At 45.9% G+C, this 575,519-nt stretch overlaps 23 protein-coding genes, 1 long non-coding RNA gene and 1 pseudogene across 44 annotated transcripts in view; 9 read left to right on the forward strand and 16 right to left on the reverse strand.

Annotated features, from left to right (window-relative positions):
* The window catches only part of LOC135375209 (serine palmitoyltransferase 2-like), a gene marked incomplete at its 3' end in the record, with an annotated part of 13,036 nt that extends 13,018 nt beyond the window's left edge, over positions 1-18 (reverse strand). Inside the window, exon 1 of the mRNA XM_064607924.1 lies at positions 1-18. This exon is cut by the window's left edge and continues 243 nt beyond it.
* Positions 19-5,181: 5,163 nt separating this feature from the next.
* Positions 5,182-8,822, reverse strand: LOC135375241 (interferon regulatory factor 2-binding protein 2-like). Its single transcript, XM_064607971.1, has 2 exons — positions 7,992-8,822; positions 5,182-6,554 (listed from the first exon to the last, which is right to left on the reverse strand). The coding sequence occupies exons 1-2, from the start codon at positions 8,668-8,670 to the stop codon at positions 5,905-5,907; spliced, it is 1,329 nt and encodes a 442-aa protein (XP_064464041.1). The 5' UTR covers positions 8,671-8,822; the 3' UTR covers positions 5,182-5,904.
* Positions 8,823-10,894: 2,072 nt separating this feature from the next.
* LOC135375210 (RWD domain-containing protein 3-like) lies at positions 10,895-11,644 on the reverse strand. Its single transcript, XM_064607925.1, has one exon. The coding sequence runs from the start codon at positions 11,642-11,644 to the stop codon at positions 10,895-10,897; it is 750 nt and encodes a 249-aa protein (XP_064463995.1).
* A 4,746-nt stretch (positions 11,645-16,390) lies between these two features.
* On the forward strand, positions 16,391-26,612 carry LOC135375222 (tetratricopeptide repeat protein 8-like). Of its 3 annotated transcripts, XM_064607948.1 has the most exons (15): positions 16,391-16,633; positions 16,816-16,913; positions 17,951-18,031; positions 18,129-18,251; positions 19,284-19,456; positions 19,686-19,845; positions 19,903-20,037; positions 20,171-20,256; positions 20,319-20,406; positions 20,465-20,575; positions 20,676-20,815; positions 20,904-21,075; positions 25,106-25,228; positions 25,285-25,368; positions 26,362-26,612. In XM_064607948.1, the coding sequence occupies exons 4-15, from the start codon at positions 18,219-18,221 to the stop codon at positions 26,476-26,478; spliced, it is 1,422 nt and encodes a 473-aa protein (XP_064464018.1). In that variant the 5' UTR covers positions 16,391-16,633; positions 16,816-16,913; positions 17,951-18,031; positions 18,129-18,218; the 3' UTR covers positions 26,479-26,612. The 3 variants fall into 3 exon arrangements, with proteins under 3 accessions (XP_064464018.1, XP_064464019.1, XP_064464016.1); XM_064607949.1 differs by lacking the exon at positions 19,284-19,456; XM_064607946.1 differs by lacking the exons at positions 16,391-16,633; positions 16,816-16,913; positions 17,951-18,031; positions 18,129-18,251 and adding an exon at positions 18,829-19,203.
* LOC135375223 (son of sevenless homolog 1-like) lies at positions 26,509-49,990 on the reverse strand. Its single transcript, XM_064607950.1, has 22 exons — positions 49,547-49,990; positions 46,068-46,328; positions 42,552-42,713; positions 42,284-42,481; positions 42,077-42,217; positions 41,527-41,637; positions 40,325-40,551; positions 38,124-38,254; positions 37,402-37,596; positions 37,222-37,339; positions 35,728-35,805; positions 35,450-35,662; positions 34,405-34,539; positions 34,059-34,215; positions 33,878-33,985; positions 32,377-32,532; positions 32,110-32,292; positions 31,730-32,017; positions 31,117-31,233; positions 30,739-31,012; positions 29,603-29,876; positions 26,509-27,723 (listed from the first exon to the last, which is right to left on the reverse strand). The coding sequence occupies exons 1-22, from the start codon at positions 49,646-49,648 to the stop codon at positions 27,453-27,455; spliced, it is 3,900 nt and encodes a 1,299-aa protein (XP_064464020.1). The 5' UTR covers positions 49,649-49,990; the 3' UTR covers positions 26,509-27,452.
* A 364-nt stretch (positions 49,991-50,354) lies between these two features.
* On the reverse strand, positions 50,355-120,364 carry LOC135375216 (ubiquitin carboxyl-terminal hydrolase 34-like). Of its 2 annotated transcripts, none has more exons than XM_064607933.1 (76): positions 120,194-120,364; positions 119,846-119,936; positions 116,628-117,003; positions 116,460-116,510; positions 116,159-116,251; positions 115,995-116,054; positions 114,821-114,888; positions 113,775-113,967; positions 112,819-112,956; positions 110,548-110,766; positions 108,700-108,847; positions 107,064-107,185; positions 106,844-106,990; positions 105,926-106,137; positions 105,741-105,863; positions 104,569-104,791; positions 104,270-104,397; positions 104,093-104,182; positions 103,909-104,007; positions 103,719-103,801; positions 103,077-103,231; positions 102,685-102,771; positions 101,621-101,720; positions 101,406-101,491; positions 101,029-101,316; positions 99,585-99,665; positions 99,349-99,492; positions 98,564-98,785; positions 97,872-97,982; positions 97,121-97,255; positions 96,177-96,245; positions 96,018-96,104; positions 95,750-95,935; positions 92,763-93,047; positions 92,525-92,680; positions 91,966-92,064; positions 91,666-91,842; positions 91,319-91,514; positions 91,064-91,227; positions 90,069-90,134; positions 89,849-89,995; positions 88,077-88,211; positions 87,785-87,879; positions 87,490-87,650; positions 87,243-87,375; positions 86,385-86,463; positions 86,212-86,265; positions 85,632-85,802; positions 84,885-84,949; positions 84,647-84,770; positions 81,757-81,822; positions 81,596-81,676; positions 81,425-81,507; positions 79,713-79,794; positions 78,898-79,056; positions 77,744-77,956; positions 77,516-77,620; positions 77,219-77,260; positions 75,996-76,100; positions 75,756-75,903; positions 74,860-74,957; positions 74,677-74,758; positions 73,738-73,823; positions 73,565-73,648; positions 72,892-72,998; positions 72,647-72,824; positions 70,374-70,607; positions 67,844-68,090; positions 66,864-66,968; positions 64,402-64,523; positions 63,729-63,852; positions 58,061-58,140; positions 57,850-57,984; positions 55,193-55,309; positions 54,936-55,122; positions 50,355-52,345 (listed from the first exon to the last, which is right to left on the reverse strand). In XM_064607933.1, exons 1-76 carry the CDS (start codon positions 120,234-120,236, stop codon positions 52,137-52,139), a joined length of 10,044 nt encoding a protein of 3,347 aa, XP_064464003.1. In that variant the 5' UTR covers positions 120,237-120,364; the 3' UTR covers positions 50,355-52,136. The 2 variants fall into 2 exon arrangements, with proteins under 2 accessions (XP_064464003.1, XP_064464002.1); XM_064607932.1 differs by having other exon boundaries at positions 105,741-105,866.
* Positions 120,365-120,561: 197 nt separating this feature from the next.
* LOC135375249 (U5 small nuclear ribonucleoprotein 40 kDa protein-like) lies at positions 120,562-123,760 on the forward strand. Its single transcript, XM_064607983.1, has 9 exons — positions 120,562-120,758; positions 120,847-120,976; positions 121,114-121,207; positions 121,274-121,439; positions 122,056-122,178; positions 122,281-122,401; positions 122,574-122,656; positions 123,184-123,349; positions 123,617-123,760. Exons 1-9 carry the CDS (start codon positions 120,642-120,644, stop codon positions 123,667-123,669), a joined length of 1,053 nt encoding a protein of 350 aa, XP_064464053.1. The 5' UTR covers positions 120,562-120,641; the 3' UTR covers positions 123,670-123,760.
* LOC135375248 (probable cysteine--tRNA ligase, mitochondrial) lies at positions 123,589-125,853 on the reverse strand. Its single transcript, XM_064607982.1, has one exon. It carries the CDS (start codon positions 125,750-125,752, stop codon positions 123,902-123,904), a length of 1,851 nt encoding a protein of 616 aa, XP_064464052.1. The 5' UTR covers positions 125,753-125,853; the 3' UTR covers positions 123,589-123,901.
* Positions 125,854-126,079: 226 nt separating this feature from the next.
* On the forward strand, positions 126,080-140,550 carry LOC135375230 (2-oxoadipate dehydrogenase complex component E1-like). Its single transcript, XM_064607959.1, has 22 exons — positions 126,080-126,460; positions 126,759-126,873; positions 126,957-127,092; positions 127,483-127,596; positions 127,700-127,811; positions 128,265-128,362; positions 128,455-128,518; positions 128,703-128,776; positions 129,170-129,444; positions 129,524-129,599; positions 130,265-130,456; positions 130,913-131,014; positions 131,087-131,218; positions 132,017-132,137; positions 132,215-132,351; positions 134,259-134,415; positions 134,483-134,583; positions 135,333-135,434; positions 137,630-137,887; positions 138,084-138,147; positions 140,203-140,288; positions 140,364-140,550. The coding sequence occupies exons 1-22, from the start codon at positions 126,358-126,360 to the stop codon at positions 140,463-140,465; spliced, it is 2,721 nt and encodes a 906-aa protein (XP_064464029.1). The 5' UTR covers positions 126,080-126,357; the 3' UTR covers positions 140,466-140,550.
* LOC135375231 (uncharacterized) lies at positions 138,328-269,977 on the reverse strand. 2 transcript variants are annotated; one of them, XR_010417189.1, is made up of 3 exons: positions 269,785-269,977; positions 263,136-263,203; positions 138,328-138,348 (listed from the first exon to the last, which is right to left on the reverse strand). It is a non-coding gene; the product is annotated as an uncharacterized LOC135375231 (long non-coding RNA). The 2 variants fall into 2 exon arrangements; XR_010417190.1 differs by lacking the exon at positions 138,328-138,348 and adding an exon at positions 249,259-250,142.
* A 2,749-nt stretch (positions 269,978-272,726) lies between these two features.
* On the reverse strand, positions 272,727-323,149 carry LOC135375236 (cysteine-rich motor neuron 1 protein-like). The gene is made up of 11 exons (XM_064607968.1): positions 322,258-323,149; positions 294,507-294,612; positions 282,329-282,450; positions 281,502-281,690; positions 279,821-279,991; positions 279,127-279,333; positions 278,835-279,053; positions 273,973-274,173; positions 273,716-273,907; positions 273,410-273,604; positions 272,727-273,301 (listed from the first exon to the last, which is right to left on the reverse strand). The coding sequence occupies exons 1-11, from the start codon at positions 322,562-322,564 to the stop codon at positions 273,120-273,122; spliced, it is 2,091 nt and encodes a 696-aa protein (XP_064464038.1). The 5' UTR covers positions 322,565-323,149; the 3' UTR covers positions 272,727-273,119.
* Positions 323,150-429,997: 106,848 nt separating this feature from the next.
* LOC135375232 (probable proline--tRNA ligase, mitochondrial) lies at positions 429,998-437,011 on the reverse strand. 3 transcript variants are annotated; one of them, XM_064607962.1, is made up of 14 exons: positions 436,983-437,011; positions 436,334-436,383; positions 436,043-436,220; positions 435,902-435,975; positions 434,826-434,906; positions 434,687-434,759; positions 434,504-434,611; positions 434,346-434,439; positions 433,540-433,586; positions 433,430-433,485; positions 433,286-433,365; positions 432,339-432,474; positions 432,083-432,283; positions 429,998-430,745 (listed from the first exon to the last, which is right to left on the reverse strand). In XM_064607962.1, the coding sequence occupies exons 3-14, from the start codon at positions 436,218-436,220 to the stop codon at positions 430,626-430,628; spliced, it is 1,248 nt and encodes a 415-aa protein (XP_064464032.1). In that variant the 5' UTR covers positions 436,334-436,383; positions 436,983-437,011; the 3' UTR covers positions 429,998-430,625. The 3 variants fall into 3 exon arrangements, with proteins under 3 accessions (XP_064464032.1, XP_064464030.1, XP_064464033.1); XM_064607960.1 differs by lacking the exon at positions 436,983-437,011 and having other exon boundaries at positions 432,083-432,265; positions 436,334-436,847; XM_064607963.1 differs by lacking the exons at positions 429,998-430,745; positions 436,983-437,011 and having other exon boundaries at positions 432,111-432,261; positions 436,334-436,848.
* A 538-nt stretch (positions 437,012-437,549) lies between these two features.
* On the reverse strand, positions 437,550-442,272 carry LOC135375261 (N-alpha-acetyltransferase 30-like). The gene is made up of 4 exons (XM_064608002.1): positions 441,553-442,272; positions 439,809-439,932; positions 438,953-439,008; positions 437,550-438,881 (listed from the first exon to the last, which is right to left on the reverse strand). Exons 1-4 carry the CDS (start codon positions 442,069-442,071, stop codon positions 438,744-438,746), a joined length of 837 nt encoding a protein of 278 aa, XP_064464072.1. The 5' UTR covers positions 442,072-442,272; the 3' UTR covers positions 437,550-438,743.
* On the forward strand, positions 440,724-446,878 carry LOC135375262 (cytochrome c oxidase assembly factor 6 homolog). 3 transcript variants are annotated; one of them, XM_064608005.1, is made up of 4 exons: positions 440,724-440,822; positions 442,842-443,003; positions 443,089-443,150; positions 446,089-446,878. In XM_064608005.1, exons 2-4 carry the CDS (start codon positions 442,860-442,862, stop codon positions 446,168-446,170), a joined length of 288 nt encoding a protein of 95 aa, XP_064464075.1. In that variant the 5' UTR covers positions 440,724-440,822; positions 442,842-442,859; the 3' UTR covers positions 446,171-446,878. The 3 variants fall into 3 exon arrangements, with proteins under 3 accessions (XP_064464075.1, XP_064464076.1, XP_064464073.1); XM_064608006.1 differs by lacking the exon at positions 440,724-440,822 and adding an exon at positions 441,698-442,571; XM_064608003.1 differs by lacking the exon at positions 440,724-440,822 and adding an exon at positions 441,706-442,687 and having other exon boundaries at positions 446,089-446,877.
* Positions 446,879-446,920: 42 nt separating this feature from the next.
* On the reverse strand, positions 446,921-484,295 carry LOC135375259 (ral GTPase-activating protein subunit alpha-1-like). 5 transcript variants are annotated; one of them, XM_064608001.1, is made up of 44 exons: positions 484,013-484,295; positions 481,877-481,987; positions 481,726-481,775; positions 481,549-481,650; positions 480,033-480,240; positions 478,339-478,454; positions 478,126-478,270; positions 476,872-477,031; positions 476,100-476,349; positions 475,533-475,610; positions 475,164-475,253; positions 472,940-473,086; positions 472,530-472,603; positions 472,340-472,451; positions 471,733-471,855; positions 471,324-471,654; positions 470,363-470,500; positions 470,217-470,288; positions 469,742-469,828; positions 468,499-468,651; positions 468,394-468,417; positions 464,994-465,181; positions 464,836-464,934; positions 464,590-464,745; positions 464,386-464,517; positions 461,237-461,362; positions 460,974-461,141; positions 460,091-460,201; positions 458,919-458,987; positions 458,418-458,528; positions 458,090-458,347; positions 456,244-456,450; positions 455,984-456,131; positions 454,643-454,848; positions 454,396-454,577; positions 453,401-453,508; positions 453,253-453,324; positions 453,049-453,172; positions 451,872-452,027; positions 451,646-451,804; positions 451,457-451,584; positions 449,684-449,814; positions 449,437-449,622; positions 446,921-448,217 (listed from the first exon to the last, which is right to left on the reverse strand). In XM_064608001.1, the coding sequence occupies exons 1-44, from the start codon at positions 484,116-484,118 to the stop codon at positions 448,159-448,161; spliced, it is 5,961 nt and encodes a 1,986-aa protein (XP_064464071.1). In that variant the 5' UTR covers positions 484,119-484,295; the 3' UTR covers positions 446,921-448,158. The 5 variants fall into 5 exon arrangements, with proteins under 5 accessions (XP_064464071.1, XP_064464068.1, XP_064464067.1 ...); XM_064607998.1 differs by having other exon boundaries at positions 464,994-465,178; positions 476,872-477,067; XM_064607997.1 differs by having other exon boundaries at positions 476,872-477,067.
* A 354-nt stretch (positions 484,296-484,649) lies between these two features.
* Positions 484,650-488,016, forward strand: LOC135375268 (uncharacterized). Of its 2 annotated transcripts, none has more exons than XM_064608011.1 (9): positions 484,650-484,972; positions 485,282-485,328; positions 485,398-485,477; positions 485,583-485,723; positions 486,522-486,656; positions 486,724-486,835; positions 486,901-486,980; positions 487,065-487,183; positions 487,359-488,016. In XM_064608011.1, exons 1-9 carry the CDS (start codon positions 484,670-484,672, stop codon positions 487,431-487,433), a joined length of 1,092 nt encoding a protein of 363 aa, XP_064464081.1. In that variant the 5' UTR covers positions 484,650-484,669; the 3' UTR covers positions 487,434-488,016. The 2 variants fall into 2 exon arrangements, with proteins under 2 accessions (XP_064464081.1, XP_064464082.1); XM_064608012.1 differs by lacking the exon at positions 484,650-484,972 and adding an exon at positions 484,989-485,197.
* Positions 486,973-488,975, reverse strand: LOC135375272 (uncharacterized). The gene is made up of 2 exons (XM_064608017.1): positions 488,606-488,975; positions 486,973-488,544 (listed from the first exon to the last, which is right to left on the reverse strand). Exons 1-2 carry the CDS (start codon positions 488,812-488,814, stop codon positions 488,223-488,225), a joined length of 531 nt encoding a protein of 176 aa, XP_064464087.1. The 5' UTR covers positions 488,815-488,975; the 3' UTR covers positions 486,973-488,222.
* Positions 488,976-489,072: 97 nt separating this feature from the next.
* On the forward strand, positions 489,073-490,980 carry LOC135375270 (uncharacterized). Its single transcript, XM_064608014.1, has 6 exons — positions 489,073-489,389; positions 489,446-489,479; positions 489,545-489,629; positions 489,872-490,242; positions 490,352-490,587; positions 490,678-490,980. Exons 1-6 carry the CDS (start codon positions 489,328-489,330, stop codon positions 490,721-490,723), a joined length of 834 nt encoding a protein of 277 aa, XP_064464084.1. The 5' UTR covers positions 489,073-489,327; the 3' UTR covers positions 490,724-490,980.
* Positions 490,967-493,866, reverse strand: LOC135375271 (phosphatidylinositol N-acetylglucosaminyltransferase subunit H-like). 2 transcript variants are annotated; one of them, XM_064608016.1, is made up of 6 exons: positions 493,643-493,729; positions 493,494-493,557; positions 493,327-493,405; positions 493,139-493,266; positions 491,318-491,395; positions 490,967-491,227 (listed from the first exon to the last, which is right to left on the reverse strand). In XM_064608016.1, exons 2-6 carry the CDS (start codon positions 493,548-493,550, stop codon positions 491,150-491,152), a joined length of 420 nt encoding a protein of 139 aa, XP_064464086.1. In that variant the 5' UTR covers positions 493,551-493,557; positions 493,643-493,729; the 3' UTR covers positions 490,967-491,149. The 2 variants fall into 2 exon arrangements, with proteins under 2 accessions (XP_064464086.1, XP_064464085.1); XM_064608015.1 differs by having other exon boundaries at positions 493,494-493,866.
* Positions 493,867-494,072: 206 nt separating this feature from the next.
* Positions 494,073-495,876, forward strand: LOC135375269 (cilia- and flagella-associated protein 36-like). Its single transcript, XM_064608013.1, has 8 exons — positions 494,073-494,208; positions 494,298-494,359; positions 494,463-494,570; positions 494,628-494,866; positions 494,927-495,068; positions 495,145-495,258; positions 495,317-495,593; positions 495,678-495,876. The coding sequence occupies exons 1-8, from the start codon at positions 494,097-494,099 to the stop codon at positions 495,683-495,685; spliced, it is 1,062 nt and encodes a 353-aa protein (XP_064464083.1). The 5' UTR covers positions 494,073-494,096; the 3' UTR covers positions 495,686-495,876.
* Positions 495,877-495,948: 72 nt separating this feature from the next.
* Positions 495,949-510,322, reverse strand: LOC135375266 (serine/threonine-protein phosphatase 4 regulatory subunit 3-like). Its single transcript, XM_064608010.1, has 14 exons — positions 509,679-510,322; positions 509,194-509,249; positions 508,367-508,465; positions 507,069-507,338; positions 505,806-505,976; positions 505,508-505,696; positions 503,760-503,909; positions 503,635-503,679; positions 501,745-501,993; positions 501,539-501,632; positions 500,582-501,056; positions 499,149-499,336; positions 498,915-499,075; positions 495,949-497,089 (listed from the first exon to the last, which is right to left on the reverse strand). Exons 1-14 carry the CDS (start codon positions 509,818-509,820, stop codon positions 496,982-496,984), a joined length of 2,397 nt encoding a protein of 798 aa, XP_064464080.1. The 5' UTR covers positions 509,821-510,322; the 3' UTR covers positions 495,949-496,981.
* Positions 510,323-511,124: 802 nt separating this feature from the next.
* LOC135375225 (BRO1 domain-containing protein BROX-like) lies at positions 511,125-518,727 on the forward strand. Its single transcript, XM_064607954.1, has 11 exons — positions 511,125-511,291; positions 511,853-512,056; positions 512,640-512,735; positions 513,564-513,636; positions 513,815-513,920; positions 514,247-514,336; positions 514,867-514,952; positions 515,019-515,100; positions 515,174-515,324; positions 516,878-517,043; positions 517,912-518,727. The coding sequence occupies exons 1-11, from the start codon at positions 511,191-511,193 to the stop codon at positions 518,014-518,016; spliced, it is 1,260 nt and encodes a 419-aa protein (XP_064464024.1). The 5' UTR covers positions 511,125-511,190; the 3' UTR covers positions 518,017-518,727.
* LOC135375224 (uncharacterized) lies at positions 512,555-540,165 on the reverse strand. Of its 4 annotated transcripts, XR_010417186.1 has the most exons (32): positions 540,030-540,165; positions 539,809-539,904; positions 538,785-539,513; positions 537,965-538,071; positions 537,816-537,893; positions 537,540-537,714; positions 537,279-537,372; positions 536,976-537,185; positions 536,390-536,542; positions 536,219-536,331; positions 535,999-536,153; positions 535,794-535,915; positions 535,554-535,721; positions 535,285-535,469; positions 531,421-531,555; positions 531,252-531,356; positions 531,087-531,197; positions 529,940-530,189; positions 528,637-528,856; positions 527,849-528,070; positions 526,310-526,508; positions 526,006-526,209; positions 524,650-524,894; positions 523,700-523,879; positions 523,527-523,623; positions 523,056-523,088; positions 522,844-522,965; positions 522,699-522,783; positions 522,474-522,612; positions 522,225-522,412; positions 521,557-521,708; positions 512,555-513,706 (listed from the first exon to the last, which is right to left on the reverse strand). XR_010417186.1 is itself a non-coding variant. In XM_064607952.1 (31 exons), the coding sequence occupies exons 1-30, from the start codon at positions 540,111-540,113 to the stop codon at positions 522,228-522,230; spliced, it is 5,001 nt and encodes a 1,666-aa protein (XP_064464022.1). In that variant the 5' UTR covers positions 540,114-540,165; the 3' UTR covers positions 512,555-513,706; positions 522,225-522,227. The 4 variants fall into 4 exon arrangements, 3 of the variants coding, with proteins under 3 accessions (XP_064464022.1, XP_064464023.1, XP_064464021.1); XM_064607952.1 differs by lacking the exon at positions 521,557-521,708; XM_064607953.1 differs by lacking the exon at positions 512,555-513,706 and having other exon boundaries at positions 521,328-521,708; positions 522,699-522,780.
* Positions 540,166-540,242: 77 nt separating this feature from the next.
* On the forward strand, positions 540,243-546,538 carry LOC135375228 (translation initiation factor IF-2, mitochondrial-like; annotated as a pseudogene).
* Positions 546,539-546,586: 48 nt separating this feature from the next.
* LOC135375226 (symplekin-like) lies at positions 546,587-565,058 on the reverse strand. Of its 4 annotated transcripts, XM_064607955.1 has the most exons (37): positions 564,826-565,058; positions 564,523-564,651; positions 564,382-564,455; positions 564,076-564,309; positions 563,932-563,989; positions 562,176-562,327; positions 561,957-562,054; positions 561,828-561,886; positions 560,889-560,984; positions 560,685-560,801; positions 559,366-559,515; positions 557,740-557,904; positions 557,591-557,660; positions 556,782-556,846; positions 556,579-556,693; positions 556,429-556,454; positions 556,249-556,306; positions 555,947-556,157; positions 555,801-555,882; positions 553,929-554,111; positions 553,739-553,811; positions 553,553-553,640; positions 552,909-552,978; positions 552,702-552,810; positions 552,210-552,310; positions 552,005-552,092; positions 551,771-551,875; positions 551,473-551,660; positions 550,051-550,227; positions 549,295-549,363; positions 548,949-548,969; positions 548,769-548,810; positions 548,666-548,683; positions 548,538-548,558; positions 548,403-548,417; positions 546,742-546,834; positions 546,587-546,657 (listed from the first exon to the last, which is right to left on the reverse strand). In XM_064607955.1, exons 1-36 carry the CDS (start codon positions 564,865-564,867, stop codon positions 546,742-546,744), a joined length of 3,462 nt encoding a protein of 1,153 aa, XP_064464025.1. In that variant the 5' UTR covers positions 564,868-565,058; the 3' UTR covers positions 546,587-546,657. The 4 variants fall into 4 exon arrangements, with proteins under 4 accessions (XP_064464025.1, XP_064464026.1, XP_064464027.1 ...); XM_064607956.1 differs by lacking the exons at positions 548,538-548,558; positions 548,666-548,683; positions 548,769-548,810; XM_064607957.1 differs by lacking the exons at positions 548,403-548,417; positions 548,538-548,558; positions 548,666-548,683; positions 548,769-548,810.
* Between the last annotated feature and the right edge of the window lie 10,461 nt (positions 565,059-575,519).

Consider the following 575,519-nt stretch of genomic DNA (forward strand, 5'->3'; position numbering starts at 1 on the left):
GGTATCAGTTCAGTTTAGAAAACTAGCCGTGCGGCGTTCATCAGGTTTCGTATAAAATCTGACATCTAACGTTCACCCAGTTGTGTACTGAAGTATTTAAAACGTGCAAAACCCGGTTGCTCACTCTTTAGGTTTATAGTTTAATGTGTGATCATACCGCCCAGGGCGCGTTTAACTGTGGCGTAATTCATAGTGGCGGTCTGGACACACTGGTTTGTCCCGGAAGTTTGCAGAAATAGGATTTCGATGTCTTTGCCGGGTTAGCCGTGGCAATCCATACATCACTTCCGGACAGTGTGAATCGTAGCGCGCGAACGTTTGAAACATGTAATCACACACAACTCTGTGAACAGCGAAATAGAGCAGCACTTTGCACCATATCATATCGCAAGCACGTGATGAATGGTGGTAAGAGTACATCTTGCGTTGCCTGAGCTCACTTTCCACGAACTCGACCTTATAGTGGCAGATAAGATTTCGCTGATCCGATGTATGCACAGATAAATGCGATCCAGACTGGGATAGCTTCTAACAAACAAGTCAAGTGGGTAGATAGCGCGTTGCCATCACCTTCGCGATAACAGATATCGGTGGCAGAAAACAGGAAACATTCTTTTCTGCCACGCACGTCACAAGAAGGATAAGTTGCACATTGTTGCAACACATCGTAAAGGAGCACAAAAACGTGCATACTACAAACGGACATCGCATTTGTGTTTATTACGCATAACGTAGAAGTACAATACGCAAAGTTTCGGGCATATGCACATATATGGTAGTCTGTGTTTCACGTACAACTTGATGAACGTCGTTTTCAGCATCAGATAAGCTTAGCGACTCCCAGTTCATGGACTCTGCCTGCTTAGCAAGTTGGCAAGTTGCAGTTGGAAAGAAGCGCTCGCCATTTGGCATTCGACGTGTTTGGCTTGCTGAGCGTTCGCTTCTGGCAACACTGTGCGTGATCTGAAAACGGGATTTACTACTGAGGTCGACGCATCCGTTGTTTGTTTCATGCTTTCGTCTGCGAGTGTATGTGTGCCCGTGCTGTCGAGGAGCTATGGTCTGCCAGTTTGGCAGGTCGCACTTTTTGGCAATTAAGTTATCTCGGTTGCTCGCAGAATTTCTAATTTTAGACCACTCGCGAACCCTTTTAGGGGGGCAATAACAAGAAGTATATGCTCCGGTTTGTCAATAAACTGGCGAAAACTGGATATCGAGGAGATCATACAGATAAAAATAGAAGAGCGCGAATAAAAAAAGGATAAAAAGAATGTCACTTTGGAACAGGTTTGCTTTTGATTTTTTTTCTTTTTTTTATTATTATTACGGAGTCACCGAGTCTGACCGCCTTGTTTGAAGACCAGTGTTTTTATTTGGCAGAAGGGCGTTCTGAATCTGGTCGCCCCAGCGCGGAAAGAAAGACAAAGCAGATCTAAACGTTACATGCTCAGTGGTGTTTATTTACATATACATCGGACATCAATCATTTCTGTAATGCTGACGTAATAGCGGTGACGTCAACAGCTGTTGCCAATGCGCGCGCGACACGTAAACAAGACGTTTTATTTTCCGAAACACTGCATATTACGATTATCTCGGATATGTAACGTCAATGTGATTGACTTCCAGCGTTCATTTGCAGAGTCCTTCGATGAAAGGAAAGGTCACAGTCCGTACGTGATAAGTCATAAACATCGCGGTGATATCAGAACCAGCTCCGTGTCTGCTTTGAGATGTTGTTGCTACATGAGCAATCGTTGCGTTCCCCTTCCTGGTCTTCGAGGCCGTAGGTTGTTGGAGGATGATTTTTCTATGGAGGATGGCGTGCTTCCAAAGTACTTCCTACATATTTAAATGCTGCTGTAACCAGCATATATACGCTCGCAATTTTATTCTCCCTCTCTATTGCACGGTGCTTCGGCAACTGTAAGATTCCGTGACTGTTATAGTTGGCATGACGTTGAGAGAAACGAAAAAGTGACCAGTAACCAGTGCTGTCTTGCAGTTTCGTTCCCTACATCACCACCAGCGATGGGGTGGAGTATATCGCCCGCCCTGGCGATGAAACTCCACATTCATCATCTCAAAACAAAGTTGTTGTTGTTGCGGTTTCGTTTTGATACGAAAGAGGTAGGAATACGTAGGAGGTACAGCGTTAGAATCGGCTGGTCAGGTGCTGGAGTAACTTCGTATTTGGCTTTCGTTTCGACATGTGTTATAAGCTTGCGTGAAGTCGCGAAAGAAGGAAGAAGCAACGTATATTTCAGTTGCAGAACCTAAGACGTCGGTTGTGTAGTCATGAACATCTCCATGAGTAAAAACTTGCAGCCAAAGAGAGGACGGAGACACAACAACACAACAGCGGGAACTGCAGACTCTCAACTAAAGGATTTATTAACAACACGTCAGTTTAAAAGGCGCAAGAGTATAACACAGATAGTGATAAAGGTAAGGATAGCGTGCTCCAATAAAGCTAGTCTCCTGCAAGATACTAGGTACTATATGTGTACTATGTACCAACTACCCCAAATTTCTACCTTGATGAACATCTCTTATGTAAAAAACGAAAGAAAAAATGTGGTCCAAGCCGTCTCCGACAGGGGGCTCCGTCGTCGCCTATCCTGGGTTCAGTTTGACGAATATGAAAGCAAAAGCAAAACGTGAAGCAAAAGCCGGGAAGGCATCAGCGATGACGTCACCAGAAGGAAACCAACCAAACGATCACCTATAGGCTATGGACTGTTGACTAAAACAATGGACTTGTGTGTTTTGGTCGCAACCGTTCCACAAACTAGAGGAGAGAAAGCCACCGCTGATTTCTAAAAACAATGACCATAGCTGTCGTCTGGAGACAACTTGGCCACGGACCTTGCAAGCGCGACGTCTTGTACCCGGCACACAAAAGGGAGATAATTTACCCTCAGGCCAAGCGTATCCTGCAAGATGGTTGTTGGTCACGGTGGTGACATCACCCCTCGAGACATCTCTTATGCAGCCTAGTCTAAATTTAACGTCGACCTTGGCTGACGTCCAGCACTCGGTCGCGCTCGGCGTCAGCCCGGTGACGTCACCCCTTTCTCATCACTGGCACGGAAAAACCGACGCTTTCGTTTCACACCCAATGATTTGAAGGGGGGTAATGCCCCTGAGGAAAGTGCAGCGGTTATATCATTCGTGTAGAAAAGCGTCACTCTAGTGGTAGCGCCTTCTTTTAACGAAAACGTTACAGTGTTGCTGGTTTTAAGGTCATATTACTCAGGCCATGTTGTAGAAAAAAAAAAAAAAAAAGGAAAGGAAACTGCTATCAGATTGTAGGATTCCTTTCACCAGAGATCCGTTGACATACTCATTGCTGCTGCCTTCAGAGTTACTGATCTCAAAAAGCAACATTTACCCGTGTGCGGCAGCAGACATGGTACGTACGGTGCAACGAAAAACCTCGCCGCCAACGAACCACACTTCCAATTCTCGCGGCGTCTGCTGCGCCGCATAGCAAATACGCTATTCCTGCTTTCCTCCTAGACTCTATTCTGAACTCGCCTCACGTACCGCCTGCCATTCCGGCACATCTCACCCTCCCTTTCTCACTCTCGTGCGAGAAGCAAAATAAAAATGTAAGCCGAGGCACGAAGCAACAAAGGCGACAGCCAATGAGAGCAGCTCACGCCAGCGTTCCGCTTTTCGTCTGTTTTCGTTAGCAGAAACAGCGAGAGGGGACGCGAGAGAGAGAGCTGGCAGTCGACGCACTTATCTCTTGGCGTAGTATATACTTTGTGGAGTACGTGAGGTGCAATCCGAAGGGAGGGCAAATCGGCCGAACGTGAACGGCCGACAGAGACTTTCAGGGGGGAAACTTTGGCTCGACGATTTCTTGATTGTGTTTTGCTTGGCTTTGCTCGAGGGAGTTTCTGCGTGATAAAGGGAGACCGTCGTTCGGCACGTGTCGCTCGCAGAAGTGTTCTAATTGTTCAAGTGCACCAATTAACTGCGTTGGTCGCAATCACAACCAAGGTTGTCTACCAGTTCAGTCAGTGGGCGCTGGCAACCACTTCCTCCAAGTACATGAATGGAAACTGAATTGGCGATTAGAAGGGGGTCAGGGTCGCAAGTGCGGAACTTGTATATGGATCCATATCTAAATTAACAGATTCAAGAAAAACACATACGAGCTGTAACAATGTTGCAAACCTCAGAACGTCCATTCGTGGACAAAATAAAAAATTGATAAATTAAATAAATTGATGTACTAAAATCACTCCTACAAAGGCAAGAAACAAAAAGGCATAGAAACCAGAAATTTGGTAAATTATGGTGACAACTCCAGCCGGCAGACGATAACTTGTTTTTTTGTTACTTAGCTCCAGTGGTTGCTCACAGTATCGTTCAAGCTTGAGGATCTCGGGATGAGTTTCGAAATGTGAACATTCTGCTAATTTCCTTCATTTTTCGAAATGGAAACTCACTACCTCAGACTCAGGCGTCAGCACAAAATAGGGCGACGGCGCTTGCCCGCATTCATACGATGACGTCATCGACGTCACACGAAGCGCAACGGCAATGCGCGCCGTCCGCCGTGACGTCACGGCACTGTCACGTGACTCCATCGGCCTTGAGAACGAGTGTACGGGTTTGCTGCTGCAATGGTCGATTTCCCGAGTGGCGTCTGCGTGCATGGCGTGCATTTTCCTCTCGATAAACACGCACTCTTGGTTGTAATCCGAAAGCGATCTCTTCTACCAACAACTTGCGAGATTCCCGCGCATTTTTTCCGAGCAAAAGTTCTCGTCATACATCCGCGCTTGACGGCCCTTTTTAAAGGAGGCAACACTGTAGCTGGAATGGTTGTTTTCGCTTCCAAATAGAAATCAGGCCACAGAGATTCTATATAGTTCTAAATAGTTTGCTGCAAATGAGCAGTTGTGTTTCAGTACAGTATTAAAAATGTCAACGGGGGACGGGGGGGGGGGGGTTATGAGATCCACCCCTGCTCCACATAATAAGACCTTTGAGGTCTTGCAGATTACTGTCTCAAAACTTTTAACACTGGTCCAACTAGTAAAATGTAGTTTTGCAAAATGAATGCATACGATATAGTATGTTCAACAGGATGTTCATGCAGGAACCACATGCTACAGCAAGGTAGGGGCTATGTGTGAGAATGAGCTGAAGCAATGACATCACTGGACTGTGTGCCGTATTTATTTACAAAGCTTCAACAAGTGGGGGGAGGGCAGACTTGGTGGAATCCGCTAGGCGACACCGTAACCAGGTCCTCTTGACTAGTGGCTTTTAAGAACTGTCAAAAACAAGTCCCCAAAAACAAAAACAACAAAAAGAGTTCATCCTGTATGGGTTGAGGGGGCAGAGTATTACCTCGCGAGGTCGCGGCAAACCACACAGTTCGGAGAGCTTTCGGACGGGTGAGACAAAGCAGCGGGTCTAGAAGACGTCGTCGTCGTGCGCAATCTTCCTAGCGAAAGCAAACGTCCTCACCCAACAATTCAGGACACTCACATCACGTGGACACCGAGTCGAGGTCAGAGCACTACGAAACAAGTGGAATGGAAGGCTGCACCAATGAAAGTTGAGAAAAGAGAGATACCAGACAAGTGCTGTAAAAGTCGAAATGAGAAATGACCGGTCGCATGCCCGCAGCAACTACAAGTTGCAGACAGAGGAGGGGGCAGCTTTGCGGGACAGTTGTCCTCCGGTCCAGACATCCCCGCGAGGTTCAAGCCTCGGACACGGTCCGAGCCGACAAAGCGACCTCTGTTGGCCTTTGAGGTCCTCACAAACAACACCTCGTCGCGGACAGCCAGCCAAAAGCTCCATGCTTGGACAGAGTGGGTCAGAGCAATTCCACTCCACAAGAGACAAGATCAGAGTTCAATCACGGAGACCGCTCTAAGAGTCTGCGGCTGATGTTGAGACGGGAGGCTGAGACGCTCCTTTCGGCTGCATCTTGTATTCGTCGCCCAGAATCGTGGCAATTTCCCCTTGCATGAACGCCCAGGGGACGCTTGACCCCACAAGGGGGCACTTCTCTCCGCTCGGACAGTAGACTTCGCCCCCGCTGGCCGCGCCCTGCGACTTGATGCTCTCGCGTGAACAAGGAAAGCAGAACTTGTGTCCCTGAACAGATGGACACTGAACAAAGTGGGTGTCCTCCAGCCTCTCCTGACACAGGGTGCACTTGAGGGTTGGCAAAGCCGACGATGCGGTCTCTCCGCTTGCTGCAGAGATGGCGCCGGCGTCGGGCTCGTGTCGAGAGGACTTCTTTGACGGGGCAACTGGCGGTGAGTGGCGAGGTCTGGATGGAGCACTGCCTGTCTCGGCTCCAGTGCGAGGTGATCCGGGAGGCAGAGCATCAGCAACGGACATGAGTGCCGCCATTGGGCTCGGACCAGTTGTTGGTCCGTTAGAGCCGTTTTGGAGGCTGGGGGGAGCACCTGTGGCCACTTCGGGAGATTGGGCGGCAGTACGGCTGCTCAGAGGAGACAGAGCGCTTGCGGTTGAGCTCGGGGTACTACAGACACTGCCACCGCTGCCATAACCTGAGAGGGCGGAAAATTGCAAGTCCTTTAGTACATGTCATGCCAATCATTATGAATGAACTATGAATCAGCATTCTCCAAATATGCAATAAAGAATGTTTATAATCTACAGGAAGGGAGCATGCAGAAGCAAGGGGGCTAGTACGGTAAAAGGCATCCAAAAGGTGTGGAGTTAAATCCTTATATTTACGGTGTAATATGCATGTAATACATGTATGAAGATTGTTTTATTTCGTGTAGTAAATTGATGAATTGGCTTCCCCTGTAGGCAAGCACCAACAAATCAAGATCAGAAATGCATATTCCGTAAACGATGAGAAGAAGAATACTCTGAGAGTGCTGACGATACCTAAGTTGCCATTTTACAGAAACACGAGGTCACAACCTCGAAGTGTCATCTGACCCACTCATTGGAATGGGTTCACCTTGGCTCAGTCCCACAGAGATAGCGAGATGCTTGGACAAGGCTAAGCTAAGCTTGATCCTCTGAACAGCCACAACAAGGACGTTGAGATCAACACTAGTTCCTGATCAGGGACACAGCGCGAAAGCGTTGACGTTGCTACGTGGTACGCCACGATTAAGATAACACTCGAATCAGTGTGCGCTAAGTTACACTAAATCGTTGACGGTCTGGTCTTCATTGTGGATAAGCCTTCGATGGGAGGATGACGAAATTTTTCTTCGTGCATGAGCGTACACGCAACATCTACAATCACTTCATTCAGCTATCTTGGACAGGCAAACTCGGATGAGCTAGCGCCAATGCCATGACACCTATCTCTATACGGGGACTTGATATCCAAGTCCTGCAAGTCAGCACCTCATAATCTGATTCAGAAAAATGCGAGCGAGATAAGTGCGGATGGGTGTCACGTCATACCATCCGGCAAACGTGGTAAGCCAAAATCGTTATCGCGCAGACGATGGCCTATCAGAACGCACATGCTAGCAACCGTTTTATCGCTTCTGCTGCTTCATGCGTTCAGACGAAGCAGACACACTTGGGGAGCCTGAAACAGATACCCCCGGGAGGCCTGGCAAAGGACTAACCCATGTCAATAAGAATGCTTCATTAGTGTTAACTGGAAAAACAGCCCCTTTTATGGCGTTCCGTACAACACGACAGTTTCATCTGCTTGCATGACGTCATCCGTTTATTCTCCCCGCTGTTGGACAAGTGGAGTGGCTTCACTTGCACTTATTCACGCGTCTCGGCATCAAATATCTACCGCACGACTTCAGCAGGTGGCTGCGTGATAGCTTGTTTAATGAGAACTATGTACGATTTGGCGCACCACGTGCGTAGAGCGATTCAGAAACACGTATCAACGAACGCCGGGTTCCCGCGTTGCATTAAATGCACACCAGAGCAGACGACAGTTAAAATTGCGTATACGTGTTCGATGTTTGCAGCATAGTCTTACGGCAACTCACCGGCAGACTTGAGTGACGTTGCAGTGTCGAACGAATAGACCCTTCCAACCATCGCATGCTCCTTCTTGTAGCCTCGAATATCGAAGGGCACCCCCATGACTGTAGTCGGCAGCGACTCGCCCCTCGTGAGCGGAGGCCGAGGTGGTGGACCGCTATCCGACTCGAGGGCTGCCCTCTTCGACGGCTCGGGTGCAGCCGACGTGCCGTCTTCCTCATCGCGTTCTCGCTTGCAAGCCACTGAATTCTGCCTGGAAGGCGGCATGCCATGCGCCGAGACGCTCACCCTAGCATCGTCGACAGCTCGCATCCGCTGACTGTATTCCACCATCGCCGCTCGCCTTTCGTAGCTCGTTCGGTCGACGGGCAAAACCGTTCGGTGCACCTCTGGTGGCGGTGCAACGGGTGCAGCTCGATGTACATCGCTTCTGTGAACTTCAGGAGGTGCACCGTTGAGTGTTTTGTAGACTGGACGTGCAACATCGGGGAATCCGTGCGCCCGCTTCATTTGGCGTGCTGTTTCGAGCACTACCTCGATGCGATCGGCGCCTTCGTAGTTGACGCAGCCCCGACAGACGGGCTCGGAAAAATCGTGTAGCATTGCCCATGGCATGCGGGGCAGGTCACACAGGTAGCAGTGCTGCCGGTGACCCCGAGGTAACAACGTCGTCATCTTTACCATGGGACGCGCATGACACCGGAAACAGGGGCCCCAAAAATGGCACACACAAAACAAACTCGCTCAAAATGGAGACGGCGGGCGGCAAGGCCTGAATCGGAAGCGCACTGAGCTGATTGCGCGTGCGCGCCACGGCAACGGAGAGGGCGCGTGACGTCACAGCTTCAGCTGACACCCGGCCCGTCGTAACGTCAGAAACGTCGCCCCCTCCTTTCGTTCTCTGCTGGCGACCCTCCCTCGCTCAGGCGTAATGGGAAAGGTCCGGAGACTGCGAAAACGGATACGTTGCCACGCCACGATGAATACGGTTAACTCGCTACAAAACACAACAACATTCCTGAGCCGGCCAAGCCCATCGTGACTTTCTGTGACCGTCTGCGGCTGATCGCATCGCTGTCACCATTGATAACAAATATAGACGAATACAGATCAAACAGTAATGCCCTGCAAAGCCTTTCTGGATGTTAGTTCCAGCAGAAAGAAACCTGTCATCGGCATCAGACGCATGACTTTGTTCTACCGCGAAACGGCAGTATCGTCTGCTATCGGCCGTGCTTCGGCAAACGAAAACATAAGCCTTACATACGAGCTACGCATGTAACTTGACGTGTGTTGTGCATACAATTTACATTGCGACGGGAATATCACGGAATAAACGGATACGTGCAATAGGTGTAGATATCATGGGGGAGATGGGGGTTGCATTATCACTGCATTTTTATCACTGGGCGTTATCGCTGTTGTGTGCGGCGTAATGACTGGGAGATTACGACTCGAGAGTGGACAGAAATGGAACAACAGACTTTGTCCAGTACGGAAATAGGTGTCAAGAAAAGCTCCGACATACAATATATATATATTTACGCTGTAATTTACGCGCTATTTAGCTGTAAAACTACGAGTGCGCGCCTTCTGTGTACGTTCGAAGATATAAATGCACGACACGAAAAAAAAAAAAAAAAGAAGAAAAATCTTGCACAACATTTGTTCAACACTTTTCAGCGCCGACACCGACACGACCGAATTCTCAACCTGAAAAGGTGACTTTCAAACTTAAGCTCACAAAGAAACTAGTCTCCAAGGGCATACCTCAGTCCCGTCTGCGATTTCCGTTGTTTATATTTTATTTATTATTACGGTCATCAAAGTACATTTCCTTCTTCCCCTTTCAAGAAAGGCTCACGGACCGCATTGACTGCATTCCAACAGACAAGTAAACCGCACAAACAAAAGAGCCGAAAGGAGCCCAGTTCGCCCCAGTCAGTTCTTCCAACCTGACGACATCAGCCACGCTACAACATGCGATCGCAGAAAACGCGCACGAGAGAGAGAATACTGTGAGAGAGAATAAAATACCAAACGAGAGCGATCACCTTTCTTCAGGAAAATAAAAGAGGCAGGCTACGTCGGCTACGTCACGAGCTGAGCCCCGGATGAATAACCACCGCCGCCGCGCATGCACAGTGTGAGCATGACGTCACCTCAAGGTCTTTCCCTCTCGCCTCGTTGTCGTTTGGAGGTGCGCCAACAACCGTAGTATGTGTGTGCGTTAGGATTGGGGCAGCGATACAAGACGTGCCTACACGCTTCAATAGTGTGAAGTGCTTCCTTAGAACCGCTTGCATAAAACGTTCACGATGCATGCGCACAGCTGCCATTGTTTTCGGTTTCGTACGTGCAAAGCCGTCTTCTGCTTTTCAAAGCAGATTAGTTTCGTTTTGATGCAGAAGACGGAGGGGGCCGGGAAATTTCGATCAGCTGTCCCGCTCTTCTCTGGACTGGAGGCAGATTCGAAGCACGACAATTGTACAATCTTTTGTTGATTTATTTATTGACTTTCGTATCCTTCTCAACAAAGCCCACACGGCAGAAAAAGCGACAGGTGTCTGACGCGTACCTGGATGATTTTCAAGCACATGAACGGGCTGGATTCCAATGCCACTGCCGTCCTACGGTCGAATGACGAGAGCATAAAAACACAAAAGACGCATTTGCGTCAGTGCTGACGTCAACCGACGCAGAAGACAGAGGATGCCCACCGGCACACACACACACTGCTCGAAATGACCTTAGCATTCATCCATTGGATGCATGAAAACAGTACCGTTGCCAACGTACAATTTATTTCCAAGGATGCGGAGTGATAGGGGAGGCTAAAACAAGACATCCGCTCCAATGGGCGTGGCGAGGGAGATAACACCCTTTCCCTATCCCCGAGAAACGTGCATCATAACAATTCCGGTGTCACATGCTTCGAGTATAAATAACCTAAGCCCAGGGTTTTAAACTCAGACTCCACGTCTGCGAAGGATCTGCAATGTGTGACATCAAAAACGTTACTTTCATAACAGCCTTCGTCAACTTGCACGGGACCTTGATACAAAACGGAAGATAATTTTTCTTTGCAAGGCATGCCTTTAGAGTCAACGTCTAGGTTACGGCTCTTGAGGGCTCTCAAGAACTCCTTGACGTCCTCTTGGTGCCTGGCACGTCCTACTAACAACGGGCCACCTTGAGGTTTAAACAGCATCCTCGCAGTCAAGCCGGAACTATCGCAGATTGATCGTAATACTTTGGCGTATCTCTTCACGTCACGAACGTGATCCAGTTGAATTAAGACTGCGAAACAGCCGTCCTGAAGTTCAGAGCGTGCAAGGCTCTCTGGTCGGTCCAGGAATGACGCTGCGTTCTCTGTGATCCAGTTGAAGCCGTCCCATACAGTGTGTTCCGGAGAACGCCAAGCATTAAAACTGGTCTTGAGGCGCGTTAGAGAATTTCTGCTGAACTGCGCATCCTGAAATAGGACGTTCCAGTCACGTTGGTTCACTGAGAACGTGGCAGAAACAGATATTTTCTCAGTGTTGCCCGCAGGAAGTTTGACAGTGAAGACAGTGCAGTTTCGGTCGTTGGTAATGAGAACGAATTCGTCTTCGCCACAGTAAACTGAACTTATAGCTTGCAAGTCTTCGACATCCATACCTCGATGGCTAGAAACACTTGGCCACGACTCGGCTCATAGCGTTTATTGACTCTTGCTGCTCCGCCCCGCCATCTATTGGTGGAACCAATAGCTATTGTTTCAAAACGGGGGCGAGCATCACAGAGATCGCAGGAAGATACAAGGGCAACAAAGAGGAAATTTAACATCGCTTTCTACGGTACAGTAATCCCACAAAGTCGTGGTTTACCTGTCCGTCCAAATAAGGCTACATGCTATCCAAGCCGATTCAGCTGAATCCGATCCAATCCATCCGTTCCCTATCACACTATACTACCGTTTTACGAAACACGCGCAGCCACTGAAAAGGGGCGTGTTTCCAATGAGTGTGAATTACCTTTTGCTTTATTGCAACAGCGATCATTTGGAGCTTTCCATCCCTTTCGCCCTGCATGACGTACATCCAAGTGTTTTGCACTGGAACAGAAGTGCTCCTCGAGACCGTGGCTTTCGGGCGCGATCTTGTTCGCCCCTAGCTTTGAGCGTAGTTCAACTCTACCAAATTGGTGGCGCTGTCGAACACTATGACGTCATTTGTTTACAAACAGGGAGAGGTTTATTGGGAGTTCTTACTAACCGTCAAGTCCAAGTTGAAATCGTCCATGGGTATAATAGGCATGTCGTGATGTCTCTCATCGGCTATAGGCAGGGATTAAAGGAGTATGGAGGGCACTTTTAACATGTTTCTTTTTTCTTTTTTACTGCGTGATATGAACGCATACTACCCTCAGACACCGCTCCGCAAATAATTTCGTTTGGGAAGCGCGAATTTGCTGAAATGAATAAGTTTATAAGAATGCGCGCAGCGGTGGCCATTAGCATTAGAATCGTCTGCTAGCGAAAGCGACCAGTCAAGACGCGAGACGGGCGGCGCGATATGACCGTCCAGGGAAGGATCGCTCCAGGGAGACTATGTTCGCTGATTGTCGAGATACTTGATGCGTCGAGATAAGTAATCGGAACGCGCCTATTGGACAGCGTTACGCACGGTGCTCCCCGTTGTCCAATAGGCGCATTTCGGTTATTTTCCTCGACGCATCGAATTATCTCTACACTGATCGAATTTAGCCAACCGGGATTGAGCGCTGCAGTCATACTTTTTGTGCGAATTATATATCCAGTGGATGGTAGGAGAGAAAGGACTGTCGTTAGTAGCACTGTTCTCGGATTTATTTTGTCCGCGATAAGACACCTCTAGAAGCCGCAATGGCAAACTCTTTCGCACAGCTATCAAACAATTTTTGTTCTGATACCAGTTTTAACCACGGAACCTTTTTGGTTTCCGTTACCGCCTCCGTTGGTGGCCCATATTTGTTTCGGTTTCAGTTTCCGTTACCACCATTGTTGGTTTCGGTTCCGCCCCCCCTCCCGGGTTCGAAGCCTTGTGTCTGGCACAAAATTTATATATTAAAATAGTTCCACATATATATTCTGGAATATTTTGGGAGGACTTCAGGGACACGTGCACGCCACACCGAATATTTATTCAAAAGTATAGTGCGTAGAATGGTATGGTTTTCACGACTGTTGCTCTCGCTTGTGAAGTTGTGACTTGCAAGTCACCATGAGCGAAAAGAACTATATGCTTCCTCTCTTTACTGCATACTATTTACTTATATGTTTCAGTTTGAGAGCTCATTTTAGCTTGACTTCCTCAGTTAATTTTAACTCGCTTCATTCAGCTTTATTTCATAAATTTATGTAAATCACGCGGGAAAAAATCGTAATAATTCGGGTACCGCAGTACCCGAATTATTACCGGAAATAATATTCGTTTCCGTTTCAGGTATTTCGAGTGTGCGATATCCGTTTCTGTAACAGAACGGTTAACTCCCGTATCTGTCTCCTCCGGAACCGTCATGAATATGTGACGAGCGGACACACTCTAAGAAAATAAGGAGTAATTTTCATCCTTTTGTGGATTAAATGCTTATACTACATACATGCTATACTTACAGAATGAAACTGCAGTTTATGAAAAAAATTTGTCACGAAATTGTGGGTTACGGTCTCCGCTTCGCCGTTCCAAGACAATACCTCCATGTTGTGGGCGGCCCCCATAGGAAACGACAAGCAATGAAATGCGCCCAACTTTGGTTGACAGCAATTGACTGCCTGCAATGGTGTAGTGTGGTGACTACGGAATAGTGCAGTGCGAAACTTTCTGGCAAGAGCCAGAAGTTACTCCTGAGTCCTGATCCTGAGGCACTTGAAATCATAGATTGAGAAGTTACCCGTCAAAAAGAACTCGTTACAAGTTAAGTTACCGTGTGCAAAATGTAACTAAGTTAATAACGAAGTTCTTGAGCCTGAAATGTAACTCGCAGTTACTGAGTTACGTAAAAAAAAGAACGAGTTGCTTCCAAGTTACTTCGGACACAAAATAACATTACGCAGGTGCAGCCCGCGTGAGCAGTTGAGTTAGACCTTGAGTTGCCTGCGGAGGAGTGCAACACGCTTAGATCGTTATCGTTTACGTCCAACAATAGACCTCTCCCTGTTTGTAAACAAATGACGTCATAGTGTTCGACAGTGCCAAAATTTGGTAGAATTGAACTACGCTCGAAGCTATAGAGGTGAACAAGGTCGCGCTCAAAAGCCACGGTCTTGAGGAGATTACGATAAAGGGACGTGACCCTCGGTCCTACTTTTCTTTCAATGGGAGGCAGCGAACAAGTGCCCGTTCGTGGAACCTAGCCCTCTCCTTCCGATTTGTTTCGGTTTCAGTCTGTCTACCAATGTCATGATGACGTTTCTCTGGTAGAGGTCTATTCGAACGCTTTGCATCTTACTCCCTGAGGGCGCACGATGGTTCAGCTTCATTTCAAAGGCAGCGGTTCTTACTTCCTGAATGAAATACTGTCATTGATTGAATATCACGTTTTATGGCAAAAAATGCCATAAAGGAACCGGAGAGCAAGCAAGAAAATGTGTGGACGTGAGTGAAAAGCGAGTTAAAGGTAACTTGCAACTTAAGTTACTTTAGCAAAGTTACCTGAAAAAGGAACGAGTTCCTCTGAAAGTTAATTACCACAGCACAAAGGTACCGAGTTAAGTTACAAGTTACCAAGAAAAAAAAAAGGAACTTAGTAGTAACGAGTTACCTCGAGCTCTGCTTGAAATAAGCGTCCACCCTGTCTTAAAAGAGTCTACGTACTGGAACTAACTATCTATCTATGACACGTCCTCAACCAATCAACATGGCAACCGCCATTATGCGCGTGCATAATGATACAAAATAGGCTCCGCCTACCGATTTCAACAAATCAGGGGCGAGAACGTTGTCATTTGGGATGATGGTTGGCTAGGAGCGTGCTATGTAGTGAAACTCATTTTTGAGAGTGCAGACAGCACAGCCGGCACCGCGATTCGAACCAGGGTACCTCCCATGTCTCGATGTGACATGGCCAGCACGCTAACCAGTCACGAACGCTCGAGCGAAGGCGGCGGTGGTGCTTCTGAAAGTGGTGATGGTGGTGATGATGGTGAAAGGGCCGTTGTCGGCCACACAGAGGTCGTGCGAAGGCCAATCGCAACGTTTATTTGAAATAGTGGCCAACCAAACGCTTTTCACGTGCCGCTGCGTGACATTTGGAGCGCGCCAACTTCAAAATAACGACATCGCTTGCTAACGAGAGATTCAACATCACGCCAGTCATATCACGTGAGAGCGCGCGCTCAACTCTTTTTGTGCTAGAGGAATATCCTGCGGCTCAGCGCTCAGCCACAAGAGATTCCGTAGCAGACGACAGGGCCGGTGCTGTCGTCTGCTATGCGCGCAGTATTCCACTCCCGATATTCAGGTGTCGTGGGAGCGCTGAATAGTAAACACGGCGGAACTTCTGGCCCATGAGAAGTTGTTTGCTTTCTTCCACTAGAATATTCCGTGGGATTGTCGCTCGTGTGAATGCACGGTTATGTAGATTTCTTGCTTAGATTGTGGTGGCCGCCTTCATGCCTTCCTCTATGCTTGCCATACTTTTTTTTTTTCGTGTTAGTGCCGCGAAGCAACTGTGGCTATGAGCGGCGTACAGACGTGGACAGATGGAGAGAGGACAGCAGCAAGGCTTGGGGGACAGGGGGGTTAGTATAAGTCCTGGGCCGACTTCAGAGGGAACTGTGCCGACATTCGTCTGGAAAGTCTTCGGAAAACACAGGGAAAACCTCAGACAGCACAGCAGGTGACAGGATTCGAACCCGTGACACCTATCAGTCATGGCGTGGAAAGCGATCATCCTAACCACTATGCCACGGGAGCTGGTCTTGCCATACTTTCCTGTCTATCTAGAAGGGTAGAAAATCAATCCCGCCAATACTTGGAACAGGGACTGCGCCCAGAGGGAGGACGGTGGGGACGGTGCCCAGAAGAAGAACTGTCTCTGTTCGGAATATCAGCGGTTCCTCGTCCTTAGGCACTTCCCTCAACGTTTCTATCTATCTAGATCTCTATGTATCTCATTGACGCCAACGTTGTCAGCATTTAGCGACTTCGCTCCAGTGTATCGTTCCATGTTACTGCAATAATAAAACCAATGTACTTTTCCGTATTCTGCCTCCAGCCTTTTTGTTCCTTAAAAAAAAAAAGAAAAGAAAGAAAAGAACTAATTTCGCTATCGCTACTTGACGTACTCGTACAGCAGTTATCATGCAGCTGACTGTGCGTGAATCTAAGTTTGTATAGAGCGTGCTTAAAAATAAATAAAAATAAAAATAATAAATCACGTTCGCACGCATCGCGTGCTGATCCAAAGCAATCGTGAACAAGATGGCTTCTGCTGCAGCTTTCGGTCAAAATTCAAATTGGGCTGGACATAGGAATCTGAATGCCATACGTCCGACTGTACCTCCGACATCGCCCAGGATGCCACAGTCTTGGACGCCCAAGTGGTTTCAGCAACACGCAGCCGAAGACATTCAACTCGAACAGGATAGCAATGCTCTTCTGGAATCGCAAGAAATGCTGGCCGCGTGAGTATTGCCTTGCACTGACGGAAGTCTGAACCGAGAAAATTAACAACCTAAAAAAAAAAAAAAGAAAAAAAGAAAAGAAACTGCTTCATAATAGCATCGAGGGTGGCAGTCTGGTATACATACCACAGCGAAACTTCCAGTCTTTTTGTCCACAAAAAATTATTTCCGCGATGTTGCAGGGATCGTCCGCCATCGAAGTTAAAGGGAATGACGTGGCTACTTCTGCTACCTGTCGCTTTTATCCTGATCGTCATCTGCATCGCTTACGCACAAAGAGGTAAGAACGCGACGCTGTTACACACGACAAATCGGTAAACGCGTATAGGAACCGTCAGAAACAGCGCATCTGCGCGTCTACAGCACGACCTACTAGATTATATAGCGACCATGTCAGTCTTCAACTCCTGTGCAGAATGTCGTCCGCACGATCCGCTATGCATCGGCCCGCGGGATCATCTTCGTGATCGGGCATTTGAATTTTGAACGGACACGGGGGCAGCGGTAGCAGGAGACAGCAACGATCGGTGGCAGAGTATTGCGGGAACATATGTCTCATGGGAGATGCACTAACAGTAGGCAAATCCTAAAGTAAGCGTGAGTAAAATATATTATAACAATTGGATAACCAAGTAAGCGGACCGATGCCCAGCGCCATTGCTGCTATCCAAATTACGGCGGTCAGGAGTGGTGCAAATACTATGTATATTCTAGTACGTCGTGGTCTATACAGGGTGCCTTCCTAAAGCTCGTGTCTTCAAAGTCCAACCAAATCTCGATGCGATTCTGCACTGTATCCTTCCAAAATATTGTTTCTCTATGCGACTGGGAAATAAAAGTAACGAAACTATGCCACGCTCCTGGCAACATTGCTCCTCCACAGTCGATTTCAGTCCCGCTCTCCTCACCAAGATCAATTACTATGCAAAGAGCAGCTGGCAGTCTTCCAACGTGGGTCGGAAAGCGGAGACTGGGAAGGCGTAGCGGCACTGTTGCTAGGAGACGGACGTCAGAAGCCTCGGTGACGTCACCTTCTCTTGGAGAATCCGAAACTACGAAGTTTTGCAGGTTCTACCGGAAATTCTTGGGAGCACGTGATGTTCACTGACGGCACTGGCGGTGATATCATATCTGTTTAGGAAACAGGTGGCACGCTCCCAAAAGCATACGAATGTTCATATAAACTGAACCATGCGTACTATACTTTATTGTGACGTTTGTCCTTCTTGTCTGTCGCCCCACAAATTGCCTAGCGCACAGGAATCCATGACCTATACCACAGGGGAGTTCAAGCTGAACCGCCGTTTCTGTTTGCAGAGATTAACCAGGCAGAGACAACGGAAATCGTGAATGCCGAAGGTGCGGGAATTGCCTCCCTGTTCCCGCCGACAGAATTCGGTATGCTTCCACGAATGAAGTACATAAAGCATTTTCAGACCACGATCCGACGCTTAGAACCTATGTGCTAAACAGAAAATACTCTTATACACTGCAGAGGACGACTACACGGAAGACTCCAACGCAACGTCCAGCACCTTCCAGCCAAACCATACCCTCGGCTACTTTCAATGACGCTTGAGGACTGATGGCACCGACACATCATGGGCCGAAACGAGGCGTATGTAACAAACGTCGAGATTTAGGAGATCGGAAGGCGTTCGCGATAAGTGTTCCGGAAACATGAGCAGCCAATCGCGTTGTTTCTTTGAAGCGGGTGACATCACAAATAGCTAAGCTTCGACTTGATAACTTCCTTTATCGTAACGTTTTCGTAGAATTCTTACTAAAACTCTACGATCACATTGCCGAAATATGCAGCACTTTTTATGTCCATTAGTCTAACATCTCCAATCTAATCGGTCAATGTCTCCCGCAAGCCTATCACCACCTAGATAGAGAAAGCCTGCTGGTTCGTCGACGTGACGTAACAACTAATAGTCAACCTATCAGGATCGTGCTTTCAACGGTGGTAGCCAATAACGAACGTGCTTTCAGCGGTCGTGGTCATGCAGACGAACCATCGTCGTCTGCGAGTGGTGATTGAACGTCCCCACGTACTAAAAGGGAAAACTTTGAAATAAAGCGCAAAACGGTCCCATATCTTTGTCAAAACTGATTTTCTGGAAAGTGTGCTGCACTTTTTGTCTACATATTCAGGTGTACAGGTTCCAAGTTAGCTGCAATCATTTGCGCGTTCTTGAATTCGCAGAACGGCGATTCGCAGTAGGAGACGAATTTTGACTTTATATATGTCCACGTAGCAAAGGAGGGAGGCCTTCTGTATCTAGGTTGCGTTGGCATAACATGCAAATGGAAGAATTCGACGAGGCGAAAGTCAGAATAGAGATCAAAAGGGCCGCGCAAGCATGATCAAAATACGCATGTTCAGCGATCAATACCAAAGCTAAGCCAAGCCGAGCCGAGCCGTACCCATGACGACCACGCGCGTCTGCTACACAGTACATATCATGGACCCGCTATACGTAGCTATCAGTTTATTTCGTCGCCGGAAATTTGCGGAATGCGCTCAGACATGTACGGACATCTTGGACAAGGACCCTTCGAATCAAGTAGAGTGTATTTCTTTACCAATTAGTAGTAACGAAATGACGTACGCTCAGAGTTGAGAATCCCCACTAACGCGTTGCAGGCGGCCTGGTGCCTGAAGATGCAAGCCCTCACGAAAGAAGTATACGTAGACGACTTGGACGTCGATGAAGAAGGCCTTGCAGAGTCCCTTCTTGACGACCAAGCCGTGGCACGCGTTGCAAGACCTGGGACGTCTCTACGGACACCGGCACAGAATATCAGCCATGCACTCCGGTGGGAATGAGAGTGGTGTCCTTCCCCAGAACAAAGAAAAAAGCTGATTAACATGCATGTGGGAATTGTTGTTGTTGGGGGATTGTCTTCTCGAGCTACATATGTGAATAAAAGATGTTGCACGTGAAGTGATAAATCTTTCGGCTAATTTTTGCATGGAAGGTAGTCGTTTTGAAAGGTACATTCACCTCGTGCACTCTGACCGCAATCGAAATTTACTGCTGTCCAGGCCAGTGACTAGGTCTGGACGCCCTGTCACCGGTGTTGTCCGACCAGACACGCAAGGTGGCGGCGGGCCGGGTTTAGAACGGGCCATTCGCACGGCCCGCAGCGCTGCGACAGCGCGGCCCGCTACTAGCGCCTCGGCACGCAAGACCCGTCTCTCTACGGTGAGAAAGGCTCGTTGTACGCCACAATTGTGATGCCTGGCGTGAACCATTTTGCAGGCGGTTGCTTTGGGTCAACCTGGCGGGCAGTTTATCAACCTGGCCCGCTTGAATGTGTCGAAGTATGCGGGCCGGCCCGCCATCGCCAAGCCGCTGTTTCAGTATTTGTACTACCATGAAAATGACACGCGCCTGGTAAGTTATCAACGCGACTTCATTGTAACAAAAACCAAGATGTAGCAGGATACTGATTATAACGATGTCCCACGCATATAACGACAGGAGTCACAACTATATGCTTAGGAGACAATATATTTGTCAACTACAGGCTTTGGACCTCGCAGCGCAAGCAACTCAAGCCTGTGACTACAAAGATTGGTGGTGGAAGCTTCAGCTTGGAAAGTGTTACTTTAGGTATGCGGATTCCAGAAGACAGCTTTCGACACCATCGTTATATCCGAACTCTCCTTCGCCAGACTAGGGATGCTGCGGGACGCCGAGCGCCAGTTTAGATCTGCCCAAACGCAGCAAGCTATGATGGACACTTTCTTGTGGCTAGGAAAGGTGACCAACGAACGAGAAAAATGAACGAATTTCAAGAAAGGACTCTTATACTGTGCAGGTCTACATTCGACTCGACCAGCCCCTGGCCGCGCTAGAAGCTTACCGCCAGGGTCTGGATTTGTTTCCTGGTGACGCCACGCTGTTGACCTGCATCGGACGCATCTACGAGGTACGAAATGATGATGATGATGATGATACAAAGACACTTATCAGTGGCAGAAGAGTGTACAGCCATCATTGAATGTCTCTGTCTGAATTGTCCCTTTCAGGGCCTGCACGACATCAATCTGTCCGTCAAGTGCTACAAGGATGTCCTTACCCGTGATGCCATCAATGTTGAAGCCATCGCGTGCATAGCTACGAACCACTTTTACTCGGATCAACCTGAAGTTGCTCTTCGATATTATAGGTTGCATTCCGTGGCCACGGTTCACGAAGATCAATTGCGTTCGCATTGTAACCCTGTGTCATTTTTTTCTGAAGACGATTTCTCGCAGACGCCTACTGCAGATGGGAGTCTACACTGCGGAGCTGTACAATAACTTAGCCCTGTGCTGCTTCTATGCTCAGCAGTTCGACGTCGCTCTCACGTGCTTCGAACGTGCCTTAGCCATCGCAAACGACGATACGCTGCCTCACGTTTGGTACAACCTGGGACATATCGGCCTAGTGAGTATACAAACGTTATCACGTACTGTCTACAAGGGTACGTACAGACCAGGTTTAGCCTTACAGTTGGTAGGCCGTGTGGCCTAGAAACCTTTCGTCTGAGCCGGGCCTATGCCCGGCTGTGATAAATGGAGGGAAGGCCAGATTTGGACCGAATAATATGGCCTGGGCCGAGCTGTAATACAAGTGGAAACTGAATGCGCCCAGTTTCGTGCGCATGTATTGCTTACGCGATCGTCGACAGTTGTAGGAGCCGCAAAATCACACCGAATAGACCTCTACACGAGAAACGTCGTCATGACGTTGGTAGACAGACTGAAACCGAAACAAATCTGAAGGGGAGGGCTGGGTTCCACGTATGGGCTGCCTCCTACTGAAAGGAAAGTAGCACCGAAGGTCGCGCCCCTTTCAGGTACCACCGTAGCCCCCTCAACACCGTAGCTTTCAGTCGCGACCTTGTTCGCCCCTAGCTTTGAGCGTAGTTCAACTCTACCAAATTGGTGGCGCTGCCGAACAGTTTACAAACAGGGAGGTGTCTATTATCTTTACAAACTATCAAGGCAAAAAGCCGGCGACGCGTCTGCATCGCGCTGCGGATGGGCAATTATGCAATTTCGACAAACGTAGCATTATTGATGTACACAGTATAGTCACATTTCGAAGAGAGAACCCAGTGACTTATCCAGACCCCCTACATCCCTCCCGCAAATGTTCAGTGACACCCCCCTAACTTTTGCCCCTGCAATTTCAGCTTTAGACGCATGTCGGTAATGATACGTTAAGGTGTAATGATGTAACTATAATAATGAGCACCCCCCCCCCCCCCCCCCCAATTTTTCCTAACACCCCTCCGTGCTTGAGATTCTGGATAAACCGCTGGGAGAACCCACCGACGCATCAACGTGCTTTGGTCCGCTCTGTATAATACATGCAGATTACCATTGAAAGTTTAATTTCATCCTTCCAGGTGTCCAACGTTAGCCACACTTTTGTATCCTCCCCCCTGGACAGCGGCGTGCGCGCCGCGATTTTCGGTCAAACAGCATCACTGGTAGGAGTGTCGCGATAGTCCATCTGTGTCTCTATCAGCCTGCCTCTGTTTTTTTTTTTCTTTCTCTTTTTTTCTGCGCGTGGTACCTGCATGGGAAAAAAGCTCCGCCATGGTCTCGCTTTTATTTGTCTTTTCAATGAAAGGCTTCTGGCGGACGTAATCTACCAGCTCGCGTGACTCGGTGGTTAGTGTGCTGGCTATGTCACGTCGAGACTGGGAGATACCCGGAGTGCCGGAAGTGCTGTCTGGTGTTTTTCCTGGGTTTTCCTCAGACGGCTTTCAGACATATGTCGGCACAGTTCTCTTAGAAGTCGGCCCGGGACGCACGTTTCCCCCAGGGCGTCAGTCGTGACGTTGCCCACCTCTGTGAGACAGACAACGGCGAGCCCTTTCATCAGCACCAGCACCACGGTCGTAACCAACGGTTTCCGATACCGTTGGAAGATGGGCGTTTCGCCGCAGCCCGATTCGGCTTCACGCGAGAACAAATGGGAGGGCAGCTTAACAGAAGTGCACATTTTAATTCCGACTGGAAAATAGCAAGGGCAGCAGTGTATGTACACTGGTTCATCGTAGGTTGAGAGTCGCACATGTTTTGCTGCCGTACGAAGTTTGGGCACTGTTGTGGTTCCCGCGCCTGAGGAACATTTGAAGACGAACGCCAGCAAACTTCCTCAGCAAACTAATCACAAAACGGTACTGCATTTGTGAGCTTGCTTCGAATAAGTTGATAAAAGCACTGGAAGCGGTTGTCGAAGTGTAGTAACATCACGCGAATCACAAGCCGCATTGAAAATCTGCTCGCATTTTTGTGTCACGGCTAACATCTCCCTGGAAGGAAACACTCTTAACGTCGCTATAGTATGTCCGTCACTGGTAGCAGGACGCCAGAAGGGATCTACGGCACGTCGTCTCACAGCCTGATTGACACACGTGATTGACAATGCCACGTTTCACACCTGTGGTTGGCCAACACTTATCTTCAGTGCATACTTCATGTCCAAAGCGCTTAGCACCGGCTCTTTTTAGTCTATCAACAGAAAATAAATTTTTCAGAGAATCCTGCAGGGCTTGTCTGGCAAGTACATATATATTACTGTGTGAAGAGGTAATCTTGCAGCTTCAATATCACATTAGTCGAGATGAGTATGCGTGCTTGGAATGGCTTCAATGAACCAGAGATTCACTTTGAGCTTTACTGTAGCTGCGATGTATTGGTGCAGCTTCCTAACAGCTTCGGCATGCTTCTCAGGCTTGTGAAGGCTCAGTTCTGTAGAGGCAGAACGTGATGACATAATAGTGTGCCAATCGAATACAAGATACAAGGACTCCTCGTATCTTCAAACTATATCTTTGTCGAGGAAGAACACATGTCTACGGACAAGATGCCCACAGATATTTTTCAGCGCGTGTGCCGGGTCTGCTATAAAATACAGCTCACAGTTAGGTTTAAATAGATGACAGATGCTGCACTCGAAAGCCCAAGGCACCGCCATACTGCCCTGTTGGAGCTTCCCATATCAAACCACACATATATAACATTAAAAGAAATGTTAGATAGGATTTCGATGGGCTTAAAAATAAGGTTCTTTAGTAGACCACCATCCGCAACCTACCACTGCCTGTATACAATGCATGTTTACGAACACCACATACAAGCGAGCAGACGAACATGGCAAGACATGACCTAAAGTGGCGGCGGCTGATCAGCAAAAATTCTGGTCAGCAACTGCAACAACAATTTTATAATAGCTCGCGTACACTGCAAGCTTTCGCGTATGGTAACCTGGTGCTAGTAACTCCTTGCAAATCCACTTTCCAGAAAGCATCTAATGTTTTAATGCGTTTAGTGAATGCGCTTTAATGTGTATTGCCCTGCCGAGAGGAGATTGTCATTCCGTACTTCGACGCCTCGTGACTCCTCTGGCTTCCCGCCAATGGACCGCTGACGTTCTCCCCACAGCCATGCTGAGCAGAGTTGATCCAGAGCTCGCTTTCCGCATGCCTCGACATACCTCTCGTCAAGATGCTGCATTAGTTCATCGAATGTGATTGAGGCAGTTTGACTCTCCCCAATGCAGTCACTGAGGTGCTGTAGAAGATGTAGAGCATATTCTTCTCCATTGCCCACACTACCAACCTTCCCGAACCGTACTCTCCGGATCCCTTAACGAGCTGGACTCTTACCCCCCCCCCCCCTCTCACAAAATTGCTTGGTCCCTGGCCACATCCAGCCCACCAATGCTCTGCCCTCAAAGCTCTCTTCACCTTTATGCATAACATAGGACTTCGATTCTGACTGTGAGGGGCTTATCGTGTAAAGGGCTCATTATTTCATTCCCCCGCATCACCATCAGCAGTGGGGTAGAGTATCGCCCCTGGCGATGAAACTCCCCATTCATCATCTCATAATAAACTTGTTGTTGTAGAGTAAAAGTAGTGAAGATACAATAGTACACAGGTTGGAATCTGGAGTGCAATGGTGGGTGGTGGTTGGTCTGGTGGATGCAGTGCCAAACGCTAAGCGACGACGCATGACAAAACAAGCCTGCGCATGGGTTTTGTAAATGATAACAGCTCATGATAGTGTTCATGATAGTGTCATAAGTGTTCATGATAACAGTTCCAAAAATCTGATAAGCCAATCACCCGGTTTCTTTGAAGCGAGTGACATCACATTGCTAACTGATAACTTGATTGATAACTTCCTTTATTGTATCGTTTTCATTGACTTCTTCCGATGTACTATGTACAATCAGGAACGGAAAGAATGGAAATCTTTGTTGTGGGCTGCAGATCGAAGGCAGCTTTATCTTCCTGTGTTATCCCTAATAAAATACTCTTTTTTTTAAATAGGCATCTGGTGCATCGCTTTCATACCAAGCACAACAAAAATATTGCATATATTTTTATTGCATATTTTCAGCGCATTATTATCTGCGCTCTAATCATCATGAAAGTTACCTCATTTTTCTTCAGGGTGCAGGTGACAGACGTCTAGCTACCCAGTGCTTCAGGCTAGCCCTCGTTTATGACAACAACCATGCAGAGTCCTACAACAACCTTGGTGTCATTGAACTATCTCGCCGCAACCACGACCAGGTACGCGCCTCGTGACCAAGTACCTTACTGCGGCTCATATGTTAAAATTGTTATAGGGAAAGGCGTACTTCAAAGCCGCAGCTGAACTTGCATCGCACCTGTATGAGCCAGCTTACAATTATGCAATGCTCATGGAGGAGGTACGTAGCAGTCCACCAATCACCAGCCTACATTCTTCACTTCTTTGCGTAATTCTTGCCAATCTTCAATGATGATTAGAGAGCATATTTTTTGGCACTAACAGGTAGCGCTCTTCGTCACATAAATCGTTTTAGGCCAACCAACCTTCAGAATTGTATCGTTTTATCTTCCGCTTGAAAGGAGAGTTGATAGCCCCCCTTTCTCAGCTTATCAGGTGACAGTCTCCTGTCCCTGTTTGTGTCTAAAAATCTGCTCTCTAATGATGACTGAAACCAATGGCCATTGAACATGCTCGTAGCGCCACCAAGCGTGTAACTTGTCAACTACTCAAGGGGCATGGGATCCAATGCTGCTTGAGAAGTTGACACCTTACCTGCTTGGTGGCACCACACACGTGTTCAATGTAGTGGTTCTCAATAGTGGCTCCTTCTGTGTAGGGTGGAGTCAACATTTTGACTCCCACCCTCACCACGCATGAATGCTGTGCTCCGATTTCACCCACTCTTTCAGATCTCGCCTGTTATGCATTTACTCAGTTCCAAAAAGTAGTGTGTAGCTAAGCCTATAGCTACACTCTTGTGAGCGCACCGTGAGCTGTGCGTGGGAGTCAAGATGGCAGAAATTCGTAGCAGACGACGCGGTTGTCTTCACCATACAGAGAGGGAGCTAGTATAACGGAGAGTTTGCCCATTCTTGGATCTCTTGCCGCCTCGTGGGTGGAGACGGGAGAGCCGTCGTTGCACCTCCTAAAAAGCCCTTATGAAAAAGGCTTACGACCCACAGTCGCCTGTGATATTTGGGTGCTTTCAAAGGACGAAGTACGTGTGTGTCTCCCCTCCTTGCATCGTAAACAATGCTCCTGATTATCATGGTGTCACATGACACGCTTCAAGTTAGGCTCCTCCGAATGGCCACTCCCTCTCTGTAAGCAGCTCTGGTTGAATGGCCTTTGGTGGCCCCGTATGACAGGGTATAATTCTTTGAACTTACAGGAAGGGAACTATGAGGAATGCTTCAGATATGTACAAAAGAGTATCCAGGCGTTTCCACAGCATGCAGATAGCAAGACTCTTCTCTCACGGATGAAGAAGCTCTTTTCTGCTCCGTGAGCGCAGCTAGAAGGAAATATACTCATCGAGTGCCGTACCACATCTTCGTTTATTTCTCTGAACAGTTTTGCTGGTAAAAGGCTCCACAAAGATCGCTCTTATTGTAAAACTCGTAAATAAATTAAACCACATTTCTCTTGTAGTCTCTCTATTCCATGTAAGTCTTGTCCGCTAGATTTTTTTTTTCCTTTTGTGGGCAGCGTACATTCATTTATTAACACTAACAACAAACATTGCGAGTTACTCAGGTTTAGTCCTCGGACCAAAAAGAGCTTTCAATATTCCACAATATGTTGCAAATGCCCTACTACTAAGTTTCTTGAAACCTGACTGTACAAGACACGTCAGCACATATATGTACAGCAAAAACAGCCTCAAAGAAAAATATTGACTAACACTGTACAGCAATTAAATTGGCTGATTATTTACACAATACTGCCATCGAAGAAAGACTGAAATCTTCCCTGTACAATTTCCTCGCACTCATAAACGTCCGGCACCGCATCTTCCGTCATCCCTCGTCTTTGGAATGCTGCACTCCAAGCAACGGTGTGCGTGGGTTGGCAGAATGGAATAATATCACAATGTCCATTCCAAATCCAGACGACTTCTGTGCCTCGCTGATAACACGAAGGCTCGTTTCATCCACGCTTCGCGGAACATGGATATATACATTGCAAATCTGTGCCTGCCTGCACATATCCTCTTAGGTACATTGTTCAGGTTGTGACGCAACTGTGCGACACATCAAAATACTGAAATCTTTTGTAGTACTTACAGCGTAACATAACGTGGGACTATACAGGAGCCCCCGAACCTGTGGCCTCCGGCAATCACTGCGGAGTTTACGCCGTGACCAATCAACAAGCCACACTCTCTGCAAAAATCTGCTGCAGCCTCGCACGCTCGCTTTTGGCACGCTCCTCTTACCTGTCTTGGTTCCTCCCCTCGTTTCTTTGGGGAGGAGGGGGCAGCTACCTGGCATTTTGGTTCATCACCAGGGGGGGTTGCCGGTGGGTCTTGGGTGGGAGTTGGGGCGTACGTAAGGGAGGGCGCGGGACACCAGCCTCCCGCCGTGCCAGCACGCCCGCCAAGTCGCCGTTGTGCGCGGAGTTGCGTCGCGGCAGAGCCTCCGCCGTGCTGTTGCGCGGAGGCGGCGTACGCGGTAGGGTCCATCCGCCGTCCCGTCGAGGAGGCAGAGGAGGGGGCGACGACTCTCGGGGAAGCACAGAAGGTGGTGGTTCCCTGAACATTACAGAGTACAGTCGGTGAGGCGAGTGCTGTTGGTCTCACAGTTTGTGACATGAACAGGGAAGAGCATCAGAGAGTCTATCCCCTTGTCGGATGCGGAAGCACATGTTTTATGACTTGCGGAGCAGCACATATATTGGTGTTTGCTACATGTTAATTTGGGCTCTGCTCGTGGGGGGTAAGACTGCGTCGCACAAACAACTTTGACATTTTGTTTGTGTGTGTGTGTCATGTACATTCTATAATTCAATTTCACACGCACTCTCTTAAATTTCAAAGGCTCTATCAATGACCGTATTTTCTATTAACTTTTGATTAAAAAGGCCAAGGCTCCGTTAAATCCGAAAGTGCAACCAACCTTGGGTTCACGGAAAGTTTGTGCCGCCGCTAATCTGAACCAACTTTGTCGTATATGGTTGTAATGAACTTTCAAATCAATTGCATACAGTAGACCCACGTATTTCTATGGATAAAGTAAATTTAAATGTGGCAACACTCCACTTTGGGCTACCCAAGTGAATGTGCGTCCGATACGGCAGCATGAAAGTTTAACGAGGAAGTTTCATTAACCAAATCTCACGAACCAATCATGTTTGAATGAAAGGAAGTCAACTGCATTACACTGGAAGGCCTCTTTCATTCCTATAGTCACCGACATAGTTCTGAACTGTATCATGAACCTCACGACCAGGCTTCCATTAGCTTGGATAACATAAGTGGTTGGGATATTAGCGGTTTGATGATTTACAGTCGAGGCCGTTTATTATGATCTTCGATATAACGATAACTCCGATATTACGATCAATTTGCTGGTTCCCGTCAGCTCACCCATTGAAGTACACGTAGACAAGACGATCGCCGCAAAGGCGTTTCTCCAGCATAGCGATCAGAATTCACATGGCGGTTGGTAAAACGTGTTCGTTGAAAACAAATTACATCAGCATTTCCAAGAGCCTGAGCCTCTGTGAGCGTTAAAATAAGAACGCAGTGCGTTTATCTGCGCATGACTGCGGGGGATTAGACTTCGAAAGGGCGGAAGGGGTTTGCGAGAAGTAGAGGAGGAGGTTGTTCCCTCTCCACATCATTCTCTCGCTCTCAAGTAATTTTCGGGCTTGCTGTGTGTTACGATGGCGTCTGCGATTCCGAGACGCGTTTGGACGGGGAAAGACGTGGCTCAACCCAAAGTTGCACGTGATCGACGGATTTTGTACTGGTGCAAAACCTCGCTGTGAATTACCGTGGCTTCCAAAACGTGTGTTAGCAGACAGTTGCGCCCCCCAAACGCGCGTCGATGAATTGCCTGTGGGGGAGGCGCGTTCTGATGGGCAATGCAGTTCCGATAGTGAGAGTGATGATGACTACCACTGGATGACGAGCAATGGACGAAGTTGTCGATCTCAAAAGGTGTGGAGCCTCACCTGGAATCAGCGGTTATGTTGTCCTTGAAAAAGCTCTCGACACAAAGCTGCGTCAATTTAGAGCTAGATGAGACGCTTTTGTGCTCTCAACAAATGCGCATGTTCAGCGGTGTTCTACTCGTGCCGTTCTACTTCGTTGATGCGATCCTGAGTGGCAATTTCGCGAAAGCTCGGTTTTAACGATAACTCTGATATAACAATTGGATTTCGTGTTCCCATCAGCATCGTTATAAACAGGCTCTACTGCATTTCCTTTGCATCACAGGAGAGCCACACAGGATGTTCAAGTGATGTAGAATCTGTATTGGATTAGGACCTTTGATGCGGCAAACTTTTACACCTACCCCAGCGCTAGTTTACAAGACAAAACAAAGTAATGACAAACCTGGTGTAGCTAAATAGTAAACAGTAGCAAAGAGTAAACACGTGCAATGGTCTCGTACGGTAACACCCACCTAGGTGGCAGCTCTGGTGGTAGCAAGTCGGCCGAAGGTGGGTCAAACACAAAGGCTGTGGTTGGAGACGCGGGGTCGCACGACGATGTCGAGGAGTCCCGTTTCTTTCGCGGTGGCAGCGGAGGAGGAGGCAGCAGCGGAGGAGGGCCCATTATCAGGGGCGGAGGTGGCCCCACGGGTGGGGGAGGGGGTGGATGCGAAGGGGGAGCCGCAGGAGGGCAGGCGCCTTGCGCAGGAGGAGATGCCTGGTAGATGCCTGGAACTGCGGACAGGGCTATGTCAAAAAAGAACAAGCTTTTTTTTCTACTGTTAGTTATGAGAAATCCAAACCAAGGCGTACAACATGAACTAAAGAACAACAGTGATAATAGTCCAACAAGAAGAAACTAAGGGAAAGCAAGTTGCCAAGCAGAAACCAACAATGTGCAGGCAGCGTGCATAAATATCTTATTTAATGGCACACTTCTGCTTCACATGTCACAATATGGGCCTGCACATACAAGGTGGGACACTACGGGCACAACCGTTACGAGGCCCAAAGCACACACATGATCAATGATGTGTGGCGAAGTACTGACAATTGAAAGGACACTAGCACTTTTACTTCAGTATTGATGATTGTTTCAAAAACTGCATGTATCACATCATTTTCTCGATTTTATAGCTAGAACAAGCCCAACGGCCAATCACAATGCCTCAGTAAACTACTTTTTACAAATTCTGTGTCTATCCATGTATTCACATGAGCGACATCCCTACAAAATATTCCAGCGGAAGGAAAAGCAAAAAATTTCTCATGGGGCTGAGGCTCCGCCACACCTTACTTTGAGCTTTCGCAAGGTGCACTGGGCACACAGCAGACGACACCATCTGCACTGTCGTCTGCTATGGAAAATCTTGTGACTGAGCCACAGGATATTTCCCGTGGTTGGAAGAGCACGAAAAGATATGACGTTGCGTGCTTACGCGGCAGGAGAAAGCTATGACGTTCAGCGTATCTTTTGCTGGAGTACTTCTGGGAATGTTGCTCTTGTGTGTACACAGAAGAACACTTCTATTCAGAAGTCGAGAGGCATTGTTTCTGGCACTGCCTTGCAGAGCCTCTGGTGCTATGTACAAAAACGGCACTTTCTTACCTGCACCAATAAGAACAGAAGCAAAGACACTGCTGTCACTGTGGAGGGAGGAGCCATAGAGAGAAGTGCCATAGGGGGGCGTGATGGGTGTGGAAGGACTGGTAGGGGGTGTGGCATCCTCCGCCTCTGTGTGGGGACTGGAGCCACTGACGCTTCCCTGAGAACCTCCACGGATCCCATCGAGCGCCTGAGGTACGTGATGACTACCTCCGGACCTTGGAAGCCTCAGCTTAATGCCCGGGGATTTTAGGGGCAGATCTGGCCACTTACGGGGCTAGAGAAGACATAGGTTTTATTGCGAGGCCTTCTATCCAAGAAAGATCCACTTCTGAAGGGGGGATGTGTTCTACTTGGAAGGATTCTGAAAGTTCAACTCACAAACTTTGGTGGTTGCCTGCAGCCACGTGGCTCTATCTCCAGGGACTTGGCATAGAGGTAGTCATTGAACTCTTTTTCGGTTTGGCTCTCCTGAGGGTTGAGGTTTTCCAAAAAGTTCTGCAAGTAATATGTAGGCGTACACAGTGTACAGGTTATAACTAGGAAATAGTTTTTTCTATATTCGGGGGTAAAAATCGGGTAAATAAACATATGCTCTAAATTCATGCGGATTTGGGTGAAAAAACTTCCAGTATGCTAAATTCAGGGAGAAATCAGGCTCTATTATTCAAACAAATCGTACTGGTTTGGTACAAACAGTGATGTAATTGTGTTTACTGCCAAACAAACAAGTGTTCCTTCCTACAGATGTTCCAGTGAGGGCAATTTGCCAGGTAAAAACTGGGTTTCACCCTAAGGTGGCAACCTTCAATTCGGGGTGCAAATTCAGGCTCTACTTATAAAGGTGGGGGGGTCATCGTAGTACTCAAGGGGGTCACATACTGGAAAAGTTTGAGAAACACTGCTCTAGGGGGGACACTTCACAGACATTCAGAACAGCTCCGCCACTTAGTACCGCTACCACGACCGAGTGGTGCCGAACCAATGTCCATACCCGTATGTCCTGCTGTATGTTCAGGCAGTAAGGCTGGTTCTGATACTGCTGGATCTCTCCCGTTATTTCTGCTACTTTTCTCCGCTTGCTGAAGTTGATGAGCCCCTCGTGGTTCGGCAGAAAGTCCAGGTTGCCCTCTTCAATGTGCAAGATGTTGGTCAGGTACATGCCCAGGAATGGGACACACGGTGGGTTGATTGATCGAAGTTTCTCTTGATATTTCTTGCAGTGGTCCGACTGAAGTTCGAAAGCGTCTTCCAGGGCCCGCTTTAGGCTGTACTTGATCGCCTGCACAACAAAGTCATTCGACAACGCCGGTTCTCAAAAAATATCTGCATCGGGAGAATCTCGCTAACGCGTTTTATGTGGTGAACACTAACATTTGATGTGTGCTCAAGCCGGTGAACACAGGCACTAGACATGGCACTGGAGACTGCAAAAACACCGGTGAAGTTGTTGAGCTCCTGGAGCACCACCATGACCTCTAACATGCGTGACATGACGGCCACACGCTCTTCGAAGTTCTCACTTTCAACTATACACCTTTCCAGCCAAAAGGAAAACTGGAAAGAAGAAGAAAAATAAAATAAAATACAAAAATTGTTAGGTACGAATGTCTGAAGGACAGAAAGCTCTCTCTCTCTCACATTAGAAGAATGATGAATCATCTTAAGTAAGTTGGGCGACGTCTTGTTCTTGTCCTTTTTGGTCCATGCGGCATTCACCAATTCCGATGGTTTCACCGCTCTGTACAGGTCAAACTCTAGAAGCGTCAGCTGACGCGCAATCTCGATCGGATGTAGCTGTATTGAGGAAACAGTGATGACATTGTGAGGAAACAGTGAGGAAACATTGTTTGATCAGATTACATTAATAACGCCATAGCTCAAGCATGCATTCTTCTATAAATTTTCATTTTGAAACAAAACAGTTCTTGACCGTGGCTTCCCAGTCGGGGTCAGCCATAGAAATCTTGCGGAGAGAGGCTAGAAGGAAAGGCGTGGAGGAGGATTGGAGGAGAGCAAAGTGCTCTTCCCTCTCTCAATGTATGCGTCCGGAAGCAGACATACTGCATCAGCATGGAACGTTGCAGATTTTTAGCCCGTGAAAACAGGCACAATCGTGAAAACTGTTGGCAACGCTTGCTCCACTGCTTCCGTTGACTACGGATTTTGTCAGTGTCCGCTCCTATCCAGGCTCGTAGCCAAGGCTGGTCGAGGCAGCGGCTGTGGTAGTGTGGGGTGGTGTAGTGTGAGCGAATGTGGTGACCACGTCTCCACGTGGCATCCTGCCTGCATTTTTTCCCCAATCTTAGGGCTTCAGCAATGGATTAGGGCTGTGTGTTACTGCTCCAAAAAAACCTTTTTTGCGTTATGTTTGGTGTATGCTTACCGGATTCTTTTTTTTTTTGCACGCGGTACGTATACCTTCTGAACTCCACAAGCAACTGTTACGCGTAATGTACATGGACGTTTGGTCCGTGTACAGTTTACGTGTTTCATCTTTGAGCGCAGGCCTCGTTTTCTAATAATTAGTGTGCTGCGTATAAACGATATGTTATCCGCTAAGCTTAGCGGCGGAGCAGAGTGCTGCCGCGGCAATGCTGGCTGACTCAATATGGTGCTCTCCTCACCTGTATGTCCCAGTTTTGGAGGTTTCCTTCTAGCATACTCCTTAAGGTTTCTATAAGGCCAGCAGTACTGCTGTAGATTGGCTTGTTTGATGAATGTCTCGTTTTTCTCTCCCCCCATCCCCACCCATTTATAGGGGCGCTAAAGTGCAAAAATCTCTCCTTGAGGACTGAAAGAAGACGCTCACTTGACACCAATACAATTGATTGATCAAAGGGATTGATCCGTCGTGTCGTGTAAGAACAGCGAGGCTGGTAGTAACACTGAGAATTTGTTCAATATTTTTTGCAACAGTGGACTGTGAGCATCTGCTTTCATGGTAGAGAGTGCGACACATCTGAACATGCAGTAGCCCCGTTCCATTCGCACGCACAAGTGCTTGAAGCCCTCTCTCTCTCTTTCGCTAAAACATACTTAAAAGTTAAAACTGGCTATGTAACAAACAAGTCATCCTAAGCGTCTCCTGGAAGTTGTCAATTCTAACAAACACACCACTGAACCACACTTGGAAACTCACCGTCAGGATGTCAAACTTCTCAGGTGCGTGGGCAAGGTACCACTCAATGACAGGGGGAGACTTTTCGTAACTAAAAGTGATTTCTCGTTGTTCGTCCTGTTGTTCACTCTGACAAAGAGAGAAGTTTGAGCAAGAAAGATGGTAATAATGTTGAACAGCTTATGAAAATGAGTCAACTTACTCTTCGCTGAATAACTTTGTTAATGGATTCCACCCACTTCCTCATATTCTTGCCTTTGATTCGGTCCAGGAAACCACGCAATTTTTCTAGTAGTGCTGCATCCCGCTCAAAGTCGTAGTAATGGTGATCTACCCAGTGCCGCAGCACGTTGAGCACACTGCAATGCATTTGGAAATGGACGCCACGTGATGAATAAGCAATATCACAAACATAGCAGAAACTCTAAGTAGTGAACATCAATGCATATTAAGCTCTGGGCATGATGTCGTCATACTGCATAGCATGTTTCTGCAAGGTGTGTAAATACTGTACTGTAACTGTTCAACTGTATCTTAGGAGAACCCACCGAAACTGGACAGGTTGACTATATTCCTTCCGGAACCGTTTGAGACACTCGCGATACAGGTTTCGAGCAGTCTCAGCTTCAGCTCCATCAACATGGTCACCCAGCTGGGGAGCTGCTGGCTCTGGTATCGCAAATGTGAGGGTGCAGTTAAGGAGGCAAATCACAACAGGGTGAACATGCTCAAGACCCTCGCTTTGTGAAAGCAGACAGCACCTGCTTCAAAGCTGAACTGCCTAACTGCAAACAATATTGCCCGTAGTTATGACTTAATCATGACCTACTAGATTATAGAGACCATGTCATAGGCACCCTTCCCAGCGCCGCATTTAGAAGCTAGCAGTGGCGCTACTCATCGGCCTGGCTACTGCTTACTCAATTTCTGCAATACTTTGTACATCAGCTTACCTTAGTATTTTTGCACAAGCGGTGGATGTCCCACGGGAGATGTTTCATTCTAAAGTTGATTATAATCATCATTCTACGCGTTTTTATAGGAGCTGTTGCTGTCGTCTGCTACAGTAGTCGCACGTCCGTTTCTGCGCATTCAAAATTCAAATTTCCATTGTCCGATCACGATGCAGATGTCGCGGGCTGATGAGTAGCGCCCCTAGCGGATCGTGCGGACGTAGCTCCTCATAGGGGTTGCCGATTATGACATGGTCGTTATAATCTACAGGTTTTCCCAGCGATTTTAATCCAAGTGCCAGCTAAATTAATCCATGCCCCATAAAGTTTGCATGGCACATGGATTAATTTACCTGGCACTTGGATTAAAATCGGTGGGAAAACCTGTAGTACGTCGTGGATTTAATGCACGATAAATGCTTAGAGTAGTACCTGAAACATGAATGCAATGAAGCTGAGCAAAGCACACTCTGCTACCTGTCTGTAGCTTAGATCGCTTGGCCCAACGCGTGCCCCCTGTCAACACGAAAAGATCATTTTTTTTGTTTCTCAAAATTTTGAGGACACTGGGCCAATTTCAAATTTGGTATCAACACTGCCTGCACAGCAAACAGTGACACACAACGTAACAGAAGGATATCTCTCGATGAGAAGATCTAGGAGCTCGTGCGGCTGACAGAACGAGCGAAAGGTGGTGAGGAAGGTTCGCACAAACATGGGGTCCGCATACATGTGGTACGTCAGACGCTCAACCAGCTTTAGCAACGTGGCCCCCTTGATGAGCGGCACCCCCGAGCTGTTCTTGTTCTCCACCTCAAACACTATGCAGGCTTCAGAGTCTTCCAATGAGAACCTGCACAGACGCCAAGAGCCACGTTTGGTCTGCGTACAATTCAAAAGCCAACACAAGTCCCTCACCTGTAATTCTCTGGCAAGCGTAAGGGGTGCTTCTTTTCCTCCTCTGACAGTATGCTATCCAGAGTTCGTTCCAACATACTAAAAAAAGGAGAGGAAGGCTTTGAGAAAACAACCAGGCATGCACATGGATAGGGCCCGGAATTTTAGGCATTTGCCTATAAATGCCTATAAACACCTGAATGCGGGATTTTCGGGGTTGCCGGCCTTTTTATCGACTCTATTGGATTGTAGCCTTCTTTTAACGTTTTTAGATGCAAGCCCTTTTTTTAGAGGTGCAAGTGCACCTTTCAGGCTCATGCTGAGCTGAGTTTTGCTTTTTGTTTCTGCGTGTTTGCACCTTTTGTTCCTTTTTGCGTTCGGTTTCCTTCAGTACCCTGGTTTGCTAAAAGGAGTCTGCGCATATTTGATCAAAAGATTTTGCCTTTCTTGGCCTTTCAAGAGCTCCGAGGGCGGAGAACTGAAGGTATTATTCAATATAGCGTGGTTCTTTGCAGCCTCAGCATTCGTGTACCAGAAGTCAGAACTTGTACATAGACCCTGAAGTTTCAGGGTTAAACCCGATTTTTCCCCGAATTTGCACCCCGAATCGAGGTTCACCGGTTTAGGGTTAAACCCGATTTCTACCCGCAAAACTGCACCTAAGCTGGGCACCTCACGGCAATGACATACTAATTTTTCACAAAATACACGGTTGATCTCAACGTCTGATACTCTGGATAGGCTGTACAACGAACGTTTGTTTGACAATAGAGCCCGATTTATCCCCAAATTCAGTCTGATGGTAATTTTTCCGCCCGAATTTGCATGAATTTTCGACATCAAGTGATTAACCTGAATTTTACCCCCCGAATTTGGAAAAAAATAAAACCCGAAAACTTCAGGGTCTACTTGTACAGTACTGTAGCCCTTAAACGAGCAAGTTTTCCTTGAAGGAGCATTCTGAAACACCAACAATGCAAAAGAGCGCACTAGAATAACGTGCCTATTTTGGTGTTTTTGAGGGCCCAAAGGCCTGCTATTTCAGTCATATTTAGTGCCTAAATTTCCAGGCCCAACACATGAATAGAGCCTGAAGTTTTAAGGCTTCACCCGATTCGTCCCCGAATTTGCACCCCGAATTGTAGGTTGCGTCTTTAGGGTGAAACCTGATTTTTACCTGGCAAATTGCCCTCACTGGGGTGTTTGTAGGAATGCACTAAGGTACTTATTTGGTAACAGATGCAGTTACATCACCGTTTGTATCAAACCACTACAGTTAGTTTCAGTAACCAAGCCCGATTTCTCCCCGAATTTAGCATACAGGAAGTTTTTCTCACCTGAATTCGCATGAATTTAGTGCACATGTTCATTTACCCGATTTTTACCTCCCGAAGTGAGAAAAAAATATTTCCCGAAAACTTCAGGCTCTACACATGAAGCGTCATTTCAGAGGAAAGAGCTGACATGCAAATGCAGAAACACAGTAAAAGAGTCACGCAAGACTGCTGAGCATACCTTCGCATGTTGAGCATGACCAGATTCGCCATCCAAGTGCACTTCTCTTCCGCATTCTTCGCAAAAAGTGTGGTGTGCGGGGCATCTCGTGGAGCAATTTCAAATGCGCACTTCAACTCTAAAGAACACAAGGAATGCCAGTTACAACAATGCGACGAAGGCACCACACATCAGCCTCACCGTCCGTGTCCTCTCTGTCGATAATCTCGACCTTGCGGAGGAAGAAGCACTCTTTCAACCGGTACTCAGCAGACGGAGCTCCTGTGACGCTGGTACGCTTGTTGTTGTGTTTGCACAGAAGCATCAATCCGTCGAAAAGGAAAACGTGTCTCTCTGTCAGTCGCCTGCCAGAACTGACTTTGCCAAGACTTCCCTCTGTAATGACGGAAGGAAGGTTTCGAACTGTCCTTCGGTGTCCAAGGATGCTATTTTTTTGAGGCAGTCGTTGATAACATTGACATTGTCTGCACTACTAGAATGTGCAGAAGCATCCGCTTTGCTTGAAATTTTAGGTGCAAATACTCAGCATATTCGCACAGCAGCACTCATTGCATTTGTACGAAGATTTCTAATATAATGAAAAAGTTACGTAACAAATGTGTGTACCCAACTAGAAACTTTAGCTACACCATGTCATCCACAGTGCAACAGTTGTTGCTGCCAATTAATCCCCTACACCACAATGCAACAGATGATGCACTTAGACCCACTATTTTTGGATTGACTTAGAGAACGTCTGCAGGGACACTAATGCTTAATCAGTGAAGCGGTTGTAGCAACATTTTAGCCGCGTAGATTTGAAAAAGTATGATCTCCATCCGCAAATCAAACTAGCACACGGATATAACCACATCTGCGCACACCTCTAACAAAAAATAAATAAAAAATTTGCAGCAACCTACCCATAATGTATTCATTGCAACATTGTCCCAAATCTTTGCCTTCCCACCCATCAATCGTCTTCTGCAGCTCCTTAATCTTCTGCAAAGCTATACAACGTCGGTCTCTGCTATGCATTCGTAGTGACGCCTCCCTGGAACAGAAACCTCAAATTAAGTGAAATTACCAATAAAAACTCACTGTATTGCATACTGCAACTTCCCTTAACAACAACTCATCTGATTTTTTGCTGGTAATTTAAAGCAACAGTGCAGGCTCCATTTTTTTTCATCTATAATCAAAACTCAAACTCCAACCAAAACTATATATATAAAAAAAAAAATGCTGTCACATGAATTATTTTTATATAAATTTTAATTAAATGTGATATAGTGATGTATAGTTCAAGTTTTTTCATCATCGGTAGCCTCAAGTTTGTGTTCCGTCAAGCAGTCAAACCACGGGCTCGAGACAAATCTTGCTCATTATGTTTCATCATTCGAGCCTGAAGTTTTTGGGCAATATTTTTTTCTAAATTTGGAGGTGGGGGGGGTAAAAATTGGGCAAATAAACATGTGCTCTAAATTCATGAGAATTCAGATGAAAACAACTTCAAGTATGCTAAATACGGAGAGAAATTGGGCTCAGTTTCTCGAACTAACTGTACTGGCTTGGTACAAACAGTGATGTAACTGTATTTGTTGCCAAACAAGTTAGTGTGCATGCCTACAGACTTCTCAGTGAGGGCAATTTGCCGGGTAAAAATCGGGTTTTGCCCTAATGAGGCAACCTTCGATTCGGAGAATAATCGGGTTAAGCCCTAAGACTTCACGCTCTATTTATCGTGTCTCACAACAGTCCTAAACCACCTTTATATCTGTTCCACATCGTTGCGACATAGCTCATACTTCCAAAACCGAAGCCGGATGTGAAAATGCAGTGTTGTTGTTCTAATTTGTTTCAAGAACAATGCCTGATTATGATAAGGGCCTGATTTTTTCGAGCTTTGTTTTTTAGCAAAATCGGGGGTAAGTATCGGGTTATATTAGCTTGAATAATTTGGGTGCAGTCGGGTTGAACTGAACCTGATCCAACTCAATTCTGGCTCAATTGGATTGAATCAGGTGCAGATCTCCGGTTTAATCAGCATAATACACTCAACACACCAGTAGACACAGAGCATGCATATTTAGTCCATGCATCTAAGAGGTAGCAGGATCTCAGTTTTGACAGTTTGTATGAGCATATTTATACATTTACACCACAGTTTCTACAGTTCTGTGTTAGTTGTGAAGACATCTGACCCCCTGGTTCATTAGTTTTTGGGGAAATATTGGGTTAAATCCTGTTTTTGTGGATTTGAATTGTGGGGCGGCGGGGGGGGGGGGGGGGGGGGGGGGGGGGAAATATCGGGCGTAAACGAGTATAACCCTACAAAGTCAGGCCCTAACTATGATCCACTGCTGGATAGAACTATGCAGATAGCATCGACATGTAGCTTACACTAGAATGCAACTCTAATCACAAAATCAGTCGCCAGCACCAGACTTTAAGCATGCCATTGCAGGAATTTTATCAATAGTGCCTGCAGCTGCCACTCTAGGAAGATTAATATTTATCCTGTATCCACACTAGCAACATCCCCATGGAATATTTTAGAGGAAGAAGCACAAAACTGCTCGCAGGCCACAAGTTCTGCTGCTACGTTGAGCATTTGCACGGTGCTGGAATATGAGGAGTCGCAGACTGCATACTTAGCAGACGACGTTTTTTCCCGTCATCTGCTATGGAATATCTTGTAGCTGCTCCGCAAGATATTGCCCACGGTTTGCAGTCACAAAAATACGTGACAATGACAGCTCGAGCTAACGTAGCACCAATAAGCTATGGCATCTCTTGCATCTTCCGCTGCAGTACTCTAGGGGATGTTGCTTGCGTCAACACATGATTATAGTTGCGTTCAACCTCAGATGGGCACGTTTAAGCCCTGCGCTTGTCCCTATTTGCTGCAACAGCTAGCCACACCCCACTTTGCGACAAGTAGCACACCGACACAGAAGCCGTAGAATACCCATATGCAGCACATGGGGGCACTGCAGTATAATTTATCCAGTGGAGTGACTCTGTCAGGGTTGCCAGACTACATTCTGTGACATTGAGGACTAGTACAGAAGGGGAAGGAGGCACGGCCCACAGCTGATTTCAAGTACTGGTGGTCCCTTACCCTGGCCTCTTCCTGGGCAGCGTCCCTGAGCAAGTGCGCGTCAGCTGTGCTTTGAGTCTCCTGAGGAGTCCCTCGGCCTGTGCAAGGGTCTCCTTGTCCTCCTCAGAAACGGCCAACTGTTGGAGCACCTTGATGGCCTCAAAGTACTGGAAACAGTGGGCCACAGGTCCCCACAGCAACCTGGGGAGTACGTACTTGACGGCAAGAATGAAGCCGTGGCCAGCGGTCTGTAAGCGTGGTCGATATTGAGCAACGAGTTTTGAAGTTCATCAGTAGCATTATGGACAAACATACAGGTTACCCAAGAAACAGTCAAATCTCCATTGCTAAATTGGTGTGCTCCACTATCGACAAAGCATTCACGGCCCTCTTTCTTGGCTCTGCCCTGCAATGCCTTGCCGACAATAGCCACACAGCATTTTGACATTTTGTCAAATCAGCCAGTCGCGAAACAAGCCGTCTGCGCATTAATTTATTGAAGTACAGGTAAGGAGTGACTTTTTCGGGTTAAATGCCTTTCTCAAATTCGGGGGGTAAAAATCGGGCGCTATTTTTATATTTGTAATTCGAGGAGAAATCGGGCGATAATTGTGCCTTCGGGTGTTATCGGGTGTTTTTGTTTCTCCTCTTGTCTATTAAGTCCTTTAGTAATCTCTCTTTTCTGTTTTTTTTGCGGGATCGTGACCTTCCAGCGGTAATCCCCGAAGGCATAGACAGTGTTGGCACACATGGGTGTATTGCTGGGAACGTAAGTGACCCATTCTTACATGTATTACACATGGCGACCTTTGTTCATCTTCAGTGGAAACGTCACTTGAGGATTTCATAGTGACTGGAATTCGGTGAGAAATCGAGTTTAACCCGAATTGGTCGGATGTCAGTTCGGGGGAGGGGGGGGGGGAATAACTGGGCGGAATCGGGTTTAACCCGAATTGGTCGGATGTCAGTTCGGGGGAGGGGGGGGGGGGGAATAACTGGGCGGAATCAGGTTTAACCCGAAAAAGTCACTCCCCAAGTATAGGGTACAGAGGTAAATTCGGAGTGTCCCTCTACTTATACCCTGCACGTAAGCAAGCTCAAAGCTGCCACATTATGTCCAAAGAAATATGCCACAACTGAAAAAAAAAAAGTGGTATACCGTAACCTTCTGCCGTCATAGCAGCCCGCTGCCACGTAAAAGAATGGCGAGGACAGTACTGCACCTGTAAAGAGCTGGCCACATCAGATTGCAGCAGCAGTTGCGATAGCCGTTCCCTACAGTTGGGCGACATCACTTTAAGGGCGTAGTCTTCGTACACGTCGAACTCGTCATACTATGGCAGAAGAATGAGCAACACTGTTAACACGAAATTTCCCGCAGTGCATCAGGACCACGACCTACTAGATTATAGCGACCATGTCATAATCAGAGAAACTGACGAGGAGCCCGTCTGCATCACGATGGAAATTTGAATTTTGAACACGCAGAAGCAGACGCACGATTACCGTAGCAGACGACAGCAACAGTTCCTACGAAAACGCGTAAAATGATGATGATGATGATCACCTTTAGAAGGAAGCATCTCTCGTGGGACATCCACTGCTTGTATAAAAATACTAAGGTGAGCTAAAGTACAGAGTACTGTAGAAATGGAGGAAGCAATAACTGGGCCAATGAGTAGCGCCACCACTGGCCCCCAAATGCGGGCGGCGCTGGGAAGGGGTCCGTATGACATGGTCGCTATAGTCCAGTAGGTCGTGATCAGGACCTACCTCTGCCATTTCGTAGAAGCACGAGCCAATAGCAGGACTTTGATTCTCGTCCGTCATCTCAACGGCGTCTTCGAAGGAACCCAAGAGTGAGACACTGAAGTCGTAAACCTCCATTACGCTGCCAAATATCGCATCCAGTTCCTGCAGGAGGAGCACACAAACATAATTTTCTACTTCCTAAACACACAAACATTTTCAGGCTCCTACCTTGCAGCCGGGAAACAACTTAATAAAAGGCTCGCGGAACACTTTGATAATCATGTTGAGCTCGCGGATATGTTGCCTCTCTTCCGTGATGAGATCCTTCACTTCTTCCTCGTACGACGAAGGAGATCGTCCGCTGGGAGTGTCGTCTTCTGTGAGTGTGAGTTCTTCCTCTTCGCCATGGAACATGTCCATGAGTACCTGGCCAAAGCATCAAGCAGGCAGCATTACAGACACGTTCCCCCTCCATCACATTCCGCATGTTGCCTACCTTGTCGGCACACATGGCAACACGACAATCCTGACATGTGATTTCCACATGACGAATGTTCTTCACATAGTTCCCGGTGAGCTTGAGGATGTCGGCAGCAATGTATTCCAGCACGGCAGCGATGTACTGGCATACTAGGAAATCTACTCTGTACCCCAACACCTACAAAGAGAAAAGGAATGCAATGCTAGCAAATGAATTTATTTTGCGCTTGGTGCATAGATGACATGTCATGTGCCGTGCTGTGACAACCAGAGCATCAAACTGAACTTTTTTCTGGTTTGGTTCGGGTTCAGCTCGAGGATGACACACATATCGGTTCCGAACCAGTTTAAAGGGGCAATAAACAGGTATACGAGGCGCACTTTTTTAAAATACATTGTGATACTTTGCCGACCGTGAACGTTTTCAAACAAATGTTGTCGCAAAAAAGTAAATAATGGCTCCAAACCGACTGAATATTCACTGCACTCTTTCGCTATCATGCCCCGCCCTGCGATGTCCTGGCGACAATACCGGCACGTCATTTTGACGCCGCGCATCTTCAACCATTTAGAATGCGGGACGCTTATACATTAACTTTTTTGTAATATCGAGAAGTGAGGTCAACTCTAAACGTATTTCCGCTTGTCCAATCTAAGGTAGCCAGTTCAAACTGCACCAAAAACCCTCAATATTCTATTTCACGTGCGCACTATGTTTTCTGTGCTGTATTGCTCCGCGAGGTCACTGCGATGTTCCCGTAACCGGTTCCCTCGCGAGTTGCAGCTTGTCTCGGTGGGGTCCGTCATTGGCTACGAGAGCGAAATCTCCCCCACCTCCAGCGCATACAATTCGGCGTTGCTATACGCTGGAATATAGTGACGTGACTCGGTTCCAAGGATAAGGAGAGGCTCGAGCGGATTATGCTCTTTGAATGGCATTGTTTCGTGTTAAAGACGCTCGCTGGAAGCAAAAGAATTTCATATTTGGATATCATGGGCTACATTCTTTCATTGGGCATAATAAATGGAGAATGTTCGTCGACCTGTTTTGTGCCCCTTTAAGATGGTCTAAACCGGTTCAGAACCGGCTCATTGCACAAGGCATATGCCCTAAAATAAACGATAGGATAGTTCCGAAAGCTTTATTTCTCTTTGCATGTCCTATCATGACAGTAGAGACAACCAGCAATTTTATATTAGTACAAGCTCTGTTGTATCCCCAAATGGCCTTCAACGAAATCACCTTTTTACTTTGCGAACGGTTCAGGTACGAGCTTCCCTATCCTTCCAACGTTCTGGCCACAAAGCTGTGACAAGAACGCTTGTCCACAGGAAAACTAAGCTATAGAGCGGGGCGGTCCGACGTTCTCTCCATCAAAGCGGGCATCCAGCTATGCATTTCCGCTTGTATTGGAGACTAGGGTTGCAAAAAAATATCGCATCAACCAATCACTCTTGAAACAGATTGGGGAACTTAAGGTAGGTAAGACGAAAAACGGTCAGTCTCGAATTCTCGATGTTTTGAAACTGGTTTTGAAACGGTAACCGAAATTCTCTAAATCGTTTGGATTCCGGTTCAGTTCCAACATGGCGGCGGCCTTTTCGGTTCAGTTTCGGTTTGGTTCCGGCAAAAAATAACGATTCTTTCCGTTTTTTGGTTCAGTTTGATGCTTAGGTGACGACCATTTCTGGCAATACGGCACAGGTCATGTAAAGGTACAGATGAGTGCAACACACTTCTAACAGGAGGCAATACTGACAATGCCTTCATAGTGAAACGACTGTAGCCTGTGAACTATTGTGCAGAACAGTACTACAAGATGGGCAATGTGCTGGTAGACGCACAAGGTTACAGATATGGTCTTCTGCCTCATTTGTGTCCTTAATCATGTACATACACAACACAGAATATCACATCCTACTTGAAGCATTGTACCTTTGATCATTAGCACTAAAGTACATAATAGTACAGTCAAACTCCTTTATAGTGAACACCTTTTTAACGAAAATACCACTACAGCAAATTTTTTTGCGGTCCCGCTGGAGCCCTATAGGTCCAATAATAGACATCCTTTTTAACGAAAACACCTTTTTTTTTGCTGTCCCCTGAGTTTCGTTGTAAAGGAGTTTGACTGTACAACCGGAATCTCTCTAAGCCATGATAGCTAATACACTGCTCTTGTTTGCCTTGGACAATGCCTAGCCACACATAATCACATAGGTTCTATAGGAGCAGAGAGAGAGAGAGAGAGAGAAGTGCTCCCCAACATCATATGAAGTGAGGGACTGCTCAGCAGCATGTGAAGTATGTGATACTGTCATCAAATTATGTAAATTTTAAAATTTACTTATCAGTTTATCTGCATGGAGGCATAAGACGTTACATAGACCCAGAAATCCCATTTAAATAATGCATCAAGTCGTCTACAATCATTTTATAGCTGCTGAAATACCTTTCAGCACCCACAGAGTTTATAGGCATTGACAAATACTTGATCGCAATAGACGCTAAATTTAGAGCAAGCACTCTCAGTCCGTTCCAAAACCTAATTTACTCGCATAATTTGAGCACTTTTTCTCCCCGAAACAGTCGGAAAAGTTAGGGGTGCACAAATTGCGCTGTAACGTTTGTTACGGTATTGACAAATGACGCAAAATTTTAGTATGCCGGTCATATAGGTTCTCGGTAGAGCCAATATTGACGTTAACACTGCATTGCACAAGCGCGAAAGAAATGCCCAAATACCGCCGATAGTTGGGAGGCAAAATGCCGGTCCAGAACCGCTCACATACCGGAACACGTCGAGATGCTGCTGGAAGATGACGCTAGTCACACTTGACAACCAAAAGCATGCTATATTCACCAACTTTGCCATGTTGTGCTGTAAGGTTTGTCATAGCGTGTTGTCCAGTGTTTCTTTCTGCGCTTTGTAGTTCGCGCGACAGTATCGCCCACCGCGTCAGAGGACCGTCACCCGAAAGTGTGCGCAAATCAAACAAAAGCACTGCAATGACTTCGGTAGCACTGATGACGTTGAGAAAAGCAATCGCCACGGTCATTGAGACGTGCGTGCCAGGTATCCACACGTGAAAACGCGGGTGCGCAAATTACGCAGTTTTTAATGCCAAACTATGGGCGCGCAAAAATGTGATGGCGCAAAATATGCGAATAAATAACGTATGTCGAAGGGTAATGACTACCTTGGAGTAGTTGGAAGCATGCACAGCACATGCTTATATCTGACACTCTTTTGCGTAAGTGTGCAATACTTCTCCTGAGACGCCGCACGTCATAGTCCCGCCATCCTTTGACCTAATCTGACTTTCACGAAGTCCCGTGCAAAACACCGTGAAATTTCGAGCAGAATAAGGAATTTCACAAAATTCCATGCCAAACGAAGGATTCCGCGATGAATTACGGTTTCCACAAAATTTCGCAGAAGACCCGGGGCCTTATCTGTGACTACCTACTGAGAGACTATGAGAGAGACTATCTTGTACTTGCTGTTGAAAATTTTTGAGGTGTTATTACCTTGTTCAGCACAGTCTGAATTTTCTCGAGGGGAAGGACGAGAGAGGACCTACGGCGCCCCCTCTCCACCGCCGCCTGGGCGTCCAGTTTGGCCCACTGGTCAATGGGGTGGGGGAAGAGGCGACCCACCCGCTCCTCCACGTCCTGGATGGAGTGAGGGCGTCCAGCACACAGGGTCCCAAGCAAGCGGAGCACCAGCGATTCCACATACTCGAGTGCGTCATTGGTCGCAGTCAGCGACGGGTGCACCTGACACTGCACCTGTATTACCAGAAAGATTATACGATTGGTCAGTGATTGAATTGCAGTACACTGCATCACAAAACATGTGGAACTACTTCGTATTAAAGGAACATGGAAGGGCTCTAAAAAAACATGTCAGGAGGTGTAGAAATTAGAACCACAACCCCTTGAACACAATTTCATACAAGGAGTAATCAGGGTTTGTGCAATCACAAGAGAGCTTCCAGTCTAGCAAGTCATGAAAATATATATGCAAAATAGAAATACATATACATACACGTACATATAAAAATATATACAAAATGTGGTTCAGAAAAGCTCCTCCTCACGCCTGCCTGTCTGCAACGTCATGTCAGCTGCCCAACTGCTTTTTGCGGATGTATTTGGCACTGCCCGTCCCCTGTCTGAAACAGAGCAGTCAACCGGTCGCCTTGCTCCTGCACTGTAGCAGACGACTGTTCGGCAGCCAATAACAGTGCTCAGCTGATCTGATGTCACAACATGCCAGAAGGAGCTGAGAGAGGTTGTTGCTGTTGCGCACACTCTCAGAAACAAATTTTTGCAAGAAATGTGCACCTACCAAAGGGAATATTTGCAAATAATTAAAAATTTACAAAAAGTAAAAATTTATCAGCGCGGAATGAAAGCTGTCGTTACCGTTGCAGCAATGCTAAAAGCGTGGGATTCCGTTCCTGGCATTATTCGTGATTTAAGCACGAAGGAAATCGCAAGTTATGCGTTCACTTTGCTCTAGGAATGTGACACAGCAGCGCGGCCTCCCACTGGTCCCTGAAAACCATGCCCCGCAACGACTGGGCACCCTGTCCACTGTGTCGTGCCACTTGAGGTGCAGTGAAGGTGCGCACATTGCGGATCCCACGGTGCATAAATAACAAAACACAATGGGTGACTCTTTCTGCATTGCTGTCACAGTGAGAAGCGCCCTTCATTCTGTTAAGTGAAATTTTTGCACTTAAGTGGCCCTTTGAAATATGAACTGCTGCATGTAATCATGGTAGGATTACTGTCGCAACCAGCAGTGAACGAAGATGGCCAATATACTAAACCAAAAAGCTATCAACCCGTATAGGTTAATGGCATAACCAGGGCCTTCAGGGCCATTATCTAAGGCCCAGGACATTATGCACAAAAATCTTTCAAATTATGCTTGCAAATATGCGGCACGAAACATCTAAATATGCACAAGATATTAGTTATGCAGAAATATTATGATGCTGGGAAGGTTACTTCATAAGCTTTTGCGTACCTTGGAACAGTATGCATTTTTAAAAATTTCTAGAAAAAAAAAGTTCTACAAATGAAAATGCATACTCCTTAGCCATATATAGCCTAGAGTCATACTCATGTTTTAGAAAGTGCACCCACATACATTGCATATAGCATATACAGCCTATAGCCATACTCAGGTTTTAGAAAGTGCACGCACATACATTGCACTTGACATCGACATGCATTTTTACATGGGATGATTAGAAGGTACCGCGAAAACGTGCGCTACGTCACTGGATATTATTCCAGATTCCACATTATTCCGCATTATTGAATGTGCTAGCTACCTAGCTCATCTACGCCATGTGCGGACAGCTCCTCGTTGTGCTGTTTGTTGCCTTTGAGAACGGCGCTCACAGACCACAATACTTTGTTTCCCTTATTTTTGTCAAGCACAGCTTGAACTCACTGACTACATGTCGCACATTTTGTTTTCTGAAGTTTGTTCTGGATGCCAGTGGTGCTTGCCGAATCAGCCTAAAAGGAGGGTAGTAGATGCGCGGCAGGAACACGGGTTCTGGGCCGATGACCACCGTTTTGAAATAACGTGGGCAGTGGCAAAATAAAGGGAACGGCAAATGTTAAAAAATGGTTCGAATGGAGCCGAAATATGCCGTTATATGCAACTGTCATATCATATCACGATCAGGAAGAAATATGACGAAATATGCAATCATATGATACACAATACATTGTAAAACTGTGTCGTCGTGATTGGTAATGTGTGGAGAAACCTTAGGATATCCGTGAGAACGCGTTTAAAAAAAAATTGCATTCTGTATGAACTCCCAGGCCCTAGCCATAACCTTTTGAGTCCTGGTCGTCGTCCTGTTTGTGCCCAGGCTGTTGCACATGAAGTTTGTTCACCAACTATGGAGTTTGTTTGGGCTTGCATATATGCCATACTGTCATAACCAGAGATATGCGCAGGATTTTCATTTCACAGAGATGTTGGAATTCTGTAGATGGGGTGGAACCTGCATTTGCTGGCTTTTAGGCTTTTCTTTATTTTTTGTGGGTATGCAGGGGAAAATCTCTGAGTATAACGAACGCTTGCTGTGAAATATTATTTAGGCAAAAAAGGGAAAAAAGGCATGCAGTGCTGTGTTTGGGATAAATGTGACAAAACAAATTACAAAACAAACTCAGACTTATATTCTGAGACTGCACAAGTATTCCTGGTTGGATGTTGAAGCTGCAACACTCTGCAAACATTTTGCAATGTTTTCTTTGAAACGGATGTAAACATGTGAAAAAGACCACCTCGGTCACTGCAATTGTCAGCTCAAATAATCCAATATGAACCAGTGCAACAATTCTATGCGCTTTAGCAAGAAAACAGACGTGCTCAGGGATGTGCATCATGCACAGCATGTGCATAAATAAAAGCTGTAGATGCACATAATTTCAGTTTCTTTTTTCTTTTGTAGGTGTCATCTGTAAGGGCTACCTTACAATCTCCGAAACACAATCGTCGCTGCCTCTGTTGCAGACACTGAAAACATTCTACTAGTTCTCTATATGTCAGGCTTTCAACCGGGGATCGTTTACATCCCCGTGAAACTGCACGACTGTGCAGCCGTGTTGTTTTCTTTTTATTTTCTTTGTGCTCTTGCTTACTTATTGCAGCATGGCAACACGATGTCAAGAGCGCAAAACTTGCAGGAGCTACAGAACGTGCGGTGCACGTGCATTTGGCAAACTTCCTCGTTTGCATGACACACTGAAATTTCTGGAATTGCGCACGAGTATGTTATCGCACGCTGCAATACCGCTCTCGAAGAGAGGCGGTTGCATCTTCGGTGCGCATAGCCGTGAAATAACCCAAGACAAACCGTAAAGAACAATCCCTTTTGTGTAAATCATAGCACGGAATTAAAATTGTCAAACGCTACACTACCATCAAAGCTGTGATACTGCAGCGGGTGACATTTTCGAGAGCTTACCTTCTTCAGGGATGTAACGAGAATATTTTTCCACTTGGACGCAATATCCTCGCTGTCGGCATCAAAAGTTTGATCGTTGTCTCGACCCGTGGTCGAAAACATGTCCGTGGAGATCAGATGGTCGGTTTACTGTCCATTCCAGTCTGTAAACAACGGTACCGTGCTCCGCCGACAGAAGGAAGGCCTAAGCCTAACCGGCAGTGGTGCTCTGCGGACAGACACTCAGCGCGGGTACATCACTTCAGTTATATTCATGACAAGACGCACTCGACTCCCGCGCACACTTGCCGATAGACATTACAACAACAATCAAGTGTCAGTATCAGGGTACATCAACTCTCGCTTTTTCTTTCTTTGCTTGGGGTCGCAAACCCAAGAGCATCAGGGTTGTCCGATGACTTTCCATCCTCACAGGACGAAATTCGCTGCCGTCTGCAAACTGCGCGCAGGGCGCATGCGCGGATGCAGCTGGTTGCTCTCAGGTGGCAGCACACTTTTTCAGCTGGGTTCTCAAACGGGCGATTTTAATTATTGTTCCGTAATTAATACTGAAAATTTCATAAGAAAACGTTTTCCTTATTTCTGCAATCTTTATGCTTTTTTCCCCTTCAATCTTAACTTCCTTTTGTTATGTTTATTATCGCACCCCTCTCACTAGGTTCTCAACCCGATTCAACTGCTGTAACTTTCCCAGTTCTCCTACAATTAATAATACTTAAAAATAATCTGGTCTGAACAAGAAAACTCAAAAAAGAAAAGTTCTCAATAGCTGAGCTGTCTCTGGGATTCAGAAGCAATACGACTAAAGTACCATAAATTACCGCTTTATTACAACAAATAATGACTTGGAGTATGAGCGATTGTTTTCCAATGATGAGCAGGAAAAACAAGTTATTAAGGTGGAAATTTCGGCTGACAAAGATGAAATGAGTAGAAATGACAAATGCAGGCAAAATCTCGATTCGTCTTTATCTATTTTAAAATATGCGCCAAGAAGCTCAGACTGCAGTTTTAACATGGGATTTTGTAATGTCTAACAAGAACTGTACTACCTAAGTAACAAAATTTAGCAAGTTTCTTTCTTTATCATTGCAAGTGATGATGGGATACAGCATCACATGAGAGAAAGTGGTGGCTTACAGCAACACAAGACTGTGATGTCCAGAAATGTTGGAAAGAAACATTGAGAAACAAACATTTGAGAACAGCACCATGCGCCATTTCTTTTTTAAAAATAATATGTACATTCAATCAAACAGAAAGTACACAAACAGGAAACGCTCACAACTGTACCACCAAGACCCATTCTATCTCCCCATTGCCTTTGCCTATTAAAAAAAAAACTCTGCAATAAATATGCAAATTTTCCTACTCTCTTACCAACCAAAGATAGGCCTTAGTGATACTGTAATAATTGCCTGTAATAACTTAAAAGGCAACCTCGCACGAGGCTGGTGTCTACTCCCCGCCCAAAATGTAGCAGTGTGTACCAACACGCCACATGTGAGTTTGCAATTTTGCAATAACAAAAGCACTTTATGTACATTATACATCATATATATATAATATATATGTATATATTTATAGGCAGGCAAATGTTTTGACAGCGCTTCATAGTTTTTCCACATTTGTTTTTACATATGAAGGTGTTATTTCTTTAACAGTGAAGGCTTTCACTGCGTAGAAGAAAAAGAAAGATGTTAATACCTTTTACAGTGTCCAAAAGGCTTATGTGTATCACAGCTGGTGTTTAAACAGCAAAGAAAAACAGGAAGGACAACATGGAAAAAAAGAGCAGGGAAGGGTTTTGTTTCAACCGGTACGATCACCGCGGTCTTACAGAATGAGAAACCCGAAAAGCCGTGGATTCGTGGCTACAGAGACTATTGACTTTCTGACAGCAACGAGCAGTGTGCATTTTTTTTGTTTTACGACACATCGTTTTTCTGCGTGAAATGCTCCGTACCTAAGTACAAGCTAAAATGCAAAAAGGCATAATAAAAAGTAACAATAAGAAAACGGTACAATATGATTTCATATTCTGAACTGATCTTCCCCATCCAGTGCTGGCATACATATAAAGGCTCACTCGCGCAAAAATCAAGCAGGACAGAGTTCCGTTAATTCGAGCACAGATTGCGCCCCGTCTGTTTCGTTTCTTTTTTTCCTTTTCAGTCTGAAGCAACGAACAACTTGAACAGAAACAAAAAAAAATTGATCTTGTATGGTCACACATTGAGAAGATCTTCCATGCTTCAAAACAGTAACACTTTGACATTAAGTTGGCCACACTCGATCTCCCTTTTTTTCTGAGCTCATTTTCTCCGCCCACTGCTCCGCGCCATCAGGCTCTGTTCCGTCAGTGCATCAACCAAAGACGCAAAGAAAAAAGTGACATTAAAAACAGGAACTGGCCGCTAGGCAGGCCACCATTTGGAACTACATCCTATTGAAGATGATCAAATGCACATTTTTTTTTGTGTTTTGTTTTTTGCCTCTGTGCCACTTTTCAGAGCACCGGTTGCACACAACAACACTACCACACACTATTGCTCCATGACAATACGTTTGAGCCACATAGAAATGTTCACTAAGATGCTTCCATCGACGAGGAGGGCTGTTCCTGTTTCGCCAGCACCGTTTGCAGCTCCTTCACCGTTTCTAACATAACTCGCACGGTTTCCGAGTCGGATGCACCAGCCGGCTGAGTCGACGGTTTCGTGACGTTGTTGGTCTCCCCGTTTTCCATTTCCGTGCTCCGCGGTTTCTTCGGAGGCGGGTTATCTGAACCCGGGTCACCTGGGTTGGGGTTTATTGGGAGTGTCAGTCGTGCAAGTTTCCATGCCCTACGACACAGAACTGTACGGACAAGTGTGGCATTGTGGGCCCTAGCCCGTACATTGACAGGCTTGGGTTGGGCTCCAGTCTGTGTTACGGCAGTGCTAACTTTTACATCCTGCTCCGTAGTTGACGGGCTGGGAAACCTGGAAATTCCTAGGGCTGGGGCACAGGAGGGTAAATCAAGGGAATGCTGGGCTCGGGACTAAAATGCGGCCTGTGCAGTGCTCTACCCTATGATGAGACCCTGAAGTTTTTGGGTTTTATATTTTTCCAAATTGGGTCAATAAATTGATGTCGAAAATTACCATCAGACTAAGTTCGGGGAGAAATTGGGCATTATTGTAGAATAAACGTTCACTCTACCGTTTATCCAGAGTGCCAGAAGTAAGGGGCTGTCGCATATTTTGTGAGAAACTAGTATGTCGATGCCTTGAGGTGCCTAGCCTAGGTGCAGTTTTGCAGGTAAAAATCGGGTTTAACCCTTAGATGAACCTCAATTCGGGGTGCAAATTCGGGGAAAAATCGGGTTTAACCCTAAAACATCAGGGTCTACCTATGATGCACTGTGAGCTCTTCCCGGTACTACAATGGAATGTAAAGCACTGCCAGCAAAGGGAGTACACATAGGAATCTTAGTTTTCGGGTTAAACCCGATTTTTCACGATATTTGCACCCCGAACCAATTTTCTGAAATTCGGGCACAACCCGATTTCTCCCCGAATTACACCCGCAGCACCCAAGAAAACACCCTGAAGGTCCTCCTGTCAGTCACCTCCTACGTAGTACCAAAGGCCGGCTTTTTCGGTCACCCGTCGGAATTCCTCTGTTCATCCCTGCAATCATCTCTGCAAGGTTGACTCACACGATTTTAGTTTCACCCGGAAACGCCCGACAACGTAAAACACGTGACAGAACACGCCCGATTCTTCCCTGAATTTCCTTTCGAAAGAATCACCAGATTTTTACCCCCGAATTTCTAAAATAATAAAACCCGAAAACGAAGAACCCTAAGTACACGGAGCTGGCCTGAGTAGCTCAGTCGATAGCATGCTGGCTTGCCGAGCTCAAGATCGCAGGTTCAATCCCAGCCAGGGACGGTAGTAATGTGGGGGAGGTAAACGTTGTTTCCAGAGATTTCCACATTTTTGAACACAGAGATTTCCAGTGCATGTTACTTTAGGTGGTCGTAATTATCCGCAGTCTTACCCTACGGCACTTGTGGAACGTAGCCGCAATAGTGTAGGCGGACTCACGTAATGTGGCGGTCTACTCTGAATTATACATAGGGAGTGACCTTTTTGGGTTAAATGCCTTTCTCAGATTTGGGGGGTAGAAATCGGGCGCTATTTTTAAATCTGTACTTCGGGGAGAAATCGGGCGATAATTGTGCCTTCCGGTGTTACCGGGTGTTTTTGTTTCTCCTCTTGTCTATTAAGTCCTTTCCTAATCTCTCTTTTTTGTTCTTTTGTTGTTGTTTTTGCGAGATCGTGACCTTCCAGCGGTAATCCCCGAAAGCATAGACAGTGTTGACACAGTTGGGTGTATTGCTTGGAAAGTAAGTGACCCATTCTTACATGTGTTACACGTAACAACCTTTGTTCGTCTTCAGTGGAAACGTCACTTGAGGATTTCATAGTGTCTGGAATTCGTGGAGAAATCGGGTTGAACCAAAATTGGTCGGAGGTCAGTTCGGGGGGGCATAACCGGGCGGAATCGGGTTTAACCCGAAAAAGTCACTCCCTAATTATACATTGCTTTGCAGATGGTTCTAAGGGAACTTTACGGGACTCGTTAAAAAGATTGTTGCTAGTTCATTATGAGCAATATTCCCTGACAGATATGTTTGCGAAACCAAAGAAGTCAGGTATTACTCATAAATAGGGTAATAAAAAGGTTAAACTCTACAAATGCTCGCTTTCGTGTAAAAAATAGCACACAATCAGTGGTCTTTGCTGGCATCGTCATTTTGCATGTTGGCTTCCCATCAAACATACAAGCGCCAGAAGAAGTTTCCTACATTGATAACGGTTAGGTGTTTTACATTGCGAGACAAATGTAATCGGGCTAATATTTTTGACAATACTCACATTCAATTCATACTAACACATTTCATGCTTACAGACCTATTCCGGCCAGGATTTGCAATCCAGACCACTGTCTGCATTCCTCGTGTCTACACTATTGTGACCGATGTCCCAAAAAGCCCAACGGTTATTGAGAGAGGATAGTGTGAAATTATGGTTGTCATTGGATAATTGGATGCATGTATACTGGAGCACAATGCTTAAGGGTGATAACCCCATTAAATGCGGAGTCATTCCATTTTACCGCAAGAGCCCTGAGCACGTAGGTTGTATCATACACAACCTTGTGCTCGGCATCAAAAATTTCAATGTCCGCAAAATACCACCAGGTGGAGGTCTGCTCGGTGCTCTGCATTTTGTGTCAACGAATACGGCTATCGTAAGAGATCAAAGCTGCCAATATCAGATTCCGTCTAACAACAAGTTGAGCAAAAAGAAAGAGGAAGAGTTCCACTTGTACGTACCTATTTCCTCACCATTTGATGTTGTCTCTTCTGTTGTCTTTGCTGTTTCTACAGAGGAGGTTCCCTCCTCCTTTGGATGCAGACTATCCTTACAGTGGGCCTCCAACGTGTCCAAGTACTCGGCCAGCCCAGGACATATGGCGCTGTTTTTCTGCACCAGCAGCACTAATAGCGTTGCACGAAGGTCCTGACAGAGAAGAACGACGTCCCATGAACTGCTTCTACCCGTGCAGAGGACAAATTAAAAATGAACTTACGGCAGTGATACGACGAGCGTGTTTCAACACGTCTCCAGACGAGTCTGACATTACGAGGGACACGGCCCTCGACAGGATGAGGTTTGTTACGCTCTCTTTCAGTACTTGTTTGCCGACCTGAAATCGTACAGCATGATGTAATATCTGTCCTCATGTATCGATCGGCCCAGAATTAGAGGGTTTTCAAGGGAGAGTTCCAATTCGAAGTTTTCAAGGCCAGTGGCGTAGCCAGACCTCAAAGGTAGGGGGGGCTCGATACAAAAACTCGCCCCCCCCTCCCTCCCGCTGATCCTGTGTCGACAACACACACATGCTTGTGCACACTGCAAACTGAGGATTAAAAAGGGGAACGAAAATAGATTATTTAGACGTTCACAGTACGATTACATGTATAGGCTGTCATGACCAATGAAGTGGTGTCACGAGATTGGAAATATTTTGAAAAGCTCATACTTTGAAAACCATTCAAGAGTGCTTCTTAGATAGACGCCATGAACTGCAAGAACTTTCGCGATAGTCACACTGGTCCCCCCCCCCCCCCCCCATATATTATGTTCTTGGATTTGCACGATTTGTGTGGGTCAGTCCGTGGCAGGTAGGGGGGGCTCGAGCCCCCCCTAGCCCCCCCGTGGCTACGCCACTGTTCAAGGCCCTGCACGAACTCTGCACATACAGGGTGTCTTTTTTTAGACGATACAGATTTTTCATTAAAAAAATTATAAGGGTTATAGACATGCTGTTTTCACTTCTATCATCTCTGGGCCGGCGGACGTTCTTGGCCATATGTTGCTCGACCGTCAAATGACTTTACCTAAAAATCGTTAATTAACTTTCTAATTGTAAAAGCTACGAAGTTGTCCCAATGAGAACATCTGTTCCTTTCGGTGACCTGATATCGTAGCCGTTTTCAGAACAAAAATCCGTTCGGCAGATCGTCCGCAAAAAATTTGTGAAGGAACACAATTTTTTTCTTTATTTTGTTCATTGCGCATCTTCGGAGACGCGTCGTTCCTTCACCCCCAATGTGAGATGGTGAAGGAGCCTCATGCGTCGAAGATGAGCTTTAACTTGCGGAAACAAAACAAAAACAAATGTATCGGGTGACGCTATTGGAACTGCCCTTATCTTGTGTTGCATTTTCTGTTCATCTTTTTCCAGGACGCAAGGGGCGACAGTGTGCTCTTTCACCCTCTCACATTGGGGGACGGGTCCCAGATCCCAAAGGAAAGACGGGTCCCGAAGATGCGCAATAAACAAAATAAAGAAAAAAATGGCGTTCCTTCACGAATTTTTTGCGGACGATCTACTGAACGGATTTTTGTTCTGAAAACGGCTATGATATCAGGTCACCGAAAGGAACAGATGTTCTCATTGGGGCAACTTCATAGATTTTATAATTAAAACGTTAATTGACGATTTTTAGGTAATTAGTCATTTGACGGTCAAGCAGCATATGGCCAAGAACGTCCACCGGCCCAGATATGATAGAAGTTGAAACAGCCTGTCTATAGCCCTTATAGTTTTTTTATGAAAAATCTGTATCACCTAAAAAAAGATACCCTGTAGATAGAGAGCCTGAAGTGTTCGGGAAATATTTTTTTCTAAATTCAGGAGGTAAAAATCGGGTAAATAAACATGTGCACTATATTCATGCGAATTCAGGTGAAAAACTTCCAGTATGCTAAATTCCGGAAGAAATCGAGCTCAGTTACTCAAACTAACTGTAGTGGTTTGGTACAAATGGTGATGTAACTGCATTTGCTGCCAAACAAGTAAGTTAGTTCATTGTTACAGACATCCCAGTGAGGACAATTTCCCGGGTACAAATTGGGTTTCACCCTCAAAAGTCAACCTTCAATTCTGGGAAGAATCAGGTAAAACCCTAAAACGTCATTCTCTATGTATATACTTGATGCAAACTTATTATACCTGACTCGATATTAATATAGTTTCCATAAATTTCCTCAGATATTTAGTAACATATTGTGCTACGGCCAGTTATGCTGCGAATAAACCCTATAAATTCTTACCTGCAATCGGCTGAACATTAAAGGGGCACTAAAATGCAAAAACAACTAGTTCTCAGATGAAAGTAAACGATTTTTCAACGATCATTGTTTTACTTTCTGGTAGTGTTTGTCACCCTGGACACCACATTTTTGTCACCACAAAAATACTGTCGTTGGAGACCAATCAGACCCTCAAGACGCAGGAACGGTGGCAGCCAATCGGGCAACAAAATACGTAACGTAGTATTAGATGAGGCTATTAAACATTAAGTTTTGAGTAATAATGCTCACTGCAAAATGGATGCAGCCTTTAAAGGGATCATAAAATTAATTTCGCGAATTCCGACTACTCTGCCAGAAACGGTTCTCATGAACCCTCACTATCATAAACACATAGGCTCTTAACCGTACTCAGTGTACCGGGGGTGCATTTACCATGCAAAAAGGGCGGGGCACGACAACTGGATATGGCTCCTATATATGGCCGGATAAGGATATTCATGGTCCCTTTAACATCATTTTCTTTTTCATTCATTCATTCACTCACTCACTCTTTGACATAATTTACAATTAACTTGTGTAGGGCATTTTAGTGCCCCTTTAACACATCTGAGACACTCGTTCAAATAAAAGGAAATGGTGGTGTACCTTTGGCACAAGCAAGGAGAACAGTCGAAACACCATGGGATTGTTGAGGTAGCCCCGCTCCTCCAGGAGAACCGCAGACACGCAGTTTGTTACGTAGCTGCTGTTCCGGAGGAACTCTCCAAATTCTTTAGCATTCTACGGCGGGAAAACGGAACGGGGTGGTTAATGTAGAACAACAGGTGTGTTTTACGTGGCTCAAAGGTAGACTTACATCTCCTTCAAGTACTTCAAGCCATAGTTTTGGAATGAGGTCAATGTGAAGAGGAATTCCTTCAATAGAAACCATTGCACCTGCGTACCAAGGCATCGATATGAGTGTTTCAGTGCAATTTCAATGCAGTGGCTACCATTTACGGTCACAGAGCGTATATGACTTACAGACCTCCTTTAGTCATTAAAATCATTATACGGTAGACTTACGTTAATACAGCTTCCGATAATTCGTTTTTTTCGCTTAATTCGATCGAATTCGAAGGTCCCGTCAAATGCCCATATGTTTCCATTGATAAAAAAGTTCGTCATTTCGAACGTGAAAGCAGTCCACATCGTATAATTCAACCAATGTGTCCGCGAACCAGGCACCTGCGTTGCCCGCGTTGCACCTAGGGTTGCCACCTTTCGCAGTGAAAAATACTGGCTGAGGGAGAGGAGGTGGAATAGAGGGAAAGAAGGAAATGTTCGCGGGAAAGAGAAAGTGGGCGAGGGGTGGAGAGTATAGGTGGGGTGCATTGATGTGCACTGGTTCACCAGAAAGAGGGAAAAGAAGCATGAGTATGGGCGAGGTGCGCCGGTCCACCAGAAAGAGGGAAAAAGCACGGGTAAAGCTGTGGTGTGACGTCATATGCACGCCACCTATACAGAGAGAGAGAGAGAAAGAAAGAAAGAACGAGCGTACTCGCTCAAGTCAACAATGATAATAATGATGAATAACTAAGAAGACGACTGGTGACTACGGAGTTGGGTCTGTGCTACTGATTTATTCAACCTGTAGTGGAATGTTGAAAGGAAAACCCCGTAAAAGCCCCTATGAAAGGTGTTGAGCCACAAATACCGGCAAAAGGCTGCCGGTATCACCTTCCTACCGGCAACCGGCAGAGCGAGCAAATAACCGGCCGTGCCGGTATAATACCGGCCTGGTGGCAACCCTAGTTGCACCGCACATAACAACATAAAAGTGCGCCCTAAAGCTCAGGTGACAGATTGGCAGATGGAGACTGAACAGTACCGATCCATACCGATAACCGCGAGTTTTTGTGCATTGTACGCTATTGCCTTTGCGTACATAAATGATATCGTTGGTGGTTCTGCTCACGTACAAAACATAACCATAACGTGCAGAACCATCACGTATCCCTTACGTACGCAAAGGCAATAGCGTACGATGCACTAAATCTAGTTGGTGGCGGTTCGCTGTTCTGGTGAGTCCCGGGCGAGGAGGAAACGTCTCGTTTCTTTCTCTGTTTTTTGTTTCACCTTTCACTGGGCTTTCATTCGGAATCTGTCGGTGCAACAAGAGTCCAAAAAACAACGTGTGCTTGGGGAAGTTCGATGACTTCATGGAAGTGGACAACATCGTTGTCGGACGATGGACAAGATGGCGGATGCAAAACTGAAGACGATTTCGCCGAGAGTGTGCATGCGCGCTCTACGTGGCATGTTTTCAGATGCGCGTTTTGAAGCGCGAGCGACTGCAGACAAACACACAAAAGTTTTCCGCCTATTCTTTAATTCGACCTTCGGATAATTCGATCAAATTTCGTGTTCCCGTCAAGGTCGAATTAACGTAAGTTTACTGTACCTTAGAGACATGTAGCATTTAAAAAATTTGTTGACAACAGCATAGGTGGGCATTTTGGTGAAACCTCACTCGCCCTCACCCTCACGGCCCTCACGGGCACATGCCCTCACTCGCCCTCACCCTCACCGCCCTCACGAGCACATGCCCTCACTCGCCCTCGCCCTCACGGCCCTCACAGACACATGCCCTCAATCGCCCTCACCCTCACCGCCCTCACGAGCACAGGCCCTCACTCGCCCTCACCCTCACGGCACTCACAAACGCAAGCCCTGAGGGTCTTGCCCTCATAATGTCTCCTGTGAGTGCACTCATGAGGTCTGAGGGGCGCCAGGTCTCTGTGAGTGAAGTCACTGGTGAGGCCTGAGGTATGTGAGGTCAGTATGAGGGCATTCAGAAATGAGGTCAAATGATGCATGATGTGGTTCCAGCGACACAACCACTGGCTGTGTACACTTTAAAGGGCTGGTGTGCACGTATTTAGAATTTCGTCTACGTCGCGCTGGGAACACAGCAAAGCGTCCTGAGCTGACTGATTACTTTGCGATATGGTTCCAGCGACCTAACTACAGGCAGGGTGCACTTTAAAGGGCTGGTGTGCACGTTTTTACCAATTTCGTCTATGTTGCGCTGGGAACACACTAAAGCGTCATGAGCTGACTGATTACTTGGTGATGTGGTTCCAGTGACCGAACTACCGGCAGGGTGCACTTTAAAGGGCTGGTGTGCTCGTTTTTAGGAATTTCGTCTACGTCGCGCTGGGAACACAGCGAAGCGTCCTGCGCTGACTGATTACTTGGCGATATGGTTCCAGCGACCCAACTACAGGCAGGGTGCACTTTAAAGGGCTGGTGTGCACGTTTTTACCAATTTCGTCTATGTTGCGCTGGGAACACAGGAAAGCGTCCTGAGCTGACTGATTACTTGGTGATATGGTTCCAGTGACCGAACTACCGGCAGGGTGCACTTTAAAGGGCTGGTGTGCTCGTTTTTAGCAATTTCTTCTACGTCGCTCTGGGAACACAGCAAATCGTCCTGAGCTGACTGACTAGTTGGCGATATGGTTCCATCGACCCATATACAGGCAGGGTGCACTTTAAAGGGCTGGTGTGCCCGTTTTGAGCAATTTCGTCTACGTCGCGCTGGGAACACAGCAAAGCCTCCTGAGCTGACTGATTACTTCGTGATATGGTTCCAACGACCCAACTACCGAGAGCGTGCGCTTTAAAGGGCAGGTGCGCCGGTTTTTAGCAATTTCGTCTATGTCGCGCTGGGAACACAACAAAGCCCAGTACACTTGGCTGTGTTTCCAGCGCGACATATACGAAACTGCTAAAAACGGGCACACCAGCCCTTTAAAGTGCACACTGCGTGTATGTGGGTCGATCGAACCATATCACCAAGTAATCAATCAGCTCAGGAGGCTTTGCTGTGTTCCCAGCGCGACATAGACGAAATTGGTAAAAACGTGCACACCAGCCCTTTTAAGTGCACCTTGCCTGTAGTCGAGTCGCTGGAACCATATCACCAAGTAATTAGTCAGCTCAGGACGAGTGGCTGTGTTCCCAGAGCGACGTAGACGAAATTGCTAAAAACGGGCACACCAGCCCTTTAAAGTGCATCCCTCAGAGAACGAGGAGCAGTCAAAAACAGGGACAACGACACAAGAAGACACACAAACAGAGGCTCCTCTCTGGGCTTGTTCTCTGAGTCTTGTACCAACAAGCCCACCAAGCTACTCTAGTCTTTAAAGTGCACCCTGCCGGTAGGTGGGTCGCTGGAACCATATCATGAAGTAATCAGTCAGCTCAGGAGGCTTTGTTCTGTTCCAAGCGCGACGTAGACGAAATGGCTAAAAACGTGCACTCGGGCCCTTTAAAGTGCACCATGCCTGTAGTTGGGTCGCTGGAACCATATCACCAAGTAATCAGTCAACTCAGGACACGTGGGTGTGTTCCCAGCGCGACGTAGACGAAATTGCTAAAAACGGGCACACCAGCCCTTTAAAGTGCACCCTGCCGGTTGTTGGGTGGCTGGAACCATGTCACCAAGTAATCAGTCAGCCAAGACGGTTTGCTTTGTTCTCAGCGCGACATATACGAAACTGCTAAAAACGGGAACACCAGCCCTTTAAAGTGCACACTGCGTGTAGGTGGGTCGATGGAACCATATCACCAACTAATCCGTCAGCTCAGGACGCTTTGCTGTGTTGCCAGCGCGACGTAGACGAAATTGCTAAAAACGGGCACATCAGCCCTTTAAAGTGCACACTGCGTGTAGTTAGGTCGCTGGAACCATATCACCAATTAATCCGTCAGTTCAGGGCGCTTGGCTGTGTTCCCAGCGCGACGTAGACAAATTTGCTAAAAACGGGAACACCAGCCCTTTAAAGTGCACTCTGCCGGTAGCTGGATCGCTGGAACCATATCACTAGTGCCTTCATAATTTGTCCACGTCTCGTAAGCGTCATTTAACCTCATTTCTGAATGCACTCATACAGACCTCACACCCCTCAGGCCTCACCAGTGACTTCACTCATACAGACCTGGCGCCCCTCAGACCTCATGAGTGCACTCACAGGAGGTCTCATGAGGGGCAAAACCTCATGAGTGCACTCACAGGAGGTTTCCTGAGGGGCAAAACCTCATGAGTGCACTCACAGGAGACCTCATGAGGGAAAGAACCTCATGAGTGCACTCACAGATGGCCTGATCGCGGGCTTGCCCTCACTGACCCTCACCTCAAAGGCGTGAGGTGAGGGTGAGGGGCACTCATGAGGGCCCTCATGAGTGAGTTCGCCCAGCTATGGACAACAGTTGTTCAATTTCATTCAACCTGGTAAAACTTGTTTTTATCCCCCGATTTGCACCTTCGTCACTTAGGGTAAAACCCAAAAAATCTTGAAAACCAACTTGCTGGAGTGCAAATTCAGTTTAGAATACAGCCCCGTGGAGTGCTAAGCACCGCATAATTCAGCCCAGGCGCTCGGCATCTCATGTTCAACTGAAATGCACGAAGTCCTGTTTTTCAATCTTCCACCTGAAAATATGCTTTGCTGCCTGATGTTACCCTGTTTTACAGCTCCTGAAATAAATTCAGATTATACCCCTGACTTTGAAACACAACAACAACAAAACCTAAAATGCAAGGGTTTATCAATGAGCACTTTTGTTTTGAAGTTGTGTTTTTTTTTAAGATCAGCACAAATCAGGTTTTATTTCAGGAGCTCTAAAATAAGGTAAAAGTGAGCAATGTTAGGTGAGGTGGATGATAATAATAGCAATAAAAAAAAGAAAAGGAAACTCCACTTCTCACATTTTCAATGAATACGAAATGCTGAGTATGATGTATGCATTTTATCTTTATGTTTTCTAGTGTGGCTGAATCTGCACTTTGACGAGTTCAATTTCCAAGCTTTTTGGGGTTTTGCCCGAAGTGGTGATGGTGCCAATTGGCGGGTGAAGACTGGTTTCACCCGAAAACACAGGGCCCTGATTATTAATTTCTACAACGTTTTACCACATATGCTGCATCACCAGAAATTCGGATACGGATGGCATGGTTTTTCACTAGGTCAGCCACTTTCTCGTACTGAGTTTAAAGCCTGTGGTTGCTTGTATGCGCTCTGTTTTACTTTATGTTTATCTTAATTGACAACACTGGCTTCCTCCTATTCAACAGAGGCCCTAAAGGATAAGCGCATTGTTGTCAGCAGTCCTGAATGGGGCTACGCCATAGAGAGTCAGATGATGAGATCAAACTAACAAACCTGCATGTTAAACAATGGTCGTAGTGCTGCGGTGTACTGAGCAGGTACTATACTTTATTTAGCACAGAATAGGCTTGACGACTATGGCTTCTTTCACACGTTTGTTCAAGTTGCTGAACAGACTGAAAGATGACAAGGCTGTCAATGTGCACTGCCCAATGTTTGTCAAAGTAGAAGATTATCTCAGTAACAAAATCGATCGTGATCATTTAGCTGATAAGATTACTGGCTCTGTGGCTCACATGAGGGTGACCATGAATAAAGTACTGTACTAATAAACAGTGGAATAGCAAGAAGAAAAATCAGATTTCTCACTGAGATTGACGAGATCCTGAGTGACAATATTCTGCCCGATTGCTGCTCGAAAAACTGTTTCCACAAAGCGGTGGTAAGGGAGGAAGAAATCCAAAAGGGCCTGGTCATACTCTGCATCCACTCCCTGCAAACATACAGCACCAAACATTAATAACAATAACAACTATTACTTCATTACTAATTTGTTATGAGCAGAGATGGAATTGAGCATCCCCATAAGTTAAGATTAGGCACCAAACACTACGATATGATCAGGGTTTGACTTTTTTTGGTTAAATGCCTTTCCCTTTTTAAATTTGGAGTGAAATCGGGTGCTATTTATAAATCTTGCATTGTCAGGTTACTTTTTTGCTTTCTGTTCAGCAGGTGGCCCATAGTTAAAGGTGCACATGCTGGTCAAACATGAATTCTTTGCAATTTAGGGTCACAAACACAAGCACACAATGCAACATTAAATGTGCTTCGCATAGTTTATTGTTGCACTCAAATAATATTTTCATGAGACGTGAGCACAGACTGCTGCTAAACCATGTATGTGATACATGATGCTACGTGATACGCGATTAAAATTCGTGAAGAAATCAGGTTTAACCCCAAAAAAGTAAGACCTTAGATATGATTTGACTACGGATGCCCTTATATAAACAAGATAGCGGTTTCAAGCAATGGCCACCTTTGATGCTTCGAGTTGACTCAGGTGTAGGAACATCTGTAAGATTGGTCTCTGTGGACGAACAGCAGATTTTGTAGGGTAGCCCTTTTGACCTCTTCTTGGGAAGTAGGGCCCAGTTGTCACTAAAATGAAGGCAGTTTCACTTTAGCAACAGCCGCGCAATGGGAATCTTACCAGCAGATCTGCACTGGGTATACACATACAGTTGCCGATCGATTTTTTGTACCACTAGGAGCAATAAAATTGGTTTGAATTTTTTAGCCAATGGCAAAGACAGACTTCTTCCTTGGAGTCCGTATTCCAAAGTGGGTTAGAAAGCTATCCATGCTTCGCCGCACGAGCATGGGACAACACATCTCGATGAAATTTTGCTAGTGTATTGTTAGGGCCCCGTAATTTAAGGTAAAACCCGTTTTCACCCCGATTTGCATCATCATCATCAGTTGGGGCAGAACCCGAGAAAATTAAAAGACAAACTTTGCGAATTGCCAATTGAGCCACCAATACAGGCAATGGAGAACACTAAGCATTGGACATTCGGAACAGCTTATTTTATTTTTCATTTTTATTTTATTTATTTACTTATTTTTTATTTACCCCTTGAAAATCTGCATTTCTACCTGACATCACCCGATTTTACCGTTTTACGGATCCTGAAGCAACCCCCCCTCCAATTTTCAAAAAATATAAAACCCGAAAACACAGGGCCCTATGCATTGTCGCTGTACAGATTCATTGAACAAAGAAGCATAAAGAATGTTTTCATTGTTGTCGTGATCCGAGCCTCCTGGTGGTAAAAAAAGAACTTGACAAACGATGTTGTCACTCGTTAATTTAGAAAAAAAATCGATGCAGTGGTGAACACAGTGCATGTGTCTAGAGTTTAATCCGAGACCACTGCAGTCGCAGAGGTCTCCAACTAAAGCTGAGCTGTCCACAGTGCAGTCATTGTCATCTGCACTCTCTCCTACGGTACGTTTTCGCTAGAAAAAAACTTATGACAAAAGCTATCTGCTAATCTTATAATCTTAAAGGGCTCATTCATGCATGCGTTTCTTGAGGCGGCGCTGCTTCCTCTCAGACCCGAGGCGTTTCCAGACGCTTTTCGAGGACCGCTTCGTGCTGCAGCTCTCAAGCGCGGATCCACAAACGCTTTCTACCCAGCCAATCGGAGTGCTTGCTCAGGAGCAGAATTGACTTTCTTTCGTGTTGGCGGGCCTCCCAACGCAATAGGAATATCATGCGGGGGTCCTCTTTCCTATTTTGTGTGTGTTTGGTGCGACTGTGTAAGTGAATTCATCGTGACCAAAAGTTGCTTGTTACGTAAGCTGTCCACGACGAGCGAAGGATTTATGCGAACCACAGAATAAACGAAAATAAATAGCGTTAGAGCGTGACCATGTGTGTTGGTCGCCGGCCCGTAAACATATATTCTGCTTCTTCTGCCGTTCCTTCTCTGTGTTATATTGTGTCACATCCGTCGTTCCGACGATTGATAATGAAAGCAGAATCGCTTCCATGATATGCAAGCCTGAGCGATGGGCAAGACACGTTAACAAACACAAACACGAAGGCTCAAAACAAGCCGTGTTTTGAGCCTTCGTGTTTGTGTTTGTTTACGTGTCCTGCCTATCATGGAATTTATCCACCAGCTAGCCTGCATTTACGCCATTCTGTCAGAAACGCTTCACATTGTAAATTTGGACGCACAGTGCGACAAGTGTCGGCACAATTTTGATCGGCACAACAACGACGAAACGCATTTGAAGGCGTGCAGCTAGGCTATGTGTAGCAGGAGGCTCCTCTCGGCCACGCCGCTTTTTGAAACGCATATGCGAACGAGCCTTAACAGCGTTCCATGGATCTGCAAGAATATGAAGTGTGGCCGGTACAGACCTCTCATTTTTAAAAATCATCAACTCATCAGACATTTTGCTGACGACTCATGATGACGCCGGTTCTTTTACTAATGCTGCTAAGGTGGAGAAGGTGGTGGAAGCCCCGAATCAGTTTCTATCAGTTTCTACAATCAGTTTCTGCAACTTTCACATTTACTGCAGTAATGCCTTCCCCACTTGATATACAGGACAATTTTTCACTGCCTGTATTTAGAAATGAACAGCTAGAACATACATGCCACACTGTATTCCATCAGGCACATATGAGCTCAGCCTCCACATACGTGCATGCACTGCTTCAGCATGACCGCCGTCAAAACAGCCTGAAATATTGGCCACAGCTCTGTAGTGTCCCCCAGATCGGGGAAGATAGCACGGTCTAAAAAACCAAGCAAGCTCAAGCCGAAGTGTGTCAGAATAGTCCAGTTATTCTTTTAAGACACCCAAACCAGAAACACACCGGCTCTACAGGAAAAATGTCAGAAAAATTAAAAAGTCCCCATTTTTAGGGTCCGAAAAATCGGTCGGCGACTGCATGTGTGCGGAGATCGATTGTGAACATACTAAGACCACTGCTTTCGAGGAATGTGCTGTGACAGCTTGCAAGGAGAGGCACGATGGAGGTCACAGTTTCTCGAGGCTGAAGCATCACCAGTTCCTTTAGCACGTCTGAAACGAGTGAGTAAAAATCAGTGTACAGACATACCATGAGAACCTTCGAGTGACCAGCTCTTGCAAAATTTTGCAAAATCCCGTTCTCAGCAAAATTGCTGATTTTTCATGCAAGGTCATACAACTGAGTCCTGATTCAGTCTAAGCTACCCTAGAAAATTACCTCGGTGACACAGGGAGTGACTCCTAGAAGCACTTTAGTATACTGTACTGCAGTAGTAGCACTTGTACTATGTACAATAGCCCTTTAACGGTGAGTGTGAAATGATGTTCCTGGTAGAAGCAATTATACAAGCATGTGTCACACATGCCACGTTGAACCACGAGCAATCAGACGTCGCTATGCCGAGAAGCTGCAGACGGCAACACAGATGGCAAACAAAGCAATTATTACCTGAGCATGAGTAGAGCCTAAGCTTTTAGGGTTTAACCCGATTCTTCCCCGAATTTGTGACCCCGAATTGAAGGTTTCCTCTATAGGGTGAAACCCAATTTTTACCCAGCAATTTGCCCTCACTGGGACGTCTGTAGGAATGCACACTAACTTGTTTGGCAGCAAATGCAGTTACATCACCGTTTGTACCAAACCAGTACAGTTAGTTTGAGTAAATGACCCCATTGCTCCCCGAATTTAGCGTACTGAAAGTTTTTTCACCAAAATTCGCGGTAATTTAGAGCGTGTGTCTATTTACGCGATTTTTACCCCCCAAATTTAGACAAAAATATTTCCCGAAAACTTCAGGCTCTAAGCCCGACCGTGATGGTTTGGATAAGTGCTACAGCAATGAACGCACACACAACGATTTTTTCCGTTACATTCGACCTCGAAGGTTGCGCTCAACTTAACTGACACGATAACGAAAATTGCTCACCGAGGCAGAGCAGACGAACTTGCGGAGGCACATATGTGTTGAGCAGGGTTAGTAGGCGTCGCAGGGTGTCTCCCAGCTCTGGCCATGTACGGAGCATGGCCGCTGCAGACCGCGACTCCTGGGCCACTTGCTGCATGGCTGTGCAAGTGCGCAACAGGTCCAGTGCCAACGACAGGAGGTCGGCCAGGTCTCCCGTCACGTGGCACGCCGTCGCTTCGTGGTACATCACGTGCAGGGTGTGCAGTGCCTAAACAGCAGAGGATCCATCCCGACAAGAATTATGGCCCATCGTGTGGAAAAAAGTAACACCATTTCCCTAAATAGACCAGGAAGAGTCGAGCCCGTTTATTACGATCTTCGATAGAACGATAACTCCGATATTGCGATCGAATTGTTGGTTCCCGTCAGCTCTCCCATCGAACTACATGTAAACAAAACATCGGTATAACGATCGCCACGAAAGCGCTTGCTCGCATATAGCGATCGGAATTCTCCCGGCGGCCGGTAAAACGCGTGAAAATTAGAAAGCAAGACTGCACCATTTCACAGAAAACAAATTACATTGGCATTTTCAAGAGCCTTTGCCTCCGTGCCTGCTAAAGTGAGAACGCAATGCGTTTATCCGCGCATGACTGCCGGGGATTAGATGCATACATTGCAAGGCACGCGACTTCGAAAGGGTGGAAGGAGCTCGCGAGAAGTAGAGGAGGTTGCTCCCCCTCCACGTTGTTCTGTCGTCTTCAAGCTTTTTCTCTTCTTTTGCTGCGTGCTCGCTACGATGGCAGCCGCAGTTCCGAGACGTTTTTTGATGAGGAAAGACGCGTGGCTCGACCAGAAGTTACATGCACTCTACGGGTTTCGTACTGGTGCAAAACCGCGTTGTGAAGTATCGCGGCTTTGAAAACGTGTACTGGCAGACAGTAGCGTGTCACCACCCAAACACGCGTCGACGGATTACCCGTGGCGGAGGCGCATTCTGATGGACCTTGCAGTCCTGATCATGAGAATGATGATGACTACAAGCAATGGATGAGGTCGTCGATCTCAAAAGGTGCGGCGCCTCACACGGTATCGGCGGTTATCTTTTCAAAAGCTTTCGATGCACAGCTGCGTCAATTTAAAGCTAGATAAAATGCTTATGTGCTCCCAACAAACGCGCACGTTCAGTGGCATTCTACTTGTGGCGATCTACTTCGTTTACGCGAACCCGAGCGGCAATTTCTCGAAAGCCCGTTTCTAATGATACTCTGATATAACGATCAGATTTCGCGTTCCCGTCAATATCGTTATAAACGGGCTCGACTGTATTGAAGTGGGGAATAAAAGAAAGAATAAATTTTTTTAAACGTAGAATTTACGACTTTCTGATAGTTTGTGTGGCTGACACTTGAGAAAGTTCGTGTAACTTTTTGGCGTTACGGATTGGTGAAATGATAAATTTTATTAATGCAATCAGTTTATTCTAAAGCGGCTAGTCAATTAAATTAATAAAGTAAATATATTAAAGTAGCACAGAAATCATTTTTAATACCCTGTTTCCTTCCTATAAAACTGTTAAGTAGGCCAGTAAGATACACCATGCGAAGTAACTCACACCACAGAGTCATAATTATCGCAGAAATTGAATTTAAATGTTGTCTGCTGCTCCTCTGTCGTCTGCTACTCAGCTGTTCGGGGTTCTGAAAAAGCCTTTCTCCTGGCTCGGTAATGATTCGGCTGCTTCTTCTATCCCCAATTCCCCAGGAGAACTGGCAGAACTGGTTTGTGGCGGCAAAGGGACAAGGCACTGACTCCCACTGACTGGTGAACCAGAACGAGTTCTCTTTATAACGTTATCGGTGACATAGCATCATACTTTCTCCTCCTCGTAATACCCAGAGTGGCGAGTGGCGAGTGGTGAAGGCGCGGACCCATGTTTATGCGAGTTTTTTTCTGGGAAACAAATTGCACACATCAAAACCTTTAGCACCATTCAGTAAAATGACACACACTTTCATCAGACGTCTTATCTGAAATTTTTTTGGATGGCCCTCGGTACTCCTTTAAAATTAAAAGCTTCCAAAGGAAATTCTACACCTGGAACATCGTTGCCTCTAAATTTTTTTTTATTCAGTTACTACAACAGAAGGATGTCAAAAGTTGAGTCTAGTCCAGGGGCAATACTAGTAATAATACGAAAAACACTGAAGCTTCCTTTAATTTGTTAGATCTGCCATCTGCTACATGAAAGCTTGCACCATAATAAAGCGAGTGAAGCTTCAGTCTTTTTGGATCATCAGTTATTACAACTGCACTGCCAAATGGATTTTCATTGTAGCATTTGGTACAAGGCGATTTTGATATCGAAAAGATTTGATATCACTACAAAGCTTCAAAAGACTGGCAACATCTGGGAACTTCCGTCATCAACATGTAGGGAGCGACAGTTACAAACGTCACAGAAGACAAGATGATTTGACAAGAGCAGACGGCTGAACACTGTTCATCTGCCTCCCCTCACCCGCTAATTTGCGAAGGTGCTTTTTGTTACCTGGAATAAAACTGGGAGGCCACTGTTGGCCAGGACAAAGAGCCTGTCGTGGGGACCCTGGACGAGCACCCTGAGGGCTGCCACTAAGGTAGCCCAGCAAACCCTGGGGTCCAAGCCCAAATACAGGCTCAGGGTTGTGCGCTTGAAGAGTGTCACTTCACGTTGCTCTTGCTCAGTCGCTCCAGGGGACGGACAAACAAAGAGTTCCATCAGCTTCAAAAGCTCTCCAATAGCCTGCAACGACGAAAACAACTGCAATTTACAACTCAAAAATGGAATGATGAACAGCCCATTAAGCTGCTATTCTTAAAGCCAAGCCAAGCCAATTTCCATTTGAAGTCCATAATTCAGCTGGTAAAAAATCAGTGATGGTGCTATTCTTAAAGCTAAACAAACTGATGGCGGAGAAAAAAAGTGCAGAATGGAAGACGAAAACAAAGAAGAAACTTTTGAGGGAAGAAATAAAATGTAAGAAACAATTTTGAGAATAAACTGCTAAAGTTACGTTACTAAATGTTGTTCCATACGTGTGCGGCTACGGTGCTCCATGTGTGTATTAATGTTGGATTATTTCACCATGCACAACATTGGCTCTACACACTAAGCTGATATTCCCAATGCTGCTACTGCTCAGCATTGTGGCACCACAACGACTCAGCGGGTTTCAAATGGACTTGGAAAGTAGGATGTTGCACTGCTCTGACAGCTCAAAAAAAGATTCTAGTACAGTTGAACCTCTATATAACGAATTTGTAAATGCTGGCTCTTTATTTCGTTAAATCGAGATATTCGTTAAATGGAACACGCCAAGTTAAACAAAGATGGCCGCCACACTACCAGCGCAGCGCGTACCGCAAAACGTCATTTGTCATAAAACAGGTACTAAGGTAAGAAGGGCACAAAATATCAAGCTTTATTCATTACATAACGCTAGGTAACGCGTAATTTGTGCACAATATCGTTCTGAGCATTCATAACCTTCGTAACTCCGGATGACCTCGACTGCTTTCTCCTACACGATCGCGTATCGAAGTTTCTTGGTTGGTTCACTTGCACTCATGACGTCAGGAAAGAACAACCGTACACCGCCGAAAAGAACGAGAAACGGGTACATGTCACGTAGACGTCTGCGCCGATGGAACCTTGAACGGCAGCGGCATCATGCCCATTTTACCACCGTCAGCATCAGCGGCGCGAACAAAAACAGTAATGAAAAGGCACAAAACCGCAACGTACTGTCGTCTTCATCAACACAAGCAAATTAGACTTCGCGAGATGTCAGCAATGCGTGTTTTCTTGTCCGAAAACAGGTGCGAAGAGACCCTCGCGCCGGTTTCGAAACAGCGTCGGCGCAACGATTACCGGCGGCGCAGACGCACATGTCGGCACGCTCGTGCCTACAGCACGTGACAACCGAAGTAACCAACGAAAACTCGCGTAAGGACAACAGAGAGGGAAGGTTTCTCCTCCTTTTCTTCGTGGTGAAGGGGAAAGACACGTGCAGAAGAGCCCAGAAATTTCGTTAAATAGAGGTGACCAAACGAATGTATTTCGTTAAATCGAATGCAAAAATACATTGACGTCTATAGGGATGCGTTCGTGCAACGGAAATTTTTCGTTAAACAGAGGATTTCGTTAAATCGACGTTCGTTATTGAGAGGTTCAACTGTACCATATTTACTCGGATCTAACGTGCACTTTTTTCCGACATTTTTTCGCAAAAATAAGTTAGAATCAGGGACGACCGCGACAGGCGGCGCAGCGCCCCCACTTTGGCTGCGTTCACGTAGTGAAAAGCGAAAGCACGCCTCCTATGGTTCTCTCGAAGATAGCAATCTCCATTCCCAGTTTTCTGTGTTCGTCACGTGGCGAAAAGAGAGACCCCGCATCCCAAAGTTTTCCCAAAGACAGCGATCTACATTCCCCATTCTCTGCGAAGATAGCAATCGAGACCTGCTTCTCTGCTTCTTTTTTAGAAGAAATGTTGTATTATGAATGCGCTTGACAGCACAGAGGACGATATGCCATGGTGCAAAGTGAGTGGTGATTCTGACGATGACTGTGTGTAATGCTGTTATCTACCTTATCACTTGTGTTTATGGAGTATTTTTGCACCCTCAAGGATGACGCACGCTGGATTCGGGGGGGGGGGGGGGGGGAGTGTTAGAATAGAGTTATTTTGCGTTTCGGTAGGTACGCGTTAGGTTCGAGTAGATACAGTACTTAAAAATTCCACAGGGACAAGGTTTTGAAGGCTCGTGATGCTGACTTACAGCGGTGTAAAGTGTAGTATAAGGAGTGATGTTCTTGAAGGCCCACTGAATGTTCTGGTGTTGTGCTAACTGACGAGCAAAAGGTCGCGACTGCTGGCAGCATAGCCTCAGCAGGCCGTAATAGGCTGGCAGCATGCACCGGTTGAACACTACGACGTCTTGGTCGTCATGGTCAGCACTACGGGAAGACGAAAGGAAAGTTGTTATCGGCAGTTCAAGGAGCTAAAAAAAAAAGGGGAACTTACAGAATGTAGTTGAACGCTATGTTTTTAGTTACGTGAGGATTCTGAACAATGAGCTTGATGTTCTCCACGCAGTCGACGGATACTTGATACCAGAACAGCAGCAGGGTCTACCAGAAGTACAGAAAAGGAAAACGCATAAGACACTCTTGGATCATGCTCTGAATGCTGAGACATTTGTTTTTGTTTTGTTTTGTCTACTGGTGCTTTCTTATATTTATTATATTATTTATTTATTTATTATTTATATTAATAAGATTTATTAGGATTTTGATAAGATTTATTAATAAGATATTAATTATTTACGTATCACCAAATCACATATCTTAATGTAACAAGAGGCACAAAACTTGAGACAGATGACAAGAGCGTGCTTCCACCAAGCTCTTCTACGCGTCTGGCCGTCATCTCAAGCTTTGTGCTTCCTGTTATGTTTTCACTGTCCTACCAACAATCTGAACCTTCTACTTTGAATCAAACAGCAAGTTAAGCCACTGTCATTCGACTCTGTAAAGCTACTTTGTAATTTTATGACAATATGGTGATACACATTTAACAAAAATAATTGGTATAACAAGCAAAAGTGTGGTCATCTCATCACCAACCTCATTACGTAAAGGTTGAATTGGACATATATCAATGCAGGTAAGGAGACGTTAATGAACAAAGTACGCACCTGCTTGTTGTGGTGCACAGGTATTGCCGGCTCAGACAGACCAGGCTGGAACAGGTTCCACAAGTCCAAAAAGTAGGGACTAAACTGTGAGTTGCAAAACAGTAAAACAGGTTACCAGACGACTGATAAAACTGATAAAAAGGGATGGTGCTACACAGGTAATTTAAAATTACCATTAGTTTTTCTTGTTTACCAACGAGGCAGTACGTCAAAACGGCGAAGTAGTACATCAGCTTGGCAGTGCCATGAACAGCAGGATCTGAAAAATTGAATTTTGAATTGAAAGAATTGAACCTCTGGCGAACAAAGGTGTTCAGCTTCAGTGTTCGTTCTAATGAAGTGAGCATTTAGTGAGCGTAAAATACGGGTATAATTTGACGACTAAAACAAAATGTCAATAAAATTATGTTTTGTTGAGAGTATCATTCTTGCATGCTGCTCCAAAGTTGATTATGGCATTCACATTTTGACACGTGGCATGAGAATAACAAGAAGTTGCAGGAGGACTTGTTGGTACTAGAGCTGCGCAAATGTTCGAAATTTTGAATATGAAATGAATATCCCTTGCTCTTCGAACGCTATGTCCAACCTATTTTCAGCATTCGAAATGTTCGAATAATTTTCGAATAGTACTGAAACGAGGTATCGCTATTGGCATTCTGCAAGTGGGCTTCGCCTTATTACACTCGAGTGTTAGGTGGAGCCCGCTGTACACTGTTTACAACTTCTCGGAGCTCATGGTGAACACTGTACTCTGGGCACATCATCGAATGAGCACAACACCACAAAATATTTCACCATGAGGTATTCAAAATTATTCGAATTGGGCCTTTTCTGATTATTCAAATTCATTTCACCATCTGAAGAAATTATTCGGATTCAATTTGCAATAGAGGTTTTGCTATCTGCACAACTCTAGTTGGTACTACATACAGAGCGAGGCACGGCGTCGAATAACAACCAATAACCACAAGGTCACAGGAACTGTTGTTGTAGCCCTTGTTACTCGTCGCTGTGCCTCACCAAGGATAAAAATAACAACTTCGTTGGCTTTTATTGGCAACCTTCTAGCTATTTAAATAAGAGAGTATTTCAAAAGAAAGGTGGTGTACCTATATACAACTTGGCTTTCTTTAATAACCTAAGCAGGAACTCGTATATCTGGTGCATTGCCATGACAGCCTCCGGCGCCATCTATAGAAGAACATTTGCAGAATGTAAAACTGAACTTGCAAGGAGGCTGTTCTTTCACTGCCAAAAACCGTTGTGTTTCAATACGAAACGATGCAACTTACTGGAACATCTTTCTGTGGCGCAAGACCATTTCTGCCCGACCTAAACGCTTGACGGAAGTGGGAACTGGGCACCAGAGACACTAGCAGCAGTGCAGCCACTGGAAACGGAAGAAATAGATATTAATTCATAATATATTTCTCTATACTACCAGCGCTACCTCAACCTTAGGATACCGGTACACCAGCGCTACCTCAACCGGTATATCGAGTGAGTGACAATTACATAAGACTAGCTTTGAAGCACTCACAAGAATATTTTGTCACATGGGCACAATGTGGTATGATGATCATAGAGAAAGTCTGCGTTGCACACAAGCACAAGAGAAGTAATGCAAGGATTTTGAAAAATCAGTTTTCCCTTTGGCTATTGGCAACTTCATGACACAAAGAAGAGCATGGGCACATGAATCTCTGTTAGAATCTACATGGCCCATGATTACAGCCTGAAGCTTTCGGGAAATTTTTTTTTTCAAATTCGGACCGGGCGAGGGGGGGTTGAACCGGGTAAATAAACATGCCAATTAGAGTGGAAAAACTTCCACTACGCTAAATCCAGGGAGAAATCAGGCTCAGTTACTCAAATTAACTGTACTGGTTCGGTACAAATGGTGATGCAACTGCTGCATTTGCTGCCAAACAAGTTAGTGTGCATTCCTACAGACGTCTCAGTGAGGGAAATTTGCCGGGGTTAAAATCGGGTTTCACCCTAAAACGGCAACCTTCAATTCAGGGTGCAAATTCAGGGAAGAATCAGGTTACACCCTAAAACTTCAGGCTCTACCCTTGATGGATCCTTTTGAAGCAGTTTTAAAAGTGGATTGGTTTGATTAACCAGAATTTGTGGTGTCAAAGCTCAAAATAGTGCAGTGAGGGCGCATGCGTGGGTTGTACTCTACCATTTCGAACCCTCTGGAGAGCATGAGCAATGAGGTACTTCTCCACCCAGGCATCCATACTTTGAAGAACCCATGAGTGTGCCACCTTATTTCGTGGAACCTGAAGTGTCAACCACTCCAGGCACTGCAGAGGGCAGTACTCCGCAGCCTGCACAAAGTACACAGGAGGAATACTAAGAATCTTGCAAAAATTATAACATTTCTAGCAACAAAATTTAGAAAGGAGTGTTTCTCACTCACCTCCCAAATGCGTTGTAAGACAAGCGACGTGAACGCTGGCATTCCTGGAGGTCCACCGACAAACTCCACAAGCATAGAGAGGAGTTTGAAGAAAGGGCTGCTGACCTGTTGAAAACAACAGATGTGGTTCGTGTGTTACCCACAAATCTCATCCTTGTGTAATTTCAATTTCAACTGATGAAATGAACCCGGTCAGACTCCTCCATAACGTAACTCCTGCATACTAGAAATCAACTTAGTACAAGACCATTGCAGTCCCTTTTTGCTGCATGGTTTGGTACGATAGAGCATAGAGTATGACGCACTGTGAAGGAATCCTTCAGCAAAAAGCATGTGGTGCAAGATGGCGCTGTGTTCAGATAAACCGCAAAGTGCCTCAAGGAGATTAAGGGAAATCACGAGATAGAAAAGCCATAAAAATAGCAGAGATAGTGACGACTAGTCTCCTGTGCCTGAACAGACAAAACAAGCTCGTCACCCAAAGCAGTAGATGACAGCCAAGCCAAGCTAACCTTTGCGTTCCTTTTTCTTTTTTAATAAACATATTCCCCCAAGCCAAGATGGACTGTTAAAACCTGGAGGCTTTTTTATTTTCTCTACAGTGAAAATAGCCCGAAGTCTCTAATGCTTTCCTCTGCACACAGATGTACAAATTATGAGAAAATCTCAGGTGAGTTAAGCCATAAGAGTAATGCAGTACAGCTTTAGTGCCATCACATGCTGTCACCAAAATTGTCAACAGTAGAACTTAACTCACAATGGAATACAACACAATCTCATAATAAAATACAATTTCAAAATCAACTGATGGCTCCTGTGAGGCCACTACAAGTTAACCCCTCTACCTGTTGTACCAAAACAAGGAGACAAAGCACAACCACATAGAAATATTCTTCGCCTTCTTCATTACAGCATGATTTCTCAATGACGGTATATGAGTATGCCTCTGAGAAAATCACAAATCAAAGGCACACCCAGTGGAAGTTGATGCTTTTGCAATAAAGTAGTATTGCATGAAGTCTGTGTACACAGCTTAAATGAAATTGGAATGAAATGGAATGCTTAAATGAAACTTCTCATAAATTTTTTTAATTTTTTCATTCTTGATCCCGAGTTCTGTTGAAGAGGAGTCCACGGTAGACTAAAAATTTGTTCGATCCTCCCGAGATCTGTTACAGGGGAGTTTGACCATGTGCAAAGTAAAAGTGATGCAAAATGCCAACCTCTGGCTGCTTCGTAATGGCCGAGAACAACATGTTCACGATCTGGAATAGAGAAAGGAAAAGGTTGAACATATATTGCACTGCTGCACACATTTAGGGGGCAATTCGACAGCACATTTGAAATTGTGCTGATAACTGATACACTACCAAAATTACTGTATGTTGCTAATTCTAAGTTTCAGGCACCAAGCTCCTGTGAGCTTTCCTTTGGCTCTTCAGCCTGACCATGCTGGCCCTATCTTTTCTCTTTTAGTGGGAAATTTGACCATCTGCATACATAAACAGAAGTAGACATACATGTGGTGCCAGATGGTCATTCCAGCGGCAGAGGCTGAAGATAAGGTTGCACGTCTGGCGGAGGCATATGTTATCCCGCACTTGTTGAAACAAGAACGGGAAACCCTGAAAACACACAACCGCAATGACGTCTTACATAAGCGCATGATGTTAGCCTTTCAAAAATTGCCATTGTATATACACACCATGGTACAATGGCAGTGCTACAATCTTGATGTTGCGACATACCTTTCCTCCAGTGAGAGCATTGTAATCCGTTTGAGAAAGCTGCAAGCGGTGGTCCTGGCCCCGTGACTTCTCCACCAATAGGAGAACTAGGGCCAACATCTTGTCCAGGGATGGTGGCCGGTATTTTGTTGGAGCACCACTTCCCCCTCCTCCACCCATTCCAGCACCCTCCTCCTCTTCTTCTTCCTCCTCATCTTCTGACACCATCTCCACCTACCACCAATCAGCATGTGAAAAGCTGAATTAATTGACAAGTCTGCGACCACGTCCGACAAGAAGAGCTCAATGAACGCCGTGTTTGACACTGCATACATGTATGACAACATACTCAAAGACATTTAATATTCGTGAGCCCCTAACTTATGCAAATTTCATGAATTGAATTTTTTTTTTCAAATATTAAGGGCACGCAAAAATTTGGAGCAGGAATTTGGAGCAGGAGAAAGGAAAATAAATAAATAAATAAATAAATTGACACTTTCAAACCTATGCTGCAATCGCAAACTTTATTTTCACAGTTGATTGTACGAAGTATTTGTGGGCATTTGAAATATCATATAAACTGAAATACAGGACTAGGTTTTTTTTTTCAAATGTTCGTGGAAACTGCCCTTATCTTATAAGCCAGTCAATGGGCAAAGACCAGGACTGCCCAGTCCCAACATATACGGTACTTTGAAGCACAAGCATGCGCTTTGCAGTGCAATCAAGTGCAAGTGCAATCAAGTGCAGTACATGCAATACTGGGCTCATCACAAAGTGACAATGAATTTTTTCATATTCCACCAGAACGTTTACTACAGAAGTAACAATTGAACCCCTGTGTGCAATAAGGAGATAAGTCAATTTATCCCCTTTTTGATATTTTTGCTGCAATGACATCTACATTCCAGTATGTACCTGCCAAAGAAAATTTAGGAGCCTATTGCAATTTATTTGCCCGCCACAGGAGGGTAAGAAATGGGAAATGCATGTATGTCAATGGGACGCACAATCAGATCAGGCCCCTTTTCTTGGTTTTGGATTTTTCGACTTGTCCCCTTATTGCATACAGAGGTTCAATTGGAAACCATGATGCATGCAATCACTACGTACGCATATGCTGATGCTTTAACCACACCAACATTAGTAACAAAAGTGAGATTCACACTCACGTAGTCTGCCTTATGACCAAGATAGAAGGCGATGATGGTGGACACGGCCTCGATGGAGAGGAGGAACTGGCATTCCGCTTCACCCATCTTGGCAAACTCCAACAAGAAGGCGAAGTACTCTGTCAAATGCTTCAGGTGTTGCTTCGCTCCATGCTCGATCTACAAACAGAGCGATCGGAACCAACGTGGCCATCAAGTAAAGGTAGGTCCTTGTGCTTTTAGGTTTTACGGTTTTTGAAAATCGGGGGTTAAAAACGGGCTACTTGGGTATATATCAGGTGGAAAAGCAAATCTTCAAGCGGCTGTGCTGAATGTGCATTCTGCAGTCCCTCTATTAGTGGCTGAATTTGCACTTTAGCAAGCTGATTCTCGGTCTTTTCGGATTTCCCTTAAATGATGATGATAAAAATTGTGGGTAAAAATGGGTTTTACCCTAGAACGCAACACTCTAAGTAAAGAATACGTAAAACCTTAAGTTTTCTGGAAATATCTTCTTCTAAATTCAGGGGGTAAAAATCGGGTAAATAAATATGTGCTCTAAATTCATGCGAATTCAGGTGCAAAAAACTTCCAGCATGCTAAATTCGGGATAGAAATCGGGCTCTGTTACTTAAACTAACTGTTCAGGTTTGGTACAGCCGCTGATGTAGGTAACTGCATTTGCTGCCAAACAAGTTAGTGTGCATTCCTACAGATGTCTCAATGAGGGCAATTTGCCGGGTAAAAACTGGGTTTCACCCTAGGGACCTTCAATTCAGGGAAGAATCGGGCTAAAAACGGTAAAACTTCATGCTCTAAGACTATGGTAGACTGACCAGTGACAGAAGCTTCTTGACGAACCGCGTGACGCATGAATATCGTCCAATCTGGCTGAGATCCACGTCTGACGAATCATCACTGCAAGAGAGAAGTCGTATTTCAGCTAAGTACTAACTATAATGGTATTGGCTGCATCCTTTTCTGAAGTTCTGCTCAATAATACAAAAAAGAGAGGGAGAGGGAAAGCCACAAAAAGAATACTTGATGCTATCAAACCCATTTGATTTGTCCTTCTATGTTCTATTCGCTCAGCTACAACAGTCAAGCCTCGTTACAGCGAACTTCGTTACAGCAAATTTTCAGTTATTGCAAAGTTTATTTTGCATTTGGTTGGCCACGCTTTATTTCTACAGAGTTATTTTTTGCACAACGAAGTGAGCTTTTCCCATTTTCTGTGGGTCCATCGGTTATCGAGTTTTCTTCTCGGGCACTAATCTAATCTCGGCCTCCCGATGAATCACTAGCGGAGGCGCACTTTTCGTTCATGCGCTCGTTCCTCCTCGGCGCACCCCCACCTCTGCACTTAATCCCTCTCCCCTCAGTCACGCTCGATTTGTTTCCTGCGCGGTTCTTGCACGTCGGACACGTAAGTTCCAAGACGCCGTGATGATCGACAAACGTAAGGCTTTTTCGTTGGAAACGAAGCTGCAGATCCTGTGTGACGCGGACAGTGGTGCAACGAAGGACGTTGCAGAGAAGTTCGGAACCCCTGCCAATACACGCTGTCAAACGAGTCTGAAAGTACGGGAGAACATCGAGGGAAGCTTTCAAGACAAGACGAAAGGTTGCGACAGTGCACGTTTCCCTGACTTTGAAGGCGCGCTCCTTGGATGGTTAGGTCAGAGGAAGGGATCTTCCCGTCTCTAGTGTGTTGCTGCTGGAATGACGTCATGCGGAGCGCAATCCGAAACTGCTTTGTGAAGGACGGTTTCACGCCCGCTGTGCGGGAGGCCAGGTTGTCGGGAGACACTGCAAGAAGACGCAAGGCATCGCGTGGACGAGAACGTGTGGAGACGTTCGCAAGTAAATGAAGCGAGTTTCCGATTTCGTCGCATCTGACGATGCACTTATGACCGCCGCTGAACTTTCCGATGACTAGCGGAATGGCCGAGTGGGTTAAGGCGTCTCGCTCATTGGTGTTGTGCTACTGGGAGGTAGTGGGTTCGAATCCTACCACCTGCTGTGCTGTCTGAGGTTTTCCCTGGGTTTTCCAAAGACTTTCCAGACAAATGTCGGCACAGTTCCTCTTGAAGTCGGCCCAGGACACGTACTAACCCCCCTGTCACCCCACTCCTTCCTGCTGTCCTCTCCATCTGCCCACATCTGTACACCGCTCATAGCCACAGCTTCTTTGCGCCAATAAAAGAAAAAAAAAAAAAAAAAAAAGAACCTCCAATGCCAACATCATTTGCAGACGTATGTAAAGGACTTAGTGGGCGAGATTGTTGTACGGCAATGCCATCGTGACTAGACAACAATCAATAGCAGATTACTGAGAATAAATGTGCTATGTGCAGTGCTTCTCTGGGGTTCTGAGCCTGCTCATATCTTACTATAGCGTGGCACGCGGTTTCGTTTGTAATTTAGCGGCAATATCTGCTCTTTTTAGTCACATTCCGCTAATAAGAAATTTGGATACGATGACCAAATCTGCAGCTCTCGTGCGGCTTTGCTATAACGAGGTTCAACTGCATTACGCAACACTTACCTGTCAGGATAAGGCTGAAGATAAAGGGCAGAATGGCATGGCTGCAGCTGGTTGATCACGTGGATACATAGCCTCTGGAACAGCTATTGCAATCACAGTTAAAAAAAGAAAAGGAGAAAAATGAAAACATTACTTTAGAGGGAAGGAAGAATAACAAAGACAAAGCCCTACCTGCCTGACCACCTGATTGGGGCACTTGATTAAGATTTGAATCGGCCACCACTCGTCTTCAGCCATGTGGTCCAAGAACCACTGCAAGGATTTTTACCGTATTGTGCATAGGAACAAACTGAATAAGTAGCAAACAGCGTTCGATTTAGAAGAAGCCCCACCTCGCATGCAGACTGGCTAGCATTGAACTGCTTGGTTAGCAGCTCAATCCACTGGGCTATTGTTGGCTGAAAGAGAGAAAGAAAAGTTGAAACGGTCGAAGTGGGACAGGGCTCTGTTATGTTCACAGGAATTGAATGCTACACAGAACAAAGTGACAAGAAGAGAGTGAACGATAACAACAACAACAACAACAACAACAGTTTTGAATGTTACGAAGGAAATGTTTCACTGCAACAGACAATACTCGACCCTGCTACTTGAGGTGTGGGAATACATTTTGATTTTTCAAATACAGAAACAAATAATTACGTGTTTGATTTGAATTCTGGATCAAATATGGAATGCTATATTCGAATTTCGAATCGAAGCTATGTTTCATCCAAACTGAAAATATTCAATTGTTCTCAAGTTGCCCACGCAAGCCCGAGAGGAGAACGTACATAGCAACGTGAGTGCTGCTTCATGTGAAGATGAATGTTCGTACATCAGATTTATGCTGCATGTCCATAAACACGTTAAATTTGTGTACATTCAGTTAGATAACTGCTGACTTCATATTCACTTTGGATATTTATGAGAGCTGTGCGAATAGCAAAATTTCCATTACGAATAGTTTACGAATATTTCACTTACACTGTGAATTGAGTCCGAACAATGTCTTCAGACGGTGAATCGAATTTGAATAATCAGAAAATGCCCAACTCGAATAATTTCGAATACCTCATGGTGAAACATTTTGTGGTGTTGTGCTCATTAGATGATGTTCCGCTCCGAACTTGTGAGCTTTTTCACCCAGCATAACATATCGGGAGAGAAGGTTCCCCCTGTATCGTGTATGGTAGACTGCATTAGTGGGATGAACTGCATTGAGTCAACATGTTCCATGCAGCCTGCTTTGTGTGCATCTCCTCATTTCTATGTTTACATTGTGAATTTCCTGTACCTTTTTTTTTTTTTAGAAACTGCACATATTTTCATATGTTAATGGACATAACTGCGAAAGTTGGGAGTATGTATATTTATTGGAACAGGCAGTGCCCAGAGTACAGTGTTGACCATGAGCTCACAGAAGTTGTAGATTTTTTACACTTTTGTGACACGTTTTGACTTTTTGTGACAGAATATTGTAAACAGTGTCAAGTGGACCTCAACTAACACTCGAATGTAATGTGGTGAAGTCGACCTGCAAAATGGGGCTGTACACTAAAAGAATAATGGCGGTGACGTGAAGTGGGCTTCACCTAACTCTTGGATGTAATGAGGCGAAGCCCACTTGCAGAATGGCGATAGCGATACCTCGGATCAGTACTACAGTTGAACCCGACTATATCGAACCCGGTTATATCAAATTATTGCCTATATCGAACGTCCGAAACATCCCCTCGAAAATAGCATGTAAATGTATAGGCGTGCTGTACGTCTACATCGAACAGCCGGCACCGCTGTCATCGGCTATATCACACTACCGCTGGAATCCTATGACGCGCCCTTAGTAACTTCCGCACATTTTTCGCGAATGAAAAGGACGAAGCGCGGCTTGGAGATTAGGGATGAAGTCATCCACACGTAAAGGAGTTGGAAATGAGGGCATGCTGCCAACGGGAGAAGTTAGTGACCCCACGGAGCTTTGTTTCGCACGCTCCGAAGTGAGAAATCACAGGGTCATGCTACCTTCCCCGCGCATGCGACCTGCAATGGAATCGTCCATGCCGGCCGTGCGCGGCGCGTGGCCGAGACGTGCGCAGTGGCGACTGGCGTCGGAGCATTCCTTTGGTAGTCTACACCATTTGAAAGTTGGCACGAATCAGGCAGCTATGGACGCTAAGAAAAGGAAGAACCTGAACTTCGCGACCAAGCTCGACATCATCCAACGTGTTGAGAATGGAGAAAAGAAGTATTCGGTAGCACAAGCATTCGTCATCCCACGGAGCACGCCGAGTACGCTTCTTCGGAACAAGGCGGACATCAGACAAGGCGTGTGCGGATGCCTTGGACGACGATGACGACTTCGAGTACGCTCTTGACGACGAGCTTCGAAAGGTTGCAGAGTTCCCAGAAGCTGTTCCCACTGATCTGACGGCACATGATTTTGTAAACGCCGACGACAATGTGCACGTTGTGGCAGAGATGACGGATGCGGACATCATAGCGAACGTTGCTGGTGACGACGGCGATTCAAGCGGCGATGAAGGCTCACTGGGAGGTCTTAACAGCGACGATGCCATGCCCACAGCCACCGAGATCGCTTCGGCTTTCGCTACCATTCGTCGCTGCTGCGGGGCAATAGAAGGAGCTGGACTTTCTCAGTTAGGAGGCCTCGAGAAGATCGAAAGTAGTGTAATGGACTTCATGGTTCGCAACAAGAGACAAGCCCAACTCACGGAGTTCTTTCGTCCCAAATAAATGTTGTTAACTGTCCTGTTGCCCGCTTTGTTTGTGTAGTTTCTGCTCTCGTTCATGCAGATCGGTAAGCTCCTGTTTCATACTATCCCAATTAAATGGTAATTAATACGGCACACGCGAATGTCTGTTAAAATACGAACGCTTTATATATCGAATTATCGATATATCGAATTATTTGCCGATCCCCTTCGAGTTCGATATATGCGGGTTCGACTGTATTCCAAAAATATTCGAAGATTTCGGATACTGAAAATAGGTTGCAAATAGCATTCAAATATCATCAGATATTTGTTCCATATTCGAGATTCTGAATATTCGCACAGCTCTAATATTTATCTAATCACTTAAGTTTTAAAATGACAACCCGCACCGCCCTAGCAATTTGGTGAATGTGATGATGAACCTCACAGGGAGGACAGAAGACCTCCATTGTCCAGAAATGCAAACGATAAATGCAACTCTGTCAGAAGCACTGAAATGTCTCACTTTTTCCTTGGCATGGATGAGGGTTTCGAGCACAAACGATGTCCCCAGCTTGGCAGAGAGCAATGTGATGTCGTCTGAACTTGGAAACGTTTGTGGTATGCAGCCGCAGATCTGGTACAGGAAGCTGCGGATGAAACGGAGAGAAAGAAGCACAAGAATGAGTGGAACGGTGACTGGGATAAAAGCAAATTATAGAGCAAAAAATATAACAATATAATCTACATTTAAAAAATCTCACTTGAAGTATGTGTGGTCAAAAATGCTCTTATCCTGTAGGAACTGCATGTTGTCTTGCCAGATCCACTAGAAAAATCAAGACAGGTGAAAGGTGGAAGCATACAAGGATATCTGTGTCTGGATGATCACCAGCACATTTTAAAAAGTGCCACCAAAGACTAAAAAATGATATTTATTTTATTTATTACGAACTTTTATGAATATTTTTATTAATGAACATATGAATATTTATTGAAAAAAAAATTATTATTATTATCTATTATGAATCAATCAACCTTGCTCAAAGATTCAGTACGCAAAATATAAACGCTGACCGCAAACATTACGCCCTTCCACAAATTTTCGAAAGAAGCCCCAAGACTCCTTAGATTCTTCGACGGTAGGTACCATTATCAAGAGTTGGCATCTCTCCTAGCTACAGTATCTTCGCTGCCAACCTTGGAAGCCTGCAGCAGCTATGGTGAGTTGACAGAAATCGATTTTCGGAGAACAGTGTTGACAGACACATTGCAGATTATGCACCCTGTGGTGTCACACTTTTCAAAACTAGAAATTAATTTTATGATACTTCTGCTTCACATAGCGAAACTTTTTTTTTTTTTTTTCAGCTTACAGTGCGAGACACGTGGACAGCGATGGCATAAATTCCGTAGGATTCTGAAGGCACAACATTCAGTCTGTAGCAGCACTTTTAAGACCGTCTGCAAAGCTGCAGGCTCGTAAAGTTTGAGAAATTTTAAGTACTTACCTCAGCAAGCTCCGGAGACAACTGAAAAGTGCTGGAAGCATTTGGTTCTGATGCTGCCTCAGCACTAACGGGTGCAAGTTTTCCAGACATGCTTCCGCTGCGTGGAATCAACCCTTCGGACTCTTTTGTTCCGCTCCGTCGCTCGTAGAACAGCATGTACGCACTATTTGTCTAAAAGATAAATACATTACAACAAACTCCCAATGGTGGCCTAGTTTCGCAAATCATGCAACCTTTTCAATGTGCACGATTACAAAGAAGGAAGTTTTCTATGTCTGACATAAACTACAGGATCTGGCTTCTTGGACAACACCATCCAAATTTTGTTTGTGGGCCCTTTCACAGAACATTTGCAACTGTCTATGCAGCACCGAAACACTGTAACATTTTCATCAGTTTTGCAAACCAGCATCACAACACATATTCTTCAAGGAACATGAAGATACAGAACAACAAGGAGACACTGCGTTGCTGCGTACAATACAAGTTCCCAAGGAAGATTATGTCCCATGGACAGGGTACTCATCAATGTAATCGATAGATGCATGAGAGAGGACACCAAAGTCTGACAAATAGGTACCTTTTCAAATGAGAAGTCCATAAACTTATCTGTCACAGAATCGTAGGTCTTGCTCTAAAAAAAATGCGAACATGTGGTTCAGTCCAGATGTTTTGAGATCTGTGTATTAGCTGTTAAGCAGTAACACCTAGGAAGGAAAGGAATAGCAAAAGAAGCAATAGGCAAAGACATACCGTCATTTCTCCTCCAAAGCACTCTGCTGCAATATGCGATGGATCAAATGGTTTCACTTCGGCATCATTGAAGAGAAACCTGCAAAGAATTACAGAGGAATGAATAAAAATTAACTCCTTGCTCAATGCTTCTGAACGGGGCCCTTGAGATAGGCATTCACTAATGCACCACCTTATTTCTTCCTACGAACACAAGGGACATACAAATGGATAAAAAAACTCCAGGGCCCGTTTGCACAAAAATTGTGCTTGCAACCGAACAATATGGAAAACCCTTAGCTTTTGACAATGGCACAAGCTGGAAGATAATAAACTTTAGGACTGCGTCACGTGCTTAAAGCAGTTGTAAAGCTGTGCTGGAGCAAGTTCCTTACGGTTCGGTTCCACACACAATTTGTGGGCAAATGAGAACAGGACTGTCTTGCATTCTCAGGCATAACGACACGTGGACTCAATATAAACTGCAGGCAGCTCTCAGTAGAATCCTCCTCAAGGACAAGTTTTAGCAAAATACCAAATGCATACTGTTAAACCATTCATGATCATGAGACTCTAATTTTTCTTAGTTTTGCAAATTTTAAGGGCACTCAAAAATTTCAAGCAACATACTTCAAAAGCTGTGCTGCACTCTCAACTTTTATTTTTCACAGCTGGCTGCACAAACCACTAGTAAGCATTTCAAGTACTTTGCAGCATAAACACGTGCAATGGTGCTCTTATCAAATGTGGCACACGCAATCTCAGGATTATGCCGAAGTAAGCCAGTCAAGCCCCAAATTCTAGCATCCAGGATTCGCAAACCTGTGATGTACAATGTTTACATTTCTGAAGGCTCATTGGTTATCACACATTACATACCACTTGTCCTTTCCAGGATTCTGCCGTTCGCGGATGAAGCTGTAATAATGTCCGCCGTCTGCTGTCCCCGTGTGCACCGTCACACCTATTAGGTCATAGTCGTAACATTCTTCTGGTTCCTCTTTTGGCTCTTCTAAACATTCAACATACGGAATGTGAGACAATAGACGACAAAAGGCAGGAGCTCATGCTCTGTAAACTTTTGATTCCATAAATTCAACCCCAGAAAGTAGCAGATCACACTCACTGTGACTGGGTAGCAAGTTATGCTCCATGTAATTTGACATGTCCAGGTGCAGCGGAAATGAGAAGTGAGTGTTCACTTTCTCCTTCATCATCGTCACCATGTTGAACGTGTAACGCATGGTGTTGAAGCAGAGGATGCGTGGAAGCTTCTTGATGCATGCCCTGAATGCAGGGGGAATTAGAATAATTGGATATGTAAATAGAGTTAGATACTGCAAAATGACTATGGATTGGCTTCAGAAAGCTTTAAAAAAAAAGGTGAAAAAAGCAAAGAAAGGGACAAAACATCTTTATACCTCTTTTCTGCACGGACTTTCTTGCCACACTGTGAGCAGGTATACATGTTGTCACCTTCCAGAGTATCCTTCACAGTTAGCTCATCCATAGATTCCTGAAAACAATGAACAAAAGATGAAAACTTGACTTCCAGTTGAATGTTTTCAGATAAAATATCCTCCTGCAGGATTATATTGTGCAGAAAAACAAAGCACATGTGTGCGTGCTCAAAACCACTAAGAAAGACTGCATGTTTTTCAAGTTTCAATATCAGTATTTCTCTTTGGCACTCTACCAAATCTTGTCACTTACATAAAGATTCCGCATGTCCGCAACTTGACACCTCAGCGTATAGAACTCCTCAACGGTGCGGCTGATGTGAGCACAGTCGAGCGACACAACGTTGTTGGAAAGCACTCCGCAGAACAGGGTTTTCACAAGCTCTTTCTGCACAATCAAACATGAAATCAGAGTCAGCTCGCATCAAGCACTACACAAAGTATGAAAGACAAAACTCTTGCTTGAAGTTAAGTGAACTGGAGGAAAGAAATGACCAATGTTTTAACTATTTATAATTTATATATTTGAGCATCCGATTTTGTTGCTGCTTAGATAAGCTTGAGGCACACCCTGAACATATATTTTTTTACCGCATCATATGAACGATACTACCTTCAGGAACTGTTACGCAAAGTATTTATTTTGGGAAGTGTGCATTTCCTGACAAAATCGTATTACAAGAGTGTGCTCAGTAGCAGCAGTCTCCCCCAGCTATTTTAGACATGTTGTGATGTCATGTGAGCGAAGCACTTCTTATTGGCTGCTGAGAACCATCTGCTCGCGTGAGCAACTCATCCAGACGTGGGATGGGCGGTGCAAAATGCAAAAGCGAAAAGAAAACTCGGGCCTCACTATTGGGTAGAAGGCATGACATTGCAGGCCAACAACAAGGAAGGCACCGGACCTGCGAGATTGGAAGTGCTCTTGCGCACCAGGATTGCACACTCATTGTGTTAATATATAGTCCAGGATATATAATCCTAATTTCTACTCCTCCTGCAATTTTTTTTTTCCGAGCCCATCCATGCTCCCTTAAAACAGTAGAATTAAGTTTGCACATCTGACTTTCGAAAGGTCACGTAATCCTATGCAGCAGTGTCAGCATGATACCCAAGGAAGCAGAAAATTACCGTATTTGCACGATTCTAACGCGCACTTTTTTTCGGCAAAATTGGTGCTCAAAACCAGGTGCGCGTTACAATCGGGTGCCAAGAACTGGCGGCTAAGTCAAATGCTAACGAGTACTCGGTGAAGGGCGGCTGGCCCATCGTCATCGGCACAACCACCTGGTCACATGATCACGCGTTTGCTGATATCGGATATCTGTTACACAAGACAAGGTCGGTTTCCCCAACTGGAAAACGCTCTTGCGGATTACATCAAGGAATTACGGCTAGGTCAACGTCCCGTCTCGAAGGAGATCATAAAAGTGAAAGCGCTCCAACTGGCACGCTCATACGAGATTCCGCCATCTTGCTTTCGAGCCAGCCGGAGTTGGATCTCGAAGTTCATGAAACGAAAAGGGTTTTCGCTGAGGCGAAGGACGAGCATCTGCCAAAGGCTTCCCGAGGAATATGAGAAGAAGTTCACTGCCTTCCAGCAGTTTGTTATCCGACCTCGCAGGGCAAACGCCCACATGCACATACAAAAGGTGCAAAGCAAGTGCGGCTCCTTTCGTCCGGAAACGAAAAGAGCAGGATCACTGCGATGTTGTGTTTTGAAGAGTTGTGTAGCATTTTTGGCAAGTTTTTGATTTTTCGCAGATAAATTCCCCTGCGCGTTAGAATCGGGGGCGCGTTAGAATCGTGCAAATACGGTACATTTTGTTTCCGTACTAACCACTGCGCTACATAAGTGTGCTGCACAGTGGATACTGTTTCAGTCACATCATGGCCAGTAGATGTCACTGCAGGTGGCATGAGGAAGCACGGAAGTGAGGTGGAAACAAAATGGCACCTGCTGCTTTTCCTCCTGCTTCATCGACAATGCTTGGCAGTGAAGCTCATTGTGACTCTTTGTCTTACCAGCTGTGGAGTCATCTCTTCCAGCTTGCTGATGAGATCCGTAAAGAACTCCGCCATGTCTTTCTGTTCCCCAGTGTTGAGGGGCTGGTGGTCCATGGTGTACGCTTTGCAGAAGCTTCGAGGATTGTATGCCTTCCGCTCGCTCTCCTGCAATTTAAGGCAACGTTCATGCAACGAGTTACGAAAAAATGAGATGTTGCAGTCAAAGTGAGAGACCTACCAGGAGGTAGGCAAACATCCTTTGCAGCTCCCTCAGCGTTTGGCCATGCTTCCCTTCGGAGATCATCTGTCGAAAATAGCCCTAGTTAGTACATTACTTGATGAACATTGATGAATATTATTGGATGAATCTATTTAAGAAAATTGCAAAAATTAAAATTTTTCTAGTGTCCTACAAATATGTAACTTTGAATGTCGTACCTGAGAAGCAATGTTCAACATGTACGAAGGATGTATGTAGGAACCACACTTATTTTTACGTTATGTAATGTAACTTTGTTATCGTTATGTACCTCATGAACCCTAATATATGTATTCGATGTACATGCAGTTCTGTGTAGGCAACATAATACTGCGAGATTACCAAAGCTAAAGCGCAGTACTTTTTCTGTTCCTTAGAAGCTACCACAGGAACGGCTGACACTGAAAGTTTCTTCGACGACATGTAAAGTGCTAAAAATATTTCTGCAAAAATTTTCCTGTTCAAGGTTTGTTTCAGCGAATCCTGAAAAGTCTAAACCACAATTTTCCTAAGCTGTCCGGGGGCATTGGTGCTGCTTTGAAATTATTTTCAGAAGACATATTTACCAGAAGTGTAACAAGAGATATATGCATGTTATGCTTCGACAAAACAGGAAGGAAAGAAAAGAAGAAAAGTCTCTACTGCTACAAAACTGCTGAGACCCACAAACACTGGATACTTAGCAGGCAGTAGAGTAGACCACTGAAAATGCTAAGAGGGTAACGTTTCTTTTTTTTTTAGTTTGTTTATTACGTTTTTTTTTTCCCCACAATTCATCCACATAGACCGGGACCAAGTGGTAGTTTTTACGTAAAATTTTAGCATATAATACGTCCTTCAACATATAGTTGTCTTCACGGAAGACAAAGTTAAGGCCCCAGTATAAGTCCTTTCTCTCTGCCTTTCTGGATTTCCAAAATATGCACACCTTGCAACGTGCTAAGACGGGGTTAAAGGCGCAATCCGTAAAATACCTTTGCAGAGAGTATGGATGCTCGAGCTTGAGGCATCATGTACAGATGTTGCATACACGATGCCAAGTAACACGTCGCCCCTAGGTTTGTCAGACCCACGTAGCCACACTCCGAACGGCCATCTTCGTGCGGCCAGTAGTCCCACGGGTACGGACTGTGAGATTCTGTTCGTGAAAGGAGGAGGAGATATTCTACCGGCATCGGGAACTCCCATTACTGAACGGGAGACGGCAGCTGCGTTGCATTTGGCCTTACTTGCGGAGTGCTGCTGCAACAGTTTGGCATGCAACAGTCGGAAGTTGTCCGGAGCACCACGGACGAGCTCCACGAGCAGGTCGTAGGCCGCGGAACGAACTCCGGAAGACTTGCACTTCGGTTGAAGTCGCTGTCCTGGAGGGCTTCCGCCGCTTGGAACAGCGAATAGGCACTCGAAGACACCGAGCACAAACTCCTGAAACACGCGCGCATGGCATCGGACTTCAAATGCGACAACGTTACCGGAGCTCTTGTGGGGGGGGGGGGTCTTAAAACAAATTTGTGGTATTTACATGGTAGCTGCAGGACTGCTTCACGTGTGTCCTACATCAAGTACTGCATCATACCTGTCCTTCTTTGGAGACCTTGAACGGAGGGTTGTGCTTTGCGACTGATGTGGCCAAAGAGAGCAACCCGTAGAGTCCGTCGTCTTCTACCGGGTCGTGTCGAGCCTCGCGGATGTCCCGAGTCAGGATTGCTTCAGCCAGGTAAGCGGACAAAGCGTCGAGGTCTACCAGGGACCGCTGTTACAGTTAGGGGGACATTAGTACTGCAGAACAATTATGTGGCCGAGTGGATTCACTTGCAGAATGATCTGTACCGGTGCTGGGACTTTATAAACCATGTGAAGAAAACTGAGACTATACCTGGTCTGGCAATACCTCATCATCCAGGTTATCAACCAGTTGACAAGCTAAGAAGAAATAGTCCCTGCATCCAGGACCAAATGGTTCCTTTTCACCTTCCTAGAAGATTCAGAAGCCGAAGAATTCAGAAAAACATTTTATGAAAGAAAGAAAAAGAAAAGCTACTAGTATGGCTCTCGTGGAACGGGAAAACAAAGGTCATACAGTGACATCATGCACCTTTTCGCACTATGTTAATAATGCAACATAACGTAACATACCATTTTATTCAGATTTAAGCGTACATTCTTTTCTAACATGGCTAGGATAAACCTATAAGGCTTCTAATTCAGAAAACTAAAAGCGCTCTCTCTAAATTTATTTTCCGCAACTCACAATAACTCACTCATTCAGCTGATATCTCACCAACAGCAATGCAACAGTACACTGATACTAGAGCCAGTGAGGCACTTCTAAATTTTTGGAAAGACTTGTCTATCTGATGAAGCCAGTATACTAAGTAGTCAGTCAAACATTATCAACACAACGTATGATATGAAGGGTAGAACTGCAGACTCACATCAGGGTGCAGCAGCTTCATGTTTTGTGCTGCTGGCAAGAATCCCAACAGACTTGCCAAGAGAGGTCCCACGTGTGACTGGCCCGATTTGCCATCCGTAGTAACGCCAAGACATAGTCGGTACAAGCCAGTGCATGCCTCACGCCGCACTGCGGGCTGCACAACGGAACACGCGTATCATACAACTGCAGTCCGGAACAAAATGCACAACGTGCACTCCGGACTTCCGAGAACTCACGTCTGGGTCGTCAAGGACAAGCTGCTTGAGCCAGGAATCGAGGCGCGAGCCAGGCTGAAGGAGGAGGTGTTCCGTAGGTCGCGAGTGAGCCCAGGATGCTAGAAGTCGCATGGCACAGTGGACCACATGAGCCCTACCCCAGAAGCCCGTTCTCAACTGATGGGGGTCACAGGATGCGGTGCCTGCTCCCAGCGCACCGGAAAGGAGACGTTCTAGGCTGGAAGACTCCTGGTCTGAAGCCTCACTGCCAGATTTTTCACCACTCCCCAGCATGTCCAGCAGCACCTGTTAGAGTGTAACATTAAGCTCCTCCTTGTTGAATAAACTTCGATGTACGGTCATGTGTCGCTCATCCAGACGCCTTGGTTCCCCCTTCGATAGTACGGATTACAAATAATAATACTGAGTATAATAATAAATTGATAACTGAGTGTAGTGCAGTATGTATTAAAGCAACCATACGCATCCAAACTGCAGCTAAGGAAACTGTTGCTTTATGAATAATGTCATCATGCGAAATACTAACATAACACCACAATTATCACTGACTATTTCAAGCGAATTCCCTGCCCAAATCAAAGGCAAACTTGGTGCATGCTGCTAAGTTCCGATTAAGGCCCCAGGTTTACTGCGAACCCGCGATTTCGCGGAATCCGGAATTCTTCGCGAAACCCTTCGTTTCGCAAGGGATCCCTTATTTTTAGGGTTGCGCGGGTACTTGAGTTCTCGAATTTGAATCGAATATCAATCACTGTAAGTATTTGATTCGCGAATCGAATACCCAATATTCGAGTTGCCGAATATTCGACTATCGCCAAATATGAACGACACCTCCCGAGAGCGGGCTTCGCCTGATGGTACCCTGCATGAGGTGAAGCCTGCTTTACGAAATTGCTCATGCTGCGGGACCAACATAGATATATTGTAGTTTAGCTTAAGATAACATCAGCCCAAGTTAATTGTGTGTGTTTCACCTCAGGATGGGGTGGCGTCCCTCCCGTGCGCAGTTTAGCGGTGGCACGAGGGTTTTTGCCTTGAAAAAGTTGACTCTTAGATAATGCCTACAGTCTAGGAGCAAAAAAGAGGTCCTAAAGATGTAACTTCCCCAGGGCATGTATTGTAAACTCCTTCCTATAAAGTTACTCTGTAGACGCTGAAGGATCTTTCGGCAGGTATAAAATGATTGCAGGCCACAGACCGCATCAGAGAAGAACACAAGATATCGTGTATGTAATGCTGAGCCACAACAGTGCTTTGAATCTCAAATTTTTTTAAATATTTGTGTTCCCCGATTATCCAAGAAAATGAAGCGTTTCCCGTTCCAAGCAGCCACTGACTCCTTGCCACAGAAAATCACAGAATTTACAAGTTGGTGCCGCAGAATTTTTAATTTGCCGCAGCAGAAAACCAGGGGCCCTAGTTCTGACACAGATCCCTCATAAAACAGATCATTCATTGAATATCAGGGAGGCTCTCCTACTTTTCTGCCTCTGAGCTTGTCGTATTGCCTTGGCCACTCACGTACTTGCAGGCACACGTGATTTGCTGTGCATCGTCACGGCACTTGTCTGCGATTTTCCCTGACTTCAGCTGCTTTTTGACAAATTCCCTGACAACCCCCGACTTTTCCAGCTGCATCAAAATTCCCCGACAATTCCTGCTTTTCCAGGTTGGTAGCCAGCCTGGTTTCTCAAAACAGCTTTTGGATGCCTTTGTTTAGGCCTCTCACTCCCATGGTGTCTGCAGTGTACCTTTATGGGACCATTATGGGACAGCGTCACAAAATGGTAAGTAAGTAAAAAGGCAAAATGGTAAGTAAACACACACATACGACAGATGCAGTGATTTGCCCTAGGTGCTGTAACAAACGAGACATCAGAAGGAAAATGGAGGTTAGCGTGAACGATGACGATTCTCTGGGACAATGTCAGTGGCAATAAATGCCAATCCTCTCCATTGTTGCACATTCTTTACAAATTGGCTGAAAGAAACTGCATGCACCGTAATGACATTGTAAGTACTGCCAGTAAAGACCGTGCCAGAATGGTACAGCTACACGAAGTAGGCTGGGAGCCTACTAAAACAGGGAAATTGGCATCGTGGCATAAATGCATCATGTAGGTAGCGTACGAGTCACCAGAACATGATGATGATGATGATTAAGTTTTTTTGGCGCATTAGCGACGAAGGCCATAGTGCGCCAAGACAATGGTATGGATGGTTAGCAGTTTAAAAGGATTATTTTAATTTAAAAAATTAATAAAATAAAATCAAATAAAAACAATAGCTTAGATGTGCTTTAAATACCCAGTGCCTCTTAAAAACTTGTATATATGGCTAAAATCGACTAGAGTTCATCACCGAGTAGAAGAGCAGGGTGAAGAGGGACCTTGTATTTGTAAAAGAATGGAAAGTGTAGGTGGCGATGATGTTCTAAAAGTGGGCATGTTATGAGTATATGTAAGATAGATAGGTTTGTTCCACAGTGAGGGCACTGAGGCGTGTCGTCCCTTCGTAGCAAATGCCCATGAGTTAGAAAACTGTGCCCAAGCCTCAAACGGCTCGATAAAACTTCATAGTGGCGGTTTTCAAAATCTTGTGTAGGTTTGCATAGGCGAGGTTTTACTGTGTGCAGTTTGTTTGTTATCTGCTTATCCCAAAAAGCTTGCCAATCCGTGTGGATGGCTTTCTTCAGTTGCTGCAGCAAGTCGTTAAGTGGAACCAGAACATGGACAGTACAAAACTGACACACGCACGCTAGCTCCACTATCAACACGTTTACTACGATGCCACAGTCGCTGTGACGTCGCGACCGTGTATTTGCACCGGTTCCTTCGTGTTGTATGGTGAATGCGTTGACAATTGAGCTAGTTTGTGTATCCATGTCCCGTTGGCTCCTATTCTTCCAGAGTCGGAGCATTCAAAGTAATTCTGAATTCTCCGAAGACTCCGAACTCAGAGTCACTAAAAAAAAAAAAGTTGCATACCTGGTTTAATTTAGGAACTACCAGTCGCTCCACCGACCCTTTCTTGTGGCGTTTGGCTCGTTTGCGTGACGCTTCCAGCGCTGTGTCGGGAACTTCGTCAACGGTCGGGCTCTCGATCCCTTGCCCGCTTTCGAGACCGAAGTGATAGATGACACGTAGGAGACACGCCAAACAGTCCTCTGCCCACTGCGGATATAAGAGTGCAGCATGAAAAAAAAAAAAAAAGTAGTAACCCTCCTGTCCTACTGTCAATCCAAACTGGATTTACCTCATTCCATTCTTCGCCTTCCCTTGGGTGCAGGACACCCGAGGCAAAAATGTCGAAGAGGTGCCGCAGTCCGCCGCAAGCCACAAACTGAAATGATGTTGGTTCCCCCCGAGATATCAATAATTATCCTCAGTGCAGCAATTTTAGAGCACACGTTACCTTTTCGGCCCATGTCTGATGCGTCCCGCTAGCTTCGACATTACTGTTCGAAGGTGTTGCCTTTCGTCCCTGAAAATAATTTGTACAAAATTATGGTACAGTAAAATTGGGAGAGTAAAATTTGTGTGACATGTACAATAATGCTTGCATCGTCGAGAAAGAACTGGACGTTACTGGCGTCGAAATCATTGAGGGAACTAGAGTGGTGACGTCACTAGAGGGGTCCGGTCCGCACCAGGTGTCGTGGCCATCAGTACCGCCGTTACACCTTTCGTCTGCGGTGCGGTGATTCCAAAGATCCAAAAAACGATGCGAGGAGCCCTCTGAAAGGGCGATTTTCTTTTCTGAGGGTGATATGATATTGTTAATTATCGTGTGCTGCCTGGTACCGAAAGGGATGCAATATTTGCAGGGGTGGGGGGGAGAGTAACGCACACCTGAGCAACGCCACCGACTGGGCTCTTTACCTGGAGATAAAAAATTTCAGCGCTCACCAGTGTGTAACACACTGTGTGCATAACTGAACATTGTTGGCAACACAGGTGCATCTGTGGCCTGTGTGGCACCTCTGTATTATTTCGCACTTTCTCATCAAAGATATTGCAGATGTCGCATGATGCGTCTATAACGTGTACGTTCCTATGCTACGCTCCATGTTACACCTGTACTTCTACACTAACGTTTTACAGCGCTGTACAGCCTGTTGCATACGTATCCCAATGTCACATCGCACCTTACTTTCATTTCTCTATGCCATGTCGCAGATTTCTAATATTTTTCACTATAATGTGCATGACAAAATGCATTTCTTGGGCCACTGCCAAAGCTGCTCCCTGCCAAATAGCAGGGAGTTGCAAATCTTGGAGAGGATCAGGGATTTCTTCAACTGGTGGCTTATTCTGCGTAACACTACAGGAAACACAGAAAACCCACAGCGAAGTTACCTTCAAAGTGGCAGACGGTCGCATGCTCTGCTGTCGCAGAGACTCTACGATCTGCAGGGAATACAGCAGCTTCTGTGGCACTTCTGGATTCAGAAGGACGTGCATCGTAGCTGCAGTGCTCTCTGTTGTTGAATCCTGCGGCAAAATATTGTGGTTCCAGTCACAGTAGAAAACATAGCAGGAGGAGGCAAGCTAGCTGGTGTTTAATTGATATTAACATTGCCTTGAGTTTGAGGGGAAAACACAGGACGAACACAGGACGAGGTGAACAGATAGACTCACGTGAGTCTATCTGTTCACCTCGTCCTGTGTTCGTCCTGTGTTTTCCCCTCAAACTCAAGGCAATGTTAATATCAACAGTAGAAAACAAAGCGGGGGAAACACTAAAAGCATGAAATTGCCACACAAACCGGAATTAGGCTGCACCTTTTTATGCAAATACATCAGAAAAACTTGACCCACATCTTGTATGCTGATCATTGAATGAAAAAAAAAAAAAAAAGAAGAACAACACTACACATTGTGTGGCGGATGCCACGACTTCGTTTTTCTTCTTCTCCTTTGCTGAATTTGCTTTGTTTGCTCAATGTGCTTGTTACTTACACTGCATTTCTTCACTGTGTCTTTTGCCACATTAATTTTTGTACGGTTCATAAGTTGCGGGGAAAGAAGGGGGGAGGGGGGAGTCTAACCATATTCGGGTTAGAACCTACATTCTGGTTCATATGGTGCATTCTGAGCAGTTACTTACCTTAGCAATGGTGACAAAATCACGCAAGATGGCTGGTGATGTTGGAAGCATCGTAAGTATTTCCCAGACCCTACGAGAGAGTACTTGGGCCTTTGTGTGAAGCACTGGCTCCTGCAACAATAGTGGGCACACAGTGTAATTAGACCCTGAAGTTTTCGGGTTTTATTGTTTTCCAAATTCGGGGGGTAAGATTCAGGACAATCACTTGATGACGAAAATTCATGCAAATTCGGGCGGAAAAATTACCATCAGACTGAATTTGGGGATAAATCGGGCTCTATTGTCGGAGAAACGTTCGTTGTACAGCCTATCCAGAGTATCAGACGTTGAGATCAACCGTGTATTTTGTGAAAAATTAGTATGTCATTGCCGTGAGGTGCCTAGCTTAGGTGCAGTTTTGCGGGTAGAAATCGGGTTTAACCCCAAACTGGTGAACCTCAATTCGGGGTGCAAATTCGGGGAAAAATCGGGTTTAACCCTAAAACTTCAGGGTCTAAGTGTAATGTAAATTAATTAGTTATTATGAGAGAAATTGTGGTGCAACTAATATGTGGGAAATCTGAGATTATGGGGGGTCCACTATGCGTAGGCCCTCGTGTTTTAGGGTTAAAACTGGTAATACACTTTTTTATGGCCCCTCATACAATGAGTATGAAAGGGGGTATGGCCAACGAACCACAAAAATGACATACCCCAGCACGGTTGCGGGTGCGTACGTTCCCCAGCTGCTGCATCAGGGCAAACAGCTGATCTAGGTACGCGGGGCGCAGCAGCAGCAGAGTGGGAAGGCGGTCCCTCGCTGGGCATGGAAGCAGACACGCTGCTTCGGGACCCATACCACCGGTAACTCCGTCGCCCCCTGCCACACGTTTGCGGCCAGCATTTCGAGCTGCTCCCACGGAGACAAACACCAACTGAAATGGAAACACGCGTTTATATAACAAGAGAGGCACAAAGACAGAGAAGAGAAATTTATAAAATCAAGACATCGTTCTGTTTTGAAATATTGCAGAGTGATGTGGCACGGCACAAAAAAAAAAGGTCTTGACTGGCCTCTCCGTATCGCTGCATTTCTTGAGAAGCAGAGGACGGGGGAAAGCGAAAAATGTGGTTTCTTATACTTATAAATCAGAAATGATGGATGAATACAGTTACTTTTCTATTGGTGTCAAGGTAACGAAACCTTTGATTCTGCGAGGAGAACTTTTTGCACTCTAACGTCCCTTTAAGGCTCCCATAGTGTTCCAAGTAGGAACACAAGTTCCATTTTCTCATGTGTTATGGGATTGTTAGTACATACAATCAAATCAATAAAACTATTGAGTAATCTTCCTTCCATTTGTACAACAGCCTTTGTACAATTTGTTCCTTAGCCATGTCGATAGACCATATGTGCCATAAAAATAACCTACAGTTTTAGCTTCTGTCCCCTCAATACATTTCAACAGATCAAATTAAATCCTTATAATTTCCTCACCTGATGATCTTTGAAGCCCACTTCAGAGAGGGTCTTCTCATCCAGATCTGTGGTGAGCTCCTGTCCCTGAGTGATCATACGGATCAGCCCTGGCGAGGAACAGCTCGGAACCGGCCCTCCAAGATCGGAATCTATCTGGCTTGCCTGAATTCGTGAACAAAGTCCATTTTTTCCAATATCGGTTCGAGGCAAATATCTAATAACTAATTGAATATCTGGAACTTGTTTTCAGTTACCTGTTCAAGCTTCTCCCACCAGTGCGAGACCTCGGCACGCAAGTCGGCTACGAAGTCATTGCTCTGCAACTCCAGCGTAATCTGCATCAAACCAAGCCATTTTTAGAGCCTGAAGTTTTAGGGTTTTACACGCTTCTTCCCCAAATTTGCACCTCGAATTGAAGGTTGCCTATTTAGGGCGAAACCCGATTTTTACCCGGCAAACTGCCTTCATTGAGACATCTGTAGGAAGGCACTAACTTAATTGCTTGGCAGCAAATGCAGTTACATCACCGTTTGTACCAAACCACTACAGTTAGTTTGAGTAGCTGAGCCCGATTTCTCCCCGAATTTAGCATACTGGAAGTTTTTCCACCCGAATTCGCACGAATTTAGTGCACACGTTTATTTCCCCGATTCTTAACCCCCGAATTTCGAAAAAAAATATTTCCCGAAAACTTCAGGCTCTAGTCGTTTTTGTGAGCCGTAAAAGCATTTTGTTTTGAAGCACACTTCCAGCACGCCTTATGTCACTTCTCGATGCATATTACCATATTTATTAGCATATTAGATGCACTGGCGTATTGAATGCACCTCCAACTTAAGTGCCGCAATGCTGGTACCTTTTTGTTCCCCAAACAATAAAACGCAGCACGACTTTAGTAGCACGGCCGCATTGTACCGCGCAACGCTGGCCAGTGCTGGGTTCCAATTTGCCACCACGTATTGAATGCTACCCCCTCAATAGCTCTATGTGTTGGGGTAAAAAAATGTGCATCCTATACGCGAGTAAATACGGTATTTTCCTATGAGGTGCTTGCATGCTCATCTCAGTACTTGGTTTGATGTTCTCCACTTCATTAGTACGATCACAAATACTCGTATAATGACTGCACTTCTAAAGGAACATGGAACTCGAAAAAAATGTCAGGAGATGTAGAAATTGGGACTGCGAGCCAATTTGTGCAAAAAGTGTAATGGCAGCACGCAATCCTGGTGTGCACGAGACAGCTTTCAGTATCGAGGATCAGAAAAGCTCCTCCTCTCGTTTGCCGGTCTGCGACATCACATTTTCTGCCGAACAGTGAGACGCAAGAAGTTCTCAAAAGAGAACTTCTTCGTGTTTGTCTACGAGTCCCATGTCTCTCAGTTGTTCCTTCTTTTAATCATTGGTGGCTGAACTGGCACACTGCAAAGTCAGTTTTCAGGGTGTTTTGGGTTTTATCACAAGTGGCGATGATACAGATAGGGGGTCAAAACAGGTTTTACTGTGATTAACCCAGAAATACAAGGCCCTGTGTATGACCCATTTAACCAAATAAACTGCATTTAAATATCAATGACAGAATGATGGAAGATATAAAAAGCACCAGACTAAAAAAAAAAAGAAAGAAAAAAAGAAATGCATTTTCCATCTCTATCTGCGCTCAAACATGTATCGAACGGACCTCACACAGCAACTCACCTTGTGGGGCAACCCAGCAGGTTGGCAGACGACACGCAGACGAGTTCCGGCTGTCCCCACTCCCCCTTCAAGTGCTGTTGGAGTTGGAGCCGCAGGGCTGGCTGCAGCCCGGTGAGGAAGAAGAAGCAACAGGTGCGGTAGCTGTCCCCCTGTCCCGTGGTGTGGTTCCTGCAGAGCCCACCGCCGCAGGTGGAATGCGTACCGCCGCAGGAAGGCTTCCAGGTGCATCTTGAGCAACTGCAGCGCCCTCTGCACCACCATCAGCGTGATCTCTTCTCGCTGCGGGGACTATCGTAAAAGGAATTTGCATTTTGGTTTGGGAACTGATGCACATCTAGTCACAAGTTATTCGCTCATGAAGTTTAAAGGCATCTTACATTGGACAGAGCATCCGAGGCTACAGAGAGGCTTTTCATGCAACGCTGAATGAATTCTTCCTCGTGTTCTAGTGTTCCATGGTGCACTGCACAATCAGCACAAGAGCATCAACCAGCATTAAGCATATACTTTATTGTTGTTGAGGAAAACAAACCAACAGCATTGTTGTCGTTTTGTTTTTGAATGATGGCATACGGCACCAAAAGTTACAAACCGTTGAAGTAGAAGTTGTTGAGGTACTGGATGGCAGCCATACTGACGTCAGTACTCAGCGCCTTTAATGCTATTTCCCAGAGCTGGTTTATTCCACATGCCTACAGAAGGTATTCCATGTTAGACACGATCAGTAGCAATGATCTCACATAACCAGTGATTTCCTTGTATCTGACTGTAATGTCACACACATAGTCGGATGCAGACACGTTTCCACACAACTGTCAGATTGCGATGCAAACACTGTAAGAAAGAGGGCTGTGCGTGTAGTGGTTCTCAAGTTCATATTGAATATTGAAAACTACCGAAATCGAATATGAGCACAAATAGAATAATACCAGTAGATACAAAAACACAAATATTTTATTTCTAATGAAAAAACGAAGCAGTCCAGGAACACTGTACCGTAATCGGGCTTCACCTAGTGCACAGAAGTGAGGTGAATCTGACTTACAGAATCGTGACGCCTAGCAAAAGCGTGCAGGCACGTGTTAACATGATACAGCTTTTCCGATACTTGGTGTAAATACAAATTCAGCACAAATTCTGCACATTAGAATCTGGCGAGAGTGGTTTAATGAAAAAAAAAAAAAAAAGAAATATTCGCAATATTTCAAATAAACAATATATATTCTAACAAAAAATATAATAAAATAACAAAAAATATTTCGCAAAAAACGCGCTATTCAAAAAAGTATAATGCTTATTTTTAAATATCGCTAACCAATTCAACAATCAAATTGAATCTCATCTACAACTGTCTGATTAGATGTTAGAACGTTTCAAATATACATATATTTGCACATTTGAGTATTGGCACGGCTCTAGCAACAGCTAGATAAAAATAGTGCAGTACAGTAGGATCTGAGAATTAAAAAGTAAATTATTGAAAGTTAATTAAGACATTGCCTTAGGAGTCTGTTAATGCCCCCCTAGGGAGTGCCCTTCAGCATATGCTATATTGCAATTGATTTCACCCTAGAAAAAGTGATTGATATATTTTTAAAAAATCTGTTCACACTTAGCGTGGACACCCTGTATAGTGGCATCATTCTTCCTACTCACGCTAGCTGCTTCTTGGGCTTGGCTGCTTAGCTGCTGAAGCAGATTCAGAGCCGTCATGCTGGTAGTAGCTGCTGGAAGTTGAGGTAGCTGCAAGTACAACACCAGTCATTTTGGCTTCATTTCTGAGCCCTGAGCTGAGTCACACTACGTTCAGGCCCTTGTGTTTTCGGGTTTATACTTTTGCCAAAATCTGAACGAAATTCGGGAGTCTTCCGGTAAATCCAGGGGAGTTGGCAGGTATCCAGTATGTATCTGCATTTGTGCTTTGGTAAGTTCTGTCTTCAGTCTTTTGGGTTTTACACAAAACAACATGCAAAGCAGAGTGGTCTTACCAAGTTCAACCATAGAACACTAGGCTCGGTGTTAAACTGTGTGCAGTGGGATGGCCTTACCTTCTGCAGTAGCAGGTGCTTGAAGAGGTCTGCACCCAAAGCATGCTGTTCTCGACTGCGAACTTGATTCAGAAGCCACGAGAACAGTTCATTGCTGCATTCAGGGTCCAGTGCAAGGCAGGACCACAGCACATCGAGCTGCTCTTGGTTTAGGCCTACAAAGAGGAAAGCTTGGCGGTTACCACGTTGCAGGACAAAGGTGACAAAACTGATTGTCAACATTGCTATGTTGGTAAAGAGTAATGCGATGATAAAGAACTAATGCTTCGCTAGCAACCAGCACAAATGGGATGTTCCCACGTGCAGTAAAGGCTTTGATAACAACAGAAACAGGAAAAGGGATGAATGAAATCAATCGTTTCTAGGACGTTGAAGACTTATGTGTTTGTGTCGCCCTTGACGAAGTTTACCTCGACTAATTCTTATTGCCTGCAAAAGGAATTACTCTTGACAACGTAAGAGTGAAAGAAAGGTTACAAAACCTTCCCACTACATCACGCGATGTATTCACATATGCAGTGAGAGGATTACAAATTCCACCCTCCTTGTTTTTTCTTCTCCCCCAGGTTTGCTTCTAGCCTCTCTCCTCACGATCTGTATGACTTTAAAACTAAATACGACGGTGTTTCGACAAGCACTTACGAAAGGAGTCTGGCGACCCAGCTGTCGAAAAAACGCACGACAAGAAATGCAGCCGCACTTGAATCTGGTCTGTGTGGCTGTAACTGCAATAGAGCAACGGACAAGATTTTAAAAAAATTAATAAATCCGTCGTAATCCAACAATGTCCCACATGAGAGATACTCGGCAGCCAAACGCTACAAGAACGTACCACTTGTGTGCCGTTGCTTTCCCGTCACGATGGGTTGCCATGTAGTTGACGAGGTCGTTTAGAAAATGTTGCATCATGCGATGCTCGCGTTCGGCCCACCTGTGATAGCGCGTGCAATCATTGTGAAGTGAGTCACGTTTTCAATGTTTACGCATTGTTTCAGCGAATGAAACTGTAAACTTACATGGTGACATAATGAGTGTCAATACCCTCCCTGAACTGTTGGAAAGACCCTAGGAGCTTAGGAAGCAAGCGAAGCGAAACTACCACAGACCTGAAAGATAAAAGATGAGAGATACAGGTCAATATTTGATGAAATTGTTGAACAGAAAAAAAAAAAGTTCAATCTTCATAACATTACCTGCTATTAGCCAAGTTATGTAGACAGCCCTCAATGAATTTCATGCGAATCATTTTGTCTAAGGACCAGCAGACAAGACTGCACAGGATCTTCTCCGCCTCAAGTGCCAGTTCTTCACCCAATTCCTCCTACAATGAAACAAAACGTTAATCTCATATTTGCAACTCACTTGCACATTTCCTCGGCTCATCTACGAACCCCCCCACACACATTTTCCTTGACAAATCGTGTAGTCCAATGTGTGTCCGGGCACTCAGGAAGAAAGTTTCAAATCACAAAATACTGCAAACGACACTCACGATTTTGCCGTCTTGCAACAAATCCCAGAGGAGAGTGTTGCCAGGCTGGCATATCTGCTCCACGTCTAAAGCAGGCGGTGTATCTCGACGCTGAGGGACGGTACTGGGAGACGAAACCCTGGCATGACCGTCTGCACCGCTGTGCCTTGCACTCTGAACGTCATTTCTGTGCTCGGACACGTTGCTCGTTTTGCTTTCCACATTGGCGGCGTCATCGGGCTTCCTGCGGTGTATCACAACACCTGCTTTCACCCTAGTATAGCGACCGCCGCTTTAACCCATTCCGCAGTGCTCCCCATTAACCCATTTGCTCCCTAAGCCGGCAATCCGCTGGTCTCCAGAAAAGCGTTGGTTTTAAAACGCACGCCAATAGATCGCGACACTGTGAATGCTCCCCTCGTTTGGTTAGTCCTTTTAACGACAGATGCCAGTGGTAATCCAGTATTGTGGCGACAATTAGTGCGGGAGCACGTTTTTTGTATGAGAACATGTGATTGCGGAGACACAGGAGTCCCAGCAGTGGTGAAACACTGCGGCGATTATTCGAGAGCGAGAATTATGTATGAGTGTTTGTGATCACCCAGAATTTACAAGGGATGATGAATTTGAGGACAGAATCAGTGAGGCGTCCGATCCTGACATTTCAGCAGTGTCTGCACCACAGACTTCTAACGCATCAAGGCAGGCTGGTTCTTCTGCCTGTGTGCTTTAAGTTATATTACACCAGGAAGGTTGTCTAAGTGCATCACATTAGCCTAAGTTTGGGGAGCAAAAGAAAGCAAAAATGATTCCTTTGCGTGTTTTGTAGCGGATGTTATGCTTTTTATTCTGTTGTACCTGCGCTGGAGGTTCGTTAGGTAATCAAGTGCTGAATATTACGTGCGATGGGGTGACCGATCGGCGGAATGAAAGACGCGGTTACCTTGACACCAGCACAAAAGGAATGAGATTCGTCAATGCCGGCATTGGTAGGTGAATTTACACTTCACCAAGTTCGTTTTTCTTTCTTTTTTTGGGGGGGGGGGGGGGGGGTTAGCATACGTGACAATGATGCAAATCGGTGGGTAACGACGGGTCTTACCCTAAAACACAGGGCTCTAAGTATATGCCATAGAAATACCAATCGACCATTACCTGGTCAATGTCAGAACAAAGGAAGAAGGCTGACTAACCCTGACGTATTCCGGGGCAAACTTGCCGATGACCCGTTGCCCATCTTGTTGTCACTGTCAACAGAAGCTCTAGCCTTGTTGCTTTCCGTTTTGGGGTCATCCTCAAGTGCTTTACCGTTGGTCCTGCTATAAATGTATGCGTTATACAAAAAACAATATGTTCTTTAACATAATCAAAGGCATACCCTTGCAAGGCAGCCATGGCATGCCCTGTGGTAAGGGCAGGCTCTGTAAGCACCCTCTCCAGAATAGGAGGTGGAGGGGGAGGGTGCACAGTGGCCTGCTCTGGGGTGGTGTGCCTCGCTTCTTCTTCGCTGCTCAGTTCTTCCTCACTCTCTTCCTCCTCTTCTTCCTCTCCTCCACTCATACCACTTTCTTCCTCCTCTTCATCATCATCCTAAACAGAGACATGTTTCACGCAATTACAGTAAATGCATGAAAAGTAAAATTGCCCAAACAACAACTATTATTTTGATGACAGTGCCTGGGGGTATCACAAAATTGTACAAAGGATGATAGCAAACCTCATAAAATCTAGCAAACATGCGACCAAACTGCTCCTTAATAGTCTTTGGCAGACCTCTGCCAAGAAAAACACGGGCCATGGCATGTAAAAGGTGGAAGAGGCACAGAGTTCAGGCACAAAGACCATATACACCTATAAACCGTGGGGTTTGTGGGGGGAGATACTGGACAAAACGTGTGGTACTCAATCACGGAACGTAATTTACAACATACATCTATTTTGGTGCTCTCCAGACACTGTTTTAGCTTGTTTTCACTTTTTTTGTATTCACTCAGTTTGTGTTACCCCGGACAACTACTGTCCTTTTTGTCAACAGAAAAGTATGAGTGCTGACCCTAACCTTGAACATAACTGAGTAAAGAGATAAACCAAGTTAGCAATCAGCTGAGCTAATGTCAATCTTTTTTACTGGCATCATCGCATGACATGAAGTCAATGTGGATGATGGTTCCCCTACAACCACTGTGAGTGCATGCGTGGCATCGTGCAGCAGGCTCATTAAAATGTACGGCGACAAGTTTAGACGTGCCAAAGTTTGCCATAATCACTGTTGAGAGTGAAAAAGAAGTGGACGTACCCTTGCAGGAGGATGCTGATGAGGCGTCCACGGATGTAAACTCCGCCTTCCTGGGACTCCCCTCATACGTGCAGGAGAGCTTCCTGGGCTTTCGGACGAAGATTCCCCAACCGGAGGCCTCTCGGCCGCTCCTGCTACTGTTTGTAACTGCAATCACGTGAGAGTTGTGTTTAATGCCCTTGTCTGCTATCGTATGTGCTGTTACAGGCTGTATGCTCACCTGTCCCCTGGGAGTGCGAAAGAGGCCCTCATCATCATCTTCATCCTCTTCTTCGTCATCATCTTCGCTGCCATCTACAGTGACGCCTTTCAGGCCTCTGGTGCCAAATGGCTTTTTACCCACTGAACGAGAATCGGATAAGAAAAAGTGTTTATCTTTACATAGATTCTGCTTTATTTTTCATTTTTGTGAATTACGTACTACAGGGTCTTTTTTTTTTTTAATACATCCTGTTTTCATTTCTGTCATCTTTAGGCCGGTGGACGTTCTTGGCCATCTATTGCTCAACCGTCGAATGAAAAATTACCTAAAAATCGTTAATTAGCTTTTTAATTGAAATAGCTACAACGTCGTCCCAATGAGAACATCTAGTCCCTTCGATCACCTGATACCGTTATCGTTTTCAGAACAAAAATCTGTTTGATAGATAGCCCGCAAAAAATTTGTTAAAGACCATTTTTTTCTTAATTTTGTTCATTGCGCATCTTCAGAGATTGCGTCTTTCCTTTGCCCCCAATGTGAGAGGGTGAAGGAGCACAGTGCCGCCTCATGCTTGGAAGATGAGCTCGAACTTGCGGAAACGAACTGCCCTTATCTTGGGTTGCATTTCTTGTTTTCTTTTAATCATTTTCCAGGACGCAAGAGGCGATGGCGTGCTCTTTCACCCTCTCACATTAGGGGTGAAGGAAAGACGCGTCTCCGAAGATGCGCAATGAACAAAATAAAGAAAAAAATTTTGTTCTTTCACAAATCTTTTGCGGGCGACCTATCAAACAGATTTTTGTTCTGAAAACGGTAATGGTATCAGGTGACCGAAGGGACCAGATGTTCTCATTGGGGCGACCTTGTCGCTCTTATAATTAAAAAGTTAATTAACGATTTCGAGGTAATTAGTCATTCGATGGTTAAGCAACAGATGGCCAAGAATGTCCGCCGGCCCAGATACGACAGAAGTGAAAACAGGATGCCTATAGCCCTTATAGTTTTTTTGTGAAAAATCTGTACAAAAAAAAAATATGACACCCTGTATAAAGCCCTTAATGTTTGCAGGCTACTAATTTTCGCGAATGTCACAAATTTTTTTCAATTTGCAAACTTTAAGGGCATGCAAAAATTCTACTCTATTTTCACAGTTGGTCCTACAGGTTAGTAATTTGAAATACTCTCAAGCACAAGCAAGTGAAATGTCACTTTTATGAAATGTGGTTGCGGTAATGTTGGTTTTATCACGAAGTAAGTTGATCAAGCCGCAAATTTCAGCACCCAGAATTTGCAAAATTTTGTGGCTGCAAATCGTATGTGCCCAGTGGCTGATTTGCGAAGAACTGAGGTCGCTAAACCAAAGGGATTTACAGTATCCGTCGCAAGAAAGAAAAAGCACACAGTTGAAAGGATAGGTTTAACAAGATGAACACAACGTGAGACTTATAAGTTGTAGAGACACACTAATGTGATGCGAATAATGATCCGCAGACAATGTCAAGCCAGGATAGGTTCAGATATTGAGCAATGTACATTAGATATCTTGGCACAGCGAGAGGACGGACAACCAGATGATCACGAGATGACACAGGTAAGGTCTCAAATATAAGTACAGATTAGCAAAATAAATGACAGGATCTACAACAGATGGTACCTCTGCGCAATTCAGGTGGTACATGCAGCTGACCTCGCACGATTAGCGTGAAAGGGCTGCCTCGGTCTTCGGGATCGAGAGACGACGGCATGCGTCCTCCAGCGCTTGCCCAAAGATATTTGATTAACGATGATGCCAACAGCAGAGTCTGCAATCAAAATCACTTCAGTTATTAGTAGGGGAGTGCAAATACCAATATTGTAAGTGTATTAGTATTTGCGATGTATTAATTTTCGCGAATCAACAGGAATGTCGTTTTCAGACGTATCAGCGTGCACTTAATTTCGCGTTTTGAGGACAGTCTCTCTTTCCTGGGGACAGCACAAAGGCCGCCTTCCCTGTCGTGACCTGCTTCTCAGAATGGGGCTCCGCACTCTGTCACACTGTCACACACTCCATACGTCACACACCTGTCTGTCACACACTCCAGAAGCAGATATCTGTCACACACTCCACACGTCAAGAGGACAAGGGGATTAGCAAATTCCTGGGTGGTCATTGTATACCCCAAGGCCACCACCAGCAGTCAGTTGTCCCAGAGCAAGTTCGTGGTACTTCACTTCTTGGTATGGGGAGAGAGTGGTGAGCCAATTTTAATGGGGTAGGATACAAGCAGTGCATAGGTCGTCATCCAAGGTAGCCTTTTCAGTTTTCATGTTCATCGATCTTTGAATTGAATTGAACTATGAGAAAAATGTAGCGTGTGTTTGGGACGCTAGCAGCTGTGAAGACTATTTTGTAGTGTGATGATTTGCATCGAAGTGAGGTGACAGCAACATTTTGGGAATCGTAAATGTCCTTTTCTCTACGTTATAGGCGTGACATGTACATCAGACTGTGATATAATTCGGGCAAACCCCTAGCGTAAATAGAAAGTATACGCATGGGCAGAAAAACTAAATCAGAACGCAAAGGAGATGTCTTCCTTAGTTATGAAAATTATTTGATATCACACAAAGGGCACATATGTGGCAGTTTTAATTTCCAGTTGAGGGCGGTGTACCATATAAAGGTCCTCTCTGATCTGTCGGTGAAAAGCGCCGACGTATGTTTCAGTGTGGCTCTACCAACTAGTTGGTGAGTAGATCTCAGGTATAATGACGTCTACGACGTGATCACTGCTCTCACTCTGCGTGTCGCATATTTGTAAGCGTCACAAGCTGGAATTTAGTCAGCGAGCATGTTCAGTTTCCCACAGATAGCACCCAATCTATTTTGTATCTAAATGGAACAAGAAAAAAATGCTACATCAATCAGTCTAGGGTTTCTGGTTTTCGGTGTTTATATTTTCTGAGGTATTACGAGATAGGGCGAAGATAAGTGACAAAGAGAAGTTAGAAGTTATCCTGTTATTTCATTATGTTATAGCTAATTAAAACTAGCACTACTGTAATTTGGTTTGGCGTTCATTTTTACCGTGTTTCGAGAGGTCTCAAAAATTATAACCAGCAAAATCCGGAAGCGAGTTGTTCATGTTGATGTAACAGCAAAAATATAATAAATAAAGCGATCACAACAGTTTAGAAGCTCTAAACTAGAAGTTGTGGACCATTGTGCACCATTTTCACGAAACCAGCTCACAACATATCACACAACAGGAAGTTGAGCCATGAAATTACAAACTCAAAAGGTATTGCTGACTAAGTGTTACCCGGAAAAGATACCTGCCTTCTCTTCCTCCATGGATATTTGAAATCCGTGAAACCGGTGAAACCGTGAAAATAAATATTTTCACCGGTAAAATATTATAATATTTATGCTATTTTATATCATACTTTTGCGCTCACATGCCACTAAATCCCAATACCCCACCTGTACACATTACATGACCGCAACATTCCCACCCACCTGTTCGTTGTGTTCCCGTGGAGGAGTAGCACAGAGCCTAGCGTACAGGTGCCGTGCTGGGAGTGGATGGAGGCTGCGTATTAGCGGAGCCAACAGATCCAGCACCTGCCTTCCGCAATGCTTTAGCTGTGTGGCGCTCCACATTGCATCGAGGTGTTGCGGCGTTAGCCGTCCTTCTGATGCGAGAAGGTTCAGCACGAGTTGACTCTGCTTTATCACCTGAAAAATACACGTGCGCTGAAGTCACAGTGCCAATATGCTAAAAAAAAAAACACGTGGCTGGAAAAGAGTGATCCCAAACTCGCAGGTTTTGCGACCACCCTTTTCCAGCCACGTGTTTTTTTGTCATCCCTCTGTTAATGTATATCCTTTACCCTCTCCCTTTCCATGTGTTCACGTGTGTACCATCCGAGTGTATATATATATTTTTAACTCCAATGCTGTTGTTTTTGTACCTGACAAAATGCAGTCCACTGCATCAAAGCTTGTAACCATTAAAGGAAAGCTTCAGTAGTTTATATTTTTGTTGTTACTTTTGCCAAGTGGAACTTGAAACAACCCTCTACATTCTTCAAGTAACTAGGTACAGTCGAGCCCGCTTATAATGATATTGACGGGAACACGAAATCTGATTGTTATATCAGAGTATCGTTAAAAACGAGCTTTCGAGAAACTGCCGCTCGGGTTCGCGTAAACGAAGTAGATCGCCATTAATAGAACGCCGCTGAACATGCGAGTTTCTTGTGTGCGCAGAAGCGTTTTATCTAGCTCTGAATTGACGCAGCTGTGCGTTGAAAGCTTTTGATAACATAACCGCCGATATCGTGCGAGGCGCCGCACCTTTTGAGATCGACGACCTCATTCTCGTCCATTGCTCGTCATCCAATGCTGTAGTCATCACTGTTCTCACGATCGGAACTGAGTGGTCCATCAGGATGCGCCTCCACCACGGGTAATCCATCAACGCGTGTTTGGGAGGCGACACGCAACTGTCTGCCAATACACGTTTTCGAAGCCGCGGTACTTCACAACGCAGTTTTGCACCAGCACGAAACCCGTAGAGCGCATGTAACTTCGGTTCGAGTCACGCGTGTTTCCTCGTCAAAAAGCGTCTCGGAACAGCGGACGCCATCGTAGCAAGCACGCAGCAGAACCAGAAAAAAAGCTTGAAGATGAGAGAACGATGTGGAGAGGGAAGAACATTCTCCACTTTGCGCGAGCCCCCTTCCGCCCTTTCGAAGTCGTGTGCCTTGCAACGCACGCATCTAATCCCCGGCAGCCATGCGCGGATAAACGCACTGCGTTCTCGCTTTAGCGTGCACGGAGGCGAAGGCTCTTGAAAATGCCAATGTACTGTAATTTGTTTTCAGTGAAATGGTGCAATCTTGCTTTCTAATTTTCACACGTTTTACCGTCCGCCGGGAGAATTCCGATCGCTATATGCGAGCAACCACTTTCGCGGCGATCGTTATATCGATGTTTTGTTTACATGTAGTTCAATGGGAGAGCTGACGGGAACCATCAATTCGATCGCAATATCCGAGTTATCGTTCTATCGAAGATCGTAATAAACGGGCTCGATACTGAGAAAGTAACTATCAAACTGTTTAAATTTTGTTTCACATCCTGTTCCCAGCCAGTATATACATGGCTGATTCAACAATCTGTAGTTCTGAAAGAACAGGGAGTTAGAAAGGAATGGAGCAATCACAACCGCTCGGGGGCAATCGTTTAACCAAGTGGGGCAAACGTAGACACAAACTTTGTGCAATAGCTGCTCAGGTGCAACTTACACATGTTCACTTTGCACTAGTGCAGATTTTGGAATTGAAGTTGTTAGACACGAGTTCATGATTTTGAGAATTTGCGAAGTTGATTGTTGCGGTAACTTAACTAGGTAGTATTTGTGCAGAGTAACTGTACCTGTACCTTTGTTACTTTTTTTGGTGTAGTAGCTGCAACTGTTAACTTAGCTACTTCTTAAAGTAACTTTTCACAGGATCGCTTTTAACACTAATACTGCATACATTTTTAGTACAATTTTGTTTAATCCCTGACCTATCTTTTCATTTGCAGTGGCCAACATTTGACAAAGGCTTCAGCAGCTAACCTTACGATGCAGACTGCAACAAAAGTGCTCGTAGACTCTTGAAGATTCTCATTCGTCTCCTGCATCTCCCACAGCCTCACAAGGCCTACTTCTTACCACCAAAGAGTGCGGATACTTGTTGCACCTGCTTGCTATTTTCTAAATCTCGTACTGTAGCTCACCTCAACATGAAGGTTTGGACCAAAAAGGTGCTCCACAACACGGTATTCCACGAGCCAAGAGGCCAGGGCGCGCCCCATTGTCTGTGCACCAGCCAGAGTCTCGCTGTGGCACAGCTCCTGGTACATGCTAATATGACTCTAGAAGGAGAGAGAAAAAAAAAAGAGAGAGAGGAGTGGATCAGACAGGTCTCATAGGTAGAGCCTGAAGTTTTCGGGAAATATTTTTTTCTAAATGTGGGGGGGTAAAAATCGGGTAAATAAACACGTGCACTAAATTCATGCAAATTCGGGTGAAAAAACTTCCAGTAGGCTAAATTTGGGAGGAAATCGGGCTCAGTTACTCAAAGTAACTCTAGTGGTTTGGTACAAACGGTGATGTAACTGCATTTGCTGCCAAACAAGGAAGGTAGTGCATTCCTACAGACATCCGAGTGAGGGCAATTTGCCAGGCAAAAATCGGGTTCCACCCTAAAGAGGCAACCTTCAATTCGGGGTGCAAATTTGGAGAAGAACCGGGTAAAACCCTAAAACTTCAGGATCTACTCATGGGCTACTTTTATGGACGTTTACTAATTCACTTTAAGCAACATCAATGGATAAGGATGCAATACATTCTCAAAACCAGACAATACATATAGGGTAGGCTAATGCAGGAATACATTACTGCAGAACACCATTTTATGACTTTCAAATAACTTTCCTGAAAACGCTTGACAGAGAGAAGGCTAAAGAAAGCCCCCAAAAGAAACAAGCGGTTATTTCCTTTTTGTCTGCCTCATTTTTCTGTTTATAACCATATACATTACTGTACCGTACCCAAGAAAGGTGGATGTGTACATAAATATAGTTGCAGTCGCAGGCATGCTCTCCCGTATGCTACCAGTGCGTTACCACAACCTATGGAAACTGCCTCATTCCATTCTCTTGCATAGATTAAGCACTCTCCCTGCACTCACATTGATTTGGGCAATGCCCGAAAGCCGCATGGTGAGGGTGGGAGAGGTGAAACAGCGAAATGCCAGTTCCAACCCCTCCCGGTCGAGAGACACTTGCACATCGAGAGGATCCTTCACAGCGCCCAGCATCAGCTCAAACAAGCTGCGACTTCCTCCGCCACGAACCTCGCCTTCACATACGCTGCACAAGTACCTGGGAAGGCATCACGGCATTCCTTTAATACAAGATCTCCCTGGGATATGCATTTATGGGCTACTTAAAGGGGCACTAAACAGCTCGCCGAACGTCAACAACAACAACACGACAACAACAACAACTTAATTTTATGATGATGAATGGGGAGCTTCATCGCCACAGGCGATACTGTGACCCATCGCTGGTGGATATCTTGGGAATGAGAAACAATGCTATGCCAAACGAGAAACAATGCTATTCGAAGACCACAATCTGTGTGCTTCTCTCTTTCTTTCTAAGGGAGAACCTACGTCACACGCCTCGTACGTGTGGCAAAGCTGCATTCCAATCATTGGAGATTGGGGAGATTTCAGACTCTTAGCAAAAAAAGATGGGCCCTGTTGAGACAAACTGCAGTGCGCGGGGAAACCCGGTTATGGGAACACTGCGGCTGGAACTGGCTGTCTTAAGCGTTTCAAGTGGAGCGATGTTTAGAATCTATCTCACTTCCCGATATTACAATAAATCAATGTATAAGCATCCCAAATTTTGACTGGTTGAGGGTGTGTGATGTCAAAATGACGTACGACTATTGTCGGCGGCGCATCGCGGGTTGGGGTATGAGCACAAAAGAGTGCTGTGAATATTGTGTTGGTTTAGAGCTGTGACTTTTGTGTTTTCATGTCGATATTTGTGTCAAGTTCTGTCAATATTTTGGAACCTTTTGTGTCAATATTTTTTGGAAAACATTCACCGTCGGCAACATAGCACAATACATTAACAAAAAGTGAACCTTGTATACATGTTTAGTGCTCCTTTAACTCATTTGATGGTAACAAAGGAACTCAGAATTGCGAGGCAGATGACATACTTGATAACAGCCGACCGCAGGGGCACGAGGTGTTGTACGATCGATGCCAGGTTCATCCAGAGCTTTAACTGAACAATTATACGTTCATCAATAAGTGTATCCAATTTCAAAAAAGCACTCGTTACTTCGAGTACAGAAGTCAAAGACATCTATTTGATGAATTTCTTGTCACACATGTACTTCGTAAGAGCAGACAGAATAACAGTTTGGCAAAATAACTGTCGTCACACAGGACAAAAATGCATTAGGGCAAATTTCAAAATGAATACGATTACTAGAGAACACAGGGAAAAACATGCTACAAAAATATACAACAAAGTGCCATAACTTCACAAGATTTAAAGTAGCACAGAAGTCAGTTTTAACACCATTTTCATTAAGATAAGTATTTAAAGAGATTGAAACATTTATATTACTGGAAAACAAGCTTTCGGATGGAGTCCGTCCTTCACCAGGTGTGAAAGCTTGTTTTTCAGTAAAATAAATGTTTCAATCTCTTTAAATACTTATCTTATTCACTTGCGAGTGCTAGACTTCTCCCATTTTTACCATTTTCATTCTATAAAACTGTTAAGTAGGCCACTAAATGCACCACGAGGAGTACTAATTCACCTCATGGAGTTATAACTAACACAGAAATTGAATTTAAAATATGCTGCAAAAAACTACAGCGCGCAACGGCGTCGGAGAGCAGTACCAGCTTGGGACCCAGTGTGATGCTCTATCGCCTCTAGTGATCGGTTCAGAGTATTGTCTGCTAGTCAGCTGTTCAGGGTTCTGAAGAAGCACTGCACACAGGGAAACTCCTGCAGGACAATGAAATCTTCCGTGCCCACGGTCACCCTTGCAATAACTAATCCCCCCTCCCCGAAGGCACAGGTCTACCGACTACAAAAGAAGAATGCCCTCATTTCCTGGGAAAAAAAAAACGGCATGCATCAAAACCTTTTGTGCTGTTCGGCAAACTGATGCACATACTTTCAACGTATGGCATAAGCTGAAAATATTTTGGATGGCCCCCTGTACTCCTTTAATAATTTTAAAGTGCCTTTGTTACGTTTTAGATCCTAACTTCGACGGAAGAGGAATTTTGCAAGTGCAAAAGTGATATTGTCCAGAACTGTTATCGCAAAATTAGTGATTCATAGGATCAAACCTGAAAAAGTGATCTTACATTTGAGACGAGAGACACAAGGGCGTGTGCAAGTCCAATAGGAAGACGATTTGCAGGGACCTTAAAAACCAAACAGAGAGAGAATCAGCATAAAGCACTCTTGCAAGGAAAGCAGAGTGACTCTTCGGGAAAGACATAAAGATTTCCAGGTCTGCGAAGATTACCTGACGAAAGCATGCAGTGAGCAAGCTTAGGCCGCCTTGGGTTCCGCAGAAGAAGGCCACATTGCGTAGCAGATGCACTGGGATGTCCAGGTCCTGAATGGAATATTTTTCTAAAAATTCAACAGGCTCAGCAGTCCAATACTGCTGCGAACACTACAGTCTAATGTTAGCCTTCACTAACGCTGCCAGTATGGAGACCGCAGCCGGCACCCCCTTCAAAGCCACGTGCAGTCCCCCCCCCCCCCCACACACACCATCCCATGTCACAAACCAAACCGACACAATCCGTGCAAAGACTCACATTCATATCGCAGACGCTGCTGAGCGCAGTCACCTCCGACTGAGAAACTTCCTGTTAGCAAACATGACAGATTAACAAATGCCACCACTGCCCAGAACCTGTACCCCTACCATACCAGAAAACCTCCACCCAGACACCCAGAAGTTAAGTACGCCCGCAACCGCTTACCTCTAACTTAGAGTGGACGCTGTGCTTGAAAGCCACGTAGAGTGGAAAATTGAGTAGAAATGCCTTTGACGTAAAATGCAACAGCTTTTCCTGGTCTTCGGGGGACCAAGTTTCCAATTCGAACCCGCCTCCACCTTGAGTAATGGTCGCGGCACTGGACGACGCACCCTCGCTGCTTCCTCCTCCTCCTCCTCCTTTCTGTTCCCCCGAGGCTTTGGACTCTGTTGGGGTCCTGGGACCGCCACTGTCGGCAATGCCCCCACCGAGCTGTGAGGGCAGACGCCGTAAAAGTTCGAGTACGGTCTGTAACAAGCCTTGGATGACAGCGTTGAATTTGTCGAAGCTCTGTGGTTCCTTGTAACAGCAGGTGCATTGCCTATCGGGAGAAACGAACGCACGTGGGTATTAGAAGAAAGCGGTGCCATGAAGTTTCTTGCGCAGCGAGAATTTCAGCGTAGAGAATGTGCATGTCGGGTCTGAGGGTCTGACTAGCTGAGTGAAATGGAAGACTCAACCAATGCTCACAGTTTTTCCCATGCAAACCGAGACAAACCAGTCAAGTCCCTTCTACTGCAAGGACTTGACTGCAAATATTTGAATAACGAGACTTGCAGAAAGTCAGACAGAGTATGGTGTGGAGCACCAAAGTAAGTCCTATGTTGTAAGTAGAGCACTTTTTGCACTTACAACATGTGGCAACAGCGATGTACAACAACAAGATGTGCAACAGCAAATGCTATGGCCTACATAACAAAACAGTCTGATTCAATTGTGCTGTACCTTCGACTGAAAGAACACACAATACAGCAACAAGTACGGCACATATCCACAATGTCGTGCAGCTGTTAAGAAATGTACAAAATGTACATCCAAATACGTAACTTCTACATTAAATGTGACACATGATCGATTCCTACCTGTGCAGAAGTCCATCAAAGGTCTGTTAACACAACATTATTATCTGCTAATCTTAATACAACAATGATTTGTTCTAAGAAAGCAAATAGCTTTTATGTTGAAGCTCTATGCTGTCTGTGCATGTCTCACTGGTATGAATTTACATTATGCTGTTCAAATGATGCTGGCACTGTTAAAATACTCTGGCTGCATCTGTGCTGTGATGTCTGACAGAGACGGACGAAGTATTCCAAAATTATACTTAAAGTACAGTACCAATTACTTGGCACTATCGCTACACTAAGCATGGTAAAAGTACCATACAGCAAATGCACTTGCAGTAAAGTACAAAATACTAGGCAATGTACTTGTCAAGCATGTTAGAAATTTTGCTTGCTCTATTCTACATCACACTGTTTGCTTTTTGAAAAAAGTGAGAAAGTAATTATGTTTCAATATTTTAATAAAATTTTAGTGAGCATTTCTGGCAAGTGCTTTTTATGAAGCTCTGCTAGTTCATTGCTTACTTGCGAATATGAACTGAACCAGACGGCACAATTTGCATTTACATATGCATGTTCGCAGCTGTGCTTGTGCAAAGTATGAAACATATCCCGATTTATCGATCTGCATAGCATGTAGTGTTCTAGTACTTATCTTTGTGTGCAGTATGCAAGAAGGCACGCTTTCAGACAAAAAAAGACACTCGCATCTTAAAATAAAACAAAAATGGACGTGAGGCACAATGTGCACCTTCATGTTTTATGTGGCTTTGCTATTTGCAACAAAACAATTTTTGTGACCATGTGAAAAAGTAAAATGTAAAAATAAAAAATAAAAGCATGTTACGATTTCAGTCTCTTTCACTGCGTTATCATATCATAATTAAAAGCCCATCACACATTGTGAAATACAAATGATTAGTAACTGCCAATGGAGTGATCAACGTAAAAAAAAATAGAGTCTGGTCTTGGGTGGTACGTCATCACATTGTATTTGCAGTGAGTAGTGTGTACAGCTTTGCCATACCAAACAATAAATTGCCCTTTCTAGAAAAAATAAGGGGCTTTATTGGTATTTTCCGATTTTTGTTGCAGTCGCAGTTGATACTTCAGTACTTGACGGGAATGTAGTTAAAGTACAACACAAAATACTCAACTTGAAATGTAATTAAAGTAGTACTTGAGTACTTGACACTTCCCCATCATTGATGTCTGAGAATATGACTGTACTCAGGTGCGATTGGCACAACACACCTTAATACATCAGCTGTCACACTGTTGCTATAAATAGAGATTATGCAACAAGCAATGTGCACACTGTGAAGCAGACTTATCCGAACCCTGAACATTATTTAGAGTTCACTACATACTTTTAAGAAATATAACGCATCAAACATAAATGCTTCATTGCGAAACGGCACAAATAACCTATGCACTTATAATAGGGAACTACTCAAGGAGAGTAGCTTTTACACGTAGCACAAAGATTTTTTAACATGATCTATCCCGTCGTATCACCTACAAAACACTTTGTTATAGCTATTATTACGATGATACATTATTATACCGTTGCTTGGTATATGCATTATACTAGCTACCATTTGGATCACTGTCATAAGTGGAAGCTATTCTCATGCCACATATTACTTTCCTCTTCCTTATCACTTGGCACAAAATTACCGAATTCATTTCCAGTATCAGTCGCAGCCATTCTCGATCCTTCACCATTTAAATCTGCTGCCATCTTTCGCCTTAACGCAGTGCGTGTACGATTTTGTCTCTATTTTTTGTTTCGCATTTACTTTGTATACAATGATATTGTTTGCTGTGTACTGTTCCCAACCACATCTACCTACACTGGCATTAGTCTATGTTGGTATTTAGATATTATTATTCACTTTCTCATTTCTTTTTTTATTTCGAAGTGTGTACCCACGTAGCTCCCCACAGTTCTTATGTTTTTCACGATGTATAAATTGTTACACAAAGTTTGCTGTTGATTCATGCTATGCCCAGCCCATCTGACTGATCAAAACGAAGCAGATTCCCGCCTTGTACTATGAAGAAGCACGAAAGCGAGCTTATTTTCATGCACCAGTGGAATTCTGTCAGAAGTACAAATGAGAACTCAACGAGTGCGAGGCGTATTTGCAGATCTGGCCCACCAATAACTATTTCGTGCATCATCCTATGAGCGACAGTCTATCAGAGTTGCAGAGCGCGATGGAAAGCTCCAGAGCATGGATTCTTTCGAAGAAAGTACGCGCACATGAGAGATACAGTCCCATGTGCGCGAAAATGCTTCATCTCGTAACTCACCTCTGATTCCATGCTTGAACGTAGCTGCACAAAATAAATATGTCTGTCTTCACCAGGGGTGAGCGTAGTCCGTTTGGGTTGTCTCTATCATCTGAAAGTACAGCGATTTTATTACATATCGAGAGTAGCCAAATCGCGATTGTGCATACACAGTACTTTCACAACGTAAACAAAGCGCTAACTTGCTAATAAACAACGTGCTACTAATCAGCATGCGAGCTCTACACAATCAAGACAACCCTGGCGACCAAAAAAATTATTTTTCGAGCCTGAAAAAAGATTGTAAATACACTTTCTTCAACTCTGGCTAGGCTTAGAAAGACAAACACAGATGCCTGACAAGCTTACATCTTTCAAAAAGTTCTAGGAGTGAGCAGCATATGTCACACATTTTGACATCCGTTGCATTGACATCACGTACTACAATCTGTAGAAATTTATTATTTGAAAAAGTGATGAAATAGCTAGCGACAGCTCTAATTCAACTTCAGTTTTTTTTCGTCAGCTGAAGCAGTAGGAACCGCCATTATGTGTACACCATAGCTTTTGCTGTCGAGGGTGCACATTTATCTGGACACGTAGCGAGAGTAAATTTCGTGAAACAATTGTTTTTTCTTGTAATGTAATATTAATACTTACTACTTCCATAAGCACAACCTTATAGTGTTCTAAATAACGTTGTACTTATCTTTGAATAATTTCTGCAGCACATGTTGTAGATGGCGTAGCGATCGCTTTCGGTGATTTCGGCACGATAAACAAAACACGGTCTTGTAGGAGCGATTTTCCGAAAATAATGGCAGGTTACGGTTTTTATCCCATGCCGGACCACAGTGGGGCCCTGGTACCCGTAAAAAGACCCAGGAATGAACTTACTGCACACGCTGATCAAAACAAACGTCTTAAGCTAGCGGTAAGCTTTCGAGTCACACTGTCACTCTGTCGCATGAAATCAACGTATTTGTCTAACCTACCTGTATGAATGTATGTGTAATTTGAAGGAACTAGGACGCACATCAAGCCTTGAAGCCCCGATCATGTTGCTGACAGGGCACCTGGGCGAAATATACTGCGGCAAGTTTCATCCAGACGGCACGTACCTTTCAACGTGCGGGTTTGACCGGCAAATTTGTAAGTAAATTATCACAAGCAAATAAAGTAACAATTGAAAAGCGTTCATATTTCCATCGTGCTACATCCCCAGCTACAAGATTACTCAACAAAGTGTGTGATCGTATCTCACTCACTTTCTCTCTCTTTGTTTTCAGTTTTTTGGAACACCCTTGGCGAATGTGAAAATTTTGCTGTGTTGAGCGGTCACACGGGAGCAATTCTAGACATGCATTTTTCAACTGACGGCGGGTAAGCGGTGTTTTTGGAATTATTGTGTAATCTGTGCATGCTTACACCTTAATTGCTTCCCCACAGTTTGATATTCACGGCTTCCACGGACAAATCGCTTGGCATCTGGGACACTAACGTAGGCGTGCGTATCAAGCGACTTCGGGGTCACAACTCCTACGTCAACTGCTGCCATCCAGCACGACGTGGGCCACAACTCGTGTGCAGTGGTAGTGACGACAGCACGATTAAGGTACTCCTTAAGATTCTTACCGAGCAAAATTAGGCCTGGGTAAGTGCTGTACAGACAGTAGAAGCTTTGGGACCAACATCAATGTTGTGACTGGGGGCTGTGAGAGCTGACTCTTCTGTTTGTCCCATGGGAGAGGTTGCATACAAGCCTTAAAAGTCACAGGATGTAAACATTTAATATTGGTCCCATTGTATAATTTCAACTGGCCTGCCCTTTTGTATACAGGGTGTCCCAGGGTGCTGCGTAAAACATGATGTTCGGCTATTTTTTCCGATTGGATAGCTCCTCAATATCCCTGTCAATCATCGTGAGTTTGAGTAAATTTGGCACGCTGTCCACATTGGTGGTGTAAAAAAGTGACCTTTACTTGGCAAATTTCTGAGTTCAGTTCGAAAAATTTACATAATTAAACTTACGTTACATGACACTCGTATCAGGAGATGGCAAAAACCTAGTAAGAGCAAATGCAGTTGACTGCATGATTCTAGGTGGTGTAGTTTTTTTTTTACTGTAATTCAATGACCCGTTTTCTGGGACACACTGTAGATGCACAACACAGGTAAATGGACAGTCTGCAGACACTGTCCAATATGTCACGCTAACAACTGGTTTACAGCTCTGGGACTCTCGTAAACGGACGCCAGTTCACAGCTTCCAAGAAAACTACCAGATCACGGCGGTCACCTTTAACGACACTGCGGAGCAGATCATGTCCGGAGGCATCGACAACCAGATAAAGGTGGGATACTTTCATTCGGTACCAGGTAGTGTTACATTTGTGACAAAATGTGACTAGATTTGTGTACATATATACGCTATTCCATTCCTGTTTCTGCATTAGGTATGGGACATGCGCAAAAATGCAGTGCTCTACAAAATGGCCGGCCATACCGACACTGTTACTGGGCTGTGCCTCAGTCCGGATGGCTCCTACGTGCTTTCAAACTCCATGGACAACACACGTAAGCGATGTGCTTCTACTTTCTGGAACCCTAGCAAACCATTAACATCCCGGAGACATCCCTACAAGGTCGCGAACGTCCAACGACATCCGTAGGATATCTATGGGACATCGCACAATGACATTTGCGTTTTGGGACAATAGTAACCCCCTTTTAACCTTCATTTTTACAGTAAGAATATGGGATGTACGTCCGTTTGCACCTCAGGAGCGATGTGTCAAGATCTTGCAGGGGCATCAGCACAATTTTGAAAAGGTACAACTTGTTCCAGTCAGCAATGGGCAAAGTATACCCCAAAACTGTACTTGAAGTAAAGTACCAAGTACCTAGCACCTGTTGTACTTCAAGTACAGTACCATACTACAAATGCACTTAAAGTAAAGTACAAAGCCCTCTGCAAAATACTTTCAACACTTCGTAGTGATAAAACGCGATGTAATTGTGTTTCAACTGTTATGTTTAGAAGGCTTTTAGCTAGCATTTTTACAAAGTGCAAGTTAGAAAACAAGGGTAGTTTACAACTGACGTATTAATATGAACCAAAAGAAATGATTTTGTGACCAAGTTTTGCATTTATATTGCCAGTTGGGTACTTGAGTGCTTGAAAGAAACTTACAGTACACAAATTGAAATGTACTTTAAGTAAATTACAAGTACTGAGAAATGTACTTAAAGTAGTATGTGGTACTTCAAATTCTTCCCGTCACAGTTCCAGTGAATTATGATCAGCAGTGTACAACTTTACAATGTTCTTTCTCACTCTGTGTGTGTGTGTGATGCAGAATCTCCTGAGGTGTTCATGGAGCCCTGATGGAAGCCAGGTGGCCGCTGGATCGGCTGACCGCTTTGTTCACGTTTGGGACACAACGTCCCGACGGGTTATCTACAAATTACCCGGGCACAATGGCTCGGTAAATGATGTCCAGTTTCACCCAAAAGAACCCATTAGTAAGTTGTGATTTGTGTAGAATTTAAGAAGCATATTTTAAGGCAGTCACCTTATCCCAAGAAAATAGCATAGGCAGAGAAAATCCACGATGGGGAAAAGCTCGAGCTTGGGCGAATGAACCATGTTGTCTCGTAGTTTGCCCAAGCGCATGCTTTCCGCATCATGGGTGATAGTATCTGACAGTGTCTGTTGCTTCCTGTGTGACAGAATTTTGAGCCCTGTGAAGCTGACTGCCCAATTAAATACATTCTTTTATTACTTTACAGTACTCTCAGTGTCTAGCGACAAGCAAGTGTACCTCGGAGAAATCGAGAAGTGAAGGAACTGTCGCAGAAAATTTCCGCATTCATAACTATGTACATAAAGCATGTGATTTGGATGTATATTAAAACACCATCTTTCAGGGGTCATTGAGTGAGTATTAATAATTTTGTTGCACAAAAGTACTAAGGAACTTTCAACATCCCGTAAACTCTACAAGTGCTCAGAATGTCTTTGGCATGTAGCTGCGTACTGCAGTGTGTTCGTGAGCACCTGCAGTACCTGCTAAACTATCGCTTCCCCTTGCTCTTCGGCACGTACTGCGGATCAAACGAGTCCATGCTACGCAATTTCTCCTTCTTGGCCTCGAGCGAAGTCTCTTCCATGAAACTCCAACTCGATGCGTGGCCACGGTCTTTGATCTGAATGCCTGCAGCGAACATTCTGTCCCTAAGAACATCACACGCTGCAATCATTGGATCGCGCGTCTTCCTCTGAGGTGGACCCTTCGTTGCGACGTTCGGCACTGCGGTCCAACCAGATCCGTCGCCTTCTTTGTCTTCCGGAGGGCGATCTGGATGTACCGGGTAGCCAGATGTGGTTTCTTGAGCTGCGGGGCTGTGTTTGTCCTGTGGACTTTGCTGTTCAGATACCCTTTGTTTCCCTGTTAGGGCTTGAAGGCGAACTTTATTTCGGAAGTCCACGATGTCGTCGAGAACGCCCGCCAAGATGCTGTCGGACACGTAAGGCGATCTTTGTAAGCTCTGTTTGGTCGTGAGCTCCACGCCCAAGTCCTCCATTAGTTTCAGGACGTAGTTCATTGAGATTGCGATTGCGCCGGGGCTTCTCGCTCCGGTGCTGGAACTCGGCTTTAACTGTAAGGTCTGGTTTAAGTAGTTTATGAATCTTACGACTCCAGAAACTGCTTTGGGATAGTTGAAGTCGTCCCCGAGGGACAGTTTCACCTCTTTTCGTAGCTGTGCCAGCCTCTCCAGTATGTCTGGTTCGGACGGCGTCTCGCACAGTAGATGTCCTTCGACGTAAGCCTCCGCATCTGCTACAAAGTCGTGCATCTTCCTCAGAGTGGACCTGGCTTCATCGAGAGTTTTTGGGGTCAGCTCGATGTCTTTCTGGTACGGAGAGCGTAGGCAGAATATTCGGAATTGGTTCACAGAGTGATCCCGTAGGAACTGCCTCATGGGGATAAAATTTCCCAGCGATTTGGACATTTTTTCTACCTTTCCATCCGTCTTGACCTGTACGTGACCCGCATGCAGCCAATAGTTAACCCACTGTGATACGCCATGATAGCTGCAACTTTGTGCCTCTTCATTCTCATGGTGTGGAAACATTAGGTCTTTCCCACCCGTGTGGATATCGACAGAACTGCCGAACACCTGGCTCGCCATGGCAGAACACTCGATGTGCCAGCCTGGCCTCCCCGGACCCCAAGGCGTCAACCACTTTGGCTCCCCGGGCTTTGCCCCTTTCCAAACAGCAAAGTCTCTGGGGTCCCTCTTTGACTCGCTCTGCTGTGCCTGTTCCTCTGAGCACTCTGTGCGGAACATTCCATACTGCGGGTACTTTGCAACGTCGAAGTACATGGAGCAATCGTCCGCGGTGTATGCCATTCCTTTGTCTTTCAACGTAGCGCAGAACTGCGTTATGCTGTCTAGGTTTTCCGTGACCCGCATGTACATTGTCGGTGGCAAAACTCTTAATCTATTCATGTCTGCAAGAAATTCGTTCTCGTATTGTTTCGCGATCGTGTCAGTGGGCAGTCCGGCTTCTCTCGCTCGGTTAATTATCTTGTCGTCGACGTTGGTGATTCCCATGACCATGACGACGTTAATATTGTAGAATTTCTCGAGAATTCTGCGGATGATGTCGAAACGTACGTACGAACAGCCATGACCGACGTGCGCCACATCGTACACAGTGGGGCCACACGCGTACCACTTGATTACGCCATCCGTCTGCACCATAAGCGGGACTTTCTTGCGAACCACGGTGTTGTACACTTTGATGCCTGTGTCATACCCTTGCGGACACCTCCATGCCGAGGAATATCTTGGCGTTGACAAACAGTAAGCGATTAGGCGCTTTGAGGATCGTGAATGGCACGTGAAAGCGGATGTCATTTTACGAGCCACTTTGTTTATGCATATGTATTCAATATTTACAACAGCACATAGAAGGCATAGAAGAGTGAAGAGAAAAGGAGAAACAGACGACGCCGGTAAGTGATAGTGTTGCTAGCGATAGAGAGTTCTCAACCACCTCGGCTTCGTAGTAGAATAATTAAAGAAACGCGTATTTTGGTGTTTTTGCCAGAATGTCTTAATGATTCTTTCGCACTAGTAGTTTTAATAACAAAGAAGTACAAAAACCTCACAGAAATTTCAAAAAGCTATAACGAAACCGAACCCTGGCGCACATTTTTCCTTTTTTCGTAATGGTGTTAGGGTTGCTACAGTTTCACGCGGTGATAAATGCAAGCTACGATAAAGGTTGTTACACTCCAGGTACACATCTGGGTTCAAGGGCCAGAGATAACTGCCTGATTGCACGGCAGACAACGCCGAGACGTCTGCTCGCTGAGAATTCCTGCTCAAGGCCGCGCTTGGCAGTCCGTGAGATCGGTGAAAAGCGGGGAGGTTGCTTTCCTAAAGTGACCTAAATGGGGTCACTGAGCGTACCACAACAAAAACAGTGAAGGGCACTATCCTTGTGGGACGGTATAACCATGCATTGCTTTAGTTGCGGAAGAACATACGTTATTAGCAGACGATTTTTCAAGTGGAAACCGCCACGACGACGGTGCAGCAATGAAACTTATCCGAACTACTGTAAGTCATGTTTACCTCTGGAGGTATGCTTCGTGTTGATCGACACCTTGTGAACATTAGAGTCATGCTGTCTATTTCTGTGTATGTTTATGTGGAATACTGATTCTAAAGAATACTGATTCTAAAGTTCAAGCAAAGTAGATATACATATTATTATTAGTATATAATACTGAATCTGTTAGTGAAAGAAGCAAAAAGCTGTACAAAATAAAACTGTAAGATGTATGAGATATGTATATATTGGCGCCCAAGACAATCCTAAGACAATCTGTCCACTTACACTCCTGTGCATTTGCAGTGGTGCAAAACCTTTCTGAAGAGAGCCCCAAAGTATCATCACTGATCAACGCATATAGGACATGGGGTCACCAAGTAGCAACAATCAACCCTCTTGTACGAACACTACCCATGAAGTAAGACATCTATTTTACTCCCATGTAAGTGCACGTGATAATAATTGTCAGTCTCTCATGTATCTTGACCCCGTCCTGGATAGGCATGTCAGAGCTCTAGACCCAGAAAGTCACGGCTTAAAGCCAACGCAGAAATTCTCTGGAGTCTCTGTGGAGGAGCTGGTCAGCCATCTCAAAGACGCGTACTGCGGTCCAGTGGGTTTGGAATTCATGTACATGGTATGTAAAGAAGGACCTCTAAGAATGGGTTGGGATAAAACGAGGCACAACACAGGACAACTGCTAGTATCATCTAGTTGTGCCCAAGCAGCACACAGTCTCTTACTGGTCAAGTATTGGGCAGATATGTGCAGCTTAGGTTATTCATGGTATTTTCACGGCTGTTGCAGTTGGTTACCTTTCTTGAAATCCGCGTAACATGTCTTTTCTTATCTATTGTGAAGAAATTCCATTCCAGATCTTGTGAGGTTATTGAGGAGAGTTTCATAAAGTAGCTAGGGTTGAATATCTTAGCTCCCTGTTGGTAGGCGGTTGTCCTGTGTTGTTTGCACCATGTCATAACCAAATTGCCCGCTTCACTGTTCTTATGAATCATTAACCTCACAATAGGCAGACGACGCAAAGAAAACGTGGTTTGCCAGGCGCTACGAATCTCTTCTTGCAGAAGGAAGACCACCACCAGAAATGCGCAGGAAATTCGCGGAAGTTCTTCTCAAGTCACAGGTTATGCTGTTTCTATGACATCTCCACAGTTACGACATTGGTGTATGCTTTCTCTGCGAGAGGTTCTAAAGAAATGTGTCACAGCCTCTTCTTGTTTTTCTAGGCCTTCGACAATTTTTTGGCTGCAAAATTCTCAACGGTTAAACGGTACGGCGGGGAAGGAGCGGAGAGCATGATGGCGTTCTTCTACGAACTGTTCCGGTGCCTTCCACAGTGTCAGTATTGGGTGCTTCCCAAGAGATCGCAATGAATAAAACTCGACACAAAAATCCTGTAAAAGTGGTTAACTTCACAGTCTTAATAATTTGACATCGACGATCAAGCTTAGATTGTCGGGTTGAGAACGACGGTTGAAACGACGCGATGCTGTTCGAATGAGTGTGCAATTGATATCCAGTGATACAAGTGTTGCTAAAATGGTGCTACAATAAATTGCGCTCAGTGGGTTGATTTGACTTTACAAAACCCATTTGTAGCAAATAACAATTTCTCTATAGCTTCCTGTCGTTGTTAACAATATCTCGTGGGATTTTAAATTCATGAAAGCTGACTAAAATTTACAAAAATTATGATTGTGCAATTTGTGAAGATGAAGTACTTGTAAAATTACTTCACAGTAACTGTTTTTTAAAATGCAGTCACTGTAGCGACACATTTTTATTTTACAGCCAATGTCACAGACGTCGTCATCGGAATGCCGCATCGAGGGCGCCTCAACCTCCTCACGGGGCTGCTACAGTTCCCGGTTGTTGAAGTGCTCCAGAAGGTCAGAGTCCCACAACCTTGGCAGACCACTTTTGCATGCTGTCCGTGCTGTCTTGTTATGTTGACTTCCCATCCATATGAATATATCTACAGATGAAAGGAATGCCAGAAGTACCAGCTGGCATCAAGGGTTCTGGAGATGTGCTGTCCCACCTTGGTAAGAATGTGCTACGACATTTTGCCTCACCCCAGGGGAGAGGGTACCAATCAGGTTGCTCCACTGGCAACAGGGGCGAGAGGAAAATCGGGGAGCTGCACAGATAGCTGACCTATATTCGCATAGTGTATTGACTTCATGCTTTCACTCTGTGCGTGTTGACTGAGTATTTATTACTTCGCAGCGACAGCAGTCGATCTCACAGAGTACGGAAGGCAGATACATGTAACCTTGCTTCCAAATCCGTCCCACCTCGAGGTGAGTTTGCTACAAGCTTATCGGGGCTTTTGGCTTTATTTTACGTCTTGTACAGCTGGGGACAAAAGCTCACTGAACATGGCACTGGTGTATATCTTAATCGGAGCAGCCCCCTGCAGCTATCAGGAAGAGATCACATAAAAATACGAGAGACTGTCTATTCCATCTATCCATCAATATGAGTGACCACTACTGTTTGCTGCTAGGATGTTACTCCGATGAAGAAGCGCGACACCCCGGTGTTCTGTAAACTTTTGTCCCTAGCTGTACATGCATGAGCACATCATGGTAAGTTTGCTGTTTTGCTTTTGTTGGGCGCACAAATACCTATGGGTTCAACGCAGGGGACCCATCGATTATTTCCATTTCTGCATGCTGGTGTATTCTCCGTAGGCAGTGAGCCCTGTAGCTGTTGGCAAAGCTCGTGCCCGACTTCAAAGCCTCGATCCATCAGGCTACCACGACAAGTGGGTCAGACGACGAGCCGACGGATCGGGTGGCGGACCTGTGCTACCCATTCAAGTCCATGGTGATGCTTCGTTTGAGGCACAAGGCGTGATAATGGAAACTTTAGCTCTAGCGAGGCTCAACAACTTCACCGTCGGCGGGTCACTCCACCTTGTGGTGAACAATCAAATTGGGTTCACTACTCCACCAGATTTCGGCAGGTAAGTTGTGTAGAGTTAAAGAAGCCGTCCGGTATGGCGCGACACAATATCTACCTGGTTTCGCTTGTTATGTGTGCAGGTCATCCACCTATGTGAGTGATATCATGAAGATGATTGATGCTCCGGTGATTCACGTCAATGGTGATAACCCCGAGGTGATTACGTAAAGCAACCTTCTTCTTCGGCACCTTCAGTTTAAGTTATTTGTTTGCCGTATATATGACTATGGTGTGGAAGGTAGAATATGGGACATGGGAGCGGGGGTGGGGAGAGAACACTGTAAAAAGCACTGGGTCTATCTGTTCCCCAGAGGAGAGGGGATGATGATGTCTAGACCAGCAGTTTGCCTTGTTCTACAAGTATGATAAATTCAGCAACACAAAGGTTTCTGTGCACCCAGCTCCATGCAAAACATGCTCGTGGATGTCACACTGGATGCAGTAATGAAGATGCAAGTAAAAAGCAGATTTTTTTTTGTAAAAAAGTAATGAATTCTATTCTGAGGTAGGAAACGTTTACACAGCATGTTTTAAAAAGCTCTGTGTGTGTGTGTGCGAGGAGTAAACATTGTTTAGGTATCGCATTCCGCACTTCACATTGATTCCAACACTATTTGCCATTCGTGAAAACAGGACTTCACTGAGGCAAAAAAACAAACTAACAAAAACGACGGGACGTGTCTGGTTATCCCACATACACGTCTTTTTAGCTCTTGCATGACATTCGCTCTCTGGAACGTGTCTGACTTAGTAAAGGAACTAATATAGCATTAGCCAGTAAGTAAATCATGCTGATAGTAGTGAAACATTGCATTTTATAGGCAGTAGCTCAATCAGCGCGACTGGCCCTGGAGTATCGAGAGACCTTCGGAGAAGACATTCTCATCGACATGGTGTGCTTTAGGCGCTGGGGGCATAACGAGATGGACGACCCGACATTCACGAACCCTCTCATGTACGACGTTATCCACGCTCGAGACAGTGTGCCAAACACCTACGCCAAAGAACTTGTGGTACGTGACTTTCTTTTATGCACAGCTAGCAGTCCCTCAACCCAAGTCACAAAATATAATTAGGGCCTGACTTTTTAGGGTTAAACCCGTATCCGCCCGATATTTATCCCCCGAACGAAATCTGTAAAATTCGGGTTTAACCCAAATCTACCTGAAAACATCTGGGTCGCGTGGCACACTCATAAGCGTGCATTAAAATAAAGTTTGATAACATTGCTAAACATTAGTTCCATGTTAAGACGAATTTTTATTAAACAAAAAAAAAAAAAATCACCCGAATACACCCGAATTCCTGACGACAGAATATGCCGTAACGGGATTTAACCCAAATACATCCGAATTTTCAAATGAAAAATATCACCCGATATTTACCCCCCGAATCTGGCCAAAAATAAAACCCGAAAAAGTCAGGCCCTAAATATAATGTAATGTGATGATAATGTGATTACGTTGCAGGAAGAAGGAACGCTGGAGAAAAGTGAGTGGGACAAGACTGTGAGTGACTACATGGAGTTTCTTAACAGTCATAACAAGCAAGTGGATAGCTACGTGACAAAGGTTAGCGGTACGAGGTCTCCGAAGGCATTGAAAATATTCATGAGGCATTCAATTTTTCAATCTCAATCGTAGTTCAAGTTTCTCGAGGGACGCTGGAAAGGTCTGAGCCAAGCCCCGTCTGCTATCACAAGTTGGGACACTGGTGTTCCCGTGGACCTGCTCAAGTACATTGGAATGAAGTCCGTTGAAGTACCTCCTGAAATCGTGAGTAATTCGCACCTCCGTTGGGAATTCTGGGAAATTGTGGAAGTACCTGAGTATGTTTACAGCCCTGTATTTAAGGTTTAAATCCCGGTGCATTTTTACTTCCTTTTGAAGTCGGGGGGGGGACAGTGGATCTTATTCGTGCTTCAAACCTGTTCATCGTAAATGCTTTATTTTCCTTGTCCGTCTCGAAATAAATTTTCTGTCAGTTGAGAGTAAGCAGCCGTGGTGTCAACTTCGTTCTTCCTTGTGTGTTTCTTGCTGCATTCAACAGTATGTCAAGATACAAACTACCCCAACTTCGTACACTTGTGCATTTTTACTCCCCAATTCACATCATCGTCACATGGGGTAAAAACCGCGAAAGACCGTAAGAACAAACTTGCCAAAATTCAACTTCAGCCACCAATACGGGCACTAGAGAACACTACACATTGCGCATTCAGCGCAGCCGCTTGGCTTCTCGTGTTTATCTGAAAGATGACAAGTGCCTTTTTTTTTTACTTTCGACTCGATATTGTCCGATTTTACCCCATTTTAAGGCTTTTGAAAAAAAAAAAAGATTTTCAATTTTCACGAAACACATAAAACCCAAAACCCTAGCCTTCTCTAGCCCTCTTCTAGTCTAGCCACCAGGGAAAGCCACCAACATCATCATCATCATCAAGTATGTTGCAGCCGACCACCACAGCAACCACGAGTGTAATGTCCATGTATCACACAATTACACATGCGAGTGCCACAAGCAATGACTGCGTACAGCACATTTATGCCATTTCTGCACTCTCTTTGTTTCAGACCATTCACCCCCACTTGCAGAAGGTACTGGTCCAAGACAGACAGAAAAAAATCGAAGCAGGAACAAATCTTGACTGGGCAACAGCCGAGGCACTTGCTATTGGATCGCTACTTTATCAAGGTGCATATTCCGGACTCAAAGCACCCTGTATTCATCCTGTTAGCACGCTTAAATACAAAAGCCACTTAACCATGTAGGCTATAACGTACGCATCTCTGGCCAGGACGTTGGGCGTGGCACCTTCAGCCAGAGGCATGCCATGCTTGTCGATAGAGCAAACGAAGAGAGGTATGTTCCTCTCAACAACATGGTTCCACAGCAAGGGTTGTATGAGGTAAGCCCGCCAGTAAAGTTGTAGTCGGGTGGCTACTGCACTGATTGATATCCGAGGCTTTGTGGAGCCCTATGCAAGACAGCAGTTCACAGGCTTTCACTTTCTGATGCCTGTGCGGCTTGACTTTGTCTTTCTGTCTTTCTTGACTTTATAACTTTATGTCCTTCCGATTGTTTTTGTGACTGACACTTAAAAAATTTAATGTAATGTGGCATTACGGTCTGGTGTAGGGTTAAAATATAATGTAATTATCTTAATTTTTATTTGATATAATCCTAATTATAATTAAATAAATAAACAAAATAAAGGTGGGTAATTAAATTAAGGGTCATCAACATAAATTTACGCTTAACTTTTAATTTAACATAAACTGCCACAACACCGACGGTCGCATCCTTTCTTGATTCCAAAACTGTGATGTCATTTTTATTCCTCGTGGACCATGGCATCTAAAACCTCACGCGAGATAGAGGCGTAGTTTGACTGTTACTTGATGCAATACGTGACAAGAGCAGTGATGCCAGATGTTGAGAGTACGCTGGAATTCCTTCTCTGGAAAAAAAATCCTCCACTCTTTCAAACGGCATGTAAATGAACCAGGGAAGGACATACGTTGTGACATGAGCAATACATTTGCTGCTGTCTCCTGGCGGGGCCTATCAGGTGATATGTGACGTAGACCGATGCAGCAGAAGCTAGTGTGAGCGCGTGAGCTGAGGAAAAAAAATTACATGGGGAGCTGCCGACATCACCCGAGGAAATCGAGCCATCCGTACGAGGCTGCTTTCTCCCAATGTTGTCGTAAATTTAATTGTGCAGTGGCAATACACTGCACAGTGAAAATATTTTACATGGAGATTCCTGATGGGCTGCTTGACACAAGGTTTCGAAACATTAAATGTCACGTCTCTGCTCTTTTAAGCTGTGGCCGCACATCCACAGTGCGACAGTTAAATGCAGTGGAGAACAGGGCGTACGGGGCACAATACATAGTTCACTGCCGAAGAGCAACTGAAGCACTCTGTGATGACAGGAATGGAGAAGGAGACGTGATATCCAGAACCCGCTTATTGTACCAAGCCTACTGGAGAACATTTATAGTTGTAGCTCACAGTCACATCTCTTGATCACGACCTACTAGATGACCTACAGACTACCTGTGCCGCTACATCCTTGTTTACGTAATGCCACTGCGCAAAGCATGCTGGGGGGCACTATCAGCCCATCTTTATCAGCTTTATCAGCCTATGCATTTTCCCCCGCTTCTTGCCCACCACAGCAAAACATAACCTCGAATCGGTCTTCTCATGGCGTCACATGTTTGTAAACAGAGGGTGGTCTATAGCGACCATGTCATAGGCACCCCTTCCCAGCGCCGCATTTGGAGGTTAGCGGTGGCGCTGCTCATCGGCCCGGTTATTGCGCTCTCACTTTCTACAATACTTTGTACTTCAGCTTACCTTAGTATTTTTGTACAAGCGATGGATGTCCCACGAGTGATGTTTCGTTCTAAAGTTGATCATCATCATCATTCTGCGTGTTTTCATAGCTGTTCCTGTCGTCTGCTACGGTAGTCGTACGTTTGGTTCTGCACGTTCAAAATTCAAATTTCTATTGTCCAATCATGATGCAGATCTCGCGGGCCAATGTGTAGCGCTCCTAGCGGATCGTGCGGACGGGCTCCTCATAGGGGTTCCCGATTACCACATGGTATTTATAACCTAGAAGGTCGTGCTATACATTGTGTCTCCTTTGATTATGCTAATGTATGATGTTTAATTTGTGGATAGAGTTACTCATGCAAACAGCCTCCACTGAAAAAAAAAAGTTATGACAATCAAAGAGGCAAGCGTGCTATAGCGTATACGATAACAATCACCATTTTGCAGCAATCTTGATGTCTGCAGGTTGTAAACAGTCCACTTTCAGAAGAGGCTGTAATGTCATTTGATTACGGTATGAGCCTGGAAACTCCAGAAACCATGGTCATCTGGGAGGCGCAATTTGGAGACTTTCACAACAGTGCTCAAGTGGTCATAGACACTTTTGTTACTTCTGGTGAAAGTGAGCCTCAGACGACACCATTGTGTTACAACAAAAGGACAACAGTCTTAAATTGTGTGCATTTCAGCTAAGTGGTTCCTGCAGTCTGGAATGGTGATCCTGCTACCACATGGATTTGATGGAGCTGGTCCAGAGCATTCATCCTGTCGTATCGAACGCTTCCTTCAGGTGCTTTTCCCTTTCCCTCATGATGACAATAAAAGAAGGTCACTTAAAATGATGATAGTGACACTAAACAAACATAAAGAGGACTGCTATGTCCAAACACTACCCGCTAAGGTCTTTTGTTACAGACTGTATCGTATTTGCTCGCGTATAAGACACACATTTGTTTTCACAAAACGTCGCGCCACTCAGGGGGGTGCATTCAGTACGCGGGGGAAAGTTGGAGCCCAACACTTAAGGTAGGTACACTTAAATCCCATTTTATCCTGAGATATCTGCGGCGATCTCCCCGTAATCAAACGTTGTGATATATTTCGAAATATCCGCGACGATCTCTCCGGAATCGAACGTCGCAATTCTCCCACACCAAATTGTCTTCCGTTCCATCAAGCGTGGACGAAATACTTTTAATACTTCTCTATGTCCGTCACATTCGTTGTTCATCACTCTGGGGCCAGGCGCTCCTTCTCGTTTCCTGCGCGGTATGAGAGGCTGTGCGACCGCGATACGTTGGCTGATGCAGCGACAGACAATCCGGCCATGCTACAAAGTTGGGGTGCGTTTCATGTGCAGAGGACAAAAAAGTGCCCGCATTTCGGCGCTGAAATTGTGGGGTGCGTCCAATACTCGAGTAAATACGGTATATCATTCTAGCAAGATTGTACTGAGGTATCAGGTCCGAGGTGCACGAAATGATGTGGCCTGCAAAAGAGCCACAGAGTATAACTCGCTGATTAACGTATCTTTTTCAGATGACCGACAGCAAAGAAGATGGTGTTGATGGCGATGACGTCAACTTTCACTTCGTCAACCCCACGACCCCTGCGCAGTATTTCCATCTCTTACGTAGACAGGTGATGCAACGATTCCCACCTACGATTGGTGAAAACATTTTACAAAGGCTTCACACAAAGATCCATATGCATGTATCACGTACATACATTATATAGTATATGTGTATGTGTGCTGCTATATGTTTGGATCCGTTGTATAGCTATTCACTTTGGTTATACCGGGTTTTTCATGAAGGTCTGCCATCTGAATAATTTGTAAACACGTGGCGCTATCAAAAAGCTTTCTTTTGAGTGAGCATCCCTGAGACATCGACCAAGAACTGAGCCGTGAGTGGCTCTTTTGCATATGCTCATTAGTTAAATAAAACACCCAACTTTTAAATTTTACTTCGGACACTTTCAGAACCTTTCGCCACTCAATATAGCAACAATTTAGCGGTGGCAAGGCGGTTTCAAGTATCAGAAGTATATGTTAAAAGATGGCTGAAGCAACAGGGAGAGATTAAGAACAGTGCCACTGCGGTGGATTTTGGACACTTGGTGCAATATGTGCCTGATGACGACGTCGTGCACACTTTTGAAAAGTATGGTTTATCTAACGCTTTGAACGGGACGGAGCACAGTGAGCTGTGGGCAGACAGCGACACAGAAAACAGTGGCAAAGAAAGCGGCGATGGTGTTGTGCATAATTTCCAACTGTTATACTGCCTCCCAATCTGTTTACTTTTTTTTTTCTAGAGCTGTGTGAATAGCAAAATTTTCATTGCAAAGAGCTTATGAATATTTCACTTGCACTGCGAATCGAATCTGAATGATCAGCAAAGGCCCAATTCGAACAATTTTGAATATCTCATGGTGAAATATTTTGTGGTGTTGTGCTCATTCGCTGATGTTCTGGTCCGAATTTGTGAGCCTTTTCACCCGACATAACATACCTTGAGAGAAGGATCCCTCTGTGTTGTGTATGGTAGACTGCATTAGTGGGATGAACTGCATTGAGAGTTCGTCAACATCTTCCGTGCAGCCTGCTTTGTGTGCACCTTCTCATTTTTATGTTTATATTGTTAATTTCCTGTACTTTCTTTGGAAACCGCACATATTTCCATCTGTTACTGAACATGACTCTCAAAGTTGGGAGTACATTTACTGGAACCTGCAATGCCCACAGTATAGTGATTGCCATGAGCTCACGAAATTTGTAGACCATAGCGACAGAGTATTGTAAGCCATGTATAGCGGGCTCAACGTAACAGTTTAGTGTAATGAAGTGAAACCGACTTTGCAGAACGGAGCCGCACACCAAACGGACAATGGCGATAACGTGAAGTGGGCTTCACCTAACCCTTGGGTGTAATGAGGCGAAGCCCACTTGCAGATTGACGATAACTACACCATGCTTCAGTACTATTTCGGATACTGAAAATAGGTTGCGATTACCACTCGAAAAGCACCAGATATTCGAAAAATATTCGAAATATCAAATATTCGCACAGCTCTACTATTCACATACAAAACTGAAGAATGAATCATTATGAAACTGCATGAAGTGAAATAGGATTTGGGGGGATGAGGGGAGATCGATAGTGAAATTATACGGTCCAACCCAAAGAACCTTCCCCTGTGAGAGGAGCCACACATAGTACACTGTGTACTGTCGTATGCTTTAGGGCAGTTTCAATCCAAGAATATACTTCCATTTCTGCTCCCCCTGGATCCAGCCTGTGCTCTTAAAATTTCCTCTTCGACGCCCACAATTAAGTGACAAACCACACTGGAAGGCTCCGCAGACGTGGTACCCATTATGTAATTATAACTAGGGCCTGACTTTTTCGGGTTTTATTTTTGGCCAGATTCGGGGGGTAAATATCGGGTGATATTTTTTATTTGAAAATTCGGGTGTATTCGGGTTAAATCCCGTTACGGCATATTCTGTCATCAGGAATTCGGGTGTATTCGGGTGATTTTTTTTGTTTAATAAAAATTTGTCTTAACATGGAACTAATGTTTAGCAATGTAATCAAACTTTATTTGAATGCACGCTTATGAGTGTGCCACGCGACCCAGATGTTTTCGGGTAGGTTCGGGTTAAACCCGAATTTTACAGATTTCGTTCGGGGGGTAATTATCGGGCGGATACGGGTTTAACCCTAAAAAGTCAGGCCCTAATTATAACGTAGACCCGCAAACGGCACACTGTTAGCACACGAGACGCTTTGGAATGCCCAAAATTTAACGCGACATCCATAATACCGCAGATGGTCCGTAACTTCCGCAAGCCACTGGTGGTCGCCTCGCCAAAAATTATCCTCCGTCTACCGGCTGCAACGTCACCGCTGGACGACCTACGACCTGGAACCACATTCCACCCTGTACTTGGTGACCCACTCTGGACTGGAGGAGACTGCAGCACGGTTTCAAAGGTGTTACTCTGCAGTGGCAAGCATTATTATGCACTTGCCAAGCAAAGGGAAGCTCTGCAGAAACAGAAAGAAATTGCAATAGTCAGGCTGGAGGTAAGCTTCGCTTTGAGACATAATTATGCTAATGGTTGTCTGTTGCGCTCTATTTATAACCAAATCGTCTTGCCGCTATGTCTGTTTTAGACTCTTGTGTCTTTGGGTTTTGCAGCCCATGTATACAACACGTGTACTCTGTGACACAGAGAGAACGCTGCTTCCAATGAAGTGCATTTGTTAATCTTCTTTTCAGGCTCTCTGTCCTTTCCCAACGAAGGAGCTTTCAGAAGAACTTGGCAAGTTCAAGGCCTGCAAGGGTATGCACAGTGTTGTGTTCCATTGCTGCATAATATGATATAATGCTCTTGTCATTATCCTTCCCCCTTTCCATTTATGTTCAGGTCATGTGCACTCTCCTGCCCTTCAAACCGAATAGAATAGAGCAAAACAGAAATGAGAAACGAGACCTGCAAACGTGCTGACATAATAGCTGTATGCGGAGGAAACCGATGTGCCACCTGCAATAGAACATTTCACAAAATTCAGTTTAGTGGATCATTACAAAGTCTGCTGGCACATCTTTTCAAACTAACGTATATCAGTTCAGTTCACTATTACATTCTCACACGAAATAGGAACCAGCATGGCCTTGAAGTAGCTTTTAAAACGATACAATTACCTAGAATTCGTTAACAAAACTCTTTAATTAGGGAATTTTGGATCAAAAGTGAGATAGGAGAGTGGGAGACAACCTTCGATGAAAGTAATTTTATCTTTTAAAATTCCTGAAACGAGCGCTTTGCTGTGAATGATCCGTCTCCAAATTTTGCTATGCCAAACCGAAACCAAAATCGCTGTGCCTCGGGAGAGTAGGACCTTTGCTCATGGAGGCTTATCTGGGTCCCAAGGAGGTTGATCTGGCCAGCAGATCAGCACCTATTACAATCATCTCGATCACTCCAGCACGTGGCCCTCTGATGTGAAATGAGCGCCACCCTCCCTGTGCTTCCGATAAGTGCGGTTTCGGCTCATTTGCATAACAAAATTCGGCTACGGATATTTCAACTCACGTGCGCATTTCAAGATCTTTTAAAAATGAAATGTCTTTCAACGAGGATTGTCTCCCATTCTGCTGTCTCACTTTTGCCCAAAATCCCCAAGTGAAAGAGTAATTAATTAATGAATTTTTGGTAATTACTCATCTTGTATTTACATAGGTACTCTCTTCAAGAGGATGTCCACTTGGTCATATAACTCAACTACAAAAATGACATCTATGCTGCTCTCATAGCTTTGTTATTATTATTATTATTATTATTTTTAAATTAAAAATATGTCGAGAATAAAAAAACCGGACCCTACGTATCACATAGGTGGCGCCTGTCTGGTGCAACAAGTGCAGCACGCAAGCAAGGAAATAAACTATTCAGTTCAATTCTGTTTTTATTTTCATGGTGAACAACTGTAAAGTTATTATAAATCCAAAAAATTGCTAACGAATTTCTGGGATGGACATGTTATAGTTGCATACATAATACATCTTGCGTCCATCTGATCATTTTCGTGGGTGACGCTTAAGAAATTTCATGTAACATTTTGGCATTACAGTTTGGTGTAGGGTTTAATGAACTAAATTGGCATAATTTTACGCATTAACAAATTATTAGCTTCTTTACTTAATGAACTAAAATAATTAAATAAAAATCAAAAAGTCACCGAAGCAAATACTACACCCAAGGCCTTGTGGACCTTTCCGTTGTAGAGAGCCCCCTAAAGTTTTGTCTTTAACCTTCAGATGGTGTGCAAAGTTAAAGGGACAGAAAGAAAGCCGAAATGGAATATACTTATGGACAGCGTTGGTTACTGAAAATACTAACGTTTCTGTTTCTGGTACCTAAGTAATGCAGTTTTTAGTTTACGTATCCAGATGATTTTTGGTAGTGGTTTCCATTTGTGTTTCCTGCAGAAGTTGGGTATTTAATGTTTCTGTAATTACATGCATATTAAGAGGAACAGTAGGGGAATTCTGTTTCCATTTCCAGGCTTGGATTTTGTTTTGGTTTCTGGTAAAGGTAATGAAAATATTTTTGTTTCTATTTTCGTTTCTTGTGGAAATCGGATACATAACATTTTTCGTCTCTGGTAACCAACCCTGCTAATAGATGATAATGCGAGTACAGCAAAGCACGATTCACCATCTAGCTTTACTGGACATGTTTATCCAAAAAGCTACCCTGTTTCTCTTGTCAACTGCTTTTACCATATTTCTTACCCATTAAAATATCTGAAACGCATATTGCTGTACTCTATGCTTGTCTAGAATCAAACAATTACCCCACAGTGATTTTACTGACTGTGTGATTCCTTGTTAGACTGGGTTTGGTGCCAGGAGGAACATCAGAACATGGGTCCATGGTTCTTTGTAAGGCCACGCCTGGAAAATCTTGTTGGAAAACGGGTAAGGCATTCAGTCAGCTTCCTGAGAGTTTTCAACCTAACGGGCATTGAAAATTGATTGCAAATTGTCCTTTAGGTGCGGTATGCAGGACGAGGACACTTGGGCACTCCAGCAGTAGGCATTGGACAAGTCCATCAGAAGGAGGTTCAGCAGATCCTTGACAGGGCATTCAGTTGAAGACATGCAACATAAGCAGTTCAAGTTATACCTTTGTACAGCCGCGACTTTCTGAAGTTGAAATAGATTGATTTTCGTGTTGTTAGTCCTGTCAGATCTTGCGATAAATTTGGTAAAGCTGTCGTTGAAATTATGAAAATTTGGTGTCCCAAAATGACAGGTCAGATATAATTTCATACGGGTCCCACACGGCTTCTTCCGGGTTTTTCTAAAGGGACCCCACAGCAGATTCAACAAAGCTTGCTTCCTGCAAGCCTTACCTAGTAATGGAGATGTAACTAGGGTTGCCACCTTTTCCGTCTGTGAATACAGTAAACCCCCGATAACTCGAAGTCGTAAAAACCGGAAAAAATTTCGAGATAAGCGGGGTTTCGAGTTAAGCGAACAGCGAAAATTACGTGGCCACGATGTTACCACAATGCGCTATGTTATGAAACGTAAAAAAAAAAAAAGCGTTCCTACAGCAATAGGGCTCGTAAACAATTCCGAAACCATTTATTTTTCAACATCATCTGAGACTAAATAACTCCGTAATGGCAATCTGCTTGGCATTTGCGTCTGTGAACAAGAAAGTATCTTCAAGCACTTCAATGCAACGCACGAGACGCTCCTCCCGGCACGTCACTACCGCGGCCACTCTCGACGATTTCTGTATCACTCAGTTCACCGCTACTGGAACATCGCCGTCGTAAAGCGCATAGTCCTCGATGTTGAAGTCCTAAGTCACTCTCCCCAAAACATGCGAGGCGCATCACGTCGTTGCACAATTCATCACAGCCACTGAAGTGGTCTGCTGGCTCCGGTACGGCGGTGGAAGACCAGAAACCCGCATGAATGAAACAGTTCATGCTACTGGCTTGATGAACTTGCTACCAGGCCTTTGATAAGTGCCACCTTCCGCTCCAAAGTCAGGGACTTTCATGCGCGTTGTTCACCCATCATGGCGCCGCGAAGAACGAAACGAGAGATGCTCGGACCACTCGGACGAATGCAGAGGAGGAGGAGGAGGAGGAATGACGTTGGGCGGAAAGGGGAGTGCTGTCTGCCTGCCACAGCTAGCGGCGCGTGAGGCGTGAGTCACTAGGACTGAAAGGCTTTGACCTTGACCTAGCCTGGGGGACCGAAGAATGCACGTTATCAGCCGTAGGTACGCAGACCTACCGGTGATGGGATTTCGAGATATCCGTACTCGGGCAAAAAAAAGCTTCGACTTAAAAGGGCCCAAATATATAGGAAGCATTGGGACATGGATCGGGACGCAAAAAATATTCGAGATAACCGATATTTCGAGATAAGCGAGTTCGAGTTAACGAGGGTTTACTGTAGGTGATGTCGGTTTTGCGGACGGAGGGGGGGGGATTCAAACCCCCCCCCAAATTGTACCTTTGGTAGTGCTTTTGGGAAAGAAAAAATAGGGTAAAATCCTCCTCCCCCATGTAAGGTTCCCTTAGAACCCCTCCAGAAATATTTTTCTGGCTACGCTGCTTATAATACGGTCGTCGGGGCAGTATCCTTTGCGGTGCTGTTTCCGCCAAGATTTTTTGTAAAACTTTTTGGACTTGGTTGTCTTGCGAGCTTTTAAATTTCTTTTTTTTTAACACCGCACTCATTGTCCATTGTAGGGGATACGAAAAAGAAACAAAGGCAACGATAACTTGTGACTCTATGTCGCGAGACAACAATGGTCGAGACTGGGAGGTACCCGGGTTCGAATCCCGGTGCCGGCTATGCTCGGGTTTTCCGGAGTTTTTCTCGGACGCATTCAGACATATGTCGGCACAGTTCCCGTAGAAGTCAGCCCGAGACGCACATCCCCCGGGCGATAGTCGCGATGTTGCTCACTTCTGTGAGGTCGGCAATGGCGAGACCTTTCACCGCCACCACCAAAACTATAATGAATATATGCGATGGCACAGCGGTCGACCCGTGGATTAATTTTGCCAACATGATGCGTCTCAAAAAAAAAAAGAAGAAAAGTTCACTACACCTACACGCATAAGTGTCTCACGCACATCCCTTCCACGAAGTGGTGTACTTTTTCATAATGTGCTTTTGTACACTATGCATAGCATAGGCGCCGACTGCGGGGGGGCTTGGGGGCCTGAGCCCCCCCGGAACTTTCCCAGGGGGGGCCAGGCCCCCTCCGGGGAGTCTGCCCAGCTGACACTCGAGATGAAAGTTTCGAGGGATATCATAAGAATCGCGTGTTTCATGCGAGGGACCATAAAGATCCTGTAACAATTTGCCTCACAACGTCGCAACGCGGAATTCCAGACACCCTACCCGACCTCTGTGCATGAAAGGGGGGGGGGGGACGTTGTGCCCCTGCCCCCTCCGGCAGATTGAAAACTCTCCGCCTATGATGCATAGAATAATAAATATTTTCTATAATTTATCTGTATCTGTGGCAAGATTGAACTGCACAAAAGTAGCACTAACAGCACATGTAGATCAGCTGCCAAGAACAGATAGGGTGGTACAGTGGTATACAGAACACGCTCTGGCGCATATATTTGTTCAGAGTGTCCCGCTAGCAGTGAATGGGACCGGACACATTTCGAAAAAGCGTTAAAAATCGTATGCATGTCTAATAATAACGGAATTTGGTAAACTACCGAAGTTTTGTCAGAAGTTTTCAAAAAGCTCTGGCTTTTATATATGCAGCCAACATGTTCCGAGATGCGAGTGGAAGAATGCCGGAGCCCATGCATTTTGAATGCCATACACCGCTGCCGCTAGGCTTAGCGCGGGAGCAGTTATCTCCGTTCCATGCCGTATCGGGTGTTTTGGCGCTGTGCCCGAAAACGAAACTGAAGTTGCAAAATGTCGTCAAGTGACACGAAAGACATCATCACGGCCCCAGCGCAATGAAGCAGACTGTCGTAAATTTCGGATATCGTTCGCTCCTCGTTGCTCGAGCAGATGAAGCTAGCCTACGAAGCAGACGACACTGTCATCTGCTTCGTAGGCTCGCTTCATCTACTCCTAGTTCAGGCTTATCCGACCTGCTGCTCTTCTTGTTTCTCATATCATTGTTCTTGTATTGTGCAATATCACACTGGAGGCAAGCATCATGAGGTCAACGTGGTGGTCAGCTCATCACCTTCAGCATAACCACGCTCGTACAGCTTTGAAATGCAACGATCTAACCTTTGTGTTGTGGTCTGTTAACCTTCCCGCTTCCCACAATATCAGGGTATATCACTAGTGGATTATCCTCACCGCTGTTCGCCGCTGTGCCTGTGACCCAAGGTAAGTTTCGTTTTTGCGCACAGCGCATAGCACCCGGTACGGCGTGGAACAGAGAGCTGCTTCCGCGCTACGCCTAGCGACAGTGGTAATACGGCATTCAGAATGCACGGTCTCCGATATTCTTCGACTCGTTTCTCGGAACACGGTTGCCGTATAAATTAAAGTTTGTACTTTCTGAAAACTTCTCACAAAACTAAGGTGGTGTACTGAATTTCGTTGTTATTAGACATGCATACGATTTTTAACGAATCTACGAAATGTGTCCGAAGATGTTGCCACACCCTGTAGGTAACCCAGTCACCTGTTTGCAAGTCCGAAGAGTACCATTCGCTGCTAGTGCGTCACTGTGATGAAGGAATGCCCCAGAGCGTGTTACCCTTTGTCCTGCACTGTACCTACTCTAGGTGTACCAAAAGAGCCCCACATAAATCAGAACACCTGAGGCATTCCTGCGGATGTACTGGGATATGTTTCATCTGAAGGTCCTGAAGACATCCCACAGATAGCTCCCCATGACATCCTGAATTTCCCATGTAAGATGTCCCGTGACGTCCATAGGACGCCATCTTGTTGTCTGGGATCGGCTCATTTGCATATCAATATTTGATTATGTATAGTGCGTTCTTATTGAATTTTTTTTTGTAAGAAAAGAGGGTGGCTAAATAATGACTGGCTCTAATCTCACATTTGCCCCCGAGAGTTCTGGCATGTCGCGAATCATATGCCCAGTTCCCTGACGCCCGACGCAGCGTCACGGCGCGAATGGTGAAGAGTGCGTCTTTCATGCTCTCACTACACTGAGCTCGCTGCTATGTCTCGCGGTTGAGGAGACCCTTCGGGACACTTCATCGGTCCGGACTCCTTTTAGTGCATTCTGTGAATCCTTCATGTAGTAATCGCGCATTTCCTCTCATTTCGATGCTTCAGCAGCTCATCAACCTTTTAATTATCTCAATGGTGCAAGCGTAATGGAAAATGCGAAAAAACTGCCGCAACAATAAACGGCGAAAACCAGCAGACGATAAAACGAGAAGGCGTGGTTTCGACATATCACCTCATTGGCCAAGAGAACATCGGTCTCGCGAGCTCTCGCGAACGCCGCGAAACGCCGTGGGGAAAGTTCGGCATGTCGAACTTTTTGTTTCGGCATCTCTCCCAGAACGCTGAACGCCGGATATGAGAGTCTACTTCCGCCGCCTGCAAGAGACGTCGCGTCGTGCGTCAGCAAGCGGGAACTAGGCCATGATTGGGCATGGACTTGATTCCAGACAGTGCATACAGCCAAGCCATACCACCATGCATACCACCATACCACGGCCTGCTACTATAGAACCTAGTAGTAGTTCCCCGTCGCGGTATAGTTTCGCTTCTCCGCTACACTCCCGGGAGTGTATGCATGTTTACGCATGGAGTGTATGCATGTTTACGCATGTTTATGTGAGGGCCCTCACATAAACATACGTAGTACCGAGGTAGCAGAGCGTTTGCATTGCGCGAACCGAGCAATTGCGTAGTCCACGTAATACAGACATGAGAAAACGACAGTGGAACTCTGAATGGATATGATCTTGTATTTTGCTCAACTGGCGTAAGATTTATGCGTGTATTCTGTTCCGATAGGAACGTTAGTATTTTCTACACCGAGAGCACACAGTCAGTAAAATAGGCGGAAGGGCGGAGAGTGCATCCAAACGTTTCTGCGAAGTCGGGAATACCCAAGAGTACCTTATTCATCGAAACAGCTTGCAGTTTATCTCTCGTTTTCCCGCCACATACATTATTCAGTACCAAACTCATGTAGAATATTTTACTCCTGGTCATATTAGCGGCACTCCAAGAGCCGATCTCCGTCCGCCAGTTTCCATGCCTGGACGTGATGGCCTCGACGGTTTCTATCTTGAACCTCCAAGTGACCACGTAACGGTGATCGTCAGAACAGTTTCGAAACTGCTCGAGGGCGAGGGCAGTTGGTTGGCTGTATCCTGTCAGGTCCGAGGCGATATTTTCCCATAGAAACGCAAAGGAGCTTCCCACTACTGCCATGTTAACCAGTGGGTCAGCTCCCGCAGAGAAGTTCATCGCAATGTACATGGCGGGTGAGAGGACGAACATGGGCGTCGGGCTAACTTGTTTCCACGAGTTCCTACTTCTGAAATTACCGTACGGGTAGTAAGGAATACGGAATCTCTTCTGGTCTGCTCGCACAGAGTGAACGTGTTCCAGCAAGGCCAGTTTCTTGCTCCAGAAGCCAGTCACATCAACAGGGGGCGCGGTGTCTGTAAGGTGCAGGTCCAGAGGGAAATATATTCGGGCTTTCGCGAGTCGCAGACGGATAACGTCGACATCTTCGGCTGGGAACAGTGTCGCAGCGCGGCGAACTATTTCTTCGACTGTTTCGCCGTACATGGTGCGAGTGCTGTCATCCTTGTGTAGATCCGCGAGCGCCTCCGCGATAACAATGTCCCACAGGAGGTCTAACTTGTAGGTCAACGCTCTGCAGATATCCACCGTGTCCGAATTGGCCTCCAGCTGTAAGCTGTACCGATCGTACCACAACTGAGCGGCCGCCTCAACGGTGAGCAATGCGAACATGGCCGGTTGAGGTCCGTTGACAATATAAGTGAAGTACCGCCGCAGTAATGTCAAGTTACTGTGAATGACTTGTCGCGGGAAGTCTATGGTGCTGAACAATTGCCAATTTCTTTTCCAGTCTGGTAGGCCAACGTTGGGAAGGATGTGGCCGAGCGTGGTTTTGTTGCTTACGTACTCATTTTGCCCGCTGACGAAGGATATGCTTACTATCAACTGCAGTACGTCAAACTCTACGTTCTGTGATGTTATTTCGTTGAACACAGCCAGTCCCGCTATCCGTAACAAACGTAGCTTCGGGTGATGCCAACTGTTACCGCTCCTGCTATCAAGCATGACCGCAAGGTGTACTTCGTTACCGATATTCTTGGGAGCGATCTCGATGCCAGGCACCAGATTGTACAGAACAGTGACACGCATGAGAAAGTTAAACATGTTCCTGGCTGTTGGGCTAGGCGGCGGTCTCAATGCCCTAAAAACAGCTTTGACAGCATCTTCGAGCCCCATGCTTACTCCGTTGACCGCGTCCAGGCACTCACGGTAGTAATCCGCAATGGTACGACTCGCAACGCTGTTGGCTCTGCTGTAGGTGTACGTTGGAATGTAAACTTCGTGGAGCAACAATTTGTCGAGTAGAGTCGACTCCTCTGCCAGGTCCCAGTTGTAACACGTGTAGCTATAGAAGTCCTTGCAGGGGTCAATGCTGGTGTTGGCAGACTGCCAGAGAAGGCGTTCCAGACCTGGACAGCAGAAGGCATCTTTGGGGCTGTCGGTGCCTTTACCAGGTTTTAGATACAGCCACAATGTGTAGATGACGACCAATGTGATGAATGATGCAATGAAAATGGCAATCAAAAGTTTTTGGTCCCGAACGGACAAGCGAGGCGCATTAGCCGACATTGAGCAGAGCAGAACAATCCCAATGGAAGCGCGAGCGTTCGTGGCGTCCCTCTTCTTCTTCTCTCTCTGCCCTTTATCAACCAAGAGAGATTGGTTAGGGCTAAACGGCTTCTTCTTCGTCCTCACAAAACTATAGCTAAATAATGTGACCATGTTCCTCCTATCCCAAGGCGGGACATAGGGGGACATACATTTCACTTCGCCAATTCCCAGTGCTGTTAGTAGGGACATGCACACTGGCATCCCAGGCCGTGCGATGCAGGCCAGGCGATGATACCGTCACACCTGGGCAGACTTCTTTGGCAATTTTTCTGTCTGGGCTGACTTCTCTCATTTTTTTCAGGCGGTGCGGTAGGCGGTTTACACGCAAGTAGGGGCATGCACACTGACAACACATGGGCCGATTTCATTCACATTTTTTCCGCTACAACAGCTACGCGGTGGTCTGTTTGCATACAAGTAAGAACATGCACACCGGCAGCCCCACCAAGCGTTGGTGCCGTTACACCTGCGCATACTTCATTCACGATTTTCACCCTGGGCCGACTTCATTCGTAATTTTTTCCGCTACAACAGCTCCGCGGTGGACGTTTTACATGCAAATATAGTTTTACAAACGATAACCATACACAAAAGTACAATATTAAATATATTAAAGCCAATAGTGGCAGGAATTATGTTGTGACTCTCCGTGAAGAAGAAAAATCCACCCAAAAACATGAAACGGAAGAAACACAATACACATAATAAAGAATATGGGAAGCCAAGTTGAGGGGGGGGGGGAATTAAAAAAAGAAGAAGAAGAAGAAGGAACGCAATACACATAATAAAGAATATGGGAAGCTAAGTTGAATATTCCAACACGACGCAATTAATCAATTTCTTATGACGTGAATAGCCCACATGCAAGGAAATAACGAGAAACACTATCAACAGCTAATAGAGAGCCAAACCTATGCAACATCCAAACAAGAGATACGTACAGGAAAATAATTGAAAACCAATCTATCAAAACGAGAAACATGACGATTTTAATACAGCGACTAGCACAGAGCTAACGCTGAATAGCAGAGAAACACTTTGAACGGCGCATCATCCATGCGTAAACAATAGATACATGCAAGGAAATAATGAGAAACACGATCAACAGCTAATAGAGAGCCAAACCAATGCACCATCCAACACGTAAACAAGAGGTACACACAGGAAAATAATGGAAAAACAATGTATCAAAACGATAAACATGCGCGGACTTAACACTGAATAGCAGAGAAACACTCTAAACGGCGCATCTGCCAACGTGTAAACAACAGACACACGGAGGAAAATAATATCGAAACAAACTATCAAACAAGAAACATTACAAATTTAACGAATTGAAATGGAAGTAATCTATCTTTTGAACTATCATAAAATCATCCTTGCGACCTAATCCAGTCGAACAATATACAATTTTCGTCCTACTCAGGCACTATAAACATTACCTTGACAGAGGTATCCAATACGCAGTACAACCAAGCAAGTATCTTTGCTACTTCAGCCTGGTGAGGGGTCACTCTCTCTCTCTCCCCCTCTATACAGCGCAAAGCGAAGAAACCGAACGTCCTTTGTCAACCTATAGGGTGGGGAACTCTCTCTCTCTCTCTCTTTCACATTCTTTCCTCCAAAAGGAAATATTCTTAGGACTGGTGCACAGAGGCGAAGTTTTTTTATCGATCAACTATCGCAAATAGATGTTAACATTATTCGATTCCCAATAACACCATAAGAATTCTATCAAAAACAAACAGTAGCAAGCAAAAAATCTATGAATAGAGGTCAATATCAGTGCAAACTGGTTTCAGACAAACATTATCTAAGCAAGCGAGAAATATCATCTGCGGAAACAATACTCAATCAAAACGACAAACGTTGCATTTAATGTATTTCAGGTCAGACACAACTATCATGCATACATTATTCTCAACTCACAAAATATCAATCGAGTGAACATCTGAAACAAAGAGAGAAAGTCAAGTTTATTCAGTGATAGAAACAATACTAATTCGAAAACGAGAAACAAATTTAATTACATCATTTTTTAATGATAACTTTTCAACAGTAATTTCTACACGCAGAAGCCACAAACAAACAACTCATCTGAAATGCAAATTATTGTAAAAGCTTTCTATAGCGGAAATCAACGCACACAGCTCAAAACACGTTCCCATCTAGTAGAATATTTTTATTAATATCAATCGAGTGATCATCTGAAACAAAGTCAAAGCAACAATTAATTTAGGCAAACGTTTTCCTTACCACGCAGCGCAAATACATCACAGAAACAAGTCTTTTTCATTCAGGACCCACTAGTGGATTCAAAGTGAGAGAGGGAAGCCGCTAGCCATAAAGTTACCATACACTTTCGTTAAGGTTACGCCCGCAGGGAGTAGGGGAATTCTACAATGGTCTTGCGGTACACAATGTACAGTTGAAAACCATAAACTCGCTCCTGCAAGTCAAGTTAGGGAAGGGAGGTTTCTAGCGCGGTCTTGTACGTAGAATCATTGAAAGCACACGTTTTTCTTACTCATCACATCTTTTTGTAAATTGATTTTCATAATTCTCACGGCAGGGGGATATTAATAACATTTTAAACCTGAGAACATAATAAATTTTTAATAAATAAAATGAGCACCGATATGATTTAATTAAGTGTAGAAGCACACTACAAAACACAACAAGGAAGTTTCAGCGAAGAGATGGATGGATTTTGTACTCGTTACCATAGGTCATGGGAGGACATGATAAAAAGCTGCTTCGAAACAGAAGAGCAACGAAATGATTCTATTTTCACAGCATTTCAATACGTCTTAGACATGGTCGTATTCGGAGATATGGTACAAATTACGGAATTGAAGGTCCAAGAACTTGTATGCCGAATCTACAATAGTTATAAAAATATTTGCACGTCAATATCGGAAGGGCCGCTAGGATTGATGGTGGAGTTTTTGATGTTTGCTAACGAAGAATTGAAATACACTAGATCAGATGTAATTGTAACCATTGCAATGGGCATTGCATTAATCAAGAAAGCAATCAGATCAAATTATCATATACAAGCAGTCTATATCGCACGATTCATTATGGATCTGTTGAAATTACACCTAACAGTTGAAATGGAAAGTAAAAAAAAAGCAATCTTATCACGTGATATGTTTCACTAAAGCGTCTACACAATTATTTTCTTCTACCAGTTCTTGCAATGATGTCGAATGAACAGAAGTTCAATACTGTCGTACAAGGGCTGATGTATCATCACTTATTGAAACTCTACGAACATATCAATTGCGGTGGACCACCGGACGATTTTCATCTAATACTCTCTTGTACGCCATTCAAGAATCTTCATACAAAGAAAGGAAACATCAATAAGAGACTGTGCAAGTTCATCGCAACAAAGTGCAAGTTGCTGAAACACGGCGACAACGTATCGCCTGCGTTAATCAATGCTGGATTCAGGCGCCCAATAATAAGACTAAACTATATGATGTCTTCGGAATTCATCAATCAAGACAACAAACTAAAACTTCAGAGTTTGGAAAAGAACTGTAATTTATCGAAATAAACAAGTGTATAACTGAAATAATAAATGTAATATTTGTCATCAATGTAATGTATTCTACACATCGCAACGAAAACAGCTTAGTATGTATAGATTGAAGATTGCTAAGGAGACATTTATTCCACACTACGTACAAGGATCCTCGCATGGAATCAGCGCTAACAATCAAAGAGATTTTACACGACTACACGCTGTACAACGACGACGTCCGAAGGATAGAATTGTAGAAGAAGAATCGCTAATTGAAAGTCAGAGCAGTGGCGTATCTAGAGCTACCTGCGCCCATGGCAACATGGTTAACATGATGTCCTTGGGGATGCGTTTTCGTGTGGTCGGCACTAGGTTTCACACTACAACCTCCCCAATGGCGGGTGCTTTAGATCATTTATGAATGTGCCAAGTTGAGTGCCCGACCTGGCACATTCACACCCGACCACATAATGGCGCCCCTGTTCACCTGGCGCCCATGGCACCTGTCCACACCTGCCACACCCTAGATACGCCGCTGAGTTAGAGACATGTTACATCGATCTTTGTTTACAAAAGAGGATCACTAATATTTTGCGAAAGCTTATTTTATGAATTAAATTGCACAGTGTGTATATTTCTCAAACAGTTGGTCAGTTGACAATATATGTTGAAAGGAATCTATTATCAAATGACGCGATGCATGTGATGGATTTTGCAAGCATGACGCGCAGGCAGAGTCTACAATTCTAATCATCGTAACACGCGGTACACAATTGCAATCAGATTTTGGGAGAATCGAATCACACAACTGGGTCATTCCACGCCAAATGATCCAAAGGTCATGCTCGACCCCCCGCACTTCTCGACCAAAAAATTATCGTGGATACCATATGGTAATAATAGACATTTCCCAAAGTTTTTCTGGTGAATATTGAGCCCCTGTCATTTTTTCGGAGTCAAAGTTTTCGGTAAGCACGAAAACCATAGTATGCGTGAAATTATCGGGCGGGTGCATCGCTCGCGTTATGCGCATAATTATGGTGCTGAAACAGACGACTGGGTTCGAAAAATGTGTTGAAGGAGAAATTTTTAAGAAATATCAACTCTGAATGCCCTAAAACGCCCCGGCTATCGGCGCTTTTTCTTGCGACTTTGCGAGTTTTTAAATATACTTTACGTAACAGCTGGAATCCTTGAAAACTTTGTGGCCGTTCACGAGGACCCATTCTACAAGCCAGCTGGTTTTCAAAGCCGTCAATACAGTAGTTTTTGCCATGGCACACCTTAAACCTGGCGATTTTCGCAAAGTTTGACGTTTTTACGGCCAATTTTGAAAAGGAAGCGGTCGTCATAGAACAGTCATTTGGTATGCATTACGTAAAGGAAACCCTCAGCCAAAACATATAAAAAAACTAAAGAGGTACTTTTTGATAAGCGCGAGAAAATATTTTTTTCGCTGAACATACTACGCGGAGGCGCTCGCGCTCTCCGGTGGAGGGAGAGCGTTGGTGAGCATGGCGGGCCAGGGGCGCTGCAACGCGACAGCTCAGATACGCCGCTGCTTCTCGCACGATGCCAAAAACGATAATTTTGACTTGTGGGCACCGGTCTAGTGCATGCACAACCTACTGCCAATGTCGCGACAGGTAAGGAAACTGCCTCCACCAGTATAGCAACGCGAGTCGATACTTTGCATTACAAACCTGGCCGAAACATATAGCCTCATGAAAGCACTTTTACTTACACCTTGCTCTTATCATTTTCATACGTGCTGTACAAGAGCAAAACGTCTGCAACAAAAATAAATGGTCCTGCTCAGTACTCAAGTATGCGCAAGGAACCCAAGATGACGTCCCAGAGTTGCGTGCATCATATACGTAGTCTACAAAGTTGAAAATTTATCAGTGAAAAGGGGTTGTTATCCTGGTGCTCCATTGACAGTTGCCTGGTTTTGGAGACAGTAGCTTGCGGTGCAGGTGGCAGCATGCCACAGGCTGTACACGTTTGTCAGCTTTGCATATGCCGCCAGTTTATTGCGCTTGTAAAAGGCAAAGATATAGTGAGATGGGAACCTTTTGGAGATAGCGGTTCTAGAGGAGATACAGATCTCCTCTCTGGGATGCAAGTCCCAACGACACATGAACATACGTGTAATACGCTTTAATGCTCTGTGGCTGACAGAAAAGTCCCTGTCGGGACGACTTTGTCGATCACTTGACGCATAAATTGGAGTCACTGAAATACCACCACTGCGCGGCAAAGCAACAATCAGAGTTCCTTCGGAAGCTAAAAGATTCGCTCCCTCCTGAAGAAGGTGTCATCCTAATAGATTTTGCCGAAAACTACTGCTTTATCGTACAGTACACTCCGCAATCTTTCTATTGGGATCAAGGACAGGCCACCATTCATTGCATGGTATTTTACAACCGCTTCCCTGGTGATATGAACTTGCGTCACCGTACATTCGTTGTGATATCAGATTGCTTACGGCACGATAATGCCGTGGTCTGTACCTTTCAGACAGAGCTGACACGCAGAATAAGAGCAGACTATCCCCATGTCAATAAACTTCACTACTTCACGGACGGCGCAGGTTCGCAATACAAAAACAAAAAATGTATCATCAACTTCTATCACCACTACTCGGATTTCAGCATAAGTGCATCATGGCACTTCTATGCGACCTCACGTGGGAAAGGGCCGTGCGATGGAGCTGGGACTCTGAAGAGGCTTGCTGCTAAAGCCAGCATTCAGAGGCCCTTAGAAGGTCACATACTGAGATCCGTGGATCTGTACAGCTGGGCAAAGGCAAATCTCGACGCCATTACATCGATCTGGGTGCTGGAGGAGCAGGTAATGCGGCAGCAAGGGGCGTTGAAGAACCGCTACGACAGCGCAAGGGCCGTGCCTGAAACAAGGAGGTATCGCTGCTTCGAACCCGTTAGCCGTACTGAAATCACCATGAAGACAACATCCATTCCCAACAGCATCGGGTATTCCGGGTGTTCAAAAACCTGCTAAAAGCACGGAGCCGCCTTCTACTGCATCAACTACTGGACATAATCTTGAGCGCCTTCACTGCGCTAGTGTGCTGAGCACAACCATTCTTTGTGTTAGACGTTTTGTTTTTGTACAACTCGTATGAAAACGATAAGAGGAAGGTGTAAGTAAAAGTGCTTTTACGCGGCTATACGTTTCGGTCGGGTTTGTAATGCAAAGTATCCACTCGCGTTGCTATACTGGTGGAGGCAGTTTCCTTACCTGTCGGGACATTGGCAGTAGGTTGTGCATGCACTAGACCGGTGCCCACAAGTCCAAATTATTGTTTTTGGCATCGTGCGACAAGCAGCGGCGTATCTGAGCTGTCGCGTTGCAGCGCGCCTGGCCCGCGATGCTCACCAACGCTCTCCCTCCATCGGAGAGTGCGTGCGCCTCCGCGTAGTACGTTCAGCTAAAAAAAAAAAAAAAAATTCGCGCGCTTATAAAAAAGTACCTCTTTAGTTTTTTTAGATATTTTGGCTGAGGGTTTCCTTTACCAAATGAATACCAAATGACTGTTCTATGACGACCGCTTCCTTTTCAAAATTGGCCGTAAATACGTGAAACTTCGCGAAAATCGCCAGGTTTAAGGTGTACTGTGGCAAAAACTACTGCAGTGACGGCTTTGAAAACCAGCATGTTTGTAGAATGGGTCCTCGTGAACGGCCACAAAGTTTTCAAGAATTCCAGCTGTCATGTAAAATATATTTAAAAAACGCAATGTCGAAAGAAAAGGCGCCGATAGCCGGGGAGTTTTAGGGCACTAAAAGTTGAAATTTCCCAAAAATTTCTGCTTCAGCGCATTTTCCGAACCCAGACGTCTGTTTCAGCACCATAATTATGCGTGTAACGCGAGCGATGCACCCGCCCGATTATTTCACGCATACTATGGCTTTCGTGATTACCGAAAACTTTGACCTCGCATAAAATCACAGGGGCTCAATATTCCCAAGTAAAACTTTGGGAAATGGCTATTATTACCATAGGGTATCAACGATAATTTTTTGGTCCAGAAGTGCGGGGGTCGAGCATGACTTTTGGATCATTTGGCGTGGAATGACCCAACTGTCATCAGCACCAACGCTTTCGATTCTTAGTGGGGTTGGAATATCAATCTGGCGTTGCATTTTTGTTGCTCCTAAAAGTGTCCGTTTTCGTTTCTCAGATTCCCTGTCACAGTATATACTTTCGCTTCTCCGCTACATTCCCCTCACACATAAACATATGCGTAGTAACGAGGTGGCAGAGAGTTTGCGTTGTGCGAACCGAACAATGGCGTAGTCCACGAAGTATAGACGACATGAGAGAACGACAGTGACGAATTCTGAATGGAAATGATCTTGTATTTTGCTCAACTGGCGTAAGATATATGCGTGTATTCTGTTTCGAAAAGAACGTTAGTATTTTCTACACCCGGAGCTTACAGTCAGTGTAATAGGCGGAAGGGCGGAGAGTATCCAAACGTTCCTGCAAAGTCGGGAATACCCAAGTGTGCCTTATTCGTCGACCCAGCTTTCAGTTTATGTCTCCTTTTCCCGCTACACACACTATTCAGGACCAACGTCATGTACAATATTTTACTCCTGGTCATATTAGCGGCACTCCAAGAGCCGATCTCCGTCCGCCAGTTTCCATGTCTGGCGTTGATGGCCTCAACGGTTCCTATCTTGAACCTCCAAGTGACCACGTAAAGGGAGATCGTAAGAACAGTTTCCAAACTGCTCGAGGACGAGGGCAGTTGGTTGGCTGTATCCATTCATGTCGGAGACGATATTTTCCCATAGAAACGCAAAGGAGCTTCCCACTACAGCCATGTTAACCACTGGGTCAGCTCCCGCAATGTGTATGGCGGGTGAGAGGACGAACATGGGCGTCGGGCTAACTTGTTTCCACGAGTTCCTACTTCCTGAAAGTACCGTACGGGTAGTAAGGAATACGGAATTTCTTCTGGTCTGCTCGCGCAGAGTGAGCGTGTTCCAGCAACGCCAGCTTTCTGTTCCAGAAGCCAGTTACATCAACAGGGGGCGCAGTGTCTGTAAGGTGCAGGTCCAGAGGCAAATATATTCGGGCTCTCGCGAGCCGCAGACGGATAACGTCGACATCTCCGGCAGGGAACAGTGTCGTAGCACGGCGAACTATTTCTTCGACTGTTTCGCCGTAGATGGTGCGAGTGCTGTCATCCTTTTGTGGATCTGCGAGTGGATCTGGGAGCGCCTCCGCGATAACAATGTCCCAAAGTAGGTCTAACTTGTGGGTCAAATCTCTGTAGAGATCCGCCTTGTGCAAATTTACCTGCTGTAACAGGTACCGATCGTACCACAACTGAGCGGCCGCCTTTACGGTGAGCAATGCAAACATGGCCGGTTGTGGTCCATTGACAATATAAGTGAAGTACCACCGCAGTAATGTCAGGTTACTGTGAATGACTTGTTGCGGGAAGTCCGTGGGGCTGTACAACCGCCAATTTCTTTTCCAGTCTGGTAGGCCAACGTTGGGAAGGTTTCGGCCGAGCGTGGTTTCGTTGCTTACGAACACATTTCGCCCGCCGACGAAGGATGTGCTTACTATTAACTGCAGTACGCCTAAGCTTACGTTCCGGGATGTTATTTCGTTGAACACAGCCAGTCCCGCTCTCCGTACTAATAGCGGCTTCGGAATATGCCAACCGCGACGGCTTCTATTATGAAGCATAACCGCAAGGAGTACTTCGTTACCGACATTTTCGGGAGCGATCTTGATGCCAGGCACCATATTGTACAGAATAGTGACACGAATGAGAAAGTTGAACATGTTCCTGGCTGTTGGACGAGGCGGCGGTGTCAATGCCATAAAGACAGCTTTGACAGAATCTTTGAGCCCCATGCTTTCTTTGTTGACCGCGTCCAGGCACTCACGGTAGAAATCCGCAATGGTACGACTCGCAATGCTGTTCGCTCTGCTGTAGGTGTACGTTGGAATGTAAACTTCGTGGAGCAACAACTTGTCGAGTAGAGTCGACTTCTCTGCAAGGTCCCAGTTGTAACACGTGTAGCTATAGAAGTCCTTGCAGGGGTCAATACTGGTGTTTGCAGGCTGCCAGAGAAGGCGTTCCAGATCTGGACAACAGAATACATCTTTGGGGCCTTTACCCGGTTTAAGATACAGCCGCAAAGTGTAGATGACGACCAATGTGATGAATGCTGCAATGACAATGGCAATCAGGAGTTTGGGGGTTCGGTCCCGAACGGACAAGCGAGGCGCATTAGCCGACATTGAGCAGAGCAGAACAATCCCAACGGAAGGGCGAGCGTTCGTGGCGTCCTTCTTCTTCTTCTCTCTCTGCCCACCAAGAGAGAATGGTTAGGGCTAAACTGCTTCTTCTTCGTCCTCACAGAACTATAGCTAAATAATGCGACCATGTTCCTCCTATCCCAAGGCGGGACATAGGGGGACATACATTTCACTTCTCCAATTCCCAGCGCTGTGATGTTTGCCTGCACTAGTGGTGTTATTTTTTGGTTTATTTATTGTTTGTGTAGTAACTTTTGAAGTGTGTCTAGCCGAACCAGCTCGCCCAAGCAACGTCGAGACTGGGAGGTGCCTGCGTTCAAGTTCGGTGCCAGCTGTGCTGTTTGGGGGGTTTCTCCTGGGTTTTCCCTCAGACACTTTCAGACGTATGTCGGCACAGTTTCCTTAGAAGTCGGCCCAGGACGCCGTTAGTCGTGACCTTGTCCACCTACGTGAGGCCGACAATGGGGGCTCTTTCAGAAGCTGAATAATAACGAGGCCGATCTAATAGGTGTGCGCGAGTCTCGGACACGAGTCAGTATTCTGGAGCCAGATTGTTTCTATTGTATTCTGGCTCTTTGTATTTCGTTTGCGGCGTGGAGGTTAACCGTCATTACAGTCTGTAATTTTCGTACTACAATGCGCACATATTAATGTGTTAGCATTAGGCGTGTCAAAATGGGAAAAGCTGTATGTATGTGTTTGTGTGTCTGTGTATGAGATGGTGAGCCTCACCAAAACAGAGGTATAAGTGGACATGTAAAGGGTATATAAGAGGGTAAATGTAAATGGAGGCAAATGATTTCAAATTGAAGTAGTCGAAGGTAATTAGCAGCAAGAGGTAAGAGTAATTGAACGTGATTAGAGAGAATTAAGGCAAGAAAGTTGAGTTTAAAGGTAATGAGTGTAAGATTTACGTAATTAAGAGAAATATTAAATGAAATTAGAGATTACCGAAGGTAACCAGAGGTAAGTAAATGTAATTAAAGGTAATTAAAGTCAATTAAAACATAATGGAGAGTAATTCAGCAAGTAAACGTAATGTTAAGGAATTAAATGAAATTCAGGATTACATCGGGTAATTAAAGCGTAACTACAGGGTGACTGAAAGTAATTGAGGGTAATTAAAGGGTAATTAAATGGACTTACAATAGTAATTGAGAGTGTCCAACGGGAAGTCAAGTATAGACGGTAAGCGGACCCGGAAGTCGGGTTTAGACCATTCTTACATCGTGGTTTAGACCGGAAGTGGACAACCGGAAGTTGGGATTAGACAGGATGTGGACATCCGGAAGTCAAGTATGGACCAGAAAAGGCGCTTAATGTTAATGCATTTCTCATGCATTTACCGCTAAATCGCCTTTGAATTTTTATTAAACATTTCGACCGGAATGCATTCCGTTTACCTACTGTGTCCTCATACTTGTACGGATGTGAACGGAAAATCTCGCCCCGAACTTGCCGAATCGCTGAACTTGCATTTCGTCATCATCGTCAGCGATCACTAAATCAGGACCATTCGCCTCCCAAGGGGTCAGCTTGATGAGCAAAGCGTGTGCAGGCGATATTTTCTTCCCCCAAAGACTGTCACAGGAAAGACTTATTAGCGAACGCATCCAAATATTCCATTGGCTAGATCGTGGAAGGATGTGAAACGGAAAAGGGCAACGTGGGAGTAGAAAACCCTCGTTTTGCCACCTTTTTTTCGTACGGGGATCGTTCCAGCCAAAAGCGGGACAAAATACCGTTCCCAAGTAGGCTGGCGGGATAGCGGGACCATGACCGCCTAAATCGGGAAGTCTCGCATAAGCTGGACAACGTGACTTTCTGCTTCTTTTTGATGTGTCGCACGCACGCACGCACGCACGCACGCACGCACGCACGCACGCACGCACGCACGCAGACAGACAGACAGACAGACAGACAGACAGACAGACAGACAGACAGACAGACAGACAGACAGACAGACACAAAAGGTGGTGGTTTTGAGCATGGCGTTAATGTGCAGGATGGGAGAACCTGCCCATAACCACAGGAAAGTACAACAGACGTGCTTCCTTGCCATCTGTCAGAAGTAGGCAAGGATCTAGCGCGGGGGAGGGGAGGGGGCTCAATTCCAGACTTGAACATAGGGTTCAATGGACCAATCCCAGCATGCACGTGGCGCTTGTCCACAGCGGACCCCCCCCCCCCCCCCTTGAGAAAATCCTAGATCCGTCCCTGGTCAGAAGCCTTCCTTCTTTCCTGAGTCAGAAGCTTTCCTTCCTGTGTTAGCCATTTCTACTTTTGCTTTCCTGGCTTTGTTCCATTCCTTGTATGTTGAAGTATGAACCGCATGTATGCAGTTTAGGATGTTCCAGCCCCAAGGAGAATATAAAGTGATGGTACGTTTTCGAAGTGACGCTGTAACGTAAACTTCACTATATGACATAGAAAATGAGGGGATTCATGACATCCGCACCTCTCTCTCGTCTGTGTTCAACACTACAGGAGTAACGCACAAAAACCCATGATACGGAATACGTTGGGACACCTGGGAGATTCCGGAAACATTTTATGCATAAAAATATCTTAAAAATTATCTCAATGGTGCAAGCGTAATGGAAAATGCAAAAAAAAAAAAAAAAAAACTACCGCAACAAATGGCGAAAACCAGCAAACGATAAAACGAGAAGGCGAGGTTTCGACATATCCCCTAATTGGCCAAGAGAACATGGCTCTCGCCAGCTCTCGCGAACGCCGCGAAGCACCGTGGGGAAACTTCGGCATCTCGAACTCAGTGGCCGAACTTTTTGTTTCGGCGTCTCTGACAGAACGCTGAACGCCGGATATGAGAGTGTACTTCCGCCGCCTGCAAGAGACGTCCCGTCGGGCGTCAGCAAGCGGGAACTATGGGCATTAGACTTGATTACAGACAGCTCATACAGCCATACCACTGCCTGCCACTAGTAGTAGCTCCCCGTCGCGGTATAGTTTTGCTTCACCGTTACACTGAGGAGGAGGAGGAGGAGGAGGAGTGAGGAGGTAGCAGAGAGTTTGCGTTGCGCGAAACGAGCAATTGCGTAGTCCACGTACAGACGACATGAGAAAACGACAGTGACGAACTCTGAATGGAAATGATCTTGTATTTTGCTCAACTTCCGTAAGATTTCTGCGTGTATTCTGTTTCGAAAAGAACGTTAGTATTTTCTACACCGAGAGCATGCACACAGTCAGTAAAATAGTCGGAAAGGCGGAGATTACATCCAAACGTTTCTGCAAATTCGGGAATACCCAAGAGTACCTTATCCGTCGAAACAGCTTGCAGTTTATCTCTCTTTTTCCCGCCACATACATTATTCAGTACCAAACTCATGTAGAATATTTTACTCCTGGTCATATTAGCGGCACTCCAAGAGCCGATCTCCGTCCGCCAGTTTCCATGTCTGGACGTGATGGCCTCGACGGTTTCTATCTTGAACCTCCAAGTGACCACGTAACGGTGATCGTCAGAACAGTTTCGAAACTGCTCCAGGGCGAGGGCCGTTGGTTGGCTGTATCCTGCCAGGTCGGAGGCGATATTTTCCCATAGAAACGCAAAGGAGCTTCCCACTACAGCCTTGTTAACCAGTGGGTCAGCTCCCATAGAGAAGTTAATCGCATTGTACATGGCGGGTGAGAGGACGAACATGGGCGTCGGGCTAACTTGTTTCCACGAGTTCCTCCTCCTGAAAGTACAGTACGGGTAGTAAGCAATACGAAACGCCTTCCCGTCTGCTCGCACAGAGTGAACGTGTTCCAGCAAGGCCAGTTTCCTGTTCCAGAAGCCAGTTACATCGACAGGGGAGCATTGTAAGGTGCAGATCCAGAGGCAAATATATTCGGGCTTTCACGAGTCGTAGATGGATAACGTCGCCATTTTCGGCTGGGAACAGTGTCGTAGCGCGGCGAACTATTTCTTCGAGTGCTTCGCCGTAGATGGTGCGAGTGCTGCCATCCTTGTGTGGATCCCCGAGCGCCTCCGCGATAACAATGTCCCAAAGGAGGTCAAAGGAGGACTTGTTGGTCAAAGTTCTGCAGATATCCACCATGTGCTGATTTGCACGCTGTAAGTGGTACCGATCGTACCACAACTGAACGGCCGCCTCAACGGTGAGCAATGCAACCATGTCAGGTTGAGGTCCGTTGACAATATAAGTGAAGTACCACCGCAGTAATGTCAGGTTACTGTGAATGACTTGTTGCGGGAAGTCCGTGGTGCTGTACAACCGCCAATTTCTTTTCCAGTCTGGTAGGCCAACGTTGGGAAAGATGTGGCCGAGCGTGGATATGCTTACTATCAACTGCAGTACGTCTAAACTTACGTTTCGTGATGTTATTTTGTTGAACACAGGCAGTCCAACTCTCCGTACTGATAGTGGCTTCGGATGACGCCAACCGCTGCTGCTTCGATTATGAAGCATGAACGCAAGGTGTACTTCGTTACCGACATTCTCGGGAGCGATCTTCATGCCAGGCACCACATTGTACAGAATAGTGACACGCACGAGAAAGCTGAACATGTTCCTGGCTGTTGGGCTAGGCGGCGGCCTTAATGCCCTAAAGACAGCTTTGACAGCATCTGCGAGCCCCATGTTCTCTCCGTTGAGCGCGCCCAGGCACTCACGGTGGTAATCCGCAATGGTACGACTCGCAACGCTGTTGGCTCTGCTGTAGGTGTACGTTGAAATGTAAACTACGTGGAGCAACAACTTGTCGAGTAGAGTCGACTCCTCTGCCAGGTCCCAGTTGTAACACGTGTAGCTATAGAAGTCCTTGCAGGGGTCAGTGCTGGTGTTTGCAGACTGCCAAAGAAGGCGTTCCAGATCTGGACAGCAGAAGACATCGTTGGGGCTGTCGGTGCCTTTCCCGGGTTTTAGATACAGCCACAATGTGTAGATGACGACCAATGTGATGAATGATGCAATGGAAATGACAATCAGAAGTTTTCGGTCCCGAACGGACAAGCGAGACGCATTAGCCGACATAGAGCAGAGCAGAACAATCCCAATGGAAGGACGAGCGCTCGTGGCGTGCTTCTTCTTCTTCTTCTTCTTCTTCTTCTACCAATGAGATAATGACCGTGAGCCACTAAGGGAGATTGGCCAGGACAAAAGGGCGTGAGATGTTTGTTTATGTCTGTGCAGTATTGATGGGGACTGCCTGCTTCTCTGCCATTAATCCACCAAGAGAGATTGGATAGGGCTAAACGGCTTCTTCTTCGTCCTCACAAAACTATAGCTAAATAATGTGACCATGTTCGTGCTATCCCAAGGCGGGACATAGGGGGACATACATTTCACTTCGCCAATTCCCAGTGCTGTGATGTTTCCCTTTACTATTGGTATTATCTTTTTGGTTAATTTATTGTTTGTGTAGTAACTTTTGAAGTGTGTCTAGCTGAATAAGCTCGCGTGGCTCAGTGGTTAGCGCGCTGGCCATGTCACGTCGAGACTGGGAGGTGCCTGTGTTCAAGTTCAGTGCCGGCTGTTACTGTTTGGGGTTTTTCCTGGGTTTTCCTCAGACACCTTTAGGCATATGTCGGCACAGTTTCCTTAGAAGTCGGCCCAGGACACCGTTAGTCGTGACCTTGCTGTAAAGTGTAAACTTGCTGTGCGACAGAAGGGCTCGTTATTTTGCGGTTTTACTTCTTCCTGCGCTTTCGTAGAAAACGACTGGCCACTTTGAGGATTTGCCGTCGTTCCTCCCACACATGTGGTCTGGAAACAGTCACCAGATTCTGGCGCCAAAACACAGAGGACAGGGTTTCTGTGAGGAGTGCTTCGCACGTGTCCGTATAGCGGACGACAGGAGGTCATAAATTGTGGGGTCGAAGACGTTTGGTCAGCCGAGCTAACTGTTGTGCGAGAGGTGTTTTGTTTTGCTCTATTTTGCCGAGGCGTAACATGAGACGCGTGAAATGGTGGCATCGGGCGGAAGAAACACAACGCAGGGAGCGGGGGAGTTTTGGAAGATATGGGGACTTGGCCTGCGGACTCCGTAGCAAACGGACCTGCTCGGAGGCTCGGAGTGACTTTGCCATATCATGTAAATTTTGTCCACGTAAAAGCTATTGCTGTACATAAACCTGTTACCAAGCATTGAAGATCGTCTGCTGTCGAGTACCTGCACCTCAACCGTCATCATCACCGACAACTGGCCAGCCACGGGGATTCAAGGGAGAGGAGAAGAGAACAACCTTTACTCTTGCCCACCTACGTGAGGCCGACAATCGCGAGCTCTTTCAGAAGCTGAACAATAACGAGGCCGATGTAATAGGTGTACGCGAGTCTCGGACACGAGTCAGTATTCTGGAGCCAGATTGTTTCTATGTATTCTGGCTTTTTGTATTTCGTTTGCGGCGTGGAGGTTAACCGTCATTACAGTCTGTAATTTTCGTACTGCTGAGCGCATTAATGCGTTAGCATTAGGCGTGTCAAAATGGAAAAAGCTGTATGTATGTGTGTGTGTCCGTGTATGGGATGGTGAGCCTCACCAAAGCAGAGGTATAAGTAGACATGTAAAGGGGATATAAGAGGGTAAATGTCAATGGAGGCAAATGATTTGAAATTGGAGTAGTCGAAGGTAATTAAGAGCAAGAGGTAAGAGTAATTGAAGGTAATTAGAGGGAATTAAAGCACGAAAGTTGAAGTTGAGTTTAAAGGTAATGAGTGTAAGATATACGTAATTAAGAGAAATATTTAAAGAAATTAAAGCTTACCGAAGGTAACCGGAGGTAAGTAAATGTAAATGTAATTAACGTCACTTAAAACATAATTGAGAGTAATTCAGCAAGTAAACGTAATTATAAGGAATTAAATTAAATTCAGGATTACCTCAGGTAACTAAAGGGTAACTACGGGGTAATTGAAAGTAATTAAGGGGAATTAAAGGCTAATTAAAGGAACTTACAACAGTGATTGGGAGTGCCGAACGGGAAGTCAAGTATAGACTGGAAGGGGAGTAGCTACTCTCCGCGTTTCAGAAACTACTCGATGTCGTCACGACCCCCGTTCCAAAAGCGGGTAGCCTACTCGAGAGTAGCTACTCGAGATCGACTCGCTCTACTCCCTATCGGACGGGAGTAGCTAAGAGTAGTGACGTCAGAGCTGTCGTCGTCTGCATTGAAAATCTACGGCCGTCTGCTTTTGCTGCTGCTCGTCTCGGCTGCATCATATTTGACGCATGAAAGTTTCAGTGCGGATATTGTGACCTGATCTTTTCTTGAGAGCAATATGCACGAAGCCATACATACAACATACACCAGATCGTTGCATGTGAAGGTCGAAACCTGTTTCTGTGCGCCTCAGAGCTAGCTGCGGACGAGAACAGCGCTACCCTTTCACGGAACGTGCCGTAAATACCCCGAATTCATGGAATGAACGCTTTACGAACCCCGCAGATGACCCCATACCGAAGGTTAACAATGTGACACTAAAGCGAAGCAGCTAGCGTCCAGCGGTTCTGTTGTTCCGGGGCCCTAATGACACTGTCGTCTGCTGTCGCCATGTTGAGAATCGTACTCGTGCCCGCTCCACAACCTACCCGAGGGTTACCCTACTCCCATGGTCACGTGGTACAACTCTGTCACGTGACCAACCCCCACTCGAAAGTTAGTTGTAGAACGCAGCCAAAGGCCTTGTTTTAGTGTATTCTGTGGATCCTTCATGTAGTAAGCGCGCATTTCCTCTCATTTCGACGCCCAGCAGCCAGGGGTGGGCAGTAATAGTAATACTTTGTATTATAATACTATTACTGTAATACTTTTGAGTATTTGTATTATGTATTATAATACTCATTTTTGAAATGTATTTGTATCTGTACTATAATACACAGAATCGAAGTATTACATGTACTGTATTATAATACTTTTGAAGGTGTAATACCTTCCCAGAGGTCGTAGGTCCGACCTGCTACATGTCACCGGTGCACTTTATCTGTAATTTTTCCTGTCCCACAAACATTTGGACACCAACAAGTCCCCTATTATTCCTCTGCCCCAAATTATCCCAAATGGTGCGACCTCGGGACCCGAGGTTACTGGAGGCTTCTGTGTTGCAAAACTCGCAGCCTCGTTAATTGGCGCGAAGCACAGAAGCAAGAAGCGTCTTTACCAGTTGGGGTCTGGGTTAGAACTGTCTTTATTTACAAAGAGAAAAGACTGTACAAAGAGGGAGAGAACTGAAACCTGATACACGTAGGTACAATACACGGCGTTACAGTGAGGAGCGAGCGTGGGGGATCGTCCCGAAACGGTTGGCCATAAATTGTCCACTGTCACTGTCCGCTCCTCCGTTCGCGTTGAGTTCGTGTTCTGTTACATCCTCCCGGCCGGCAAAATGGGGTGTTGAAGTTAAGAACTCCTGCATTCCAATGGATACAGATGTTGTACTGCACGGCGCAACAGGGTTCCACTTGGCAAACGCAGGGTACACGAACGAATATGACCATCCCTTCCAGCATGTGTTTGCAATATTCGTGCGATCTTCCACAAGTGGCGTGGCGATCTGTCGTCGTGCACAATAACCAAGTCATTCTCTCGTAAAATATTTGTTGTTGCTGAACCCTGGTGAGCCGACCGGAGTTGCAGAAGATATTCTTTCCGCCAGCGATCCCAAAACATATCAACGAGCCGCTGACGATGTTTCCATCTTCTCGTTAGATCGGTGCGGGACGAATGTGGCGTTGTCTCCAGTGGTGACTTCGGTAGCGCGGTGATTCTTCTCCCAATGAGGAAATGCGCAGGAGATAGTGTCTGAGGCTCATCCGGACTTGACGGAACGAACGTTAATGGGCGAGAGTTTATTACTCCCTCCACCTCAGTCAGAACAGTCGACATTTCTTCAAAATTTAACGACTGACGTCCAAGGACTTTTCGCAAACATATTTTTACGCATTTTACCATGCGTTCCCACCAGCCGCCCCACCAAGGGGCTCGTTCCACGATAAATTTCCAGTGGATTTTTTGAGTCGAGCAGAAATCGTAAACCTCTGAAGCTCTCATAGCCTTCCATATTGCTCTCACTTCTTTGGAACCTCTCTGGAATGTCTTGGCGTTGTCAGAGTAGATGGTGGTTGGCATGCCTCTTCGGGACATGAATCTTGGGAATGACATCAGAAAAGACTTCGTTGTGACGTTGGGTACAAGTTCCAGGTGTATAGCGCGGGTGACAGCACATGTAAACAGTGCTATGTACGCCTTTTCGACACCGTCTTTTGTTTTGAGCAAGAGAGGTCCAGCAAAGTCGACACCGACGATCTCAAAAGGCTCACTTCGTTGGATACGCTCTTCGGGAAGCGGTGCGGTGGGTGCTTGTGCCGCTTTCAGTTTCGCTTTTGCACACACCGTGCAGCGACCAATGATCTTGCGAGCCAGTTGCCGTACCTGCGGTACCCAAAATGTCTCTCTGATTTCAGTTAGCGTGTCCTGCACACCTCCGTGAAGCACTCTATGATGAGCAGCTCGAACAATTATCTTCGTCAAAGGATGTTCTTTTGGAAGCAGAATAGGATGTTTTGTACCTTCTGCCTCTGACGCAAAGTGCAGCCGTCCTTCGAGTCGCAGGAAACCCTTCGTGTCCAGTCGCAATCGAAGTACGTGGGTTTTGGACTGGCTTGACGGTTTCTTATTTTCACGGAGTCGATCAATCTCTTCAAAATACGCATCATGCTGTGCTTGTTTTAACCAGTACTCCTCGGCCTCGTGTAGCTCAGACGTGTCCAAAGGGCCTCGTTTCCTGTCGCTGGCTGCGTTGCGGCAGTTCCCTGTAAATCTTCGAATCCATGCGGTGATACGGAGGAGCCTTTGTAGCCGGCTGATTCGTTCGATTTCCAGAAGAGGTGGCGCCTTCTCAGGAACTAGGTGCACAGCCACTGATTTGGTGATACATCGCTCCTCCTCTCCTGTTTCATAAATCGCATATGACGCCTCGTCGTCCGCTTGATGAGTGTCAGGCGAACATTGGAGCTGCGTCGACGCTAGCCATTCCGGACCCTTGTGCCATAGATCACTGTGAGATATGTTGTTGACCGTTGTCCCGCGAGTTAGCAAGTCGGCGGGATTCTGTGTGCCAGGGCAATGTGACAATTTCTTGGTATCCGTGAGAGACTGTATCTCCTGCACCCTGTTGCAGACAAAAGGCTTCCATTTGATCGGTGAACTGTTGATCCAGGCCAGCGTTACAGTAGAATCGCACCAAAACCATGTTTCCGGTTTTAGATTCGTTAAGGCATCTGACGTAAACTTCGCGAGGCGTGCTCCGACGAGTGCCGCCATTAGCTCCAACCTCGGTAGTGACAATTTCTTGACTGGGGCTACTCGGGCTTTGGCGACAAGTAAGGATACACTGACGTTGCCGAAGTAGTCTTCTGCACGTAGATATATGCATGCTCCGTAAGCGAGGGGACTGGCGTCGGTGAACGTGTGTAGCTGTAGCCGCCTTGGTTGGCCCTCAATTCCACGCATTGCGTAGCGGTCGACAGATACATGCTTGAGCTGTAGCAGCTCACTGCACCAGCTGTTCCATTCTTCAGCGATTGCCTGTGGTAGTGGCGAATCCCACGGCAGCTTATCTTCCCATAGCTTTTGAAAGCAAAATCTTGTTCCGGATAGTGTAAGGTGACAATATTCCCAATGGGTCGAAGAGTCGAGCAGATGCCTGTAGGACGGCGCGCTTTGTGTTCGCAGAAGATGCGACAACTTCAAGCAGGTTGCATCCCGTGAATTTGAAGTTATCGTCGCTTTTATTCCAAGCGAGCCCAAGGACCTTTGTGATCTCGCTGTTGTTGAGCAGTTTGTTGTTCTCTGTCTCGTCCTCGTTGTACCTGTTGAATTTATGATCCAATGCTGCCGAATTTGAGGCCCATTTTTGTAGTTTCATTCCTGCTGTTCCGAGAAGTTTTGTCGCAGTTTCGTAGATGTGAAGTGCCTCGGAATCACTGTCTGCCCACGTCAGGAGGTCATCGACATAGAATGACGTTGCCAATGTTTCTGCAATGCTCTTGTCACAGTCACTGGCTGTGTTGAGGTGTTGTCTTAGTGTAGCACTGAGCAGAAACGGACTCGCGGTTGTTCCAAAGGGAACGCATGTCATCCTCCATTCCTCAATTTGGGGCAGTGGTTTCTCGTTCTCCGGTTTCTCGGTGAACCACAGGAAGCGTAGTGCATTTCTGTCTTCTTCCTGTACTTCAATTTGTAGAAATGCTTTGCGTACGTCAGCGGTAGTAGCAACTCGACACGTTCGGAAACGGAGAAGGACTGGCAGCAAATCACAGTTCAGTTTTGGTCCCTTTTCAAGATGGTCGTTAAGTGAAGCTTTCCCAGGTGCGTGCGATGAGGCGTCAAACACTATTCGTAGCCTTGTTGATGTGGCATTCTCTCGCACGACAGCGCGATGGGGCATGTAGTACACCGGTTGTGCTTCGTTTGTTGCAACATCGGGAACCTTTTCTGCGTGTCCGTCCGTTATGTAGTTGCGTATGGCCAAATCATACTCGTCCATGTTGCCTTCTCTGATCAGTTTCTTGGTTAAATTCTTTAATCTTGTAGTGGCCACCTCGCGGTTGTCGGGAAGTTTTTCGGGATGTTCCTTCCATGGCAGTGACACAATGTACCGTTCTTCGTTGCGTCTGAGGCCATCAGTGAAACGTCGCATAACTTCGGCCTCACTTTCGTTTGGAGATTTAGGATCGTCCGTAATGCCGATAGCTTCCAGATCCCAAAATTTTGTTAGGCACGTTTCTGTTGTGTCCACTCTCAGAACACAAACAGCCAGGTTTGCGTTTTGCTCCACGGAAGCTCTTCTGCATACTGGACCTTGGAACGTCCATCCAAGTGCAGTTTCGATGGCTGCCAAGCGGTCGTTCGTCTGCGATTTCCGCACTTGGCCGGTAAGAAGCTTCCACATTTGGTCGGATCCGAGGAGAAAGCTCACACCGTGGATCGTTGGACATGGTGATTGCAAAATCACATCAGCCAGGAAACCTCCGTCGTGGTGGACCTCTTTTACAAACTCGCTCTCCACCGGTGTTTGGGTGAGATCATTGCATATAAACGGTATCACGATGGCGTCAAGCGTTACTTCGGTTGGAGTGTGCTGACTCTTCACGCGCACTCGGACCACATTGTACCTGCTGCCATTCGCAGGTTTGGCGTTGGCAAACGTATTTACACGTAGCGTTATTGTATCAATAACATCTAGCTTGAGCAATTTGGCAAGATCCTCACGAATAAATGTTCTTTGACTGCCGCCATCGATAACTCCGCGGAAATAGACAGAGCTGTCTTCGTTGACGGCAAATGCCCTAAACGTTTGAAGCATAATTTGGGTTTCGCTTGCAGGTGCGGCCATGTTCGCAGATAGCACTTTAGCTTCGGTGGCATCTTGTTTGCCATTCGGGGAATCATTCTTTCTGGTATAGTTGATCTTGTCCAGTTTGGATCGCATAGGGAAGTCTCCCGTTGCAGTTAGCACAAACAATTCCGGAACGACATTCGCGTGATCGGTGGCCGGCTTTTGTGCACCTGAAGCATCGCTCTTCCTTTGCTAACCTCCCTTTGCGTCCTTCTAACGGCATTGCACTGTTACACTTCATTGTCATGTGAGTTCCGGATTTGCAGAAGATACATGCTTCTGTTCTTTTCCCAGTGGCGTTGTAGAGAACATGCGATGACGGTGGACGAGCTTTGTGAGCGTCTTTACTGCGTCCGTAATTACTGTCCTGCCTTTTATCTGTCATGCTGACACCTTCCATGCTCTCGATTTCGATTCTGATGAAGTTGAGGATATTTTTTAGCTCACCGGATGTGTTTCCTTCAGGTTCCGAGGATGTGTCCGTGCTGTCTGAACTACCCCTTGCGTCATACAAAAGAAGTCTCTTCTTTTGGCGTTGATAGTCCAGTGCCAGGTCTGTAGGCAAGCTCGAGAGAAGGATCTCACACATCATCGATGCGTAGCTTTCGCTTGCTACACCCAGCGCCTTCAATCCTCGGACATGCGTTTGAATATGGTCGTACAGCCTGCGAAGCCCGTACACATCACGTGATGATTTGATGTGCGGGAGTGTCCGAAGCCTTGACAAATGTTCCCTTTCGATGCGTTTTTTGTCACCAAAACGTTCTGTCAGCACCTCGATGGCATCTGTATAACACTCCTCCGTTGCTTGGAGACCAGAAATTGCGGTAGCTGCAGGTCCATCCAGCAAGGACCGTAGGTAATAGAATTTTTCTGCTTTGGAAAGTGAGATGTTATCATGGATTGCTCCTTTAAACTGCTCCCAGAAGGTTCCCCACATTGACAGCTCGCCGCGGAACCTCCCCAGTTGCAACTTGGGAAGTCGGATGCCATTGGAGTTTGATTTCTCGTTGACTTGTGGCGACGACTCACTCACTTGAGCAGACGTTGTTGCGACTTGTGTAACAACAAGTGCGGATATCCTGGTTCGGAAGTTAGCCATGGCACTCACTGCGTTGTCTTCGTATTCCAGCGCTGTATCCAGTTCGGATTCGATGTCATCGCCCTTTAGGTACTGTTCGAACTCGTTATTTAGTTGTTTGAGCTCTTCGTTGCTGACCCGTAGTCGTTCTAGAAGACTCTCAAGTTACATCCGATCCGGCGATTCGTTAGCGATAACCGTAGATGCTTCGCCGATGAGTTTCGTCACCTGACGTCTTCTCGATGCACGCTTCTGCTTTGCTCGTTCCATAACTGCAAGATTGCTCGTTGAGGTCCGGAGAAATATATCCCGGGTTTCGGCACCAGAAATGTGTTGCAAAACTCGCAGCCTCGTTAACTGGCGCGAAGCACAGAAGCAAGAAGCGTCTTTACCAGTTGGGGTCTGGGTTAGAACTGTCTTTATTTACAAAGAGAAAAGACTGTACAAAGAGGGAGAGAACTGAAACCTGATACACGTAGGTACAATACACGGCGTTACAGTGAGGAGCGAGCGTGGGGGATCGTCCCGAAACGGTTGGCCATAAATTGTCCACTGTCACTGTCCGCTCCTCCGTTCGCGTTGAGTTCGTGTTCTGTTACAGCTTCCTCGCATTCCTTCCATTTCAGCGCCCGTAAAGATGAGTCATCGTATTGCAAGCCCTTCGTCGTATGACAGAGTGCGTCCAGTCCAGGCACCCCTGTACAGGGTTGCACTATGGACAGTTACACAGTTTTGAACGGCCCACATTTTATCGTCGAGACGGGACGAAATCAAGACACTGTCACACAGAGAGCAAGCTGTTCACTGTGATCGAATTGATCAGCGCTATCTCATCATATTCGGAAAAGCCATGCCCTATAGGGGACTACCCCTTTGAGAACATGCTAAACATGTAAGCATCTGAAATAAAACGTCATTGGAGAATGACTGTCTCGATAAGTAATGCGCAAATTATATATATTTCTGATTTTCCTTTCCTTTCTTTCTCCCAAGTTACGTATCAATGTATTACTAGTATTACTCGTGTACACAGAAGTATTAGTATTATGTATTATAATAGCTCAGAAATAAAGTATTACGTATTAGTATTATAATACCTATTTCTAGGAAGTATTATGTATTAGTATTATAATACAAAATATGAGTATTACTGCCCACCCCTGCCAGCAGCACATCAACCTTTGAATTGTCTCAATGGCGCAAGCGTAATAGAAAATGCGAAAAAACTGCCGCAACAGACAGCGAAAACCAGCAGACGATAAAACGAGAATGGGAGGTTTGGACATGTCACCTCATTGGCCAAGAGAACGCGAGCTCTCGCGAACGCCGCGAAACGCCGCGAAGAAAGCTGGGCATGTCGAAGTTTTTTGGGACTTTTGGCTGGGCGTCTCTCCCAGAACGCTGAACGCCAGATATGCGCCTCCACTTCCGCTACCTGCAAGAGACGTTGCGTCGGGCGTCAACAACCGGGAACTGGGCCGCACCACGCCGTACAGCCGTACCACGGCCTATTACTATAGGACCTACTACTAGGAGAGAGGTAGAAGACGGGTTTCAAGGCGGCTAGGCCTAAATAGGACAGGACCTTGCCATTTTCAGCAACATGGACAGGCTTCCCCTAAAGAGACTCCTTCATGCCAGTCGAAAGGAGTCTTTTTGGCACCCTTTTTCTCTTTGGGTGTAGACGCCAGCATCAACGCTTTCATTTTTAATGGGGTAGGAATATCAATCTGGCGTTGCATTTTTGTTGCTCTTAAACGTGTTCGTTTTAGTTTCTCCTATTCCCAGTCACGGTATAGTTTCTCTTCTCCGCTACACTCCCCTCACACATAAACATATGCGTAGCAACGACGTAGCAGAGAGTTTGCGTTGTGCGAACCGAGCAATGGCGCAGTCCACGTACATATAGAAGACATGAGAGAACGACAGTGACGGAACTCTGAATGGAAATGATATTTTATTTTGCTCAACTGGCGTAAGATTTATGCGTGTATTCTGTTCCGATAGGAACGTTAGTATTTTCTACACCGGGAGCTCACAATCAGTATAATAGGCGGAAGAACGGAGAGTACATCCAAACGTTTCTGCAAAGTCGGGAATACCCAAGAGTACCTTATTCGTCGAAACAGCTTGCAGTTTATCCCTCGTTTTTCCGCCACACACATTATTCAGGACTAAACTCATGTAGAATATTTGACTCCTGGTCATATTAGCGGCACTCCAAGAGCCGATCTCCGTCCGCCAGTTTCCATGCCTGGACGTGATGGCCTCGACGGTTTCTATCTTGAACCTCCAAGTGACCACGTAACGGTGATCGTCAGAACACTTTCCAAACTGCTCCAGGGCGAGGGCAGTTGGTTGGCTGTATCCTGCAAGGTCGGAGGCGATATTTTCCCATAGAAACGCAAAGGAGCTTCCCACTACTGCCATGTTAACCAGTGGGTCAGCTCCCGCAGAGAAGTTCATGGCAATGTACATGGCGGGTGAGAGGACGAACATGGGCGTCGGGCTAACTTGTTTCCACGAGTTCCTACTCCTGAAAGTACCGTACGGGTAGTAAGGAATACGGAATCTCTTCTGGTCTGCTCGCACAGAGTGAACGTGTTCCAGCAAGGCCAGTTTCCTGTTCCAGAAGCCAGTTACATCAACAGGGGGCGCAGTGTCTGTAAGGTGCAGGTCCAGAGGCAAATATATTCGGGCTTTCGCGAGTCGCAGACGGATAACGTCGACATCTTCGGCTGGGAACAGTGTGGTAGCACGGCGGAGTATTTCTTCGACTGTTTCGCCGTAGATGGTGCGAGCGCTGTCATCCTTTTGTGGATCCGCATAAGCGTCCGCGATAACAATGTCCCAAAGGAGGTCTAACTTGTTGGTCAAAAATCTGCAGACATCCACGTTTTGCGACTTTAGCTGCTGTAAGCGGTACCGATCTAACCACAACTAAGCGGCCGCCTCAACGGTGAGCAATGCAAACATGGCAGGTTGAGGTCCGTTGACAATATAAGTGAAGTACCGCCGCAGTAATGTCAAGTTACTGTGAATGACTTTTTGCGGGAAGTCCATGGTGCTGTACAACCGCCAATTTCTTTCCCAGTCTGGTAGGCCAACGTTGGGAAGGATGGTGCCGAGCGTCGTTTTGTTGCTTACGAACACATCTTTCTCACCGACGAAGGATATCCTTGCTATTAACTGCAGTACGGCTAAGCTTACATTCCGTGATATTATTTCGTTGAACACAGCCAGTCCCGCTCTCCGCATTGATAGTAGCTTCGGACGACGCCAACTGCTGCCGGTTCCTCTATGAAGTATGACCGCAAGGTGTACTTCGTTACCGACATCCTTGGGAGCGATCTTCATGCCAGGCACCAGACTGTACAGAACAGTGACACGCATCAGAAAGTTGAACATGTTCCTGGGTGTTGGCCTAGGCGGCGGTCTCAATGCCCTAAAGACAGCTTTGACAGCATCTGCGAGCCCCATGTCCTCTCCGTTGAGCGCGCCCAGGCACTCACGGTAGTAATCCGCAATGGTACGACTCGCAACGCTGTTGGCTCTGCTGTAGGTGTACGTTGGAATGTAAACTTCGTGGAGCAACAACTTGTCGAGTAGAGTCGACTCCTCTGCCAGGTCCCAGTTGTAACACGTGTAGCTATAGAAGTCCTTGCAGGGGTCAATGCTGGTGTTTGCAGACTGCCAGAGAAGGCGTTCCAGATCTGGACAGCAGAAAACATCTTTGGGGCTGTCGGTGCCTTTACCGGGTTTTAGATACAGCCACAATGTGAAGATGACGACGAATGTGATGAATGCGGCAATGAAAACGGCAATCATGAGTTTGGGGGTTCGATCCCGAACGGACAAGCGAGGCGCATTAGCCGACAGGGTGCAGAGCAGAACAATCCCAATGGAAGGGCGAGCGTGGTTCTTCTTGTTCTTCTTCCACCTCAGAGCAATGGCCGTTAGTCACAAAGGGCGATTGGCCAGGGCTAGTCGTGACGTAACACGCGGAGCGCGCTTTGCGAGCGTTCGTGGCGTTCTTCTTCTTCTTCTTCTACCAATGAGATAATGGCCGTGAGCCACTAAGGGAGATTGGCCAGGACAAAAGGGGCGTGAGATGTTTGTTTATGTCTGTGCAGTAATGATGGGGACTAAGGCCAAGTCGGATCCAAGTATCTTATGACATATATGACATGTGATGACTAATGCAGGTACTGGATATGCACGTATGTAGGAATATGCGTATGGCGACTATACAGGGCCAAAAGGATGACTGTATGAATGGGTGTGTACGTGAAAGTGTATGAGTGTAGGAATGAAGTGCCTAGAAGCGGTTGGAGAGCACGATGTAGGATGCAAGACCCGCTACCACAGCCCTATGAATGAGCGCAGTGTGTGCTGCTCCGAGAGACAACACTGACGCCAATGAGAGTGGGGCTCCTAACAAGCGTAAGGGTGTCCAGGTATACCTGCGGCGTAATTGGCCGAGCTGAGAGCAGGTTAGCAAGAAGTGTTCAGTTGTTTCATCCTGGCCACAGTGGGAGCAAGCAGGGGACAAAGACCGTCCAGCACGGTGGAGGTAAAAATTTAGCGGCAGCGCCAGGCATCGAGCTCTCGTCACCAAGACTTCTGTCTGCCTTGAGCTGCAGAGGTTAGGGTTCCACGAAAAGACGAGGTGTTCATATGGCGGGCGTGGGGGGGGGGGGGGGGGCAGCTCGAGACAGACTTGTGAGCCGTCAGACTATGGTGAGCTAGAAGGACTGGTGTGTTGAACGGCGGTTGCAAACGGGTCGTGCAGACGGGCCTGCCGACAGGTGGCTACGAAGGGCTCGGCTCGCTCACGCTGCGCGCGCCCTCGTGGTCACGTGGCCCTATGTGCAAAGAGCAACGTGGAGAACCCCAGAGTACCTGCGATAGGCGAAATTGAAGCAGTACGGCGCAAATTCTAGGGAAAGAAAGATGTGCGCGTGCTGGTGTGTCACGCTGATAAACTTGATAAACTGCTGAAAACGGGGCGTGCTTGAAGTCAGTGCAGGGTTCTGCCTAGGAATTGGCAGTGATGTTTAATGTATGTTAGAGGTAGCGCCTTAATGTTCAGGAAGGAAAATGTCAGTCGATGATTCTCCCGTTTTGGAACATTACAAGAAGGTGGCAAAATTTTCGCTACAGTATTTTGAGCTACCTGGTTACGTTTGGATTTCGTTATACATCCCGTTCCACGCTGCTTGTAGTGTGTGAATGCAGCTTGTGTGCGACACGTTAAGGTATCCCTGGAATTCTTTGGTGTGAATAAGTTTCGCACATAGAGAAACACTGAGATTTATTATATGTTCTGGAAATCAACGATGTCGTTCCCGCGGAGATCAGTATTTTCCATTTTCGGATATGTAGCGATACATGTTAATACATGTTAATACATTCAGAGTGTTTGAAATTGTCGAGGAAGTAATACCTAAACCAACTCGTGTCACCCAATTACAGAAAATCAAGAATCATCAGAAATTTACGTTTCTATGAGCAGAAGGTGTATGTTCAAAATCTATGAACAGAAGGTGTCTGGGCTGAGAAAAAAAAATACAGAAAATACTCATTCAATAATGCCTTTGTGAATAAGGAATGTGGCACAGAGAAGAGAGGTGGTAGGAAATGTAGGAACAGAGGAACTGTAGAAATGTAAACGGAACGCTGCTTGATCGTTGCATTGCCGTGATTGTCCGGCTTCAAAGACAAATATGTGGATACAGTTTTATCGCGAAACTATCGGGGAAGGCGTAACTTTGAATCGATACAAGCTAGTAACAACAGCCGGTGATCTTGCCTTATTTAGTGACTCTAATCTTGCCAGATGCCATCAACATTCCCGAAATGATGCAGTACATCGCTCTCAAAAAAGTAAAAGGAGCATCAATGAGACTCCTTGAAAAGGGATTGCGAGGATGAGTACGACAATTAGTAAATTCTACACAGGGCTGGTGCTAGGGGTATGCGGGCCTAGGGCAAAGGCACATCGTGGGGCCTGTTTCACACGATTAAGTGCATACTTGATATTTAAAAAAATAAGTAAACCCTGGTTGAAGGCTTCGTGCTCGGGGTCTATGCAAGCGCGGGCCTTAAGGCGGTCCACTTACTCCCCCCCCCCCCCACCACCACCACTATCGCTTCTAGCTCACCATAGTCAGACTTGTGAGCCGCCATCTTCTTCTTCATCCTCGGGGAAATGGCCGTTATCCACTAAGGGCGATTGGCCAGTACCAGATGAGGGTCATAGGCGTGGATTTTCCTGAACGCTAGCTATATATGAGAGGAGGAGGAGGAGGGGGTTGAGGCTTGTCGGAATAATGATAGGTGTGGGACTCGCGGAGGATAGCCGTTCTTCTTCTCCTCTCTCTGCCCTTCTTCTTCTTCGTCTTTCTCCGCAGTGGCGCATAGCACGGGGCAATTGGCCACGGATCGTGACATGAGGGCCCAGTTAATGACGGTTACGTGAAGCGATGAGAGGATGAGATGAATGAAATGACTGAATAAAAGATGAGCGGGGGAATGGAATGACGACCTGACAATCTACCAAAAGACAGAATGGAAGATGCCGACAGTGGAACATCGTGGGCACGGAGCGGGACGGCTAGGAACATGGCGCGTTGGGATGAGTAGCGCGAACAGTGGAGAAAAAAGTGTTCAATAGTTTCGTCTTGCTGGCAGTAGGGGCAAAGAGGAGAGACAGAGCGGCGAATTCTATGGAGGTAGTAGTTTAGCTGGATGACGCGACAGCGAAAACGCGTGAGCAGAACCTCCATTCGCCGCGAACCACAAAGGAGGCCCTTTATCCACCAAGAGAGAATGGTTAGGGCTAAACGGCTTCTTCGTTCTCACAAAACTATAGCTAAAAAATGTGACCATGTTCCTCCTATCCCAATGCGGGACATAGGGGGACATACATTTCACTTCGCCTATTTCCAGTGCTGTTATGTTTCCCTGTACTGCAGGTATTATTTATTGTTTGTGTAGTAACTTTTGAAGTGTGTCTAGCTGAACCAGCTCGCGCGGCTCAGTGGTTAGCCATGTCACGTTGAGACTGGGAGGTGCCTGCGTTCGAGTTTGTTGCCGGCTGTGCTGTTTGGGGCTTTTCCTGGGTTTTCCTCAGACGCTTTCAGACATTTCTCTTAGAAGTCGGCCCAGCACGCCCTTAGTCGTCACCTTGCCCACCTCCGTGAGGCTGCGCTTTCAGAAGCTGAACACTAACGAGGCCGATGTAATAGGTGTGCGCGAGTCTCGGACACGAGTCAGTATTCTGCAGTCAGATTGTTTCTATTGTATTCGGGATTTTGTATTTCGCTTGCAGCGTGGAGATTAACCGTCATTACAGTCTGTAATTTTCGTACTGCCGACCGCACATGTTAATGTGTTAGGATTAGGCGTGTCAAAATGGGAAAAGCTGTATGTATGTGTCTGTGTGTCCGTGTATTAGATGGTGAGCCTCACCAAGGCAGAGTATAAGTGGGCATGTAAAGGGGATATAAGAGAGCAAATGTAAACCGAGGCAAAGGATTTGAAATTGCAGTAGTCGAAGGTAATTAAGATAAGAGGTAAGAGTAATTGAAGGTAATTAGAGGCAATTAAAGCATGAAAGTTGAGTTTGAAGGTAATGAGTAACATATACGTAATTAAGAGATATATTAAATGAGATTAATGATTACCGAAGGTAACCGGCAGTAAGTAAATGTAATTAAAGGTAATTCATGTCAATTAAAACATAATTGAGAGTAATTTAGCAAGTTAACGTAATTATAAATGAGATTCAGGATTACCTCAGGGAACTAAAACGTAATTACTGTGTAATTGAAAGTAATTGAAGGTAATTAAAGGTTAATTGAATGAACTTACAATAGTAACTGAGAGTGTCGAACGGGAAGTCAAGTATAGACGGGAAGCGAACCCGGAAGTCGGGTTTAGATCGGAAGTGGGCAAGCGGAAGTTGGGTTTAGAGGGGCTGTGAATTCCCGGAAGTCAAGCATGGACCAGAAATGGCGCTTAATGTTAACGTATTTCTCTAGCATTTACCGCTACATCGCCATTGAGTTTTTATTTGACACTTAGCAGTAAGCAGAATGCATTCTGTTTACCTACTGTGTCCTCATACTTGTACGGACGTTTCGTCATCATCGTTAGCGATCACTATATCAGGACCATTCGCCTCCCAAGGGGTCAGCTTGATGAGCAAAGCGCGTGCAGGCGATATTTTCTTCCCAAACACTCTCATAGGGATGACTTATTAGTGAACGCATCCTAATATTCCATTGGCTAGATCGTAGAAGCATGTGAGCCGGAAAAGGCCAACGTGGAAGTAGAAAACCCCCGTTTTGCCACTTTTTTGTTCGTACGGGGATCGTTCCAGCCAAAAGCGGGACGAAATACCGTCCCAAGGAGGCTGGTGGGACAGCAGGACCATGACCGCATGAAGCGGGATCGTCCCGCGTAAATTGGGAAGTCTGGTTACATTAGCTGAAAAACATGATTTTACTCTACGTCTTGATGTGTCACGCACGCGCATGCGCACGCACACGTACGAACACACACGGCACTGCATGTGCTTGGGGTTACCCGAAAACCGAGGCCGGCCCGCGAGCCGGGCTTTACGTTTTTTGTGCGGACCTGTGCCGGGCCGGGTACAGGCTTGACAACGCCGGCAACGGTCAGGCATGTACGCGAACATATTTCACGAGACTTGTCAGCTGAAGTTTCATGTCATCCTTTTTGTTTCAATTGGATATGGGATATCATGGTATTTTCATCTGAGAACTATAACTGTTTTATATGTGATTCATGCTTATTTCGTGTAATGGGTCCGGATTTCACACATGCACCCACACAGATTTGGGCACGATAGGTGTGGCTTGAGCGCGAGAGTCCGGCACGAGGGTCAGGTAGGTTGTGTTCAGACATATTTCATTCGCGTGAAAGTTGGAGAAAGGGGAACTAACACCGGTGCATGCGCAATAGAGCGAAGATGAGGCTCTCTTGAACCGCAAGGTACATACATATCGCCCACGCGCCGCTGCGCGCTGCCTTCCCAAGCAAGCACCAAGCAGGGAGCGGCATGCCGGAAGCGATACATAGCCGCTCCGTTCGAGTGTATCTCCTCACTCTCCACCATTTAGCTGCGTCCTTTTCCTCGCTGCGCTGTGCTCTTTAGTAAATCTAAATATGCCGCTCTGTACTTGGTGCTTGCTTGGGAAGGCCGCGCGCAGCGGCGCGTGGGCGATATGTATGTACCTTGCGGTACAAGAGAGACTCATCTCCGCTCTATTGCGCATGCACCGGTGTTAGTTCCCCTTTCTCCAACCTTCAGGGGTACGAAATATGTCAGAACACCTAACCTAACTTACCCTCGTGCCGGACTCTCAGCGCGCCCGCCACACCTATCGTCCCCAAATGTGTGTGAGTGCACGTTTGAAATCCAGACCCATTACACGAAATAAGCATGAATCACATATAAAAAAGTGATAGTTCTCAGATGAGAATACCATGATATATCCCATACCCAATGGAAAAAAAAAAGTGACATGAAAGTTCAGCTGCCCAGTCTCGTGAGATATGCTCGCGTACATGCTCGACTATGGCCGGCGTTGTCAAGCCCGTACCCGGCCCGGGCCCGGTGGTTGTAACCCGTGCCCGGGCCGCAGGCCCGCATAAAAAACGTAAAGGGGCTTTCAAGGGGCTTTCAAGTAAGCCCGGACCCGTGCAGTGCTGTGTGTGTTCGTGCGTGTGGGTGCGCATGTGCGTGCGTGACACATCAAGAAGTAGAGTAAAATTATGTAGCTCAGCTATTGTGAACAGATTTCCCGATTTAGGCGGGACAATCCCGCTTCATGCGGTCATTGCCCCGCTGTCCCACCAGCCTACTTGGGGACGGTATTTTGACCCGCTTTTGGCTGAAACCATCCCCGTACGAACAAAAAAGTGGCAAAACGAGGGTTTTCTACTTCCACGTTGCCCTTTTCCGTTTCACATCCTTCCACGATCTAGCCAATGGAATATTTGGATGCGTTCGCTAATAAGTCTTTCCTGTGACAGTCTTTGGGGGAAGAAAATATCGCCTGCACACGCTTTGCTCATCAAGCTGACCCCTTGGGAGGCGAATGGTCCTGATTTAGTGATCGCTGACGATGATGACGAAATGCAAGTTCGGCGATTCGGCAAGTTCGGGGCGCGATTTTCCGTTCATATCCGTACAAGTATGAGGACAGAGTAGGTAAACAGAATGCATTCTGGTCAAAGTGTATGTTAATGGAACTTCAATGTCGATTTAGCGGTAAATGCTATAGAGAAATGCGTCAACATTAAGCGCCTTGCATAAAGTAAAAACCTCCAGACCTCATCTTCACCAGCTCGCTTGCTTCTTAGCCATTTTTCATTAAGCGCATTTTCTGGTCCATACTTGACTTTCGGGTATCCACATCTTGTCTAATCCCAACTTCCGGTTGATCAACTTCCGGTCTAAACCCGACTTCCGGGTACGGGTCCCGTCTATATTTGACTTCCCGTTCGACACTCTAAATTACTGTTGCAAGTCCATTTAATTAACCTTTAAGTACCCTCAATTACTTTCAATCACCCTGTAATTACGCTTTAATTACATGAGGTAATCCTGTATCTCATTTAATTCCTTATAATTACGTTACCTTGCTCAATTACTCTCAATTATGTTTTAATTGACGTTAATTAGCTTGAATAACATTTACTTACCTCCGGTTACCTTCGGTAATCTTTAATTTCATTTCATATTTCTCTTAATTACATATATCTTTCACTCATTACCTTTAAACTCCACTTTCTTGCTTTAATTGATTCTAATTACCTTCAATTACCCTTACCTCTTACTCTTAATTACCTATTGAGTACTTCAATTTCAAATCATTTGCCCCCATTTACATTTACCCTCTTATATCCACTTTACATGTCCACTTATACCTTTGCCTTGGTGAGGCTCACCATCTCATACACAGACACACAAACACATACATACAGCTTTTCCCATTTTGACACGCCTGCTAACACATGCTAATGCTAACACATTAATATGTGCGCATTGTAGTACGAAAATTACAGACTGTAATGACGGTTAACCTCAACGCCGCAAACGAAATACAAAAAGCCAGAATACAACAGAAACAATCTGGCTCCAGAATACTGACTCGTGTCCAAGACTCGCGCACACCTATTACATCGGCCTCGGTATTGTTCAGCTTCTGAAAGAGCCCCCATTGTCGGCCTCACGTAGGTGGACAAGGTCACGACTAACGGCGTCCTGGGCTGACTTCTAAGGAAACTGTGCCGACATACGTCTGAAAGTGTCTGAGGGAAAACCCAGGAGAAACCCCCCAAACAGCACATCCGGCACCGAACTCGAACGCAGGCACCTCCCAGTCTCGACGTGACATGGCTAACCACTGAGCCGCGCGAGCTGTTTCAGCTAGACACACTTCATAAGTTACTACACAAACAGTAAATAAAGAAAAAAAAACAGTAAACAAAAAAAATAGTACCTGTAGTATAGGGAAACGTCACAGCACTGGGAATTGGCGAAGTGAAATGTATGTCCCGCTATGTCCCGCCTTGGGATAGGGGGAACATGGTCACATTATTTAGGTATAGCATGGGTATAGTTTTGTGAGGACGAAGAAGAAGCCGTTTAGCCCTGGCCCTAACACCATACCCTAACCATTCTCTCTTGGTGTACCATATTGGTGGATGAAAGGCAGTGAGAGAAGAAGAAGAAGAAGAAGAACGCCACGAACGCTCGCCCTTCCATTAGCCCGCCATACTTCCATTGGGATTGTTCTGCTCTGCTCAATGTCGGCTATTGCGCCTCGCTTGTCCGTTCGGGACCGAACCCCCAAACTCCTGATTGCCATTGTCATTGCAGAATTCATCACATTGGTCGTCATCTACACATTGTGGCTGTATCTAAAACCCGGTAAAGGCACCGACAGCCCCAAAGATGTTTTCTGCTGTCCAGATCTGGAACGCCTTCTCTGGCAGTCTGCAAACACCAGCATTGACCCCTGCAAGGACTTCTATAGCTACACGTGTTACAACTGGGATCTGGCAGAGGAGTCGACTCTACTCGACAAGTTGTTGCTCCACGAAGTTTACATTCCAACATACACCTACAGCAGAGCCAACAGCGTTGCGGGTCGTACCATTTTGGATTACTACAGTGAGTGCCGGGGCGCGCTCAACGGAGAGGACATGGGGCTCGCAGATGCTGTCAAAGCTGTCTTTAGGGCATTGAGACCGCCGCCTAGCCCAACAGCCAGGAACATGTTCAACTTTCTGCGTGTCACTATTCTGTACAATATGGTGCATGGCATCAAGATCGCTCCCGAGAATGTCGGTGACTAAGTACACCTTGCGGTCATGCTTCATAATAGAGGCAGCAGCGGTTGGCGTCTTCCGAAGCCACTCTCAGTACGGAGAGCGGGACTGGCTGTGTTAACATCACGGCTCCGTTCCGTGAGAACATCACGGAACGTAAGCTTAGACGTACTGCAGTTAATAGTAAGCATATCCTTCGTCGGCGGGCGAAATGTGTTCGAAGCAACGAAACCACGCTCGGCCACATCCTTTCCAACGTTGGCCTACCAGACTGGAAAAGAAATTGGCGGTTGTACAGCACTACGGACTTCCCGCGACAAGTCATTCACAGTAACTTGACATTACTGCGGCGGTACTTCACTTATATTGTCAACGGACCTCAACCGGCCATGTTCGCATTGCTCACCGTTGAGGCGGCCGCTCAGTTGTGGTACGATCGGTACAGCTTACAGCTGGAGGCCAATTCGGACACGGTGGATATCTGCACAGCGTTGACCTACAAGTTAGACCTCCTGTGGGACATTGTTATCGCGGAGGCGCTCGCGGATCTACACAAGGATGACAGCACTCGCACCATGTACGGCCAAACAGTCGAAGAAATAGTTGGCCGTGCCACGACACTGTTCCCAGCCGACGTTATCCGTCTGCGACTCGCGAAAGCCCGAATATATTTCCCTCTGGACCTGCACCTTACAGACACCGCGCCCCCTGTTGATGTGACTGGCTTCTGGAGCAAGAAACTGGCCTTGCTGGAACACGTTCACTCTGTGCGAGCAGACCAGAAGAGATTCCGTATTCCTTACTACCCGTACGGTACTTTCAGAAGTAGGAACTCGTGGAAACAAGTTAGCCCGACGCCCGTGTTCGTCCTCTCACCCATGTACATTGCGATGAACTTCTCTGACGGAGCTGACCCACTGGTTAACATGGCTGTAGTAGGAAGCTCCTTTGCGTTTCTATGGGAAAATATCGCCTCCGACCTGGCAGGATACAGCCAACCAACTGTCCTCGCCCTCGAGCAGTTTCGAAACTGTTCTGACGATCACCGTTACGTGGTCACTTGGAGGTTCAAGCTGGAAACCGTCGAGGCCATCACGTCCACGCATGGAAACTGCCGGACGGAGATCGGCTCTTGGAGTGCCGCCAATGTGACCAGTAGTAAAATATTCTACATGAGTTTGGTCCTGAATGTGGAAAACGAGAGATAAACTGCAAGCTCTTTCGACGAATAAGGTACTCTTGGGCATTCCCGACTTTGCAGAAACGTTTGGATGTACTCTCCGCCCTTCCGCCTATTTTACTGTCTGTGTGCTCCCGGTGTAGAAAATACTAACGTTCTTTTCGAAACAGAATACACTCAGAAATATTACGCCAGTTGAGCAAAATACAAGATCATATCCATTCAGAGTTCGTCACTGTCGTTTTCTCATCTCGTCTATACTTCGTGGACTACGCCATTGCTCGGTTCGCGCAACGCAAACTCTGTCCTACCTCGTTACTACGCGTATGTTTATGTGTGAGGGGAGTGAAGCGGAGAAGCGAAACTATACCGCGACGGGGAATCGGATAAATGAAAACGGACACTTTTAAGAGCAACAAAAATGCAACGCCGGATTGATATTCCAACCCCATTAAGAATCGAAAGCGTTTTTGCTGGCGTCTGCGCCCTGAGCCCGCATGGAAAAGGGGCGCCAAAGAGACACTCTTGGATGGGCAGGAAGGAGCGTCTTTAGGGGAAGCCTGCCCTTGTTGCTGAAAACTGCAAGGTCCTGTCCAATCTAGGCCTAGCCGCCTTGAAAGCAGTCTTCCTGTCTCCTAGTAGTAGGTCTTAGTAGTAGGGCATGGTACGGCTGTACGGCGTGGTGCGGCCCAGTTCCCCCTTGCAGACGCCCGGCGCGACGTCTCTTGCAGGCGGCGGAAGTGGAGGCGCATATCCGGCGTTCTTCGTTCTGTGAGAGACGCAGAGCCAAAAAATTCAACTAGCCGAACCATAGCCTCCTATACACTACATGCCTGCCCAATGATCCCGGAACACACAGGCGCCGGTCGTTCGCAATAGTGGCGCTAGATTCCTAGGTCGGTGATAGCTACCTCGATGCAATAATGCAAGACGCCGTCTTCCTACGCAGAGATTGCTGAAATTTCTCCACGGCGTTTCGCGGCGCTCACGAGAGCTCGAGAGAGCGATGTTTTCTTGGCCAATGAGATGATACGCGTATGTCCAAACCTCGCCTTCTCGTTTTGTCGTTTGCTGGTTTTCGCCGTTTGTTGCGGCAGTTTTTTTGCATTTTCCATTACGCTTGCACCATTGAGAAAATTAAAATATTGATGTGCTGCTGAAGCATCGAAATGAGAGGAAATAAAGGATCCACAGAATGCACTAAAAGGAGGCTGGTCCAATGAAGTGTCCCGAAGGGTCTCGCTAACCACGAGACATAGTGGCGAGCTCTTCGGTGTGTGAACATGGAAAACGACACCCAAGTTCGCCTCCTTCCTGCTCTCTTGATGGCCTTGGTTTTGAATTTGACGAATTTGCATCGTAAAATATACCTAACCTAGCTATAGGTGCTCGTTTAGGCACAAAAAAAAAAAAAAAGACTGGCTTTAAACGCTGCGTGGCTCCAATTCTGCTGTCTGACATATAGCGGAAAACTTGTAATTCAAACATTATCTAATGCATTTTAGGTAATTCCCTTTAGGTAATCTAGTAGTTGTAAACCCTTTCCGACAGAATGTCTGCCATGCCATAGGGCCAACATGCAAAATAACAACAACAACAACTTTATTGTGAGATGGTGAATGACTTCTGCGATGCTTTCATAGTAGTTTTATAGCGAAAAATTTGGATCGGAACAAAATCACTTAAGCGCTGCTTATCACTGCACTAAAAGCGCTATCACTAAAAGCACTGCTTATCTGGTCACCCGGGCCGTTCTAAAGGACTTAATCTATAAATTATGTATATATATATATATATACTCTTGAAGGTCTTGAAGATTCAGACGGCGCCGTATTAATACACAGAAGAAATAAGTTCGCACAGAGGCCACCAAAGGAATATTTTCAGATGACTTCATTTAATTCATTTTGAAATTACACAGACACGACGTTTCGAACGGTGGACCGTTCTTTTTCAAGTGAAAAGATATAATGAGTTGGTCAAACAGAAAACACTCACTGTCGTGTGCTTCGACAGTGGTGGGGGAAGGGAAATCGCAATGCGTTGAGGTTGCCGAAGGGAGGTCATAAATTCTGTGTGCGGGGTCCTGTCGAGTGTGTTTCGTGCGAAACACACTCGACAGGACCCCGCACACAGAATTCCCGACGCGACGTCACCCGACGCGACGTCACGGCGCGAATGGGACGGCGAGAGACGGCGAGGAAGAGCACGTTTTTCACGTTCTCACAACGGAGAGCTCGCCGCTATGTCTCGCGGTTGACGAGACCCTTCGGGACACTTCATCTGACCGGCCTCCTTTTAGTTTACTCTGTGGATCCTTCATGTAGTAAGCGCGCATTTCCTCTCATTTCGACGCCCAGCATCTCATCAACCTTTTAATTTTCTAAATGGCGCAAGCGTAATAGAAAATGCGAAAAAACTGCCGCAACAAACAGCGAAAACCAGCAGACGATAAAACGAGAAGGGGAGGTTTGGACATGTCAAGAGAACATCGGTCTCGCGAGCTCTCACGAACGCCGCGAAACGCCGAGAAGAAAGTTCGGCATGTCGAAGTTTTTGGGATTTTTGGCTGGGCGCCTCTCCCAGAACGCTGAACGCCGGATATGCGCGTCCACTTCCGCCGCCTGCAAGAGACGTCACGTCGGGCGTCAGCAAGCGGGAACTGGGCCGCACCACGCCGTACAGCCGTACCACGGCCTATTACTATAGGACCTACTACTAGGAGAGAGGTAGAAGACGGTTTTCAAGGCGGCTAGGCCTAGATAGGACAGGACCTTGCCATTTTCAGCAACATGGACAGGCTTCCCCTAAAGAGACTCCTTCATGCCAGTCGAAAGGAGTCTTTTTGGCACCCCTTTCCCTTTGGGTGTAGACGCCAGCATCAACGCTTTCATTTTTAATGGGGTAGGAATATCAATCTGGCGTTGCATTTTTGTTGCTCTTAAACGTGTTCGTTTTAGTTTCTCCTATTCCCAGTCACGGTATAGTTTCTCTTCTCCGCTACACTCCCCTCACACATAAACATATGCGTAGCAACGACGTAGCAGAGAGTTTGCGTTGTGCGAACCGAGCAATGGCGCAGTCCACGTACATATAGAACACATGAGAGAACGACAGTGACGGAACTCTGAATGGAAATGATATTGTATTTTGCTCAACTGGCGTAAGATTTATGCGTGTATTCTGTTCCGATAGGAACGTTAGTATTTTCTACACCGGGAGTTCACAATCAGTATAATAGGCGGAAGAACGGAGAGTACATCCAAACGTTTCTGCAAAGACGGGAATACCCAAGAGTACCTTATTCGTCGAAACACCTTGCAGTTTATCCCTCGTTTTTCCGCCACACACATTATTAAGGACTAAACTCATGTAGAATATTTGACTCCTGGTCATATTAGCGGCACTCCAAGAGCCGATCTCCGTCCGCCAGTTTCCATGCCTGGACGTGATGGCCTCGACGGTTTCTATCTTGAACCTCCAAGTGACCACGTAACGGTGATCGTCAGAACACTTTCCAAACTGCTCCAGGGCGAGGGCCGTTGGTTGGCTGTATCCTGCAAGGTCGGAGGCGATATTTTCCCATAGAAACGCAAAGGAGCTTCCCACTACTGCCATGTTAACCAGTGGGTCAGCTCCCGCAGAGAAGTTCATCGCAATGTACATGGCGGGTGAGAGGACGAACATGGGCGTCGGGCTAACTTGTTTCCACGAGTTCCTCCTCCTGAAAGTACCGTACGGGTAGTAAGGAATACGGAATCTCTTCTGGTCTGCTCGCACAGAGTGAACGTGTTCCAGCAAGGCCAGTTTCCTGTTCCAGAAGCCAGTTACATCAACAGGGGGCGCAGTGTCTGTAAGGTGCAGGTCCAGAGGCAAATATATTCGGGCTTTCGCGAGTCGCAGACGGATAACGTCGACATCTTCGGCTGGGAACAGTGTGGTAGCACGGCGGAGTATTTCTTCGACTGTTTCGCCGTAGATGGTGCGAGCGCTGTCATCCTTTTGTGGATCCGCATAAGCGTCCGCGATAACAATGTCCCAAAGGAGGTCTAACTTGTTGGTCAAAAATCTGCAGACATCCACGTTTTGCGACTTTAGCTGCTGTAAGCGGTACCGATCTAACCACAACTGAGCGGCCGCCTCAACGATGAGCAATGCAAACATGGCCGGTTGAGGTCCGTTGACAATATAAGTGAAGTACTTCCGCAGTAATGTCAAGTTACTGTGAATGACTTTTTGCGGGAAGTCCATGGTGCTGTACAACCGCCAATTTCTTTCCCAGTCTGGTAGGCCAACGTTGGGAAGGATGGTGCCGAGCGTCGTTTTGTTGCTTACGAACACATCTTTCGTACCGACGAAGGATATGCTTGCTATTAACTGCAGTACGGCTAAGCTCACATTCCGTGATATTATTTCGTTGAACACAGCCAGTCCCGCTCTCCGCATTGATAGTAGCTTCGGACGACGCCAAGCGCTGCCGGTTCCTCTATGAAGTATGACCGCAAGGTGTACTTCGTTACCGACATTCTTGGGAGCGATCTTGATGGCAGGCACCAGACTGTACAGAACAGTGACACGCATCAGAAAGTTGAACATGTTCCTGGGTGTTGGCCTAGGCGGCGGTCTCAATGCCCTAAAGACAGCTTTTACAGCATCTGCGAGCCCCATGTCCTCTCCGTTGAGCGCGCCCAGGCACTCACGGTAGTAATCCGCAATGGTACGACTCGCAATGCTGTTGGCTCTGCTGTAGGTGTACGTTGGAATGTAAACTTCGTGGAGCAACAACTTGTCGAGTAGAGTCGACTCCTCTGCCAGGTCCCAGTTGTAACACGTGTAGCTATAGAAGTCCTTGCAGGGGTCAATGCTGGTGTTTGCAGACTGCCAGAGAAGGTGTTCCAGATCTGGACAGCAGAAAACATCTTTGGGGCTGTCGATGCCTTTACCGGGTTTTAGATACAGCCACAATGTGTAGATGACGACGAATGTGATGAATGCGGCAATGAAAATGGCAATCAGGAGATAAACTGATGTTCTGAGGCTGGAACAACATAGAGGGGACAGATACAAACAAAGCCTCAAATTGCCTAAGAAATCAACGATGAAAGATGAAACTCACTGAAAAGGTTAGCCAGCTGTAGGGATCGAACCCACATCTTCTGGATTGCCGGTCCAGGGCTCTACCAATCTAGCAATCCAGAAGATGTGGGTTCGATCCCTACAGCTGGCTAACCTTTTCAGTGAGTTTCATCTTTCATCGTTGGCAATCAGGAGTTTGGGGGTTCGATCCCGAACGGACAAGCGAGGCGCATTAGCCGACATAGTGCAGAGCAGAACAATCCCAATGGAAGGGCGAGCGTGGTTCTTCTTGTTCCTCTTCCACCTCAGAGCAATGGCCGTTAGTCACAAAGGGCGATTGGCCAGGGCTAGTCGTGACGTAACACGCGGAGCGCGCTTTGCGAGCGTTCGTGGCGTTCTTCTTCTTCTTCTTCTACCAATGAGATAATGGCCGTGAGCCACTAAGGGAGATTGGCCAGGACAAAAGGGGCGTGAGATGTTTGTTTATGTCTGTGCAGTAATGATGGGGACTAAGGCCAAATCGGATCCAAGTATCTTATGACATATATGACATGTGATGACTAATGCAGGAACTGGATATGCACGTATGTAGGAATATGCGTATGGCGACTATACAGGGCCAAAAGGATGGCTGTATGAATGTGTGTGTACGGGAAAGTGTATGAGTGTAGGAATGAAGTGCCTAGAAGCGGTTGGAGAGCACGATGTAGGATGCAAGACCCGCTACCACAGCCCTATGACAGAGCGCAGTGTGTGCTGCTCCGAGAGACAACACTGACGCCAATGAGAGTGGGGCTCCTAACAAGCGTAAGGGTGTCCAGATATACCTGCGGCGTAATTGGCCGAGCTGAGAGCAGGTTAGCAAGAAGTGTTCAGTTGTTTCATCCTGGCCACAGTGGGAGCAAGCAGGGGACAAAGACCGTCCAGCACGGTGGAGGTAAAAATTTAGCGGCAGCGCCAGGCATCGAGCTCTCGTCACCAAGACTTCTGTCTGCCTTGAGCTGCAGAGGTTAGGGTTCCACGAAAAGACGAGGTGTTCATATGGCGGGCGTGGGGGGGGGGGGCAGCTCGAGACAGACTTGTGAGCCGTCTGTACCTGGCAACAGAAGTGCGAGCAAGTACTGGGAGGAGAGGAAGAATCTCTCCGGAGAGGGACATTTTAGGGAGGGTGTCAGCGGTTTCGTTAAGGGTGAGTCCGCAGTGGCCAGGAGTCCACGTGATTATGACGTTGCGAATATGAGGTGGGGCAAGCCGAGCCAAGATGGATACCAATGACTCTGAGGACGCCCGGAAGCCTGAGGGCGACGCCAAGGCCGTTCTTCTTCTCCTCTCTCTGCCCTATATCCACCAAGAGAGAATGGTTAGGGCTAAACGGCTTCTTCGTTCTCACAAAACTATAGCTAAAAAATGTGACCATGTTCCTCCTATCCCAATGCGGGACATAGGGGGACATACATTTCACTTCGCCTATTTCCACTGCTGTTATGTTTCCCTGTACTGCAGGTATTATTTATTGTTTGTGTAGTAACTTTTGAAGTGTGTCTAGCTGAACCAGCTCGCGCGGCTCAGTGGTTAGCCATGTCACGTTGAGACTGGGAGGTGCCTGCGTTCGAGTTTGTTGCCGGCTGTGCTGTTTGGGGCTTTTCCTGGGTTTTCCTCAGACGCTTTCAGACATATGTCTGCACAGTTCTCTTAGAAGTCGGCCCAGCACGCCCTTAGTCGTCACCTTGCCCACCTCCGTGAGGCTGCGCTTTCAGAAGCTGAACGCTAACGAGGCCGATGTAATAGGTGTGCGCGAGTCTCGGACACGAGTCAGTATTCTGCAGTCAGATTGTTTCTATTGTATTCGGGCTTTTGTATTTCGCTTGCGGCGTGGAGATTAACCGTCATTACAGTCTGTAATTTTCGTACTGCCGACCGCACATGTTAATGTGTTAGGATTAGGCGTGTCAAAATGGGAAAAGCTGTATGTATGTGTCTGTGTGTCCGTGTATTAGATGGTGAGCCTCACCAAGGCAGAGTATAAGTGGGCATGTAAAGGGGATATAAGAGAGTAAATGTAAACCGAGGCAAATGATTTGAAATTGCAATAGTCGAAGGTAATTAAGAGTAAGAGATAAGAGTAATTCAAGGTAATTAGAGGCAATTAAAGCATGAAAGTTGAGTTTGAAGGTAATGAGTAACATATACGTAATTAAGAGATATATTAAATGAGATTAATGATTACCGAAGGTAACCCCGCAGTAAGTAAACGTAATTAAAGGTAATTCATGTCAATTAAAACATAATTGAGAGTAATTTAGCAAGTTAACGTAATTATAAATGAGATTCAGGATTACCTCAGGGAACTAAAACGTAATTACTGTGTAATTGAAAGTAATTGAAGGTAATTAAAGGTTAATTGAATGGACTTACAATAGTAACTGAGAGTGTCGAACGGGAAGTCTAGTATAGACGGGAAGCGAACCCGGAAGTCGGGTTTAGATCGGAAGTGGGCAAGCGGAAGTTGGGTTTAGAGGGGGTGTGAATTCCCGGAAGTCAAGCATGGACGAGAAATGGCGCTTAATGTTAACGTATTTCTCTAGCATTTACCGCTACATCGCCATTGAGTTTTTATTTGACACTTAGCAGTAAGCAGAATGCATTCTGTTTACCTACTGTGTCCTCATACTTGTACGGACGTTTCGTCATCATCGTTAGCGATCACTATATCAGGACCATTCGCCTCCCAAGGGGTCAGCTTGATGAGCAAAGCGCGTGCAGGTGATATTTTCTTCCCAAACACTCTCATAGGGATGACTTATTAGTGAACGCATCCTAATATTCCATTGGCTAGATCGTAGAAGCATGTGAGCCGGAAAAGGCCAACGTGGAAGTAGAAAACCCCCGTTTTGACACTTTTTGTTCGTACGGGGATCGTTCCAGCCAAAAGCGGGACGAAATACCGTCCCAAGGAGGCTGGTGGGACAGCAGGTCATGACCGCATGAAGCGGGATCGTCCCGCGTAAATTGGGAAGTCTGGTTACATTAGCTGAAAAACATGATTTTACTCTACGTCTTGATGTGTCACGCACGCGCATGCGCACGCACACGTACGAACACACACAGCACTGCATGTGCTTGGGGTTACCCGAAAACCGAGGCCGGCCCGCGAGCCGGGCTTTACGTTTTTTGTGCGGACCTGTGCCGGGCCGGGTACAGGCTTGACAACGCCGGCAACGGTCAGGCATGTACGCGAACATATTTCACGAGACTTGTCAGCTGAAGTTTCATGTCATCCTTTTTGTTTCCATTGGGTATGGGATATCATGGTATTTTCATCTGAGAACTATAACTGTTTTATATGTGATTCATGCTTATTTCGTGTAATGGGTCCGGATTTCACACATGCACCCACACAGATTTGGGCACGATAGGTGTGGCTTGAGCGCGAGAGTCCGGCACGAGGGTCAGGTAGGTTGTGTTCAGACATATTTCATTCGCGTAAAAGTTGGCGAAAGGGGAACTAACACCGGTGCATGCGCAATAGAGCGAAGATGAGGCTCTCTTGAACCGCAAGGTACATACATATCGCCCACGCGCCGCTGCGCGCTGCCTTCCCAAGCAAGCACCAAGCAGGGAGCGGCATGCCGGAAGCGATACATAGCCGCTCCGTTCGAGTGTATCTCCTCACTCTCCACCATTTAGCTGCGTCCTTTTCCTCGCTGCGCTGTGCTCTTTAGTAAATCTAAATATGCCGCTCTGTACTTGGTGCTTGCTTGGGAAGGCCGCGCGCAGCGGCGCGTGGGCGATATGTATGTACCTTGCGGTACAAGAGAGACTCATCTCCGCTCTATTGCGCATGCACCGGTGTTAGTTCCCCTTTCTCCAACCTTCAGGGGTACGAAATATGTCAGAACACCTAACCTAACTTACCCTCGTGCCGGACTCTCAGCGCGCCCGCACACCTATCGTCCCCAAATGTGTGTGAGTGCACGTTTGAAATCCAGACCCATTACACGAAATAAGCATGAATCACATATAAAAAAGTGATAGTTCTCAGATGAGAATACCATGATATATCCCATACCCAATGGAAAAAAAAAGTGACATGAAAGTTCAGCTGCCCAGTCTCGTGAGATATGCTCGCGTACATGCTCGACTATGGCCGGCGTTGTCAAGCCCGTACCCGGCCCGGGCCCGGTGGTTGTAACCCGTGCCCGGGCCGCAGGCCCGCATAAAAAACGTAAAGGGGCTTTCAAGGGGCTTTCAAGTAAGCCCGGACCCGTGCAGTGCTGTGTGTGTTCGTGCGTGTGGGTGCGCATGTGCGTGCGTGACACATCAAGAAGTAGAGTAAAATTATGTAGCTCAGCTATTGTGAACAGACTTCCCGATTTAGGCGGGACAATCCCGCTTCATGCGGTCATTGCCCCGCTGTCCCACCAGCCTACTTGGGGACGGTATTTTGACCCGCTTTTGACTGAAACTATCCCCGTACGAACAAAAAAGTGGCAAAACGAGGGTTTTCTACTTCCACGTTGCCCTTTCCCGTTTCACATCCTTCCACGATCTAGCCAATGGAATATTTGGATGCGTTCGCTAATAAGTCATTCCTGTGACAGTCTTTGGGGGAAGAAAATATCGCCTGCACACGCTTTGCTCATCAAGCTGACCCCTTGGGAGGCGAATGGTCCTGATCGCTGACGATGATGACGAAATGCAAGTTCGGCGATTCGGCAAGTTCGGGGCGAGATTTTCCGTTCATATCCGTACAAGTATGAGGACAGAGTAGGTAAACAGAATGCATTCTGGTCAAAGTGTATGTTAATGGAACTTCAATGTCGATTTAGCGGTAAATGCTATAGAGAAATGCGTCAACATTAAGCGCCTTGCATAAAGTAAAAACCCCCAGACCTCATCTTCACCAGCTCGCTTGCTTCTTAGCCATTTTTTATTAAGCGCATTTTCTGGTCCATACTTGACTTTCGGGTATCCACATCTTGTCTAATCCCAACTTCCGGTTGATCAACTTCCGGTCTAAACCCGACTTCCGGGTACGGGTCCCGTCTATATTTGACTTCCCGTTCGACACTCTAAATTACTGTTGCAAGTCCATTTAATTAACCTTTAAGTACCCTCAATTACTTTCAATCACCCTGTAATAACGCTTTATTAACATGAGGTAATCCTGTATCTCATTTAATTCCTTATAATTACGTTACCTTGCTCAATTACTCTCAATTATGTTTTAATTGACGTTAATTAGCTTGAATAACATTTACTTACCTCCGGTTACCTTCGGTAATCTTTAATTTCATTTCATATTTCTCTTAATTACATATATCTTTCACTCATTACCTTTAAACTCCACTTTCTTGCTTTAATTGATTCTAATTAGCTTCAATTACCCTTACCTCTTACTCTTAATTACCTATTGAGTACTTCAATTTCAAATCATTTGCCTCCATTTACATTTACCCTCTTATATCCACTTTACATGTCCACTTATACCTTTGCCTTGGTGAGGCTCACCATCTCATACACAGACACACAAACACATACATACAGCTTTTCCCATTTTGACACGCCTAATGCTAACACATTAATATGTGCGCTCGGCAGTACGAAAATTACAGACTGTAATGACGGTTAACCTCCACGCCGCTAACGGAGGAGGAGGAGGAGGAGTGTCGTAGGGAGGAACCCGAGAGGTCTGCCTGCCTGATTAGGCGGCATGTTTCTCGGGAAGGGAAAGGTGGTTGAGAGGAGGAGAGGAAAGGGAGAAGTGGAAGACCGAGCGGAATCCATGGGCCGACTTCAGGGGAACTGTGCCGGCATACGCCTATTACACATCTGAGGGAAACCCAGGAAAAACCCCAGACGGCACAGCCGGCCCGCGGATTCGAACCACGGACCTCCCAGTCTCCAAGCGCACGCGTTACCGCTGCGCCACCGGAGCTGGTCACGCCGCTAACGAAATACAAAAAGCCAGAATACAACAGAAACAATCTGGCTCCAGAATACTGACTCGTGTCCAAGACTCGCGCACACCTATTACATCGGCCTCGTTATTGTTCAGCTTCTGAAAGAGCCCCCATTGTCGGCCTCACGTAGGTGGACAAGGTCACGACTAACGGCGTCCTGGGCCGACTTCTAAGGAAACTGTGCCGACATACGTCTGAAAGTGTCTGAGGGAAAACCCAGGAGAAACCCCCCAAACAGCACATCCGGCACCGAACTCGAACGCAGGCACCTCCCAGTCTCGACGTGACATGGCTAACCACTGAGCCGCGCGAGCTGTTTCAGCTAGACACACTTCATAAGTTACTACAAAAACAGTAAATAAACAAAAAAAAACAGTAAACAAAAAAATAGTACCTGTAGTATAGGGAAACGTCACAGCACTGGGAATTGGCGAAGTGAAATGTATGTCCCGCTATGTCCCGCCTTGGGATAGGGGGAACATGGTCACATTATTTAGGTATAGCATGGGTATAGTTTTGTGAGGACGAAGAAGAAGCCGTTTAGCCCTGGCCCTAACCATTCTCTCTTGGTGTACCATATTGGTGGATGAAAGGCAGTGAGAGAAGAAGAAGAAGAAGAACGCCACGAACGCTCGCCCTTCCATTATGGTGAGCTAGCCATACTTCCATTAGCCCGCCATACTTCCATTGGGATTGTTCTGCTCTGCTCAATGTCGGCTATTGCGCCTCGCTTGTCCGTTCGGGACCGAACCCCCAAACTCCTGATTGCCATTGTCCTTGCAGAATTCATCACATTGGTCATCTACACATTGTGGCTGTATCTAAAACCGGGTAAAGGCACCGACAGCCCCAAAGATGTCTTGTGCTGTCCAGATCTGGAACGCCTTCTCTGGCAGTCTGCAAACACCAGCATTGACCCCTGCAAGGACTTCTATAGCTATACGTGTTACAACTGGGACCTGGCAGAGGAGTCGACTCTACTCGACAAGTTGTTGCTCCACGAAGTTTACATTCCAACGTACACCTACAGCAGAGCCAACAGCGTTGCGGGCCGTACCATTGCGGATTACTACCGTGAGTGCCGGGGCGCGCTCAACGGAGAGGACATGGGGCTCGAAGATGCTGTCAAAGCTGTTTTTAGGGCATTGAGACCGCCGCCTAGCCCAACAGCCAGGAACATGTTCAACTTTCTGCGTGTCACTATTCTGTACAATATGGTGCATGGCATCAAGATCGCTCCCGAGAATGTCGGTGACTAAGTACACCTTGCGGTCATGCTTCATAATAGAGGCAGCAGCGGTTGGCGTCTTCCGAAGCCACTCTCAGTACGGAGAGCGGGACTGGCTGCGTTAACATCACGGCTCCGTTCCGTGATAACATCACGGAACGTAAGCTTAGACGTACTGCAGTTAATAGTAAGCATATCCTTCGTCGGCGGGCGAAATGTGTTCGAAGCAACGAAACCACGCTCGGCCACATCCTTCCCAACGTTGGCCTACCACACTGGAAAAGAAATTGGCGGTTGTACAGCACCACGGACTTCCCGCAACAAGTCATTCACAGTAACCTGACATTACTGCGGCAGTAGTTCACTTATATGGTGAGCGGACCGCAACCTGTCAGGTTTGCATTGCTCACGGTTGAGGCGGCCGTTCAGTTGCGATACGATTGGTACAGCTTACAGCACGCAAATTCGCATACGGTGGATATCTGCAGAGCTTTGACCTACATGTTACACCTCCTGTGGGACATACGGGTGTGTTACGGATAGCGGGACTGGCTGTGTTCAACGAAATAACATCACAGAACGTAGAGTTTGACGTACTGCAGTTGATAGTAAGCATATCCTTCGTCAGCGGGCAAAATGAGTACGTAAGCAACAAAACCACGCTCGGCCACATCCTTTCCAACGTTGGCCTACCAGACTGGAAAAGAAATTGGCAATTGTTCAGCACCATAGACTTCCCGCGAGAAGTCCTTCACAGTAACTTGACATTACTGCGGCGGTACTTCACTTATATTGTCAACGGACCTCAACCGGCCATGTTCGCATTGCTCACCGTTGAGGCGGCCGCTCAGTTGTGGTACGATCGGTACAGCTTACAGCTGGAGGCCAATTCGGACACGGTGGATATCTGCAGAGCGTTGACCTACAAGTTAGACCTCCTGTGGGACATTGTTATCGCGGAGGCGCTCGCGGATCTACACAAGGATGACAGCACTCGCACCATGTACGGCCAAACAGTCGAAGAAATAGTTGGCCGTGCCACGACACTGTTCCCAGCCGAAGATCTCGACGTTATCCGTCTGCGACTCGCGAAAGCCCGAATATATTTCCCTCTGGACCTGCACCTTACAGACACCGCGCCCCCTGTTGATGTGACTGGCTTCTGGAGAAAGAAACTGGCCTTGCTGGAACACGTTCGCTCTGTGCGAGCAGACCAGAAGAGATTCCGTATTCCTTACTACCCGTACGGTACTTTCAGAAGTAGGAACTCGTGGAAACAAGTTGGGCCGACGCCCGTGTTCGTCCTCTCACCCATGTACATTGCGATGAACTTCTCTGACGGAGCTGACCCACTGGTTAACATGGCTGTAGTAGGAAGCTCCTTTGCGTTTCTATGAGAAAATATCGCCTCCGACCTGGCAGGATACAGCCAACCAACTGTCCTCGCCCTCGAGCAGTTTCGAAACTGTTCTGACGAACAGCATTACGTGGTCACTTGGAGGTTCAAGCTGGAAACCGTCGAGGCCATCACGTCCACGCATGGAAACTGCCGGACGGAGATCGGCTGTTGGAGTGCCGCCAATGTGACCAGTAGTAAAATATTCTACATGAGTTTGGTCCTGAATGTGGAAAACGAGAGATAAACTGCAAGCTCTTTCGACGAATAAGGTACTCTTGGGTATTCCCGACTTTGCAGAAACGTTTGGATGTACTCTCCGCCCTTCCGCCTATTTTACTGTCTGTGTGCTCCCGGTGTAGAAAATACTAACGTTCTTTTCGAAACAGAATACACTCAGAAATATTACGCCAGTTGAGCAAAATACAAGATCATATCCATTCAGAGTTCGTCACTGTCGTTTTCTCATCTCGTCTATACTTCGTGGACTACGCCATTGCTCGGTTCGCGCAACGCAAACTCTGTCCTACCTCGTTACTACGCGTATGTTTATGTGTGAGGGGAGTGTAGCGGAGAAGCGAAACTATACCGCGACGGGGAATCGGATAAATGAAAACGGACACTTGTAAGAGCCACAAAACTGCAACGCCGGATTGATATTCCAACCCCATTAAGAATCGAAAGCGTTTGTGCTGGCGTCTGCGCCCTGAGCCCGCATGGAAAAGGGGCGTCAAAAAGACACTCTTGGATGGGCAGGAAGGAGCCTCTTTAGGGGAAGCCTGCCCTTGTTGCTGAAAACTGCAAGGTCCTGTCCAATCTAGGCCTAGCCGCCTTGAAAGCAGTCTTCCTGTCTCCTAGTAGTAGGTCTTAGTAGTAGGGCATGGTACGGCTGTACGGCGTGGTGCGGCCCAGTTCCCTCTTGCAGACGCCCGGCGCGACGTCTCTTGCAGGCGGCGGAAGTGGAGGTGCATATCCGGCGTTCTGTGAGAGACGCCGCGCCCTGAAGTTCGACATGCCGAAGCATAGCCTCCTATACACTACATGCCTGCCCAATGATCCCGGAACACACAGGCGCCGGTCGTTCACAATAGTGGCGCTAGATTCCTAGGTCGGTGATAGCTACCTCGATGCAATAATGCAATATCAGCAGTATTGGTCATGACGCCGTCTTCCTACGCAGAGATTGCCGAAATTTCTCCACGGCGTTTCGCGGCGCTCACGAGAGCTCGAGAGAGCGATGTTTTCTTGGCCAATGAGATGATACGCGTATGTCCAAACCTCGCCTTCTCGTTTTATCGTTTGCTGGTTTTCGCCGTTTGTTGCGGCAGTTTTTTCGCATTTTCCATTACGCTTGCACCATTGAGATAATTAAAATATTGATGAGCCACTGAAGCATAGAAATGAAAGGAAATGAAGGATCCACAGAATGCACTAAAAGGAGGCTGGTCCGATGAAGTGTCCCGAAGCGTCTCGCCAATCACGAGACATAGTGGTGAGCTCTTCGTTGTGAGGACATGAAAAACGACACGCAAGTTCGCTTCCTTCCTGCTCTCTCGATGGCCTTGGTTTTGAATCTGATTAATTTTCATCGCAAAATTTACCTAATCTAGCTATAGGTGCTCGTTTAGACACGAAAAAAAAAAAGACTGGCTTTAATCACTGAGTGGCTCCAATTCTGCTGTCTAACATTTACCGGAAAATTTGTAATTCAAACATTAGTTAATGAATTTTAGGTAATTCCCTTTAGGTAATCTAGTAGTTGTAAACCCTTTTCGACAGTATGTCTGCCATGCCATAGAGCCAACATGCAAAATAACAACAACAACAACTTTATTGTGAGATGGTGAATGCCTTCTGCGAAGCTTTCATAGTAGTTTTATAGCGAAAAATTTGGATCGAAACAAAAGCAGCATATATACACTGCTTACCTGGCCACCCGGGCCGTTCTAAAGAACTTCACCGAAGTAGTTTGTGGAGTCGCGCTCCACGGCCGGGGCCCAGAGAGGGCGCACATGTTGTCGGAATTAAGTTACACGCCCAGAGAGGGCGCGCACATGTTGTCGGAATTAAGTTACACGCCCAGAGAGGGCGCGCATGTTGGAGGAGAGCCTTGATAAGGCAATGCTCAGCGGCCGGAAGACAGACGGAGTGTGAGCGAACGACCGAGAAGGAAGATTGCACCACTATGGCGTAAGTGAACGTCCTGTGGGACAATAAACGAAGTATTGATTGATTTGTGTCTGTGTCTCTCGGTGCGGGGGTTTCGGTAGGAGACCGGTTGGGTTCTACCCCAAGTGGGATCGAGGGGGCGGAATCCCACAAATTGGCGCCCAACGTGGGGCTCGACCGGTCTCGCCGCACGCCCGGGAGGCACTGACAGCTACTGCATTCGGAGTGTTGTTAGTAGCATTTGTCGCTCGTGCCCTTTGCTCGCTGTCGCTTTTGCTGTTTATTTGTAGTTCGGGAGTGTGCGTTTGCTGGCCATGCCGCCCAAGAGGCCCCCTCTCGAGCCCGTCTACGAGGACGACCCGCCAGTAGCGGAGGACCTGCTTCGGCAGATGACAGCTCTCTGCGCTTTATTGTCGCAGCAGCTCCCCAGCAGCACGTCCGCCGCCCAGCCGTCCTCGGAACCCCCGCTATGCCTGAACCTGACGATACCGACATTTTCGGGCTACAGCGACGCCAAGTCCGTCGAAGATTTTCTCGCGGACCTGGAGGCTTACCAGACAGCCGTGGGAGCAACCGACGAAGCCGTCCTGCGCCGGATACTACCCGCTGCATTGGTAAGCTCAGCTGCTGTGTGGCGCCGGTCTCAACCCGCATTTCCGTCTATGACCGAATTTCAGCGGCTGTTTCGGGAGGAATTTTTGCCCCCGGATTATGCAATGCGTATGCGCGAGGAACTCATGACTCGAACGCAGCACGCGGAGGAGAGCCTGTTGGAATATACCCGGGCAATCCAAGAGCTGTACCGCAGAGCTGAACCGCTCGCGACGGAAAGCGAGAAGGTGGCCCGCGCTATTCGCCAATGTCACCCTCGTTTTAAGCCTTATTTGCGGGGGCGAAGCTTTTCTTCGCTCGATGACCTCGCTAAAGAAGCCCGTGTCATCCAAGCAGATTTGTTGGCGGAATTGCAGTACCGCCCACCGCCTAGGCCGGAACAAACGCTGGAGCCTAGCTGCGCATGGAACGGGCCGAGACAGTCGTTAGACGCGGAACTAAACCCCCGTGGGACTGTTGGAACACACGGCGGTTCGTCCGCCGGGCCAGTTTACCGTTCTTTGGATCCCTTTGCATATGAGCAAAGGAACCGAGCGAGGTCGGCACGAGCAGAGCCGCGCGAGCGCGAAGTCGGTGATGCACGTCATGCACCACGGCAGGACAGGCGCGACTCTAGAGCAAGTAATAACGCAGGAACACAACCTCGTTGTTACGGTTGCGGTGAACGCGGTCATTTTCGTCGTAACTGCCCGCAGCAGACCACTACCACCCCCAGACAACCCCCGCAGGGAAACCCGGGACGCCGGCGGCGGTAATTGGGAATGACTCAGTTCTGTCGTCGGCTGCTGAAAATGTCGATAAGAAGCAAGCGAATTCTAACCATGCTATCTTGTCTGATAACGTAGTGGCCTCGGTCCCGCTCGCATGTCGAGCGCAGGATGACATATGCAACATCGGACCGTTTATCGTGGCGCGCGTTCTGAGTAAGGACGTTGCGGCTTTGGTGGACACTGGAGCGGCTGTATCCCTGATAGGTGACACCATCCACGATTGGTGCCGGGAGCGGAACATTTCCGTACGGACGACCAGGACCTGCCTACGGCTCGCATCAGATGCAGTGGTACCAGCCGGAGGAGCAGTACGTCTCACTTTGACCGTCGACGGACAACGTGTCAGACAACGCTTCATCTACCTGCAGGATTGGCGGGACTGATGATCCTGGGACGCGACTTCATTATCCGGATGGGACTCGTCCTGGACTTACGTCGCGGAGGCTACCAGCATGCAAGCGGTACTACCTTCTACCCCTTCATGGAGTGGACGACGCCGGAAACGGAGCAGAACCGGACTGGTGAGGAGACCCAGGATCCCGGAGCTGGACAATCTACGTCCGTTGAGCTATTTTCCGGAGCAGAACACCTAACAGCGACGGTCGTACCCGCTGTTTTGGAGGACGTCCTGAAACGATTTCCAGGAAGCCCAGACCAGCGACGCATGCTCGCTAAAGCATTGCGGCCATTCTCCTGTATGTTCACAGAGAGACCAGGTCTAACCCATGCATTGGAGCACCGGATAGAAACCGGCGACGCAAGGCCCTGGCGATGTAATCCTCGGCCTTTGAGTGTGCATAAGCGCAAGCTCCTCGATGCTGCGCTGGATGAAATGATCGAGACCGGTGCTGTGAGACCTTCTCACAGCCCTTGGGCTTTTCCGGTGGTTCTTGCGCCGAAAAAGGATGGAACCGCAAGGTTGTGCGTGGATTACCGCCGACTGAACGAGGTGACGGTAAGAGATTCGTACCCTTTTCCCTCGATAAAGTCGATCATGTATTCGTTGGGATCCGCCCACGTGTTTACAACTTTGGACTGCAGTAGAGGATTCCTGCAGATTCCGATAGCACCGGATGATGTTGAGAAAACAGCATTTACCTGTCACAGGGGATTATTTGAATTTGTCCGACTGCCCTTTGGACTGTCTAATTCTCCCGCTAGTTTTCAGCGAGTGATGGACGAGGTGCTTGGCGATGCGAAATACAATTTCGCTATGGCGTACATGGATGACGTAGTAATTTTTTCACGTACATTCCAGGAACACCTTTCTCATTTGAAAGTGGTGTTAGGACGCATGCAGGCTGCAGGATTGACTGTCAATCCCCGGAAGATGCAGTTGGCTGCCAACAGCATCGATCTCCTCGGGTTCAAGGTGGAGTCCGGCACGGTCAGGCCGAACGAGGACAAGCTAAAAGCTATCCTTGAGTATCCCCGCCCGACGGATGTGAAAAGCTTGCAGCGCTTCCTTGGTATGATTGGCTTTTATAGACAGTTTATACCGCGATGCGCAGACCTAACGCAACCGCTAACTTGGCTTTTGCGGAAGGGAGCACGATGGTCGTGGGGACAAGCGCAGGAACAGGCGTTTACCTCTCTCGCTAAAGCGATTGCGGAAACTACCCGCTTGTATCTCCCGGACCTCAATCGCCCATTTGTACTTCAAACAGATGCGAGCGATTACGGCCTTGGTGCAGTCTTGTTACAAGAGCATCACGGTGAACTCCAGCCCGTGGCATTTGCAAGCCGTACGCTGACGTCTCCCGAACGCAATTATAGCGTAACGGAGAAGGAGTGCCTAGCAATCATGTTCGCACTACATAAGTTCGACATGTATTTGGATGGTGCGAAATTCACTATCCAAACTGACCATCAGGCACTGTCCTGGTTAAAGCGGTTGAAAAACCCAGCCGGACGGCTCGCACGTTGGAGTTTAACGTTGCAGCGATATGACTTCTCGGTGGAATACCGGAAGGGAACCTCAAATAAGGTGGCAGACGCGCTATCTCGAGCACCGTTGCCCCTTGAGGACGTCGTTATTCCGCAGGAGCTTGTGGCCGCGGTTACCAAGACCGTCACGGAGGAGGAGCTCTCGTGGGGACAGATTGTAAGCAGGAACGACATCCTGGAAGCGCAGAGGACCGACGGCCTTTGTCAGCGTGTGTCAAGGTGGCTGGAAACAGCAAACCTGCAAGGCACGGAAGACGCTGAGGAGAGGTACGACTCCTATCAGCTGAGCGAGGATGGTCTCCTGGTCCGGTACATTCCCCAGGCGGACGACGAGGAGGTTGGTGATAGCCCCTTTCGGATCGTAGTTCCAAGGAAGCTACGTAAGTCATTCCTCAAATACTTCCATGATTCTGCATTGTCGGGTCACGGTAGCGGCAGCAAGACTTATTCTAAGTTGTGTCGTATCGCGACTTGGCCAGGCATGAGACAGGATGTTTTGCGGTATACACGCAGCTGTCCGATATGTCAGAAGTCTAAGCCGCGTGGAGGGCAGCCTCCCGGCTTGCTGCAACCGATTGTTAGCCAGAAACCTTGGCAGATAGTCGCATGTGACGTAATGGGTCCTTATCCCAGAAGTCCCCGTGGTAACCAGTATCTGTTAGTTGTTACAGATCACTTCACGAAGTGGGTTGAGCTTTACCCGCTGCGGAAGTTGGTGTCCGCTCGGATCTGGGACAGACTGCTGGACGTTTTTTCCCGGTTTGGATTCCCGGACCAGCTCATCACGGATAACGCCTCGTACTTTACAAGTAAGGTGTTTGTCGATAGTTGCTCTGCGTTGAGCATACGTCACGTAAAGACGTCCCCTTATCACCCTCAGGCGAACATAACCGAGCGGGTTAATCGCAACATCAAGATGATGTTGGTATCTTTTACCGAAAGGCATAAAGATTGGGACGCCCGTCTTACGGAGCTTGGCTTTGCCACTCGTACTACGGAAAATAGGTCGACAGGATTTACCCCGGCTTATTTGAATTTCGGACGGGAAATTGTGTTCCCCCTCGAAAACACGTTGCGAACACGGCACGCACAGCCTAGTCGTTCGTACGCGAAGTATGCTAATGATCTTCGCGATAGAATTTCGACTGCCATTCGTTTGGCACGAGAGAGTCTTGAGGTCGCAAGACTGGAGCAGTCTCTCCAGTACAATAAAGGTCGGCGCCAGGTCACTTACCGCGTTGGAGATCTGGTACTAAGGCGAACACATCCCCTTAGCGATGCAGCGAAAGGCTTTGCTGCCTCTCTCGCTGATCGATGGGACGGTCCTTATCGGGTAAGCGCACAGCTAACTCCGGTCACTTACAGGCTCGAGCGTTGCAGCGACAACGAAGAAACGGGCCCTGTCCACGTACAAGACCTCAAGACCTTCAGCCAACGCATCTCGGACAACGGCAGGCGGGAGGAGGACCACGATCGAGCATCGCAAGCCCGCTCTCCCTCAAGTCCCCCTAGGGCCGGTCAACCATCCCCCGAAGAGACTACTGCCCAGGGCGGGGTTCCCGGGATTACCCGTTATAACCTTCGCCCACGTAAGCAGCCGAGATAACCCTTCCTCCTTTACTCTTGCAGAACACGAGGAAAACATATCGGACGACAGCCCTATCGTCTGCCTCGTCGACGTCCTCGCAATGGGAGAACGGACAGGCCCCCACAACGCCCAGCCCCTGCTCCACATGGTGGTCCTCCCGCACAGCACCACGTTGCCACTTGGACGACACAGGTCGGCGTCGTTACGATCAGCTACGCCTCTCGAAGACGCTGGCGCGACCAGAGCCGGCCCCTGAGGGGAGACCCCCTCGACTCGACACCCGAACCTTTCCGAGGATTCACCCTACAGGAGAGGTACCCCACAGAACCTCCCGCTGTCCACACTCCTGAGGAGCTGCCTCGCTTATGCCAATTGTGTTGGGTCCCGGAGATCCACCCACCCACCCACCGAGCTGGCGCTCTGCACCAGAGTCACCTTCTTAGGGACAGAGCCATCACACCCTCGACGCTGGGTCCCGAGGATATCGCCGCAGCTGTAAACCTCCTTCGACGCTACCAGCCAGGTCTCCTCGCCGGTCCTCCAAGAAGCCCACCGGACGACGCTATCCTCGATTCCCCGGACTTGTAGGGGGGGAGAGTGTGGAGTCGCGCTCCACGGCCGGGGCCCAGAGAGGGCGCACATGTTGTCGGAATTAAGCAGAATTAAGTTACACGCCCAGAGAGGGCGCGCACATGTTGTCGGAATTAAGTTACACGCCCAGAGAGGGCGCGCATGTTGGAGGAGAGCCTTGATAAGGCAATGCTCAGCGGCCGGAAGACAGACGGAGTGTGAGCGAACGACCGAGAAGGAAGATTGCACCACTATGGCGTAAGTGAACGTCCTGTGGGACAATAAACGAAGTATTGATTGATTTGTGTCTGTGTCTCTCGGTGCGGGGGTTTCGGTAGGAGACCGGTTGGGTTCTACCCCAAGTGGGATCGAGGGGGCGGAATCCCACAAGTTTAACGTAATTATCTATAATACGGCTGATATTTTTTATGTATAAAATGTTTTTGCAATCTCCCAGGTGTCCCAACGTATTCCGTATCATGGGCTTTTTTGCGATACTCCTGTAGTGTTGAACACAGACGCAAACCTGAGAGAGAGGTGCTAATGTCATGAATCCCCTCATTTTCTATGTCTCATAGCGAAGTTTATGTTACAGCGTCACTTGGAAGACGCACCATCACTGTATATTCTCCTGAGGCCTACCACATCCTAATTCCATACATCCGGTTCATTCCGGTTCCGGTTCAAAAGTAATGGCTAACACAGGAAGTGAGACATCTGTGTGCTCAGGTCGTTGTGACATTGTGTGCACTGTGAACAAGTCGTCTTCTCCATCTCCCTCGAAGACGTCGCTTCTGACGGGTGGCAAGGAAGCACGTCTCTTCTCCTCTGTCTCCTGGTCCCGGTCTCGGCCCGGGCTGGAAATCTATAGAAGACGTCGGGTCCCGGCCGTGCACGGGCCTGAAAATTAGGCCCGTGCAGTGCTCTAACACACACACACACGCACAAAGCTGGTGGTTTTGAGCATGGTGTTAATGGGCAGGAGAGGAGAACGTGCTCATACCCACCAAAACCCATAACCACCGAAAGACAGAAAAGTACAAGGGACCTGCTTCCTTGCCACCTGTCAGAAGCGACGTCTTCGATGGAGATGGAGAAGACGACTTGTTCACAGTGCATATAATGCCACAACGACCTGAGCACATACGAGGGGTGTTCAAGTCAAACCGGTACTTTCTGTCTCCTGGGTGTACAAACGGCTCGCGCTACTTCTTTTTCGTGATTTTCACAGCGACAGACCTGCGCGTTCACCACGTGGTAGTCCAAAGTTTGTGCAAAACAGAAGGCACGTGCTGGACAAGATGGCCGACAACGAGGTGAGCGCGCACATACGCGCACATAGAACAGCGAATTGTCATGAGGTTTCTTGTGAATGAAGGCGTAAAGTCATCTGAAATTCACAGAAGACTTCAGGCTCAGTATGGCCACGATACACTTAGCCACAGCAAAGCCAAGCACACAGCCACAGCAAAGTGGTGCAAACGGTTCCGAGACGGCCATATATCAGTGTAGGACGATCCCGACCGGGGCGGCTCGGAGCCCAGTGTCAGAGCTCCTGAGAACATCGAATTTGTGGAGCGGCTGATCCTCAAGGACCGATGGATAACATGTCTCGAACTGGCTCGAAGGACGGACCTTTCTGTGGGAACGTTGAACACTATCATTCATGAACACCCCCAGTTTTGGAAAGTTAGTGCAACTTGGGTACCGAGGCAGCTCTCCGTGTTTGACTAGCAGAGAAGACTGGAAATATCCCAAGAGCTAAGGTACCGTTTCGACACTGAAGGACAGCCGTTCCTTGATCGGGTCATCACGTGCGATGAAACATGGGTGCACGATTTCACTCCTGAGTCTAAACGCGCATCAAAACAGTGGAAGCATCCGTGCTCGCAAGCTCCCAAGACGTTCCGAAGCACCCCGTCTGCGGGTAAGGTCATGGTCACGGTTTTCTGGGACAAGGCTGGCGTTGTTCATGTTGGTTTTCTGACCCAGTGGTACCACCATCAATAGTGCATATTACTGCCAAGTTCTCAGGGATGTGCATAAGGCGCTGAAACAAACGCGACCGGACCTCATCACCAAAGCAGTCCTCCTCCTACGGGACAATGCACGCCCGCATACCGCGCATCTCACGACAAGCACCTTACAGAAACTTGGCTGGGAGTCGCTGCCACATCCCCCTTACAGTTCAGATCTCGCCACCAGCGATTTCCATCTCTTCGGACCACTGAAGGCGTTCCTTGGGGGCCGCCACTTCAGCTGCGACGACGAGGTCAAGAATGCAGTCCGATTATGGTTGCTAAAGCGCCGGCAAGGACTTCTACGCTGCTGGCACCCAAGCCCAAGTGAAACGCTGGGACGAGTGCATTAGTGCAGCTGGAGATTTCGTTGAAAAATAAAACTAATCTCTCGCCTGTAAGTTCATTTTCCTTTCTAAAAATGAAAAGCCCCGATTTGACTTGAACACCCCTCGTAGATGTCCTCACTTCCTGTGTTCGCCATTCTTACTTTTGCTTTCCTGGCTTTGTTCCAGTCTTTGTATGCCGAAATATGAACCGGATGTATGGAATTAGGATGCGGTATAGCCCTCAGGAGAATATACAGTGATGGTGCGTCTTCCAAGTGACGCTGTAACATAAGCTTCACTATGTGACATAGAAAATGAGGGGATTCATGACATCCGCACCTCTCTCTCAGGTCTGCGTCTGTGTTCAACACTACAGGAGTAACACACAAAAACCCATGATACGGAATACGTTGGGACACCTGGGAGATTGCGGAAACATTTTATAGATAAAAAATATCAGCCGTATTATATTTTTTATAGATAATAACGTTAAACTACTTCGGTGAAGTTCTTTAGAACGGCCCGGGTGACCAGGTAAGCAGTGTATATACGCTGCTTTTGTTTCGATAAAAATGTTTTGCTATAAAACTACTATGAAAGCATCGCAGAAGCCATTCATGATCTCACAATAAAGTTGTCGTTGTTGTTACTTTGCATGTTGCCTACATGGCATGGCAGACATTCTGTCAAAAAGGGTTTGCAACTTCTAGACTACTTAAAGAGAATTACCTAAAATTCATGAACTAACGTTTTAATTACAAGTTTTCCGGTAAATGTCAGATAGCAGAATTGGAGCCACTCAGTGTTTAAAGCCACAATCTTTTTTTTGTTTCGTGCCTAAACGAGCACCTATAGCTATTGATTGGGTAAATTTTGCGATGCAAATTAATCAAATTCAAAACCAAGGCCATCAAGAGAGCAGGAAGGAAGCGAACTACAGCGTCGTTGTGGTGCACCGGAAAGTTGTGGCACTGCTTCATCTGGCCAGCGCATCATCACCTACTCCAGTCAGCTCCATCGCTTCAAAGCAGATGTAGCCCTCCGACGTGGACTGTGCGTTGATGCGTTCGTTGCGGTTCATCGTAGTATGAATAGTGTGCGGTCATTTCAGTAAGAAAAGGGGGGCGGCTTCAAATAATGACTGTCTCCAATCTCACATTTCCCCCGAAAGTTCGGCATGTTGAATTTCTAGGATCGGATTCTATACACTCTTCTCGCAGAACGCCGGATATGCGCGTCTACTTCCGCCGACTGCGAGCGACGTCGCGTGGGGCGTCATCAAGCATCTAGTGGTCGTTATGCCCAGTTCCCACTTGGGGACTCCCGACGCGACGTCACGGCGCGAATGGGACATCGAGAGACGGCGCCATAGAGCACGTTTTTAATGTTCTCACATCTGAGAGCTCGCCGCTATGTCTCGCGGTTGACGAGACTCTTCGGGACTCTTCATCGGTCCGGCCTCCTTTAGTGTATTCTGTGGATCCTTGTGGATGTAGTAAGCGCGCATTTCCTCTCATTTCTATGCTTCAGCAACTCATCAAGGTTTTATTTAACTCACTGGCGCAGGCGTAGTGGAAAATGCGAAAAAACTGCCGCAACAGACGGCGAAAACCAGCAGACGATAAAACAGAAGGCGAGGTTTTGATATATCACCTTATTGGCCAAGAGAACATCGGTCTCGCGAGCTCTCCGGCCCACATACGTGAGGCCGACAACGGCAAGCCCTTTCACCATCACCACCACCACCATCTCGCGAACGCCGCGAAACGCCGTGGAGAAAGTTCGGCATGTCGAACTTTTGGGCTCGGCGTCTCTCCCAGAACGCCGAACGCCGGATATGCGCGTCCACTTCCGCCGCCTGCAAGAGACGTCGCGTCGGGCGTCAGCAAGCGGGAACTGGGCCGCACCACGCCGTACAGCCGTACCACGGCCTACTACTAAGACATACTACTAGGAGAGAGGAAGAAGACAGCGTTCAAGGCAGCTAGGCCTAGGTAGGACAGGAGCAGGACCTTGCCATTTTTAGCAACTAGGGCAGGCTTCCCCTAAAGAGACTCCTTCCTGCCCGTCGAAAGGAGTCTTTTTGCGCCCCTTTTCCATGCCGGCTCAGGGCGTAGAGGCCACCACCAACGTTTTCGATTCTTAATGGGGTAGCAATATCAATCTAGCGTTGCATTTTTGTTGCTCTTAAAAGTGTCCGATTCCCCGTCACGGTATAGTTTCGGTTCTCCGCTACACACCCCTCACACATAAACATATGCGTAGTAACGAGGTAGCAGAGAGCTTGCGTTGTGCGAACCGAGCAATGGCGTAGTCCACGAAGTATAGACGACATGAGAAAACGACAGTGACCAACTCTGAATGGAAAAGATCTTGTATTTTGCTCAACTGGCATAAGATATATGCGTGTATACTGTTCCGAGAGGAACGTTAGTATTTTCTACACCGGGAGCTCACAGTCAGTATAATAGGCGGAAGGGCGGAGAGTACATCCAAACGTTTCTGCAAAGTCGGGAATACCCAAGAGTACCTTATTCGTCGAAATAGCTTGCAGTTTATCTCTCGTTTTCCCGCCACACACATTATTCAGGACCAAACTCATGTAGAATATTTTACTCCTGGTCATATTACCGGCATTCCAAGAGCGATCTCCGTCCGCCAGTTTCCATGTCTCGACGTGATGGCCTGGACGGTTTCTATCTTGAACCTCCAAGTGACCACGTAACGGGGATCGTCAGAACACTTTCCAAACTGCTCGAGGGCGAGGGCAGTTTGTTGGCTGTATCCTGCCAGGTCGGAGGCGATATTTTCCCATAGAAACGCAAAGGAGCTTCCCACTACAGCCATGTTAACCAGTAGGTCAGCTCCGGCAGAGAAATTCATCGCAATGTACATGGCGGGTGAGAGGACGAACATGGCCGTCGGGCTAACTTCTTTCCACGAGTTCCTCCTTCTGAAAGTACCGTACGGGTAGTGAGGAATACGGAATCTCTTCTGGTCTGCTCGCACAGACTGAACGTGTTCCTGCAAAGCCAGCTTCCTGTTCCAGAAGCCAGTTACACCAACAGGGGGCGCAGTGTCTGTAGGGTGCAGGTCCAGAGGCAAATATATTCGGGCTCTCGCGAGTCGCAGACGGATAACGTCGACATCTCCGGCTGGGAACAGTGTCGTAGCAGGGCGAACTATTTCTTCGACTGTTTCGCCGTAGATGGTGCGAGTGCTGTCATCCTTGTGTGAATCCGCGAGCACCTCCGCGATAACAATGTCCCAAAGGAGGTCTAACTTGTTGGTCAACGCTCTGCAGACATCCGCCTTGTGCGAATTTGCCTGTTGTAACAGGTACCGATCTTACCACAACTGAGCGGCCGCCTCAACGGTGAGCAATGCAAACATGGCCGGTTGAGGTCCGTTGACAATATAAGTGAAGTACCGCCGCAGTAATGTCAAGTTACTGTGAATGACTTTTTGCGGGAAGTCCATGGTTCTGTACAACCGCAAATTTCTTTTCCAGTCTAGTAGGCCAACGTTGGGAAGGATGTGGCCGAGCGTGGTTTCGTTGTTTACGAACACATTTCGCCCGCCGACGAAGGATGTGCTTACTGTTAACTGCAGTACGTCTAAGCTTACGTTCCGTGATGTTATTTCGTTGAACGCAGCCAGTCCCGCTCTCCGTACTGATAGTGGCGTCGGAAGACGCCAACCGCTGCTGCCTCTATTATGAAGCATGACCGCAAGGTGTACTTCGTCACCGACATTCTCGGGAGCGATCTTGATACCAGGCACCATATTGTACAGAATAGTGACATGCATGAGAAAGTTGAACATGTCCCTGGCTGTTTGGCTAGGCGGCGGTCTCAATGCCATAAAGACAGCTTTGACAGCATCTGCGAGCCCCATGTTCTCTCCGTTGAGCGCGCCCAGGCACTCACGGTGGTAATCCGCAATGGTACGACTCGCAACGCTGTTGGCTCTGCTGTAGGTGTACGTTGAAATGTAAACTCCGTGGAGCAACAACTTGTCGAGTAGAGTCGACCCCTCTGCCAGGTCCCAGTTTTAACACGTGTAGCTATAGAAGTTTTTGCAGGGGTCAATGCTGGTGTTTGCAGACTGCCAAAGAAGGCGTTCCAGATCTGGACAGCAGAAGACATCGTTGGGGCTGTTGGTGCCTTTCCCGGGTTTTAGATACAGCCACAATGTGTAGATGACGACCAATGTGATGAATGATACAATGAAAATGAGAATCAGAAGTTTTCGGTCCCGAACGGACAAGCGAGACGCATTAGCCGACATAGAGCAGAGCAGAACAATCCCAATGGAAGGACGAGCGTTCGTGGCGTGCTTCTTCTTCTTCTTCTTCTACCAATGAGATAATGGCCGTGAGCCACTAAGGGAGATTGGCCAGGACAAAAGGGCGTGAGATGTTTGTTTATGTCTGTGCAGTAATGATGGGGACTGCCTGCTTCTCTGCCATTAATCCACCAAGAGAGATTGGTTAGGGCTAAACGGCTTCTTCTTCGTCCTCACAAAACTATAGCTAAATAATGTGACCATGTTCGTGCTATCCCAAGGCGGGACATAGGGGGACATACATTTCACTTCGCCAATTCCCAGGGCTGTGATGTTTCCCTTTACTATTGGTATTATCTTTTTGGTTAATTTATTGTTTGTGTAGTAACTTTTGAAGTGTGTCTAGTTGAATAAGCTCGCGTGGCTCAGTGGTTAGCGCGCTGGCCATGTCACGTCGAGACTGGGAGGTGCCTGTGTTCAAGTTCAGTGCCGGCTGTGCTGTTTGGGGTTTTTCCTGGGTTTTCCTCAGACACCGTTAGGCATATGTCGGCACAGTTTCCTTAGAAGTCGGCCCAGGACACCGTTAGTCGTGACCTTGCCCACCTACGTGAGGCCGACAATCGCGAGCTCTTTCAGAAGCTGAACAATAACGAGGCCGATGTAATAGGTGTACGTGAGTCTCGGACACGAGTCAGTATTCTGGAGCCAGATTGTTTCTATGTATTCTGGCTTTTTGTATTTCGTTTGCGGCGTGGAGGTTAACCGTCATTACAGTCTGTAATTTTCGTACTGCTGAGCGCATTAATGCGTTAGCATTAGGCGTGTCAAAATGGAAAAAGCTGTATGTATGTGTGTGTGTTCGTGTATGGGATGGTGAGCCTCACCAAAGCAGAGGTATAAGTAGACATGTAAAGGGGATATAAGAGGGTAAATGTCAATGGAGGCAAATGATTTGAAATTGAAGTAGTCGAAGGTAATTAAGAGCAAGAGGTAAGAGTAATTGAAGGTAATTAGAGGGAATTAAAGCACGAAAGTTGAGTTTAAAGGTAATGAGTGTAAGATATACGTAATTAAGAGAAATATTTAAAGAAATTAAAGCTTACCGAAGGTAACCGGAGGTAAGTAAATGTAAATGTAATTAACGTCACTTAAAACATAATTGAGAGTAATTCAGCAAGTAAACGTAATTATAAGGAATTAAATTAAATTCAGGATTACCTCAGGTAACTAAAGGGTAACTACGGGGTAATTGAAAGTAATTAAGGGGAATTAAAGGCTAATTAAAGGAACTTACAACAGTGATTGGGAGTGCCGAACGGGAAGTCAAGTATAGACTGGAAGGGGAGTGAGTAGCTACTCTCCGCGTTTCAGAAACTACTCGGTGTCGTCACGACCCCCGTTCCAAAAGCGGGTAGCCTACTCGAGAGTAGCTACTCGAGATGGACTCGCTCTACTCCCTATCGGACGGGAGTAGCTAAGAGTAGTGACGTCAGAGCTGTCGTCGTCTGCATTGAAAATCTACGGCCGTCTGCTTTTGCTGCTGCTCGTCTCGGCTGCATCATATTTGACGCATGAAAGTTTCAGTGCGGATATTGTGACCTGATCTTTTCTTGAGAGCAATATGCACGAAGCCATACATACAACATACATCAGATCGTTGCATGTGAAGGTCGAAACCTGTTTCTGTGCGCCTCAGAGCTAGCTGCGGACGAGAACAGCGCTACCCTTTCACGGAACGTGCCGTAAATACCCCGAATTCATGGAATGAACGCTTTACGAACCCCGCAGATGACCCCATACCGAAGGTTAACAATGTGACACTAAAGCGAAGCAGCTAGCGTCCAGCGGTTCTGTTGTTCCGGGGCCCTAATGACACTGTCGTCTGCTGTCGCCATGTTGAGAATCGTACTCGTGCCCGCTCCACAACCTACCCGAGTGTTACCCTACTCCCATGGTCACGTGGTACAACTCTGTCACGTGACCAACCCCCACTCGAAAGTTGTAGAATGCAGCCAAAGGCCTTGTTTTAGTGTATTCTGTGGATCCTTCATGTACTAAGCGGGCATTTCCTCTCATTTCGACGCCCAGCAGCACATCAACCTTTGAATTGTCTCAATGGCGCAAGCGTAATAGAAAATGCGAAAAAACTGCCGCAACAAACAGCGAAAACCAGCAGACGATAAAACGAGAATGGGAGGTTTGGACATGTCACCTCATTGGCCAAGAGAACGCGAGCTCTCGCGAACGCTGCGAAACGCCGAGAAGAAAGCTGGGCATGTCGAAGTTTTTTGGGACTTCTGGCTGGGCGTCTCTCCCAGAACGCTGAACGCCGGATATGCGCCTCCACTTCCGCTACCTGCAAGAGACGTTGCGTCGGGCGTCAACAACCGGGAACTGGGCCGCACCACGCCGTACAGCCGTACCACGGCCTATTACTATAGGACCTACTACTAGGAGAGAGGTAGAAGACGGTTTTCAAGGCGGCTAGGCCTAGATAGGACAGGACCTTGCCATTTTCAGCAACATGGACAGGCTTCCCCTAAAGAGACTCCTTCATGCCAGTCGAAAGGAGTCTTTTTGGCACCCCTTTCCCTTTGGGTGTAGACGCCAGCATCAACGCTTTCATTGTTAATGGGGTAGGATTAGGAATATCAATCTGGCGTTGCATTTTTGTTGCTCTTAAACGTGTTCGTTTTAGTTTCTCCTATTCCCAGTCACGGTATAGTTTCTCTTCTCCGCTACACTCCCCTCACACATAAACATATGCGTAGCAACGACGTAGCAGAGAGTTTGCGTTGTGCGAACCGAGCAATGGCGCAGTCCACGTACATATAGAAGACATGAGAGAACGACAGTGACGGAACTCTGAATGGAAATGATATTGTATTTTGCTCAACTGGCGTAAGATTTATGCGTGTATTCTGTTCCGATAGGAACGTTAGTATTTTCTACACCGGGAGCTCACAATCAGTATAATAGGCGGAAGAACGGAGAGTACATCCAAACGTTTCTGCAAAGTCGGGAATACCCAAGAGTACCTTATTCGTCGAAACAGCTTGCAGTTTATCCCTCGTTTTTCCGCCACACACATTATTCAGGACTAAACTCATGTAGAATATTTGGCTCCTGGTCATATTAGCGGCACTCCAAGAGCCGATCTCCGTCCGCCAGTTTCCATGCCTGGACGTGATGGCCTCGACGGTTTCTATCTTGAACCTCCAAGTGACCACGTAACGGTGATCGTCAGAACACTTTCCAAACTGCTCCAGGGCGAGGGCAGTTGGTTGGCTGTATCCTGCAAGGTCGGAGGCGATATTTTCCCATAGAAACGCAAAGGAGCTTCCTACTACAGCCATGTTAACCAGTGGGTCAGCTCCCGCAGAGAAGTTCATCGCAATGTACATGGCGGGTGAGAGGACGAACATGGGCGTCGGGCTAACTTGTTTCCACGAGTTCCTACTCCTGAAAGTACCGTACGGGTAGTAAGGAATACGGAATCTCTTCTGGTCTGCTCGCACAGAGTGAACGTGTTCCAGCAAGGCCAGTTTCCTGTTCCAGAAGCCAGTTACATCAACAGGGGGCGCAGTGTCTGTAAGGTGCAGGTCCAGAGGCAAATATATTCGGGCTTTCGCGAGTCGCAGACGGATAACGTCGACATCTTCGGCTGGGAACAGTGTGGTAGCACGGCGGAGTATTTCTTCGACTGTTTCGCCGTAGATGGTGCGAGCGATGTCATCCTTTTGTGGATCCGCATAAGCGTCCGCGATAACAATGTCCCAAAGGAGGTCTAACTTGTTGGTCAAAACTCTGCAGACATCCACCTTTTGCGACATTATCTGCTGTAAGCGGTACCGATCTAACCACAACTGAGCGGCCGCCTCAACGATGAGCAATGCAAACATGGCCGGTTGAGGTCCGTTGACAATATAAGTGAAGTACCGCCGCAGTAATGTCAAGTTACTGTGAATGACTTTTTGCGGGAAGTCCATGGTGCTGTACAACCGCCAATTTCTTTCCCAGTCTGGTAGGCCAACGTTGGGAAGGATGGTGCCGAGCGTCGTTTTGTTGCTTACGAACACATCTTTCGTACCGACGAAGGATATGCTTGCTATTAACTGCAGTACGGCTAAGCTTACATTCCGTGATATTATTTCGTTGAACACAGCCAGTCCCGCTCTCCGGATTGACAGTAGCTTCGGACGACGCCAACTGCTGTCGGTTCCTCTATGAAGTATGACCGCAAGGTGTACTTCGTTACCGACATCCTTGGGAGCGATCTTGATGGCAGGCACCAGACTGTACAGAACAGTGACACGCATCAGAAAGTTGAACATGTTCCTGGGTGTTGGCCTAGGCGGCGGTCTCAATGCCCTAAAGACAGCTTTTACAGCATCTGCGAGCCCCATGTCCTCTCCGTTGAGCGCGCCCAGGCACTCACGGTAGTAATCCGCAATGGTACGACTCGCAACGCTGTTGGCTCTGCTGTAGGTGTACGTTGGAATGTAAACTTCGTGGAGCAACAACTTGTCGAGTAGAGTCGACTCCTCTGCCAGGTCCCAGTTGTAACACGTGTAGCTATAGAAGTCCTTGCAGGGGTCAATGCTGGTGTTTGCAGACTGCCAGAGAAGGCGTTCCAGATCTGGACAGCAGAAAACATCGTTGGGGCTGTCGGTGCCTTTACCGGGTTTTAGATACAGCCACAATGTGTAGATGACGACGAATGTGATGAATGCGGCAATGACAATGGCAATCAGGAGTTTGGGGGTTCGATCCCGAACGGACAAGCGAGGCGCATTAGCCGACATAGTGCAGAGCAGAACAATCCCAATGGAAGGGCGAGCGTGGTTCTTCTTGTTCTTCTTCCACCTCAGAGCAATGGCCGTTAGTCACAAAGGGCGATTGGCCAGGGCTAGTCGTGACGTAACACGCGGAGCGCGCTTTGCGAGCGTTCGTGGCATTCTTCTTCTCCTCTCTCTGCCCTTTATCCACCAAGAGAGAATGGTTAGGGCTAAACGGCTTCTTCGTTCTCACAAAACTATAGCTAAAAAATGTGACCATGTTCCTCCTATCCCAAGGCGGGACATAGGGGGACATACATTTCACTTCGCCTATTTCCAGTGCTGTTATGTTTCCCTGTACTGCAGGTATTATTTAGTGTTTGTGTAGTAACTTTTGAAGTGTGTCTAGCTGAACCAGCTCGCGCGGCTCAGTGGTTAGCCATGTCACGTTGAGACTGGGAGGTGCCTGCGTTCGAGTTTGTTGCCGGCTGTGCCGTCTGGGGCTTTTCCTGGGTTTTCCTCAGACGCTTTCAGACATCTGTCTGCACAGTTCTCTTAGAAGTCGGTCCAGCACGCCCTTAGTCGTCACCTTGCCCACCTCCGTGAGGCTGCGCTTTCAGAAGCTGAACACTAACGAGGCCGATGTAATAGGTGTGCGCGAGTCTCGGACACGAGTCAGTGTTCTGCAGTCAGATTGTTTCTATTGTATTCGGGATTTTGTATTTCGCTTGCGGCGTGGAGATTAACCGTCATTACAGTCTGTAATTTTCGTACTGCCGACCGCACATGTTAATGTGTTAGGATTAGGCGTGTCAAAATGGGTAAAGCTGTATGTATGTGTCTGTGTGCCCGTGTATTAGATGGTGAGCCTCACCAAGGCAGAGTATAAGTGGGGATGTAAAGGGGATATAAGAGAGCAAATGTAAACCGAGGCAAAGGATTTGAAATTGCAGTAGTCGAAGGTAATTAAGATAAGAGGTAAGAGTAATTGAAGGTAATTAGAGGCAATTAAAGCATGAAAGTTGAGTTTGAAGGTAATGAGTAACATATACGTAATTAAGAGATATATTAAATGAGATTAATGATTACCAAAGGTAACCGGCAGTAAGTATATGTAATTAAAGGTAATTCATGTCAATTAAAACAAAATTGAGAGTAATTCAGCAAGTTAACCTAATTATAAATGAGATTCAGGATTACCTCAGGGAACTAAAACGTAATTACTGTGTAATTGAAAGTAATTGAAGGTAATTAAAGGTTAATTGAATGGACTTACAATAGTAACTGAGAGTGTCGAACGGGAAGTCAAGTATAGACGGGAAGCGAACCCGGAAGTCGGGTTTAGATCGGAAGTGGGCAAGCGGAAGTTGGGTTTAGAGGGGATGTGAATTCCCGGAAGTCAAGTATGGACCAGAAAAGGCGCTTAATGTTAACGCCTTTCTCTAGCATTTACCGCTACATCGCCATTGAGTTTTTATTTGACACTTAGCAGTAAGCAGAATGCATTCTGTTTACCTACTGTGTCCTCATACTTGTACGGACATTTCGTCATCATCGTTAGCGATCACTATATCAGGACCATTCGTCTCCCACGGGGTCAGCTGAGCAAAGCGTGTGCAGGCGATATTTTCTTCCCAAACACTCTCATAGGGATGACTTATTAGTGAACGCATCCTAATATTCCATTGGCTAGATCGTAGAAGCATGTGAGCCGGAAAAGGCCAACGTGGAAGTAGAAAACCCCCGTTTTGCCACTTTTTTGTTCGTACGGGGATCGTTCCAGCCAAAAGCGGGACGAAATACCGTCCCAAGGAGGCTGGTGGGACAGCAGGACCATGACCGCATGAAGCGGGATCGTCCCGCGTAAATTGGGAAGTCTGGTTACACTAGCTGAAAAACATGATTTTACTCTACGTCTTGATGTGTCACGCACGCGCATGCGCACGCACACGTACGAACACACACAGCACTGCATGTGCTTAGGGTTACCCGAAAACCGAGGCCGGCCCGCGAGCCGGGCTTTACGTTTTTTGTGCGGACCTGTGCCGGGCCGGGTACAGGCTTGACAACGCCGGCAACGGTCAGGCATGTACGCGAACATATTTCACGAGACTTGTCAGCTGAAGTTTCATGCCATCCTTTTTGTTTCCATTGGATATGGGATATCATGGTATTTTCATCTGAGAACTATAACTGTTTTATATGTGATTCATGCTTATTTCGTGTAATGGGTCCGGATTTCACACATGCACTCACACAGATTTGGGCACGATAGGTGTGGCTTGAGCGCGAGAGTCCGGCACGAGGGTCAGGTAGGTTGTGTTCAGACATATTTCATTCGCGTGAAATTTGGAGAAAGGGGAACTAACACCGGTGCATGCGCAATAGAGCGAAGATGAGGCTCTCTTGAACCGCAAGGTACATACATATCGCCCACGCGCCGCTGCGCGCTGCCTTCCCAAGCAAGCACCAAGCAGGGAGCGGCATGCCGGAAGCGATACATAGCCGCTCCGTTCGAGTGTATCTCCTCACTCTCCACCATTTAGCTGCGTCCTTTTCCTCGCTGCGCTGTGCTCTTTAGTAAATCTAAATATGCCGCTCTGTACTTGGTGCTTGCTTGGGAAGGCCGCGCGCAGCGGCGCGTGGGCGATATGTATGTACCTTGCGGTACAAGAGAGACTCATCTCCGCTCTATTGCGCATGCACCGGTGTTAGTTCCCCTTTCTCCAACCTTCAGGGGTACGAAATATGTCAGAACACCTAACCTAACTTACCCTCGTGCCGGACTCTCAGCGCGCCCGCCACACCTATCGTCCCCAAATGTGTGTGAGTGCACGTTTGAAATCCAGACCCATTACACGAAATAAGCATGAATCACATATAAAAAAGTGATAGTTCTCAGATGAGAATACCATGATATATCCCATACCCAATGGAAAAAAAAAAGTGACATGAAAGTTCAGCTGCCCAGTCTCGTGAGATATGCTCGCGTACATGCTCGACTATGGCCGGCGTTGTCAAGCCTGTACCCGGCCCGGGCCCGGTGGTTGTAACCCGTGCCCGGGCCGCAGGCCCGCATAAAAAACGTAAAGGGGCTTTCAAGGGGCTTTCAAGTAAGCCCGAACCCGTGCAGTGCTGTGTGTGTTCGTGCGTGTGGGTGCGCATGTGCGTGCGTGACACATCAAGAAGTAGAGTAAAATTATGTAGCTCAGCTATTGTGAACAGACTTCCCGATTTAGGCGGGACAATCCCGCTTCATGCGGTCATTGCCCCGCTGTCCCACCAGCCTACTTGGGGACGGTATTTTGACCCGCTTTTGACTGAAACCATCCTCGTACGAACAAAAAAGTGGCAAAACGAGGGTTTTCTCCTTCCACGTTGCCCTTTTCCGTTTCACATCCTTCCACGATCTAGCCAATGGAATATTTGGATGCGTTCGCTAATAAGTCTTTCCTGTGACAGTCTTTGGGGGAAGAAAATATCGCCTGCACACGCTTTGCTCATCAAGCTGACCCCTTGGGAGGCGAATGGTCCTGATGTAGTGATCGCTGACGATGATGACGAAATGCAAGTTCGGCGATTCGGCAAGTTCGGGGCGAGATTTTTCGTTCATATCCGTACAAGTATGAGGACAGAGTAGGTAAACAGAATGCATTCTGGTCAAAGTGTATGTTAATAGAACTTCAATGTCGATTTAGCGGTAAATGCTATAGAGAAATGCGTCAACATTAAGCGCCTTGCATAAAGTAAAAACCCCCAGACCTCATCTTCACCAGCTCGCTTGCTTCTTAGCCATTTTTCATTAAGCGCCTTTTCTGGTAAATAACTGACTTTGGGGTATCCACATCTTGTCTAATCCCAACTTCCGGTTGATCAACTTCCGGTCTAAACCCGACTTCCGGGTACGGGTCCCGTCTATATTTGACTTCCCGTTCGACACTCTAAATTACTGTTGCAAGTCCATTTAATTAACCTTTAAGTACCCTCAATTACTTTCAATCACCCAGTAATTACGCTTTAATTACATGAGGTAATCCTGTATCTCATTTAATTCCATAATTACGTTAACTTGCTCAATTACTCTCAATTATGCTTTAATTGACGTTAATTAGCCTGAATAACATTTACTTACCTCCGGTTACCTTCGGTAATCTTTAATTTCATTTCATATTTCTCTTAATTACATATATCTTTCACTCATTACCTTTAAACTCCACTCTCTTGCTTTAATTGACTCTAATTGCCTTCAATTACCCTTACCTCTTACTCTTAATTACCTATTGAGTACTTCAATTTCAAATCATTTGCCTCCATTTACATTTACCCTCTTATATCCACTTTACATGTCCACTTATACCTTTGCCTTGGTGAGGCTCACCATCTCATACACAGACACACAAACACATACATACAGCTTTTCCCATTTTGACACGCCTAATGCTAACACATTAATATGTGCGCATTGTAGTACGGAAATTACAGACTGTAATGACGGTTAACCTCAACGCCGCAAACGAAATACAAAAAGCCAGAATACAACGGAAACAATCTGGCTCCAGAATACTGACTCGTGTCCAAGACTCTCGCGCACACCTATTACATCGGCCTCGTTATTGTTCAGCTTCTGAAAGAGCTCGCGATTGTTGGCCTCACGTAGGTGGGCAAGGTCACGACGAACGGCATCCTGGGCCGACTTTTAAGGTAACTGTGCCTACATATGTGTGAAAGTGTCTGAGTAAAACCCAGGAAAAACCCCAAACAGCACAGCCGGCACCTGGAATTGGCGAAGTGAAATGTATGTCCCCCTATGTGCCGCCTTGGGATAGCACGAACATGGTCACATTATTTAGCTATAGTTTTGTGAGGACGAAGAAGAAGCCGTTTAGCCCTAACCATTCTCTCTTGGTGTACCATTCTTGGTGGATGAAAGCAGGGTTCGAACCGAAACGTTTTTCGTTCCGGTTTTCGTTCCGGTTACAGCATAAACGATCCGGTACCGGTTCTGCTCCTGAGCAAAAAAATAACGGTTCATACCGGTTTTTAACCGGTTCCGCTTCTGCTGGGAATATTTATCCCCCCAAAAAATCAATCTTACAAAATGTAAACCCGTTTATTCCGCATAGATGGTATTTAATATTAATAGACAGCTGTGAAATTGGTAGCTCCTGGTTTCTGTAGGTTACTGTCTGTTCAAATAGGCTTTCTCCTTTCTTGAAGCACATGCTACATACGGACTTGTTTGTCGTGATGTCATACGTAGAGTACTTTTTTGCTGGGTTGGAGCGATCGCGTCTCTCTGAATGTCTGTTGCTACTGTCTAGCCAGCAAGCACCACCGCACGAGTACAACGCAAATCGAGGAGCACCTTCACTCACAAACGCGCTCGACGGCTCCGTTTTATTTTCTTCGTGTCCTGTCCACAAAAGAGTTCCCACTTCGCACGGGCTTGCCCTCGCGTATACGTAAATGTATTTAACTTAGCTGCTCTCAAACAAGAGACGCGTTGCGCGACATTACCGATAAAGAAGCCGTTATGCAGCCCCCTTGGGTCTCTGTTTAGTTGAGGAGAGTTTGCGGGGATCAAATTAGAACGAACAGTACGACACACATCGCTAGAGTGTCACATGCACCTCTAGGCCTGTGTGCGTGCGCGAACGATAAACCATTACAAAGGGAGCCTAAGGGTCATAGTATACCGACATACATTCCACCGTAACCATAACCCTCGTATGGTACCCATGACATGACTTCAGAGCACACGACGTCTGTTTCATTCGCCTATCCGTAGTACCTAGAGCCCTGCACGGGCCGACTTTTCCGGGCCCGACCCGGCCCCGGCGCATCGAAAAATGGCCCGGCCCGGCCCGGGCCCGGACCTTCATATTTTTATGCGGCCCGACCCGGCAGGCCCGGTGACGCAGTGACTACAGCCCGGCCCGGCCCGGAATCTAAGCAAATAGAGCCCGGCCCGGCCCGGCCCGGCCAGGCCCGGTGACCCGGCGAGTAGATCCCGGCATCGTATTTGCAGCCGCGACGTACGCGTTTCTGACGATTATCAAACAAATTTATCAGTAAATTTATAAGGAGAGAAGACAAACATACAAGTGAGGGCGGTTTAACACCATAACCACACCAGACCAAATTAAATCCAGAACGTACGCGGGCATGGGCGTTATCGTTACACTCTCAAGATATTGCGGAGGTAGAGCATGCTGTCGACAAACTCCTTCTCCCAGTCCATACCCCTCTCACCAAGCTTTGCCAAGTGATTGTGAAATACGTGAGGAGTGAGGAGCAATGTAAAGTGGCTTTCAGAATGTTCTAGAGGGTCGAATCATATGCCTAATGCAGTATCCCTTGCTTGTCTTTGCAAAATGTGCACAGGAATGACGCAAGCGCATGAAGATATGAACTAATGCATCTCCATTGTGTGGAATTAGCTGCGTGGCACGGCCGGGCCTGACTCTCGGAAACATATTTGTTGGCCCGGGCCCGGCCGGGCCCGGGGTGGTGGCGTATTTTAACGGCCCGGCCCGGCCCGCGGTGCTAGCGTATTTTGTCGGCCCGGGCTCGGCCCGGCCCGGAGCACACAGCCACTAACAAGCCCAACCCGGCCCGCGGGCCGGGTCGGGCCCGGGCACGTGCAGGGCTCTAGTACAAACCGGCGAAGTTTTTTTTGGACCGAAAACCATTAAATATATTTTTCGGTTTCCCTCCTGAGCGAAAAAAACGTATACGGTTTCGATTCCGTTCCGGTTCGCACCAAAATAGCGTTTTTTTTTCGGTTTTCGGTTCCGGTTTTCGGTTCGCTCCGACACCCTGGATGAAAGGCAGTGAGCGAAGAAGAGAAGGACGCCACGAACGCTCGCCCTTCCACTGGGGTTGTTCTGCTCTGCTCTATGTCGGCTAATGCGCCTCGCTTGTCCGTTCGGGACCAAACCCCCAAACTCCTGATTGCAATTGGCATTGCAGCATTCATCACATTGGTCGTCATCTACACATTGTGGCTGTATCTAAAACCCGGTAAAGGCACCAACAGCCCCGGTCCAGATCTGGAACGCCTTCTTTGGCAGTCTGCAAACACCTGCATTGACTCCTGCAAGGACTTCTATAGCTACACGTGTTACAACTGGGACCTGGCAGAGGAGTCGACTCTACTCGACAAGTTGTTGCTCCACGAAGTTTACATTCCAACGTACACCTACAGCAGAGCCAACAGCGTTGCGAGTCGTACCATTGCGGATTACTGCCGTGAGTGCCTGGGCGCGCTCAACGGAGAGGACATGGGGCTCGCAGATGCTGTAAAAGCGGTCTTTAGGGCATTGAGACCGTCGCTTAGCCCAACAGCCAGGAACATGTTCAACTTTCTCATGCGTGTCACTATTCTGTACAATATGGTGCCTGGTATCAAGATCGCTCCCGAGAATGTCGGTGACGAAGTACACCTTGCGGTCATGCTTCATAATAGAGGCAGCAGCGGTTGGCGTCTTCCGAAGCCACTATCAGTACGGAGACCGGGACTGGCTGTGTTCAACGAAATAATATCACGGAATGTAAGCTTAGCCATACTGCAGTTAATAGCAAGCATATCCTTCGTCGGTACGAAAGATGTGTTCGTAAGCAACAAAACGACGCTCGGCACCATCCTTCCCAACGTTGGCCTACCAGACTGGGAAAGAAATTGGCGGTTGTACAGCACCATGGACTTCCCGCAAAAAGTCATTCTCAGTAACCTGACATTACTGCGGCAGTAGTTCACTTATATGGTGAACGGACCGCAACCTGCCAGGTTTGCATTGCTCACGGTTGAGGCGGCCGTTCAGTTGTGATACGATCGGTACAGCTTACAGCATGCAAATTTGCATACGGTGGATATCTGCAGAGCTTTGACATACATGTTACACCTCCTGTGGGACATTGTTATCGCGGAGGCGCTCGCGGATCCACACAAGGATGACAGCACTCGCACCATCTACGGCGAAACAGTCGAAGAAATAGTTGGCCGTGCTACGACACTGTTTCCAGCCGAAGATGTCGACGTTATCCGTCTGCAACTCGCGTGAGCCCGAATATATTTCCCTCTGGACCTGCACCTTAGAGACACTGTGACCCCTGTTGATGTAACTGGCTCCTGGAACAGGAAACTGGCCTTGCTCGAACACGTTCACTCTGTGTCGAACTTCAGACCAGAAGAGATTCCGTATTCCTTACTACGCGTACGGTATTTTCAAAAGGAAGAACTCGTGGAAACAAGTTGGGCCGACGGCCATGTTCGTCCTCTCACCCGCCATGTACATTGCGATGAACTTCTCTGCGGGAGCTGACCCACTGGTTAACATGGCTGTTGTGGGAAGCTCCTTTGCGTTTCTATGGGAAAATATCGCCTCCGACCTGGCAGGATACAGCCAACCAACTGTCCTCGCCCTCGAGCAGTTTCGAAACTGTTCTGACGATCACCGTTACGTGGTCACTTGGAGGTTTAAGCTGGAAACCGTCGAGGCCATCACGTCCAGACATGGAAACTGGCGGACGGAGATCGGCTCTTGGAGTGCCGCTAATATGACCAGTAGTAAAATATTCTACATGAGTTTGGTCCTGAATGTGGCGGGAAAACGAGAGATAAACTGCAAGCTCTTTCGACGAATCAGGTACTCTTGGGTATTCCCGACTTTGCAGAAACGTTTGGATGTACTCTCCGCCCTTCCGCCTATTTTACTGTCTGTGTGCTCCCGGTGTAGAAAATACTAACGTTCTTTTCGAAACAGAATACACTCAGAAATATTACGCCAGTTGAGCAAAATACAAGATCATATCCATTCAGAGTTCGTCACTGTCGTTTTCTCATCTCGTCTATACTTCGTGGACTACGCCATTGCTCGGTTCGCGCAACGCAAACTCTGTCCTACCTCGTTACTACGCGTATGTTTATGTGTGAGGGGAGTGTAGCGGAGAAGCGAAACTATACCGCGACGGGGAATCGGATAAATGAAAACGGACACTTGTAAGAGCCACAAAACTGCAACGCCGGATTGATATTCCAACCCCATTAAGAATCGAAAGCGTTTGTGCTGGCGTCTGCGCCCTGAGCCCGCATGGAAAAGGGGCGTCAAAAAGACACTCTTGGATGGGCAGGAAGGAGCCTCTTTAGGGGAAGCCTGCTCTTGTTGCTGAAAACTGCAAGGTCCTGTCCAATCTAGGCCTAGCCGCCTTGAAAGCAGTCTTCCTGTCTCCTAGTAGTAGGTCTTAGTAGTAGGGGCGTGGTACGGCTGCAGGGCGTGGTGCGGCCCAGTTCCCTCTTGCTGACGCCCGGCGCGACATCTCTTGCAGGCGGCGGAAGTGGAGGTGCATATCCGGCGTTCTGTGAGAGACGCCGCGCCCTAAAGTTCGACATGCCGAACCATAGCCTCCTATACACTACATGCCTGCCCAATGATCCCGGAACACACAGGCGCCGGTCGTTCACAATTAGTGGCGCTAGATTCCTAGGTTGGTGATAGCTACCTCGATGCAATAATGCAATATCAGCAGTATTGGTCATGACGCCGTCTTCCTACGCAGAGATTGCCGAAATTTCTCCACGGCGTTTCGCGGCGCTCACGAGAGCTCGAGAGAGCGATGTTTTCTTTGCCAATGAGATGATACGCGTATGTCCAAACCTCGCCTTCTCGTTTTGTCGTTTGCTGGTTTTCGCCGTTTGTTGCGGCAGTTTTTTCGCATTTTCCATTTCGCTTGCACCATTGAGATAATTAAAATATTGATGAGCCGCTGAAGCATCGAAATGAGAGGAAATGAAGGATCCACAGAATGCACTAAAAGGAGGCTGGTCCGATGAAGTGCCCCGAAGGGTCTCGCCAACCACGAGACATAGTGGTGAGCTCTTCGTTGTGAGGACATGAAAACGACACCCAAGTTCACTTCCTTCCTGCTCTCTTGATGGCCTTGGTTTTGAATTTCATTAATTTGTATCGCAAAATTTACCTAATCTAGCTATAGGTGCTCGTTTAGGATCGAAAAAAAAAAAAAGACTGGCTTTAAACACTGAGTGGCTCCAATCCTGCTGTTTGACATTTACCGGAAAACTCGTAATTCAAACATTAGTTAATGAATTTTAGGTAATTCCCTTTAGATAATCTAGCAGTTGTAAACCCTTTTCGACATTATGTCTGCCATGCCATAGAGCCAACATGCAAAATAACAACAACAACAACTTTATTGTGAGATGGTGAATGGCTTCTACGATGCTTTCATAGTAGTTTTATAGCGAAAAATTTGGATCGAAACAAAAGCAGCATATATACACTCCTTACCTGGTCACCCGGGCCGTTCTAAAGAACTTCACCGAAGTAGTTTAACGTAATTATCTATAAAAATATAATACGGCTGATATTTTTTCTGTATAAAATGTTTCCGCAATCTCCCAGGTGTCCCAACGTATTCCGTATCATGGGTTTTTGTGCGTTATTCCTGTAGTGTTGAACAGAGACGCAGACCTGAGAGAGAGGTGCGGATGTCATGAATCCCCTCATTTTCTATGTCACATAGTGAAGTTTATGTTACAGCGTCACTTGTAAGACGCACGGACATAAGACGTTGCGGGAAGTCCATGGTGCTGTACAACCGCCAATTTCTTTTCCAGTCTAGTAGGCCAACGTTGGGAAGGATGTGGCCGAGCGTGGTTTCGTTGTTTACGAACACATTTCGCCCGCCGACGAAGGATGTGCTTACTGTTAACTGCAGTACGTCTAAGCTTACGTTCCGTGATGTTATTTCGTTGAACACAGCCAGTCCCGCTCTCCGTGCCGATAGTGGCGTCGGAAGACGCCAACCGCTGCTGCCTCTATTATGAAGCATGACCGCAAGGTGTACTTAGTCACCGACATTCTCGGGAGCGATCTTGATACCAGGCACCATATTGCACAGAATAGTGACACGCATGAGAAAGTTGAACATGTTCCTGGCTGTTGGGCTAGGCGGCGGTCTCAATGCCCTAAAGACAGCTTTGACAGCATCTGCGAGCCCCATGCCCTCTCCGTCGAGCGCGCCCATGCACTCACTGTAGTAATCCGCAATAGTACGACTCGCAACGCTGTTGGCTCTGCTGTAGGTGTACGTTGAAATGTAAACTCCGTCTAGCAACAACTTGTCGAGTAGAGTCGACTCCTCTGCCAGGTCCCAGTTGTAACACGTGTAGCTATAGAAGTCCTTGCAGGGGTCAATGCTGGTGTTTGCAGACTGCCAGAGAAGGCGTTCCAGATCTGCACAGCAGAAGACATCTTTCGGGCTGTCGGTGCCTTTACCGGCTTTTAGATTCAGCCACAATGTGTAGATGACGACGAATGTGATGAATACTGCAATGAAAATGACAATCAGAATTTTTCGGTCCCGAACGGACAAGCGAGACACATTAGCCGACATAGAGCAGAGCAGAACAATCCCAATGGAAGGACGAGCGTTCGTGGCGTTCTTCTTCTTCTTTTTCTCTCTCTGCCATTAATCCACCAAGAGAGAATGGTTAGGGCTAAACGGCTTCTTCTTCGTCCTCACAAAACTATAGCTAAATAATGTGACCATGTTCCTCCTATCCCAAGGCGGGACATAGGAGGACATACATTTCGGTTCGCCAATTCCCAGTGCTGTTATGTTTCCCTGTACTATTGGTATAATTTTTTTGTTAATTTATTGTTTGTGTAGTAACTTTTGAAGTGTGTCTAGCTGAACCAGCTCACGTGGCTCAGTGGTTAGCGTGCTGGCCATGTCACGTCGAGACTGGGAGGTCCCTGCGTTCGAGTCCCAGTGCCGGCTGTGCTGTTTCGGGTTTTTTCATGGGTTTTCCTCAGACACTTTTACGCGTATGTCGGCACAATTCCCTTAGAAGTCGGCCTAGGACGCCGTTAATCGTGACCTTGCCCACCTCCGTGAGGCCCACAATAGCGAGCTCTTTCAGACGCTGAACAGGCCCATGTAATAGGTGTGCGCGAGTCTCGGACACGAGTCAGTATTTTCTGGCTTGTGTATTTCGGTTGCTGTGCGGAGGTTAACCGTCATTACAGTTTGTAACTTTCTTACTGCCGGGAGCATTAATCTACGACTCAGGTTCGTGGGCTAGAAACCCTCAGGTCCGTCGTGGCCTAGAGTCCTCGGGTCCGCTGGTGCTTAACGCCCTCAGGTCCTCTTACACAGGTATAATACCTTCAGGTCTGTCGTGGCCTCGAACCCGCGGGGCCAGGCGTCCGTCGTGTCCTAAAACTCTCAGGTCCGTCGTGGCCTAGAACCTCCAGGTCCGTCGTGACGTAAAACCGTCAGGTCCGTCGGGACCTAGAACCCGTAGGTCCTTCGTGGCGAGATTCAATTTGATATGAGGGACTAATCAATCTAGTTGTATGGGGCAGCTCCCGGTGTGTCCGATGGGTTGTTCCTCATACGGGTGATTTTATGTACGACCTACTGCATGAGCTACTGGAAACACTTACAAATCTGTTTGTGAGCTAATTCTAATGAGCTAATGAGCAGTGAGCTAATTCTTCACTGCTCCTTGTGATCACCTTTAGGTTGCGACCTCTCCACGCTATGGCACTTGAGGAGCGACTCACAGCCGTAGAAGCCGTCCTGGTGGGACTCACCCCGTTGTTAATAAGATCCTGGAACATTTGTCTCCGAAGGTTGAGACAGAAGTGACGCTATCTGAACAAGGCAGACCGGAACAAGGCAGACCGGGCACTATCCCTCCGAATGGGATCCCCGCTTTGAGGTTGACCGATCGGCTCAGGAGGAGCCCCACCCATTAACTACGGCATGCCCTCACTCGGGGTTCTCCACCCGTGCAGCTACAATACCGATGGGAGTTTGGAGTTTGGAGTTTGGAGTTTTCTGGCGCAAGGATACAATACCGATGGGGAACCGGGCGACTACAGAGTCAGCTCCTATCGCCTCCCCAGCAGATGACACATCTACGCCAAGTTGGTTGGGTGCAACTTCGGATTTTGCTCAGCGGCACTGTTCTCGAGCAATCGAATAATTCATCCACCGTAACTCGGCCGGGGAGACTAGAGTCGAACGTCGAAGACGAGCCCGTGGTGCGGGATACAACATCTCCAAAAACAAGTTTCACTGCACGAGCCATGCGGGACTATGATTACACTAGACCCGCAGTCCCGGCTGGAACTAATTTCGAGACACACTTCAGAATAAGGTGGCACGACCGATTCACGACCCACCCGTGGTGCTGACAATCCAGCCGGTAAGCTCGGTACTAGGATGGGTTGCTTGCTGTGGCAGTGTCACCACAGGGTACAAATGAAATCCAAGCATGTGGATAGTACACATCAACGTCATAGAATTGATGGCAGGGTTTTTGGCTCTACGCGCTTTTGCGGAACGCCTAAAGAAGGGCCTTGTAATCTTAGAAATGGACAACGTCGCAGCAGCTGCAGTCATAAACAGACAAAGCAGTCTACCTTCAATGCATGTATGTGCAGTAGCGAAGAGTCTGTGGGACTGGTGTCTGAAGCAGGGCACCTGAGTTCGCGCAAGGCACCTTCCAAGCGCTCCGAATATTCAGGTGGACAAGGCGCCACGGACGTTGCGGGACTCAAGCAGTTGGAATCTCCCACCGGAAGTATTCGAGAAGATATCACACCTGTGGGCCCCTTTCCAACGGACCTCTTCGCACATTGCTCCAGCCTTCAGGTCCCCCATTACTTCAGTTGGAAACCCGACCCTTTTTCGGCTCTTTTTCGGTTTCGGGTTTTTGGTTTTTCCGGCGGAAGTCGACGCTCTGACTCAGGCCTGGAACAAACAAGGACTATACGCATTCCCGCCGTTCTGTTTAGTAGGGAAGCTATGCGAAGTACCATCGACTTTGGTCATGATCGCCCCAGTGCGGCCGTACACAGCCATGGTACCCTCTTCTGCTGCGATTCGTTGGCGACCACCCTCGCCTCCTACCGGCGCTAACAGGCCTTCTCCGAGATTCTCCAGCCCCACCCGCTCACGAAAACAGGAAGCCCAACTCTAGTTAGTCCTGAAAGTTAGCAAGCCACCCGAGGCTGTTGACGCGCTTTCGGAAGGCACAACCCGTCTCCTCGAGGCTTCCTGGAGACGGAGACCCAATCAATGTATGCTTACTGCTGGAGAAAATGGATTCGTCGGTGTGGTGGACGCCAGATTGATCCATTTTCTCCATCTTTAGCTCAAATCCTCAATTTCTTGGCTTCCCTTCTTTCCCAGACCCCCCAGCGTGCGCCGCCTCCACATCGGACTCAGCGGGCTCCAAAGCACACAAGAGTGTCGATGAGAGAGCCACCGATTAGCCTGGATGCCCAGCACCCCCTGACGTCTTCGCCTCCCTTGCGCCAGACCTATACGGACGTCGTCAAGAGGGCCGCTGCGGTTCCACAACTTGGTGCACATGCAAGCACACCACTCCCTCCGCGCCCGAGGCAGTCTGAGCGACAAGTGAGCGGTGATGCCACGGCAGCTGTGCTGGTCCCTCTGATTCTGGCCGTCCTCAAGGCCATCTTAGCGGCGTACCCGGACGCCGCTGGACTCCAGGAGGTCCAGGCCTTGCTCGCTGCGGAAAAGTTTCTGACCGCGGGTCATGGACCATCTGTATAAGCGAGCTACTATTCTCCAGTGGAATGCGCGTGGTCTGCGTACGAAGTTGCCAGACCTCAAGTTGTTTTTATTGAAGTACCGGACTCCCATTTTGGCCATCTGTGAAGCATACGTGAAGCCAGACTTCCGACTTAGTGGATATACCGTCTTTGGTCAGCAGGGGATGTCATCTTGGAGGACGGTGCTATGTGTGCGACAAGACTTGGCTGTGACGCAAGTACACACGGCGAGACAGTTTCCTTTCGACTGCGTCCACTGCAAGATTCTTCTTGGGAAATTCTCGCTGACTGTTCTCAGCGTGTACGTGCCGCCGTCAGTCCAGACGACAGCCCATGACCTAAGACTAGCTCTGGCAGGTGCGGGTGATCCCTTCCTTGTTGTTGGGGATATCAACGCTCATCACCCCTTGTGGGGGAGTCGCAGGCGAGACAGCAAGGGGTCCCTGTGGTGCGACATCATTGAAGACCTGGATCTTTGTGTCCTAAATGACGGGTCTCCAACATTCCTCCGTCGGGACTACTCAACAGACGTATTAGACATTTCGCTGTGTTCGAGGGACGTTTTTCCGTACCTGACGTGGTCCACAGACCTGGGCGGAAGAGGTAGTGATCACGTTCCTATATTGGTGTCCTGCTCCAAGTACGCATCCGGGGCAGGCCGCAGAACCGTACGGCTAACAAATTGGCAGTCCTTTCGTGAACTGTGCAAAAAGGACGTGCGCGTGGGAATGACCGCAGGCGAATTTACCGGCCATATTGTGAACTCTCTGACGTCTGCCACCACGACTGCAAAGATCAGCGCTGGCCACGCAGGTACGGATCCGGAGGTGGAGCGTTTGCGTGCCATTCGAAGACGGGCAGAGCGGAAGGCTCGGCGATCCGGCCAACTTGCAGATGCACAAGCCGCGCGTCGTGCGAATGCGTCGGTACAGAAAGCATTGCAGGCTGTTGACAAAAAAAGATGGCGTCAGTTTTGCGCGTCTCTGACTCCGTTTTCAAGCCCTGCGAAGGTCTGGCGGATTGCGCGGAGTCTCCGCGAAGCTCCTCCCGCGAGGAATCCCCTCAGATCTCTGGCACTCTCAGTATCTAGGCCTGAGAAGGAAGTTGCCCACGACTTCTGCAAAATTCTAGCAGCACAGTCCGAGGCAGCGAAATGTGCAGCCTTTCGGAGCCACGCATTGGAGCTGCAGCATACTATTAGTCAAGCCCCGTCAGTGTCTGACCCTGATATGGACGCAGACCTCACGTTTGCCGAGGTCAAGGCTGCGCTGGCACTCTCCCACAAGAAGTCGTCGCCCGGTCCAGACAAAGTCACCTACGTGGCGCTCCGCAATTTGGACGACGCATCCCTTTTGGCGCTCTTAGAGGTTTACAACACGTCATGGAGGGATGGGCAAGTCCCTGCCGCGTGGAAGGAGGCACGAATAGTCCCCATCCTGAAACCGGGGAAACAACCCTCCGATCTGGCGTCTTTCCGACCAGTGAGCCTCACCAGCTGCTTAGGCAAGGTCCTTGAACGTATGATACTGCATAGGCTCGAGTGGTGGCTGGAGCGAAGACCTGTTTTTCCTCAGGAAATGGCGGGTTTCCGCAGACACCGTAACTCTATGGATTCGGTGCTCGATTTAGTCTCTTCGGTCGAAGAAGCGAAGGCGCGAAGGAAAATAGCGATGGCTGTCTTCCTGGACATCAAACGGGCGTACGATTCCGTAAGCCATCCCTGTGTTATTCATGGGTTGTTGCAGGCCCAGGTGCCTCATAGGGCGTTGACGTGGCTCTCCGACTTCCTCCGTCAACGGAAGATTTTCGTCACTACAGGCGAGGGGGACACGGAAAAGATCACTGTGCCACAGGGAGTTCCTCAGGGGAGTGTCCTTAGCCCCCTGTTATTCAACATTGTCTTGATGGGCCTCAAGGAGTGCCTTCCTCGGAGGGTGCATCTGTCCATCTATGCTGATGATATTTGCGTCTGGACTGTTGGCAAGTCCCGCCCTGCAATCCAGCGTCGGCTCCAGAGCTCACTTGATGCCATACATGCCTACTTCCTGAACGCAGGGATGGACATCTCCACTGAGAAGAGTGCTACCCTTCCGTTTACCCGGAAAGAGATGCGCCGGTTCCAAGTACACATCGGGGGGTCCCCGTTAAGGCAGGTCAGGCACCACAGGTTCCTCGGTGTTGTGTTGGACCGCAACCTGTCGTGGGCAAGACACATTGACTATCTCTCTTCAAAGGCGCAACGTTGGGGAAATGTGATACGTCACTTTGCCGGCTTGCGCTGGGGATGTACTGAGCGGGACCTTCTTGCACTCCACAAAGCGCTTGTTCGTGGCTCAGTAGTCTACAGCCTTCCTGTGTTGCACGGACTATCACGGACGTCCGAACACAAGCTCCGTTGCGTCTTGGCGCGCAGCTTGCGGACTTGTCTTGGCGTTCCGCGTTGCGCTGAGACGAGGATGGTGGTAGCCGAAGCCAGGGAACTCCCAATTGGCGTCCTCCGCAAGAGAGAAACTTTCCGCCACTACTTGCGATTGCGCGCTCACCATCGCCGTCACCCGCTGGTACAGAAGCTTCGTAAGCGAAACCGCAGCAAAATCGCGCAGTGTGCGCAAGAACTAACGGACCATATACCTGCCTTCACTGTTGCCCCATCCGCTTGTTCAGTAGCGCCATGGACACTGCCGAGACCATCCATCTTGTCTCACATCCCGGGGATCAAGGGGCCGAAGAGCCAAACCCCTGCTCCAGTCCTCAAGCAGGCTACTCTGGAGTGGATGGACGCTGCATACGGACACCAAACCGCTGTATATACGGACGGTTCCTCCACTACCGGCGGCTCATCTGCGGCATTTGTAATCCCAGACGAGTCAATTTCACGTGGGTTCCGCCTATCGCACCGCACCTCGGCCACCTCTGCGGAGTTGTATGCCATCCTGCTATTCCTAAGGTCTATTTTGGATCACCACCCCCGCCTCTGGGTGGTTTACACAGATTCGCGGGCAGCGCTGCAGTGCATAGACAGCATGGGCATCCGTGGCTCCTTGGCTCCGGTGGTAGTGAACATCCTAACGACACTCAAGGTTTTAGAAGACAGGGGCCACCGGCTCACCCTCCAATGGGTCCCTAGCCACATTGGAATAAGAGGCAATGAGGTAGCGGATCGGGCAGCTGCTGCAGCTCACCATCGCCGCTCAGCAGTCTCCATCATACTTTCGAATGGAGATAGGCGCTCCCTCTTGTCCGCTTTGACGTCGCCCTGGGCCCATCAGGAATGGTGTCATGACATCACCCGGTGGTCGCTTCTATATGCTGTTGACCCAACGCTTTCATTTGACATGCCAAGCGGTTTCCCTCGCCTCTTTACGTCTCTAGTGCGTCGTTTACGACTTAGCGTCGCATTCACCCCTGCACTCCGGTATAGGCTGGGCCACAGCACCACGGCGCTGTGTACAACTTGTGGTTTACCGGCAACAATCCGACACATTCTCGAAGACTGCAGCCAGTACGTACGCGAGCGACGGGCCTTTAAATCTCAACTTGAAATGCTGGATCAGAGGCCATTCAACATCGGCAAAGTTCTCGGCCCATGGAGTAACCCTGGACACCAGTGCCGTGCACTTGGCGCTCTTCTTTCCTTTCTGAGGGCCACCGGCCTCCTTCACGAACTGTAGGGATTTCCTTCCCTCGTCATCCTTTCATGTGAACCTTTTTGGAATGGGGTAGGGTCCTGCACTCAACGCAGGGAAACATCCCACATCATCATCATCCATTCATCTATGTTGTTGTTGTTGTTGTTGTTCTTTCCCAGAATGGTTTAGCTTATCGCACTGTCTGCTGTTATTGATCCGCCCTGTCCCAGTTTCTTCCACCGGTACAAGATGTCTCGATCAGCGAACATCCAGCAATTTCTCGCCTTCTGCGGGGCATTTTAATTCGTGCCCTCCAACGCTCCGTTATTCTTTCACCTGGTCTGTCAACCGAGTCACGTCTTTCCTTGCTCATTTATGCCCAAGTTCTGATCTTTCACAGCAACAGCTAAGTTATACGCTGGCGACACTTCTTGCGCGCTGGTCTCTGTTTAGATGTCTTCGGACCTCTTGCCCTGGTCTCTGCTTCGAGGTCTCCGGACCTCAGCCTGCTGTCGATAGCTGGCGTCAAACGCTCTCCCGATGGTTGGGAGTGGGCTTTAGACGGCTTGAGGAAGACATCACGGCCGGGTAAGTCCCGTCCTAGTCTTGTCACGCCCTCCTTTCCTGATAACGGACTTACATATCCGATCCAGTGTGCAGTGGCTTGCTTCCAGAAAACTGCCTTCCTTCGATCAGATACGTCTTGTTTGTTCATCACAACACAGAAACCGTTCCGAGGGGCGTCCAAAAACACAATTGCTATTTGGATTAAACGCACCTTGTCACAAACTGGCATTGACACTACCTACTTCTCAGCACACTCGACTCGAGGTGCCTCCACATCAAAAGCGGCTCGGCTCAACTGGGCGTCACAGTTGACCAAATTCTCGAAGCGGCGTACTGGACATCCACCTCCACATTCAATCGGTTTTACAATAGACCGTCTAACCCATGTGGCGACTTTGGACGGAATGTTCTGGCTTTGAACAAGCAATCGGAAACTGTGATAGTAAGTGTCGACGGGGGCCGAAGTATAATTATCAGTTTCACAGAACGGTACTTACCTGATAGGGAAGCTGGCATTATACGAGGCACACGGAGACACTTACTATCATGATACCGCCCACGCTCCCGTCCGCGTCTCTTTTGTCCGTTGCAGACCGCAAGAGATAAATAAGGCTACACCTGCCAGCATTCGGACGTTGACTTTCCCTCTGTGGGCAGTTGTATATGGTTGAACGTGGTTGAACTCTTTTGAACATTGTGTAGTTTACTGGATAGTTTATTTTCAGTTTCCCGGATGACAAATAAAAGCTGGCTCAGTCCTTACCCTGTGACCTCTGACCTGAGATCAGCTTGGCAACGTCCTTGTGGGATGTGTGGTCTGTCCCTTTTCTCTTTCCGACAACGCACTGCAAACTCGGGAAGATGAAGTTGCTGGAGACGAGCACGCGGGCTAGAATGATGGAAAGCACCGTCTATGCAGAGAGTCTACAAGTTTTCTTGGAAGTTTGACGCTAAGTTACGCTGACCGAGAAGAAAAGCAATCGTGAACCATGATAGTAAGTGTCTCGGTGTGCCTCGTATAATATCAGCTTCCCTATCAGGTAAGTACCTTTCTGTGAATCTGCATGGTAATTGCTTGGACGAGTCATTTCTAATGAGCGTGTTGATGGCTCCCATTTTTGCATTTGCCGCACTTCTCAATCTATGTAGAACTCTATGCACCGTAGTATTGTCCTCTAGGTTAGGTTAGGTCGGGTTGGGTTGGGTTAGGGCTCGCCCCCTTCTGCCATGAAGGACTTCCTACGCCTCTTAGCACACGGCACGCCACAAACGCACACTGAAGGATGCTTCGCCGCACTATACAAGGGATATGCGCAAGTTGCCTTGCGCTCGACGCTTGGGCAGTTCCCAGTGTTGTACCCGCTACCAAAACTAAGTAACGAAACACTGCTACCCGCTACTCCACAGAAAAGTAACGTAAATACCACGTCGCTACTTTTCCGCTATCGTACCCTTCTCAATGCAACACCTTACCGTAGGCATCTCGTTGCCGAATGTGTGCCGTGTGTGCTTCGCAAATGTGCATGAGTCTGCCTGATTAACAAGTAACTAAAAGGAATGACCGGAAGAAATTCTGCTTCACCGTTATCTCACTTTTTCTCTGTGTTCTACACGCCTTCCATATTATGAAAAGTAGCGGTAGCGGAGAAAGAGTCTGCCCCGACCCGTATTTGTAGCGGAAATGCTTTTCCAGTTACTAATGCAAAATGTAGCGCGATCGCTATCCGCTACTGAAAAAAGTAGCGAATACGGTAGCGGCGCTACTAGTGGAGCCGCTATGTACAACACTGGCCTGTTCCTCACCCGATCATGGATGAACGAGTGCATCATCGGGGAAGTGGCGATGAAACTCCCCATTCATTCTTTGTCTTCACCTTTTCTTTTCTTTTCTGTCCCCTTTTCTTCTCTTCTTTTTCTTTTCCTTTTCCTTTCTTCCTTAATTTTCCTTTTTTTGGAATGGCAAGCCGACCTCCGTCCCGCTGACCTTTCCTTTCTTTTTTCTTAATAAACATATCCACCCCCCATTCATCATCTCAAAATAAAGTTGCTGTTTTTGATACGAAAGAAACTAAGAATGCCGTGACAAATACGACAAAAATCTTGCATTAGGGCAGACAGAGCGCTATACATCAATAGCTTTTGATGGTGCAGTAACTAGGGGCGATCGGCGACAAGATTGACAGTATCCGCGACAGCTGTATATTCGCACATATATCTGTCTACTTTTCTCACCTTCGCTTCGAACAGCATAAGCCTGCTGTTAGTATTCTGCACGACGTGCGCTATCACCTGCACGCGAAGTAGGAACAACGCCCCCTATAAATCCACGCATCAAAGACGTCGGAGAACAGGTCTGGCCTCAAACGTGACCCTGCGGTGAAGACCACGACCGAGCCAACGCTGGACTGAATCCAGAGATAAGCCGTCATCACGATTGTACTTCAAACTTCACTGTGCACGTTTTATATCGTTTCAGCTGTCGGCACTACCTATAAAGTGTTCATTTCAAACAAACCCGTTTTTCACTAGGCCTTTTCTGAGCAGACACGATTCCTTTCGTGGTCAGTGTCAAGGTGACGCAAGGTTGAACGACCCTTCTCCCCTTTCAGATGCAGTCTTCGAGTACGTATCCAAACACAAAGGTAAAAAGTGCTCTAAGCACAAGAGAGAGAAAGAGGAAGAGAAAGAGAAAAGAAAGAATGATGGAGAGAGAAGAGCATATAGTAGAGTCGCCCACACGAGAGAAAGGCTGCCTATTTTAAGGCACTCGATGCACATGGGGTGTAGAAAGGAGGGAGAGAATGGCGGCAAAAATGTTTTGGGGTACACTCAGCTTGAACTTCCGTCGCACCTCTTTTGGAAGAAGTTGGTAGGAGTATTTTTAGCTCCTCAGGGTGCAAGCATAGAGAGCAACAGGTGCGTCAGTGTCAGCTATGCGGTCGCCTGATTCAGTGCGGCTGGTCTGGGATCGAATCGCATGACCGGCTGTATACTACAAAAGTACAAGCATATGCTCAACGTGCAGCTACAGAGCTTCGGCTATTTTTCATTTGTATATATATATATATATATACATAAACAAAGGAAAAATAGCCGAAGCCCTGTGGCTGCACGTTGAGCATATGTTTATAAGCTGATCGTGCAGTCCCAACTGAGGACAGCTGTTTCGTTCGAAGCTTGTGTTGGTGACTGATTAGGTGAGTCACAGACTTCGTGTTCTGAAAATGTTTTATTCACAACAATTACTTATGTACCACAGAGTGTGTCATCAAGCAGGAGAGCTACCAATGGAGGTAGTCCCCTTTGGTTAGATGTGTTAGGTATTCCACTTGGAACTCGTCAGCTCGGCGCAGGGAAGTCACAGATATCTTGGGTCGGGGCTAACAGCGTGTCTCGGCGAGACGTCAGTGTTCCACGGTGACGGCGCCACCTGTGGAGGTCGCAGTGCAAGCCAACAAGTACATGTACAGAGGGAAAAAATGGCCGAAGCTCTGTGGCTGCACGTTGAACATCCGTTTATAAGTTGATCGTGCACTCCCAACCCCTCGGTGGCTACTTGAATGACGATGGGATGAGGTGATTCGCAGCGAACAGGGAATTACTATATCGTCTCACTCGTATTATCTAATAACGAGGGCCAGAGCTGCTCAACCCGTACGAGACGAAAATAAAGGCGGAATCTCTCGCGTTCATGTGTTCTATTTTGCTTCCCACATCGCGTCTGCCCTATTGAGTTCAAGGTCCGCCGCTCATTATTTTAGCCGTGCCTATACACTCTGGAATGTGCTGCATCAGCCGCTAGTTTGGAGTCTCCAATGAATCAGAGCTTTACACAACGGTTTGTGCGCCAGAGTTATGTAATATGTTCGAAATAGCTGAGAAGAACCCCATCTTATGCTGGGTCTTGGGATAGACGAGTCATCAAGGCGTGATGGGGACCGAGTACAAGGCTTACACCTTCGTGCCACGCTATCACTGTATACGGTGTACGCGGTGCGCTCACTGATGCACTGGCAAAGTTAACTGGAGACGTAAACGGACATCATCACCACTGCTACACCTTCTTCCTGAAAGGCACAATACAATGACCACTCCTATCACAATACTTCAACTGTTTGACGCATGCATGAGCTTCATGGACGCTCATATACTATAAGTCCAACTTCGCTCGTTCCTAATGACCATCTAATCCATCCCATCCAAAGACAGGACAATTCTTACCCAAACACATAATCAAACGAAGGATAGGACCGGCCAAGGTATAGCATAGACGTTGAGCACGCGGGATACGTTCTCAAGCCCACACTCAGAGCGAAAAGAGAAAGAAAAGGGGCAGAGTGGGGACAAATGGGGTACTTTTACATTACTTCAAGTAATTCTGCTGAATAATACTTTCTACTTTACTGGAAGTACGTTTTGCTGTGCTTTCTGCTGAAGTTCTTGAAGTATCCTTCTGTGAGCCTCGCAATCCTCTGAATCCTAAAATCGCAATCCTGTCAAAGGCGACGTATTCGCACACCTCTATGTGCTCTTCCGATTGGGTTTCTCGTGCAGATAGCGTCCGTGTGTGGTTTGTCTAAGAGGTTGCATTGGAACGTATTTGTGTGCATATTAGTCTCAGTAAACAGCTAAAAGGCATGTCATGAAACCAGCATGTTTTGTTGCATGTTGTAAACTGCATGTTACAGGTAATGAAAATGTACTTGAGGTACTTTTTAAGTAGGTACTTAAAAAGTACCTCAAGTACATTTTCACTACCTTGTAGTTTACTTACAGTATTTACCGCCCGTAGGGCTTTTTACTGTATTTAAAATACATATATTCTTGCAACTACTTAATACTTTACTTGAAGCACTTTTTCTGTTACTTTGCCCATCACTGCCACTGGACCACCAATGTTCCTCATTGTAGTCCCCTGACCTGAAATTTACACCCCACCCAGCACTGCAAACAATCCCTTGCAATACATCCCCAAGTTCCTGATATAGTGTCCTTCATTGTCCCTTGTCCTTGTCCCATCGGCCATTCCAGAAAGCGACTGACGGTCGCCGCACATCATATCCTATAAAATGGGCTGAACTTACTCCCTCTTCTTCGAGTGCGATTCATGCAAGCACCGCAGTGGAAATCTCCAAAAGACGTCGCAGAAAAGGGGGGACATTAACCGAAATAAACTTTCGTCGAAAAGGAAGTACGAAGAAACAAACTGTGAGCGGAAATATTAAGAAGAGCGACGTTAAGAGACGACGGTTACGACGGTTTCTCGCGTGGCGCAAGCTGTCAACGTCGTTGGCGTCGTTTCAGTAAACGGAACAAGCGATGACTTCTAAAGGAGCCGACGCGAAAGGCAGCTGTGGCTGACGATTAACGTGATTCCAGTACACGTCCTATGGCGCATTCAAAGAATACACACACACACGCGGCGTTTGCCTTATGGTGCTGCCGCGTGCCAGATGTGTTCGCTGAGCAGAAGTGAAAGGCTGTCTGCCGAAAGTTATGCGGAAAACGAAAGCTCGTTGCGACGAACACGTTTAACGGGGTGTGTATATACCTCCAAATAAAGTGATCGAAATCCCCGTTGCAAAATAAACTACCGTATATAAATGTGATCTGACTGTAAAATGCACAGATATAATCTGTAATCTGTAAGTTTGAATTTCAAACACGTCTAGTATCATTTATTTGTTTCTTTAATGGCTTTCTTTTCCTGCATTACAATTCACTGGCTTGCACTGTGGCATTGAGGAGTGCTCAGTCACCCTCCCAGGTGTATATCGCTCGCTGAGTGACCCCTGGTTTGCCAATTCGGAACGATGCGCAGCTACCCAGGGCCGACGAGCCGCAAACACGGCGAAACACGTGTCCTCTGGTGCTGCCGCATCGTTCCATGAGTATATATATATATAGACTACAAACAGCGAACTTAGACTATAACCTGGACATACAAATGCGAACATCGAAGTTGGCTAACCTAATAATAAACTAACCAACGTGCTGTTGCGTCGTGTCCGGCCTGTTAAGCCTAACGGTCGCTAACGTGCGACTATCGTTCGTTAAAACGACTTGAACCGTGAAAAACCGTGAATTTGAGTGGTTAAATAGTGATGCCACGTTTTTAAACACAGCATACCATCTTACGAAGCAATGGAGCATTCTCCTTCATTTTCCTTGCTTCGAGAACGTGAATTTCGAGATCGGCGATTTTAATACATAATAATTGGGGGTTTACGTCGCGAGACAAGTGAGATCATGAGCGACGCCACAGCGGTCGGTCTGTGGATTGCTTTTGCCCACCTGAGGGTTCTTTAACGTGCGATGAAAGCTCACCACACGGCACCCCGTATTTAACGTCCCTCGCGGAAGACGGCGTGTGTAAGCAACTTGTACCCTGCCACCAAGTTGCTGGCGTCCTCGGCCGGGTGCCAACCCGGGATCTGAAGGCGAACGCGCTACCGACTGAGCCAGATCGGCGATTTCGCTACCGGGAATATCGGGGTCCTCTCGTTCAACGAATGCAACAATAGGAGTTGTTCCTCTGACCTTCGGCCTCCAATTACGAGGTGTGCAGACCATGGTAATCTAAGAGTTCCTGGTTCGTAAGAAATCTGCGCATTACCTCTGGCTGTAATTTATGTAATTTAAATTAGTTACCAAATAAATCCTTTTGGTGTACACTATAAAAACAGTACTTCGCCGCATAAAACATTCGTGGCCTGCCAGGCGCACGGAATGATATCGCTGGGGGAGGGGGGATGATTTATCGGCAGAGCAATGAAAGTTAAAAGGAAAATGGAAGATAAAAGGGGAAAGGCTGGGGATATCGCTGGCTTGCGTCTTGCTTCCCCCTATCCTGACGCGCCCTATCGGCGATGTAAGGTGTGGGGCACCAACGTTGCTATTAGGACTATCGCCCCTCACCGACTCCAATAAAGCGGAATGGATCATCATGGATTACCAGATGGGTCTTCAGATGCAGTGGTTTATCCAAAATCCCAAGCACGGAGGGGTGTTAGAAAAAATTGGGGGGGGGTCACTATTATAATTACGTCATTATATACCTTAATATATCACCGACGTGTGTCTAAAGCTGAAATCGCAAGGGCACCTCCTGTAGGGGGTACACAGCTGAAAAAGTTAGGGAGGTGTCACTGAACATTGAGGGGGTGTCAGGGGGTGTAGCGGGGGTCTGGATAAATCATTGTTCAGATGGACACGTTCCTCAATCGTGCGGCGTATATTGTGCAGGAGATATTTCCACCTGACTCAATAATGAAAACGAACTCATGGCGTTACACACGACGCTATTTTTCTTTTTTTCTTCTTTCGTGTTAGCGCCGCGAAGCAACTGTGGCTATGAGCGGCGTATACAGATGAGGACAGATGGAGAGAGGACAGCAGCAAGGAGTGGAGGACACGGGAGGTTAGTATGCATCCTGGGCCGACTTCAGGGGGAGCTGTGCCGACATTCGTCTGGAGAGTCTTCGGAAAACCCAGGGAAAACCTCAGACAGCACAGCCGATGGTAGGATCTACGCTATTGTCTACGAACGTCGTGTACGTGACCTGGCGTCGAGCTGCCCCGAAATGACATTGCTACCCTTCTTTTTGTTCCTCACCGTGAGGTCACGAAGGGGCCAGAGTTGAATAGGAGTGTCAAGTTCAGCATTCCACATACGTGACCCGACGATTATGCTCAGATGTGATACGGCGCCTTCTTTTATGTCCGACCACGTTCAGGCACCTTACAGCGTCGCACCTGGGCTGCCGGGGGAGGGGATGGGGGAGGATACATGCTTACTGGTATGAAAGGAGGTTAACCAGACTATGGGCACACCATGCTTATATACAGACACCCGAAAAAGTATTTAAGTTAACGTTTACTGAGTACCAGGCAAAAAGTGAGCAAAGTACTAAATTCTCAACCTGGAAAGGTACTTGAGTAGAGTACTAAACGCTCTAAAAAATGCGAGTGACTGACTGAGTGTCTCTGTCATTGTAGTTAAGCATTTTGTTTTGCTAAGTGATCTGGAGTTGTCGGCTCTCGTAATGAGTGCCTCTCTCTCCATTTTTTTTTCTTCATTCTTTCAACTCAACTTAACAAAGAGTACCTCATTGCTTTCAAGGTACTTACGAGTTACAATTCGTGAAATTTACTGTCAAAATTGAAACAAAGTGGAGATAGAAAGATATACTTGCTCGGACACTCTCCTGTTCCCGTGGTACGATCCTGGAGGATGTTCTCCTCCTCGCTGCATGCATGCATGCATACAGAAGTGCATAGCGCCCAACAACAACAACTTTATTTTGATGATGATGTTTGGGGAGCTTCATATGCGAAGAAAAAGAAAAATAGAGAAACAGAAACAAATGAAGTGTCTTAGAAATAACCTACCGAATGAGTACAAGTTACTTCCATAAAAGTATTCCTCAGTTATAGCACGACGTAGACCCCCAATTATTATCGAAAAGTATTTAGGTTAGAAAGCTGAATACTCATTTTTAAAAGTATATGTTTGATGTTTTGGTGCTTTATGGCACAAGAGCGACTAAAAGTATATGTGTAAAATGCCAAGTTGCTCCCAAAAGTATAAAATAGAGTAACTCGAGTAAAGTTACGCACAAGTATGTCACACCCGCACTGCTTTTTCGATAAGCGTGCATGTGCTCAATCATACCGGATTTAGTCTGAAAGAGACTCGTACGTAACCGAAATACGCTTGTGTTCTGTTACCTTTGTGTCTTATAAATATATTTAAAACTCAGTATTTAGTACCTTAACTTCCAAACTTGTTTTTTTTTTTTGTAAGAACATGCACTCATTTCCTAAGTTACTGCAAATATATTCCCTTTTATTCCTTTTCTTGACACAGTAAGGTCGAGAAAAAGCTTGCTTTCTTCTGTTTTCGTTGGGCGCAATGAACTCGCATGTGCGTACATTTCATCTGAGACATTCCGGGATACCCATGTCATTCTGCGGTGTTTAGGTTTAGTTGGTTACGCGGCACAATGTGATGGCTTGAAAGGCATGTTGGTGAATGCTCAAGGTCCATCGAAGCCAGGGAAAACGAACGGTGTAAAGTAATTGTTCTGAGGCTGGAACCCTATACAAACAGACAAACACAACACAGTCCTCAAGTTGCCTGGGAACATGAACAGTTGAAGTATGGCAGCCCATGACTGCCATATATTTCAAGACGAGCGATGTTTCATGGAGTAAAGGCGAGCAAGGACGTCTATAAACGTGAATACTTCAATTGAACAGTTGATTAAAACGATTTAGTTGAAGAAGGCTTGCTCGTTTATGTACTATATGTAAGTCTTATGTGGCGCTTTCTTCTCCTCCTCCCCCCACAGCATCGCATCGGATATCTGCGCGTGCGACATTATCGGGCGTGATGTGCGAAGACGACACCATGTACCAAAAAGATATCGCGCGAACACGAAAACAGTATCCAAACGACATTTTTTTGTCTTCAGAGGACGCAGATCGAACAGCCGCAGGCGCGCACCAGTACACCCGCCGTGTCCCCATCATATCTTGTCTCGGGGGGATCGCCGTTACCTCGTCTCAAGCCTCACTGGCCCCATGATTCAGTCTCAATGGTAACGTGACATCACCACCCACTCTCTGCTTTACTCCGTTGACCCCACATTGTCCCTTATTCTCCTCCGTCGAATGCCGCGTTCCTTTACCACAGTATTCCATCCCATGAGACTTAACGTGGCTTTTACACCAGCTTCAAACACCTCCTCGGTGTCGGCGCGTCCAGCCTCTGTTACACATGTGGTGTGCGCGGTCACCTCCATCATGTCCTCCTGGTCTGCGGACAGTACGATCGCGAGCGTGCCCTCATGGAAACTGCTCTCCAACGCGTCGATCAACGCCAGTTCGACTTAGCCAAAATTTTCTTGGCCATGGTCGGACACCTCACATCTGATGCAAGGCCTACGAGCTGTTGCTGAGTTCCTCTCCAGCACTGGATTAATGGACGAACTCTAGTAGGACACCTTTCCATCATCATCACTTTCTCATTCCTTCCACAAGCGCAATGGGGCAGTGTATACCGCCATAACGGCGGAGGATATCCCACCACACCATCATCCCATTTGTGTGGGTGTTTTTTTTTTGTCTTCGCTTTGTTTGTATTTGTTTGATAGCAAATTTCACAAACTGTAAGTAACGACTAACGAGTTACTTTCCTCGGTAGTTATAGTATTCTATTCAAATACTTTTCCAGTTGAGTATCAGTACTCAATTACTTTTTTGCCTGGATCTCAGTAACTTAACTTAAATACGTTTTGTGAGTATCTTGTACAAGCCTGGTCAGAAAAGCGTGTACGAGGGTTTCATATTCTTTTCCAAAGGTGTGGATTGATGGATTATCGGAGGTAAAACAAAACAGCGAAAGAAAAATCAAATGCCCACATTGCCATGGTCCTACTCGGGGCAACAGTTTTTTTTTAATTTTCCTGGACACTGCAGGACCTCAGCCCTCGTGAATCTCATTATTATAATTTCACCAAATTGCCGCGAGCTACAGGAGACTGTATGATCGCCTGTATAGCGATAGAACATCCCAATTATCATCATCATCATTTTTTCTTATGCTCCATCTGTGCTGCGTTGGCTGACATTGAGCATGTGATTATGGCCCGTGATTTATGCGGCAATGCAAGAGAGTTTCTACTTGACCAGATCACCGGATTAATATCACTGCGAGGCACCGTTCACGTGTACATTAGTGCTTAGTCCCTGACTCGATATCGTACAGCACCGCTAATCACCATGGTTTGGTCACAGAGGGGCACAGGTCCCCCGTACACTGCTGAACTGGGCTCATATCGTGACTCTTACCTCTTGTGCACAGATATTATCTGGTCACGAGGGGTTCATGAGTCTATAATGTGATGACTCTTCTTAGGTCTTGCTTTATGTAGGTTGTGATACAGCAACGTGTGGCCCAAACGACGCGACAGCAGGTGAGTCCACAGTACTTTCATTGCACTTAGAGGACAAAGTCCTCGCCCTCGAGGATTGTCGGACAGAGGGTAGCATGCGACAGAGTTGGGTGGTGGCGGGCCTGTAATTAGGACTTGACCCCGCGGCACCGGAACGTAGACTCGATGCCCAGCGGCAGCAGAAGCACTCAGAGGCGACACACCAAGGACAGCAGCCAAGAATCCGGACCAGCAGCAGGAATCCGAGCTTAGACCTAGCGACAGGACCCAGATAACAAGACCAGTAGCCGCAGTCAAGCGCCAGGGGCCAGCAGAAGGAGAGCCAGACAGAACCACGCGTTTACTCGGGACCAGAAGCTGATGCAGAGACGCCCTTCTTCTCGCCAGGCCAACGAATGTCATGCCCCCGTGCGGTTCTTTCCAGAGTTCGAGCTAACTCGTTACTGTAACTAAGTTCCTTTTCTTGGTAACTTGTAACTTAACTCGGTACTTTTGCGCCGTGGTAACTTTCAGAGGAACTCGTTCCTTTTTCAGGGAACTTTGCCAAAGTAACTTCAGTTAAGTTCCAAGTTACTTTGAACTCGCTTTTCACTCGCGTCCACATATTTTCTTGCTTTCTCTCTGGTTCCTTCATGACACTTTTTGCCATAGCACGTGATATTCAATCAATGACAGTATTTTATTCAGGAAGTAAGAACCGCTGCCATTGAAAGGAAGCTGAACCATTGTGCGCCCACAAGGAGTAAGATGCACAGCGTTCGAATAGACCTCTACCAGAAGAACGTCATCATGACGTTGGTAGACAGACTGAAACCGAAACAAATCGGAAGGAGAGGGCTGGGTTCCACGAACGGCCACTTGTTCTCTACCTCCCAATGAAAGAAAGGTACGACCGAAGGTCGCGTCCCTGTCAGGGACCATCGTAATCCCCTCAAGACCGTGGCTTTCGGGCGCGACCTTGTTCACCTCTAACTTCGAGCGTAGTCCAATTCTACCAAATTTATGGCGCTGTCAAACACTATGACGTCATTTGTTTACAAACAGGGAGGTCTATTGTTGGACAGTTGGACATAAACGAAAACGATCTAAGCGTGTTGCACTCCTCCGCAGGCAACTCAAGGTCTAACTCAACTGCTCAAGCGCGCTGCATCCTGCGTAATGTTTTTTGTGTCCTAAGTAACTTGGAAGTAACTCGTTCTTTTTTTTAAGTAGCTCAGTAACTCCGAGTTACATTTCATGCTGAAGAACTTCGTTATTAACTTAGTTACATTTTGCACACGGTAACTTAACTTGTAACGAGTTCTTTCTGACGGGTAACTTCTCAATCTATGCTACAAACTACTTTGATAATTACCCTGACATGCAGTTTTGGTCGCTCTTATTTGCTCTGTGCTCGATTTTTTTTGGCTGTGTGTATGTATACTTTGGAACAAATCTGTCACACTCTCTTCGGTATTGACCTTCTAAGGCTTCCAATGAAATGAGATGAAATGAAATGGAATGAATGAATGAATAGATGAATGAATGAATGAATGAATGAATGAATGAATAGATGAATGGACTTTGTGTTCATGGACCGGCGTCGGTGGGCCAGTCCCTAAGATGTCTGCCTATACCGATCCCAAGGTCGCGGGTTCGAACCTGGCAAAGATCGCCAGGAACTCGGTGGCATGGCATACAAGTGGAAGGCGACTCGTAGTCCTCCGCGACTGACGTCAAATACGGTCTGGATAGCGGTGTGTGAGTACTTCTGTCGGTGTCGATCCGTTAGTATTCATGTCATCGATCGCAGCAAAAGCAGTCAGTCACGCGATTGTATTACCTTTCATACACAACCCACCTTCCTTTCTCGCTGCGTAACCGTCGCATGCGATTAGGCAAACGTATATATCACATTTCTACCCGTCGAGAGAAAACACTCCATCAGCGACACCCATGCGGAGAGACCGTCCTTGACCCAATCACCACGCAGCTACTGTGTATATAACACATACACATTCATGGACGCACGTGGTTTCGTGTGCGCATTCTTCCCTCTGAAGGAGCTCACGTGGTTTCCATCACGTCGGACCGACACAAAAGTCTTCCGGGTACACATAAAACAAAGGACCAGTGCGTGACAGCCGGTAGACTTGTTCATCAATCTCAGCCATCTCGTACTGCCATGGCTTTTAATAGGAACTTCGTCCCCTGGTTTTCAAAGTGGGTGCTCGAAAGGGTTTAGTGCCAACTTAAGTGCAGTAAACGTGCTGTCAGAGTAACGTACTCTTTCGAAGGAAAGAAGAGAGGCGAGACAGGAGCGGATCAAAAAGGCAAGGCTCGATATGTCCATCGAATGCCATGACAACTGACCACTGTGGCGACGCCACAGTGGTCAGTGCGCGGCTTACCGCCGTATTCTCGCTCCGCCCTCGGGGATCCCTAGAGCCTAGTGCTGTTCAACGGGCTCTCTCTCTGTGTTTCCGCCGTTTTCTCGCTCCGTCCTTGAGGATCCCTAGAGCCAGGGAACAGTAATGGTAACTGAAAGTATATTACCGGATTCTGGACCGGTAACGGTATGAGAAACAGATAAACACGTAGATCATGTACCACTATTACCGGAAACGAAAATGATATTCGGTATTGAATTCGGATAATGGCTGTATATATAAAAGAGGAAGACACCACACAGGTACAAGGTGTTGCACAACCGCACCTTGGGTACTTTCTTTTTGCTTTCCGTTCATGCATTTGTAGATGTAATTATCAATACCTTGCACAGTAATCTGAATACGAGTACAGAGTGAGAGCAGAGAACATAGTTAAAGCGAGAACATAATTATCAGGCAAGTGTCGTTCGGGGAGGGGGGAGGATATATTTATTAGGTGAAAGGAAAAAAAAACGGGGGAAAGGGCAGCCAAAGGGGACGTCCGCTTGCTATTCCGCAAGGAAATAAAATAAAAGAAGACTATGATAAATAAAAAAGAAAAGAGACAAGGACATAAAGGATAAACCAATAAACAGTGAAAGAAGGATGAGATAGATTAAAAACAAAGATGACAAAAGGTCGTGTCGTTCGGGAGCGGCAGTCAGTCAGGCAGTCATCGTTGCTCCGCAAGAGAGATAGAAGAGGTACACCTCTTGCGGCGGCACCCAATACGACAGGGTGTCGATAGTTATGCAGTCATGAAGAAACACCCTCCGGCACGGTGCCCATGCTCAAAGCGACCAGAAGTGCCCAAGCAGGCCACTGGACTGGATCGCGCTCCTGCTTCGGGCAATGCAGTTTTCATTTTGAACGATCATCTTATTCTGTGAACTTGGTGTTGCGCTCGTCTCCGGAGCACACCGGCGCATGCGTATTAGCAGTCACAGCTTTCGCGCACCTCCAAGATGGAAGGGAAGGTGGCCGTTTGGTAGGTACCACCAAAACGCATTTTGAAAGTCCTGCCATATAGCGATGACCTAGGACTTCTGAACGTCATGCTGTAGTCCTACAGGTCTCTTCAGGGCACCTAGCTGTTCACAGCCGTACTTTCCTGCACAGTGCCTCCAGGCCTATGGGCCAGGGAACTAATCTGTGCAAATAAACAGAAAGATACCGTGTTCACTGCAAGACATTAAAAGCAAGAGCAACAGGAAAGAAATGTGAGACATTCAAGCTCATGTGCCCAGTGCTCGGGCCGCCATGCTTTCGCGTTTCGTGCAAGTGCATACATACAAGGAGAGTAGTAGAAAGAGTAAAAAAGTATGATCAGACTGTGTGCTTCAAAAATTAAAAAGTGCTAGCGCAGTGCCTACAGGTTTGAACGTGATGTACGTTCATAGCTCCCCATCAAGCATCTCATTACCGGAAACAGTAACGGAAACATAACGGAAACGAAACTCAGTGGCAGGTACTGGAAACGAATAACGGAAAGGAAAATGTTCCAGAAACCGAAAAGGAAACTGTAACGAAAAATACTGCCGTTACTGTTCCCTGCCTAGAGCCCTGTGCTTGTGCGCTTCAAGGGGCCCTCGATCTCTCTTTCCTCCGTGTTCTCGCTCCGCCCGTGAGGATCCCAGGCGCCTTGCACGCTTCAAGGGGCCCTCTCTCTTTCTTTCTGCTGTGTTCTCGCTCCGCCCATGAGGACCCCTAGAGCCTTGTCCGCTTCAAGCGGCTCTCTCTCTCTCTCTCTCTCTTTAGAGAGAATACCCCTTTATGCGCACAAGGCTCTTGGGCTCTCTCTTTCCGCCGTGTTCTTACTCCACCCTTGAGGATCCTCAGAGCCTAGTACGCTTCAAGGAGCACTCTCTCTCCGACGTGTTCCCACTTCGCCCTTGGGCATCCCTAACCTAATGCGCTTCAAGACTCATTTTCTCTCTCTCTCTCTGCCGTATTCTCGCTCCGCCCTTTATGATCCCTAGAGCCTAGTGTCCTTCAAGGGGCACTCGCTTTCCGCTATACTCTCGCTCCGCATTTGAGGATCCCTAGAGCCTAGTGCGCTTTAAGGGACACTCTCTTTCCGCGGTATTCTCGCTACGCCCTCTTGGACCCCTAGAGCCTTGTGCGATCTCTCACACTCTCTCTATTTCCGCCGTGTTATCCACTTTTGAGGATCCTCAGAGTACTCTCTCTCCGACGTGTTCCCACTCCGCCGATGCGGATCCCTAGCCTAATGCGCTCCAAGATTAATTATCTCTCTCTCTCTCTCTCTGTCGTATTCTCGCTCCGCCCTTGAGAATCCCTAGCCTAGTGCACTTCAAGTTTGTGCTTCCTGACAGTGCTTCCTGAGCCTAGTGCACTTCAAGACACTTTCTGCCATTTTCTCACTTTGAGGATCCGTAGGGCCTTGCGCGCTTCAACGAGCCCCTCTTTCTCCCTCTTTCCTGCTCCATCCTTGAGTATCCCTAGCGCCTAGTGCGCTTCAAGGAGCACTCTCTTTCCGCCGTGTTCTCACTCCGCCTTTGGGGATCCCAAGCCTCATACGCTTCAAGACTGATTCTCTCTCTGTCTCGGTCGTATTCTCGGTCCGCCCTTTATGATCCCTGGAACCTTGTGCGCCTCAACAGGCACTTACGTTACGCCATATTCTCGCTTCGCCCATGAGGATCCCTAGAGGATCGCTTGAGGGGGCAATCTTTCCGCGGTGTTTTCGCTCAGCCCCCGGGAAGTTTGTAATTTCGTCCTTATTAACGGTCATTGTTTGCAAAGGCTATCACCGAATATATTCCGCCCAGTTTTTTTTATTGGTTTTAGCGCCGCGAAGCAACTGTGGCTATGAGTGGCCTACAGATGTGGACAAACGGAGAGAGGAAAGCAGGAAAGAGTCGGGGATTAGTATGCGTCCTGGGCCGACTTCAGGGGGAACTGTGCGACATTCGTCTGGAAAGTCTTCGGAAAACCTAGGGAAAACCTCATCCAGCACAGCCGGCGGTAGGATTCGAACCCACCACCTCCCAGTATTCAGCACGACCTTGGTTAACACCAACGAGCGGACGCCTTAGCCCACTCGGCCATGCCGCTGGTATATTCCGCCCAGTAACTTCTAGGCAATCTTAGAGCGGAGCTAAACAATGTGCCTCGCATTTATTCGCATATGTATGGCTGTATTTATTTGTGCGGACAGCCACGTGGTCCTGGTATGGAACACCTCAAGGCGTGGACTACCCATTACAGCTCCTGCGGCCTTGACCATATCACTGCAGCTGCGGAGGCGGCTTGTATCCAGCCATCATCAACTGTCCTGCCTATTACGTCACGTGCAACATCTCGTCTGGGCTCTATATCACATTTTGCTAACCGCAGGAAATGCAAGATATCAGAAGAGGTGACGGTATAGTGCATTCGAATTGATCACTCGTGTAGAAGAAACTTTTCCGCCGCCCTGTTACAGTGTTACAACATGTGTTAATGAACATTTGCTCGATCAAACGGGAAAAAATAAAACACCAAGATCATCGTTCCTTGAAATCAACTTGTGAGCACTAGGCCCGTTTCTCTCGCTGTCACACTTAACGTAAGGCGAAGATACAGGCATAAAAAAAGTCGAGCATATCGAAGAACCTGACCCAGATTTGCGATACATTTTGATAGATACACCCACTCATTGCAGAGAAGCCCGATTACGCAACACAGAGGAAAAAAGCGCCCGGTTCTACTTTAAAAGGAAATCATTTCTATACGAACCACTTCCCGTATCGACTCGCCAAATAACAACAGTAAAAAAACAGGGCGAAAGAGCGGACGCACGCAGGACGAAGGGGGAATTGAAAATATAACTCCCATAAATCTAGCGGACGAGTGCCGGTGTGATATCAGTGTGGCAAAAGCGTAGTACGCGCCGCGATTAACATGGCGGACAGCATGAGAACGGTGATGACCCCGCGAAATACATGGGTGCAGGTAGAAAAAGGTACGTATGTCACTTTAAGCGCGATAAGTGGGGTCTGCGCGGAGGACCAAATCCAATAACTCACTAGAAATCTCAGCGAAGTTTGCGACCTTGAAAACGCCATTATAAGAGCGATAGAAGCAGCGTAGAACAAGAAAAAAAAAAGTGTTGCTCAGCAGTTAATGGAACACGTTGAAGTCGTCTAAGCAGTGCCTACTACGTTTTACGTTGACCACATATGATTTAATGAGTACAAAAAACAGACGAACAAAACAAAGAAAGACAAATGAAAACATGTCACGAACCTGTACAGGTGCGATTTCGGAGGAGTTCGCGAAATTCGAAGTAGTTCATGAAGGTCTGACAACACTGCGCATGTGCGTCTATCGTTTTGCCGAATCTTAAGGCGTACATTTTCTGTCTCGCCAGACTACCACGTAGCGTTACGTGTATGCGATAGTATGATGTTAGGATGATGGAAGCTTGGGCTATATAGACAGATGAAGACCATGAAGACCATTTCACTCATATGCGGTTCTGCCAACTCCTCACTTGGTTTCATTCGTCGCACTTTCTATATGGCCCCCTCAAACGTTAAACTGCACCTGTACAGATTCCTCGTGCGTCCCAAGCTAGAGTACACTGCTTTGGTTTGGGACCCCGGAAGCACTAACCTTACTAACGTGCTAGAATCCATTCAAAATCGCGCAGCACGCTTTATCATGGCAAACTACAACCGCACAGCAAGTGTTTCCCTCATGAAGCAGTATCTATACAACTACTCCTACTAGCCTGTCGTCGTAAAGTTGCTCGCTTATCACTTTTTCATAAAATATTCTATCATGAGGATCTCGTCCTCTCCTCTTACATATCATCGCCCACGTATACCTCCCACCGCTTGGGTCACTTCCGAAAAGTTAAAATCTATCACGCCAATACTGATTCTTTCTCCGACTCCTTTTTCATTCGCACCGCACGTGATAGGAACAGGTTACCGTGTGACATTGCTACCATACAGGATCTGCCCTCTTTTAGGGATTCCATTACAGAGTTATTTTCTGCATAAGTAGTGCTAAACCCATTTTCACACCCATGCTCTCCTGTTTTCCCGGTTTCCATGTGCTATGTCTTATCATATGTTAGATGTTATATGTTAATTGTTGCTACTATTATTTATTTTGGGGCATCAGACTGTGGCTCTTTTGCAATATTCAATAATTTTCCACCATGTACCTTTACACGCTTACTGTCTTTGACCCTGCGGTGTGTGTTCATTGTTCATTCTTTGAGCGCCCAGTGCGCCTTTTTGTAACTGTTTGCATGTTTGCTCCATTTATGTATTCAAGCCCCTCTCCTCTTTTGTCCCCCTGTGGCCCTGAGGGTATTGAAAATAAATAAATAATGCAATGTGGTAAAAAAGCAATGTGGTACAGCCTTACAGGTTCCGACAAAACTTTACGGAACACTGTATTGGTGTATATAGTCATCTGAGCGACACGGTTGCTGCAAACATGAGTAGATAGACTTACGAACAGGTGACTGGGTACTCGACGCACCTCTCAGTAAGTGTGTCCACTCGCGTTCGCCGCTAGGGTGCCGCTGAGATCAAGAAATACGTCACTCTGGTGTTCCGTAAACTTTTGTCGGGATCTGTGCTACATGGATATGCGACGGCCGTAAAACATAACAGAAAATGAAGTCCCCGCAACAGAAAATAAAAATAAACCAGCTACTGAATGGAACCCTTCATACTCTGACAAGCATTCATCTTCACGTGTCAGAGTGAATCTTTGGTAAGTGGCGACAGGCTGTCCTCGCATGATCACATCAAGAAGCGCACAAGCGACGAAGACGACCGAGCGTGTGTCTTAGTGGAATTCGCCAGTAACAGATGTGATGTTCGTATATACGAGTACGTGCACGCAGCGCTATCACTGGATATTCAGAGTAGGTGGGAATGTGAGAGGCCAAGTACAAATGTCCGGTTATAACGATGAAGTGTCGCTGTACGCTAAAAATGTGCACCGAGAGTCTTTCTACAAAGTACAATTCGCAAAGGAATAGTGAAAAGGAGCTGTATCTCTAAGCTCTCAGTTCAGAGAGGGATATATCCCAGCGCTAGAAAGCAATAACGTGTTTATTTCTGCATTTCTATGTTTTTGTTTCGGTTGACTGGGAATAGTTTCTGGCAACATATTGTGGCTACTTCAAGGGGTTGCGACACTTCTACCCAGGTTATCCCAGATAAACGTAAAACACTTTTCGTTTCACCGATGCGAACCTAATGTATTCCAAGTTTTACAGCGACACACACACACATATAAGGAGACGGTGATGAGGTGGAAGCGAAGTGGTTAATACAAGCGTAGGAAATTGGCACCGCAAAAACAAAAACAAAAAAATGCCGGAAATTCACACGGTTCTGACACCACAGCACTCGTCGCGCGCCGCCGATGAGGCAACGCGAGAGAGGTGACGCGCGCTTGCAGCTACCAATGGAAGTGGCCGCGGCTCTCAGCTAGGTCTGTGACGTCGGTGCTTTGTCCGGCCGTGTGATCAAGGGTTTGTATCTCGCCAAGTACTCACTAATAATTCTTTTTTCCTCAGTAGTCTGGAGTAAATGATATTGATGATGATGATGATTCGATTTTAATGGCGCACAAGCAACTAAGGCAATGGTTAAAATTGTGATAAGTTAAAAAGCAGACGATTATGCTAAAAACAATATACTTGGCAAATTGAGATATAAACGATAACACTCTGGAGTAAAGAATAATGCGTGCACGATTCTATAAAAACCACATCTATTCACTGACTCATTCATTCACAAAATACCCCTATCTGTACATTACCTGTTTTTCTTTATTATTTATTTTTGTTTTAATTTTAAATAGAAGCCGACCTTTGTCTGGCTGACCTTACCTTCCTCATTTAATAAACTTTCAACCCCCTCCCCCCACACACACACCCCAAATCATCATAAACCAACATATTATGTTTGTGTATTCCTAACAATATGTCGTTATAACGTTAACAGTAGCACAACAACAGTACAAAACGTTTTATCGTTATATATAGAGGTGACGTCGGTGTAACACCATAACGTGACCAAACAACGTTACTCAGGGACAGCAATAGGGAATTCTAGAATACATTACCCAAGCACCTTGGGGCCCGCACAGAAATGAGGACCCGTCACTGCGCATGCGCAGAACCCAAACAATGCATTGGGGACGCCCAAAAGCACAGGTATCCTATCGAAAGCTCACTAGTGTAATGCAATGACTTGTGCGTAACGCGTTACTATTAATTGCGTTACTTGTAATAAATTACTTTTATGAGTAATTTTTCGAGTAATCAGTTACTTTACTGTCAAAGTAATTTTTCGAGTAATCAATTACTTTTCTGAGTAATCGATTACTCAGTAATTGATTACTTTTCCGGTAGAGATTAACTCATTTTTCAGAAGTTCTGCGCCAAGTCAAGACCCCCGTGCAGTAAGCCTTTTTTGGACCGTTCTACTGATTGATTGATTGATTTTTAAAAGAAAAAAATTGAGATGTTAGTCACTCGGGACTGGCTACTCCAGGCTACTATACCAAGCGGAGGCCATTGTAATAAGGTTATGGAATTTCAGGGTCTCTCTCCCTTATCTCTTACTACACCAGTGTGGCGGTACCATTGTGATAGCTTCGGAGGTGTAGTGAGTCATGGGAAGATCCACGCAATGCTCTTCCACAATCGGGTCAACGTCTTCCCAGGCGATAAATACAGTAGACGTACAGATCTACTTGTGCTGCGCGTTTTTGTTTTTCGTGTTATTTCAGTTGTTCCGCTGTTGAATGATTTCTTTCTTCCCACCTCCCCCCTCTGAGGCACACAAAGACGGGTATAATTTGCGTGAATGCAGAGTAACGACCGGAGTAACGCGTTACTTTTCTACTCGTTACTCAGTTACATTTGGAGTCCAGTAATTGGTAACGATAATCAGTTACTTTTTCCGTACAAGTAACGGTAACGGTAATCAATTACTATTTTCGAGAAACGGGCACAAGTCTGAATGCAATGCAAAGTCGCTCGGTCCGTTCAACAACAGAGCTCGACTTTGTCCCTCTGTTTAAAAATCATTCGTCAATTTCTTCTTCTGTCTCAGAACGCTTTCATCTGGCACAGAAAACACCACCCTTCACCGTCATCTACTTGACGTTGTCACGGCCACGAAGGATTGTTTATATCTACAGCGTCGTGCCAACAGTGACACATTTGGAGCCGTCACAATCTTTCAACTGAGCCAAACAATTCTGGCGCCTAATCGCTCGGAGTCTACAGCCTGTTGCGCGTGAATGCTCCAGAAGAACGGGCGCATATTTGGAAACCCGCCAGACGAAACGGGGGACAGATTTCCTGCTCCAGCAACGCTGAGAGCGGTACATGCAGATCAAACCCTTTACAGATAACCGTTAGTAAGCGGGGCGAACAAATATTAGCACATTAGCACTCACTGCGATCAAAGCAACCGCAGTCTGACAGCTATAGGCTGGAGAGAGAGAGAGAGAGAGAGAGAGAGAACCTTGAAGGTGGTCTTCCGCCAATAGACTCAAATTTCCACCGAATTTGGAGCCGTGGAAACCGATTCGCAAGTAGTGATTCGAGACACTTCATTTCTGTGCGCCATACGCCTACACAGCAAATTGTTATTTTTTAAATATGATTTTGCAAATGGACGGTAATCTAATTTACCTCCACACATCAAAGGCCAAAGGGTAGCGCTTACATGAACAAGTCAAAGTGAGGCATATATATCCATGTCATCATCATCATCATCACCATCATGAAAAATCATACAGGTAAAAAGACATTTAAAAAGTGTATAAAACGGGTGCTTATGCAGGTCCACACCACGACCACACGACCAACTAGATTATAACGACCATGTCATAATCGGCAATTTCTATGAGGAGACCGTCCGCACGATCCGCTAGGGGCGCTACTCATCGGCCTGCGAGATCTACATCATGATTGGACATTGGGAATTTGAATTTTGAACCTGCAGAAGCGGACGTACGACTACCGTAGTAGACGACAGCAACAGCTCCTATGAAAACGCGTAGAATGATGATGATAATCAGCTTTAGAACGAAACATCTTCCGTGGGATATCTACCGCTTGTACAAAAATACTAAGGTAAGCTGAAGTACAAAGCATTGTAAAAGTTTAGGAAGCAATAAGCGGGCCGATGAGTAGCTCCACCGCTAGCTTCCAAATGCGGCGCTGGAAAGGGGTGCCAATGACATGGTCGTTATAATCTAGTATGTCGTGGTCAACACCTGTGTGGTTGTCTTTCAACGACCAGGGTTCTCTTGCGCTCGAAGTGTTCCCTAGCTCGAGGAGTTCCTGAAATGTAACAAGTTGAGTGCTACGAATTTTTCTATTTTATTCTCCATTTACATTTTTGTTGGACTGCATAAAACGTAATTTGGAGTGCACAGGGAACGAAGCACATTTGTTAGTCTTATTCGAACGCGGTGGAACTAGCAAAAATGAATATTTCATCTATTCCGTTTCAAAGGGTATAGGTTTGTGTAGTTTCTCTTTCTTCTTTTCTGAGTAACGCGTCCAGGAGTAGCCAGTCCCGAGTGGCTCGGTACTAACATCTCTTTTTTTTTCCTTTTAGAAATTAAATCAATCAATAAATCAATATTTCTGGCTACCCGTAGCTGTATACAAGAACAAGTACATGTCGCCTTAATCGGCGAAACGTCTGTTTCGTTTGTCGTCAAATATTTTACATCTCATCGTAATCGATTTCACGGCTTCGAGCTGCTGACTCAGACGATGGATTCCACTTCTTGTCCGCGGGCATTCAGTTTCAAAATTCAAAGCTCACCGAAGCACCATCAACACCCATAACAAACAATCGTTCATATTAGAGAGTTTTAGAGTACATCGTACGCTATCGCCTTTGCATACGTAAGGGCAGCGTCGGTGGTTCAGCGCACGCGCAAAACAGAGTTTCGCGCAGGGCACAGAACCACTAACGCTATCCCTTACGTACGCAAAGGCAACAGTGTACGAAACTCACTTATGGTGAGTTTTTGTGCATCGTACGCTATTGCCCTTGCGTCGTAAGCGGTTGCGTTGGTTGTTCTGCGCACTCACAGAACATAGAGAACTTTGCGCCATAGCAGAGAGCATAGACATCTTTGCGCATTGCGCTGAATCACCACCTAACGTACGCAAAGGCGACAGCGTACCGTATATTAAAAACTCAGTATTGTCCGGGCGGGGGGGGGGGGGGGTGAAGTGGGGATTCATCGCTTTCGTGTTGTGTGCGCCCACGGAGACGTCCCTTGCACATGATGACAGTTGACGTTCTGAGGCTGAGAACATCAATTGCCATCATGTTCAACAGATGCCGCTTGCGTCGATCCCGTCGCATGAATGTGTGTATGAGTGAGAAGACATGCAAGAGTGAAAGGGGGATGAGTGAGAGAGTGGTTGGTTTGTCCCTTCAGATGACGCACCCTTGGAAGACCGGTAATCCAGAAGATATGGGTTCGAGTCCTACAGCTGGCTAACCTTTTCAGTGACTTCCTTCTTTCATCACGTCCCTTGCGTTTTGAAGAATGCCCTCACTGTGAAACAGCCGTGGCAGCGCGGTCGCGGCGAAGGGCGATCAGTGCACGAAAACAGCCTGATCGCAGTCGTAAAATGTTGTAAAGTCGTTTGCAAAACAGCAGGACACGTCTCTTTGGCGCCATGCGCAAATAACTACCTTCTGCGACATAGTCCTCTGAATGCGAAGTTGCCGACTTCTTACTTCTTCTTTGCTTCTGCTTTCGTGCTTTACGAAGCATCTGCATATTCAAGATGATAACAAGGGACACCGTGTATCGATAGAAGGATGCCAACTTCTGCTTATATATTCTTTCGTCCGGAATGACGTCTTCTATAGGTACCACGCGTAAAAAATAACGAGTGAGTGCGCGGAATCTCAAAACGTGAAACAGCTCATCCTTCACGGCCGAAGAGCAGCCATTTCAACATTCCGTCTTGCCCTCGCTAAGCAACCAACACACAGGTGATTACCGCGATAGCTGCACAGAGGCAAAGAGTCGCAAATATTTTTCCTCTTTCATCCTCCCTTCGTGTCACGAAGTGTTTGATAACCTTGCTAGATTGGTTCGAAATTTTTATTTTTATTTTTTCAACACCTTTCACTAGCAGCGCTTCACGCGTCCTACGCGATGAAGCTGGCGAAAGAAAAGGTCGTACTCACGGTACATGATTAGCGAGAGGTGTGAGGTGATAAGGCGGAGCAAAAGACAAGCACGACGGGCAAACCCTGTTATTACGTGCCAGTTGTAATATTCTTCGGCTGTTCGATGCCTTGAGGACAAGGAAATGACGTATTAATAGCTACCATTACTGAGAAAAAAAATATTCGAGGCTTTATAAACACTTTTCGTTTTCATTTTCACAGCGGACGAATCACGTTTTGCGCGACTGGTCATAAACACAAAATAAAGTTGTTTTTTGCGCGACGATAGACACAGCGTATATCTTGGTTGAATTTTTTACTTTCATAGGAGAGCTATTTCTTTAAAATACTATCAGCAGCACAAGGGCAAAGACTAGCGACAAGGATGCGGGAAACTTCGACGAAAGAGGACAATTTTGGGTCAATGGTGATGGTGCACCAGAACGGTATTTTCCCCCAAGATTTTACGTGAAAAAAAGAAAAAAAAAGTCGCCGTAAGATTGCGAGTCACTTGCGCCCTGGCTTGGTCACGTACAGCACCAGCTTTGCGTGCGCAAGGCGCGGACAGTACGCCCGCGTCAGAGGTCGCGCGTGCGCAGGACAAAGTTTATTGCGAGCGGCGCGCAAAGTGGTTTGCGTCTGAGAGTGCGGAAGTGTGCGCCGTGTTGTATTTACGAAATAGAGCAGTAACACTATTTGTGTTTCGTGGGAGAGAACGTGGTACTTAAATGGACTGCAACACTTCGTCCAAAGCTATATGCAAATAAATGTGAAACATATTTATTGTCATGCGACTGTGAACCTACATTCCAAGCTTTATATCATGTAAAACTTACTTTCAAATAGAGGTCAGACTGCTATCCATAGTTGCTTTAATTCGAAACATCCTAGCAATTTCTTATTATTAAACAGCAAACACAATTAAGGTGCACACAAACAGAACAGTGATTAATGTAAGCGTATTTTTATTCGCGATGTACCAATTTTCGCGAATCGCGCATTCACTCATTTGCGAAGTTATTCGTGGGTATTTAATTTCGCGACTCCAGAGCTGATTTCATCTCGCTCTATAGACGCCATGCTGTGTTCGCTAGTACAATTTTTTCGCGATTTCTTAGCGGTCGCCAAATTCGCGAAAATTAATACATCGCGAATAAAACTTCATTTACTACTTCTTACTTTCTTCTATGCTTCTTACTATACTACATATACTACACTTACTTACTTTACTTACTTATTACTATACTTACTATACTTCTTACTTCCCGCAAAAAAAGAAAAATACGAAAAAGCGATGAGGTATTATGCAGTGCGAGACTGGCATATTTTGCTATTATAACATAATGACCGCATTCAAACTAAGTACAGTAACAAGAAGCACAGGGAAACAGATGAGTTCACCCTCGAGTGAGCAAAGCATTGTCGCCATGGAACTTCACTTTTACTCCCACTGTTTCTGTCTTACGTTATCCTCCCACTTCGAACTCACATCATCATAAACATACATCCTCACGCTGCCTAAAATTTGACGCTTACCGAAAAACCGCCAAACCAGTAAATTTGTGCCGCCCAAAAACAACCGAGGCACTTTTTATCCTCGTGGCAGCGAGGCCGAGAGAGCAAGATAGCAGAAGAACGATTTTGGTGCAGGTAATTGGCATGGCTTCAGAAAGCAAGTCATCATGTCTCGCTGTTTCATGCCAAAATAACCCTCGAGGGGGGGGGGGGGGGGGGGGGGGGGGCGTGGCCCGTTTACTGTGAGTCGTATTAGCACGGTGGAACCCAAAGTTAGGTTGAAAAAACTGAAAGTGTGTGAAGGTCTTGTTATGTGATCCAGAAACTCCTGCCTGCCAACTGCGTGGAACGTGCAAGTGTGTGACACTGTGTCGATTCAAAAGAGGAGACGGATTGGCTGGACGAGTTTCTCGACTTCGCACTTGCTCGAGTTTTGGAGTAAACTTTGTTTGTTTGTTTGTTTTTTTCTCGCGCTCCTTCGGTTCTTTTATTTGTCTGGTTATTCGAGGAATAAGAGTAAGGAGTCTGAGGGCACGTAGTCTGTCATGGTCACGGCGATTAATCGCCCCGTTAGCGGTAAGTGCTACTCGCAGGGCAACTACGATATACTAGTGCGATGTACTGGGAAGGATATACTGGTCTGGGTAAATGCTTAGAATTACAGACGGGAGTCATTCGAATAAACGTTGCGCAGATTTCGACGGAGAATAAACTAACATGAGACAATTGATGTTCTGAAGGAGGCTGTAACACATAGAAAGGACAAATACAGGGACATTTTGGTAGAGCCCTGGACCGGTAATCCAGAAGACGTGGGTTCGAGTCCTACAGCTGGCTAACCTTTTCAGTGACTTCCTTCTTTCATCATCAAGAATATAACGTTTCGGCCTGTTTTTTTTGTATGTTTGTTACCGTTTGAAGTGCAACAACAACAAAAGATGTAATGGATTAACACGACGAAGATTATCGACTACCGATGTCTAAATCAAGAGTATGTGCCTCTAACGGAGAGTTCGAAAAGCGTTTTTTGACAGCAAGCGTGAGTATAATTTACTTGGACAATGCGCTTTGGTTGGGCCCGATAGAGGCTAAACGCTCATTATCACCAAACGCCCGTAACCGCCGAACGCTCATTACAGGCGCCGAACAGGCGCAACAAAATTTATCAACGGGACACGAGACGTTACACGAGGGTTGCAAACAAACAGCAGAAACATTTTAACAACCTCCCTTCCGCTGATGGCATTCGAAACAAACAGTGGCTTGGTTGCAAGCTGGCTTCTATATTTACCCCATTGTAACATTCCTTCTCCGCGTGCCGTGTTGTAGCATGTTATCAGATAAGAGCCACGTTCATGCGTGTGGCTTGGAACATCGTGCCGTTCTTTCGTTGCAGAACATTCCGTTTGGTTTCCGCTTACCTTGTTAGGAAGTTTGTCCGGTTCAAATGTCGGTTGTGGCGTCGGTGCTACAAGTCGTCGCTGAAAAACTAAGAAAACAATATAAATTCATTAAAAACTGTGGCTTGCTCTGGGTTAATCCTCTATACCTTAACAATATCGTTTGCAACCAAGTTCGAAAATATTGAATTTTAGTGAATCGTACTCTATATCGCTACAGGCGTGCGCGGATAACATTGACGTCCTGGACCCGCATCCGCACTTCACGCGCGCATGTAAGATCCGCGATCGCATTCGAAAAAAATCAAACACGACGAAAATGTTATCTTACAAACGTTTTCATTTTTTGACATGCAAAATGCTCAGGAACACCGACACCATTTTGGGTTACAGTCGATACCCGTTCATATGAGCACGACCGTTACCGCAGATATTGGTCATAAAACGAATGTTAACGAACCGTATACGACACACATCATAGAAAACCGGGTTCCGGAAAAAATGGCCCCGGAAGAAATGGTCCCGAAAAACCGGGACCGGAAGATCAGATCAAAAGATGGCCATATAGAGCTATAAGTCATGTCTCGATTATCCGGACACCTCCGGAGTCGTCTCTTTTCGTCCGGATAACGAATTCCGGATAACTGAACCAAGCAAACTTCCGGGGAAAGCCGAAAAATTTGGGAGATGTTCTTTATAGCTCCACAAAAGGAAACGAAAAAAATATCATTACTTCAAAAATTGCTGTTGCTTCAATGCTGCTTCAAATCACCCTGCTGTTGAAATAGAGGTAATGTCTCAGGAAGTTTGTCCCGCGCACATGTTTTTGTGTTTTTGCGAACGTCTTTGGCATAGGCCAAAAGACAGGCAATGCTTCCGGACTGCCTGGACATTGACGTTCACATGTGCATTTCTTGCGCCCGGTGCATAGAGGGCACCTCTTCCGCTTATCGTCTACCATCTCTACCGTGTGCCCTCGCACACCAAAAGGGAGTGACCTCCGAAGAAAAGGGAGTGACCTCCGAAGAAAGGGGAGTGACCTCCGAAGAAAGGGGAGTCAAACAGTACAGAATGCCCCGGTGAGATATGACTCTTTTCCGGAATAATGCGAACAGAGCACATGCCAGGGACAGAGGACGTTGACACTTTTCCGGATAAGCGGATCAGAATGACCTAGGTCCTGGAAGATTGGTGCCCGCGTACTTGCTGTCCGGATACGGACAACGATTTCCGGATAACCGAGACAAAGTCTAATGGTAGCAGGTTCGTTCACGGTAATGTAGTCCGGATAACAAGTTTTCCGGATATCTGAACTCCGGATAAGCGAGACATTTACCCCATTTAAACGTGTTATGAGTTTGAGTGTAATTACACTTCCTCGGGTCGCAGCTAGGGTTGCCACCAGGCCGGTATGCCGGTAGGCCGCTCTGCCGGTAGGAAGGTTTTGCCGGTATTTGTGGCTCAAGACATTTCACAGGGGCTTTTGCGAGGTTTTCGCTTCAACATTTCACTACAGCTTGAATAAATCTGGAGCACAGACCCAACTCCGCAGCCAACTCCCAACACCAGCAGTTTTCTTAGTTATTCATTATTATTATTCATATTATTACTACTCATTAAGTCTTGTGTTCGGAGGGGACAAGATCAGTGGTTGTGAAATGCCATTGGTGGTTGTGTCGAGCCAGGTAGAACTTAGGCCGTATACAGCCATGATGAGATCTCCTCCTGCGAGGAGGAGGAGGAGGAGTGTCGTTGGGAGGAACCCGAGAGGTCTGCCTGCCTGATTAGGCGGCATGTTTCTCGGGAAGGGAAAGATGGTGGAGAGGAGGAGAGGGAAAGGGTGAAGTGGAAGACCGAGCGGAATCCGCTTGGGGGGAGGATAGCTGCGTCCATGGGCCGACTTCAGGGGAAGTGTGCCGGCATACGCCTATTACACATCTGAGGGAAACCCAGGAAAAAACCCCAGACGGCACAGCCGGCCCACGGATTCGAACCGCGGACCTCCCAGTCTCCAAGCGCACGCGTTACCGCTGCGCCACCGGAGCTGGTATCTCCTCCTGCAAAGAAGGGTTTGCGTGCATCGATGCGTTTTTCAAAGTAAGTGGCAGTCCAATCCGGTTGCTCCAATACAATCCAGTGTACCCTCACCCACTTTCCCTTTCCCGCGAACCTTTCTCTCTATTCCACCTCCTCTCCCTCAGCCGGTATTTTTCACTACGAAAGGTGGCAACCCCAGTCGCAGCCTGACCGTGCTAGCCAGTCCAAGTCCTCGCTGTGATGCTCCTCATTGTATGTATTTTCGCCAAATTACTGCGAGCATTCGGGGATAGAATACCGCCCGTGGCGAAGGAGCACCCCAATCAGCACCAGCATCATAATAAAGCTGAGTATATCTGTATCTTCGCCTCCTGTGTGATTGCCTCGAGCTCAACGGTATTCCGGACGAATTTCTTTGCCGTCTCGACATACGGGTTACACACATAAAAAAGAAAAAGAGGACAAAGAAGGAAGGGATGGGAAGAATGATCTTAAGGAAAGAAAAAAAAACTAAGAAAGTTACGAAGTGATCAAAGAAATGTGCTCATCGGCAGCGTAATTCGATGCCGCCGAAACAGAGCAAGGCATAATATCGCGGAAGACGAAACCGCCGCAATTAAAGTTGAAGAAGAAAAAGGAAAAACTGCCGGTTTTCCTATATATACGTTGCCTCTCCTTGAACAACTCTCTGACTGTAACACGATATCGTGGTCGGGGCCAATTATTCAAACTCTTATCAACGTTGAAGCATCTTAATAGTGGCGCCATTTGATCCACGGTGGTGCAAGAGAGAACGCGCCTAGACAAAAAAGAAAAAGATGGAGATCCTCTTCGCGGCTAATTACTGCGTTAATGTGAAGATGGAGGGGAGGTGATTATCAAAATGCAAGGTCCGTGGAAGGTAGACAGACGAAGCTCCTGTTTGTGGGAACCAAGATTACATTCCTTAGGCCTGTGGTGGCTTATTATCAGTGGCGAAGATTTCCAGGCATTGACTATTAAGGACAAGTTGGTAGTGTGAGAGATAAGGGGAGAAATACAGGGATAGCAGCATGGGCTATGGGCTACTCGAGCTGCGGTGCACAGACTTTTCTCTGGCCACTCTGCTCGGCCCAGTACGCCATCCCACACAGCGGTCTGTGACAAAAGCAGTTTTGACGTTCTTCAGCGACACAGGTCTCATGAACAGCCTGTGAACTCAAGTCCTCATTCTTCGGTGCCCCACCCTCACCCTCAACGCATTAACCTCATCTTTGTTTATTTTTAAAGTCATCTTGTGCTTTAATCTATCTCATCCTTCTTTCGGTGTTTGTTAGTTTATCCTTTATTTCCTAATTCTTTTGTTTTCGTTTTATTTATTTTATTATTCTTTCGGTTATTATTCTTTGTTCTTTTCGGAATAGCAAGCCGACGTCCCGTTTGGCTCATCTTTCCTCCCTTTCTTTTTCTCTGTTCTAATAAATAAACCTTTTCTCGGGTTCTGTTTTTTTCACTATGTACCAGCTGGCCTGCACCCTTGTCCTTTTGCCATAACCCCCCCCCCCCTCCCCGAGATTAACAATGCTAACCTCAGCTTGTTTACGATGTACGTATAATCGTTCCTCGGTGTTTATGTTTACAGGCGCCTTTCTACTTAAAACTGTTGTTGGTGTGTATTTCTGAATTACACGAGAGACAAATGAATAAAAATGAAGAGGAGATAGAGGGAGAGAAAGAGGCGGAAGAACACAAAAACAAACGTACGTGCAAACAATACTAAAGAGTAAAGACATACAAAATCTTGCAGTAAAAAAAGAGAGGAAAGACCTTAAGATATAGTAGATTTCAAAGGGAGAAAAAAGGAACAGAAAAGCTCCCACTCTTTTTAGGTGGCCATTCATTTCAATCAATGCACGCGTCATGAGCCGACGTGGTGGCACATTAAGTTTGACAACCCTTCCATAATTCCTTATATGTTCCGGCTCATGAACAGCGTCTTTCAAGCAAATGACTTCCCTGTCGTATATATACCTGAAGAGGGCGCAGCGCTAAATACGGAGACGTGCGGACCTACGACAGCGTGGCGTATGGGTATACCCGTGTTTTCCCGCTACAGAATGGAGCGTATAGGAAAAGCCGAAGGATAAATGGTTATTTCGGTGAAGAATCTGGCGTTGAACCTCCCCACTCTTCCTCTCAATAATTCAATTCTTCTCAAAATAAAGTCGTTGTTGTTCTGCCCTGGGTGGGGGGGGGTATAGTTATCGGGTGGGGAGACGCGATATGTCCGAACAGAAACTGTTCATCTACAGTCTAAAGAAAAGAACAAGAGGTAAACAGGGGAGCAATTACAGCTTCTAATCCCTTAGAACGCAATTAATCCCCGTCGATGTAGATGTTGACAAAAAAAAAAAAAACAATAGGGAGAGATTGAATTCGCCGCACGGCAGATTCGGCTACTCCTCTAAACAGATCCCCCCCCCCCCGAAAGGGGGAAAAAACATAAAAGAAAAACCAGCGGCTTTCGCGATAACTATCGGCCAAAGGCCATATCACCGGGTAACGTTGCGCATAATGAGTCACACAGTCCTAATAGACTAACACCAACTCACACCTCTCAATAAATGACACAAGTGCTGACAACTGTTTAATCACCCTGACCTCGAAGTTTACTCCCCAGCGCTAGAAATAGTCCGTAAACTTCGCATAAACTTGCGTGCATGATGTGCTCCCAAAAAGGACTAACAATTGTCGCAACAGTCTCCAAAATGATCAAAAATCACTCCTTTTGTTTCGTGCACTTTGCACCGTCCTCATAATTGGCAATAAATGGTCACAGTGAGATCAAAATTACAGCATAGGTTGAAAACGGTGAAAACGGGAGTTTTTCGGCACCAGATATTCCCCCCTTTACCCTCGTGAAAGACGTTACCAAATGGTATAAGAGCGGTAACCTAGCGGGGCGCCAGCGGCATGGCAAGCGTACACCAGCATGCAGCAGCCACATTTGCTCAATGGTGCAGCATACCCCCAAAGTTATGCTGAAGGATGGGAGAAATTTAGTGTTGTCGCGAAGTACCCGGGCTTCGAGTTTGCACAGGTGTTCCAAGAAAACGGAACTTATTAAAAAAAGTTCGTCGAAAAATCCGAAGTTGTTCAACACGTCTGCGCATGCGCCACACCCAAACCTGCAATTTACATATATGACAAGTTTTTGATAAACCCCATCGGAAAACGTCCTAATATATATATATATATATATATATATATACAATACAAGAAAAATGTTTTCTTTCCGACATGCATTCCGGCATTGCACAATGGAGGCATGCACACCGACGCCCAACGCCTGATAGTCCAAACACTGCTCGTAACAATCGAAGCAGTATAAGCGCTCGCTCATCCTCGTGCTCGTCGTCGAGAACACGGGTTGTGCTTCAGATGGCATAGGAGAGAGTTTTCCACACTCCAGTCATTTCATTCGACGTTCAGATTCCATTTCCAACAAAGTACCCACGCAGAAAGAATAATGCTTTGGTTGCCCCCAGGTGTCGCTAGAGAACTGATTGTTTTTGACCCGTCAGTGCACTATTACAATTCGTAACATAGAGGTAATGACATTTAGAAAGACACTTTCTGTCCTACATGGACCATAAAACTCATTACGTCGTACAGCTCTGTATGTCTTTCATCCTTTTACTCGGAACCGGACATGGAACCGTGGTTCGACCTCGAACTCTGCGGTTGGGAAAAAGTTAGGGACATCCCTAGACTTCTAATCCTACCCTGTGTTGTCCGAACATAAATATTGCAGAGGCGGAGTGAACACTTAGGACAAACACAACGTTTGACCCTCACCAACGCCCAAGGAAAGTTTTTGTCAACAGCCTTCCTTCTTGGCATCGGAAATCAGGGATACTCCCTCTTATCCGTTCAGTTCAAGACAAAGTAAAATTGCACCTTCGTCACAATACTGGATTACCCACGATATAAAACCAGTGATTCATGTTCAATTTATTTTCTATACTTGGTTGCCAATACGGGACAGTGTGTGCTTGTATGTTTGTTGCTGCCGTCTGCAGCGGTTTTGTTTGTTCTTGTTGTATACTATTGTTAATTCACCATTGTACTGCTTCTTATTTTTCTGTCATTTATATTCATGTATATTCTGTACTTTGCTTTAACATTTCTTGTCTTTGTTTCGGGACAGGGCCTTCAGGACTGTTGCATGACATAATTTTCTGACGCATACGAACCTCTCCAACGTAAAGCTAAGCAATACTAAAGCTCTTGTCAGCTTCTGTAGACGTCAAGTACACAAAGGCAAGATCTATCTATATAAAGCGGCGTTGGAAGCACCGATAATTCCTGGTATCCTCAGAGACCCCAGACTTCCGGCATTCTATCCCAGATGAGCCCCACGGTATACAACGGCGGAGAACATGCAAGCGGAAATTCAAATTCAGTGAAATTATTCCGGCGAATTATTTAGGACACGAAATTAACCACCACACAGCAACCTATTGTGTACACTCAACAGGACGTCTTCTGCGTAGAGACGCAAGCCTCTGATACCGCCTGTATTGCGCCGCGCGCGATTGTTGTTTGGCGCTCGAGGGATAGCTTCGAAAGATTCTCTGTCAAATAGGCTTACCGTGGAAGGGCCATCGTAGGAAGCGACGGCGAACACACGTGCACAAGCGAAGAGTTCACCAATCACTAAGAGGACAGGTAACCATAGAACTAGCTGCCCCGATGGCACAACCTGGATGAGCTAGAACCTATGAGCGTGAGACCGCGTGAGCGTTTGTGGGAGCGAGTGCCACATGATCTTTTGTGTTGTAGCACCGGCGTCCCCAGCGTAGTAAATCAAGGGTATCTCGGCAGAGTGAACAACTGTCTTGCGAATATCACATTTCAGGCACCACCTGTCAAATTCGCGGTTATCGACAGATGTCGCGCTCCTAAAAAAATGGCACTTCGATACTTGATAAAGGGATTACGCTATCTCTTCTACTGGAAAGCTTTCTCCAGGCAAGGCATGGCATCAGCCAGCCGACTACCATTCCGCGCTAACCCAAGCAGCACAATGTACTGAAAGTCAAGTGCAATAGGCGTGGACGGTATGTGTCTTATCAATGACCTTTAGTTGCACGAGCCTGTTCAAGGCCTTCCACCTACCCGTCCACCCTTATTGCACTCGACTTTCAGTACATTGTGCTTCCCAGTACACTGGGAAGTATATGGTGAAGATAACTATTGTGTGGCCGCATGCTGCACGTCCCGGCAGGAATACTGATAATTTCGAACGCCTGGTTGTATCCCTAGTAGCACAATGTACTGAAAGTCGAGTGCAATAGGGGTGGACGGGTAGGTGGAAGACCTTGAACAGACGCTTGAAACGAAGGAACATTGATAAGACACATACCGTCCACCCCTATTGCACTCGACTTTCAGTGCATTGTGCTGCCTGGGATCACATTATCGCATGCACGACCTCCGTGTATTTTCTCAATACAATACAGCTTCTCAATATTCAGGCCCGAAGCCTCCGCGTCTGTTTGGGAGTTCCCCGAACGACAGAGACCTACCCTATCCTGGCAGATGCACGCGAAACGCCAGCAGGCGTCCCACTGGGCGTGGAAACACTACGGATTTATGCGCGTTGCCTCACACAGCACCCCTACCATTATCTTCGGCTGATCGATATTGACTGGCCGGACTCTAGCTTCGACAGCGCTGTTGACCGCCTGAAACTGTGCCTCTCCACCACACCATCAGTGCGTTCCTATGTCCCGCCAATGTGGACTCTTCGTAGGCCTCCTATATGTGACCACATCCCTGGTGCAATTCCACATTGAGGTGAAAACCTCTGTGCTTCCCGTTGTTGCTCATCAACGAGCACCTCAGCTCAGCTTACTCTCAACGACTCCCTGTGTATAGACCGATGGAGCAGTGGCTCAAGGCGGTTCAACAGCAGCCTTTTAGATCCCACATGAAAACATTGAAGTGGCACAGAAAGTCCCCAACGAAACGTCATCTACCAAATCAGAGCTCTTCGCTATACTGACCGCGTTGAACCACAATGCGGTATCAGCGCATGGCGCGTGGACTGTGTTCACGGGCAGTAAGGCGGCGCTAGAGGCTCTGGCAAATTATTGTACCAGAACAATCGGCGGCCTAGACACCATGATAGTCGCAACATACAACCGACTTCTATCCTTGGGTCATAGCCTGTGTTTCCAATGGGCACCCAGTCACACCGGCCTGCACGGAAACACCCGCGCAGACGCCTTAGCATGTCGGGCACATGGGGACGTCCCCGTCAATAACTGTCCACTACCACTTTCAACTTCAGCATGTCGATTACAGATACGCCGAATCCGCCACAGCGGTAGTTTCGAGAAGGCGCTGTCCGAGTAGACGATCATCTCCGGTCCATCGACCCGTCGATGGATTTCGTTGCCAAACACACCACTGCTCGCGTCGAGAAGCGTCCGTACTACACCGACTACGACTTAATGTCACCAGCACACATCTGCTTCTCTATAAGATGAGTCTTCCATTCACCCAAATGCCCTACTTGCGCTGATGAAGCTGATATTCCACATCTTCTCCTCGACTGCCGCAGATTCGACACCCCTCGAGTCGCGCTCAGATGACGCCTACTCGAGCTATGGGGCACAGACTTTACTTTGGGCACTCCGCTCGGCCCAGTACAACATCCCACACAGCGGTCTGTGACAAAAGCAGTTTCGACGTTCCTCAGCGACACACGTCTCATGAACAGCCTGTGAACTCAAGTCGTGCCATCTCATCCGTCAGTGTCCCACCCTGACCCTCAAAGGATTTACCCACATATTTTTTTTAAAGTCATCTTTGTCTTTAATCTATCTCATCTTGCTTTCATCTATTGTTAGTTTATCCTTCATTTCCCAATTCTTTGCTTTCTTTTTATTTTACTTTTATATATTTCCCTTTTCTTTTTTGCACATTTTACGTTTGTAGACAAGGAGTTTCTGGGAAAGGACAGTTTGTGGACAAGGAGTTTGTAGGCAAGGACAGTTTGTGGGCAATGAGTTTGTGGGCAATGAGTTTGCGGGCAATGAGTTTGCGGGCAATGAGTTTGCGGGCAATGAGTTTGCGGGCAATGAGTTTGCGGGCAATGAGTTTGCGGGCAATGAGTTTGCGGGCAATGAGTTTGCGGGCAATGAGTTTGCGGGCAATGAGTTTGCGGGCAATGAGTTTGTGGGCAATGAGTTTGTGGGCAATGAGTTTGTAGGCAAGGACAGTTTGGGCGCAAGGGGTTTGAAGACAAGGACAGTTTGTAGACAAGAAGCTGCGATATTGAGACAATTTGTGTGCTGTCAGGATGTGTACCTGAACGCAACCTTATTCCTGCTATACAGGACCACGAATTTTTAAAACTCGCTGCTGTGCGGCGCATGTCTAACTGCATACTAGCCCCATGACTTCTTGGTGGTGGTACCAGACGTAGCTGTGACAGCAATGTGACAGGTTCAGACAAAGAATGCATAATATGTTGGAAACCCCTGGCGAACTCGTTGACAAGACAGGAATAGAAAAGAAAGTATGTACGTAATCATGTTTACGTTTATTCCGTGCATTCTTAAAAACTAAAAGGAACACCATGCAATTTGAATCCTGTACATACATTTGTCTCACACCGTAAATAGGTACATACATCTTGTCTCCCCACCCCCGATGCTTCATATACATCCTTAAAAGAATAAAAAATAAGCCTCTTAAAAACTGAGCCGTCTAGACTCGCACACTGAATCCATCATCGACAGCACACTCACGCACACAAACACACCTGGTTCCCACACCGGTTTCAGTGTGAGAACCGTTCCTTCGATTGGTCCTCTTCCGATTTGTTCGTCCATCGCGCGAAAGACTATCTGTCTCTCACTTTGACCTTTGGCATAAATACTTTTTTTTTCTTTAAAGGTTGTATATCACACGCATTCAGACGTATCCATTGGCTGTCTTCTTGTAGGCCGGTTGCTGCACCGGGCGAGCGTAGCCCTTCACAACGTGCTTTCTCCACAGGTAGAAAGTGTAGCTCCCCATGATGGCAAGCACGCCCACAAGGACCACCACCGCCGTGATGAAACCGGCACGCTCGCGGGTACCTTGACGCTCGAGTTCTGAGAAAGAAGGTACACGCCTTGTTAGGCAAGGAAGGTCATTGCAGAGGCCACGAAAGTCAAAATGTACCCCGGATAATTTTTATCAATAGTTCTTGGATACTATACCTGGACATTGCATGCAGCAGTTTCCAGACGAATGGTTGCGAGTTCGACAGAAGTCCTGGGGACACATCGTCTCCTGGCACCGGAGCCGACCCCTGTCGCACTGACAGCGGTTGCAGTTATCCAGGGCGCGGTGTTCGCCGTCGGCGAACGTTAGGCTGCCCAAAGTGCATTGGCCAAATTTGTTGGATACTACTTCTGTAAGGAATAAAAATATCGGTTATAGCGATGTCCGCGTATAGCGATACCACGGAACCGCGGCCTACTGTCTGTGGGGCCGCCCGCAAGAAGTGGCAGCAAAATGCAGACCTGGGCAATGAGCGCAGCAGCCAGACGTGTGGCCGCTGGAACGGCAGAGATCATGTTGACAACCCATCTCGAAACATTTCACTTGCCCGCTAACACAGTGACAACGCTTGCAGTTGTCCGGTGCCCACAGAGCACCATCTTGGTACATCTTGCCGTCTGTGTGGCAGTTTATCGATGACTTCGAAGCAGGCGCTGAAATGCATCAAAGATAAAACATTTATTGGCTGCCCTTAGGTATCAATGCTGCGTTTCTGTACCTGGACACGCAGGACAACACTTGTCCTTGAAGAACAGAGGCTCAAGACACGAGAGCACCGGACACATGTCTCGGTAACAGTGTTCCTTCCCCGCTCGGCAGATGCAGCTGAGGCAGGGTTCTGGACGCCACGTCTGGCCGTGTTTCATGCCGTTGGAACACGGCAGTTGATTGGAATGATTGCTTCCCAGGTGGTCATTGTCTGCGCGGAAGCCAAAAAAGAAATCAATCATCAGGTCTGTGCAGGAAGCAGTAAACGCCACATTTATGCAAACTCTACACGGTATTTCCGCGTTTATATATATATATTTGTTCGTGTTATCGCCGCGAAGCAACTGTAGCTATGAGCATTTCCGCGTAGAACCCCTATGTCGCTGATGGGTGAACACACTGGACATCGTGTCCCTTCGCGATCGTAAATTCACTAAGTATCTGTTAGAGCAATCTCGCAGAGCGAAACCTAGAACCTGAGTAGCGTGGTATCAAGAATGCTGGTACTACCCTAACACAACAACACATAAAGGAGCTTGGAAGGGATAGAAAGATTGAACGACGATTAATGTAATTAAGGCGGTGGAAATGCGTCAGGCATTCGGCCAACCCACCCACTACCACTATCTACCCCTATCAACCCGTAACTATCACTAACTGTTACTAACTACACAGCCACAACAGCGGCGTAAGCCTTCTTCTCCGCCGGCGGCGTATTTTGAAACACTGCTTTCGCTCTTCCTCTGTCTCGTTCGCCCGCTTTCGGTGCCGAGCAGCGGCATCCGCTGCCTGATGTTTCTTTGCTTTGTTCCTAGGTTTCGGCGGCTCGTCGATTTCGCTCAGAATCCGTCTTCTTTTGGCGCCTACTTAGCCCGGCACTCGTACTCGGTTGGCACTCCATTCTGTATTTGAATTCAGCCCATACGCGCCTTGCACACCCGCAAGTTCGGACTAGCCCGCGTATCTGGCGCGCCGCCAAGACCGCTTCCGCTCCGTGACCTATTTTCTCTTACTCTCAACACTCCACTTCCCTCCGCCTCTCTCGTGCGGCGTACTTCCCTCTCCACGTTTACACGACAGATCGACACCGACACTTTTCCTCGAAACGCCGCTTCTAATGCTCACGCATTAAAAAAATGTCAGAAAGAGTTGATTTTCAGATTACAACCCATGGGTCACATATATGCACAAAAAGTAGGAATGCATCGCGCAATCCTGGTGCACAAGAGAGCATTCAAATCTCGCGGAACAGAAAAGCTGCTTCCCTCGGCTGCCAGTCTGTGACGTTACGTCACCGCCCAATAATGAGGCGCGTGCCTTCTTCTTTATTTCTTTTTGTGGTCGTATTTGGGGCCGTCCGTTTCGCGTCTGAAGCAGAGCAGACGACTCTGGACAGCCAATAAAAGTGCTCGCCTGATCTGACGTCACAAGCCAGAAGGAACTGGGAGAGAGATCGCAGCTACTGCTCTTATAAACTAATCTTCTCAGGAAATGCTCGCGTTCCGACGGAAATGTTTTGTGAACAGTTTCTGAAGAAAAAAAAAATACATGGTGTGCCTTGCAGGAGCGCTGAGGTGACCTACGTTTCTTTTTTCCTTTTTTAGGTGCGGCGTCTTCTGCAACGAGTAAAACACGGTCCTGCGAAAGAACGACGGGCCACTCCACTCTTGGAAAGATAATGCGTATCAGAGAACGAGGGAACGTCGTGGCGTAGAGTATCCCCCTGGCATGTGACTCGTGACGTAGGCCGCCGCAGCTCAAGCGGGTATGGGCCTGTTTCACGACGATTTGTAATCGTGTAACCGGGATTTTTTTTTTTTTTGCACAGTTATTTATCGCCTATGCTACGGCTCTGAAAAATCGTGGCGCAAGGATTTCCACAAAAGAGATGACGTTCCCGGTACGACGGTAACGCAGGGTACACGCCGGACACGACCGTCTATAGTCGTGTTCAATTTAAGAAGGAACGGAAATCTAGTCCGTCAGGTCTAGAGATATCACTGCGCCGCTGATAGGATGGCCGGACACAGAGACGTCACGCTTCCTCCTCCGCCAGATAATGTAATCCATCATACTCACTCTGCTTCCGTACTGGCTGTTAAGACAGCCCCCCATATAACACTACGCGAGCCCTCCGTGCCACTCCCCTACTGATGGCGCATGGTGGCACAGCAGTATTTCTCCTGGCGCGCTATTGGCTCTCCTTTATCTCCAACGGCGTATATAGATGACGGATTAGATTAGACAGGATTTCGAGCCACGTTAAATGTCACCTCACTGCTCCTTTACGGAAAACTGTAAGGTGAGCTCGACGCTATCAAGCTTGCGGAGCTCTGCTAGGAAGTTCGTTAGGACTGTAACCATTGACATCACCATATTTTGTACTGGTCACACGTTACATTAAATGATGATACCGCGATTTGCATGACTATCGCTAGCGTGCACACCTTTGCTGTGGAAGAAATCGAGCATCACAAATAAAATATTAATTGCGCAAGATATTGGTACAGAACATTGAGACAGATACAGTACGGAGAAAAAAAAAGTAAAGCTTGGAACGTTCATCTGCCATCAAAGGCTCTACCTGCTTCATTGCCAGGGATGCGTAAGCGCAACACACGTATATAACAAGCGCGAGCAGTAGCCAGAGGTGAGCGGGGATAAAGGTGACAGAATCCGCACGGTATCCGGCTGTGAGAGATCTGCAACCCGATCCGCTTTAGCTGAAATAGGCATATCCTCGCGGATATTAATCATATCCGCACATCCGCAGTCATTCCATTTGTAGGAAAATCTGCATGACGAAATTGTTCCACAGCTTTCTACCCACAGTTGTCCAATAATAGTGGACAAATGCTCTAAGATGCAAGGGTGTGACCCTTCGACGCCAATTCAGGTATACCGCGTGCTCTCAATTACGGCTAATGGACGTCGGCATATTTGTGAATAAAATGCGGTATCCGCGCACACCGCATAAGTGCGCGCTTTTACGGGACGGACGGCTAAGGAACGTCGGCAGTGACACTATAGTGCTCATTTGCGGATAAAATGCGGATATCCGCGCACACCGCATAAGTGCGCGCTTTTACGGGACGGACGGCTAAGGAACGTCGGCAGTGACACTATAGTGCTCATTTGCGGATAAAATGCGGATATCCGCGCACACCGCAGAGGTGCGCGCTTTTACGGGACGGACGGCTAAGGAACGTCGGCAGGGACACTATAATGCTTATTTGCGACTAAAATGCGGACATCCGCGCACACCGCAGAGGTGCGCGCTTTTACGGGACGGACGGCTAAGGAACGTCGGCAGGGACACTATAATGCTTATTTGCGACTAAAATGCGGATAACCGCGCACACCGCATAAGTGCGCGCTTTTACGGGACGGACGGCTAAGGAACGTCGGCAGTGACACTATAGTGCTCATTTGCGGATAAAATGCGGATATCCGCGCACACCGCAGAGGTGCGCGCTTTTACGGGACGGACGGCTAAGGAACGTCGGCAGGGACACTATAATGCTTATTTGCGACTAAAATGCGGATAACCGCGCACACCGCATAAGTGCGCGCTTTTACGGGACGGACGGCTAAGGAACGTCGGCAGTGACACTATAATGCTTACACGCAGATAAAATGCGGATATCCGCGCACACCGCAGAGGTGCGCGCTTTTACGGGACGGACGGCTAAGGAACGTCGGCAGGGACACTATAATGCTTATTTGCGACTAAAATGCGGATAACCGCGCACACCGCATAAGTGCGCGCTTTTACGGGACGGACGGCTAAGGAACGTCGGCAGTGACACTATAATGCTTACACGCAGATAAAATGCGGATATCCGCGCACACCGCAGAGGTGCGCGCTTTTACGGGACGGACGGCTAAGGAACGTCGGCAGTGACACTATAGTGCTTATTTGCGGATAAAATGCGGATATCCACGCACACCGCAGAGGTGCGCGCTTTTACGGGACGGCCGGCTAAGGAACGTCGGCAGTGACACTATAGTGCTTATTTGCGGATAAAATGCGGATATCCACGCACACCGCAGAGGTGCGCGCTTTTACGGGACGGCCGGCTAAGGAACGTCGGCAGTGACACTATAGTGCTTATTTGCGGATAAAATGCGGCTATCCACGCACACTGCAGACTGGTGCGTCCTTTTATGGGACGGACGGTTAAGGAACGTCGGCAGAGACACTATAATGCTTATTTGCGGATAAAATGCGGACATCCGCGCACACCGCAGAGGTGCGCGCTTTTACGGGGCGGACGGCTAAGGAACGTCGCCAGGGACACTGTAATGCTTATTTGCGGCTAAAATGAGGATATCCGCGCACGCCGCAGACTGGTGCGCGCTTTTACGTGACGGACGGCTAGGGAACGTCGGCAGGGACACTATAATGCTTATTTGCGGATAAAATGCGGGCATCCGCGCACACCGCGGAGGTGGGCGCTTTTACGGGACGGACAGCTAAGGAATGTCGGAGGGACACTATAATGCTTATTTGCGGATAAAATGCGGATATCCGCGCACACCACTGAGGTGTGCGTTTTTACGGGACGGACGGCTAAGGAATGTCGGAGGGACACTATAATGCTTATTTGCGGATAAAATGCGGATATCCGCGCGCGCCGCAGAGGTGCGCATTTTTACAGGACGCACGGCTAAGGAACGTCTGCAGGGACACTGTAATGCTTATTTGCGGATAAAATGCGGATACTGCGCACATCGCAGAGGCGCGCTTCTGTCGGCATTTTAACCGCGCGGGCTTCAAAATTCTATACTTTACCGCAAAGAAAGATGTAGTGCGGATATATCCACACCCGTGCACACCTCTAGTCCCAACGAGCAATGAGATATATATACCTGCACAAGCTGCGCAGCATTGACCGGGCTTCTTCACAGGGTTCGCACACGGTGCTGCGGGACAGGGAGCTGAGTCGCACAGCGCTAAGCCCTCGATACAGACGCACTGCGTGCAGTCGTCCAGCCACCAGGTGTCTCCCTCGCGGTGCACGTGACCGTCCAGTCCTTGGCAGACAGCGGCACTTGCGGGAGATTGCTGGAACGGGCTCGCTGCATCGTCTGCGTCAAGAACGGAGAGCCCGTCAGAAAGTTGTCAGAAATCAAGGTGACAGAAACGTTTGTGATGACTTACTCAGACATATAGGGCAGCATGATCCAGGTTCCAGTATTGGGTGATCGCAGTATGTCCGAGGACAGGCAATCGGAGAGCAGAATTCTCGACCGTCGTGGCATGCGCACTGGCGACATTTGTCGCGCCAGACGCTGCGGTTGCCATGGGAACACATCTGTGTTCCGTTTGGACCGTGATGCTGGTAGATACTGAGGAGCTGAGACGGCTCTGTGATTCCAAGAAGAAGAAAAAGAACGAAAATGTCGTATCAAAGGTGTTCGCAGTTACTCGTGCAAATAAGTTGACACCAATGCGCCTTTATTTAGATTGCAGGGTTAACAGAAGTCGTCAAGTAGTGCTGCTGAAGTCTGGTACCCAGTTATTGATATGAAGAGTCAGTATCATCAAACATGTCGATGCAGCGTATCACTTATTTCAAAACGAATGTAGAAAGATGATTTACACAATGACGATTCAGGGCCCAGCACTATACTGTTCAATGTCTTCCGTGCTGAATACGACGTCATCAAGCGGCATGTACCATGATAATAATCTGGCGTTCTGGGCTGAAACGTTCACCACTGAGCCAAACCAGTAGGACGGGATGCTTCCAGCATGTTCGAACTATTTTCTATTTGTTTAACGCGACTGTTAGAATGTCGTCACATCAGATATTCTGAGACACCTACAGGGATGAAGCACAAGCAGACCTTACTCTCGCATGCCGGACAGCACATCCCAGGCTGCTTCACTGCATTCACACACTTAGTCTCACACATCTGCGTTTCGCACTTTGCTCGACCAGCGACGCATTCGCACCACGTACAGTCGTCCTCCTTCCATTGCTCACTATTGTTCACCTGGCGACCCGACGATGTCAGACAACCTGTCGAAGACAACAGAATACAACGGTTACTATAGTGCTCATCGTACAAAACATGAGGGCTGTGATGAAGTATGAACTTTTATGGGCTGCATAATCTAGATGCTTCATGTCTAGCTGACAGTACGAAGAGCGCCCTAAGCAGGCTGGACCGTGGACCGCTCAACTTGGAGCATGTGCTTGGGGCATGGCCAAATGAGCAGACGACCTGCGTACTTTGCGCCCTTCTGCACTTTCTGATAGACAGAGGTGCTGAGGCCACCCTTTCGGATTCAACGCTCACAACGACGTTGTCTAACACGCAGACCAAGTGTTCTGAGGCAGTTTTCTGCACCAGTGGGGCCGACGTCTGCATTTGTTCTCTACTTTTCGCGCGTCTGGTTGGTTGGCTCTCAATATACTGTAGACCTCTACCCGAGAAACGTCATCATGACGTTGGTAGACAGACTGAAACCGAAACAAATCGGAAAGGGAGGGCTCGGTTTTAAGAATGGGCACTGGTTCGCTGCCTCCTATTGAAAGAAAAGTAGGACCGAAGGTCGCGTCCCTTTCAGGGACCATCGTAATCCCCTCAAGACCGTGGCTTTCGGGCGCGACCTTGTTCGCCCCTATAGCTTCGAGCCCAGTTCAACTCTACCAATTTGGTGGCGATGACGAACACTATGACGTCATGTGTTTACGAACAGGTAATCCAGAAGATGTGGGTTCGAGTCCTACAGCTGGCTAACCTTTTCAGTGACTTTCATCTTTCATCGTTAATTTCTTAGGCAACTTGAGGCCTTGTATGTGATTGTCCCTTCTATGTTGTTCCAGCCTCAGAACATCAGTTATCTCATGGAGAGGTCTCTCGTCTGTCTTCTTGCGCTCCGGGGGGACACAAATTCCACGCAGCGCGTTAGTCCTCACGTTGTTCACCTCTGTGAGGCCGACAACAGCGAGCTCTTTCAGCACTAGCACTACCGCCATCACCGCCTCTCGCGCAATAATTGTGCAATCCGTGTATTTTCAAGGTCGATGTGAAAGCCATTCTTTGTTATTCCATCGCTGAAATCGAGATCGTCGTTAGCAACTGCCCTTGTATTGATTATTTATTGCTTTTTTGAATCTTCCACCATCAGGGCGAATGCCATAGCCTGGAGGATATTTTATTCTAGTTGCTACGACGACCGTCTGAAATTGTAATTAGTACTTTTTTGTAATGAGTACTTTTTTTTTCATATTGCGCCTTTTGCAAATACTGCCACTTTGAATGAAAGAGCGCCATGCCCAGAGCAGCAATGTCCGAATGCTAAGTATCACCGATATAACTTGAACAGCAACGCAAGTTTTCTCGTCGTATGCACTCTATATAGTACAAGGGCAATCGTTATAACCGAGGTTAACGTACCGTTATAACGAACTGTTTATGTGTCAATTTAAATTCGTCCAAGAATGTCGCTCTACATAGACACTACTAATTTGTGAACACCGTGAGCAATTTGTTACTGTTCTATTGCAAGACTTTGAGGCTTACCGAGACAAAGCGGGCAGCACTCCCCCTCGGCCTTGTGCAACCAGGAACAATGCGTGTCAACTCCTTTGCAAGGATAATCGTGACAATTTGCGACGCCGTTGCGGCAGGAGCACGAACCACACTTGTTTCGCCACGTTTCACCGTTCTTGTACGTCTGTTTGTCGACGCGGCAGGACCCGTCGCTGCTCACTGAAAAGATATCGTTATAAACGGGTAAACTTCTTCAAGGTTACAGTTCTGCGATGAGCCACGCACTATAATGCGGGTGAGCATCTGGAGTTCTCCTTTTACGACGTTTACGTTACAAACACTGACAAAATATACAGAGCGGCAGTTCAGCGATAACAACGGCCAGCGTAGACAAATGCTTCTCTGTAGCTAAAATTTTCGCTATGGGAACAAGGCGTCTTCGCGCAATGACTTGGTAAACATTAAAACGGGTTACGTCAACACATCTCCGCAACTACCTTACATTAAATCATTTCACGTTTATGCAGATCGATTTCTACAGACCGCGACGTCGACAGACCTTGAAGAATTATTCGTAGACTACGTTAAATGGAAAGCGAGCAAAGCAACCTGAGGGAACACAGTGGTCTACGTAAAAATGTTCGAAAGATCCCACTTAATTACTACTTATGCGTAGTAATAAGCGTATTCGATTCGCAATACGAATCGAAAGCACAGTTATTCGCTTCGGTCTTCGAAAAATTCCAGCGTTCACGCGGCTCTAAATTCTACCTGTCGTATCCGTGTGCAGACCCGAAGAGGTTGCGCTGGTCAGTACAAGTAGGCACGAAAAGTAAAGTGAAAGTAAAAGTACTTACCGGCCGCGCATTCGTACGTATCGCAGCAAGAACCAGGTATTTGGTTGCCGCGTTTGACCAACTTGGGAATTGTATCCGGAGGACAATCGGGCGACAAACAGTCTCCTGGCAAGCAGGCGCATCTGAAAGGGGGAAGGACTTTATAATTACACCCTATTACGAGGACGATTTTTCAAAATGCCATTACGCGCTGGGCGTAACTACGGTTAATGAAAGATTACTTCACAGGCGGGCGTTCTGCGACGCACAACTTCAATGCGCCTACTTGAATTTCATAACATTTTTTACCGCGCAACCGGAGCGTGATTGATGTACGTTAACGACGGTTTCTTCTTTCTTGTGCGCTGCTAGCAGTGGGTTTCGCCGCAATGCACGCGTGTTGTGCGGAGAAGTGCGAAGCCAAGTGGCAGGTAGTTGCATTTAGGAAAGGTAATTTTGGCATATTAGCTTTCTAAACTTCATAAAAGTACACATTCACGGACAGGTGGATACAAAAACTACTTTTTTTTCTAAATACGTTCTTTAGATTTGAAAGTCAGCAGCGTCTCGCATAACGTGACTAGCAAATACGAAATAATCGTTACTGTTGTCATGAAACTACGCTCGTTACTATTAGTCGCGTGGTACTTTTAATCGAAAACTATATTACGCTGTGTTACTTTACGAGTAGTCCGAAATTTGTAAACAGAAGCCATCTAAATTAGCGAATTCATTTCAAATACAGTTAAGCTTTTTCGTACTTCCCAGCACAACAGGGGCACTGGGGGATAAGTGAACAATATCCTTGCGTTCAACTAAGACTTCCTCGTGGCCTCAAGGGTTGCTGTAATCGCGCTCGGGAACGAGACCATTTTTTTTTTTTTCAGTGTTATTATTAAGGTTGACGATAGCTGTACAAGCATCTATGGCAACCCACAACGCGTTACCTGCGGGGCGTTGTGAAACAGTCGAATGAATCCGGTAAACCTCAAGCGGTATCAAACGACCCAGGAAAAAGCGATATCTTGCGACGAAACAAACAATTAAGTAAACAATTCAATAATTTTTAAATAATAAGCATTAAATATAATAAATATAAGTAATACATAATAAGTTCCGAATAATTATTTAATTAAATAATTAAATATTTAATTAAATCTCAACAAAAATTTGCCACTTGGACGTCATCTATTACACTAACTCACTTTTACACAGTTGCCCCAGTACAATAATTTCCTTGAGGTTGTGCTGGCACGATCAAATAACAAAAGTTAAGAACCACAGCATTATACATATCAGACAAGTTACCTCATGAGAACTTTAACGGAATAGATATTAAGTGGAAATGAAAAGATAAAGAGAAAACAAAAACACTTGGAATGGATAGATAGATAGTTTGAAAAAAGAATAATATGGAGATGACAGAATACTATATTTTCACCTTTTACGGAGAATGGGTTAACTGAAGCAGGTTTTTCTTATTTGAAGATTAAAAAAAACTATTCGTTACAGTCATCCACGTGAAACAGGTAACTCTGTCCGTGCATATCGTGGTTACGATCACTATCGGCAAGGATGCATGCATCCTTGCCGATAGTGATCGTAGCGATTAACGGCACATGGCTGAAAAATCTTCGAATGAAGTCTCTTTCTCCATAGGACGTAATATTGGTACTAAGACCCACCAGATCCAGATCCACCAGCAGATCAGATCAAGCGGTATAATGAGTCTTTCGTTTTTATCTGTGAGCGTATATACTCCAGCCAGACATCCATGTACTCCAGCTTGAAACCCTCTGTCGAAATATTAGATGGAAGAATGCGATTAAAAAAGGCCACGCCATGAGAGTGTTGCACCACAGATATCGTTAATTATGTTGTGGGCTTCACACGCAAGCGCGGATACGTCGGGTTTCTGTACGTATGACGTGTGTTTCGCGGACAAGTAACACTAGCCTTGCGCCGACGGGACGCAGAATAAACGATAAACGCCTCCTGTTAGATAATATACTTCAGAGATTCGAGATAATTAATTATCGTCACGTTATGAGGGACGTCACGCAAAGAGTATTTCGCTCTCACGTTTGTAATCGTCCCGAACCTCTTCCACGCAGGTTTTCCGAAAAAGAAAAAAAAAAAGAAGCTGTTCCAGATTTCTCGTGCACTAGACCGTATACTTTTCGCACTTTTTATATTTTTTTATAAACTAAAACTCAATTAGCGTATCTTTGTCACCTCAAGAAATGGAGTCTGCTGCATGGAAGCTTGCGGCATAATAAATTTAGATAGCTCCAGTGGTGTTTGGTGCTGGGCCCCTGGACCAGTAGCGCGCATATGCACCAAGGTCTCCGTCACCTTTGGGATTTCCTGTCATCAACAGACCTCTCTACCCTGCTTTGATCACCTGAATCCTCATCTCCATCATCATCTTTCACTATCTAGAAATGGCAGTAGGGCTGCGACCAGGCTGCGACCAGGCTGCGACCAGCCTGCTGGCCGGCGTCAGCGCCGTCTCATCATCGTCTCTTTATATATGAGTGTATTTTCGTTCGTCGACAGTGCTTCAAGTCGTTTCCAGTCTCTTTATTCTTCAATTGCGGAAAGCAAGCAGTACGAATCTAGAAAGATAACTGTGTGCTATACAGTACGATGAAACGGCGTTCCACGATACGAGCACACCCCGTGGTCATCGACTGACGTTTCTTCTTACTTATATATATATATATTTTTTTTTTTTCATGTGTACGTCACGTGAATGAAAGGGGGTCACGAAACCGAAACACTGTACTGTTGTAACAAAGACGATCTGTCAGAGCGAAAAGCCCTTCACAAACACAATAGTGCAAGCCGCCAGCTTTTGTTTGCTGTAATGAGTTCCCTGTCAAACGCGAAAACTGCTTACTGCACAGCACCTTTCGAGGTCAGTGCCTGGAAGACTGTCAAAACGTATGTGCCGAAGCACGTGTGGGATGATTCAGCGTAACAAGACTCCGTAGCCGAGATAAATCACTAGAAGGTCACGGTCCAGACGCTCCGCTTCCACTGCCACCTGTGTTTATATCGCACTGTTTACATCCATTAAAAAGTGCCTTCTTTCGAACGAACAGGAAAGGCCTCTGCGTTGTTACACGTACCCGCTGCACTGCAGACGGAGGGCTACAGACGTGAAGCTCTCCTTCTGTTATGGGCGTGCACAAAACCATCACCGCTATTCCTTACGCACGCAAAGGCTATGGCGTACGATGTACTGAAACTCCGTTATGCACGCAGCGGCGTCTCTCTATGCGTAGGTTGGGGCCCTTGCGTTCCTCGCTTTCAGCGCCGCAATGACAAGCCAGACTACCACTGTCACACGGGCAGTCTTCAATGACCATTGAAAACGCGCGTAGCGCCACCAAGCGTATAACGCGTGAACTTCTCAACGAACATTGGATCCAATGTTTCCTGATAGGTTGACAAATTACACGCTAGGTGGTGCTACCTGCATTTTCGATGGACATTGATGTCAATGGTCGCTGGCACTGCCGTGTGACAGTGATATTATCGACAGACAACAGATAAATTAATGATGATGATGAATGGGGAAATTCGCCACATGGGGTGCGGCCCACTACCCCAAGATACTTTTTTTTATTCCGTGTTAGCGCCGCGAAGCAACTGTGGCTATCAGCGGCGTACAGACGTGGAAAGATGGAGAGAGGACAGATGGAAGGAGTGAGGGACAGGGGGGTTAGTATGCGTCCTGGCCCGACTCCAGGGGGAACTGTGCCGACATTCGTCTGGAAGGCCTTCGGAAATCCCTCCAAGGCACAATGGACGGAATGAGATGGGACCTGACGATGAAAGACGCTGAAAAGGAGTCGACGGTCAGTGGAGTCAGTGAAACAACATCAACAGGACGCTAGGCAAAAACACACACAGAGGTACGCAGACACACCATAGGATAGAGAGGGGACCCGTGTCACGGAGAAAAATCAGGAGAAACTCCAGAGCTTGACGATGTTCGATCTTGGTTAGACCATAAAGGCCCGAGGATGGTTACCAAACGTGAACGATGCGGCCGCGATCGATTGCATGCGACACTGCAGGAATCAAGAAACGAAAAAAGTGTCCACATTGCGTCGTCAGTAGTAGAATAACTGGCGTCGTCAAACAAAGCGGTTTTCTTGTTGGCCATGGTTTAATTCGCATAGACACGCTCTCGCGGATCCTCGCCGACCGCGAGAGCGACACATTGCGGTCTCGCGCTATTTTCGAAAAATAGGAAGCACGCATGATCCTAAATGGTGGTCCAACCATGGATATCGTTCTCGAGAAACAAAACAATTCCTATCACCGAGAACACAAGATGATGATGTTCTTTCTTTCAATCAATCAATCAATCAATCATGATGATGTTATTTGGGGAAGGGGGGGCGGTACAATACAGAAAATCTTATTAATTACAATCAAATAGGAACAACAACGCTCTTCTGTCTCCTTCGACGCATATCGTAGCGATAAGGGATGGGCATAAACAGTTGTAATTGCTGTTGTTTCAGGGAGTCAGCTCAGAGGTCGTTAGCTTCTGAGAGGCAATAATGGTAAGACCCTTCGACGCCTGAGATACAACATGCGCCTTGCGATGAAACAGCTACGGCGAAGCCTTCATCACCTAGGATATTAAGCGCTGCAGGGATATTTCCGGCATAGCATTCTTGACCCGCGAGTGGAACACAGGATAGAAAGATATACGTCCGAGAAGCCCGACCAAGGTGATAAAACGGTAAATTATTTACGATGTGACCTCGGCTATGTATGTGTTTCTACTTCAGTGCTTATCGCCCGGTGTTTTATCGAAGGTGTGCTTCGTTGACGTCATACACACTCAATATGAGTCAATCTATGCATCTTATCTACGCACGCTATATGACGATATCACTAAAGATTACATTATATTAGAGGAGAAAAGAAAATACCACTACACGAATCGAACCAGCCCTATGGGTGTTTGTTTTGGCAGGAAAGGTCAGCCAGAAAGGACAGCTTGCTATTCCTTGGTAAATAATTCCTTAGTGAATAGTCAAGTTCCTCGTGCAGTCAGAGTCAGGCGATGTGGGGCCAGAGGCCAGAGGACTTCCGCCGTCCCACACATGATATCACAGGCTTCTGAGGAGACTGGTATCCCGCAGGTAGTTAAGCAATCCTATGGTGCAGCGCTGTTTACGGGAATTGTCACTTCTTGTGCTGGACTATCACTCATTTACCTAGTTCGTTTAATCGTCTTTAGGGGTTAGCCTTCAAGGACACATTACACTGACTGACGTGTGAGCATTTGTAAAACACGTAATATATAACCGGACGCTAGCAGGACAGAAAGGGCAGGTAGATATTGAAACCAAGAACAGCAATTACACGACGACCATTACGGGAGGTGTTCCGACGCCGCAGTTCTATTACATGTAGCTTTATATGGAGCATAATTGTGTACCACAGTATCCGATACTGTGCTCGAAGAGTGAGGTGGAAGCGAAGTCTTCGTTCGACGGCGGTAAGGCGTAAGCGGTATGGAACGGAAAATAAATTTGGATCGTCCGGATACACGAGGCCTATCCACGATATCTTATCTCCATACATTTTCTACACTAGATGAGCTATCTCCATATCTCTTTTTCCAGCCAACTGGATTGCTTCAAGACTAAATCCGAAATATTTTCAGCATCAACATTTGGGAAATGACTTGTTCACCGTACTGGATAATATTTTCCTCACAAAGCATCCAAGTATTGCGGTGAAGCCATACGCGGGAATCGCTGCCGTAATGATTACGGTCGAGAATACCACGGAGAAGAGCGTACCGTGATAGAAAGACCTCTGTGGATATGCATTTCTCTTCTATATGCAACTATGCAACTCGAAAGATGTTGGTATCTTGCCATGTGGAAAGCATATGTACTCGATCAGAATATCAACAGCTTTGTGTCGTCCAAGAGAGCTTTTCCACGAATTCCCTTCGCACACCTAGAATTGACTGTTCAATTCTATCTGGCAGCTCCCCTGAAGCTCGCACCTTGCCCCAAGGCATTCCATCAGAGTTACTCTATAGGTCCCCTACACAATGGTACATCACGCTAAAAGAGGCCAGGGTTATTGCTAACGAAATTTTTCAAGTCCTATAGGTTTGTTTTGTAAACAGTGTTCTCGAAGTCGCCTCGCCATGTATTACCGTAGAACTGTGGTGCTTGATCGCTGAACAGAGAATGCGATATCTGGTCAAGCAATTGGTCTGTTGTAAATAACTGGTCCGTTGCCGATCCCGGTTGATCAGTTTGCAACGTACCCGCATCGTACACATAGTATACCAAGCAGCATTCGATGGCATGGTACAAATAGGTTAGCCACGTTGTCTTCCGCTATACAGGCGTTAAATACGGGGTGCAAAGGACCACCAGGTGGGCACAATTAATCCACAGACCGACCACTGCTGCGTCACCCACGATCACAGCTACTTCACGACGCAAAAGCTTCCAATTATTAGTCGTCTGCCAAGTAATAAATATCCATAAACCGTGACGTCTGATACGCCGCAAATCAGCCTATATTCCAGACGACTTCTTCTTTCTTCTTTTTTGCAGCTTCCTTTCTTTTTAATCCGACAGAGACACAATTTACGACGCCTCACAGCTGAACGGGGGTATACGATTCGCTTTCCCCGAATTCAGGGCCTGCGGTTCTGAGTCTCAATAGAGAGAGTCGGTAATCGATTGCGGGAGAGGAGGGAAATTTAATGCGACTGGAAGCGTGAACGATAAATCGCTCTTGACGGTTGTTGCCCTAAGTGTCCCTATAGTGTAGCGGGAAAAACTGTGAGGTGTTTACGACTGCGAGGCGCTATCACCCGCTGCGTTACTGGTGGAAGGGACATGTTTATGACTGTGGCTTCTTCCACCACTTGTTGTTGTGTCTGCACTTCAGCACGGAGAGAATGTTCCCGTTACCGGGGTGGGAATACGAACTGCGCTGAGTCATCGCGATCGCTGGAACATGGGCATGTGCGGCCTCGGCATATTACCAAATTATCGGTGGTTTTGGTTATTGCGTTGAGACTGATTGAATGAGATTAGAGAGTTTTAGCAAGCCGTTGATAACGTCGCTTGCGTCAAACGGTATCAACGGGACCCAAGCAGCACAATGTACCGAAAGTCGAGTATAATAGGGGTGGACGGTATGTGTCTTATCAATGTTCTTTCGTTTCACCTGTTCGTTCAAGGTCTTCCACCTACCCGTCCACCCCTATTGCACTCGACTTTCAGTACATTCTGCTGCTTGGGGAGCCAATCAGTGGATGAGATTCTGAGTCACTCACGCGCGACTGCGATTGGCTCCGATAGGCGCGATAACCTTACCAGCGGTTGCCAAAAACTGTCTATATAGGCTACCCTCTGTTTACAATCATGTGACGTCACGAGAAGACCGGTACGGGGTTATATTTTGCTGTGGTGGGCAAGAAATTGGAAAAACGCGTCGGCTGATAAGCTGATAAAGCTGATAGTGCCGACCAGGGTTGCGGAATGTGATCACCCATTTCATTCCAAATCCATTCCGAGGAATGGATTGATTGATTGATTTTGAAAAGAAAAAATGGCACGGTTACCGGTCCCTTTTCTTTTATTGGTGGAATTAAAGGAATGGAATGGGGTTGCCAAGCCATTTAACTCTCACAAATCTCCATTCCTCGGAATGGAGATTTGCGATAATTCCATTCCTTTCAACTCCTCGGAATGAAAAGGTATGGCCAATTCCCACTCTTGGAATGGCTTGGCAACCCCATTCCATTCCTTTAATTCCATCAATAAAAGAAAAGGAACCGGTAACCGTGCTCGGTAGCCTAGCAGTGCTATAGAGGAGATTGACATTACCCATCACCGAAAAAGCAAAAAGACAAGGTTATTTCGCCCTTGACCGTGTGGCACACAGACCAGTCTATTCCAATTCCATTCCGCCTGCGAAAAAAAAAAAAAAACGAATTCCATTCCATTCAGATTCCATTCCGGGCTATGATAAATCTGGAATGATTCCGGAATCATTCCAACCCCGGAGTGGCAACTCTGCAACCCTGGTCCCCGCCAGTATGTTTCGCGCGGTGGCGTTACGTAATCAATCATAAGGGCGCAGGTCGTGTATTATTTGGCCTTTTATTGCTTTTGTAGTTTTTCTTTGGAATAAACCAGAGATTAGATTAGATTGGACCCTTGGTTGCGTGTCGTTTAACGTTGCCGCCTCAAGGTTTTTCGCGTTACTGACTCAAAGGTTTTGGGACGCACGGATCTTTGAGTGGCAAGAGAGAGAGAGAGAGAGAGAAATACATGGTGACGATGATATGGGGATGACTTCCGCTCATTGAGCGGAATGCTACCCCAAGTGGCAAATAACTTGTTCGTGTGCGAACTACTCGTTGGATGCTACACCCTCGCTTTCTGTCTAACCAACGAAATACCACGTTGGGAGGTCGGGTGACGTTAATTTGAATAGCTTCTGCTTCTCTGTGCGGGAATCCCACCGCACTAACGCAGGCAGTGCAGTTGTTTTAGAATAGGAGGTGAACTGAGAATAAAAACAAGAACAGCTCTGCCGCAAATCTGATTGTTATCTAAAATCCAACTTGTCTATGCCGCACAAAGTCGAAATGACTGCCATTAAATCTTTAATCACCAGTCGAAAAAGCTGGTCCGACGCTACAAAAAGAGAAAAAAAAAGAGGCGCTGAAAGCAAGTCCGCACTAAGACTTGTAACTAAACTCATTACTTTTAAGCTCCATGAACCTGTCAAGAAACTCGTTCCTTTTACGAGTAATTTCGTCGCAATGACTCGAGGCATGTTAAAAGTTCCTTTCCCGTGCAATTGCGTCTCTCGCGCTCAACTTCCTCTTGTTTTTCTTTCGTTCCTTCTCTCTCTCTCTCTTCTTTATTTTTTTCCAATCCGGGAACGCATTGGCGCTATTACGTAGTCATGGGTGCAGAGCATTCCGGCATATACAACCTATGATTAAAAGGTGTCAAACATTGAGTTATTAGTCTTGGTTGATTGATCCACTATTAATTGAACTGCAGAAAGAGGACCGAAGGAAGAAGGCTGAAAACAAACAAACAACGTTGCCACATTTATGATATGAGCATATGCGCTGCTTATGTGTTCACATGTGTCTTTTTTTTTTTTTTTTTTACTTTTACCTTACAAATGCATGTATCTCTTCGGGCTATCTCATTCAGTCTTGGTTGTTTCGGTATGCACGCACTCTACTGAGATTATACGGTTATACTGAGAAACCCAAGCTGGATGCGAATGGCACGAAAAGATGCAAACATATTTGCGAGCTTAAAAAGAAAAAAGAAACAGGAAGAAGAACAATAGGCATGCGAGGTACACGTGAAACACATAACGATGAAAGAAATGATGAACATAGCAGGAGCAGGCCAGCTAGCTGGTGTTGAATTGATATTAGCATTGCCTTGAGTTTGAGGGGAAAACACAGGATGAATCGTGAGTCTATCTGTTCATCTCGTCCTGTGTTAGTCCTGTGTTTTCCCCTCAAACTCAAGGCAATGTTAATATCAAAAGAAATTATGAAAGACGACGAATGACGATACTGTGAATGTGGCAACGTTGTTTCGTGGCGATAGGCGTGTTCGGCGCATTTGTTTTTCGCAATGCTTGATAGGAGCCTGCTTTCAGTTTTCGCTACAGAGAGAAAAAAAAACGTACGTATACTAATTTCACGTAGTAACATTATCCGAAATTCATACCAGCAATGTGGGCCAAATAAAGTTCTCTCGTAGTTGTTTCACTGTGATTATCCCGCGTAACGTTCCAGATCCCAGTTTCTAATCTGTCAACTGAGCTATAGGGTACTCTCTCCCTCCAGTGAATTTGTTGTTGTTGTTGTTACTTCTGTTGCCATGGTCGTTTTGTCCCTGACGCCATAAACATTCCCCGCTATAGACCTTCTCAATCACTGGCACTGATAAAGCGGAGAAGATGTTTTCGCGTCCGCGGCGTATCCAGCTGTGTCTCCAAAGGCGGCGCCACGATAAATATGCGCAGCAACTTTAGTCTTATCCATGCCTCTGAAAGGATGCTCCGATAGACCTTATCAGTGCATGACACCTGTTCATTGCTATGACACGTGGATAATGCTTTGCCAAGAGATCAAGCCGCGCGTCAGTAACTGCGTATCTGAAGGAGCAACGCGTCAGATGACCAGCGCGTCGCCAGACTGCCAGACTATATGGACAGATGGCGCTGAAAAGCTACGCTCAAGAGTGAGGTAGTGGTGGGGCTCCAGTTACACTAGTGGCAGTACTGTACGAGGGAGGTGTGTCCTGACTCACTTTCAGAGCAGTTCCTCACGAAGTGTGCCCAGGCAGCGTACGAACCACAGCCACTGCTACTTCTTGCATAGTCAGAATTTCAAACAACTCAGGGAAAAGATGTGCTAACACCAGGAATCAAACCTGGGTCCTCTAAACTCCGGTCGGATACGCTAACCGCTACATCACACCAGCATTCCGTTTCTGGGATGTACTGGGAAGTACTGTTACTGGGAAGTATATACTGGGGTGTCGGACAACCAACCGCGCTATACCAATTCTCTCTTGCATCTCGTCATATTGTAGTTAGCCATTTTTGTTTTTCTAAGTGATCTGGAAGAACCGGCTCTCGTAATGAGTGCCTATTTCTCCTTTTTTCCCCTTTCTTATCAACTCAGACTTTCTTACATCTTTCTCACTCACTCTCTCATTCAGACACGAGGCAGGGCGATTTGTAAACGACGAGAAATTGTCGAGGCAGACCACAATATTAGGGACGACAGAGACACGCAGTTCTGGTTGTTTACGTCGTTCTTGTTGTCCCCTCCCCAAGCAGCACGACATCTTTACCCAATATTGGACCGATATTGTCTATGCCGTCAAGGTACTATATAGGGGGAAAAAAAGTCCTTATTTCGTCCTTTCCCGGACTAAAAGCACGGATGTCTATGCGGAGTCAGTGTTCTGGTTCCACTATATTTACTCTTATTGTAGCTGCTCTAATTAACTGATTGTTCGTTTTGGGCTGTACTACAGGGCTTTGCCCTCACAGTCGTATTATATATCTGTGTCCCTTCTGTACATGTGCTTTCGGAAATAAAGAAAGAAAGACAGAGTTTAGGGACTGTTTTTTTTTAAGGTTCTGGGGAGTAAATTTCTGAGTTAGGGAACTAAAGCGTGGAGCAACTAGGGGACTATATAGTATAAGCATTGACGTTCTGACCCAGTGTCCCCCTTAGATTGTACGACGTGTCATCTCACGTGTGTCACACGATGACAACCACTAATTGTAATATATCCCTCGATACATTTTGGATCAATCAATCATCAACAAAATGGATGGATCAAACACAAGCACGCGCTCAGAAAAAGACGGCGAATTGGAGAGCAATTACAGCTTGTCAGTTTTTGTCCCGCAGCCCTGAAATCTACTTCTGTCTTACTACTGTGTAACAATGCATCTAACTCCACCTTGCATCTTGCCTAGGCATGTGCTGTTAGTGTGCACGTATAAATAAATAAATGAAAAATAAAAAACTCCCTAACGAAATAAAATTACTTTGTTCTTTTTTTTCTTTCCTTTTTTTTTCGGTGGCGGGTCGGAGCAGCTGCCGTTGACGGCCGTGGTTAATATCGAATATTATCGCTATTTGAACGATTTTCAACTTCATATAATTTGAGTGAATGCTTCAGTACAGAGGAACTAATTGAAACTGGTCGGATGCTTGACCGATATCCTTTCATGGTTCTTTGACAAGCGTCATTCAACGGCTGAAAATGTTCCATCCCCCAGCCCCCAGTGACGTGTGTCACACAAAGTTATCGACATTATCAGTTTCCTCGCTTGCTCACAATTTTAATTTGTCACCTTCCTGCCGTATGCGCCGCACAATATTTCGCAACAAAACGCAAACATCCGCACACAACGTCACCGATGTCACTCGTTAGCGAGAGGGGAAAGAAGAAGAAAAAAAAAAAAGAAAAAGACGCGGGATTTAGGTTACTGACATCGACACCGGCAGGCAACCGACCTTCGCTCCAAATATTGATCATGTGGTGGTGGTGGTCGTCGTTTTTCTGCCGTTGTTGTCGGCGAGGTGAATAGGGTTTCATTTTGAAAGTGGAGCTCTCACCCTTGTTGGAGAGGACAGCATCGGCCGGAAGAGACGACACTCGGCAGGGCGTAGCTGTCTTCGGGGCAGGTGAATGCGGGACATTCGATCGTGGAACAATTCCTCTCTGAAAACAACACAGAAAGCGTTTAGCGTGCTCACAACGTGTGACGGAACGCATAATGTTGCGATCTACAATATGACTGTATATATAGACTATAGAGGCAAATGGTTCTGCTTCTGGCACACGGAAACAACATGATTATCTTTATACTCGTTGTTTTTTCTTGTGAACATTTTCCTTTGAAAGGGTCACTGTGAATCCTTTCAATTTCGCGAGCTCACTTTATTTTGCGATTCAGGCACAGTGCATGTATATTCACGGCCACTGAATCTCGCGGAATCTGGATGCTAAAATTCGTGACTGTAAATGTATTCAGTAAATGCACGATAAGGGCACTGTATCACTTCGTGATAAGTCCGAAACTGCCCGTAACACATTTGAACTAGTAAAATTCATGTAAATGTGCTGTATCACTTCGTGATAAGTCTGAAACTGCCCGTAGCACATTTGAAGACAAAATTTGTGGCTATAAATGCACTTCGTAAATGAGGTGTAGATGTACTGTATCACTACGTGGTAAGTCCGAGGCTGCCCGTAGCTCATTTGAACGTAAAATTTGTAACTGAATTCTGCGAATGAATGAAGCTGCCCGAAGCACATTTGAACGTAAAAACGGCTCTAAATGCACTTCGTAAATAAACCGGAAGTGCACTGTATCACTTCGCGGTAAGCCCGAGATAGTCTGTAGCACATTTGATAAAAGCGAATGACGATGGTATGAGGTGATTCACCGCAACAACTGCGGTACCATACCGCAGTGCATATGAGTTAAGAGCGGGATGACGATGAAAAAGATGAGGCATGGATATTCGTACATACACCTGACACAAGCAAATGAGACATCACACACGCGGATGCTTGTGCTGAAGAGCTCTTCGAATTCTTACCAATAACGTGTACAACAAACATTCAAAGTAAAGTTTGCGACTCCAGCATAGCTTTTGAAATGTCAAACTCTACTATACAGACAATTTCGCGTATCCTTCGGTTCCACAAGTACTGCTCCACGGGGCAAAGAAAATCTGCAAGATATAAACACACAGAACCGCTTCCTCTATACACTGACGCACAAAAATTGGAAAAACACGTCCGTTTTCTTTCTTTTTTATTTTTTATTTTTCACACACACCGAAAGTCGACGTATATGCGAGGAACCGCGAGCCGACATCAACATATCAGTAATTCCTCCGCAAAGTACACAAAATGCACCAAATACACAGTTAGACGATGTCACCTTTACATGGCTAGAACAGCGTTATAAAAGACACGAGCTTCCATTGTCTGTTTTCGTCAATAGTTCTTTACCAGACCGCCTGTTGTGTCATTGCTCCGAAGTGACAGGAACGATTTTTCGAACTCGTCAGCTGACACAGCCGATCCGAGATGTCTCCCGGAAAGAACTGCCGCTTTCGTGTTATAAACAGCTAACCAAATTAAATTGCCGTCAGCCGTGTCTATCTGTGCGTTGCCGTCGAGGAAAGGCTTTTCACAGGGGATTTTTTTTTCCTTCTTTGACCCGCGCCGTAATTACTGAACGAAGAATATGACGAGCCCGTCTGTGTTGCGCGAATGATAATTTAAAGCGACTAACGACGCGGCGCCGATGCGACGTTTATCGAATTATCGTTTGACTATACAGCCGCCGCTACTTTTTGAAAGAGAGGGCCGATAATTTTATCGAGCTCCACCGTTTGGTAAAATGGAGCGCCGCTGCTAAATTTAGTGGGTATCGAAGATGTTTCGACGTGGTAAATATTGACGCTTTGCTGATGCAAGCCACCAGTATGTTGCTGTTTTGAAAGGTCTGCATTTCAGCTGAGAGGAAAAGATTTTGGAAATTAATCTTGCCGTTTAAATTGCAGGACGGTGCCGCTTATCTCATTTATAACGTTTGGTTGTGGGGCTTACTGGTTGGAATTTTGTCGACAACAACTTTTTTTATTCATATATTTATTTATTTATTTATTTATTTATTTTTACAACGCTCGTCGAATGTTACCATTCCGTAGGTTTGTTTTTGTTTCCAGCGCGTTATGTTTATACAAAGACTTTTGGTTTTTTACGTTTCTTTTTCTGTGTGAGTGTGTGTGTGTGTTTCGAGTCCACCAATATTGTCAGCTCTTAACGTTGACCTTCCGATCCAATGGCGTATATGCGACTGCATGGCACTGAATAGAAACAGTCATAATCAATTCAGAGTATTCAGAAGCCGTGTCAGCTTATTTATTTCACGCAGGTAATTTATAGCTTTATTCCGTTACCAATTTATTTAAAAAACGATAGCTTAACAAGGTAAACCATCGTGAAGGGTCGTTCCGGTACGTTTATAGGACCATGTGATGGTGTTTGCGGATATTCTATGACAACCATAGGGGGGAGGGGGGATTATTTCACGAAACACATTAACGCATTAAAAGGCACTCAATAAAGTTAATGACGTTTCAAATAAAAAGAATTCGCAAAACAAAAGAAGAAAAATTCAGCCTATGATTATTATTTAACTTTTTAACTTCTTCGCTTCTGTATATAGGGCCGGCCTTGGCGTCTTAGTGATCCAACGCGCTCACGAAGGTAAACTCGGCGATAACTTTCCACCCTGTTTCCCGCCCCGTTTATAATCCGTCATGTCTTACCAGCCGAACAACACCTCGACCGTGGTCTGGCATAAATTATTTATCTCACTAATACAAGCCAGAGAACGAATATCACCGCTTATCGGCGCTCCATATCAAATTGGCACACCTGTGGGAAAATTTTTTTAGCCAGCACAAGGATAAGGGGGGCAGACGGTTAAAGCAGAAAAGGACTCTATTCCGAACGACCAGGTTTTATGACGATAAGCCCTGTACGGTCTTGCTTGAGGATTGAGTTGATAAAAAAGGGAGGAGGGGTACATTCGTCCTTCTGCGCCTGCAGTGGACGCCCCCCCCCCCCCCCCCTCCCCGACATTAAATTTCTAAAGGAGCGCGGATTATGGTGGGGATTATACGCGCGTTTCGAAATCGTGTCTTCCAGATTTGAAAGCCTACCCTTTTTTTACGAGCACACTGTGACGTGGTTTTCGATTAAGATCGTGACGTACTGTGCCACGCTTGTTGTTGTCTTACGATTTTCCACTGTTTTACAGGGTTTAACAGATGTCGACCCTTAGGGAAAGATTTGCTGCACGAAACTGCTTTTGCAGCTGAATGACTGGACTGCACGCACCCCAACAACTGCCCTGGTGGTTTCCTTTGGTGGAAGGTCTGCCACCAGCATCGGCTGTGTCATGCTCAGATATTCCGAAACACCAGCCTCATGAAACCCACCCCACAAACTCTACATGTTTCGGCCACATAGTAATCTCGCGCTTGTGTAACAAATGATTGCTGCAACAATGATGCAACAGAGTATACTGCTGCTACAACAATGATGCAACAGAGTATACTGCTGCTGTTCAAACTGCTCGGTTATACAGTGACACCACCCGCGTTACAGGTTTATGCAAACACATTACTTGCATTATCGCATTTTCAGCATTCCAGCGTGATGTAGGGACTGTGAAGTATTCCGACTTCCTATAGGCAGCTTCGAGGAGCACAGACATTACTGTGCAACGCACTTGCAAGAGTCAAGAATGTGTGAGCGTCGCACATTCTTGACTATTTCAAGTGCCTATTTCCGTACCTCATCGCATCTGCATGTTCCTGTAAAAAAAAAAAAAAACGAGATACAGTCCTCCAGAATGACAAGAGCAAGGAAGTAGCAAGATAAGCTGTCATCGTGGAGTGGACACGTTGTCGATCTGGCTCTTGTGGTGTTTTACGCTGAATCTTATTGCCTTTTAAGCCGACATCGTCCGATTTTACGTACTCGAGTGAAACCGACAGGACGTAGTGCGATAACGTATTGCTTCGTTTTGCAGCCGTAATGTTTTCTCTGTTCAAAGGACGAAATAGGTAAAACGAAAAGAATAGCAAACAGTGGACATTGTATCACATGCTGTTATCCGTATTTTTCCTTACTGTACCTTACATCTACTCTACCTTGTATCAGCGCGAGTGTGTTAAGTGGTGAAGTTTTCTTTTCAGATATTATATGCTAAAAGAAGAAAGAAAAAAAAACTGCCCCTCTCCGAAAGATATACGATAGTATTCCAGCAGACTTGTACGTCATGCGTTACAAGTAAATTGAGTTACCTGTGATAAATTAGTTTTTGATTACAAGTAATCTGATAACAATTTTGAATAGAAACAAGTGTAGTAAGCAGAAGCCATCGTAATTGGGTTCTGGAATTTTATGGCCCCTCTTTCTAATCTCCCTCCTCCTTCCTCAGTGTGTTGTGTCCTGTTACAGTAGGTCATTCTCCGGAATTCTAGTGAGTACATATCAATTGTTATGTCCCGGGGAGTAAATTTCGTGGTCAGTTGACTAACCTATAGGGAGTAATTGATATCTGTAGTGGACTAGAAGCTGCAGTTACTGCTCAATTTACTCCTGTCTTTTTTTCCCTTAGAATGTACCGTATTTTCCGGTGTATAACGCGCACTCGTGTATAACACGCACCCCTAAAAACGGGCCGAATTTGAAGAAAGTTCCATGTATAACACGCTCCGCAATGTTGCTACAGGCTTCTGTACTGCCACCACTATACACGATAAACCAAGGCGGTGTGTAATATATGTATATGCTTTATTTGAAACATTTAGTTTCGCGTCCCTTCTCAATCACGCCAGCCTTCTGAAATGAATTTTTGGATTATTGACTGCTCAATGGCATCCTTAAGCAGCATCATTAATTTTTACGAAGTCCAGGGCATTTTCGCCGGCTTTGTCAACTGATCCTAAGAGATTTGGGAGAAACTCACAGCACACCCTGGAAGAGGCTAGAATTTGCACGTCACCGACCAGAAAAGGAACGCTGTAGGAAAATATTTCCGTGTATAACGTGCACCGTTAGATAACGCGCAGGACCTCTTTAGAGCACTTTTTTTACTGTATAACGCGCGCGTTATACACCGGGACATATACGGTAGTTTCGGAGCTTACGAGTCTATGATCGCGACCCTAGCGTAGAAAGATGGAAACAAAGCGTGTTCTCTCATCCCTTATTAAAAACTTCCTGCTGAACTCGCTCCCGTATACAGCTCCAGTTCCAATCGACATTTTAAAGATACAGACCAATACAGACAGATGCTACTGCAAGTCACTGTTCAAAAACAAAAAGGTGGTGGCGATGGTATAAAAAAAGAAACAGAAAAAAAAAAGCACAGTGCAAACACGAGCCAACATCCAATCCGATTTCACGCATCGTCTGGCTTATCGGCGATTGGCTCACGCGAGGTGCACATCCGTCGCTGCTCAACAACCGTGAAACGAACGATATGCCGAATCCGTCAAAGTGACAGCCCATGCAGTAGCAGGTTGTTACTACAGGTTAACAACGCGGAAAGAGTACCAGGCTTATCAGATGCAGACGCAACGATATAAAAAAGAAGAGAGCGAAAGCGGTTCCGAGGCTCAAAAACTCGACGACGCTTGAAATGCACTTTAAAAGCTGTTGACAACCCTCGTGCCAACGTTGCCTCTTGTGGTGGTTTGTTAGTGAATTACGATAAATTGAACCTCTGTATGCAATAAGGGGATAAGTTGAAAAATCCCAAACTGACGAGTTTGGGATTTACGGGAAGGGGCCCGGGAGGGGGATATGTTTATTAGACGAAAAGGGGAAAAAAACGGGGAAAGGTCAGCCAAACGGGACGTCGGCTTGCTATTCCAGAAATAAGAAATAATAATAAATAAATAAAAAGAAAAGATAAGAATTAAAGAAAGAAAGAAATAGGAAGGAATATGAAAGGGGCCCGATCTGATTGTGCGTCCCATTGACATACATGCATTTCCTATTTCTTACGCTCCTGTCGGCGGGCCAATAAATTGCAATAGGCTCCTAAATTTTCTTTGGCAGGTACATACTGGTATGTAGATGTCATTGCAGCAAAAATAGCAAAAAGGGTATAAATTGACTTATCCTCTTATTGCATACAGAGGTTCAATTGTGTTTTGAAGCAGCGAGTATCGCCTTATTAATCTGGCACTAAATTAGGGAGACCAATGTTGTACAGCTCTCGTCAACCTTAATAATAACACTGGAAAAAAATATGTGGTTTCGTTTCCGAGCGCGATCGCAGCAACCCTTGGGGCCCGTGAGGAAATCTTAATTAAACAGAATAATTCTGTTCAATTGACAATTGAGTTCTGTTCAATGAACAAAATCCTTGCGTAAAGCAAGGATTCTGTTCTATGAACCATTTACGGAATTTACGCAAGGATTTTACGCAAAATCAATTCAATTGAATCCATTTTATTTCACTCAGAAAAGTGGGGGAACCCAGTACAAAAAGTTGCACAGTGCAGCTTGACAAGGTCCCGGGACCCGCCCCACCCAAAATTGCAGAATTTTGTTCATTTAACGTTCCCCCAGTGCCCCAAGGATGGCTGTTATCGCGCTCAAAAATCAGACCGATTCTTTCCAGTGTTATTGTTAAGGTTGACGGGAGCTGTACAGTTAACGATAAAAGGGGCATATGTTACGACCAAAACTGTACAGAAACACAAAATTAAGTTTGGAAATTGAAATGACAAAGGTGTTTATTTGAAATAATGTAACAGCGACGTTTAAGATGTAAAAAAAAAGAAGAAGAAATAATGACACACACAAGAGAAACAAAAACAAAATGTGCCGAATTTCTAAACAGGGCGGTTCAAGCCAGGCAGCCTTTGCTTGGTTGGAGCTGTAGCAATGGCGCAGGTATTTTTGTCAGCTGTATCCTGTAAACGCTTTTTTGGATTTCACATCAGCGCGCACCAGAACGTAAAATGTCCCATTAATGTCCGACGGCGAAGGATCGCAATCCATCTTTCAGTAAGCCCGTATTTGTATGAACGCTCTGTTGCGCATGCGTACACAATCTTGTCGTCTGCGCGATAAAAGGATTACAGAAGCAGACGACACAAAGAAAAAAAAAAGGAGATGGCAGACGACATGGAATGTAAATGAAATGGAGCTCACACTGGAATGCAGCGTGATGCACTTGTTGCTCTTGCGATGCTTGTTGGCCCGAACGGGTTTTGAAAAAAGGGTTTTTGATCGAGCTGACCTTGAGATGATGGAGTGGTTTCTTACAATGAACGGGAGGAGGTCGGGAATGGATGGTGCTTCGCTCAGTGGCTCTGTGCTGTGCAGTATAATACGGACGGGAGCGGCAGAGGAGAACATTGCGTCGCGGCGTGTGTGGCCGGACACCTATGTGACGTGCGCTATTCGTGTCTGCGTCAGCAAAAAAGGCATCCGGAGATGTGATTGATGCGACGAAATAGGGATTAATCACATCACATCATAGTGATTAATCACGCATATGAAGCACTCCTCCCGCACCATCACACACACACACCTGTTGCGTCAAAGAAAAGCTACTCTTTGTCGCACAGCGACAAGAAAAAGTCAGTCGATTTTTTTGTATTTTTGTATAGGAAAGAAAACTTTGAATTTCTGACTCCACTGGCCAGAACAGATCGTGTTTTATACTGGCCATACAAGATAAACGTTATTTTTGAAGAGATGCTCCGACAAATTGCGAAAATATAGACAGCTAACTCTCGTAACTGTGTACCCCAGGCTCGGGCAGAATGTTACAACCAGTGGCAGAGTATGATACCAAGAGCATACAACGAATTAATTTATGTAAAGTCAACTTCGAACGTGTAGCAGGGCTTGAGGAGTCTGTTCGCGGAAGCGCAACCGTCAGAATACCAACTTTATGGACAAGCCGTACTGTTCACCACCCAGGAGTGCACTGCTTCCGCTGGCGGTGGTGGTCGTGGTGGTGATGATGATGGGTGGTGATGATGATGATGATGAAAGGGCTCGCCATTGCCGGCCTCACAGAGGTGGGCAACGTCGCGACTGACACTGCTCCCGCGTCCCCATGTGCTCCCGTAACACCGTGCCTGTCATCACACAGCTATTGAGATGCGCATACACGTTGGCTGAGCGGAAGCAAACAACAGCTGTCATCTTCCGCTTTCGTCATAACGGTTAAGATCCAAGTCACTATTGTTGTATATAACCACAAAGAAACGTCATCAAAATATTTTTCCTCGTCGAAATACGTTCGCCAATACGATTTGTATACCTGACAAGGCTCCACCATTTGTAGCTTCGTAGCATGAACTGATGACGATGTCGCACTGTCTGACGGACACAGTTACAGTTTCGCTTTTCCCGAATGAACCAGATATCGGCAATGTAACACTTTGCCCCACTGTGTCTCACGTTCCCCTACATATTTGTCTTTGTCACATTAAACTCATGATAGTTGCGAGTCTGCAGTTGTGCGTGTGTCGATTAAGTATTGTCTTTTACCTACCTGGTCCGCGCGTTTCTGTGCTGCAGTTCATTATTATTTCAATATGTACTTCCACCACCCCGCTTCAGTCCACTTACACAGGTCATTAATACTTACAGGGCGCACTTAGTTAGACTGACTCCAAATGAAAAAAAAAGCTTATTAATATATATATATATATTAATAAGCTATAACTTCTAAAATAGTTGGAGGGCCGACTTGTCAATTTCAAATTTCTAGAACGCCCTGAGAAAAACCCAACCTTTCAAACACAAAAAATAAACGCAAACATAAAAAAAAATCGCTCGACTTTCTAATTGACACCGTTTTGTTTTCTATTTTGTCTACGGTATGGTTTGCACAGACGACCAGCAACACACACGCGACGACCTACAAAAACCCACGCGCGAGCGCGACCACATCAACATTGACATTGGGAACGAAAATTGGACGAAGGTCGCCCCGTCAGCGCAGAAGTGTGGGCGACACACGCCGCTGCTCGCAGTCGAAGATTGAACGTTCCATATTGCATATACTATACGCAAAGCGCGTGGTGGTATTTCTTCTCCCGCTTGACAGCTGTGACAGTGTCGGGTAGGAGCAGCAAATGAAGTTGAGTGGAGTGATCTGGGAACTGCCCGACGGAGGAGAGCGTTAGATCACTGAGACGCTGTTTGTTTGAAAGCGCAGACTGCATTCCTGACATTGATGGCGTTCCCGCGGCCGCGCGTGGGAGGACAGCCGCGCGGATTGTGCGAATCAACGGTCATTTGAAGGAGAGAAGATTATGCAAAGTGACGTGCGCTTCGCCAAATTATACGAGCATCGATTAGGCTATACGTGAGCGGCATGTCTGCTCCGTACGGGCCTTTCCCCGAGATAATGAAGCGAGATAAAGTGCGGTATATGTAATGAGACCATAAATTGAATGGAAAACGGCTGTTTAATAGTTAGATTACACGTTAGAGGGCGTATCAGACACTTAAAGGTATCGATGAATCGTGAAAAAGAAAAAGAAAGAACCATGGACCTCCTAACATTTCTAATGGTCTCCCACCACATGCTGGACCTCTGTACGCGCGTGTTTGGATAGTTTCGTAGCCGCTTTTGTTGCTTTATATATATATATTTTTTTTTCGTTGTTGTTTTTCTACGATTTCGGTACATAATGTGCACCTTTCTTTTTCCACCTTTAGTAAACATGCTTCCTGGAGTTAATTTCAAAGTAACAGCGATACTGCGAGGCAAGTGAAGAAAACAGCTGAGTATAAGTTAGATTAGAGGAGAAAATAAAAATGTGAAACGGCGGAATAAGCCAATGAAACTGTAGAAACGAGGAAGAGAGGACACTATAGGGCTGTTGCCCTGAAGTTTGCACAGCGCCATTTCTGGCCCAAGCGGCCACGAATCCAAACAGTAATGAGTTTCATCAGCGGGTTTTGCATGGTGTTTCAAACGGTATGGTGCCAAGGAAAGCTACAAAACCTGTAGGAAATCCACAGAAAAAGCGGTGCTTCTTGAAAACTGCGAACAACTCGGGACCGTGTATTTGAAAGTGCCGCGTCGTCTGCTAAACTGGGGAGTGTTGCATAGTTTGGGGCGCTGATGTTGCTGCTCACTTGCGCCATCATTTTTCTTAGATTTACAGAAACGAACCTGAAACCCCGATTTTCGCGTGCTTCGTACATGCTTTATAAAACTTTCAACGTGTTCGTTTACAGTGATATTTTTTTACAGAGCTGAGGAGGCACAGTACCTTATCTCATAAAAAAAAAAAAAACCCGACCCACGCGTTTTTCCATCTTATTTTTCTTTTTTTTTCTTTCTCGAGGGCCATTCCACGCGAACGTCACAGGTCAACACAGGCTGTGTCCCTGATAAAGGTATGATAGGGTCTAAAAGCGTTCTGATATACGTGATATGCATATTTGTACATTTGCCGCAGGCAACTATTTCGGAATGCCGCCTTTTTGCACATATGTCTGATATGCAACATTAATTAACTTGAACGTCGTCTTCAATATTTTTTTTTCTCATGCCCTCCCCGACTATGCAGATTTATTGAGAAGATTGGGAGGCGAGGTTATCGCGTGGCACCCTCGGAAGAAAAAGGTGTCAAGCTCCAAGATGGGTGGCGCTGTCCTTGGGTGCCAAGAGCGTGTCTAATTGATAATGAGGGGATATTAGGTTGTTATGGTTAAAGTTAAATGAGGGTGGAGATCGAGAATAGAAGCCGGCGAACTTGACTGGCGCGAAGCCAGTTGCGAAGGAGAAGGTGAGGAAGTGAAGGACGTTATAGTATATGCACCCTTCATTTCCTTGTGCATCTGCGGAAGGGGGCGCAGGCATACTGAACTCTTTTAAAAGTGTTTAAAATGGGGTTGTGTGATGACCCATTTAAATAAAACCGCTAAAACCCTGGTGCAAGGGGAAAACAGCAAAAGAAGGACGGAAGACACAGCACCAAATGTGGTGGGAGGATCTCGATATTCGCGGATACGAAATTCCCGATCTCGAATTACCCGGTTTCGAAAAAGGAAAATGAAGGAGAATATGCATGATTGCTTCGTAAGATGATCTGCCGCGTTTAAAAATCCGATATTACTATTTAACCAGTCGAATTCACGGGTCTTCTATGTCTGTCCGGGACGCGGACAATTGCTCACCGGACAACTGCTCACCGGACAGTTGCTCACCGGACAACTGCTCACCGGACAACTGCTCACCAAAAACTGCTGAGGCCGGACAATTGCTCACCGCCTCTTTCACCACACTTATATTGTGATTTATATTTCGCATTTCTGGCGCTTGACTTTTTTATGCTAGCTGAACTTCTTTTTTAGCTGTATGAGTTGCTTCAAATAGATCTAGGAATCCACCAGTGAAGAGGGTGAGGCGAGAGGTCGTCCACTTGAAGGCACACCTGAAGCGTCTTTGTCAGGACCTGCGTCCATGGGGCGTTCCTGAGGATTATTTCCCAAGGGGGGGGGGGGCAGCAAAGTGCTTCCAAGGGGGCAAAGCGTGCAGCCACGTCACCTCCTTCCCTGGAGACGGATGCTGCGGACTGTGCGGGTGTTCACAGGTTCATATTATGATGACTCTGAGAAAATAATCATGACCTATGAATAAAGAGTGCGCAATTTTACAAAGTGACCTTGTCCCCCTCTCGGTACGCTCATGCCTGCGTCACCAGGATCTTCCAAGACACGAGACGGGGAAGATCTAAAATCACATCATTATTTAACCACTAAAATTAACGAATTTTCTATATCTGTCCAAGTCGGTTTAGCGAACGAAAGCCACATTTTAGCGCCCGTTAGGCTTAGAAGGGCGGAGACGCCTGAACAGTACGGTGAGTTTATTATTAGGTTGATCCAAGTTCAGTGTTTGCACCGCTATGTCCAGGTTAGTCTAAGTTCGCTGTTGGCAGTTTCCCGCGTGCAACTGTGCATTGTTTAGCCAGATAACATTTATTTACAGTAGTTTGTTTTGAAATGGGGATTTCTATCACTTCATTTCGAGGTACACCCAAGTTCAGCTAACAAATAAAAAGTCAAGTATATGAGCACCATAAACGATAAATAAAATCACATCACATAAAACCGCGAAATAAAATTACATATAAGTGCGGTGAAAGAGGCGGTGAGCAATTGTCCGGCTTCATCGGTTCTGTGGTGAGCAATTGTCCGGTGAGCAATTGTCCGGTGAGCAATTGTCCTGGATCCGTCTGTCCAGGTCGTTTTAGCGAACAAAAAGCCATATTGTAGCGGCCGTTATAGGCTTAGCAGGGCGGCCACGACGAAACAGCAGGTTGGTTAATTTATTATGACGTTAATCCTAATTCGGTATTTGCATTTCTATGTCCAGGTTAGTCTAAGTTCGCTGTTGACATTTTCCCGCTCGCGACCGTGCAATTTATAGCCAGGTATTTTTTCCAGCAGTTTATTTTGCATCGGGGATATCGATCGGTTTATTTCGTCCTTTTGTACTGCGTTCCACTCGCAATGGGGCTTTAGCGGTTTTATCTAAACTCTGTTCCCTTTGTTTTTCCTTCTATCATTTCCCAAGCTGGCTGGTCCCTTTTTTCCAGTCTTTCTTCAGCGTTACTTTGCCTTTCTTTTCTTTCTTCTTCTTTTTTTTTCTTTCTTTCCTGACGAGGAATTTACGCAGATCGGGATCGGAAACGACATGGAACGCGTTTGGCAAGAATGCCCAAAATTGCACCACTTTTTTTTTTCAGAACTGTTACCTCCCTATTAATTGCTATTTAGCCCATCGAACACAAAATTCACCAGAGCAATATCTGCGCTTTTTTTTTTTTTTTAACCATCAAAGCCATTTGTTCAGGAAGGGGACATCTCTATCATCCCATCGCATGACCTCGTGACCTCACTCCAACGAGCTCGTTACGAGTATAGAATATAGAAAAGGAAAGAAAAAAATGGAAACGTAGGTCGCACTGGCAGGTCATTACGTCTAATCACCATTCCATTAAAGGATTGCAGTTTTTGCCTATACAGACAGTGCCTATACATTTGCCTTGACCTTCTCGTGCACCATTATCAAATATTTGAACCTCAACAGTCATGCAACGTGTATTATATGAGATGTGTATACACTATGCCAGAGAGGGGGAAATTTCTCTCCTATGTTTCCCTGCTACTTCCTTCCCCATGGTAGCGTCATTCGACAGATTATATACGTCGGAAAATTCCTCCGGGAGTCTCGCAGTGTGGGTGTTATATGTTCGCCGACCGCTACAACCAAAGCAACCGTTATTCTCATCATCCGGGATCACCGCTTGCAGAAGCGACGACACCCACAGGTCTCGGTTCCGCTACTCATCCGTATATAACATCATACCTACGGTGCTCCTTTCGTCTAATGTCATGGGTGCAGCACACAAAAGGTAACGCGGCAATTTAGCACCCACACAGAAATGAACGGCACACACACACATAAAGAAATGATGATGAGATGTGGCTGATGCCGGCCAGCAGGCTGGGCGCTGCCCCAGTGCCAATTGTAGAGATGAAAGATGATGATGATGGTGGTGGTGGGGATGGCAGTTCAGGTGATCAAAGCATGGTGGAGAAGCCGGTTGATGATAGAAACTCCCCAAAAATCGGAACGGAAAATGAACGGAAATGATTAGGATGTACCTGTCCATTTTTTTCCTTTCTACTTCTATTCTGTGTCTGTTTTTCGTCATCTAATAAAGGGCACGTAGTTGACACTAATAATAATAATTCGGAGTAGATTTAATATTCGGAGATATAGTAGACTATAATTCGGATAGAAGCTGAGCCTGCACGTACTTGTGTGGACTGGGTATAGAACAGGATATAGGACAGGGTATAGGACAGGGTATAGGATTTCTTTGACGTGCGCCGGAAATCTCCGACACAGGTGCTGGCTGATACTGTTTCGATGCCGCATATAAGAAACTTCGATTCTTTGATTCATTTTACTGCGTAGCACCCACGACAGCTGATAGAAAGAAAAGAGAGAGAGAGAGAGAGAGAGAAAAGACAAAAAGAACCATTTAAAACAGTATACTACATTTGTGCAGTAAGCCAATTTCCCTGTTTCGTGCTGTCACAGTCGACCTGCAAACCACTGCCAATTTTTCGAAATTTTTAAATTTAAAAAAGCTATCAAAATCACCGAGAAAATTTACTGTGCTGGTGACCATGACTCCAACTGCACCCTCAACAACATCCTCCCACACGAGTTATAGCCATGACCCCTATAACCTATGAAGTTTCTTGACCACCGGCCTCCTGTACAAAACCTTTCATGTCATTTTCTTGGTACAGTCGAACGTGCTGTGCATCCTTAAACACACAGTGCACGTGCAGTAGAACGAAGTGAGACGCAAATGAAAGCAGTAAACCCGAACGCCCTCGGAAAGGAAAATGCTAAGCGTGGCTACACTTTCTTTGATGATACCCCTTTCTTTCGCAAGCCGACATATATTAAGACGAGAGTGAAGAGGATAATAAGTGGTCTTCCCCCTGCCATCATAGAGAGAGCTGTTATTATACGACACGAAGAGAGGGTTAATGTATACAAATAAAACAGGAATATATACAAACAGGTATAACCGAAGATTCTAGGCCAAACCCCTTTGAAGACCTGTCCTATGCTCGTTCTTTCTTTTTTTTCTTTCTTCTTTTTGATAATCTCTCTCGAAGCGCTGGATGCGCTCTTTAATAGTCCGAGCGGCAATTCATTATCGTCGCTTCGTTGGCAGCCTGAAGCTTCGCGGAACGGCAGCGTTTTCTTGTCGCGACTCTACACGTTGCAGTCCGGTTATAACGATGACCGTCGGTTATTGTGAAGGCGGTTCGGTTAATGTGTGCAGCGTTGTTTATATGGCGCAGGCGACACAAAAGGTCGGTGGCGCTGTGTATTATTTGCAGCAGAAAAATATGCATACGTTATTTTTACGTTCTTATTTTTGGTTACGCTGTTGTACACCAGGTGTTCCTGGAAGAGCTCGTCTACAAACATGGTGCTCAACACTTCGGTACTTAGAAGGCATCGGGAGATTTGAGTTTGTCTTTGTGCAGGCCGGAAGAAACATTGGGAAGTCGGACAGTTTCGCTTATGTTTCCGGTCCATGGCGCGTCCAATTCAACTCGAACAATTGTTGAATGCCGGAGCTTTCCAAAGAGAGTTTGCTTGGATATTTTTCTTCGGCCGTCTACTGAAGAACAGCGCGGCATTGAAGCACGCGCTATGTGATATTAAGAACAAGAAGCCGACCTCGCTAGATATTCTGGGGCGTGGATTACCAGGGCGTGGTCTGTACAACAGATTATTGTCAGCCATAAAGGGTGGGGCGTTATATCGAAGGGGTTGGGAAGACTTGTATATCATGGTAAGATTTAATCGCGCTGTCGTCATTATTTTATTCGCGATTTCGTTTTGCTTCTTCTTCCCGGTACATCTTCTTGGTCAGCTGAGGTTACCGCTCGCGCTGAGCGTTCCGCCGACATCCCTTATCGAGCACTTTCAGACCCATAATCTTGACTGTTGTTGTCACGCCACGAGGATGAGCTAAGACAATTATCCTGATTGTTGCTCGTGCGGGCGAAGCATTGTTAAGTGTCGAAAGTCCAGACCAAGGAAAAGTCAATGAAGAAAACAACACAGGTTGTTGTCATGCATGGCAATTTATATTTTTTCCCACGTGTGAGAGTGTTGCAAGGTGATAACTGTTGGCTGTTTCCTTTCTGTTTTGTTTGGGTTTTGCCTGTTGTCTGTTCTGTCTCATTTTGACATCGATATCTGTCGGTACGAGGTTTAAAGGTGCTTGAACACCGCATTTTTTTAGGTTCCGTCTAGCGCCGCGAAGCAACTGTAGCTATATATGAGGGGTCGTGGGGGGGGGGGGGGGGACTCAAACCCGCGTCATTTCCCAGTTTCGGCGTGAAAGCAAGGGAGCTTATCTTGAACACTGGTCTTGTTTTGGTTTATATCAGGTTTGAAATATGTTCTAGCATAGATACGCTTCCTTCTTTGCTTCTTTGGACTGGAATGTAGACTGAAGAAAAATTTGTAGTTCTAATGTTGTGGTACAAAAAAAAAAAAATGTAGAAGAAGGAAAAAATAGTTCTGTTTAGTTCGTACTCGTGACAACGAAGTCAGTGGATATAGTTAGAGGTGCGCGAGGCTAACATTTATAGTATGCGCATCCGCACAGTATCCGCGCTTGTAATTAAGAACCGCGTTTGTAATATCCGCGCGAGCCGCGGAGGCGTGCGTTCTATCCGCATTTTAGCCGCGCGGATTTCGAACCGTACAATTTGCGCCCGCAAACCGCATGTAGAGCGGTTATCCGCGCGGATATAACCACACCCGCGCACCCCTCTGGATATGGCCAGAGCCCGTCCTGCACCCCGCAACTGGGGAGATGTACGTAAAGAGAGTTATCTCTTGAGTTATCATTTCCTGCGCCGCGAACGTGCAAGTGGCGGGGCTGCATTACGGCATAACAATATAGATGTTGTTCACGACGGCTGACTCACTGCATCTTTATACCTTCCTCAACTATTTTCAGAGATGCAGCTGGTGAGTCACCCCACCGTCAGAGGGACAATGTATATGTACTTTTAGAGCATAAAAAACACTGTTGTCGCCAGTACCTAATCTAAGTCATTCCGTGGTGTCCCCACATTTATATCGTCACATACTTGGCAGTGTTGCGGCCTGTGTATGCGAGGGACACAATATATATGAGACCTAGCTCCTTGGTCTACTTTGCTATCGACGAGGATCTCCTGGAATGCGGACGCCACCAGGTAGATGAGTTGTGCGTGACGTCCACGATGATGTCAGCACGGTAGGCTGACGTTTGCGTCTGCTTTGTCTATGTGTACCGTACGTGTTAAGCGCAGCTCAGGAAGCTGTAGTATGTGCCCTTTTTCTTCGGGGATGTTGATTTCTTTGCATTTGTACGTGACTTGAGCAGTTTCACAGGTCGCGCTAGTTTCGGCTCGTCTGTTGAGTTTGATTTCGTTCTACTGCGACGCAGACGTTAAGCCGTAGCGAAGCATGTTGCATAATAAAGACAAGTATAGTGGGAAAAGTTACACAACGTCTCCCTCACGGCATTTAGCTGACGATGCAAGGGTGTACGTATAGCAGACACTGCAAGGGTGCATCAGCAGACGATGTATTAGCAGATGATGCCCGGGCTGTTCATGGGCACATCATGAAAAATAAAAATATTATCCTTATTATTAGTGAATTTTAGTGCATCGTACGCATTCGCCTTTGCGTACGTAAGGGATAGCGTGGTGGTTCTGCGCACTACGCGATGCTCTTTCTATGTTTTGCGCGTGTGCAGAATCAACAACGCTATCCCTTACGTATACGGAAACGTGACAGCGTATGGTGCAAAAACTCTATTAGAGAGTTTTAGTGTATCGCGCACTATCGCCTTTGCGTACGTAAGGGACAGCGTGGTGGTTCTGCGCAATGCGCGAAGCTCTCTATGTTTTGCGCATGCGCAGAACCACCAACGCTATCCCTTACGTACGCAAAGGCGATGGCGTACGATGTACTGAAACTCATTAGTAGCAGACGAGGTAAAGATTCGCTTAGCAGACGACACAATATATTGCACTGCCTCTGTTGTCTGAAAAATACATCCTCCTTTTTCACGTAGGCGGTGTATCGGAAGAGCGGCAACACATGGCCGACTTATCGCTGCGCGAGTGGATGGGGGCAAACAAATGTGGTAAAAACCAGGAAATAACTCTCGCTATTCCTGCCTCGGTATTTTGGCTTCGCTTTCCTTTTTCGCGATGTGGCAATGGCTCCGGGGAGTGCATGCTAAGGCCGTCGAATGGAATGCGCTATCACACGATAAGGGTACCTTGCGTCGACAACTCAGCTCTGAGGTATGCGTCAGATTGGTTGCGTTATCACAGAAGCGCTGGAAGCCAGCATTGTCAAATACACTGGAGACAAAGGGTGACAATTCATAGATGAGTGCAAATGTCTCGGAAATGTTCCTATGCGTACGCCGTGACGCAGGTGCGTCAATCCTGGCGGATGTTTGTAGGTGATTTACTGTGATTGTGATTTATCTGACCTGGTTCCTGACAACAGCTGGACAAGTCAGTACACCTATACAAAGCAGACACGTAAATTATCAATTGTAAATGGGAACAATAAATCACAATAAATGTCAACACAGGAGTGAAGGAAATTTAAAACACAATAAGACTATAAAAAAGCAAAATTTAGCAGAAACGACTGCGGCACACTTTTCTTTTAAAAAGCTTAAGATCAGCAAAGATGTCAAGTGCTGGGCGTAAAGGCATCGTTGTACACCTTCTGCATACGGTAAGTTGGCATCATAAAGCTTTGTGATCCTGGGCTGAAGCTGTGGAGCAGAAAGCATCCCTACACGGTAAAACGCTTCAATTTCGCGGCAACCAGTTTTCGCGAATCGGGCACAAAGGGCCCATGTTTACGACGACGAAATTCTGCGAAATCTGGATGTTTTCAAAGACTGTATGTCATCGCATGAAGCAATAGAGCATTTTCCTTGATTTCCCTTGTTTCGTTGACGATCGGGGAATTCGCCACCCGCCACCGGGAATATCGAGGTCCTCCCAATGGAGATACAATGTGCACGCACCCGAGATTGTCTCGCATTTTACAACAGCAGCAGCAACAACAATTTTATTGTGAGATGATGAATGGGGGATTGCATTTAACAAAAGTGGCATTGTACATGTTTGTTGCTGCAAAATAGTCAAAATACCTAGTAATAACATGCACAACCAACCGCGAAAACGAAGTTAGCGATTGCAGCATTTGTTCTCCACCTCTGTTTTTTTTTCCGGAATAGCAAGCCGGCTCTTTGCCTGGCTAACCTTTGCCTTCTTTTTTTCTTAATAAACATATCCCCCCCCCCCCCACCTATCAACTGTCGTCTAGCTGACCCTTCCTCCCACCTTCTTCTTGTCTGTTTTTCTTTCTTTCCTTTTTTTTTTTTTTTTTTTGTTGTTGTAATAAATATATCCTCCCCCCTCCCCCAACTATCAATTCTTGCTTGAAATTTTCGCGTGTCCTTCTAAAACTCACAAATTTTTCGATACGCCAAAAATCAAAGGTCTTACAATGAACTGTTCATCCTCTCATATTAACCTCTGTGAAGTGGGGTAGGGTCCTGTGGCCACCACGGAGAAACATCCCGTGTCATCATCACTTCTCCGTCATTTATTGCTGCTCGCAAACCCTGTCTGGAGCTCTCAGCGTACACATCCTCCTATTTCAGCCCCAGCGCAACAATAACAATCTTTTTTTTTTAATTCCGTGTCAACGCCGCGAAGCAACTGTTGCTATGAGCGGTGTATAGAAAGTGGACAGACGGAGAAAGAACAGCAGGAAGCAGTGGGAACTAGCATGCGTTCTGGACAGAATTCAGGAGGAACTGTGGTTCAATCTCGGCGTGGAAAGCGATCATTCTAACCACTACGCGCCACGGGAGCCGGTAGTTCATTTTATGCGACCTCAGTTTCTCCTTCGTGTGTATTAGACAAGGTTCAGCAAAGATCGGCTCGTCGGTCACGGTCAGGTTCTCCCGCGGCGCAAATCTCGAATGATCATAACCATGCAGGCTACACGGCTACTTTCATATGTAGATCGCTTGGACCACCTAAGATTGCTTTTCCCCACATCAATTCTCTCTCTCTCTCTCTCGTCTAGCTCACAGTCTGGCATTCTTTGGCCCCCAGAGAAGAAAGGAGAGGAGGAGGTATACCTTATATTCCCACGCGGATTGTATTCCCAAGATCGCATCCACCGGTGGGAATAATATAACAAAGGCTCCTCCTCAAGTATATGCTTCCGAAGGCTTCTGGCCGTGAGAGAATTTGCTGACAGGAGGACCTTTGGTTGTGTTTGTTTGGCTTCCACATCTTGAGTGTGTGCGCTGCGTGTGCATATTGATATAATGCCGAGTGAGGACAACGTGTTTTGCGTGTTATGTCTGCGGAGGAGGAGATCGGAGATGGACTCTGACAGTCATCGCCTAAAAAAAGAGTTCGATATTGTACACAGCGAGCGTGGGACACGGAGGCAAAAATGAGGGGATGTCGCGGTTGCCGTGCTTGTATCTCTCCGATCATGCAAGGAAAGCCAGAAACAGTGAGAATGTCAACTGGAAGGTTAATCCCCCAAGCAGTACAACATCACGGCCCAATATCGGGCCAATACTGGCAGTGCCGGCCCAATATTTGTCCAATCCGTGCCAATCCATCATTATGCCATGTCCCATCCGTGCCAATCCGGACGTGCCGGATTGGCATGTCCACCAATATTGGTCCAATATTGGGCCAACATGTTGTACTGCTTGAGTGTGGACTCGCTTGCACCAGCGTTGAGGAGATTCCTCAATGGTGTACTCACTCATCAGTAGCTTTGACAGTGCTCTACGCATGCGCAGCGTAACTTCTTATTCCGTGTTAGAGCCGCGAAGCAACTGTGGATATGAGCGGCGTACAGGCGTGGACAGATGGAGAGAGGCCACCAGGAAGGAGTGGGGGACAGAGGGTTTAGTGTGCGCCCTGGGCCGACTTCGTGGGGCAGCTGTGCCGAGATTGGTCTGGAAAGTGTGCAGGGATTCCCAGGGAAACCCTCAGACAGCACAGCCAGTGGTAGGATTCGAACCCACCGCCTTGTGTTTTCTTGTCGCGGTTCTACAGGGTGCAGTCCGGTTATAACGATGACCGTCGGTTATTGTGAAGGAGGTTCGGTTAATGTGTGCAGCGTTGTTTATATTGCGCAGGTAACACAAAAGGTCGGTGGCGCTGTGTATTATTTGCAGCAGAAAAATATGTATACGTTATTTTTACTTTCTTATTTTTTGGTTACGCTGTTGTACACCAGGCATTGGGCGATTTCGGAATCCCAGGGAAAACCTCAGACTGCACAGCCACTGGCAGAATTCGAACCCACCACCTAGAGCACGACCTCGGCTATACCACAAACGAGCGGGCGCTTTTATCCGCTCGGCTATGAGGGCGCCACTGAGCGACGTTGGTGCAAGCAGGGCGCGGACTGTGATTCTTTTGGATTCTTCAAGACCGCCATATCCCTGCGCGCGGATGAATCCCGCCGTCATTTCTGGACGACCCCGTTGGAAAACGCCACCCGGTCGAAGAAAGCAGTTCCGCCAAAAACATTCGCCTCCAACCCAGAGCACAGCCCAAGGCCGTGTATAGAACAAACAAACAAAAAAGACAGCGCCTCGCTCATTACAGAGACGCCGCCAACAACTCTCCTAGGCTCATTCGTCTCACTAAATTGGAGCAATTGCGCCCTCATCGTCACCCTCCTCTTCCTGGTGCACGTACCGTCCCACCCAAGACCAGGTTCTGGTAAGCGGAAGGTCACACCGGGAGGTACAAGTGCGTTGCCCCCACTTTTCCGCGCCCCTAATACTATAAGGATTGCTTCACCTTAAAGTCTTCCTTTTTAGTGTGGATCGCACGCTCGCCTTTTTAGGGGGGAGACCATTTCTTCAGGAAGGCTATGATGTGTGTGGGGTGCGCGCGTGCTTCGCCGAAACGTCGCCAGTCAGGAAAAGGATCATGCGTGCGCGTGGAGTGATTACGATTCCTGTTGGTATACGCGAACCCGATCTTACTGTATATATGTACGTTTTTCGCAGGCTAACAAAAATATACAATTGGCCGTTGTCAACCTGACAAGTTTTGTAGTGCTGTCCGCTGTGCAGAATTTTGTGGAAACCTGAATGTTTTTCCGATTAACGTTTAAACTGTTATGGAACGGGTGTCTTCTAGAATTATTCTCCCCTAAGTATCACCTGACATGCGTCTATAAAATGTAAGACTGAAGGATTACCTCGTAGACTGTAGGGATTAATGATGCTAGTAATACTATATATAACGTTATCTACCTGGATCACATGTCTGAATGTAGCTTAACCAGATGGCGAAACGTGCGTGAATTTAATGGCATTTTAACTACCCGTTCGGCGTGAGCTACAGCTTTCTCTTTGTGGGTGAAGGACCTCGCTTGACTAATGGTTCCATTCTGTTGGCTTATCGTATCGTTGGCGAGGTGGCGAGAAGCAGAGAAGGTGGATTTGGGGTTAGATTCGCAATACCTGACGCGTATAAGACTTCTTCTCGAGTGTTCGTTCTAGTTGGTTTGCTAACCGGTTCGGAATGGCTAATTGTCACGGTTGTGCAACAGGGACAGGTTCAACCACAATGTAACTGAGAAGAAGTGTTGAGAGCAAGTGATTTCTGTCGTATCTATGTTTGATTTATGTCCTCTAACTATATAGGAGCGCAAAAAGGCGTAAATCAGATTAGGGAGCCATTACAGCTTACTACAATTACTACCCATACAATGTAATTCACTTGCCAGCACTGTAGATAGGCACTAAACATCGCATAGACTATATTTGGCCGCGAAAGGGGCTACAGTCGTGTTCACTCTAAAAATGACATCTCCGGCGCAGAAGTAGAACTTTATAATACTACATAGTCTTCGAAATAATTAAAATTGCCACTATTTACCTTATAAAGTGTAGGTACAGACATATTTACAATGCCCGCATATCACCTCAAAAAGAGGATTCGTCCGTTGCGTCGTTCCTGATTTGTGAAACAAAGAAACTGCAACTCGTCCCTCTCCTTCTCAGGATGGCCTACACCGTGGAGCGGGCTCCCATTGCTCTCTTCAAACGATATTCGTCCGATCATCGCGGAGATGACATCACGGCGATCATCTCGGCCACTGAGGCGGCGGTGGGATATGGTCACGTGCGCCTACGATTTCCAATCAGAATAGCCGACGCTCTCACTCCTTTATGACGTCAATGCTCGACACGGGAGTGTGTCTGGTCTGGTCGTCAACGTCTCAGTGCGTTGTTTATTGAAATGCGTAACTCGCAAAAAAGAAGTCCTACTTAGAGGTAGGGTCCTGTGACTATACCATCATCACTTCTTCTTCATTTATAGTTGTTGTTGTAGAGCCCAATGCGAAGTAATGTAATGGGAACTTTGCAGTGTTGCCCACTTCTCGGAGAGGAAAACTTTGGAGAAGCTTCCTCTGTATACCATGGGAAGATAAGGACAAACACCTTTATCTTGTTTCGATCGTAAAAGGAAAAGATACGCCTTTATAGTGTCAATTGACCGGCTTCTGTACAGGAAACGGAGTCATTCCAGATAGGGCCCTGTATCTGGAGCAAGAAGAGGTGTCTATATTTTTCCTTCAATGTTGGTTTCCTTCTCCTAAGCCTATTATATCGCTATGTGCAATCTTCTGTGTATATACACTCCACGGGAGGAGATATTCTATCGCGGGACTCTGGCTTCATTCGATAAAGGGTTTTTTTTTTTCTTCTCGGAACACCTGGAAATGTACGGGTTCTCTTTCGTCGCTGCGTTGGATGCTCTCTTCATTCATTCATTCTTTTTTTTTTCCTCCGAGCTCAGATTGGATGTCTGCGCTTGCATTTCATCGCGTTTCAAACGAGTCAGGCTAGACACCGTTTTCAGTCGAAAACGACGATAAAATAAACCGAATGTCAGACAAGGATCGAGCTCGAGGGCTGCTTTCGACTCGACTTTTATGTTTGGGTCGGAGGGGTGTCTGATAGCTAGAGTTCCGCGTTTTCGTTTTAACCGAAAAACACACGCCGGTAAATTCTTCAACATGTGGTTTTAACCGAAAAACGCCGAATATAAATGAAGGTCCGTGGATAGATTAGGGGGATTAATGGCCGCACACGTTAATTTAAACGAAACCAGTCGGCTTGTGTTCCTTCCGAGGAGCAGTAAAGTGTGTTCCTTCTGTGATATGTCTCACAGTGGCTATTTACGTTGCAATTTATATTCGCCGACAACTGCAGGGTAAACCATGTACACGACAGAAAAATCGCCGAAACACGCAGATTTTATAAAAATAAATAAACACCGAGAAACGTACGTAGAATCCGCCCTAAAATGAAAAACGAAAGCGCGGAATCCTAACTCGTCACGGGTAAACATTTTGACGGCGTAGTCCCTTCTACAACTGCCATTTACACTAACTGCATTTTGTATCATGTTACATCGTGTCATGTTAGCTACATTTCGTATCATGTTACCATCCTGCCACACCTGTAGGAGTTGACTACATGACGCTTCAAACTTTCGCAGCGTCATATCAGCATATAGACTTCGTATACACTGTTTGACATATTTACGGTTACTGCGCTTGTTTTCTGGCTCCTTCAACGCATTATTTCAGAAATCGAGTAATTCAACTAATTTAGAGCTGATTTTAGCTGATATGATAGTATCATAGTAGTAGTGTTTAATCGTAAAGTGAATATCTGTCACAGGTCTCGCTGTACGTCCACATGCTGAAACACATCAGACTGACGTTATTGCTCGATGCTACAATCACTAGTGGTTAGCCGGTTAATGTGATTATTTCACGCGGCATATCAGCCACGAATATGTACGTTAGAAAAGAAATACCAAAGGCATGTACCGTATGAAGCAACATAAAGGAATTCACAGTCCTAATAAATTATACTGAAGAAAGTATTTGGTGCGCATATATACGCGCGACTCGCATGTATTTCCATTCAATTACATATATCAATGACGACATGCAAGGACATTTATCTCCAATCAACGCTTTCCGCCCATACACTTGACGCTCCAGAGGGCTGAGGAACAGAGGGCTCGTTATTAACAATGATTGATAGAGAAGAGTATATAGCTAGATGTTTATGTACCTTCCTTACGTGTCATACTTGCTAATGTACATCAACACGATAGAGCTTCCTTCAAGGACATCCTTCCGCGTCAATTACGCATAGCTTCTTTTAAAGCGACACATCTCATTAACCCATCGTTTTCTCAACTACGCTGATTAAATAATTATGCGCGACAAAGATCCGTGTACTGTACGTGCAAATATTCCAAATTGGGAAATTGCACTGCATTGCACTCATTATCATTGCTCGGGTTGTCCTTACGGCCAGGGATTGACACAGAAGTTTATGTTTTTCATCTCGGGGAGGGGAAGTTCCTCAAGGGGAGCGTTAGGTGTGCTCATATCTGCTGGCTTCTCGGACTTTTATTTATTTATTTATTTTTGTCTTTCTGGTGGGTATTTTATGTGCGGGGAGGTGCGGTAAGACCTCTGAGGGGCGTGTTAGGTGCATGCATGTGTTTGGGGGAGGGGATTCTGGGGAAATCACAGCTAATGGTCCTTCTCCGTCTTCACGGTATAACATCGCAACAACGAGCACAATCGCACAACGAACGCAGCAATTTTGATCGCTTGCTTTGCATTGCATGGTATCGATTACGTTCTCGTCTCCTTTTGGTATACAGTCAAACTCCTTTATAGCGAACACCTTTTTAACGAAAATACCACTACAGCATTTTTTTTTTTTTTTTTGTGGTCCTGCTGGAGCCCTATAGGTCCAATAATGGACATCCTTTTTAACGAAAATACCTTTACTGCAATTTTTTTTTTTTTTTTTGCTGTCCCCTGAGTTTCGTTGTAAAGGAGTTTGACTGTAGTGTGAAAATCGGAGGTCCAGACGGAGTTCAAAGACCAGACCGACTGGGCCTCTCCAGCGCGTTGCTGCCCTGTATTCGGAGGAGGAGGCTCGTGTTTAATCTGCGCTTGTCTCCCCACCCATTGTTGTCGCCCGCGTTGAGCGCCGCGTGAGAACTGAGAAGACAAAGCATGACAGGTGCCCGTCTTCCTTTCGGCGCTCCACGTGCACATGGTTGCCGTTCCGAAATTTTTATGACCCACTTTGAGGGGGTTGCGCTTCTTTTTGTCCGAGCCGCGGTCCGTAAACTTTGGCCAGGTGCGCGCGCTCCAACGTTTTATTGCCCCGCATTCGTTGGAGCCTTGCAGGAACCAACCAGTGCATTTATCTGTTACTGCGCATTTTTGAACATGACAGGCTGCGCGAAGGAGTGAGTTATAGAGGCGCTGACTCCCTCCCTCTCTAGCAGTCTTCCACGCATGCATAATCTCTGAAGTTGCGACTTGCAATACACGTATGGCACTCAACATTCATCACGTGATCTAACACGTTTATCGCGAGCCAATATTTTGATTGGTCTTCCGAGCTATCAGAAAATCTCTGAAGCATTAGGAACGCTTCAACACTGAGTAGATAAAGCACCATTCGCGAGGTACAGAGACAGGAGGAGAGAGTAATCACACTGTCACTGTCTAAAAAACCAATGACGTAACTCTGTGCACATGGCAGGCATGAGCGTGACAACAGTATATTAATTTTGTGGCATTCCTTTAATAAAATTCTCGCCCTAGAAGATGTCCAATATATCGTCGGGTACTGTACTGGCTAATGCCGTTACTTTCTGAACCTCATTGAAATATTCTTGTGGCAGAATTCCATATGTGGCGCATACTGTATGGGACCCCGTTTGTAATTCGTCTCAATAGTGAAACAAAAGAAAGAGAGAAAGAGGGGAAAGGAGAATCACACATAAAGATGTCATTCGCGGAGAGGTGACATCGCAATGCCGTCAGCCATGTACCGGTGATCCCGTTAGTCCTGCCCGATATAGATTTCTCTCTGCCCAATAGAAGGAAGTTGAAATGACCTTGACTTTGTGAGCATTCCGTGTTCGCGCGCGCGCGCGCGTGTTGTATAGTCCGCAAAGAAAGCTAATCAGCCGCCCCACAGTCAGACCTCCGCGCTTTCATTTGTACAGCTGTGTTCTGCTATCGAGCAATTTGTTCAAACAGGTGGTACGGTGACTCACGCAATGTTATACAGCCACTTCTATTATGGCAGCAGCGCGCACAACGCTTAAAGTGACGAATGTACAGGTATGTGACTTGCATCAGCTGCTGGCCGCGTGAAATGTCAAGCATTGTTAACCGAACAGCTGTGATGGCAGGGGTGTTATGTCAACACGCAATTAGATGGAGCCGTGATGTGGAAAGCAGAAATGTTTGATTGAAAAAGTGCGGCACACACATTCGTAGCTTGCTCTATGCAGAAGTGAGTGAGGAGATCGTGATAACGCGAGTATGTTTGCTGTCAGATAAGTCACACAGGCGTCCGATTTTCTTTGACATAAAAGTACCTAATCGACGCAGGGACATCGTGATTTTTGTTGGCAACTCAGTATTTTCCGAGTGCACATCCACAAGCAGTGACTGGAGTTGTACTAGTGTCCCATTTTTTTCTTTATTCACATCACATCACGTTTTTAACATCAACGAAGCTATGTCAGCATGTGTGACACTTTCACACGCGGCTGCGAGTAAAAAAAAAAAAGAAAAACCGACCAGGAAGAAGTCAATAATTCGATGCAGTACGCAGACAGCCACCGTGACGCGGAAGTTTGCGTGACGGCATGCCGCCCGCTACAGGTGATTTAAGCAGAGTATTCATGAACAAAAATCACGCAAATGCCCCGTGCAGTACAGATTCTTTAACCTTCTGTGGTGGTGACAGCAGCTAACTACGCAGCACGTGCATTTACCATTACCACCGCCAGTGATTGCGGCGTAATCACTGGAGTGACAATCACCGTGATGTCACTCAGTGAGTTTCGTCGTCTGCTTCGGCGAAGGAGACGACGACACCCCAATAACGGGGTTTAACGAACATGGCTCCGCAAGCCTTTGGAAAAAGAAAGGCATCACGGACGCCTGCAACACAATAGAGAATAGGAACGATAAAAGAAACTGTGATATCACCTTACCTAGGCAACGGCCACGCTCGCGGATGTCTGCAATCCTGCCAATACTGTCGTCTGCTACGCATTCCAGTGGTGGTGTGCACAGCTTTGAGGTACTGGGACCTCCACAGGGCTCACCGTGGGTTGCAAACTCACAAACCTTGCAGCAATCACATATGTCTAGTGTCCATGTTTCACACGATTTCGCTTCGTGTCCCGGACATGGCTTGTCTGCCGAACAATCCGCCGGACACTTGTTTGATGCCGGTTCCGCGCCTGTCGAGGAACAGACGACTAACAAAACGGCGCAGACGATCGTCTGAGCCAGCATTGCGATTTTTTTGCAGCCGAATATTCGTCCTATGTTTGGAGAAGGACTTTTTTTTTCAGAGCCAGTTTTCCGGCATTGTGTGAAAGCTGTTGCGCGATATCACGTTGAGAGGTTGGGAAAGAAGCCGCGGTTCCACCGGAAGCGAGATTAGTAAAGGAGTGCTGATGTGTCAGGTACAAATGTCACATGAGCAGTCAGTTATTGGTGAATCACTGGAAGCGCACCACAAGAAGTGTCAACGATGAGACATGCTGAGTTGTGCTGTCTCAAATAAAACGTAAAACAACAAACTGATGACGCACAGGTGAAGTGCTGTGTAGATGTCCGGAACACTAGTCAGGCCAGCAAGTGTGGATTGCAGAAGACGTTGCCGGTAGCATCACGAAGCGCAATTTAGTAGCAGACGACTCGCACAGAAAGTATAATCCACAGCTTCGTAATGCCAAAAGTGGTTTTGGCAGACGAAATTTTCACATGTTGAAACACACACGGGCCGTCCAATGTCGAAGAGAGTACGTCGCAGCTCTAGATTATCCAACGCGCTGATACTGACTCCGAGCAGACGACAGCGCAAAACACAGCCGGTGAGAAAGGGGGCTGCGATCGCAGCGCCGTCGCAAACAGCGCTCCACCTGTGCGGCCGCATAGCGGCGAAAAGCGGAAGCCCGATATAGAGAGCAGAGAGCGAGCGAAATAAGCGTCATTCGAGCGTTCGAAACGGAGCGAGGCAACTGCGAGTTCGTTAGATGCGCTTTTCTTTCCTTTCCTAACTGGATGGTTGTTTCGTTCAATCAGAGATGTTTGGCAAGACGTGCGAGCATGGGGAACGCCTAGGTAGTTATGAGTATGTTCTGCCCGTTTGTTCTGCCTGTTCCAAAGGTTCCGAGGGAGAGGTGTGTTCCACTGCTCTGTAGAGGGCACGATACAACCAGCCGTGCAGAATTGGAGGAACGTGCTGCAAATCATGAACATAATATCACTCGCGGAAACTGCTAATGGGTTTTTTGAACGAGCTGTCTCACCGTTCATGGGTAACCGGAATTTAGGTGACAAAAACATATCTCCGAACAAGTATTGGTTGCTATAGTTACTCGTCGGGAACAGCTAATAATCGTGCAAAAAAGTACCGACTGCATGAAAGCAGAGAAACAGAGTGATCTTCCTCCTTTCGATTAAGTATTCCCTGCCTCTCTCCGTCGGCTGTTGCAAGTAGCTACCGACTTCAAACTCTCATCCATTTTAATAAATGCGTGTGCCGGGGACCGACGCAGAGGCCGCCTTAATGCCTGATTTTACGGTCCATGAATAGCGCCTTTCCGATGCAGTAATATATGCGCGCCCTAGAAATAGAGTACGGAAACGCAAGAGCTGTTCGTACGACTTTGAGCAACCTTAGGTTTGTGGCGTTTTCCGTTTTCTTTTTTCATAGACGGAACGCGCACTCTCTGATAGGTATATACCGGTGCTTCATGAAGGTCCCCCAGCTGAATAATTTGTAAACAGGTGGCGTCATCGAAAAGCTTTCTTTTCGGTGAGCAGCCCTGAGACGCACTGTACTGCACGACATCCGTATACTGAGGGAAAAATAATTATTTTTCTACATGTCTTACTTTGCGCGATATAAACCGTCGAAAATACGCAGGCGTCAAGCTCTAACGTCAAAGAAGGGTGAACTACGTCCTTTTTAATATGTCAGAGGAACAAGATCAACGAGATGTTTTATGCGAGGACTACGGCCATTCCCATTGGTATTCGTGATCACGTGACCTCTCTCGCGCTGCCTCACTAGCGGAGACGCTTGTTGCAGTGACGTCAGAGCAGGATGAGTTTCGATATTTGCGGTGCCGATTCTCTACGTGTCTTTTACCAACACAACCAGCGTGATCACTTAAAAGACGTGACGTAACAATTGAGAGCCCACCAATCACGACCGTGCTTTCGGTGGCCGTAGCTATGGAGACGAGCCGCCATTAGCCGCATCGGAAGCCAGTGGTAGCCACGAAAAGCCTATGTTTGAAATCCTCCGCGGCGATTGACTGACATCCTGACTTTACGTGTCTGTGTGCAAAGACGCTCAGACGCTTTCAGACATATGTCGGCACAGTTCCCTTAGAAGTCGGCCCATGACGCACATTCCCCCAGGGCGTCAGGCGTGACGTTGCCCACCTCTGTGAGGCCGACAACCGCGTGCCCTTTCACAACCACCAGCACCAGCAGCGTGCGAAGGAGTGAGAGGAAGCATCAAACAAGCCTTCTTTATCTATATGCCGTTGCTTTTATCCGCTTTGCTGTTAAACTTAAACTGTATTGATATACACACACATGAATGGGATGATGATCTGGTGTGTCATTCACCGCCGTTATGGCGGTAGACTGCGCCATTGCGCTTATGGAAGGGATGAGAAAGTGATGATGATGGAAAGGTGTCCTTTTAGAGTTCGTCCATTAATCGAGTGCTAGAGAAGAACTCAGAAACAACTCGTAGGCCCTGCATCAGATGTGAGGGGTCCGACCATGGCCCGAGAATTTTGGCCAAGTCGAACTGGCCTAGATCAACGCGTTGCAGAGCAGTTTTCATGAGGGCGCGCTCGCGATGCTACTGTCCGCAGACCATGATGATGTGACGGAGGTCACTACGCACCCCACACATGAAACAGAGGCTGGATGCGCTGACACCGAGGAGGTGTCTGAAAGCCGCTGTAAAAGCCACATAAGTCTTATGCGGTGGAAGACTGTGGTAAAGGAACGTAGCATTCGGCGGTGGAGAGTAAGGGTCAATGTGGGGTCAACTGAGTAAAGCAGAGAGTGGATATAGTGATGTCATGTTGCCATTGAGAGTGCATCTTGGGGCCAGTGAGGCTTGTAACGATGTAACTGCGATCCCCCCGAGACAAGATGATGGGGACACTGGGGTGTACTGGTGAGCGCCTGCGGCTATTCGATCTGCGCCCCCGTTTCCACTGACGCCCACATGATCCGTGATCCACTGGAAGACGATAAAGTGGCCCTGTGCGATTGCTTTCTTATACACTTGCAGAATTTCAATGACTACAGGACTGAGCGAGCCGCGAAGTCCATAGTTGCCACACACTGCAGCGCAGATCTAGAATCCGTAAAAACGACCCAGGAGCGAACGCGGCTGTCAGTAATTTTCTGCAGGGCTAAAAGAATAGCATAAAGCTCAACGCATGTTGACGATATGTTTTATGTGAGAGATGATGACCATCTGAAATTGACTCGGACGAAATGACAAAGGCGGACGACGAACTTCCCCTCGTGGTTGAGCCGTCCGTGAATACTGCCGTGGAAGTCTCATAACACGAGCTCATCAAATCTAGAGTGAGCTGCTTCGTCAGGCATGCAGCAACGTCGCCTTTCTTCCTCGTTAGCCCAGGCAGCGGCAGAAGATGCCGGAAAAGTCCAAGGAGGAGTGCTGGGACCTATGGGTGTGATCACAAAGTAGGGTATACAAGCCTTCAGTTGAGAGACACATGAATGTACGCTGCAGTGCTTGCGTCTCCGGAACTTCATAACTAGCGGGTGGCGCCGATGGTGAGCTAGAAGGCGGAGGTACTGCTGACACGTCTCTCCGTAGCGAATAACTTCAAGCAAGGTTTCCTTCGTCTCAGCAATGACCATATGGGTCTCTGCCGCTCGAGGGACTCCCAGACACACTCGAAGACTTCGCGCAAGGAGGCACTGAAGCTTATGGACTGAAGAAGGTGGGAGACCATTTAACACAGGCATGCTGTATGCAAGTGACCCGCGAACCAAAGCCCGGTGGACGGCCAAAAGCGACGTCGTGGAACTGCTTCACTTCATGCCTGCTAGATGCCTGATCACCGCAATCCAACGGTGGACCTTGGCTTCCAAGCTCGCTATGTGCTGGATTGAATCGGATTTGAAACATATGGAAAGTAATATAATGATACTTGGAATGCAGGTTCACATGGATGAAAATAGTTGTTTTTACAATCCATTTGCCATAACTTGGGATGAAGTCCGTGCTCTCTCTGCAGTCAAGACAAGATCACAGTGGCAGCATGACATTACACCCTACTCTCTGCTCCACGCAGTGGATCCTTCTCTTTCACTGTCGCTTCCTCATCGCCTTCCGCGACACTACGCATCCCTTCTTCACTGCATGCGGCTGAATGTTGCGTTTACACCGGTTATGAGGCAGCGTCTTGACCGTGCGCCCTCGGACCTTTGTGCAGCATGCAGTGTGCGTGCAGAACTGTACCACCTACTTATGGACTGCCCGGACTACCAGCGGGAGCGTGCGATATTGCTCCACGAACTGCATGCGATCGATCATCGCCCATTTACCATAGGCAAGGTGCTGGGCCCATGGTCCAGTCCAGCTCATAAACGCCAAGTCTGCGTCACCTTTGGGACTTCCTGTCATCAACAGGCCTCTCCACCCTGCTTTCATTACCGGACCCTTTATCATATCCATCATCATCATCTCTCATCACGTACAGTGGCACTGGGGCAGCGCCCAGCCTGCTGGTCGGCATCAGCCCCATCTCATCATCGTATCTCTATTTGTGTGTGTGTGTGTTGGGATGAAGTGACGCAATTCCGTTACAGTTACGACAGGAGTTACGCGGCGAATTGATAAACAGGTTGAACAGACGCCTAGATATTCGCTCCACAAGAAGAAGGGGGCCTGAAGACGAACGATGTACATGCTGCTTGTCGCGATCTTACACGACAGCGGTATGCCAAAGGGGACATGCTGCCAAGAATACACTGCTACGTGTCTTCACTACGAAACATCTGTGTGTGTCTAGGAGGAGGAGGAGGAAGCGTCTCTGTCGGCAACAAAGTAAGTGGAAGAGTAGAGGGAGGAATCCATCTATTCAGACGAGCGATATCCTCACGGAATATTCCAGTGGTAGGAAAAGTAGAAAACTGCTCGCGGGGAAGCTCCGCCTTGAGCATTCGCAATGAATATCGCGGATGCACGACAGACCACAGCAGACAACACTATCGTGTACCTGTCATCTGCTATACGGTATATCCTGTGGCTGAGGCGCAGGATATTGGCCATGAAGAGCACGAAAAGACATGACGTTGAACGCTCACGTGGCAGCAGGAAGTTATGACGTTTTCCACATATTCCGCTACAGTATGCTGGGGAATCTCACTGGTGTGAATGCAGGAGATGTGAAATATTCTGATATGCCCGTTTATCACTTTTGACTATATACTTACGCTACAGTGTTTACGAAGTTTACGAATGTATGTGCGCAAGCTTTATTTGGGGAAAGCAGCAAAAGCAAAAAAAAATAGACGTAGTGACGATGTGTGAGAAAGTCTGTCACTTAATTTCTGGCTCACTGGAAAGAAACGAAGTAGAATGCTGCATAGAATAATAAACGCTTAGCAGACGTTTGTGAAACGCCGACAAAACGCATTCCAGAGCTTCGCTGATGGAAAAACGCACTTCTTTTTTTTTTTTTCTTTTTTTTTCTACGAGGACGCTGACACCTGGCACATTTTATCACTTTTTTATGACTCTCCCATTTTTTCGCTATTGTGAGAAGAAAACCATTGGCCTTGGGCAAATGACTGCCCACTGGTGAGACATGTGGAAGGGAAAAGGAACCAATTAGGGCAGCTCATTTGCGCCTGACGACACATTCCCCTGTCCAAGGTGACAACCAAGATTAGCTCTTTTGACACGCGAGCATTACGACAAAAATGGCACCTGTTGTTCCCCCGAGAGTTTTAACATTTTAACATAAACTTACAGGAAGCTTTGCTCCAATGGTGTCTTATTTTCTTTTTTAAATAGAAATCCGAGGATAAATCTAATAAAAATCACTGGTAAGGTCTGTGGCGCTCGTCTTCGCCGCCGCACCCACATATGACAAAACTCTTCATTAAATACTATTATATTTAAAAAAAAAGAACAAACAACTGACAGCGAGTTTTATAGGGCCACTGATGGCACCAAATTCTTGGCGAAACTCTTTTTGAAATGCTGTTAATTGCCGCAAACACGAGTCTAGCGGTCACGTGATGGTGGCACGTGACACGTCACATGGCCCTATAAAGCTGTTACGCACGGACATATAGACGGCGACTTTTTCGAGCCCTAAAAAAAAAAAGAAGCCTTAAAACTTGTTGGAAACTATATGGTGTGGAAACCTACGCCCGGATCACGGCATCCTCATCTCCGATATTGCCTCATATATGAATTTTCCCGCATCACGTAACTTTAATCTCATCAGGTCTTCTTATACCCGTCCTATCCATACGCTCATTAGCGCCATAATAAACCTGAAATGTCGCTTTCGTTGGACCCGTTTTTCCTGCCCCATATGTTTCTTCCCTGGCACACGTGGGAACAGAGGGCGCCCCTGTTAAGAGGCTCCAGATGTGATAAGACTGAATTATATGTATCCAACGCTGATTACAACAACTACACGGGCTCTTGGAGAAGAGGGTAAAACGAGACAGCTCCGTAATTGGTCTGAGAAAAACCGGACGGTGTCTCTGTGCCTCTGTCTTTGCGTGAGTAGCCGTATACGCATGCAGGGGGAGGAGCTGTTACATCAGTGCTGCATTACTTTGATGAAATCACTTTGCTCTTTTGAAAAATTTTTGCTCGCCGGTTCTTTTATTCAGTTACTTACCTTATGGGGACCGGAAGAAGCCAGGTAATTAACAGAAAGTAAAAGCATTTTGCGCACGGAGGCGGGGTAACTTTTTAAACGGCTCGACGTTACACAGCTTTCGTGATATCGACGCTGTCCATACAGAACTTCACCACACGGCACCGCTCGGTACCAATTGTCATTCAGGATGATATAGTTCTATCTAATGGGTTGGATCCACATCTATTTTGGATACTTTGCATTTTACGTAATACGTCCGAAACAGACGTATCACTGATGTCACTGGCATATCCATAGAGATGTCACTCAAACTGATGGCTGGCTTGGTGCGTGTCATGTTTCAAACCACACTTAGTGGCTTTGTGTCACTGGTCCAAATCACTAGTTGTGGTTAAATAAACAACAACAGATGAATTGATGATGACGAATAGGGAGAGGTTCAATAAAACTTATTATTTGATTGAACTTTGTTTTAGCAGTGACCCCAGCAACATGAACATGATGGAACATGAACATGATAGAAAGTAACCGTTCTGAGGCTGAAATACAGGTTGGTTGAATGAGACGTCTTGGTAAGCCGTCGGAAAGCTGGTGCCAGTGTAGCGTAGTGGTTAACGCACTCGAGAGGCGCGTGGTGTTTGATTCCCGCAGCTGTCTGACTTTTTCGACGATTGCCACATTACAAATGGCCCAGTGTTAAAAGCTCCTGGCAACAATTCTCCCACAAAAGCATAATAACTCGATGGTACTGATTAGTCATATCGCATGGCAGCTGTTGATTTCTACCTACGTAAAGTCCTGTACTCGAGTAAGAAACATCAAATTACACACACAAAAAAAATGCGAAGGAACACTTGCATAGACATAACGCACTTTGCATAACCTACTTTGACGACGCGATTTCTGACGCGCATTGCACGGTTGCGCATTGCAGCTGTTTTGTTCCCCGGCGGACAATGTGTGCTTCTTCTTCTTCTTATTCTTCTTCGTCAACTGCAGCCAAGTGAGCGGTTAGCGTGCTGGCCATCGCACGTAGAGACTAGGAGGTACCCGGGTTCGAATCCCGGTGCCGGCTGCGCTATATGTGATTTTTCATTAGTTTTCTTCATACGCTGTCAGATGCATGTCGGCACAGTTTTCTTAGAAGTCGGCCCAGGACGCACGGCCCAGAGGGCTAGTCATGACGTTGCCCGCTCCGTGAGGCCGACAATGGTGAGCTCTGACAGCAGTACCACCACCGTGAGCGCGAGCGTTCAACGTCCTCTCGTTTCGTGTTCTTCTAACCAGCAGACGTAGCAGACGACAAGGCCTATGGTGCCGTCTGCTAATGTGCACGCTCCCGATATTCCTGCGCCATATCCGAGTGCTCAACATGAGACGCAGCGGAACTTCCACCCCATGTGCATCCCCCCCCCCTCTCCCTCCCAGAATATTCCGCGGGAATATTGTTCGTGTGACGACACGCGGTCACCGGTCGATCCAGAGCTGATTCGGTTGTTTCGCAGCTCCTTTCGGATCATCTGTTTCTTGCTCCTCCGAGAAGCTTCGGTCGGAACTCCAACAGAGCAACTTACGTCTGCATCTCTCGAGGACAAGGGCGAGTCGATTCGACGAGTTCGCAGGATGCGCGTATAACGACTTCCGCACAGCTCTTCGCTGGAGCATAATTGTTTTTCGTCCCACCATCGGCTGTGCTGGCTGAGGTTTTCCCTGGGTTTTCCGAAGACTTTCCAGACGAATGTCGTTACACTTCCCCCTGAAGTCGGCCCAGGACGCATACTAATCCCCCCGTCCTCCACTCCTTCCTGCTGTCCTCTCTCCATCTGTTCACGTCTGTACGCCGCTCATAGCCACAGTTGCTTCGCGGCGCTAACACGAACTTTTAAATTTTTTTTTTTTCGTTAGTAGATTGGGATTGAATCTGTGGCGGCCCGTGTGTGATGACGAAGACGTGCCTCTGCTGCCACGCACTACGGCGCTGGCACGGCAGTTCTACCGGCACCGTCCTAGCGTGAGGCCACGACCATCTGCCCGCTGGGACATTCCATCATCGCCGGTCAGGACTCATGTAGAGGGCAGAGTTGTGCCTAACTCGTTACAAGTAACTCGTTACTTGGTAACGGTTACTTTTTTTGGTAACGAAGTAACGATTCAGTTACTTTTTAAAAAATTGTAATAGTAACGGAATCAGTCACAAAAACTGGTATCTCGTTACTGACGTTACTCGTTCCTTTTCTTCAGCGCGGGGTTGCACATTTCGGCACTCCGTGTGGCGCAATGCGTGGACCTGCGTGACCCACGACCACGTGTGACTCAAAGTATTATTGCAGTCCCTCGTTGGATGTGTTGTTGACGTGCTGAATCGTCTTAAACGAAGGCCCTTGTCTTTTCTCTTGTTTCCGTAATCTCCGACCATCACTCCTTCCCAAGGATGGGTACCAATTGTGCTATGGCTACAAAAAACGCGTTTCGACTTTTACCCTTTTCTTGTCTTTGCTAAGCTTCAGAGAGCCCTAAATTGTGACGCAGCCCCTCGTCTGTTTTTGGGAACCGTTGGTGATCGCTTGAACGAAAACTGGTGTCTTTTCTTGTGTTTTCATAACCTCCGATCACCCCCACTTCGGCAGCAGATGTCATCACACGAAAGAGAACGAAGATCACTGATGTAAATTTCGAGTATCAGCTTCTTGTGAAGTGCAATTTCTCATTAATAATGAGTTGAAGGCAAGTGACGGCATGTTTGTTGGCTCTAACTATGCGGCGGTAACGAAAAAGTAACTCGTTACCTGTGAGTAACGAGAACTCGTTACTTTTGTATGTTGGTAACGAGTAACGTATTTAGTTACTTTTTTCTGAAGTAACGGGTAACGGTATTTAGTTCCTATTTTTTGGTAACGGGCACAAGTCTGGTAGAGGGACACCACCTCCTCTACAAATCCCCCTTGCCAGGTTTTCTTGCTGTGCAGCAATTTCCCCACGTATTTCTTTCTATTCGGCGCGTCAGACATCGCCATATATACTGACCCATAGTTATCAGTATGAAAGGTACCACGCCCAAATCTGGGTCGAAGTAAGACTTGCCTGGAAACACTGATCTCTAGAGTTGGCTCATAGCGTCTCGTGGCGGGCTACGAATCCAGTCCAAATCCAACCTGAACCGCCGGAGCCACAACTATAGCCAGAACGTTTCGCGATCGGTTACAACCGTTGAACCGTTCCACCGGAACAGTAGAAGAAGCACCCAACACTCAATTTATAAACTTTATTCGTTATAAGCACTGGAAGATTCCGCCGGGCAACTCCGGGCCGCAACACTGCCATCAGTCATTCGATGGATGGTTCGCGATGAGCACATGGGCCACCTGCTCCAGATCACCAGCAGCATGGCCGAGCGGGTGGCAGCCGAGTAGCAAGCCGGCCCTAGCTTGGCTAACATCTCTATAAACCCATAACGAAGAAAAAGAAGAAGAAGGTCGTGCTGAAGACTGGGAGGTGACGGGTTCGAATCGTACCACCGGCTGTGCTGTTTGAGGTTTTCGCTAGGTTCTCCGAAGACTTTCCAGGCGAATGTCGGCACAGTTTCCCCTTAAGTCGGCCCAGGACGCATACTAATCCCCCCTGTCTCCCACCCCTCCACGCTGTCCTCTCTCCATCTATCCACGTCTGTACGCCGCTTATAGCCACAGTTGCTTCGCGGTGCTAACACGGAATAAAAAAGAAAGAAAGAAACCCTGCTCCAGATCGATGGAATTTGCGAAGCTGCGTTATTTTACGCACGTCGTTGCACTGAGCGAAGCAAGCCCGTTATCTAGGCTATCACAACAGTGCGTGCCGAACATGACACAGTGCGCGGTTACAGTCTCGTAAAAATAGAAACCTGCTTGAAACGCAACGGCTATTTCCTCCCTGTATCTTTTACGGAAGCGAAGTTGTTAAAGCTTTTCGGGCACATTGTTGCGGTGCTCGGGTAACGACTGAATGTTTTTGCTGGTGTGTTTCCTATATGCGCTTTGAAAACACGGAAACAGATAAACAGGTCCCTCATATTTCTGGAGTTTCGAGCGGCCTAGTTCTCCGGGAGCAGCTGTTGCCCGTGTCTACAGCTGGTTAGACGATTAATGCGCTGTTTGTGTATTTCTCATCGCACTGTGGGAGTCAGGAGATTTGCGTGCACTCCATTGTTGTCGGTATCTATGCCAAGCTACTATACATATACATTTTAATGCGTGACTTTCGCTGGATGTGCACAGTGGGTCGACTCGAGTGTCTCAATTTTCATTTATCATTCAGCGTGATCCTGACGACCACTTCTCAAAAACGGTTCAATAAAAGTCGTAGCCGCTTTTGGGTTTCAATTTCACTGACAGCGGTCCACGTGCAGTGACGCCATCGCCAACAGCACGAGGTGTCAGCACCATCGATTTAAGACAAAGGTTGTCAGTTATGTTAGAGCAGTCATCAAAACAGCATTCATCTCGGTCGCAGAACTAGAACTCTGTGACGCACACAGACGCACATAGAAGTGCGTCTGCTTACGTCATTCCGAAACCGAAACTCGGCCAAACATGCGGGCTAATGTTGATATTTCAAAGCAAGAGAGCTTTCCTGAATGAGACTTTACGAGAGCATCCGACACGGTTTTAAATTAATATCCCAACCGGTGGGCGCCTACAGGTTATCTCTGCCTACCGATTCTACCGATACTCTCTTAGATAAGAGAGTATATAATCAGTGCTGCATAACCATACAACAACAACTTTATCTTGAGGTGATGAATGGGGAGTTTATCGCCACGGGCAAAACCAGGACGAGGAAAGATTGGTAAATATATTGCTGTATCCGGGTTTGCGAATTTATATTACACTATTTGCTGATTAGGCCTATATACATTCGCCACAATCTTGTTGAATCCGAAGGTGGGCAAATGCCTTCACTACCTTTGCCCTCACCTCATTTTTTTTCTTTATCAACAGGGGTTTCTCCTCACCTCCACGTTAATCATTTACCTCCCAATTTTCCTCACCTCTCCTCACCGCAATCCTCTCACCTCACCTTACGCATCCTTGGAAATTCTCAACTCATCTCGATCCCTTTTTTTTTTAATTCTCCTCACTTCACCTCACCTCATTCTTTTACCTCGAAATTTTTTTGGCCTCATCTCACTTCAGTCTCATCAATCCACCTCATCCTCATCTGCTCCCATAATGACGTCTACCTCTGGATCGAATTAAGGGAGTGCCTGACACAGAAGCGGAGCAGGCCTTCAATATCCCTTAATCCGATTGCAAGAGCGTAACCCACTGTGAGCTGTAATTTATGCACAACCACTAGCTTTGCTTACGAAATCGTATCACTGAAGCAAGAGGCTCCCGCCTACAACAATGCCGTTCCTGACCAAGACTATGGCGTATACGTACACGATACACGTTTTGATATCATAACCATTAAAGTATACCACGATTTCGTCCGCCGCATTGCACAAGCAAATGTCCCGCGCTCTTCACGTACTTTCCAAGACACGTTGAGCAACCCTTCCGTGCCGAATAACATCAACACGTATTCTTTCCGAAAATAACAATCCTGTTCCCCGCTCCTTGTTTCGTAGGCACGCAATATAATGCAGCTCATTTTTTTCGTGATCCATAAACAATGAAGCTTCGTTGTGTATGTAAAAGTCTAACGAAGGAGCTCCCACTGCAAAGTATGCGAGGGCGCAATTTTACGGGGATAATAAGCTACTATAACACAACCTCTGGTGGCTTCAAATTGCTGAGCAGCGACTTCCAGTGTAGAAAGCGGGCAACGAGGTGTTCAGGTGGTCTGCTAAATGTTTGCAGCTAGCGTAGCTGTTCGTGGACAGGAAGCGTTGCAGTTAGTTTAAGAGACATAAATGTTAAAGAAGCAGGTAATTTCGCTAGGAAGTCAGAACGCGAAATGTTCCAACGGTTAGTCCGTGATACAACTAGTATTCGTGTGTATACACGAGCTACATTCTCCGGAATATCCAAGCGGAAGATACGAAAAAAACGTCATCGATTTTTCCTCCCACGTAAGCGTATATAGTGCGCTCAACGTATTTTTGCGCACTGCTGCTAACAGAAGGGACCTTCCTGTACACTCTTTAAAAAAAGGGGTGTATTTTAACTCCTTTCCTTGCCACATATATAACACCCTTTTGGAGAGTATAATTACGCTCAAAAGGGTGTCTCCTCACTCCTTCAAGGGAGTAGCATATACCTTTTCCCTGCCGGGGAGTAATATTACTCTCCAGTAGGGAGAAAGGTGTTATGCTACTCCCTTGAGGGAGTGAGGAGACACCCTTTTGAGCGTAATTATACTCTGCAAAAGGGTGTTATATATGTGGCAAAAAAAAAGGAGTTAAAGTACACCCTTTTTTTTAAGGGTGTAGGACAGCCACAAAATATTCCAAAATAGCAGACGACACCGTCTTCCCCTGTCGTCTGCTACTATAAGTGCGCAGTACGTTATTTCCTATATTTCGGCACCGTGCGAACGTTCAACATTACACGCGGCGGAACTTCTGCCCCGTTGGTAATGTTTGCCTTTTGAGGTCCATTTTCGCAGCCAGCGCTCCGAACCAGAATAGTTTCCAGAATTAGTATCAGCTGTTACTGGGCAAGGCTTACCCGCACGGCTCCTGCGTTACACCTCTCATGATTTCAAGCTAGAGATTCCTCCACCTGGAAAGCTGCGTGTCAACTTCCATGTCGTCTGACATCTCTATAGCGCCTTTTACTAAGGCTGACGTGAGGTCAGATCAAGGTTCCAGATTCAACAATTAAGGTTCCTAACGGTACCAGATGGTTCTGAAAAGCAGCATGTACGCGTGCTCGACTCTGTATGCTTTCAGCTAATTTGCTACGTCAATCGGTATTTTGTTCATGGTCTAGGTCGAACCTACCGCCATCCACCATTTTTTTCTATGTTTATGACTGTGATAGACAGGAGGTGGTGGCAAAGAGCTTGCCTTTCTTTCACAACACACAACAACCACGCTATGTCTAATGTAGTGCGTTCCCTTGTTCTCGGTGCTGTTTAAGTCATACAAGCGCACACGTTCCGGTAATTCTGTACAGCGTTTTGTCTCGTTGATGCAACCCTTTAAGCCCTAGACACGTTAATAGACAAGAGTGGCTCGTTCACTGTTCCCTACAAAAGACGTCATAGCACAATACGAGTTAATGAGGCAGCATGTAAGGCTTTCTAAGAAACATTCACGGAAGTGCTACACATGACATAGAAGGGTGGGTAGGTGCACACAATGATGTCTGCTCGGGCATCTGGCCCGACGTTAAAGAATGCTAATGAGGGCCCCTGTAATGATGATGTCCGTGCTCCTGCTAATGAAACATACTCTTCTACCAAGCGGTCCCCCCCCCCCTTTGTCGTTCCCCATCTCAAGGCCGCCAAAAGAATGCAGGCCTCTCTCTGTTGTGTTTCCGCTTCCTATGGTGTGCATCGGCGCCAGTTTCGGTTTGCCCTACTTAGATAGCAGACGATGTCTGCATTGTGTATGCGATGGGTGCTATAGTGTGCTTTGAGTGAGTAAAAAAAAAGTCAAATAGAGCGTCCTTTCGTAGCTGTGTCGCTAAAGTAGCCTTTTTGCAGAGGACAAAGCGTCGTTATGTTTGCAGACGACAGCTGCGTGCGACGTCTGCAGGTTTGTTTGCTTGCACGCAGGCTCTGGCGTATTCAGTTCCTTACTTCGGTGCGCTTGAATGCAGCGATTGCGACTGTCTTCTCTCATGTAGCGACCAGTGGTGTGTGTCGTGGGAGAAGCACACAACATACTCTTCACACACCTGACTTTTTATTGGGGCTTCTTTCTTGTTTGTGGAACTTTCTTTGCCTTTCCTTATGTCACAGCCGCTTTCGCATTCAGCATGTTACGTGATGAGAAAGAACGAGAGTTCTTTTTCTCCCCCTCTCTCTTAACTTTCGCTTCTATGAAGTAATGTTCCTCTTTACACATCACTGCCACTACCTTTCTGTTTCACACAGTGACAACACCAGATTTGTTGTTGTTAACCCCAGCTACTCGCTTGCTGTAGTCGTGACCAAGTTGACAGTCTGACATAGCGTGAAAATATAGACCGGCCTCCACGTGACCCTGGGCGTACAGCGTTCTTGTCATTCCTCCTGGTGTGACAGATGTTGCCACCTATATTCTCTGTCACATTGCTGTCGCTGAGACATCGCGTGGGACGGCGAAGGACGCGGAGCAATTCCCTGCAGCTCCACTGGGACTCCAGAGTCGAGGTCAGGGTGTTACTCATGCAGGACCTTTCCACCCCTACTCTATTATAATTCCGTTGAACGTTATAAAATGTAGTATCCATCCCGTTGTATATTATTTGCGATTGGATATCATTAGGAACGCCAATGCCAGGGCCTCTTTTATGATTATAAAGCAGGTCGTGCCTAGGGCCACATGGCTTCACCTCAATGTCTACACCTACACCGGCAGCATAGGTGACACGTGACCGTGTCTTTTGATCGGCTGAACGAAGCGGCGTCTACGCAGCCCCACCAGTCCGCTACTGAGACAAGGCATCGTCGTGAAAGGGATATACACGTGTGTCAACCACAGCACCCTTAACCCGTTCCACTGTGAGATGTGCAACGAAAACTTTGCGACAAAGGAACATGGTTAGGGATGGAGGTATGAGACCCAAGAACCAAGACTCTTGCCTCAAAAGCCTTTAGTCAAGACTTGGGTGCTCAAGAGTCACCGGTATAGATATGATCAGTCGACAAGGCAATTGACACTCACGATACTGATCTATAACATATAATCACGACTGTGTGTCCCGTATCTGGTGGTAAAGCGCTCCACAGCGACGACATTAGAGAGGAATAGTCTCACCGCTTCCTATTCGTCTTCTGAATCACGTGGCCTCTCCCAAGTCCACCGCCCGCGGGCAACCGGCAGCTCGAGCGGCGAGGGAGCGACATGATGCTACAACAGCATACATTTTCGTACGCGCTGACGCGACTTGTCGCTTGACCATCATCTACTTTGCTAGCGGCTTGGATCTTACGTTCTTACTGATATACAAATAACCACCTTGCACAACTATTCTAGTAAAACTCTGCTCTCTACCCAGAGAAGTCAACAGAAAGCTCTTGGGACTGCGAGTCAGCGTGAACTCCCGATGCAAAACCTGCACTATTAATGACACCTCCTGGAATCTGCTCTGTCGCCTTAGCACAATCCAGTCTGAGAGAAGGGTTCGCGGAGCCAGCAAAAAAAGAACACGGGATATAAGTCCGGCCAACTCACCCATTCCGCTTTCTTTTTTTTATATATCTAATTTTGGGTACCAGCGCGATTCAGTTGACGGGGGGAAGCAAACACACGCAGGTTGGGCTCGCCCGGGTATTTCGGTATGGCATCACAGCCAGACCAAGACGAAGGTAGTTGCTTTCTGAAATCGTGCCAGTTGGACGGTAACCTGCTCGAGGCTTGTTTTGCTCTTTCGCTGTTATGAGGGGAGGAGAGCAAGAGTCGTGTGTTGACGACACGCTAAGTCATTGGGACGCGCGCAGTGAGTCGGTGGTTTTGGGGGACACTTGGAATGTCTATAGTTTCAGGAGTCAGTTTCTTTCTTTCTTTTTTTTTTTTTTTTTGCTTTTTTAATTCCTCGCTATGAGCGGCCTACTGACGTGAACAGATGGAGATAGGACAGCACGATGGAGTGAGGGACAGGGGGTATAGTATATGTCCTGGGCCGACTTCAAAGGGACTGTGCCGACAGTCGATTGGAAAGACTGCCGAAAAAAGCGGCGAAACCCCCAGACAGCAACTTAGTTAAGTATGGCATATTCTCAACGCCAACACTCCGTGCTCATGAATGTTTTAGCGGCGTACAAAATACCGAAAAGCATATGCAATGCATTCCCAGCCGCTAATCCATTCACCATATGGAGTATGATACCAACATTGCTTAGAATAACGGAGATGTAAACTAAAATTTGTAGTTGGTATCTCTACTGCAAAAAAAAAAAAAAAAAAAAAGAAAAGGCAACGGCTTCGACGCCACCGCTGCCGGCGCGACGGCGAAGCTCGTTATGACGTCAAAAGCAGGCGACCATGGCCAGTCGGGCTAGCTTTGGTGCAACGACGTGGTGCAACCTTGGAGTGAACGACGTCAGACCGCTTGCAGGGGGATGTGCCTGGCGACCGTTCGAGGTCTTTTTTGTGCGTGAACTGTGCCCGCATTGAATGCAATATGGAAAGAATAGGATATACTTTTGATAATAGGCCTCCTTGCGGGATTTTTTTGGGGATCTCTTCATTGACAGGAATACTGTCACACAGGTGTATCTCCGCCAGTGGATAATGTAGTTCGCACACTGAGAGTGGGATACGAGAAGATGGTAGATCGACGCCTTGCAGACGGGGAACCGATTGTTTGTTAGCGCTCATACAGTATGTGCTTTAAAATAACGCAAAAGTGCTCTAATCTACGTTGTCTTCGACCAGTGTTTATGCAACATGATCAGTGTGCAAGCAATAGTGGAGTCAGGCCTATGTAAGTACAAAATACCTCACAAAAGTATTTAAAATAAGATACTAAATACCGGGAGCCGATTGTAATTAAAATACATCTCAAAATACTTGCAAATATTTAAAATAGAGCACCAAATACTCCAAAAAGTATTTAAGATATATTTAAGATACTTCATCGGTTGTGAAGAAAACTCGTGATATGAATTTAAAAAAGAAATTCAGTGTCCTTGTCTGTTTCTGTTCACTTGTCCGTGTCTCTAGACTAAACTACGAAGTATCAACCAGTACCAACTACCCCGTCTTGCTCCAGTGAAAAATTCGTAGCGTGCATGGAAGTGACATTTAACGTGGCTCGAAACCCTGCCTCGTTCTGTGAACCTGTTCATCAGGAGTCGCCATGCAAAATATTTTCGCTCTACAGGCTGGCAGCAGTGCTAAGACAACTGACAAAATAATTAAAGTACTCGGTAGAAAATACCAAAAAAAAAAAGGATATCAGATAGCGTACAAAATACTCATTCGAAAAAGTAACTAGTAAGACACCAAATACCGAAAAAAAGTATTTAAGATACAGTATCTTAAATACGATACTTTAAATACGCACAAGTCTGTCGGAATCGGAGACACCATGATGCGCCCGCATAAAGCCAATCATAAACGACTTTAGATTTGTGGGCGGAGATGACACGTTGGAGTTAACTTGTCCCGAAGTAGAGCAAGGGTTCAACGACTTCCCTAGAAGACGCAACAGGTCAAGGTAGCAGCAAGTGTCGCTCTGGGTTGTGATTGCAAACATGATGCCGCTACCACAATAATTATGAAGAGAAACGTACAGGGCGTTCACAAGACGCTGCATGGTGGTGGCGCCTGTTTCATGACCGACCCGTTTGGTTGCGGCTCCAGGATTCTGTGCCGGCCTTGTATAGGGAACTGTGCCAGCACGTATCTCTTATACCCCTGTCACACGGCAAACCGAATGGCATTACATCGAGCTACACGAAGAAACAGAATGTCATTCGCCAATGATGTCAGTGTCGATAATTAAGACTCCAGGGCCGACCATCTGAAGCATTATACAGGTACATTAGTTATGTTTTTATTTCTTTTGCTCGAAACTTGTGAAACATTCGATTATTTCACAAAATCGTTGCCTTTTCAAAGACACTAAGGCTCCGTTCCGATACCCCGGTTAGTCGACTGCCTAGCGGTCTAACCCAGTCTAACCGGAAGTGTTAAGCCTCGTTCCAAATCTCGCCAAGTCCGCTATCCAGTCGGCTACCGCCTAATGCGCATCGATGCAGTCTAGTTATACGCCTGGCCATCTGACAGCCGGGATGGAGACGCGCGTTGACGGCACCAGCGTGCCCGCTGTTTCTGCTGGCTTTAAATGTAAAGTTGCACACAGTGGTATGTTTTTTTAAAACTGCGTAGAGAGTTGCAACACATGTTTAGTTGTGAAGGTGACAGTTTATGCACGACGTCCTAGAAACTTAGCGCATTACAGTCCTGCTGCGCTTGCGCCGTACGCATTTCTTGCGTGAGCAACGAGATGGCGCCACAAGCGCCTCGGCTAGGCAAGCCTGTTCCAATAGTGACAAGCAAAGGGGTCTACTCAGCTGCCTAGTCAGGCGGCTTCGCGGGCGCGAGGTATTGGAACGCAGCCTAAGTACCACGAGCAAAGACAACTAAGAAGCCTATCTGCACCGCTACTTGGCAACGTGGCCACTGGGAACGAGAGTAGTTCTCCGAAAAACAGTGTTTATAGCCTTCCTTCCTTCGTGTCAAAAGTTATCAAATTCGTGATAAAATATTGGAGTACAACTTTCCATTCGTCTTTCATTTCTTCGAACGGTTGATCGTTGTTGTTTTTGATACCTCTCTACTGCGAGGGTACGCTGTCAGCGCGAGAGAGAAAAGCGAATGAGTTCCCCCAACTCATTCGCTGGGCGAATATCATTCGCACGTATTGCCATTTGATTTCACCGTGTGATACGAAACGAATGTCATTCAGTGCGAATATCATTCGCTGGGAATGACATTCAATCTGCCGTGTGACAGGGGGTATTTGCAAGTCTCTTTTGGGAAATTCATGAAAAATCGCAGACAGGCAGAGCGGATTCGAACCCGGTGTAAGCAAGGCGCCTAGAACGGCACCCAGTGTGCAGTAATGGCCATGACGATTTGATATACTTCACCCGTTCATGTGACCTCACCCTTTTTGTGCATGTCTGTTATAGGTTACACAATCTATTAAACTCTTTTTCATCCAATTGGTTTCAGAAAGCGCTCTTCGTCACCGTGATGATTACCGTGGTGATGATAATTATTGTAAAAAATTATGGAGGCTAATAAAAGGCTATTAACATTTTCGACCACGGTATCATAGTACTATTGTACTACAGCAATATACAGTGGGCAGAGAACCGCATATGTCGTATGATCCACGTATAAAATATTTTGGAACGCTTTTTACTGCGAATGGATGCAACAAATCCCGTATTACCCGCATATTTTTTTCACCTTCCATATTTTGACCCATCCATGATCATTTATCATTCATTGCCTCTCATTTGTTAATATCCGCAGTTTGCATCGCCCTGTATCGTTGATCTTGTGTTGTGTATGTTATGTGTGTGTTGTGCTTGTTGTATAGTACCAAGTGAAATCCGTCTAGTAAATCTCTCCCACACACAAATCCCGTCTACATCTTATAGTATTTCAGTAGCGTGGTATGCAATTCGAATGTCAAATTTTGGGCATTTTTCTGTACTTGTGCAAGCCCCCAACATGAATTGCGAAGAGTATAGTAATGCCTCACGTCCATAGACGTGAATTTCGAAAAGCTATCGAACTGGAGCAGGACCGTGAAAATTGGTCCACTATTTGTTGAAAGACGATACAAAGTTGGTCCCGTAGAAAATACGTATAGGACCGCGCAGGTTATATCCCTTCCTCAATACAAACACACGCCCTGAGCCAGTACGACAGCTGCATAACTTTTCCGTGACGGCGCATTGAGCATCCCATTTGCAACAGCTGTAAATAAGAGTTTAATATTACGTTACCCAACTGCGCGGAACTAAATAAAGAAAAGTACACCGTCGCGCCTCTAACCTAGTGACATCATTAAAGCGCAAACAACAACGGTAGTGGCAACCGTGACCTCGACATTCCCCCTGTTTATTTTTATGCCTGGCGCGCGCTTTTGTGTCAGATGGATAGCATCTGTATGTGGTCCCACATATCTGTGCCTGTTGTTGAAACAGAGCTAGAGAGCCCGAACAAAGATCGGGTTTTGTGCTTACGATCACGAGACGCATAGTTGCCCACGGTTTATGTAAATATCCTCAGAGTGGGGCCATATCTGGATCGGCTATACACCCTCGTCGTTATCACGAACGGTTGTAAGGCCTGTTCCGTAATATAGCGATTTGCGATATAGCGCTAGAAAATAGCGCTATATATGTTCCTCCGCGCAGTGCTGCAAACCGCTAAAAAGTAGCGCTTGCCGGAGTTGAGCTGGTGTCAACTTTTTCAGCAGCTAATATTAGCACGGGACTCGTGTGTTGGCCAATGAGAAGCTTCTTCAGCGATGACGTCGCGGAAGTTTTTTTTTTTTAATTCCGTGTTAGCGCCGCGAAGCAACATGTGGCTATGAGCGGCGTACAGATGTGGACAGATGGAGAGAGGACAGCAGGAAGGAGTGGGGAGCAAGGGGGTTAATATACGTCCTGGGCCGACTTCAGGTGAAACTGAGTCGACGTTTGTCTGGAAAGTCTTCCGAAAGCCCAGGGAAAACCTTAGACAGCACAGCCGGTGGTGGGATTCGAACCCACCACCTCCCAGTCTTCAGCACGGCATTGGCTACCTGGTGTCGCGGAAGTCGTCGGTTGTTTTGCTTCCGCATTTCACGGCACGGCGACCACATTGGAACCGGCGAGTTTGTCATCCAAAATATCTAGTAATCTTCCGTTTAGTCAATTGATCCAACTTGTTCGTCCGCATGCTGTCGAGCTCCAGAGGTGCCATGAGGGGAGAGATCCGAAACAACCACCGAACTTCCGCTAAATTATAGCTGTCGCACCGTTTTCCAAGTGACCGCTTTACGAACCGTGCCATGACAGCGCGCGCTGCTTTTGCGCACTTTCAACTCGCTGCATATGTCGGAGCAGGCCTTGAGAACGCCGGTTGTTTGGCCAGCTGGTTATTTCACATTACGTTAAAAATAACCCTATACAAAAGGGATGACGGACAAAGGGAGTGCACGGGACGAGCTGGCTCTGAGCAAAGAGATGCCTTCAGAAAATATCACTGTTGCAAGTTAGCGTTCGTTCTGTGCGTCATGTTGGATGTCGTGTTCGGCTGGTGTCGGCAGGTGAGAGATCGTCCCCCTTGGCAATTGTGTGCTCCTGTGTAATAGGATGTATAAAGCGCGCTCAACTAAAGTGTTGGCTAACGCGCCAGTCGTGCGCAGACTCCAGCAAAAAGCTGTAAACCGAAATTGTATCCTCCCATCATTATTCGATATACTCAAACATAATCTTAGTTCATTAAACAGTTGGTACCCCAAAATACAGCCCCACTGCCTACTCTCGTTGTACTTTGCCTCTTTTGTTGAGCTTTTTAACAATGTCGTGACGAGGTTTTATTTCTTGTGAATAAGAGGCAGCAAAACACCTGTATGTCTATAGCAGTGCGGTCGGGCAAGTGTGATTTGTGCCGTACAGGTTGGGTTGGTGGTTGGTAAAATAACAAGCCGTACAGTTGCATTATAGCGTGCATATAGTGCATAGTATGCATAATGCATATAGTGCATATAGGTCGACCTTCACGGTACAAATTGTAAGAAAAAAGGAAACGAAACTAAAGATAGTTAAGATAAGTTCGGCCTATGTACCGGTATACCTCCTCTCCCATGTAAAGACCCCCCCCCCCCCCCCCCCCCAGTGAACCCATCCCGAAATATGGTAGTTCTGTGCTGATGTATTCCCTTTTTCTATGCCGTATATCAATATTTTGAACTGTGTATTAAATACATTTTAAAAAGGAAATTTAGTGTACGTATAACCACGTGAACTGTCAACTGCGCAACAGTTTATCACAATGCTATTTGTATCCGGCTGCACCTGCAGGGCTATACAGCAAGCTGCGTGAATATCATAAATCAAAATTAAAAACTATGCCACCTAGAATCACGCGGTCCGTGCCGTTGACCGCGCTATTCTAGGTGGCGTAGTTTTTTTATTAGTAGCAGCATTATAATTTGATGACACGTTCTCTTGGACACCCTGTATATGTCTTTGACGAAGTCACGTCAGCACCGCAGCTCGAGAGGAAAGCTCTATCAGGAGCTGCTGTATTTTCGCTCTAAATCTCATAATACGTCACGTCTTGATGGGGTTGAGGCTTCAAGTAAACGGATCCCACATCAAACCACTCAGCAAGAACAAAACAAGAATACGGATATGCAAGAGGAGAAGCATTATACCCGTGAAGAAAAACAGCCATCAGCGAAAACGCTCCAGTAATACATCATATATACTTCACAACGGAAACCGAAACCCCCAATGCATCCTCTTTCGTGTTCTGCAAAGGAAAACACACGCGCAGAAACGAAAAGAAAAGAAGAAAGAAAGAAACGAAGGGTGGTGGAGGAAGGAGGGGAAGGGGGTACGCACGCGCCCAGTCACCGAGTTGTGTAACTTTAGAAGAAAAAAAATGTTGTGTTCCGGCAGCTGAGAAGTTGCACACATTACGTAATCTTTACCTCACCCCTCCCTCTACCACTTTAGGCCACTTGCCTTCAGTACTGACTGTCCGCGCTTTTTTGCATTTTTTTTCCCCTTTACCTCGTTGCTATTTTTCACCCGTCAGCTGGGCGAGAACGGTCCAAGAGGAGGAGAAGGTAAAAAAAAAAAAGAGGCAGGTGGCAACCATGTGGGGGCAGTAAAAATAACCGAGAGAATGAAAAGAAGAGCAAACTAGGCGATGCCATCGTAATACTTGGCAAGGAGAGTGGAAAATTTTATTGCAGAAACGCGGTCGCATGATCACTCACCGTGAGACATTGCCAGGAGGCACTGTATGACGTGTAAAACGCTGGCTTTAGGTTGTGTTTCTATGTTCGCGCAGGGTGTTGCCAACAGAGAGTAATGCATTTACAAAGTAATGCATTGCCTTCGGGTAATGAGTAATGGTAACGCATTACAATTTGGGAACAGGTAATGAGTAAGTGACAAGAAGCGTGTGACTGGTTGTTTTTGTCTTGTACTGAGTACTATCCCCCCTTGTCCCCCCCATCCTCCTTCCTGCTGTCCTCTCTCCATCTGTCCACCTCCGTACGCCGCTCATAGTCGCAGTTGCTTCGCGGCGCTAACACGGATTCTTAAAAAAAAAAAAAACAGCGGTCATCCTGCACGAGAGCTCCCCATGTGCTCCTACCTGTGGAGCGAGAGAAGCTTCAAGACATACTCCGACGTAGCGGGATCGCTTTCTCACGGTCCGGCAAGGTCAGCGAAGAGCCCTATGAAGACTTTCGACTTTCTCTTGACATCATGAAAGTGCGGCCCATCTGCAGAAGGAGATAAGTGCAATCACACCATGACATAGAAGAGGAGACACATTTTTCTAACATCATGCGCTATTAAGTGTTAAAGGGACACTAACGTGCAAAAAATTCTTCTCGTGGAATAAAAGGTGCCGTCACTTTGATGCCAACACAAAAGGAACGTGTTTCGTGGCTCGCGTCGTTCGCGATTTGTGAGCAAACGAAACCGCAACTTTCGCTTTCCCTCTTCCTATCGTTCTCAAGAAGCGGGACAATGCGGAGTGGCGTCCCATTGGTCTCCTCAAACGGTTTGTACCTTTCATCGCGGGAGATCGTTTGAGGAAGTCAATAGGAGACCGCTCCGCACTGTTGGGCTTCTTGAGAAGGCGAGGAAGAGGGAAGGTGACAACATCTCCAAAGAGAAGGTGAAGATGGCGCATCGCCGGCGTAACCAGGGAGGAGGGGGGGGTTTAGGGTGCTCAACCCCCCCCCCCCCCCCCCGACATGGCACCTTTGGTAGTTCATTTGGGAGTGGGCAGCGAGTGTGAATCCTCCTATCCCATGTTAAATCCCCATAGAACCCATCCTGAAATATGTTTCTGACTACGTCGCTGTGGCACATGTACGCAGCCAGAAAAGTAGAGAGTCCTTGAGACCGACCCCCAGTAAACATTGAAGCAGTACATGTATCAACGCTGCGTGAGGTGTCTTCATGCGCAAGTACTTCCTTCGCTTGTCGTGTGCACACTCCACATGTGCAGAACGTGACTTTGCGCACGTCGCGTGCGCAGTGCGAACACGCTATACTTCCTTGCGTACGCTATATACTGCTAAAACTTCCTATTACCATCAATAAATACGACACTGTATAGCGGGACGCGTACATTTCTTGTAAAGGCCGCCAACCACGATGACAGGCACACGTGAGCCTGCCGACCCTGAAAGCAGCCAGGCTATCCATTTTCCGAGTGACAATATCAATGCACGCATGACTGAACATGATGTGTACGTCCCTTGGGGCTGCGACTTCCCTGTTGCGATTACGGTAGTACGTGGTACGTGTTTTCTATACAGTCTTTTTGCAGTATACCGCACTTGAAGGGTCTTTCCAATCTATTCGAATCCCGTGCATTGAGGCGGGAAGACTACTTGCTATGACCAGAACAGGAGCTAAGGGGTCCTTGTGGCTGCGCCTGCGGTCACCTTACACGGACCGTCCGTGACAGTGGCGGATCCAAAACGTCAGTTCATACATTGGATTTCCCTCTCTCCCCTTCCCCACTACGTGCTTCGACAACGACCCCCACCACCACCAAACCGACGGTCTGGATCCGCCCTCGGTCGGTGAACACGCTTGAGGTAGGGTCCTGCGGGGTGTCGGTGATTGTCGTGGAGTTCACGGTGTTTCCCGCAGGGCGGAGCCACCCGTTTTGCAATGTGAATTACTCTGACAGCATATTCTGCTTTATCCGGTTGTACTATAGTGTTTGCAAGTTGACGACACCTATACTCTTGTGGGGGTGGTGCTCGTGAAAGGGCTGGTCGCTGTCGGCCTCACAGAGGTGGGCAACGTCACGCCCGACGTCCTGGGGAATGCGCGTCCTAGGCCGACTTCTAAAGGAACTGTGCCGGCTTATGTCTGAAAATGTCTGACATATCTCAGAAGGCACATGGCAACCCACTGACTGGGCCAGTGGACAACGTCTATGGAGAAGGAAAGCGTTGAGTACTGGTCCTCTACAGAACTGGGCTGCATGACATGTGGACGATGGGGTGACTCCTGTGGTTATACAGACGCATCTAATATGGAGAACCTTACTCTACAGTGAAATCGACATCTTACCATTTGACTACTTGTGGACTCTCAGGTGTCACTGGAATGTTTTCTTCTGTCAAGCGCAACGTCAAAACTAAAATGCGTTCCAGCCATCCACGACAGCAGCTTCCTGCTTATATACACCGCTTGGTGTCTCACTCAATATCCTAGCGCGCAGGCTGATAATCCATAAGTACATTTATGCCGCTAGATAGCACTTCGACTAGGAAACATTTCCCTCTCATAGAAACACCACCTTGAATATCCTCAACTGCTCTTGACGAGCTGCATTCCTTCCTTCAGGAGCAATCTCTTGTCATCGTGGCTCAAGGCGCAACACATGTAATAACAGGGTTGATCGTGCTTGTCTTCCACTCCGCCCATCAGCTTATAGACCTCACAGCTAATCGCGCCGCGAACATGGTTCTTTATCTTTCCTCCGTACTGTGGTCTCATCGCGTGACGGCTGAGGAGGGGCTGACGGACAGCGTTGTTAGTTTGCTAACCAAGCTTCACACCCAGCCAACTCTTCAAACAGTTAAGCGGTGGAAGGATGGATGAATGGTTCTACTACTACAGCTCCATAGCTTTAAGTCGCGAGACAACTATGATCATAAGCCACTTGAGGGTTATGTAACGTGCGTTAGCAGAGTTCAGAAAATCATTCCGCACAGTAGAGTGTCCAGTACGACTGCATTTTAACCGTGGTAACCCGTTGGGAATAAGCAAGAACGGGCCTGCAGGTAGCCGTCGCAGTGTCCCTAGACGTCGAAAGAGCGTTGACACGACAAATCACAGAAACGCATACATGGGCATGGGATGAAGATGTAATGGCCCATTCACCGCCATTAAGGCGGTTCACTGTCCCGTTGCTTTTGTGGAAGGCGTGAAAGAGGGGTGATTGTGGAGAAAGTGTCATCCGTTAGAGCTCGTCCAGTATACACACGATGTTAGGTTACCATGATCTGCGAAACCTATGCATAATCATATAACAGGTTTTAGTGGATTCCAAAAGCCAAAGAGCATCACGTGGTGCCTCGACGTTGCCATCAACTGCTCTAGTCGTGGCTGAAGGTACAAAGAGAGACCAATAACTGTCTTGCTATAAATAAATTATCTCAGGTGGCCGGCTCCTACGGGCTGTAGAGGCCAACATCACCCTATTTTTCTTACTCTACCCTACCCTATACCTCACCTCACGTCCACGAGGACGAAGTATTTTTATTTATTTTTATTTTTTCGTGTTAGCGCCGCGAAGCAACTGTGGCTGTGAGCGGCGTACAGATGTGGACAGATGGAGAGAGGACAGCAGAACGGAATGGGGGACAGGGGGGGTTAGTATGCGTCCTGGGTCGACTTCAGGGGGAACTGCGCCGACATTCGTCTGGAAAGTCTTCGGAAAACCCGAGACAGCACAGCCGGTGATGGGATTCGAACCCACCACCTCTCAGTCTTCAGCACGACGCTTGAGGGCGAAGTAGCGAGAAGTCGGAGGTCAAAACTAAATTAACGACAAACAGATGTGAGACATTATTCGAGAACGGCATGCCAACTTTTATTACTATTATTATTATTATTATTATTAAAGCCCGAATATGTCTGCAAGACGAAAAGGACGCCGCTCAATTTCAACTCAAAATGAAAAACACGCGCGTGGAATGTCGACAACCCTTTCGGTATCCTTTTCGACCAAGATATCGCATCGCATTTCTGCCTGTTTTCCGGAGAGCTCGGCGCCGCGGAGACGTTTCTTGTTTTTGTGAGTGAAGTTTACAACCTTTTACGACCCAGATCAGGTCGTTCTTTAGCACCGATCGCCTTTATCCGCAGCGACCGGCGTGTTGTGCCGATGGCAGGTCGCCAAGGTGTAAGGGACCTCTCACACGGACACGTACGCGATAACATTCGACGGAGGAAGAGATAAATGAGAACACCCTCAGAACCATCATAAATTTATACTTCTTTATTTCTGCTCGATTTCCTTCTCTCTGTATTTCTACTCTTTGGTTTTTTTCCTTTGTGAAACGAAAATTAAAGCAAGAGTCCAGTTCCTGCTATATTATCAGTCTTCCTTCTGCACGTCCTCTTTATCATACATGGTTATCAATGCAGATGTTGCAACGCAATGTCTAAACGCCTTTCGGTGGCGTCGTATCAGAACAAAAAGGAAGCATTTATAATTCATGTATTTATGTCGATACCACAAATGCCCATCAAGAGCCGTTACATAAGAGTGTGTGTGTGTGTATGTGTGTGTGGGAGGGGGGGAGCAAAACAGAGAAAACATAATAAAAATTAGGAATGGGACAACCGAATCCTTGTATCTTCGAATCATGTAGGCAGGGAGTCTAGATTTGGGAATCCAAATCCCATTGCCGAAAACGGCGAATCGAATCTTTCGGATCTACCGCAGCGACGTTTGTTTGTTTCTTTTTAAAATCGGCGCCTCCGATGTCCGCCGAAAGCCTAATTGGCCGACGGGACCCAGCGCGCGCCAAAACCACAGCATAAAGCTCCGACATTACAAGTTTAAAAGTAACATGGTTTTGCTTTTGACTGTTGCTTACTTTTATGAAAAGAAATCAGGCTCGAGAGTTTATGTAATTATTGTAGTCGATGAACAACATGTTAAAGATATCAAATTCTGCTCCAAAACAGTTTTCAGTACAAGTTCCTTTTTTCTTTCCTGACTTTTTAAACTTGAGTTTGAGTTTGATTTGCAATTTTCTGGCGCAAAGATATCTGGGACCATGACTTTTTAAACTCTTTTAAAGTATTTCAAAGATTCGAGCATCGTAAGATTCGTGGAATCGCGGAACCTTCGTTGGATTCTGATTCGGTAAATTCTGGATTCGTCTCATCTCTAATAAAAACAGACATCATAGCTTGAGGCATAAGTACACAACTGGTGGGGAAAAACTAAAATGTCGGACACGGAAATAATGGTTCCAATTGATTGATTGATTGATTTTAAAAGAAAACAATTGAGATGTTAGTCTCGAGTCACTCGGGACTGGCTACAATTAATGTCATTATATTTATAGTGTAACTAATTTAACTATCACTAACTCCGGATGGATAAACCTGACATGCTTCTCGTGCGTTTTCTTTGTGCATCCACGTGCATCCCTTCGCTGCAGAGCACGAACCGGTTCAACTCGCCATACTTTTATGCCGTTCCATTAATTAATTCAATCAGTTACTACTTTCATTGCTATGTCGGGCAGCAAGTGAGAACTCGCACGCTTAATGTAGGTGTATCTCCCATCTATGAGAAAATAATAAATAAATAAATAACGCACACAGATATCCGACCACGCGATGGTGTAACTTTGGAAGAAGCGAAAATAAAAAAAGAATGAAAAGCCATGCCTGGCAAGACACTCGCTTTTTCAGTGGTGGGCGACCCTTTCCCAAGCGTGAGGAGGCGATGACGTCATGAGCTGTTTCTATCAATACGCATGACGTGTAGAAATGGCATCGCCAGTCTATATGGTGCCTCGTTAACGGCAGCATTCCGTGAGCAGCATGCACACTCATGGTTGGAGTATCTTACAAGTGCTGGCCACTTGCCGCATAGCGACTCAGAGGGCCCGTCCTAATCTTTCACACGCTCCACAGGAAAGGGGAACCAGGATTGGGTATTTCTTTTTGCGTGCTCGGTATGCAGTTCCTTCTCTTTGGAAGCTTGTCAACAAACACATATGTCTACCAGTTTGATTGTGAACAGTGTACGCCGTGTAGCAGACAGAGATATGTCGTAATTACTTAATAAAATCCCTATTTTCACCAGAATACTATTTTGGCGGGGAGCTGGGCGCAAAAAGCTGCGGGCAGCTTGACGGGCTTCCAGCACCCTTTTTCACTTGACGAGATGACAGCGATGAGTGTGATTAATATAAGTGTCATTGCTAGCCACAGTCTAACAATACTACCAGTGAACATGGCAGGAACAGGGAAAGTACTAGGAGTGCATACAGGTGACAATGAACGCATATAGGTAGCTACAATAGTCAGCCATGACACAATGATGAATCACTAATACCAGCCTAAAAAGAAAAGGAAAACATTGTATTGTATTGTATTGTATTGATGGAATTCTAGATAGTGTAATAGTGTACTAGTGTTGAATAAATTTCCTCAAACAACGCATATTTAGCTACAAGTTTCAGTCATGACACAATGATGGACTACTACTAACAGTCCCAAAAGAAAAGAAAACTATTGTATATAAAAGAAGTGAAAATTTGCAAGACAGAAATTGTACACCGTAATTAGTTCTTACACGCTTTCCGTTGATTAATCTGACAAAGGTTATAAGAAAAAAATTCATTTGGTTCCAACGTAACGAGGTACCATTTATTATTTGTACCATTATGCAGTGCGTAATGGTACAAAAATGGCGTATGCGCCTCCCGTTTTCAACAAATCAGGGGCGATAACGATGTCATTAGGGATGATGGTTGGGTAGGAGCGTTCTATGAGGTGAAGTTCGTTTTTAAGAGTGTGGGTTCGAATCCAACCACCGGCTGTGCTGTCTGAGATTTTCCCTGGGGTTTCCGAAGACTTTCCAGACGGTCTCACAGCTCCCCCTGAAGTCGGCCCAGGACGCATACTAACCTCCCAGTCCCCCGCTCCTTTCTGTTGTCCTCTCTCCATCCGTCCACATCCGTACGCCGCTCATATAGCCACAGTTGTGTCGCGACGCTAACACGGAACTGAAAAAAAGAAGAAGAAGAAGACGTCCCATCACTCTCTCTGTCTTCAACACATTCTCCTCCTCCCTATCTTTTTCTGTGAATTTTCCTGATCTCTCTTTTGGAAATAATTCTCGCCTCACCTCGAAATTCCTTTCCTGCAAAATCTTGCTCACTTCACCTAAACGTCCGTGACGTGAGGGTGAGGTGAGGGTGCCCTCACCGTCGTCATGTAACGTCGCGAGAATCCCCACCTCTGGCTTACAAGTGCGCAAAAACCAGCTGCGCGGATAAACATGCAGTACTTTACGCGACATTGCGTTGGCGTGGCAGAAAGGAGTCTTTCACTTCATTCAGAGCAGACAAACAAATAATCAAATACGACTGTCGGGAAAATGATTCCTCGAACGCACACTTTCTCATATAACTGTCGAGCAGCTATAAAGCCACAGTATTCCCCACCCCGCACAAAGTCAGCAGAAATTTTATCCGTTATTCGTGGAATTTAACCTTCAAGAACCTCCATTCCAGCTCTGTGACAGTAAGCTCCTTTCTTGGCCTCGCTCTCAAATCGCAACGTTGACCGTGAATGCTAATATATGTTCGCCGTCCTCATGCGCCCACACTAATGGTTATGAAAACGATTCAATCTGACCGTATACTCAGTGTTGCCTTCAATGCAGGGCCTAGTAAATCTTCACGGCTAGATCTGGCGAGGTTCCAAAGGCGGCGTTTGTCTGGTCGCGTGTGCACACAACCCTGGGCTGGACTCCAAACGATTAGGCGCCACAATTATTTCGCTTTTTTCGTTACACTAAGACGGCTCTAAATGTGTCACTGCTGGCAAGCGGGTGTAAACAATGCTTCTTGGCCGCAGGGATGCTACGCACTCGCCATTTTTTCTAATTACCGTGATGCGGTCGCTTGTGGTAAAGTCACATTCTTGTTACCGCGTCCATAAGCAAGATCATGTAGAGGCCACGTGACTTGGTCCACGTTCCTTGCTAGCGCGTGTCGACATATCCCCATCAGCGTAACACCCAGTGATGAGTATTTTGCCAGTTGGTTCACAACTTATGTTATTCGAGGGAACACGTGATATATGACGGCTCATCGCACAGCACGCTCCTAGCCAACCATCATCGCGAATGATAACGTTATCTCCCTTGATTTGACGAAAACGGGGGGGGGGGGGGTCGTACGCTATTCTTGAGGTAATTATGAACTGCATTATGCGCCCCCCCCCCCCCCCCACACACACACACGAAGAGACGATGATGAGATAGGTTTGATGCCGGCCAGCAGGCTGGGCGCTGCCCCAGTGCCATTTGTAGGCACTAGGCAATGCCACAAAAATTGCGTACGCCCCCCGTCTTCAGCAAATCAGGGGAAAGAACGGTGTCACTCGATCGAGATGATGGTTGGCTAGGGGCATGCTATGTGGTGAAGTTCATTTCTAAAAAGCTCACCTCTGTGAGGCCGACAACGGCCCTTTCACCATCACCGTCACCACCACCACCATCATCATTTTTAAAAGTGTACGAGTATAGAAGCAACTGTACAGTAGTGGGTGAAGCGAACTAGGTGGCCTGGAAGTAGGAAGCCATTTATACTGTTAATTACTTGTACGATCGCTTAATTGTAACTTGTTCAATTATTTTTTTTCCTCGCGAGATGTCGCTTCACCTTTGCCGGATGCGTGGTTCATCAATCTGTTTGGCAGTAACAGCTCCCGTGACATAGTGGTTAGGATGATCGCTTTCCACGCCGAGACTGGGTAGTGACACGGGTTCGAATCCTGTCACCGGCTGTGCGGTCTGATGTTTTTCATGGGTTTTCCGAAGAGGCACAGCTCCCCCTGAAGTCGGTCCAGGACGCATACTAACCCCCTGTCCCCCACTCCTTCCCTGCTGTCCTCTCTCCATCCGTCCACGTCTGTACGCCGTTCATAGCCACAGCTGCTTCGCGGCGCTAAAACGAAAAAAAGAAAGTTTGTCTGTACTTCCCCGCAGATAACGCAGTGCGCGTTACCGCTGGCTCTTTTCCATGTATATGCTGGGGTAGCTCTGACTTTCCAAGTGCTTTCGGAATACAACAGAAAAGCAACACGTAGTGCGAAGATATCAGCAACGTGACGCTAGCCACTCCAAAGTAGTGGCTGACTGGCCAGGCGATTGGCTTATCATGTTTTCGGAAACGTTATCGTGAAACTCCCTAATCTGGTTTGATTGCCGGTTGAGGCAATGGCGTAGCAAATTTTGGTAATGCATTTAGAAGAGGGAAACGAGGGGGAAATCCTCCTCTCCCATGTAAAGTCCCTAATTGCTCCTTACGTGATGCGGCAGCTTATTACTCCGAAGTATGGGTGGCAGCGCATCGTTGGGTGTGGTCAGCACCATCAGGCCTCTTTGCTAATCTACGTGTTTCATTGCAAGGATATCGGATAATATGCAACAAACGAGGCAACGGACTTCCTCTTCTATGCAATATGTTTCCTTTTTATCGCGTCGGGTAACTGGCTACTAACATCACATACGTAACACCTCAAGGGTGTCGGCCTGCTCCGTGAAACTCGTATCGGGCGACGAACCGTTGTTCCGGTATGTCGCATTCAGGACACGTTATCTCGACAGGATGATAAGAGGGGATTCCATTATGAAACTGACCCGAATATTTTGCTCATGTGGCGAGAGGGTTGTAGCTTCCTGTGTTGAAGTGCCTTGGATGTGGTATGATGAGTTACAAAAGCGTCACCGACACACAATCAAGTGTGTGTTGAGTTGTGACACTGCGAAGTGTTTGCGTTGTGCAAGCCAATTATCTTGTTTGCGTTGGTGCTCGGGCTCCACTGCTGTTGGGACTCCTCTGCGCGCAGGTACAAGCACGTGATCCGGATTTTCGAACGTTCGACAACCACTCGATCCAGATTTTCCGCTCGTGCGGTTACACAGGAGTGCTGAATCGCGATTCAAACCGTGAATTGCGCGCCCTACTTTCGTTAACCTGCGCGAGACCTGCTGAAGCATGCGCAGAGTCTGTGTCTCTCGTATCTCAAGGCACCGGCATCGAGTTCCGGAACAAACGGTTCCCGGTATGAACGGCAGTACTGTGCATTCACACGAGCGACAGTCTGCAAAACACTCCAGCGGAAGATACGCAAAACGTCGTAGCTTTTTGCTGTCACGTGAGCACTGAGAGTCATACCTTTTCGTTCCTGGATATATATTCTGCGGCACAGCCACAAGCTGGGTTCTGTAGCAGACGACAGGACCAGTCTTGGGTAGTAACTAAGTTACTTTTAACTTTTAACTGTAACTAGTTACGTTTGGGGTTAACTAGTTACATTTGAAGAAAAGTAGCTTTTAACTGTAACTAGTTACTGTTGCTGTGAATGTAACTGCAAAATGTAACTAGTTACTCGAATAAATGTCGATCCTTGCTTACGTACTATTGTCGTATTTTTCCCTGTGGGAGAGCCACATATTGACTTATACAGCTTCTGGTTAAGTGCAATAACACTTTTATCGCACTTAAGTAAATGTAAATAAATGTGTGTTTTTAACAACTGTATCACCCTCTCATGGTCATTTTTATAAAAAGTAACTGTAATGTAACTAAGTTACTTTCTCTCAGTCACTGTAACTGTAACCAGTTACTTGACCAAGAAAGTAACTATAACTGTAACTTAGTTACTTAACCAAGAAAGTAACTATAACTGCAACTCAGTTACTTTTTAGAAGTAACTTACCCAAGACTGGACAGGACCGATGCTGTCGTCTGCTTTGGATCTCCATTTAGGGTCCTATTTGGGGACGAAATGCATGCAAGATTATGCGAAGTTTTGGGAACAATTGGTAGTTCTGGGAAGTAAATTTCAGTGTAAGAGGACTAATACCCCTGTCAGCCGGACTAATTTAGTGTTACTTTCAAAGAGTGACACTTGCACTTAATGTCATTCGTGTGCTGTCACACGATTAAGTAAGTTCCCCAAACTCATTTCGCCCTTCCCTTCGGCGGATCGAGTGCGTAGCCTCGGCAGCAGGCTTTGAGGTACCGGTAAAACTACCGAGTAAAAGCAAAATGTCCTGGCTACCACATAATTTTAAACCTGTATGTTCATCGGCGTGCTTATCTGGTACAGCGTATAATATTGTGCAGAAAGAACGTGTAATTACTCTCGTAACAGACTGTGAAAACTTCGCAGCCTGGCGTACTGTCCGCGGCCATATTTGTTCTTGTCACACGTTCATAATGACACAAAATAGGCTCCTCCTCCCGTTTTCAACAAATCAGGGGCGAGAACGTTGTCATTCGGGATGATGGTTGGCTAGGAGCGTGCTATGTGGTGAAAGTCATTTTTAAGAGTGTGCCGTCATATAGTTCAGTGACACAGGTATGTGCAGTGAAAGTGACATTTGCGGGAGGAGTGCACTTCACGAAAATGGCAAAGCCCGTGTGACAGCGGTATAAGTTACTCCTCGTAGTACCCAGTGGTACGAAGTATGGTACCACTTGGGATTACGTTTCACCGCGCCACCTTTTGCATGCACTACCAAAAACCTGCCAAAAACCTCAACGCAGTCTACTAATCAATCAATAATTGCCGAAGCTTTCCCCTGTTTCCGTTCCTGCATGTCGACAGTGAACTATAGTATAGTACGCAGCTGTGGTTATACTGCATGGTAGTTTCTAGCGCCCTTTTTACGGACGCTCGTCACTTAATTCGCTTGATGCGTTGGCATGATATATGATGAAGCTCCGTCCTGCGACAAGACTTACTATACGCGGTAATCTCGCGCGCGTGCAGCTCATGACGTGATTCTGCGAGATTGCTTTCGAGGACAGATGGCGCCTGTTGGCACTTGTCAAGGATCCGCCGTGACAAGTCGAGATGGATCGCTCTCTTAATGGATAGCCTTCCAACAGCCCCGCAAGTACATATTGTTGGCTTGATTGCAGCTCCACTTTATATGTGTGTATGTTCGGCATAACTTAATACGCCACTTCCATCATTTACGTTCTCCAGAACACGAGGGACTCAGCGTATCACTGGGCACAAAACAATGATACATATAATCGCTTTCAGTCTGTATTGTTTCTCGTTTCCCCATTATTTTCGTCTCCCTTTCGATGACGTTCAACGCTTCCAGATGGACGATCACTGGGATTCTGGAATTCTATTCTGGGATTCTGAGATTCTACGATTCATCTGGGATACATTCTGGGATTCATCTGGGATTCTACTCTCTCTCTCTTTTTTTTCTTCAGTTTCTTCCCTGTGTATGTAGAAGGCCAATGCCCTAGTGTTAGCATTGAAGTGGAGGAGGTCTAGGCGTTTCCGCTGGTATGGCTTGCAGAGTGACGCAAGGGCTTGTCAAAAGGCAAAGGTCAATGGATGTCAGCACCAGCACACGATCGTGGACTTGTGACTTTTCTAGTATGGTACCCCTATACCAGTTACGGCACTTCTTTTCTGTTATCTGCTATGCCTCAAGCACGAACTACTAGACTGTACAGACCATGTCATTACATGCCCTTCCCATGGAGGGTCCTGTTTAGCATAATCCGCTAGGGGCGGTGCACATCGAGACGCCCCTCATGACTGGACAGTTTAAATTTAAATTTTGAACGGCAGACGCAGAGTGGCAGACGACAGACCCACTACAGTGGCAGAGGACAAGGTAACTCCCATCAGAGTGGGAACAATGATGACGATAATCAACGTACGATGTATTCAAGAACACGGTACCCCGTGGGACATGCACTGCTTGTAGAAGTACAAGTACTACAAGGCATTATAGCAAACGAAGCAGTAAATTGGCTGACGACCAGAGCCGCCGCTAGCCTCCCTGCGGCGCTGCGAGAGGATGTATGTAACATGGCCGCTATAGGGTAGTAGGTCGTAGCCAGAAAGGTAAGGCTCGCAAGTCATCCACCCTTTACCATTCTCTCTTGCATGTTTAAACGGTATAGCACGGAAGATGTGGATGGAAAATACACATCGTTTTCAGGAACAACAACTAGATGATGATGATGATGAATGACGTCAGCCATTTCGCCTTTCTATAACTCCCACTCCTCAACTATCATGTCAAAGTGGCATCCGGAGGGTACGCCTGGTGTCTTCGACAACGAGAGTGAGCCTACTATGGTCCTATCAACCGAGCGACGGCTAGCATAGATGGGTGATGTGATGTGATGTGATGTGAATGGCTAGCATAGATGGGACGCACTCGCGTTTCTATCACTCTTATGTTCCGCCGACATTTTAGCGTAGTGTCCGTACCCAACGCCAGTGCTGTTCAATGCTCTAAAGACAGATGTACACCGCCTCATCACCAAAAGCAGATACGGTAGTCTGGAATCGCAAAAAGCTAAATTTCAACGATTTAGACAAGTAACCTTTTTTAATACATGTATTTGATATGTCGCTACCCATAGGTAATATACCGATAGGTACAAAGCAACTCTTCTGTCGGCACCAATATCCGTACAGGTCGTTTATTGCCGTTACTGGCTGTGATTGATCTGTCTGTGTGTGATTGATGTGACTGCTGTGACTGACGATAAGTTGATAAGTACATTTAAAAAATGCATATGTGTGACTGATGAGTTTGTATTCCCTCCCTAGTTTTCCTACATTTATATCAATACAGAATCACCGATGTGCTTGCTGCTGGACCAGAATGCACATGAAGAGAAAGGCTGTGGTGCAGAATTTTAAATGCGATATAATGACATCAGCTTCAGCTCCAGAACTGGACAGCACGCGTATATGGCACGAGCTGCTTTGAAGAGCACCGAGGAGATCAGCCTGACCCCCTTGCACGAACGTTGAGCAGATTCCTTAGTGGTGTCCTCAGTTACATCGGTGGTGCTTCATTCAATATAGTAGCGCGTGCATAGAGTGCATAGAGTAGAGCTACGCGGGGCAGTACTGAGAAACTTCTCTAGCGTTCGTGCAAGCGGACCATGCAGAAGATCTCAACAGCGTGAAGAGTTGTCGGCTCCTCGTCAAGAGCTCTACGGACTTCTGGTCAAATCTGCTGCATTGCTCGCGCTCGAGTACAAGCGGAAACAAAGTTCCACGAAGCCAGCTGCTGTTTCGGCTCGTCAAGAAATCGGCGAGGAACATATGCATACAACATAACAGACCTCCCTGAGCGTGCTGGAGTATACTTGATCCAATGCGGAGTTGGACTAGCACCTCCATATTTTTCTACTTTCTTCCAACCAAAGAAAGACCTCCATGAGTATACCCTGAATATGCGACATATATGCGACCCGTCAGTATAGTTACAGAAAGATACCATGAGAGGACCTTCTCGCAAAGCGCTCTGGTGGTACGGTGCCGGACAAAAGTTTGCCGAACTCGCTCCGGCGCATTTCTTCCTCAGAGTGACACGCTTGCAGCGAATGGGGCCGTACGGACTTACGGATATGTGCCTAGGTAACCCAGTCACCTGTTTGTAAGTCTGTACAGTAACATTCGCGGTTGGTAGATGTCACTCTGAGGAAGAAATGCGCCGGAGCTTGTTCCGTACAATTTTGTCCACAAGTACACATTTGTCTCAATAGAAATCGCATACACGAGCGTAATTAGACTTTTATTTATTTGACTTGATTTGTATGAGAAAAAATAATTGATATGTTAGTCCCGATCAAGTCACTCGGGTCTGGCTACTCCAGAACGAGTTATTAAAAAAAAAGGGAAACTACACAAATCTATACACTTTCAAACGGAATAGATGAAAACATCACCACAAAACTTGGCACCAAGGGCACCAGTGTAAGAGACTTTTATTCTTCGGCACCGTTTCGACTTTCGGCTACTTATTATTCGCGCTATTCCGGAAATGTTTCCTATATTCACGAAGCCTCACCAACAGTTCATACAGCGACCTTCGCATCCGACATGATCGGTTCTGAAATGCGTACTCCATAGCCTCTTTCCCAGAGAAACAGGCGAAGACCCGGTTGTCCCAAATAGGGCCGCGTCCTTCGACTCCTATATATCTCGCCCTTTCCTGTCATTACGAAATGACAGAAGCAGGCGAGAGGACATCATCACATGCTTCCATTCCACCTGTTATTGCTATGGAACGCCTACGCAAACACACACGCTCAGAAGGGTTCTTGCGACGCTGCCAGCTACATTTCTTTGAAGCCGTTATACGTCGATGGGACGCGCTGTGTTTGCGAACCTCGGCTATATCTCGGTTATACGCTAGGGAGTGACTTTTTCGGGTTAAATGCCTTTCTCAGATGCGGGAGGGGGGAGGGGGGAATCGGGCGATAATTGTGCCTTCGGGTGTTTTTGTTTCTCCTTTGTCTCTCCTCTTGTCTTTTTTTTTTTTTTTTTTTTGCTATGGGTTGATTGAATTGATTGATTTTTAAAAGAAAAAAATGGAGATGTTAGCCTCGAGCTGCTATGGGTTATCAGTGCTAATCCCCGAAGGTAACACTGATGGTTGTATTTTTTCGAACGTAGGCGACCCATTCTTAGACGTATTATAATGGCGACATCTGTTCGTCTTCAGCGGACCCGTCATTTGAGGATTTCATAGCGATTGGAATTCGGAAGAAATCGAGTTTAACCCGAATTGGTCAGAGGTCAGGGGGTGGGGGGAATAACCGGGCGGAATCAGGTTTCACCCGAAAAAGTCGCTCCCTAGACTTATACCTCGGCTATTGCTAGAGGTGTGCGCGGACGAGGGTATATCCGCGGACATGGGCGGATATCCGCGCTACATCTTGGTTAGCGGATAGAACTAACGTTTTGAAATCCGCGCGGATGAAGTGCAGAAGAAATCGCGTACCTCTGCGGTGCGGGCGGATATCCACACCTTAATCATATAAACATTCTGCCAGCGTCAGTGTGTGTGTGGGGGGGGGGGGGGGGGGGGGGGAGGGGCGATTGAGAGCACACAGGGAATTCAAAATGGCGCCGAGATGTGTCGTCCGTTGCATTGCTTTCTTATTGGACAGTAATCGCCCAATATAATTATTGCACAGTTATTGTGGATGATATAATGTTCCTTAGTAATTTCCATGGTGAAAAATGAAAACGTCTGTGTTACAATATTTTAGATTATGCGGATTTTCTTTTTCTTCTTCTTTTTTTTTTTTTCTACAGTTAAAATGACCGCAAATGTGCGGGTACACCTATGCCAACTAGCACGATTGCGGATGCTGTCGCGGATCTTAAACGCGTGGGTGCCGTGGGTTCGAATGCTGTCAATGTCATCCGCGCTCACCTTAGTTACAGTAACCAACTCGATAAAGATCCATAACTTAAAAACCCGAGACTAGGAGACAAATAACGACAACACAGACAAGGTCTCAAAAGGTCAAAAGGTCTTTGGGACCTTGTCTGTGTTGTCTGGGGTTTTTAAGTTATGGATCTATACCACCAGCTCGCTTGCTACCTCTCTATCCTCTCGTTATCGATAAAGATGTTTTTTCTTCTTTTTTTTTATCACACAGAGCTAAAGATGTGTGTTCATTTTGTTGTTGTAATCCACAGACCAACCATTATGGCGTCTCTCATGATCGCAGTTATTATTACTACTACGTTTGGTATATGTACGTTATGTTCATTGCTAAATAAAAATGAAATTAAATGAAAATGAAATGAAATTATTATTATTATTATTATGTGGATATATTGTGACATTGATTTGAGGTGGAAAAGAGGGAGTAATTTGGCGACAAAATAAGTGTAGATGCCTTTAGTTGGTGTGAAAAATACGACATGTATAGACAGCCCAATTGTCAGTTACCCGCACATAACCACTCGGTCAAGTAACGAAAAGCATAACCCCCCTGTTATAATTTCCGTTACTTAATTAATATGGGCCTTGGCTACCATCATCGAGTGGGACTCCTTAACCTGTTCGGCCATGCCGTTGTTTTTGTTTCGTTCTTTTTTTTCACCTACTTTCTCTTCTATTTACGTGTACTACTCGAGTTGCCTGTCACATCTCTGTATGTTTATTTTTTATTGTTTCAATCAATTAACTTCCCATGTTTCGCGCGTAACACAAAGGCGTACGACTGTTTTGACGAGGAAAGACACACGCACACAATGACTTTCCCAGCAACCCTCCCCCACTCCACAAAAAAATCTAATAACAACCCCCTCCCACCCCCCAAAAAAATTAAATACCGGCTAGACAGGCAAGAAACGCCACAAAAGCATCACCATATATGCTATAAGCATCACCACCCACCCACATCACCCATACGGGACGCCAACACCTTTCGAAATAAAAATCCTGAGAATATTCCTGCACACGTGACACAGAGTACGACCAATCTGTGTGTTACGTGCATGTATTGCCCGAGAGCTCAGGCTATAAAGGTTGCCCTCGTCGTGGATTTTGTCCCCCAGCTAGCCTGCCGTGCATGCTATTCTAGTCTATCTCTACGACTATCTTCGTTTCTAAACACGAACGAACCACGCGTTTCTTCAGTCCCTGCAGAAGTATAGAAAAAAAAAGAAAAAAAAACCCGGAACGACACAGCTTGTCTAACGAGGCAGCAACCACTTATCATAATGAAAAGCAACATAATGGAGAGAAATCTCCATTGTTGCCAACCAGTTAGTAGTCATTACGCTTATGTTTCAGTCGCGTGACGAGAGGTATAAAGCTGTATATTCTGAAAACGCGCTCGGAAGAGAGCTCTTAAAAGGCAGTAGCCCACTTTAAAAGAACGACGTCCATTGTGTGCGTGGGCTCTTGGTGGAGGGAAGGGAAGGGAATGATTAATGATGACTTACTTAATGACCGCGCACTGTTTAATTTCTCGATGGAAAGTAGGGGACTTCCTCTGTGGTCCCTCCCGCTTTAAATGTTTATGTGTTGCCGGATATATCTTTGTGTATAGCTTCCCGAATGTAAAGCTGGAATGCATTCTTTGTTCCGTGGACGGTTTGTTCGAGTGTTTGTCATAATTTACGGATGCTTGTAGATTAGTTTGTTGTTTGAAGTCACTTTCTAATTTTACGTGACGTAGTCTGTGTTGTGCGACGACCTCTCGCTAAATGGACTAAGGAGAACTCAGCCGTGACGCAAACTGCATGCATGTTGAGTTGTACATCCCGTTTTCGTCATACAGCTAATTGTGGATACAACAAATATGATTGCTTTGCGCGAAATGTTTAAAGATCCTTCCGGTGAAGAGCAAGAAACCCATTTATCATCTACACCGTAAAAAGCGGAGATTGTTTGGTTCTTGTTTTTTTTTTTGTGTGTGTGTGTGTTTTTTTTACAGTGTTTCTTCGCGTTATTTTTTAAACAGTCCTTCGTAACCTGGGCCGAAAAAGTTCCCTCTCGGTTTATTCTTTCTTGCATTCACTTCGCTTGACTTCACCGAAGAGGTTTACGGAAGTCAGCGTGCGCAAGTATTCGCCCTACATTACAAGTTACAACAACAACGAGGAAAAGAAACACGAGTACCGAAACCCATCCGGGCTCGGACGTCACTGCAGGCGCCTCCGCCAGCCAGTGAGGCGACGCGAGAGGTCACGTGCTTATACGACTGCCAATGGGAACTGGGCTGTAGCTCTCGTTCCTCTGACGTCAGTGCTCGACGTGTGCGTGTCTTCGAAGGTTCATATCAAGTACGACACCCAGAAAAAAAAAATCTCCTCACTGCTTTGGCGCGTGGTACAATGAGTGCATGACGTTCTTTTTTTTTTTTAAATTCAATGTTAGCGCCGCGAAGCCACTGCGGCTGTGAGTGCAAGACAGATGGAGAAGGGACAGCAGGAAGGAGTGGGGGCCGTGGGGAGTTAATATGCGTCCTGGGCCGACTTCAGGGGGACCTGTGCCGACATTCGTCTTGAAAGTCTTCGGAAAACCCAGGGAAACAGCACAGCCGCTGACGGGATTCGAACCCCGTGTCACCTTCCAGTCTCGCGCGGCGTGGAAAGCGCATGACGTAATGAACAACATCGATCAAAGTGTTACAACCCCCTTAAATAAAGATAAGGAAAATCGCTGCCGCCACAATGCACGAGTGCGTTACCACATTCACTATACGACTGCATGTGAGCTATGCGGTAACCGAGGCGGAAAAGATGCGGGTAATTCAGTCACCCCCCTCCCCCCTCCTCCCCTTTCGTGTATTAGAAAACGAAAGCATATAGTGCCGTGTCCGATACCCGTATAACGCCCTTCGGCGTCGTTTCACGGAACTAAGAGCTCTTGGTTGCCAGATGCACCCAAATAAACGAGCAATCACGAGTTCTCGGTAATGGGCGCGGTTATTGGACCCCTAATAATAGCGGAATACAGGCGTCTGAGTTCGGAACGCATGTGTGATTCCGAATAACTGAGTACCTGTGTCTTCCTGGAAAAGAAGGTGAGGGGATTCCCGGCTTTGTGAGAGTAGAGCCCGACTTTTTATTGTTCACGCACCACGGCGCAGTACAACAGGTACAGTACAGGTCACTCTTTGCACGTGAGATCATTGGATAATCATAAAACAGCCGTATTACAGCTACACAGCAGCACTGGATTTGATTGGAAAAGAAAGAAAAAGCATTCTTTGGGACTAAATCGCCGCCATCTTCGCAACAGTAGTGCGCATCGCGGTTTCAGGGACATGCGTTCGTTCTAGCAAGACCTCGGGCCTCTCTCTATCCAGAGGGATCACCACTAGGAGGCGCACATGCGGGTTCCTTCTTCGAAGGTTCTTACTTTATAAATGGGAGCTTCAGAAAGTGCAAAGTATGGTCAAAAACAATTTTGTTAGAATTTTCGGGAGACGTGCAATATGCTGCATTCTATTTAAATTACATCCCACACATCCTCCGGATCTTCGTGTTTTTCAGACCACAAATATTCCAAACGAAGTAGGTAATTCCAATTAAAAAATCAATTTCCACCAAACAGTTTGCGAGCGAAAGATAGAGATAGAAAGTCAATTGTGCGAAAAGGAGCCAAGAACAGTACAGAGCAACAGGTGATAACTATGAACACTTCAGCGGAGACCGCGTCTTCAGCATATAGCCTTCAAGCGACTGGATATATGCAGTCGCATGATGTGAAGAAGATCACTGAATACTGGCGTCCTGCAGCTATAAGCTACAACAACAACAAATAAATCGTGCAGTGACTATATGACATGGGGTTACGTCGTGGTTATGTCTTGGGCGATTTTGTAAGAGAATGCATAGTGCATGACTTCGTCCGTGGTCCGTGGCATGTTCTGTGAAAGACAGTGAAAGGCAGTACGCTTTATTGCAGGAGGATGGGGATGGAACACGACGGAGCAACGCGAAGTGGACAAGAGCGGACATGGACAGGATTGCTCATGCGTAACGCTGTCCGTGTTCGTCCTTATCCTCTTCGCGTTGATCCGTCGTGTTTCAGTTCGCTTTATGTCCTGAAGTATGTCTCCTTTCTTTTATTAGAGCTACTATATGAGGCTCGCACAACTAAATTTATATGCGGTTCGTAAGTAATTTCGATACCTTCGCATTATAGATTGCTTCTTATTCAGCAAGTAACTTCGCTCCACGTGTTATATGGATATAAAGTTGGCCTTGGTGGCTCTTTCCTTTGCACACTGATGTCCTTTGTAGCCAGTAGCTATGGGCTAAATTCGTCGCTCTGTTTACAAAGCCTGCAGAACGTGGTATGCGTCTCTTGCGGAATGCGCACACTGATATATGCTGCGGTGTATATGGCAGACGATTCATTCATTCATTTACTTCGTCGCATTCAATCTGAATCTGCGTCTGATAAGCTTTTTGCAGCGTAACAGAAATGCGCCTTGACGGGTACGCCAGACGCAGCTGGTGGGCCAAGAAACAATATGCTGCACCTGCTGTAACTTTTCTTTACCCAGAGGAAGCAAGAAAGGGCTAGACGGCAAGGGCCTTGCAAAACATCAGTGTGCTTGGAAAAAGCTGTCGACGACAACAGTAAAACCGGCGCACGTACACCGATGTATACGCATACACAGACTCCCAGGCGCCCAGGGAAGGAGCCCTTGATATTTTGACCCACATTTGCCAACCGACATCACGTCACCGACGCTAAAGGTGGCCGACGCAACTTTTTATTCGCTTCTGCGTAGCGCCTCTTTCTGTTTATTATTGCTTTTCCGCCCCTCGTATACCTCAAGACACTTCTTCCCGAGATTACAAGGCGAATCGGGTGATTTATGACTGGGCTTTTAATGCCACTTCCAAGGGGTGCAGCTTATCGCTCTTAAAGTGGCCCGTCCCCTTTCTGCGCTCTCATCTGCATGACGCGGCCATGATGCTGCTCGTGTCGTCTGCAAACGGTGCCGCTCGTGTCGTCTGCTACGATGTGGGCGTATCTGCCTTATCTTACGCCGTTCTTTTTATCTGCGCCGATGAACACGAGGGGAAGACGCGTAGTAATGAGTTTTATTCCGAATGGTGTTTACTTTTTAGGGGTTTTCCTCGCGGGAAAACGCCTTCCTTGAAACGACTGGGTGATTCCAATCGCTCCACGAATCTGGACCATGGGGTGCGCTTTATTTTTCGCGTCCTACAACGTGCATGTGTGTGAGATACAGGTGTGTTCTGGGTTGGACATCTATAATTTGAATGGTTGTTGAGAACCGACTTTTCCGTCTTTCTCACACATTAGAACTGCAGAAGGGGAGATTGTCAAACTCAGAAGCAGCAGAAGACAAGGACACAGACAAGAAGTTGACGCTACGAGTGCTTACCCGCAAGTCGCAACTAAAAGGAAAATGTTCGTTGTACCAAAGTGATACAACACAAAAGGAGGGAGGAAAACCCATGAAATCATCTTATCCTGTCATTCCAGTTCGAATTTCAGTTTACCAACCACCCCGACTTCGTACTCTTGTGCAGTTTATCTCTCTCACACGTGATATCTAAAAAAAAAAAAACGCGCGGATAGCTTATGCTTCCACGCGACTTCGGGCGCACGTATTTGGCGCTTGGAGTACTTCTGTTTACTCGGTCTTGTCGACGGTGCAAGAGAGTTTACTGCATAATTGGTGGTTTGCTCTGGAAAGAAAAAAAAAAATTGGAAATGTCGGCCTAACTCCACACTATGACTGGCTACTCCAGACGCTTGAGATGCGCCGCCGCCTGACATCTGGAAATTAAGACTGGTACGTGTTCCGCTGGAGCCCTGAGGAATACGAAATCACCTAGTAAAACGCGGCTTGCTGTGAATGTGTAGTCTGTTGTCCGGTCTCTGAGCATTATCTTAATACTGCGAGAGGACCGTTCTTGAAATTGCCCCAAGACAAGAATTTCGAGGCCAGATGGGAAACGCTCGCAGTCCAGCAGATACGCTCGTTGTGCTCTGGTAATCTACAACATGGCCTCCCGGCCAGTTTCAATGAACGACCGTCGCCCTCTTCCATACGTCTTCCTTCTTCTCACTTGTTTCCAAAAAATAAAAATAAAATATCTTGATGCACAGCATAATTAAAAAGCTGTCAAGACGTGGCATATGATAGGCATAGTAGCTGATGACGTCCTGCCAGAAGTCGTCCGCCCCCCGATGATGAGGTTATCGCAGCATCAGACGTCCTCCGGAGTCTGTGACAGGGAGGTCTTGGATGGCGACCCCTAGTGCCTTCTGATGTTCGAACCGCCCACCACAAGTTGTCGACAGTGACGAATGAGTTCTAGATCCCAAAGGGTCAAGGGGGGACAATCACGTGGTCTGTTTCTTTTTTTAATCTGACACAAGGATGGTTGTGGGATCGGTTTGTCCACTGCGTTTCTTTCTTGATGGTGAGCTGACAGCGGCTGACGGACAGTTTAATCTTCAGGGTTAAATCAAATAGGATACGGCTATGGAAATTTGAACGTTGAATCCGGCAGCCGTTCCGCGTCCCGACTTACAGCAATCAAGCGCAGAAAACGCAGGGGAGGCCGTCCGTGGGTTGGAATACACGAAACATCTCGGACTCACACGGACTTGCGAGAGACACGTGGGATTGTTTTGGTTCAAAGAGTATACAGGCGAGGTCTTGCGATGCTGAAATCACGCCAAGAAAGACTCACTAGGAATGGCGAGAACATGAAGAGGGAAAACACACGGAGAGGGCGTGTGCAGCAAAAGATCGTAGGAAAAAGATCGTCGCAGGAGAGTTACCGTGTACTCACAAGAACGACATTCCCCAGAATACTATTCCGGCGGAGGATGCGTAAAACGTCACAACCCTCTGCAGCCGCGTGAGCGCGAGCGTTCAACGTCGTGCATTTGCATTGAGAATATATCCTGCGTCTCAGCCACAAGATGTTCCTTAGCTGACGACAGGGCCGATGAATGTCGTCTGCCATATGCAGACGCGTGCGAATGTTCAAGAGACGCGGCGGAACTTCTGTGCAGTGTTTTTTTTTTCTTTTTATTCCACTAGAATATTCAGTGGGGATGTCGCTGGTGCGAACACAGGGAGAGACGATCACTTGGGAGGTTTTGGAAAAGAAAAGAAAAATATGTTTATTAGTGTGGGGATGCACAACCAATACAAATTACTCGAAAATTTTTACGGTGCAGAAGCGAGCATTGCGTTTCATAGTGAATTCCCCATCAGATGTCGCAATATCATTTCAAGGAACTCAAAATTCTGCCCATTGAACAACTTTACTTACTGCGACTGGGCATATTCTCATATAACACTTGTCACTCAGGCATTACGTCGTTGACGGTCCCAAACTCTATATATAATCTCTGTAATCCAAATTTCGTAGTTCCTCCGCTTAGTCGTACCAGCTACGGAATGGAATCCACCGAGCACTTAATACCACATTTCCTCAACACATGGAGCTACTTGTTGCATGCTTGCCCAACACGGCACAGATTTAAGGAAACATTAACAGAACTAATATTACATAACCTTACATAATAAAGTGACACTTTGTCAATGATTTCCTTATAAATGGTTTCCTTTTCTGTCTTGTTCGGATATTTGTGACACAATTATATAATCAAGTGCACTGCCATCATGCCTCCTTGTAGGGCCAGCCGCCTGGTCAGGGACCTTTCCCTTTTGCGGCTGGTCCACATTTCTACTCGAAATGAAAAATGAAATGAAATGAAATGAAATAAAAAAAAACACAAAAAAACAGGGTCATGCTAGGCCTTGCAGGGTCAGCTGCCTCGAACAGTTTACGTAACCCCGTTGCGGCCCGTTCATTAAACCCACATCATGCGGCAACTTTACCTCCCTCCTTCAAAAATCCGGGCCAGCACACTTTCTATTAAAAGCGGGGACAGCTGAGCTTGACGTAAACATGTCACAGTGGCGGAAGCTGAGCTACCGGTGTCTTTTTATTCATCAGGTCCTCTCTGTACCCCGGAAGTGGATTTTGTTTATTGGTTCCAAGTGATCGAAGCCGCCTGGGGTTCGCGTAGAAAGAGAGAGAGAGAGAGCGTTTGTGCGTCCCTGACGTCCTGCGTGGTGTTCCTATAAGTGGATAGAAGAATGCCGAAAGTGCACACAGTAGCTGCGTGCGTTTAGGTCAAGGACGGTACATTCTGTCACGCTCGTTGCCTTTGATAGAGTGTTTCCTGCCGGGAGGTGTGAAGTGTTTCTTTGTTCAAGTTAACAGGACGACGGTGCATAATTTAATTTCGTGACAGGAAGGCTGAAACATAGTTATTCACGATGACCGGACGTGGGAAACGATTGACCCGTTGAAAGCTCGTTGTTTTCGATTACACTTATGATAAGAATGTTGTATACGGCAATATGACTATTGAAATTATTGATAACATTATCAATATACCGCAATCTGATTTTCATGCGAAATGACAACTGTATAGGGGGGGGGGGATATAGGTTTATTGCAAAACAAAACAAAAAACACGAAAGAGGGGAAAGGTTAGGAGCGAGTAAACAAACAAGAAGGAATCTCTACCCTCCAAACCTCCCTACCGTGTCGTGCCTTTCTTTCTTTTATTTTTTTTATTTATTTTTTTAGTATTTCTCTCTAGATATACATGTGTCTCGCTCGAAAAGCAATTTGTTTGCATTACTTGCGCTTTCGCAGGCAGTACTATTGTTCGGAGGACTATATAAGCACCACCACCAAAAAGTACAAATGAGCCTAATATTGTATATTTTCCTACTGCAAATATTTACGCAATGTACCACACTTACGCGTCTGGCTGAAGATGATTAAAGGTGCCAAAGTTAAAAAAAAAAAGAAGAAAAACAGGGAAAAATATTTGTCCGCGCTGTTAATTGTCAAAGGTGCTGTAGAGAAATATACGTTCGCACCTATTGTGCTGTTGTAATTTGCTTAGGAGATTTCCCAATGAAAACATCGTACAGCGTGGCTGGCGGTATATGCTTCTATGGCGGATCCAGACGACGGTTTATTTGTCTAAGCGCGTAATGGGGGAGGGGGAAATCCAATGTATAAACCGACGTTTTGGGGACGATCGCCTCCTCCTTTATTTCCGCCACTGCTCTGTCCCCTAATCTCTCAGTACACCAGGGCATAGCAGTGAGCAGAGGTAGGAGAAAACCTGTATGTCGTCATTGATCCTTTTGTTTTCACCTCATTATAACGGCGTACGGTCCTGAATACAACTGTCTCTCTCCATAGGCAGGAAGACAGAGCCGCTCATACACAGTTTCAGCATGTATATAGTATACATTATACTACAGAGTGGGTGCTCTAAAAAATCAGTCACATTTTCGTGCAAGACGTGATACCTCCTTGATGCAGAGACTTCCTCTGCCTCAGAGTAAAGAATTTATGCCAGAGAAACTTACGAAAAAATTGTGGTTACCAGGCACTGCGTAATAAAATCAATACGACCAAACTTTCGTCTCCATCCATCGGTATAGCGCATAGGAAACACATGAAGACGAAAGTTTGCGTGGCCGTATTTATTTTGTTACGCAGTAGCTTGTGACCACGTTTTTTTTTTGTAGGTTTCTCTCGCATAAATTATTCCCTGTGTGGCAGTGTCACGCACAAAAATGTGACTGACCTTTTATAGCACCCACCCTGTATAGCATACATGACAATGGACACGATGAGGAGACTTGGGACGACGTTCCGGCCAAGAACGTCGTCCCAAGTCCCTCATCGTGTCCATTGTCATGTACCGCAGTCCTCACGCAAGTCGCTATTGGCGATATTTCCCACCAACGTGAACTAACCTCAGTAAGCTACGTACCACCACCAATGCGTACTGGCACCTCTTCAGCGATCTTTACCACCAAGAGCAGCATATAGAACATGTGCAGCGCCGTCCATAGCCCAGATATACCGGAAACCCGAACCCCCGCTCTCAATCAACACCGCAGTGCATTCATCTTTGCGCCCCATTGCTTTGAAATCAGGTTATTCACACCCTGCAGAATCTAAATTGAGCTCTCCCCCGTCACAATTGGGTCCAAAACCCCTGCGCGATCGATTCAGGCGCCTGTCCCTCCTCATCTGCCAACTGGAGCTTGTGGACAGGCACGTCTTCACACTGGAATTGGGGCGACGCGGTGGGTGCGCGAACGTGATCAAACATAAATGGAAACCACTCCCTCTGAATGCAATCGGGCTGCAGACGGTCACATTGATGTACTCCTGCTCTTGACACGGTTATTCAGCGCCGACCTCCAGTCGTCTGTGTTTCATTTGAACAAAAAAGCAAAGGAGGGTTTGTAGAACAGAGATGCCAAGTCACGTTCATTGGATTTGTAACTCGACGCCAGTCATTCTCGCCATTCGATGCGGACCTACGGCTGCGTCGGGGGGAGGGTGAAGCCATTTACGGTCGAAATATGTTCAATGAGACGTAGACGCGTCGACCGGAAATCTCGTAGGATATTATAGTAACATGTGTGGGTGAGAAAAGTCGGGCAGTTTGAAGGGTTCAATCTGGTATACCGTGGATAACTAAATGATTAGAATGATTGATTGATTCATTGATGGAGTCCGTGAGCTGTTGACGTGATGTGATAGGGGAAGAAAAAATGGGGCGTAAGTCACGACGAAGTCAGACTGGCTACCCCAGACCACTTAGCGACCTAAGAGAAGAAGGAAAGAAACCCAATAGTTGGGGTGGGTGGGAGACAAACATCCCAAACCACTGGGAACACTTGTCACAAACGAGGAACCAGAAAGTGTCACAAAATGTCAATCAGTTGTGTTTCTTCAAGGAAACGTAGGAGCGCTTTCAATGCAGCTGCTTGATGATTGAATGGCTGTTGACCCAGGAGTTCTACAATGTCAAATGGCCGAGCGTCCAGACGATCCACAGTCGCGATTGTCGGCATACTTGGAGCACCTGAGGAGGATGTTGCTCTGTGTCTCGACAACATCGCATTCACTGCAGTTTGTGGAGCAACCGGCCGCTGTACGGGACATTCAGCCGGAGCCTAGGCAGAAGACACGCTGCGAGGAAACTACGGAGGGACCTGGAAGCGTAGCTCGGGGTCGACCCTGTACAACAGCGAATATCAAGCAGATCCTGTTCTTAGGCACTTGAGGCTTTGTATGTATATCTGTCCTTTCTATGTGTTCCAGCCTCAGAACATCAATTGTCTCAAGATCCTGTTAGTCAAGAAGAGTTGCTCACTTGCTGTCTCAGTTCACGTATCATCCTCTTTGCGTCCCCTATGGTGAAGTAAATGGCCTTTATTTGAACGTGATCGTGTTGAAGTGCTCGGTGCGCAGCAGCATCCGCAGCCTTACCGGCTATGCCGCAGTGACCAGGAATCCACTATAGTATGATATCATGCCCCTGTGAGACTGCGGTGCAGCGCATCATGAACAATTACGGCCAGAGACCCTGTGATGAGCATAGAGGCCAACGACTCTAGGCCACATCTTGAGTCACTGTACGCAGACCACTGAGAGCACGTGGGATGAGAAATGATGAAGCTTAGAGCCAGATGGATCCCGTGGAGGTCAGCTGCTGAAGCCGAGGTGGTGCGTGACAGCCATGCTGATCTTTCGAAACCCATCTCAGGAACTACGAATGCACATGACGAGCCAGATGTCGAATTGTATAGATGCATCAGTGAAGAGTTGTATTCAACCCGCCGACCTCTCCACTAAGTCTAGACTACGCTGCAGGTAAGTCGATACATCTTTTCGGCGTGGTAGACCCGGGATACTGACCCTGACTTCATGAGGTTGTAGGACCCATGTTGGAACAACTGGGTATACATGTGGTGCTTGTGTTTAGGGAGAACGAATGATGCCTGGAGAGCATCAGTGAATGCAGATGAAACTTTGCAAAATAAATGTTCAAGGGGCGTACTGTCAAATGCAATTTGTCTCATATTTTTATCAGGACCACCTCAGTGTACAATTGACGGCTGGCTGCTGACGGCTGAATATGGTGGTAACAAGAGATATTTCCGAAATTCATGATTTTTCTGCGTACTCTTCCAAGTCTGCGCGCCTCAAGATACTTTTAACATTTTGTATGGATCTTACGCTACTGCGCTAAACAGTCTAAATATATCTGCAAGAAATGCAGATTCCCGTAAAAAAAAAAAATACAAATGTTCCCAAAATTTTACACTTTTCTCGAGGCATGAACTCTTGATAAAAAGTGTCGATCAACTATCTATCGAAAACGTATGCTTTGCCTTCACTCAGAAGAGAGATGGTTGGAATTTGCACAAAAGCTATTTTGTTAGGAGTTTTTCTTCACCGGGTAGGTTACATACCAAATCACAATCTTCAAGAGACGGCCACGGCGTGGAATAACGAAAAAAAAGAAAGGAAAACTCTGCGGCAAAAATAAGCCGGGAATACATTGGCTGCATGGGAACAAACGACCACAATTTATTTCAAAGGAAACGGGGATGATCGAGCGCAATGTCTGGGACGTCTGGAATTGAATGACCCATTTACAAAGACACTTGTGTTTTGGGAGAACGAACCGTTGTGCCTGAGCGAACGCAGAGCTGGAGCGTCGCAACAAATCTCGAAGCAGATGATGGCGGTGACGACGCGTTGCCAGTCGACATAAGTTGCGAAACGACTCTTGCAACCTGAGAACGTGTACAGGTGGTTCCCGTGCCTCTGCCATCGCTACCTTGTTGGAAGTTTCTCGAAGCACGCCAAGACATAGCTTACTACACTTTGCAAGAATGGTTTGTAGGGCTTGCTCTGGTCGTAAGAGGGAGGTTGTGAAGCACCGGTATGGTGGTACGCTAACAATTGGCGTATGAGGGCGCAGTGAAAACCAAGCACTGCTTTCGTCGAACTACCCCATCGTGAGCTGAATGGTGGTGGATCTTGTTTTGTGTTCGCGTTGCTACGCTGGAAGGCTTGTCAGACTCTTAGAAGGAACGTGCGGGGGAAAGAGCTCGTGCGAAGATTTTTAATGCGAACATTGTTTGGATTTAACAGTCTCCAAACGTATCGCCTTCCAGAGCACGGTGTCCAGGATGCATTTCACGTGGATGTAGCAATTTCTGGAAGTATTATTTGCGTTAAGGAATGTCTGTGTACGTTTTTACCATGCTAGCTCTTGTGCTTCATTCGGTTTTGCACGATTCTTTCGTTGTTCCCCGGGATGATGGATGATGTATCCTGAAGTAATATAGCCGATTGTGAGGAGGGAATCTGTTTTCCCTGTCGCGCTCTGCTCCCTGCCATAAACTTGAGACGCGGACATCGAGGCACCCTGCTGTGCTCGCACCGAGGACCGGGAACGACGCAAAGGGACCAATCCCGGGCTCGCTGCGGTCCCGGTTCGTGGAATGAAGGTCCGTGAAATGCCACGACCTTGGGAAGAATGTATATATTGTAAATAAACTACAACGTCTCAAAGACGTTCGAAAAAGTGTTTCGACTCCACGCTGTCCGTTTTTCTGTTGCTGGGGACAAGTCCCCGCACTACGAAGTTTTTCCCCCCTTACAGTTTTCAGAAGTGGGATCAGTTCCTTTAGCCCCGACGTATTACGGCTACGACGTTCCTGTGTTACCTCACGACTGAAGATGCCACCAACGTTACGGAGCAACGGCTCTGTGTCGACGACGGCCGGAGACGACGACAGCAGTCTTCGAAACGACAGCACCGAATCGACGGAATCGACGCTAATTAATCAAGCAGCTGCACAGCCGGATCCACTGAACCAGCTACTGGAGTTCCTGCGTTTACAAGAGGCAAGTCGAGACGCAATGCTGCGGGAACTTCTTCAATCCAGATCTGCGAGGGATGAGGGTCCCATTCCCAGAGCTGTGTTACCGGACCTGTCCAAAGAAGTACAATCCTTCAACGGAGACGGGGATGAGAGACAAGCAGAAGAATGGCTCAACACCTTCGAGCAACTAGCTACGCAATGCAGGTGGACCGACAACGCCAAACTGATGCTTGTGCAAGCCAAGTTGACGGGACCAGCGGCACGATGGTACGCCAGCAAAGTCAGCGACTGCAAGACGTGGGACTCTTTCGTGACGAACTTTCGGAAGATGTTTGTTCCCGGAGTGTGCGCTGTTACTCGCTACGACGACATGCGAAAAAGAGTACAGCAAAGGGGTGAGTCCTTGTTAGAATATTTTATGGACAAGGTCCATCTTTGCAAGAGATGCGGGTTGAGTGACGCGGAGACCAAAGAGCAGGTTTTATTGTGTACTTTTAGATAGGAGTGCATACCAAATGTTAATACCAAAATCACACGCATGCCTCGAAGATCTTCTTCATGATATGAAGCGTTGTCTTGTGATGGAAAAGGAACGTAAACAAATATTCGGCACTTCGACTTCCAAAACACCCAACGAAAAGGATCAGAATTTGGCTACAACGGGTCCAAAACAGAAAGGAGGGAGGTACGCCCCCGCCAAAAACGCCCAGGGTAGGCTGAAATGCTTTAATTGCAACGAGGATGGGGACCACCTCGCCAAAAATTGCCCTAAGGAGAAGAGGATTAAGTATTGCACTCTGTGCAACCAAAACGGACACGGCAATCGCGAGTGTAAGAAGGCTCAAACGAACCCCAAGCAAATGCTTTGCATAGGTAAACACACTGCCGAGAAGTACATCAAGGAGGCATCCATAAACGAAAAATGTGTGGCAAAGGCATTTATAGACCAAGGCAGCGCAGTGACAATTATCACGGCATCGATGGCTTTGCAAGCGGGTGCACACGTGCGACCAGCCTGCAACGAAGACGCGCTATTCGGGCTGGGACAGGCAAAAACAATGCCAATTGGTAAAACAACGATCAAGGTGGCTATCGACGACGTTGTAGCGACTGTTGAAGCCTGTATTGTGCACGATAAGGCAATCGATTATGACATGCTCATCGGCCGCACGTTCATTGACCGTGACAATGTTGTCATGATCAAGGCGAAAGATCAAATGAAGTTGTATGACAGGAGTAAAGACGGACCATTTAAAGACTTTCAACTGGAACCTGTCGGCGGAAAATTAACATTGCGCAGCTCTGAATCGGTCGAAGTACCGCCAAACACCGTTCAATTCGTTAGGGCCCATACCGTATCGAAGACAGAGACATCTCTTGTCATGTTAACACACCAGAACAAGGACTTGGGGTGTCTCCTGCAGCTACACGAAGGGGAAACTCGTGTGCCCGTAATGAACGACACGAATTGGCCTTTTGTGGTTCGGAAGGGCTTCAGTCTTGGAAGGGCCGAAGATGTAAGCCTAGATGTAATTTCTGACGAGCCAGGAAAGTCAGAGAGCGTTGCAAACGAAGAAAATATTGTGTTAACGGCAACAAAGGACGCATGCGAGCCTATAAGGGCTCAACAGGTTACGGTGGGACGGGATGTCACCGAAGAAGGAAAGATTTCTCTTGTCAAAATGCTAAATGAGCACCGCCAATGTTTCGCGATGGATCTAACAGAACTGGGGAAAACATCTGCAACGTGTATGTCCATTGAGGAAATTGAGAACGCGAAGCCCGTCTACTGCCGACCGTACCGCGCCACCCATGACGAGAGGGAAAGACTGAGGCGCATTGTTGAAGAACTAAAGGAAGCGGGAATTGTTCGCGACTCGGTGTCCCCATATGCCAGTCCCGTCCTCCTCGTAAAGAAAAGAATGGGGAGTACCGCAAGGTTGTTGACTACCGGCGGCTTAACCAGCAGACTAGAAAGGACAGATTCCCGTTGCCGATAATTGATGATCAGCTTGACAGACTAAACGGAAGCAAGTATTTTACGACGCTAGATCTGGCAAGTGGATACATGCAAGTACCGATGAGCCCCGAGTCAATAGAGAAGACCGCATTTATAACGCCCGACGGGCACTATGAGTATATGTATATGAGCTTCGGGTTATGCAATGCACCAAGCGTCTTTCAGCGACTAATCAACAGAGTTCTGGGGAATCTTCGCTTCGACACCGCCGTTTGCTATTTGGACGCCGTGCTGGTGCCGAGTAAGACGGTAGAGGAGGGAATGGCCTCGTTAGAAAAGGTGCTACATGCCTTTGGAGAGGCAAACTTAACGTTGAAGTTACCAAAATGCGAATTTTTCATGCCAGAGGTAACGTTTTTGGGCTTCAAAATAACCCGAGACGGAATACAACCAGGCCCCGTCAAGCTAGAAGCCGTCAGTAACTACCCCAAGCCGAGGAATGTACATGAAGTACGACGCTTTTTGGGACTGACTGGGTATTTTCGAAGATTCGTGCCACTCTACGCCTTGAAGGCGCGGGCACTAACGGAATTGACGAAGAAGGAAAGTGACTTCGTTTGGGGAGACCAGCAACAAGATGCGTTCGAGGCGCTCAGAAAGGAATTGACCAATGCACCTGTGCTGGCCTTGTACAATAGGAACGCCGAGACAGAGCTTCACACAGACGCCAGCCAGGAGGGCCTGGCAGGTATGCTACTCCAGAGAGGAGACGACGGTGATCTACATCTGGTGCACTGCGTCAGCCGACGCACGAATGACGCAGAACGGAGGTACCACTCGACCAGGTTGGAGCTCATGGCAGTAGTCTGGTCAATTGAGAAGATGCGACACTTCCTGGCAGGAATTCATTTCACAATATATACGGACTGTCAAGCGATTGTTTATATGAATGCAATGAAGACTAAGCTACCACAGATTGCAAGATGGATGGATTTTATCCAAGATTATGACTTTACGATTCGGCATAGGGAGGGCACGAAAATGGCGCACGTGGACGCTCTCAGTAGAGCACCCTGTGCTGGTGAAGCGGACTGCGGCAACGAAGATCGGCTTCAGGTGTACTTCACGATGGACGAAGCCGAACGCATTTACGCGGTCCAGAGATCCGACGATGATTTGAGGCACTTCGTTGAAATACTCCAGAAGAAACCGGACGAACGCTCCAAGCGGGAGAAGGGGCAAGTAAAGGGATTCCAGCTAAAAGATGGTATTCTGTACAAGATCCACGAAGACAAAGACGGGAGGAGATTGCTTTTCGTCATCCCGAAGAGCAATAGGAAGGCGACGACAATCAAACACCACGACCTGATGGGGCACAGCCACGCAGAAGAAACAGTCTGTAAGATCATGAGACGTTACTGGTTCACCGGTCTGCGCGGGTACGTGAAGCGACATGTCTCACAGTGCCTGGAATGCTTGTTTCACAAGGGACCGTCAGGGAAAAAGGCGGGAGAACTGCATCCTATTACACCGGGTAACAAACCATTTGAAGTAGTACATTTGGATCACCTTGGACCATTCATACCAAGCACGCAGAGGAACCAAGAGTTGCTAGTGATAATCGACAACTTCAGCAAGTTTGTACAGCTCTACCCCGTAAAGAATACGTCGACCAAGTGCACCCTGAAGGCGTTGAGTCACTACGTTAACAGCTACGATGTCCCACAGAAGGTTATTACCGACCGAGGAACGGCCTTCACATCGTCCCAATTTGAAGGATATTGCCAAGACATGGGAATCCAACATGTGAAAATCTCCACGCAGCGCCCTCAAGGTAACGGCCAGGTTGAGAGAGTGCACAGGACGATTATTCCGAGGATTGCCATGGCAATCGAGAGGCCGGATCACAAAGATTGGGATAAGAACATCGACGAAATTCAGCGCAATATAAACACTACACGTAGCAAGACGACGCAAAAGACCCCATTCCAAGTTCTCTACGGCTTCAACGCTAGGCATCACGACAGTCGACTGCGCGCGCTAGACGCCGACGACGAATCAGAAGCCAGCTTAGAGGAGGTCAGGCAACAGGCCAGAGAGGCCATCGAGAAGCAACAAACGCAGCAAGCTCATCACTACAACTTGAGACGCCGAGCTGCACCAAAGTACGATGTGGGCGACATTGTAGTCGTAAAACGTCTCCCAGTTCACACGGGAAAACCAACCAAGACGCAGCAAAAGTACAGGGGTCCAATGGTTATTGATGCCGTGCTTCCTCACGACACCTATCGCGTCACCCAATTAAGGGGAAAACGTGGCAGACGCGACTACTGCACAACGGCACATGCTGACCAAATAAGGCTCTGGCTTTCTTGCAGAAATGACGCGTGTGAGATAACTGATGATGAATCCGATGCAGATTCGGATTAATGAGTGCTGATTCTATGTATACTGCTTTCACCTATGTCTTCTTAGAAGTTAATGTTGCCTACCTTGATGAAAAGTACGAATATGCATGTACGAAAAGTGCGAATACATGTTTCACGTTATTACTTTCGCACACTGTTTCATTTGTTACATGATGAGTTGTGTCTTTTTTTTACGAGTTGCTTGCCAACGAATCTGATACTTGTATATGACATTGTACAGGAATATAGCTTTACTGTTGCCCATGATTCACCTGTATCCTTGTCAAAGCTTTCTGCACGTAAGGCTATGCGCATCATAATTGTTATAATGTAACTGATATTTTTCAAGTGTATTCCTGTTTACAACGTGAGGGTTTATGTAGTGTTACGTATAGCTGATTGTCATTGTATATTATGGTTTACGCCTGTTTTCCGAAGATGGCATGACAATGTGTCAATGTTTGCCTGTGCACCTTTCGAGGGCGAAATGAAAGCAGAATGGCCGAGTGTGAGGAGGGAATCTGTTTTCCCTGTCGCGCTCTGCTCCCTGCCATAAACTTGAGACGCGGACATCGAGGCACCCTGCTGTGCTCGCACCGAGGACCGGGAACGACGCAAAGGGACCAATCCCGGGCTCGCTGCGGTCCCGGTTCGTGGAATGAAGGTCCGTGAAATGCCACGACCTTGGGAAGAATGTATATATTGTAAATAAACTACAACGTCTCAAAGACGTTCGAAAAAGTGTTTCGACTCCACGCTGTCCGTTTTTCTGTTGCTGGGGACAAGTCCCCGCACTACGAAGTTTTTCCCCCCTTACACGATACATTTTTGCAAAAACCATGCGGCGGCGTAGTCGAGTGAACACACCGTCCGCTCGTTGATGGTAACCCCCGAAGGTGAATCCCACCACACGCCGTGCTGTTTGAGGGTGTCACTTGGTTATTGCACAGGCATTTCACGCAGATATCGACACGGTTCACCCTGAAGTCGGCCCTATAGACGCATAGTAACCCCTCTTTCTCTCGGTCTTTCCTACTGTACTCTCCCCATGTGTCTACGTCTGCAGCGTTCCACTCACAGCCAGAGCTGCATCGCGGTGCCATAACGGAATTAAAAAGAAACGACCTGGTAACTGATTGCTGAGATAATGATAGCACGACCACTTCAAATGAAGTGTGCACTCCACTTTGCAACATACCACTTCTAGTGGTCTCCCGATAAGGGGACTGAGACTACTGCAATTAATTTATTTCCTTATTTATCTTGCCTTCTTATCCCTATATCTCTTTTTATGTTATCTTATCATTATTCCATTATCTTTCCGGTCAGAGCGAGACACGGCTGAATTATCCGTTTCGACAAGACTCCCCAGCATAGCTCGCATGCTTCACATTTCTTGAAGCAACTTCGAGATTGAACCACGAAAAAGAAGAAAATCGGAAGATATTTCGATGGAAGACGAAAGACTCCGTGTGCTGGCTGAAAAACGGGGCCAAGCCCTCGACCCGTTCAAACAAACACTCTCCTTGACGGCATCTTGAATGCAAATGGAGCGCACACACTTGATTGGCTGTCTGGATTGACAGCGTAGGTTGCGTACCCGCGTGAAAGACCCCATGGGGATAGCCAGGGAAAAAAAATATGAGTCAATAGTGAATCAGTGGCCGATAATAGCGAAGCGAGAGGTCTCTCACTCAGCGAAATATCTGTGCCGCGCGCTGTTATTTGATGGATGACGCGTTGGATGCGTGCGCGTCATCTGTTTACACTAGGAGGCGCCACCGAAGGGGTTTCGCTTAGTAGTGCCATCTGGTTCTCGAGGGTTGCAGCACAGTGACGTGCTTGATGCAATCGGGCTGGATCTCTGAACGAATGCGTCTCGGCTGCTTTTTTATTGATTTATTATTGTTATATATATATTTTTTTTACTCTATGAAGTTCTGCGAGAGACAAGTGTTAACATTTTTTGTTTCGTTTGATTCGTAATATTTTTGGCGTCACCATAATATTCAGTGTGGGTTCCTTCAAAACATTTTTTTTAACACTCAGGAGAGGGGTATTAAATGAACATGGCGAAACAGATGTGCCTTCTTATTTTTCGCAGAAATGGCGCTTTTAACTTTGTGAGCTATCTGAAACGTACTTTAAAGCCCCTCAACCAGATTTGATCCTGAAGCGGCGAGGAAGATTTGATTAAAAAATAAAGAAAATAATAAAGAGCATAATCAAAATAAAAAGAAATTCAACCGTACAGCGAGGTGTCTGGTGCCGCTCACTTCCATCCCCCCTCTCCATTTAATTTGTCATTGTGATCTTTAAAATCGTTGTCAACGTAGCAAAGTAACAACACATACATAAGTCGTTGCCACTTCGTCGAGTGTCCAAATAAACACGGCCGCTATAAAGCTGCACTCAACGCGCGTCCAATACATAGAGCAATACTTCCGTTGAACCCCCACTCAGGCCATCGCCGTTGCACACCACGCCTCCACTGTGTTGATTAACGAAGATTTACGGTTACGTGTCCGGATCGCCATTGACGGAACCGTTTTGTTCTTGTACGCTCAAGCATCACTTCCCTAGCAGCTGTCTGGAGTCAGCGAAGTAACCGTTGTCAGATGACGTTATCAATGGACAGCGTCATCATTGGACAAGATAAATGGTGCGACCGGCCTTCCATGGTTTAATTGGCAACCCTTGTGTCAACCAAGTTAAAGGGCTTTTTGTAAAAGGAGCTTCTCGCACAAAATGGGCGTAACGGACATCGGACAAATGATGCTTACTTCTGTTGCCATTTGTCTTCACGTAAGAGACTCGCACGCCCTGCCATGCTTCTTTCGAGCAGACGACGATCTGAAGTTTGTGTCGTCTGCTACATGTTTGTGTTGGTTCGTTTGGAAAGTGAAATATTGTGGGTTTCCCGTCATACTTTCGCATGTATGTTTGTTTCGGGACATATTTTTTGTTAACGACCTCTACGCTGGTGAAGCTTAGATTGCCAGAAAATGGACGGGTGGATGGATAAGTTGCGGTCGTCTGCTATATATGGAATTGTCGTTGCTGTCATATGTTTCTGCTATTCAATTTGTCTTTTATCTCCTTGTCGGCATGATGTCTTTTTTTTGCATCCAGTGAGTGCCTGGGGATGGGGGATGGGGTTCTGCCGTGGCAGTCGGGTAGTATCACATTTTTGGGGAACATGTGTTTCATGTAGCTCGCATCAGCCTACGATGAGCCTTTGCTGTGAAGCGCCATAAGACTTCGAATGTCGTAAATTTTCTCAGAATAGACTCAACGAATTAGAAACTAAATAAATTGCTTTGCAAGCTCTTTCAAGTATGCGTGCGTGCAGGTGACTTTGAGCAGAATAGCGACAGTTACGACCACGACCTACTAGATTATAACGACCATGTCATAGACACCCCTTCCCAGCGCCGTATTTGGAAGCTAGCTGTGGCGCTACTCATCGGTCCAGTTATTGCTTCCTCAATTTCTACAATATACTTTGTATACAAAGTACTTAGTATTTGTGTACAAGCGGTGGATGTCCCACGAGAGATGCTTCTTTCTAAAATTGTCATCATCGTTCTACACGTTTTCATAGGAGCTGTTGCTGTCGTCTGCTATGGTAGTCGTACGCCCTATTCTGAGCATTCAAACTTCAAATTTCCATTGTCCAATCATGATGAAGATATCGCGGACCGATGAGTAGCGCCCCTAGCGGCCGGATCGTGCGGCTCCTCATAGGGGTTCACGATTATGACATGGTCGTTAAAATCTAGTAGGTCGTGGTTACAGACATACTATGGAACACAGTGTTGTGTGCATGTGTCTGTGTGCTGTTTTTAGAGCAAGATCTTGGAGAAAACTGATATCGCGATGAGCACGTCTTTCACACATTTCAAATACGTATTGTATATTACACAATGGAAATAATTCATCATTTCAATGAAGCGTAAAAGCAAGATAAAAAATGATTGGGGAAGTTTGTGTATACCCATCTTGGGTTACTTACATCACTGCGCCTTGCAAGGAACTGTGCACAAAGAGTGTAGAATCATGACCCATGACGAGGTATGCCAGAGCTTGGGCAACACATACATAGACACAAGGTACGACACCACTGATGAGAGCTCTTGTCTGGTTTCTTGTCCATCAGCTAGGCTGCGTGTATCCTATTCTATCTAGAGAATCATGAGGTCGTCTGTGTGTGTAACAGAGATCGACAACATCGCTTAGAGCAGAATGCACAGGCAATTACAATGTATATTCGACCTCAAACTGATCACTTAACACTTGGACACGAAGCACAAGTACAGAACGGGAACAAAGCATATATAAAGAGAGCTAAGACTATCCAGTTCGGTCTGTTAAATTCGTTCCGACATTTTGTGTCGTGCCTTAGATTACGTCGACGCTCGGTGACATAATGTAGGTCCTTGTTTTTGAGCCTCATGACAGTCCGATGCTCTCTATTTATCTTTGTGTCAAGTGTCAAGAAGCATCAACGTGATACACGGAAGAAAGTGATTAATATATCGCGCGAGATCGCATCCTCGGCTCGGCGCATTCGACGATGTTATAGCGTTAAAATGAGCTACATTTTAGCGCAGAGCGAAGCGGAAACGCTCCGTGATTAGCACGAGAGTATACGTCTTTCAGTGTTGCCAGACACGCTATAGGCGGACAAGGCCCTACTTTGATGCAAAAAAAATCAAAGGCTCTTTCACATGGTGACGAATTTGTCAGCGTGTACAAACGGGCTGTTAATGTTTCCAACGAGATGCTCGAAGAAGGGAAACTGTTTGTCACTCGCCATCCCTGGCAGGTTGTCAGCACTGTATTAATTGGAGTCATTGCACTTTCGAAGGAGACGACGGCGGTTATTGGACGAGGCCTTATTTCTTTTTACAACGGGTACTTTGTTGACTATGTTTTGCAGGTCTGCAAAATTCCCTCTGCGTATTTTTCATGCTGAGCTGTCGAGTATCGTATCTTTGAAAAACGTCGGGTATTTCCACGCCATTTATTCTTGTGCAGTTGGCTTTGATGCGAATAGCACTAGCAGGATTAATTAGTGTGATACGCTGTGCTTCGTTGGTCCAAGCTCAGCGCGCAGAGTTCCCTGACCTTGCCTTACAAGTTGCAGGACCAAAGGAAGGAACCAAAGGGGAACCAAAGCCAAAGTCAAAGGCCGGAACCGAAGCCAGCGCAATGTGAAGGCAACACCACCTAGATACAGAAAGTCTGCGCACTCGTCGTCGAGAAGTATACAATTGAGAGTCAGCCAATCAGGATCGTGTTTCCAACGGCCGTATAGCCAATCACGAACGTGCTTTCAGAGGTCGTGGCCATGCAGAAGAACCACTGTCGTCTGCGAGTTGCGACTGAACGTCCCCGCGTACTAAATAGGAAAACCTGGAAATAAAGCGCGAAACGGTCTCAATCTTTCTCAAAACCGATTTTCTGGAAAGCGTCTTGCACTATTTGTCTAAATAGTTAGGCCTGCAGGTTCCAGGTGAGCTGCAATCATTTGCAGGTTCTTGAATTCGCAGAACGGTGAATCGCAGTTGCAGACGAATTCTGACTCTTAATTGAAAGAGGGAGATGAGGCAATGCGCAGGTTTTCTCTATCTAGGTGGTGTTGGTGAAGGTAACTTGCGCTCTGTGACGTCATGGCCTTTAATTCACATTTTCGGAACTCTTTACCGCTGTCTCTCTGCATGACTGCGCAACCGCTTGATATGGGCATCGGACTGCCAGTTTGAAGCTTTGTCTGGCAAATTAGTTGGATGCAGCAATCTGCTACAGCTATATTCTAATATCTAAGACCACGGATTACAATTTTAATTGTTTCCTATGTACGCCCATGTACGTGTTAGACCACAAAGGTCTTCCATTCAGTCCGAATATTTCGAGGAAAACATCATTAATTAAGAGTCCCGTTTTTTAAAAATGGGCGCGCCACACGCTCGGTGATGCGTGGCCAATCAACATCGGCTCTGTGTCACCTGGAGGTCACGTGGAGAATGGGTTTTGTGCCGTTGGAGCCCTTCTCTTCCAGGGTGGTCGGGCTGAGAAGAATTAGTTTCGGTATCCAGCGAAAAGGGTCATTAGCGTAAATTAATGCATTAGAGTTAAAATTATGCGCCTTTTGTTCGTATCGTCGAATGCGGAACGGACGCAGGTCGCACGTGACTTCCCGTCCCTCTGCGTACCCCGGCCAGCACCGAAGGATAGCGTTGGCTAGTTTCTTGCGCAAGACACCGCGGTCACCTGCAGCCTTGGTATAATTGCGAGTTATTTGAAGCGAGAGATTATTTGAGAGGACGATGTCATTCGTGATGGTGGTTGGTTACTTGTGGGCTATGCAATTAAGTTTTTTTTTTCCCTCTTTTGTGGATCAATATAGATATTTCATAACCCTGATATTCACCGATGATATCTATTCATATTCATCATGATATTATGTCGATGACCAGCGGCATGGCCGAGTGGGCTAAGGCGTCCGCGCGTTGCCGCGCGTGCTGAAGACTGGGAGGTGGTGGGTTCGAATCCTACCGCCGGCTGTGCTGTCTGTGGTTTTCCCTGGGTTTTCCGAAGACTTTCGAGACGAATGTCGGCACAGTTCCCCCTGAAGTCGGCCCATGACGCATACTAATCCCCCTGTCCCCCACTCCTTCCTGCTGTCCTCTCTCCATCCGTCCACATCTGTACGCCGCTCATAGCCACAGTTGCTTCGCGGCGCTAACACGCAATAAAAAAAAATCTGTCGATGTAAATATTGCTTCACAGTATTGTACAAAGTTGTATTGTATTGTAAAAGCCGCTAGCTTTGCGGAAAAAAAAAGCAGAAGTCCAGGAAGGTGTGCCGGTTATGGAAACTATCTTGTTTAGAGAAATAGGTACAGCTTGGCACATACGTTTACGGAGCACGGCATTGGCGTATTTCTTCATCCCTGCTAGCTGTCAGGGAAAGAAAAATCTAATAAGACACAGGTAACCAGCTATTCTATCCATCTCTCAGTATGTGTGTCCGCTCCTGTTTGCTGCTATAGGGTGTCGCTCCAATAGAGAAATGCGACACCCCGGTGTTCCGTAAACTTCTGTCCCAAGCTGTAACTAATAGCTTGGTATTAGAGAGTTTTAGTACATCGCACGCTATCACCTTCGCGTACGTAACGAATAGCGTTGGTGGGTCTGCGCGATGCTCTCTTTCTGTTATACATGGGCGTGCGCAGAACGCTATCCCTTATACGTACGCAAAGGTGACAGCGTACGACGCGCTAAACGCATTAAAACTCACTATTTATGGCGTCTGTTTCGTTGCGTTATAAAAGCAAATATCCAGCGTCGATGTGCATCCTTGTAAGTTCGATTATGTTCCCGGTTAATTTTGAAACGCAAATAACACGCATGGAGTATTTTGACAATCTGTTTCGAACGTGTCGCGCTTGGTGACTCATCCCGTTTACAATGTTTCTTTGAACGACCTTCGAGACTGACTGACTAGTCAGTCACTTCATCACCCTGGACGTTGGCGCAGCAGCTCGACGTCTCTTCTTGTCAGGCAGGAACACAAGGGAAATAACCTTGGGTGCTTCCTAAACGTTTGTTTACAGACACACGTCCGCGTTATGCTTGTCACAGTGGTGGGGCATTGTCTTCCCTTCCGCCTGTCGGGCCGCGTGCTGCCGGTGTTATGCCGACATCACACGGATTGCTTCACATGACTCAATCGCGGGCCTCAAGCGCACGTAGTTGCTGTACAGCACGAGCTAATGCCAAGTGAGTGACTCACGCGCGAGTCACTGAAAAATGCTCCCGTGACAGACATGTTTACTGTTGCTGAGCAGATGATGATAACAAAGTGAGGAGAAAGGTTTCGTGTTGCTCCGCTGGCTTTTGAGGCGAGAACTTTACAAGGTCAAGAGCTCTGTATGTCCGTCCATGGCTTTGTAGGGACGGCCACCACGTGACAACCCCATGGCCACGTGACATGCTCACATGATATGACTGAGCAAATGAAATCATCTACTGTCCGAAGTAGAGTCACTCAGCCAATCTTTATTTATTTATTATCTTATTTGTTGTTTGCAAGCGTGTTTTAATCCATCCCTCTTTACGTTTTCTTCTTGTTAGTTGTTGTGGGAGTGCTTGATACAGAAGTTTATTCGCGCCGCGAAGCAACTGTGGCTATGATCGGCGTACCGGCGTAGACATGATGGAGATGGCATAGCAGGAAGGGGATGAGTAGGCGTACCGCGCTGATTATTATTATTCGTGATCGTTTTCAGGGTCCGCACACACACTGTTCGAGTACTGATATCAATCACATGCTGCGTGCATTATAGCCCCAGTTCTATTTAGTGATTTAGAATGCCCTATAGTTACCAGGCCTAAAAGAGGAGGAGGAGGATGTCGTATCATTTCTTACAAATATCGGGGTGGACGAGAAAGCCTCTAACAAAGAATCTCCCTTACAGAAGAACTCTTACATCACAGCGGGGCGGAGACTACGGGAGCAGGGGCAATGCGGTACAGAATATTACTATGACGCGTATGTCTTTGCGCAGCGCAGAGGGTAGAGTTTGGAGAAATCACGTGACGTCTATATAATCACAACTGGGCAGCAATAAAAGAGCACTTGTAAACCGGCACGGGTCCACAGAGGAAACTATACGTGCGCGTCACCTTGAAATGTTGTCCCCTTATTTGGGAGAAGGATCAATCAGGTCGCTTCTCGTGCAGTAGGGGAAAGAGGGAAACAGGGGTGCTGCGCAGACAGCTGACCTACTTGCATAGCGTTTTACCGTATTGTGACCCTAAGCGTTTGGGGTCTTTTTCCTCAAGCGCCTTGTCCACGTCACGTATTATATCTTCTTTCTTCAACATCTATACGTTCCTGCAGCCTCCCTCACCACATTTTCTTTTTTTCTCCCATTTCTTGGAGGGGAGTTTGAGTTTGATTATAGAAAAAAAAATCCTATCCTATCCTATATACCGTATCTTCCGGTGTATAACGCGTGCGTTATACAGTACAGTAAAAAAGTGCTCCGAAGAGGTCCTGCGCGTTATCTAACCGTGCGCTTACGGACGGAAATATTTTCCCGCGGAGTTCTTTCTCAGGTCGGTGACAGTAAAAGTTCTTTCTCCCTCTCCACGATGTGCGGGATGTGTTCCTTGAGATCGGTACTGGTTTCCAAAAGGGACGTCTGACGAGGCAGATGGCATAACAGCAACAAGGTTTAATATAGTACAATATATACAAGGCTTACAGTTGGCTGGACATGAACCCGGCGGGGGTGGACGGTGATACAAGGTCCCAGACCTTCCTCTTGCGCCCGGTTTCTCTTTCTGTCGGAGGAATGTGTGACGCACCTCAAGGACAATGTACCACTGCTCGACAGCGAGAAGGTAAAGTGAAAATAAAAATAACAAGCCGTTTGCAATTACAACCCTTACAGTGACGTACAAATTCTGGCCTCTTCCAGGGTGTGCTGTGACGTTCTCCCGAATCTCTTAGGGTCAGTTGACAGAACCGGCGAAAGGGCGCTGGACTTCATAAAAATTAATGATGCTGCTTAGGGGTGCTATTGAGCAGCCAATAATCCTGATGCATTCATTTCAGAAGGATGGAGTGATTGAGAAAGGACGCCAAACTAAATATGTTTCGACTATATAGCGTATGCATACATTATAGACCGCCTCGATTAATTGTGTATACCAGTGGCAATACAGAAGCTTGTAGCAACATTGCGGTTGTTGCTTTCACCCCGCAATTCAAGTGTATGATCCGATGCTGTGACACGGTCCTCTGTTCCACCTGCGGTGTCGTGGCGACCGCCCAGCACATTCTTATGGAATGTTCACTCCACTGTCCACAAAGACGGACAGTGTGTGCTGAGCTTGCCCGCATCAGCAAGAGGCAGCTCACCTTAGCTGCACTCATTGGTCCCTATGAAGATCCTGTGCTCCATCATCGGGTTCTTCGCCTGTTCATGGACTTCCTGTCGTCCACTGGACTGCTTCGGACGCTTTAGTTCTTTCTTGTGTTTTCATCCTTCCGTGTGTGTATTGGCATCTCGAGGAGGAAGACCAGTCACAAGGACTGGCTCCCATATAACTATCTCAACAAGCTAGGACTAAAACTAGAACTAGTGCAATACCAACTCCTGCTTGTGAAATCACGTCACGTTACGGATTGCTGTTCGTGCTTGTCGTCGCCAAGCAACAGACCAAGACTGCGGAGAGTTGCGTACGGGATAACGACACGAAGGAAAGTAATGCTTAGTAGTGGACAACGTACCTTTCATGCGTTTCTTCGAATAGCACAGACGAAGTTACCCAGCGTCTTCCGAACTCCCCTTACAGAAAAAAAGTTTTCTACTGTCTATAGACATTCTATAAACAAGACATCTACGAATCTTTAGTCTGATGTCTATAGAGATCCTATACACGTTGTTAACACATTTGAATAGACAACGAACTGATAATTGGCACACCACATTCTATAGAACGTCTATATATTTCACCAATGGACAGTCTATACACGCGTATTTTAGGGTCTAGTATATACATAGTAGGTACGCAGCCTGTATTAAAAATCGTAAGGACTTCTCACAAAGAAGGCTTATCTACTGTCTATACAGTTTCTATAGAATCTGATAGAGATCCTAACTACCTGCAAACGAATTACTTCCTAAACTACAGGTTTTCAGTTTTTCCTTCTGATTTTTCTTTCTTTTTTTGTAGACCTCTGCCACCACACATTTCATTTTCTCCCGCTCCTTTTCTTCGTTGGTTTCCCGGACTTCCAATAACGGACAATGCGTTTAAAATTGAAAAACAAAGAAACAAAAAAGGAAAGGTACCAGGGCTCCGAAGTTGAAAAAGCGCACCTAGAAAGGAAGTCACGCTTTCTCCCTAAGTGAGAACAGATACTATATAGTGCTTGTTTCGAGAGCTTCCGCGAATCCGAGAGTCTTGCTCGCCTTTAAGTCAAATCGAAGGGTGACGTGTGTAAGATTAATTCAATTACACACATACAGACAACGGTGAAGTTTGGAGTTTGGAGTTTTCTGGCGCAAGGATATCGAAGATCAAGCTGCGCCGTATAACAACGGTGAAGTGAGGAGTAGCTTGGAGTATTAATTCACCATCAACATAACCTCTGTGTTTCTTACTTATTTTGGTTTGAGACACTCATTAGGTCCATAGAAAATCAAGCATACGCAGTGCCACAGAATCGCGGGTTTCCCTCTCTTACTTGCAATAAACGGTCCATGTATAGACATTGTGTATTTCTATACACTTCCTACAGACACATGTATATACACAACTTATCGAGATGTTGTGTATATACACGTATCTGTAGAAAGTGTATAGAATGTTTATACAACTCGTGTATAGAAAGCAGGACTGGTTAGAAAAGTCATAGCTTGATTGATTGATTGATTGATTTTAAAAGAAAAAAATGGAGATGGTAGTCATAGCTTGTTAATAGGACTTCTATACAGTTTCTTTAGATTAAGTGGATAGAAAATAGCAGTGGATAGATACTAGATACAGTCTATAAAACGAAGTTAGGAATTCTATAGACAGGAGGAGCCACATTCCTTCATTCAATTCATCATCTTCACATAATATTCCCGTAATATGGGGAAGGGGTACGCACCGCGAATAGGGTACGCACCACCGCGGTGAAACACCCCATCTCATCGTCATTATTTATTGTTGTTGTTGCGGTGCGCGTTACACATAGAACTTTTTTTTCAAATTCGGCTCGTTCTTAGGGGTGCGCGTTATACACCGGAAAATAGGGTACTTTAAAATATTCACCCCGTTACAGGTGTTCCGAAAGTATATGCCGAAGAATCTCCCCCGATTTCTTTTTGGGAGAGAAGGTCGCGTTGAAAAAAGCAGACGGGAGTTGTTGCGTAACTCCCCTACCCCACTGGAGCGGATGTGGTGTGACTTTGTTCGTGCGCGTGTCGAGCACAGTGTCGGCGCCGCTTTGTTGTCCTTTGGCAGTGCATACAGGCAGAGATTGATTTATGTTCCTTGCGCTCGAACAAGGCCAGTGTCAAAAGCGGACTCTGTACCGTGGGAACTGGCGGATGTCGTCTTTGCAGGCGTCGCATGCAAACTGTCCCCCCCCCTCCCCCGCCCGCTTATGCCAAAGCCGCTCGCGTAAAGCTCGCGGTATATAAGCGTTGTTGGTTCCGGTGTGCGCAGAACAGCAACCGTCGTGTAGGTAGGGGTTGTCTACGTCGACGTATATTCTCATATGCCTGTATCTCTCTTTCGTTATAAGGAATTTTAGAAGAGGTCACCCTATAGTCAAGCTGACTTGCTACTATACTCATACCTAGAGCCTGAAGTTTTAGGGTTAAGCACGATTCTTTCCCGAATTGAAGTTGAGCCTTTAGGGTGAAACCCGATTTTTACGTGGCAAACTGTCCTGACTGAGACGTCTGTTGGAATGCACACTAACTTGTTTGGCAGCAAATTCAGTTACATCACCTTTTGTATCAAACCAGTACCGATAGTGTGAGTAACAGAGCCCGATTTCTCCCCGTATTTAGCATCAGTGAGCGAACGGAGCGCTGAGCAGCAGACGAGCGAGCACGAGTAAGCGCCGAAGCTGATGATCATGATGATGATGAGTGGGGTTTTAATGGCGCATCGACAACACAGGCCATAAGTAAGCGCCGGAGCGGGACTGACAAGTGCCGATCTTCGGTTCCTACATCCCTCCATTGCATTTCGCGTTGCATTACGAAATAGCACTCTTACAAGTATGACATTAGGATATTCCCCCTTTCTTCTTTTCCTTTTCTTCTCTTCTTTTTCTTTCTTCTTTTCCTTTTCTTCTCTTCTTTTTCTTTCTTCTTTTCCTTTTCTTTTCATTTCTTCTCCTTTCCTTTTCCTTTGCTTTCTTCTTCTCCTTTTCTTCCCTTTTATTTTCTTATTTTTCTTTTCTTCCCCTTTTCTCCTTCTTTCTTCCCCTTTTCTTTTCTTATTTTTCTTTTCTTCCCCTTTTCTTTCCTTCCCCTTCCCCTTGCCTTTTTTTGTTTGGAATAGCAAGCCGACCTTCGTCTGGCTGACCTTTCCTTTCTTTTTCTTAATAAACATATCCCCCCCCCATTAGGATATTCTTGGTGACTATACATACAGTGCCGCACATATCAAGTATCTTGCTCCCTTCCGCATCATTCAGCATTCTGAAACACCGTGGTGTGTATATATGCGACATTCTCTTTCGTGCTCGTTCTCGCAGACAAGTTAAACTTCGCGTTTCCTCATTTACATCGCACCGTATATTATTGGCTTCTGCCACGCAGTCCTCAGAACAGGTGGCCCTCGATATTCCCGGTTGCAAAATCCACAATCTGGTCCATTAGACCTTTTTACAAAAGCAAGCGCCACATTTGGCACGCAAGGGCTCATCGGAACTTATAGCGTCTTACGGAAGCGTCTTACTTAGCGTACTTAGCGTCTTACAAGACGGCCAGAGGCGGAAGTAGAAGAACAACAACAACATTCCCGATGTGCCCAGCAGCAGCGTCAGCCGTGATAAACCATGACCGAAGCAGACGACGGAGCAGTGTCCCTCGAAGTTCCCATGCTGCTTTGCGCCACGCGCTTGGTGGCGCGCGCATCTTCGTCAAATCGTCTATTCCCGTTCTCGAAACAAGAAGAATCAAGGAGAATGCTCGATTGCTTCACAAGATGGTATATACCGTGTTTAAGAACAAGGTATCACAATTTATTTTAACCACCCAAGTTCACGGGTTGTCGATGTCTGTTCAAGTCGTTTTAGCGAACGAAAGCAGAATGTTAGCGGCCGTTGGGCTTAGTGGGGCAGACACGACGGAGCACCACGTTGCTTAGTTTAGTATTAGGTCAGTCCAAGTTTGATCCCTGCATTTTTCTGTCCAGGTTAGTCTAAGTTCGCTGTTGGCAGTTTCCGGCGCGCGACTGTGCATTTTATAGCCAAATGACGTTTATTTCCAGTAGTTTATTTTGCAGCGGGGATTTCGATCACTTTATTTCGAGGTACACCCCTCATAACAGGCCCCAGAAAGATTCCACGTGTAGTAATATATATATATATATATACTCATGGAACGATGCGACAGCACCAGAGGACACGTGTTTCGCCGTGTTTGCGGCTCGTCAGCTCTGGGTAGCTGCGCATCCGATGCATCAGCTGCCAATTCCGAACGATGCGCAGCTACCCAGAGCTGACGAGCCGCAAACACGGCGAAACACGTGTCCTCTGGTGCTGTCGCATCGTTCCATGAGTATCTGTTTCACTGCGTGCAGCCATAAAAGCCATCTTAATATGTAATTTTGAATAGCAAACACGTCTAGTGTCATCTACTTGTTTATTTTATGGCTTTTTTCCTGCATTATATATATATATATATATATATGACGGCATTAATAAACCATTCCACGATCAGTCGCTCCTGCCCACAGAACCCCCACTGAGGTGCAGCGAGAAAAGTGAAAATTCCTTCGCGTAGAACGTCTATGACGTCACGCAGTTTAATAGCAAATAAACGGATAGCACACTAGTCCGAAGGTTCACACTTCAGATGCCAACGCCGCACCATGCCTTCCTACTCTCGCTCTCTCTTTCCAATAGCATCTTCATCTATACGCTCTTGCTGACAAGTGTGCTGCATTGATAACAGTTCTATACCATGGAACTTATAAGTGAAAAGAAGTTACGACTTTCGATACGACCGAAGACCTATCAGTAACGACAGTTCTTCGCTTTCTCCACGTCATAAAACGCGATGATAAAACGAAGATCCGAACCGCATCGTATTTGTGTGTCAACGGTTGGGTTCGCCAGGATTTCGTCCAGTAATAAAGTCCGTGCCATTAGTTTTACAGCCTCGACTTCTTCCTCGCATCTTCAGTGATCTTTCCACTTGACTTTTCTTTGCCAAGAGCAAGACATTCTAGTCATGCGGCTGTGTCCTATCCAGACACCATGGTATTATGCTCAAGGCTGACCATCACTGTTGGGTGCGATCCCGTTGTCAGCCAGCTCATTTGATGAGAGACCACCGATGCACTCCTTCCGTGCCTTCAACATTGTTACAAACTGTCCCACTATATACTACTGAAAACGTCGACAAAGAAGAACAAACACATGTACAGAGACATTCTCCAAAATGGCATTTATGAAACACAACTCTGAAACAAATTTTACGTTCAAGGTGCACGTTCTTCGAGTCATACTTCCAGCATAATTTTTCGTTGACTATCCGAAAGTGATCGGACAAAACGTTTTTCTCACACAAGTGCACTGCAGCTGGGCTCTATACTTCGGGACAAGTGAACTCCTGCGAGTTCAACTCCGCCCACAAATCAAAAGACGTCTGTGATTGGCTCAGGTGGGCGCATGACATCCCCGAGCCACAACGTAGTGCTTCCGCACGCTTTGAGCCGTTGCTTGTACACTGACCATGTTGCGAAAACAGCCGTCAAAGACAACGCACACACAATTGCCCACTGGCGGAGTTATACCTTTGGGACTGTAGCTCTTACGTTGTCTCGGAGTACAGACAAAAAACTTTGCGTCGGACCACATGGATGTTTCCCACATATTTTTCTCCCTGCAGCAACCACCAGAGTGTTTGTGCCCTCACTTTTACCACAATATATCCTCCACGAAGCATTCCTAAACCTCACGCTGAGATGGCTTTCTTGAGAACACGCAAGAGTAGGAAGCCCACGCACTTCTCTGCTCCTCATAATGGCCTTGGCCGTGACAAATGAACCACAGCGGGTATGCATATGCAACAACACTCGAAGCGAAGGTACGCTCTGAGATAATACGGGCAATGTTTATGCTCTTACTGTTTCTCGAAAAACGGCGGCGGACAGAGCTTTGATTTATGAAGAGCTGTCAACGGCAAAGGCGGGGTCTTCTGGAGCGACTAGGGAGTGCATTTGTCAGAACGCGGAACTGCTGGACGCGGACAAGGTTTGAACGCTGGCCAAGTAACTTGTTGCCGCTGCACTTGGGTTTCTCGGTAATGTATGTGAAGCCATGGTGCAGGTGCCAGGTGGGTCATAAGAGTGCGTTAATCCTGGAACATTGTCTTACAAAGTTCTCGGGAGAGTTTGTTTGGAACTTCCTGCTCCTATTTTTTCTTTTCGTTAGCACTCTGAACAGTAGTAAGACGCAATTGCATGTTTCTTCTTTCCACGTTGTTATGCATAGCTTAATAGCGATAGTTTTATAGGCTATACGCTTAAAGTAGGCTATACGCTTGTGGACTGTGTACAGTGTACGCTTGTGGCTTGGCCACGTGACCCTTCCTTGGTTCGCTAAAGCGCGCAACATCTCATGTGCACCGATACTGGCAAAAACCTTCGGTGAAGACTATATGTTTTGTCCCGTAAATACATATTTCAATTACGAGTCTGAGACACAGTTCAATGGATCTGGTAAGTCAGAGCAAAGTTCGGCAACAGGCGGCGCTGAAGACGCCCTTCACAAGCGGTGGTGTACCAAGCGTCGATGACACAGTTCCAATGAATTCGAGTGGTCACGATCACATTCCCAAGACATATATCTACACCTCAAAAAAGAGTAACTCTAGACCTTTTGGGGAGTAAGTACGTCGCCACAACCGCATTAGTTCCTTTCGGGAGTAATTTGTACGGAAGTTTACGGGGACCGCTGGGGAGTAAATTTCAGGGTCAGGGGTCTAAAATGGGAGTAATTCCAATCTAGGGGATAGAAGCTCTAATATCTCCCCAATTTACTCCCTTTTTTTTTCTTTTCCAGTGCAGATTTATGCAGAGGCAGATGGAAGTCATCAGAGCCACTTTTGGAAGCAGCCACACATCGGGAACATAGCGTCAAGCCAACCCCAAACGAAGATCACTTGAGGAACGAATTAGATCAAGAGTAGTGATCCAATTTGAGCTTAAAGCACACACTCTTCACCCGCGTCACGCGATACCTGCTCAGTGTTGCGAAAATCCTCAAACATTTCCGTCCACCACGTGTGCAGGAGTACCCCCCGTGTCGTTCGTCTTCATCAGCAGAGACTCTCTCTGAGATCGTGTCAGATGATACAGATGATGGAAGACTGCACAGGTTCCACGCGACGCGATGTCGCACGATAAAACGCTCCGGCGATTTTTCGGAAGCGCGCGACGGTCGTTGTTGCTAATTTTTGATGGCACGCCGGTCCGGCGCTGTATCTTTAGCGAGACGACAGCGAAACGAGAGGCAGGTGTTCCGAGCACACAGTGCGCGAGCTTTGTGGATGGTTGTATAGTACAGGTCTGGTGCCACTGCATGGCATAGATACAAACTTTCTTCCGGTCGAGCGCGCAAAGAATAGCACTGTAGGAAGACGTCGTCGACTATAACCAGCGATCTTGTACTTCGTTTCGTCACAGAGTGTTCTGTCCCGCGTATAATGCCTGGTTTCCGTGTAATGAATTTCATATAATAATAATAATAATAATAATAATAATAATAATAATAATAATAATAATAATAATAATAATAATAATAATAATAATAATAATAATAATAATAATAATAATAATAATAACTTTATTAATGTGCCCAAGAACAGCCGAAGCCTTGGTGTTGGCGCACGCAGACAATGTAGTAATTACAAATATATACACACATATATATATACATACATATACAGATTAGGCGAAACATAACATAACATATTCAGGAATAATAATAATAATAATAATAATAATAATAATAATAATAATAATTTTAAGCAGATTTACACATAAGATGAGTCAGTCTACCGGGTGTTTTTTTTTTTTCGTTTCATTATGAGAAATTTCAGGAGAGGTCAGCCTAGACAAGCTGGCTTGCTACTCCGAAGGTCCCTGAGCTGAATAATTCGTAAACAGGTGGCGCTATTGAAAAGCTTGCTTTTCAGTGAGCATCCCTGAGATATTGGCCAAGAACTGAGCAGTGAGCGACTCATTTGCGTACTCGCATTCGTTAAATTAAGTTCGGTCGCTTTCGTAACCTCTGCTTTACCAATCGGAACCTCGAGCGAAAAATATTGAAGAAAAATAAAACACGTTGACGCTAGTGATTTTTCGAGTAATTAATTGGTTTCGGTTTACGTATTTCTTGCGCGGAGCAGCGTACAAATGCGGTTTTTTTTCGCTCAGCTATCCGGCTGCCAATAGACCTCTCCCTGTTTGTAAACAAATGACGTCATAGTGTTCGACAGCGCCACCAATTTGGTAGAGTTGAACTACGCTCGAAGCTAAGGGCGAACAAGGTCGCGCCCGAAAGCTACGGTCTGGAGGGGATTACGATGATTCCTGAAAGGGACGCGACCGTCGGTCCTACTTTTCTTTCGATAGGAGGCAGCGAACAAGTGCCCATTCGTGGAACCCAGCCCCCCCCCCCTTCTGATTTGTTTGGGTTTAGACTGTCTACCAACGTCATGATGACGTATGTAAATGTCTATTACGCGGGGATGACGGAAGATAATATGTGCTACCGCCACGATATCGAAATGTCATCGATCTGACCCTAACAACTGCTGACATCTCCTTGAAATGGGTAACGGAGCCAGACATAGCTGAAAACCTACTTGCCTCTATGAAAGTATGAAACAGTATGCTATCCTCCCCACATGCCTGCTCCTGACCTAAAATTCCCCAACCTTCGTGCTGCACGACGCAGGGCACAACGCCGAGCAATCAGAACTGACGTAATGGAGGACTCGACAGCATATCGGCGAGTCTCCGCTGCGTTTAGACGGCACGTTATCAAACTGAGGCGTACACGCAGTGGTGGAGACAGTTCAGCGAGTCTCTCAGTGTACGTACTCCGAAGACCAAAGTCTGAAATACCTGAAAAGCAACTTAAAGCCTCCCGGAGGCTTCTAACTCTCTCGTTGTGCTTTCCGTGTCGTCCAAAAAGGATCCAGCTGAACTAGCAGCTCGATGCGTTTGCGGACGACGAACCAGCCAAAATACTGCGTTTGTACTGTGTTTGTTTGGCCCTGGTACAGCGGTTGTGGTACGTACCTTCGAGATGCCCGACCCTCACAGCCGATGAGATCCCCATGACGGAGCTGCAGCAGGCAATCAAAGTATTAAAGCGCTGCTGGGCCTGACGGCATTTCGAACCAAGCGTTCATGAATCTCGACGAAGATCAGCGGAGATCATGGGATTTTTAACAACTTCTGGACCTCCGGCTGCATTCCACCTGATTGGAAGCACGTCAGGGTCTTCCCGATCTTGAAAGGCAAGCCATCTGCTCAGTTATCTTCATACCGCCCCACAGCCCTTACTTCGTGCTTGGAACAAGCGCCTGAGACCACCACCACCACCCACCAGTGCAACCTACGTTTCCATTTTTTTTTCTACTTCGAATGTAATCTAATCTAGCACCTGAGAAGTCCCAGTGTTTCTTCTGCATTCTGCGTGGGAAACATGTTGGAAAGGACTTCCCCAGGCTCCGCGTCAATGGCATCACTATCCCAAGATGCAACTCGTACAGATGCCTCTGTATTGCAATCGGCAGTGCACTGCGCTGGTCGAAGCAAGTCAACGACTTCGTCTAGCAGAGCAAGCGTTTGGGCTGGTTGGTTCATATTGAATTAAAAACAATTAAAAACCTCCAGTGCTGGGTAGGACAAGGACGACTTCGTCTCTCGCCGACAGTACGGAGCGGGCTCTCATTGGTCTCCTCAAACGATTTCTCCAATCATCGCGGGGGATCGTTCGAGAGGACCAATCAGAGGCCTCTCAGAATTGTCGCGCTTCTCGAGGAAAAGAGGCAGAGGGAAAGCGTACATTGCGTTCTTTTTCTTTCTTTATATCGGTCATAAATCACGAACGACGTAACGGGTGAATACCGTTCCTTTTGTGTCAGGCTAAAGGTAACAGAATATCTCATTTCGCGAAGAGGTAGTATTTTTGCACGTAAGTATCTCTTAAACGTGGGTTACGTGCCATATCAGTGGACATATCCGAGGGATCTAAAATCATTTTCTTTTCTCTCTTTCTTTTTTTTTGGGGGGGGGGGGCAGTACAGGCCATAAATAGTTTTATCGAGGGGGGAAAAATGACCTCAAGTACGCGTGTGTCAATCAACGGGGTCAGGCAAAAGTGCATGAATGAACTATACGCACGACCTACTCGAGAGTATCCTTTTCCATTACGTAATCACCAAGGACGACGCTTTCTAAACCACCCGGAACGAAAATAGAGCCAGCCGCGATCATCTTAAGCGGGGCTGCCATATTTTTATGCCCTCCCCTTATTGAGTTCAAGGCCCGCTACTCAGCTCGAGAGGAAAGTCATCTATTCTCAGCCTCCCACTATTCGTCCGTCATTTCTGCCCCGGCCCCAGAAATATCCGGGGACCGCTTTTTGCGCCTTTCCACCAGTGACTCAATGTTTGCACGAGTCACTGCTGACGTCAGAGTGATTTCACGTTGCACACCCCACACCTGGGAAGAAACCGTATACTCGTGGATACGCCCCTACGTCACGAGACACGTCATCCACACGTCACGTGGAGGATGACGTGTCTAAGTGACTTGTATACTGCTAGTAATATGCCTCCAAAGGCCAGGTTCGAACCAGGTGATGGTTATGGTAATAGCTTGCCGTTGTTGGCCTCGCAGCTGTGGGCATCGTCGTGGCTGTAGTTGAAGAGGATGACAAGAAGATGAGGGAGTGACGCAGGCATGCTCGGTGGTCTTGTGCATCCTCAAATTAGAAACACGAGTTGGGCCGGAGTCATTAATAGAGGCCTGCAACGCAGCCTTGTTACGCGAAGGAAGTGCCCTATATTCCTTGCCCCCATGCATCTGGCGCTCAGGGTGCCGCTGGGATGTAAAATGACCTGCAGGGCAGTGATGGCCACTAACTACTTCTACAGTAGTTTAACTATAACCAGTAACTACTTCGCGATGGAGTAGTTTAACTAGTAGTTCAACTACTTCGTTAACTACTGCAATGTATTTTAACTACATCTATAACTACTTAACGTTGTCCATCAACACCAATCCCGTTCTATAGTGTTCTTGGACACCTAAATATGAATCACAAGCAATGCTAAAAGTGAAGATTTAGTACACATGCACGGCACAATTGCTCTGCACCTCCGTTCTCATCAAACAAGTAGCTCAAGGTAAAAGTCGAAAGTGCCGTAAAGCTTGCGGCAAAATCGGAAGTAGTTGGCGCCTGGAGAAACCTAACTATTGTAGTTAACTACTACAAATATTAGTTTAACAAGTAGTTGCCACTACATTTCTGCACGTAGTTGATAACTACTTTTTAACTACATGTAGTTAACTGCTGGCCATCACTGCTGCCGGGTATCGTTGTTCCACTCTGCAAGAAATTTTTGGCCCATCCCTTCGTGCGCGCGGCACTCCTTTAGGATATGCTCAATGGTTTCAGGCTCATCGCAGAGCCTGCAACCCGAGAAACGTCATCATGACGTTGGTAGACAATTTGAAACCGAAACAAATCGGAAGAGGAGAGATGGGTTCCACGTATGGGCACTTGCTCTCTGCCTCACTGAACGAAAAGTAGGAGCGAAGGTCGCGTCCCTTTCAGGGGCCATCGTAATCCCCTTAAGACCGCGGATTTCGGGCGCGACGTTGTTCGCCCCTAGCTTCGAGCGTAGTTCAACTCTACCAAACTGGTGGCGCTGTCAAACACTATGACGTCATTTGTTTACGAGTAGGGAGAGGTCTATTTGCATCACCCACAGCGCCAAGTTTGAGAAGCAACGTCGTAAGCGCTGCCCCAGTTCGGAGCCTGTATATCGTTGTTTGGAGCTTCCGCCGGAGTTTCCCTGTCATTGGTAGACCGGACCGACGATTTATCATGACATCACGTATTCCGGGATGCTTTACATGGTATAGGTGTAACGAGCATATGTCGGTCGCTCTCATCGTCATCGGGTATCGGCAGATATATGGGTCTCAGCAGACGTATAGGCTCCAGACGCCAGACGTTCAGCAGGTTCATTTCCGCTGATCCCAACGTGCGAGGGGATCCACTGCAGAGAAATCGCAGTGCCACACGATTATAGTTGATAGCGCAGTTTTCTGACGCAGTGTGCCAGGATGTTGTCAAATGCCGGGTAACTTTTTGAATTGCCCTGGTGGAGTCAATGAGAATGACTGCCTTGTCGATGGCCCTGACTTGATGTCAGCGGCTGTATGTAGTATTGCGAGGATTTCTGCAGTATGCTCACCATAGGCCAGGGATGGAAGCGGTATTGGCTCGCGCCACGGAGGGTCATACGGACTTACTGGCCTGCGGAGGAGGATACGGTCACCGTGCAATACGGCCATTCGACAAAGAGGTCTGCTAGTGCTGTCCTGTAGATCTGTTGCAGGAAGCTACTCCGATTCTCCAATACTTATCTCTTAGCCGAGGTGCAATAGGGCTATGGCAGCGAAGTTTGCACAGCGCCATTTCAGGCTCAGGCGGCCACGGGTACAAACAGTAGGGAGTTTCATCAGCGGGTTCTGCGTGGCGTTTCAAGCGGTACGGCGCCAAGGAAAGCTACAAAACCTGTAGGAAACCCACAGAAAAAGCGATGCATCTTGCGAAGTGCCAACAACTCGAGACCATGTAAGTATTTTAAAGTACCGCGTCGTCTGCTAAACTCCCACGTGTTGCATATTTTGGGGCGCTGATCTTGCTGCTCGCCCGCGCCGCCTGACCCGCAGAAAGAGGTCTATGCGTTTCGAATGAACGAAGATAGGTTACTCCCTTGACTCTATAGGTATCTTTGGGTAACGCTAACGAAGCTGGGGATCCCAAGGGCTGTTCTGATAGCTGCCCGATGGAGTCGACAGGTCGTAGGTGACAGGTCGACATATGGCGTCACTACGACCTAGTAGATTATAACGACCATGTCATAGGCACCCCTTCCCAGTGCCGCATTTGGAAGCTAGCGGTGGTGCTACTCATCGGCCCGGTTATTTCTTCCTCAGTGTCTGCAGTACTTTGTACTTCAGCTTACCCTAGTATTTTTGTACAAGCGGTGGATGTCACACGGGAGATGCTTCTTTCTGAAGTTTATTATCATCATCATTCTAGGCTTTTTCATAAGGGCTGTTGCTGTCGTCTGCTACGGTAGTCGTACGTCCGCTTCTGCGCGTTCAAAATTCAAATTTCCATTGTCCAATCATGATGTAGATCTCGTGGGACGATGAGTAGCGCCCCTAGCGGATCGTGCAGACGGACTCCTCATTGGGGTTGTCGATTACGACATGGTCGTTATAATCTAGTAGGTCGTGGGCGTCACATAGAGAAAGAGAGGGAAAGGGAAAGCGTAAATTGCGATTTCTTTCATCGGCGCAGCAGATGACTCCCGATGTGGAGTACGGCGCAGTTGACGAATAGCGACTCCCTGCAGATGACCCCCGTTCCTCTCGTGTTAGTGTCGAGGTAACTACATCTTTCACTCCACAAGAAAAAAAAATCACTTTAGTGCTACCTCAAGTACTGCATATAAGTACTGACTCGGATCTATTTTATATTAATACAAGAGGGCTAGCAGGTTGCCTGATATATTTTCGATGGAGAGCAGTGACAACGTGTTTTTCCCTCTCGCCCCTCCCCCACTACGCGCTCCTACTAAAGAACCCCTACCCCAAACCGAGGGTCTGGATCCGCCCCTGCTCGGAGCTCCACATGACCTTCACTTCACGTCTTGTAGAACACGTAGCCAGAGTGTATGACAGCTAGCCTCTGCTCCTGGGATTCATACAGTTTCATTTGTCATTTATATTCGGCGCTTTCACTACTTCACATTTATCGGGTCATTTATGGTCATTATATGGTCATTTATGGTTATTATATCATTTATGGTCATATGAATTTAGTCACTTTTCAGTGTCATTCTGTACCAATACGCGAAAATATACCACACGCACGCACGCACACGCACGCGCGCGCACACACACACACACACACACACACACACACGTGTGCCTTTATAAGGCCACGTAAGGAACGCCGAACCGGGTTTGCGGTACGCTGAAATTGTGTGACCACAAAGCGCAACATTATCGCAACAACAACGTTGCCCCTTCAGACCAAGTTGACTCTCCCAGATCATTGCAGTGGTCTAGAAGATGTACAGCACATTCGTCTTCATTGCCCCCACTACCAACGTTCCCGAACTGCACACTCTCCAGATCTCTTAAGCAGCTGGACTCTCGCGCCCCCTCCCCCTTTTCCCTCTCAAAATTGTTTCGTCCATGGACCAATCCAGCCCACCAACGCTCTGCCCTCAAAGCTTTGGATCATTGTTGTTGTTGCAACAACAACAACAACAAAAATAAATGCATAATTTCACAAAACATTTAAAGCTTTGAATAAGTAGCAAATGGCACTGCAAAAAGCTACCTCGTTTATTCGCGCTTGGGCACGGCGCCAAAAAATATACAGCCTTCGTTCTTGTTTTTGTCTCTCTCTCTCTTTTTAGGCTTGTTAAAAAGTACTATGCGTGTGCAGAGTAAACTTTTTTTTTTTTTGTATCGGTTTACACTGATTCCGAGCCACCACGAAAGCGTTATATACTTGCTTCACTACATATATGTTTATTTATTTATTAATGAAGGAACAGAGGTGTGGAATCCCTCAACAACAGGACGTCTCGTCAGCCGGACAAGCGTAGAGAGAAGACCAAATAGGGCAAATCCCGAACACTGACGCATCGTTTTCTGTATCGGCAATCGAGGACGGTATGGGTGACGGCTGTATAGTGTCGCTGTCGACCCACAAATCGCGATTTGCTTGTGTCTATTTCATCCCCGTTATAAAACAACACGACACGCCGGACAGAACTGTCGTGTTCTTGTCACCGTATATACGGGTCGCATAAACACGTCTGGCCCACTTACCCGTGCTCCGTTAGGTCCAGTCCTCGAGCCCCACTTAATGAAGTGGAGGGATTGATTGACGAGGAGGCCTTCGTATATACTATCCAGTTGATTTGTGTGAAGGACGAAAGCGGCTTTATTTTAGCTTGACGTCACGAGCTAAATCTGTCCTTTCCTTTTAAAATCCTTACTAGATTACATAGAACTTGGATCCTTATTGTGAAGGCGCTCATTGTTTCATTCCCCGCATCACCACCAGCAATGGGGTAGAGTATCGCACCTGGCGATGAAACTCCCCTTTCATTTTCACAATAAAGTTGTTGTTGTTGTGGACAGACAACCACGCGGGCCATCCATCTCACTTGCATGGTTCCCTAGCATCGCAGTTCTTCGGCGATCGTGTAGTGTCGTAAATGGCCACAGTTGTTTCGCGGTCTCAGGCCACGGATTGTCATTAGCAGGGGCAAACGAGCAACTTCCAGAAGGTACACTTTGTTATGCGGGACAACACATACCGCCTTCACACTGGTGGTGGTGGTGGAAATGCATGCCGTAGTCGTCTTGTCGTCACAATAGACGATTTTAAAAAGATGCGCGCGCCACCAAGCGCGCGGCGCAAAGCAGCATGGGAACTTTGAGGGACACTGCTCTGTCGTCTGCTTCGGTTATGGTTTACCTCGGCTGATGCTACTGCTGCGCAAACCGGGAATGTTGTTGTTCTTCCTCTACCTCCGCCTCTGGCCGTCTCGTAATGGTCGAAGGCGCTGTAAGTTCCCATGAGCCTTTCCGTGCACAGGTGGCGCTAGCTTTTCTAAAACGGTCAATTCAGATACTGTAAGTTGTAAGTTACTGCATGCAAGATACGGATAACAAGCGGGCTAAATGGTTAGGAAACATTTAGGAAGATGGAGTACACAATCTTCTGTGGTTCACCTCATAGAATCAACAATACAAAACTTGATTAGCAACGACCTTTGGGAATTGTGCGGACAGAGATTCCACTGAAGCTCGATCTTATCATTCGTAACATAACAGAGTAGATATGACGATGAGTTTTATGATAATGCGGTATCTTTCATCTAACACGCTGCACTTCGTACATTCCAAATGGAACTGTGCGCCTTATCTGTTGATACACACTACTTGAAATTCCCCTTCCGTAAGCGCATAGCCACTTTATTGTCCAACAAGAAGAAAAACGAAGTTAATTGCGAAGCAGGCGACTGCTATACGGCTGCGTTGCGCTTATCACCGGTGAGCCAATAGCAGCATTACCACTTCGCAAGCGCGTGACTAATTATCGTAACATGAAGATATCGAGTGTATTGAGGCTCAACAGAACGAGTCTACTTGGTATGCAAGTGACGGATAAACGCGCCATGAAAGTCGCCTGCTTCGAGCACAAATACGAAGATCACGATTCCCCCACAAGGTGGTTCATGTCGCGTAATTCGGTGGGCCTTCTTAACGCGAAGCTTGGCAGAAAAATCGTTAATGGTCGAGAAAATTGCGGTTCTTCTTTTTTCCTTCTTCTTCTTTGCTATACCTGTCGGAGAGAAAATGTCAGGGCTGGAAGGGGTTTTCGTTCCAGCCGCGAAGGCCAACCAATCGGAGAAGAGCGCTTCTTCTTTCTCGCTTTCAGTTTAGTCTGCGTGGAACGATTCGTTCTGCGCTACTGGTTGCCGTAATTTCCTGTAGCGACTTCCACAAGGTTCAGCTTTGTTGACTTTCTGTCTGGAACTGTGTGTACAATGACTGTTCTCCTTCTCTCCCTTTTCTTAAGCATTCTACCTGTCGTCTTATGCTGGCGCAAGAGATGTGGAAGGTCGATCCAGGTTGAGCGAGACAGTTGGCTGTACTTTGTACACTGTAAAGATGAGGGTAGGTCAGTAGCCTCCAGTGTGGTGTGGCTTCGAACACGGTCACCTCTTAGTCTCGGCAGTGTGAATGGAATTCGTCTGCGAAGACGAGTTTGAAGCTGGAAGTATCACCGGGTCTACAGAGAAAGTGCACGCGTGCGTTTATGCGTTTGCAGTATGGTGAGAGTATTTACATCCTAGGTTGCACTTTCGTGGTGTGACACCTGCCGCATTACTGTCGTTTATGAAAAATGATCGGTCGCAGTAAGCTATCCGAAATGACATTATAAAACGAACTATCCCAATCAGCACATCTTGACCCAATATTGGACCGATATTGGACCAATATTGGTTCAAGTTTGGTCAAATATTGGGCCGGCATTGCCAATTTTGGTCTAATATTGGGCCGGCATTGCCAATATTGGTCTAAGATGTTGTGCTGATTGGGATACTTCTTTTTATACTGTCATTATAATGTCATGTCATGGTCCAAGATTGGGCCAATATTGGGTCAAGATGTTGTGCTACTTGGGATAGTACGTAAGATTAACTTCCAAACTATATCGGTGTGTGCGCGTTCCTCAGTGAATAATATCAGAAAAAAAAAGAAGAAAAGATCGTACCAAGGTCGTATCATGCACAGAGGTGGGGAAATGCCCTCAAGATCTTTGCCTTCACCTCAATTTTCGCCAGCAGAGGTTCCTCATCGCCTCGCCTCACCTCAGACTTCCTTCTAAAAATTTTCCTCACCTTGCCTCACCTCAATGGTTTTTTTTTATAAGTTTTCCTCACCACACCTCTATCTTTTTCTGAAAGTTTCCCTCACTTGAATGTTCTGCCTGGAAATGATCTTCCCTCCATCTTTTTCGCCCTTGCCCTGCGTATCAATACAAGGGATGTCGTGAACTTCTCTAACAGCAAAGTTCTAGGTCAAACCTTGGGGTTCGAATTGTTCGACGAATATTCGAACTTTTTTACAGGTTCGAGCCGGTCCGCGTGGTTCGATGTGATTTCAGAGCAGAAATGTGAAACAAATGGAGTGCTAGTGTAATGGTTTTCATGGTCAATGTAGGAGGGAACCCAGGCAGAAATGTTATATTAGAGTATTTTAGACTATATTTATTATTGAATATTATTAAGACTATATTATACAGTATACTAGAGTATTTTTGAATTGGATCCACTTGGGATTCCGGCTTAAATTTCTCCCTGGGAAGTACTGTTCTGTGTCTTCCTAAATGTCATTACCTTCATATCTAAGGAACTGGGATGGTACAGTGAGCAATTGAAAACAACCTGTACTGCAGCAACACCTGGAGGCAAACACAAAAGCATTATTCCTTTTGCGTGCGGGTACTTTGTTGGAAATTGAATGCGAGTCGAGTGAAATAACTGCAGTGTAGAGAATTGCTACCCTATGTGTAGGGTTCCGAATACAGAAGGACATTCAAGGACATGACAGGGACATTAAGTTGCTGCACATGCCCAGCAAGTTGTTGATGCAGATCACAAAACCATACAGAAATATCATGGTTGTGAAAAAATGTCCCTTTAGTTTTTCGTAAGCCGTAAAACGGCACCGCAGCTAACAACGCGATGTTGAATGAGCGCCGTGCGGAAATTACATTGTGATTCCTATTCGCCAATAACTGTCGGGTAAGCCATGTACACGTCAGGAAAAACATCGAAAAGCGCCTACTTCGTGAAAACCAATAAACAACGAAAAAAATATACGCCGAATCCGCCCAAAAATAAAAATCGAAAACGCGGAACCCTACCTGTATGTGCCATCTGAACTCGACTGCGGTTCTCCATGACGACCACGATAATGAGAGATTGCTTGGATGGATACAAACTTAATACGATTGAAACATAGAGCTGTTATGTTTGCGAAATGCCTAAACCCTCTTCTTCTTGTTTTGTTAAAAATAATTTGGAAGTTCATCTACGCAGTCCGTCAAAAAAATTCTCAGAACTGAAAAACGGCAAATTTGAGTGTTTCGCATGTGCAAAAACTGTCTATCCTCTTTAAATTTTTCGACAAACCTTTAGGGAAAGTGCGATCTTCTCCGAACCCCTGCGAGCTGGACCCGCGGTTGGTTCGCAACATCACTAAAATACATGGGGGAGTGCAACCATCTGTGGAAAGCTCCAGGCGCACACCCTTTTGTGACACGTAACGCATTACCGCGTAAGTGTCACAAAGAGGCGTATGTCTCCCGCTTTCAAAAAAACATGCGGGGGAGAACGGCTCCACGTACAACAGACAGTGGCGAGAAATGCACGGGGAATAAAACAATAGTAACACAAAAATAGTAAAAAACAAAGAAATAAAGAGCGGATAGGAATACCGCAAATGCACCGCATTTGTAACAAATTTGTATTATATTACACACGAAAATACTAGGTGCATGTACGTAATCTGAGTGATTTTAAAATGGCATATACACAATATTAATCATTTCCTTCTTAATGCTTCGAAATGATGTCTTTATGGGGTCAACGTCGTGTTGGTGAAAGTACATTAATAGACGGTTGACCGCAACCCGCAATCTTTGTAACCCATAATCAGTCCGGGAAAAAGGAACAAAGTAGCACATCCCGGTGGCGGAATGTATATGTTTTTGTACTTTCTTGTGCATCCGTTAGCCTGAGAAGATCAGTATGATGGTCATGAGTAGATTGTTTGTATGATGTTGCAAGACGATAGGCGTATTGACGATAGAGAGGTAAAATGCCATGTTTCCTAAATAGCTGAGTGGTTGGAGCGTCGTTGGGCGCTCCTTCAATAATTCGCACGGCCCTTTTCTGTAGCAGGAACAACCGCAAAAGGGATGAAGGATGAAAGATGAAAGAGTTTCTTCAGTTTCTCTCTTGCGCAAAAGGGACGTTTTTGATGTAGATCCCCATACAAGGCTGCAGTAGTTAAGTCGAGACTGGATCAGGCTCTGGTAAATCAGCCGCTTACTCCAAGTGGGTAAAAAGTATCTATATGTCTCTGAAGCAGACCAAGAGCTTTGCTGATCTGAGGTGCCACGTATGAAATGTGCTTGTTCCATAGTAATTTACTATCAAACATGACACCCAGGATCTTGGCACTCTCAGTAAAGTTTATCTTTGAATTTCCAATGAAGAGGTCAGGGGTTGAGGCAATACTTGAACCTCGTGGCGCAAATAAGATAGCTATAGTCTTATCTGTATTAATCTTTAGGTGGTTTGGAGGACGCTCAATGTGCTCAACGGAGAGCTCAATGTGCTGTTTATACTCCGTCGTAACTTCGACGACCGAGCGCGCGCAGCGATGACGGCTGCCGTCGAAGTGTTTATGCTCGAGCGTTTTAGAATAGGGGGTACAATTATGGCGTACCTAATTAACGGGGAGTAGAGAGCGAACCCAAACGAACGCAAAACGAGAGTTGCCCCCAACCCAAAACGCAAGCAACCTGCAGTACCACCAACGGGTAGCCACGGTATTCATTTTGTACATGAAATTATTTTGATTGAAGAAACAAAAAACAGGGTTTTGTTCTAAATATCGTCGCCGAATTTGTTACACTAACTGTGCATTCACACGGTGACATTCCCCCAGAATACTCCCACGAAAGATCCGCAAAACGTCATAGCTTTCTGGTGCTCTTCCAACGACGGGGAATATCCTGCGGTCCAAGTGATCCAAGCGGCACAAGTTAGCAGACGACACCATCAGCCCTGTCGTCTGCTACGGAATATCCTGCGGCTCAACCACAAGACACACGCAGCAGACGATAGTGTCGTCTGCTATATGCGCACAGGACACCGATCTCGATATTTCGGTACCGCGTCCGAATGCTCAACGCGAACTTCTGCCCCATGTGCATTTACTTTTTGCTTTTTGTTCCACTAGAATATTCCGTGCGTATATTGCTCGCGTGAATACACGGTTTATGAAGGTGCCCGGTGAGCACCAAACTCAACCTAGCCCTCCTTAGCGTGGCCAACGTCCCCTGCTCCCCTCTTCTCGTTCCAAACCCAAGTACCCCAGCGAAGGCAACCTCGTGGCCGTGTGGGCGAACAGCTATACTCCATTTCCCCTCTCCCTCTTTTATTTTAAGACCGTTTGTGTGTACCTTCCTTTCTATATGTTTCTATTTCAATTGATGTCGTTCGTTGGAGTCTGGAGGAGGAAAAGGGTCGTTCACCTAGCGCCACCTTGACACTGGCCACGAAGGCAATCACGTCTGTTTAGGAAAGGCCTATAGTGAAGAACGGGTTTGAAATGAGCGTTTGCATAGCGCAGAAAGTCAACAGTGCATAGATCGTGCCGTTGGTTCATCTTGATAGGAGGTGGTTATGTATTTCTGCGGTTATTTCAGGGTTGGATGAATCCAACGCGACCTTGGCCATCCGGTCACTTTTTGAGGCCAGACCTGTTCTTGAACGTGTTCGTTTTTTGGTGGGCACAGCGGGCGTTGTTTTGTATGTAAATGACCTTGTGGGAGAGGGAGGAACAAAAGGGTTTACGATGTTTGAATTGAATAGGAGGAAGAGGAGGGGGAGGAGGCACGGCTGTGTTTTTTTCTTGTTGGGTATGCGGATCCTAGCAGGGGATTATGGGTGGATGAGAAATGTGCGCGTGGGTGTCAGAGGGGATTTATGAGTTCTTTGCCACCTCTGTGTTGGATGCCGTGCAATATGAACAGGTCACACGAAGATGCTTGCGTGTTTCTGGAAAGTCGCGTGATCGACCAGCGGCATGGCGTTGGCATGGCACCCAACGTCGTGATCAAAACTGGGAGGTGGTGGGGTCGAATCCTACCACCGGCTTCCGGTAGACTTTCCAGACGAATGTTGGCACAGTTCCGTGAAGTCGACCCAGGAGGACGCATACTAAACCACCCTGGCCGCCCACTCCTCCCTGCTGTGCTCTCTCCATTTGTCCAAATCTACACGTCGCTCATATAGCTACAATTGCTTCGCGGCCCACTAACATGGAATTTAAAAAAAAAAAGCCAAGGTGTCTATGGACGGAACCTCTGGGCATCCTGATATACACGTGCTGTGGCAAGTCCTGGTGCTATAGGCTTTGATATACGCAAGGGCAAGGACTCCGTACTGAAAAACCTATATCCTGTTTACAGCTTAACCTCCATCAGATCGCCAGCATGGATTTATGCCATATCATCAGTCAACAAGTGCAAGCACTGCTCTGCAATCATTCTCTTTCGTTTAGTATTCTTGTTTTTGCTTCTCTGTTTTGATTATGTGGTGTGCGATGTATCACGAAAATAATTAAGCCCGGTAGGATATATTGCCTCAAGGTTGCCTCAGCACATAAAATCCGTCTTGTAACGCATTTCGAAACAGCAGGAATTTCTCAGAAAACACAATGGGTGACAAATTTGAAACAAGTGGCAATTTTGATGCGGTAAGCGGTGGCCAATAATGGCCACGTCGTCCACTTGTTTTGTACACGTCACGAGTGTTTCCCACAAATACATCAAGGGCACCCCTTTCTGCCCCACTCTGTGCATCTTTGTTTCGTACGCGTACGCCTTTCCGGTTTTATCCGTACAGCCTTTGTTGTGCAGCCGTTTCGTGACAGGAACATTAAAACTCTCATGGACCACCCCGGCAGGATGGCAAGTACGGCGCCAGAAAAACACCTGACGGGCCGTCATTCGGTACAGCAACCACCAGCACGCTACGGCTGTGTCCCGATTGGCAGGGAATAACGCAACTGCCAAAGGCGCACTCGATGGAGATAGCCACCCGGGAGATGAACGATACGTGTTCGTATTACGCGGGCTCGCGCTGTTCGTTAAAAGCGATATCCGCGTGCCATGAACGCTGCACAGTACCGTGTACTCACAGAAGCGACACCACCACGGAATGTTCTAGTGGAAGAAAAAGTAAAGTAGAACTGCTCAACGAGGCTGAAGTTTTGCCACGTTAGCAGACGACACCATTGCCGTGTCGTCTGCTACGTAATTTCCCGTAGAGGAGCCACGTTTTACGCATCTTCCGCTGGAGTATTCTGGGGAATATCGCTCGTTGCGAATACGAAATGCGAAATAGAACAGATCAACGGGGCTGAAGTTTTGCCACGTTAGCAGACGACACCAATGCCGTGTCGTCTGCTACGTAGCATCCTCTGGAGAAGCCACGTTTTACGCATCTTCCGCTTACGCATCTTCGCTGAAGTATTATGGGGAATATCGCTCGTTGTGAATACACGGTTAAAGACGAGTCGGGTTAGAATGTTCTCGACTCGTGCTGCTTACGCAGATGCAGTGTGGAACGTCTAATGTCTTATAGGCGTTTCTGTCCTGGTCTACAACTGGTTTCTACACCATTCTAAACTCTGTCGAAATTAGATACTATAAACGGCAATGTTATAAAAACCGAATGGACGTTCTGGATCCAATATGCAACGAGGTATCGATGGAAGGGAGAGGCTTTCCAAGTCACGAAGTCCTCAGCGGGGGTCCGCGTTAAAGTGACGTCCGCGCTGAAGGATGTCGGGAAACCATTGTAGGTGGACCGCGCGCACAGCTGGGTGCTTTTGGCAGAAACCCGTTCCACAACCCTGGACGCACCACCGATGGAAGTGACGGGAGATCGTTTCTCGCTAGATTCGATATGCTGCCGTCGATGGGCAATCAACGCAACACAGGATCACGCTTGATTAACGTACGTCGTACGGACTCAGGTGTGAGCGTCAAGGCCCGCGCAGGATCGTCAGGATTCATCATGCTGTTGGACGTATATACTGCCACGTTCCTATCTCTGTTTCTTTCCTGTTCTTCTGGATGCCGTGTCCGTTTGAAACATAAGAATTTTAAGTTCCTCAGCGCAATCGTTACAAGCTGTCATCCATGCACTCTAAGAAAGGCACTTCATCGCGTAACATGCTCAAGGAGAACCGGTGTCCATAAAGTTCTGTCCTTGACTGATGAATACGCAAAGTGTTACAAAAATGTCGTACACGTTGCTTATCTTTAGCAAATCAAGGGAGAGACAGTTACCGTTCGGAATGTTTGCTGCCCTTAAGCCTGTTTCCAACAGACGAATGGGCTTCCAAAGGAATCCTGCGCGCACAGATATCTTCATACAGGAGACGGCTCGGCAGGCCATTCTGGTCGCGTAACTTGTTACAAAATGAAAACGTTAACAATATTCCGCTTTTATTTTTTACGTACGGTCTTGTGTAGAGCGCCGGTTTTCGACGTCATGCTGAGTGAACAAGGTCAACATGGTCGAGCTTCTTCTGGGCCAGAACCGCTACCTTAGCTTCTCTTTTTCCTGCTTCACATTTCTTGTCACATTATAGTAACATATGTAGACGTGCCCCTTACAGAAGTACCGCATTCGCACCTGCGCCCGTATTCGACCAAATTGCTCGCAAAAGAAGAAAAGGAAACAACGGAGTCGTAAAACTTCCCGGAGGCATGCGACACAAATCCGTTACGGCCGTCCAGTGCGCCATGGTACTACCGGCACCAATGTAGGCGTGTTTCGTACGATAAACTGTTATGAACGAAGGTTATGAAGGTATTATGAAGGTGTTATGAAGGTATGTTATGAACGAAAAACCACAGGTTAAGGACACAGTTTGTGATTCACAGTCTTAAAATAAAGTTGTTGTGATTCTTGACTGAGGGATGAAGAAAGGGCAAGATAGAGAGAGAGAGGTGAGCAAAGAACGACCTGCATATTCCGCTATCAGACTATATTTTCCATCGCACAACAAGAGTGAAATATTCTTGCCTTTTGCGATGACTCTTTTATTAGTATTATTATTACGCGATTTTTCTACTTTATTGGCCACCACAGGTTTATCCGATGTCACGTTCACAAGTACAACGGTTACCGGATGCTACTTGCAGAGCATCACAAAACAAACAAACAAAAAATGTACACAACCGATGACACAAAAGTGTCGCCGAGAAGATGGGATAGACCCGAGATAGATATACAAGTATTTGATGTAAATACAAATACGACGGGTCAGAGAGCTGATCCTTGTGGGGAGCACTGATGTCACCTGGATACAACCTACGCCGACGTGACTATAGCAATTAAGAGTCAGCCAATCAGGACCGTGTTTTCAACGGCCGCAGCCAATCGCGAACGTGCTTTCAGCGGTCGTGGTCATGGAGAAGAACCACCGTCGTCTGCGATTTGTGATTGAACGTCACCACGTACTAAATGGAAAAACTTAAAAATAAAGCGCAAATCGATTTCAATCTTTCTCAAAACTGATTTTCCGGAAAGCGTCTTGCACCTTTTGTCTAAATATTTAGGTCTGCAGGTTCCAGGTGAGCTGCAATCATTTGCGGGTTCTTGAACTCGCAGAACGGTGAATCGCAGTAGCAGACGAATTCCGACTCTTCATTGAAAGAGGAAGAGGAGGCAATGCGCAGGTTTTCTCTATCTAGGTGGTGTTGGCCTGCCCCCCCCCCCCCCCTGGGAAAGTTTCGTGTGGGGGAGGGTGCTCAGGCCCCCAAGCCGCAGTCGGCGTTTATGACTTACGCAAGCAATAGACAGCCTCAAGAATTTGCACATGGGTGCTCACTCTCAACAGCTCAGGAAGGTAGTGCACCCCGACAGACCAGTCCGAGGCCTTGGGCGACCGTGACTAGGCTTTCTCCGTGATTTCTTTTTCGTCTCTAGAGGTAATGACAAGGGACAAGATGGAGCATGTTTGCAGTCGTGATCCTTTCTAGACGGTGCGCTTCGATTGTCTTCTTTTCCAAGCTCCAGTCTGGCTTCAAGGCCGAGGTGATGGAAGCCCTTTCGTCTGACGCTTTCCACTATCGGTGTCTTTTTATTGTTCCTGTCTGAGCGTGAAAGCGAAGAGACGGTAACATCTCATTACGGCCGAAAATCCTATAATCCCCAAGTGTCTCATTACGGTCAAAATCTCATTACGGCTAAAGGTAGTCTCATTTCGGCCGAAGATGTTTCAAAACGGCCAAAAGGAAACAAAGAAGCATCCACCATATTAGCAATCGCTGTGTTGTATGCTTCACAAAGTGTCTCCGAGGCGGGTGTGTGTGCCCCCACTGCTTGTGCCACACACAATGGTTCATGCACACAATACTGCCACAGTGTTTCATGCATCCCTCGTGACAGACTCGCTCATATGTACTGCCTTTGGAAAGTGAATTAGTTGTACTCAAAATTCCAGTATCTTTTTTATTTTTTTTATTTTTTTACACGTGTTTCGAAACCCGACTCCATCACTGTCATTTCTCGGAGTTTGCAGAGAACATGATCTTCATATTTTGTATACACTGTACTGCACGTTAGAGTGTTGATGAAAAGAAAAAGGACTATTTTTCTATTTGTTGTATAGTTCGCGGTATATTCAGCGCGGAAAAAGTTCGCCGTCGAGCCTCGATAATCACAGGAGCAAAAGGCCTCCTCTCCCATTCCTACTGGTCCCCGTAGGCACGTGACTTCCGCTCACTCGCGCAGCTGCCTGTTGTGACGTCACAGGCGGACACAGTATATGCGGTGTCGATTCTCTATACGTGTCCACCCAGGATGAGTGTTGGGAAGTGGGGACATGGAGGGGGAGGGGGGCGACCCCTATGAAGCCACGACTGCGTGTCGAAACGTATTCTAAACGTAAGATGCCACTATAGTTATGAGAAAGACTAACCGCAAATAGAAACGAATTAACGTGTTTTGAGTTATTCTGCACTGGTAGCACGTGTTATATCGAGTAGACCTCCTTTTTTTAGCCATTTACACATAGAAAGTTTGTACAGCTTGGGACAAAAGTTTACGGAACACCGGGTTGTCCCATTTCTCTATCGGAGCGACACCCTAGCAGCAGTCAAGAACGGACACACATACTGAGAGATGGAAAGCACTGCCAGACACCCGTTTCTTATTCGGTCTCTTCCTGAAAGCCAGCAGGGGCCCGCTCCGATGAAGATATACGCCAGTGCCGTGTTCCGTAAACTTTTGTCCCAAGCTGTACCCTTCCTTCAACTTTCCCCTTCCCCCGTGGCGAGGGGCTTCCGACTCCCTGTTGCTTTCATCTGCGCTGTTTCGAAGTCGCGGTATGCTGACGACGCATCAGCATTTAGGCAGGTTCCATTGACATATAAGAGAGCTTTATTGGTTGGTACGCAATGTTAGCGCCGCGAAACAACTGTGGCTATGAGCGGAGTACAGACGTGGACAGAGAACAACAGGAAAGATCGGGTGGGGAACAGGAGGTTAGTATGCGTCCTGGGCCGACTTCAGGGGGAACTGCGCCGACATTCGTCCGGAAAATTTGCCGGAAAAACCAGGAAAAACCTCAGACAGCACAGCCGGTGACGGGATTCGAACCCACGGCACACTCCCATTCTCGGCGTGGAAAGCGATCATCCTAACCGCTATGCCACGGGAGCTATGGCCACACTGCAGCCACTGCGCACCTATTCCCTTGCGTACGCAGTGCTAAAACTCCTTAATAGTGAGTTTTAGTGGATCGTACGCTATCACCTTTGCGTACGTAAGGAATAGCGTTGGTGGTTATGCGCACGCGCAAAACGTAAAGAGACAATGAAAAAATGGCTAGGAAGCAAGCGAGCTGGTGAAGATGATGCATAATGTAAAAAAACCCGAGACTAGGGAACACGAAAGGGACAGGCACAACACGAAGTCTCAAAGAGCGCTTCGCGCACTGCGCAGAACCACTACGCTATCCCCTACGTACGCAAAGGCGATAGCGTACGATACATTAAAACTCTCTATTGTTCCAACGCGTGTCCTTCCACCGTTATCGCGCTCTTACGTATACACGCGACAGAAGATCACGCTCGCGATGTGCCGCAGCTTCCGGGATTCGACGACATCCATGAACTGACCGCGTCTCCTGTTACATCTCACGCTGTCTTCGCGGACGATAACGCGCATTTCTACGGGTCTTTGCCTTTCGCCCCCCCTTCGAGGCAATGTTACGACATCAGCCGAAGGTCAGCCGTATGTCTTCGAAGCTCCGGAACCATTTCTGAAGCACCATTGTGACGGTGTCCTCTTGGGAAATGTGGTTGGAGTCATAGCAGAAGACACTCGGTATCCCGTGTCTGTCCGACGTTATCGGCCTATACTAGCGAGCAGAAATGATTGGTCTCATACGGAATTCCAGTGACGTCGTCGCTCTCATGTTCTCGCAGACAACGCACGTCTATCTGTTTATCAGCCTGTTTGGGAGTCGCGCAAAATCGTCATTTACTATACCTGTCACTCTTAGGGGGGGGGGGGGGGGGCAATGACATTGAGTACCGTGTCCGATTGGTCTGCGTTACTGAAAGCACGCTCCTATAAGTCGAAGATACGAAGATACGCGTTTATTCGTAATCGAAAATCGATCACAATCACAAATCGATCGGAATTGACCAAAAGATTAGCTAAATTAAAGTTTCTTTTTTTTTTCTGCTCTATCACAATAAGTTAAAGCTCAATAGCCCGAGATATTTAGAATATTTATCATCACGGTCCTTACGAGCACGACATATGCTGTAAAACCATACGAAGCACCGGGTCGATTTGTTCAAGTATTCATATTTCCCACACACAATCACAATCTGGAATGCATTACCTGAACATGTAATCTCGGTGCAAAACGTCTCAGTTTTCATTGAAACCCTGAGCAATACTCACTTGTATGTGTTATGACTACTGTATGTATTGTGGTCCCTAAATGCGATTCTTTGATTTGTCAACTTTGTTCTTTATGATTAGTGTTATGATTAGTTAGTTATTATTTAGTTGGTTATATGATTAGTTAGTGATATTAGTTAGTCATATGATATGATTAGTGATTATATGGTAGTGTCAGGGCCAGCGATAAGGGGGGGGGGGGCGAGTAAGGCGACCGCCTTAGGCCCCGCGCTTGCATAGGCCCCGCACACTCCTAGCACCGGCCCTAGGTAGTGTTGAATCCCCCTGTAACGGTCCCGCTAGGGACTAACAGCATTGGAAATAAATTAATAAAGAAGTTACACCGTTTCACGCGAAGATATTAGATACATCAATTATATCCTATACAGGTGGAGACGTCCTGACGTAATAGAGAAAATCATTCTCACTGAATGCTCACCCAAAAATTCAAGCGTCATTCAAGGACCTTTTAAGGCTCAGCCGTCACTTTCTTTGGTATGTAAAAGACAGTTCCTTACCAGGTCGTCTTCATTATTTCTCAAAACTATTAAAAAGCTACAGGTGTCACACGAGAGAATACACGGGGACTGCACAATAGTGATCTGTCCACCGCAGACGTGATTGACGACTCCTGAATGTTAAAGATCATGTAGGATATACAAAAAAAGCATGACGAATACAATGCAGGGCGCCGTTCATTTCTCGCACTTCGAGTTTCCGCTGTTGATTCCTACTGGTACCAGCACCTGCGATTTCGAAACTATAGACTATTAGACCTCTCCCTATTCGTAAACAAATGACGTCATCAGTGTTCGACAGCGCCACCAATTTGATAGAGTTGAACTACGCTCGAAGTTAGGGGGCGAACAAGGTCTCGCCTGAAAGCCACGGTCTTGAGGGGATTACGATGTTCCCTGAAAGGGACACGACCTTCGGTCCTACTTTTCTTTCAATAGACCTCTCCCTGTTCGTAAACAAATGACATCATAGTGTTCGACAGTGCCAACAATTTGGTAGAGTTGAACTACGCTCGAAGCTATGGCCCAACAAGGTCTCGCCCGAAAGCCACGGTCTTGAGGGGATTACGATGGTCCCTGAAAGGGACACGACCTTCGGTCCTACTTTTCTTTCAATAGACCTCTCCCTGTTTGTAAACAAATGACATCATAGTGTTCGACAGTGCCAACAATTTGGTAGAGTTGAACTACGCTCGAAGCTATGGCCCAACAAGGTCTCGCCCGAAAGCCACGGTCTTGAGGGGATTACGATGGTCCCTGAAAGGGACACGACCTGCGGTCCTACTTTTCTTTCAATAGACCTCTCCCTGTTTGTAAACAAATGACGTCATACGTGTTCGACAGCGCCACCAATTTGGTAGAGTTGAACTACGCTCGAAGTTAGGGGCGAACAAGGTCTCGCACGAAAGCCACGGTCTTGAGGGGATTACGATGGTCCCTGAAAGGGACACGACCTTCGGTCCTACTTTTCTTTCAATAGACCTCTCCCTGTTTGTAAACAAATGACATCATAGTGTTCGACAGTGCCACCAATTTGGTAGAGTTGAACTACGCTCGAAGCTATGGCCCAACAAGGTCTCGTCCGAAAGCCACGGTCTTGAGGGGATTACGATGGTCCGTGAAAGGGACACGACCTTCGGTCCTACTTTTCTTTCAATAGACCTCTCCCTCTTTGTAAACAAATGACATCATAGTGTTCGACAGTGCCATCAATTTGGTAGAGTTGAACTACGCTCGAAGCTATGGCCGAACAAGGTCTCGCCCGAAAGCCACGGTCTTGAGGGGATTACGATGGTCCCTGAAAGGGATGCGACTTTCGGTCCTACTTATCTTTCAATAGGAGGCAGCGAACAAGTGCCCATTCGTGGAACCCAGCCCTTCCTTTCGGACGATTCAGAAGATGTGGGTTCGAGTTCTATAGCTGGCTAACCTTTTCTGTGACTTCCATCTTTCATCTTTAATTTCTTAGGCATTTTGAGGCTTTGTATGTGTTTGTCCTTTCTATGTTGTTCCAGCCTCAGAACATCAGTTCTCTCATCTTCATTTCCTATTTGTTTTGGTTTCAGTCTGTCTACCAACGTCGTGATGACGTTTCTCGGGTAGAGCTCTATTTGCCCTGACAAATCCACGAAAATAAGAAAAGGATGCAACATCAAGGGTGTTCTAGGACTGTGGAGCAGTTCCATGGTTTTCCAGGCCTTGACAACAGCATTTTCAAGTTCCAGGGTATTCAAGGGTTTCAAAGACCAGATGGGAGCAACGCTAGTACTACAGTCACTATGTGAATGTAGCTAGTACTATAGTGGCAGGGCACCGTGCTCTAGGGTTTTCTATCGACGGCAGCGGCACCTCGAGGGGAAACGCGGCGTAATGCCCTGGTACCAGCCAGCAGCGTCTAGCAGTGCTGTGCTAGTTTCGCCGTTCGAAAAGAGCGATTTGAAGCTGCCTACATAGAAAGTCAAAGGAGAAGACAAAATGGAAACTAATTCTATGTGGTAATCTGCCACGACAACCAAGTTACTGTGAAAGAGAGGCAACTTGCCGTAAAGTTTTCGTCCTTCTCGCTGTATCGTCCCGCCGATCACGTATTTGAGAGAGCGCTTTCACGGCAATCCACCCAACGTGCCGCTCAAATCCGTTGTTTCAAACTTAGAACTCATTCCTTGCATTTAGTATATTTGTCAATGACCAGTTGAGCATCGCGATGCGGACTTATAGCACAGCAACTGACGTGAAAAAGTTGCGAAATACACCAATGAATGACCAATGAACATCGTGGCGCTTGGCTAAAATTAGTGTCTGCCATATGTCGTACAGTATTTATCTCTTTTACTCGGACCCTAATTTTGCGGCGTGTCGGCGAAGACTGGATTTGGACCTCGTCTTCCTTCAATATAAAGCTTACATGCGAACACAGGGAGTTATTTGTCCTCCCCGAGCTGCGTTTCGCAGGCCGTCATCATTTTATGTAGGTGCATTCTGTCCCTATGATGTTATTATCGTTGCCAAATCTTGTGATCTCGGTTTACAAGTGGTTCTTTGTTCCTTCCTATTCGTCCGCGCACACACACGCAAACACACACAAAAGTAATCATGCGTTTGTCGAACAGCAACTTCACTGTTTCTTCTTAATTACTAACTTTTTTTATATTTTTTAGCATAGTTTATGTTTTGTGTTTCTTTTTCGTGATATTTCTGGCTGCTTCTATGCTGCAATTTGCGACAATGTGTCTGACGCGCTATGTTCACCTATACTAAGGCCGCTGTGGTCGTTGTTTAGCACTAATAAAACATTATTATCATTACATATCCAGTTTCAAACAAAAACACGCCTTATTTATATCCTGAAACAATCTTGATTGACTGATTGATTTTTATTACAATGACTGTGCATCAAATGCAGGCACAAAGGGCTAAAAGGGAATCCCCCGACTTGAGCGATGCAAGATTGGGAATAATTTGACTAAGGAACTTATCCTCACAGTGCATCATCACGTTAACGGATTATGCATAAGAAAGAAACGAGAACGTTTTTTTTCGCTATCTTCGTAATGTATATTCCAATTTGTTGTTGACTGTATTATTGTGAATTCTTCAGTGCGAGATTTCCGTCCTCATAGCGCAGGTACTGGACGTAGCTAGTCTCTGATGTGTAGTCTATAATTGGTAGTCCCTTGCGGATAAATATGCACTTAACTTCACGTAAATAAGGGCATCGAATACTACACGCGTGTCTGCGCTACACACTGTGTCACACATTGTGCATACACACATAATGTTCCACGTGCAAAAGGCTTCCCCAATGCATACATTTTACGTGACAAACCACTTCCACACAAGTAGTCTCACGGGTTAATGAGTCCAAAGCCCCAAAGCCGATATATAAAATTCGGGAAAGCACCCGTACGCACCAAAGCTACATACGCGAAGGCGCCGATACAGCGTCAGTACCAGACCGTTACGCGCGAAATCGCCACGGGTGGCGCTGTCGACCCAGCGACCGCAGCGTCCTCTAGCTAGTGCACGGTGCCCATACCAATACATTGTGACGGTCAGATATATTTCGGAATTTTCGTTTCCGGTAATGGAGGACCGTGGTATGCGTTTCCGTTATCGTTACCATCTCCAATTTCGGTAATATGCCATTTCTGTTTCCGTTACCGTTATCCTTCCCTACTGAAAAGGTTAGCCAGCTGTAGGACTCCAACCCACATCGTCTGGATTGCCGGTTCAGGGCTCTACCAATAGACGATTTCAGAAAACCCCAGTGCTCCTTGCGCACGCATTGCATCCTGGGCGCTTACTGAGTGGAGGAACGAATAATAATCCTTTACGTTTCGCTTACACTGACCTTGACACGTCGTGGACAATGGACCGGTAGCGGAGAAATCGAAACAGTTTGGAGGCCACCCGTTTCTTTCGTATTAGTAAGCTCCCAACAATTCAAAGCGACGCTAAGCACTCTGGGACTTTCTGACTGTGTTCCAGACTCAGAAAATCAATTTCCACAGTAGTATTGCATTTTCTTTTTTTCTCGTACGATCCCCGAGGAAACTAATTCTTCTTGCTAGATCTTTTGTATAACTTACCAGGGTTAACTGCGCCATGTGGAGAACTGAATACCTGCTTATTCACACAATTTTGGCGCCGGGACACTAGCGTACCATAGGGAGACACACAGCAGGCGCTTCTGAACTTGCTGAATTACCTATCAGGACCTGCAGAACTGCATCTCCTGCTCGAGAGCTGGAAGTGGCTCTGGGTTTCGGTTTTGAAATTGGATTTGTTTTCATTTATTAGTGAATTTTAGAAATCGTACGCTGTCGCCTTTGCGTACGTAAGGTATTGCGCAGAACCACCAACGCTATCCCTTACGTACGCAATGGCGGCAGCGGACGTTATACTAAAACTCACTACCCCCCTGTCCCCCACTTCTTCCTGCTGTCCTCTCTGTCCTCCCACGTCTGTACGCCGCTCATGGCCACAGTTGCTTCGCGGTGCTAACATGGAATTAAAAAAAAAAACTCACTAACCCGCGTCCGACGCGCTACCCGCTCCGGAGTCAAGAGTGACACTCGCACCCCACCCGCAACCTGCGCGATACTAAAAATCTGGGCCCGCACGCAGAGTCCTGCATGACCCGCACGTTAGTGCGGGGTCATGCAGGACTCTGCGTGCAAAGAAACCAGGAATACGGACGACAGACAATCGGTGCACTTCTGCGGTGACAGTCCTGCGACGAGCGCTTGCTTGACACTGCACGCCATCTGTTGACGCGCAGCTAAAGCTGGAGGTTGACGGGGTATTTTGGAGCTCTGCTCAAATCGCTCAAATTATTCTCAAAATGTCTAAATGAAAACTGCCACAAATGACCTTGCGTTGGTTGAAAAAATGAGCATGGACCCTGATTTGCAGAAAGGGCAATACACAACAAGGTACAACCGCGCGTAAACAAACCTTTTGCTTATCTCCACGTGATATTTCGACTCAACATGTGCTCGGCAGTGAACCCAGCATAGTCAGCACAGCTTCTTTCGATGGGGAGAATAACATTTGTCGATCTAGCATTGAGCCAGCCGCGTGTACTGCAAGAGGCGACCCCCACCATAAACACTGCAGGGAATGCAGGCCTTGACAACGACGTCCCTGCAGTGTCTCTGTTCGTGAAGCCGATTTCGGAGATTCCGGCAAGGCACATTTGCACCATCCCATGAGACTATATGGCCAGGGGCGAATTCAGTCATGTGAGACATCCTGAGAGGATTTCCGTTGTAGATACTATCAATGCTCCGTAAGCGGGCTGAAGACCTCCACAGAAGAAGTACCACGTTCAGGCATACATCTTATGGATAGGCAGGGAAGGGCTTCGAGATCAGAGCGTTGGTGGGCTGGATTCGGCCATGGACCAAGCAATTTTGACAAAGAGTTGAGTGAGACGCGGAAAATGTGGCTCGGGAAGGTTGGCAATGTGGGCAATGAAGAAGAATGTGGTCTCGATCTTCCAGACCACCGCAGTGACATCATCTGGGAGAGTCAACTTGTCTCAAGCGGTAACGCCACTGAGCTGTAACAGTCCCATTTAGTCGCATCCGATGAATAAATGCAGCGTCTTGACGAGGGGTGTTTCGTGACATCCGGAAAGAGAGCGTTGGATCAACTCTTCTAAGCACAGATGGGGAGAATTTTCATTTGTCCATTAGCGGGTAGCCAGGGGTGCGACTAGTCGTCGAAGAATGGAACGACAGTCTCCTCTCAGCAGTGCAATACTCGTATGTGTCCGGTATGAGAGAACTGCTTCCGCGACGCTGTCAACCTGTTCGTTCCCCACGACACCACAATGGGCTGGGACTGGAGAACTAGCCTATATGTCCAGCTTCATACACCAGCTGGTAAGCCATTAACAAATCCGTCACTAGGGGTGCGGACCAATCTAGTTTACCTGTGTTTAAAATAGTTTGCAGTGCAGATTTTGAGTCAGTGAACACTGTCCATTCTAGGGGGGTAAAATCAACGATTTGCTGCAGACAAAATAGAATGGCATAGAGTTCTGCAGCTGTTGATGAGGTTGGATGCGAACTGCGTTGTCCTTGCACTACGCCTTCGGATGGTATAGACCTCTCCCTGGTTGTAAACAAATGACGTCATAGTATTCGACAGCGCCACCAATTTGGTAGAGTTGAACTACGCTCGAAGCTAGAGGCGAACAAGGTCGCGCCTGAAAGCCGCGGTCTTGAGGGGATTACAATGGTCCCTGAAAGGGACGCGAATTCGGTCCTACTTTTCTTTCAGTAGGAGGCAGCGAACAAGAACCTAGCCTACCATTCGTAAAACCTAGCAATCCCCTTCCGATTTGTTTCGGTTTGAGTCTGTCTATCAATGTCATGATGACGTTTCTCGGGTAGAGGTTTTCTGGAAACACCATCCGTGTATACTGCTGCACAAGTGGAAAATTTCTCTTCTAGCAGAGCATAAAAATGGGCTGAGGGACTGACTTGAGGCTGGTTTAAAGGTACTGTAAAGCAGTAGACAAGCATGATATGCCGGTGATGTGACTAGAGACTTTGTTGCTTCTAAATACCATATGCGGAACCATACGACCGACAACGCGCTATAAATATTTTTAATTTGCCATGAAAGATGCGGCGTAGCAGAGCCGTATATTAAAAGGGAGTCTGGCCATTAATGGGTCATGCCTATACCTGAAGCTCCACCCACTTTTTCAGCTTTCCGACCAATGAAGTCTTGAAATATGGGGCGCTATCAATCAGCCTATCCTCACTATTTGCCCCCTTATCCAACATGGGCAGCGCCATTTTGGGTGGCAAGTGGATTGGATGGGATTAAAATGGATACCTCTCGCAATCTGCAAAAGTAGTGGATTGTTGGTGCAAATTTGATGAGCGCCACCTAGGGAGCGTAAGGCACGTCGGGAATTGTCGTCTGCTTCCGTCGTTGTACCACTGCCGGCAGAACTACCTGCCGGGACACATTCTGTTGTCGGTATGATTTTTAAACACATCTACATGAATAGTTGGAATATAAGAGGCAAGAATGTTTATATCCATGAAATCCAGCAATTAAATATAAGATTGTACAGCACAGCGCCGTTTTTGTTGTGATTTCGTTGTGATCGCTGTCTTCACTAGGCCTAACACCGGCGACAAAACGTATTATTTTCAGTTAGATATCGATGGATGAGCATAAGTTGAAACTGATTTCCGAGAAACTGATATTAGGATGTACATTTGCAGCGTAAAATCAGGTTAGTCTGTGAAAATTTTTTGTCACGAAATCCCCGCTTCACTGCGTTTGTCTTCGTCGCCATTTTGGGTGGCAGTATGGTGTCATGGTGACCCCCTTGGTAAAAAGCAAACCAATCAGAGGAGCGAAACTGTGATTGACAGGTCGAGCCTCTTTTTGTGACTCCTCCCAATGGCCAGACTCCCTTTTAATATACGGCTCTGCGGCGTAGTGGAGCGGTGCGACGCCTGGTGTCAAATAACCCCCTGTACAGCGGGCAACACTGAAAATTGGTATTACACACTATGACATCGGAACTTCGTTATTTTAGTAACCATATTATTAGTTTTCCTGTTTACCTATGCATTCTGAAACACCTGTTAACCCCTGTTTTTGCGAAGTAACCCAGTGCTGGCCGCTGTTCGATGGGGGCTCTCCCTACGTCTCTGCTGCGCCTGCGCGCTCCTTTTGTTCGCGGCCTCTTTCGAACGAACAAACTCTCTCTGTGAACTTCTGTGAACAAACAAGTCTCGACGCTGTCTGGCTTCTTGAACGTCTGACACATTTTTTTCAACGGCTCAGCATTTCATTTCAGTTCGCTTATCCGTTTATCCTCAGATGTGGATCGTTGTGTGGATTGCAGGGGCGGGTTTTATGGTGGATTGTTATGTCGGGCCCAGTGTTATACGCATGCAATGTGGTTGCCGCTGCCGCCGTATGTGTCGGAAGTACGGATTCATTTCGAATACCTAGTACGGTGTTGCCCGTAATCTTTAATTGTAATTTTCTAATTAACTGCACCGTCGATTGGAATGAAACTTGCACAGGTTTTGTCCTGGTGGCTTGGACTATCGAATAGCCACACTAAATGACATTTGATCGGTGCTGCTTTACAGTACCATTCGGTGTTTTATGACTACCTACAGTCTATGACATTCCATTTGATCCCGTGTTATTAGCGTCGCGAAGCAACTGTGGCTCTAAAAGGTGTACAGACGTGGACAGATGGAGAGAGGAACGCAGGAACGAGTGGGGGACAGGGGTTATATACGTCTTGGGAAAACCCAGGGAAAACCTCAGACAGCACAGCCTATGATAGAATTCGAACCCACCACTTCCTAGACTTCAGCATGACCTTGGCTACAGTGTTACATTACTGACGGTCATTGTGACATTCCATGACAATCTTCATGATAAGGGTCATGACTTGACTCGATGCGACTACCGCTGCTTCAGTGTCATGCAGTGTTTTATGACAGCGATTACGTCATTCCATGATTATTTTCATGATACGAGTCATGACTAGAGCTGCGATTTTCGGGACATGTCCCGATTTTGAAAGGTGTCCCGAAACCAAGCGGTTTGCATCTGCACGAGGAGCGTGCTGGCCTGCGAATGGGACTCTGAGATACTCCTATCTACCACATGACTGCTTTCTTCCTTTTTTCTTGAGAAATTGGTGATAGTCTTTTGCAATGAAGTTCAATGGCACGCTGTGCTACATTTCCCAGCACTTTTCAGTACAGTAAAGGATGATCTGCTGTGAATTGCATGGATCTCTGTCGAGAGAGTAAGATGTTAGGAACGAGGAGCAAGACGTCGCCGGAACCTGATATTACGTCTCACATGTGATACACTAATTAGAATAGATAGAGAAGTTACCCGTCAAAAAGAAAGCGTTACGAGTTAAGTTACCGTCAGAAAAATGTAACTGAGGTACTATCCAAGTTCTTCAGCATGAAATGTAACTCGCAGTTCCTCAGAAACAAGAACGAGTTACTTCCAAGTTACTGTGGACACAAAATAAGACTACGCGGCTACTGGGCGTGTGAGCAGCTGAGTTCAACGTTCAGCTGCCTGCGGAGGAGTGCAACACGCTTAGATCGTTTTCGTTTATGTAGAACAATTCAAACGTTTTGCATCTTAGTCCCTCGCACAATGGTCCAGCTTCATTTCAATGGCAGCTGTTCTTATTTTCTGAAGAGAATACCGTATTGATTGAATATCACGTTTTATGGCATGAAATTCCTTGAAAGAACCGGAGAGAAAGAAAGAGAATAGTGAAAAAAGAATTAAAAGTAACTTGTAACTTAGTTTAAGTTACTTTGAATAAGTTACCTGAAAAAGAAACAAGTCCCTCTGAAAGTTACCACGGCGTAAAAGTACCGAGTTAAGTTACAGATAGGGTTCACGGTTTTATTTCTGGGCTTTACCGGAGGATATTTTGGGGAGTTTATTGGTTTTTCGAAGAACGAAGTTTTTGGGAGTGCATGATTTACAGCTCAGTTAATATCCGAAATTTGGAGAAAACTTGACGGCGCACGCACGGTTGTACAACGAAAACGCAACACTAAGGACCACAGGCTTAAAAATACATTTCGTGCGACGCACACTGAAGTGTTCCGCAATTCCAAATGCACCCTTTCCGAGTACTGTGGTCACTGTTATAGCAGTGCTTACGTACGACAACCTCTACATTGAGATCTCGGGATGATGTGAACTTATCGAAATCAGAGTACTCCTTGACGTAGTCTCAGTGCAGGTTTCTTTTGCGTCCCATCTTCTCGTCAGCACTGCAACTATAGTTTCCAAAAAGATCACTCCGTATGACCTCGGTTCGATGCTCATTTTAGTGCTTAAGGAAGTAGGGAAACAGACTGAGGAAAAACACGGGCTGTGAATCCTCAAAGTGGTCGGTATGACCGCGGAAGAAAACGCTAGGTCGCGGAGACCATTATCATGTTCCGGCGGGGCCGGTATCCAAGGTCAGAAGAAACCCAGGACACAAAAGGAGGCCAAGAACAATAACACGGTTATCCGAAAAAAAAAAAAAAAAAAAAAAAACATCTGCCAATAGGAGTTTTTCGGATTAATCCGAATTGCTTAAAATTTCACCGGAGTATATGTTTTTCGGATTTTTTCGGATAAATCCGACAACTCGGAACTCTAGTACAAGGTACAAGTTACTAACAAAAGGAACTTAGTTACAGTAGCGATTTACCTCGAACTCTGCTGATTAGTACAGCAGACGTAAACCGGTTCGAACCGATAAATATCAGTTCAAACCTTTATTTTGGCTGCGCTGAACCCGAACCCGAACTGAACCGATAACCTTGAACCGGAACTTGAACCGAACCCCAAAAAATAACAGTTCCGAGCCCTGGAGGTCATCATTGCATATAATGTAAACAGGATCAACTCGACGGAGTAAAAAGCTTTGTGTGAAATTATTCCTTCCCACATTTTCCTGTTACTACCTCTTTGTTTCAGGAGGTAGCAGGAACATGTGTGAACAGGAGCTGCAGGTAGCAGCTTTCATGTTCATAGCAGGAACTTGTCCTGTCTGCCCTGCACGAAAGCCCAAAAAAGTCAGAAAAGCAGCAGATATGGGTATCCCACCCCTCTAAGGGACACCATCCGCCTAACTCTGGGATCATTTGTCAGCAAGACATAGCAGACTGTGGCTTAGACGCAGGTCACCAACTTGTCTACCTACTTCCAAGACATCCTTGGTGAAGAGGTGTCATAAAATTAAGCACGGATATTCCAGCCGACATTCGTCGCTGCGCTTATGCAGAAGATGCTGTTTTCTATGCACATTTTCTTTTATTGCATTCCACCAACTAAAAGTCAGCACACCAAAATGGTGAGAAATGTAGTTCAACCGCAAGTGCTCCTCATTTAGTTACCTTTTGCTATTTCGATAGAGAATCGTGTATTTGTTGAGCAAAAATCACTTGTGTGCTGGAAAGTACGGCATTTTCGCACTCATAGTATTTGTAGCACACCCGCATCAAGCCAGCTGTTGTCCCGTGTAGCTAAATAAATACGGAAACAATCTCTGTGATGTATTCTACACACCTGCGTTCAGTGTCTATTGTTATACATTTGGAAGTAGACAGAAGCTAAGTGTCGCAGCAAAAATTACCCAGGGACAAGTACTGGCTTTGATCCCTTTGGCAAACAAACATCACTGATCTGCTTTGCTGTACATTTGGCAATGATATTTGTATCAGGCTGCTAAGTAACCCCCTAGGCTCCCTTGGAATGGCCACAGATGGTCTTGATGGCGTGGTTACTATATAGACATTAGACAGTCTATATAACTATATAGATATGTCACGTTATGTTGTCCATCATTCTCTGGGTTAAATTTCCAAAGAATGATATCTTCGTACCATGCGCAATGCCATAAAAATGTCCCGACGTACAAACTACAAACCTTCTGTACATTTCTTCATCTCAAAATAACCAATGACTTCAGAGTGTGTGAGATCAACACTTGTCTGAGAGTAGACGTCATGAAGTTCAAACCGAGGAACGTCTTCTTTGATCTGTTGGAACGAGCAGAGTCTCAACCATCCCAAAGCCAAATATTTAACAGATATAAAGTAATATAAAGTACACAACATAGCAGGCAACTCAACAAATACATTTCATGCCATATATATTCAGGCATGTTAGTAGATAAGACCCATGATTATAAAAGCCCGGTCTTGGGCAACCCTCTCGTCAGTATTTTTTGTCGCCTACGCTCTGAATTTTATCATCGCGGAACAATTCAATAAGTCACACAAAGGTGTGATGTTGAGTCACACTGTCACATACGGTGTGGCTTTATTAGTAAAATGTGTTGTGGTTCTGCCTTTCAAATCTATTCTGGACTGTCATATGAATAAAACCTTAAGTTTTAGGGTTTAACCTGATTCTTCCCCGAATTTGCATCCCGAATTGAAGGTTGCCTCTTTAGGGTGAAACCTGATTTTTTACCTGCCAAATTGCCCTCACTAAGATGTCTGTAGGAAAGCACACTAACTTGAACATGATGGACACACGGAAAGGACAAGTACATAGTCAAGTCTAGTCTAGTACATAATAGAAGTCTTTCATCATTAATTTCTTAGGCACTTGAGGCTTTGTATGTACTCGTCCTTTCTATGTGTTCCAACCACAGAACATCAACTGCCATCATGTTCAACAGATGCCGCTTGCATCGATACCATCCTATGAATGTGTGTATGAGTGAGAAGACATGCAAGAGTGAAAGGGGGATGAGTGCGAGGGTTGTTGGTTTGTCCCTTCAGGTGACGCACCCTTGGAAGTCGCTGGGGACGTGTGTTAGCTTAGCTCAATTGGTAAGAGCCCTGGACCGGTAATCCAGAAGATGTGGGTTCGAGTCCTACAGCTGGCTAACCTTTTCAGTGACTTCCTTCTTTCTTCACACTAACTTGTTTGGCAGCAAATGCAGTTACATCACCACTTATACCAAACCAATACAGTTAGTTTGAGTAACTGAGCCCGATTTTTCGCCACAAATTTACCATACTAGAAGTTTTTTCACCCGAACTTGAATGAATTTAGAGCACGTGTTCATTTACACGATTTTTACCCTCCAAATTTAGAAAAAAATATTTCGCCAAAACTTCAGTCTCTACATATGAAACAGCATTGAAACACAATGCTGCAGGAACTTTATTATGGAACTGCCATCAGCATCCACCAGGCTCTGTGGCAATTCCTTTCCTGCGAGAGCTTCGAAGAACACCACAACAATTTGTTGCGGCTGTCCTTGTATTTCTCTGTCTCGGGGGTTACTTTTCGTCGTGTTCCACGAATCAGCCTACACTACGAGTCTTATCCACCCATGAGACTTTAGTAACATCTCACTCACTTTCTTTCCTGCAACAACAACGTACGGAATGCCGATGTTGTAGAGGTCCCTGAGCCTCCGTCCCACCGTCCAAGAATTTCTGTCGTCGAGGACAACGTCGCCCAAAAGCCTGGGTAACGAGTTCAGGTGACGGGATAGATGTTCGGGAAGGTTGCCAACCGCAGCTTCTTCGTGGCTGCCTTTCTGAGCAATTTCGGATGTCTGAGATTTAATTTTTTTTACGTACAAAGGAGCACAATACGAACGCACTGCATACCTTTGGTGTCACTATGGCGACCGTGTATGGGGCAATAGCTGCCGGCCATCGAAGCCGGTCGGCGGTAGACAGCAGCTCCAGGCATGCTGCCAAGAGTCGTGTGACACCGATTCCAAAGCAATTCATCAACAATGGCCTGTACCCAGGAAATTGCAATGTTACTTAGACCTTTTCGGATTTTGTGACTGTGAACACATTACATAGAGCAGAGTTGAAATGAACCAGAACTAAGCTTAAAGGTGGTGTCCGAACAAAAAAAAAAGCAGTTGAACTGAAGGTGCAATCTGAATAGTGGGTGCCTGAAATAATTACATGTAATCGGAATATTTCGTTTCAAAACAGTCGGAAACATTAAAAAATGAATTTAATCGGAGTTTGCAGCAGGCTGCACGCTCCCTTCTGAATTTGGGCAACAGTGTGCAGACCGACGTCACTGGAGTCTGTTATGAAGGTGCGCTGTCCGTCACAAAATGCGGTCTTCCGACTCGCAATCTGCTGCCGAACAGGCGCTAGAAACATCCGCGTTCATGCTTTCAAATTGCAAGCAGCCTGGCGTTGCCGCCAGATGAGCGATTGAGAATCTCGCTGGCAATTGGGAAACTCTCTTACGTCACTGGAAAAGGCGAAGCAGGGAAGGGCCATTTCAACCGGAACCTCACAGTTGGTTTCGAATTCGATGTTTTATGAAAAAACACGAACAGATTTTATGAAACTTTTTTGGTGTTTTCTTCTTGGAGGGCATCTCCAAGTGATATCACATTAACTTTCTGACTCCAGACACCACGTTTGATGAGTGTTTTGAGCTAACTAGTAGCTTTGCTAAATCTAATTTCTTGCAGTCACGAACTGAAGGATACTTTTATGATCAAACATAAATCCAGCTTTGTGGACAAACCCACAAATGCCCTGTGAGGCTGCATAACCTTCAAGTTTACAATTGGCCTTACCTTTGTTTTCCATCATCTCCTAAGCACTCTGCTTTGAGAGGTTTCGAATAAGCTGTGCCCAATGAAAATGCATGGCCCACCTTGAAAAAAAAAAAAATGGTCCTTTTTGCACATAATTCTAAACTTAAAAAATATTGACCTCACCTCAATTCCTCGTTCATGCCGAAATGGTCCAACACAATGCGTGCATTTCCATGTTTCTAAAACAGTGAAGCATTTAAACAAAAGTAATTACTCTTAGCCCATTGCCTTACGTTCGGCATCCTCATTGTCTTCTTCTGCGTTGATGCCACGATTACATCTACGAAATGGGTACAACATTATGTGACAACATGAGAGGTAGATGGTATTTTTTGGACATCGCACATGACGACTGAACAGCACCAAGTTCTTCCGGTATGTTCAGACATTCCTTCTAAAAATTAGTCTACATCACCACTTGCAACTGGCCCCATAAGCGCTAGCCGCGTTTACATGAACACGACACTAGCGTATCGTATCCAGTTGTCAAATCAAATCCACCTATGTAAACTGGTCAATTCGCTATCGTATTCAATCCAGTAAACAAAGGTGGATGCGCATTCAGATTGTGCATGTAAACAGAGAATGGTCATCGAGGGAAGAAGAGAGGATTATGGGAAGGGGCATTTGGCTGCGGGCTAGTTGCGTCGTCTGCTACTCCTAGTCGAGATGACAAAGTGGGAATGTTAGAGAGTTACTGACTGAGATTACACTGACAGAAGCAGCAGGGCTTGCAGCCGTAAGGCAGAATTCATTGTGAAGTAAGCCTGAAAATGGAGCGCAGGTGCTACGTTTTCGACGTTTTGACGTTCGGTATGAAGGTAGCGGGACACCAGAAACGGAAGTATTTGCGGAAGTGTGCTTCTAATTTTCCGATATGACACCGCAACGCCATTTCCGGTCACGATTCGATGCGCATCCATGTAGACAATGGCGTATCGTTTTCTCTCCGGTTTCGACACGATTCGATACACTTGCGTCGTATTCATGTAAATGCGACTACAAACGTTTAAAAAAACTAGTAACTTCCACCTCTTACTTTGAGCAGAGATGCAGCTTATCCTCTCCGATATCGCTGACGAAGTGGTACTCGTGCGAGTAACTGCCTCCCATTGCACCCGTCGATGCCTGAACTGAACTCTCCCAAAATTAGGAACAAAGTAAAGTACGTGGCGAGCAGTTATTGCGTCCTCATACCTTTGACGTAGGGCACTCCGAGGTGCCGAAATATCTTGTCGTACGCGGCACACACCTTTTCGTAAGTCCCGTGTGCCGAGGCGTCGTTCTCGTCGAACGTGTACATGTCTGCGGAGGTGGAAAGATGAAAGTGACCACTGCGCGAGACACAACGTAAGCGATATAGCAAGCTGGAGGCGTTACCTTTCATGAGGAACTCCTTTGCCCGCATCAATCCGAACTTGGGCCTGGCCTCGTCTCGAAACTTTGTCCCTATCTGCGAGAAATTAGTCATTCCTGTTAAAAGGTATCGTAATTTGAAAAGCCCGTGAGGGTTGGCTACCTGATAAAGCAAAAGCGGGTAGGAGGACCGCAGCATTGGAGGCAGCGTTGAAATCATGTGCGATATAGTTTCCTCGTGAGTCTGGAATCATCAAGATTTTGAAAAGCAAGGGAGTTCAGAACCAGTGAGAAATTAATGGCACATTACAGTGATCTCTCGATTTATGAACGGTTAACGTTCCTGGAAAAGTCATTCATAAATCAACGTTTGGAATGAGGAAGTGGGCGTCTCTTTTCCCGGAAGGCACCATTCATAAAGTGAGGACTGACTGTACACACTGTCAGATCCCAAGGAGCAAGTGGAGGACTAGTTGACAATTTCGAGATGTCTAAATGTAGACGATATACCAAAATGCTTCGTAGGCATAAAGGGTATGTCCAGTGGATGAACCAGAATCGAAAGCAAGGATGGGTATTGTAAAAAAAATAGGGGTGGGGAAGAACAGGAGTGGAGCCTCACAAAGCATTTTGGTGTCTTGGAGAAGATAAATCACTGGGTGTATAATGGCATAGAATACAGAAGAGGTTCTTCACTGTACGGCCAGACTAGTGGGCACAAGTGCACTATTTGCAATCAGGTAATAAGCGGCCAGCAACCAGTGGCGTATCTAGAGCTACCTGCGCCCATGGCAACATGGTTAACATGATGTCCTTGGGGATGCGTTTTCGTGTGGTCCGCACTAGGTTTCACGCTACAACCTCTCTAATGGCGGGTGCTTTAGATCATTTATGAATGTGCCAGGTTGAGTGCCCGACCTGGCACATTCACACCCGACCACATAATGGCGCCCCTGTTCACCTGGCGCCCATGGCACCTGTCCACACCTGCCACACCCTAGATACGCCACTGCTAGCAACAGCAGGAGAACAGCAAACCGTCAGATGGGACAAACTGTCTGCATTCTTTTGACCCAAAAGCAACCACAACTTGAAGATTGTTTGGAAGCAGCAGTCTCGTCCACCACATGCTGTATTGGAGAAAATGTTTTCTTTCCTTTTTTCTTCATCTCACTATTTGTAGTGCAGATATAAGGAGGAGCGTCGCAGACGAGTACTCGCCATAAAGATACAACTTACCGGTCCAAGACAGTAGTTGTGGTCTCTGCGGTCGTGTAGCTTCAGCAGTTCTTGTTCCATTTTTTCCCACCTACCTACAAAATACGCAGCGCTTATCGATGACGCAACAACGAAAAGAGGATTTGCACCCCTTGTACTCACCGGTTTTCTTCATCAGATCTGCCGGTATTAAGCACGGCAACGAAAGCTTCTGACCACCGATTCTTTTCATTTCTGCGTCTATAATGTTCACGAGCTTCTGTAAGGCTCTCATTGCCAAAGGCAACAAAATAATTGTGCCCGTAGATGCTGGAGCTATCAAGCCGTAATCCATCATCATCTGAAGATTCAGACCAAGCAAAGCACGGGTCTCAACGTGATATCAACGTGTTACGTTATATTAAAAAGAATTTGCAAGTGAAGTAAAGCGAAGTACTATCAAACAATTATTACCCTTTGGCTTTTACAAACACCGTCCTGCTTCGTCGGCTTCGTTGCGGTGCCTGCAAACACGCTCGGTTGCAGAAGTTGCGATGTGCGGGCAATGTTACTCAAGTTCTTTTTAGCACAACAGCGTGCGGGATACGACATAAGTCGCAAAGTTATACTTCTGCTGTTTAAAAGCGTGCAATTAAAATGGAGAGACACTCCCTTGAACATATTGCTCTCACAAGAGGCCGAAATGCACAAGCACAACAAACAACGCGGAGTTCATATGATTTTCGAAGCACGCCAAATTTCCAATTGGCTATCGTTGGCTGTTGGCTGCCTTCGGATTTTCGTTTTTTTGCCAGACGAATGTCAGTAGTCATATGTATATCGGAAAATCGGAAACGAAAAGCTCACGCCTGCCTTTGAGTCACGAGAATTAGTGGACACGATAGGAAACTGGATAGCGGCTTATCGCTATTAGGCCGAGCTGTTTGCATGTGTGAAATGGTCGCATGCTGCACTGAGGCATAGACTGAGGCACCGCACTTGTATCGCACGTACGTACTGGGCGGGCTTCATAGGGGAACTGTGAAAACATTTATATTGCTTCATATTCGTGGATGACCGCTCATTTTCGACTTCTGGGGCCACTTTTCGTTCTAAAATGTACCTTGTTGGCAGAGCCGTGGAGAGGCGAGCTTCCGCTAGGGGGGGCACAATTAGTGAAGCCCCCCCCCCCCCATCCCACACGCACAAAGCGCTGCGTAAACAAAAAAGCTCATATGTAGTTCCCGGCTCAAAATTCCCTTGATTCTAATTTTATTGTCCAACCTACCTCACAGAACCTGCCGTCCGGCGCCCCCTCTGGCGAAGGTTGCCCCCCCCCCCCCAATCGTTCGAACGGTTTTGCGTGCTGGCTTACCACCTGAGTCACCAAATATTCAAGCAGCGGCACAGCAAGACGGGAGTTTTGGGGGTTCCACACCCCCCACGCACAAAACCATAGCCTTGATAGAGCATTTGGGAAAGGGAAAAATAGAGCAAATCCTCTCCTCCATATAAAGTTCCCGTAGAACCCCTCCAGAAATATTTTTTCTGGCTACGCTGTGTTCAGGTGTACTTAATCTCTGGAAAAGCAAAACAAAAAAGCTTTCCCTCATTTTCAGGCGTCGGCAACCATGTTCCCGTTATATCGCCTAGAAGGATTACCCACACCACGCAAACACCACACTCCATACCAAGCTTATGTACCTCAATTTTATTAAACTCCATTTCAACATGCTTGTCCTTTGCAACCACACTCAAGTTTTATCGCGTACCAGGTGCCTTATATTACACATCAAACCAAAGCTATGGAGATGCCCGAAACATCCCGAACCCCAGCTAATATGCCACACAGTGTCACAAAATGCTGGCGATTGAACTAGACCTTGTAAGCCACTACAGAGGGTATCTTCACAATTTTCCATGTCTCAACAATGCTCTTCAAAGACACGATTGTGTTTTGTCGATACGACAAACTCCTCAGGGAGGGAGGTAAGAAGGTCCACCGCGAGCCTTTCAACTTAATGTACCAAGACTTCGAAAACAGTTCCGTGAAACAAATGAGAAAAGATAATTTGAGACAATAGAACTTGACCTGGGTATGAGCAATGGGAGAGGTCCAACTCTTACGCGCGCCTTCGCGAGATCCACGTCTGATGGAGACATCCTTCCTTTCATAACACTCACAAAATGAGAAGGGAAAAAAAAAACATGATGTTTGATTTGAATACAAGGAGCATTACCATTGCATTGGACTGTACACACAGGAGGAGAGACACAGGAAGTTGTGTGGGAAGCAGTAAAAAATAAAAATATATCTTTGCTAGTTGGACAGCCCAGGCATTTGCAATAGATCTACCCAGAGTAAATTGGATGTTTACGTTTGAACTGTTTCATTATGAATTTTATGTAACTGAGTAGTATCTGTAACGCTGGATCCACAAGAAAAATAATTTTCAGCCAGGAGGAGGCACAGAAGCCAATACCAACAGACAGAGCAAGGAAAGGAAGCTTGACACATCATTCGGAGTCCAAAGGAAGTAGCACTGTGGCTAATACTGCAATTGATTCTCATGACGATGGAACAGAAGGGACTAAACAATCTGTTACCGTTCCCTCGAATAATCTCTCGCATCAACTCAGAAGGCAAAATCGTGCCGTTACGCCTCGCCGTGAAAGCTCTGTGACAGAAAACTTGTTCCACACAGACAATGCAGGTACGTACACACTAAAAAGAAGAAAAAAATATATGCTGCTATGCACACATCCAGGCTGTCTGCTAGCCATTTTGCATCCTCGTGATCAAAATAAGGGGGGGTAAAAAAGGTGAGACAGGCAGAAAGAAAGATGAGGGTGATGACACACGTGTTTTTTGCCAAAATGACTGTCATCGCAGCCACAGTTTGAGCCTGAGGGCGTCCACCCCATTCAGGTAGTAACGAAAGAGTCGCTTGTCCCGCACAAATCCCAAGTTCTCGTAGAGTCGCAGAGCCGGCTTGTTGGTGATTTCGGTCTCGAGAACGACCTTCGAGAGATGGCACATTAGTAGCTGCTCAACCACTGGGGGAACACAAAGGGATACAAAATGCTGCTTACTTCGTCCGCGTCGTCTTCTATCATTGCTTCGATCGCCTTTAGCACCAGAGTAGAACCTGTGAAATGAACTATGAGTAAGATGCATCTTCTGAAAAATAACTGCATGTACAGTGGAAGGTAGTGATCGTATTAGAAGTGGAAGACGGGCTGCAGAAAGCTCCATCATTCCTTGTGAGACCAAACAACCGGTCATGGTGAGAAGCACAAGACCTTTAGATCTACTTAGCATCATAGACACAGTGGCTTGTCTGTAGCTCTGCGGTAAGATACCTGACTTGAAAACTAAAGGACCTCGGTTTAGATCCCACTCAGGACCACGACCTATTAGATTATAACGACCATGTCATTGGCACCCCTTCCCAGCGGCACACTTGGAACCTAGCGGTGGCGCTACTCGTCGGCCCGGTTATTGCTTCCTCAATTTCTACAATACTTTGTACTTCAGCTTACCCTAGTATTTTTGTACAAGCGGTGGGTGTCCCACGGGAGACGCTTCTTTCTGAAGTTCATTATCGTCATAATTCTACGCGTTTTCATAGGAGCTGTTGCTGTCGTCTGCTACGGTAGTCGTATGACCGCTCCTGCGCGTTCAAAATTCAAATTTTCATCGTCCAATCACGATGTAGATCTCGTGGGCCAATGCGTGACGCCCCTAGCGGATTGTGCGGACAGGCTCCTCATAGGGGTTGCCGATTATGACACGGTCGTTATAATCCAGTAGGTCGTGCTCAGGACACAAGATTTTCATGAGGAAATTCTGGGAAGGCCACGCCAGAGAAGTTCTGAGTGCACACTTCCATTAGATGCATTGTGCATTAAAGACGTAGCAGTGCCAGTGTACTCTCCAGAGATGTACCTATTTTCCGCTTGCGATACTTGGCGTCTACCGCCAACATGGCGATGTAGCCTCGTTTGACCAGTTTCTTGTGCATATCCAACTTGCACACAATGGCTCCGACACATTCATTTCCATCCATGGCCTGGAGTGAAAGACAATTGAAGTCAATCAGTTACAGTCGAATGCACGTGCAAAGAGCAAATGTAAAAGGCTCTATTATTATTGTTGTTGTTGTACAGCAAAGAATGTTAACGCTATCACGTTTGGCCATTGAAGCGAACGTTTGGTCTCTGGCATAACCGAAACACATAACCGAAGCTTATTCAAATATGCTCATTCAACGTTTCCTCGAGTTTGAGGGAAGGTACAAGACAAAACAGACAGAAGACAAACTCGAGGGGATGTTACGTTATTTGAATTTACACCAGCTTGCTTGCATTCTACCTTTATGTTCACTGATATAAATATGCCCGTCAGGTGTATTTGACAGCAAACAACTCTCCGGCAAGCTCTTTTGTGAGCCCTGCATTCTCAGCAGTGGGATGCAACGCCACCAGAGCAAATCATTCACTTCGTTAAGGTCAGGTGAAAATGGCACCAAGGGAACGTCCGTATGACATCAAAATGTCGTCATCGTGGTGCGATGTCTATTTCAAACCTTCCGGATTATTTTGATTTATGATTCTGGTAATAAATTATGCCAATGAAGCTTGCAAAAAGTGAAGCAGGGATTCGGAAAATTGGGGGATGCACTACCTCTGGAAGCCAAACTCTCCCAATTGATCCTCTCAGAGCGAACTATCCCTTTAGCAGTTTGTGCAACAAACGGTGCAACGCCCAGATGTTATGCAGATTCGGGGCAAGGGGGAATGTTTTCACCAACTTATTTTTATCCTCCAAAAATCATTTCGAAAACTGGCATCGATTCCAAGGTGCGTTCCTGGTGCCAAAAATAACTCAACCACCCACCAACAGCGGTGAACGTAGAACAAATTTAGGAAGATATTCAATGGCCACTGCACGTTCAAAACAGTAAGCGCCTTCCTTTACTTATTTCAGTGTTGCTGCGAGACATAAAATTAGCCGTGGGCAATTATATTTGTTCGTGGACTGAGCGCTGCATAGTGGGAACTACGGCATTTAATTAACGAAGGAATATGCATTAATTGCTTGTAGTTACTATAACATTTTCTGCATAGCAGTTTTAGTAGCCGTACATTTGCTTGGACATGTTTAAAGGTTCCTGTTACTTCTTCATTTTCGTTAAGCGCCGCGACTAGAAACTGAGTAGTTTTCTGATACATAGAGATATACAGATTCTTGTGTAGCAGAATAAACAGTAGCAGAGCAACAATCCTTTACATCCATGCTACCTCTACACAACTCTTTTACGTGAAACAATTTCATGAGAAAATAAGAAAAGTTTATGATGACAACCAAGGGTGAAAGCAAGGTCTACCACAAGTAGATCTTTGGTCATTTGTAGCTGACATGGTAGTCTCCCCATATTCTTTAGTAATCATCGCAAAATAAATACTTCGGCTACTGAAGCAGCATATATTGTGAGATGTTGCATCATTTAAATGGACGCGATTGTTCTGTCAATTATTATACGATTCCTCATCAATTCGAAAGAAGAAAAAAACTTCAACAGAGTACGGTACAGGCGCAATCTTGAAAGATGCCCGGCCCGACTTCGTCAATATTCGACGAAATCCAAATGATTTGGAACCGAAAGCGTCTTCCAGAAGACACAGCTTACCAGAAAGCACAGCTTCGGCCAATTGTGTATGAAGTAACGATACGTGTATATCGAGTAGGGTTCCGACAAGTCCTTCTGAAACAGACGCATGATGTCTGGCATCTGTTTTTCCGACTGGTACGCAACATACTGAACGTCCTTGGTACACACACACGAACAATGCTCAGTACGCACTGTGGCACAGTCCGTGTGGGCATCGTTGTCCGATGCTTCTTTGGTGCACTCGTCTTTTGGTGTGTGGCGGACAACACCATTGAGTTTGTCCTGCGTTACAACGCAACCATTTGGGATACCAGCGTAGCGTTCGAAGTTCAGAGTATCTTTCAGCTGCGCAGCAAGACTTGCGTCCTCGGACTTCGCGTCCGCGACATCGGCATCTTTCCCGTCCACGGAGTCAGCAAGATGGTTGTCGATGGTGTCATCGTGCGTGCTATTCGCATTTTTTCCGAGGCACTGGGCAGGATTGCGATACGTTTCTAGGCCTACTGGCGAACGGTCGAGCCGTTCTGAGTCTTCCATCGTTCAAGAAATGATTCACGTGTTCCAGACAGGCAAACCATTATTTGAAAGCTTGAAGAAGACAAGCACACACTCCATTCACTTCTACAATCGTTCCAACATCGTTCATATGGCTGATTTGTTGAGTTATTTTCAGTTTCAATGGAACACCTTGAAACTATCGCAGCGCACTAAACGCCATGACACCCCTTCACGCATACTGCGCATGTTCAGTTGATTTAGTATGCTTCCGCGCTACCACTTCCGGTGTGACAGAACTGCGTTGAACATAAGTTGAATATAATTTTATTCTTTAAACATCTTGAAGATTTCTCGTAACACCGCATCTGTAACCTTTAGTTTATGCTAATTTATGGGTATACGCATATCCTTCCAATGCTTGACGGTAGCAGCAGAGGACATGTTTATATCGCGGACGTCTCTCGACCGCATGATAACGCCTTTTCCGGTAAACAACATACACACGCGAAGTGGGACAATTTGGCGAAGCACGCACGCGAGTAAGAAAGTGCACCTTTTAAATTACATTTCCATCATTTAAATATGTCTGTAACGCGGCTATTGTAATTTTAACCGATAAAATCGAAGCATCGGCACAAAACTTTTTGTACAAAGAGTAAGTGTTGTTACCAAGCGGCACAACTTTTGAACTGGACGTCTGCTTTGGACATTAACTACTTTCCTTTCACACACATATTTGCGTTGCTAATAAACAGACCACAGTACTTACTTTCTTGAATGAAAAACACTGTCCACTTGAACTCCTGAAGGTAATTCACGGCCGAGACATGTCCTTTCCAAACAAGGAACAGCGCCACAAGTGCTGGGACTCAAGAGACCGATACTGGGAATGTCTCGATCGAAATGCAGACGATAGCAGTAAATGCCTTGACATGAAGAAAGAGTACGAAGGCCTGTGCCCGAGCCAGTGGGCAAGTAGTACCATTTTACAACATGCAGACGGCGTTACTCCGCTGTGCCCCAACGAGGCATCTCAAGTAAAAACTTCTCTTACAGGTCAAGCACTTCAACCGCAAGCGGGAGTACCTGCAATTCAAAGAGAAGATAGAAACGGAAGGGTATGACCCGATGAACGAGCAGGCTTCGAAGAGCTAGCCCTAACACAGTGTCTGCTTAGTGGTTTTTGCTTTCTGTATATAGCTAGTCGTTATTTTTTGCTTGTTTATTAAATAATGTTTCGCACATGATTTCGAATTTTAACGTTCATTCCAACACATACCATAAACAAGCTTCATTCGTCGTCACCAATAATGGCATATGCAAGGCCTTTCCATTGGAGGTCACGAACAACATAGTACAGCTATAAAAGCTTGCCCATGACATATGTGCATTCATTGTGGTTTCATCACTAGCCACATTCTAGCAGTCTCAACAAATGACAAAGGAGCAAGGTGGCTGTTTCGACATTTGCTCCCCGAACACTTCATCAGTGCAAAATATCAAACTAAGATCTGCATGCTTATATGATGCGATAAAGAAAATGAACTGCGAATATGAACACATCGCAAATCTCCAAGCAGTATCAGCCATATGCACTGCTCGGCCTCAGTCACTGCTCCCTGTACCATCCATAGATGCACGACTTGCACTCGTGTTGCCACAAAACCAAAACCCTATGCACACATGTGGTTAGCCTTTCTCGTTTTGCCCCAGACATACAAAGCTGCATTTAATGAAATTTCACATAAGGCATCTACATGTACCTTACATATTTCTAATCTCAAAAGCAGCGTACAGTTTCAGATGACAGTCAGGTTTCAGGTTGCTATGGAGTCTTCAGAACTGGAGTTGCTGAAGTCTCTTTGAGAGCCATATTACAACCAGGATGCAGCTTGCCACAAGCTTTACTGCACAAGAACCTGCAGTCCAGGTCTTATAGCGAAATGGCAACAGCCACACACAAAAATCTGGTCTGTAAATACCAAAACTGAAAAGGTTACACTGCCCTGCCACTGGAACTGGAACGGCCAGGTCCTGTGGGCAGCAGGCTTGTCAGAGGTGATATGCTTCCAAGTGGAAATTAGTAAGGTCTGCATTCCTTTAATGCAATTGCTCGGGGTGACTGTGTGATCAAGGGTCACTCATAAATAGAACCTGAAGTTTTCGGGAAGTATTTTTTTCTAAATTCGGGGGGGTAAAAATCGGGTAAATAAACATGTGCACTAAATCCATGTGAATTCCGGTGAGAAAACTCCAGGTATGCTAAATTCGGGGAGAAATCGGGCTCATTTACTCAAACTAGCTGTAATGGTTTGGTACAAACAGCGATGTAACTGCATTTGCTGCCAAACAAGTAAGGTAATGCATTCCTACAGACATCCCAGTGAGGGGAATTTGCCGGGTAAAAATCGGGTTTCACCCTAAAGAGTGAACCTTCAAGTCGGGGTGCAGATTCGGGGAAGAATCGGGTAACACCCTATAACTTAGGGCTCTACAGTCATAAACCATGCCACGCTGCAGCACAATTCCTTTTTGTTCACGACTGGCGTACAGTTCCAGGACCGAATGACCAAGCGCCAAGTGGTGACCAAGCCAGCTTAATCATAAAAAACCTGCGAAATTCGCTTTTGAAGAAACTGCAACAATGCGTTCCAGTGGCAACATCACGTGGCATGCCACCCTCGTACCCTTTCTTCGTTGTCCCCGTTGTCTCCTTGGCCCAGGCAAACGATGACGGTGACGGTACATACGTAACACCATGTACATGGTGTAATTAAGCATCAATATCACGAGGGGTATCCATAAAGTATGTTCCGTTACCTTTTTTTTTTTAAATCTGTGTTCCACATATGTTGATCTACATTTCTCTGCAGTTTCAAACATTATTGATCGCTTTTTGCGTCCCTGCATCATAAAATGATGTCACCCGATTTAAAAGTACTGTACCGAGAGTTATTCCACCATCTCATGGCTTCCTTCACATCATTTCTCCTTTTTAATCTTTGAGAACAAAGACAACAAAAATATTTTCGTTGTTTGTTTTCACAATGAGAACTACCCCTTCCACGAGAACAGCAAGTTGGGCTAATTGGCATGTACTAAACAACATGGTAGTGCACCAAATAGTACAGGAACAATTGTCCCCTTCTCGTTGTTCCCGTTCCTCGTGTACTGTTTGGTGCGCTACCATGTTGTTTTACCCCTTCAACCACACGCCGCAAACAAGAGATGCGGTGGGCCACTCCACTGCCCCAAGCCCGTTAGAGTTGAAGAAAGATGTATCAACAATGAAAACTGTCTTGTGAGTGGACGGATGAACTGCATGCATCCCCACAATGGCGATCACAATCCGGCAGTGCCAATACTTGCAAACTGAACAGACTTTCTGGATACACCTTGTACAGTGCCGTGTCAGTGACTAATAAATAAATAAATAAATAAAAATTTAATAACAAAAAAAAGCACGTAATGCACTAATTTACTAACTGGACACTAAACTTGGCATTTGCATGCCAGATATAAACTTAGCATAGGAGATAACTTGCTTACTATATTACTCTGTGTAACCTGCAACCAGTGGTTTATCTAGAATTGCAAGCCTGGAGGGGTGTTGGAAATATTTGGGGGGGGGGGGGGGGTCATTATTATAGTTACATGATTACAGCTTAACATATCATGTCCGACATGTGTCTTAAGCTGAAATCGCAAGGGCACCCCCTGTAGGGGGTACACAGGTGAAAAGTTAGGGAGGTGTCGCTAAACATTTGGAGGCGTGGGGTGTAGGGGGGTATGGATAAATCACTGCTTGCAATTTATATCGAGGAACACAGATGAATCGGAAAGCACAGCCTTTCTGGGTGTGTAAAAACCAACACAGCTTTTATTTTTTGTGGCAGACACTCCTTGAAAACTAGAAATCCTTAGAAAATAAATTAATTGGATATGACAATACTAATGCATACTTCACTTAGGCTGCTAACAGGCTACGAAAACCATCCAGGTGTACTCATTGCTGTGAAGCAACACGTTTACTAAAGATGTGTCCCATCTTTTCAGGAGAACACTCGGAACAGTGGCAATCGTGGGCCCCTTAGGACCGAAAGTTGAAAACTGCAAAGTCATGCAAGTGATGCAGTGAAGGGGAGTCAAAGTTATGATTTTAATTCGCAGGGCACTGCACCCGAATGCCTACCCCACATTTTTGGGGACATTAAAAACCTACTGTATATATTGCAGCCATCATTCAATCTCAGCGTGAGAATAAATAGTACAACAAATATTGAGGCAGGATTTCCGAGAAAGTCAAATGCTACAGGAAAACAGGTTCTTTTTCTTTTTCTCACACACAAAAAAGAAGTTCCGCTTTTCATAAGCATCACCAGTAATCACTATGTCCTAGCACTTTTTTAAAGTGACAAAGTTTTCTGTGATCAGCCATAAATTCATTTTGCTGACTGTAAGCAATTACTTTAACTTACTTTGAAAGTTTTATTAAACATTTTTTATGTAACATTTCTCGTTACTTTTCTGCATAGCTCTGCACAGCTAAATCACCTGTTTATATTTATTTTTTTGTTATGGAACTAATTTTTATGATCTGAAGGAAAAGTAGTACAACTCCTTATGTGCACTACTTTAACTTGATAGCTTCGACGAAGTTTTAAGCTCGATGTGCACCTGACTGTAAGCTCATAAGATAGCGCAAGAAATGCTGAAAACGTGGGGTTGGCATTTAGATGTTGGAACACGCCTTCGTGCCTTTTGCTTGTGAATCGGGTCAAGGCTCAAAGTTCACTGTAGCCAAGTTGTCTATAAAATGATGTTGCCAAAAAAACAGCTGTGCCCTTTCTCATTTCAAATTTGAAGACATATTCCTGACAACGAAACAGTCGTTGGGAACCTTTTTTTTATTGCACAATGCATCTACAGAAAACGTTGATGCTGTCAAGCTCGATTGGTCACAAAATTCTCCACAGAAGCTGTTTTTATTTTTTTTTTTGAAATCCTGCGCAACTTGACAATATCGCTATTTACAGCACAAGTTTCTTTATACAATGTGTGTGTAAAAATGACAACCTTGTGAGGCTACCCTCCGTCACTGCTTAGCTTATCATGGAGAAATTCAATGCGAAAAACTTACATTGTCATAGAGTGCAGTCATAACCACATTACCTTTGCAATGGCCAGACCAAGTAGGCAAAATGAAACCTTATATATCTTACAAGAAATACGCTTTACAAGCATGGCCCCACACGAAATTCCTTCAACGATACATGGCAAATGTCCGTGGCATCGCAAAAATAACGCATCTGAGCTGCACGGAGGATATTTTGCTTCTGTGTGTATCGAGCAACAGTGCCTGCAGCATATAAATCTTAACTAAGTTATTTACACTGTTTGATAATTAGTTACTTATGTATACATATGTATAAGTATGTACAAAAATCCTAGTTTCTGTGAAGGTTATAGGTCTCCACCAGAGGAACTCAAAATGGTTCGGAGTCAGTGAAGCAGTCATCGTTTTTTTTCTCCCAACGGCGAAATTGTTTCTTCGATGTGTCTCCTACTACTCGCGAGTGGATTCCACGATTCTAGTTACCCTTAGTGCAAATAAATATCATTTCGTGCCCCCTCCTAGCAGACAAAAAGTACAGTTAAAAACGCGAGAAAACAAGGTTTTGTACTTCACTCACTAAATACTACAATCTGCATAGAAAGCATCCAAAGGTACGGCTAGCTTAACATTCCAGAGTGGTGCTCTTATAGTTCTGGTGAGATTGCACTCGTATACTTCTGCAATAAAAAGTCTAACAAAGGAAATTCATCAACCGTTTCTTTTTATAAATACTACACCTTGCAAAATATATTTGAGAGCAGAAAAAAAAATTAAAAGTCACGATCATCTCGTCTCCTTCATCGTCACAAAAAACGGATTAGTGCATGGAGGTCCCCCCGTGCGGTGTCGTTGAACCGTCACACAGTGATTAGCCCGTCGATCAACAAGTGTCAACAATGATAACAGCAATAATATTAGTCGTCGTAACAATGGTGTGGCTAAAAAAATGCCAGACATAAAAAAAATGTGGGAAGGTACGATCTGTCACATGCGGTGCGAAATCAACGGCGTCAATGCGGAATCGAGGATGTCGTCGTCGTCTGACTGCGTGATGCGGACAGGGGACGCTCTGCCATGAGAGAAATGTGTTTGAAATTTCTGAACCACAAAATGCATTCTTCTTACAGACAGGGGGGAGCGTCTCCTTATTCAGCGTGTAACCCTCAAATTGGCCGCTATAGCAGTGGTGGCAGGCAACAAGTGTTCCGGTAATAGTGACACCTATAAGTGCTTTCATATACAGTCAAACTCCTTTATAGCGAACACCTTTTTAACGAAAATACCACTACAGAAATTTTTTTTGCGGTCCCGCTGGAGCCCTATAGGTCCAATAATGGACATCCTTCTTAACAAAAATACCTTTACTGCTAATTTTTTTTGCTGTCCCCTGAGTTTCATTGTAAAGGAGTTTGACTGTATAGATTTAGGTCTTTGGAAGACGCAATGATGGCGACACAATGATCTCCATGATATATTACATCTTAATTATAGCCTTAAGTTTTCGGGAAATATTTTTTTCTAAATTCGGGGAGTAAAAAATCGGGTAAATAAGCATGTGCCCTAAATTCATGCAAATTCGGGTGGAAAAGCTTCCAGTACGCTAAATTTGGGGAGAAATCCGGTTTAGTTAATCAACTGGTTCACTACAAATGGTGAAATAACTGCATTTGCTAAAAAACAAGTTAGTGTGAATTCCTACAGACATTCTCAGTGAGGGCAATTTGCCGGGTAAAAATCGGGTTTCACCCTAAAGAGCAACCTTCAATTCGGGGTGCAAATTTCGGGAAGAATCGGGTTAAACCCTAAAACTTCAGGGTCTAATCTTAATACATGCAATGTAACATTATTCAGAAACAGTTACCTGAACTAATTCGTGCATGTTTCCGAAAATATCTACGCAACAGAACTTGACAGACAATTAATTCACGGAGCACTCAAACGTTTGAGCAACATTAGTATGCACCAAAAACTGGGCGACACTAAAATTTTGGCGTTCTGTCACACACGTCAGAAGACCCCTTTGGCTGAAGCACGTGTGACGTCACAGCCCGTGTCGAGCTGAGTTGCCGAGAGTAGGTACCCGCCACAACAGTGACAAGCGTCGATTTGTTTTACAACTGGTTACGACACCACCCCCGCTATTGACGTCATATTGATTTTTTGCCCAGCACGTGTTGCCTTGAGTTACCCGTGTAGAACAAGGAAACGCACCCAGGTATGCTAGTAGCCTCATAATGTAGAAGATGCTCCAAATTTCAATTCCTTTTTTTTTAAATTTTAGTTCTCACCTTTTAGAGGAGGGGTCCCCAAGACACTGCGCTGCGGAAAAGAGGCCTGCTCCCCCACAGACGCGGACATTGTCACCGGTCTCGTTCTGTGGTGCACGGTCGACGGCCCACTGTCGCAGTCTAACAATGCAGCCGCCAAGGTAGAACCCATCTGTGGAGATCCTCCGTCTGATCCCCCAGGGGGCCCTAGTGATGTAGTAAAGCCATTCTAGCCTCCGGCATTTTTATCTGCCGAGTCGGATCTCACCTGATCTTCGAAGCACAAGCGGACTCTTAGCTGGAGCTGGGGCCAGCACCTTGGAAGCGAAGTCTTCAAAAGTGGTTTGCTCTTTGTAGTTCTGGACTATGTTCTCCAGGGCTTGAGCTCTATGCTCATAACTGGGGGAAGTGTGGTTCACGAAAAATAATGGTTTTAATGTTGGTATTCTCTGTGCAGGACTGCCAGAAAGATCATATGCAAATTAGATAAAAATAGCGGCTTGGAGCATCCTAAACCATCTGCAACATGACTCAAATCATGTCAACCCAAGTAGAGCCCAGGAGTGAGAAAGAGTCAAGAGAGCATGTAGAGTGATGTATGATCCTCCGCCGTGTCCTTGTCCCATAACTGCACTTCAACATCTCTGGCTACACTGAGAACACTATACTAAATGACGTGTCCCAGAATACAGCAGTGTAAGATGGGCAAAACATCATAGCTAAGGCCCCTGGTTTTCTGCTGCGGCAAATTCAAAATTCTGCGGCACAGACTCGTAAATTCCGCAATTTTCTGCGGCAAGCAGTCAGTGGCTGTTTGAAATGGGAACACCTCATTTTCTTGGGTAATGTGGGAACAAAAAACATTTTATAAAATTACGGATTCAAAACACTGTTGTGGCTCAACATTACATACATGATATCTTGTGTTCTCCTCTGACAAAGAATGCAGTCTGTCGCCTGCAATCATTTTATACCTGTTGAGAGGTCTTTCGGCATCTATGGAGTTTATAGGAAGATTATAGGAAGGAGCTTACAATACATTCCCTGTGGAACTTACGTCTTTAGGACACCCTTTTTGTTTCTATGCTGTAGGCATTAGGTAAGAGTCTTTAAAGACAAACTCCCAAACATCAAATCAAAATCCCTCATTGCCACTGCTAAACTGCACACGGGAGGGACGCCGTCCCTTCCTGAGGCGAAGTATGCACAATAAACTCGGGCTAAGGTTATCTTAAGTTAAACTACAATCTGACTGCGTTTGTCCTGCAGCATGGGCAATTTCGTAAAGCATGCTTCACCTCATGCAGGGAAGCGTCAGGTGAAGCCCACTTTCGGGAGGTGTCGTTCATATTCTGCGAATAGTCGGATATTCGGAAATCCGAATACTGGCTATTCACTTCGCGAATGAAATTCGAGTGATTGATGAAATAGAAATTCGAGTGATTGATATTTGATTCGAATTTTAGAACCTCAATATCCGCACATCCCTAAAAATAAGGGATTCCGTGAAATTCCGTGCCAAACGAAGGATTCCGCGATATTTAACGGAATCGCGGAAAACCCAGGGCCTTAACCATAGCTTTCCGTTGCTATGTGAGCGTGGGTGTTCAATGTCATGTCTTTTCATGCTCCTTCTAACAATGGGGAATATCCTGTAGCCATCAGATAGAATAACAGAAATAGAGTAGCCACAAAATATTCTGCAACAGACGACAGCAAAAGACAGCGCCACTCCCGACAAAACACAGCACTCCCTATATTTGTGCGGTCCCGATATACTGTGCGAACACTCAATGTATAGCACTGACCGGAACTTCTGCCCTCTGAGCAGCTTTTTTGCTTTTTCTTCCGCTAGAATATTCCGTGGAAATGTCACTTGTGTGAACACACGGTAAGCAAAGTGAACTTCTTGCTCTCACGGTTTTATGACACTGAACAGGCTGTTATCAACAGGCTAACAGGCTGTTATCAACACCATGAAGAAACAATGCTGACAGATTATTGTGGCTAATAAAATGTTCCTTTGAAAAGTAAAGGATACTATGTCCTGAAGGCAGGTTTGAGAGAGTTGACAGCCCTCCCTGCATTTATGGCTGTAGCACGAACCAATGCAGGCAGGACTTTGTGGTCTACTATGGCGCCGTCAAACAGTGGACCAAAGAACGGTACCTGCAGCCACCAGAGGAGAAGAATCTTAGCAACATTGCCAGCACAGTACGCAGTGTGCTACCTCTGGCTTTGGATTGATTTGGATACGGTACAGCCAGTTCCCTAGTGGGTAGATGACGATGAGAACGTCGCAGAACTCTGTCGGGATGATACCTCGGCGATAGTCCCGCGTGTGTTCCGACCACACTATGTGCACCTCATCGTTCCCCAAGTGCCGTAACTTTAAAGAGAGGGTAGGTAAACATGCAAGAAATGAGCAACGGCAACAAAAGCCTGCTGAGCGTTACCTTTTTCGTTACGGCATCCTTCTCTAAGGCAGGAATCCGTGTCGAAACGTGAAACAGCACTTCCAGGAACGACGCCGCGTAGTACGGTGCCGTCTTTCCCGTGCTGCGATTCGTCTCCAGGCCACCATTGTATCCTGTGTGCGTCTCCAAATCAACCTGCATGTGAAACCACGTCAAAAGTAATGTTAAGAGACCGTGGAAGGGTTTAAGAAAAGAAAAAAACATGTTGGGAGCAGTAGATATTATGATTACAATTTTAAGAACGACTATCCTTGCGTTTGCTGACCAAGAGCGAGGGAGGCTCCGCCTCCTGGATGTCGGCCAATAGGAGGATGCAGAGGGCAGGCACTTCCCAAGCCTCTGCTCTCGCCTAAGAGATGGCGCAGCGTTACCGTTGTTTCGCGTGTCGCAAGGCTTCTGCCATGGCGCACCAATCTAACCAACTGGTCTATGGTCTAACCAACCAACCTGTCTATAAGCCAAACCAACTGGCCGACCTGTCTAAGCCTCGTTCAGCAGTTGGTTAGATTGGTGCGCCATGGCAGAAGCCTTACGACATCCAAAACAACGGTAATGCTGTGCCACCTCTTAGGCGAGAGCAGAGGCTTGGGAAGTGCCTGCCCTCTGCGTGCTCCTATTGGCCTGCATCCAGGAGGCGGAGCCTCCTTCACTCTTGGTCAGCAAACGCAAGGGTAGTCCTGGGAACAAATATGCTCACAAAAAGTACGACCGCGGTGCACAATCCTGGAGCACGAGGGAGCTTTCAATCTCGTGAGTAAAAACAAAACGTCGCCCATCAGCTGCAAGTTGGTGACGTCACATCATCCACCCAATAGTGAAGTGCATGCAGTCTTTTTTCTTTCTTTTTTTTGGGGGCTGGATTTGGTGTCACCCATCCCGCATCCGAAGTAGAGTACAGTCAACCAGTCGCCTTGCTCTCACTGCTTAGCAGACGGTTCTTGGCATCCAATAAAAGCGCTTGATCTGACAGCACACGTCAGAAGAAGCTGGGAGACTATGGGGACTTCACATGGGGGAGGAGGATTTCACCCTTGTTTCCCTCTCAAAAATGCTCTACCAAAAGTACGATTTCGGGGGGATGGGGAGGGGGGAGGGGGAATCCAGAAATCTCACCCGTGGCTACGCCACTGCTACGAGGAAAGGAAACCAGTCTCACCTCCCATCCTAGGCCCGCCACAAACTGTTCAAATGCTGGGCTTGCACTCTGATTCATAAATATGGAATTTTTGTCTTCCTGCCCTTCAGCCACATAGATCACCGCTATCTTGTGGGTTTCACGGCTATTAGGAGGCAAACAGGTGCAGGTGGTTAGATAACGTTGAACATTTCACGTGTCTGCAGCGGTGCAGCGCCGAATTACCAGGCCTGGCTGTCGAGATTCCGCAGCTCCCGCAGCAACTTTTCGTTTTTCTTGACTAGGTCGAACTTTGGTCTGCAAAACAGCATAGAGGGTCGTTAATTCCTGCTTCTTCACTAATATATAGTGGGTAATTATTAAATGTGTCTACCTCTTCTCCCATGTGAAGAAATTGAAATTCTCTAGCAGAAGACGGGAGTACTGGAATGGTGAAAGTGGATCTGTGGTATTTGGCGGTGTCGTAGTTTTGGATAACATCCTGCATGAAGAAATTGCGGACATCGTCAGCTAAGACAGGAAAAATGGCCTGTTGGTATAAATGCATTGAGTAAGTATAGGAGCCAGAGGAGCTAGTGTGCATGTCAATTTCGTACTGTCCGTGCTCCTGTGACTTGTATACTTACGAGAGGCATCATCAGAGCACAACCATTATAGTGTACAAACCTTTATTAATAGAGCCTGAAGTTTTCGGGTTTTACCCGATTCTTCCCTGAATTTGCACCCCGAATTGAAGCTTGCCCCCTTTAGGGTGAAACCCGATTTTTACCAGGCAAATTTCCCTCTCTGGGATGTCTGTAGGAATGCACCAACTTAGTTGTTTGGCAGAAAAATGCAGTTACATCACCGTTTGTACCAAACTGCTACAGTTAGTTTGAATAACTGAGCCAGATTTCTCCTGGTTTTAGCGTAATAGAAGTTTTTTCACCCAAATTCATATGAATTTAGTGCACATGTTTATTTACCCGATTTTTACCCCCGAATTTAGAAAAAAATATTTCCCGAAAACTTCAGGCTCTATTTATTAATAGCCTAAGAATCCTTTACACAGTTAATTGAAGTGAACGACTGTTTATTTGTACAGTGGAAGTAGAATGATCCACGAGGAACAGCACGAAAAAGTCATTTACAGTGTCCTTTGTGTCTTAAAAAAAGGGGCAAGTACAGCTCTGTAGCGTCTCTCTCTCTCACACTGTCGCATGGATTTGGGCACAAACACACAAAATTATGCTTAATGACTGCTTCTTGATAATTAAAGCTCCATGACTGCTGACTGACATGTCAAACTAACATTACTGTACCGTACAGACCATAAGGTTAGAAACAAATAGCGTAACGCTGCATTAAAAACAGCATACGATAGCTCACTCAGAACTGTAGGCAGAACGTTCTGTGTGGCTCAGTTCTTGACTCTGCTGTTGCATGAGGAGCTGTATAGTGTCTGCCTCATGCAAACTGGCCAACTCGTGAGCAGCCTTTGCGGCTGAGTTTAGGGGCTGGCTTGGAGACAGGACACACTCTGGGCTTGTGTGCCCCACATATTGTAGCAGCTAGAAAAAAAGAAAAGCAGATATGAAAGCAGGAGCACTTTGGAGGCAAACCAGGCGAAACTAACATCGTCCAAATTATCATAGTTTTCTTGCGTGTTCTCCAAAAGCGGCAGGAGGTCCGGGGGCCGATGAACGGGACTTCTTCGGCCAGAAGAATCGTGGGAAGGGGATGCTCGCGGAGGGGACGACCTGTCTCGGCGATCCGAGGGCATGTTGCGACCTCCGCTGCTGCGTTGGGTGGTGTAGTGTAAGCAAGGGTCCGGAACTGGACCTACGGAAAAGATTGTTAGAGTCCTTGCAAAATCACAATCCTGCGTGTGTACTTAGGCCCTTGTGTTTCTGGATTTTATCCAGAAAGAAAATTTTATGTCATGGGAAAGAGCAGATTTTCAAGTGGAAAAAAAAAAAAAAAATATATATATATATATATATATATAATATATAACAATTATATACAGGGTGTCCCAGCTAAGTGTATACAGATATTTAAAAAATATACATAACACCTTTTCCAAGATGAAATCAATTGCAATATAGCATATGCTGAAGGGCACTCCCTAGGAGGTCATTAGCAAAGTCCACAGGCAATGTCTTAATTAACTTTCATTAATTAACTTGTTAATTATAAAAGCTACAAAGTTGTCCCAATGAGAACATCTGTTCGTTTCGGTCACCTGATATCGCAGCCGTTTTCAGAACAAAAATCCGTTCCATAGATCGCCCGCAAAAAATTAATGAACGAACGCCATTTTTTTCTTTATTTTGTTCATTGCACATCTTCGCAGACGCGTATTTCCTTCATCCCCAACGTGAGAGAGGGAAAGAGCACAGTGCCGCCTCATGCATCGAAGATGAGCTTTAACTTGCGGAAACAAAACAAAAACAAATGTATCGGGTGACTCTATCGGAACTGGCCTTATTTTGGGTCGCATGTTCTGTTTCCTTTTAATCTTTTTCCAGGACGCGAGAGGCGATAGTGTGCTCTTTCTCCCTCTCACATTGGGGACGAAGGAAAGACGCGTCTTCTAAGAAGCGCAATTAACAAAATAAAGAAAAAAAATGGCATTCCTTCACGAATTTTTTGCAGGCGATCTATCGAACAGATTTTTGTTCTGGAAACGGCTACGATATCAGGTGACCGAAAGGAACAGATGTTCTCATTGGGACAACTTTGTAGCTTTTATAATTAACAAGTTAATTAATGAAAGTTAAAACATTGCCTTTGGACTTTGCTAATGACCTCCTAGGGAGTGCCCTTCAGCATATGCTATATTGCAATTGATTTCATCTTGGAAAAAGTGTTATATATATTTTTCAAAAATCTGTATACACTTAGCTGGGACACCCTGTATATATAACAACAATATATATAAAAATTGTACAGCTAGCAAGACAGATTTTCTTACCTGGAGGAAACGATCCCGCACGGCATCCATTCGGTCCGTACAGCGTAAGGCAATCCCAGGCAAATCTCCCGCTCAGGTCCCGGACAATGATCCGGACTTGAGACTTTCCTGTCGCGAGTCCGACGGTTGTTCCTCCTCCAGGGGCTTCCTAGGATACGTGACTGCCTTTGGTACGACATTTTCTGATTCCTGCCTCGAGCTTTGGGCTCCAACTACAATGCCACAACACAGCCAGCAGGAACAAAAGTAAAATAGATTACCTGTGAAGGCACTTCAACGAGGGACATAATGGCAGAATTGTTGAGCACAAACATCTGAATGTTTGGAGAAGTGAAAATCTCCTTGCAGAGTTCTCGATCGTGCAGCATGGGAACGTCATCATGCTCTGCTACGAGACTGGTTAATTGTGCCGCTCCCAGCCCTCCCATGGGAAAATGTCCCAGCTGATGCAATAGGTGGCACAGAACCTATGGAGCAAATCATGGAACCATGAGCAATTAATCATGCCATAGAACTTGCTGAGCAAATCAAGGAACCAGAAGCAATCAATCATGTGTAGAGAACGTTAATTTTTTTGCAAAGAAAGTGAAACAAAACGAGAGGTCATCTTCTGTGCAGATTGTGACCGAAAACTCGTCACTCATTGAAATTTCTGTGTGTTTCATTAACTATACTGGGTGTCTTTCTTTAGGTGCCACAAATTTTTTATTATTTTTTTATTATTATTATTATTTTTTTATTAAAAATCTGTGAGAGCCCCAGATATGCCGTTTGGGTGTCTAACATACCTGGCCTGAAGGACATCTTTCCTAGCCGGTCGCATCAGTGTTCGATGATTAATTAATTAAAACCCAATAGTTAACTTATTAATTAACAAGTTTTAGGAAAAACTGAGATGTCAGGATTAAAGACCGTCGTAGTCGAAAGCTAGTCCAGCTTTCAGCGATTTTGAAATATTTCCGTGCTTCAAGATACGCGCAGATTTTATTTGCTATGCTAATGAGCCGCCACCGAATCTGTGCGCTCAAGTTGTGCCAGAAGGGACGTTCCCATTTTTCTTTCGGGGGCCAAAGGCTGTAACAACTCTTACGCACGTGACATCAAGGCCTTATAATTATAAGTTAATTATCGGATTTTAGTTAATTGGTCATCGAACACTGATGCGACCGGCTAGGAAAGATGTCCGCCAGGCCAGGTATGTTAGATGCCCAAACGGCATATCTGGGGCTCTCATAGATTTTTAATAAAAAATCTGTGGCACCTAAAAAGAGACACCCTGTATAGCTAAAGTCCCTAGCTTTCCGCGGTGAAACATTAACATTTGCGCGAAGTGGGATTTAAAAATCTGCGGTACTCCACGAGCAAGAGAAAACAAGGAAAAAAATGTTGCAGTATTCTCCCGGTATCGCTTACCAACTTGCGCCGTGCAGCTTTAAAAAATTTCATAAAATCCTGTCATTTCATAAAATTAAAATCGTTTAATTAATTTAAAATTAAAAATAAAACCGTTAAATTTTCTTCCATCGTGGCACGTAAAGCTGTGTAAGTGTCAGCAGTTGTGTCGAGCATTGCTGTCGCGACTGATTGGGTTAAACTCACAAAAATGTCCTAGAACGATTGAAATCCTTACATGATTCTATAACACTACATCAAACATTCCTAAAAAAACACGCTGTTCTGAAGGATACAGCAAGCTCCATAAGACATCATCTGCAACGTACATTTAATAGACTCCAAAGGGTGCATAGCAAGAGGCACGCGAATGGAATCGGACGTAACAGCAGACGACAAGAATTTCTCTTAGTTCAACACGCACACTATTTGGCCTTACTTTCATTGTTTAATGAATTGTTTACTTGTTTTGTTAATTAAAAATTTTTTTTAAGTATGCACAGGTGCAAGGATGCAAGGCTGCACATGTGCACCTGTGCAGAATTCAGATGACGCATCATTATGGCGGCACTTCCAGTGTAAGGCATGTGGTGGCGCATCTCAGGCTATTCGAACGCACCCAGTGTCTGTCAGCATCTCTATAACTATGTTCTTTACTCTACATACACAAAACAAAACTGACAGAATAAAAGAAAAAAAAAAGAATGCAACTACCATTCTTGCAGCAAGCTTGACGTTTCCAGTTCTACGGAGATCGTTCTGCAGTACAGCTGGTGGTACAAAGCTGGCCATGGAGCGGGCTATCCTTCCCCCAGACGTCATTGTGCTGCTTCCTTGGCTCTTCACGTCGTCTGCTAGCTTTTCGGGCTCGGGTTCCATTCCCACAATGCCCAGTGGGCACAGTTCAGACAGCAGAGAAGACACATCACAATAGACATCCGCACCATTGCCCATGAGAGCATGGTCCAGGACCTAGAGGACAACGGGTTTACTGTGTGTGGAAATGCTGTTCACAATGGTTTTTCAAAGTAACTCGACTCACATTCAGCACTGATAGCAATGGTGTAGTGCCATTGCTGTTTGGCTTGGTTAGCATATCCAGCGATAAATTCATAACCCAGTCAGCCAGACAGAACAATAGTGAAAGCACAACCTGCAGTAACAAATTCAATTGTAAACACAATTTGCAATACATGCGACAGTGAGAAACTTCACAACATACTTTTACTACTTGACTATCCTACTTGACTACTGTTTTAAGAAATTTCTCAATGTAAACAATTTTTTTTATTTTTTCAATTCATCACCTTTTCTGACCTAAACAGACCTAAAAATTTGTAGAAAGTGAGAGCAATGTAGCATAGAGAGAGGTCTGCAAAATAAACATTTGAGGACCCTAGTTAGGTGAGCATTAATTATGTGAGTAAATTCAGTAGTCAATCAACCAACGAAGACTCGGCGCCACACAATGCCTTCAAGTACAGCTACGCGTATTCCGCAACACAGGTCCATTAATTCCGAGATCGCTAACCAAGGCACTCACTTTTCTGTTGTCTTCTTTGACGTCACCACTGTTGCTCGGCAAAAGTGAATACAACGTGGAAGACACCACCTACAGTACGGGAGAACAATGATGTGTGTATTACCGCCGCAGGCATTAATGAGACAGGATACCAATGTGATCATGAATTAAATGGGTTTCCCAGCTGTGGGCTTCACACATTGTCAGGAATGTGTCAATTTTACATTTCTATCCTCAATGTGCAACTTCGTTTTTTTCATGCCTACCACTTGTGTAATGGCAACAGGTTCATGACAGAACAAGTGGGGCATCGACTGTCGTCTGCAGTGAAAGACGAAGTGTGGTAGTGGTTTTTTGGCGGGCAGTGGGCACGATAAGGGGCACGAGCCAGGGTGCTTGTGCTTGGTTGGAACCACGATCTACTAGATTATAACTACCATGTCATAATCGGCAACCCCTATGAGGAGCCCGTCCCCACAATCCGCTAGGGGCGCTACTCATCGGCCCGCGAGATCTACATCATGATTGGACAATGAAAATTTGAATTTTCAACGTGCAGAATCAGACGTACGACTACCGTAGCAGACGACAGCAACAGCTCCTACGAAACCGCATAGAATGATGATGATAATCAACTTTAGAATGAAACGTCTTCCGTGGGACATCCACCGCTGTACAAAAATACTAAGGTAAGGTGAAGTACAAAGTATTGTAGAAGTTGAGGAAGCAGTAACAGGGCCGACGAGTAGCGCCACCGCGGCACAGGAAAGGGGTGCCTATGACATGGTCGTTATAATCTAGTAGGTCGTGGTTGGAACAAGACGGGACGTGCTGAATGAGACGTGGCCTTTCTTTCCTGGGATTTGGAGACGCAGAGGACCTTCCTTGGTTGAAGTTAAGCATGTAGGTGGTCAACAAATGTTGCTTTGCGATTAGACTTGTGTTGCCAGTGTTCCTTGAGCTGTGGTTGGGGCCTGGGACAGGTTGGTTGACGGATAATCTCACAAATTGGTGCACAACGTGGGGCCCAAACCCATGACCACCCCGAGATGATGAGTCTCGCGCTCTACCGACTGAGCTGGCCAGGCACGGAACAAGATCAAAAATACAACAGGGACATGCTCGGTAGATTCTATAGATATGTGAGCTTGACAATTCTGGTTCAGCCTACCTGTAAGTTTTAGTGCACTCACCTCAATTATAATAACAGGAATGTCACTCATATTATCTGACAGGTAGGCAGCATGGTCACACAGCAAACGAAGCATGTCACTAGCCACTTGTGCGACCTTGTGACTGGTGTGCTGCAAATTATAATGTGTTATATGTCACAGATAAATGTATTAAACTGAAGGCTAACATGAGGGAACTTGCATGTGCCGCAACTTTACATAATTTCGCCAACGTTATTACACATTAGAATGCTTAACACAACAGAACAAAATGTATGCTTGTAGAATTATGTCACACAATCACATCTTCTTCATGCAGTACTTAATAGACATCAACAAAGCAAGGAGTGATCGTTCAATTACGTAAAGTACCGTAAGAAGGCCATATAGTGAAGAAGCCTGAGCGTGGGCGAAAAAACACGGAGGGGACACGAATGCGACAGCTCAAAACACAGCTTTTCGAGCTGTTGTGTTTGTGTCCCCTCTGTTTTTCACTCACGCTCAGTCTTCTTCACTATATGGCGTTCCTCCACCAGCATGCCTGTATCTATGAGATTTTAACCAAAGAAAGCTAACCTCTCCGAGTCCATGTTACAACATGGAAATCCTGGACGTAAAAAATAAAAGTAGAACAACATTTAATTCAATGACACCCCCAGCACAATTTCTACTATGGGATGAACGGGCAATTATTCTGGACAAATATTTCAAGGCTGAACTGCACGCAGAAGTGCAAAGAAGCAGAAAAATATGCATTTCATATTTTATATGCATTATATATATAGGTATTTCATACAAATTTAACATAAATTTAAAATACTTCATAGGTTCTCCCGGCTTAGTCTCAGCATATATGCATCAGTACAGCAGACTAAGACTTCTTACCTTTTATAAACATCCTCACCTTAATGGAAATGAGAAGAACACCAACTGCCTCCGGAATTTTATGAAACCCAGTGTTGTGAGCAAGCTCTTCGTAGACCATGATTGCGAGCGAGCTGATGGCTACACATCGTGCCGCACAATCAGGATCACTCATGCCAGCACGAAGGAGAAGAGTGGCCACATGCTCCTTCAGGGCGGAATGGTAAGTTGAATTTTAGTTAATTTGAAGTTCGGGCAAATTAATTACCGATTCTGCAAAAGCCGAATAACGGTTTAATTCACCTTTGCTTCAGTAAATGGTAGCAACGTTAAATTTTCGGCATCTGGCTGGAGAACTTTAACCTCTTTGTAAACATTTGGAAAACAAAGTAAGCTTCCCAAGAGTGTGACCGCCTCAACCCTGGGCATCTGAAATCAATCATGCAATGTCATTTCGTGCACATGGTATAAACAAAATTAATGCAGCTTGGTAGCAGGGCCAGCGTCTACATTTTGGTCCTGGGGGGGGCAGACTCTGAGATTTGGAATTCAAATCGAATAGTATGCAATTATTTGCTTCGGTATTCAAATGGTTTGAATATTTGCATTGCCCTACAGCTTGGTCCTCCTGGCAAAACTTGATGAGCATAACTACAAGGTGAATTTAGGAAAGGTTACACATTTCGATCGAGTCATAAATATACAAGATAGCATCTCTGGCACTTCAAGCGTTGCAGACTGATAGTCATTCGCCTGAAGTTTTATCCACATTTTTTTTTCAAGTGCTATCACTTTGTAGAAAAAAAGTGAGAAGCAAAGCAAATTCTCATCCCATGCATTTCCTATGGCCTAAACCGCCCGCAAACCGCCATTTTTTCCTCTGTCTGCTTCATGTTCACATCACCACGTATAGGTGGCGCTGCTTGGAGACGAAGCAAAACCAAGACCTACGGAACAACCAACAACCAGATGGAGGAGATGCAGGGTTTCGATGCAGCGCCACCTATACGTGGGAATGTGAACGTGAAGCAGACAGAAGAAAACATGGCGGTTTGCCGGCGGTATGGGCCATAGGAAATGCATGGGGTGAGAATTTGCTTTGCTTCTCACTTTTTTTCTACAAAGTGACAGCATTTGAAAAAAATATTGATAAAACCTCAGGCAAATGACTATCAGACTGCAAAGTTTGAAGCGCCAGAAATGTCATCATCTACTTTTACAATGCAATCAAAATGTGTAACCTTTACTAAATCCACCCTGTACCCAGTAAAACCTCGATAATTTGATCCCCGTTAATTCAGAAATTCGGATAATTAACACTCTTTAATTTGGAAGATAGTCACGTGCCCATCGCATAATTCGTATGGCACGACATACGACATCGCGGCGAACCTCCGCTAACAGCGTGCACCAGAACGATCACATGGACAAAGAAGGCAAAGTGTAGTGCCACTCTAGAGCTAAGAAGTACATCATAGCATCGCTATGATTATCAGTGCCATGGTCGTCTTTCTCCCTTAAAGCATCCGTTGTCAAGCAACCACGCGTCTAACACTCTTGTGTTTCTGCGTTGCATGCCAAGCTGCGACAGTGACTCCGTAATCGACTGCGAAGAAATCGCGAACTGCTGTCGCCTTTGTGGTTTTTACGCGATCGAGGAGCTCTGTCTGTATTGGGGTACACGACCACTGAAGAGGACAACAGCCACTCCCATGGTCTCCTGCCTTCTGAGGCGCAACTTGAGGACTACGTTATAATTGACGATGGTGTTTCTGTTGCTAGCAGTTTGAGCGAAGATGAAATTGTGGGCAATGTCCTTGCAACTGCTGAGAAGACTATCGCCGGACTACGAATGTGAGGAGCTACTGTCGTTGCAGAAGCACTTGCAGTTTTGGATTACTTGTGCTTGAACGCTTCTGGTGGTGCAAGTGTGGTGGAGCACCTAACCACGCTACGAAAACTTCTAACGGCGCAAATGAGCTTGCAGAAGCAAACTATCATACCCTGACAGTTTTTCTTAAATAAAAGTGTATTCATAATGGCAAGTACAGTAAAACCCGCAGATAGCGATAGCGCGTATAACGATATCCCTCGTAAAACGATGGTTCATGATTTTACCGTCAAAATATACATTGGTTCTATGGGGAAACGACCCGCGTATAGCGATGGAGACCGCAGTTCTGAGTACTCGTATAACGATGTTGGACGCTGTCCCGTGCGCGTAACCTCGCGGCGATTTTCGCCGCGATAAGATACAGTAGAATCTCGATGATACGAATCTCACAGGGTAGCGGAAAAAATTCGTATCACCCGAAATTCACATCAAAGGAATTATACCAAAATAAAAATTGAGGCAAGAAAATGGACAGAGACTGTTCATTTTCCAATACTGTCAGTGAAAGAGGTAGGTGGTAACGCTTTTGTGTCTCCGTATTTGACCAATGCTGCTCAAATTCGCGAGATGATTCGAAAGGCCTAGCACGTGCTTTCCACCTGTCGCGCGACAGTGTTCTAAAGCGAGCTTCTCCTAAAGCACGCAGGAGTTAGGTGAAGCCGACTTGCGGAATGGTGACGTGTAGTGTTGTCAGAAGTTGTCCTGCTGTGTTCCCTGGCTCCCTCCACGAGTTCTGATCGCTGTTTTCCCAAGCCAGTGCGATGTCACACAGCTTCGCGTTTCTTAAGCATCTGTTTCTTTTTCTTTTGCTACACGCGGCGTGCCGCGCGACTTTTCGGGGACGCGCTATATAGGTCAGCCCTCGTTTAACGATGTACACTGTATAACGATGGAATTCGCGATTACAGGCGACTTTTCGGGGACGCGCTATATAGGTCAGCCCTCGTTTAACGATGTACACTGTATAACGATGGAATTCGCGATTACAGTCAATATCGTTATACGCGGGTTTCACTGTACACCCTTTGTTATTGTGGTACATTCAATAATTCGACATTCGGATAATTCTGACATTTTCGTGAGTCCCGTCAGATTCGAATTAACAGGGTTTTACTGTACATTTTTGGTGTTGACTGCTGAACTGTTTGAGTGTTGAAATGCGAGTGACATTGTTGTAGTGAGTATTGAGATGGATGAAGGTTAATTCACCGAGATTTGTCAGTAGGACCAACCTGTCAATTGGATCAGTAGCACCTCTCTATGAGAAGTGCACAATGTCATCTCTCTGTAAGAAGTTTCCTTTGGTAACCCTCGCATAATGGTATAAGTGTGAAATTTTAATATAAAGAAATTGGGTAATGGTAACGAGGCTTTCACAGAGCTATGACACTCTTATGGATGCACTGGACCTGTTATGCAGAGCTGGCCAGACCCCACTTATGCCTAACAGTATGGTTAGCTACAGGGAAAACAATTTAAATTAAGTGGTCGAAACACAGGTAGTTACAGAGTTACTCTATCTCGATGAATTGAATGTTTTCATTATGCAAGCACTCACTCCTTTCATTCCTGCAGAGCAGACGACGGTACCTGCTCCCCGAATAAGGTCGAGAAACAAAATGGTGTGTCCCGGAAGGCCACACGAAAATAGCTTGGACCCGCAGTACTTTACAATGGCATTCACTGCCTTCTGCAATGAGTGACAGTTCAATCGTGAATGTCGTTCATCTGTGTGGCACAAAGCAGCGAGCGTAACACTTGCCTGATCTTCTGTCAGCAGAAACGAATGAACTATTTTATAAAATCGAGCCAGGTAGTCGAATGACAATGGATAGTCGTGTCTTCTAACTGTTAGCCAGCATAGCAGTCGCAGGGCCAGGAGGCGACCTCGCTCGTACGAGTCAGCCAGGCTGGTTGCCTAAAAAAACCAAACACCAATATTGCATGTATGCAAGACAAGCATGATGCGGAGGTAAAAAAAAAAAATTCTCCAGCTCCTAACATTCACCTCGAATAACCACGGTGCAATCAGAAGTAAAGGTGGAATCAGTGCAGGAGGGTCGGGCGTCGTCATGTTATCTTCAGTTACTCCGAGGTTCTCCCTCATCTGCAAAGACCCAATGTCGAAGCTCCGCAAGATATTCACTTCCTGCACACAAAGCCCACCTTGACTAAAGTCTCGGAGAGGGCAATGAGATGTTCCATGACCTGTGCGTGAATAGCGGGGCTGTGAATGTTGTTGACGTCACCCATAGAGCCCAGCATGCGGCGCCATATTGCAACGGCCACTTCCGGAAGCCATCCCTTCACTGTCCCGCCAGCCAAGACACTGTGCCTGTCTGTCCCACCATCTGCTGAATGAGTTGAATTATGGAGCTTCTCACAATGCGATGGTGTGCAAGAATATATGCTGTATGCTATAGGGTCCTGTGTTTTTGGGTTTTATGTTTTTTTTTTGTTTTTAGTCTGAGGGTAAAACTTGGGTTTTATTTCATGAGCCGTAAAACAGGGCAAAATCGGGTGATATGAAGTGGAAAGGTAGAGCTCCGGGCAGAAAAAAAAAGTTATTCACGCATTTTAGATGAACATGAGATGCAGATCAGCCGTGCAGAGTGTTCAATGCTTAGCGTTCTCCATATTGGTGGCTGAATTGGCACTGGGCCAAGTTCTTTTTGTTTTGGGGGGGGGGGGGGGTTTACCCCAAGTGATGGCGATGCAAATCGGGGGTGAAAACGAGTTTTACTCTAAAGCACAGGGCCCTATGTATGCACCATCAAGTCGTCATATTCTCTCATCAGCTTGAGAAAACAAGTGTGTACTGACACATTGTGAGAGATATGGCTATAGAGAAAATGGCAACATGCCAAATACTATGTCTTCTGTGGATTTGCCTTCAGTGTGTTGACACAAGCGCAGCCTGATCACAAATCAGTGTTGTACGTAACGCTGTTACAAGTAATGCCGTTACAGTAATCAATACTTTTTTCAGTATCGGAGCGCGGATCACGATACCTTAAATCTGTATCGGAAAAGTATTTCCGGTACAAATTTACGGTAACGCGATCTCCGCATCGTTACCGATACCGATACTTTTTTTAGTGCTCCACCTTTTCCTCATTGACCATATTTCTTACTCTTATTCATTGTCACTGGTCCGCCTAGCGCTTGAACGTGCTCCATAACGGGAATTATACTAAACACATGTGAACTTTTTTCTTCAAACCTGGAGTAAATAGCCATGCTACGCTCAACAAGAGAGTTGAGGTCAACGAACGACAGTGCACTCTGGATTCCACTGCTAAGCTGCCGTGTCGGACTGAGTCACGCTCACATATGTACTGTGGTGTTGTAGCTTCGGATATGTTTCCTTTGTCATTGGACTCCACGGCATGTGTGGGTAGGGTTGCCACCTTTCGTAGTGAAAAATGCCGGCTGATGAAGAGGAGGTGGAATAGAGGTAAAGGAGGAAAGGCTCGCCGGAAAGGGAAGTGGGTGAGGGGTGGAAGAGTACACACAGAAGACATGAGAGAGAAAGAGAGAGCTCAAGACAATACGAGGAGACGTGCCTCTTTGTGTATTAATAATAATAATAATAATGAGCAACTAAGGAAACAACTGGTGACTGTGCGGAGTTGGGTCTGTGCTCCAGGTTTATTCAATAATAATAATAATAATTGGGTGTTTACGTCGCGAGACAACTGAGATCATGAGCGACGCCACAGCGGTCGGTCTGTGGATTGCTTTTGCCCACCTGAGGGTTCTTTAACGTGCGATGAAAGCTCATCACACGGCACCCCGTATTTAACGTCCCTCGCGGAAGACGGCGTGTCTAAGCAACTTGTACCCTGCCACCAAGTTGTTGGCGTCCTCGGCCGGGTTCGAACCCGCGATCTCGGGATCAGAAGGCGAACACGCTACCGACTGAGCCACCGAGGCCGGTCCAGATTTATTCAAGCTGTAGTGGAATGTTGAAGGGAAAAGCTCGCAAAAGCCCCTATGAAAGGTCTTGAGCCACAAATACCGGCAAAAGGCTGCCGGTATCACCTTCCTACCGGCAACCGGCAGAGCGAGCAAATAACCGGCCGTGCCGGTATAATACCGGCCTGGTGGCAACCCTATGTGTGGGCCTGACACTATCGTAATTGTCATATCGGCCTCTGTCAGCTGCCGGAGAGACCACAGCCTGCTAGGCTGGCAGAAGAAGACTTTGAGAACCAGCTATTGATGAAAGTCAAGCAAAGTGTCCCAGCTAAATATGCCATCCTTTTAGTGCAAAAATGTCTTCTCCCAATTTGCTATTATACAAATGGGGTGTTCACGTAAGCGAGATTTCTATGTTGCATCAACTTCATATTTTCAACAAAAGTATCGGGCAAAGTATCGCATAACTGGTTTTCAGTAACGGTAGCGGTACTCCGTTACTTTAAAAAAGAATTATCGATATTGGTATTTTTCGATACTTTTTACTCAAGTAACGAGTATCGGTATCGCGATACCATGTTTCGGTAATGGGTACAACACTGTCACAAATACACAATGATGCCAAATCATCCACACACACAATCTCGCTCACAATCGGACATACTCGCATGAACTTCGGGAGACACTAGGATCTGAGCATAAGTTGGCGATTCACGATGAGTCGAAGACCACGTCACATACCTGAGTGTGTCACGCATCAATGTAGGAGAACTGCGTGAATTATGATAGCAGCTGCACATAATGGCAATGTATAGACAAGTATATCCTAGTGCCAAAATCTGCCTATGTGTGATAGAATAAGAACAAGATCGAGAACAAAAATCTTGCACCACACAAACGCGAAAGAGCTGAAAAAGTGAAAGGTGGGCCTTCATGTGATACCTACATGTGACCTCTGCTCGAAGTTTCGTAACAAAACTGAGAAGCAACACCGGCTGTAGTAGTTGTGAACGTATAGCGCCTCGTGTTTTCGGGTTTTATGCTTTTCAAAAATTGGGGTAAAAATCAGGTTTTATTTCAGAGGCCGTTAAACGGAGTACAATCGTGTGATATCTGGTGGCCAAGCACTGGCGGAAAATTTACTAGCGGAAAATTTACTGGCGGAAAATAAAGACAGAGATTCTCGCATTGTAGATAAACACAAGATGTGGAACAGCCATGCTGAATGGGCTATGTTTAGTGTTCTCCACTGGCCATATTGGTGACCGAACTGGCACATTACCAAGTTAGCTTTCAGTGTTTTTTCGGTTTTACCCAAAGTGACGGAGATAAAGATTGGGGGGGGGGGGGGGGCATAAAAATGGGTTTTACCTAACCCTAAAACACAATGCCCTATGAACGTATTTCGTTGAATCTAGTGTATTTATGAACTGCAAAAATTTTTTCTTTTTCATCGCATAAAATTGTGGCTGAAGGATGTAATCCGAAATCATAAATCACAGCCAAGAAAACTTGAACCATCAATAACATCTCACTAAACATCGACACTAAGAACAATTTTTCAGATACAACTGCAATATAAATGCTACTAAGGAATCACGAGTTTGCGACACGTCAACAAAACATGCTCTGCAGCATCACCTACCTCTTCGCTTCCGTTCTGACAGACCTGACATCGTAATAGAGAAGGACTCACATTTATGAAAACCCAGAACACTTACACACTAAGAAGACACAATAAAGTACCTACCTCCCGAGTTACAGGTACCTTCACTGCTGGCAACCAGCACGTCAATCTGAATGGGCGAATCCTTAATGCTTGTACTCTCGAGACCACTCGAGGGAGTCGGAGACGGCGACCGGCTCCTGTACTCGGAGCCGTGAGACATACAGGGAGAATCCACTACGTGAGCGAGAGATCAAAGGCGCAGATTCAGACTCCGATGGTGAGAACTTTTTTGACAACACTCTCACGTGGAACGATTACAGATGCGTGTACTAATACAAAGAAGCTCCATGAGGGCTCAAGCACGTGCAGAAAGTGTTCATGGTGTAGCGGGGTCTCAGAAGTACTGGCCAAGATTGTTCTGGGATTCTCAAGTACGAAACGTAGGCCAGCACACAAAAGCTGCATTGTACACCACTGTTTGATGTACAATACATATTGTTCAGACTGCATTATCAACAACTTAAAGGAGCAGCGAAGGCCCCCCTCCACAAATATTCCCTTTTTGGCCGCGGCATATTGTGCAACAAGTAAACACACGCTCCTCAACGAGAACGATGATCATTGTTGACTCTTAGCGCGAGAGAGAGATGTCTTTGATTTGCACTCCCTCAAGAATCCCCTTCCCCTCCTTCAGTGAACCCGTAAGAGAACGAGTGAGATTGACGGCCGTGCCGTGTAGCAGACGAATTATTTCGGCATGAATTGAGGCCTAGCAGCTGCTTGCCACAACGATGCTAAGTCACACGGACGTGATTATGTCACGCCAAGAGATCAAGCCATGCCTCCAAGGTCGCGACGAACCGCTCATGGCTTCCTCTTCAGGGTTTTTTTGTAAATTTGGCTGCGCAGTGATGAGATATCGTACGGCGAGAATGTTGTGCATGGTGGCTCTTGATAGAATGCTGGATGAACGAAGCACGGTATCGAGCAAACTCTAAGGACTGTATTCTTAAACGGTCCTCGACTCAACCCTCCACTCGTAGCTGCTCCTCAAGACCAGTTTTGTGCTTCAAAAATTGACTCCCCGACACAAAACACCTCCGATTCCTTGAAGCCTAATGGCTCCCCAAGTGGAGGGGCACTTCTTTCCTCTACTCACTGGAGCCGAGGCGGAGTGTCGAGCCAAGGATCGTATAAGAATGCGACCATAAATCTCACTTCCTTGCTCCTTTAACACTAAATCACAGCAATGCCAGTTAAGAGGTTAGCAGAACAAATAGCAAATGAGAAACAGCATGGTTTGCAACCCGCAGCTGTACTTTACCTCTAATAGTTAAATAATCCAGGGATCTGCTCTTCGTGATCGGGCACGACGGGCGGACGTCGTGCTGACCGTTTGTGTCGGACGACACTGCGGGGAACGGAAGCGAAAAATCAAAAAGAAGGTGAACTCAACATCGACAAGACATGCGAACGAACACAGCTCCTGACAGGCAAGGCACTTGCACGCAACATTACAGGTCACTTCCATAACAAACCACCCACCCACCTGAAAGATACGAAACATTCGGAAGAAAACTAACAAAGTAGCCAAAATGTCGTTGGCAGAAACAATTACGGTATTCGTGCACCAAGAAAAACAAAACAAAAAAACAATAAGAGAAACAGGACATGCAGCATGTTTCAGACTTTGACGACGACGTTCGAGGTAAACGTTCTGCACCTTCCTCGACAGTATCAACATCATTATCAACATCGCTATCAGTATCATCATCAATGCATAATGAGAGCACACTAACCAGATGCAATATCAAACCGGTCCTGAGTGCACACGGGAGTTCCTGCACGTCGCATTCGGCGCAGCCTCTCCACTGCAAGAAAGAAGAGAGTCTCCAAGAAAAAGCTCCAGACATGTGGCAGCTTAGGCAAATCAATGTCCGCCTACCCTTGTGCAGAAGAAGATGACCGTCCGAATAGCAACGTGTAACGGGCGGATGCTTCTCCGAGAACATTTCAGCATGGTGGGGAGGCAGGGAACCATCTCCGCTGCTGCATCTTGCCTGCTCGGAACTACGGTCATCGTCTAGAGGTGCAAAGTAGAACCCAGTATGTAGAACCTAGTAGAACCTGGCACACGCGGTTAAGTCTTCTACTTCTTTTCTATTATGCAAACCCCTGCTTGACTCACGAGTTCCTGCACAACTGTGGACGTTAGATGTTGGAAACAATGTTTGTCAAAAGGATTCACTTGTTAAGGGGATGTTGTTCCTCTACAAGCTGATGCTGCGTGTGCACGACATAATATTTGCCAACAATATCTCTGCGTGCAGAACTACCTCGATCATCATCTTTTCAGCACGCTAGTTTATGTGTTTCGGCTCTGCAGGGCATATATTTCCCATGTTTCATCTTAACGTTCGCTGTTGTGCATCACTGTGTGACAAAACTCATCTCGAATCTTCTAACTTTAAGACAGATTGATAAGCCAAAGCTAAAACGACAGAGGTTCCCGACATTGAAAATGGTTACAGCTCCTACAGGCAGTTTGGGAGATGGGCCCATGTGTTTGAAATACACATTTAAAAATCGACGTTGTGCAAAATTGAAACATGCTATTAAAATTTCTATTTTGAATCTAACTGTCATAATATTAATTAAAATTAATTTTAGCAAACCACAAATTAGAATCAGCATTTCTGCAGTATTCTGGGAGCACCAGCACATCAAACTCTCGATGTCATCATCTGCACATACTAATTTAGCGACATTCCAACAAACATAACATGTTAAAACATGACATATACGATTCACTTGGAGAGGCCACATCACCACCATCATCATCACAGCCCATCGAGCACTTTTGCTCCGTCCCCCGTTTAGTGCAGGCAGTAAGGCGCTGTTCTAACCTTCAGTCCTGTTGCTTCTCTGCCCGAGACTTCCACTCCTCAACCGCGGAGACGGTGGAACATTTCCGCCTTCCTGACTTCCGCCTCTTTCCTCTTCCCTGGAGCCAGCCAGGGAAGAAGTGTGGGAAGACGTCGTCCTCGACGCAGCATTTCGATTCGTTGAAGACGAGCTGGTTCCAGCCACGTTGCCACGCGACGCGTCTGCCGCTCGAGGATGCTGCTTTAATCCTCGTCTCCGCCTGTGCTGTTGCTCACGCTGCAGCGGCAGGTCTCCCAAGTTGAGGCGGTACACGTGTTGCGCTAGAATGCGAGTGAGAGTTTCCATAGTTTTCTAAAAACAGAGAGAAAGGACATTTTAGATGGTTTTTGAGCAGAAATTAGTACAGCATAAGAATATAGAAATGCATACAGCCCACTCGCGAATAAGCTCCTCCCACTGCGTGAGGGACGAGAGAACGTTGAGGAATCCATCCCATAACTCCAGGGAAATGGTTGCGTGCAAATTGGCTTTTATCCAAGTCACGATGAGTGTCTGCAACAATAGGTGCGTGGATTAACTTGGCTTCTTTAGGACATGTTTGAGTAAATGTCCGTTGACCTACCAATGGAGCCTGAAGTTTTCGGGAAATATTTTTTTTCTAAATTCTGGGGGAGAAGGGGGGTACAAATTGGCTAAATAAACATGTTCTCCAAATTCGTGCAAAATTCGGGTGGAAAAACTTTCAGTATGTTATATTCGGAAAAAAATCGGGCTCAGTTACTCAAACTAACAGTACTGGTACTAATGGTTTGGTACAAACGGTGATGTAACTGCGTTTTCTGCTGAACAAGTTAGTGTGCATCCCTACAGACGTCTCAGTGAGGGCAATTTGTCGGGTAAAAATCGGGTTTTACCCTAAAGAGGCAACCTTCAATTCAGGGTGCAAATTCGGTAAACCCTAAAGCTTCAGGCTCTACCACTCAATAATATCCCAATGAACTGGAGCGGCATACATCAAGCTGCAAGTCTTGCATACCTGGAAGAGTGCAGGAGCCAGCCTGCCTCCCAGCACTTCATCTTTCCGTGTTGGAGGGCTTGTCTTCAATACCAGCGATGTCACACGCAAGAGCACCAACAGCAACTGCTCCCTGCACATGACACAAAAATCAGCTTGCGATAATAAATATGCAGGATTTACACGGGGGTTGCCCGAAGGCTGCACCCACCAGGTATTTTTTTCCATATGCTGTTTCATCACCATGTACCGGTAGATGTTCATGACACGTTTGCACAACTCAACCTAGAAGAGCATGAACAAAGATGAATACCTCGCAAGGTCACTCTTCTACAATGGCACTGCAGCAAGTAGGTCCTGCATGTAATCAATATTTATGACCATGTCACTCAGTAGAGTGACAGATTTTTGCCTTTTGTGTCAGTGTCCTTATTTCTATCTAGGTCAAAAGGTGTAGTGACAGCTGTCAACAATATGGTCTGGGGAACAACTTTGCTCCAGTTGAATAACTGGGAAAGCAGTCCGAAGACATCCCCATCGTCCTGTGTCCAGATACAGATTACCAGACCTTGCCTTTAATGAGCACTTAGAATAATGCTAAGGAGAACCACAACACCGTACCTGTTCATCTAAAAGATTTCTGTTTTCTGGAGCAATTTCCAAAAGAAAGACGTTAGCTGCATTGGTGATGAAAATTTGGAAAACGTTCTGCGAACCAGCGTAGACATTTTCGCGCTTCTGCAACAATGCACCGGGATGTGAGGCATTCTGAAACGACAAGACAGGCCTGCAATGTAGTGAGCTTGCAAACACGCTGAGGAAAAATGTAAAATTGCACATTTATATGCTGGCTAACTAGAAACAGGCACCCATAATTAAGGCCCTCTGTTTTTTTTTAATTTCACGGAATTCGGAATTAGTCGCGGGATCCTTCGTTGGGCACAGAATATCACGGAATCCCTTATTTTCAGGGGTGTACGGATATTCGATTATATTCGCTGAATATGAACGACACCTCCCGAAAGTGGGCTTCACCTGACGCTTCTCTGCATGAGGTGAAGCCTACTTTACAAAATTGAAGCCTGCTTTACGAAATTGTCTATGCTGCAGGACAAACACAGACAGATTGTAGTTTAGCTTAAGATAACATTAGCCCAAATTTATTGTGCGTACTTCACCTGAGGAAAGGGTGGCGTCCCCCCATGTGCAGTTTAGCGGTGGCAGTGGGGGATTTTGATCTGATATCTGGGAGGTCGCCTTCAAAAAGTAAGACCCTTAAATAATGCCAACAGCGCAGGAACAAGAAAGGGCGTACTAAGGATGTAATTTCCCCATGGCATGTATTGTAAACTCCTTCCTATAATATTCCTATAAACTCTGCAGTTGCTGAAAGATCTTTCAGCAGGTATAAAATGATTGCAGGCGACAGACTGCATGAGAGGAGAACACAAGATATCATGTATGTAATGCTGAGCCACAACAATGCTATGAATCTGTAATTTTATAAAATATTTTTTGTTTCCACATTATCCAAGAAAATAAAGTGTTTCCCATTTCAAGTAGCCGTCGACTGCTCACCGCGGAAAATCGCGGAATTTTGAATTTGCCGCAGCAGAAAATTGAGGGCCTTACCCATAGAAGAATCTCTGCAGGAATATAACAGTCAACCAAGCCTGCTACATTAGCCTAAGTCATTTAAGTCATTGAAATTATTGATTACCAGTCAGTAGTCGCAAATACTTCGTATGCTTGGTAGTATTTTCTTTTTCGTTCTGGCCAGCACGAGGGTGGCTAGCCCTTTACTTTGTAAGGGCCTGATGTAAGCTCACCCGCGCTATGTGACAGCGATCCTTTCTGCAGTTGGGGTGGACACCCTGTATAGCTGAGGCTATGTCACTTCATGAACGATATCCATTGATCCCTAATCCTTGTATACTCACGTGTACGTCTTAGACATTAGTAGCCATAACAGTTTTAAGTTACTATCTCTGTGATCTTATCTTTGTTGTTTTGACTCCAGAAAATCCAGAACATTCCTGCAGGGCACGACTTTTTCGAACAGGAAGACTAAGAAGCTAATAAAAGAAGAAAGAAGGATGAAAAAAGTTGTTTTTATGTTCAGGAACAACACGCAAACGTTCGCCCTTAGTTCCGCACGAACCATTATTCGAACCGGTTACCGGTATTTTTTTCACGGTTCAGTTCCGGTTCAGCTCCAAGATGGCTTCGACTGTTTCGGTTCGGCTTCAGGTTTGGTTCGAATCTGTGGCACGTAACCACAAAGCCAAAGAAAGACAATGTCTTCCCTCCCCCCCCAACTAAGATGGCAGCTGCTGGCATACAGTATTTTAGGGGTTTTTTTCTTACATCAACCACAGAACATACAGAATACATATCACGAGGAACACAGTTAACACTTCTGTTGTTCTGCCTTCACACTTGGGATGTTCAAGTGTCATCCCAAATAAATTTTTTTGAGCTGCAAGCCAACAAATGCCTTCGTATCAACTGTTGTACAGTCAAACTCCTTTACAACGAAACTCAGGGGACAGCAAAAAAAATTCGCAGTAAAGGTATTTTCTTTAAAAAGGATGTCTATTATTGGACCTATAGGCTCCAGCGGGACCGCAAAAAACATTTGCTGTAGTGGTATTTTCGTTAAAAAGGTGTTCGCTATAAAGGAGTTTGACTGTATCAAAGCCTCATTTTCGTGTGCTTCAGTACATCGGATGACAGCAAACATGATGGGCATGGTCATCATAGTATAAGGAATCATTAGAAACCAGTTAAATCGTGTCACATTGTGATGCCTACGTGTGTGATATCTAGCAGACATAGTTCTCACCTCAAAATGGGAGTTTTTGGCACCTTTGGTATCGTCTTCTTTCTGTTCTTTACTCTCAACGTCCACGAGGAAGGGCGGCACGTCCGGCGACTGCATGACAGATCAGTTCAAGATTACATGCACTGTAACTGTTTCCATGCCACATGACACTTTACCGACACAATACGTAATAGGTGGCAGCACACAAAGACACGTTTAATGCAGGCTTATTGTTTAAAAATACATATCGTGAACACATGCAAGAAAACAAATTGCTAGTTCCCGTACTTTTCCGATTTCCTGTATCAGATACTTATCGAGTCTATAAGACGAGCTAAATCGAGCTAAAAGACTTTGCAAAGGAATACATTTGCCTAAAATGCCACTCACCGACTTTTGAATCCAGTCTCTGTAAGTATTAATCACATTTTTCGTCGTGCTCGACTGCGTAAAGGGTAGTAGGAATGCCTGCGCACACATACAAGAAATATAACAGCTCCCAATATTGTGTCCTTATAGGAGCAAAAGTGCAAAAATGTCTTGTTGTGGAATGAAAAATGCTGTTACCTTGACATCAACATAAAAGGAACGGGATACACCCATTGCGTCGTTAGTGATTTATGAGCGAAAGAAATTGCAATCCATGCTTTCTATCTCCCTCTCCTTCTGAGAAAGTGTGACAACGTGGAGAAGCCCAGGATTGGCCTCCTCAAACGATCTCCCGTGATGACTGGACCAATCGCTTGAGGAGACCAATAAGAGCGTGCTCTGTATTGCCAACCTTCTTGAGAAGGAGAGGAAAATTTCCTTCATAAATTACGAATGACACAACGGATGACTCCCGTTCCCTTTCTGTGTTGGTGTCAAGGTGACGGCGTCATTTGTTCCACCAGCATAAATTTTTTACTTCAGTGGCCCTTTAATTTCAGAGCACAGAGAGAAGAGAAAGCTTCGCACTTGTCTGAAGATCTCGTGGATCAGGTCCACGTTGTCCTTCCTGGAATACAGCACATCACGCACAACTTGCAACTGCTGCTTGGTGCATGCCTCCGCGGACAGGAGCTGCGTGTCGGATTCCCGCTCCGACAGGGTGCCTATGGACAGGGCGGCGCTGCTGGCAGTGACTGATGAAAGCGACGGACCTGAGGAGTGGAGTTCGTGCGCGCTGCTCTGCTGTCGGTCACCCGCTTCTGCCACTTCCTGCTTCCTGCATGGTCGCAGTTGCAAACCCAGAAAAGGTCACACTCTAAGGAGAGTGAAGACTTTTTGCTATTCGATCGTGGGTCACTCAGCTCATTGCGCTCATGAGTTGTGTGATGAACCCAAATTGATGTCTCAGGAGAATAGAACAGCTTAAAAACACATGCCGTACTTGGCCTCGATCATTAACAAAAACGCCTGTCCGTGCTAGCATGGATAGAACGTTCTGTTAAGACAACTTCTAAACCACAAATATGGTGTAGACCATGCACAGTAAACTTTTCACAAAAGCAGTTCACTGTTTACACAACAACTCTGCGTACAGATACTATATGCCACATTTGAAAAACCCAAATACACATAGGGTTGACAAATGTCGTCATACAAAGAGAGTATCGTATCACTAATATTTTACTACCACCATTATTTTGTAAAACCAGTTTCATCCAAGCACACATGAACTATGTGACAGACACCTTGCAGTTCGCAGAAGTGTATCGTAATTAGGCATGACAAGAATCAAACTTGCCTGCTTGCACTGTTGATGTCTTCCTTCTTCACACGAATAGACTGTGTATAACTGACTACCCACTGCACAGTGACGCTGCGGCATTGCGCTGCAACCGTCGATGCTATTGTTGTGGAGTCATTGCTCTGCGTCTTTCTGTCCTTTCGCAGAGAGGGCAACTCTAAGGAGGTCAATACCCATTCGTAACCCTCACGTCCTGATGGGTTCAATCGACACGACAAATAATGGAGAACGGCACATCACGGCACATCAGATCACGGTGCGACAGGAAGCATTCCGGTGGGGTGCAAACGAAGGTGCGTCGTATGGCGTTGGAAGGACGTGCGTTAGAAATATTGGGAGGGGAATAGGAAGGCAAGTGCAAAAGGGAGTGGGGTGAGGGAGAGGAGAATAACGAAAAACGATTAATTCAGCACAAACGAGCAAAACACGAAAGAAGAGCCAAACTCAGAACATTAAGGTTTCAATGCAGCTTTGTGCGCCCCAATTCTGCCCCAAGCTGCGCCCCAATTCTGAGTTCAAGGTGTCGCTTGACATCTCTGCAGCGATGGGATCTCAGTGTAGTCAGTCACTTTGAGACCGGAAGTATGCTTTAGTTAAAAAAAAAAAAAAAAAGAAGAAAAAGAAGAGATTAGTGGATTGGTTGTCTTAGTATAAGGTTCTCTTTATATACGGGACACTGTGCTCTTTCACTCTCTCACACTGGGGGTGAAGGAAAGACGTGTCTTAGATGCGCAATGAACAAAATAAAGAAAAAATGGTGTTCCTTCACGATATTTTTGCGGACGATCTATCGAACGGATTTTTCTTCTGAAAAAGGCTTTGGTATCAGGCGACCGAAGAGATCAGACGTTCTCATTGGAACAACTTCATAGCTTTTATAATTAAAAAGTTAGAAAATTAATTACCACTAATTAATTAACGAGGGGCGATGAAAAAAATATTTTTGGATAGACACCACAACTGCCAAACACGTACAGTTGGTTCAATTTCTGTCCAGCACTCCGGTTTTTCTTTAGCCCCTGATCCTTTTTCGGTGGGACACCCTGTGTGCTTGCACTACAGTACAAAAGTAGGTTTAAAACTGCTTTGAAGCCTCGAAAATGTGAGTATTGTGTTCTCTTCTGAAAAGCACATCAGGCACTGGCAGGCACAAACACAAAATGCAAAGACAGTATGACTGCAAAGGTAAAAGCACGATGGAAATTTCTAAGAGCATGCAGCAGAAATTCAAAGTACTTGAGAGAAGCAAACCTAAATTAGGCTTGTAAATGCTGTTGGTGTAGCAGAAGTCTGGGAAAATGTGCGGCAGGTAGTGTCGTTTGAACTTCTCAAAGAGAAATTCGAAGCAGCGCCGGTGGTTTGCCTCCTGTTTTTCCCTCCACTGCACTTTTATCACCTGGAAATATATTCGATGAAAATAATGAGTTTCTGATTTGCGGCACATTCAATGACGACGACACAAACCTGCGTCACCATGAACTCCATGAGGTACCCTAGATATGTCACGGTGATGTTTTCTGTTTGAACCTCGCTGCCTTGAGGGGGTAGCAGCGGCCCAATTTCAACTGCTACTACGGGCCCTACAAAAAAATTTTGCATAAATTTCTGCAGTAATCACTCTGCCATAAAAATACAACCTCGTCACGGTCAATCTACACCACATCTACTGTCGTTCTATACCATAATGACGCTCGTTAAATCCTAAAAATACTTAGGGGTGAATGTGCACTCAAACCTGTTCAGGAATATGCATGTCAACTTTGTTGTTAACAAGGCACTGTAAAGACTGTTCCAGCTACAAAGGAACCTCTGGCACACAACAACCCACGTCCACCTGAACACGTATAAAATGCTACTCCCTATTTTACGATATGGTTCTGCTGTTTGGGAGTCACATACGTTAACTTACATAAAGAAACTTGAAAGTGTTCAAATGCGTGCTGCCAGATTTATCTTTAGAGATTTCCGATCTACTAGACTGGCTTCACTTTTATGTCAAAAGGCTAAACTTCTTACCTTCGCCCCACTTTTCAAGCTTGTGAGACTCAAACTCCGGTACCAATCTTTAAACAACTCAGTGTGCTTATCTACCAATGTACCTATCGGTATCCGACCTTCCAGACATAAGCAGAAATTTTCTTTAATGGAATTCCAATCTCGAACAGACATGTTCAAATTTTCCTTCTTCCCCAAAACAGCGCACGACTGGAACAGTCAGCAGCCTGCAGTGTTTTCAGCCGAAGATGTTGTTCAATTCTGTAAAATTCTGTATGACCTGTAAAGGTCCACATGTGTTGTACCGACAGTATCGTAAATAAATAAATACTGTAGATACAATTTCTTGGCACACCGGCTCTTGTGAGATCAACCAACTTTTAGTCTGTGCCAGCATGCCGGCTTATCCGAGGTTGCTGATTCTCTGAGCAACAAACACCTATTACGAGTCCCGCAGTATAAACAGATATCTAAAAGTTTTACTTTTTCTATATCTGTTTATTGGGACAGTCACAACTTTTGTCGCCCGACGCATGAAAGACGGCCATGCAAGATGCCGGTACCTGCATGACCAGCAAGTTCACACCTAGTGAGCGACACCATGATCAAGCCTTCTCCAAGTTGGCTGTATGCATCTCCGACCCCAAAACGTGGAACATCCGTAGGCTAGAGAAGACAGTGAATTCACCAGGAACAGTGGACACGCATGTGCTGCAATGCTGCTGAAAGCTCGATTCAGCTGTGCTTTTGAGACTTCCAGCTTGCTTTACAAGCACTGAACTGGTAAGCTGGTTGTATACCCCAGACCCCAGTTATTGCTTGCAGCAGTTCATAACATCTCACATTCCTTGGCATGCCAAAAAATATGGGCGTCTCCGCCCTGATTTCTACTGGCATCACCCTATTCTACTACAATCACCCTGATTTTCTACTGGCCTGCTGATAACTGCACGGTAATACGGTAAAAATTATCTAACGCATCCCCTTGTGGTTCGATTCAGGCACTAGAAACTTATCCCAAGCTTGTACACACCCATGCAACATGATATTGAGGACATACTGTACAAATACAAAATTTGACAAACAATTTTATGTTTGGCACGGCGACAGAACAAAAAAATGTGAATGTGAAGTTTATGAAAGGATGTGCAGCGTTAACTTGCCTGAATCAGCCTCTACAGACGTATAGAAGGTAGAGTCCTGCGTAGGGTCTGACGTTCCCCGTCCCACATGCTGAGGACCTATGGCAGGGGGGGATCCTGGTAGGAGTCCTGGCACAAGTTGCAGGAACATGTTGTGTACCTCAGACGGTGCACTTTCCCCCAGGATTTGGTACCACAGGATGAACAGGCGTACACCTTCTAGGCGCAGCTGGTCAATGGCAAGGAAATTCAGTTTCGCATACTATATCAACAAATTTCCACACAGAAAGAAGTGTTGCCTACAGGCAGCAGCCATTTCTATTGCATTACATCAGACTGGATAAAAATAGGATGGCAATGGTGGTTAGCTACTCCAGTACACTTACAGCTAGGGTTGCCACGTGGCCGGTATTTCACTGGCCTAGCCTGTTATTTGTTTCTCTTGCCAGTTGGAAGGCAATACCGGCAGCGTTTTGCTGGTATTTTGCAGCAGAAGGAATTTCACAGGAAATTCCGTCAAAATTGCTGGGTTTCAGGACATGATTTTTTACGTTTTCTAACGCCTTTTCTGTGCACATTCAACCACGCAGAATCACAACGGGAGAGCGAACACTGTGTGCTTATGTGCACACTGCTAAATGTGCGGCGTCGCTCCTGAAGAGTTTACCCCACCCTCTCCCAACCTCTCTATTTCCCTTGCCCAATCTCCAATTTCCTCCTCTCCACTTCTACCCTCACTCACTCAGCCAGTAGACCTTTGACGGCCAAAAGTGGCAACCCTGCTTACAGCTGACTGCAGAGCGACCACTAGGGTTAGAAGGGGGGGTAATGATTAAATGGCGGGGAGGAAAATTAACACATGAAACAGATGATGATGATGATTCGGGTTTTCGTGGCGCATAAGCTACTAAAGCCATAACATGAAACAGATAAAACAGTGGGACATATCTCATGCAGGCGGGGATTCAGGCAGGCGGGGATTTAGGCAGGGTGGGGCATGCAGGTGCGGGATTACTATGCAAGACTGCCGAATTCACGTTTCTGTGCAATGCTACCAGGCGCCAGACCTTTCTACTGCGTTAAATGGCAGTGTGTACTTCCCCTCTTCTGGGGATGCTGCTGGGGGGACACTAACTGTAATGATATGAGGCAAACAAGGTTCTCCAAGAGCCAGTCCACGTCACAGGGCTTATTCTCATAGAGCCAATCGCAGGGGAGAGCCACAGTCTGATTTGTCGTCATGATAGGCGGCAGATTTCCCGCCATTAGGTCCCGAGGTCCTGATCGTCCAGACCTTCGCCTAGTCACATTTACTGTTCACTCTGTGTTTCCAAGTCATTGTACTCTACGAATATTATTTGGTACCATAAACGAAAAGGCCTCCATACTTTCGACGTTAATAGCCTTCTAAATGGGATATGGCTGCAAATGAAACGCGAAAGTAACCTTTTCGCATCTAGTACTCTCTATGATGCCAGTGAATAAATTCCAGAGGGTTTTACAGTAACATAAAAGTATCCGAGAAAACTGCCTTTACCCGAGTTGAATTCAGAGGGTGTAGCATCTTCTTAATAATGATTCGCACGCTGTGCCATTGCCATCGCTGAGCCAGCAGCTCCGGCAGCAACACCAATATTTTCTGGTGGGAAAAGTAAAAACAGATAAATCACTCACACCAGTCAGGATGTGCAAGAAACAAAGAAGGGTCACGTACCTCAAAAATATATTTCACATTATCGAGCTCTTCCTTCTGAGTTTTATGCACTATTAAAAAAAAACAAAAAAACAGAGTAACACCCACTCTCAAGCACCACTAAATATCGGATCCAGGTTAAAATGTCTCGCTGAGACACCTGTGTTCTTACCTCTCTGCTTCAGGGACGTCTCTAAGGTGGAAAACACATCGTGGAATATGCAGTAGATGTGGCTATAGTTTGATTCGAAGAACAGCTTTGCTTCGGGGTTATCGACATTATCTAGTGTTGGGAAGAGGATGAAAGAATGTAACAGTTAGTGACCTCCTTGATATTTCAATCGTGTGGTAACGATTTCCGAAACTCCGCATTTAAGCAGCAGTTTCGTTTTGCAGCCAAACATATTCAAGGATTTTTCATTATTGTAGTATAACCCGGAGACTTTCTATGCTAAAGGATGGTCTCAAATAGCGTTCTGTACCATCCAAGACAGGTAACATAGACTCACTTTGCACACCACACTTTAATTGCGTTTACTGTAACTGCTCTTTTTCCACAGCCTGCAATGGCATGTGAACTAGTGTGCATGCCAGCATTATTGGCGCATAACAATCTTACTTCAAGAGTGTGCACGATGTTTCTCAGGACACTGGTTGTGTGAAGTGTTCATCCCTCTTGAGCATTAATCATTATTACCCATTTGCATTAACGTCTCTTACATCTTAACATCTTAACATCCATCATATCACCATCATCCAACATCTTACATCTTAACATCTCTAACACAAAATCTCTTTCCAATACACGTGAACACTGTTTCGCGTTTGTTTTACAACATTTTATCACCTCATTTTAGCCAGTTTTTTTTTTCAAAAAAAGAAAGATAGAAGATTGGGGAATTATATCATTCTCATCCTACCTGCAGGTACCCCTTGAAAGTCAAACAAGTGTTACAGGTTTCACTTCCACTAGTGGTCACTAATGTGCTCGGCAAAATAAATGTCACTGCAAGGTACCACATGACATTGAAGCATGCTGGCCTGCTCTGTTTTAGTACAACGTTGAGTTTCATAGAAGGATACGTAGGTATGTGTCAGCATTACTTCGGACCGCATAAATTATGCCTTGCGAACCGTCTCTCAAAATGAAATTAATTGGAAACATCGTTTGTTTTCCACATCAAAAGAAAAATTTCAAGTGTGGTCAAGTCCATCTCATTCAGAATGAATCAACATCCCAGCACGTTAGTATTCTATTTTTTGACAATTTATATCATAAGGAAACATAGTAGCACTCGATGTCAATAATAAAGTGCAGAAGTCAAACACAACACTCAAAAGTGGTGCAAGGCGGGGTAGTTAGCTTTGGACCATAACATTGAGACGCAGCCATAGGACGCGGACAGGGATTAGACAAGTAAGTGCAGAAGTTCTAATTGCGGTTGCAGAAGTTCTGTCTTCTTCGTTACTTGTCTAACCTCTGTTCGTGTCTTTCGGCTGCATCTCAACGTTATGATACAACGCTCAAGCCTCATAACTACCAGTTGCATGTTTCGGTTAAACAATGGTACTTGATGAAAAGGCACTTGCAGTGAGATTCCAACCCAGGCCCTCCGATCTCCAGCAAGAGGCTCTACCATTAAATCATGCTAGCAACTTCCTTCTGCACTTGTAGATATTTAATAAATATATTATGAGGAAAGGAATGAAAGACAACAGCTTGCCTCGTTGTAATTCCAGCGAATGGACTAAAAAATTATAACTCAAACAAATTTCTGTTCTCATTCAGCACAAACACTTGGCTTGCGAAGGCTGGTGGATTTACACTCGGCAGTGACAGTCACGAAACGAGCGCGATCGCGCCGTACAGAATCCCCAAAGAATGGTCTAGGATTTTATGAACAAACACGTTAATTTATTCGCTTCCGAGCAGGCGACGCCGATGATAACCTCCGCGAGCTACAGCACTGAGCACGCCCACTGGCTTAAACAAGTAGAAAATGTAGAGGTACTTGTCACCCCAGACAGTCACCTCCAGTCGATTACCCGTACCATAGCCTGACCTCCGAAATACACCAAACGACTGTCTGCTACTACATTCACACAAGCATGCGCCCAGCAACCAAAACATCTGACAGCCGTAGGCCTAACGATCCCTGTACCGTAACATGTCATATAATCGTCAGGAAACCCATCCCATGTCCACTCCGCTCACGAAATGGGTAGGCGTACACTTCAACGATTTCTTTAGCGCCTTAAAAATTAAATGGTACGCTGGAGAGTGGGATAAGTCCCGCATTATACACACCTAGGAATACACGCAGATGTTTTAATCGACTGAGCGAGTCCCTTTTGGCTTCGAGCACTTTCTGGGCCGATTTCTTAACGTCGACGTGCTGTTTCTTTCCAAACATTGTTTTTCTTGCTTGCGGAATCCTTCTCCGATGCGAGGTTGTTGCATAGGCATCTGCACCTCCCCATTAAAGCATATAAATACACGCTAAGCGTAAGCGTCAAATTATCTTCTGCTTCTACAACCAAAATTCACGAAAAGTTTGCATAGCCTAGTTCTCAGGTATTTCGTACGATGTGTCAGGTCTTGCACATGAATAAGGTCATCGCCGCCGGTGGCAGCACTGGTACGATTATAATACGCCGTCACTAAAAGCTTAAAAACCAAAGCAATAAGTTAACGGCGTTAACCGTCACAAACTGCAAAACAAAAGTGAATGCGTTTGTCAAATTGCATGTCGACTGTGAGGCTGACACTAATAAGTTGTGCAGAACACACTACACTACTACACACTGATCTCTATGCTACTACATGAGAAGTGGGCGAGGGGGAGTGCTGGCCACGTTCATTGAGCCTACTTGCAGGGGCTATTTGTTAATTTAAATTTTGCTATTTGCAAATGTGATTTTTTAAAAATAATCATTCGCCAGCACCAACCAGCAGCTGTTCAAGATGGTTACGAAGCTGTTGGCCGTAAATCAACGGCTCACAGCAGGCTCTTCCGCATCCTTTTTTTTTTCCTCCGCACATGCACTCTCATTTCAATCCTCCGCAGAATCAATCGATTTTTACAAGTGTCCAAGCAACAACATACGGAGGCAAGGATGTCTGAGAACGTCAACATTTGCGAAACTACTTTTAGTGGAGCGTCGATATACCGGTCCAAAATGCCCTTATTTTGCAACTGCAGTTGTGCTTGAAACGTCGAGTCCTCTTAAAGCAACACGAAACAAAAAACAAAAAAAAAAACGAAAGGCAAGTATTTGATGACCGATGGCATCAACAAGCACATTTATCACGAGCTCCAGCGCCAGGCAAATTTGCGACGTACCATTTAAACGTCTGTGTTTTCCCCCGTGCCTTTTCTGCGAGTGATATGTGATTGCGAACAGCACACTTCCTAATTTTTGTGGCAAATTCTTACTCGTTCCGACCCTTGAATTCAGAAGACCCACCCACAGACAAGCAAGCAAGCATACTGTAAAGCGCACTTCACTGCCAATATATGATGCTTGCAGTGAAGCCACCTTTACATTCAAAGCTTTTTCTATCGTCTTTTTCCAGAACGAAGGCCATTTCGCGAATTGTGAAAGGACAGCAAAGCATGTCAGGTCAGTGTCTTCTTACTTTAGGATTCCTGTCAGGATTGTTGTTTCCTACAATGTCGTCGTTAATTTCAGCTTAGCGAAAAGCATGCGAAATATTCTCTTGGGAGGCGTCGTTACCATCACAGTTATCAGCTTCGCGACAGGCTCACAAGGTAACGCTCATTCACCTCGAACAGAAAGGCAAACAACAACTTTATTTCGGTGATGATAAACGGAAAGACTGTATACAAGTTGATTTATAATATTCGACCATTCAGATGAATTACCAGGCATCGGGGCTCGGTGCCAAACCACGGAAGAATGTCACACCATCGTTCCCAACAGCAAATGTGTCTACGATGGTTGTTTCTGCTTACGGAGTCACTACTTCGATGGTCGCGAAAGAAGCTGTAAACCGGGTACGTACGGATTCGTTTATAGGAGAGGAGGTCGAGGAGGGAATATCTTCTCAGCTGTTTCTGCGCCTTTCTGCAATGCTTATGCAAGCTAGAGTTGTCAATGTAACAGTAAAATTATCTGAGCACCTTTGCGCAGATAGTTTTTGTGTATCAAGGGGAAAGGGAAAATATATGTTTTTTGAGATCCGTACCTCATCGTGACCCCACCCCAAGTATTTCTTATATCCCAAAACTAACCTCGAAAATCGTGATGTAATGACCCTTGTTTTTTATCACTAAATGAAGAATATTTAAAGTGGATATACAGTACAGTCAGGAGGCAGGCGGTGATTTATCCAGACCCCCCCCCCCCCCCTTGCCTGTTACTTGTTGTCCTGTTACTTCAGCTTTAAATGCATGTCAGCAATTATTACACACAGCTGTTGCAATGTAACTGTAATAATGTCTCCCATTTTTGCATAAGCCACAACTGTAGTAAATAAAAAATTATGATCCTACGTGGCTCCTATTATTGGTCTGGTTGATTCTATTTCATATTTTATAACATTGTTTAGCAATGGCTGCACGCACAGAGTTCAGAGCCCTGCTAGGCAGGTCTGCCTTGGGGAGGAATTTGTTATCTATCCCCCCCACCTCCTTGAGCAACGATGATTGATTGGTTGGGTTTTTTATGGCGCAGCAGCTACACCCTTAAGCATGTGTTAACGATGTTGTCCACAACATGATACTTATTGCTATTATTATTATATGTACTAACATTAAAAAGCATGTAGACTAATATAATCATTTCTGTCACAGTTTCGCTGCTTGGAGATGCATGTTCACATGACAATCATTGTGGATCCTCCCTCATGTGTCAACAAGGCACGTGCACGTGCATGCCAGGCTACCGTCAAGGATTCAACGCCTGCGAACCTGTAGGGTCCCTTAGTGGTAAGGCCTCATATAATTTTCGACAATTTTCTGTACGCAAATACGGGTATCGGCACACCCTTTGCAGACTTTGAAAGCTACGGAGAGCTACCAACAGAAAAGCCCAATATTTTTGTTGTCGTCCTGAAGGGCCTCGGATTTCTTGCTCTCAAGGTGTCTCTTATCTATCTCTTTGCAAAGTAAGTGTAACTGAATTTCCAAATCAAGTCGGAAATTATTGAAAACTGGGTTGCTCACGTTGCAGAATCATGTGTGTATCCTGTAAGCATCTCGCTCGAGACTCCGCCCTCCAAGAAGTCTGCAGCGACGACATGTATAAAAACAGTAAGAAAACCTTTTATTACTCCTTATCTCACGGTTACGTACAACAAAAGCGTTGCACGATTATCTTTCAATTATCTTTGACAGCTGCTTCGACATCGGGAGTCCAAAGCATTCCGACCATGTCCACTGGAACGCTTGCTTCAACTGTGATGTCTGCCGTGCCACTTCAAACGTCCTTCTATTCTCATCAGACTCCAAGCATGGTACAGTTAGTGATGATTAGCAGTGCATGCAGATATGTGCCAAGCTAAATGGAAAGTACTATCTGACAAGTAGATGTGTGCGACTTCAACCTAAAATATTCGAAATAACTTTTCAATTTTTCTATTTCTCTTGCCACTGTTTCCACTAAACAGTTCAAACCATTACACATCTCAGGTGTACGTGCAAGGTCCAGCTACAGAGCCCACATCGCTTCAATGTAAGACGGAACAAAACATGCCCATTCGCTGATCAACGTGAAGGAGGAATTTCATAAGGATCATCAGGTTCATCGAACAGCTCTATCTGCAGCAGCTTATATCTTCATAAATGATATCTTGACAAATGTACAATGTACGTTTCAGCGGGCTCTCATGTGTCAGATGCATTTTGTCTTCCATGTCATGTAGCATAACATGAACATGACTGTTCATCTATACTGTGAGTTGTAGGGCTGTGCGAATACTTATTTAAAAACCAAAGCAAACAGATATGTACACGAAGCAAATACAAAGTGAATAGTTATATAACCGAACATTATGCAGCCCGTCTATCAACATACAGCATAAATAAATTATACACGAATCTGGGATTCCATATTTGACCTGTGATTCAAATCGAATACACAATTATTTACTTTGGTATTTCGAAAATCCGGATATTCGTACAGCCCCGGTTAGCTGTAAATTTTGCTAAGTGTGATACTGAACTTCTGACAAGATCAAGGGCCAAGTCTTGTACATAAAAAGCATACTTGTGCTGTAATTTCTTTCAGCTTCTTTTCTTTTCTATACAAGCTGTGCCATGTAAATAAAGATTCTGTATTTAGCACTTTAAGGGACACCAGTTTCATGCGCATTTTCTTGCGAGTGTTTTCTGATTCGCTTCAGCTGTTATTGCTAACAAACTTTTACACACAGTCAGAGAACCAGTCTTCTCGGACACCTACCAAGGGAATGCTCAACAAGGCAAGGCATAAGTTTCTCATGAGGTAAAACCGAAAGTATGTGTGGCTTATAGCAGCGTGCAAATATTGTATCCTCAATCGAAATCAACACCGCGCTCTTTCGTGATCTTCCTGCTTCCAGGATTGTGTAAACTCATTCCAGCTTTTGGTTTCACTTGCACCTTAGATATTTTTGGCTTTTTATGAACAAGGGTCGGTAACGTATCTTCGTGTTCCAAGCTCATTTTCATCTCTTCAGAGTTTGCTATCGAAATCATCATGTTCAAACGTTCGCCAGCAAGAGAATCATAATTCGACTTGACAAAACTCAGTTGATGCGGTCTCCCAGGAGGTAACAGTGACAGGGAAGGCCTTTCTTTGTCAACACTGTCCAGTTGAGAGTTCTTTATTCGCTTCCTGGAAGACACATACAACGTGTTGAATTCTGGCAAAATGGATGTCAGATGGAGGAACTCACATAACGTGCTTCGCGTTTTCATCAGAGCTACCTCTTAGCCCACAGATGTCTTCAAGAGAAGTATTCGCCTTCCAAACATTATTTCCATCACTGAGAGTAAACTGAACGTTTTCAAACTTTATGTCCGAGCTATTAACTAATAAGACTAGAAGAAAGCGGCCGTTTTCATTCTCAAACACTTTCTGATAGCGCAAACTTCCCACCGACATTACTTGTTTTCGGCGTTTTCGGATAATAATGGTGACGATGACGATGCTTGTGCGATTGTTCAGCTAGCTCAGCGTTCAGCCATCAGCGGTTCACCTTTCAGCAACCGCTTCACGTTCACTCTCGCAGCACACCTCTCAGATTCATGCGAAGCATAGACACCTAGACTGCGCTGAGTTATTGGATTAATATTCTTCGAGATGAAGTAATTGTGCATTATACTGGCTTCTCCTAGCAGACGACGGGCGAACACGATTTCGAAACCGGACCAAGGACCGAAGTATAGGTTGAAGCGTCTCACCGATCAACTCCATGTCATGGATGAAAACACTAATATATTTGACATTTTGTATTTGTACACGCGTTAATCAGTTGAAGAAGCAAAAATATATGTACACAGCTTCAGAACAAAGAAGAACAAGAACACAGAAAATGTCGTCTGCTAGTGGGCGAAATCTCAGTGACTTGAGCGCCTTCACTTAATTGGAGCACTGCACTTCATTTTGCAAGACAATATGTCTGGTCTGTATAAATTCTTCATTTACAAGGATATGGTTTTCAAATTCAAAATAACACAGTAAGTATATCTTTGGTATACTTACGGCAAATGTATTGAGACCACTTTGCTTGCAGTAAAGCCATCATAGTACCAAACGAGGAGTGGCAGGTAAAGATTCTGTGGGATTGAAGAACTCGTAATGAAGGGCATTTACTCATTTGAGCTTTGGATAGGACATCTTTGGAGCCATAGTGTACATGGAAACTGAAAACCAGCGTCTTCAGAGGCTCACCACTGGGGCATTCGCAGTAAAAATCAGTATCCTTTCTTATAATCTTGCGTGTACAATCATTACAAATGCTACGCTTTCGATGTTTCATAAATTGGCTTCATATGGCAGGTACAGTATGAACTTTCTCTAGCTTTTAATCATAAGGAACAAGAGAGCCAATAATGTCTTGCATTATAATTCATTACAGCACCATACCCATATATATTCCCTTTTCAAAGATGTCAATTCAAATATGTTTTATCAGTATTTTCATGTGACACATCACCAGATGTTGCACCATGGGACATAAGCAAATACGTCTATATCAGAAGGGGCAGAAAGAAATTAATTTTTTTCCCAGTCCAGTTTAAGCTCAATATAAGTCACATGGATAAACAGGCAAACTGCAGCTGTCCAAAAGAGAGCAATATGCGCAATGTAGCACGACACCCGGGCTACGCGACACCACCAACAGGCAAAGCAAGCCACGTCGCCACACTATCGTTTGCAACGCCCGCAGCCTCCAGCAGTGCAGCCGGAAAACGCAAACTATACCAAACAAACCAAAGCAACAGTTTGGCTCTGGTTCCCAAGGAAAAGAGCAAGAGAGGAAAGTACTGCGACATTCCACCAGAAGTACGGGAATCTGTCAAAACCATCGTACGTAATGTCGCCTCTTCTGACATTTTTTGTTTTTTTTTGCGGTAACATCTTTGCTCGTTGTACCATTCAAGTCACGCTAATTATTTTCACAATTGATCAAACGCAGAAGCAGAAAACAAATAGGGAGGTGGTCATCGAGAAGCTGTTTCTGCCCGAGGCTATGTATCAGAACTTGGTTGGCATGTCTAATTACCGTCACCTTTCACCGAATGTGAACTGCACGATCATCGTGACCGACCCGGAACTCACAGCATCACCCCGTCGTGCCCCTATGGATACCAACATGATTACCATGGGCGAGAGCAGCAACTCTAATGTTGGGCTGCTTAACAGAATTTCCAGGTACTAACCACCCCATTTCTATCCTGTTTTTTCAAACATAAATTGCCATAAGTTATAACTTGTATGGATATTTTATTGTCTCTTCTGCAGCGCTGTTGCGGCACCACTGAAGTCCGCTTGGAACTGGTTGGTGTAACTCCTAACGCGTTTCGAAGTCCGTTATGCATGCCCGGCATTAATGGGGCCATATTGCTACCTGAAGCAGAGTTTCTGGAAAATGCATGCTGTGTGACAAATCATATCACTACTTAGTAAACTCTGCTTTTCTGCAAAATTGGTAGAGGAAGCGTCTTACAACATGTAACACTGCCCCATGTGCGTAACAGAGTTTTTGTTGATTAGTGACTTACATGTTTTCAAAGGTACACAACTACACGAATAAAATGGTTCGTACAAAAATGCTCATTTATTGGCAAGAGTAAAAATCACAGCACTGCAGATCTACTGAGTGCTCAGATGGTTCCTCAATAATGATTTGGTGAGCAATGATATGTGGATTCAACACAACCCATTTCTGATGGCTAAATAATAAAGATTGTCACATCAGCAGTGACCTCACGTCTCAGGACGAAATTCCATACAAACAATCTTGCACTCCACGGTACACGGTCCTTAAAGCATCCAGTCTTGGAAAAGTGTTCTGCAAGTGCAAGTTCATTCAGTTTCTATGACATAACACCTAACTGGTGATCCAAAAGACAAGAAATTCAGAGTGGGAGGAAGGACATACCTGGAAGAGAGGGATCAGCTTCGACCCGCTCGAGTCGACATTGTGCAGAAGAATTACCAAATAAAATATTACGCGATGCTGGAAGACAACAGAGTATGCGCCTATTAAGTATTCATGCGTCTTAAAAAGTGAAATGTCAGATGGCCACAAGGTGATATAAGCAAAGAATATGTGAGCAGTGGAAGACAAGAACAGAAAAGGTAGTAGACAAACTGTTTAATTGGAGAACTGTTGGTACAAGCATGCGGGTACCATTTTAACCTGTGGAAGGAAGCACTCTAGCACTTGTGTATGCATTCCCAATTATTGAATGCTTGTCTATTTGTTACTTTCCCCATTTTGCCTGTCTCTGGCTCATGTATTTTTGACTTCGAAAAAAATATGTCTGTGAAACATGGGTTGCGGACAGCAAGATTGAAAGTAGCAAACAGACAAACTGTTTGATCACTGAAAAGCTATTCATACGACAATACAAGTAATATGGATGCTGTGATGGAAGCCAACCCGCTTCAAACCACAAAAACCCGAAGGACAAGAAAACCGTTACTGTCCTGAATAAGGCAGAGCTCCTCATGCAATGTTTACATCCACAAAAGTTGTATACATAGCTTTTCAATTATTCAACAGTTTGTCGGGTTACCTTCAATTTGGGAACCGGAGAAAAGGTCCCCAGCAGATAGGTCCCCGGAGAAAAGGTCCCCTCAGGAGTCCCTCCCATGGAATTACACTTAGTCGCTCATAACTCGAATCAGTGACTATTAGAGCGCAAATTTTCACGTCATTTTTGTACTGTTCGCATGGTCTTGTACTTGAACGCTTAAAACGAGATTCTGGTCCAAACCCATGGGACTGATTAGAAGAGTTCCGCAGAGATGTAACAAGTGGTTGAAGAAGAAAGAGAGAGAGAGTGAAAAAAAAGAGCAGCGTGGGGAACTTTCAGCTACCGAGCATGGAAAGAGGGAAATGTGTTGTAGCGACGACTACTTCGGCATCCATGAATTCGACACAATGCATACTTTCATGATTCAGATTTAAAAGTGCATTTTTAACTTTGGATTTTTCGAGGGCTTATTTTTAAACTGTTTATTTCAGCGTTATCTGTTGGATCAGACGTATGTTAGCTTCTGGCTGTTAGCTCTATCCGCTGAACCAGGTCCCAACGGCCAGATAACCAAGGACATTGCCCTGTCAAGTGTGTTGGCCATTGCCACATAGAGCATCATGAATCATCCTAAAATTAGTGGAACAGCTTTGACATATGTCATCCGAAACCTATGAGGAGGCCATGTGATCGAGGGCAGAACATACATATTCTTCCTGTGTTTGTATGAATAGTCTTGGTAATTGTAGTATAAATGAACTGCCATTTTAACCAGTATGACATGCATAGGATTGACATGGGGATGGAATGTTTCCCGAGCAGAATGGCCATAGTACGAGGACGTGAGATTCTGTACCTTGAGTGCCGTGCTTTCATAACAAGTACGATGCAATATCTTTATAGATGTGATACCTGATATACATATATACCTGTATATCTTATTTACGATATCTTATTCATAGATATCTTTATATGTATGCAATATCTTTAGAGATTTCAGTTCAGAGTTGCATACATATTTCAAGAGCTTTTAGTGTACAGTTATCCGCACATCAGTGAATGCACTGTGTACATGGTATTAAAGACTGTGTTGCCTACAAGCGCAAACCAATAAATGAGCAGGCAAGAAGCAATCTTTGTGGGACGCACTTTTGACGGGACCTATTCTCCTACACCCCTTCAATTTGAAGTCCTTCACCCCAACATACTTCTCTCCTCACCATTGTTATGGCCTCAGATATGACAACGTCCTTTATAGTTTCTTTGCTGATGAACCTTGACACCTGGCGACCCGTTACAAACGTAGTTGTCGTTTGAAGTCCCAGTGACCGCATGACTAATAAGGACTCTGAAATCAGAAATCAACTTAACGTACATTCGCAAAAAAATCGGGTCTTCCGGCTTGCACCTTGTTTGACTCTTCCATGAAACTTCACAGCCAGCAGAATCAGGAGTGCCATCATGAAGACTCCAAGGAGGTCGACACCCTGAGAGCATGACAGCCAAAAATGCTCAAGAATGATAGCAGCATTTCACGTACACACCCGGGAAATGGAGAACGGTGGTTTTTCTTACCGTCGTATGCAGGCCGTAGTGTAGAAAACACCACAGAAACGCCGTTGTCAATATCATCCACCTTCTGGTATTAAAGGACTTCCGCTTAAATATGTATTCTTTACCCAAATGATCTCCGTGATCGACAGGATGAAATTCAAGCGGCTCACCCGTAGCATTTCCGCAAACGGAATCAGACTCCTGTTCTACATTTTTAGAGTCAGATTCCTTAGACTTCGTTTTAACCTTCCTCTTCCTTGCATGTTGTACCATTTTAAGTAGTAGAAAGAGAACAAATAACCAGTTCAAAACATCACTCTAAGCTCATGCCCATTCATGCCACTCCCAGCATTGTTGAACTGTTGAACTGGGTGACGCCATATTGAATGAAGGATGAAGGATCGCACATTTGTGTGTGACAAATCGAAAGACGTTTTAACATATTTAATTTCTCACGCAAGACACGTTTTTACTAATAGATTTTCGTTGTATATCGCTCGGAAGTAGCAGATAAATCAGATACACACAGAGTTCGGCGCTGCAGATGTACATGCAGACGACACGTAGCTATGGCAACGTATCTGTTTGTAAACAGTAACATCCCATACATCAAACGCTGAAGAAATGTCATCGGCGGACGATGAAACTACGTGGGTCTTTGAATCCCTCGTAGGATACTTGAAGGGACCAGCATGGAATATCCCGATCCTAACGTTCATCGAGCAGAAATCAGTGGGTAAGAAAATAACTCGAACCTGAAACCAATGATTGTAGTAAAAATAGCAAAAAGGAAAATTAAGTACGTGGAGTGTCCGTCTGTTCCAGTATTTGAGCCTGACGTGGAAAGCGAAGAATACAGGAAAATCCACAATGAATTCAAGAATCTGGTAACAGCAATTCTAGTACAAATTTAGAAATTGCAAATACCTGTACAGCAATGTTCAACACACGGGTCAGTTTGTTAACCACACACACTATCATGCTTTTCAGGTTGATTTCATGCTAGGCAGTCACATGGAAGACATGGGTATCACTCCTGAGCAGTTTGAAAAAGTATGTGGCAAAGCAAATAGAAATGTAGTCGCAAAATTCCATCAGGTAAGTCACCATTCTCCCATTATGACACAAAATATTGACCTTTCACTTTACAATCAGGGCCTGTTCGAACAGGTGTGGGCAGCTGACGACTACGAAATTTTCAAACGTATGATGACACAGAAGAACATTGAACTCCAACTGCAAGCTCTCGAAATCCTGGCCCAACGTCACGGCATGCTGTCAGAGATACTGCAGGCTCCCCACGTGAACCCCGACGAGATCACAGAAGATAAGTCGGACACGGAAGAAAACTCCGCCCAGGGCGACGAGGAAACTCTCATGGCTGTTGTCATCAAGTACTAGACGTGCCACCAAAAATTCATGTTCGGTGAGGCGTATTTTTTGTTATCTCGCAGGAAGTCTATCGAAGAAATGGCAGCCGAAGAAGAAAAAGACAGCATGGAAAAGAAAATGATGGAAGAAGCGATTCAAGCGACACTCGCCGAAAAAGAAAGACTAGAGGAAGAGAACAACAAGGAAAAAGAATTGCTCGACAAGGTCAGTCCTCGGTTAAAAAAAGAAAACATAAAAAGAGAGAGATTGAGATTTCGACAAATATTTCGTCTCGCTCCAGGCACTGAAGCTTTCACTGGCAGAAAAAGATATGACAGATACGTCAAATGAAGAAGAAGCTGTCACGGAGCAGTCTAACGAAGAAGCAAGTGCAACAGATGCAGCGAGTGAAAATGTGCATATTATGACTAAGAATTTTTAAACACTGAAATTTATATCAACAACCTCTGCAGGACGACGACACACGGCGGCGGCGCGATGTCAGTAGCGCAGACATGAACAAGCGTCGGGAATATTTGCGCTCCCAGCGAGACAAACTGGTAGCCATGAAAAAAGCAGAGCGAGAAAAACAGCTCGACGGTTACGACCCTCCGGAACGGCCACGGTCTTCACGAGCTGCTCGAGCAGCCCTCAGAGGGGACGTCGTTTCTCCTCCGAACACCGAAACAGACGACAGCGCGCTCGCCTTTCGCAAGTCGCTGGCTGCTCGTCTTAAAGCTGAAGTTGTTGGTCGGTATCGAGACACGCGTTTCAGTTTCGTTGAGGAATTGGTCGGCTGAACGTTTACAAAAAACAAACATTTTTATTTTGCAGATTCGTAATCCTAAGAGTGGTCAACATGCTTTCCGCCAGCGTAGCCCATAGGAAAGACGGCCATCTTCACAAAATGCTCCGCTGTCATTCGAGCCACACGGATTTAAGCCGAACACGTCTACAGGCGAAGAAACAAACTCTTTTTGCTTCCATGTAAAAATGTTAATGCCTTTATCCCAATAAAACGTTCCCAGTTACTGCTTCGGGACATTTGTCTTTGTCTGCGCTTCCCCTCTGCTGATCTTTGAGAAGTCTTCGTCGGACACTCGGGTTTCTGGGCACAGCCGAAACAACAGCTTTTATTATAATAAAAAGAACAACACCAGGAATATTTTCTACAGACACATTTTCCCTACCTCTGCCGCCAAACACACTTTGTCTTTATGCTGTCTTGAGAGAAGCAACTTGGGGAGCGACAGGAGGGGAAGGGAGACAGTCGACCCAAAATGTCGTCACCAATTTCTGGCACCACCCTCTCAGTCACGCGCGACACTCGGCGACGGCACGTCATCGACGCCCTTTCGTCGATGGTCTCAACAGATGATCCTCGCGCGTCCCACCTCCGCATGTGAAAAAGAGCCAACAACTACGGGGAGGAAAACAAAACAGAGGAAAGAAGGGAATAGATGTTTCGCATCTTGGGAAAACAGGGCGCAGATGCCAGCCGCGTAGCTGTCCGCTCAAACTTAAAAAGAACTGTCCCGTAGTGCAAGCTCTCCTAGAATTCTACTTTCCGACAACTCCGTGTTCACCCGGGGTGCCGCGCACAGTTCCAACACTGGGCTGAGAAAATACGAGAAGGTGGGCAGCGTTCTGCGCCCCGTTAAGGCTTGCTTCCCCGACGAACCTGGGGTGATCCGTCGTCATTTTCACGGCCCTCGCGAGTCACTGCAGACGTCGTCCGTGAGGGGGAGGGGCAGTCCTCTTTCTCTTTTTTTTTTTTTCCTCGCGTGTCAATGCACTGTGGCAGCTTTGATGATACGCAATATATATATATATATAAATTGTTATATATATATATGTATGTATACGTCATTTTGTGTATATAGAATATCTATGTATGTATAACTATGTACAAAAGCCAGCAGAATATGCGCATGGTAGGAGAGGGAGATAGATAGAGAGAGAGAGATCGATCAGTCGTGTAGGCGGGCAGTGACACGGGGGGAGGGGGTCGCGGAATGCGCGCCGATGGTCCGTGGCACTGCACTTTCGGAGGGAGCAGCCTCACGACACGTGTTGCGCATCGTCCTCTGCTGTACAGAGTGCTTATTCTTGCTTCAACAGGTGTTGCTGACATTGCGCTAAGACGATAGACGGGGCCTCTTCGCAGAAGGCAGTCCTGCGCCCTGCTCCTCCTCCTCTTCCTCCTCTTCGTCAGAGTCTTCGTCCGGATAGTCCACGAGGCCACCCTGGAAGGTTTTTAGGGCAGATACAGTCACATACTTGTCTCTTTTAAGTGGGAGGATGTGGCTCTCAAAATGGTGAAAAATGGCCAGAAGCTCGATTCTTCAAAAACATATTACAAGTTTATTATCCAAACTATCAATTCATGAAGTGTTTTGCAAAAATTCAACCACAAAATGTTAATGAAAGCGCTATATTTGTATCCGCTTGTCAGTACAGTAGAACCTTGTTGTAGCGAAGGTGGTGGGGTCACTAGAACACTTCCCTATATCAGTATCTTCACTACATCAGTAGTTCATGGCTGGGGTTTCAACGGATTGGGACCGCAGATTTACTTCCATATCTTCGCTATATCTAGAGCCTGAAGTTTTCTGGAAGTATTTTTTTCTAAATTCGGGGAGTAAAAATCAGGTAAATAAACACGTGCTCTAAATTCATGCAAATTCGGGTGGAAAAACTTCCGGTACGCCAAATTTGGGGGGAAATAGGGTTCCGTTACTGAAACTAACTGAACTCGCTCGGTATAAATTTTGATGTAACTGCGTTTGCTGCCAAACAAGTTAGTGTGCATTCCTACAGACGTCTCAGTGAGGGCAATTTGCCGGGTAAAAACCGGGTTTCACCCTAAAGAAGAAACCTTCAATTTGGGGTGCAAATTTGGGGAACAATCGGGTTAAACCCTAAAACTTCAGGCTCTACCTGATGAAGTAAAACACAGCCGCCAAGCTGGTCGCATCCGAGAGTATGATTCAGCAGCTTTCGTTTGCCACTGTGTTTGAAGTCATGGCTCCCACGTAGGTCAAGCTATGTCACATTTTTCATGCCTATTGCACGTTACCGTTGCGTGCTGATTTCTCAGTTCGCATTTTTGAGCCAGCCACTCACGCTATTTTTCACCACTCTCAGCCTTAAACTTGACAGATTCTAATGAGACCAGCACTGTAGCGTTCATGAATAAATCCTTCAGGGGGTGATGTTACTTTGATTGTTGAGAGTTCAGTGTGTGATTTGCACTTGGAATTGGGACATAGCGAGGACACTTATTTTGACCATTCCAAGTTTTGTGTACATGCCACTAAAAATTTTTGAGTGTGAAGAAGCAGAAGAAGAAGAAGAAGCAGCAGCAGAAGCAGAAGAAGAAAGCCTCACCCCCTGCAGTAACCTTATAGCTACATGAAAATCCTATCTTCAGAGTATTTTTCGAGACTTTACCTCTAAAATTATGTATCAGTGGGACCTATTGTGTAAACTTCAATATACTGTAACTTTTTTCAGATTCGAGATTAGCATGTCAAAATACACGTGACTGCACAGACTCATTAAGATACATGAAAAATAAATAAATCAATAAAGGTTTTTGTTTTTAAGAGCCACATCACCCCCCACCCCCACCCCCTCAGTGTAGTTAGCTCATCACTCCCTCAGTGTACTTATACAAAAGAAAGGAGCAAGATATCAATGTATTGTTTCTATGTCTGTTGTAACATACCTTAAACTTTAGTGAAGAACAAGATATGAAAGCAACAGGCGAGTTTCAGCTCAAGGGGTCTAGGTTCAAATTCTGGAGCCTTGCTGACAGGCATTGTAAATAGCATTGTAAATAGTAAAAAGCGCATTGCATTGCATAGTAAATGCATTGTAAATAGTGTCAGGGCGTTCAAAAGATTATACGCATTCCGTCGGTCTGGCCGAGGAACCCTTGCAAAACGCTGCGGAGCAAGTTTGAGGACCTCTGGACTACACACACACACACTAACAACTTACGTAATGACATAATCCGCACCGGTGGCATGGTTTCCCCAACATTTATGACAAAATGTAATATCTCACCTTCCGCGATAATACAGGTGACTTCACTTCCACCACGGTTGGACTGAGCGGAGAGGCCGGATTGGCTGACGGACTTCTTCGCCCCGGACTGCTGTTGTTCAGCACAGGAGATCCAGCTCTGTTCAACGTGCGCACATTCTCTTTCCCTTCGCTCTCTCGCGCTGCACAGAAAACAACATCAACTAAGCAACTAGCCACTGTATAAAAACTGCGGCGGTGCGTGCCGACTCGTACCCTTCTTGTCGAGCATCTTGCCGAGTTGGTCGAATTCTGCGTCCAACTTCCTGTTGAGTGAGTCCGCAGCAGATATTTGGTCCGAGGAGTCCTCTAGGTCTTCGTCTTCATTAAACCACATCTCTTCTTCCTCCTCTAACTGCCGCGGATCTCTTCGAAACCGCGTGTTGCGCAGTATGGAGGGCATACTACAAATGTGAATACAACTTTTCAAGATTTCTTCTTCTTTAATGGGATAGTTCGCTTGTGACGGGTCAGATTATACTTAGGGCCTGACTTCTTAGGGTTAAACCCGTAACCGCCCGATATTTACCCCCCGAACGAAATCTGTAAAATTCGGGTTTAACCCGAATCTACCCGAAAACATCCGGGTCGCGTGGCACACTCATAAGCGTGCATTAAAATAAAGTTTGATAACATTGCTAAACATTAGTTCCATGTTAAGACAAATTTTTATATATAAAAAAAAATCACCCGAATTCCTGACGACAGAATATGCCGTAACGGGATTTAACCCGAATACACCCGCATTTTCAAATGAAAAATATCACCCGATATTGACCCCCCGAATTTGGCCAAAAATAAAACCCGAAAAAGTCAGGCCCTAATTATACTCTGATAGTTATTTGGAATATGCAAGGGTGTTCGCCCACGACCTGGCCACGTAGGGCAATGCAGTGGCCACCTGTTGGCTGTCAATTTTTTGCTACCATGCGGTCACCCCAGAGAGAATGTCATGCAACGTAACGCGATCAGATGCTCTCTGGTCGGCATATAACATTGGAAATACGACAATTTCGAGCAAAGCCTCTTACAACCAGCTACCAGGACCACAGACTACAACGCATTCCAAACGTCCCGTATTTGCTGATATACTTGCTGCCTGCTAGAGCCTGGTTAGTTCTGCAGCACCTTCACTGCGATACAATTTATGGAGCATTATATGCAATTTTTCATCAAGGGCTTCTCTAATGGCACATGTTCTTGCACGTGGCAGATATTTTAACGTAAAGATGACAGATATTGATTGTGAGATTTTGGCACCTTCAACATTACTTACAGTTTTAAAAATGACCCTGCATAAAAGCTCATCACTCATTAAAATCTCTCGATACACTTCATTTGCTACGGTTCTGACCTGTTAACACTTGGAGTGGACTTTTTCTTCGCACGGATTAAATATGCTTTAAAATGAAAAATATCTTACATGTGTGGGATTCTAAAATGAAGGCATGTATCCAAACCAGGAGCTGAAACACAATCCCTGCGGAGGCATGCCATGCTGATAAATGGTAAAAAGCGGGAGAGTCTGAGACAAACCGCCTGCCTTTGGGGTGGTCAGATACTTGCGAAAAGGTATATTCCGCACCAGCCAGTGCTAACCTCCCTCGGTCTGGCAACATGCTGAGAACGAGTCCCGCAGAAATTCTCACCTTTCCAGAGAAGGCCTTTCTTTCAACCGGTCCTGATGCTGTTCATAGCGCAGACGTAAGCTCTTAAACGTCTGCACATAGTCCACCTTGTCGAGCACTTTACCGTAGCGCTCGACAACGTGCGAGCACAGAGAGCGAACGTCTTCCACTCGGATGAACTCGAATAGCTCGATGATGGCAGAGTCGAGCAGGTTGTAACGACCCTTATTGCGCTGGAAGGCATCCACGACGGGAGCGAACAGGTTTCCATTGACAATGTATCGGTTGTAGAACTCATCCTTGAGGCCTACAATCTTGCGCATGAAACGGAGGGCGCACAGCACCAAGAAGGTGAACTTGGACTGCATCAGCACAAGGACTCTGCGGAGAAGGTCCTTGTGGAGGACGTAGTTCTTGATGTGGTACGTGTGGTGCTCCACGCAGAAGGAGAGTAGCTCGACAATCAGGCCCAGCAGTTGCGCCGTCTGATTCATCTCTGTGGGCAAAAGCAACTGGTGAAGTACTGCAGGGTTCAATTACCACACTTTCTTGAATTCAGAATGACAGAAAAGACAAATCTTCCGATGAAATATGCATAAATTGAAGCCTTTCTAACAAACCAAGGCACCGAAGGAAGCCAAACGCAAAACGGAATAAAAGGCACAAACACACAGAAACTAAGAGCAATATGCAGCACTCAGCCTTAGCCAGAAAGGTGCACTCTCACTTGCACCTCTAAAAAAACAAAGGCTGTTATGGCATCTAAAAACGTTTAAAACAGGGCTACGATCCAACAGAGTTGATTAAAAAGCAGGCAACCCCAAAAATGACGCATTTAGGCGTTCGTGGGCATTTATAGGCAAATGCCTAAATATCCGTGCCCTAATTATTATTATTAATTACCCACAACCAGCGTACTGGCATTGAAAAGGGCTAATAAGGCACACACGTAACAATAAGAGAGCGTGGAAAGCCCACCTTTACTGGGCGTCTCGCCCGTTGTGTTGGCCAGGACTGGTGCGATGAGAACGTGCATACAGTGCTTGTAGAAAAAGCTAAAGAAGTCCGACTTCTGCAATGCAAACGGCAAATCTCTCTCACCAACATGTCCAGTCGAACGAAAGAAAACGAATCCGATCAAACGCTGTTACGTCAAACTCTACCCAAAGGGAAGGAAGACCCACCGTCTCCGTGGGCAGCATGTTCTCTGGGTCGAGCAGCATCCGGAGGATGCCGGATAGCTGCACTGCTCCACCGAGCTCCGGATCCGGATCGCAGATCATCTGTTCGATTATGACGTTGATGAGGAGTTGATCGTCGTCTTGCATGTTGGACTGCAGTAGCGCATACTCGCGCACCATGGACGGACTGAAGTCCACTAAGTAGGAGAGGATGTCGATGGATGCTGTCTTGATGACTGGGTCATCCATACCCTAAGGAGATTGAGAAAACAGATTGAAATTAAATTAAATGAAATTTTAATTCAGTTTATTTAAAATTAATTTTTACAAATTAAAAACAAAAAGTTTGGGATTTACATTGGTAGACGGAGCGAGACGGCTGAAACGAGTAACGCAATGTTCGGTTCCATCACAACACCCTATCTATTCGGAAGCAACAGAGGGAGTTTGTGACTCATGTACATCTAGCTGCTGCTATGCATCACTGCTATCAGATATACAGGGTGTCCACCGTCACTATAGAAGTAATTATTAAAAACAGAAAAATTACTTTTTCCCAGTTTTAACCTATGGCGATGTACTCTGCGCCTAAAGGCCCACCTTTAGAGGGCACAGGCAAGCTTCTGTCGATGCAATTAACTTTCGTTAATTAGTTATTTTTAGTCATCCAAGATGTGTGATTGACACAATGAGAACATCAGATCCCTTGGGGCACTGGTAACATTAGTTTTCAGAAAAAAAAAATATCGAGTTATAGCGTGAGGAAAGGGCCTGGAAATAAGGGGATCTGGTGGTCATTTTTCGACCGAGCTCCAGTTTTCTTTTCCTCTGTATGCGGGGAAGGGAAAACGCTGTCACAGAGGGGACAGATTGCTGTGACAGCGTTCCCCATTGAAACCAGAAAGGTAGTCTGTGGAGATGGGGAAAAAAAAGGATCCTTTAGAGGTACAAAGCTACAATCCACGGGTTTTGTGACATTGTGTCGCCCGATACAACTTTCTCACTGACATTTTGGCTATAATCCTTGTAATTACAAAGCTAATTAATTGATTACAAAACCAAGAATAGTCTGAATATCCTCACATCACTGGTAACACTATGCAGTCCGTATTTTTTGTGTGTGATCAACCTTTTTTTTTTCTAAGCTTTAGCTAATTTTTGATGAAACACCCTGTATACACTTCACACTCAGTACTGGGCTCACACCATCTCGTGCATTATTTTCTTCACCATTTTTTTTCACCTGAAACTGTCAGGGTGTCTACTAAGCTGTAGCCTTCAAATTCCCTGACTATTTCAAGCGAATTCCCTGACCAAAACAAAAGGGAACTTGGTGCCTGCCGATACAGATCCTTCATAAAGAAGATCATTTATTGAAAAATTAGTAAAAGTGCCCTATTTTTCTGCCTCTGAGCTTGTCGTATTGGAGAACTGCTACTCGTGGCAACGTTACCGGGGCGGGGCCACTCAACCACTCATCAGCACTCGTGATTCACTGTGCATCGTGACGGCACTTGTCTACCATTTTCCCTGACCTCAGCTGCCTTTTTGGCAAATTCCCCGGCAATCCCCCGACTTTTCCAGTCACATCAAAATTCCCTCATAATTCCCTGTTTTCCAGGTTGGTAGACACCCTGACTGTGCTCTTTCGCCTAACATCACCAGATTCTACCGTTTCACAGCTACTAACGTAAAACTATAAATAAATAAAACAATTTATATATATAACTATATATGAACTATAAAACTATATATAAATATTTCTGCCCCTGATTTTGGCAAAAAAAAAAAATATCCGTCCACACGAGCATCCATGAAGCCTGCACAAGGTTACTATAGGGGGTATTCACAATGCAACGCAAACCAAATGTCAGAAATGCTACTTAGACTTACCAATGTGATTTCCAATGCTTGAAGGATGCCTAAATTTGAAAGTGTCTGCAAAGACAGGGTAAGAAGCGGGCGTCAGCAAGCATGCGTTGAACTGCGAGGCGAGAAAATGCGGGGGTATTACTCACTTTAAAGAATGATTCTCTACACTGTGGTTGTAGCGTCTGTGAAAATGTACAAAACTCCTTGAGAAAGAGCACCAGGTCACGACGTTTGTCGTCGTCCGTCGCTTCGTCGGTGAGCTGCGCAAACAGCTCGCTCAGGAAGCGCTCGTCCTCCTGCATTCATAATAAATAAATAATAATAATAAAATTGTTAAGAAATTCAAGCCACTTATGCTCCTGAGTAACACACCAGTCTGATACAAAGCCTTTGCAAGTACAGTCGCCGACCGATTTTTCGGACATGCTCGATTATTCGGACTCGTTCACGGAACGGCCGCGGGTCCCATTGAGGTGATATATAAGAACGTCCAAAATTTCGGACGCCGTGCAGCTCCGTCGCTCGATATTTCGGACTCTGTTTGCCCATCCCGCGAATTTCTCTCTCGGGGTGACGGAAAATATTTGTATCATCTGAAATTCGTATGAAAAGAAATCAACCAACTAAAATAAGGAAGCAAAAAAATTGGCAGTGATGATTGTTGACTTTCCATTCCTCTGAGTAGAAGAGATCTGTCGTAGCGCCTTTGCATCTTCGTTTTTGGCCCAGCACGTGCAGTCTGCCCGCAAGTCGCGCGACAGCGCTGTAAAGCGTTAGGTGAAGCCGACATGCGTTAGGTGAAGCCAACTTGGGGACTTGATGACAACAGTGCTTCTGATAGTGTACATTGACGAAATGTCGCTTCGGAAAATAGAAGCTAATGTTAGGCTGTCAGAGCTGGAAGCGCGTTAGGAAAGCATCGACAAATTTTTCCATCCTACTATGGCTTAGTAAAGTTTATTTTGAAGCGAAATTCGTTTTTTCGGATTGCTCGATTATTCGGACTTTTGCGCGATCCCCGCAGAGTCCGAAAAATCGGACGGCGACTGTATACAACTGAGCCTCTGTGTGCAACCTTTCTACTATTTTTGCTGCAATGACATCTACATACCAGTATGTACCTGCTACAGAAAATTTAGGACCGCATAGCAATTTAGTGGCCCACAACAGGAGTGTTAAGAAACGGGAAATGCATCTGTGTCAATGGGACGGACAATCAGATCAGGCTCCTTTTCTCAGTTTGGGATTTTTCCCCCTTATTGCATACAGAGGTTCAATTGTGCTGTACAGTTAAAGCCCGAAGCGTTAGGGTTGAACCCGACTGTTCCTGGAATCTGCGCCCCGAGTTGAAGGTTGCCTCTTTAGGGTGAAACCCCATTTTTACCCGGCAAATTGCCCTCACTGAGACGTCTGTAGCAATGCACACTAAGTTGTTTGGAAGCAAATGCAGTTACATCACTGTTTGTACGAAACCAGTACGGTTAGTTTGAGTAAATGAGCCCGATTTCTCCCCAAATTTAGGAAGTTTTGGAAGAACTTGAAGTTTTTCCATCCGAATTCACATGAATTTAGGGCGCATGTTTATTTACCCTATTCTTACCCCCTGAATTTATCAAAAAAATATTTCCCAAAAACTTTGGGCTCTATGTATAGTGCACATGTCCAACGCAATATCCAAGTAACTACAGTGGAAGCAGGAAGTTGAGAGATCCTACTGTTAAAGCATCAGGGGCATCGAATAACTGAAGCTTTTAATTTCCCTTCACTTATCTGATAGGACTGCTTGCCCTTTTGTTTCCTTTCATTGTAAACACTGTTTGCACCGTGATAACTTGCAGGGAACTTTGCAAAAAACATGAAAAAAAAGGAAAGAGCATAACCGAGGAAGATGTACCTGCAGCATTGAGACTATGTCTGCCTTGTTGAAGAAGATGAATGAAGAGAGGGTGGACAGCATGTTGTCCTCAAACACCGAGGGTGTCGGGAGGACAACATCTTGGATGTACTGCACTCTGTACGTCTGATGGATCTTCGCCAGCAACTCGGGGTTGCCCAACGGGATCACTTCGCGGAAGCGCGACACCTGCAACATTCCACGTGCCCATTGTGAGGATTTCACTTTCAACAGCTACGTGAGGATTTCAAAAAAGAAAGAAAGAAAGAAAGGAAAAGGAAATTTCCGAGGCAGGTACCTGACGAAGGTAGTCCCTATGCCGTCTGCGCTGCGCCGCTACCGTGGTGGGCTCGTACTCCAGGACACCAACCACGTCCAGGATGACGTCATCCGCGAACATGGCATCAAACAGCGCATTTTTGTTCAACAGGAAGATGCCTTTGAAGATGTCGTACAGCTGATGTAGGCCCTGTTGGGTGACATATGTAATTATGCTCTATGCTGCCAACTCTCTCGTTAAGTGGTGCACAAGACCTTAATTGGTGATGGTCCGTCATTTAATTGGAGCTATCACGTATTATTTCTTTTGAATCTAGTTCACTAGTGATGGTGTTTTAGCTGGCAGCTCCAAACTGCACGCATGTAACGTGCACTCCTAAAGAATAATGGGGCTAAATGATTCCCTGCGAGATCAACCTACAGGGGGCGACACTGTCAATTTTCTAGTGTGGATAACACGTGGGCTGATGTTCAGAGTTGATGGTTCTTTTCCGAAATTCTTGTGTATATTCACCGGAATCACTTGTGACGCGATGGTATGATACTGTTCGGTTCCCCAATGCTCCACCAACTGCACTGAATGCGGAATAAATGTGTAAAAGCAGACGACTCGTCCACACTAGGGTAGTTCTCCGTTCTCCGCAGCGCGCCGACACCGTTCTATCTTAGAGCGAATAGGGTCCAGAATTAGAAACACTGTATCTTGCAGGCATTAAAGCACTGCAGAAACATTTGTTGCCAATATATGATTGGAAAACTGCCCACATCCACGATGCCTAGCAGTTTCTGCGAATCTGCAAGATTTCGCTGAATTGGACATGTTTTACAGAACATATCATTTCCTGCAGAATTTTCCTCTTTTTTTTTTGCGGTATATTACAGAATTATGGGCATTCTCTTGCTTGGTATCACCATTCTGCAAATTGGCTTCACCTCACACTTCCTAAAGGGTCAGTTCACAGTAAATTAGACTAGCCTTTTTTTTTTTTAGTTAACAGTTTTTCTATAGCTCTCGCACTAATAAATGCGCCATTGTGTGCCAGCAGAAGTTCGTGTGTTCAGTAGACAGAGTTATATGTGTGTAAATCTCACTTTGGTTTATCTGCACACAACCTGTATATGACCTCTTATTGAGATTCACTTGTGCTCGGTGCATTTGGGGCAATCCCTGGAGAATGCCGAGACTTCATTTTCCCGATTGTGTTCTTTTATCCGCAGATGTGTAAATCCCCCTTGAGAAAGCTAGGGGCTTTAACAATGCCCCACATCCACGTGCGCCTACCTGCCGGTCGTCCAGTTCCTCGCACGTCCTGAACAGCGCCAGCAGCTGCCTGATGTAGTTGTCCGTCTCCAGGGCAACGGCCAACTTTTCCCTCCTCATGGGTGAAGGGAGGCAACTCTGGAGGAGCTCCGCGATCTCTTCCAACCGCCCCACCTCGCAAGGGGGGAGATCGATTCCGCCGTTGCTGTCACCCCCCGTGTCGTCCAGCCGCTCGTCCTCCGACTCTACGACATCTTGTGTGATGTCCACTGACGGGTCTTTGCCCTGCACCTGTTATCAAAGTGAAAAACAGACCGCCTGATTACACAAATACTCCCCTCGCAGCAGCTACGTATGCACATAAGAACACCCTTACTGAAAGTTCGCAATATGTGAGGGTCCATGGCACGCAATTTGGGCCCCGCGTTTTAGGGTCAAACCAAGTAAAACCACGACCTACGAGATCATAGCGACCATGTCATAAATGGCAACCCCTATGAGGAGCCCGTCCGCACGATCCGCTAGGGGCGCTACTCATCGGCCCGCAAGATGTACATCATGATTGGACAGTGAAAATTTGAATTTTGAACGCGCAGAAGTGGACGTACACTACAGTAGCAGACGACGGCAACAGCTCCTATGAAAACGCGTAGAATGATGATGATAATCAGCTTTAGAACGAAACATCTTCCGTGGGATATCTACCGCTTGTACAAAAATACTAAGGTAAGCTAAAGTACAAAGTACTGTAGAAATTGAAGAAGCAATAACTGGGCCGATGAGTAGCGCCACCGCTGGCCTCCAAATGCGGCGCTGGAGAGGGGTCCGTATGACACGGTCGCTATAATCTAGTAGGTCGTGAGTAAAACGTGTTGTTGCCCCACAAGTTGTACCAGCCCCGTCATTGTCGCTTACGGTGAAACCCAACCCCCCCCCCCCCCCCATTAAAAATATCACTTGCCAAACCATTGTTAAAGAGCACACACGAGCGGTAGGGACGGACACTGACGTCCCTCGTGTGTTCTCTTTAACGGTGCTCTGTGTCAACCAACATGCTCTACACCTTCTCGCCCTTGCCAAAGTGCAAATTCAGTCGACCACACGGACACTGGAGAACACTACACACTGCATACTCGGCAGTGTACCTCGTATTCACCCGAGGTGCGAGAAGCACTTTTTATAGCATATTTCCCACCACAAGATCCGCTCTTTCGTACGACATTGCCAAATTTTATCCTGTTTTACAGCTTCTAACATAAAACCTGACTTTTTGTCCCCAAATTGTTTGCTCCCCTCCCCCTCATCGGCCAGATACGCACCTGACATATCTTTTCCCAGATTTCGTCGCAGCCTGCTTTCTCCTGAAAGCTGAGGGCCAGGTCGTAGTTTTCTCCTTCTGACCATACTATCAACGTTTCCTGGAAAATCGTACGACACCTCATGAGCACCAGGGAATGCACTGCAATTTCAAAATGCTTGGGATCGGCAGACACTCTCAGATAGTATCGCGACAGCACATTTCTCGCTCGGAACAGACATGATAGCCCTTTAAGACTTGTTCCGTTAATCCGTTCCCCCTGTGAGCACATACGTTGGCCTAGCCGCCAAACAAGAGTTCCCCCCAATTTACGAGTCTCCGAGGGATCACATGCAGGCAGCTTCACATCATGAAACACTGTCACTAGATGGCCACGACTTCCACTGAGGAAGAAGAAAAAAAAAAGGAAGGAAGGAAGGAAGGTCTGTCTGTACACCTGAAGCACCCACTGTGGTCTGCACTTATCTAATCGGAGCCGGGACTTTACGTGCCCCTTATCTTTACAAATGGGAGAAGTGCAGACCACAACCGTCCGCCACAATCACTGATAGACATGCAGTCTAGCGTCTTCCTTTCGTGGGCGTGTAAGTAGACACCGCAGGGGTGGCTGGCTATGCTGGCAAACATGCTTCATAATTATTGGCACTTTAATTGCTCGTGTTTATCGGCAATTAAAAAACATACCTGACCATGTTTCCATCGGAGGACAAAGAAAACCATTATGTATTCCACATTAAAACACGAGACAAAATGCAGAAAGAAGTTGGGTACAACGAACAGTTCTGCCCCCCCCCCCTCCCTCCAAGAAAGCCAAGAAAATGAACTCACCTGTTGTTTTTGGTATGCTGTGTCCTGTTGAATTTTTGATTCTAACAATATGGTTCCTGAAAAATCGATAACATCTCGAATACATAAGATACGATCGTAATGTCAAAACAAAGGATTCGACCATCAATTATGAAAACAAAACGACAAAAAAAAAACACACTTTACATTTAACTCCGCAGGGAGTTCCACGTACATAAACATAAGCACACACAAAAAAGAACGAATTCACAAAGTTGGCAATGATGCGTCAGCCGCGAGCGTAAGGTGGTGTTACCTCAATGTAAACAATGAACCCCTGTCACCCATCCCATCTCAAAACGGCCATGTACTCGGGCCACAACACAAACAACGCTGCATGCCGCTGCCATTACGGAACAGTTTTTCGTACGCTTTCAAGACCTGCAGCGACGAAATTGTGGCCCCAGCCATACATTTGAGAATGAAAGGCCAGGTCACAGGGGCATAGCCTACGCTGTGCTACGTACCGTCTGCTTCTGCACGGACCAGCAGAGACATGCCTTTCAGTCTTTCCACATAGGAAGACGACACATGGCCTGTGCCACGGTCGTCCCACTGTCTTTCGGCATTTAAGGCGTACAATTTTACACGTCTTCTTGTGTCCGCCATGGTCGTCGCTGCTTGCAAACGACGTCAGGTTCCCGTGCACTCTTTGCAAATTGTGTCACTGATTACATACCCAGCGTAATTTCTGTAACACAGGTATTTCACAATGAACACTCGCAGTCCGTGGAAGGTCCACTTTGAATGATGCACTTCTTGCGAGCACTCGGATTTCACAGACAACCAGTGGGTTTTTGCGGCGATACTGAAAGCGTTAGGGTTAAAAGCCCAGTGTTTTAGGCTTAGCTCCTATCATGGAAGATGCCAGTGTAGCCTGCATTTAGGCTTCGAAACAGTAACACAACGGTGACACGAAGGAAATGATGAACTTGGAGCTTCTTGGTCGCTGAGAAGGAATACGAACACTCGAGAAATGTGTCCGGTGATGTTTTTTAAAAGCATTTGTTAGAAAAACATGTAAAACACCACATACCACGGCAAAAACTCACCGATCACTCACTTCACCTACAGGGTGATTGTAACGCCATTTTGAAATCGCTCAAAACACTACGGGGTTTCGCATAATGGCAGCACGGAGCCCGCCAAAATCAAACGCATTAATAGTAAACAGTATTGATCTGAAATCGGCTGTGGTTGTAATTCGCGGCTCTCGCCGTTCATAATATCATACGTGACATAGGGATGAGGAAGCGGTGGACAATAAGTGCGGAGGAATTGGTGTATTTATCTGTGCTAAACTACGTTGGAGTGTCAAAGGTGTTGAAGTATGCTGGAGTGAGCAAAGGGACGAAGGTAAAATGCAGACGACAACCACAAAGCAGTCTGATCTGAACACGCGCTGATCCATGAGCTATCTGTGCCAATAAATGACCAATAAAATGACTGCAAGTTTTGAAAAACATTATGAAAGGGACCCTTGTCGTTGGCGAAAAATACAAAAACGATTCGCAGCAGAAGTACTACGAGGAGCACATATTTTACAGAGTTTGAGCGTACTATTAAAATGTCTATGAGGAAACATGTACCTCAGAAGAGAAAATGAGTGCAAGTGTTATGTAAAGAAAGCAAGTTGAAGGCTATCTCGCAATATTCAAAACGAAACCTAAATATAAGACAGAAAGTATTAGAAGAATACTCCTGTAATAACACCAGAGGACGCTACGAAAATTTCTAGGAAATAAAAATAAAATAAAAAATCTGTTGAATTTTTGTTCATTGCATTCTTCTTCGTTTAATTGTTAATGGTATTGGCATGACCTTATCAAGCTTTACAAGAGAATAGACTTCACTTGTATTACATAGCTTACATACCTTTTCTTGCAACGTCTGAAGCAGACGAAAGATGTCGCATATGTCGCTTAGTTTCGCTTCCATTTTTTTTTCGCGTGAAACTTTGCTCATCGCGAAAACCAGTAATGGCATTCTGGTTTCATCGAAATCCTTTAAAGGCTACTGCACTTGTCAATTTCGATCTAAAGATGGTAGCGATGGACAGTCAAGCGATGAAACTGTGCAGGTCTGTAACAATCTCGTAATGACACAGCTTCCTGGGAACGTAGGTGTACATCAAACAGCGGTGTATGCCTACAAAATTGTGCAGCGTACCTCGATCAGCGTGAAACAAACTGTGTAACAAACATTACTTTCATATGGCTGATTACTTTCATGTTGCATGATCTTGCATAGATATGTCCGATCTTCATTCTCCTATTGTTTACCCGCAAATGGAACTGCCGATAACAATCCAAGTGAACTATCAGTTTATAGATCTGCCATACAGAAACCAGCAGATGTTGAACCGTTCGCCCCTCACAACTGCGAGACGTGAATGATTACAGCATGAATTACACTGGTCTTTGTAAGCACAAAACAACACAGCACTTTGTTGAAAATTATCTGGTATAATTTAGAGGTCGGATAAGACAGAAATCAGTTTCCCAAAGGAGGAATGCTTTAAAAAATTGCCCCTATTGTCAACTGATTATGCATAAAAAACAATAAAATCGAAAATGTTTCCCTACATATCTGTCCAAAGGAAAAAAAGGTAACTGCCCTGACATGTCAGCTTTTTCTGCAGTGACCTGCGGCAGGCTAGGAATCACCTTCTAGAGCTCCTCACGGATGCTGCCCATGAACCAAGCACAATAGAAGCGGCACTTACGAGATACCTGTCACTTCTATCCGGACTGCTGATTGCTCCTGACGAGAAGGGTGGAGAAAGCAAACTGCGACACAGTACTAGATTCCGCTGGACACAGAGCATGCTGGGAAACTCTCCCCTGTAAGTCTTTGTGCAGTGATCGCTGCGGGTAGCAGTGACGTAACTACTAGTCTCCGAGTTTCCTCGAGTTACGGCCACTACCAGCTTGCAAATGCCGCCTCCAATTGTATTGTATTGTATTTAACAAGCACGTGTTAGATCAAAGTGGACTCTCGGTATTAAGCTAAATCCCACGTAATTAGCAAGCATTTACTTTTGAGGAAAATGGAGTCATGCAAACAGCGGCGCAGCCAGATAAATATTTCGGGAGGAGTTCTATGGGGACGTACTTCACATGGGAGAGGATGATTTCCCTTTGTTTCCCTCTCCCAAATGCAATACCAAAAGTACCATTTCAGGGTGGGATGAATGCCCCCCCCCCCCCCCCACTTCCCCCTTCTCACTACGCAAACTTCACAGATGGCGACCGCGCGTAGACCATGTGTTTATAAAGGGGTGCACACCCCCTTTGTAGGTATAGTTAATGAGGTAATGAAGGAGCCCACATGTTTCTGAACATGCATGATTTTTTTAATGGGTCTTGCTTAATGATGAAGTATGCACAGATAAAGACAGCTTGATGGAAATACTACCTATCTTACAGAGTACAGTCTGATGCAGTGTTTGAGCTCATCTCAGTTTGCCAGAATGTTGGAATCTGGTTCATGAAACGTGCTGCACATGTGGCATCCAAGGAAGAGTAAGTTTCACCATGTTTTACTCATAGTGTTTCTTAAAGTTGAAAACATCTAATTAATCTGTTAATGAATTTTAGCTAATTAGTCATCCAATAGTTGCATACGCTGTCCTACAGGATGTTCGCCTGGCCGTATAACCCACCTGCTAAAACAGCATCTGTTTTGCTCTGCTAGTTTTTTTCTATAAAAATTCTGCAATGAATAAAAAAACTGTACAAACATTATAAAGCTATTTGCTAGCTTTGCTTCTTGTGAAAGTCCTTGGGGCTCCCACCTTGACCATGGATAAAATTTTGTTTTCAGTTGTTTTCTTTAAATAACCGGGAAAAGATTAATCTTTCCTTAGCTTTAATATTCTCTCACTATAATATCTTTTGCAAAGCACATAGTACGGGATTATGAATCGAAGAAAAGCTGCACTGTTTAATCTACACTGAACTGAATACTTTCTGTGTAGCTCATTTGCAGCTAGTGAAGTGCTTTTTGACATGTGCAACTATATTACCCTTATTTTTACATGTGAGCATACAAGTTATTTTTCTTTTCACATAGTGCTGTACGAGCTGATACACTGTGCAGTACCGTGCTGGACAAAAGTTTACGGAACACGCCCCTGCGTGTTTCTTCCTCGGAGACACAAAGTTGCAAATGGTAACGTACAGTCTTGCAAACAGGCGACTGGGTTACTCCGTACAGTCCCATTTGCTGCTAGCACGACACTTTGAGGAAAGAATGTGCCGGAGCGTGTTCCGTAAACTTTTGTCCAGCACTGTATAATGTACCAATCATTGTTAATGAGCTGTGCCATACTGTGCCAACATTCCTTGCAGCATCAACATGGATGAGGCAAAGGAAGTGCACACGTGCTTGCGTAAAGCCGCCGGGTACTTCCAGTCTATGAAGGTAAGTTGTGGTACAGCACGGGAAACATCCTTTGTTGATCGAGGGAAATCATGGCTGACGGAGATTCCTCCTGCAAAAAAAAGACAAGGTCACGTACACATGCTAATCCTTTGCGAGACACGTTCTCACATACATTTAAGCGTTGTGCTCTCAAAATATGAAATTTCCTCTTTTTAAGGACAAGTACGTGGGACAGTTACGCGAGCAGCCTGTACCGGGCTCCGACATGGATTTGCACGTGACGTCTGCTTACATTAGCCAGTGCACCGCTGAAGCGCAGGAAGGTATGTCGGACACGTGTACCGTATGAGCTAGAACAGTGCACGGGCTCGGGCGCCCAAAAGGCTTAAAGTCGGGTAAATCCCGTACATAGACGGGCCTAGATTGGGCTCCAACCTGAGGTACGGCACTGTTGCTTACCCACAGTCAACTTTCCCATGGCAAGGAGACGTAGAAACTCCTCGGGCTTGGGCCTGGCCGGGCCAATGAATGCAGCCTGTGCAGTGCTTTAGTGTGAGCCCGTCTTTGCGTGCCCACAACAGTATACAGTAGTGTTAAGACGAGTGCGTTAAAAGACATGTCTCATTCTTCTTTCTGTTCTTTTTGTCAGTCACAATTGGCAGGGCGATCGAGATGAAGCATGCCCCGGGCCTGATATCAGCCCTAGCTCACGAGACTTCCAAGATGTACACCTCTGCTGGTGAGGAGCATGTCAGTTTGTCTTTGAAATGGACGACTATGCTGATTAAAACTTGATAAATTTGGCAGTTCAACCGTAGCAACAGAAGCTGCGAAGAACTGCACTTCATTTGACAAAGTTACCGTTGTTGTGTGTTGCATAAACATTAAAGTGCCGAAATCTCGTTACGGACGAAATCTCTTGTCTTCAAAATCTTACGCAATTTGTGTCATTGCAATGGCAACATTGGCCCTCGAAGGTCGATTTCCGTCTCCTCACCACAGCTGCTGGCAGCCTTGCAACGTGGGGAGGAGAGCAGAGACAACACGCTGTCGCTAGGAAACAGATATACCAGAGCTTCCGGTGATGTCACCTACGCTTGGAGAATCACAAATTATCAAATTCTGCGGATTATTTCGAAAATTTGCTGAGGCATTCATATTTTGCGTACCGAGGCTTCGAGCACAACTGATCTATGCGAAACAAAATAAATATAATTTTTTCAGTTCGTAGTGCCACTTAGAGTAGCTCATGTAATCTATTTTCTTTAGCCGACTCTCTGGCTGGACTCGACGCTTCAAAATTTGGTCGATGGCGCAAGTTCCTCGTCCTAAAGGCAGTCTTCTACTTATCCTACGTAAGCCAATTATGGAGACGTCGCAAATGAGATGCACATCGTCAAACATTTATTCTCCCGATTCAGGCTTACTGCTACGCCGGGGAGAACCTGCTAGCCCAAGAAAAATGTGGTGATGCTATCAGGGCTCTTCAGGAAAGTCATAAGTGTGAGTCCTTGTGAGGCTTTAGGACATTGTGTCAGTGTGTGAACTCACTGGTACGCGATAATGACCTCGATAGGCTACGGAGATGCCCAGCAAATCATCAAGCAGTATTCCACGATGAAAGGACTGGGCACCATCGCCAAGATGGACCAACACCTGTTCTTCCGTAAACTGGCTCCGCTCGTGAAACGTACACTGGAGAAGTGCGAGCGAGAGAACGGATTCATGTGAGTGTGGATGCGTAATTAATTAGTTAATTAACTAGTAATTCATAGAAATGTGTCCCCGGCATTTTTCGGCTGCTCCCTATCATGTCCCCACATTTTGAGTGCACGTGTAATAGGATGCTGAAAAATTGCACAGTCCTGCGTCACTTGTGAAGTGTTCAAGGAGCAAGGACGTTAAATTTAGCATTGTGTAAGACCCTGCGTGGCGTCTCGTACAGTCTAGGGTAATGTCTAAATTACTAGTTACTTTTCTACAAAAATGGCTTGTAGGTATAGCTGCGTAGTTACCACTTTTGAAGTAACTAAGGATGTGCAAATATTAGAGTTCTCGAATTCAAATCGAGTACCAATCATTCGAAGCATACGATTCGCGAATCGAATATCTGATATTCAGTTATTTCGAATACTCGACTATTCCATGCATATGAAAGACAGCACTCCAAAAGTGGGCTTCACCTGATGCTCCCCTGCATGAGGTGAAGCCTGCTTTACGAAATCGCTGGGGCTACAGGAATAACACAGCACAGGCAGACCGTTGCTGTTTAACATGAGATAACATTAGCCCAAGTCTATTATGTATACAGTATACTTTGCCTGAAAAGGGGGCAGCGTCCCTTCCACATGCAGCAGTGCCGGCTGAGAATTTTGATTTGACTTGATGTCTGGCTCAGCCATGCAGCATCCCCAGGCAAGACATACACACTAAAGCATGTTCATGGCAAAGCTGAGGCAGGATGCCACTTTGTTTGTTTCACAAGTGACCTCGGAGATGACCAGAAACTATTACAGCCTCATCTGTGTAACATGCCACTGCGCTGCACCAAATTTTGAAATCAAGATAATTGCCCCAGTAAGTGTAGACTCAGCTGAAAAGCCAGAAACACTATCACGTAAAATTAAAGGGTAGGGGCTTCCCACAGAAGAATTTGATGTCTCGCTTGTGACAGTTAATGGTAAAGCCACGGGCTACACACTGCAAACTTTTAGTGCAAAGGGCACGTATTGTAAAATAAGCATGAATATCCGATTTAGTACTCGAGATTTTTTGTTTCCATTCCCCCCCCTCCCAATTCGATTCTACTTCAAATATTCGGATTCTCACATCCCTAGTAGTGAGGACAAAATCTAACTACCACAACTAGGTACGTACGTGGACATTGCAATATTTTCCACACTGTAGTTTCCTAATGTTGTTTTGTCATTCTATAGAACATATAGTGAGAAAGCACGCCTATTTAAAAAATAACAATAATGCTCGTTATTCAATATTGGGGCTCAGATGCGGTACAAAGTTCACACAGATATTATGCAGTTATCATCGTCATTCTTGTCAACATAGTAAAATGAATAATCCCCTCCTTCCTTTCAGTTAGGGCTGCTGCTTTGCAGAAAACGATGTTCAGTTGCAATGGCATCATGTTTCCCACTTATGTACACATCTGTGCATCTCATAAACAAACAAATATATAAAATTAATGTTGGATAATTCCATGAATCTTGTGTTGCAACAATATAATAACAGCCTGGCATCCCCTTCTGTACCCTTTCGCTAGTTTCCACCAAAAGGTGCCAAAAGATGCACCGCAGTTGGAACTGAGGGCGACGTACGGATTGGTGAGCCCGGAAGACTTTCAGCTACCACCGCATGATCCGCAGTGGACACCAGTTGTGTATGCTGCATTCTTTGTGCAATCGCAGGTGCAAGACCCGGCAAATTCGGTACGTACCTATAAACCTGCGGAATATGAGTATGTTTCGATTTGGTATGTTTCAGATACTTAGAACGTTTTTGCTTTTCCAACATTTGTATCCAGGCAGAGTTTCCTCTCCTTCGTTTATTATGCAATCGTTTTAGCTTGGCATTGAGCCGGGTTTTTTATTGAATATTAGAGCTTCCCTTCTTCAGAGGACGTAAAGGCAAAACTGAAAGACATACCTTTATTTTAGGTTCAATCAATACTGTGAAGCACTTAATGTTTGCAAGCCAGGTAATTTCTGCAAATTTCAAGTGCACGTGGAGATTTTGTGCAAGCGCTGACTCTACGAGAACTCACCGTAGTCACGCTCAGTCACCATATATGTAATACATATTACAGAAAAGGACGCGCACACCTCTTCATGGGAATGTACGAGATGTATCTCTGAAGGAAAATTCCTTGCTTGTCATCGTTCTCTGTCTGTTAAGCTTTGGAAAGCGCATTTTTTGTAAATGTTATTACAAAAACAACATTACACGTTTCGACGAGGTGTACTATCTCTACACTTCGCAGCCAAGTCGAAGCTCCTCTCGTACGGCGTTGATTGGACAAAGAAATGCGGTACACTTGACGTTTTTCGCCGATTCGGAGGAAAGAAAGAGGAACCTCCGAATTGATACCTTTCTTCGCGTTTTAATTACAAACGGCGCAACGGGTGAACCCCATCCATTTTGCGTTACTGGCATGGTGACGAGATCTTTCATACTGCTAACAGAAAGTTTTACACTTTAGTGCCCCTTAAGAGATTGTGAAGTTCGGTGCAACATTTCTCCTCTGGAAAGACGTCAATGCGCAGAAACGCCGAAACGAGCACTTCTGTACTTTTTCAGAAAGCGGCCACCAAGGCGGAGGGCGACCTGCCGCCAGTGCACGAAAAGAATGTGCCGCCATCATCGTCTGACCCCAAGACATCGAGTGGATGTACCCTGCAGTAGAGGTGTCAAGAAGGAGAGGAGAGGGTTGTCAGAGTTGTACAGATTTTCTATCCATATTGTACAGCAGGGACACACTATGGTAGCCAATGATAGTCAAGCTATCTAGCAGGGCTTTGATTCTTTGGTTTATCGAGGAGCGTGGCAAGGAATCTTTGTTTGCTGTGCTGGTACAAAGCAAGCTCGCATTGTCTATAGCGTGTTTACTCTTGGCCGCACGGAGCTAGGTGCATTACGAATTACACCTGCACGTGATTCAAGCTGAAGTGCTACTATTTTTATATCTGTAACGTGGCAAATCTTGCTGCACTTGCGCATATGTACACATGTAGATTATTAATTTATTTGCACTTTTTACGATATATAAATACCTTTTGCATTTTGGGTAGAAAAGCAGAGTTTCAGATGTCTCTATGCATAATAATATATGATCTTGAAAGAGCCCGCTCGTTATCGCTTCGCGCTTCGGGAAATGTACCAAAGCTGTACTGAGCATTGTGAAGAGCTTTCGCAAGTATTTGAGCTCCCAAGGATATGTTATTTCTAACATTCCCCCATCTGTGCATTTTTATGTCCTCTATGCAGTATTTACTGACATCGGTGCAGAACCTCATGCAAATTTCTATAACATGGATGAACATATAAGTACTCCCTTGCAATGGAAGTGTCTTCTTTCATAAAAAGAAAAGTGGAAATAAATAGCCTTTTCTTCTACAGAGAAATCTGTCACTCTTATAATGATTGAGCTCGTTTCAGAAGATACCTTCCGATTCCACTTTCTACCAACATGCAAGCATTGTGCAAAATACTAGCAGGACGAAACATTAATGTGGGGTCAACTTTCACATCCTCTCAGGCATGGCATGTAATGGTTGTTTTTGGTGCAATGGTTTTTTGGTGCAAAGTAGTAATGTTGCAAAGTACTGTATAAGTAGTAATTTTTTGCGAGGAACTATTTTTCGCGAAATTCGCGAGCACTCTTATTTTCGCAAATTTAAAGTTCCGCAAAATATTCGAACCAATGACAGAAAAATACGCAAACGAAATAAGTAATCAGGTTAACCCATAACGCTGAGGCAACTAATGTATGCGGTTTCTTACGCTATTCCATGCACTGTATTTCCTTACAAAGTGCATCGCAATGACCCGGCAATGACACGGCAATGATTCTGCAATGACCCAGATTCCAGCTGAGTAAGGACCCCCAAATCGCAGCCCTTTCAGTCAGGAGGGCTCAAAAGGAAGACAAATGCAACGGGTTATTGCCCAGTTGTCATACCTTTCGTTAACATTTTCCAAGAAGTTCGATGTGGAGGCCCCTAAGATGCCTGATGGAGGGTCGATGCACTGCGGTAGCGCGAATTCAAGGTTCCACGAATAATTGACAGGTTCTGGCTCCTCACAAATTCGCGAATTTAACCACTTATACATAGGGGGTGACTTTCTCGGGTTAAATGCCTTTCTCAGAGTCGGGGGGGGGGGGGGGGTAAAAATTGGGCGCTATTTTTAAATCTGTAATTCGGGGAGAAATCGGGCGATAACTGAGCATTCGTGCGTTATCGCGTGTTTTTCTTTCTCTTCTTGTCTATTAAGTCAATTCCCAATCTCTCTCTTTTTTTTTTTTGTTTTTTTTTTTTTTGCGGGATCGTTACCTTTCAGCGGTAATCCCCGAAGGCATAGACAGTGTTGTGACACACATGGGTGTATTGCTGGGAACCTAAGTGACCCATTCTTACATGTGTTACACGTAGCGACCTTATTCATCTTCAATGGAAACGTCACTTGAGGATTTCATAGTGACTGGAATTCGGGGAGAAATTGGGTTTAACCCGAATTGGTCGGAGGTCAGTTCAGGAGGGAATAATTGGGCGGAATCAGGTTTAACTTGAAAAAGGTCACTTTCTACTTATACAGTATATAAATCTTGGACAATTCGTATTTTCGGTTCATTCAAATACATTTCAAATTTTTGCTTGGCCCGCTGTGTTTTCCGTGCATTGGAAAACCCGCTAATTCAAACAGCACCTTCGGTTGGCACCAAGGTATGTGTACCTTGCAAAAGCTGCCAGCGTTCGTTGAACAAAACGTTCAATCGTTGCACGTTCGGAGCGGGGAGCTTTGCTGTGGTCCTACGACATGGCATCGTGAAGCAAATAAAAATCCCTCTCACTGAAGGAAAAGCTTGATCTCGTCCAGCAAGTGGAAGCATTCGTGAAGAAAACGGTGGCAGCACATCTCGAAGAGAATACATACAACGATCATAAAAGCCAAAGAAACGATTCTGGAAAGGGCAAGTAGATTCGCACCGAATCGGAAGAGGCTGAGAGAAGTGGTATATATCTGCAACTTCAAGATGCACTGCTCTCGTGGCTAAAACGCGCACGGAGCTCCGATCTTCCAATCCTGTGCGCAAAGAAAGACGAACTCGCAGTACGTTTTGAGCTAAGAAGACTTAAAGGGGCAATAAGCAGGTATACGAGGCGCACTTTTTTTTTAATGCATCGTGATACGTTGCCGATGGTTAACACTTTAAAAAAAATTGTTCTCGGAAAACAGTAAATAATGGCTCAAAACCAACTGAATATCTACTGCACGTCCCTTTGCCGTCGCGCATCACCAGCCGTTTAGAATGCGAGACACTTGTACGCTAATTTTGTTGTAATCTCGAGAAGTGAGGTCAAATCTAAACATATTACCACTTGTCAACTCCAAGATAGCCAGTTCAAACCGTACCAAAAAGCCTCAATATTCTATTTCATGTGCGCGTTATGTTTCCAGTGCTGTATTGCTCCGCGAGGTCACCGCGATGTCCCCGCAACCGGTTCCCTTACGAGCTACTGCTTGTCTCAGTGGGGTCCGTCATTGGCTAGGAGAGCGAAATCTCCCCCACCTCAAGCGCCTAGAATTCAGCGTCGCTATATGTTGGAATATGGTGACGTGACCCGGTTCCAAGGATAAGGAGAGGCTCATGCAGATTATGCTCTTTGAATGGCATTGTTTTGTTTTAAAGAAGCTCGCTAGAAGCAAAATAATTTTGTATTTGGATATCGTGAGCTACGTTCTTTCATTGAGCATAATGACTGGAGAATGTTCGTCTACCTGTTTGTGCCCCTTTAAGTGCTCGGGCGGCTGAATACGAAGGCTCGAAGAGCGGCACAGTTTGGCATTTCAGACAGAGCAGCGGAGGTAGACCAGACCACACCGCTGTCAACAGCTGGCAACTGACACGACTCGAGCCCCTGCTGCCTGGTGAAGTATATAATGCCGATGAGATGTGAATGAAATGCCAAATGTCTAGAAAATAACTTTGTATATATGGCATAACTACCACTATATTAAAACCCCATTTTGTCATTTCACACGTATTTAGATGAGATCCTGATAATTCAAACAAACATCCTTGGTCCCCAGGAGCTTGCATTAATGAGCATCTACTGTAATTGCTTGATGGAGTGGTTCTCAACTGGGGCTCCTCAAACCTTGTTCTGAGGTTCTGCGAACATGATACTGTCCATCTCTCGTGAGTTATACCTGAGCGCGTACCAAGACCTGCATTGGTATCTCACTGTGCCAGACAGCTCATCATTGGCATAGGGACTGGCAAACAGATTGTCCAACGTCGCGGTTGACGCTCGTGGTACAGAGTAGAGCCAGCATCTATCGTCATCACCAGTTGGATCAACCGTCAATCCAGCCTTAAAATAAATGATCAAATAATATAATAATAAAATAAAAATCAATAATTCACTACTTCTACAACATCTAGCTCGCCTGACCCACTCCTATACAGTTGTGTCTACCATTGTGTAGTGGAAGGTTCCTCGAACACTGGCACAATCAAGGGTTCCTTTGAATAATGCAAGATGAGAACCACTGGCTTGATGAATTAATTGCATTATAAACTGATAAAGTTTTGAGGAGATGCAGGTGTCATTCCTGTGCTGGTTTATACTAATGTGGATTCCACTATTTTCTAGCATACAAATAATGCAATATTTTCCATGAAACAATGCCAAAATGTTGTAAAATGTGAGGTTACAAAAAAAGAAACAAATATATGCTAAAACCAGAAACAAACCATAGGTTTTGTGAGAGATGCGTGTACTGCTGATCGACAGAGCATTTCATATGCAAAAAAAAGTCCAAATTATTTTTTGTTTCCTTTTCTGTATCGACCCAGCTGTAAAGTCATCTATTGATATTTTCCTTACCTCCTATGGAAGCTGTGGCATCCACACTTCTAACAATTTCATTCTTTGCGACTCCAATCCCGTGACAACTTTCATGACCTGGGCATCCTTGTTTTCATCTGCTTTCAGCACAAGAAGGCATGTGCACATTCGCGCATGAAGCATACTCAGTGGTAGGTGTAGCCTGTTCTCGCCAAGCATTTGTCCTCCTGTAAACAGTGTGTTATAAGCAATCCCATGTCACCTACCTAGGCTAACTATGCCTATTACCAAGGCTAGCAAGATCATCCTGCCTTGCTTTCAGAAGGACCAAAGTTTTTTCGGCTTCGTTCAGAACGTTAAGTCCTTCGTACGCATAGTGTCGACAAAGTGCATCCTTGTCGTCATCTGCCACTTCACTGATGGATATCTGAAGAGATTGTAATTTGAAGTTATGTAAACTAGCCCACACGAAAACACGCGAGTGTGCATCACTTCGACACTGCACGTGCTTACCCGCACATATTCTTTCACTAAAGCGACTATGACTAGGGGTTCCGCGTAGAAGTTTGCGTCTTCTTGTTCAAACAAACCGTTGCTGCTGGAACACAAAACGTGTTTATCAACTGATGCTGCACAGATCCCAGTAACACGCCCTTACTTTGGACGAGACAGGCGCATCACTTCAACGTCTGTCGGGTTTTCAGATTTCAGCTGGTCCGTCAGAAACATCACCAGGTCTGGACGTCCTTTACATGTAGAGAGGAGCCACTTGAAGAGCTCCTACAGTTTGTGTAAGTGTCATCAAAGACCTGTCATTACTCTTGACCATTTATTATTATAAGAAGACTGCAAAGCCCCAAAGATACGTACCTTAATCGCTATGTTAGGCTGGACTGGTATTAACTGAAAAAAAATAAAAATAAAAAATGCAGAAAAAAGAACCATGTGAGGACCTACATCAAAATGCGCAATACCTATAAGTAGTCTCTATAAAAATTGAAAAATATTTGTCTCAAAATGCAGCCTGCATAAAGACAGTGTTTTACTGTTCAAGTTGAGGTTACAAAACAAATTTTTTTAGCAACAAAAGGGGGTAGAAATGCAAGAAGAGAAATGCACAAAATATATACAAAAAATACAGAGAAGATCTGAATATATATATATTTTTTTTTCAATAATCGTCACAGAATGCCTTTGATTACTTGAATTTTACGAGCCATTTAGAAGCCTTGGCATGTAACTAGGGAATCAATTTGTTTGGCCTACAGTGAGCTGTGGCCCCTACCAACTGCAAATAGTTTCCTGGAGATAGCATGTAGTTCTTGGAAGAACAATGCTTACATGTCCATCCTCTGTAGCAATACCAAACATGTCTGCTACATGTTTCCGTGCCTCCTCATTTTCATCTTGTAAGAGTGACAGAATGCTGCTGAACAGACTGAAAGGAACTCTTATGCATTAACACCAGGACATGCATATACTGCAAAGGACAACTTTTTAGACTGTGGATTCACCTGTAGATTATTTTAGTTGGCAGTGGGTTATATCCCGCAATGCATCCGAGCAAGGGGTGTCCTACTGTTTTGAGAGAACGTGCCACATTCAGTCGGAAAACTTCATCAACCTTCCACTGACAGAAGCTGCTTAAAATTGACGACCACTGGTGAAGCTCATCAAGAACTTTCGCCGATTCCCTGGAGGACAAGTGGAAGTATGACTATTATGTGATGACTGGTGTGTGATATGTACTAGAACACTGCACGGGCCGGGACTAGGTCGGGCTCGAGCCTGTGTTACCCCACTGTTAGTTAGCCACGGTCAACTTTTACAGTCCGCTACACTGGGCCGGGCCGTGCAGCCTATAAATTTCTCGGGCTTGGGCCAGGCCTGGGACGGTAAACCTAGAAATTCTTCGGGCCTGGGCCGGGCTCAGGCGGGTATATCAAAGGAAGGCCGGGCTCGGGCCGGGCCTAAGACAGCCTGTGCTGTGCTCTAATCACGACCTACTAGATTATACCGACCATGTCATAATCGGCAACCCCTATGAGGAGCCCGTCCGCACGATCTGCTAGGGGCGGCTACTCATCGGCCCGATTCATCTACATCACAATTGGACAATGAAAATTTGAATTTTGAGCGCGCAGAAGCGGACGTACGATTACCGTATCAGACGACAGCAAAAAAAAACTCCTATGAAAACGCGTAGAATGATGATGATAATCAACGTTAGGAAGAAGCATCTCCTGTGGAACATCCACCGCTTGTGCAAAAATACCAAGGTACGCTGAAGTACAAAGTATTGCAGAAATTGAGTAAGCAATAGCCAGGCCGATGAGTAGCGCCACCACTAGCTTCTAAATGCGGCGCTGGGAAGGGGTGCCTATGACATGGTCGCTATAATCTAGTAGGTCGTGGCTTTAATATGTACTAGAAGTGATATTTGTTCAGTGGATTCCAAGCATACTTTTTGTAAGGCATGCTGATCATATGCTTTATGCAGACAGCCCAAAGCAGCAGAGACAACGCCTGCACTGTAGTTCCTCCTGGTACTTCCTTAGTTGCATGATCCTTGCTCATTTTGCAGCAATCACTCAAGAGGGTCTCTTCAACAACACCTTCCATTTCAAATAATGTCTCTAGCACCCCTAGTGCTCGGATCTTTAAGGTACGATATGTCTCTCTCTTGCTGCAATAGTGAACCAACGTTACCTGGAATATGAGGCACATATTTTAGTAGAAAATATCCAAAGGGCATTACACTAAAAATGTATGACAAGGGATGATATTTCTAGTACCATCAGTAGCTTTGCTGATACCATGTCATCTACATTGTTTCCATCCTGTAGTACTATCAACATTTGTTTTATATTTTATTGCATATATTTAAGGCCCTTCGGTATCCGCGATTCCATGATTCCGCGAAATTTCGCGCAATTCAGAATTAATCGTGGAATCCTTCGTTTGGCACAGAGCTTCACGGAATCCTTTAATTTTAAGGGTGTGTGGATATTAGAGTTCTCAAATTCGAATCGAATATCAATCACTCGAAGTATCTGATTCGCGAATCGAAATACCCAATATTCAGGCTTCCGGATAATTTGACTATTCGCCGAATACGAACGACACCTCCCGAAAGTGCGCTTCACCTAACGCTTCCCTGCATGAGGTGAAGCCGCCCCTACAAAATTGAAGCCTGCTTTACGAAATTCTTTATGATGCAGGACAAAACAGGCAGATTGTAGTTTAGCTTAGGATAACATTAGCCCAAGTTTATTGTGTATACTTCACCTGAGGAAGGGGCGGCGTCCCTCCCGTATGCAGTTTAGCGGTAGCAGTGGGGGATTTTGATTTGATATCTGGGAGGTTGCCTTCAAGAAGTTAAGTCTTTTAAATAATGGCTACAGCCCAAGAACAAAAAGGGGTGTACTAAAAATGTAACTTCCCCAGGGCATGTATTGTAAACTCATTCCTATAAAGTCTGTAGATGCTCAAAGACCTTTCAGCAGGTATAAAATGATTTCAGGCGACAGACCGCATCAGATAAGAACACAAGATATCATGTATGTAATGCTGAGCCAGAACAGTGCTTTGTGCCAGAACAGTGCTTTATAACATATTTTTTGATCCCAAATTATCCAAGAAAATAAAGGGTCTCCCATTTCATGCAGCTGTTGACTGCTCGCCGCGGAAAATCACGGAATTTACAAGTCAGTGGCGCGGAATTTTGAATTTGCCGCAGCAGAAAACAGAGGGCCTTACATATATTGAATACTATTTTGCAGTCCTCAGATTATCTGACTGCTTTACAGCTCTAACTTACCGCCACCTGCTGCAACATATGTGTAGAAAAGCATAACCAAGATTTCCCAATTTCCTCCGTCAAGTTCTCCAAAATGCCTTCCATAACATCTTGATCATGTTCAGCAGCAGCTAATATGCGGAGAAAGTTTGTCTGCAACCAGCCTTCATTGCTTTTCAGGAGCCACTTGGTATGGGCTACTTTCCACATCGACCTTCCAGGCAGCTACGTTAACAGATACCAATATATAATTAATAAATATAAATGTAATTATGTAAATAACAAGGTATGAAAAATGTTATATCCCGAGACACATTCTTTTTACCTCAAAAGCTTTTAAGTGCTGCTTGGTGTCTTCCAGAAAGTTTTCATACAGAAGGTGCCTCCACTGGGACTCTCTTTGGGGCAAAATGCGTTCGAGGAACTCCAGGAACTCTACGCAGACCAAGTAGTAACCCTTTGACAGCATCCAGGCAAAACGTGATGTCAGGAGGCCCTCGTAAATGCTGCCAAGATCTGTGGCCCTGTTAACAGGAAGTAAAAGTACTTAGACTCTACTAGAGACTGCCCCACAAAGTCTCATGTTTCTCCGATCACGCATTTTCCATCTAGAATCCTTTCTAGTTTAATTATACTGCAATAAATTAACCAATCAACTGTGTAGTTAATTAATTAGACACAAGCATAATCATAGCCTCTGTTATCACAATGAACAGCAGTGCACTCAATATAAAATCACATAGAACTGTTGACAAAAAAAGCAAAAAAGAATTGCTAGAGTTTCAAGCAGTTCTTTGTCCCCCACTGCAACCAACACCGCACTGGAACAAAACTTTGAGGTCACTAAGAAAAATTCCCAGAAAACAATGAGGTAAGCTTCTTACACAGATGAAATTTTTTCTGGAGTTGTCTTAATGTCAATATTGATAGGACATCATTAGTACACACTAACATACTGAAGCTGAGTAAACCAGTAGTGCACAGAGAAAATCTTTTCCATGAACCATGAACCGGTCCGTGTAATGCATTTTCTTCAGTATATGTTCACATGCTGGACATGCTCATTGAGTGTGAGGTTGTCCAAAACAGTATCAAAAGTTATGTTATCAGGGCTTCTAAAATTACTTTGATACAAGTACATAATGTGTGACTTATCATTACGGCAGAGAGACCTGTCAGCAGGTGTGAATCTAGGGGGGTCTGGATGCCCTGACCCTCCCTCTCAATTTCTGTCGTCACGTAGTGCTTCAACTGAACTCAGGTATTATAGATAGGTACATAGCATGCTGTCCCAGACCAGGTCCCCCGTCCAGAAAAATCTTGAATCTGTCTCTGCCTGCCTGTCAGTGGCTCACATGAATGCACAGGGTCTGACTTCTTAGAGTTAGATGTGATTCCTGGATTTGGGGGAAGAAATTAGGTGCTACATTTAAACCTGGATTTCGGGGTGAAATCGGTTGCTATTGATACAATCGAGAGTTATCAGGTTTCTCATTTTACTTTCCATCCAGAAAGCGGCCCGCAGTTAAAATTGCATTTAGTGGTCAAACATACGTTTCTTGCAAATTATAGTCACAAACTCTATAACCCGTAACATCAGAACTTGCTTCACATAGTTTATTGTTGCACTCGAACATTTTCATGAGACGTGCATTCGGATTTCTACTAAATAGTGTACGTGATATGTGATACAATGTAATATATGGTTGGAAATTAGAGAGAAATGGGGTTTAACTCGAACTGGTCTGAAACCAATTTGGGGGGAATAATCAGAAGGAATTGGGCTTAACCGAGGAAAGTCAGACCCTACAAATGCAGCACATGGACATAGCTATTTGTGCACAGCAAAGACTGGTTTCCTTACAAGTGTGGATTGTCCCGTAGCAGGAGATTTGCAAGATGTAGAGCAGCCTGCATGCGGTTCGTTGAGCAGTGGTCTTCTCCTGTTAGTGCGTCCAAGAGGCGCCTCAGTTCAGAACAGCTTGGCGTACAAAGCAACCGATAGCACTTTGCTGCTAGCAGACGCTGTGCCCAGCTATCGCAGGTGAGATGATTGTCGAGACACTTCAAGAAGGGATTCAGATAACTGGAATAAATGAAGCTTGACATAAAGATTTCGGTCTGCTACAAGTAATGCTTTGAGCCTTGTGTTTTAGGGTTTAGGTTTAGTTGCTTTCCTCTTCACAAATGGCGGCATAAATCTGTTCTAGTTTCATCAATTTCGGAACAACGAAATACATATTCCGTACAATTAAAGAAATTGCGATCCCCGGGAATTTTGGTATATCGAGGTTCGACTACTTATTTATTTTCCACCCGATGTTGGCGAATTTTACCCTACACCCTAAAAACAGAGCTTCACAGCATAGCACGTTCCTAGCTAAACATCATCCCGAATGACCATGTTCTCTCCCCTGATTTGATGAAAACAGGGGCGTACGCCATTTTCGTGGCGATTATGAACTCCATAATGCCACACATATGGCGTACACCCCGCATTTTCAGCAAATCAAGGGAAAGAACGATGTCACTCGGGATGAAGGTGTGGCTATAGGAGCGTGCTATGCGGTGAAGTTCATTTTTAAGAGTGTATTTACCCCAAAACACAAGGTCTACTAACACTGCACGGAAACATGTGCTGTATGTACTGACTCTTGTTCTTTCGACGTGAAGGCTGTGGGAGTGAGCCGAGAAAGAAAATCCAGCACAAACATGGTGTCCTTTCGGCCACATAACTTGTCCTCCGTGAGGCAAGACAGGAATTGGTCACAAAGGTCCGGGTAACGGGAGAACAGTTCAGCAGCCGTCATGGTGTTGTGGCCGACGATTTCTTTGGTTTTTTTCTGCCCCAACAACCTTGGCATCACAGCACCTGCATTTAAGATGCTGATATAAAATTTGTCAAGCACTGCTTGTCAGTATTACTGTGCATTCACACAAGGGACATTCCCCATAATACTCTACCACCACTCAACATTATGTATTTTCGTGCGCTGCCAACCGTGTGGGATATCCTTGCGGAGCGCCCACAATATATTCCGTAGCAGACGACAGGGATAAACGTTGTCGTCTGCTAAGTGCACAGTACACTACTCCCACTGTCACAGTGCAAATGCTCAATATAACGTGTAGTGAAACCTTCCCCCAATTAGCATATTTTTTTTTTTTTTTTGCTGTTTCTTAGACTAAAACATACTATGGGGAAATCACTTATGTGAATACAAAGTTATATAACCATGCTTTATAGTTTACAGTCTGTTGACTTCATTTGTTATTGCACAGGTGCTTGAATCAGTATACATATTTATGAAATGTGAGTATAGAACACTGTTGTATGCTAGAACAGTTGTGTTCTATATTTGAGTTGTTGTTGTTGTTGTTATATGAGTATATTTAGGGCCATGTGTTTTTGGGTTTTATGTGTTTTTAAAATCAGGTGTTATTTCTGGGTCTGTAAAGCAGGGTAAAATCGAGCAATATTGGGTGGAAAAGCAAATTCTCAGGTGAAAAAAAAAAAGCAGTGCTTCTCGCATTTTTCATGAACATGATATGCTAAACATGGCGTCCTGTAATGACATTCCTGGCAGCTGAGTTTTCACTTTGCAAAGTTAGTTTAGGGGTTTTGGGGTTTTACCCTAAGTAACGATGATGCAAATCTGGGAGTAGGGGGGATGGGTTTTACCCTAAAACACAGGGCCCTAAGTATATTGAGCTGCCTGCTGCATATGAAAATCATTCTCTGACACAATGTGAGAGTACACATACTCAATGCTAATAAATGAATTTAGCAAATGAATTTAGCAGTCAAAAGCTGGAATGCGCGACTGCCGCGAGCAAGCGTCCACTGTGCAGCATTGCACAGTGTGACAAACCAACAGAACTGGGTCATGCTGTGGTTGCCATTATAACGGGGGTCATTATGATCAAGCCTAAACATAACAGAGGCAGCTTTTACCATAAAGTTGATGTGCTGCGTTGACTATCACCCATCGTGGTGCACTGAGCATGTCGACAGTCAGCCGAAGAATGCGACCAAGATGAGGGAGCATCGCGGAAGAGAGTGATGCTGCTCCGACTAGACTACACAGGATGTGCAATGCTTCGGCCTGAATTAGGTCCACCTCTTGGTCAAGGCCTGTCATTTCTGACAGAGGAGATCTAGCAGCCTTCTCTAGTTCATCGACCGCATATGCTAGAAGTGAGTGCTGTTGAAAAGTGGTTCAAGTTGTGAGAGATCAATCTAGTAGGTGAAACAGATAGTGATGATCAAAACAAGGATAGAGCAAAGCGTGGCATTAGGAACTGTATTGTCGTCATATAAGGCAAATTCATTTTCTAAAGTACGAAAAATTCTTAAAGGGAGAGTGAAAGCGACCCAATTATTTTTTTAAAGAGCCTGAAGTTTACGGGAAATATTTTTTTCTAAATTTGGAGGGTAAATACTGTAAACATATTTTTATTTGCGATGTATTAATGTTTGTGAATCGCGCACTCAGTCATTCACGAAGCTATTTGCAAGTATCTAATTTCACGATTCCACAGCCGTTTCCTTCCGCACAATAAACGTCAAGCTATGTTTGCGAGTACAATTTTTCGCGATTTTTTATCTGTCGCAAAATTTAATACATTGCGAATAAAAATACGTTTACAGTAAACATGTGCACTAAATTCATGCGAATTTGGGTGAAAAAACCTTCAGTATGCTAAATTTAGGGAGAAATCGGGCTCAGTTGCTCAAACTAACTGTAGTGGTTTGGTACAAACGCCGATGTAGCTACATTTGCTGCCAAACAAGTAAGTTAGAGCATTCCTACAGACACCCCAGTGAGGGCAATCTGCCGGGTAAAAATCGGGTTTCACCCTAGAGAGGCAACCTTCAATTCGGGGTGTAAATTCGGAGAAGAATAGAGCAAAACCCTAAAACTTCAGGCTCTAAGAATAAGGCAGGTAATATAACGAAGTGGACAGGACAGAATCTGTACAGTTTGTCCTCTCCACTTTGTTGCGTTACTTGTTTTTGTTTAAGTACCACTGTGCTTGGAACCACAAAGCTTGTAAACGAATGGTCTCCCGATGGTCACAGTCCAGCGGGATTTTCTTACTTGAGAGTTATCTGGCTTGCTTTCCACTAGGGCACGTTTCAACAGCGGCAACCCAGCTGAACGTCGTGTGACAGATGCAGACTTCGTCTTTCTTACAACTTGCAGTAGCAGCTGCAAATACCATAATTAGAAGAGAAAGAAACATCCGTGGAAAAATCTGCGCACCCTTCTCAGGTTCTCGAACGGCAGTCCTGCAATTTCCGCGTCCTCGGAGAGCGCAATTAGACGACAGAAAGCGCGGTACGATTCGTAACAGCTTTCGATGGCACCCTGTAACAAACCCGATAGCTACCCGCAACGCCCAAGCAGCCGTTTCGAAGACGCTGAATCTTACCCTGTGACGGCACTCGAACAAGACATCCACAAACTTTGCGTCAATTTGTTTTATCGTTTCGGAGGACAGCGAGATGCTTACTCCGTTATCTTCAGACCATGCCCGTGTCACTTCCTCAAGCAGTTTGCATGAATTCTATGGAAGCAAAATAACTGAGTGTTACAGTAAGTACCGTATTTACTCACTTATAGGACAGGGGCAGATGCAGACCCCCGGTTTGGGTGGGGGGGTGGGGGGAGAGAGAGAGGGAAATCCCATGTAGAAACTGACGTGTGTGTGTTGTTGTTTTTTCTTGGGGGGGGTGGGGGCGATCGCCCAACTGATCCACCCTGGATCCGCCCCTGGTATAGGATGCACACTTTAATGAGTGGGGAACAAAAAAGTGGCAGCATTTCAGCGCTCAAGTTAGGGGTGTGTTCAATAGTGCATGCAATATGTGAGTAAATATGGTAAAAGTGGTGTGCAAATATGTACGTCCAACGTGGAATTCGAACCCCTGTGACATGCGTACAGATAAATAGGGCATGCACCACAGCAATTTGACCTAGGCACTGCTTTCCTGCCCAAGGCGGACAAGTGCAGTGGGTATATATTTTTTTAGCAAGGTTACAAGGTAGGTGGGGAAGTCACCTTTATTTTGTAGTGCACTACCGTTACTCACTACTTTTTCAAAAGGTAACGTGATAGGTTATTCGTTACTGTTGCAGTAGGAGATAACCCGTTACTATAACGCCTTTACTTCTGGTAAGTAACGGCATTACTTTTGCATTACTTCACCAGGAATCCTCGGTCAACAGTCACATGAACACAACTTACAGGTGGGTCATTCCAGGCGAAATGATCCAATGGGTGCGCTCGACCCCCCACAATTTTGGTTCAAAAAATTACCACCCATTCCTTACGACAGGAAAAGGCATGTGTCCGAGATTTACTCGAAAATATGCCCGCTCAGAATTTACGCCGGGGCAAAGTTTGTAAGAATGACGTAAACCATACCGGGAAGTAAGTAGACTAGTGGGCAGAATATTGCAGCTGGGCAGGTTTTTGTGGTGCAGAACGAGAGAGCAGGGTTCAAATAATGTGCCAAGGTTAAAATATTCCCGCTTGTTCCACATTTGACCAGTCAAACGGACCCCATTCGCGGGGCTATTTCGTCCTATTTTGGGCCTCGCTAAGGACACTTTCCAGATGAGTGAGAAATCCAAGAAAAATTGAGGATATTAACCACTTCCAATACCATAAGTTAATTTATTTTGAAGATTCAATTCGCAGTAGTGTTTGCTACATTTAATCTCAAAGTTTGAACTTTGTTCAAAGTTCGGTGATTTCGATGCGAATTTTGAAAGTGAAGCGGTCGACGGGAAACAGTAAAAAGGTATGCACATGATAGCTCGAAATGCAAAGCAAAACATATAGAAAAAGTGAAAAATTACTTTTCCATAAGCGCGAGAAAATATTTTTTATGTCAGACATGGTACGTACGGACCGTGCGGGTATACTGACGGGCGGCTCTCGTAGCCGTGGTTTGCAGAAGACACCTGCCGGCTGGGTGACAGCTGTACCGTAGTAGTTCTGGACCTTCCTTTTTAAAAACCTAAATTGTCTTTGTTGATATCATTTGTAATTCCATCTTCGGCGTTCAGTCGTCGCAGTAAGAGAAATGCACAACGGTCCGTGAAGTGGTAATGGCGGTGGCGCTGCGCTCACAGGGGGAATAGGCAGTTTTCGCCCGTTTCCACAGCATCAGCGGCAGGGGCAGACTGGCCATAGGACTCACCGCGAAATTTCCCGGTGGGCCGATGGGGCTGGATACACATGGGCCGCTCAGTAGGCCGCTTAAGTGGGCCGCATAGTGCTAATCGCTACCAGTGTCACGAGTAAATGCTTGCTTGTGCAGTACCACCTCGATGCGGTAATTTGTGCCGACGTTATCTGTGAATGCACGTTGATGCTGTGGAAGGGCGAAAGCAGCCTATTGCCCCTCAGAGCGCAAAGCCACCGCCCTCACGACTTCACAGACCGTCGTACCCCTGTTTTACTGCCACGATTGAACGCTGAAGAGGGAATTACAAATGATATTGTAGAGGAGGGGGTATTCCTCTACATGAATCTTGGCCGGGGATGATGGAATGTCCCAGCCGGCAGGTGGACGTGGCCCCACGCTAGGACGGTGCCGGTCGAACTGGCTGGCAGGCGTAGGAGCGCGCGGCAGCAGAGACGCGTCGTCGTCGTCTTCCACGGGCCACCACATTATCAACACAGACCATTTTGATTCTCAAAAAGAAAGGTCCAGAACCACTATGGTACAGCTGTCACCCTGCCGGCAGGCATCTTCTGCAAAGCACGGCCACGCGAGCCGCCCGTCAGTATACCCGCACGGTCCGCATGTACCATGTCCGACATAAAAAATATTTTCTCGCGCATATGGAAAAGTAATTTTTTAGCTTTTTTATATGCCTCGCTTTCAATTTCGAGCTATCATCTGCATACCTTTTTACTGTTGCGCGCCGACCGCTTCATTTTCAAAATTGGCACCGAAGTCACCGAACTTTGAGTAAAGTTCAAACTTTGAGATTAAATGTAGCAAAAACTACTGCGAATTTAATCTTCAAAATAAACGAACTTAATGTATTGGAAGTGGATAATATGCTCAATTTTTCCTGGATTTCCCACTCATCTGGAAAGTATCCTTAGCGAGGCCCAAAATAGGACGAAATAGCCCGGCGAATGGGGTCCGTTTGACTGGCCAAATGTGGAACAAGCGGGAATATTTTAACCTTGGCACATTATTTGAACCCTGCTCTCTCGTTCTGCACCACAAACACCTGTCCAGCTGCAATATTCTGCCCACTAGTCTACTTACTTCCCGGTATGATTTACGTCATTCTTACAAACTTTGACCCGGCGTAAATTCTGAGCGGGCAAATATTTTCGAGTAAATCTCGGACACATGCCTTTTCCTGTCGTAAGGAATGGGTGGTAATTTTTTGAACCGAAATTATGGGGGGTCGAGCGCACACATTGGATCATTTCGCCTGGAATGACCCAGGTAGGATTCATTACAACACAGAAGTAGTTGGTGTTTAAAATTTTAATTTGTGAGCTTCGCCTGTTTGTCTGAGAGGATGTCCTTTGCAGTGACGTGACCTTTTATCTCACACAGCACAAATCCAAACAGCCAATCCTTTTGGTACTTTGTCACTTGTTCAAGGGGTAAAGGCTATTTTTCTGTCGCTTTCACCCCATTTGTCCAAAAAATACCAGAGGGAGAGAAAAATAAAAGTGGTTAATAAAGGTGACATCTCAACAAGTGTAGGTCAATAATCCTTCTTTTGCGTTCTTTGTGGGCGCAGATGTGACCTTGTCATTATTAAAGACGAATAGAAAAACTCGGGGATTTTCACGGATTCTGCAGGCACAGTCCTCAGCTCAATCTTTCAAGTTTAGACAGTGAAGCAATGTTCCCAAATACGCAGTAACGCATAATGCTGTTACACGTTAGTTAGTAAAAATGTAATGACGTTACGTTACACACTACTTTGTAATGCGTTACTCCCCCACCTCTGAAGGTAACTCATGTTTCTGACTGTAGCATAACTTTGTAACTTTCGCCTCGGACATGACATCTGCTATAATCATTTATCTTCAAAGTGCGACTTCTCCGCTCTTGTAGGGGGTGTCTTTCATGATGAGACCAGCACATCCCAGGTGAAAAGTGTCTGCAATCCCAAGTGGTTTATGAAAGGATTTCCACTTGAAACCACTTTGACATTTTTCCCAGGGTCACCTGGGATATGACCAGAGAACACAATAGCAGCATGTTTTCTCTGTAACAGTGGTTACAGGCTTCCTGAAAGCAGATACCTTGATGCAGAGCCAACTACAGGAGCTCATCTTTTCTAGCAGAATTTGCTGTTCGTAATCACTTAGCTGGCCGTGCATGCTTTCCCACGCATTTACAAGCTCCAGAAAGGCACGGTTTGTGTCCTCGAAAGACGGTGCTGCCATTATCTCAGATGTGGGGACGTTGTTAGTTGAGTCATTTATACCTGCATAAAAAAAGAAAAAAATTACTTTGCTGCTCGCAATTTTATGTGATGCAATGCAGTTCCAAAACGCCGAACGGCACTTACTACTACTTGGCATGCTGTCCTCAAGTCTCATGACCTTTAGAGCATGGTTAATGAGATGCCTGGCAAGTTCCACAGCATTTAGTACATGGGTGTCAAGATGGCCGGCAGCTTGTAGAGCCTTAAGTATGGTCACATCAGAGAAACATGTGGCCAATGCGAGGACAGCCCCTGTAAGCAGACGACAATGCTTAACGCAAACTGTCGCCCTGAAAGCATGCAATGGTAGAGGAGCTTCATTACCATGAGCTGGACAATTCTGAGCAGCTTCAACAAAATTATTCTGGACACTTTCACTCTCTTTGTAGATGGTGTCAAAAAGTGTGATCATACCACCTTCCAGTTTCTTACTGTCATCTTTCACGCTGTAATGATGGAGGACAACCATGAGGAAGTATGCGAGAAATTGCTTTGTTTATCGTTGTCCGCTGTCGTATAAAACTCTTACTGAATGAGGTACAGATGCATCAATGTTGCCCCAACAGCAGTATCATGTGGCTTAGGACTTGACATGTACTCTTTAGCGAGGTCTATCAGCTTGGTGGCGTAGCTTGCGTGCGTTACAATGCACGTTGAAAGAATTTTAAATGTAACTTGTCGTACCTTCGAAGCAAGATATATTAAGTTGCATTCACGACTGCTGACAAGGAAAGTGCAATGAGACTCACGTCGTCTGCCCCGTGAAAAATGCACTGCATTATGGATTGACGCGTTTTTCCTGAAGTGGGGTCGAGCCTGGTGCGAGTTTCCCACAGATAATTCAACATGATTCTCAGGTCATCTACAAGAGGAATGTCGTGGTTTTTACAATAGTGCAATCTGATACAAGTTGTATTTACCTTTTCGTTGAATCATCTTCCTCTTTCCCTTCGGATCATTTGAGAAAGTACCAAACACTGTTTCAAGTATCGTGATACACGTGATCATTCGCTGATACCCAGCTCCAGGATACAGGCTTTGAATGCACAAGCTCACAAGCCACTCGATAAAACCTACAAATATCACTCCCTTATCAGTCTGCTGTACATTCAAATAGAGCCTAATAAGTTTTGGGGAAAATATTTTTTCTAAATTGGGGAGGTAAAAATCGGGTATATAAACATGTGCGCTAAATGCATGCGAATTCGGGTGAGAAATTGGGCTCAGTTACTCAAACTAACTGCACTGGTTTGGTGGTTTGATGTAACTGCATTTGCTGCCAAACAAGTCCATGAGCATTCCTACAGATGTCTCAGTGAGGGCAATTTGCCGAATATTAATCTGTGTTCACCCTAAGGCGGCAACCTTCATTTCAGGGTGCAAATTCGGAGAACAATCGGGTGAAACCCTGGAACTTCAGGCTCTACATTTAAAGCTTGCAAGAGGCAGCGTGTTAGCACGCTAAGTGACAGGAGAGTAGGAGACAAATGGCACAGTGATGCTTACCTACAATTTTCGCAAAAGTGTCATTGGTCTCGATGTTTCCTGTGCCCTGACCTCTGGTGCGTGAAAATTCTGTCAACGCACGGTCACGAAGGCGGATTATAAAATTTTCCATGTGAATTGTTACTTCTGTGCGGAACCAAGCATCGTCAACATTAAGGTTATCTGGAAGGAACTTCATGATGCTCTCGAATTCTTCAGCAGTAGGCAGCTCTGGCGACAACAATGAAACACAAAAATGTTTGTGAGCACGGTGATGAAGTTGTACAAGATCTGACTCTGCAAGAGTTGAGAAGAGAGACGTACGTGATTTTGCGTGACATGAACAGAGGAGGCCAAAGACTTCAGCGCGAACTTCGGTCGATTTGTGATGAAGACAGTTCTGAACCAGATTCTTTCCCTGAAGAGCATTACACATTACATCATTCACATGTTGGCATGTTGCAGTATTCAACTTTAGAATCCTCTCTATATGTGACTTCAACATGATATGAGAGTTTACTGAACAAGGGGGAAAATATACAGCAGGAAAAGAAATAAACATGAAAAATATTTTAAAAAATGCACCTGTGACGTGGACAGAGGTATCCCTGCCTGTTTGGCAATCCGAGACAAGGTCACCAAAGATGTCAGTTTCAGTTTCTTGTCTTCCTTCAGCGTCGCACAGAGGTCCGCAAAACTGTTTGACACATTTTGCAAAGTCCATGGGAGGATGTGGGTTGTCAGATTATGACGCTGCACTCTAGAGCGGCCAAAATAGGGGTAAGGTCGGTTAAGATAACCAAGCGGCAGTGCAAGCATAAGGACGCTACAAAGTCTGCAGTCAGGATTTTAGCGTCGTACCTGTTGTCACTTGACATGGCATCGGCAATGACGTCTTTCCAGTGCTTCGTCCACGCGTCTTTCTCTACTTCTTTATTTCTGTAGCACAAAACAGAAATATATTAAAGATTCGGTTCAATAAAGTGCAACCACGAGCATTCTGCACGTACCGTTTTGCAATTGATGATTTGTAGACGTCACTGGCAACTGATGTCAGGTGAGTTGACGAAAGACAACCGATCACTTCTTTCGGTAGCTTTGGATCGAGTGCTATGCACTAGGAAAGGGAGATACATTGTATCAAATAAGTAGACAAGAAAAAGGAGACCAATTTCTTCATTCTCATTCCATAGGACATATGCGGAAAACAAAAAGCCAAAGAATGGAATACATACGCGGCATTTCTGTGGCATTGTGGAGGAAAAGTCAGCTGCATTCTATATTTACTGCTATCCAGACTGTATTGTTAGTTGGCACTAGAACACTGCACGAGCCGCATTCTTAGGCCCATGCCCAGCCCGGCCTTCCTCTGGACCCCCCGGGTCCGGCCTGATGTCTTCATAACGGTCTGAACCCGAGAAAGGAAGCTTCCTGGCTTGGGACCAGCCTGGGCCCAATATTGTTCTATGCTAACCGGCCCAGCCCACCAACTGCACAGTAGTGAGCTATAAAAGTTGACCAGCACAGGCTGGGGCCCGGTCCAGGGACACCATTGTATGGGCCCGTGTCCACAATGTCAAAACCAAACCCCGCCTGTCAAAAGAAGGCTTTATCCCAACCAACCCGCGAGCAGGGCTCAGGCTTTGGGGTAAGCCCAGGTAGTGCCCTAGTTGGTACACTTTGTTTGTTATAGGAATTGTTTTGGATAAGCCAACAAAACACACTGCAGTATTGAACCTACAAAAGTAGTCCATGCAATAGAAGCTTGGCCACCCTGTACTGACAATACAGCGATGAAAACTGTCAAGAAGTTCATGAAAAAAAACCTACCTTATCGAAGTCAACATGCTGCAGAAGGCACGCCAGGCTCTGAAACTTTGGCTTCGCTGTCCAAGGCATACGCATTGTCTTCTTTAGCAAAAATCCATGTAGGTCTGCAGAAATTGCTGCTGAAAAGGCTTGCCTTTCCAACATGTGCAACCTCAACAGGAAGCCGTAAATTTTCTTCACCAAGTCCGACACTCCGTTCACTGGGGATTCCCAGTTGGCTGTCACAACCATCATAATCTCGTCCACCTCCTTCGTCTCTGGCACAAACTTGCACTCGTTTGAGATCCGGAGACCTTCTTTGAAGAGACGTTCTACCGCGTCCAGCCATGTCAGGAGTCCCATAGTTGCTTGGAAACGGGGAATGCTCAAGTCTGAGCACAGCTTCACAACCACATCTAACAGTTCCAGTATGAGAGATTTGCCTTCAGTGTTTGGGCTGATAAGGAAACTAAGGTTGGCTCCTTTAACGAGTGCATTGGTGGTGAGGTTGAGATGGTGAATGGATGGGCGTGATACTGATAATGGTTCCCTTCGTGTAATGTTCAGTACGTCGTTGACGTCGAGGTGGTTTTGAAGAGGAGTGCAGAGGAATGTTTGGAAAATTGCGGCACTGATGTGTGGTGCGAAAGTTCCTGATAAGATGCGCACAACGAAAATGATTACGTGAGTATTGTTGATGGCAGATTGTCGGGTCTTGTTGAAGCTGACGACGTCTCCTGCGATGTCACTCTGTGTGTAGAGGGGAAGAAAAATATGAAAACGCTGTTTTCTCTTAACATAAGGTCGCTTCAGCACGATGAAAGCAATATTCCTATGCGACAATCTACTCGTATGTGGCAGGGATTTTTCGTATCTGGGAGGGGGGGGGGGGGGAGGGGTGACATATGTATCAGTTCGCTTTTCCGATCTTTTTGGCAGCTATTTTGGAGATGTTGAAGTTCATTGGTGGAGGGTGCTGGAAAAATCCCTGCGTAAAGGTACAACTGTCTTTTGATGTTCAGTGACACAGGTAGAATGTGAGTACCTCGCACTTGACAATGTCCCACATCAATTGTACTAGCCGTCGACCTACATCAGGTTCGTCGACATTTCGGCCTTCGTTGAGAACATTCAGCAGTTCCTGAAAATAGAGTTCACTTAAGAGGAAAGCAAACATGACAGATACCTTCTTTCTCTGAAAGGGTGTGGGGGTAGTTTTTTTAGGCACAGGCGATCCGTTACGATATTTTTTGTAAGATATGCTACCTGAATATTTTCGAGTATTTCCTGCTGTTTGCAGAAACCCTTGCATTTGGCAAGGAGACTTCGGACATCCAGGTTCGTTTCCATTTCTAAACATTCTCACGATGTAAACAAAACACACGTGTATGGCGTGTGTGGAAGAGTTGTACAAGCAGACTTTTCTGGAATTAACCACCGCGGCGGCGCTAGTGTTGAACCCAATTCTTTTCTTGTTTGCTTCTTGTCATGCTTCTTGTGGCCCTTAATTTTCAAACACTTTGTGTTAAAACGTGAACTTGCTGCCAAATTTTTAATTGCAGTCAATATTCACTGCTCGTCTGTAACGCTAAATAGATACGCGAGGGAAAATGTAGCAGACTGCTTCAATGCAAACATGGCTGCCTCCATCGGTAGCACATTCGTGAGAAACCTTCGGAAATTTCGGTACGATTTTTGAGTCTGCGTTTTTAATTTCCTACATGAAAAGATATTATGCATGTACCAAGACAATGTCACTTCCAGAGAAGGCATAAAACGTGTAATCTGTGCTGTTTTAGTGCATGCATAGAGCTCAAGTTCAGGCATGAGCGAACGATATTTCTTTCAACTGGTTCGCTCCAAACAGTTTCAGAATCAGCTGTGCACGAGTAGCATCGTGCAGAAGTTCGTGCTGCACCACAGAGCCGGCTGAACGACGGCCAACATGCGTGATCTGCGGGCACAGGACGTTTTCAACATCTCGGGTACTGCTCGCGAAAAAGATCATGAAACCATTTGTGAGTGACAATCTAATTTCTGTCTGATACTTCCTCCTCTTCTCCTGATGCCGGCGATTTATCTAGAATCGCAAGCATCTCCGCAAAATATTTTACAATACCAAACAGTGGTGACCACATGCACCTACTTATTATTTGATGTCACTTTTGTAACACTTAAGGCTCTTCCATGAATAATTCCTTTTCCAGGTTCCATCCAAAACAAAGCCAAAGAATCCTGTTGTACAAATATGGAAGAACATCACTGTTGCCGAACTGGCCAATGTGACGAACCGACCAAAAGGTGGCTAAACTCCGTAGTCACAGAAGGAAAGATGTTTCATGTGCCCGTATCTTTTAGATGACATCTACGAAGCAATGTTGTATGTTGAAAACACCGAACAGTACGACCAAGATGATTGCAGTATGTACAGACTCTTTCAGTTTTCAAACCTGAATGCTAACCAGTGTGGTTGTGACAGGCATTGAAGACACTGACACCATTTTTAAAATCCTCAAACGGCTTGGATTTCGAGGAGAAGTTCGTGCTCCACCGGAGCAACCAAAAAGCGAGAAAAAAGGGATAGAAGATGCAGTTAGGAGGTATGGTATTTGTGTAATAGACCTCTCACTATTTACAAACAAATGACGCCAGATTAGGGTGCCTGAATACTAGCTCCCTCTGCATAGGGTGAAGACAACGGCGTCGTCTGCTACGAATTTCTGCCTTCTTGACGCCCACGCACAGCTCACGATGTGCTCACAGAAGTGCAGCTATATGCTTAGAAATGCATAACAGAGGAGGTTGGAAAACGTGGGTGAAATCGGTACACAGCATTTATGCATATTAAGGGTGGGCACCAAAATGGCTGCTCTGCGGCATTCGATTCTGCAAAGGGTGACTCCACCCTACACAGGGGGAGCTAATATTCAGGCACCCCACGCCAGATGGTACGACAGCGCCACCAACTTGATGGACTGGAACTACTATAGTAAAAAATCAATAAGCGACAAGAAAGCCACACTAAAATGTAGCATTTGATATTCTAAGATTTTTATGTAATTTCTGACATGTTATTGGTTGTATGGCCTTGTTCTGCTCCAGTCTACTGATAGCCTGAGGAGTACATGTGGTGTTTAACGCTAAAAGGCAAACGTAAGTAAGTTGTACAAAGAAACCACATCCCACACAGGATTACAACATTGACTTTCGAGACAATCCAACACTCGAGTGGAGCCGCCTTTTCTTTCCTCGGTGAACTGGGAACGCAAAGCCCATGTTGGTGAAGACAAATATGTGACCCCATTTGTGTGTGCCATCAATACAAAAAAAGTGATCTGTGACCTTTGTGAAGGAGTACGGCTTAGTGAAACGGCGGTGTTCTTCATCTGCATTGTGTGGGTTTCACTATGTTTATAAACATCATGATTATGTCACAGTGGCGTTTCTTCAGTAGAGGTCTATTGAGAACGTAGAGCAAGTTTTAAAGTAGTTCAAGGGAAAAAATGTCATTTCTAGTAGACATGTAAAACTGTTAAAGGTACAAGTTATGAGAGAAAATTGGTTATTATATTCTGATTTGCAAGGCTGCCTCCCGATCCGAAGAATATGGTGAAGCGTCCTCCAGTAATCACCATCATGGGGCACGTGGATCACGGAAAAACCACTCTTCTCGACTCGTTGAGGCACACCAATGTCGTGGACCAGGAATTTGGCGGCATCACGCAGCACATAGGCGCATTCACCGGTAATATTCTTAGAGCACTGAAGCAAAAGTAGAGACATCACCAGCAAAGATTAAAGATTAAAAATTTATTTTCAGTAACACTGCCTAATAAGGAAAAGATAACATTCTTGGACACTCCCGGACATGCTGCGTTCTCTACGATGCGAGCGCGTGGTGCACATGCTACGGACATTGTCGTCCTTGTTGTTGCAGCAGACGACGGCGTCATGGAGCAGACCGTAGAGTCGATCAAATATGCGCACGATGCTAATGGTAGGCTTATTGCCCACGACGGTAAAGTCGTTTCTAATAATAATGCCGTTTCTTATTCCGTTAGTGCCAATTATTGTTGCAATAAACAAATGTGACAAGCCTGCTGCTGACATTGTAAGTTATTTTACTATGGAGCTATTTTGTTTCTTGCTATGTGCTTACTAATGCTTAAATGTGCCTCGCAGGAGAATGCAAAAAGAGGGCTTTTAGTGCACGGTATTCAAATGGACGATGAAGGCGGTGATGTCCAGTATGTCTGCATCTCAGCTCTCAAGGTATTAAATATACACGTGCCATGGCCTTTGCACACCTTGCACAAATTGACAGTGTTAAGAATACACGACGCAGCATCCTACGAGATGTGAACTTAGCTGATAAACAACTGTAGTGGGCTCGTTCAGTCCACAGCCTAGCAGATCTTCAACAAACGACCATTTTTCGTACATCAGAACAAACCCAGGTGTATGTTGTGCGGTACCCAGAAACAAAAACTTGTCTGTAACACACGGTTACCAATCCGCAAAGTGCACAATCAAAAACTTTGCCATGTATTTTTTTTTTTTACGCACCCAATACCTATATCATCCCAGCTGTGAGAAACTAACAAAATAGCATTCTCAATTCTCTCAGGGAACAAACCTCGACAAACTGACAGAAACTATTTTGACACAAGCGGAACTGATGGACGTCAAAGGTGATCCAAAGGGCCTCGTGGAAGGAGTAGTGCTCGAGTCCACAACAGATAGGCATAGAGGGTAATTCGTGCTTTTTAGCGTGTGTGTGTGTCTCTCTCAATCTTTGTGTGTGCACTTATAGGAAGTTATCAACAGCTTTGATACAACGAGGAACACTGCGAAAGGGGTCCTACATTGTAGCGGGAGAAGCATGGGCAAAGGTTTGCAAGTGTTTTTCCAAATAATTTCATCCTGTGTGTCTGTGAAAAGGTTATACATAGAGCCTGAAGTTTTAGGGTTTTACCCGATTCTTCCCTGAATTTGCACCCCGAATTGAAGGTTGCCTCTTTAGGGTGAAACCCGATTTTTACCTCGCAAATTGCCCTCACTGGGATGTCTGTAGGAATGCACTAACTTAATTGTTTCGGAGCAGATACAGTTACATCACCATTTGTACCAAACCACTACAGTTAGTTTGAGTAACTGAGCCCGATTTCTCCCCGAATTTAGCGTACAGGAAGTTTTTCCACCCAAATTCGCATGAATTTAGTGCACATGTTTATTTACCCAATTTTTACCCCCCGAATTAAAAAAAAAAAAAAAAAAATTTCCCGAAAACTTCTGGCTCTAGTTATACATGTACTCAAGTTATACGTGTACAGCTAGCGACACGCTTGTCTGAAATCAGCACCATGTAGTTTATCCCATCTCCAATCTCCAGGTGTGTTGAAAGGTCATTCATTTTGAGTAATAAACATGCGCAGTATGTTTTTTTTTTTTTTTTAATACAGTATTGGAACAACATTTCCGACGGCAACTAAGGAATATGGGCTGAAGAACTACTGACAGGCGATTCCAGACAACCGTGTCGCAAACAGGACTCGAATTTATACATTTAGGTTAAAGTTATGTCAAACACTGTGATATATATACTACATACTGCATCAGGTACGTGCCATGTTTGATGAGTGGGGCAAGCCTATTCAGAGTGCTCCTCCTGGTACCCCTGCTCAAGTGATTGGCTGGAGAAGCTTGCCTTCGGCAGGAGACGATATCATCGAAGTTGAGTCCGAGGTACAGCGTGCGACCATCTAGTTAGGTTGTAAGTAAAAATGGTATCTCTCCGGATTTCAGAAGCGTGCGCGTGAAGTCGTCGAGCTGCGTGAGACACGACGACAGGAGCAAAAAGAAGAGGCAGACAGCGTTGCTATTCAGAAGAAATTAGAGGATCACCTTGCCAAGTACAGGGTACGAATGTAGCACAAATTTACTTTTTAAAGATAAAATGGTTAAAAAGCAAGCGAGCTGGTGGCTAAGATCCATGACAAAAACCCGAGACTGGGAAAAAGACGAAAAACAGTCGAAAGACGTCTGTTTTTCGCCTTTTTCCTAGTCTCGGGTTTTCGTTATGGATCTTACTTTTTAATCCCTATTTACGCATATATCTTTTTTGTGGGTTGGAAACTGCTTATTCTCCTTGAAGGCAGAGTTGCAAGAGAGGCGAAGTAGAGGCATACGACGGAAACGACGACGAACAACAAACCGCGAAAAGGAATACCAGGTCGACGATTCTCCTCATCTGTCGATCGTCATCAAAGGTGAGATGACGTAACGCGCTACTAGAAAAAAAAAGACCGTGCACACTCAAACCGTTGAATGTTCAGGTGACGTCGACGGATCCGTAGAAGCTGTCCTGGACATTCTCGACACCTACCACTCGCATCAGAACTGCCGCCTAGACCTGATCCATTACGGCGTTGGACCAGTTACAGAGTCCGATGTCGAACTTGCACAGCCGTTCAATGGTACTGTTCTCGTCGACTCCTGGGGGAAAATTTTGAGATGGATCCGTTCCTTTTTCTTTCTTTCAGGCATCATATATGCGTTTCACGTACCCGTGCTTGACAACGCCGTGCAGTTGGCGAGGGAAAACAGCATTGCGATACGGGATTTCAGGGTCATCTACCATCTTATTGACGACATAAAAGAAGAACTTGGCAGGCGGTTACCGCATGTTCCCAAAGAAGAAGTAATAGGTATGGACGCAAGCGATTGGTTTGCTTGCTGCAGCGTACATGTTTTTTTTTTTTTTTTTCTTAAGTGCAAAGGATCACCACTAATATCTCAGGTTGTATTAGCTCAGTGCGTCAAGCATGGCATGCCCAAGTCGGTGTCGCAAAATTTTGAATTTGCCGCAGCAGAAGACCAGAGGCCTTAGCTGTTGCTACAATCAGATTCTGGAGAATTAATGATAGAAATGTACACTCAAAATCATTAAAGTCTTAGTGTTTTCATCCTCAGGTGAAGCTGTGGTAATACAAGAATTCACCGTCAACGACGGCAGGAAGAAACTGCCCGTTGCCGGTTGTCGCTGTATAAAAGGAATTCTAAAGAAGGATGCACTATTTAAGGTCGTAAGAGATGAAACTACACTGCACTCAGGTAAGCTTAAGAGTGTGTTCTCGCACATATTATAGCTAGACCCTGAAGTTTTAGGGTTAAACCTGATTTTTCCCCAAATTTGCACCCCGAATCGAAGTTCACTGGTTTAAGGTTAGACCCGATTTCTACCCGCAAAACTGCACCTAAGCTAGGCACCTCACGGCAATGACATACTAATTTTTCACAAAATACACGGTTGATCTCAACGTCTGATACTCTGGATAGGCTGTATAACGAACGTTTGTTCGACAATAGAGCCCGATTTATCCCCGAACTCAGTCTGATGGTAATTTTTCTGCCCGAATTTGCATGAATTTTCGACATCAATTTATCGACCCGATTTCTACCCCCCGAATTTGGAAAAATATAATACCCGAAAACTTCAGGGTCTAATTATAGCGTGCTCTTATTTTGCAGGACCACTTTCTTCCATGAGGCACCTTAAGAACGAAGTGGAGTCCGTCAGGAAAGACGTAGAGTGCGGGCTCATGCTGGCTGATCCAAATATCCGTTTTCAACAAGGGGACTCTGTCATCTGCTACTCTGTGCACCAAGTACCACAGGAAACGGACTGGGACCCTGGATTTTAGTCAGCTATTCCGCTACAATGTACACATGTAAAATAGTTTTTTGCTAATCATAAAATAAAATACAGAAATAGACTAGCGGCTCACGATGATATAATACCAGGACCAATACCAGGACCAACATAATTTGAATGAACCACCCACCATTATCATTTATTTTCATTTTGCGCTTGATGATTGAGTAAATCGTACATCTGAAATGAACGGAGGAATTGTATCAGTTGACGGTACAAGTCATGCAAAGAGTGGCTTGGGCACAATGCTTTGTGCAACCTCACCTATGGTTCTTGTCCAGGGGGAGGCGGTTCTTCCGAGCCCTCCGTTTCTTGCCACTTCTCGTCCACTGAGCCGTAACTTCTCAAACTGCCCCTCTGCAAGAAAAGTATAAAGAAGAAGCGTGCATTTAATGCACCATTTTTCGACGAGATGTGGAACTAAGCTGCTGGCTGATAAATGCGGGAAACAAACATGCACGTGGGAAACAGTTTCGAAACAACTCTGTGGCGCAGCTCCCAGTCGCACACTGTATAGAATCAAGTTTTGCCTAAAGATGTCAGGCCCTACTTATGAGGGAGAATTGGCTATAGAGGTCGCAACTAATATTAGACCTATGGGTTCCCGATGCTTGCAGTCTTCTGTTGTCATCTGTACTTACTGGTTTACTGGTGTAGTACACCTGTGAAGCGCAGTGCAGATAGTGCATTGTTTGACCCTCGTGCTTTTGGCTTTTTTGGGGGGTTTGATACCAGGGCAGTAAAAATTTTTGTTTTTCTCCAGGAGCCATGAATTAGGGTAAAACCACGCAGAAAATTTGCGTTTTTCATGACCTGTAGGTGGCGCATCTAAACTCCAACTCCAAGTGATTTGGCGAGCTAATTCAAATGCACGATACTGACTTGGTATACGTTTTCACGCTATCTCTGATGCTTTCTTACACATAATGGCTATTTAAGTTTGAAACAAACTTGTTCTGTTTTGTCTAGACAAGTTTTTTTTTTGCTTCCCTTCCTGACGTGAGTTGCACAGAAGTGTGCTACAAAAAAAAAAAAAAAAGAACATTCATCAGATATGTAGGCAGTACCACTCCAAGAGCTCTGCCAGACAGACACAAGTATTGCTGATGTAACAGGTTTGCTGATCTTGAGTCGCGTAATCCATTTCTTCCGAGAATGCGTTGAAGTAGGCGGTATTCTATGTGTGGAAAGAAGAAAACGCGGAAAGACAAACCGCTATCCCCTCGGCGCGCAGAGTCGCATTGTGACACAGAACAAAACTAGCTTGGTTTATTTCGCTGGTCGTTGTCTGCAATGTATACTTCATCCATGGTTTCAACAGCAAAATACAGGTGCAGCTCAGCGATTCATGCGGAAAGCAGCAACTTCTCCGCAAGTGTACGCGGGGTCGGCCGGGTGTACCTGGTTTGGCTAGCCCGAGTTTCACCGCTGTGCGGCGTCGATTTGGCGAAAAACGCGAATTAAGTAAATATTTGTAGCTGAATTTGCACTCTGGCATTTTGCTTTCGTGGCTTTTTGGGTTTTACTTCAAGTGTCAATGATACACATTGGGGGACAAAACCAGGTTTCACCAGGTCTAAGCCAAAAACACGAGGCTTTGTGTATTGTTTCCCTGTTTCTTCTTTCAAAATGAGGTGGTCACTCTATGCTAATGTGCTGGTAGTAGGGGTCACCTTGAGCCCCCGTGAGCTAAGTAAAGCTAAGGCATGGTCAAAATGTGCAAGACCCTTTCGAGTTGGTACAACATCTCAATACACGGGAATAATATACTCAATACCATTCAATAACATACAGTTCATTCTTTTTTTTGTGTGTGTAAAAACATGAACCCTTCAAATACCAGATGATGTAATGTTTAAAAGCGCTAAAAATTGGGCTGTGTGACATGCTGTGGTGCTTTAATATAATGTTTATTGGATACTCACAGATACTTCTTCATCCTAAACAGAAAACAAATTGCATTCAATCTTGCTACCTTTCAAAATGTGCTTCTTACTATTACATCATCTTACACAATATCAGTGCAGTGCTTTATGGTGAGGCTGGTTATGTTAGCTTACCGAGTCTGTGCTGGAGGACGTCTGGGTGAACGAAACAATTAAGTGTTTAGCAATTACATGACAACCTTCAGGGCCCCTAGTTACTGGAAGGATGTAAGCTTTGAAATGCTATGTTGTAATGCACAAACCTTTCTGTTTGCTTGCTTCTATGAAAAAACCAAACAGATGATCCACATTTAACGGTTGTACCAAATTGTTTGTACCAAATAGCTTTGCCAAAGCAGCACTTACAACAGGGTCTTTTATTTCTACCTTGACGGCAGACCTCAATGTCTGTAAAATATTTCAAACGAAGCTTTGCTACATAATTTAGGCATCAGGATAGAAGTCTAGAACTGTAGATCGATACCCGTGAAGCTAACTAAGCGACCTCCACCACTTATCTGACCAGATTTGATTTTGCTTGCTCACTTTTTTTGGTGATTTCACGTTCTAGAATGGAAGAAATATACGTATATGTGAAAGGATGAAACAGCAGGAATCACTTTCTGAATCAAGTGTAGCACAAAGAGATATCCATCCAACAAGTTTATATCTTACAAAACTTCACTAATCTGAAGTATACTTTTAATCATGACACACACCAAGCTTTGATCTATCCAAGATTTTCAATTCAGGGAAATTTAGTAGTGCAACTGCAGCAAACCTCAATTCACCTAGGATTTTGAAATAGCAAGTTCAGATTAATGAGATTTCTCCCTACTATGATCTAGTGTACAAAACAGTCAACAAGGAAAGAAGTTGCAACAACTCTTACCCTATCTAATTCAGAGCCATTCCTATTAACCTGCAGCAGGTCCAAGATTGACTTTGGGATGTGTGCTTTCTGAAAAATTTAAAAGATTTTTCTAAATACTTGAAACTTGAAGAAACGTGAAGTAGAAACACTTTTATCCCGGAATCTGAACCCGTGCAGGTCATTCTGTTACTAGATCTCACTTCGGCACTTTAGAGCTACTGCAAGTTCAACTGCAGGCGTTTGAGACAGTTAACGATTACAAAAGTGCCATCGCCTTTTGAAAGCAAACAGAGAGCAACGTTGTGTCCTACTCTGCTGCACATGATACTGTGTACCAATAAACAAGCATACCAGGACAACAAAGGACTTGTAGGACTTTCAAAACTCCACACATGGGATCCTATACTGCTGCTGCTGCTTGCTTGCTTGCATGTTTACGATTGCTAAAAGCATTGATGGCATTGAAAGGACTACAAACTAGTATATGCCATGTCAAGTGGGAACCTGATTCCTTTTTAACTTCTCGTTATTCCTTAAATTGCAATAAGTATGTACATCACTTCCCTTTGTTCAGAATCCCGGCCCAACAAAATGGTTTTTATATGCCATTGCATGACATCTGCAGTGTGCCAACTTAAAAACAACAATAACGAACATTATGCCCAGTTCAGAACCAGGCCCCATGCCTTCTCTAGTATGGACGGCACTAGCACTGCCTGCTATCTAGCTTACTACCACGCGCAAGGAGATGAAAGACACATCACACAAAGCCACCTGGTGATCTGTGAAGGAAGCCACGTGCTGTATGAGTGGTTCCTGCAGGTCCGGACTGACTTGAAAGACATTCCGCAGGTGTTCCGCGGGAAGTTGCAGCAGCACCTGCAGCGACTGCGGCCGCGTACGCTGACAGCATTTGATAAATCCTTCCCACACCTTCTTCTGCTTCCAAACCTGCATGCAATGAATAAAATATGGAGTACATGGTTCTGTCATTTTGCCTGGGATGTATGGCCAGGAGTTCACCATTTTACAAAAAATATGTACAGTGAAACCTTGTTAGTATGACACTGGTTAATGTGATATACCCGCTTTATGGTAGGGCCTGACTTTTTCGGGTTTTATTTTTGGCCAAATTCGGGGGGTAAATATCGGGTGATATTTTTCATTCGAAAATTCGGGTGTATTCGGGTTAAATCCCGTTACGGCATATTCTGTCGTCTGGAATTCGGGTGTATTCGGGTGATTTTTTTTGTTTAATAAAAATTTGTCTTAACATGGAACTAATGTTTAGCAATGTTATCAAACTTTATTTTAATGCACGCTTATGAGTGTGCCACGCGACCCGGATGTTTTCGGGTAGATTCGGGTTAAACCCGAATTTTACAGATTTCGTTCGGGGGGTAAATATCGGGCGAATACGGGTTTAACCCTAAAAAGTCAGGCCCTATTTATGAGCATTTTTCTTGGGAACCGTTCCCTCCCAACGGCCTCCGTATGTAACTCATTTTCGTTAATATGACAATGACCGATATTTTCAGCATAACTAGGGGCGAACCCATGTGCTTTACCCTTGTTACCATGACCGTTGGGCACTGAACCGGCGGTTCTCCTGACCTATAACGGCCAAAACGTGGGCCGGCTTTCAGGGTGATTCATGAGGCCCCTGTCTGAGGTGCTTAAAAGAGCAGTTTCCTTGGTCATATGGCCAGAGTGACCTGCTGCAGTCATACGGCATTCATCGAACATGTCTCAGAACAAGCGCAAACGAACAGAGCTGACTGCCGGAATGAAGGAGCGGATATGCGTCAGATTGAGAATTACACTAAGCAAACGTCTATTTATCAGACTTAAAAAAAAAATTAATACAGTACAATTAATACAATTACAACAACAATACAATTAATACAATGTAAAGTGTTACACATTCCTTAAAATGCTTCATTATGCCAGTTTGCATAATTTGCAACTTTTCAAAGCTTACATAAAGGGCACAGTACGACTCATAACACGTGGTGTTCATTAATGTGACCATTCGCTTCACGACCAACAAATCAAGAGTTTTCAAGGACTGTGGAAAATTCCAGGGTTTTCCCCCCGACCTTGAAAACAGCATTTTCGAATTCCAGGGTGTTCAAGTGTTTCAAGGACTGGTGGGAACCATGAGAGTACTTCATAGACACAGTAGAGTAGACAAACCTGCTTGAGAATTAGCCTCTGCAAAATGTTCATGACAAACCCGATGAGCCTCGGGTATAATGTCAGAGACTGGATCACAGTCCTCATCAGTAAGGTGGGCAGTGGGTTTTGTTCCATTAACTGTTGCATGACGACAGCCAAAACTTCTTGAGTGTAGACGTGCTTTTCAGCAAAGCATAATGATGTTGCTGTAACAAAAAGGAGAAGAAACAACGTTCACATTCTAAATGTTGGAGAGCGCTAAAAAATAGAACTGTGCACGTAAGACACCAACACTGTAAAAGAAAGGATTTCTTACCCTTGATGACTGTTTTGACGTCGCATTTTGATGGATCGACGTTGTGTAGCGCAATCAACAGCTCTGCAGGTGTCACTGGGCTTGTGAAATTAGAGGAAGATTCCACTGCACAAACCAGTTTAAATTTGCATTGTTGAAACAGTGTTGTGAACAGTGCGCAGAATTCTGCCATGACATTATTAATAAAATAATATACTGAATACGAATAATTAATTGTCAAATAAGGTATCTTACCATTACTCCCAAGTAACCTGTTGAATACTTCTTTCACGACTACTGGATTCAACTTGATTAACTTAGGCAAGGCCGCTATGACCTCCTTCTGCAAAACGCAATACAACAAAGTGCAGCCCAAGTATAAGCCAAAGTACAAAACAAAAGATATTTTTAGATTTCATTAACAAAACACGTTCCAAATTTGTCATTAGAATTGTCCAACCTTTGACAACCCATTGAGGACCGGAATGAGGAATCGAACGTCTGACACCCTTTTGTGGTACAAGTCACGTACTCTGGCCACTAGCTCCGAAGAAGGCGGAGCTGTAATAGAGGGAGCACTGTCACGTAACTATTCCTGTACATTATCCAGGTGAGGGACATTCCCCAAGATACTATAGTGGAAGATGTGCAAACCGTCATAGCTTTCCGCAGCCATGTGAGCATGATTACTCAATGTAATGTATTTTCGTGTTCTTTTAACCACTGGGAACACCCCAAGGCTCAGTCACAAGATCTTCCATAGCAGACGACACAGCCAATGGTGTCGCCTGCTATGTGCGCAGCACACCACTCTCGATACTGCAGCTGCAACGCTCCAGTGAGAAGTTTTTTTTTTTTTGCCTTTTCTTCCACGGAATATTCTGTGGGGATGTCACTTGCGCGAATACATGGTATACTTCATGAAGCTAGGCAGATCATGTCAAACACATACTCTTATCTGTCAAGATGTGAATAATCCTCGTCACAAGTGTTTCTGCTCCTTTTGGGCAATTCTCAACAAGTAAGAGTAGCTCTGGAGATGACATTCCCATTCCTTTCACCTACAGCCAACAAAGCCAATATTTTATAAAAATGCACAACGTTCAAAATATTTTGTTCCAGAGAAATGCTCAAAGAAAAGCTATCAAGGCGTACGTACGGGTCCCTCGAGTCCACGGAAAATGGTTCTCTTGATCTCGGCGTCAGCTCCCACGTACACGATGGCTAAGCTGTAGCAAAAGATAAAGGACAATACTGCTCAGTTCTGAATGAACCAGAAATAGACCACTAATTGTACAAGGTCATAAGGTGCTAAATGCTTTGCAGTTCAATTTTTCAAGCTCAGGACTCACAAATAGCATTTTCAAAATCTTACAGTTCACTTCGATTCCAACGACACTTGCATGAAATTATACTCACCGTCCTACTGCTGAAGAAAAAATAAAAACAAAGTAAGTAATGTGCATCATGCAGTTAAAGAAAACTTTAATTCTGCCAGCCCTTATCACATTTCTTGTCTACTTGTACCAAGCCTTGATTCTCCCATTCCCCGAAGCAGCTCGTACACCAAAACGATGGCTGCAATACTGATCTGACATTTGCTGATCAAGAATATGTACATAATTCGAAATGCACTATTGGATGATGAAAGCACATGTCTATGTATCTAGCTTTCCTGTTTAGTCTGGGCAGGACACAAAATCATTCTACCGTGTTTATAATTGTTGAAGACATTTTCCAGAGCAGTGAAACAATGACCTCCCAAGGATTGTAGATTTTCAGCAAGATTAATATACAACTTACTCGTGAATTAGCTTGTTGTTCACTGGAAGTAGTGACAAGTAAAGCTGCATACAGATCTTTATGTAGTCTTCTGTCCATGTTGACGGGGCTATTGGTAAATATACGTTACATTAGTTTGCTACATGAACATTGCCCATTTTTTCTATCCAATTTATGAGCAGGTTCAAAGGGTCTGTTGTGACTTACCAATCGGTTCATGTAAAAGGTGCCGTGGCGGCGTGGGTTCCAATAAATAACGCAGATATGTCAGAGCAAAATCCTATATAAAACAACAGCAAACAGCTTTATTTATATGATGAAGAGTGAGAAGTTTCTTCGCCAAGGGCGACGTGCAAACAAATTTATTTTTAGTTTGTTCGATTTCAAGAAAATGTACCTCAATTATAGATCTGAAGTTTCCCCGCTCGTGGAGCTGCTTAGCAAGACGCGCTGCCTGGAGCCGCACCTCCTGATTCGGTGCCACGGTCAGCTCGAGCACTTGTTGGAGGTACTCCATTTGTTGAGGGGGCCGGTAGTCCACCAATGAGAGCAAGATAGATAAACCCTGTCCAACCGTTGACTGAGCGGGAAAGATACAAGGGTGTTAACACATATCAGGATGCCAGTGCCCCACAGGGAATAATGCTCGAGAAAAGAAAGGATTCCTTGGTGCAAGTTAATGAGGTATACAAACATACTTAGATGGTGAGGTGCAGAGATTTTAAAAGCCGAATGAATCTAAGTAAATTACTTAAATATTGTTGAAGGGGCACTAAGTGCAAAAATTTTCTCCCCGTAGAATTAAGGGTGCTGTTACCTTCACAGCAATACAAAAGGAACAGGATTAATCTGTCGCTTCGTTTGTGATTTGTGTGTGAAAGAAACCACAGCTTACGCTTTACTTTTATTTCCTTCGCATGAAGCGTGACATGGCAGTGACGTGACATGGAGGAAAAGTATAAATTGTGGTTGGGTACCATATGGTACCCTATGTGGTATTGGGTACCTTATCGAACTGTGTCTTTTGAGAAGAAGAAGAGGAAAGGCAGAAATTGTGTTTGGGAACCCTACGGTACCCTATGCAGGGTTGGGTACCCTATCCAACTGTGTCTCTTGAGAAAAAGAGACGAGGAAGAGCATAAACTGTGGTTTCCTCCGTGCTTGAATCATAAATGACGCAATGGATATCTTGTTCCTTTTGTACAGTAAACTTCCGGTAATTCGACCCTGACGGGAACACGAAATTTGATCGAATTATCCGAAGGTCGAATTAAAGAATAGGCAGAAAAATTGTAGAGGTCAATGTCACCTTTGTGCATTCCTCTGCTGTCGCTCATGCTTGAAACGCGCATCTCGACACATTGCACATAGAGCGCTCTCGTGCGCGCTACAACATCGGTGCCAGGCGTGTCCCGCCCGCGCAAGATGGCGGAAGCGAAACTGTAGACGATTTCGCGGAAAGCTCGCAGTGTGCGTGCGTGCACGCACCCACCCACTGAATGCGCTCAGCGATATCGTCTTCAGAGTCGCCTCCGCCATCTTGCCCGGGCAGGACACGTCTGACGACGACGATGTCCACTTCCACGAAGTCATCGAAATTCGAAACTCGTCGAGCGCACGTTGTGTATCGGACTCTTGTTGCACGAACAGTTTCCGAACGAAAGCCCGGTGAAACGTTGAACAATAAACAGAAAGCAAAAACGAGAAAGAGACGTTTCCTCCTCGCCCGGCACGAACCACCACCCACCACTACCAAATGAATTGAGTTTTAGTGCATCGTACGCCATTGGCTTTGCGTACGCAAGAGATGCGTGGTGGTTCTGCACAATGCGCGAAGCTCTATGTTTTCCGCGTGCGCAGAACCACAAACGCTATCGCTTACGTACGCAAATACGATAGCGTTCGGTGCACAAAAACTCGCGGTTATCGGAACGGATCGGTACTGTTCAATCGTAGTCTGCCGATCTGCCACCTGAACTTTAGGGCGAACTTTATCTTGTATGTGCGGTGCGGGCGACGCGGATGCCTGGCTCGCGGACGCATCGATCGAATTACACGATGTGCACTGATTTCACGTTCGAAATAACGAACTTTTTTATCAATAGAGGCATACGGGCATTTGACGGGACCTTCGAATTCGATCGAATTAAGCGGAAAATCGAATTATCGGAAGTCGTATTAACGGAAGTCTACTGTATTACTGTCAAGGTAATGGCTTCTTTTGCTCTGTGAGGGGAAAGTTTTGCCGGTCAGAACTGAAAAAGCTTACCTCACTGGAACAATACTGCTTCAAAATAAGAAGAGCATCCGGTGTGATGGACGGGATTTCCAAGTAGAACCTCGCAAAGAGACTGAAACAGTGTACACAGCATGGGAACCAATGTAAGCTCAGAGTCATCAGTAGTCATCACTTACGCATCTCGTTCCCGCGGTTCGCATTTGTGCAGGACATCCATTAGAAGTCCATTGAGGCTCTCCCCATAGGAGTTGCTGGCTTTCTTTTCTGCTGGCGTCTGCGTGCCAGCAGCTTGCAGGAACCCCTGCAGCTGGGCGTATTCCTCATAAAGCCACGCCAGTGCGACATCAACGTGTTGACGAGGGTCTTCAAGGATGTAATCTCGCAGCACTGAAAGCGTAAATATTGCGCAACTGTCAACAGACTTGCCCTTCATTTTGAGCACGTCAAAGTACATTGGGAAAACAGAATTCAGACTCACTCGCACTGATTTCACCGCCAAACTGGGTTGCCAAGCCAGCCAAAATCTTCACCTGAACCTGTCAATATTGGTTGGAAATTCGTAAAGTAAGAATGTAATGGCATCAAATTTGCTATTATAACATATGTACTATGTAACTCAGAAAACAAAACGTAGAAAAATTCAAAAGTTATCGCTCACCATTGGAATACCACTCCCGTGTGTTCCTAGAAAATCAATCAAACCGTGATTATGCATGGAGAAGCTTGATTTAAAAAAAAAAGAAAAGAACACAGATGGCAAGCATTCTGTAGATTTATGTAAGACTATCAAAGGTAACACTTCACTGACTTCCAGCTTTGAGAATTCTTCTAACAGTCAGCACGAGCATCTGTTCCATATCTTCCTCGGACAATGGCCTGGTGATTTCTGCGAGATTCAACTGCCGCTGCCTTCTGCCTTTACTCTTAATCGAGAAAAGTGGCGCACAGTCAGAGAGAATAATGACACCTGTGACAGCTCTCATGAAATGGGAACAAAAAAGTTCTTCCTACCTCAAAGCCTGTAGGATACAAGACTGAGCTCTTCTGGTCTTTTTTCTTCTCGGTTGTTGTGCCGCCTGTTCAGACAACAATAGACATTATGCACAACAGAAGTATCACCTCTCGTTGACTTTTAAAAGCTGCCCTTCTATGGATGTCACGCAATGTGAGAGCGTCGTCTGTGGTTCGCTTTGTGAAACTTCACCACCCACTCCAAGCAAAATAGCCTTTCCTGAAGTTGTTTGATTGTCATTTATGCTTTCACAACATCTGCTTTCGTTTGGTAAATGCCACTGCTGTTGCCCTCCCATATGAAAGACAAATGGCTTAAACTGCATATGCAACCTTCTGTTAGGAGTTTATAATATTCCAGATGAGGGCTGAGGTATTTCAAACCATAGCCAAGGCAAGCCGGTTGGGAAGCGTCTGTGCAGTGGTGTACCTTACTGGCGACAGCGATGGGCAACGCTATTTTTTTTTGCACAGCCTCCATTCCATGAAATATTCACGTTGAAGTTACTGCGACAACACAAACATGCAATAAAGTAGTATGTATTTTTTAGAATGTATTTTTTACTACATTTACCTAAGCAAGCCTCACAGAGCATTGTGCCTAAAACTTAGCCACCCATTTCTAAAAGAAACTATTAAAGCATTTTCTTCTCAATCCTATTTGGCTGAAGAGGTGCTCGCAAGCACACTGTCAAAGTTACACGTTGGAGAAGCATGAGTAGAGAGCTAGGTCCTCCAAGGCTGACCACTCTTGACACATACAATTAAACAATTACAATGTCGAAAAAGACATTCACAAATGCACTTACCCAATATGGTTTGGATGCTCTGCTTTGGCTGTGCGGCTTCTTCGGCTTTCTCATCCTCAATTTGTTTTTCCTGAACAAAGTAAATAACCAAGGCATATTACACTACAGCAATTTAGAAAGCAGACGACAACAGAAGCCCATTTTCTCACCTGCGCTTTAACGGCAATTTCTTCTACACCTTTTCCAACTCCCACGGCTGTCATCTGCGTCGCAATCAACCGTGCTAAATGCTTGATCTGGGAGTCTGTCCCGGCCACCGCAATCGGTGTGTAGGAGGCTTGAAAATGTGCAGGCATAATTTCTGGTAGTGAGAGCTGTGTTATGAGGCAAAAAAAGAAAAGGGCAAATTATTTGTTATGTTTACACGGAAATAGATGTGCCACACTTATGGCACCTTCAACTGGCAGCCACCCATCTTGCTCTAGAACGCTCTATCTTCGACTGGTCAAAACGGAGCGCTCTGACAAAAACTTCGGCAGTTGTAACTTTCTTCCTCCAGCTTGGAGCTCTCTGGCTTAGAGCATTGGCACTGCCAGTCGAAGATACCATTAGAAACAAACCTTATCACTGAAAGGCATTACATTAAATATACATAGAGCCTGAGGTTTTCGGGAAATATTTCTTTCCCAATTCGGGGGGGGGGGGGGTAAATATCGGGGAAATCAACGTGTGCTCTAAATTCGTGCAAATTTGCGTGGAAAAACTTCCAGTATGCAAAACTCTGGGAGAAACCGAGCTGTATTACTCAAACGAATTGTACTGGTTTGGTACAAATGGTGATGTAATTGCGTTTGCTACCAAACAAGATAGCGTGCATTCCTACAGGTGTTGCAGTGAGGGCAATTTGCCGGGTAACAATCGGGTTTCACCATAAGGAGGCAACCTTGAATTCGGTGTGGAAATTCTGGGAAAAAAATGGGTTAAACCCTAAAACTTCAGGCTCTAAATATACAGAAAGCGTCGAGATGATTGAAGCAGGTGTCAATCTGCTGGCCAGACAAACAGATTTGCAGCCCAGATAAGCCTCCAACGGCAAAGGTCACGTGTTTATGGGGAGCACGATTTCTTGTGCATCTGCGTAACAAAATTCAGCGATAGATATTTCAACGAAGCACATGCTCTCTTAAGGATCTTTGAAAAGTACAATGGCTTTCAATGAGGACTGTCTCCCATTCTGCTACTGTATCTCACTTTTGCCCGAAAGTTGTTCGTTCAAGAATTTTAGGTGATTACTAATTAGTCATTGAATAGTTACATACCCTCTTCGAGAGGACGCCCACCTGGCTATATGGGGCCAAAATGGCATCTATGCTGCTCTCGTAGTTTTCTTTTTTTTTTTTTAGATCTGGAGCAGCTAAAACAACCCCCTGTAGAGCCTTGTGCATCAGGATGCACATGGTCAAAGTTTTACCCCCCACCCCACCCCCAAATTTGCATCATTGTCAACTTAAGGTAAAATTAAAAAAAAAAAAAAAACAGAAGTCAACAAAGTGCAAATTCAGCCACCCTTACGGGCACTTGTAGAACACCAAAATATAGCCCAATTTTACGATGTTTTACAGCTCCTATCATAAAATGTGATTTTTACCTCCAATCTGGAAATGACACAAAAGCCAAAAACACAAGGCTCCAACTATAAATGGTTCTATATCTCCGAACTTGCTCCTTCTACTGTTGTGGCATTACCTTTCCTAGAGTACCTCCTAACATTTTAATGCGAAAAATTTGGGTACTGAGCAATCACAACTACCACGTTTACGGTTGTCAACACTTACCATGCTGACGAGGACAATGTCGGTAACATTGACAGTGTTGAGTCGAGGAACAATGTCTTCAGCGGTGATGTCGATGGCAGTGTTTGTTGCGGATTTAGGGATTCCTCCCACTATTTCATCTTCTTCCTTTTCCTCTTCTTCTTCTTCAGCCTAAATGACAATAAATGGCCAATTAACACGATTGAAGCCAACTGTTTTTCAATTACAAGCACCAAAGATCCCTCAATGCCGGGGCAGAGACGAACTCGAAAGACATAGAAGTACCGACACCATAGCCACAAGTTGACACATCTACATTTTCATACACCTTTCACAACTGCTACACCTAAGAACAGCCAAAAACTTTCACTAATATCACCAATCCCTCACAACCACTATATTTAACTAAAAACTCCAACACTACTACTCACCTTGAGTGTCCCTCTCCTTCATAGCTACATAATTTTCCTCTACGCCCTGCCATAATACTACAGATCCTGTACCAAGTAACTCACAATCCCCATACAACCTTTAGAAAGCTTAACTTCCAAGACTTACTCTAGCGCTCAATAGGCCACGTGTTTAGGCATGGCGTGTGCATGACACCACGCCCACTAGGGTTACCTTACCTGACAATCAGTACTGTGCTTTATTGAATACAGAGGGAACACTAGGCCTTTTTTTTTTTTATCTGTCAGACATAACATGGACAGGGCCTGACTTTTTCGTGTTATAATTTTCAGCAACATCTGGGGGCAAATATCGGGTCATACTTTGTTTCAGTAAGTCGGGTGTAATTGGGTTGAACTGAACCTGATTTGACCCATTTCTGGTTGAATCCGGTTGAATCAGGTGTAAATCCTCTGTTTACTCCACATAACACACATGACACAGCAGCAGAATCAATATTTAGTACATGCATCTGAGAGGCAGCAGGGCCTCTGTTTTGTATGAGCACATTTACGACACCGTTTCCAAAGTTCTTTGTTAGTTGTGATGACATTGTATCCTCCTGGTCCAGCAGTTTACGGAGAAATATTGGGTTAAACCCTGTTTTTGAATCCGGGGGTAGGTATCGGGTCTAATTGGATAACCCTAAAAATGCATGTTATGGCTTATATATTTCTTTGGCTACTTCTCCAAAATTTATTCAAAGACCCTATTAACAAAATAAAAAAAGACAGTTAACTTTCTACATACAGCCTTGAAGATTCTTCTAATTTGTTCCTTGTGGACTTCTAACACCAGTTATTGCTTGTATTTTGGAACCACTTTTAATCGTGTATCACTAAGACCTTTTGGCACTTCATGATTTTTTAGATGCTGCAACCATCTCTAACCTCTAGTCTAATCTTCTTTACAGGAGGAGCAGCTCCTGGGGGTGCTCCTGGGCTGCTTTCTTCAATTAGCCGCTGGCGTTTTTTCACATCTTCCGGCTTTGGCATGCTTCTGGCAATCTGAGTGGACAGTTCATACCATCACTTGGCTATTCAGTGCACTAAAAATTTCCAAATGGACATTACAACAAGCTTTTCCCAACCTACCTCTTGAGAGGAAGCTCCAAGATCTGTCAAGAGGGTGCTGGTCTGACTGTGAAAGTCCACAGCAGCTGGGAGCTTTATCAACATGAGTAACTGGAGCTGCAACCAATCAATTTCGTTCATATCAGCCACATTAGCATTACTATGACACCATTTATATAGACATGTGTTTGAGATACAGCCACATCTCACTTATCGGGACACCTTGGCACATTCTCTCCATCGTCTGAATAGTGGATTGCCGGATAAGCAAATTAGGATCACATTCCGAATCACCAATCCGCTCCCGGTCACGCAGAATTATGGATAAGCAAGACATGACTGTACAGGGTAAATGTTGCAGTAACTGCATATTTGTTTCCTGCAGTAACAACACAGCATTGCAACGGAAACCTATAGCATCAGTGTAGAGATTTTTCTGAAAATTCCTCACAATATCTGCAGATACTACATTTTGAAGAAACAGACAGAATATTTGCCTGTTGTGTGTCTGGGTGGCCTTTTCAAGTCAAACTTTAGTAATGCGGTTCATACTGCGATACCACGCTTACTGACATGTATGGCATTCCCCGGAACTTGCAGGTGGTGGTGTCTGCAGTTATACAAATTGCCACAGGAACTTAAGGGGCCAGATTTTGATTACTTTTGGCACCAACTATGCACAATGACAGCACTTGCATAAATTTTTATAAAATTTCAGGATAATTGCTACCCAACAATGAAGTTTTGGGGTGAGTTATGTTAGGTTACATTATACTTTTGCAGAGCAGTCAAAATATATGATGTCTGCCATATTCACCCTGTACTTTTGAAAGCAATGGTAGTAATAACCTTGTCCATGTTATAAAATTTTTTTACTACCTTGAAAGAAGCATATTTAATAGCAGAAATAATAAAGAAAGCAGTCTGAGCATTATTGACTCACTCACTTTATATACTCACTTTTAAGTGCTTTCTGACACTGCTGACTTGAGATTTTGCCAACGTTGGAGGAAGGTTTGCTGGAAGTCATGAGAATTTGAAGCAACATACAGGCAATACTTAGTTTTTTGTCTCAATGTGTGTACTTACCATGAAGTGACTCTAATGCTTGAATGACCTTGGACATAAATTCTGCCCTGTGCTTTGCAATCAACACCAGTGCTTGCATGCATGCCATCAAGTTGACGCTAATCACATAGAAAATTTAAAAAGATTAAGATTAAGGGAGCCATAGAAAGTATTTAAGTGCAAAATCAAAATACTGGTGTCACACAAGAGAAATTTTGTCTCAGAGGAAAAGACAAATACCTTGAAATGTGTGGAGTTCCGTGAAACACCACCAGAGCGTCAAACACTTGCTTCGCCTCTTCTTCCAACTTTCTTGGTTTGATGAATTTTAACGTTAACGGGACGTCATCCAGTGCTATGTCATTCTCACTTTTCTTTGGACTGTCCCCATCCTGCAAGCATTGCAAATGACAGGTTGTCACGAGGCAGACTCGCTTGGTTTTTCACATAGAACATCTTTTCCTTATCCCGTGTGTGCGGGACGGATTAACATATCGGGTGTGCATTTCATGTGACATGTGTTCATGGAAATGCATCTGGGCTAGAGTTTTTCACTGGCGTTGTGCATACAAACAACTGTATGTAAGTCACAGGTTTCTTCACTTTGCCGTCTCACAAAGAAATATTACTTAAACACCCTTGTCAAAGCAGATAATTAACCACTCTAGAACGTCTAGTTATCGCAAGGGAGATAAACTGCGGAAGGGGTGCAGGAATAGCCGTAAAGTTTATCTTAAACCCTTACCAACAACTGTAACAAGTGTAAAAAAAAATGCATAAGAAAGTACATTTGCCATGGTGCCCGTGCTGTAATTTTCTGAACACTTTCTACAGCATAACTTGAAAACAATTCTATGACAACTTTTTTCTTTCTTCTTCGTTTGCTTTTCCCAGGACAAGAAAGTGAGAACATTGTACTCTCCTGCTTTGTCAATTTGTTCGCCGATCTTAAGTATCACAAATGATGCGGCATTGCAGTATGCCGTTTGTTGCTGTGCGCAAGCCGCTCTGTTTTTGCGTGGCATTTTTGAGATAATGATCAGACTGGGCCACTCCGAATTAATTGCCACCAAAACATGATTCCAATTATACGCAACAGAACAGGAGGAACTTGTACGGGGCTGGGAAAAAAGTTTACGGAACATGCTCCAGCGCATTCCTTCCTCAGAGTGAACGCTAGCAGTGAATGGGACCGTACGGACAGACAAACATGTGTCTAGGTAACCCAATCCCCTGTTTGCAAGTCCGTAAGGTACCATTCGCCGCTAGCATGTCACTCTGTGGAAGGAATCCGCCGAAGCGTGTTCCGTAAACTTTTGTCCAGCACTGTACAACACCACAATGAGAAAAGCCTGAGTTTGGGCAAGCAAGAGCATGAACAACACAGAAACGGATCAAACCAGCAGTTAAATGTACTGAACCGAAAACACATCAAATTGCTGAACTGATCCTATTTTATCTGTATTTGCAGAAGTCTATTGCCACCATTAAAGGTGGCAATACTTAGTTTTGAAACAGTCAGAAACATTAGAAAATTAATTTAATCGGACTTTGCAGCAGGCTGAATTCAACCAACAGTGTGCGGGGCAACGTAGCTGGACTCTTTTATGAAGGCAGGGAGTCCGTCAAAAAATATGGTCTTCCGACTCTCGATCTGCTGCCGAACAGTCGCTAGAAACATCTGCATTCATGCTTTCAGTGCTAGCGGGTTGCAATCAGCCAGGCGACGGCGTCAGCTGAGTCATTGGGGATCTCACCGGCAATGCCAATTACGTCACCGGAAGGGCCGTTTCAACCTGAAGTTGGCAGTTGGTTTCGAATTCGATGCTTTCGATGTTTTATGAAAAAACACAAACGGATTTTGCAAAACTTTTTTTTGTGTGTGTTTTCATCTTGGAAGGCATCTCGAAGTGGATATCGCATTAACTTCAGAATTCCGGATTCCTCACAGACACCACCTTTAAGTAAGAGCTGTGTATGAAGAAAGTTTGCTTACGGGATATGTCTGAAGGATTACAAGCATCTCCATGAACTTGATTGTGTGAGTGCGAATACTGGAGAGACAAGACACGATTATAAATATACGTAATACTCTCCAATCTCTCATCACATGCGGGAACATTCTAAATTGTGACCTTACCCGTCATTGTCTGACTCTAGAAGGTTCAGTATTTCCATCTTGAGTCCACAGATATATTCCCACGAAGTTTCCATGAGTTCGTCGACTGCCTTTGCATTGCAGATCCAGCGTAATGCAACTTTATACAGTTGTGTCACTGCCTGGATGACACGTTTCTGTATCGCAACCTGCTCATCACGAAACATCATCCGTAGATTGGCCAGGACCTTGGGAAAAACCTCTGGATCCTTTTTGCTGAGGACAGAACAATCAGTATTTCTTGGGATGCTAAGGATATTCCCAAATACTCATGTGTCATTTGCTCACCATGCTTCTTCGATGAAGCCGACGACAAACCGTCTGACATCGGCAACCCTATCATTTTGAAATGCCAACATTTCCTGCAAAAGTGAGCACACCGCATCAGTAGTACCCCACTGAATAACGGTTCATAACAAGCAGACTTACATCAAGGAAATTATCCAGCAGATCTGCCTCTTTGTAAATAATCAGCTCCTGCACTTGCTTCAGGTACTGTACTTTCAGGTTGTCTTTGCCGGTGCTTACAAGGGAAGCTTGGTTTATAAGCTCGACAACCTGTTTTGAGAAGATACGATTGTGTCTCGGTCACTGCGCTTATGATCTTTTTGTGACATTACAGTTGCGAAGACTAGTTGCAGGACAGTCAGTTTGGTCCATGTCTAGTTTAAGTCTACCACTCGATTAACAGTATTAGTTGTTATTATCATCCACACAAATACGGAGAATTACCCTGTCGTGCGTTGACTTCTGCTCGGATTGCTCTTCATCCATGAAAAATTGAGCCGCAGTGCTCCGGCGACTTTCGACGGTTTTTTTTTCTTGAGCCCATGTTTTCTGTGTTGGTATTTCAACAACGAAAACTAAAACTCTGCTTCTGGAATGGAGTGAAAAGGAAATACGGGCATACCGCGCCGGTAAGCACTTGCGTTCTCAGAGAAAACGCGAACGAACCGCCATGTTTGTTTTCGTTGCACAGTGTGGACGGACGACTACAGAGCACGTACGATATCGCTCAAAAATCCGCACGTCCACTATGCGATCCGAACAACGTCGAAACATCTCGTCATTTGACTCTTTTTTGCAATACCAATTAAAGACAGAAATAGTCACTCCAATTTTAATATGAATAGGTTGCAACGGTGCTCCACATCTGCTGCATTTTGCAGATTTCTATCCTGTCGTGCTGGGTGGGGGAGGCTTTGGATTGTGGTTGTCCGGTTTCGGTTATCGTGCTACCGAAAGCAGACTGGCGAATTCGTGCGGGCGTTTCGTGACAACTTTTAATGCGCATGGTAGGCAAGAATAGCGGTGTGGTCTGTCTGTAGCCACGGCGCGCATGCGCGGTGAGTGGAAAGGGAAGGAGAGAGCGTGGAAAGCGCGACGGTGCGCGCCGCACTGTTGCCAAGTTGGAGTCGCCGTCTGGAGGGATGAAGTTTGATTTGGAGGCCTCCTCTCTGGAGTGGGTCCTCCAACATGGCGAACGGTTGCCGCACCTCTCTCCCACGCGGTCCACTCCTATGCGCGATCCAGCCTTTATACATAGAGATCAGTGGCCTGCTTACTTGTCGACGTGACGTAACAAGTAAGAGTCAGCCAATCAGGATCGTGTCTTCAACGGTGGTAGCTAATCACGAGCGACCTTTCAGCATCATTGCCATGGAGACAAACGGCCGTCGTCTCCGAGATGTGATTGAACGTCCCCACGTATTAAATAGGAAAACTTTAAAATAGCGATTTTTTTGAACGCGTACTGCACTTTTTGTCTGCAGATTCAGGTCTACAGGTTCTAAGTTAACTGCAATCATTTGCTAGTTCTTTAATTCGCAGAACGGCGAATCGTAGTAGCAGACGAATTCTGGGAGGCAATAAGCAGCCTTCTGTATCTAGATGGCGTTGATGCAGCTGTATTGTGGTGGTCGACAGGTTCGGATATGTCAGCGTGGGCGGCCCATGTGCGTAGGAGCACCGGCGATAAAAGGCAGAGGCTGCGCGGCGCCGCAAAGCTGATGGGGTAACTTCGTCAATAATCCGGGCGGTTACCGTGGTATACAGGGAGCATCCCAATGAAGACTACTGAGGGATGCTCGCATGTTTTCTGTGGTGGGTAGTCCTCTTGGACTATCCTAATCCCAGAGCAAGAGGGTTAGCACCACCCTCCCTCTCCTGTGCCACCATCATCTCTCCCCTCCCTCTTTCACCTTCCCCCTACATCACCCCCCCCCCCCCGCAAAGCTGAGTTGGAGGAACCCCGAAAGGCTCGTTAGGCTGCGGATGCTGTCTTGCGTTCACGTTGTGTAGGGTCTTGTGAAGGGTTGTGTAACGTTTGTGGGGGGTCGTTGAAGGTATGTGTAGCGTTGTGAAGGGAAGTTCCAAAGGAGTTTTCAAGTTTTAATGCTAACGCATTTCCGTCGGATCCACCAATGGATCGATCATGTTATTTTGTTCTTCTTTTTTTTCGCGCTTTCCGAGCGCCCGGAATTTGCCAGGTAGCGCTTTTTTCGCCCTGCTCGATACGACCAGGCAGCGGGTTGCCCCACCATATCCGGTGTCGTCACATCCGCACAGCAAGGGTGGTGAGGGCCCGCACTGGCCCACACGTCGAGGTTCACGCGGGTCAGCAGACGACGAAACCCGAGGACGAGCCAGTGTCCGCGATAACCCTAGCTCGACCTGAGCGGCTAAAACCGCTAGATTCCTCGCACTCATGTGGGTGGCAACGGTCACGTGATCCAACGCGGGCAACTTCCGAGCAGTTTCCGAGCGCTGGGCCGTGTTGCCATAAAATGACCACCCGAATTCGCCATTACGAAAATCATTCGGTATAGGAAGCTATGGAATCAAAGACCGGCAGCGGATGTCACCCACTTGAAATGAACAGCACGATCTGCTTGTCGTGTTTTCGGGATCGTTATCGTGCACACCTTCCCATATCTACTACGAAAACTCCCCATTGCTCTCCGGATAGTGTTAGCGCCGTGTTAGCGCGCGAAGCAACTGTGACTATGAGCGGCGGGGAGACGTGGACAGATGGAGAGAGGGCACCAGGAAGCAGTGGGGACATAGGGAGGAGGGGCGCCGTTAGGGAGGCCAGAGAGGAGGCAACGCGGTACACGACTTCAGCTTGAGCGAGATCGTACAGTTCGTACGGGCTAGGGAAGAGGGGAAACATTATTTTTAACTTGATGACTTGAGGGGCAATCCCCCCTCCCAAATCTGCCACTGCTCTCTACAAAGCTTGCTGTACGCGCTGACTTTGTATGTTCCAAAGTAATCACCCACCACAACCGAGTGTCATGTTCATTAGTTGGAAAACGAAGACGGCGCGTACAAGGTTGCTGTGCGTTAACAACATTGAACAACAAGTGATATCGGTGTACTACAATGTTCAAATTTCGAAAGGCCATCTTTTTGGGCGCCGGCTTCCCAAGCAGCACAATGTACCGAGAGTCGAGTGCAATAGGGGTGGACGGTATGTCTCTTATCAGTGTTCTTTAGTTTCACCAGTTCGTTCAAGGTCTTCCACCTACCCGTCCACCCCTATTGCACTCGACTTTCAGTACATTGTGCTGCTTGGGTTGTCAACGCCTTGTGATTGTGTGACCGTGTGTGTGACTTTTCAGTTTTAGTTTTGTGTTCTTCCTTTTCCTTTTCTTTTCCTTTTAGTCTTCTCCTTTTCTTTTCTTCTTTTCCTTTTCTTCCCCTTTTCTTTTTTTTGGAATAGCAAGCCGACCTCCGTCTGGTTGACATTTCCTTTCTTTTTTCTTAATAAACATATCGCCCCCCCCTCCCCCGACAAGGAAATTACTGAAGAGGAAATCAGGAAGTCATTGACTGCTCTGAAACAAGACCACGCTGGTCTAGACTAGATCTAGGTCCTTATTTAGGTGACGTTGTCTAAGGTGAAGCAGCAAACGTCAAGGAAAACAAGATTCAGCATGCATATGCTGAGTTTTATTTTATTATTTATTCACAGCAAAAGCGTTCAAAGAGATATCAAGGAAATCGTCTGCATTAGTCCTTGAAGTACCCTAGGAGCACATGCAGAAAGCAGCATGCGTTGGGAGGTGGAGGTTTATTACCACTTTTTATTCGTGTTCCTTCTTTTTTCTTAGTTTGTTGGTTGGTCTCATTTCGCAGAATAATAAAGAAAGAAGAGAGAAAGAAAGCCGTTTGCAAAAATATAAGTACAAGAAAAGTAAGAACGTTTGATAAAAAACGGCGTAAATTATTAATTGTGCCCCTGATACAAGAAGAAATGTGAGTGCTAAAGCAAGCACAGGAGCAAAGTGGTACCTTTTGAAGGATGCAAAATGTGTAAGAATGTTTTGGAATAAGTTGCGCGAGCGAAGTTTCAACTATTATTTTCATAAAGCTTACGTATACGTGATGTGTGTGTGTGTGTCATCGATAAAGCAGCAGAAAACACGAGGGAGTTTTAGTACAGCGGAAGGTGTTCACGATAACAGTTCCGAGAACATGATAAGCCAATCACCTTTCTTTGGAGCGAGTGACATCGCATTGCTGAGGTTGGATTCGATAACCTCCTTTATCGTATCGTTTTCGTAGAATTCTCTCGGGGCACTAAACTCGCTACAATCTCGCCCAAAATCCTACCGACGTGCTATGCAGTCAAAGCACGCTTTACAGGACACATTTAACGCGACTAAATTTTCTCGAACAAGTGAAATACGGCAGTCGTCGAAAAAGCCAGACAGCGAACACGCATCTCTCGATTGCAGATCGAGGGCATTAACCAATTACGCTACGCTGGCATCTGCTTTCTTACGACTTACCAAAGAGCGTCATTTAACTAATGGGTCACGCGCTGACTCTCATCACATTCTTCTCTCCTACATTCCTTCTCATACATACACACGCACACACCTCTGCAACACAGCAGAGCCCTTTATTAGGAGAGTTTGGCCATTGGGAGGAGTCTGTCTCAAAGCGCGTCATTTGGCGTCACAGGACGGGCGGCGCCAAGGCCAGTGGCGCCATTGCGATTCCATAGGAGTTGTTGCTGTCGTCTGCTACGGTAGTCGTACGTCCGCTTCTGCGCGTTCAAAATTCAAATTTCCATTGTCCAATCATGATGTAGATCTCGCGGGCCGATGTGTAGCGCTCCTGGCGGATCGTGCGGACTGGCTCCTCATAGGGGTTGCCGATCATGACATGGTCGTTATAACCTAGTAGGTCGTGATCAGAGTTATCGCTTTGAAATCTCCTCTCGCCTTCCATTCCGCCATTTTGAAACGGAGGTAATCCCCCCGTACCGCCGCGGCTTGACATTCCGGTCTGGTGGGCGGAGCGATGACGGGTCTGACGTCACGGCGGGTTCCCACTTCCGGGCGGCAGAAGATCACAGAATGGCAGCGGGGATCTAATGAGCACGATGGAGAGTAACTGTTCTGAGGCTGAAGCACACGAACAGACGAACACAGCTCAAGCCTCGAGGTACCTAAGGACACGAACAACTGTGTGACACGACGGAAATCAGGAGGGTCTAGGTTCCAGTCCTGGCGTCAGCACATTTTTCCTGAGTTGTTTGATTTCATGTACAATTGAAATATGGCAGTCGTCGAAAAAAACAGACAGCGGCGGGAATCGAACCACACTTCTCTCGACGACTGCCATATTTCAGTTGTTAGATAAAGATAGCTTTATTTCACACACCTAAGTGTGGAGTGTAAAACAAGGCAAAGAAGCCAGAGGCTTCCTGTTCATGTTCTTATAGGTACCTTGAGGCTTGTGGTGTGTTCGTCTGTTTCGAATGAAAAATAAAAAGAAAACAGCGCGAAAACTGGACAAACAGAGAGACACGTACACACAGGTGTGTAGGGTAAGGTGGGGCAAGATGAGACACGGGGCAAGACGCGACATTGTGGGTTCCACGCCGCCTCTCACAGGGACGCGTTGCTCCATGCGCTTTAAACTTTACTCGTAGGTGGCTCTGCATGTCTGCTTTATTGCACATGAGTATTATCCAGATTGGTGTTTGCGTTGAAGAGAGAGAAAAAAATCGGTTACTTCTGCCTGGAATGTAAAGGCCCGGCAAAAATATATATTTTCTGTAGTCCTATTTCTTGTCATCTGTGCAGTAGCGTCTCGCAGGAGTATTCTGTCAATGTAAGTCAATATCCTATTTCTTTATTCATTCATCTTGATATATGCAAAATATGGGCGTTCTTGGCTATCGGATGATATGCACGGGGCAAGACGCGACAATTTAATGTAATTTAAGTTTAATGCAATTCAAATTTAATGTAATTTAGAAACCGATAAGTCAACTATTAGGTAGCTTTATGCTTGTTCCGCAGATATATTTTTTTTAATATTGCCTATTATTTCCCAGCAAATTTTCCTGTTTCCTGGGATATTTCCAGAAAAGGAGAAGCGCACTTAACCAGCGACACATCAGACTGGCGGTGACTTGTTTGCAAAGGACGGTGCAGGGAAATAGCACTGGGTTCTGTGTGGTTTTATTGCACATCATGATGATGGTGTGCTCAAGGGGGCTGTGAAGGTGCTTGGATTGCAAAAACTAATTTATTATGAATGTGAATGTGTGTACTAGAATGAAACAGATGACAATGGATAGTTTTCTGTGTAATGGTCAATAAAGGTGTGTCAATGGTGAATGTCCTTTTAGGATCACTCTGGATTTTCGTGTTTCGCTTATCCGGTTCCCCCGGAATCCGGGCATTTTCACAGGAAACGAGGCCGTCCGGATAAACGCGGGTCGACTGTAGTAGGTTCGGATGCAATGAAAAGTAGTCTACCTTTCACATACAAGTCATGTTATGTCATAGTGCCTAATAATAGGCCATCCATGATAAAAATTTTGATGATCTTGCCTTGCCGTAATCTTAAAACTCTCTTTATAAAAAAGAAGAAAGGCATGACACTCAGAGCGAAGCTCCCTAGGGAACATGAAAGCTAGAATCGACATCTGCATCACTGAACCACCAGCCCAGAATGTCATCGTGAGAGACCAAGACGCAACCGCTTTGGAACGCACACTCAGCAGCCGTTACTTCTTTCGTCATGTAAATAATAATAATAATAATAATAATAATAATAATAATAATAATAATAATAATAATAATAATAATAATAATAACAACTTTATTTTTGTTCGGGTACCCAAAAACAACCACGAGGGTCAAAAAAAGAAAGGGTAAAAAAAGAAAAAACAAACTACTTTTATAATGAATCTTCACAATTCCTGAAAACAAGTTGAACGCGCAATTCTAGATTTGTAGAGCACAACCCTGAGAAGTCTAGTCAGCCAAAATCGAAACAGTAGTACTTTTCTATGCCTTTAAAGAATATGAGAAAATGCCCTATCGTCGAGCGTTGGGCGAGTTCGGCGGCCGCTTTTTCCTGTCGTTCTCTCACTGTCAACCTTTGACAACACTGACATCACAAAACATGGGGCACCCCCGCTTCCTAGCGTCCTGGTCGATATCGTCGTTTTTCTTTTCTGGCAGAGCGTATACACACTTATCGAGCAGCAGAATCGGTGATTTTATTTTTGTTATCTCCGTGGTATATTGGAAGTTTTATTGCGTGACAGTTGTCACATCAAATCGCGAACTGCCTTGGAAGGTGCTGAGCAGACCAAAGGAGATAATGACGGAAAGAAGATCAAAGACGGCATGTTTTATGATAACGTAGACTGAAAAAATGGCATCACTAATTCCTCTCACGCTTACTTCTGGGGACAACGCGGGCTGTTCCATGATTTCAGAAACAACCTGATGTCAGTTGAAAAGGGGTGACACCGAGACGGGGAGAGGAGAAATTGGCCGCAAAACCCGCACAATGCTCAATTATTTTGTATTTTCGCACATTTTTAATAGAGCAAAAAAAGGCGCTGTCCTGTCGGTTCTTGTAGGGGTAGACCCTCCAGAGTTGTACTCTACACCTTTGCAATCACGCAGTCAACGTATTTTCATTAATTACAAAATTTAATTACGAAAGTTAATTAACGGCTGCGCTATTTACTGATACACTACCACCATTGAGTAAATCCAGTCGGGAATAGATATATTCAACGACTTTGGCGACAAGAAAAATGTCAATCGCGGATTTAATAAAATTTAGTCGGTCTTACGTCACGTACCCTGTATATATGACAATAAGCACGCATGTATTTTTAACATACTCATTATTTTGGTACCTAGAACGAGTTAACCCGTAAGGAGATTACGGCCTTGCGCAATGCTGACAACGAAAGTTTTGGCTAATTGGGGAATTATGCAAGTTTAAGCCACATGTCCGAAATTTATGCTAAATGATTGACATGTATTAACACTGCAAGAGACACGCGTGGTAGTTTGTTTATCTTAATTCCCTTTACCATTAGAGCGCGTCAAAGTTGACTCTCATAATTGGTTCCGACGTCACATCGATCTCGAATGAAACTTTGATGAGTTGCTCCTTCACAGAGAACAAAGAACGTTTAAGCCACAAGTTCGAAATTCATGTTAGAGGATTGACAATCATCTACATTATAACAAAACCGCGCGGCACTGTGCAAAACGGAGATTCCTGTAACGGCGAAGTAAGTCAAAACGAACAGCATGCAGTATGAGCCAGTACGGCATTATTAAGGCAAAACTCTGACGCTCTCGCCCTGCCGTTACTCTCATAACTCCCTCTACAAAAAATAAAAAATAGAAAATACATGAATATAATAATAATAATTAAAAAAAACACTGAGCAGGCCGCGGATCGAACCACGGCCCTCGAAAGCTATAACCAAAATCGCCACCAATGGACCAACATCGCCCGTTGGTGTTACCTTCAGGAATGAAGATACAGACGCTTCGCAGGCCACACTGAGCTTGTCAACACTTCTTTTGTCGTGGGAACAACATTGGAGCGGCCCACAGTTGCGCACACGGTTGCAAAGCGTAACAGACAACTTCACCTTTCATGTCCGACATGGGCATTTTCTGCAGAATCCATTGTTTTGGCCAAGTACGAGAAAAATAGCACACCAATGCATTCTGCCACGAAGCCAACACGGCGAAAATAAGTCATCTAGGAACAAAACTGTGACGTTCTTGCGCTTCCATTCCACTTGTATGCCATCGAAGGGCCTCTCACAGCAACACCCATGTGTGGGCATTCCTTTCTAAAGCTCAGGGTCAACAGATATTCTAACAAAACGAGATGGGATGCATTGCTTCAATGGAAGGTAGCGAGTACGCCGGTCAAGCCAACTTTAAGAAGCTGTGTCCCGCACCTCTGGGAATGCTTTGAGAAGTTATTATCAGTGTGTGCAATATAATTACATGAACATGCACTGTTGTGTTGTCAGATGTTCTTAAAACCGAACGGCAAGTGGTGATAAACAAAAAGTATACTGCTAAAATTTTCTCAAATACGTTAACACAAACGAATTCATCGAACAGCGACATCTTAATAATTAATATGACAAGAGATAAAACTTCAAAATTCACGTTCCACCCGCGGGCGCATAATGTACCAACCATGCTCTCAAAATTATATCTAATTCAAGAAATGAGGTCAAAAGCAATTACTAAATCTAAATAAGCAGAGCAAAAGTTCAACTGACGCGTAAAGGTAACTTCGCTGCTACACACCGCTGCGACGCGGAGAAGCCAGTTTGACTGTTTCCGAATTTTGGCATTTGGGCCATGTTTGCCGTGCAGGGGAACCGCAGACGAATGAGTGACTCTGAAACTTCTTCTAAATGTTGAATCTAGAGGTACCCTACAACGCATATCCACGGGAATATTACAGTGCATCGTACATTACCAGAGATATTAAGCGATGAAATCTTTTCCTGCGTGAAAATCCCCATACCTCCCATGTATTCACGGTCCGAGAAGCGGGATGTCTGGGGAACCAAATGTATTCCATGTATAGTTTCTTTCTTTCTTTTATCTTTCGTTTATGTAAGCTTAGAATAGATGTCTGAACGCGTATCCTGGGGAATATTACGATATCTTGGATAGAACAGCTGCTACAGCACTTTTCTATTGTCTAGGCGGCAAGTTTCTCAATGGTCGCGAGAGGGCGCAGGGCGTCACTGTCCACGTGCGCCACTGCCCACGAATGTGGGGCAAGATGAGACAATCTGCATTTCTGGTTTTTTGTTTGTTCTGTGTTTATTTTAGAACCGGCTACATCCGTTCTGATTTACAAATCAGAAGCTGTAGACCTCTCGGAATGTACCTATGGCTAGTTTTTTTGTTGTTTTTTTTTAAACACAAAAAATAAAAATTCCATATTCAATTGCAAATTTCTGTCTCATGTTGCCCCACCTTCCCCTGCGTGTTACCTTGTGTGTACGTGTCTCTGTTTGTCCAGTTTTCGCGCTGTTTTTTCCCTATTCGTGACGTACCAACTTGCCCACACTATTGCCTTAACTTCGTCTGTTTGTGTGTTTCAGCCTCAGAACATCCATCGTGTTCTCTAAATTTTTAAGTCAATTTGTTTCTCTTTTTTTCTCTCTCTCTCTCTCGCCCTCTCTTTTCCTTTGCATGTATAAAAGAGTGTTGACTTTATTTCAAGCCACCGAAGTGCACTCCTACGTGTCGGCATAAAACTTTTGCGCTACATCAACTTCTAAACGAACCTGACAACGAACACAACATGGCGCCGACTTTTTTCGAAACCGCTCCGAAAGATGTCCGTACTCTGCTAACAACGGAGCACTTTCCTTCAGATGGGAAGAGGAAGAGCAACGATGTACGGAGCGCTTGGAAACAAAGTTGGGGAAAGAAGGGAGAGAGGAAATTCTCCCTCCCCGCGTCCCGTAGGGGGAACGGGGGTGCTCGTTTGGCTCCTCTACCGAGCGCGTCCCTGAACGGGGCGCTATGTGCCGCGGCGGACCGCCCGGGTCCCCGAAGGAACCCTTCATTCCTAGAACGGCGGGGGGACGCCTAAAAACCTTATCGTCCCCCCAGACAGCAGAGGAATGCGTAAGTAAACCTCGTACTTACATCTCCTCTCTCTCTCTGTCTAAAATGGTTATACTATACGCACCGTAGATGTCTCAGTGAGTGCTTCGAACTACATATACGTGTTGTTTCGGTTTTCATCGTAGACGTACGTATGACGGCGTCACACGCGAGTCAAAGTTACTCCAGACGATTTTCTACGGAGTTCGGAACATGATATTGAAAACGTTGTCACCTGCCCACTGCGGTGTCACCAAAAGCGGTTTCGCTTTGACGATAATTACTGTGACGTCATCGAATAATAAAGAAGGGGAGAGAAGCCTAAAAATCACGTTGTAAAGATAAATGAGATACATTCGCAAAAATGCATCAAACGAATCATGCTGCAGAAAGGAACCACCTGAACAGAGCTGTCGTTTCCGGTTCGGATGTGACACGCAGACACAGAACGTACATCGGCTGTGTTTACACACAATTAATTTAGTT

The sequence above is a fragment of the Ornithodoros turicata genome, unplaced genomic scaffold (assembly GCF_037126465.1).
Source record: "Ornithodoros turicata isolate Travis unplaced genomic scaffold, ASM3712646v1 ctg00000843.1, whole genome shotgun sequence".
Lineage (NCBI taxonomy): Eukaryota > Metazoa > Arthropoda > Arachnida > Ixodida > Argasidae > Ornithodoros > Ornithodoros turicata.

Bases quoted from the DNA above. Each gene is read 5' to 3' on its own strand.
- LOC135375230 (XM_064607959.1), top strand. From the start codon at position 126,358: ATGCATTGCTTTAGTTGCGGAAGAACATACGTTATTAGCAGACGATTT. The intron at 128,777-129,169 runs GTGAGTTTGCTA...TATTCTCCGTAG, and splicing joins CAAATCCGTCCCACCTCGAG to GCAGTGAGCCCTGTAGCTGT. The intron at 129,600-130,264 runs GTGATTACGTAA...TGCATTTTATAG, and splicing joins TCAATGGTGATAACCCCGAG to GCAGTAGCTCAATCAGCGCG.
- LOC135375210 (XM_064607925.1), bottom strand. From the start codon at position 11,644: ATGGATGTCGAAGACTTGCAAGCTATAAGTTCAGTTTACTGTGGCGAA.
- LOC135375224 (XM_064607952.1), bottom strand. From the start codon at position 540,113: ATGGAAACGAACCTGGATGTCCGAAGTCTCCTTGCCAAATGCAAGGGT. The intron at 537,186-537,278 runs GTACGTCTCTCT...TGTTGTCGCCAG, and splicing joins TTCATGTCACGCAAAATCAC to AGCTGCCTACTGCTGAAGAA. The intron at 535,916-535,998 runs GTAAGAGTTTTA...CCATCATTACAG, and splicing joins ATGCATCTGTACCTCATTCA to CGTGAAAGATGACAGTAAGA.
- LOC135375268 (XM_064608011.1), top strand. From the start codon at position 484,670: ATGGTTACGAAGCTGTTGGCCGTAAATCAACGGCTCACAGCAGGCTCT. The intron at 485,329-485,397 runs GTCAGTGTCTTC...CGTTAATTTCAG, and splicing joins AGGACAGCAAAGCATGTCAG to CTTAGCGAAAAGCATGCGAA. The intron at 486,981-487,064 runs GTAAGAAAACCT...TATCTTTGACAG, and splicing joins CGACGACATGTATAAAAACA to CTGCTTCGACATCGGGAGTC.
- LOC135375271 (XM_064608015.1), bottom strand. From the start codon at position 493,745: ATGGTACAACATGCAAGGAAGAGGAAGGTTAAAACGAAGTCTAAGGAA. The intron at 493,267-493,326 runs GTGCAAGCCGGA...TTCTGATTTCAG, and splicing joins TCATGGAAGAGTCAAACAAG to AGTCCTTATTAGTCATGCGG. The intron at 491,228-491,317 runs GTATGTCCTTCC...TTGCACTTGCAG, and splicing joins AGCTGATCCCTCTCTTCCAG to AACACTTTTCCAAGACTGGA.
- LOC135375226 (XM_064607955.1), bottom strand. From the start codon at position 564,867: ATGGATGAAGAGCAATCCGAGCAGAAGTCAACGCACGACAGG. The intron at 553,641-553,738 runs GTAAGTCACAAC...ATTTACCAATAG, and splicing joins CCTTTTACATGAACCGATTG to CCCCGTCAACATGGACAGAA. The intron at 551,661-551,770 runs GTAAGAAATCCT...TTTTTGTTACAG, and splicing joins CGTCAAAACAGTCATCAAGG to CAACATCATTATGCTTTGCT.
- LOC135375272 (XM_064608017.1), bottom strand. From the start codon at position 488,814: ATGTCGGTGGGAAGTTTGCGCTATCAGAAAGTGTTTGAGAATGAAAAC. The intron at 488,545-488,605 runs GTGAGTTCCTCC...TGTGTCTTCCAG, and splicing joins GAAAACGCGAAGCACGTTAT to GAAGCGAATAAAGAACTCTC.
- LOC135375270 (XM_064608014.1), top strand. From the start codon at position 489,328: ATGTCTGGTCTGTATAAATTCTTCATTTACAAGGATATGGTTTTCAAA. The intron at 489,390-489,445 runs GTAAGTATATCT...CTTTGCTTGCAG, and splicing joins TTCAAATTCAAAATAACACA to TAAAGCCATCATAGTACCAA. The intron at 489,480-489,544 runs GTAAAGATTCTG...AGCTTTGGATAG, and splicing joins TACCAAACGAGGAGTGGCAG to GACATCTTTGGAGCCATAGT.
- LOC135375249 (XM_064607983.1), top strand. From the start codon at position 120,642: ATGGCAGGTTACGGTTTTTATCCCATGCCGGACCACAGTGGGGCCCTG. The intron at 120,977-121,113 runs GTAAGTAAATTA...CTTTGTTTTCAG, and splicing joins CGGGTTTGACCGGCAAATTT to TTTTTTGGAACACCCTTGGC. The intron at 123,350-123,616 runs GTAAGTTGTGAT...ATTACTTTACAG, and splicing joins TCACCCAAAAGAACCCATTA to TACTCTCAGTGTCTAGCGAC.
- LOC135375232 (XM_064607960.1), bottom strand. From the start codon at position 436,540: ATGTTCAAGGGAGTGTCTCTCCATTTTAATTGCACGCTTTTAAACAGC. The intron at 435,976-436,042 runs GTGAGTACAAGG...CGTATTTTGTAG, and splicing joins AGATCTGATGAAGAAAACCG to GTAGGTGGGAAAAAATGGAA. The intron at 433,486-433,539 runs GTAAGGCAATGG...TCACTGTTTTAG, and splicing joins AGACAATGAGGATGCCGAAC to AAACATGGAAATGCACGCAT.
- LOC135375236 (XM_064607968.1), bottom strand. From the start codon at position 322,564: ATGCTGGCTCAGACGATCGTCTGCGCCGTTTTGTTAGTCGTCTGTTCC. The intron at 281,691-282,328 runs GTAAGTACTTTT...ATATCTTTTCAG, and splicing joins TACGTACGAATGCGCGGCCG to TGAGCAGCGACGGGTCCTGC. The intron at 279,992-281,501 runs GTAAGCCTCAAA...TGTCTTCGACAG, and splicing joins GTGCTGCCCGCTTTGTCTCG to GTTGTCTGACATCGTCGGGT.
- LOC135375225 (XM_064607954.1), top strand. From the start codon at position 511,191: ATGGCATTCTGGTTTCATCGAAATCCTTTAAAGGCTACTGCACTTGTC. The intron at 513,921-514,246 runs GTATGTCGGACA...TCTTTTTGTCAG, and splicing joins CACCGCTGAAGCGCAGGAAG to TCACAATTGGCAGGGCGATC. The intron at 517,044-517,911 runs GTACGTACCTAT...GTACTTTTTCAG, and splicing joins TGCAAGACCCGGCAAATTCG to AAAGCGGCCACCAAGGCGGA.
- LOC135375266 (XM_064608010.1), bottom strand. From the start codon at position 509,820: ATGGCGGACACAAGAAGACGTGTAAAATTGTACGCCTTAAATGCCGAA. The intron at 501,633-501,744 runs GTGGGTCTTCCT...TTTGCATTGCAG, and splicing joins ACATGCTGCCCACGGAGACG to AAGTCGGACTTCTTTAGCTT. The intron at 497,090-498,914 runs GTGAGATATTAC...AAAACCTTCCAG, and splicing joins CACCTGTATTATCGCGGAAG to GGTGGCCTCGTGGACTATCC.
- LOC135375222 (XM_064607946.1), top strand. From the start codon at position 19,066: ATGACGACCACGCGCGTCTGCTACACAGTACATATCATGGACCCGCTA. The intron at 20,038-20,170 runs GTAAGTTATCAA...TGTCAACTACAG, and splicing joins ATGAAAATGACACGCGCCTG to GCTTTGGACCTCGCAGCGCA. The intron at 21,076-25,105 runs GTGAGTATACAA...ATTTTTCTTCAG, and splicing joins ACCTGGGACATATCGGCCTA to GGTGCAGGTGACAGACGTCT.
- LOC135375248 (XM_064607982.1), bottom strand. From the start codon at position 125,752: ATGACATCCGCTTTCACGTGCCATTCACGATCCTCAAAGCGCCTAATC.
- LOC135375262 (XM_064608005.1), top strand. From the start codon at position 442,860: ATGTCCTTTCCAAACAAGGAACAGCGCCACAAGTGCTGGGACTCAAGA. The intron at 443,004-443,088 runs GCAAGTAGTACC...CTTCTCTTACAG, and splicing joins GCCTGTGCCCGAGCCAGTGG to GTCAAGCACTTCAACCGCAA. The intron at 443,151-446,088 runs GTATGACCCGAT...CCATCTTTTCAG, and splicing joins GAGAAGATAGAAACGGAAGG to GAGAACACTCGGAACAGTGG.
- LOC135375269 (XM_064608013.1), top strand. From the start codon at position 494,097: ATGTCATCGGCGGACGATGAAACTACGTGGGTCTTTGAATCCCTCGTA. The intron at 494,360-494,462 runs GTAACAGCAATT...CATGCTTTTCAG, and splicing joins ACAATGAATTCAAGAATCTG to GTTGATTTCATGCTAGGCAG. The intron at 495,259-495,316 runs GTGCATATTATG...CAACCTCTGCAG, and splicing joins CAGATGCAGCGAGTGAAAAT to GACGACGACACACGGCGGCG.
- LOC135375223 (XM_064607950.1), bottom strand. From the start codon at position 49,648: ATGTTTTCGACCACGGGTCGAGACAACGATCAAACTTTTGATGCCGAC. The intron at 37,340-37,401 runs GTGAGGCTGATG...TGTGTTCTTTAG, and splicing joins CGACAGAGAGGACACGGACG to AGTTGAAGTGCGCATTTGAA. The intron at 35,806-37,221 runs GTATGCTCAGCA...TCCTTTTTTTAG, and splicing joins GTCATGCTCAACATGCGAAG to TATGTTGGAACGAACTCTGG.
- LOC135375261 (XM_064608002.1), bottom strand. From the start codon at position 442,071: ATGGAAGACTCAGAACGGCTCGACCGTTCGCCAGTAGGCCTAGAAACG. The intron at 439,933-441,552 runs GTAAGCTGTGTC...CTTTCACTCCAG, and splicing joins GGCCGAAGCTGTGCTTTCTG to GCCATGGATGGAAATGAATG. The intron at 438,882-438,952 runs GTAAGCAGCATT...CATCTCTCGAAG, and splicing joins TAGAAGACGACGCGGACGAA to GTCGTTCTCGAGACCGAAAT.
- LOC135375216 (XM_064607932.1), bottom strand. From the start codon at position 120,236: ATGTGTGACATATGCTGCTCACTCCTAGAACTTTTTGAAAGAT. The intron at 90,135-91,063 runs GTATTTTACGGA...TATTTTCGACAG, and splicing joins CATCCATACTCTCTGCAAAG to ATGATCTCCGAAGGGAAGCA. The intron at 74,759-74,859 runs GTAAGTTGCATC...GTTCTTCTATAG, and splicing joins CGCCACAGAAAGATGTTCCA to ATGGCGCCGGAGGCTGTCAT.
- LOC135375241 (XM_064607971.1), bottom strand. From the start codon at position 8,670: ATGGTAAAGATGACGACGTTGTTACCTCGGGGTCACCGGCAGCACTGC. The intron at 6,555-7,991 runs GTGAGTTGCCGT...CCGCCCTCTCAG, and splicing joins AACGTCACTCAAGTCTGCCG to GTTATGGCAGCGGTGGCAGT.
- LOC135375259 (XM_064607997.1), bottom strand. From the start codon at position 484,118: ATGTTTGGAAAGAAACAGCACGTCGACGTTAAGAAATCGGCCCAGAAA. The intron at 458,988-460,090 runs GTGAGTGCACTA...CCCGTACTGTAG, and splicing joins TTCCTGTTATTATAATTGAG to GTGGTGTCTTCCACGTTGTA. The intron at 451,805-451,871 runs GTAACGCTCAGC...CTCTCTTTAAAG, and splicing joins AGGATGCCGTAACGAAAAAG to TTACGGCACTTGGGGAACGA.